Source organism: Panthera pardus, unplaced genomic scaffold (genome assembly GCF_024362965.1).
Source record: "Panthera pardus isolate Hobbes unplaced genomic scaffold, ASM2436296v1 HiC_scaffold_7, whole genome shotgun sequence".
NCBI lineage: Eukaryota > Metazoa > Chordata > Mammalia > Carnivora > Felidae > Panthera > Panthera pardus.
The window spans coordinates 20,892,228-21,468,943 of NW_026527002.1; the positions used below are offsets into that span (position 1 = coordinate 20,892,228).

General features: G+C 39.4%; 2 protein-coding genes across 14 annotated transcripts; one reads left to right on the forward strand and one right to left on the reverse strand.

Moving 5' to 3' along the window:
* Positions 1-90,805: 90,805 nt before the first annotated feature.
* Positions 90,806-443,202, reverse strand: EYA1 (EYA transcriptional coactivator and phosphatase 1). 13 transcript variants are annotated; one of them, XM_053896119.1, is made up of 19 exons: positions 442,944-443,199; positions 430,644-430,751; positions 256,711-256,760; positions 255,048-255,175; positions 234,159-234,236; positions 222,091-222,160; positions 221,624-221,766; positions 217,339-217,461; positions 199,768-199,850; positions 199,160-199,346; positions 171,247-171,386; positions 169,810-169,893; positions 146,126-146,215; positions 116,813-116,871; positions 116,540-116,700; positions 115,600-115,714; positions 115,315-115,436; positions 111,102-111,202; positions 90,806-92,782 (listed from the first exon to the last, which is right to left on the reverse strand). In XM_053896119.1, exons 2-19 carry the CDS (start codon positions 430,674-430,676, stop codon positions 92,702-92,704), a joined length of 1,848 nt encoding a protein of 615 aa, XP_053752094.1. In that variant the 5' UTR covers positions 430,677-430,751; positions 442,944-443,199; the 3' UTR covers positions 90,806-92,701. The 13 variants fall into 13 exon arrangements, with proteins under 13 accessions (XP_053752094.1, XP_053752092.1, XP_053752093.1 ...); XM_053896117.1 differs by having other exon boundaries at positions 217,339-217,476; XM_053896118.1 differs by having other exon boundaries at positions 221,624-221,769.
* Positions 436,784-450,924, forward strand: LOC109269281 (serine/arginine repetitive matrix protein 3-like). Its single transcript, XM_019453183.2, has 6 exons — positions 436,784-436,798; positions 441,886-442,011; positions 442,389-442,882; positions 446,205-446,312; positions 449,100-449,333; positions 449,963-450,924. Exons 1-6 carry the CDS (start codon positions 436,784-436,786, stop codon positions 449,997-449,999), a joined length of 1,014 nt encoding a protein of 337 aa, XP_019308728.2. The 3' UTR covers positions 450,000-450,924.
* The last annotated feature ends 125,792 nt before the right edge of the window (positions 450,925-576,716 follow it).

Below are 576,716 nucleotides of genomic sequence, written 5' to 3' on the forward strand. Positions count from 1 at the left end.
ATTTCTGCAAAGAAGTCAGCTGGGATTTTGATAGGATTCTGTTGAATTTCCACATCGATTCGGGGAGTGTTGCTATCTTAACAGTATGAAGTCTTCCAAATCATGAACACGACAGGTCTTTCTATTTAAGTCTTTAAATTTCCTGGAACAATTTCTTGCTGTTTTCAGTACACAAGTTTTACATCTCTTTTGTTAAATGTATTCCTATGTATTTTATTCTTTTTGAGGCTACTGTAAATATTTTCTTAATTTTATTTTTGAATCGGTGCCTTGCTGGTACATAGAGAGACAATTGAGTTTTGTCTATATTTTTTTCAGTTTGCAATCTTGCCGAAGTCATGTATTCAATATAAGTCATTTAGTGAATTCCTTAAGATTTTTCTATGTTTAAGATGATGTCCCTGTACTTCTGTCTTTCCAAATTTGATGCTTTTATTTCATTTTCTTACCTAATTGCCCTGGCCAGAACCTCTAGTACAATGTTGACTGGAAGTGGCATGATGGATATCCTTGTCTTATTCTTAATCATTCAGTCTTTCAGCATTAAGTACTGGATTAGTTGTGGGGGGGGGGGGGTTTGTTGTGTTTTGTTTTGTTTTTGTAGATGTCCTTTATCAGGCTGAGAAAGTTTCCTTAGATCCCTAGTTTGAGTGTTTTCATTACAAAGGAATATCAGATTTTGTCAGATTCTTTCTGTGTTGGGCATGATCCTGTGGTTTGTCTTTTATTTTTTTGATGTGGTGTGGTATGTAAATGGGTCTTCAGATGCTAAACCAACCTTGCATTCAGGGGCTCAATCCCACTTGATCATGACGTATAAGTCGTTATTCCTGGATCTGGCTTGCTAGAATTTTATTAAGAATTTTGACATCTATATTCATAAGAGATATTGGCTTTCTTGTTTTTGTGTATCTAAACTACAAAAGAACTCTTAAAACTCCATAGTGAAAGACAGCCCGACTAAAAATGGGTGAAGGATTCAAATAGACATTTCCCCAAAAAATATACACAGGTGGCTAAGAACATGAAGATACTCTGTCAGTAGCCATTACAGACATGTAAATCAAAACCACTGTGAGATAACCCTTCACTCCCATTAGGATGGCTAGAATCAAAAAGAGTTGGTGAGAATGTAGTAAATATCCAGAAAGGCATTATAATAGCCCCAAACTGGAAAAATACTTAAATTTGTTAACTGATGAATTGGTAGATGAAATGTATATGCATACAATGGAGAATTATTTCTTGATAAAAAAAGGAAGCAAGTACTTATATGCTACAGATTAGATGAACTTGAAAAACATTTTAAGTGCAAGAAGCCAGTCACAAAAGACCACACATTATATGATTCCATTTATATGAAAGGTCCAGAATAGGTGAATGTATAGAGATAGAAATTAGACTTGTGTTTGCCTAAGGCTGCAAGGTGGTGAATGGGAGAGTGGGGAGGGGGAGAGGATTGTGGGTAAATACAGAGTGATTGCTAATGGAGACAGCTTTATTAATTTTTTTTAATGAAAATGTTGTAAAATTGATTGTGGTGATGGTTGCATAACTCTGAATATATGAACATACTAAAAGACATTGAAGTGTGTACCTCAAAAGGGTGAATTGTAGGGTGTGTGAATTATCTTGGTAAAGTGGTTATGTGTAGATGAAAACATGATTCTGTGAGCTAGACAACCTGGCAAGTTTTTCACATCCATTCTATAATGACTGAAGCAATCCTGTTAGGGGGAGAGTATTATTACCCTCACTTGACACATCAGAAAATGGACGCTTAAAGAGGTTAAGTAACTTGTCCCAGGTCACATACCTTGTAAATAACAGATTTGGGATTCAAAGCAGGCACTGTGCTTGTAAAGTCCAGAGTTAACCACAGACCTCTCATGGCTGAGCAGACGTCTTATTTCAGTTCAACTGACCTCTGTGTACCCCATTTTTCCCATCCTATGTTACATTTTGTATTAGCATAAGGATAGAAAAATGGAGGCTAAAAGCTATTTAAGTAATGTGACTAGCCTTATAAATTTGTACCTACTGAAGAAGAAACACAATGATCGATGCTGGCTATTTAAGATGACCATTCAACGCTCCGTGTGTGTGTGTGTGTGTGTGTGTGTGTGTGTGTGTGTGTGTGTGTGTGGTGTGTGTATTCTGAATAGACCTGTTCTTCAAGAGAATTCACATCTATGAACATTTTTCAAAAAAGACTGTTCAAGAGCATAACTAGTTTAAAACACTGATTTGTGCTGCAGTGAATTAAAGCAGGGACATAAGTTCCTATTTTCCTTTTCACAAACTCTTTGCCATCTGGTTTTCAGTGTCCCCTTAACATAGTTTTCAGGCTATGAAATTCTGTACATCTTTATGAAGCTCAAGAATTGACCTCTGAGAGGGAAAAATCTTATTTTATTATGCCAACACCACACATCATAACTCTTATTTTGCTTGGAGATCTCATTCAATGTCATCACCAGCATGTGCAACAAGAGATACGTCATGTTTATGGCTAGAATATTCCTTTTATTTCCAGTTATAGTTTTCCCATAAAATCTCTATTGAAAATAATCTCCATGCAGTCATTGAATGTTATTGCTTGGAACAGAAATGCTAAAACAATTTGCTTATTTAGGATCTTGCGCCGTTCCCAGCATTTCGAAGTGTCTCGATCTCTCATGAAATATCTTTTCAGCCAGAGCAGTAGTAATGTGAGTCCGTGGCTTTTCTTGTCATGTATTTTATGGGATTGTGTTACCTCTATAATATATTTTGTATTCCTCCCATGTGTATTAGAGTACAATGAGTAAATAATTCTATGTTGACGCTTTTCTCCCAGATATTTTATAGCTATGATTGGCACTCTCTCAAGAGTTGGTCATTAAAAAATAGAATAATTTTGGGGGATCCACGAATGATAAAAGGCAGAACTTGTACATCATACTAAGGTCCAAAAAATACTGGTACACATCTTCACAATTAGATTTCTTTAGTCTTCTACCTATCCTCTTTTCTGACTATATAAGCCCCCTCTAGAACTAGGTAAGCAGGGGGAGGCAGACCTTGCCCCAGGAGGCGAAGGGCAGGAGAACAAGAAGGTCCCTGGAAAATCCTGAAGGTCATGCTCTGGAGACAAAATCCTAAGGAGTGGTGGGGGTGAGGAAGGGAAGGTTGCAGGGGAAGAAGCTGGAAACAAAGTCCAATGGGAAAGAGCCTAGCAGAACTAGCAGGATGGGGGCAGAGGAAGGAATGATTTGGGTGATTTCCATAAATGCAGATGAGGTGTGTAAAACTTGGTACGTGAGATCTGGTGCACTGAAATGAATGTGGCGTTGGAGTTGGATCTAGACTCAAATCTTGCTTCATAAGCTGGCTTGGATAAACAGTCCATTAGACTATTGGATCAGAATGATCTGGAGCATATGTTATTAGAGGAATCCTAGACTCTACTGTAGACCTTCTGCATTAGTATTTCTGGGGGTGGGGCCCAGGAACGTGCATTTGAACTCACCACTTAGGTGACTGTTCTGCTCTACGTAAGAGTACTCTACAGCCTTGATGCCTAAGGTGTGGTCTATGGTTCAGGACCAGCAGCATCGGCATCACCTGGGAACTTGTGAGAAATGTAAATCCTCAGTCCCTATCCAAGCCCTGCTGAATTTGGATCTATATTGACTCTATCAGATTCCCTAGGTGATTCAGGTACTCACTAAGGTTTGGGAAGGTCTGATCTATAGGGGTTTTGTGGGGATTAAAGACACGAAATATAAAGTGTCTGCCATATTATAGGCACACATGCTCTTTGTTACCACTTCCTTTTTGATCAAGTAGAAGATAGTGATCTGGGAGGGCCCACGGGTATAAGATTAGGGTAAACAGCTGTCTTGCTCTCCCTTTCCCTTGGGATCTATGCCCACTGCTCTTATGCTTCCCAGCTTTCCAGCATATTCTACACAAACCTTTCTTTCTTGAAAGCACATCACGTTCTTCTTCTTCTATCAACGCGTCAAACAGATGTGTTTTGGTGGCTCCCGTACCAACACTTCAGGGCGGAATCAGAAGACACGGCTTTAACTCTTGGTTTGGCTAATTGTTGTCTAAGACCTTGGGTCGACCTTGCTCAGTCTCAATTGTCTCAGTTCTAAAAAGAGTATAATGATGGTGGAAATGATACACTTTATCATACTAAAACCTAAGAGTCCTATCTGCCCCTATTACCTTTGGGGTGTCAATTGGCAAGAGATGATAAAAAAGCATGAGAGTCAATATTTTCTTTTAAGTTTTAAACACTTCAATACTGTGAATAAATTTTATGAAATTCTCTGTTCTGCTCTGATGACAAAAATCTACTTTTAGAAATAGGGGAGGGGGCGCCTGAATGGCTGGGTGAAGCATCTAACTTCGGCTCAGTTCATGACCTCATGGGTTGTGAGTTCAAACCCCGCATCAGGCTCTCTGCTATCAGCACAGAGCCTGCTTTGGATCCTCTGTCCCCCTCCCTCTCTGCCCCTCCCTTGCTCGTGCTCTCTCTCTCTCTCTCTCTCTAGAATAAATAAACATTAAAAAAATAAAAATAAAAAAATAGCGTGTAAATAATCTATAATAAAAAGTGAATTTAGGGGCACCTGGGTGGCTAAGTTAAGCCTCAAACTTTGGCTCAGGTCATGATCTCATGGTTCGTGGGTTCAAGCCCTGCATCAGGCTCTGTGCTGACAGCTCAGAACCTGGAGCCTGCTTGGGATTCTGTGTCTCCCTCTCCCTCCCTCTCTCTCTCTCTCTCTCTCTCTGCCCCTCCCCCACCCGCACACTGTCTGCCTCTCTCTCTCTTAAAAATAAATAAACATTAAAAAAAGTTTTTAAAAAGTGAATTTAGGTATAAATTCACAAAACTTAAAAATTTACCCATCCTTAGAAAAGCGTGCGGTCCAAATTCTTGATTTTTATGGCAATAGAAACAACGGAGTGTCTTTTAAAAATGACGTCAAGCTAGTTAATGGATGTGCTTGATTTTAATTGGCATAATTGATTTGCAAAAAGTTCTATTTAATGCTGTGTTTCTAAGTAAAAACATACCTCTCTTAATGAATGTTTAATTCCCTACAGTACATTCTATTAATTCATTAGTTTCAACACTTAACTGGCTTATAGCTAACAGTTCTGAAATGAAATTTAATTCCATCAGTTGCAAGGAGTGCATTTGGTGATCACTTTGTCTTGGAAGGAAAATGGGAAGTTCCATTACTCTCAAAGGTGTGCATGGCTGATGTTCTCTCTCTCTCTCTCTCTCTCTTTTAAATGTTTACTTATTCTTGAGAGAGCGAGAGAGGCAGACCATGAGTGGGGGAGGGGCAGAGAGAGGGAGACACAGAATCCGAGGCAGGCTCCAGGCTCTGAGCTGCAGCACGGAGCCCAACGCGGGGCTCGAACCCACAAACCGCAACATCATGACCTGAGCCCTAGTTGGATGCTCAACCGACTGAGCCACCCAGATACTCCATGGCTGATGTTTTCTAATGGCCTTTTCAGTGCCTTTTACATGGCACTGTGGGTCCTGGGTGGATTGTGTGTTAGAGTAGATTCGAATAGCTTTTTTTTTTTAATTTTTTTTTTTAACGTTTATTTATTTTTGAGATAGAGAGACAGAGCATGAACGGGGGAGGAGCAGAGAGAGAGAGGGAGACACAGAATCGGAAGCAGGCTCCAGGCTCTGAGCCATCAGCCCAGAGCCCGACGCGGGGCTCGAACTCACGGACCGCGAGATGGCGAGATCGTGACCTGAGCTGAAGTCGGACACTCAACCGACTGAGCCACCCAGGCGCCCCTCGAATAGCATTTTGAAGAAAAGCTTGGCCCCATCTGTGCACATTTCCTACTTCACTTCTCTGGAATACCCCATTTTTTAGACCTCTGTTTCTTGTAGCTTTTAGACGTCACTTCCTCAAGAAGGCCTTTGTGGGCCACCAGCCACCAGACTGGGATAATCCCTCCTCCTCATTACATCCTCTCAGCAACCTCTCCTTCCTCCCTCAGAACTGATTCATTGTAGTTTCTTAGGCTAAATTCTCTCTCATCGGTGGTTTCACAGGGACCTTTGGCAATACCTGGAGACACTTGTGCTTGTCACGACTGGTGAAATTGCTATGGGTACATAGTAGCTAGTGTCCAGGAATGCTGCTAAACCTCCCACAGGACAGCCCCACAACCAAGATTTATGCAGCCCCACAGGTACAGCGCTACAGTTGAGAAATCCTGTTCTAGATTGTATTGTCACTTCCGTGAGAACTGCAGTGGCCACACCTGCCCCGATCAGCTCTGTTTTCCTAGCATGTAAACAGGCCTCTGGGAAAGAAGAAGCTTTCCAGAAATGTGTGTTGAATTACTCTGAACTAATCGCGTGAATGAACGAATGACAAAGGACAGCACCCTTTCATTTAGTGCATTATTAAAACCTATAAATTGGCTTCCAAAAGCAAATAGTGCTATCAGGGACTGTTACCAAGTTTGCTGCGGCTCTCGGCTTTTCAGTTTAGTTGGCAGAATTACTACTGGAGTATTTAAAAAGATACGCAGTTTGTGCCTTCCTACGTATGAAAAAATATCTTAAGATTAAGCAAGATCACTGAGCTGTGAACCTGGACCGCTGGGGTCACTTCTCCAACCTCTGAGTTGCTTCTAATAAACTGTGAATTGGTCTGTCAGTATCAGCCTCCACTGGGAATCACTGCGAGAAACAGCTCAATAGGTGTGAATGTCCTGAAGGGGATGCTGGAAATTTCCCTCATTACGTCACATAGTTGTTCTTACTAGGGCTTTATGGAATAAAGTGTCCTTTGGTTTCTGCAGTGACTCTGTCTTGTTTTTATCTTAGAATTATTATGAATTACAGAATTGTTGTATTGCATTGGTGGCATTGGCTACCAAGAAGCTTAAATACAAATTTCTAGCTCATTTTTATCAAGCATGTAGGATGTCATGATTTGCTCACCCCTGGCTATCTTTTTAAAATTTTATTTTTCCTTTACTTTGCTTTTCATAAACTTTTTATCCCTTCACCTCTCTCCTTTCCCTCATTTTTTCTTTTCTTTTCCTTTTTTTTTTTTCTTTCTAAATATGCTTTGGAAATAGTGTTCTCTTCAAAAAGGACATTTTGAGAAGTAACTTACTTAATCCATAAGTATTTGAGTGCCTATTTTATTACAACTGTAGCTGTTTGGCAATAAAACTTACAGCATGCCCTGGGCACTTAAAACTTTATCAAAATGTTCATCACAAAGCATGAGTATTTCTACAGAGTTAAGAGCATGAAACATTCATGGCACTCTGTGCTTGCTGTTTCTGGAGCCTAGTCCCAGAGAGCAATCCAAGGGATGTCCTTCAGATGTCTGAGAAGAGAAAAAGTGAGAGAAGGCTACAGTAATCAAATTGTCTCACGACTAACATGACCAATTTCCTGTCCACTCAGCACATATCATGGCTGGTCACACATTTTAATTCCTTTCTAACCTTTTGAGGTTTTGCTAAATTGAGTTGGTTTGGCTGTCCCATACTTACACGATGTGCGAGTGGGCCTCTTGCCAGTATTTCAGGATTCTCCTTGCCTCTGCTAAAAAAGAAATAATGACTATTGAAAAACAACAGATTTTTAAGTGCAGCACATTCTTTGTAAAATTTGGGGATGGGAGTGGAGTTGGGGACTCATGAGCAAAAAGCCAATCAAAAAATCACTCACCCAATGAATCGCTGCGCTGTAACAACTATTATCATTCTGATAAATTCCACTGTTTTATGCATGCATAATGACGCGTGCTTTTTTTTTTTTAATAGAAATGGGATATTTTACATATTCCTCTGCAATTCTGGTATACTTTCGCTTGGTACTTCCTTTCCATGTCCTGGAACATTGCTCTGCTCTATATATCAGTTTTGGTCACTGGGTGTTATTCTGTTGTATGGGTGTGTCCTACTTGATTAACCAGTTCAATATAGTTAGACATTTAAGTTATTTCCATTTTGTGTTATTATGGTGTGTGTGTGCGTGTGTGTGTGTGTGTGTGTAAGTACACATGCTTTTTAATCAGCTTGATTCTATAATCCAAAGTCAAACAGTTGATAACTTTAAAATTTCCTTGAGACACAAATATAGAATTAATTCCATTGTGGGCTGGTATAGCAGGGTAATTTTGTAATGTACATTTGCATTAATAGTTAAATACTTCATTGTCCTATTTAGTTGGAGAAATAATTGTTTAAGGAAATTAAAGAAATGTAAGGAAATCAAACAACGTGTGCAGCCTAATTCATCATTGTATGCAGTATGCTTCTGTCTAGGCTAGGAGCATGAAGTAAATGCTAAATCTTAATTTAAAGCAACATTAGTGGTGTATCTTAGAGACCAAGAATTTCAGATGGGCATTTTTCTTTTTAAAGCAGAACGTGGAGAAAATATCTTAGAGATTGAATTTCAGTGAGCAAATTGTTGATCAAAATTAATGTGCCACTTTCAGAGCATAACGACCCAATCTTCTTTCACATAAAAGAATTAGGAGGACTATTTTATTTTCACAAATAACTGAAAAAGAGGTAGAGATAAAAGGGATGGGGAGGGAAAAGACCGACAAATCCCTGTAGACATCCCTGATTTACAGGTGGGATTCAAAAGTGCCTGCTGTGTGAAAAAGGCACCATTATGAAGAAACTCTCCTCAAATTACTCAGTCGGAAAAAAGTGAAAAACGACTCTCAGTACACCCTTTCAGTATTGTCGCCCCGCCACAGCAAATTAAATTCATTCAGGTTGACTTCATGGTATGCACCACTTGAAAACCTTTTTCTTGCCTAACCCCCCTCCCCTCAACCCCATGAACTGGTTACCCTGGAAACACGGCAAGGAGAGAATAACTGATCCAAGTACAGTGTTAGTAAACAGCACAGCTCAAATACACTAGAGGAACATTCCAGCTTGCTCTGCTGCCATCTTGGTTTTGGAGTCTGTTTCCTGCTTTGCAACATTTGGCAAATATCTTCCTTCTTACACTCTGAGGTGAAGACTGAATAAGAATGTAGGGATCACGAAGCATTGTTTTGATGCTACGGAAAGATTGGATTTTGACTGACACATGGGTTCGCTTGAATGGGTTTTAGGACCAGGTGTTAAAAAAATTTCCCCTAAACATCCAGGAGCTCAGGAAGGACCATTTCTACCCCATGCTGAGATTTGTAAGCAAAGGCTCTAGGAGGTTCCTCCTGGTGGGGTCTTTACTACCATTGATTTGCAACAGGAGAATGAGGTCAACATATGGGCCTCGTTCGGGAAGCTCTGAGTCATTCTGTCTGCCCTCTGTCATACCTTTTCAACTTTAGTAGCATTTTTCCCGCAGTGTGATGATTAGAACCGCATATCTTCACCCAAAAGTAAGTTCAGTGGTGCCCGCCAGGGCACCCCATCAGCTCCTCCGGCCTTACCCTCTCTGTCCTGGTCGTTGCTCCCTCCCAGAGAGACCTGGTGGCCTTATAGAGCACACGCTAACGAGAGCATCGGGCGGATGTTGCATTTTTTGGACGACACTTAAATGTCTTGTGTGAAGGCATGCTGTGAGGGGACTTAGCTGTCAGACTAATTTTTAAATGATCTTTCAGCACACTCTGCTCTTAATAGTAAGACCCATGGCTTTGGGAAAGGATATGAAGCCATTCTGACTCTGCTCAACAGGAAACTCCATGTCTCGTACAAGAAAAAGTCTCTGTCTATCTGACCTGTAGTTAACTCAAGCTTTTCTTCAGCGGGTCTGAAATGTGGGGAAGTAGCCTGAAGGAAAGTGTTTGAAGACTGTGCTGTGTGTGTCTGTATACACGTACTGTGTGTGTGTGTGTGTGTGTGTGTGTGTGTGTGTGTGTGTCATCTGTCCCCGGGGCCCGAGGGCAGGACCGGGCCTTCCTGTGCCTCGCAGCTCCGGCTTCTGTTGGAAAGCAGGTACACAAAGCCTTCTTTAACTCGCCCGCCAGGAGCGGTGAGATGAAACGTGCCCGCTGATGCTTAACAGATCTGTCCCCTAAGACGCCTCTCCTCGGAACATGGCGTTTGTTGACTCTGGGTGAAGCTTTTGGTAGTTTCGCTCTGTGAGATTTGGCCAGCGGCCTTTGTGTTGATTGCCATATTCCCTAGCCAGAAATGTCGGTTACCAGTTTTCTTTCTTCAAATGCTCATTAAGCCTTTTGTATATTTTCCTCTCTGATATCCCAGGAATTAGTGGTGACATGTGTCATTTTCATAGCATTGAACTTCCTAAGGAACAAGGTATACAATCATTAGCAATTCTCCACATTGTAGGGGTTCAAATGTCTGAGGACATTGCACTTTCTTTTTAACTGTGAGCAAATGAAAATGGGTACATTTATAATGTTGTTTAGCTCATTTTACTCCTATTTATTATAGACATAAGAACCAGGGTGGTTATTTACAAGTGAAATAAGCCCATAAGCTTATTTCCAAAAAGCTCATTATAGGCAATAATTTTATCCTTCAACGGCTCGTTTGAGGTAATAACATTGCCTGACGTGGGTTTCCTATCTTCTGATCCCATCAGAGAATGACAGCTCTATGGGAATCTTCCATCTGTTCGGGTAATGAGAAAAAAAGGAGCCAGTAGGAAGGCAGAAAGCAAAGACGAAGAGCCTGGGCCATCAACAGGCAGGGTGATCACTTTGTGAGGAGTTATAAATAAGTTGTGGTTCTGGACAGTTGTCACAGCCCTGCTTCTATTGGACCGTTAGGCAGCATGCCCGTGATGGTTTCCCCAGATGTCTCTGACGGCTCTAAATCTCTGCCTTTGGTCTCAGGAGGACCCCTTCCCACAAGTGGTCGATTTTTGTGCCTCAAACTGCCCAGTCTGTGGGTCTCCAGAGGCTTGTATTCCATACATATTCTAATTTTAATATTAGAGTTCTCAAACAGTTCTATTCTCTTTAGAGGAGGGTGGCCCAGGGCCTCACCAGAATCTTCCTTTGGGATTTAGAGCACAGAGGGGCCAGAAATGGGCTTTGGAACCCCACGTTGTATGTTTCAGAATTGTCGTCTAAGACTCATCTTCAAAGAGAAATTCCAGATCTCAGAATTGGATAGGAATCCGATTAGTGAAAATGTCCAACTCTGCTGCCCCTCACCAAGTTCTCTCTATCAGGATCTGTAACAGGCACTCTGTATGACTTTTCTCACTCAGTTTCTGTGGTAGAGACTATTACTATTTTCCTTTTTTTTTTTTTTTTTTGGATGAGGGCATCATCCTGAAATGCAGACCCATGTTGCCAATTCCCTGCCTCCACAACTTTTGAATTCAACCAAAGCAAAACCAAACTCATTCTCTCTTCCCTGAATTTCCATTTCATTCCCCTTTGTTTCCTATGTTTCTTGATGGAATCACTACCCATCTGTTAAGAATTGTGAGTGGTCTGAGATTTTGCCCTACTCTATAGGCTAACAAATTTGCCTACCACAGTTTCCTGGATGCCGGCAGTAAGACGCGAGTCTCCTGGGTCAGAGACAGCCGTCTTTCTTACTCCTGCACAGCAAGCAACATGAGCTTCATGATGGTGTAGGTTTCCCCCCGCCCCAATCCCCCACCGAATCCTACAGAGATGACGTGGAGTGATTCCGATGGATGTCGTGCACGTACTGGGTTTGCATCATCACCGCAGTATAATGAGCTGCAAGCAAAACCATACAACATGTGATCCAGAGGGAAATGTTGTCTTTATTATACTGGACAGTAAAAAGTGTCATGGTGGGATACTAAGTTTCAACACTGTTTACTCACAGACAGACTTAAAAAGATAATTTGGACAAAGGTGGGGCTTACTCTCCTATGAGGAAATTGCTACTTCACGTTCTGTGCCTTGCTCTCATCATGACTTCTGTCTTCCTTGTCCTTTGGCTTCTTGTCTAGCTGAAGAACTCTATTCATCCTTCAAGGCTTGGCTTCGTCACCTGCCACCCACCTACCTGTATGATAGCTTTTCCTTCCACAGGCATCCTAAGAAATTCCACATATTCCTTTATTCCAGAGCTTCTTGCGGGAGTACTGTTCATCTGTTTGCCTTCTTGTCCAACTGTGAGCAGCTGGGGGGACCTGTTTGCTGTCTTTGTGGCCCTTCCAGAGTGCACCGTCAGGTGTCCAGTGGAGCTCTGCATTATCCGATAATCTTCTGCCAAGTTCATCTTGTGCTTCGTCCACAGCACTGTCTCTCTCTTGAACAATCAGTCATTCTTTTCCTTCTAAAATGGTCTGTGACGCTAATGAAGACACCACATCTGTATTTCTGTCAGGAGTCAATCTGACATTGTAGAAATACCAAACTTTATTTAATTTGATAGTTAAGAAAAAAAAATGGCAAACTACCCATTACTTTTTTTGTCTGTTTGTGTGTGTGCCTGTTATGAAGTACCTGTGTGGATGCCAGGTAGAGCGTGTATAACTTCCCCAAAGAGAAAAATTAATCTCAACCCTTTACCTGGTTTTGGTTATTCTGCTTTTCTATCAGTAATATTGAAGAATGTACCCATTTTTATTATAAACCTTTAAAATAATGAGTTTGGAGTAGCCCGTCTTTAATTGAGTTTGGGCTACTTTTTGAGAGAATTTGCGGCTGCCAAGAAGAGAACGTGGCAAACATATATATGCACATTTCAAAATAACATCCATTCCCATTTTTTATTCCTTGAGCAGAATTCAAATTTGGTTGGGCTTCTTTCCATTTCTGCAAATTCTGGAAATTCCAAAATCATTTCATTCTAACCTCATTGGAAAAACCATGTAACTACTTTTGCAATGAATTGATAACCAGTCAAATATATTGCCATGCATTTCACATAAAAAGATAAATCCCACCCACTGGAGGATTAATGAAGGAAAAGCATAAAACCATGCTAAATCCCTAACACTGGTGACTTTTATGAAATTGTTTTAGGTTTCATAGAAATATCAATCTGTTATTCATAAAGTGTATTACCTGGGTTGTTACTGATCCAATCCTTTAGATGGTATGTTAGGCAGGACATTTGAGTCAGGTTCCTGGAAAATTGCTTGATTACTATCGAAGCTCATTTAAAACTAAGGTTTTGTTTTTAACCCAGGAAATCTATAAGAAATTAAATTTGTTTTATGCTTCATAGAGGGAGATGTGAATATAAAAATCCCTTAAAAAGGTAGTATTTAAAAAGTAGTAAAAAAACATTTTTAATTGGTTGAATTGTTTTCGTTAAGTGTATGAATAGTGGTAAGTTTTTCCTTAATGAAAGACCATGCAATTAAGATAAATTTCAAACTTTGTCTCTTGGACTGAGTCTATGTGACAATAGACTAAGTGTCAATAGACTATGTGACTGAGTCTAGGTGCCAATTAATAAGTGAAGACTTAGGTTGCTCAGGTGTTTTGATGTGTTCAATATGACATAATTGAGATGAATCTTTTTCTGAAACTAGTGATTCAGTTAGAGTTGTTGTTTTCTGTATATACAGATAAATAAGCTATATAACTTTTACAACATCCCAGATATATTAGCTATTTCCTGTGACCGGGTTTCTCACCCTAAATCCTACGAACAGTGTTTAAGTTTTTAAAGACTGCTTTGTGAGTGAATGAATGAAAGAAGGGGTAAAAGGAGGAGCAGGGAAGGAAAGAAGGGAGCACACGCCATAGTCAGCTAAGAGACAGCCAGTCAAGACAATTTTGCTTTCTTGAGTGGCATTCAGAAATAATTGATATATATTGTTTATAGACACTTACTTGGGTATTAAAAATAATTCTTGGGGCACTAGGTGTCTCAGTCAGTTGAGAGTCAGTTGAGCACTCGACTCTTGATTTTTGGCTCAGGTCCTGATGTTAGTTAGGGTTGTGGGATCAAGACACACACTGAGAGTATTTCTCTCCCTCTTTCCCTCTCTGCTGCTTGTGCTCTCTCCCTAAAACAAACAAACAAACAAACAAACAAACAAACAAAATTCTGGTTTTTACCTTTATTTTCAAAAGTCATATGTGCTTTTTGTAGACAATTTGGTTAATATAAAATGAAATTGACAAAATTACAAATCTCTGTCTCATTTAAAGTAATAGGTAGAGAAAAGGATATTTTTTTTTTATTTTTTTTATTTTTTTTATTTTTATTTTTTAATATATGAAATTTACTGTCAAATTGGTTTCCATACAACACCCAGTGCTCATCCCAAAAGGTGCCCTCCTCAATACCCATCACCCACCCTGCCCTCCCTCCCACCCCCCATCAACCCTCAGTTTGTTCTCAGTTTTTAACAGTCTCTAATGCTTTGGCTCTCTCCCACTCTAACCTCTTTTTTTTTTTTTTTTCCTTCCCCTCCCCCATGGGTTTCTGTTATGTTTCTCAGGATCCACATAAGAGTGAAACCATATGGTATCTGTCTTTCTCTGTATGGCTTATTTCACTTAGCATCACACTCTCCAGTTCCATCCATGTTGCTACAAAAGGCCATATTTCATTTTTTCTCATTGCCACGTAGTATTCCATTGTGTATATAAACCACAATTTCTTTATCCATTCATCAGTTGATGGACATTTAGGCTCTTTCCATAATTTGGCTATTGTTGAGAGTGCTGCTATAAACATTGGGGTACAAGTGCCCCTATGCATCAGTACTCCTGTATCCCTTGGATAAATTCCTAGCAGTGCTATTGCTGGGTCATAGGGTAGGTCTATTTTTAATTTTCTGAGGAACCTCCACACTGCTTTCCAGAGCGGCTGCACCAATTTGCATTCCCACCAACAGTGCAAGAGGGTTCCTGTTTCTCCACATCCTCTCCAGCATCTATAGTCTCCTGATTTCTTCATTTTGGCCACTCTGACTGGCGTGAGGTGGTATCTGAGTGTGGTTTTGATTTGTATTTCCCTGATAAGGAGCGACGTTGAACATCTTTTCATGTGCCTGTTGGCCATCCGGATGTCTTCTTTAGAGAAGTGTCTATTCATGTTTTCTGCCCATTTCTTCACTGGGTTATTTGTTTTTCGGGTGTGGAGTTTGATGAGCTCTTTATAGATTTTGGATACTAGCCCTTTGTCCGATGTGTCATTTGCAAATATCTTTTCCCATTCCGTTGGTTGCCTTTTAGTTTTGTTGGTTGTTTCCTTTGCTGTGCAGAAGCTTTTTATCTTCATAAGGTCCCAGTAATTCACTTTTGCTTTTAATTCCCTTGCCTTTGGGGATGTGCCGAGTAAGAGATTGCTACGGCTGAGGTCAGAGAGGTCTTTTCCTGCTTTCTCCTCTAAGGTTTTGATGGTTTCCTGTCTCACATTCAGGTCCTTTATCCATTTTGAGTTTATTTTTGTGAATGGTGTGAGAAAGTGGTCTAGTTTCAACCTTCTGCATGTTGCTGTCCAGTTCTCCCAGCACCATTTGTTAAAGAGACTGTCTTTTTTCCATTGGATGTTCTTTCCTGCTTTGTCAAAGATGAGTTGGCCATACGTTTGTGGGTCTAGTTCTGGGGTTTCTATTCTATTCCATTGGTCTATGTGTCTGTTTTTATGCCAATACCATGCTGTCTTGATGATGACAGCTTTGTAGTAGAGGCTAAAGTCTGGGATTGTGATGCCTCCTGCTTTGGTCTTCTTCTTCAAAATTACTTTGGCTATTCGGGGCCTTTTGTGGTTCCATATGAATTTTAGGATTGCTTGTTCTAGTTTCGAGAAGAATGCTGGTGCAATTTTGATTGGGATTGCATTGAATGTGTAGATAGCTTTGGGTAGTATTGACATTTTGACAATATTTATTCTTCCAATCCATGAGCAGGGAATGTCTTTCCATTTCTTTATATCTTCTTCAATTACCTGCATAAGCTTTCTATAGTTTTCAGCATACAGATCTTTTACATCTTTGGTTAGATTTATTCCTAGGTATTTTATGCTTCTTGGTGCAATTGTGAATGGGATCAGTTTCTTCATTTGTCTTTCTGTTGCTTCATTGTTAGTGTATAAGAATGCAACTGATTTCTGCACATTGATTTTGTATCCTGCAACTTTGCTGAATTCATGGATCAGTTCTAGCAGACTTCTGGTGGAGTCTATCGGATTTTCCATGTATAATATCATGTCATCTGCAAAAAGCGAAAGCTTGACTTCATCTTTGCCAATTTTGATGCCTTTGATTTCCTTTTGTTGTCTGATTGCTGATGCTAGAACTTCCAGCACTATATTAAACAGCAGCGGTGACAGTGGGCATCCCTGTCGTGTTCCTGATCTCAGGGAAAAAGCTCTCAGTTTTTCCCCGTTGAGGATGATGTTAGCTGTGGGCTTTTCATAAATGGCCTTTATGATCTTTAAGTATGTTCCTTCTATCCCGACTTTCTCAAGGGTTTTTATTAAGAAAGGGTGCTGGATTTTGTCAAAGGCCTTTTCTGCATCGATTGACAGGATCATATGGTTCTTCTCTTTTTTTTTGTTAATGTGATGTATCACGTTGATCGATTTGCGAATGTTGAACCAGCCCTGCATCCCAGGAATGAATCCCACTTGATCATGGTGAATAATTCTTTTTATATGCTGTTGAATTCGATTTGCTAGTATCTTATTGAGAATTTTTGCATCCATATTCATCAGGGATATTGGCCTGTAGTTCTCTTTTTTTACTGGGTCTCTGTCTGGTTTAGGAATCAAAGTAATACTGGCTTCATAGAATGAGCCTGGAAGTTTTCCTTCCCTTTCTATTTCTTGGAATAGCTTGAGAAGGATAGGTATTATCTCTGCTTTAAATGTCTGGTAGAACTCCCCTGGGAAGCCATCTGGTCCTGGACTCTTATTTGTTGGGAGATTTTTGATAACCGATTCAATTTCTTCGCTGGTGATGGGTCTGTTCAAGCTTTCTATTTCCTCCTGATTGAGTTTTGGAAGAGTGTGGGTGTTTAGAAATTTGTCCATTTCTTCCAGGTTGTCCAATTTGCTGGCATATAATTTTTCATAGTATTCCCTGATAATTGTTTGTATCTCTGAGGGATTGGTTGTAATCATTCCATTTTCATTCATGATTTTATCTATTTGGGTCATCTCCCTTTTCTTTTTGAGAAGCCTGGCTAGAGGTTTGTCAATTTTGTTTATTTTTTCAAAAAACCAACTCTTGGTTTCGTTGATCTGCTCTACAGTTTTTTTAGATTCTATATTGTTTATTTCTGCTCTGATCTTTATGATTTCTCTTCTTCTGCTGGGTTTAGGCTGCCTTTGCTGTTCTGCTTCTACTTCCTTTAGGTGTGCTGTTAGATTTTGTATTTGGGATTTTTCTTGTTTCTTGAGATAGGCCTGGATTGCAATGTATTTTCCTCTCAGGACTGCCTTCGCTGCATCCCAAAGCGTTTGGATTGTTGTATTTTCATTTTCGTTTGTTTCCATATATGTTTTAATTTCTTCTCTAATTGCCTGGTTGACCCACTCATTCGTTAGTAGGGTGTTGTTTAACCTCCATGCTTTTGGAGGTTTTCCAGACTTTTTCCTGTGGTTGATTTCAAGCTTCATAGCATTGTGGTCTGAAAGTATGCATGGTATAATTTCAATTCTTGTAAACTTATGAAGGGCTGTTTTGTGACCCAGTATATGATCTATCTTGGAGAATGTTCCATGTGCACTCGAGAAGAAAGTATATTCTGTTGCTTTGGGATGCAGAGTTCTAAATATATCTGTCAAGTCCATCTGATCCAATGTATCATTCAGGGCCCTTGTTTCTTTATTGACTGTGTGTCTAGATGATCTATCCATTTCTGTAAGTGGGGTGTTAAAGTCCCCTGCAATGACCACATTCTTATCAATAAGGTTGCTTATGTTTATGAGTAATTGTTTTATATATCTGGGGGCTCGGGTATTTGGCGCATAGACATTTATAATAGTTAGCTCTTCCTGGTGGATAGACCCTGTGATTATTATATAATGCCCTTCTTCATCTCTTGTTACAGCCTTTAATTTAAAGTCTAGTTTGTCTGATATAAGTATGGCTACTCCAGCTTTCTTTTGGCTTCCAGGAGCATGATAAATAGTTCTCCATCCCCTCACTCTCAATCTAAAGGTGTCCTCAGATCTAAAATGAGTCTCTTGTAGACAGCAAATAGATGGGTCTTGTTTTTTTATCCATTCTGATACCCTATGTCTTTTAGTTGGCGCATTTAATCCATTTACATTCAGTGTTATTATAGAAAGATACGGGTTTAGAGTCATTGTGATGTCTGTATGTTTTATGCTTGTAGTGATGTCTCTGGTACTTTGTCTCACAGGATCCCCCTTAGGATCTCTTGTAGGGCTGGTTTCGTGGTGACAAATTCCTTCAGTTTTTGTTTGTTTGGGAAGACCTTTATCTCTCCTTCTATTCTAAATGACAGACTTGCTGGATAAAGGATTCTCGGCTGCATATTTTTTCTGTTTAGCACACTGTAGATATCGTGCCAAGCCTTTCTGGCCTGCCAAGTTTCAAAGGAGAGATCAGTCACGAGTCTTATAGGTCTCCCTTTATATGTGAGGGCACGTTTATCCCTTGCTGCTTTCAGAATTTTCTCTTTATCCTTGTATTTTGCCAGTTTCACTATGATATGTCGTGCAGAAGATCGATTCAAGTGACGTCTGAAGGGAGTTCTCTGTGCCTCTTGGATTTCAATGCCTTTTTCCTTCCCCAGTTCAGGGAAGTTCTCAGCTATAATTTGTTCAAGTACCCCTTCAGCACCCTTCCCTCTCTCTTCCTCCTCTGGGATACCAATTATGCGTATATTATTTTTTTTTAGTGTATCACTCAGTTCTCTAATTTTCCCCTCATACTCCTGGATTTTTTTATCTCTCTTTCTTTCAGCTTCCTCTTTCTCCATAACTTTATCTTCTAGTTCACCTATTCTCTCCTCTGCCTCTTCAAGCCGAGCCATCGTGGAATCCATTTTGTTTTGCAATTCGTTTAAAGCGTTTTTCAGCTCCTCGTGACTGTTCCTTAGTCCCTCGATCTTTGTGGCAAGAGATTCTCTGCTGTCCTGTATACTGTTTTCAAGCCCAGCGATTAATTTTATGACTATTATTCTAAATTCACTTTCTGTTATATTATTTAAATCCTTTTTGATCAGTTCATTAGCTGTTGTTATTTCCTGGAGATTCTTCTGAGGGGAATTCTTCCGTTTGGTCATTTTGGAGAGTCCCTGGCGTGGTGAGGACCTGCAGTGCACTTCCCCTGTGCTGTGGTGTATAACTGGAGTTAGTGGGCGGGGCCGCAGTCCGACCCGATGTCTGCCCCCAGCCCACTGCTGGGGCCACAGTCAGACTGGTGTGTGCCTTCTCTTCCCCTCTCCTAGGGGCGGGATTCACTGTGGGGTGGCGTGTCCCGTCTGGGCTACTTGCACACTGCCAGGCTTGTGTTGCTGGGGATCTGGCGTATTAGCTGGGGTGGGTAGGCAAGGTGCACGGGGGCTGGAGGGGCAGGCTTAGCTCGCTTCTCCTTAGGTGATCCACTTCAGGAGGAGCCCTGTGGCAGCGGGAGGGAGTCAGATCCGCTGCCGGAGGTTTGGCTCCGCAGAAGCACAGAGTTGGGTGTTTGCGCGGAGCGAGCAAGTTCCCTGGCAGGAACTGGTTCCCTTTGGGATTTTGGCTGGGGGATGGGCGGGGGAGATGGCGCTGGTGAGCGCCTTTGTTCCCCGCCAAGCTGAGCTCTGCCGTCCGGGGGCTCAGCAGCTCTCCCTCCCTTTGTCCTCCAGCCTTCCCGCTTTCCGAGCGGAGCTGTTAACTTCTGACCTCCCAGACGCTAAGTCGCGCTTGCTGTCGGAACACAGTCCGTCCGGCCCCTCTGCTTTTGCCAGCCAGACTCGGGGGCTCTGCTTGGCCGGCGAGCCGCCCCTCCGCCCCGGCTCCCTCCCGCCAGTCCGTGGAGCGCGCACCGCCTCGCCGCCCTTCCTACCCTCTTCCGTGGGCCTCTGGTCTGCGCTTGACTCCGGAGACTCCCTTCTGCTAATCCTCTGGCGGTTTTCTGGGTTCTTTAGGCAGGTGTAGGTGGAATCTAAGTGATCGGCAGGACGCGCTGTGAGCCCCGCGTCCTCCTACGCCGCCATCTTCCGGAACCCCTCGAGAAAAGGATATTTTTAATCTCGATATATGTTCTGGGGTCCAGGTCATCTCTGTTGACCCTGCCCTTAGAGACGGGTGTTCACAGCTTTAAGTTCCTTGTGGGTTGTTTTCAGGCCCTGCTGAGAAGCTATTTTGAAAATGTGCACTATTAATCACCAGGGTTACTTACTTAGAGAACCTGTAATGGATAAAAACTAATCATGGCCATTTCTTAAAGAACAATTCAAAGACTCCTTTGATAATGGATAAAAAGTTTGATGTCAAACTATAAAAATGGTAGTACATTGTCTTCTGTGGTTTACATAATGGACAAAGTTTATTCCTTCTTTTATATGTCTGTCTGCAAAATTTGCCATCAGATAAAGCCAGCTCAGTGGAAGACTGTTAAATCCCTCTAGACATTTTATCTGTAATTAAGGTGGTGTCTTCTGTAGGTAGAGTGCCATGGGTTAGAACACAGCAGCAAAAGTGCTAGGACTTCCTCAGGTGTGGCCAGATAAGGGACTTAACAGAACACCTAATCAGTTTGCACTTTGGTGTAAAAATAGAATTCTCCATGAAGAGAATTTAGATATTTAACAATTTATTAAAATTAGAAACTCAGATACTATACAGATACAGAGCAAGAATTAAAGGAGCACAAACAGGGGCTCCTGGGTAGCTCCGTTGGTGACCCATCGACTACTGATTTCCACTCAGGTCATGATTTCATAGTTGTGAGATTGAGCCCCATGGCGGACTCTGTGCTGGGCGTGAAGCCTGCTTGGGATATTCTCTCTCTCTCTCTCTCTCTCTCTCTCCCCCCGCCCCCCCCCCCATCTCTCTCTGCCCCTCCCACCCCTGCTTTTGCACGCTCTTTCTCTTTCAAAATAAATAAGTAAACATTAAAAAAAAATAAAACACACATGTCAAGGTAAAAATTGGTTTATTTTTTTCTTCTATACCTGTGTAATCACTCTTAGTGTCACGTTTGGGTCCTAGTCACAATTTCTTGCAATATACTTGGAGTTCTCCTGTTACTACTGGTTGGGCTACTTGTTGCTGATCCCGGGTAACTAGTCTTTGTGTGGCTAAAAGAGAATTGCTATCAATCGCAAGCAGCATCTCCTCTCTGTCTCTCCCCTTCCCTAAAGCTAAAACTATGCATGCCACGATTGTCCTTTCAGCCAATAACCAGCCACATTTAATTAGTGTATTCTTCTAGCTTGCTTCAGCAATATTCGATTAATGTTGAATAACTTACATAGCTCCTGTAATTTTGTGTTTTTTTTGTATAGTTTATTTGAGAGAGAGAGAGTGTGCGTGAGTGAGTGGGGGAGGGGCAGAGAGAGAGGGAGAGAGAGAATCCCAAGCAGGCTCTGGCTGTCAGCACAGAGCTCCATGCGGGGCTCAAACTCATGAACTGTGAGATCATGACCTGGGCCGAAATCAAGAGTCGGTCACTTAACTAACTGAGCCACCCTGCCCCCAGCTCCTGTATTCTGTTTACTGAATCTGCTGTAAGTTTCAAACTTCTCTCTGTCTCCTCATCCATCCATCCATCCATCCATCCATCCATCTTACTTTAAAAGAATTTAAGGCAGACTCTTAAAAGGAGTATGATATTTTTATTATGAATGTTTTGAAATGCCAGTTGAATTTATGTCAAATAGTAGCTTATTTATGTCAAATTCACTACTTGTCTCATCCTTTCAAGGGAAATATCAAACAGGATATTGAATGATTCAAAACATGAAAGTGACATCCTTGGAAAGACTCTCTTTTAAATTAATAACAAATCTGATACTTTTTGATTCCATAGGGAGATGACAAGGTGCCACACACAAATATAGCACTTTTGTTAGATAAATGACAGATTCAAACATTGGCCTTTGATAGATGAGGGAAATAGAAATTAGGATTTAAAAAACAAGGGATTTGAGATCAGTAGATCAGAGAATAAAGTGATTTGGGAGGGGAAATGACAGAAAAGGCGGTCATTGCAAACACAAGTGACCTTTATAAAAGGAAAATTACAGATCTCAGAAGGTTAAAGAATTCAGCCCAGAGCAGCAGGAGTAGCAACAACAACGATAACGGCAACAAAACCGTACCTGGAATATAGCAACATAATAATGTTTAATCACTTGCCAGAAAAGTAAGCAAACTAACTGTCCTTGAAGAGCATATTGATTAAGTGAAGGCGTATAGTATACTACGACTGGAGCTGAGTAGCTGTTTCCTTCTTTAATCATCCCAACGTTGGCATGGAAAACATTCCATTAAAGGGACGAATGTAGATTTGACAGGTGGAAAGTGCCACTGTGCTGGACATTATGACAGCTACACCTAACCGGTGCATACCGCTCATCAGAACAGTGTAAGTAATCGTTTAGCAAAGTCGATCAGTACCTTTCGAAGAATGCGCAATTTATCAATAGGCATAATACGTGAAATACATTTATCGTGTTCATGTGCATTCACGTGCCCAATAGATAAAAACATATAGACTATGATCTAGGGCATGTCGGTATTTTTACCTTCCAAAAGGTTCCTCTGGAACTGCATTTCAATAATTCATTTACATTCAAAACAAAACAACATTTACTTCTAGATACTACATATTTATGTTTATCATCTGGCACCAAGGTAGCTGCTTTCCAATCTCTCTTGGCTCCAATAGACTGATTTTATCTACGTGACACAGCTTCCCTCCTCCCTTCACCCAGAGGCACCCACAGCTATGTGTTCAGGGGGAGAAGCCCAGAGGGGAAAATGACAGAGCCCTGGGTGGTGGTTCTTCCTGTTGCCAGCTAATCCCGGATTATTTATGGATCCAGAAGAGAGCCTCTGGAGAAATGGAATCCTTCTAATTTCTGAGGCTGGTGCTATTCATCATTTCCTAAAACCATTTAATACTTAGCACCCAGAAAATTGTCCATTAAATTATGGCAGAAAAGTAACTCCATACCCTCTCTTTCCAGCCACTTTAGCCCTGGATTTAGTCATTGGCACAGTAGAACATAAAATCAGATCATCTAGGACACATGGAAAACAGCAGCCCTTCTGTGAAGAGGCCTCTCCTTGTCACTTGTTGAGATGGACCTTTTTTTTAAACATGATAAGGAAATCGGCATGGCAGGCAGCTCCAGTAGATGTAAAATGACAACAACAATGGGAGTTAATTTTTCCCACCATTTAATGTCGCTCTACCACTATGTGAAAATGAATGGATTTAAAATCAAAATGCCTACAGACAGAATCTCTTCTTTGAGAGCCGGTGACTCTTGATTTTGTTCTCAGATGCAGTTTTCGTTTTTGACCCCTGGGAGAAAAGAGGGATTCTTACACCTTCCAAATTTCTTGGCTCACTTCGTTTGTGTGTCAAGGCCGCATCTTTTTACTGTAGGTTGTATATCCACCATTCTGATGTGCTTATGTTTACTTATATACCATGAATTGAAAAAAAAAATTAGGATAAATTTCTGAAAGTTATCTGGGCAGAACATGTCTTAGAGCATGCTCATACTAATGGAGGAAAGTAACCCTTAAACTTGGATTTTTTGTGCTAAAGGAAAGCCTGCAAATTATAAAAAGATCATTTCCTCCTCTCAGTTCCTGGTTAAAAAGGAAACCAGTTGATTTGATTTAATAACTGGCAATTGCTTAACATATCACAAATGGGTAAAAATGACAGAGATGTCTAGAGTGGCATTAAAAACAATAGGTTTGTGGGGTACCTGGGTGGCTCAGTCAGTTGAGTGTCCAATTTTAGCTCAGGTCATGATCTCATGGTTCATGAGTTTGAGCCCTGCATCGGGCTTGCTGCTCTCAGCACAGAGCCTGCTTCAGCTCCTCTGTCCCCTCCCGCCACCCCTTCCCTACTCATGCTCTTTCAAAAATAAATAAACATTAAAAAAAGAAAGAAACAATAGGTTTGTGTTTCACTGTATGGTTTTCTTTTTTTTTTTTTTTAACGTTTATTTATTTTTGAGACAGAGAGAGACAGAGCATGAGCAGGGGAGGGGCAGAGAGAGGGAGACACAGAATCTGAAACAGGCTCTAGGCTCTGAGCTGTCAGCACAGAGCCCGACGCGGGGCTCAAACTCACGGACCGTGAGATCATGACCTGAGCCGAAGTCGGACGCTTAACCGACCGAGCCACCCAGGTGCCCCATGTATGGTTTTCTTACTATGTATATTAAATTAATAGGGAGTAGAAGGCACACGTGTGGAATGGGAAGTGAAAAACACTCCCAAATTTTTAAGTTCAAGGTTTTTGAAAAACAGTGAATAGAAGGAAAATGCGATTTGGGATTTACTGGGATTTTGCAATTTCCATCCTCACATTTTTCGCTGAATATTTTGCCATCCTGGCTACGTCACGTTATTCAAGTACAAGTAAGAATGCTGCGTGCACAGGAGAACGAGGGGAGAAGCCCGAGACGCGGTGCCAGCTCATGGACGTTAACAAGTTTGCATATAAAATAAGAAACCATAACTAATTAACACCAGGCAGGTGGTCTCGATGGAAACTTAAAATCTCAACTGGGACAGCAGGGAATACAGACTTGGCAGATGAAACTAGCTGAAGTGATCCCCTAAGAGTCGCCAAGCGAACCTGGAGGCAACAGCCCTTCGAAAAAGCTTCCTATGCCAGTCGTTTCTGGGGAAATTGAGCCAAGGACAAATGACTGCAGATCTTAAAATGAACACGATTACGTTACAATTTCAGGCCTCCACCCCCGCGCCCCCCACCCTGCGCTCACCCAGAGTTGTCTTAAGTGCCAGTATTACTTTGTGAGAGCTGAAATGGGACCAGTATGGATGCCACCCCACATGCCTGGGTTAAGAGCAGAAGGAGGACAGTGGGGAGGGGCCGGCTAAGCTTTCAACAAAGGAAAGGGTGTGAAGTTTTTCTGGAATGAGCTGGAGTCGAGAGGAGGAACTATTTAGACCCACAGCGACTGCCAGAGCAGAATCAGATACCAATGAGGACTGAGCTATCTGAGTAACAGCCAGGATAGCTGAAGTGTTGGGAGTGAAAAATCAGTTTTACAGCTACATGATTGGCAAGAGAAAGAAGGCTGAGAGTGTAAGATGAAATAGAGAAATACAGAGAAAAGGGGGATGCCCGAGGTGTGATTTCTATCACAATGCTGGGATAAGATGACTCAGCAACGCATCTCGGCTTTGCTTTCTGGTCTTCCCCGAAGGGGCCCATAAAATGGCGGCATGTCAATCCTAGATGGGCCCTTAGAGATGATCTCGAGATCACTGCCCTTGTTTTATAGCTGAAGAAGCTGTAGCCGGGAGGGCAAGTGTCTCACCAAAGGCCACACAGTGAATTCTTTAGCAGAGCTGTCTGGAAATCTGACTCTTGAGTCTTTCCATTTGTTGCCCTTTCCACCTCAAGACAAGCACATGCTGTTGTTGATACTCACTCATTCACTTTATTTGCTTTTAACATGCAAAGGCAAGCAGCGGTTCTGAAGAAAACAAAAAACAAAAAACTGGAACCACCCTAGCATCAAAACAACGGACGGAGAATTCCACATGAATGGATACCAGCGTGAAATTGTGAGGTTTCAAGTGGCCAGAACTATTTGGAGCTGAGCATGGGCTCAGTGCAAAATGGCCCTTGACCAGGAAGATGTTAGGTTTTCTGGTTATGAAAAAAATCATACTTACTGCAGGGAGTGGGAAATCTAAGACTGTTTCAAATAAGCATCCCTTACCTTCCTACTACTGAGGGATAACCACCACTAATATTTTGATCTTTCCTTCCAGATTTGTTGAACATAATGTGTCTTATAAAAGTTTAGATCATGATAGACATATAATTTTTTAAAATCAACTTTATTCGGTTATAATTTACAAAGGATAAAATAAACCCATTTTCGGGGAGTACTCTGATGAGGGTCTGGCTCGTGCACTTACAAGCCCCCTCAGCCCTTCCTGTCTCCAAGAACCTGCTGACGGTCCTACTGCTCAAAGCTGTGCTGCCCCAGGATGCTTTGGGTCTTTCCTCGTCTCTTAGTCTCCCTCCGTCTCCTCTTGGGCTCTGTCTCCAAGCTATCTGTGTCTCTGGGTGACTCTTTTGTGATCTCCAGTCCTCCAGATTGTTAAAGTCTTCATGATAGGAAATCATTGACACCCTCTGTCCCTCCATTATTTTAACCCAGATTTCTTTTTACGTGGGCCTGTGGAGGGGGGTGTGTGGAGAGGAAGAAGAAAGAGGCTTTATTATTGACAACTACAGAGGTTATGTAGATATTTTGCTTCTCCAAAGACCGTTTTCCTCCCGAAGAGGGAGGCTGCCTCTCTATTGCACACACTGTGAAAATAATTTAGGGAACTATTTAGTCTTTCCATCCAAGAACCTGGTGTTTGACCATGCTTTTATTTCTGTTGTTTTTTTTCCTCCCAGAAATGGCTGTTTCTTACTTCCCTTTAACTCTTACATTACAGGCTTCCTGTTGCCCTCTTCTGAGTTACAGTCTTCACCTTAATACCATTATAAATCCCTGTCCAGTAATCATACTAACACTGATGGTAGTGGTGATATTCAAATGTTTATTACTTTATTTTGAGAGAAAGAGAGTGCACCTGCGTGTGCGCATGTGTGTGTGAGTTGGGGAGGGGCAGAGAGAGAGGGAGACAGAGAATCCGAAGTAGGCCCCTGAGCTGTCATCGTGCAGCCTGATGCAGGGATAAATCTCATGAACCATGAGATCACGACCAGAGCCGAAATCAAGAATCCTACGCTTAACTGACGGAGCCATCCAGGCACCCCAATGATGGTGATATTTAGAATATAGTGCTTGTAACCTATCACATCACATTAATTCCTTTAGCAACCTGTGAGGATTGTCTCTGCCATTCACATTTCGGAGTTGAGAGTACTATGGCTGGTAATAGTTATAAGTATTTCTTTCTTATTTTGTTGTTAATGTTTGTGTACATATTAAACAAATATTTTTGTTTTTTCTTTCTCATCTACTTATCATCTAACATAAAGTTTACTAATAGTGAACTTTGGAACACAGTGTTTAAGTAACAGGATGTCATTGGAAAAATGGTGAACTTTAGCCAAGAACTTTACATTGTTTTCTGGAGAAAGGGCTAATGTGTTTTTAGTTGTAGGAAGTATAGTTACACCATGATAGGCTGAAGTATGACTTTGTTGTTCTTTTTATTTGGAGATTAAGTATGGTTGTAGGAGATGGGGAAGATGCCAAGTTGAAAAGGGATAGTCTATGATGCTCTTTTGATATGTCAGCTTGGCAAGGTTAAGGCTTTATTATTCAATCAAACACTGATCTGGGCATTGCTCTGAAGGTGTTTTGTGGACATGATTAAAGTCCATAATAAGTTGGTTTTATTAAGGGAGATTGTTCTAGGTAGTCTGGGTGGGCCTGATTCAATCAGTCAAAAGGCTCTAAGAGCACAGCTGAGGCCTCTTCAAAGGAGAAAGTCTGCCTGTGGCCAGAGTGATAGCCCATGTTCAAGACTTCCAGCTTGCCTTCCTGATTTCTTGCCCTGTGGATTTCAGACTTGCTTAGCCAGCCCCCATAATGGTTTCGGTCAATTCCTTGCAATAAATCTCTTAATGTACATCTACTGATTCATTTCCAGTTGAACTGTGACAGGTAAAGGGGCTAAGACGCTCATCCCCAGCCAGATAGCTAGTACTGCCTTGGATCTTGCTCTCAGAATTCCTGGATGCCTTCCCTTCCATTGGTGTTATCCTCCCTAACCCCTGACTTAGATCTTGCTTCATGTCGCACTTGACATTTACTCTTTGTTGAGAAGTGTATTATTGATTATGTGTTTGTATTAAATACAGACATCTTCCCAAAGAGCTTAGAGTTAGCTTGTGCTTTTCACTTTACCCAATGACTAGTCAATGACTATTTGATTCATTTTTTTTGAGTAATTTATTGCATCGAAGTAGAGAATATGGGATTTTCAGAATCTTACTTAGCTTGAAATTAGTTACTAATGTGTGTGGAATTCAACTGGTTTTCATTAACTTCACTGTAAATAACCACACATGCTGTTCTACCTCATGTGGTAAGACTTCACTGGACATGGTTCCTTGAGGAAGTATTCCTCAAATTTGTTAGACTTATGGGGACTGTGTTTTAAAAAGGGGGAATTTGAGATTTTCTTTGTAAAATTGTCAAGGAAGAGTGTTTTCACTGAAGGCTGGGAGGCTAAGTACTTAAATGGTTAAGAATCAAGTCTTTATCAGATGCAGTGTGCCCTCTTTATAAGAAAGGCACTTAAAAATTTTTTTTAATGTTTATTTTTGAGAGAGACAGACAGACAGACATACCATGAGTGGGGGAGGGACAGAGAGAGAGGAAGACACAAAATCTGAAGTAGACTCCAGGCTCTGAGCTATCTGCACAGAGCCCAATATGGAGCTCGAACTCATGAGCTGTGAGATCATGACCTGAGCTGAAGTTGGACGCTTAACCAACTGAGCCACCCAGGCACCCCAGAAAGGCACTTTTTTCTTTTTTCCTACATTACATTTGCCATCTTGGAATGAGAATCATTGATAACACAACCAACCATACACACACATTAAACAACAACAGCAACAACAACAACAATGTAATACCCTAAGTAGAATGTGGCTAAAACGAAGTAAAGCGATTTACAACAAAAAACCCACCTATTTCTGAATGTAAAAGTTTGGGCATGGGTATGTGAGAAATGTAATGAAGGACTCAAATGTTTGCCTAATCAGAGTCCCTGTCAATGGCATGGCTACAAATGCGAACTGGATAGACAAGTTGTAGTGGTGGCTTAGATATCATGAGGAGTCACACAATTAGTGATGTGGTTTTCTGATGCAGTAAATTATTCAAGTGGACTCAGAACAAAATTAATTATAGTTTTCCCTTGATTTGCATGGTGGTTGCATTTCAGGAAACACACTTTTTCTTTAGACAGTACAAAAGTACTTTCTGTTTATGTGTAAAATTGAATTAGGTTCCAGGCTCAGAAAATTGGTTTTTATAAGAGCCAGAGAGCAGAGAAGTTCATTCACCCAGAACCCCTGAAAGAGTGGTTAGCATGTCGCAGGCATTTAGTTAATATCTGTATGAATGTATGAAAGTTTTTCATCTCCGTGAAATTAGGTGGGACAATGGAAATCCTGTGGGATGAGGGACAATTCTCTGTCGTATAGGTCTGCCCCAGACGTTGCATGATGGCTAGCATCCATTGCCCTTAGTCACTAGAGCCACTAGTGAGTCTAATTATTGTGAGAGCCCCAAAAGCCGCCACCACAAATTTCCAGATTGCCCCTTTGAATGGTACTTTTGAGAACCACAGCATTAAGTAATGATGGGGGTATGATGTCTGTCCATCAGATGCCAGGGAAAACCCACTCATAGAAACGATGCCTTAACCAGTGGTGATAGGACAACCCTGTTAAAGGGACTGCCTGCTATAGCTACTCAAGAATTGAAAAAGGGGTGTGTGAAGCGGGTCAGAGCTATTGCCAACTCATAAGGACCTTGGTGTGAATGAAAGAAAAGGGCCTGCTCTGGGCAGACCAGAGTTCTTTTTCTAAGAACTGTCTGGTAGCTGATGAGAGCACATGGAAGTCACATATCCTGGCAAGTGTAGTGATGCTTGGAAGTTGGGTGATTCCCTTGATGTCTTGGCCCCAAGTGCCTTTTGACAGGACTCAACTTGGATACAGCTTTGCTGGGTTTCCACAGGAGACGGAAATCAGGGGTCGAGAGCAAAAGATCAATTGCCCACTGACTGGATGAGTGATGAACTCAGGGTGGCATAGGCAGCTTGATGTTATTCTGGTAAAGTTCATCACAGTCCGGATAAGAGGACCTGTGAGTATTAAAGGGAGTGGGAAATGAGTAAAAATGATCAGTGGAAAGAGGATAAATTAAATGAATTCTATCAACAAGTTAAGCGACTCTCTTTCCTCTATCTGCGTAATAAAAATGGATAACACTGGTGGCTTCCTCCGGGTAGATTTCTTCATGGAGGTTTGGAACTTCAGTGATCTGTGCACTTGAGGGTACTGAAGTCTTGAGGTATTTGTCAGAATCCTACTAGCCAAATACACACTTAACTGACATGTGCAGGGAAATCTATTTATAGTCTTCCACAGTGGTATATATTTTGATGGGAACAGATATTCTTGTTGACTATCCAGGAAATCAAACTCTGAGAATCAAAGGGCCTTCCTGGTGAGAATGGAACCAGAGACGGTCTTGAAGGACATTTCCTAAATGTCACAATAGAACCCATTGACTTGTCCCACCTTATGCCAAAACATGCACTTTTTTCCACTGACTGCTCATATCCTCAACATTGTCTTGGAAAGCACAGAGAAACATTGACGGATTCTTTCCCTTCATCTCTGGTTTGTAAAGGCACCACAGAGATCAGCCACTTTGTTTGAACTCTTCATCGTATTGTCAGTTTTTCATTTTCTCAGGACTTTTTTTTAGAGGGGAGACTTCTTACTTCATAGATGGCCCACAAGGAGACACCCCAAGACCACCAGGAGGCCTTCTCTCAAATTTATGTAGGGTGGGGACATCAGTAGGGATAGGCTAAGTCCTGCTGTGTGAAGAATAACATTAGAAATCTCAATGGTGTAACAGAACAAAGCTGTATTTCTCTTTCACACAATATCCTTTGCAGATCCAGGCCAGTTCTCCAGGGAGATACTGGTTTAGAATTCTGGGCTACTTCAGTCTCCTGGTACCTGTGTCTCCATATATGCTCTGATCACCACGGCATGGAAGAGAGCTACATGGGTTTTGACCCAGCAATTTAATGCTTTGGCTCCGAAATACAATAATGTCACTTCTGCTTACAACTAATTGCTTAGATCTGAAGAAGTTGTCCTCTTGTGCCCAGGAAGGGAAGACCAGATATGAACGAGCACTGGGAATGAATTAATGCCTACCATGTATGCTACAGCAGGTGTCTTAGTCTGTTAGGGCTGCCATAACAAAATACCATAGACTACGTGGCTTAAACTATGGAATTAATTTTTTCCACAGTTCTAGAGGCTAGAAGTCCAAGGTCAAGGTGTCCTTAGGTTTATTTTCTCCTAAGGCCTCATCATCTTCTTCCTAAGTTGCAAGAAACAGCTGAATTTTGGGTTTGTCCTCATCTGTACAAGTGGCATTCCTTTATTATCTTAATTGATGATGGCTGGCTTGACCACACTATGCTAAAGAATAACCTGGATCGAGGCTCCAGTCATGTCCTTAGAGACCATAGGTGGGTTTGGGCCAAAGCTGAAGATCGGAGAATATTGTCTCTTCGTCTACCAACTGCTCTCACCAACAATCTTTTCTGATTTTCTTACGCATCTCTCTCCCAGTGTTCCAAAAGTGGGCTCATTCCTGTCCTTTTCCCACAGAGAGGTTTATTTTTTCCCTGGTGGTTCCCCTCGCCACAGAATTTTAGTACCACAAACATACTATATGTATGTTTAGGTGCCTCCTATATATCTATGGTTTATGCAAAAAGTAAGGTTTTTTTTTTTTTTCATCTCTCAAGAACCAATTTTTGCTTCCTTTACCCTCCCTATTAAGGATGAATGTTCTAGAGTCAACCTGTTGAAAGAAAGCTTGTCCAGGGGCTCCTGGGTGGCTCAGTCCGTTAAGCATCTTATTTAGCTCAGGTCATGATCTCACGGTTCATGGCTTCATAGAGCCCCATGTTGGGCTCTATGCTAACAGCTCAGAGCCTGGAGCCTGCTTCAAATTCTGTGTCTCTCTCTCTCTCTCTGCCCCTCCTCTGCTTGCTCTCTCTCTCTCTCTCTCAAAAATAAAATAAACATTAAACAATTTTAAATAAAGAAAAAAAGCTTGTCCAGGAATTGATCTAAATTAGTGAGTGACACTGTCAGTCCCACGCCTTTCTTCTGCATGCTTCGATGCCAGCCGCGTACTCAAAACCATGCCGCAGCACAGATCACCCTGCAGGACAATGCTCACCTTTCTTTCCCCTATTTAGTGAAGCAGAGCAGGGGGTTGTCATAGGCCAGGATGTCACATCCTCAAGAAGGGTTTACAAAAATCCTTTTTCTGAAATTGATTGGTTTCATGTCTAAGAGGATCGTGGCCTCCGGCCTTCAGGAATGGGGTGGTTTATGTGAGAGCAATGCTGATGAATGGTCACAGCCTTTCTAGGCTTCATTTATGTGGGTCTATTTTATTCCTCAGGGTTTCCATCAGGAAGGGCTCTCAGTATGTTTATCTAGCTCGGGCAGCAATTTCCATATTAACTCCTCCACATCAAATGGTCCCCGTTGCCCAAACTATGGGCAGCTAATGACTAAAGTGAGGTGGGATTTAAAAAAATATTTTCATCAAATTTCTTGCATCTGTCTTCCTGAAGGAACTAACCTAGGAACGAGGCTACTCCTCCTTATTCTTTTACCTTAGTTTATATCTACTTCCTCACGCACGATGACCTCATCAGAAAGCTTGCCCTCCAGGGGCTTCGTGGGTCTTTACCTATCCTCTTAAGTTGCATCCATGTGGGTCATTTTACCAACAGACCTCTTCATGCACTTGGAACTACCTTTGCAAACCTAGAATTATGGGCTTTTAAAGATGGACATTAATCTCTACTGTCCATACTCTCCTTTCACCCCTCTGTACAAACACAGGTTCTAACAGCATTGGGTGTTCTAAAGGAGGCAGCTGATAGTCTAGTAACTGGTAGATCAGGTATAGGAACTTTCCCTGAGGTCTGCCTAGATTGATGTCCTTACTATGGCGGGGGTGGGGGGTGGGGTGGGGGTGGGTGGATGTGGTGGACCGCACAGTATCCAGACTGTTGCTGTTTTGTCATGATATATAGGATGCATGGGCTCTGATTTGAATCTGTTTTACCATCTCCTGTGAGACCTTAGAAATTACTTAATTTTTCTGTGCCTTAGAGTTTCCTCATCAAAAAACGCAGAAAGAATAGAAGCACCTATGCCAACATCTGTCAGTGAGACCCCTTCCTCGAGGAGCTTATGATCAAAAGACGAGGTAATGCCTGAATATAAATCATCTTAATAATAATAATAGGCATTTGAAAATTTGCTCCTTGGTAGGTTATGTTGAGCACTTTTGTACTTGTTACATGAGTGAATTCTGAAATCAAGCCTATGGTGCAGAGAGACAGAGGTCCTAGGGTTTAAGTAGCAAGTGAAGTGAAGAATTGAACCTTGGTCCATCTGACCTCTGAGCTTGTCCCATTCCATGACGCGTGTCTCACTGATTGCTTCAGCGAGGATTTGTTCATGTGTGCCTATCGAATGGTTGAAGGGGCTACCCCCTGCCTTATATTATTATTGTGAGAATGACAGTAATCAAGGCAAAGCACTGAAATCAGCGGTCAGCAAATGGCAGTGACAGTTGTCATATTAGGTAAAGATGAGTCCTTGAGGCTGCGGACAAGTGGGTAGCATGAACAGAGTCTGGCTTTTAGAATGTTACTCTAACACATGTGTCTGTGACAAAGTGGATATGCTATAAGTGGGGAGATCGGTGGAAAGCCTCTGGGTCATACAAGGGAGAAAGAATGAGAATCTGAAGGAAAGTGCCTGATGTGAGACCCTTCACATGTTGGGGGCAAGGGCAGTGCTGTTGACTGCTTGTTAGTGATCACAAATAAAGCCAGGAAGCCCCTGTGTAATAGCGTGTCAGGGCACCCCCCTCCCCAAATTTTCTCAGTCCTTTTGAACCCATTGGATGTTTACAAAAGTAAAGTTTCATGGCAGAATCTAGTTCTAGATGATTCTGATTTCCCAGGCATTGAATGTCTCCACTTTAGCATCTTGCCTTGTATCTATCATGGGACAGATTTCCCATTAGGCTAATAAAGCTTCAGCTGTATGGGGTTCTCCCAGCTCTGTGTTGTCTCCAATTCAATGAAACCACGTAATTGTCATGACTCATTGGTTACAGTTAGGGAAAATCATATGAATATGTTAGATCCACTAATAAGCAATAACTATGACCAAGTGGATCTCTGCAAAAAAAGGTTTACCTAGCACTGCACTGATTTCCATACAGCCAAGCTACAATCTAGCCAGTGACTTCCCATTCTATGTATCAATAGAAATCCATATGTGTTATTTGTCATGCACAATTCCAAGTATCAGAGGGGAGACGACATCTTTGATCCCTGCCATATAATTATTACTATCCATCAAGGTTAGTTATTTCGATGACAAGAATAAATTCTAAATAATTTAGATTTACCTTATACATGCATGTTTATATTGATGCACAGCCACTGCATTTCTTTTTGAGACTGGGACTGGCCTCCCAGCCCTTCAACTGTTTTGATTATGACCAGTCACACAGAGCTCTTCAGGCAAAAGCAAGGAGGAGGTTGGTAGGACGGGCCCAGAGAGCTCTGTGTGCCCACCATACAGTGGGGGGCAACTTTGCAAGTGAGAGGTTAGGTTCTGTTTCATGATGAGCTAGAATTTTTGCTCCTAAGCCAACTAGGAAGGAGGTAAGGCATGTTAAGACAGGTTTTTTTCCCCCTTTCTTTCTTTCCTTTTACTTTGTCTTCCTTCTTTCTTTCCTTCCTTCTTTCCTTCCTTCTTTCCTTCCTTCTTTCCTTCCTTCTTTCCTTCCTTCTTTCCTTCCTTCCTTCCTTCCTTCCTTCCTTCCTTCCTTCCTTCCTTCCTTTAAACAAGACTGGGAATATAAACAAGCAGTAGCCTGGACAAATAAGAGGTAAGAGTAAACATATACCAGAAAGTCAGGGTCCTACTCGAGCCCTGATCCAATGGCTCTTGGATGCCTCTAGCAGAAACCACTTCCATATTATCCCAGACTTTGGAAGCTGTAAAGAGAGCTAAAGAATTCCCTGAGTCCATTGCTGTGGGTTCAGTATTCGAAGCCTCTTATCAGGTCTCCTCCTGACCATTACTTTTAATGTTTTTATTTATTTTTGAGATAGAGAGACAGACTGAAAGTGGAGGAGGGGTAGAGAGAGAGGGAGACAACGAATATGAAGCAGGCTCCAGGCTCTGGTTCCAGGCTCTGAGCTGTCAACACAGAGCCTGATGCGGGGCTTGAACTCACAAACCATGAGGTCGTGACCTGAGTCGAAGTCCGACTCTCAACTGACTGAGCCACCCAGGCGCCCCTGACCGTTACTTTTATAAACCAGTTTACTGTTGTATTATCAACACTGACCACTACAATTACCATATGACACATGGCAAGTGTTTAGCCAAAGGTTTTCAAGTGAAAAGTCTCAAAGTCTGGCCTCTACCTTGTTTCTCACGACCAAACCCTGTCCTCACACTCTGATCCTGCATTGGAGTTCTTTGGCTTCTTTCTTTTGCTTTGGGTCATTCTTTGATTCCTTATATTTACCTCTTCTCTGGGACTCAAATCCTTTATTGCAATGGTCTCTCTAGAGCTCGAAGTTTGGCTTCCAAAAGATCTCTCCTATGACTGTTACATGTTACCTGACACCAGTTCTCCTCTCCCTGCCTGTTCCCCATGCCCCTCCACCCAAGTCTTCTCCACCAGTGAGACCCGCTCTTCTTAGCTGCCCTACAAAGTGTGGCTACCTAACCATTGGCTTTGGACTTTTCCATCTAGCCCATCCCCCTACTGACCATGACCTGATTTGGCAATTACTTAAAAAGTCTGTGGGAAACAGTTGGAACTAGGGAGGTAGATGACCAACCGATGGAAGACCTTTGGATGAAAAAGATTTATCTGTGACTTCCAAATGAGAAAATACACTATTTTTAAAATCCTTACTACAAACTTCTCAGGACATGTGCTAGAGGTCCTTAGAAGTGAGTCTATCTTGGTAATCCACTGTCTTCAATGGGCTGAAAAATAGCATGATCAGGATTAGTACTAAGAGATGGAATGAAGGAGAAGTTCCTATCCTTTTGTCCTCATTTGCCATAATACCTGACTCTATGCAGCAGAGCAGTGTCTGAGGATAATTTTCAATCATTTAGTTGAGGAAGTAAATAAAAGCCCTTGAAGGAAACACCAAAGTCGGACATTCCACCCCCACCCCCCACCCTTGTACTGTCTCTAAAACTGGCAATGAATAAAGCATCCAATACTTCTCATCGAGCCCCTGGATGACAGAGGAAGCTGATTAATATTGCCCTTTGGGTTAGTAGCCAGAATCTGGAGAGTTAACCCAGCGTGGCAGAGGATAGGCTGAGTTTCATGCTTTGACCCAGCAATTGCACCCCTAATTGGGCACACAGTTGTACTTTCATGGCATTTAAACACTTTAAAGAACCCGTACTCAAGACAGAAGGCCACTGTGTGTTTTCCTGAGGGTATAGTCAGGGAGTAAAGAATGCAGGGGCTCTTTAAACATAATTAGGCATTTAATTGCACATATAGACTTCACCGATGGTTTTGCACATGCGTGTGATTGTGATTCACTTGAAAGCACTCCATTGATGATCTTCTGTATTCCATTTTTCTGCAAAGCAAATTAGGAAGGAAAATATTCAAAACATTTAATTCTTAAGTTCTATTTCTTTCATTTCATTTTAGTTCTAACTTCCCTTCAAGTTTCTAGACTAGAGTTAAAACAACCACTACCACAGGGGATTCCACATCTGACTCTTATAAAGCACATAAAACAGAATGTACATAACTGTGGGTAGTTAGCAATTAGAGCATAAGTATAGCACAAATGTGGTGTCTCTCATCTACCAATATTCCCCTTCTTCCTCTCTCCCCAAATTTTCAGATTGAGAAATCAAGGCATTGGAGTTAATGTCTTTTGCCGAAGTCACTGAGTAGCTGAGACCAGTTAAGGATATAAGTTGCCCTTGGCGTCGTGTTCTTTTCTATCAAGCAAAGAGCCCAGTTTAATTCCATTGTTCTATTGCACATTCAAGAGAGTAAGCAATGTATAACCTCTGAGACGTGGTTATACAGAAATATGAACTTGGGTATTTTGGTCCCATTTCTTTTTCACACACATCTCCATGGTGACAGCACCAAAAACTTTCAAACGAAGATGCTTTCTGCCTTCCTATTGTGAGCACTTTGTAAGGATTAATCTTTTCGGAATTTTCCCCTTTTAATCCAAGTCTGTGTTCCATATTTGAAAATTCACACGTTCCATTTACCCGAAGCCGCTTGAGACGTGCTTGCGTCGCTACACCTGCGCCTCTTGCCGCTGCCTCTCCCCACCATTTTTCAGAACGTGGCCATCCTCAGAGCATTCCATGAGGAGTGCTCTTTAACCTGGAATTTGGCTTCATCTGACTTTGGCTTACTGCAGTACTCAGTAACGTGTCACCCAGAGTGGACATGAGTGAATACAGAATCTCGAGAGGTGCTTCGAAAATGCCAGGGCCACCACCCTGGATGTGGGCCTATGTGGCCACTACTGCACGTTCATCCAAGGTGGATTTATATTGGGTAGACAACAAATGCTTACTGGTAATATTAAATGTTGATTTCGAATGCCTCCTCACTAAGAAATACGTAGCCGCTCAGCCAGATACAGCCGAGTTTGTCAAGAAGTCCTTCACAGGAAGTGTGTATGAGAATCGTCAGGGGAGGCTAGGAGGGTTGCTTCAAAATACAGGGATCCAGGCCCTCTGGATCAGAAATGGCAGGCTGGGGCCCAAGCACCAGCGTTCCGTTGTGATTCGTTTTGTGATTCATTTGACGTTTTCAAAGCGTTCCGTTGCGATTCTGATGCTTTTGCTGTAAGGAATCAGAAGGGCGGGAGAAGAGTCTCTGCTCTGGTCCTTCCTGAAGTACGTTTCCTCTTGCTGTGATGTTATGCTGGGAATCACAAAATCAGAACTGGAAGACATGGATTCAGTTTCGGACTGGACATTTGGTTAGAAGTTTCGTGAACTCGCGTGGGGTTCTCTGCATGTCTCTCCGCGCCAATGTCCTCACCTGTAAAAAGTGAGATGATGACAGGGGCTGTGGAGATTGAGAGAGGATATTTGCAAGGCCCTTAGCAGTGCGTCTGGGATGTGCCAGCCATGAGTCATGCTCTTCAAATAGACCATTTCTGTCATCGTGCTGATGAATTTATTCCCCACACATCTTACCCATGGCCATTCTGTTGGAGTGGTCAAAGTCTCGTGTCGAGGTCCTTATGTTTTGCAGAGAGGTGCTGTACCTTATTTCTAAAATACAGTGTGAAAGTAATAATAATAAAAAAAGCATAACTTCCCTCGGGTACGCTCTGTGAAGTGCATGCTGCCTGCTTTTACTCTTTGCCCCAGCTCTCTTCTGTCTTACTCTGACCCCAGCTTTGTTTTGTCAGTCTACGCGGGAGTAACTTCCTAATGGGTCTTATCCCAAAATGGATTCTCCCACTGGGAAAAGGCATGGGCCTGTTAAAACTTCCTCTATAAAATCATTCTACCTTCCTCCCGTAGGACGACAGAGGATGACCATTTCATGTCCGTGAACACACTGCTCTGAGAACGTTTGGGTTTTAAGGTTTTCTTTCCCAGCTATGTTGTCAGTTTCCCCAGGGCGGCCTTATCCCGTATGGAGCTCTGGGAACAGAGGATGCGTGTGCCAGGCAGCCCTCTGGCACAGGCTTGGCGTGTTTACCTTCTGGTTTAAATTGCCTTTCTTATGTACCGGTATTTATATGTATAACAAATGGGGGCTGGCTAATTATGTGGTTCTCAGTAGGAATCAAGTCTCTGTTGGAACCAGCCCAGTCTCTGCCCACTATTTATAGCCTTCATATGTCCCAAATTTTCCAGTTCTGATTTCAAATATTCTATCCCACTGTCTCCAAAAGTACACTTTATGCTTGTCCGACCACATGTCAATTTATGGTTTGAGAAATATAGTCACAGTATTATAACTGCCACCCTAAACACCACATTTTCTGACTGTGAGATTGGAATCCTGCCTTTGAAAAAATTGGACATACTTAGGAAGTGCAAAAAGATTTTCTTCTTCGAATGTTCTTGGTAAGCAATCAACTGTAGGCTTTACCTAAAAACTACAGATGGGAGATTAAAGCGTGGTGTAATAATAAAGAGCCTGATGACAGTTGCCCTTCTTGAGACAGGGCCTTTCACATGGAATGTGACCTACAGATAGTTGAATAGGCAAATGGGTTGAAAGATTACATAGAGACTTTCATATTGCGGGAGACTACAGAACTCTGATCCGGATCTCCTGTGTTTCTTTGCGGTCATAAATGAAGGCAGAAGGTTTTGCTGTAGGAAGTGAGCAAGAAGCAGATTTCTAACGCTGTTTGGTCTCTGTCTGGTACTGGGAACCCTGATAGACACTTTATCTTACTTAACCGTCAGAAGAACAGGAGCTCATAGGCAGCATAACCTTCCTGTCACAGACGCGAGAACTGAGACTCCGATTGAGGAGCTCGCTCAAGACAGGTGGCAAGCCGTGTAGTTAGAATTAGAACTCAGGCCATTGTGACTCTAATGGCTCTTCCTAAATCAGGGTTTCTCCTATTACTCTTCATTTTGCGCAGAATGATAGGTGAAATTGAATTAAAATCACTTCCCATTAGCTCCAAGCTCTCCATTGTTTAAGAGACATTTATAAATGTTAACTATCATGATAAATGCCCTGCTGCCTTTGTCTCCACTCCATAGCTGGGGCAGATGCGTACGTTTGGGGCCATGCGTAGATGGGAGTAGCTAGAGGCCATGTGGAGAGATGGCCATATGCAGTCTTGTGCCTTGTTCATGAGGACACCCTCCAGTGTTCTGCGTTACTTGACTCAATCTTCAGGTATCCGATTTCCAATATAACCAAGCGCTGGTCAGTGGAACTGTATCTCCATGTGTCTGTGAAACCAAGGGAAGCCTTCCTACACGATTGCTCCCTATCCCACATATGTCGACAGGCATCACTAATGGACTGAGTATAACATGGCGGTTGCTGGCTCCAGGCAACCCAAAGCCTTTTCAGACATGCCAACCCCTGTTCAGTCTGTGGAAAATGATCTCGATAAAATGGTTATGAATGTAAGAATGTGGAATGCAGCTTCCGTAAGAGGAATGGCTCTAGAAGCTAGAACAGTACCTAATCCAAAGTTGGTGCTCAAGATCGTTAAGTAAATGAGTGCATTAAGGACTTGATGAATCTCATTTAAAATTTATTATAGAGAAGTCCACAGACTATGGTCGGCATTTCATAAACTGGAGGATATGATGCCCAAGGCAGAGAAGGATCTTGATTAATCCCTTGTTGGTAGTAGTCAGGGGTAGTTTTCCGAGGTCCCTGGATGCTGCAGTGAGCTTGCTGTCTATGAAGCCAAAATATTCCAGCACCTAGCATGGTCCTTACAGTCAACATGCAGGTGACGGTGCAGTGGCCGAACCGTGGCTTATCAAAAAAAGATTGTTTTAAAAAATATTGTTTTAAAACTGATGGTTGCCAGAGAGGAGGGAGGTGAGGGGATGTACAAAATGGGTGTGGGAGGAACAGGCTTCCAGTCAAGGAAAGAATAAGTCACGGGGATGAAAGGAACAGCATAGGGAATAGTCAACGGTGTTACAATTGTGCTTGTTGTATGGTCACAGAACTCCAAAATATGGAGTGTTTTTTAGATTTAGTGTTCAGCCCAGATTGGTAATATGTGGTCTTCATATTTACAACCATCACCCAGTTGAGTCTGTTGTGAAGAATTTCCTACCACCTCCTTATGAGGATGCACTGAGGGGGCGTCTTGGGAAAACCCTGGTAGGATTTCATGCTCATGACTTTTCAGGTGCTGGGACAATCTAAATAAAGTAAGTGATCGTTAGATATTGCAGGATAGTCTTGAAGAAACTGGGCTGTGTTGCATTCAGCTGTTATATCTTTTCATTTTAAAACTAAAAGTATACCTGCCTCTGGGGAAGAAAATAGGAAGAATTTGAACATAAGGTCTAATAGAGTGACCTCCAATTAATCAGGTAGACTTGAGAAATTGCACTGTTTATTTTAGAGGAAAAAAAATCAGACGAGGGGCTTCCGCAGTCGTCCTTTGCTGAGCTGTAAGACAGGTTATTTGAGAAGAAGAATCATAAATTCTTGCCTTTCAAATCTGGCTGGAAACCCATAATCAGATTGAGAGCCCTTTCCACCACATGGCCCTGTGCTGGTAAGTCTGGAGCGAGTTGCTCCAAACACAGAGTTGCACAAAACACGGAGTCTCCAGCCTCTACCAGGTACGGCAAAGACTGCAAGAAAACACAGGGAGGCAGCACCTGTTTTTATTTACTCTGCATTTGGTGCGGCAAGACGTTAAAAATCACTTTGCGGGAGTGCAAAGTGAGGAATCGTGGATTAACTCTTATCAGAAGCTAATTAAACTTCACCTTTACCTCCCGGAGAGGGGCCCCCGCCACCAGACGAAGGAGTGATCATTTACCTTGGGCTTGGCTTGACAGCTGCTTAGAGGGTAGACACCTTTTGGTTCCACATCCAGTGGTCTCACATAGAGGCGGCCACAGGCTGGAGTCCCCTCCTGCTGGTAAACTACTATTCCATCTGGCACAAAGGTTAGAGGGAAAGAAAGGGGAATGGAGGATGGGCGGGGGGGGGGGGGGGGGGGGGGGGGGGAGGTTATGCGTGTGCCAAGCTGCACTGTGCACTGGCTGATGTCCTCCCTTCTAAATGGGCAGGATCAGGACCTCAGCTTTGCATGAATCAGTTCTATCACCGTCCATGCACCACAAACCCAAAGTTTGGGAGTAAGGAAGGTGGATGAGCAAGGAATGAAAAGAGTGAATGTTTAAAGGAACATTTCTAACAAAGCCGATTTGATTCCATAAAAGGGACTAAAAAGTGTTTTAATGATTTTGCTGAATTTCCTGAAAGCTTCATTTCCTATCACCTGTGTATGTATGGGTAGACATACGAATGACAAATTGTCCAAGATTGGTTTTGTTTTTCCAAGTTTAATGTCTCTACTAAATGCGAGATTTATAAATTATGTCCCATGCTTGATGCTTCTGAGCTTGAAACACGGGCTTTTTGAGGAGGAATGTTATGTTAATGATCCGATGGATTCTATTGCCAATTCTTAAACGAGAAATGGGTTTTCTTGTTTTTAAGTAGGCCCCATGCCCAACGTGGGGCTTGAACTCACGACCCTGAGATCCAGAATTACATGTTCTATCTAGTGAGCCAGCCAGGTCCCCGGGTTTTCTTTTCCAATCCAGAAATGGTAACTTAATATTTAATATGCCACGTCTGTTTGTAGTATCCAAAAGGAGTTTGGTGGAAAATCACATAAGTTACAGCCTAGCGCAGTGCCTAGAATATAGTTGGTGCTCAATCAATGTTTGTGAAATAAGTGAGTGGATAGCCAGGAGCCTTTAGCATTCATTTAAGGGCTAGACACATCAATACTCCTGACACAGCTATGGAACTCGATCAACCGGTGGCCTGAGGGAACGCTTTACCCTTACAATTTGTTACTGATACAACTCGGGAGGCAGATGCTCATTATAAGACAGAAAATTAATGAGGCCAAGGATCTCTGTTTAATGCCTCCAGGGGCCGGTTATTTTTGTTCCGTTCCACGGCTGCGTCCACAACCCATAACCTTTGCCAGCTGTCACACACTAGGGCATGCTCTTTGTCACACGGGGATCCAGAAAGGAGATTGTGAGGAGATGAGCTCAGACCCATTACCATTCAGGAGAAATGAAGCTACAGGCATGCGCTCTCCAGAGAGGTCAGTTGCAACAGCGGAGCAAATGAAGAACGGCACATTTTGGAGCCGACTGGGCCGAGGACTATAACATGCTGTTGCTGCGGTTCTGTGGGTGCTGTGCCCTGGCATCGTTGGCCAAGGACGTCGTAGCCACATTTGCTGAACATGGAGTAATTCCAAAGCACTGACTGTAGCAAATGCTCAACCCACAGAATTCAAAATGGACTCAGGCGCAGTACGACGACTCACCCCGTCCAGAAACCTCCTTTTGCTCGACCTGTGGATTTCAGATTGTTCCAACATTACCTGGTCACATGCTTTGAATAATAGACTAGTCTATTTTCTTCCTGGCAAGCCTCACCTTGATCTGCATTATCATTTAGGCCCCATCTGCAAACACCATGCATTTAAATAAGCAATAGAGACTAAAATAAAATTCCATTCATGCTTAACTCTCCAGCGTGGTTTGGAAATGCTTTCTTCTTCAGCCAGTCTTATGTTACATGCTGGATGGTCTTTTCTTTGACCACCTCATAAAAAAGGGCTCATAAATACTTTTCATGTGTTATTTAAACTAGCGGTACTCCCTAAGGCACCGAACTCCCATTTTTTTTCAATCCTTTGTGTATTTCTAAAGTATTTCTAAACCAGTAGCAGAGGTAAAAGCATATTCTAAGTTGAGAGGGCCATGTTCTGTCACTATCAGGCCACAAATTTCCTTTACTGATGAAAAGAATTTACTTCTCAGCAAAATGGTGCCTGATTTATATGCTTTCTTCCTAAAAAATAATCCTTTGTGAGATCTAAGTGCCGGGGCCAGAATACACGCGTCTTTTCTTGACTCCTCTGAAACCGAAATTGTGACTTTTCAGCACAAGAATTGTCTAGGACTTTCTGATAAACGAGAGCTTTAATTTCTCATCATCTATTAACGTCTGAATAACGAGGCAAAGGAGACGGAAGGGTAGCCGCCTAGTGTATAGTCTTGTTATGTTGTGTGTGGTGTTGTCTTGGTTAGGAGGGGAAATGGTCCATCCATTCGTTCTGGCAAGTTAGGACGGGGTCGTGGCCCTTCACCAGTCCTCTGACTCACATGTGTTTCTTCTCTGTAGAGTATCTTAGCTCTTTCTTATATTTTTATTATGCTTGTCTTTCCCGCTCTGAAACAAATTTTGGTTGGCTCTACCGCGTCCAACTACTGTGTTCCTCGTTGGCATTTTACACGAATCCACCATTGTTCCCCATTCTCTACTTACGTCATAGGATCATGACCTACATTAGAGAGTTGGAAGGGAACTGAGAGCCATCTAGTCCCGCTTCCCTCCAAGTACAGAGATTCTTCCTTTAACGCATTGCTCAAACTGGGAGACACTGCAAAGACGGACTGTATCTCTACCCCTCTGGTGACACGGACCTGTAAAGTTGATGAACTCATGGAATTTCCCATACCTAATCGTGCCAGACTTCTTAAGGATTTGAAAAGTATCAGTCCTGATGCTTTTAGCTGCCTTCTTTAACATTTTTTTTTGGCGTTTATTTATCTTTGAGAGAGAGAGACAGAGCACGACCGGGGGAGGGACAGAGAGAGAGGGAGACACAGAATCCGAAGCAGGCTCCAGGCTCTGAGCTGTCATCACAGAGCCCGATGTGGGGCTTGACTGCCTTATTTATAATCATCCTTCTTCAATCTCTGTAGTCCAATCCATATGAAGAGACAAGACTTCTCCAACATTCGTGGACCCACATTTCCAACTGCCTTCTGGCTATGTATACCTGGATTCATTTAACATTCTTTATTCATTTAGGAAATCTTTACTGAGCAGTGGATATGTTCCAGGCATTATGTTAAGCACTGGTGGTAGATTACCCTTGATGTCTTGGACTTTATATCTCATGGGGTGATGATTCATTGAGAAATATATGACCTGTCCTATACATTCCTTCATTGATCATGCTTAAAATGGACTGATCAGTTAATTTTAACTACCTTTTAAAAAAAAATATTTTTCATGTTTATTTATTTTTGAAGGCGAGAGAGACAGAGTATGAGCAGGGAAGGGGCAGAGAGAGAGGGAGACACATCATCCAAAGCAGGCTCCAGGCTCTGAGCTGTCAGCACAGAGCCTGATGCTGGGCTCTAACTCAGGAGCTGTAAGATCATGACCTGAGCCCAAGTCGGATGCTTAACTGACTGAGCCACCCAGGTGCCCCTTAACTCCCTTTTAAAACTATCATCCACCTCCTTAAATGCTGCATCATTGGTTCTCAAAGCATGTTCTTCAATGCAGAAGCAGTGTCTCCTAAGAACTTGTTAGAAATGCCGACTCTTGGGGCTCAGTTGGTTAAGTGTCCGACTTCAACTTCAGCTCTGATCACAATCTCACAGTTCATGGATTCGAGTCCCTCGTTGGGCTCTGTGTTAACATCTCAGAGCCTGGAGCCTGCTTCGGTTTCTGTGTCTCCCTCTCTCTCTGACCCCTCCTCCACTTGTGCTCTCTCTCTCTCTCTCTCTGTCTCTCTTTTAAAAAAATAAAAAAAAAAACATTAAAAAAATTAAAGTGGAAAGAAAGAAATGCCGACTGTTGAGCCCCACTTAGATCTACCAAATAGAAACTTAGGGGATGGGGCCCTGTAATCTGTGTTTCAGCAAGCCCTCCAGGTGATGCTTGTCTGATGCTTGCCCAAGTATGAGAATCCTTATATACATGGAATCACCATATAGCCTCTCAAATTAGAAACTCCATAGTCCCCTTGGTTTATTGGTCTTCCTTTCTCTCCCCCAGTCACAAAGTCTTGCCAATTCTCCCTAAGAAATTCCTTCTGCCAAGTTTTAAATTCAGAAATTTCTTCTGCATGAGAATCTGTGCCAGGTTGTAAATTCATACCCTTTTGTCTTGTCTGATGTAACTTCCTCATTGGTGTCTTACCATCATTTGCTTTCCCATCGAATTCACCCACGTACAGAGAACAGAGGCCTCTTCCTACATTAAAAATGGCGTCCTGCTGCTAAACAGAAGTAATCAAACAAACAAATAAAACTGCCTCTTGGCTGCTTGTGACCTCCTGAAGAGAATCTGAAGTGAATGAGGGACATGGGGCCCTGAAATCTGAATGAAAGTGATCTCCCGGCCTTGCGACGTACCCTTTGCGCAGTTCGTCACTACTTTTCCTTCATCCCCGAATACACTGTCACACCATCCCCTTTCGTGGTTGTCTGCGAATAGCTCTTGATTATGACTACACAGTCACTCCCTCCTCTCCTGTCCTCACATTCCTGTCCCTGGCTTTTCAGCAGGCAAACTCCACTCATCTTTCAGAGATTAGACCAGATGTCTCCTCCTCTCTGAAGCCTTCCCGGACTTCCTCTGAGAGAGTTACTTGTTCCTGTAATTCCCCACAGCACTTTGTGCATTCCTGCTGAGCCAGCCAGGCACCCCTGCCCCCAGCACCATGTTCATTCCCAATGGAAACACACCGACGTTCCGCATTTATTTTAATAACTGAGAACGTGAAACTTGGGGAACATGATTTGTTCAGGGTCACACAGCTATACAACGGCAGAGTCCAGAATTAACCAAGGTCTCCTGGCTACTAGTCCAGGATAATTTCCTCTGTGTTTACAAAATCCTGTTTTGTGCGTATAGCGATCTGGGTAGTGGGTCAATTTTTCTTTTCTTTAGATGTTTACCAGTGAAATCCAGGAGATTCTTTATAATCCCACTTAAAGTGGGAGCCTTTGTTTTTGCTAAGTTGAGAGCTGGGGACATTTGAGAATCATTTTATGCTGCCGAAGTCTCTTGCTGAATTCCCATACTATCAAGATTCTCTTACAACATCTGGCCACTTTACAGGGCATTTCATGGAGCAAATCAATTAACGTTTTAAAAGTCAGGGCTGAGAGGAAGAAAGAAAATATTTGAATGGTAGCACCACACTCTACAAGTTCCCTGAGAGATAGTCAATGACTATCTTGCACAAAACTTTATAACCAATCACTTCTCTACGAAACAACTTACTCTTAACCATTTTGTTTTCAAGCTTCGATCAGGGTCCCCGGATTCTTTGGCCCGTCAACAAAACATAAATAGACATTATTTAATATGAATACCATTAGCCTTGCCACTGATCGGTCCTCTCTCTGACAGTGGGGTCTAAAACTAAGGTTGTAGGTTGAGAAGCTGCATTTAGCCTTTAAAGCCCTGGGTGTGGTTCTTTCAAGATACAGTGGATTCTGACTAAACCGTGCAGGAAAGCCTTGGCAGTGGTCACTGCAGCTACTTGAGCAGTGCTTGAGGTCCTGAAAACATAGAAGCTGTTTCCACTTGTGAATTAAGTTCTGGTAAATTCGCTTCAAATGGTTCAAGCTGTTTCCAAGAGAGCCTCAGTAGGCATATGAGCACACAGACACACAGAATAGTGGTCATTCGCTTATCTCCACTTTGAACCTGGAACCATCACAAGATGCCGATAAATCTAGAGCACCTAGAGGGGTGCTTGCCCCATAGCAGGCACTCGACGCACAGACTGTCAACTAAATAAAGGGGTGTGATTAAAGAACGGAGCGACGTTCTAATGGTCATAGTAACCCGGTGTACTCACCATTTTACAAATTCTGTGATGTTTTGGAACACACCTAATTTCTGACTTGAAGAGATCCTGATCTCTAATAAGGCATGATAGCACTTCTCTTGTAGGGCTGGTGTAAGAATTTTTTTTTTGAAGTTTATTCATGTTGAGAGAGAGAGAGAGCACAAGTGGTAGAGGGGCAGGGGGACAGAGAGAGAGAGAGAGAGAGAGAGAGGGAGGGAGAGAGAGAGAGGGAGGGAATGAATCCCAAGCAGGCTCAAGCACAGGCCCTGATGTGGGGCTGGATCTCAGGAACCTTGAGATTGTGACCTGAGCCAAGATCAAGGGTCAGATGCTTAACTAACCCAAGCACCTTGAGGGCTGGTGTAAGAATTAAATGAAGATATATTTATGAAGTGGCTCTATTATTAATTAGCAGTTCTATGGAAATAAATGTATTTAACTCGAATCTGTTTCTTTGTGAAATGGGGCCGAAAACGTCTGTCTCATGACTCCCCTAGGGTGTTACAATCCAAGAAAGTAATAGATGTGAACATACTAAGTTGCAAACATCGTGGAATGTAAAGGTGCTGCTATCCTATGCCTTTGCTAAGGGTTGTCAAGCAAATGTCCTCCCCAGGTACTTTATCTTATTCTAAGTGAAGCAAAATGAGGATCTTCAAATAAAGTGACTGGGACTTCAAATAAAGGGACATCATAAGCTTTGCCCTGTCTTGAATCACCTCTCAAACAGAATCAAATGAATTTACTCTTAAGTACCTTTTTAAACTAAAGGGATCTTCTCTATCATTTAACTTATATAAACAATACTGAGAGTAAAGGAGCCGAGAAAGAGTCAGTCCCCTCCAAGTATTCTGTGAAATGCGGAAGGGATTGCTCTATCTTTCCACTTGGAACGTCTTTGGATCACACTTTTCATCTAGTTATTTACCATACTCTCCCAGTCCCTTCTCACAAGACCCTCCCCTTACATACATACATACATACACACACACACACACACACACACACACACACACACACACACAGATATTGAAGTGATCCAGGCTTCAGACTCTGTCCCTCTTTCTCCCTTCCCTAAATCTTTCCCCACGCTGTAAATGGTAATGGGCTCTGATCTTTTGGAAATGGGAACATAGCAATAACTCCAACACAGAGCCTCACAAGTTTGAAAAAGTGAGCCAAGCTGCAAGATTTTCTAAACATTCCATCACATTAATACCTTGTGGGTCTATGGGGACCTTCATCTAAGTCTCTCCAAACACTTTTCCGAGTTTGGTTAATCCTCAGAGTAGCCACGGGGAAACATTCCCACATTCTGCAGGGGCCTTGAGTGAAGCCCCCACTCAGCCAGGAAGCGGCTCAGGAACCTGGGTGAGAAAAGGAAATGTGTACCCTGAGCTCTGTTGTCTCTCAGCACATACAGGCACGCCCAGCAAATTCATGGAGCAGGACGTGGGGAGAAGACAAGGAAGTTTGTTTCAAATCAAAATAAACTTTCAAATGGAACAAGAAACATATTGCTTTATTTTTCATAGCTGAAAGAGTCTGTATGTGCCAAACAATGGAATCAAGGGAATCTGTCTATAATCAACTGTTCTGTGGCCTCTGTCTGGAATTCTCCCCATGACCAAATTAATTATTAATAAAGCTATTCATTCAATAAACATTTACTGAGCACATTCCAGGTACTGTCATAGGTATTAGAAAACAAACCATAAATGTGGACAAAACAGTGCCCCTTGCCCTCAAGGAACTTGCTGTATAATAATTGAGAGAGATAAAGAGACAAGTTATTAAAATATCACGAGGTAATACATATACCCACAGTGCATATATTTTATTGTGAGCTCATTCTTCAACTTAAAAAAAAAAATGACTTCTTTTAGGAAGCTTTCCCTGATCTTCCTGTACCTAAAAGTTTTCTTCCACATTGTATTTGTACTCCCCTTATGTATTTCTTGTTCCTCCTTGCTTTATGCTTGTGCACGTGCATTATTTTTCCTTAGTGATCTCTAAGTCTCTCGAGTGTAAAGTTTCTGACTTATGTTCATATTCTGAGCATCTATCACAGATAGGCATTTAATAAATGTTAGTTGCATGAGTGAATGAACAAGTCAAAACTTGGCCAATAACATAAGAGGTATTATACTTTAAGACCGAGCAATTAAAATCTTTGGTCCATAAATATCAGTAGTTGCTGGTCAAGTATGCGAAAGGAGGGAGGGAAGGGGAAGGAAAGAGGAAAGAGGAAAGGAAGGAACTTTAAATATGTAAGATCTGGACACCTAAAGGTAGTTCTCAACTATATATATATATTTTTAATTTTTGTTTAGTGTATATTCATTTTTCAGAGACAGAACGTGAGCAGGGGAGGGGCAGAGAGAGAGGGAGACACAGAATTGAAACAGGCTCCAGGCTCTTAGCTGTCAGCACAGAGCCTGACACGGGGCTCGAACTCACAAACTATAAGATCATGACCTGAGCTGAAGTCGGACGCTTAACCGACTGAGCCACCCAGGCGCCCCTATTAATGAGAATCTTAAATAAAGTGGTATAGTTAATCCTTGAACAATGCAGGGGTTAGGGGCACTGACCCTCAAATAGTCAAAAATCCATGTATAACTTTGACTCCTCAAAGTCTTAACTACCAATAGCTTACTGTTAACCAGAATCCTTCCCAATAACATAAACAGTCAATGAACACATATTTTGTATCTTCTATGTATTATGCTATATCCTTATAATAAGGTAAGTTAGGGAAAAGAAAATGTTAAGAAAATCATAAGGAAGAGAAAATATATTTACAATACTAGATTGTTTTTATAATAAAAATCTGAATTTAAGTGGACCTATGCAGTTCAAGCCCATGTTGTTCAAGGGTCAATACTACAACTGTTTAAAATGGATTTTTTTTGTTCTTATCATTTGATTTCAGTAGATAAATTGAACAGGGCTGGGATTCCTAAATCCTTCAAAGCTCAAACATAAACTCAGTGTGTGTGTGTGTGTGTGTGTGTGTGTGTGTGTGTGTGTGTGTGAGAGAGAGAGAGAGAGAGAGAGAGAGAGAGAGAGAGATTTCTGTTGTTCTTTTCTTAATATGACAAACTGAAAAAAATAAAAGCTTATTCTCAATATTCTCCCCGGTGCTCAACGGGTTTCTGGAAAGTGGCTGGGACTACTTCCTACTGGTAATCTTTGGTGCTACACGAGTTAACCTGGATCTATGTAGATTTGGAGGAGAATTTGTGCCCAACATTGAAAAGATCCGAGGGAACAGTGGACATCACAAAAATTGTAGATATGAAGCAGAAAATCTGAGACAGGCGTATAAAGATAGGTGTAACCAAAGATGCCAATCGCTGGGAATCACTGGCAGGGCCCTGGTGAACAAATAAATGCCAGAGCCTAAGTGGGCAGGTGATCCTACAGCATTAGCCATAATAGAGTAAGCATGTAGACAAAGGGTCAATTCGTTTTCTGGAGTTCCTCACCATCCTGGAAGCATGCTTGCACGAAACTTCGTAACTGAATTTTTCATTTTGCTTAGATGGATGTAGGGACACATTTGGAACATAGAGCTACGGCCGCCTACTTTGCTGGGCCCTTCTCACCTTACCGGGCCAGGGAGTCTGCTTTGTAATAGGTTTTTGGCATGGCGGACGCATGTATCAGATCGGGGAGGAGAGAGGGGCTGTTCTTTCCTGCTGTGAGGAAGGTTGGAGCTACTTCATATACTACTGGGATTCCCTTTCAAGGAATATCTTGGACTAAACTGTCCTTTTCCTGATGGATTATGTTTTGGATCATCCTTTACCAAGGATATAATCATGGGCTGTTAACATTTTTTTGGACTTTGATTTGGCTGGTAACTACACTGTTTTTGGAAACCTGTTTTCACTTAATTTCATTTCCTTTTTCCTGTTAAGTACATCATTGGGCTAGAAGAGAAGAGCCTCAGATTTTTGGAAGTCTTTGTGTTTTGTGCCTGCTGCTTGATTCATATTGGATACCACAGGAGAAAGGAACCAAAATGCACTCATGACTTTTGTGGTCCCCTCCACTGGAAAGCCAGAATCCACACCCTGACCTGCCTTAGGTGGTTAGCACGAACATCGAAACAATAGTCACTAAATACTATCATAACATTGCATAAGTCATTTCCTTCCCTTCTAGAATGTGGGGGGATATGTGAGAAGCAAAGAAAAATCTGTGACCCCACTACTCATACTTTCCACAGGCTTCCAATTACCCTTTCATCTGTACCAAACTCTGGAGGGTGATGTTAAAAACTTGTGTGAGAATCTGGCAGGGTTTTGTATTTTAACATTGTTGTCTCTGGTCCAGTTTCTAAAACCATTCTGGCAATTTGGAAAACTTGCCAACAAGAGCCGATTGTTCAACAGGAATAGCCAGTTTAATTCTAGTGGCCTTCCATGGTTGGTTTGGTGGTGTTTTTTACAGAATACAGGGGCGCCTGGCGGGCTCAGTTGGCTTAGCACCCGACTTCAGCTCAGGTCATGATCTCACGGTTCATGGGTTTGACCTCTGTGTCGGGCTCTGTGCTGTCAGCTCAGAGCCTGGAGCCTGCTTCGGATCCTCTGTCCCCTTCCCCCCTCTCTCTCTGCCCTCCCCTGCTCATGCTCATGTTCTCCCTATCTCTGTCTCTCTCTCAAAAATAAATAGTTAAAAGAATTAAAAAACTAATACAAAAGACGCATATCAGGATTCCTGTTGCCTCCTCTTTGGCAACTGCGTTTGGCATCCATGTGACAAACAAATGAGTAGTATCATTAGAAAACACGGGAGTGTTATGATACGAGAGAAACATAAAAGGAATGAAGAAAAGCCTCAGTGAAGTTCCTTCTCAGACATAACTTCGTAAATCCAACGGGAGCTAGCTTTTCCTTTGCCACCAAACCACAGGTAAAATAGATTGATTTCATTTATTCATTCATCGCACAAATATCTCTTGAGCGCCCACTATGTGATGGCACCATTCTTAAACTGATAGGGAAGGAAAATCCCTACTGTCGTGAAGCTTTCTCTAGTGAAATCCTGGGATCGTGAACCAGGGCTCCCTTGGAATAGCAACCTGCTCTGGCCCCTAAGCTTCTTTTTCAAAAGCCACCATGAAAATAATCTAGAGTGATGTGGTTCTGTAAAAAGAAATTAGGAGAGTCACACGGTTCCTGGTTTTTCTTTTATCTTCTTCAATTCTAAAGTGGAGCTTTTCCAGAATAGCTTCTGGATGAGGTGGAATGCACCATGATGATAAAAACAAAGTGTTAAAGAGACAAAACGTAAGGACAGGTTTGTGCATGTGCTAGCATGACAGCAAGCACACTTTTGGGGAAAGATTTATTGGTCCAGCCAGGTGTGGCCTTCCGTTCCTTAACATGCCAGCTGGACCCCTCCTACCAAACCTTGGCTCCAAGGGTTTGTTTCCAATCAGTCGTCTTTGCTACCCTGACAGATCTGCTCCACGCAAAAGCTTATCTCTGGCAACGGTGGGAGATACACAGTCAAGTTCACCGTCTTTCACCTCCTGCCTTCTCTCCGTGCCCTTGATCGCCGTCACAGTCCCCATAAACCCTGCATCGAACAGATCAAAACGTGGAGATTTTTACGACTCTTTAGGTGCACGTGGCCCACTGACAAAGGTGAAAGCCTCTGGTGCTGAATATCAATATGAGGGGCGTAATTTGCTTTAGCTTGCCAGGGATCAGAGTCATTAGCTTTGTAGTTAGCTTCTCTCCATATCCCCCTCTCCACGCCTGCAATTAATAAGCATGCCCACACCACACTCACCGGCCTTCCCTCTTTTTTCACCATCTCCTAGATATTGGGACGGGATTGGGGTCCGATACACTTGCCAACCAACAATTTCAGTGCCCGCACACGGTTAAGAGAGACTACTGGTCTATAATGGATTTTACTTAAATACCAGTAGGTAAGACCCATTTTTCCACAACACGGCTCAGCCGAGATGAAAGTTGACGCCATCTTTTCACAGCTTGGTGCCCAAGTCAACATGTTTACTAAGTGAAATTTTTCAGTGCATCAAAACAGTCGGCATCAAGCTTGTGTTCATGGCTTTTAACGTGTAGTTTCCCACTTTAATCACAGGGAGTCAAAGTTCTACCGATTTTTCTCCACTAGAAAAAAAGTGTCTCCTCGTAAAAGGGAATAGGAAGAGTAACGAAAAGGAAAAAAAAATCCTTTCAATAGCATACTGTCTCTTTTTTCCTATTGACAAGAAATCGGGTTTTCAGCTTGTTAATTAACTTACAAACACAAAAGTTTCCTGGTTATTCTCTCTTGGTTGCAGAGCGTGACTTTGAAGTAAGCCTCACTGTTGAGTGGCTGGACATTGAGCTAATGAGATTTTACTGTTTTGAACAGCTGGTCAAATTTGGAGGCCCCTCGAGCCTAAAGGCAACTGCTGATTTACAAGGATCCTGCAATATATGCAGTCTTGGCTGACGCTTTTGTTGTTGATTTAGGCTGGAGCAAAGGTGTAGATTTTGTGATGCCATAAAAATGTCAAGGGATTGATTTGAGAATATGTAATACCTACAGGTAGCCCCCACTAGGAGCCAGCACCTTGTGTGGCTCATATTCGAGAATGTTTTAGAAAGGTTTGGGTTTTCTTTGTGGCAATAAGGAGGGTTTGGATGCGTTGGCTGTTTACAGCTGGGAGGAGCCAAAAAGAAGCCATTGAAAATTAGAACTCCTATTTATGCCTTCCTTCCCTCCCTTCCTGGTTGGTAAGACGTAGTAAAGCAAATTCTGGAGTGAAGATCATGTTACCTTTACATCTGTGCATCTCAAAAAAGAACAGGGATGGTTTCTTCAAAACATAAACTTAATAATCTTTTGGTATCATCTAATACCCAGCCCCTTTTTATTTTTCTTATTGTTTCAGAAGTTTCGTTTCCAATTGGTTTGTTCATATCAGGGTCCAGATAAGATCACACGTTATTATTTGATTGTTATGGCTCTTAATCCACAATAGTCTGCCCTAAAGTAAATACTTTTGTCAACATTTATAGATAAGAAAACTGAGGACCCAGAGGACCCAGAGGTGATGGGAGGAAACCATTGTTCTCTCGGGGTCCAGATGTGTCTCTACACCACTTTCCTCTTTCTCTTAGCGAATTCATTCTTTCTGTTGAGGCTCGATTTGTTTTCTCTGGGTGTCTTCCTTTCCACCTTACCGTTTTATCCTAGTTTTGCCTGAGCGGAATTTCAGACCAGAGTTCTGGTGGTAGTGCATTCATATTGCCTGTCTTTGCAGGTTTTTTTTTCTGAATTATTTCAGAGTAAAGAGTGGCAGGATCCCAGAAATTGTGCAGTGAGCTCTAGAGCCTGGAGGTGAGGTCCCACTGATGTCTTCGGTACTTTCCAGAATTCTCTGATGCCCTGTGCCTAGAGTTCTTTGACTCTGTGTGTGAGAAGGGAAAGCTGCTAATAAGGAGATAAACAGGACAGGTTCATTTCTCTGTCATTTTAAATAGAGATAAGACTGCAGTTTTGCAGCCAGTGCCTAGTTCAGGTGCCTAGCAAGGGCAGAGTTTTTAAATTATGTTTTCACTAGTTACAGTCCAGAACATATAACTTCCTTTTGGGTAAGAGTGAGAGCACAGAAGAATGAATCCCTTGCTGGTCTCCTTACCTTGGTTGGGTAATGAGATCAAAGCAAAACACAGGAAACATTTTATACATCCATAAAATCCTATGCTCTGCCTCTGTTCATCCGGCCCCGCATTCCATCTCTCCCAGAGGCAAGCCCACCCAGTCCCACCCTTAGCGTTGCCCTCACATCCCGCCAAGAACAGGTGGTTTGTGGGAAATCATGATGCCAGTGTCTGCCCGGCCCGATTTGCAGCTTCGTTGCCATCGGGGCCGCCTCCACTGATGCACTCATTTCCCCTCTCAGAGCCCATCCTCTCCCGCCTCCAGGACCCCAAGCCACGTGTGACACTGCTCCATGCTATGGCAAGTTACGCCTCTGGCTTGCTGCGTGCTTCGGCATCAAACAGTCCTGGGTTTGAATCACATCAGCCACTTACTCCCCGTAGGATCCTGTGCAAGCTGCCCGGCTGCTCTGGTCATGCTGTGCCTGCTTTCCGATCACGGGCCCGGGAAGACAAGATCTAGCCCCTTGTGTTAGGACAGCTAGCCCTTCCTAATTTTCAGTCTCAACTGTCTTAGCAACAAATAAATTTACTTCCTGCTATTTTTGCATTTTATTTCTCTGGATAAAAAGTACTCCAGAGTACCAATATCCCAAGTCCCTTCTTATCTCGTTAATGCTCTTTCTTTGTAGTGACCACGATTTTGTTATGTACATGGCCTAAAACACAAATTGGTCCATTTGAAACCCAGTCTTTCCTGTGTTTACCCCCAGAAGGAAGCAAAATCTCCCTTCTTTGAATTTCCATAAGTTGTTGTTTGTTTTTGGTACGTTCCATATGGTCTTCATTCTATCTTGCTTTTCTTCTTCTTCTTCTTCTTCTTCTTCTTCTTCTTCTTCTTCTTCTTTTAAAAATGTTTCTGTATTTATTTTGAGAGAGAGAGAGAGAGAGGGAGCACAGGCAGTGGAGGGGCAGAGAGAGGGAGAGAGAGAAAATCCCAAGCAGGCTTCACGCTATCAGCACAGAGCCCAATGCGGGGCTTGAACTCACAAACCATGGGATCATGACCTGAGCCGAAATCAAGTGTCGGACTCTTAACCAAATGAGCCATCCAGGCACCCCTATCTTGCTTTTCTTTTATTCCAGGTGTCACTATCCTGTTTCTCTTACTGGACCATATGTCCCTTAGGGAAGGGTACTATCTTAAAGTTTTGAACAGTGGCTCTCACCCACCTCATAATGCTTAGCATAGTATTTCAAGCACACAAATATTCAATGCACATTCAGTAATTAGCCCATGAATCCTCAAGGACACCTTAGGAGCAGAGTGGTATTGATTTCTGCTTAATCTCTAGCTTTGATGCTCCCACTAGTTTGGGAGAAGGGATGAAAGGTTTGGAAAGCGTTGGGCAATTACCTGCCTCTCAACCATTCTAAGACTTTTTACGAGCTTATTTCATTTGCTTATCTTATGTACTAAGTGTTTGTCACCTGGGTTTCTTCTTCAGTAGGTAATAAAAACAGATGTACCTATAAAAAAGGCCAACTCCCCTTAGTAGTGGATGCCGTGTGTTCCTTTAAAGATCAAATGTGTCAATAAATACTCAGAACCAAATATTGAGGGGATTTCCTTATATATAAGTCATTGCTGTTCACCTAGGAAAGCATTTCTGCGGCCCTGGAAACTATGAGGCTATTGTAAGCATGCTCTAGAGAACAAGACTCAAGCTTCTGCTTCACCTGCACTTCCATTTTTACTAAGTTTTTCTGTACTCTTGCTGGGGTGAACTTGGGCGGGAAAGGCTAAATGAATGGCTCTACCATGGGACAGGTTAACTTGGGTTCCATCCCACGGTTCCATATCAGGAGTCAGGTGGCTTTTCATAGCCAGGCTTGCCCAGGGGCAGGAAGTCTAGAAATCCTCTGACGACTTGCCAGCCAGTCTTGGGGAGCTGATTGCCAAGGGGTCTGGGTGTTACTGAGCTCTGCGTGAAAGTTAGCCAAACTGTCAGGTTAAGGGTGCCTCCAGACCCCCAACTCTGCCCGAGACTTCTGAAACCAACTGCAAAGAGTTAGCATCCAACAACAAAGTTGGAGGTCATAATCCCAAGACTGCTTCACTTCTGACATCAACTGCAGTTGAGGGGGCTGCCTCAAAGTATCCTCAGGTTTGATAATTCACTGGAAGAAGTTATTGAACTCACTGAAAGATATACTTATAGCTGTGGTTTATTACAGGTAGAGGACACAGATCAAACTTAATCAAAGGAAAAGAAGCATATGACATAGTCTGGAAAAGTACAAGTACAAGGCTTCTATTGTCCTCAGGAACATGTTACCCTCCAGGTATCAGTGTGTGACAACATACAGGGAGTATTGCCAATCAGGGAGACTCACCTGAGCTTCAGGATCCAAGGTTTTTATTGGGGTTTCATTCGGCTTCCTGGTCAACTGCATGACCCAAAGCCATCACTCTAAAGCACATGCTTAGTCTTCTATAGTGGTCAATTCCCCCCCCCCCCCCCGACTATTTCATGTGGCTGGCCCCACCCTCACATCCCACCCACCCTCAGATCTAGTGTGGCCAACCTCTTCCCTAAAGACTGTCCTATCGATATGACATAGATTACATCCCAGAAGTTGAGGGCAAATGGCAGACCTCTCCGTACGAAGCCAAATTCTTTATTATATGGTGGCTTAGCAAGTCTTCACTGTCCCCAGGTCTCCCACCCCTGTGGCTCTTTCTTGGCAAATCCATTAAAATAAACCAACAAGCTTGTCACTCTACAACACCTCCCTTGAACCCTTGGGCCCAAACATCACTTACCAGATTAATGTATATAACATTGGATTAATTTACCTAACGGTATGTAATATAAAGTTGGGATTCAATGGAGCAGGGGTTTTAGTCTGTGAATCTCCTGAAATCATATGTAAAAATTTGCAGGGATGTTTGCATTTGAGTTTGGGGGTCAGAATTCATATATGTCTTCAGATTTCAAAGAGGTCATATCCCATAAAAGATGGAGCCTTCTTGGCCTAGATAAATGTGAATTCTCTTCCTGCACATCACCACCGCTGGACACTGGACTATTCTTTTGTGAACTCTAGGAGTTCTGTTTGCCAAGAGAAGGGGCCGCAGAGGAGACAATGCCTGGGCTGGCAGTGTAAGGGCACTTTTGCTATCTTGGTTTACAAGGCCTCTTGGGTTAATTCTAGAAGAATCAAAGCAAACGTTTCTTCTGTCTTTCCTGTGCTCTGCAGGCCAAGAGTTTCTTGTGCTAAAATAAACAACTGGCAGTTTCATTAGACTCTGCAGAAGGAAGGAAGAGGTTTATGTTTCATACCTTTTATATTATATAACAACATTACTATGCGAACTTCAATTATTCAATCTGTTTAGTTTATTTAAACTTAAAAAATAGTACTAACGCTATAAATAGAATAAACCATGTCCAATTCCGAGCACTTACAATAAGCATGCAGTCAGTAATACAGCCCCTGGAATAATAAACCACTTACTTCTGATAGTTAGGCGCGTGCACGTGCATGTGTGTGTGTGTATGTGTGTGTGTATCACCTTTAGATTTTATTAAGCTATAGCTGGCTGGGGGTGGGAGGTGCCATTAGGAAGAGGTTCTACTTGTTTTAAACTGTAGGAAATAAAAACCCACACGTTATTTTGCATCTGTCTGAGTTTTTTTTTTTAATGTTTATTTTTGAGAGAGAGAGAAAGACAGAGCATGAGTGGGGGAGGAGCAGAGAGAGAGGGAGACATAGAGTCTGAAGCAGGCTCCAAGCTCTAAGCTATCAGCACAGAGCCCGATGTGGGGCTCGAACCCACAAACCGTGAAATCGTGACCTGAGCCGAAGTCGGACGCTCAACTGACTGAGCCACCCAGGTGCCCCCTGTCTGAGTTCTTACATAATGGAAATTATGATGTGTTTGTACCAGCCAGGCCTCAACTTTGTTTGACTTTACTGAGAAATTAGAAGTCTGGTCATAAAGAAGCCATCTGTTTATTTTCAGTTTGTTTTGTTTGGTTCTTAAAACATCTTGCTTCTTATCAGATAAGGAAATAAGTATTTGATGCTCTGTAATCCTGATTCATTCAGAGGCATTAATTGGGTTCTACCCAGCACATGATTCAATACCACATTTTTATTACAAATATGAAATGATTACCCTTGGATGCTTGAAGTTTAGTGGGAAAGATTAGTGGCTCCCAATACTCACAGCATATTATTATAATTATTGATTTGCATGTCTTTATTGTGGACTCTTTCAAAATCCCAGCAACTTTTTTTTTTTACAGAAATAGAGAAATCCATCCTAAAATCCATATGGAGTCTCAAGGAGCCCCAAATTGCAAAAACAAAAACAAATAAAAATAACCTTGAAAAAAACCCCACAAATTTGGAGGTTTTACACTTCCTGATTTCAAAACTTAATAGAAAGCTAAAATAATCAAAACATAAAGACAGAAATAGAAACCAATGGAATAGAAGAGAGCCCAGAAATAAACGCTCACATGTGTGGTCCAGTGATTTTCAACAAGGGTGCCAAGACCATTCAATAGAGAAAGGACAATCTTTTTTAACAAATGGTGCTGGGGAAACTGGATATCCACATTGCAAAAGAATGAAGTTGGACCCTTACCTGACACTGTATACAAAATTAACTCGGATCAAAGACTTCAATGTTAAAGCTTAAACTATAAAACTCTAAGTAGAAAACTTAGAAGAGGGAAAAACTTCATGATGTTGGTCGTGGCAATGAGACTGTGTTTTATGTCGAAGTGGAGAAAAGCAATCCAGTGGGGGCCGGAGTCAGAGACCTGGGTTCAAACTCAAGACCACCAATCCCTACCTGTATGATCTTTAGCACATTATCTGTCTTCTCTAGGTCTCTGTTTCTCATCTGTAAAAAGAACACAGTAAGAGAATGACTGTGGTAATTACTTAAATGCATGTAAAGGACTTAGCCCAGTGCCTGGCATATGGGTTACTATGAGCCATTACTATCCATTTAGAGGATGCGGGCAGGGGGGTAGTATAATAGTTCAGTTAGGTAGGTTTTGGAGTCAGATTTTCTAATTTTATATCTTAGTTCTACCCTTTACCATGTCTGTGATTTTGATCAAGTGCTTTACATTTCTGTAATTGAGGACCTTTTTCTTTTTCATTCTGAACAGTATCTCCTAAAGTTGTAAGGCTGAAATGAAACAATTTTCTTAGCTATCTCTTAGAAAAGTGGTTAACACGCCCCAGTGTTAGTTCTTACAGCTGCTACAGTACTCAGTACAGCACCTGGCAAATAGTATGTACTCGTATAAGGAATTATGATGCTGCCCTAAACAATGGCATTTAGGAAGTGTGTTTAACGACATGGGTAAATACTAATTACAAACTTTCTGGGAAAACAAGACCAACATTGAATATGCAATTTGATCTCAACTATGTAAGAAAAGAAGGATACAGGAGTTAAAAGGAAACTTGTTAAAATATCAGCACTGCTCATGGCTTACATGGAAAAATCATGCATGAGTTTATTGTTTCTTCATATTTTTGTGTACTTTTCAAAACCACCACCAGCACTTTTTCTAACGGAAAATATTAAAATGTAGTTAAATAAGCTAAAAACAGGAACAATAGTCAATGTTGTCTCCTGTCATTGGGACACTGATTTCCTTTTTTTTTTTTTTTCTTCACATTTCAATAAATTTATTCTGTAAAAACAAAACTGGCTTCTAGGAGTAAGTAGCTAGCAATTGCCAGAACAGGGCAAATACTGTGGCCTGGAGGAGGTGGGATAAAGATAACCCTGATCTTCAGTGTGGGTGTGTGTGCACATGGGCAAATGTGCACCTTGTCTCCCAGTGTGTGCACATGGGCATATGTGTACCTTGTCTCCCAGGGAATCTGTGATCTCCTTGAAGGCATGAACTCTTTGCCAGCCAATCCCCCATGCTCTCCTTCTGTCTAGTTCAGAATCTAGCATAGATATTCAGGGACTATGTGAATAGATATTCACTGAATACACAGTGAAGGGGTAAATATTTTTGGTGGTGAAAGAGAGGTTCAAGTCAAGCCTGCAGTGGCAGGGGACTGGCCTACCTGGGTGATCCAGCATTTTCCCACCCCACAGATTGGGAAGATGGATGAGATCATGGAAAAGATCATGGAAAACTTCACCTCTTGGACCGGGTGTGGCCCTCAAAACACCTAGGTTCAGGGAAGAAGTCACCTCTCTGCAGAAGATCCCATGTTTGAGCTAAATCTTGCTAAACATAAGGATTAGAAAATCGAGAAGATTTTATTGAAACATTAAAATAGCTTTTAAATTATTTTAGGTATATTATTTGCTTATTGGTAGCTTCAGAAAATAAAGACATAACCAAGAAGCTAAAATCCTGCAAAATTCCACCATTCTGAGATTTATCACTGAATATATTGTATTGGTATATACTTATCAAATCTGCGCCTTTTTTCCCTTTGACTAAATAATATATTGTGGGCAGCTTTCTGTGACTAGGGTAGAGTGTTACATCATTTCTCTAATGGTCACATAGTATTTCATCAAATCGGTGTACACAGAACCAGAAGTCTCCGGCTTTTTGGCACTTTTTTTTTTTTTTAATTTATTTTTGGGACAGAGAGAGACATAGCATGAACGGGGGAGGGGCAGAGAGAGAGGGAGACACAGAATCGGAAACAGGCTCCAGGCTCCGAGCCGTCCATCAGCCCAGAGCCTGACGCGGGGCTCGAACTCACGGACCGCGAGATCGTGACCTGGCTGAAGTCGGACGCTTAACCGACTGCGCCACCCAGGCGCCCCGCTTTTTGGCACTTTTAAGTATAATTTATAGTACCTCCATATTTATCATCAAACATTTATTTTTTTTTATTGAGGCATAATTGCCATGTAACATTAAATTAGTTCCAGGTATACAGCATCATTTTATTTTATTTTATTTTTTTACTTTTTAGAGAGAGAGTGAGCGGGGGGAAGAGGCAGAGGGAGAGAGAGATTCTTAAGCTGGCTACATGCTCAGTGTGGAGCCCAACGTGGGGCTGGATCCCATGACCCTGGGATCATGACCCAAGCTGAAATCAAGAGTCAGAGGCTCAACAGACTAAGCCCTCGAGGCACCCCATGACTTGATACTTTCATATATTTCAAATGATCACCACAATAAGTGATTAACATTTAATGCTATACATACTGAAAAAATTATTTGCCCTGTGGTGAGAACTTGTAAGAACTATTCTCTTAGCAAATTTCAAGCGTTCAGTACAGTATTATTAACTATGGTCACCGTGCTGTGTATTACTCCCCCATGACTTAATAATTTTATAAACAAAAATTTATACCTTTTGACCGCTTCACCCATTTTGCCCACTCCCTATCCCCTGCTTTTGGCACCACCAACTACCAATCTGTTCTCTGTATTTATGAACTCAGTTTGTTTTATTTTGTTTTGTGTTTTTAGATTTCACGTATAAGTGAGATCATATGGTATTTGTCTCTGCCTGATTTATTTCACTTATAATGCACTCAAGGTCCAGCCATGTTGTTGCCATGGCAACATTTTGTTCTTTTTTATGGCTAAATAATATTCCATTGTGTATATATATTTTCTTTTTTAAAATTTTTATTTTAATTCCAATTAATTAACATACAGTGTTATATTAGTTTTAGGTGTCCAATATGATGGTCTAACAATTCCATGCATCACCTGGTGCTCATCAGAAATATATTCCTTGATTCAATCTGTTTAATCCATTTTCCCTACTCACCTCCCCTCTGATAACCATCAGTTTGTTCTTTATAATTACCAGTCTGTTTCTTGGTTTCTTTCTCTCTCTCTCCCTTCGGTCATTTGCTTTATTTTTTAAATTCTACATATGAGTGGAATCATATTGTATTTGTCTTTCTCTGACTTATTTTGCTTAGTCTTATACATTCTAACTCCATGTTGTTGCAAATGGCAAGATTTCATTCTTTTTTATGGCTGAATAGCATTTATATACATTTATATATTATATATTTATAAAAATTTATATATACCACTTCTTTGTCCATTCATCAATCAATGGACACAGCTACTTCCATATCTTGGTTATTGTAAATAATGCTGCTATAAACACAGGGGTGCATGTGTCCCTTTGAATTAGTATTATTATATTCTTTGGGTAAATACCCAATAGGGCAAGCCCTGGATCATAGAGTACTTCTATTTTTGAATTTTTGAGGAATCTCCATACTGTTTTCTACAGTTACTGTGCCAGTTTTTACTTCCACCAAACTTTCCAAGAGAGTTCCTTTTTCTCTACATCCTTGCCAATACTTGTTGTTTCTTGAGCTTTTGATTTTAGCCATTCTGACAGGTATGAGGTGATACCTCATTGTACTTTTTTGATGGTAAGTGCATTTCCCTGATGGGAAGTGCTGATGAACATCTTTTCATGTGTCTGTTGGCCAACTGGATGTATTCTTTGAAGAAATGTCTGATCATGTCTTCTGCCCATTTTTAAGTTGGTTTATTTAGTTTTTTTTAGTGTTGAGTTGTATAAGCTCTTCATATATTTTGATTTATTAGACATGTCATTTGCAAATATCTTCTCCCATTCTGTAGGTTGCCTTTCAATTTTGTTTATTGTTTCCTTTGCTGTGTGGAAGCTTCTTATTTTGATGAAGTCCTAATAGTTTATCTTTGCTTGTGTTTCCCTTGCCTCAGGAGATATATCTAGAAAAAAGTTGCTAGGGCTAATGTGAAAATAGATACTGCTTGTGTCCTTTTCTAGGATTTTTATGGTTTCAGGTCTCATATTTAGGTCCATTTAATCCATTTTGAGTTTATTTTTTTTTGCATAGTGTAAAACAAGTGGTCCAGTTTTTCTTTCTTTTTCTTTCTTTCTTTCTCTCACCCTCTATCTTTTCTCTTTTCTCTTTCTTTGTCTTTTCTTTTTCTTTCTCTTTCTTTTTTTTCTCTTTTTCTTTCTTTTCTTTCTTTTTCTTTCTCTTTCTTTTCTTTCTTTCTTCTTCTTCTTCTTCTTCTTCTTCTTCTTCTTCTTCTTCTTCTTCTCCTCCTCCTCCTCCTCCTCCTCCTCCTCCTCCTCCTCCTCCCCCCCCTCCTCCTCCTCCACCTCCTTCTCCTCCTTCTCCTGCATGTAGCAGTTCAGTTTTCCTAGCACCACTTGTTGAAGAGACTGTCTCTTTCCCATTGTGTATTCTTTCCTTCTTTGTCATAGATTAACTGACTATAACATCACGGGTTTATTTCTGGGCTGTCTATCTTGTTCTATTAATCTATGTGTCTGTTTTTATCTCAGTAACAAACTGTTTTGATTACTACAGTTTTGTAGTATATCTTCAAATCTGGGATTGTGATACTTGGATAGTATGGACATTTTAACAATATAAATCCTCCCAACCCATGAGCATGGAATATCTTTCCATTTGTTTGTGTCATCTTCAATTTCTTTCATCAGTGTTTTCAGAGTGTAGGTCTTTCATGTCCTTGGTTAAATTTATTCCTACATATTTTATTATTTCTAATGCAATTGTAAGTGGGAGTGTTTTCTTAATTTCTATTTCTGGTACTTAATTATTAGGGTATAGAAATGCAACAGATTTCTGTACATTGATTTCACAGCTTATGATTTTTATTGAATGATTTATCAGTTCTAGCAGTTTTTGGTAGAGTCTTTGGAGTTATATATATATAATAACATGTTATCTGCAAATAGAGAATGTTTTACTTCCTTACTGATTTGGATGGCTTTTATTTCTTTTTATTCTCTGATTGCTGTGGCTAGGACTGCCAATTCTATATGGAATACAAGTTTGAGAGTGAATGTCTTTGTCTTTTTCCTGATATTAAGGAAAAAGCTCTCATCTTTTCACTGTTGAGTATGATGTTAGCTGTAGATTTTTCATATAAGGTCTATATTTTGTAGAGGTATGTTCCTCCTAAACCTACTTTGTTGAGGGGTTTTATCATGAATCAATGTTGTACTTTGTTAAATGCTTCTTCTACATCGATTGAAATGATCATATGGTTTGTTTCATTTTTTTCTTCTTGATGTGATATATCATGTTGATTGATTTGTGAGTAATGAACCATTCTTGCATCATGGGAATAAACCCCACTGGATCATGGTGAATTATTTCTTAAAATATATTGTTGGATAAAGTTTCCTAATATTTTGAGGATTTACATCTAAGTTCATCAGAGATATTGGCTTTTGTTTTTCTTTCTTTCTTTCTTTCTTCTCTCTCTCTCTCTCTCTCTCTCTCTCTCTCTCTCTCTCATAGTGTTTTTATCTGGTTTTGGTATCAGAGTAATGCTGGCCTCATAGAATGAATTTGGAAGCTTTCCTTCCTTTTCTATTTTTTGGAATAGTTTGAGAAGAATAGGTATTAACTCTTCTTTAAATATTTGCTACAATTTACCTGTGAAACCATCTGTTCCTGGACTTTTGTTTGTTGGGACTTTTTGAATACTGGTTCAATTTCATTGCTGGTAATCGGTCTGTTCAAATTTTCTATTTCTCTATGATCCAGTTGTGGAAAATTATATGTTTCTAGGAATTTATCCATTTCTTCTAAGCTGTCAAGTTTGTTGGCATATAATTTTTAATAATATTCTCTTATAATCCCTTCTATTTCTGTATTATCCAATTTGTTATTTCTCTTCTTTAGTTTCTAATTGTGTTGAGTCATTGCTTTGTTTGTTTGATGAGTCTGGCTAAAGATTTATCAATTTTGTTGACTTTTTTTAAAGAACCAGTTCCAGCTTTCATTGATCTGTTTTATTGTTGTTGTTGTTTTTTAATTTCATTTATTTCTGGTCTAATTTCTATTTCCTTCCTTTTACTGGTTTTGGGTTTTGTTTGTTCTTTTTCTAGTTCCTTTAGCTGTAAGGTTAAGTTGTATATTTAAGATTTTTCTTGCTCCTTGAAGTAGACCTGTGTTGCTATAAACTTCCCTCTTAGACCTAGTTTTCCCAAAGGTTTTGAACCATTGTTTTTTCATTTTCATTTGTCTCCATATATTTTTTCATTTCCTCTTTGATTTCTTGGTTCATCCATTCTTTGTTTAGTGGCATATTATTTAACCTCCATGACTTGTGTTCTTCCCAGATTTTTTTCTTGTGGTTGATTTCAAGTTTCATAGTGTGGTTGGAAAAGATGCTTGATATGCCTTCACTGTTTTTGAATTTGTTGAGACTTGTTTTTGGCCTAACACGATCTAATCTAGAGAATGTTCTTTGTGCACTTGAAAATAATGTGTATTTGGCTGTTTTTGGAAGGGATATTCTGAATATGTCTGTTAGATCCATCTGGTCCAAAGTGTCATTCAAAGCCACAGTTTTCTTTTTGATTTTCTGTTTGAATGACTGATCTATTGATGTAAGTGGAGTATATTGTTACTATCAATTACTTTTTCAAGGTTTGTTAATAGCTACTTTATGTATTTGGATGCTTTCATTTTGGAAGCAGAAATATTACAATTGTATCTTATTGGATTGCCCCTTTATGATTATGTAATGTCTTTCTTTGTCTCTTGTTACAGGCTTTGTTTTAAAGTCTATTTTGTTTGATATAAGTATTGTTACCGTGGTGTTCTTTTCACTTCTATTTGTGTGATCAATGTTTTTCCATTCCTTGACTTTCAATCTGTATGTGTCTTTAGGTCTGAAGTGAGTCTCTTATAGGCAGCATATAGATGAATCTTGCTTTTTAAAAATTTTATTCTGTTACTGTCTTTTTATTGGGGCTTTTAGTCCATTTATATTCAAAGTAATTATTGATAGATATTACCATTTTGTTACTTGTTTTAAGATTGTTTTTGTAGTTCTTCTCTTCCTTTTGCCTCTATCTCTCTTCTCTCATGGCTTGCTGGCTTTCTTTAGTGATCTTCCTTTCTTTTCATTTTTTTCTATATCTATTACTGGTTTTTGATTTGTCACAATCTTTAGGTTGATATATAAAGTTGTATGCATATAGCAGTCCATATTAATTTGATGGTCGCTTACAGTTGAACCCATTCTCAAAGTGCTAAATTTTCCTTGTGCCAGGCTCTGCATTGACAGTGAGAAGTCCGCTTGGGATTCCCTCTATCCCTCTCTCTCTCTGTCCCTCCCCCATTCCTGTTCTCTCTCTCTCTCTCTCTCTCTCTCTCTCTGTCTTCCTCAAAAGAAATAAATACACATTTAAAAAAGTAAAAGTGTTAGATTTTTATTCCACTTCCCGCCCTTACCACCCAGTTATAGGTATATGGTGTCATAATTTACATCCTTTCATTTTATTAATTCCTTGACTGATTCTTACAGATATACTTAATTTTACTGCTTTTGTGCTACTTACTTTTCTTAATCCTGGTTGTGGTCTTTCGTTTCATTTCCACTCGGAGAGTCTCTTGTAACATTTCTGGTAAAGCTGGTTTAGTAATGATGAATTCCATTAACATTTGTTTGCCTGGGAAACTCTTTATCTTTCCTTCTATTCTGAATGATAACTTTGCTGGATAGATACTTTTGGCTGCAGATTTTTTTCTTTCAGCACTTTGAATATATCATGCTGCTCCCTTCTGGCCTGTACAGATTTTGCTGAAAAAAGCAGCTAATAGCCTTATAGGGTTTCCCTTCTATATATGTGTTCTCTTTTCTCTTTCTGCTTTTAAAATTATCTCTTTATTATTACTTTTTGCCATTTTAATTACTATGTGTCTTGGTGTGGAACCCCTTGGATTGATTTTGTTGGGGGCTCTCTGTGCTTCCTGGATCTGAATTTCTGTGTCCTTCTTTGAATTAGGGAAGTTTTCAGCTATTATTTTTTTCAAATAAATTTTCTGCCCCTTTTCCCCTGTCTTCTTTATCTGGGATCTCTATAACAAGGAAATATTGTCATGCTTGATCATGTTGCTGAGTTCTGTTCATCTATTCTCATTTTTTATTCTTATTTCTTTCTCCTGTTCAGCTTGATTGCTCTCCATTAGTCTGTCCTCCAGGTTACTGATCTGTTCTTGTGCTTCCTCTAGTGTACTACTTATTCCCTCTGGTGTATTTTTCATTTCAGTTGTTGAGTTCTTTATCTCTGATTGGTTCTATTTTACATTTTCTATCTCTTTGTTGAGGGTCGTGTTGAAATCCTCCACTCTTCTCTCAAGTCCAGTGAGTATCTTTGTGATCATTAAATTCTCTATCAGGGATATTACTTACCTCTGTTTTGTTGAGCTCTCTTGCTGTGATTTTTGTCCTGTTCTTTCATTCGGGACATATGCCTCTCTCTCTTCATTTTATGTAACCCTGTGTCTGTTTTTATGTGTGAGGAGAGTTAGCTCTATCTCCTTCTCTTGAAAGTAGTGGCCTTATGAAAAGAGGTCCTGTAGTGCCCTGAAGTGCAATGTCCCCTGTTTCCTAGAACCTGGAGTTTCAGGGGTGTCTCCTATGTGTGTTGCATGTACCCTGCTGCTGTTCCTGCGCCACATTTGCTTTATGTCTAGTCACCTGCAATGGCTCTCTTTGCCTATTATGGGTAGGTTTTGGTCCCTGTATCGTTAATGGACTAGTCTGAGGCCACCCTGGGCTTGAGTTGGATCACGCCTGGTGTCTTCCAGCATTGTGGTTGCACTGAACTGCAAGGTGCTATCTCTGTGTTGTCCTATGAGGGGCTTTTGTTGATAGGCAGGGCCCACAGTCAGACCAAGTAGGTGCTCCCGGCACACTGCTGGTGCTGCATTTGTACTGGTGCGTATGGTTATCTCCCTCTCCCCTTGGGCATGAGTCACTTTGGAGTGATGCTGGCCCCTGTCAGGGGTGTTTGCATAATGTCATGTTTGCGGTGCTGCATTGGATGGCCTCCTTTTGAAAGTGGGTTGGGTGGGTGCATCCACAGGAGAATGCAGGAACCGGGCATGCCGTACCAGTAATGTTTGTGCTGGTTTGCTATCAGAAGGGAACTAGAGCGGTTTTGGAGAAGAGCTGAAGGTGTTTTGTGGTTCCTTCACCACAAAAGAATGTGGTGGTGGGGTGCACTGTTTGTAAGGCTTCACCAGTCTGTTGTGGGAAAGGACCTGGAGTGGCTATGGAGAACTCCTGGCAAGGTGGGTTTGGAGGGGGCAGGTCTGTGGGAGGAGAGCATAGGGCAGGGCACGTTGTTAGCAAGCTGAGTGGAGAGTGTTTGTGCTCCTCACTGCAGGTATCAGGTATCTAGGCTGGGGCTATGGAGAGAGATGGCCCTGCCACCTCTTTTGTTCTTGAAGCTTCCTAAAGGTTCTTGCCCCTCCTTCTAGTGTGCATTCTGAGTCTAGTAAATAAATCTTTTCCCCTTATACCCCAGGCATTTTTCAAACTGCTGTTTCTATGCTGCATCTCTGTGATGTTGTTTGTTTTTCTGGATCTTTAAGGGTTGCGGTTCAGTTTCCTACCACCCTCCTGGCTCTCCCAGAGCTGAGTGTGCTGATTTTTAAAGTTCCATGTGTTAGGCCTCACTGATTGTAAGAACTCATGAAGTTGAGCCCTTCTGTTTCTCAAAACTAAATGTTATGGGGATCTGTCTTCCTAGTGAGGGTCCCCTGTGCCTGGGGTGCCTGGTGTGGGTTCTGCTCCTCTCCCTTCTCTGTGATTGCAGTGTCCATCCCTCCCACAGTCAGCTTCATGCATCTGTTTGTTTCCTGACCATGTCACCACCTTTCCTACCAGTTTCAATGTGGTGTCTTCTCTACGATTAGCTGTGGAGAGTCTTTTCTGCCAGTTTTCAGGTCATTTCTGGTTTATTTATGATGATGGGGGTGTTATCTACATGTATCCATGGGATGAGGTGAGCTTAGGATCCTCCTACTCTACCAACTTCCCAGGAAGTCTATTTCTTGTCTTTTTGATACTCGCCTTTCTAGCAGGTATGAGTTGATATCTTCTGGTTCTGATTTGCATATCTGTATTGATTAGTGATGTTGAGTACCTTTTTATGTAACTTTTGGCCATCTGTATGTCTTCTTTGGAAAATGCCTGTTCAGGTCCTCTGCTCATTTTTGAAATCTGATTGCTTGCTTTTTGCTATTGAATTGTATGAGTTCTTTATAAACTTTGGATAGTAACCACTTATCAGATATGATTTCATTTATTGTCTTTTATTCAGTAGTTGTCTTTTCATTCTGTTGATAAGTTCTCTTGTTGTGCAGAAGTATTTTAGTTTAATGAAGTCCTTCTTGTTTATTTCTTATTTTGTTGCCTTTGTTTTTGGTGTCAAATGCAAAAAAAAATCATCAAGAGTGGTGTCAAGAAGTTTACAACCCTTTTTCTTCCAGGAGTTTTATAGTTTTAGAGCTTTATGCAAGTCTTTAGTCAATTTTGAGTTAAGTTTTGTGTATGGTATAAGACAGTGATCTAGTTTCATTCTTTTGCAACTGGCCGTGCAGTCTTCCCAACATTTATTGAAGAGAGTGTCCTTTCCCCACTGTATATTCTTCACTCTTTTGTCATAAATTATGTCTGAGGTTTCTATTCTGTTCTATTGATTTATGTGTTTTTTATTCCAATACCATACTGCTTTGATTACTATAGTTTTGTAATATAGTTGAAATCAGGGAGACTGATGCTTCCAGTTTTGTTCTTCTTTCTCTCAACTGTTTTTGCTATTCATTCACTGTATTGTGGTTCCACACAAATTTTGTATTATCTGTTCTAGTTCTATGAAAAATGCTATTGGTACTTTGATAAGAATTGCATTGAATCTGTGATGGTGTGAAAAATGCTGTTGGGGTTTTGATTTGATAGCATTGAATCTGTAGATGTCTTTGGGTAGAATGGACTTTTTAACAATATTCTTTCAATCCGTGTACATAGAATATCTTTGTGCAACTTCTATTTTTTTCATCAATGTTTATAGTTTTCAGTGTACAAGTCTTTCACCTCCTTGGTTAAGTTTATTCCTAGGTATTTTATTCTCTGTAGTACCATTGTAAATGGTTTTTTCCCTTAATTTCTCTTTCTGGTACTTCATTATTAGTGTAATTTACATAACATATTCCTGTGCGTTAATTTTGTATCTTGCAATTTTACTGAATTCGTATATTACTTTGAATAGTTTTTGTGCACTTTTAGGATTTTCTTTGCATAATACATGTTATTTGCATATAGTGGCTATTTTGCTTCTTCCTTACCAATTTGGATACCTTTTATTTGTTTATTTTTCTTGTCTGATTGCTTTGGTTAAGACTTCTAGTACTATGTTGAATAAAAGTGGTAAAAGTGGACACCCTTGTCTTATTCTTGATATTAGAAGAAAAGCTGTCAGTATTTTACCATTATGATGTTAGCTGTGGGTTTATAATATACAGCCTTTATCAATTTGCAGTATGTTTCCTGTAAGCCCACTTTGTTGAGAATTTTTATCATAAATGAATGTTGAATTTTGTCAAATGCCTTTTCTACATCTACTGAAATGATCATATTACTTTTATCCTTTATTTTGTTAATGTGGCATATCATGTTGATTGATTTGCTAATATTGAGCCATCTTTGCATCCTCTGTATAAATTCCAGTTGATTGTGGTGAATGATCCTTTTAATGTATTGTTGAATGTGGTTTGATAATATTTTGTGGAGAATTTTTGGATCTATGTTCATCTGGAATATTGCCCTGTAGGTTTTTTTTTTTTCTTTTTGGCAGTGTCTTTCTTTGATTTTGGTATTGGTGGAATGCTGGCCTCATAAAATGTATTTCCTCCTTCTTCTGTTGTTTAGAGTAGTTTGAGAAGAATAGGGTATTCCAGTGCTGACAAAGGACTAAGGTCTGCTAGATTTGTTACTGCCACTTTGTTAATTGATTTCTGGTTGTTTTTGTAGTTCTTTGTTCTTCCTTTTTTTCTTGATCTCTGTGTGTGTGTGTGCGTGTGTGTGTGTGTGTGCGCGTGCCTGTGTGTGTGTGTGATTGAGGACTTTGCATTGTTTTTCTTTATTTTTTTGTGAATCTATTATAGGTTTTGGTTTGTACTTACCATGAGTTTATATATAACATACTAATTACATAGCAGTCTGTATTAAGTTGATGGTCTCTTAAAATTGAACTCATACTGAAAGAACTTCATATTTACTTCCCCATCTATGTTTTACATATACATGTTGTCATATTTTACATCTTTTTGTGAGTCCTCTTAACTAATTTTTTAGATATAGTTGATTTTACTACTTTTGTCTTTAACTAGTTTTATAAGTGATTGCTCTAGTGTATTTATATTTGCTTTTACTGATGAAATTTTGTCTTGTCATAATTTTTGTACTTCTAATTGTGGCCTTTCCACCCTCTCCCCTTGAAGAATTCCCTTTAGCATTTATTGTAACATTGGTTTAGTGGTGATGAACTCCTTTGTTTGTGTGGGAAACTATCTTTCCCTTAATTCTGAATGATAATCTTGCCCCATAGAGTATTCTTGGTTTTTGTTTTTGTTTTTTGTTTTTTGTTTTTCTTAATTTCAGGACTTTGACTATATCATGCCATTCCCTTCTGGCCTGTAATGTTTCTGCTAAAAAATCAGCTGATAGCCTTATGGGGTTGCCCTTGTATGTAAGTGTGTGTGTGTGTGTGTGTGTGTGTGTGTGTGTGTGTGTGTTTCTTGCTGTTTTTATTTTTATTTACTTTTAATTTTTTAATTTTAATTTTATTTTTGAGAGAGAGAGACACACACACACAGAGTGTGAGTGGGGGAGGGAGTGAGAGAGGGAGACACAGAATCCGAAGCAGGCTCCAGGATCTGAGCTGTCAGCACAGAGCCTGACACGGGACTCAAACCCATGAGCTATGAGATCATGACCTGAGCTGAAGTCAGATGCTTAACTGACTGAGCCACCCAGGCACCCCTTTTCTTGCTACTTTTAGAATTCTTTTTCTTTAATCACTGGCATCTTAATTATCATGTGTCATATTATGGACCTCACTGGGTTCATCTTGTTTGGAACTCTCTGTACTCCTTGAACCTGGATGTCTATTTCCTTGCCCAGGTTAGGGAAGTTTCAGCTATTATTTCTTCAAATAAGTTTTCTGCCCTTTTCCTTCTTTCTTCTCCTGGGACCCTTATAATGCAAAAATGTGTTTGCTTGATGTTATCCAAGAGATCCTTTAATCCTTTAACCTTTCTCCTCCTCCTCCTCCTCCTCCTCCTCCTCCTCCTCCTCCTCCTCTTTCTTCAGTAATTCTCTGCTTTTGCTATTCAGCTTGGATGCTTTTTTGGTGTATTTTTCATTTCAGTTATTGTATTCTTCAACTCTGATTGGTTCTCTGTTATATTTTCTATCTCTTTGTTGGACTGAGTTCATCCACTGTTCTCTCCAGTTTGGTGAGCATCTTTATGGCCATTACTTTGAACTCTTTATCATGTGGATTGGTCATCTCCATTTCATTAAGATCTTTTTCCAAGGTTTTGTCTCATTTTTTCCTTTGGAGCATATTCTTTGTTTTCCTCATTTTGCTTGACTCTATGTTAATTTCTGTTAATTAGGTGGAACAGCAGTTTCTTCTAACCTTAAAGGAGTGGTGTTTGTATGGTCCTCCCCTGTGTTGACTGTGTGTCCCTAGTGACTTTGGCTGGCTAACTGTAGCTGTGAGTAGCATGGGCCATTAGTACCAGGACACTCAGTGCTGAGATTGCCTTGGTGGTATCGCCTGAGCTGAGATAAGTATGGGATGGGGTGGTCCCTTGGCTCTCTATGCAAGATGTTCCCTGGAAGGGCAGCTGAGGCTGAAGTGGGTGAAAGATGGGTGTCCTGAAGCTCTCTGTGTAGAGGTTTCCCTGGCAGAAGAACTGAAGCTGAAGTGGGCATGAGCCAGGGTGATCCCAGGACTATCTACAATGAGGGTATACCCTGAGATTACATCTGGAGGTGAAGTGAATGTAAGCCAGGGAGACCCAGGGCTCTCCATGCAAAGGGCACTCTGGCAAGAGAGCTAAATCTGAACTGGGTGCAACCTGGTGTGTCCTGTGACATTTCATGTAGAGGGCACACTGGCCATGCTGCTGGAGTTGAGGTGAGCACAGGCCAGGTGGTCCCAGGGTATTCTGTGCAGGAACCATCCTGGTAGAGCAGCTGGATCTGAGGCACCCTGAGCCAGTGGTTCACTGGCAAGTCATCTGGAGTTTTTCTGTGCACCGGGATGTTCAAGACTGGTGTGGGCTTAGGGGTCCAGGGCTCTCTGGAACAGCAGGCCTGCTATAGCTCCTGGACTCTGCTCCCATCTGGGCTATCAAGGTGGAGGGGGAATATAAACTGTGGAGTTCACCTTCCAACCCATGGAAAATTCTAACTTCTCCTGCCATTTTGCAGGGCTCCAGGGCTGATTTCTTTATGTTCTAGTTGCCCATTTAAGCCATGGCTTTTTTCTGTGCACCAGAGCAGATGACTCTCTTTGTAGTTCCTCAGTTATCCCTCCCCACTACAGTTGGCAGGTTCAGGGGTGCAGGTTCCCTTCATTACTGTGTCCCCGTTTCTCTATGCGGTCTCTCTATCTTTTTGTGCAGAAGCTGTCTAGTCAGCCCCATAGTTCTTCCTCAGGAAGAACTGCTTTATAAATAGTTATAGATTTGGTGTGTCCATGGAGGAGGTGACTTCAGAAAAACATTGCCATCTTGGTTTGTTAACTGTTTTGTGGCTCTTTTGTAGTTCTGTTCATTTCTTCTGTTGCTCTCTCCCTTTGTGATTTAATTACTTTCTTTCGTGGTATGCTTGGGTTTCTTTGCCCTTCTCTTTTGTGTATCTGATGCAGGTTTTCGTTTTGTGATTACCATGATTCTTATATATAACAACTTGTATTGATAACATTCTATTTTAAATTGATAGTAACTTAAGTATGAATACATTCTAAAGCTCTATGTTTTTACTTTCCCCCACCATATTTTGTTTTTGATGTCACGTTTTACATCTTTTTATCTTGTGTATCCCTGAATGAATTATTATAATTGTAGTAATTATTTTATTACTTCTTTCTTTTAACCTTTATACTAGCTTTATAAGTAGTTAATGCACTATCTTCACTATATATTTACCTTTACCAGCAAGAGTTGTACTTTCATAGGTTTTCTTGTTACTAATTAGCATTCTTTCTTTTCAGTGTAAAGAAGTTTCTTAACATTTCCTGTAAGGCTGGTTTATTTGTGATGAATACCTTTAGCTTTTGCTTATCTAGAAAACTCTTTATCTCTCCTTCAGTTCTGAATAAGTTTGACAGGTAGAAATTATTGGTTGGAAGTGTTTTCTTTCAGTGCTTTGAATATAGGGTGCCACTTCCTTCTAGTCTGCAAATTTTCTGTGGATAATCTTATAAGGTTTCCCTTGTATGTAACAAGTTATTTTCCTCTTGCTGCCTTTAAGATTCTCTCCTTTAATTTTTAACATTTTAAATATAATGTTTCTTGGCGTAGATCTCTTTGGGTTTATCTTCTGTGGAACTCTCTGGGATTCCTGAATCTGGATGTCTATTTCCTTCACCAGGTTAGGAAAATCTTCAGCCATTACTTCTTCAAATAAGTTTTCTGCCCATTTCTCTCTCTCTCTCTTCCTCTTCTGGGACCTCTATAATGTGAATGTTAATCTGTTTGATGTTGCCCTGAAAGTCCCTTATGCTATCTTCACTTTTTAAAAATTTATTTAAAGGAATATTTTTTTTCTTCTCTGATAGTGAGTTCCACTGCCCTCTCTTCAAGTTCATTTGTCCTTTTTTCTGCTTAATTTAGTCTGTTATTGAACCCCTCTGGTGTGTTTTTCAGTGTAGTTATTGTATTCTTCAGTTTTATGATTTCTATTTGGCACTTATATTTCCTAACCGTTTGTTGAAGTTCTCATTGTGTTAATCCATTCTTCTCCTGAGTTTGATGAGCATGTTTATCACTATTATTTTGTACTCTTTACCAAGTACATTATTATTTATCTCCATTTCTTTAAAGTTTTTTTTTTCCTGAGGTCACATTTTGTTCCTTCATTTGAAACATATTCCTATGTGTCTTCATTTTCCTTGACAATATGTATGGATTTGTGCATTAGATAAAAGAGCCATTTCTGCCAGATAAAGTAGTGGCCTCAGGAGATGCATTCCATCATTTTACCCTGCATTAGCTTTGGTTGTCTCTCAAATCTCTGTGATTGTCCAAGGAGCCTGGTTTTTGTCTCTTTTGCTTTATTGAAGTATAATTCACGCACAATATTACATTGGTTTTACGTGTACAACATAGTTGACAACTCTGTATGTTATGCTATGATTGCCACAAGTGTTGCCACCATCTGTCACCATACAGCATTATTACAATACCATTGACTATATTCCCTATGCTGTGTCCTTTATCTCCATGATTTATTCATTCCATAACTGGAAGCCTGTAGCTCCCATTTCCCTTCATCCTATTTTGCCCATCTCCCCATCCTTTGACAACCATCAATTTGTTCTTTGTATTTATGGGTCTGTTTCTGCTTTTTTATTTGTTTGTTTTGGTTTTTTTAGATTCCACGTTTAGAAAAATCATAGGGTATTTGCCTTTATTTGTCTGACTTGGAAGTGTTTGGTAGTGTTAATTTTTTAGTCATTGCTACCCTTCAATAAATTTATTTTCATTACTTATTAAATACTTAACATTTTTTTATCATGTGAAATAAGGAACATTGGTATCTTTATATGCAAGTAATTAAAGAAAAAGATAGCCTAGTAATTGAAAGTGTTTCAAGACCTGTCAGTTTCCCGAGGGGAAGATCTCAGTCAACAGCTAGATTCAGGCCAGTTGGAGCCAGACCGTCAGCAGCAGTTTTCAAAGTTTGCAAATATATACAATCCTTTGGAACCACAGGTGTATGCTCTGCTGGCTACCAGAGCCAAGTGATCTGGAGATTTTCCCTGAGCAGCAGATGCAAAAAGTGATGCTCCCAGTGAGTGTATAAACTCCTATCTAGAGACACCAGTGAGCTGTAGGGAGGCAGTGGGAGAACACAGAGATGGCATTCCATCAGCCTATTCTCTGAGAGCACTTCTGTTGCCCCCTAGATACGTGCCAAATCTGAAGCCCATCCTTCGGGGTAAAGCTCTGGGACAAGCGGATAGGCCTTTTTCACAGAAAGACTGGGGGTGTATTTCAGTCTGCTCTCTGAGCAGCGCCTGGGGATGACAGTCAAGAATTCTCTGCTGTTACAGTACCATGGGCTCCAGGAACACAAGTCTCCCCCTTGCCACCAGAGCCAGACAATGAAAGGGCAGTGCAAAAACTGGGGCGCCAGATGTAAAACCCAGTGTACCAGCTGTATGTAACAGCTCCCCTCTGGGAGATACCGGCACTCTGGAGCATGGCAGAGAGGGAATATGAAGAGAGTGATCACCCTTTGAGGTCTCTGGAAGGGATTCCAGTCAGTTTTTAGATGTGGATTTAATTGGAAGCCTGCCCCTTGGGCTGCAGCGATGATGATAATCTAACAGTCCTCTTTTACAGACAGACCAAGCTCCTGAGTCTGTTTCTTCTTGGTATGCCCTGGGAATGGTAGCCATTTAGAGCCATCTTTCCATTGGTTACAGTTCTGTGGGATCTATGAGTATAAGCCCCACTAGCCACCAGAGCCGGCTGATGCAGGGGTGCCCCTGATGCAGCACAGTAAAGGGAGAGTGCAAGTAAGTCACTGGAATGTGAAACCAGTGACTTACCTGCCAGCCAAAAGGCCTCTAGATGTAAATTAAATTCGATGCCTTACGATTAGCCTGCCTTACATAAAGCCTTACCTTACGTAAAGCTTTACCAATGCTTTATGATTAGCCAGTGAGCCTTTTTCACATATAGTCTGTCTACCTCTTGATCCCCTGTCTCTGCACTAAGTTCTGGGACAGGTGGGTCCATGTGTGAACCCTTGAAGAGTCATTTCTCAGATTGCTGTAGCCTGTGGCTCTGGTGGACACAGGCTTTGTTGGTTTTCAAAGCTATATGTTTTGGGAACTTGTCTGTCAGGTGCAGGTCTTAAAAGTTGGGGTGTGGGGCGCCTGGGTGGCTCAGTCGGTTAAGCGGCCGGGTTCAGCTCAGGTCATGATCTTGCGGTCTGTGAGATTGAGCCCCACGTCAGCTCAGAGCCTGGAGCCTGTTTCAGATTCTGTGTCTCCTTCTCTCTGACCCTCCCCTGTTCATGCTTTGTCTCTCTCTGTCTCAAAAATAAATAAACGTTAAAAAATTTAAAAAAAAAAGTTGGGGTGCTTGCTGTGAGACTTAAAGCCTTTGTTCCTGAGGGAAAAGTCTAGGTTTTGAGTTCTCCCAATTGTGGGTTGCCATATCAGAGACGGGGTTTATGGTAAGATTGTGTCCCAGTCCCTCCTACCTGGCTCAGCATGAGGCCTCTCTCATGTCTGATGTGTAGGAGTCACTCAGACAGTTTTTAGGTTGTTGTTTCTTTTCCCCCAGAGCGAGTTGTTTCACATATATCTATGGATTCAGTGCACCCATGGAAGGAAGTGAGTTCAATATCCTCCTATAGCATCCTCTTAAACTGGAACCCAACCATTCATTTTTATGGTCTGGTCATGATTATCCCAGACAGGTGTTTGTTTTACTCCTTGTTTTATCCTCAGTGACTATCACAGCTTCTGGTAGATAAAGAAATCATGGATAATATTCTTGTGAATAAATTCCTAGAAATGCAATTAGAGCAGATTTAAAAAATTGAAAATAAGACACTAGCTTGTTTAATATGTAGAAGATCTCAAAGAAAAAATGAACAGTTTTTTTTGTAACATATAAATGTGCTTATTAATCGACAATATAAATTGATGGCACCTTCAACATATCATTCTGCATATATACCATGTGAAGGACTAGATAATCTATTGGTATAAGAAATGAGGCATTTTATTTTTTTTTTTATTTTTTTAACATATGAAATTTATTGTCAAATTGGTTTCCATACAATACCCAGTGCTCATCCCAAAAGGTGCCCTCCTCAATACCCATCACCCACCCTCCCCTCCCTCCCACCCCCCATCAACCCTCAGTTCTCAGTTTTTAAGAGTCTCTTATGCTTTGGCTCTCTCTCCCACTCTAACCTCTTTTTTTTTCCTTCCCCTCCCCCATGGGTTTCTGTTACGTTTCTCAGAATCCACATAAGAGTGAAACCATATGGTATCTGTCTTTCTCTGTATGGCTTATTTCACTTAGCATCACACTCTCCAGTTCCATCCACGTTGCTACAAAAGGCCATAAGAAATGAGGCATTTTAAAGGGCGCACGGGTGGCTCAGTCAGTTGAGCGTCCGACTTTGGCTCAAGTCATGATCTCGCACTCTGTGAGTTCAAGCCCCATGTCGGGCTCTATGCTGAGCGCTTGGAGCCTGGATCCTGCTTCGAATTCTGTGTCTCCCTCTCTCTCTCTGCCCCTCCCCCACTCATGCTCACTCTCGCTGTCTCTCTCTCTCTCTCTCTCTCTCTGTCAAAAATAAATAAACATTAAAAAAAAAAAAAAGAAATGAGGCATTGTTCCCTGCTCCAGGATGTTTTAAAATGCTGAGGAGAGAATTAAGAAATACATATGTGACAATCAACCATTATTTTTTAAGGCAACAGTTAATACTAACTAAATAGCATAAGGATTATCTTCCTCAGTAATTCAGAGAAATGAAGCATGCTTCAATTTAGTAGATATTGTCAAACAACTTTACAAAGAGTCTGTACCAACTTCTATTTCCACTAGCACTACATACTGGTATTATCTTTTTTTTTCTTTTCATTTCAGTCATTTGGATGGTATATAAAGGTATCACATTATTGGTTTTTAAATGTTTATCTTTGAGAGAGTGCAAGTGGGGGAGGGGCAGAGAGGGTGACAGAGGATCCGAAGTGGGCTCTGTGCTGACAGCAGTGAGCTGGATGCAGGGCTCTAACCCATGAACTGTGAGATCAAGACCTGAGCTGAATTCAGATTCTCCACCAACTGAGTCACCCAGGGGCCCCTGAAGGTATATTATTAATTTGCATTTCTCTGACAGGCAGTGAAGGTGGGAAACTTTCGTATATTTATCAGCCAGTTGGATGTCCTCTTCATATGAAGTGTCTGTTCAAATCTTTTGCACATTTTCTTATCTTGGGATTTCTTATCTTTTCCATATTGATTTGTAGGAATTTTTAAAAATATATTCTCTTTATGAGAACTTTGTTAGATATGTGTATTATAAATATCTTTCTTACTCTGGCTCACCTTTTTACTCTCTTAATGGTACGTTTTGATGACCAGAACATATTAATGTAGTATAGTGCAATTTATCATTTTAAAAATGGTTAATGCTTTTTGTGTCCTCTTACAAAATCTCTGTTTATCTGAGGGTCATAAAGATATTTTCATATGTAGTTTTCTAATATCTCTATTATTTTACATCTGTCCTACAATCTGTCATAATTTCATGTTGTGTATGGTAGAAGGTAGGAGGTCAAGATTCATTCTTTTCCCAAAAGGTAATACAAGTGATCAGCATCATTTATTGAAAAGGCCATCCTTTTTCTGCTGCATTGTACTCTCATCCTAGTTACCAATGACAATGTATGTTCTATTCTTTATGCTTTTCTGATTTTCTTTTTTTTGTCTAGTACCAGTACAATACTGTCTAATTGCTATAGCTTTGTGATTGTTTTTGACACCTACTAGTATGTCTTCCTCCTGTATTTTAAAAAATTAGCTTGTGTCCTCTCTCTCTCTCTCTCTCTCTGTTTGCTGTTTGATTGTGATTACATTTAATCCACAGATCAATTTGAGAATTGCAATATCCAGTATTCGAATTCATGAACATAGTATACCTTCCCATTTATTTAGGAGTTCTTCAATTTCTGTCAACAATGTTTCTTAGTTCTTAGATTTTAGTTGCAATTAGATAATAGACAATTTGGTGTTCATCTTGTGCTTTGATAAATGTGTTCAGAAGCTGGTAAATATTAGAATTACCTATAGAGTTTTTAAATAATGTTGATCTCTGGACCCTACCTCAGAACTACTGCATTAGGATTTCTGGGAGTAGGGTTTTGGGAATCTAAAAAGCCTTTTAGATTCCACAACACCTTTGGTGGAAGTATAAAAATTGATGCAATCTTTGTTTTTGCAGAATAATTGGACAAATTTTATTGCATTAAATAGTTATGCCTGTTGACCTTGCAACTATGTATCTAGAAAGTTAACTTATATGAAATATTTGTGCACATTTATAAATGCATATAAAAGAGTATCTATTATAGCACAATTCATTAAGGAAAATATATATAACAAACTCCCTCAATTTCTCTCAGTGGAAGAAGCAAGCTTCTTACATATAGTGGAACATTAGGCAGCTGCTAAAGGTGAAAAACTAAATCTGTAAGTACTGAAGTGGAAAGATATCTAAGTTAGTTAACATTTTAAAAAATTAGGTCACAGAAAATTAAGTAAAATAAGCCAATATGGGTAAACACACTCATGCACACACACATTACACACAAATGTTCACACAAATAAAGACATTCGCATGACTGTATTTTCTGGGGAATGTGAAACTTACCTGCTTTTTGTCATCTCTCTTTCTTCAATGCATGTGAAGCCCAGGATGATTCTAACGGAAATAGTTGGGATTGTTGCCTGTGAAATATCCAATATTGAGATGCAGGAGCCCAGTGGGATGAATTCCTAGTAGTTTCTGAGGGGAATGATGGGAAGAATTTGTTGGTTCATTGCAAATTCATTTTGCAGCAGCCTGTGAACCAAAATTCTTTATCCAAATCACCTTTTCCTATACTCTATTTCTAATATTTATAATAAGGATACATGACTTGGATTACATAAGCTTTTCTTTTTTACTATGTTAATGCTTTTTAAGTATATAATTTAGTGGCACTAAGTACATTCAAAATATTGTGCAACCATCACTACTCTCCGTCCCTAGAAACTCGTCATCATTCCAAATAGAAACTCTGTACCCATTAAACGACAAAAATTCCCAAGTTCACTTTGGTATGTAGCCAAGTGTGGGACCTCTGAATTACATGAGTTGCAAAAGTATGAATGATACTGTCACTCGAGCCCTTTTGCCCTTCAACCTCCTATGTGAGGTTGTCAGTTCTGCCAATAACTTTCGCTAAGGCTCAGCTTCACCAGCAACTCCTCCACGAAGTCTTGCTAGACATTCCACGCAAATCTTTCCCATTATCGGAATGTTGTAAACTGTGCCCACAGTCTTATTTGAATCCATCTACACCATTATTCATTTTGATCCATACTTTACAAAGTTTAAGATTCCCACAACCAACTTTTCCCAATATCAGGGTATCTGACTTCTCTCGAAAACTGGAAAACCTGATACCTGAGCCAGCATTCCTACGTGGCAACAACTGTTCAGAGTCAAGAAGCAGCTGTCCTCTTTGGAGGGCCATGTACTTTTCTGCCAGATACAATCTATATCGCTGTCTCCTGCCTCCTCTCCTCTGAGGATGAATTCCTATTGCTTGTTCTGTTGTTTTTCTTATAGTGTAGGAATATTTTTCTGATATCCTGTCACTATCAAAAGAGGATCCCTGCATACTAGGCCTGTACCACTCACTCATTTATATTACTCAGTGTCCCCTGTTGTCATTTGAGTTTGCAACTGTTGGTGAACTCAATTCTAGGCATTTATGTGCATGGCACATCTTCTTTGCTGTTCTGTGAATTTCTCACAACATGTAGAAAGCGTTCCATAAATGGTTACAAATGCCTATCAGGTCTTCCAAAGTCATACTTAATACTTATTGCAATTTTAAGGCTCAATTTCTGAAACTGTTTTAGATATTATTTGCTTTCCTTGTATCTTTCTCTTTTTTAATTTATTTTTTATTTTTTACTTTCTTTTAATTTAAATTGTAGTTAACATCCAGTGCAATATTGGTTCCAGGAGTAGAATTCAGTGATTCATCACTTACATATACTACCCAGTGCTCATCACAAGTGTCCTCCTTAGTACCCATCACCCAATTAGCCCATCTTTTACCCACCTCCCTCCATCAACCCTCAGTTGGTTCTTTATCATTAAGAGTCCCTTGTGGTTTCCTTCCCTCGCATATCTTCCCCCACCTTCCCATATGTTCATCTGTTGTTTCTTAAATTCCACATATGAGTGAAATCGTATGGTATTTGTCTTTCTCCGATTAACTTATTTCACTTAGTATAATACATCCTAGCTACATCCATGTCATTGCAATTGGCAAGATTTCATTTCTTTAAAAAAATTATTTATTTATTTTGAGAGAGAGAGAGAGGGAGAGAGAGAATGGGTGGGGGAAGGGCAGAGAGAGAGGGAAAGGGAGAATCCCAAGCAGGCTCCACACTGTCAGTGCAGTGCCCAACAGGGAGCTCGATCTCACAAACCTATGAGATCATGACCTGAGCTGAAATCGAGTAAAATACTTAACCAACTGGGCCACCCAGGTGCCCCTCCATTCTTTTTGATGGCTGAGTAATATTCCATCCTGTATATATAACACATATTCTTTATTCATCAGCCCATCAACATTTAGGCTCTCTCCCTAGTTTGGCTGTTGTTGTCTTCTTCTTCTTTTTTTTAATCTGTGAAACTCCTACCTGTTTTTCACAGTACAAATTAAATGTTGCATTTATTAAATGTCTTCTCAGAGCATGTCTCTCTCCCCCTCTGTTCCTGAAACCTTCAGCTCATCCTGCCCTTTAGTGGAGAGGTTCCAATCGCCCACTCACCACCTTGATCCAACAGCACTCCTTACTCCACCCTGGGAAACATGAACTTCTCAGGACGCAGATCCCGTCAGCATCTAGCAGAGGCCTGAGCACATAGTGGGTCTTCGGTACATGTTGAAAGATTACGTGTCAAGGGAACTATTTTTTGAACATCTAATTTTCTTTAAAGTCTGTTCATGTAAGGCTGTTTGGAGCAGTCTGTTGTTTTTCCTGATTCCTGCATTTTCCTTTGTTTTTCATGGAACACATAGAACTGATTTCCTGTAAGGCTTTGCAAATAAATATCAAGGTCAAGGGCTGGAAGCATTTCTGGGGCTATCATGGCACCTCTTGATTCCACAGGGCCAAGAAATGCTTTCAACCCCAGAGGGCAGAAGTTTTTCAAAACAAGACTGTTCCAATAAGGGTGTGTGCTTCCTCCATCAGCTCGTTCTCCCGCCCGCTTGCATTTTAACTACTTTGGGAAGAATGGAAATTCCACAAAACCTTTGGTATTTTTGAACCACTAAGTAGGCTAGGTGATGGGGCCTGTGGTGATTTCTCAGTGAGAGGTTTGTACAGACAGGAACATGGGGAGGCGGTGAAAGAGGCCCTTTCTGAAGAGCCAGCGGAGGGAGCATTGCCTCCTCCTGCTCAGTCCCCCTCCTCCTTCCTCTTCCGTCCCGGGGGTTGTCTCGACTGGCGTTCATGAGGACTTTGATCCCTGTGACAGCGGGTGGCTTCTGGCCAGGCCTCCTGCACATCAGGGCTAGAGCAAGTACAGGGAGAATCTGTTCAATGGTTTAGTCTTTTTCATTATCCACACTGACATAGTCACCCTTCCCCCTGATTTTGTCCACATTTTTTTTTTCTCTTTCTTCCTTTTCTTTTTCTCTTCTTTAACACTTTGCTGTTTGTCTGAGATGGGCTCTGTGCTTATAAACAAGGAAGTGCAAGGGACACTGTCAAAGGGATTTTGTATTAGGAACGTTGGGGCAGCCGCTGGCTACTTGGTTCATCTCAAAGAATGCAGCATCCCTTAATGGGAGGTATGAGGAGTGAGCATTTGTAGGGACCCATGTCTCCTGGAGATGCTACAAAAGCCATGTAGGTACTGTTGAAGTCGGGCCAGGGTGCTCCACCACCACGACCACCTCCAGATTATGTTTTTAGAGAGTGGTTAATAAGGGACTTCCTGAGGGAGGTTTAACATCTTTGTAATCTCCTTCAGCCAGCCAGTACCTTTCCCCTATTTGAAATGGATAAGTGATATTTTCGCAATCGTATGTAAAGGGCATCAGCCTGATTACTGTACTTTCTGGAACCATCAGGGAAACCAGTGGCTATGCTCACCCTAAACGGTTCTGTAATACGCACATGCGTGCACACACACACACACACACACACAACCATATACAGACTGTCCCTGATTTACAATGTTTCAAATTATAATTTTTTGACTTTACAGTGGTGCAAAAGCAATATGCATTTGGTAGAAACTGCACTTTGAATCTTGGATTTGGATCTTTGCCCAGGCTAGCGGTAGGCAGTGTGGTACTCCCTCTTGATGCTGGGCAGGAGCTTTCGCTCTGTCAGGCTTGCAATCATAAAGGTAAATAACGGAAACACTTATGATCAGTTTGTGCCCATACAATCATTCTGTTTTTCACGTTCAGTATACCATTTGGTAAATTACATGAGCTATTCAGTCCTTTATTATAAAATAGGCTTTGTGTTAGATGATTTTGCCCAACTGTAGGCTAATGTGAGTGTTCGGAGCATGTTTAAGGTAGGCTAGGCTAAGCTATGATGTTCTGAAGGTTACATGTATTAAATGCATTTTCGACTTAATAGTTTCAATTTATGACCGGTTTATTGGGATGTAACCACATTGTAAGTCAAGGAAGATCTGTGTAAAATTGGTTCCAAAGAGCAAAGTCTCCTAGTTTTGTATTGGAGAGAAGATTTAGAGTGAACGAACACTTTCCCAGCCAGGCCCTTTGCAGTCTGGGGTGTAGAAATGGGGGTAGCCAAGGCATCTTGGAAGCCTACCCCATCCACTCATGACTAGCACAGCTCCTGGGACATCTACTATGTTGGTTCCATATTTCTGTCTTCGGGGCTGCCATAGGACAGATCCTCATTACGTTTCGTTTGGATTATTGCAGCCACCTTCCACTGTCTTTCAGCCTGTGGTTACTATATATTTCTCTTGTTAATCCAGGGGAGGACCTGGTTTAGGAGTCTGTCAGAATTATTTTTCTTTTTCCATTTAAGCCAGCAAAAATATTAGCTCTTCAGTGAGACTTCTTCTGTCTCCCCAGCCAACATTCACTGCTGTACCCTCTGGGCTTCCATCATAAATTAAAATTCTTTGCAGCCTTTGCACCCACGGGTTGCAGGTGTTCTACAATCTAGTGAGGCCTTCATCACGGTCTGCCTTTTAGCATATATCTCTTTCTCCACCAGATGGCCAGCCCTTTGGGGACACCCCTGGCATCAGACAGAACTTTTTAGTCATAGTAAGAACCTCCCAGGTGTTGGCTTGAGTTGGAGTCATAAGGGTTTCAGAAATACAGGCATAGCCAAATGGCGATCAGACTGGATTGGAAAGGAAAAACTGAAAACTGGAAAACACACTTCCCAAATTGTCCAGACCTGCCAGGAATTGACTACAGTGGAGGTTACTCTCACATACACCTGGTTGACATGAAACAATGGCTTCTTACCTTGGCTGCCGCTCAAGCCCCACCCAAGGCAAATTAGATCTCTGAAGTGGGGCTCAAGCATGAGTATTTTTCAAAGCACCTAGGTGATTTCAATGGGCAGCTAATCGAAAACCACTGGAATAAGGAAATTAGAACTTGCAGAGACCTCCTTTTTTATGGAGTTACCCAGAAGTCACTGCAGAGTCCTGCCAAACAAATAGCACATGGAAGAAGGAAGTTAGTGGGGGGTGAGTTGCTGGACAGCACTGACGTGAAAAACATTATGCAGCTTATCTTCTTGCACACCTGGGGCACACTCCATTGTGCTTGTTGGAGCTTTGTGTCAAGCCGAGACAGAAGATAGGGCAGGCCACAGAGTGCTTGTAGGAGAAGCAGGACTCCCTTCACCTCCAGCTAAATGGAAGAAACCATCTTTGGGCTTGTCAGTCTAGCTATAGTCCTGTGCAGCAAACTCCTCCAGTCAAACCAGCCCACAAAACCAGAACAGAACCGCCATGCAACTGTGCAGTCACACACTCAGTAACACTGAGCATGTCTTGTTCCCCCACCGGAGAGTTCTCTTCGAAGGGCTTTCCTCTGGCAGAGCATCCATTTTTTTTCTGTGGCCAATAAAAATCCCGGGCGCTGTTCTTTCTCCTTCGTTCCCTTCTATTGCTTCTGACAGAGTTTGCCAGTTAGCTGAGGTCAGGATTTCCTTTTTACAAACAACCTGCTTTCAGTCAGTGGGGCCAAAGGTTTCCTAAATTACAAACCCTTTCATTTCTTCTGCCACAAGTTATCCTGTCAGTTTGTGTAATTGCACAGAATAGAGAGAAATGGAAACATTCTGAGAGACACTGAGAGAAGTGCTTTTACTACCTCTGTCCTTTTGGGTTGTCAAAAAACTATCCTGAATGGGATGGACGGGACAATTCCAGTTGAAGCTTTCATAACTGCGGGTAGTGTGGGTAAGTTCCAGGGTCTGGAAGGAGATTTCTCGCATGTCTTATGTGAACACACAACATCTGTGGCATCACCTCCACATTCTGTTAAGCAAATGGCCTCCTTTATATTCATTTCAATTGGGAAACGTCCGGGTCATATTCAAATACTTATTCTTTAAAATATTGAATTTTTTAAAATTTTATTTAAATCCTAGTTAACATATAGTGTAATAATGGTTTCAGGAGTAGAATTTAGTGACTCATCACTTACATAGAACACCCAGTGCTCATCCCAACAAGTGCCCTCTTTAAAATTTAAAAGCAAATTTTGTAAGTTACTGCTAAAAGTTGACATTTGTAAATACTGGCAGGCAAACTTTAGGTTTTTGAAGTTTATTTATTTATTTTGAGAGAGAGAGGGCAGGGGAGGGGCAGAGAGAGAGGGAGAGAGAGAGGATCCCACGCAGACTCCACACTGACAGTGAGGCTCAATCCCACCACCATTTATTTGATCATGACCTGAGCTGAAATCAAGAGTTGGGCACTCGACGGACGGAGCCACCCAGGTACCCCTAGAAGACAGATTTTAAATCAACTTCTGAAAGATTGACATGCAAATTGAGGTGCTAAGGTTTTTTTTAAAAAAAGCACTCACTTGGGGCACCTGGGTGGCTCAGTTAAGTGTCCGACTTCGGCTCAGGTCATGATCTCATGGTTCGTGGGTTCAAGCCCCGCATCAGGTTCTGTGCTGACAACTCAGAGCCTAGAGCCTGCTTCGGATTCTGTGTCTCTCTCTCTCTCTCTGTCCCTCCCCCGCTCATGCTCTGTCTCTGTCTCTCAAATATAAATAAATGTTAAAAAAAATTAAAAAAAATCACTCATCATTGGGAAATTGTACTAACTGTGTGGACAGGACACTGAATATGCCTTGAAAACTGACAGGGGCTGCCCATGCTTGCCCTGGAATGCAGTGATAGAGCAGGGAGGCAAAGCCAACATTTGTTGCCCTGAGAACTCATGATCTCTCCATGATTCTGTATTGTATCCAAGGAGTCATGATTCTGCCTTATTTGGCTGTGACCTCATGCAAAGCATTTGACCCAAGTTTCATAATCTCTAAAGGGGGCTCCACTGGACACGACTTAAACCTAACTTTTGAAGTCTCATGTGGAATCGTTGGCACGGTGAAGAGTTCTGGGCTTCGTGTGTTAATGCAGGAGCCTGACTGAAATTTCTCTTCACATCCCCTTCCTTTTCTTTCTCCTGTGAAGGGGGAGGAGTTAAGTTCATGTATAATAAAAGCACTAACGCCTGAAGTTTAGTCTGAGATGAAGAACAGTTAAATCCCTGATCCTTCCCTCTCCTGGCCACTTCTATTCTCAACAGTGTTCAGTCCCATAGTCCCATGGCTTTCCTTTCTTCTCTCTTTCCCTTGCCACATTCCTTCCACTCAAGGCCGCTCTCATATTCTCCCCTTCTCGCTGCTCAGGCCAACTCTAGCCTTCAGGTCTCTGTTTAGACGTCAGTTCTGCAGGAAGCGTTCTGCCTTCCCCTAGTGCCTGTAACCAGTCCCACTTCACATGCATCCCTACTGATCATGGAAGCCTGTTTCGTAATTGTAATTGATTCTTGTTAAATCACCATCTGAATGCTTGAGGTCAGGGACTGGGATGGGACTGTCATTTTCATCTTGTTTTTTAACTAAGCCAGAATAATGCAGTGCCCTGATAAATGCTCTGTGCAGTCAAGGAGCTGGCTCTGTTTTCCCACTTCTCTTGCGCTTCCAAAGCCCATTCTCCACCCAGCAGCCACAGTGATCATTTCAAAGAGTATATCAGGCTTGGCCACACTCCTGTGTAAAACCCTCAATGGCTTCCCATTCCATTTAGGACATACAAATCCCTTACCACGACTTCGAGGCTTTCCTGGTCTCCCTTCCTTTCCAAAGTCCTCTCTTCTTGGACCCATGGGTGCAATTCTCACTGGCCTCTTCTTGGACCCATGGGCGCGATTCTCACTCCTAGAACACAATAAGTAGAAGCATTCTTCTCTGAGGACCTCGGCCTGTGTGTTCTGCCCGATCTTCATATGCTGCCTGTATCTTAGCAGTTGGCCTCAGTTCATACAGTATGGTTCTGTCCACCCTGTCCAAAGAAGCTTATGTCCCGTCACTCATATTCCCTGTCTTTTCATCAAGAGTGTTTTTGACTGAATGCATCTTATTCATTAACTCATTCTTGTCTCTTCCCACCTACTCCAATGTAAAACTCCAACTTCAGGAGCAAGGCACTGCTTCATTAGCACCTAGGACAATGCTCCCCATGGTGGGGGCCCAGAGAATCTTTAAGGGAATAATATGAACTCCAATGAGACTATGGACATTGAGTGGGAGAAATTCAGCAGAGGGAACGAACACTGTGTCCCATGATGGGAAAGAAGGCTCTGCAACAAAGAAGACACTAAAGCTGGACATGGTGTGGGTGGGTTGAGGGTGGAGGAAGTCATTGACAGAAGTGGGAATGCTCTGAACAAAGATGAGGGAGCGATGCTTACAGGCTGTTTGGCCCATTAAAGAGTCCAGTCCATGCTTACCGAAGGTTTGTTCATAGCGGTAACGAGAGATTATGTTGGGGAGAAAGTAGGTACTATATTTGGAGACTTTGGAATGCCAAGTAGAAGCACCTGGGCTCCAATGAATGGTCAAAGGGAAGCCCTTTAAACATACTGGTCGGGGGGGGGGGGGTGTCATGTTAGAAGCAGTGCTTCAAAAAATTATCTTTTGAGGATAAACCCTCCATTTTGCACATTTTCCTTATTTTCTTTACTTGAGACTTAAAAAGCTCTCCACACCCCCCCCATTCCTGCCTCTCTTTGAAGACTTACCCCCACCCCAAACTTTTTTATTCTTGGGGTGTCTGAGCATGCTCAAACACTCCATTACTCAAGCCCCTTGGCTGGGTGTGTGCCTGTTAAAAATGGACATCGTGGGCCCAATAATTGAGTCAGCCAACTGCATGTTTGCTTTTTCATGTGTTTGTATGTATAGATGTTGTGTTTCTAAGATTAAATCCCAGGATTTAGAGCTGTCCGCAATCAATCTGGCCAAATTTTAGAGGTGTATGTTGTGGGTGTTCTTTATAGATGAAACTGCTTTCCATTGCTGTCCCCTCGGTGTTTAAGTCGATAAATCGGTGCTCTGCCATCCAAGATACTTGATGCTGAGTTCTGGTCTATGGTAAAGTTGAGAGTCCAGTTTATATAGTTTTAGAGGATGTATAGAGCTCTTCTGTTCTTCCAGTGATCAAAGAAACAGCTGTTTCCTTTCTAGTTTAGTCCCCTGAAGGACTGATAAAGCCATTATGACTACCATGGCTTTATCCCACTTCCTTTTGTTAGACCAGAAGCATTCTAATGCAGCCCAGGTCCTGCTGTTTCTTGTAAATGCGCGATAAGAAAATATATTCAAGGAGCTTACAGTACGTCACAAATCAATTTTATTAATTTAAACACAAAATTATTGAAGAAAAAGTCTGTACACGATTGTGGACACAACACACCTTTATACAGTAAAGCCAAGATAAACTTTGTCTTTCCAATCTGCAGAGTACAAAAACATAAAATGGAAAGGCTAAAAAATTGTCAACTTCTGTTTGTTTCAAGCAAAAAAGAAAAACCCAAATTCGATTAATTTAAGCAGTTTGGAAAATTCATGAGTGACTAATTCTAGCAGCAGCATGAAACTTCAGAAAAAGATACAGTAGCTCTTTAGCTACTTTGGGTTAAAGCTGGTGTTTTTTCCCCCCAATGTAATAAAGTTCATCTAAAAAATAATGTCCTAATAATGGAAGTCTTTAGTGCCCAAACTCATCACTGTTGGAGAAACTGTCTTATCACATAACAAAGGTGACAATTTTTATTTCCCAGCTTTATGCTTTATACACACTGTAGGTTAAGAATAACCTCCGTGAGGACGATCGGGCCACGTCCACTGCCCGCAATGAACTTTCCAGGGAGGGTGGGGATCGGGGAAAGGTGTGGAGGAAAACAGAAGCAACAATCAAAAAGTTTTGCTCATTTCTAGAGACGTGGTAATGTCCTCCTTTATCTAATCAAGAAGATGCAGACCCTATCGTCTGAGCACACAAAAGTTTGCTAGTCTCCAATTCATGAGCCATCTTAATAAAATATATCTATCGATCATCTACATTCTTTCTGTGGGAAGAAGCATTTGTATAATCATTTTTTTTCAAGTAGTTACATATAATACATTAGTGTTGAAAATGAAAAGATGAGGTGGTAGGAGGAACTGTTTTATTTTTTGAAATGATTTAAGACACCGCTGTGTTATTTTACCAAGGTCCTCCTAACAGCATTAAAAAAAAAGATGATGGAAAGAACAATTTGGAAAACAAAATCCTATTAACATCCATGCTTTTGGTCTTGACAACATTACCTAAAAAAAAAAAAAATCCATTATCTACATATTTATAACCAGTACGTCGATAAGGCACCGCGCATGACTTTGTGCACATACTGCCTCTTACTTCACGATCAAGGCATCACTACCTTACAATATCATTTTCTAAACGATATGTAAAAGAATCATCCATTATTACAAATTTACACCCAAAATTCTCTCTGTACATGATTGTCTCAGTGATGTACATATTACACGTTTAAATTAGACATACTTTAAACTACTTTGCAATGTGCTAAAATTCAAAGTACTTGCTGTGTCGTGAGGCAAAGGCCTTTAATCGCTTATTGTGTTATATTGTCTCTTCAATTATTTGCTGTCAAAAAAGTCTGGCCGAGTGAACTGGACGGTGCTTGAGCCATACCTCCATAAAGCTGTTTTTTTTTTTTTTTTTAAAGTCTGTTCATAAATAAGTAGAGATGTACAGGTTACCCTGGGTATGAGACACCAAAAAGTAAACTTTCTTTACAAGAAAAATCCCCTCGCCAGTCTTCAGGGAACACATTTCAGTCTTTGTTGTGCAATCAAGTTTGCTGTATCGGAGAAGCTCTTTAAGTCACATTGAAGATGCGAAAAACGTAAGCGTTTGCAGGTCCTTTCTTCACAGGTTTGAACCATGTAGTTAATGCGGCAAAGCCACATTACACTGTACTAGAACATTCTCATGGCTTATTTTCATTGGCTTCACAGTACTAGAGTCAACAGCTGTTCTGTTCTGAAGAAACAGGTGTGGCCCTTCGTTGACCACGAGGGCAGAGGTGAAGACCGACAGCAGCTGTGTGTCAACGAGTTGCAATCGCGAAGTCGGGTATCCCAGCGCAGACACAGGACACAGGCCTGCTGGGTTTGTTCCTGGTCGCAGGGCAGTTGTGCAGCTTCAAAGTGCTAGGTGGCTGTTACAGGTACTCCAGTTCCAAGGCGTGATGTAGGGCCATGAGGTCCGAGTGGCTGGAGATCCTCCAGAAGGGCATGGCGTGCTGTGAAAGGAGCAGACACATGGTGAGGCCAGACAGCGCTCCCAGCAAGAAGCCTTAAGACCTGCTTTGGAAATTCGCTACGATGCTCCCCCCCTTTGTGCAGTATTGTGCGAACGGCCAGTTAAGATCTTAACATCACGTCTGTTTAAAACAAAAATCCAAACTTAATCCTCCCCTAAGAATACTGGACTGCAGTTTAACATATAATCTGGAGTCTGTTTAAGAAAGGGATGGCTATTTCTTAAGTTGATCTACACTGTCATTGACTACGAATTCCAAAACACAGTAGCTGTGCGTGAAACTCTGTCAAAAGCAGTCACCTTTCAAAACATGGATCCAGTGGACTTTTTGATGCTGAAAGTTTAAGTTTTCCTTAAGTTGGTAGTATTTTACGTTTTTCAAACTTGACTGATGTCAGAAGCAACTTTTTTTTTCTTCATTTATTTCCATTAGGCATTCTTTGCACTGACCTTAAAGTGGCTTTGCCATATGGGAAAATTGTAAACGAACTTTTTTTAGTAGTTGATTTGAAAAAAATCAATCTAAAAATCTAGTTTAAATGATGAGACTATTTGTAGAACACCCGAATTAGCCAGAGATGATAAAAAAAAAAACAGGAAAACAACCGAGGTTACCTCATCCATCAAGGATGAGAACATGATTATAAACTGCCATTGTACAAAAGCTCTATAGTAAGTACCTACACATCAGCAAAATCTCTTTTAAATAAGAGAAAGATAATCATCATTTTTTAGAGGACAATATTCTATTTAGCCTATAGAAAAACAGCTTTTAAAAAATAGCTCAAAGACTGGAGTATAATTTTCAATTACAGTTCTAAGGAATTAAAAAAAATCAGTATCAATTTGCACGGAAGCAAACAGTGGAATTTAAGTTAATTTTTGCATGTGTGTGGGGGGGTATTATGTGTAGGTAAAATGGAAGCAAATAACTTTTTTGATGTAGATCATAGAGATGTTGTATTCTGGGAATGGAAACTATTAAGTTACTTATTAACAAGGCCTTTGTCCCAAATAACCGGCTAAAAGCATGTATCACAGTCCAATGTCAAATGGACTCCATATCTTTGTCATCCTTCAATAACAATAGTCCAGCATTGAGGACTAGAGATCTCTTTTCAAAGTTTTAGGATCTACTTGGCAATTTTTGACTAGAGCAACAGAGTGTGCTACTTTGCATTCATTTATTCCTTTTTTTTGCGTCTGCAGGGATGGTGTAGAAGATGAGCCTGGCAACCTCTGTTGTATAAAAGGACTAGGAAGAGGCCAGTTTCCCTTTGCCTGCAGAGATGGGGAAATACTTGGTAAGAGGAGGTCATCATTAAGATAGGTATAAAAGGATGATCATTCAGAAGAGCACTTTCTAGCTGTGTTCGGCGGCAGAGAATAAAGAATTCCATTGTTAGGATACTGGCTGTAAGTGAGAGAAAGACACAATTGGCTGCGGGAGCCACATGCAGCAGGGCTTACAAGGAGGTTGTCGGTAATAATGACAGCTGTAGGGTCAGGCACTCTCCTCAGCACTTCTCATAGCCTCGCAGATTCAAACCTCTCTCTAACCTCAGGGATAGATAGGTATTACCATCACTATTGCACTGATGACAAAACAGACTTGGAGGAGGAACAGAGAGGTTTAAGTAACAGCTGGCAAGGATCGAACATGCGATTCACACCAGGTCAGCCCTGAATCTGAAGCCCAGATGCTGAAATGCCTCCTAACTGTTCTCTATGGCATTTTAATCCAGCAGTGTAAATTATCAGCCCCACAGTATACAGCTGAACACACACACACACACACACACTCCCTTTCAAGTTCTGAGTGAGCGACACTGAAAAATTTGAGTGACTATGATATACACATCAGATTTGAAAACTGATCAGTTACAACACAGAAAGCTGTCCTTCTTTTTCTCTCATTGGCATAAAAATTCATGTGTAGTGTAAAACATTTGTAAAATGTAGAGCTTTCGTTTTATAGAGAAATACAAATCATTTCGAATGCTACTATCCAGATAGCCCCCACAAACATGTTTCAAATAGGAGTCTGCACATATATAAAATATAGAAATTGTGTATATATATAATATGTACCGCTCTGCACCCTACTCATTTTACTACTTAATATCAAGTCCATTTTTGACACATCATTTTGAAGGGAAATCCTCCACTACATCAAAAGTTTTCAAGTATTCTTACAGATTTAACCATTTACTTGGCATCTATTGTCATATCCTTGTGTATTTTTCTTACTTTCTTTCTGGTCTTATTTTCTCTAATTTGCCAGAGATCAGGTGCCCCTCCCCAAAGCTGCTTCTCACAAACAAGTGAATAAAGGAAGCTACAGAGTAGTTCTATTGCTGTCACAGAATATGCTTTCAGGATGTAGCAGAAAATGACGAAGGCTCTTCAGATAGCCATCCAGAAGCTTTCAGGACGACTACCTTCGTAAATACATATAAAAGTCCTTCTATAAGAAATGGAATGCTTTTTTTTTCAAAGTAAGTTCAAATTCTTTTACATGTTGATTATCTGAAATTAGATATGTTTCCCCTAGACAACAAAACACATCACAGTACGTACTGTAGAATGCAATGCGTGGCAGAGAAATTGAAAAGGGAACTGAAAAAAAATCCAGCTGAGTCTTTGGTACACGCTTAAGATATAAATTAGGCATTTAATTCCACAGTAAACAAAGTAAAAAAATGGTCATACGTCTTATCTTTACAGGTGTAGGAGATGATGCCAGTCTAGAGCACATTTACTTTAAACCATTCTTAAAACAAGTTTTGGAAAGGTGAGGTTATTCACAAAGAGCCCTGGATTGGCTTGTTTACTGCCAATGAAATACTAATGGCTTTTTTCTTCCTGTACAGAGTATCAATAAGAACCACATATCAAGTAGCACCCTGAAACAAATTCAAAAGATGGAATATGCCTGTGGTATATTACGGACACAACGCATCATGATGCAGTGACGATGGGGTCATTGATTTGAGTAAAAATGCAAAAGGTTTTACAATGATAACTGGCAACCCTTAGGTGTACCTGAAAGGGAACAGGTGATCTCTGGGACCCCCACACAAGGACTGCAACTCCACCCTCAGGACTAATACAGAACATGAAGGTAATGATCTTTGTTATAATCAGCAGTCCTATTCTCACAAAAATTACAGGGCTTCTACTTTAAGAAATGTGTATTTAAGTGAGTGATTGTAAGACTGAATCTAGGGAGAGGACAGGAAACTCAAACTCCTCTTAACAAATAATGAGAATGTCACAAAATAATATTTTCCCTAACTAGCCACATACTCATGTAAAGATTTTATGAATGTACAAGAGCTTCCCAGCACAAGTGGGTGCAAAGACAACCATTTTTTCCCTTCATCAGTAGAAAGCCTGAAACATGTTTCTTCTAAAAAAAAAAAAAAAAATCAGGTGCCAGAATGAGGAGACCTGGGTTATATTCTCAACTCTGACATTAGGTATGTGACTTTGAATTATGACATAGTTTTCTGGACTCTGTTTATTAAACTTAGAAGCACTCTTGAGTCATTTCCCCTAAACCTTCATTTTACAGATAAATAAAAATAAAGTCTATGACTTTAGTATTGTAGCTACAGCAGAGGTATAAAATACTATGCATGACCTATGTCCCCCATTGACAAGAATCAGTAGGAAAGAAATAAAAGGCACAGAATTGACAATGAAGAAGTAAAACTATTTGCAGATGACATGATTTTAAAGACTCCACACACAAAAAAGTGTTAGATCTGTTGCAGGATACAAAATTAACATACAAAACCAGTAGTGTTTCTATGCATTAAAGATGAATTATCCATACAAAATAAAATTATTCCATTTACAATAGTATCAAGACCACTAAAATACTTAAAAATTAATTTAATAAAGGAAAATAACTACATTAAAAACGTGTAAGACATTAATGAAAGAACTTGGAAGACATATACAAATGGGAAGGTATCTCATGTTCATGGAAGAATTAATATTGCTTAAATGTCCATGTGATCCAAAACCAACTATACATTCAATGCAAAACCTATCCAGATTCCAATGGCAGTTTTTAGAGAAGTAGAAAAAACAAACCTGAAATTTAAAATCCTAAGAAAAATGGGAAGCATCACACTTCCTGATTTCAAACTATATTATAAAGCTCTTGTAATATAAACAGTATAGTACAGACATAAAAACAGACACATAGATCAATGAAATAGAATCAACAGCCCAGAAATTAACCATGTATATATATGGTCACATAACATTTAACAATGGAGCCAAGAACACTCAAGGAGAAAAGGTAGTCTCTTTAATAATTGGTGCTGGGAAAATTGGCTTCAGACATGTAAGCCAATGAAACTAGCCCCCTATCTTATACCATTCACAACTATTAACTCAAAATGGATTAAAGACTTAAATATAAGACCAGAAACCAGAAAAATCCTAGAAGAAAACAGAAAAAAAGCTCCTTGACATGGACCTTGGCAATGATTATTTTTGGATCCCTATAGCACAAACAAGTGGAGTACATTGGACTAAACTTCTGCACAGCACTAACATGAAAAAAACAATCTAGGGGTGCCTGAGTGGCTCAGTCGGTTAAGCATCTGACTTCAGCTCAGGCCATGGTCTCACGGTTTGTGATTTCAAGCCCTGCATCGGGCTCTGTGCCGACAGCTCAGAGTCTGGAGTCTGCTTCAGATTCTGTGTCACTCTCTCTCTCTCTGCCCCTCTCTCAAAATTAAATAAACATTTTTAAAAAATTTTAAAAAATGAAAAGTCTAAAGAATGGGAAAAAATATTTGTAAGCCACATATTAGGTAAGGGATTAATATTCAAAATATATAACAAATTCATACAAATCAGTAGCAAACAATAAATAGGTATTTTTCCAAAGAAAATATGCTGGCAGCCAATAGGTATATGAAAAAATGCTCAGTATCACTAATCTGGAAAATCCAAGTCAAAACCACAGTGACATCTCACCTCATGTCTGAGAAGGGCTATCATAAAAAAAGAGGTAATAAATGCTGGCAAGATTTTGAAGAAAAGAGAACCCTTGTTCACTGTTGGTGGGAATGTAAAACAATTACAAACCCAGCACTACCCTACGATCTGCAATTCCACTTCTGGGTTTCTATCCAAAGGAAACAAAATCATTGTCAAAGAGATATCTGTTTCCTTATGTTCATTAGAGCATTATTCACAATAACTAAGACACAGAAACAACCTAAATATCCATTAATGAATGAGTGGATAAAGAAGTTGTGGTATTCACATACGATGGAATATTAGTCATTAAAAAACAAGAAAAAAACCAAAACAGAACAGCTTACCATTTGCAACAACATGGATGGACCTTATGCTAAGTAAAATAAGTCAGAGAGAGAAAGATAAATACTGAATGATGTCACTTACACGTACAATCTAAAAAAAAAAAAAAAAATCCCAAACTCCTAGAAAAAGAGATCAAATTTGTGGTTACCAGACACAAAGAGTAGGGGAATTGGATGAAGGTGATTGAAAGATACAAAGCTCTGGTTATAAGATCAATAACACTGCTTTAGAGTAAATCCTAAGAGTTCTCATTTTTTTGTAGCTATAATGATAGATATTAACTTACCGTGGCAATCACCCTGCAATATATGTAACTCACATCATTATGCTGTACACCTTCTCAAACTTAAACAGTAATGTCTATCAATTATATCTCAATAAAACAAAAAAGAATCAATGAATAAATTCAGAGAGAAGAAAGCTCAGTTGTAAGCTGGAGAGGGTACGCTGAGCCTGCACTGAATTTGAAGAATGGGCAGAGCTGGTTAGGTAGATGGGAAAGGGCTCTCAGTCAGGATATAGTCTATGACAAGGCTGATAGGAGGGATGTACAGAAAATTTAGTATGGAGGTGATGAGCTTTGAATGATATGTTCATAATAAGGACTAATGAGGAAGGACATTTTTCCAGGTAGAAACACTTGGAATGTCTAACTAGGAAGGATGGAATAGAGAGGTGTGGCTGGCCAGTAGCAGAGAAAGTACGCAGAAGGATAGTAGAAATGGAGTGGGTACAATGGACGGGACACAAATGAGGAAACAATTCATGTGTCCTGGTCATGGGCTGGAGGAGGGGAACACCAAACAAATCCGAGTGGGTGAACTGGGTTAGTTCATCAGCTGATATTCAGATGGAATGACACAGAATGACTAAATGGAGATATTCCATCACTTAACTGGAGCCATGGGAATGAAAAGAGCTAACCACAAATATTAACAGAAATGATAGGTGGTGAGTATATTATTAGTTTATTAAGATTAGGCATTATTGAGAATGGATTCCAAAGCCGAAATATTGGAAAGTAGTACAAGTTTTTACAGTGTTAGAAACTATTCCCTGAATAATGGGAAAATGACACCTCCTTCCTGCTCCTCTTGTCCATGTGTGCAATTTTCTAAATCCCTTTATGCTACCTCTCCTCCTCATCTAGTATTTTGCACTTATTAACATTAAAAGCTGGGTGCATGGACACTCACGTGTAAATTGAATTTTGCTGAATTACTAAGAATGTATTAATAAAATATTTAAAAACATAAAAGCACATAACCTTTAGCTTAGGTATTGTACTTCTAGGAATTTTCCCCAGAGATACACTTGTCCATGCATGAATCACATAAAGAACATTTACTACAGAACTGTTTGTAATATGATTACATATTATGTAATCAAATATGTAATATTTGAAATATGAAAATTTCATATTTCAAATCAAATATGAAAATCACCTAAATGTTCAGCCTCAGGGAAGTTATTAAAGTATAGCGCAGCCATGTAAAGAAATTAGAGATGCAGAACTCCATACACTGATATGGAATGAATGCCAGGATACATTGTTAAAAAAAGACCATAACTGTGCTTTCATATGCATGTATTATCTCTAGAAGATTGGCATATGGAGGTACAAATACTTCTCAAATTGTAAATAAAAAGATCTTGGAAGATAGATTATTCTAAAAATTCATCACGAAATTTATTGCATGGCATTGCTCTTTTAGTATTTGCATATCTGCTTCTACTCGAGACAGAAGTGAATTCTTTAAGAACAAAGATGAAATCCAATTCAAGATCTGGCATATATAATATGCTCATTAAGCAGTAAATAAAATTAATGGCTTTAGAATAACAAAATTTACTGTACTTGGTGTTAGGAAGTCTCAAATCTGCAAAAAGTGTTACCGTTTTTTAATAAAAGCAGCTCTCATTTTTCTCATATTCTGAATAAACTTAGAATTGAACATTAGTAATCATGTTCTCTACTGCATCTTGGATGTGAGCAAATTTTAGGGTTCATATTTAAAATGGACATTTTTTGAATTTGTCTAGTCCAAGATGGCAATGTAGGAAGACCCTGAATCCACCTCCTCCATGAATATACCAAATATACACTTATTTATGTATTTAGCAATATCTCCTGAAGAACTGAGGGTTGACTGAACAGCTTCTGCAAAACAAAAGACCAGGTAGAGAATGGCAAGAGAAACAGAGTCAGGAACGCCCCGCTTCCAATGCTGTGGATTGCAACAGGGAGGGATAGTACCAAGAAACCATGAACATATTTGTCTCTCCTGGGCCACGAAACAGAGTTGCAGTTTAAAGGGCAACTAGAATATAAAGGATCCAATCCTAGAACTCCACCAGTGAGGGAACTGCTGAAAATCTCTCTAAATTGGAGTGGCTGGCAAGCCCCGCAATTTATGTTCTCTTTCCACCTTGACGGTATGAACCAGGGCAGGGTCTGGGCACCATAGTGGACCCACTACCTCAGTGAGCCCACCAGAGCCCCAGCTGTTCCACTAAGGTGACTCTCATGGTGGTATACCCATGCTCACTATAGCTCCAGTCATCTTGCCAAGGTGAGACCAGCACAAAGCACCTCAAAACACTCCAGATACATACCACTTTGCTGCAGATCACTTGCCAGGGCACCCTAGCCTATAGGACCCTGAGAAGCCACGGCCCATGCCGGCCTTGGCTCTAGCTGCCCAGGGCACTCTTGCACAAAACACTCTGAGATACACTGGCTTATACCCACTTCAGCTATCCTGCTAGGCTCTGCACAAAGAGCACCAGGACCACCCTGACCTATGCCTACTTAAGCTCTGGTCATCCCACGAGGGCAGCCCCAGCACTGACCCCAAGTCCATGCCGGCCACAGCTCCAGCAGTCCAGCCAAAGTTACCAGACATACACAGTCTATAAGATCATTCCTTCAAATTTAGGAGAAATAGCTGTTTTGCTGAATTCATGTAAACAAACATAGAAAGTCATGCAAAATGAGGAGACAAAGGATTATACTCCAAAAAATGAACGAGCTAAAACCCCAGAACACAAACTAAATGAAACGGAGGTAAGCAATCTACTTGATAGAGTTCAAAGTAATGGTCCTATAAATGCTTGCTAGCCTTAAGAGTGGATGAATTCAGTAAGAATTTCAACATAAAAAATAAAATATAGCAAAGGACCAATTAAAGTGGGAGAATATAAAACTGAAATGAAAAATATACTAGAGGAAATTGACAGCAGATTACAGGATGCAGAACAGGTCAGTGATTTGGAAGAAAGGGTAATGGAAACCACTCAAGCTGAACAGCAAAAGGAAAAAAAAAGTTTACAAAATGAGGATAGGTTAAAAGATCTCTTAGACAACATCAAGCAAACAAATATTTGCATTATAGGGGTCCCAAATAGAGGGGCAGAAAACTTTCCTAATTTGGGAAAGGAAAGAGACACTCAGGTTCAGGAAGTTCAGAGAATTCCCCACAAGATGAACCCAATAAAGTCCATACCATGACATGTAATAATTAATGACAAAATTTAAAGATAAAAATTTTTAAAGCAGCAAGACAGAAGTAATTAGTTACATATAAGGGAAGTCCCCACAAGGTTATCAGCTAATTTTTCAGCACAGACTTTTCAGGCTAGAAGGGAGTGGCATGGTCTTTTCGAAGTGCTGAAAGGAAAAAACCTACAACCAAGAATATCAGGGAAGATTATCATTCAGAATTGAAGGAGAGAGTTTCCCAAAACAAAAGTTAAAGGAGTTCATCACCACTAAACTGGCATTACAAAAAATGTTAAATTCTTCAAGTGGAAGAGAAAAAACTATACTTAGGAGAAAATTATGAAAGGACAAAACTTCATGAGTAAAAGTAAATATACAGTAAATGTAGTAGAACAATCATTTATAAAGCTACTATGAAGGTTAAAGACAAAAGTAATAAAATGAACTACACCTATAAAATTAGTTAAGAGAACTCACAAAATAAAAAAATGTAAACTATGACAACATGTGCATAAAACATGTAAGTAAAAATGAAGTTCTTTTAGAATGTATTTGTTTTTAAGTGACCATCAACTTAACATGGGCTGCGATATATTTAGGATATCATATATGAACCTCATGGTAACTACAAACCAAAAACCAATAACAGATACATAAGAAACAAAGAGAGGGGACCAAGTATAACACAAAGGAAGAGAGCAAGAGAAGAACACAAAAACAACCAGCAACCAGTTAACAAAATAGCAATAAGTACATCCTATTAATAAGTACCTTAAATGGTCTAAATTCTCCAGTCAAAAGACATAAGGGTGATGAAATGGATACAAAAACAAGACCCATCTATATGCTGCCTATAAGACACTCAATTCAGACCTAAAGGCACATACGACTGAAAGTAAAAGGGATGTAAAAGATATTCCATGCAAATGGAAATAAACAAAAAAGCTGGGGTATCAATGCTTATATCAGACAAAAATAGACTTGAAACAAAGACTGTAATAAGAGACAAAGAAGGGTACTGCATGATAAAGAGATCAATCCAACCAGAGGATATAATAACTGTAAATATTTATGCACTCAACACTGGAGCACTTAAATACATAATACAACTATTAATGGAAACAAAAGGGAAAAAATGACAGTAATACAATAATAAGAGAGGACTTTAACAGCCACCCCCTTACATCAATGGATAGATCAATCAGACAGAAAATCAACAAGGAACAGTGGCTTTGAATGACACATTAGACACGATGGGTTTGGCAGATATATACAGAACATTCCATCCTAAAACAATAGCATACACATTCTTTTCAAGTGCACTTGGAATGTTCTTGAGGACAGATCACAAGCTGGGCCACAAAACAAATCTTAAAAATTTAAGAAGATTGAAATCATTTCAAATATTTTTTCAGACCCAAACAGTATGACAGTAGAATTCAATTATAAGAAAAAACCGGAAAAAAACCCACAAAGATGTTGAGGCTAATGGGTCAACAAAGAAATTAAAGAGAAAGCAAAAAATACAAAGAGACAAGTGAAAATAAAAACACAAAGGTCCAAAATCTTTAGGACACAGTGAAAGCAGTTCCAAGAGGGAAATTTACAGTGATTCAGGCCTACTTCAAGAAACAGGGAAAATCTCAAATAAATAATCTAACCTTATACTTAAGAAAAAAGCCCAAAGTTACTAGAAGGAAGGAAATAATAAAGTTCAAAGTGTAAATAAATAAAATAGAGATTTAAAAATAACAGAAAATACCAATGAAACCAAGATCTGGATCATGGAAAAGATAAACAAAATTAGGGTGACTGGGTGGCTGAGTTGGTTAAGTGTCCAACTCTTGATTTCAGCTCAGGTCATGGTCTCAGTTTGTAAGTTCAAGTCCCAAGTCAGTATCTGTGCTGATAGTGCAGAGCCTGCTTGGGATTCTCATTCTCTCTCTCTCTCTCTCTCTCTCTCTCTCTCTCTCTCGCCCTTTCCCCACTTGTGCTCTCTCACACTCAAAACATTTAAAAAAAAGATAAAATTGATAAACCTTTCGCCAGACTCATGAAAAAAAAAAAGACCCCAATAAATAAAATCAGAAATAAAAGGAGAGAAATAACAACCTACACTGTAACTACGAAATATTATTAAAGACTATGAAAGATTATATGCCAACAAATTGGACAACTTAGAAGTAATGGATTGATTCCTAAAAACATATAATCTTCCAAACATAATCAGGAAGAAATAGAAAATCTGAACAAACCAATTACTAGTAATGAAATTAAATCAGTAACCAAAAATTTCCGACAAACCAAAAATGTCCAGGACCAGACGGTGAATTCTGTTAAACATTTATTGTTCCAATTTTAGTTTATGTGCTGCTGAAGTAAGTAGCCCATCAAATATTTAAAGAAGAGTTAATATCTATTCTCTGAAAGTATTCCCAACAATAGAAAAGGAAGAAAAGCTTCCAAATACAATCTAGGGGATCAGCATTACCCTGATACCAAAACCAAAAACACTACTTAAAAAAAAAATTACAGGCAAATATCCCTGGTGAACATAAATGCAAAAGTCCTCAACAAAAATTAGCAAATCACATTCAACAATATATTAAAAAGATCTTTCCACCACAATCAAGTATGATTTATTCTGTTCAACATCTGGAAATATATCAAAGTGATACACCACATTAACAAAATCAAGGATAAAAATGATCTCAATTTGCAATCTCAATAGATGCAGAAAATAAATTTGACAAAATTTAACATCTGTTTGTGATAAAAACTCTCAACAAAGTAGGTTCTAAGGAACGTACCTCAACATAACAAAGACCATATATGATATAAACCCACAGCAAACATCACACTCAATGGTGAAAGACTGGGAACTTTTCCTCTAAGATCAAGAACAAGACAAGAATTTCTACTCTTACACTTTTATTTGATGTAGAATAATTAGAAATGAAAGATAATAGCATAAAATAGAAGTCCTAGCTGTAGCAATGAGACAAGAAAAAGAAAAGCCATCCAAATTGGGAAGAAAGAAGTAAACTGTCACTATTTGCAGATGACATGATACTATACATAGAAAACCCTAAAGACCCATGCAAAAACTATTAGAAGTAATAATGAAGCAGCAAAATGAAATTAAGAAAACAATTCCATTTACAACTGTACCAAAAAGGATAAAATACCTAAGAATAAACTTAATCAAGGAGATGAATGAACTATACTCTGAATAAAACACTGATGGAAAAAAATTTAGGATGACACAAATAAATGAGAAGACATTCCATACTCATGGATTCAAAGAATTAATATTGTTAAAATTCCCATACTATCCAAAGCAATCTACAGATTCGATTGCAATCAATACTGAAATACCAATAGCATTTTTCACAGAACTAGAACAGATAATTCGAAACTTTGTATGGAACCACAAAAGACCCTAAACGGCCAAAGCAATCCTGAGAAAGAACAAAGCTGGAGATATCACAGTCTTAGATATTAAGGTACACTATAAAGCTATAGTAATCAAAATAGTATGGTACTGGCACAAAAACAAACACACAGATAAAGAGAACAAAACAGCCCAGAAGTAAACCCATATGCATATGGTCCATTAATCTACAACAATGGAGTCAAGAATATACAGTAGGGAAAAGGGTGTCTCTTCGATAAATGTTGCTGGGCAGATTGGACAGTTATATGCAAAAGAAAAGAACTAGACCACTTTCTTATACCATACACAAAAATAAACTCAAAATGGATGCAAGACTTGAATGTGCGACCTGAAACCATCACAGTCCTAGAAGAAAACATAGGCAGTAAGTAATCTCTTTGACATGAGCCTTAGCAACATTTTACTAGATGAGGTCTCCTTAGGCAAGGAAAAACAAAAGCAAACCTATGGGGATCACATTAAAATAAAAAGCTTTTTGCACAGCAAAGGGAACCATCAACAAAATGAAAAGGGAACCAACTGAATGGGAGAAGGTATTTGCTAATGATATATCTGATAAGGGGTTAATATCTAAAATGTATTAAAAACTTATGTAAGCCAACTCCAGTAAAACAAATAATCTGATTAAAAATGGGCAGGGGACCTGAATATACATTTTTCCAAAGAAGATCTACAGATGAAAGAGAGACATACGAAAAGATGCTCAGCACATCATTAATCATCAGGAAAATGCAAATCAAAACCTCAATGATCACCTTATACCTACTGGTGTAAGGCTAACATCAAAAAGACAAAAAATAAGCAAGTGCTGATGAGAATGTGAAGAAAAAGAAACCCTCACATGCACTGTTGGTGGGAATGCAAATTGGTACAACCACTGTGGAAAACAGTATGGAGTTTCCTCCAAAAATTAAAAATAGAAATACTGCATCCAGTAATTCCACTCAGAATTGCATTTACCCAAAGAAAAGAAAAACACTAATTCAAAAAGATGTATGCATCACTACATTTATTGCAGCATTATTACAATAACCAGGATACAGAAGAAAGCTAAGTGTCCCCTGATAGATGAATGGATAAAAAAAGATGTGGTATATATACGAAGGAATATTACTCAGCCATAAAAAAATGAGATCTTGCCATTTGTGGCAACATGGATGGACCCAGAGTGTATTATGCGAAGTGAAATAAGCCGGAGAAAGACAAATGCCATATGATTTCACTTAGACGTGGAATCTAAAAACCAACATAAAACAAAGAAACAAAAAGCTGAAGCAGCCCCACAAATTCAGAGAACATACTGGTGGCTGCCAGAGGGAACAAGGGTGGGGGGATGGGCAAAACGGATGAAGCAGAGTATGGAATGAGCAAGTCGTGGTGATCAAAGGTACAGCATAGGGAATCTAATCAATGGTATCGTGATAGTGTTGCATGGTGATAGATGGTAGCTACACTCGTAAGAAGCATAGAATAATGTATACAGTTATGGAATCACTGTGTTGTACATCCGAACCTAACGTAACACTGCGTGTCAGCTACACTGAAAAAATCTAAACAAACAAATAAATTAAATAGACATTTATTGATGAAGCCTTTGCCATTACGCAATAATGGATGCTTGCCATTTTCTCTCTGGTGTTCACACGTGATTAATTTTAAGTAGTTCTCGGAAAAGTAAGCAAAGGGAGTTTAGTTGTAGAGTTATAAAACAAGGCCACTTTTACTCTAGGAATGAAAATTGCTGTCGGTATGCAGAAGACCATTACATTTGATTTTTTTTTTTTCATTCATACATATGCCTACTATTGTATACTGTATTAGGGAAACATAGATTTCTATGATACAGAAAGAAAGCCTGGCAGATTTTGACAACAAAAGACACGTCAGAAAAAGGGATCCAGAGGTAGATGGCTTCTCACATTCTCTGAAGCCTTTCTAGGAACAAAGAGATCCTGGCAGAAAACTCTTGTAAGAGATCTTTTTGGAATACAGTTGTTCCTTTAAGTAAACAAAGGTATTTTTAACTTATTCTCTTTGAGGGGGTGTGTTCTCAGGATATGAATTATAGAATTAGATGAAATTACTGAGGAAAGCCCTGGGACTATATTGGCAAAGAGAACAAAGGTGACAGAACAGACTTCGGACTTCAATTGACCATCAGGAAACCGGCAACGGGCAGAATACTTAACTGGTTTCATTTCTGAGCTTGAAAAAAGGAACTACCTCAAGCAAAAGAACATTATTTAGAGAGGTGTATTGGATTTTTAAAAGGACTTAGAAAACTAAGAGAGACAAGCTAAATGGTCAGAATTGATTTAGAAGAACTGCAAAATGGTTTGATTTTGCAAAACATTTTCTGACTGAAACTCACAGAGCTTCACTATTTTATTTAATAATCTAGAATGCTCACAAACTATATCAGAATTGATTTTTTCTTAAAATTTTAAGAAAACCTGGGAGAAAGAGAACATGGTTCTATCTGCCTCCTGAAAGGAAAAAAAAAAAAAAGCAAACATGGCATACTTTATTCTAATAATTTAAAAAATAAGCATGAAAATTCTTTTTTGTGAATCAAATCATATTTAAGATATGGAAATAAAGTTTTTAATCTAAAGGGACTTTGGGCCACATCTCACGGTCCTAGTTTGGCTACTCCCAAGTTCTGTGATCTTGGCCAGATTATTTACTTTCCTGAACCTTGGTTTTCTCATATATAAAGTGGGTCTAAGGACTCCTTCCTCACAGAATGATGGTGAGGATTTAATGAGATAATGGATAGGAAGTGCCTGAGAGTGAGTCTGGGACATAATAAGGGCTTTATAATTGATAGTAATTCTTTTACCATTATGATTATTAATCTTTCTACAGCATGGATAACCATCTTATTTCTTTTTAATTTTTTTTAATGTTTGTTTATTTTTGAGAGAGAGAGACTGAGTGCAAGCGAGGGAGGGGCAGAGAGAGAGGGAGACGCAGAATCCAAGCTGTCATCACAGAGCCAGACGTGGGGCTCGAACTCATAAACCGTGAGATCATGACCTGAGCCGAAGCTGGACGCTCAACCGACTGAGCCACCCAGGCACCCCACAAAGTACTACTATTTAAATACTAGTTAAACGAATAAGGTTAGACAGAATATAAGACAGGAATAGTCAAATTTGTCACTGGGGAGGACTGATGACATCTGAATTTTATGCAAGGTTATCAGGAATCTGAACCTTGTGAAAAATCCATGCCTTGTACATATACACATAAACAGTCTTGTAACTCATGGTCACGGTTTTGTTAGAATTCCCACACTGGCGGGTCTCAAGGTGCCAAGAGTTTGTTCACAACAGATAGTACTGGACCCTTACCACATTACACTCATCCCACAAAATCAAAACAGAAAACTGAAGCTAAGAATATTCATTCACAGTCAAAAAATTCAAAGAGCCCGTTCTTCACGGGCAGCTGCCTAATTCTTTTCGGCACAGGTGTGTTTGTCCCAAGTAAAAAGAACAACAGGTTCAAAGATAAACAGTGGAAACAGTTTTAACTGTTCTGCAGAGAGAACAAATACTCTTAGCCCTATTACTGTAATACTTCCAGTTGTAACATTAAACCAAGAATTCCTTTACTTTTTCCACGTTATGCTCACCCGTGATGAACATCTAAGAAACATGCTACTCTAAAAGGTTTAGCAAGGGACTCACCCCAAGAAGCCTTGCTAGGACCCATGGGATTCCACGGTGCTCTAAGTCACCACTTTTTACAAGCATCTTTCGGTCTACCACAAGCTAGCAAGCCATGTTTTTGCAACCTTCTCTTAAAATTAAAACTTTTTGGTGACTGGTAGAGGAAGAAGGACCAGCCTTGGGTGGGGGGGGGGGGGAGGGTGGGGTGCAGATTCACATCTTTGGCCCTGGGCCGCGGGGCCATGAAACGCTGCTCTCCACTTTGACACTCCTGACTATCCCACTAGCCACGAGGAGGTCCTGTCTAGGAACGGCGTGGGGATTCCAGAGGCTTTGCTAAAAAGACCTAAAGTCTGGATTCCCATCAAACCTCTCTTTAACTCTCCAGGGTTGAGTTTGGGGTATTCTAATTTAGTCTGGGAAAAATTTCCTTTTATGAAAACAGCCTGAAGGGCCGACAGATGTACGTAACCATCATGGTGGTTGCCCACCGGTGAACCTGGGATGTCAGAACGAGCCGTTACATTGCACGTGCAGCTCGGCAAACCTCTGTTGGATCTGAATTGTGTGTGGGTTTCCATCCGCACCAATCCCACTCAGGGGGTGCGTAATCCTGGGCACACAACTGTGTATCAATGGGTATAACCGAAATAAGCCATCATTTACAGAATTCGGGTCACTTTCTACGGTTTTGTTAGAATTCAGAGGCACTGAAGGTGAATTAAATCATCTTCAGACTCTATAAGAAGGCTGGCCATGTGTCATGCTGAATGCTGCGTCTATATGCTGGTGACTTTCTGCATCGCTTCCACTGCATACTGGAATACTTCAGAAGAGATGAATTGTTGCATCCGTTGTGGAATTATATAGTGATGTCTATCAGTGAGTGTGTGGGGGAAAGGAAGGGGAAACAGTTGCATTGGTTAACCTTGTAAAATACTTAATTAAATAAATCTCTTCAATTAAAAAAAAATATTTACAGACTATGCGTCAAGATGTAGAGAGTTGTAAAAAAAGTTTTGAAAACAAATTCTCAAGCAACAGGCTAAGCAGAATAAGTTCCCTACCTCTTGAGCTCACATTTTACTGCTGCAACAGGCACATCCATAACTACTTAATAACAATGCTACCTTCTGTTGCACACTTTTTACGTATCAGGCTGTCTTATGGCTTTCACGTCTTAACTAAATCTAATCCTTAAAACAGCCAAAGGAGCTAGATGCTGTTATGATTGCCATTTATAGAAAAGGAAAGAAAAAGAGGAGGGGTACATAATTCTCAAAGTCAGAAAACTGGTAAGCAGTGGAGCTGTAACTCAAAGGCAGGCTGTCTGCTCTAGAATCCAAGCTATTTACAACAGCTTTTCCAATTAAAGTGTGAGTGAGAACTACTATAATTAAGCTCTTACAAACAAGGGTAATAGAAATGGTGGTACACGAACTGGATTTTGAAAAATGATTAAGACAGCAATAGTAGGGCACTGGGGAAAAGATCATTCCAAGCAGAGGCAAAAGCCCGGAGGAAGAGCTAGGCATGGCTGAAGGGGCCGCAATGTCAAGTGCTGGGGTGAGGAAGATTGCACGGGTGGGCTGTACTAGACTAAAGACCCTGAGTGGTCCCTGAGTGAAGAAATGTGGTCCCCTCTTCCTCCGCTCTCTTTGAAATGCAATGAAAGACATTAACGAGAAAGCTTTTGCTAAGGGAAACGGCAGAATTACACTTGCAGGGATGCAGAAAAATAGAAAGACGTATGATGGACAAACTGGGAGTCGAGGGACCCATAGTTGGACCCACCCCTCTCCTCTTCTCCAAGTGTCCCAACGGAGGGGAGGTGCTCACCTTGTGATAAAAGGAAGACACTGTACTCTAGGACAGCAAATGGTTTGGCAAGCCAGCTCCGACTAACTGGTAGAGACTTTCTGAAGTAATATCTGGAAGGTTCTTAGGCTGGATCCAGGCTCAGGCAGATTTTAATCACTTGGCAATGTCTGCCACCACGGCCAAATGGGATATGCTCACATGGACACCACAAGTGTTTCATCTCGGGTGACGGCTACAGCACTACACCTTCCTTTCTGCTTAAAAGTCTATGTTCTATGAAGACCAACCATCCATGACCTTTGAGTTTGTACAGGGCACTCTTCAAAAAGATCATATTTATTTAATTCGACTGTCCTTTTTCACTGCTTACAGTTCTGAACACATTTGTAATTTGTTTCAGAGACACTGAACGTGTTTAAGTGATCCAGGAATGAGCAGTTTGAGGACTAAAAAATTAAATGGTGTAAAAACCCCATCGATGAACACTCACCTTTTTTGCCCCTTGTTCTTCTTCCACACCGTCTCCTATAACAACGTACACCACTTTTCTTCCAAACCTTTGAATTATCCTCTCAAAACAGCTTTCCTTGCCTGATGAACAAAAATAGATTATAAAAAATGGAAAGTTGGGGTAACTCAGCACGATAGTGCTTGAACTTTTTACACAAAACCTTCCTTTATGCTCCTGATTCCACTCTATCCTACTTGCACAAACTGGAAAAGAGTGCTTTTGGATGCCATTTGGGTAGAATGGGGAACAGCACAGTAAACCAGAAACCGTAAATTATCCATGTGGTGTTCTGTCCTTTGGAAATGGTCAATTTTTGATATTTTTTTTCTTAAGAACTCATTTATTAAAAAGTAGGATCTAGTCGATCACGGTATAATATTTGAGAGAAAATACGGTTTTACAGCGGTACTTTTTTTCCTACGAGCCAAGACTTGACAAAGGCATTTGATTCTGGCAACATATTCGAACTGGATTTAAAAAATGTTTCATGATATACCAAACTCTGAAAATAATGTCTGATCCAACGTCTATTGAGAAGGATGAAAAAAAAAGAAAAAAAAAAAACCCAAGAAAACAACAACAACAAAAAACAACTACCACCCTGAGACTGGTTTTGTTATAGTAAGAGAAATCAAACAGTGGAATTCATTTGTTCCTTCATTTTCAAGTTGGGATTCCCAACTCCATCCTCCCCTCGCCAAGCCTAATGTGTTTACTTGAAATATTCTGGTAAAACTGTTTCTGAAACAAATGTCAGGTAATTTGGGGCACTACGGAGATCATGCCCACCCTACCCAGGCATCTAATGTCCAGTAAAGCACTTTCCTGGAAGAAAAGCGGGATAAAGGTAACAGAATACCTTTATCTATCTATTATCTTTCCCATGTCAAGACTTCATTTGGGCTCTCTGAAGGCACATCCTTGCAGTTAATGCAGCCATTGTTGCTGCTTAGAGAAGAAACTGGTGTTCCAAGTCCCAGGCTGCCAATAAGGTCATTTTCATGGACAATGGGACAGTTTATAGTTTTCAAATGTAAATGGCTGAGCAGGCCCGCATCTCTTTCAAATAAGGATCAGATATACTCACGAACAAATTGCTTGTTTGCTTAAACAAATGTCTGCTTTATATTTGTATTTTGCACTAAAATCTCTGGTTTGCATCTGACAGAACGAAATCGGGCCAGCTTTATTCAAAGGATGTAATTTCAATGCTTCTTTGGTTGCCCACTAAACTGTGAAATATTAAATCACTTTGAGAAACAAATACAAAGTGTAGCTTTCACTGCAAAAATATACAACCCAAAACTTAGATGTCATGAAACTTTTTTCCTCCTTAGAGGGAAATGTTTATGTGTTTTTGCCAAGTTTCCTTTTCATGGGAAAAGGAAGGTAATTAAACTCAATGTTATTTCAAGGTAAAGCTGTATCGGACAAAAAAATTTCTCGCCTGTACCCTGTCTCCTCTAGGCTTCGCTGTGAATTCTGGGTCATATAGACGTCTTCCATAATAAAGACTAAGAAACTGAAGCTGACTTTTAGAAGTTAACTGGAGCTCCTACATGGAGTTTCTTATTTTGATGAATCCATTTTGTCTGAAAGAACGTCACAGCTCTGCTAAAATGAGATACCAGTCCTCTCCAATGACTGTCATTTGCCTACAAGGAAAACTCCTGGGTTTTCTGCATTGACTCCCAAATTGTATCTCTTTTGATGGCAAAATTAGCAAAACTACAAGTTTCAATCTCTACTTTGCTTGTTAAAAATACCCCAGAAAAGCAATTCTACCTCTAAGGTTGAGGTAATTTCTGCCACCACTTTTTAATTCTAATTTTTTATTTTGTATTGATAAAAATTAAAGTTCAAGATCACAAACAAAACGCCCATTTAAAAATACTTAATATGTACTTGCTATTATAATTTTCTGTCATCCTAATATTTTCAAATTATTTAAATTATTTGGGAATGGAGTTCAGTGTGCATGACAGGTAATAAACTACTTGTTCTTTCCTTGTGGGAAGTAGTTAAGTACTATCCCTTCTGTTCTATAGGCTTCTTTGGAAATCGTTCTTTCCTGTGCTGGTAAACGTTTACCATGGACCACTGTTTACAAAACACGGTATGATTCCTCTTTATTGTTATGGAGAGCATAAACACCTGACTTAATGTAAACTGTTATTTTTATGGACATGCAAACAATCAAACATTTTGGTTACAGTGGGCTACGAGGAATTCTATTTGGTACATTCCTTTTTCTTTGTAAGTATTTTCTAGCAGGAGGCATCAGTCTTTCTCCACCTCCAGCTATTTCCATTTGACAAGGCTATCTGAATATCCCACGGGCTCTTCATACTCAACATGGATAAGATCAAACTCTTATCTTTACTATCAAACCTGATTTCCCCCTATCAGTTAACAGTGTCATTACTGACCCCGGGTGTTTAAAAGGAACCTCTGTGTCAGCCTTCTTCAGAATAAACAACTGTTTATTATTCATTTTGTTCAACAAGCATTTATTGAGTACCCACTATGTGCTGGGCACCATAGCTACAACGGTGAGCAACAGGTTCAGTTATCAAGGTACTACACTCTTATAGGAAAGATCCGACTATGAACAATTATAAAAGTAATTCTTTAACAATAATTTAGTAAATGCTAGTAAGGAAAAGTACAGGAAGTATAAAAGTGTAGTCAGATGGAAAATGAGATTCCATTTTTACTCTTTTTTCTTTAGATAGAGTTGAGCAGCCACAAAAACTTTCTTCTCACCTACTAGGATCCTCATCCTCCATCCCAGAACTCACTAAAATAACATCTCATTAGGGTGGTAAACGAGGCCACCTAGGACTAGACCTAAGTCTACGTTTCCAGAATCAGCTTCCCAGGACCCAGGACTACTGGAGAAGTCTCTCAGCAGGGAACACACTTCAATGTCTCTATTTCCTCTCACTAGCACATCTGCCTACAAAACTCTTAGTTAGCCTTCTATATCCAGCTCAAATGCCATTTCTTCCTTTTAATTTTCACGGACACTTGCCCTCTTCCTCCTCTTGGGTGGGAGTAAATGTTTCTTCATTCAAGTGGAAATTCAGGCATTTAGTGGTTGAACTCCATAGGGTATGGAAAGGAGTCTGGACCCTGGAATCAGACCTAGTCTGACTCTTGTCTTTACTGGCTATCAACTTGGACAATTAAGTCTCTGAGATTTAGTTTCCTCATTTGTAAAATGGAAAGGTTGCAAAGATTGATTTTAATATGGAAAATGCTTAGAACAGCTCTGGGCATCTACTAAATATGTGATAAAGGCTCATTTACATACCGCTTTGTCCTATTACAGTTATTTAGATGTCTGCTTCCCCTGCTAGATGGTGAATTCTGTAAGAACAGGAGTCATGTCTTCTTTTTATCTCACTTTTATTCTGCTTTGGTTTCTATTCTCATGAAATTTCACATTACTCTTCTTTCCCAATTATGATTCCTTCTTTTAAGAACTTAATTTTTTTTTCAGTATCCCCATAACAAAAATGGGAGCCCAACTGTTTATACATGTTGAATTAAAATAAAGCAAAAAAAAAAAAATAGTTCCAGTGATAACAGTTTAAAGAAAGATATTATTAGAGTTGTTTCATTTCTACTTTGTGTATCTCTACACTACTGTTTGTTTTAGCATATTAGATATTTTTGTTGATGTCAGCTAAAAAGAAAAATAAGATAATAATCTAGAATTGATGCTAAATTGACTATAGATAAAAGGCGTAGGTCTTTTTAAATGCTTATTTTTGAGAGAGACAGAAAAAGAGAGAGCATGAGTGGGGGAGGGGCAGAGAGAGACAGAGACACAGAATGCAAAGCAAGCTCCAGGCTCTGAGCAGTCAGCACAGAGCCGGACGCGGGGCTCGAACTCATGAACCACAAGATCATGGCCTGAGCCAAAGTCGGATGCCTAACACTGAGCCACCCAGGTGTAAAAGGCATAGGTCTTAATGTTAGTCAGTAAAGTAAAATGTCTTGAATGAAGCTGCATGAGTTATGATTTTTATTTCTCTTGATATCTAATGGCAGTTCTGACATAATAAAATTAAATTCTTCTGGTTTTTTGACATCTAGTACTATGAAAAAGTCTCAAATATTGCCTTTCATTTTTGCTAGCCTGAAGGAGAATAGTTGATTGTAAAACAAAACAAAAGCAGCTCACCTATTTTTGTTGCACTGTAAATATTTTCTATTGGAAATACAATTCCTAATCCATATAGCAGGACTTTCGCCAATGCTGGGATAAGCTGAGTAGTTGTTACTAAAATATTCACACAATTCGTCCTATGAGAACAGAAAGTAAAAAAAAAAGAAAAAAAAAAAGAAAAAAAAAGAAAGGAAGAAAAAAAAAAAGACTGTTGAAAATGAATTTCCAAAATGGACAAACACGAGCAAAGGCTGTTTTCCAGCAAAAGCACCACGGGGTGACTTGGGGACAGCAGCCTACCGGGAGTGAATGAGCGTGAGTGCTTTCAGGGCCAGTGTCAACCAGGAGTCCGTCAGGGCTTCAATCTCAGCCCTCAGCTGCAGCCAGGCTTCCCTCTTGGTGGGACCAAGCAGACCTGTGGATTTAAAAGCACACGAATTCCCTCCTTACCAAAGTTCCTATTCAGCGTTATAAATAATCAACGTTTAATACTACTCCTAATATCTTCTTGAGGCTTTGTAGTATGTGAAGTAATTTTTCACACATGAGCCTCCATTGGTTCCCTACTTGTTTAGCACTGTAGGGAACACCTACTGATTTTGCATTTCTAGCTTGCATTGCCCTGGTTATAGAAGTCATCTCTTTTTGAGGAGTCTGCTCACACCATTCCTCTAACCATGGAGTTTGGGCAGAGCCAACCCCCCTCTGGCTCCCAGGGTAGGTGTATGACCGTGGCTTGGCCAGTGCAAGTGAGTCTGGGAACCTTTGCCGAATCTATTGGGAAAGATCTATTTCTACCCAACAGAGGTGCTAAGCTCATAGAATAGAAACGTGGATCTATCACTGGTCACCTATGCCACCTTTTGGGAGGGACTGACCTAGAATAACTCTTAAGGAAAGAACAGGCAAGAGATCCCGGATGTCGTCTTTAGAGCGTGTAGATTTAGCCATGCTGCAAAACACCACCACCCCTAAACTTTTAATTAAGTCAACATATTCCCTTGTATGCTAATGTCACTCTGAAGCACAATCAAAAGATGAGAACTAACACAAACATCTACCCCATTGAAGGATAATATTCCTGTCACTAAATCACAGCACGATAATCACCCGGTTAGATGAAACTGCTCCAAAAAAGCTATTACATCCCAAAAAGCGTGATGTGAAAGTGAGTCGTACTTTGAGAATTTTAGCCAGACTAGCTTAATAATCCAGGAAGATATTGGTGATAGCTACTTGCCTCCAACATTATTTTTGTAGGTATTGTAGATCTCTTTTACTCGTCTGTAGCGGAAAGCCAACTTTCTCATCCAGTCTACACCACCCCGCACACCAGTTGCCAAGCACAAGTTAGCACTGGTTGCTGCAGCAGGAAAGCCATCTGTTCCAAAGTTATATGTGCTATTTAGATGCAAGAAAAGCCCAAAGTTAACCAGACAGAAAGTTCATCTTAATTAGCCTAGCAATTAAACTGTAAAATGGAGAAAATCACTTCACATTTCAACATGCTCACCTCAGGTCTTGCCCGTTATCATCTGAAGACACATCATCTATATGAACTTGGTCACATTCCTAAAATGCAATTAAAAATGATACGTGTTCATTTTCGAGAAGCACTTTTTTTTTTTTTTTTGAAAAACCACACACAGCTGTTTAAAAAGACCCCACAACTTTAATTGGTCCGTCTCTCAACAATGTCAATCAGTAGGTGTCAGTCTTGTGAAAAGCTGATATTTTTACCTACTCCAGGCCCTCTCTTGACATAAAAAAATGAGCAATGCCATTAAGGACTACTGTTATTCAGCTTCAGAAAATATATTCTTGTGTTTAGAAAGGAAAGGGATTGAAAACAATTAGCATGTGTGTTCCATAAACCTCCGGTACCTGAAGACATCATGCTGCTCAAAGCTGATTCAGTCAGTGCCTGAGCATAACTGAAACCAGACATGTCGGTAAATGTAACATGCTAGAAAAATTAAACCTGATGCTAACTGCCAATGAAATTATGACCTCTGATTGCTGTTGAGCCACACACCAACAGAGCCTGAGGCCAGTGCACTGAGGAGCCCAGACGAAAAAATCTGGTACTGGTTTACCATTGATTTGAGAGATGTGAGTTTTATTCTGTGTGTGTGTGTGTGTGTATGTGTGTGTGTGTATGTGTGTGTGCATGTGTGTGTGCGTAGGAGGAAGAAAGCATGGGAGACTTAAAAACCCAAATAAAAACAATCAAACCATGTGGTAGTTTGCACTTTTTTTTTTTTTACTGTTTTATTATTATATAAGTGTTGGATTTATTAATTTATTATAGAATAATGTTATTTGAACAGACCTGATGTTTAAAGCCCAAACCGCGTGTAAACTGTTTAGAATAGGAGGCTGTGATTTTGAGCTAAAGCTCCACTAGACTGAGTTGATGTTCATGCACCTGTCTGCATCCACGAACCCCTACATCTTATGGCTACATCCCCAGTCCCTAGCACAGTCGAGTGAAAAGCAGACACTCAATAAACATTTGTTGCCAAAGGAAGGCGTACGAATTTGGAGGCCGACAACGAGGTCTCCCCTCCAGAAACAAGTCACCCACGGTGGGCAATGCTTTAATATTTCAGTTACGATTCTTTGCAGTCAGGCTCCAAATACCCCAGAGGTCTTTATTATACTTCTTGTCATTAAAAGTGTTAGTTTAAAAATATTATTAAAAGATCTCCAGGCATGTATCCTGTATTTTAAAAGGTTCTTCTGATTAAAGCTCTGGTTGTATTTCCTATTTAACTTGATAAAATCTAGCCTGTCCCTATAGTGCTTGACATTCAGTTTGGAACAATGATGACATACATCAAGTGCCACAGTAAGACAAGGTGTATTTTTATGTTGCGGGTCCCTTCTGAACAAATTCTTTTCTCTCCACGGATTTGTGAGGAAGGGGGCAGGAGATAGAAGTGGAAAGAAACTCAAACCAGCTGTTGCTTAACAGAATTAAAATCCTGACCCCCCAACCCCTTCTCCAAAGCATCTATTTTCCAGGCAACCCTCTCCCAGCAAGCAGCAAGTTCCAAGGAGGAAAAGACTTTGACCTTGTAACCCCCCTCTGCTCTCCCGAGGTCCATAACCTCAGATAAGAAAGAGGAAAAGCAAGTCCAGGAGGCCTCACATGTGGACTGTGAATTTAACATTTAAAAAACAGATCATTCCTGGAATACATGTTTGGGGACTTCTCAGAGTTATTAATTCAATCATATTTCAGAAGATGAATGACAGTAGTGGTTTTTCAACCCTGTACTCATCCCGGGTTTAAAGAGTGACGAAATCATGAGTAGACATTTCTGCCATTTATCTAGCCAGAAATACATTTTTTCTGTGTTGTTGGTAAACAACTCTTTTAGGGTGCATGTTGAGTGTACAAAACAAACAAAAAAAGCAAAACCAAAAAGTGTACCCCCCCCCCCAAACAAAAACAAAAACAAAACGAAACCAGAAAAACCCCAAAGCCTGAATGCCACGGTGGAGGATTTTTCTCTTGGGGGAGAAAACAGGAGGTTGAAGGTGAGTGAGTACAAGGGAAAAGGCTACCTTATAAAGGATTTAATTCAAGGAATCAGAGCTGACTTAAAGTTAGTTAACTCTAGGGGCGGGAAGAATTCCTTCCAAAGGCAGGGCGTTAAGAGGCTTTTCTTAAATGCAAGCAGTTGTAAATCTCCATGACCATGGAGAAGTCAGTTATCTTCCAATGACTGTTAATGACTCCACTGTTGCTATTGTCCCCCCACATCCTGTATTTGTTTTCTCCCGCCAGCTTTATCCAGGTCTTTTTGTTCCCAGGGCTGAGGCCCTCATCTGAACCGCTGTTCAATATCTTGGTTAGCTCTCACTGAGTGTCAACAGCTCCAAGCTTCTACCTGCAGACCCTAAACTCGCTTCACAGAGATCTGATCAACTCCAGTGTGGTGGCAACAAGGAAATCTTCATTCTTTATCAGGAGGGTTTTTTGTAGAATGATTTTAATGGAAACAGATGCAAACATCAGGAGCGTTTTTTTAAAGGGCCTCATTAGCACCCCCAGGAATAGAAAGAAATCATTAAAACGTCCCTGTAAAATATGTTTTGTGAATTGTTCATTTCACCTAACAATAGAAAAATACCTTACTGCACGAACTTTGTATCGATAAGGTATATATAGGACTTACAGGTAAATACCTGTAAGTCTTTGTATGAGCTTCTACATAATTGTAGAAATATTTGGGGAAATATGCTCTGTATGTTTTTATTTTGATGAAAATTATGCTATTGCTATTACTATCTTGATGCTTACCTATTACAAATTTTAATTTCTCAAAGAATGGAGAATATAAAAATATGGAAATATCTTAATATACGTGGAATGTGTGAAGCTTTCTAAGTGCATCCACTCTCAAATCAGAAACTGCAGCGCCCCCCATTCCAACATCTGAAATTCTTCTTCCCCTCCCCCATTACGATGAGACTCCCCTCCCCCCACTTTCTGGAAGCCATCTAGCTTTTTGCTTAAGAGCCTAATTTTAGCTTTTCTTTTTTCCGTTCTGGACTTAGTTGTTTTTTAGTTTCTAAATTTGTTTGAAACTCAGAAAATTAGTTATTTGAAGGAGGGGAGCAGGGGTTCCGGACCTACTGAAACACCACCACAACATTAAAAGCCCCCTGGAAGGATCTATAGACACAGAAAACAAGAAAGGAAGCTTCCCATTATTTCCAGGTACCAAGATATATTCCTAAGAACCCTAGTTTACTGCTTAATACACAGAGTGCTGAGCATAAAGAATTCCATGGGAAAATAAGTTTTTACTCCAAAAAGACTGGATGTGCTAAAAAAAATATGTATTTTTGAAATAAACTTCCAAAATGTATATGGTAGGGTTTTAGAGCATCGGAGTCATTACTGAATCCAAGTCTTTGGCCAGCATTCACAAGTCTAAGGGACATTACTGCCAGTTCAGCCAGTTGAGCACATACGCATTAACCTGTCCTGTTGAGGGTGCAGGTACCCAAGGTACCCCTGTTGTGTTGGGGTATCTCGCGGGGGGCCTCATTTGGGGAGAAGGTAGCAATTCTCATGACCTCTCATAGATTTTGCACTCAACACTCATCTGAGCCAGCTAATGGGTGCCTTAGCTTAGAAAGATCGTCATTTATTCATTCATGTGTCCTATTATTTATAAAGGGGCTACTATGTTCTAGCGCTATTCCAGATGCTAAGGACACAACATTTAACAGACAAAAGTCCGTACCATCTTGGAACTGACATCACAGTGGGGGAGACACCCAAACCAGTAAATATGCAAAATGTACAATGTGTTAGATGGTGATAACTGCTAAGGAGAAAAAGTATAGCAGGCAAGGGAATGATGCAGTGCTGTGTGGGGTCGCCGGAATGGCCTTGCAGGCCAAGGAAAGAGCATGTTCAAAGGCCCCGAGGCAGCAGAACCCTGGTGTGCTGGAGGATGTGGCAGGAGGAAGGCACAAGTGATGAGGGAACATAAGGCACGCTGAGGGCAAAGTATAAGCTAGCACCGCACCCCTTCCTCCCAGGCGGGATATGTGTGATATTCCTCAGACACTCTCGGCTGCCCAAGAATAGGGGAAAGGACAAAAGCAAATGGCTGACTGATAGAGATCACAGTCATGCAGGACAGGAGTCTCCTTCAGTTTACAGAAAACTTAGTTAACGGCAAGAAAAAGGCAACCTTACCCATAGACTAATCTCTATAGACTATAGAAACCTATAGTCTATTTCCTGGAGCCCTAACATCACCCTTATGAAGATGTAAGGGGGTTTAAGTGTAAGGGGGTAAAGCAATCAGGTTATGTGGGAAACAAAGGCAAATGAAAAATTAAATTCCCTTACTGCCTACAGCCCAGTAGTGACAAATCCTTGAAACAGGCAGAGTGACCTCCCTCTAGAAGCTCAGCTGCCTCAATGATGACACTTTGCTACGGGCAAAAGGGAATCTTGGCTTAACAGCATCCTGACCCCCCTGGATCCTGTGAGTCTCCTTAGACACATAAAAATTCCTTTGGAGGGGTGCCTGGGTGGCTCAGTTGGTTAAGTGACGGACTTCGGCTCAGGTCGTGATCTTGCAGTTTGTGAGTTCGAGCCCCGTGTCACGCTCTGTGCTGACAGCTCAGAGTCTGGAGCCTGCTTCAGATTCTATGTCTCCCCCCTCTCTACCCCTCCCCTGCTCACATTCTGTGTCTGTCTCTCAATAATAAATAAACATTAAAAAATATTTTTTTAAAAATTCCTTTGGAAATTTCCTTTATCTCTACCCACCTCCCCTAAGATATATGTCAGTAATCACACTCTAGGCTTATGGCTCCCTGTTATACATCTGAAGGGTCTCATGACTGAGGTTTTACTAAACAGTAATAAATGATGTTTTCCTAACCACAGGTACCCCCTTTAAGGTCCTGAAAACCTTGCTTCCAAAATACCTTAGAGACTTACTTTATCCCTAACCCCTTCCCCACCTGAAGGTATATAATCAGTTACCCGTCACAACCCCCGTGCAGCTCTTCCTGCCCACGGGTCCTATCTCTGTGCTTTAATAAAATCATCTTTTTGCACTAAAGATGTCTTCAAGAATTCTTTTCTTTGGCCATCAGCTCTGAACCCCACCATCATCCCCCAAACCCCATCATTCAAGGAGGAGGTCAGGCGAGAAGAGTTACAAGGGCTAGCAGGTGACAGCAAGGAGTTGGCTTTGGAAGCAGCATCCAGTCATCAGCCCCAGCCCTCAAGGCACGTACAGTTCAGCAGGAAAGACAGAAGTTAATTAACTACACACATGATAAATTATAGTTGTAGCAAATGCTGCGGAACCGCCTTGAGGAACATTCAAAGGAACATCCATGCCCCTGCTGAATGGCTGAATTCTATTTAGTCCAGAAGAGCTTCTGAGGTCTGAAAACTCAAACTCTGTTTTCCCAGCTCGGGGAGGGACAGCACCAGGTAAAGAGATACAGGGCGAACTTGCCAGAGATAGTTCGTAGTCACTGAAGCTGGGTAACAGAAACAAAACATAGCTTTGGGATCCCAGACTGTTGATGTCAGACATCTACCTGTGCGTGGCGGTGAGGCGGGGTGGGGGGAGGTGGCACTTATTGGGCAAGTTATCCCCTCTCTCTGGGAAATAGTTCCAGACATGCAAGAAAACTCTTGGGGAGCCAGAAAGCAGGTCCCCCTAAGGGAAGGCTATTGGAGATGGCTTGTGTTACCCTCGAAATCATACATTCAAGAATTGCTATGGGAGCCGGCAAGGGATCAAGAGGTGGGAAAAGAGTCATCTTTTGTTCATGGCTTTCCAAAGGGATGTCCAAATCAGCCACATTTGTGCGTAAAGGCTCCGTATCAAGGCAATAGTAGAGGAATATATAATTAACATTTTCATTGGACCAATTTTCATATACACGCACAGAGCACAAATTCTAAGCAAGAGCCAGGACCAGTGCCAGGCAAAATTGTGCCTATCCTTTGCTAGGAACACTTGACAATTAATTACCGAACTTGGATTACTGCTAAAGCGACGTGAGGTTGGCCTGCCCCTTTTCAGAAATCTTAACGCACAGAGAGGAGACACAATCTGTTGACACTTGATTACCAGAATGTCCTAGTTTGATTCTTTGTATCACTTGAGTATATTCCTCCTTCCCTAAAGTAAAGGCAACCTACTTCAATAAGTCCTTTCTTCTACTTCCGTAGAGTTCTTGCGGGGGCGGGCACACGGTTTCCCTCCCTCACAAATATTCGTCCTTCTTGTTGAGTTGAATGAGTGTTGCTGATTTATGAAGGTAGAAGGGTATTTACTGGCGTAACTCATTTCACAGACGCAAAAAATGAAGAGTCAGAGAAGTTATATAACGTAAGCACAGAGACACTACATCTTTGACCTCCCAACTCGCCGGCTCTTCCCATGCCCCGCAATTTCACACGATGCAGACCAGTGTCCACTCCTCATGGTGGCCGCCATTTGGATCTTTCGTGGCCTATCGGTTGTTTGGAGTGTAGGGACTGCGGCTCCAACACTTACCCTCCCCTTCTCCTGCCCCACTCCTACTGTGCCCAGCGTCTGTCACCACGGCCCCCTCTCCCAGCCTGGAGCTCGGACGGGAGTCCTCCATCCCCCGGGACAAACCCCAGTCCTTCATCTCACCAGTAGGCCGTCAAATGACTGAAATCACCCTGGAAGGAGAGTCACTGTGGCAACTGGGCCTTTGCCAGGGGGTGGGAGTAGGTGGTGAGAGTGTAGGTGTTAGTGTGGCTTTGACACAGCTAGAAGGCTGGAGGCCCAGGAACAAGGATCTGACCAGGGGAGAGGAGGTGAATGAAGGCAGACGGTAACAATCAGAGAGGCACGGGGTTGAGCCCACAGGTGCTAGTCTGCAACCTCCGTTCTCCACAAAAGGTTTCTACAATCATCTTGCAGATAAACACCACCAACCAAAGGACCAGAGTTTACCCTTGCCTAGCTTCCCTTTATGTTCCATGGCCCATGTGCTTCACAGAGGAGTAAGATAAATAAAATTAGCAAGCTTTACTTACTACTGGCCCTCAGCTCGCAGACATCTAAGCACTCGTGGGGCTGGATTATGAAATGCTCACATGGATGGCTGGGGAAAATTGCCAACACATGAAGCAGCTAAGCACCAGTCCTGGTGTTGGGAGTATGAAGAAAGCCACATGGGGTACGATCTCAACAGCCATGCGGCAAAGGCACATTCCCTTTCAGAACTCTGGTTGCACTGTTATTCTGCCTTTTTGGTCCCTTCTGTCATTATTTTTGGCACTGCAACTCAAACTGACCTTTTTCTGATCCGTCATCATCTCTGGCCTTCCAGGGTCGGGCCACAGACATGTTCTTTTGGACCAAGCCCCAGGAATAACTCAGATTTTGTACAGGGGCTCATATGCAAAATATTAAGTTATGGCAGAATTTTTCTGCAAATATTTATTCTGCTTTGATACCATAGTGGTTGTACTTTTCCTCCAAGCCTTTCACTTGTGCCATAATTATGTAAAAAAACACCATACCATTCAAGTTAGTTTAGGAAAATTAATAAAAAAAATTAAGACAGTTACAATGGGTCTTATTATCTATGCCAAGCACAGTGATGTAATAACCGGCCTGCTGAGGCACTGTACCTCTGAACTCGACACCAGAAACATAAACTCCAAGTAAACCTACATTCTTTGAATAAATAGACTCTAAGACGACTCTAAGGCAGACTGCACATTGTGAGAGGGAACAATGTAAAAATGTTACAAACACGTCTTTGGAGAAGTTGAGTTATACGAGCCCAAATTCTGCTGACCAAGGCTACATTCACTCCGTTTTCCAAATTTACCGTGAGAAAACTAACCCGAGACTGCCAACTAATTGTTTCAATACCTCCCTTTACAAAGGAAAAATGAAAGGAAAAAAGACATGAGAGAACGGGCTATTTTCATTGTGCCTGTGCGTTGGCGTGCCAATGGAGACCAGCCGGAGTTAGCCACGGCAGAGGAAAGGATCCTTGGGTCCTCTGTCCCCTCCCGTCATCAGGCAATTACATCCACTGCTCCCACCTCCCCACTGAACAGGATAGATACTCGCTCGGTACCATAGACACCTACAAGTTACTAGAAAGAAGTTTCCCTCTTATTTCTGAACACGAAAATGTTTAACTGTACAGAGTACGGAAGGATTTCCCATACTTTAGAGACAAACACACAAACTGTCTGAAAGTTTTATCTTGACAAGTGACCAGGAGTACCTTAGATAGAAAAAAGGGGGAAAAACCATCCCTTTGTGGATCTGTCCACACTACCCTCTTTCTTTCTAACAGAAAATCTAAAGCGTACAGGTGGCATTACAGGGTGACGAGTATTCGAGTGACAGAGCTTTTAAGGGAGTGATTTCCACAGCGGCTTTTGGAAATAACCCCTGACTCCCTAGATATTTTTATAACTTCTTTGGAAAAAATGAGGTTAAATGGATCATCTCTAGAGATTCTCTGTGATTCAGAAGTTCAGGGGGAAGGGGCAGTCCAGGAATAAGCCAACGGATGGGAGAGAGGTGAAGAGTGCTGTTTCTCATTCACGGACAACCGCATTGAGTACGTCCGTCTCTGTGGGTTAGGCATTTTGTCCGTGAGTTAGTAAATTTGCAAAAACCAGGTTTTTACTTGCACGATTCTCTCTGCAAAAAGGAGGCTGCCCAATCAGCATACTGTGTATTTAAACTTAGTGATGTGGAATAATATGATTGCAATGTGCTTTTCTAAAGGTGTGTCAAAGCCCGCACTGCACTTTTAAATCGACATAATAAAGAGCTTAAGTGCTGCTGTGCCCTTGTGCCCACCATCAAGGGCTAGATGCGAGCCTGCAGCATGGCCATGTGGAAATGGGGTGTGGTGTGCTATTGGCAGCCCCTCAGTCCCGTGTGTGGAGGTGGTCTGGACCTATCAAGCCTGTCTGGGGAACACCTCACGACCCTCCCATTTCCCTCAATGCTTCCTTGCAGAAGAAAAGGGTGCAGGTTACCTGTGGCTAAGGCACAGGAGAAGGAGTTTTTTTGAAATTGGCCTCATTTGGTTTGCCAATTTTGGGAAATGTACATTAAGGAATTAGAACATATCCAGACAAACTCGTCTTTAAATTCTCACTCTAGAATATGCACTCATCATAGTATAGGCACCAATGCATATTAAAAGTCAATATCTAAATGTCCCTCTATCTGTTTTGACAGGAGGACAAAACTAATAGCAGCCAGTGGGGGGGGGGGGGGGGGAGACCCAGTTTCAAATCTCAGAAACTAATAAGGCATTTTAACATCCAATTTTGAGATTTGATAATAAAACACAACTTGTAAAGATACACACTGCTTTTAACTATTGTGTCTTACTTATAAAAACAGCATTTTAATATATTTAATGTTACAGTATCTTGTAGAGATTATCAGAATGAGACACAGATTTTACTAGAATTCTGTTTCCATTTGCTAGGAGACCTAGGTACTTGTATTTGAAACCCAAGATACGAATTACAGCAGTTTCAACAAAGGTAAGAAGGCATTAACTATTTCAATCTGGTTCTGTTTAGATAAATATTCACACACTATTTAGAGACTAAAATCTTTACTGAAAGTGCCTGAAGATGGCATATTAAGGCAAAAGATAAAATGAAGCACTCAAGTAATGTTATTTGTAGACGTACAAAGGTATGCTAAATATTTCAGATCACGACATAAAAATTTACAGGAATCTCAAGCTTATGGTTAACAACAAATAAAAAAAGAACATTTAAGAATATTTTTCTATATTAATTTCTTTTCAAACGTGCTCGTTAAAAATAAGATGTCATCATCAGGAATCGCATGAAGAGTTCCTTCTTAGCGAGTGGTGCAGTGTTAATAAATCTGATATGCCAGCTTCACTCTCCCTGCAGCTCCTTCTGTCTCACTATGAATACCTTCTTTACCCCACGACTATATAAAATGTATTTGTCTCTATTCTTACTCTCAATGTTAGCATGAGAAAAAGAGAGGCCAGAAAAGAGAGAGCCAGAAAGAATTGAAAATAAGCTCTTTACAAATAAAACGGGCTAATTTAAAATTGCTCAACACGGAACCAATGGGTTCCTTTCATTGATAACTATGGAATCCATGGCACTTGGTCTAATGACTTCAACACATAATTACTTTTTAAAAAGTTAAGGATGCAGTGAATACTTTATACCGAATGCTGCAAGATCCATTTTTCATGATGTCCCGCGCGTTCTATACCCCTACCCCATGATATTATACACAAGAAGCTTAGGCCCGAATTAAAAGCTTCATTTATGATTCAGCTAATATCAGAAGTTGAGGTATTTTACAAATTGCTGTGGGAGCCAGTGAAAAGGGTGCACATCTTCAAATACAAAATAGCACTGTGCAATAGTGTCTGAAAATATGTTAAACTGCATTATAGTTTTATCCTAAAAATATCATCCATATTTTCAATTGTATCATGTGATTTTTCATGTATTAAAAGATTAAAGGCAGACTTAATTTACGAAATATTTCAGAACTTAAAAAAAAAGAAAACAGCATATATCTAACATAAGTGTCATCCTTTTGAATGGTGAGTCAGAACTTCTCTTGCGAATAAGCCTTTGATTTACTGCTGAACCGTTTCTCAATTTTCAATGGGTTTGCTCATCATTTTGCAAACACAATCTGTCACTGGCAACAGTGTTCTTTGTAACTCCTGTTGCCTTTCTTCTAGATTATTCCTGCTGAGACTGTCTCCTGAAGAAGAATTTTTCATAGTGACACCAACCCTCATCTTGCTGTGAATAATCACATTCTCATAAAAATCATTCTTTTTATCCCAAACTTGTTGCCAAAAGCACGGAAAGATACTCCAACTAGGAGCCCTTTTATCCTTTGCTGCAGTCACGTTCTTTAGTCCTCGTTGCCATTTGAGGAAAGTGAATCATATACTAATTTATTCACAAAGCCTTTAACTACAAGTTTTAATTTACACAGAATATGTCTGTTGTGATCACACACAAACAAGGAACAAAAGCTGTAATATTAAATAGGTCATGTTTTAGGAGTTTTTTTTTTTTTTTTCTGGAGCAATTTTTACTTTAAAATTAAATATTTGCAATAAATATTAGTTCCAGTTTATCACCATTCTGTATCTATCAATTCATCTTCATTTAACTGCAAACCACACAATAGGACAGCTTTTAAAGAGTTACTTGAACGTAACTGGCTTTTTAAGCGACCCTTTTATGCAAGGGTGGGGAGTGAAACTTGAAAGTTTAAAAGAGCTCAATTTAATAATTTAACACATCATACGGACTGATAATTTTATAACAGTAAAAACTCAATTTCATGTAGAGGAATGTGTAGTTCGGAATAACATCCTTAGTTAGTAAGTTGATAAAAATTTTCCAAGCCGATTTCTTTTGCCATAGAGTTATTACTGACTCTGGAGAGAAAAGTATGCAGAAGCGGACAGCGGCACTTAAAAAAAAAAAGGGTTCTGTGAGTTACTGGAAGGTTCCATGTCACTTGCCTGTTAGCTTCTCACGGGGAAGTGAGGACCTCTCAAGTGCACTTTCTTACTCAAAAGTTCTCTCCTCTCTTCCAAGTATTATGATCTGAAATCCTACCCCCTGAAATCATTCCTTTTGAATTTGCTTTTATAAGACAAAGACTTCAGCTTAGGACTAAATTATTTAAGCCTCATTACTTGGGGGTGAACTGTTCTATCTGGTTGTGGTTTCCTCCAGCATGGGGAGCTCTGGTGTGCCCCAACCACTGGGTGTCAATGCGGGAGGGGGAGGAGTGGGTGCCTGAAAGGAAAACTAAGGAAAATTTTCATCCTTACTCATACTCTCACTCCCTAGAAAACCAGCCCTTTCTTTTTCTATGAATATTTAAAGTAACAGATAATCACGTTTTGGTTGTTCATTATAAATCTGGTTGTTTGTATTATTCAGGAAAATATTATATACCATGAATATAGCATTTATGTTATGTTATATATTAATTGTGGAAATATCTCTAGAAAATATATAGGACACACATTCTCTGTTCTTTTGTTCAGTCTGTCATGCATTCAACTAATGACTGATTGCCTATTTATACACCAGGGATCATACCAGGCACCAAGCATACAAAAATAAAGCAGATACACATATTGCCAGTAAGGCCCGATAGACATCACAGGGCTGGAGAGAGCGGTGGGTGCAGGGGAGGGTCACTATAATTTTCTCCCAGGGAAGGTACTAGAATTCTTACAGAGCTTTGAGAATATGAAATGGAATTCATCATACTGCTGGGACTCTCTTTTCAACCTTCACCTTCAGAACATTTTTCTCAATGTAGGTTTTGCTCTACCTGAAAATACAATTTCCAACATGCGATATCAATTTCTTGGAAGCGGGTAATACATTTCACTTCTGTTTCTGTCCGTCTCTGCCTTTTAGCCAGAAGGTGGTCAATCCGTACTTGGGAAAAACTAAACGGGAAACAATAGATTCCAATGAAGCTAGGCATTCAAGGGCCTCTATAATGACCTTAACCTCGGCTATCCAGGGCCGTGCCCGCCTGTTTACCCCTTGCAGCCCACTGCACACTCTGTGCCGGACCTCTACTCCCCTTTCACAGGCAATAGCTGTGTCTATCGTCTGCTGGCATGCCTCCCCTTTCTCTCTCCTGGCCAAGGCAATTAATTCCTCTGTCAAGCTTTTAGGGTTTTTTGTTTGTTTTCTTTTATGTTTTCCAACCTCTGATGTATGCTCTGTAACCCACTGAATGACAGTAAGGACAATTATTGAGAGCCTACTATGTTTTAGGTGTTATTTCTAATCCTCCCCAAAGCTCTATCTACTTTTGATGGATAAGGAAATAGACAGATAAGTATACCACCAGATAATAAACTCTTTGAAGGAAGAGAGAACTTCTCATGGGTCTTTTTCTCTCTGTTTTCTAAATAGGACCCTATTTCTGACTATTTCTTTTTGATGTGGACCAAGCACACGGATGACACCGAACAAAACCTTTCCAATGACCCAACTGACAGAATTAGTTATGACAGAATCGATGACCCAACCGAAAGATAAGTGATAATGTTGCTGCATTATGTCACAGAAGTGTTAAAAAGTAGTTTTATGAAAAGAAATTTATTTTGTCTGACCATAACACACACCCGTGTAGAAAATTCATGCAAAACAGAAAAGCGTATAAAAGAAAGAAACTTTAGTTCCATCCTTCAGAAGTCACCACTGTTAAATTCTTCCACTGTCCTTCCTGCCCTCCTACTGACTCAACTGTCCAAAGTTCCTCCCGTTCTCCACAGGGCTTACATTTTCATTGGGGGACACACACCCGAAAAGCAGGTACAACCAGATACGTGTTTTGTAGCCTCTTTCCCCTCCACTCAACAATATGTAATAAAGATATTTTTATATTAATTAATCATCTGTGTTATTTTTTAAACTGTCCTAATATTCCATTTTATGTGTGTTTCATATTTCTTTTAACCAGGCAAGGGCTGCTCACTTCCAGCTTTTTTTTTTTTTCCCCTCTGGACCGTTAACTTCAGTGGGGCAACAACTGTCAGTCCTCATTACAATTCTATTTTAAGCGCCTAAAATCATGTTTCCGCATAGCACGGTCATTGCTTAATAAATGTTCAAGTGAGTGACCAGTGTGAAGGATGTGTGTCAACGAGTTTATGACATTCATTTATCTCCTTAGGCTGTATTTTCCTCAACTGATAACTTCTATCACTCAGAGGCTCGTTTACTATACACCTGCTGCTTAGATCACTCTTCTCCAAAGCCCACCCCAGGCAGTTCTGCTGAGCCTTGTTAATTTTTCCATCAGTGTGTGAGTCACCCTCAAATTTCTGAGCAGCACCCGTGCTTGACTCCACCCCCCTCCTCTGGGCTTCCCTGAACTCTAAGCTCCTTGAGAACAGGAATAGCTTCATCTTGTTTGCCATTATCACGAAAAATAGTTTTACAGAATCCATTTGTGTCTTGCCTCAGATATAAAGTTTCAAATATTCTCTTGGATTTGGAGAGAGCCCTTATTGGCAATTGCTGTAAGGACCTTGGCCAATAATGAGGAGGGGCTTCTGCTTAGGACCATTTTAACAGGTATGCGATTATAAGTAGAATGAAATATTCATTTCTGCCAATTGTAATTTAAATATTTTTTGGTATAGTTTAAAGAAAGTAAATGTTATAATTGCTGCTTTAAAAAGAGAAGATATTTGGGGCATCTGGGTGGCTCAGTCGGTTAAGCATCTGATTTGATTTAGGCTCAGGGCATGATCTTACGGTTCCTGAGGTCAAGCCTCGAGTTGGGCTCTGTGCTGACAGCAGGGAGCCTGCTTGAGATTCTCTCTCTCCCTCTCTCTCTGCCCCTCCCCCACTTGTACTCTTTCCCTCAAAAGACATAAATGAAATTAAAAAAGAAAATATTTGTGTTTTACCCCAACCCTACATGTTCTTACTACATACGTGCTAAACACAATCTTTCAACTGTTAATTTTCTGAGGTACTGATTTTTTGCTTAACAGATATAGCTGATCTCCAAGTCTAGTAGGGTTGCAATTATGTGTTTAAAACAAACAATTCCCACCAACTGAAGGGATATCTTGCACATAAGAGCTCCCTTTAGCTTTCTGACAAAATGCCAGTACCAGGAGATAATTCTCAGTCAATTATTTTTGAGGCGGTGAACAAATCTGCAAAATAATGTTGATAAAAACATGGCATCCTCTCCCCTGCCCTGACCCTCCACCTGCCTTACAAAGGAGTAGCACACAATTAGCAGTGAGAAGAATCCAGGATTTAGAAAGCGTTTCCTTAGAAATGCTGTTCGAATAGAGGCTCCATTGTAACTGCACTGAAACAGGAGAAGTCCCCAGGGACTGCAACTTAGACACATTTTGGGGAAGTTGAAGTTACAGGCTTTCTCTTGCATTAGTCAATCTAAAAAAAGGAATTCCTCTCTGACTAAACAAACTTCCTATGCAAGTAAATTAGTAAAATCAGACCTCACAAAACAATGACTCTTTCCCCAGATTGAAGATTGGTAAGCACCTGTCAAAATCAAGAATCTGCACGAAAAGCCTGTCTTGTGTGACACCAACAGGTCAATTTCATGGGAGTTTTTAAATAGACTGACAGCCATCCGGCCAACTGCGGGCAAGCTGATGGGGTATTTCTACTCAGGAAGGAGTGGTCCTCCTGTTGACTGAGGTCCAACAAATGGCAGGCACTGGGCTGGAGCTCTAGATTCTGCCATTTCCTAATAAGCCCCCGGGTCATCTCTGAGGCTTGTCAGGTTGACTGTGTGAAGGTCACACATCGGTCGGAAATGAAGACTGAACTCGGGGTCTCTCCATCTCTGAGGCGTTCACTCTTTCCGCAGACCACACCACCTCCCCACAGCTTCGTCCTCCGAGTAGAGAGACTATGGCAAAACCAGGAAGGCCGTTTATGTCATGGGCAGGTTGACCATCAGTTTGCTAGAATCACCACTGTGGCTTCACAGGAGTCATTCCATTTTCTGAATCAGGAATCTTCAATCTATATTCGGATTCTGGGTTTCCAAACAAAAAATTCACAAAGGGACCGCTCCTCTGAGATAACTTTTTTTATTCAGTGCATTCCTTCTTGGCAAATCTTAACCAATTGCAAGGGCGATGGCTTCAAGCTCAGTTCTCTGGGCTGCAGACCTGCATGCCGACCACTTGCAGGATGTTGTACACTTCAAATCCCACATCTCAAAACTGAATTTAGCCATCTTCCTGCCAAAGCCAGCTAACCGTCCTGGGGTTTTAAACCTCTATCTGATGACTCAAGCCAGAAGGTATGACTCTTGCTTCCCTCCCCGCGACATTGAACATAATCCCCAGTCTTTCCAAACTACACTCTTAGCTTTCGCATCTGCCCCTGTATTCTGTTCTCGCAGGCAAACCCTGGTGATCTCCCACCTAGATTATTGACGCCCTTGACCTCGCAATGCCATTCATGCCCATGGTAATGCTAAACATTCTGTAACGGTTACCACTGGCATTCCATATGAAATCCAGCTTCCTTAGCAGGGTGTACAAAGCCTTCCGTGACCTGGCTCTAGTCTCCCTTTCTGTCCTCTTACCTCACAACCGCCCTGCATGCACTCTGTGCTTTATACCTACTCGAACTAAGTGCCTAAATGCCACATGCTCTCATGTCAAAGATCACTTCCTTGGGCAATCATTTTTCTGACACACACAGCCCTGGCACCTTGCCCTCAATCTGGGTGAACCATCCTGCCTTTGGACTCTTGTAATATCCTTACAAATCCCCATCACCGGGAATATCATTCTGTGATAAAATCGTGCTTTTGCTTTTCCGTCTCCACATAGCATCTGGGCTCCTCGAGGGCAGTGATAAATTTCATCTCTTCTCCTCTATGCCTTGTATAGTGTCCAGAATGGAGTAAGCAGGAGTAATATCAGCTCTCCTTTGTAATATAGGGGCAGGAAAATATTTGTCTATTTAACAGTAGGAATTTACAAATGTCTGTCCACTGCCTGCCTATTTATCTACCTCCCTGTCTATCTTCCAACTTTCGCAAAGCAGATGTTAGGTTGCTTGAGTAGCTACTGTTTGGAAGACAGTGAGAACCAAAGCTTTCAAAGAACAGAGGGCGCCTGGGTGCCTCAGTCAGTTAAAAGCGTCCGACTTCAGCTCAGGTCATGATCTTGCTGTTCTCGAGTTCGGGCCCTGCCTTGGCCTCCGTGCTGACAGCTCAGAGCCAAGAGTCTGTTTCGATTCTGTGTCTCCTTCTCTCTCTGCCCCTCCCCAATCTGTGCTCTGTCTCTCTCTCTCTCAAAAATAAATAATATTAAAAAAATGTAAAGAATACATTAGAGAAAATGCCATTATTGGGCTTTGCCATATCACATCAAGGTGTGACAGCACTGGAATACTCTACCTCCTTTATGTTGCTAAAGAGCAACGGTCAGCTTAGGAGACACAGCTAGACAGGTTTTAGTGCAATGACAGCTGTGGCAGGAAACGCTGGCTTCAACCTTGGCTTTACCAAAGTGGCTCTGGGCAAAAATCACTTCAGTTCAATTTCCCACATATATAAACTGGAGATGGTAAGATGGAGTTCACAGTGTTGAGGGAGAATTGAAGTCAATGCTTTTTTTTTTTTTTTTTTTTTTTTTTTTTTACTGACAGGAGGAGTTTCCCTGAAGCTTGCTGCTCTCCTGTCTTTCTTGACCAAGGGAGGACCAGAACCCAGAGCCCAACAGTGCATCCCCACTGCCACCATGGGGACGTACCCAGGGACAGGCTTGCTCTGCCTGGCGAGGAGACTTCAAACAAGGCAAGGCTCTGCTCCACACTGTGGACTACCAGAAAGTTCCATGAGCCATCCTTCAATCCTTCCACGATCCGGAATTGGACAAGGAAAGGAAAACTGATCAGCACGAGCAAAGAAACACGCGTCTTTTTGACACAAAGCCAGCATCCTCGTCTTCTACAAAGGAGCGGCACAGCATGACAGAAGCCAGAGACAGTAGCTATTTAACTGCCAGCAGTGAATCTCCTCTCGTGGACCTGGGGTGGGAGGAGGCTACGAATGAAGAAAGGGCAAGAGAAGTACTGTGTGATGTGCTTGGAACCAGCTGCATTTGCAAATTAAACACTGGCAGATTCGTTGTTGTTGTCGTCATCGTCTCTGGTGTGATCAGTGTTGGAATTCTGCATGGGGATTATGGCAGCAAACCAGCTACTGTCTCTTTTCCTTCACTCCCTAACCCCTCCTGAAGTCACTCCCTCTTCTTCCTCCATAGCCCTACTGTCTCGGGTTTGACACGTAGAAGATACCTGTAAACAGTAATAGCCTAGATTTCTTCAACTGCTTCCTGTGGGCGGGTGCTAGTTCTGTGCCCTTAATGATATAGAAGTAGGGAATCCTCACAAGGACCCTGTGAGGTGTGTACTATCATCATTCAATTTTAGAGACAGGAAATTAAGGCACAGAGGGGTTCCTCCACGAATGCATGAATTCATGAGTTCAAGTTCTGCTATCTCTAGCACCGTAAGAGAACAAATCACATAAATACGGGGCTTTGAGTCAAGGTGGAATAGCTGAGTCACTGATTGACTATAGTCCGTAATTGGCTAATTATAAGAAATATTAACTATCGAAAATAAAAATATGAATAAAACATATTGTTGTATTGGTGGCAGATGGTATTAGACCACTACTTGGAAATAAGTCTTTTTTTATTGTAGAAAATATTTTTGTAATTTTTTTTTCTCAAAGTTTATTTATTTATTTTGAGAGAGAAAGAGAGCACAAGTAGGGCAGGGGAAGAGAATCCCAAGCAGGCTTTGCACTATTAGCACTGACCCTGATGTGGGAATTTAACTCACAAATCAGGAGATCGTGACCTGGGCCAAAGTCAAGAGCCAAATGCTTAACCGACTGAGCCACTCAGGCGCATCTGTAACATTTTTAATGTAGCAAACCCTGTATCTTTTTTTTTTTTTGAGGTAAATACCTTTTATTTTTTTAAACCTTAAACTGGAAGCACACTGTATATGATTTATAATATACCTCTTCCATGTCTATTGTATTTTGGCATTAAGAACTTTGAAGATATGACTTTAAGGAAGGGGCATCAAAATTTAACATCTTGGACAATCTAAATTGTTTTCAAGGTTGTGATTAATCATTTACTTGTAAGAAGTTAACTTTTGCAAAATATAAAAGCAGGCGTGCTCATTGTAGACTATTTAATTCAAAAGTTTTGGAAAAAACTAAAAAAACATATGAGAGCCTTCCATGCACCAAGTCCTGTGCTAGAAGCTTAGGATGCAGGCGGACAAATCATGGTCTCTGCCCTTAAGGGACTCCCTAGTTGGGGACAAAGAGCAGCAGACAGGAAACGCTAGTGATAGAGTGGCAGGTGTTGTTCCAGTGAGAACAGCTTCCTCTTAGCACTACCGAACCCCAGTTGCCTGCCCGCATCTGAAGCTGCCAATTCTGCCTTTCTTCTTATCTTGTGTTCCGGATGCCACCCATCTTTCTTGCTACCCAAGGACTTCACTCTCACAGTTTCTCTCTCTTTGCTACCATACATCTTTTCTCCTCCACTGAATTATTCCCACTGAGGCCCAACATGTCTAAACATCTTCCGTGGAAAAACTCCACAACCTCCCTTGATCCTCTGATCCCCTCCATACACCAACCCATCTCTCTACAACCGGTCACTGTAGACACTCAATCCTTCCTGACTTCACTTTGTCAACCCTGGTCTTCTCCTCAAACCGCTCCAATTGTCTTCCTGCTTCATTGAAATGGTGCTGATCAGAGTCATTAACCACCAAGATTCTTGCCAAATCCAAAAGCTACTGCTCTGTTCTCATCTTACTCAACTTTGGTGGCATTTGGGACACAGCACATCATCCCTTGCTCCTGAAATGCCATCCGCTACATTGCTGTGATACCCCATACTTTTCCACCCCCTTCACTGTCTATTGCTTAACACATCTCTTGAAAGTTCTTTTTTCTTGGTCCTGTTTCTGATTATTAGAGTGTCTAATACTCAATTTTAGGCCCTCTTCTCAACTGGCACTCTTTCCCATAGAAGAGGTCTTTATAACTTTTAAAATGATATCCTCAAGGGGGGCCTGGGTGGCTCAGTCCGTTGAGCGTCCAACTTCAGCTCAGGTCGTGATCTCACGGTCTGTGGGTTCGAGCCCCACATCGGGCTCTGTGCTGACAGCTCAGAGCCTGGGGACTGCTTCTGATCCTGTCTCTCTCTCTCTCTGCCCCTTTCCCACTCTCACTTGATGTCTCACTCTCTCAAAAATAAATAAATGTAAAAAAAAATTTTTTTTAAATAAATGATATCCTTAAATTTGCTTCTCTCCTCTGAGATTCAAACCTATAGGTACATAATTTCTTGACTTGGATGTTGAGTATGTATTTCAAATTAATATGCTCAATGCAGAATTTTTGAGTACAACTCCTTCCCCACCCTTACCACCCCAAACCACTCCTTCTCATCTCAGATAATCTACCACCCATCTGGTTGCTCAGGTCAAAACTAGTGGTCATCCTTCATTCAGCTTTCCTTCTCCTCCAACCTCTGATCCCTTAATCAAATCCTGTCAGTGTTTCCACCAAATTATACTGTAAATCCTGCAACTTCTCACCATGTCCAGAACTGCCGCCATCTCAGCCCAAGGCTATCTGGCTGGCTCAACGGTCTCCTAATTGGTCGCGTTGGTTCCAGTCTTGCCTTTCCTCATACGCTAATCAGGCTGAGCTTTTAAGCATATAAACATTTTAACATGCCCATGTTTAAAACTCTCCAATGGCTTTCTACTACAATTAGAAAAATCATCCAACTTTCTCACCACAGTCTACAAGGTCCTTCATGATCTGGACTCTGTCACTGTCCCCCCATTCACTCTGTTGCAGCCATAATGGTCTTGTTTATTTCTTGAAGGAGTGAAACACAGTTCCACCTCAGGGCCTTTGCACTTGCCACTGACTTTCCAGAATGCTTTTCTGTAGTTGTAGCTGCTTCCCTCCCAACTTCCTGGTTTCTTCACAAATGTCCTTTCCTCAGGGATACCTCTTCCTGAACATCTCAGCTAAAGATGCCCCAACTCAGCTGATCCATCCCTTATCCAATTACTGTTTCATTTTCTTCATATTTATTTCTACATGACATTATTTTATTTACATAGTGTTTATCTCCTACTTCCTCTACGGAGTGCCAATTCCATGAGAAAAACCTTAACTCAATCATCACTGTATTCTCAGCATCTAGAACACTATGCCTGGAACTTAATAGTTGCCCAATAAATATGTATTAACTACTGAATAAAGGCAGCAGCCACACGATATAGAGAGATTACAAAATGCTATGAGCATCTCAGTTCTGGAGCATTACAGAGAAACAGCATTTGTGTGTGTGTGTGTGTGTGTGTGTGTGTGTGTGTGTGTGCGTGTTTAATGTTTATTCATTTTTGAGACAGAGAGGGGGACAGAGTTCAAGCAGGGGAGGGGCAGAAAAAGAGGGAGACACAGAATCTGAAGCAGGCTTCAGGCTCTGAGCTGGCATCACAGAGCCCGACACGGGGCCCGAATTCACGAACTGTGAGGTTATGACCTGAGCCGAAGTCAGACACTTAACTGACTGGGCCACCCAGGCGTCCCAGAGAAACAGCATTTGTAAACCCATTATCCAGACTGGCAACTTTTTAATATATTTACCTCTAGCTAGTTTTTAATACCGTATACATTAAAAACAGTAGTATGATTTATTTTGTAGACTTATTTTTAAATTTTATGTCATAACGTATTTAAAAAATATATTTCCCTCCAGTTTTTTTTTCAGTATGCCATAATCTTTTTTAAAAAGTTAAGCTTTGTTTTCTAGAGAAGCAATAGACCTACAAAAAAAAAAAAACTGAACAGAAAGCAGAGAGATTTTCCATGTGTACCTTGTCTACATGCATGCACAACCTCCCCTACTAGGGACATCTTAGAGCGTTACATCTGTGACGATCAAATGAATCTACATTGACACATCATTATCGCCCATAGTCCATCATTGACATTAGAGCTCACTCTTGGACTCTTAAAAACTGAGAACTGAGGGTTCTCGGGGATAGGGAGGGAGATGGGGTGGGTGATGGGTATTGAGGAGGGCACCTTTTGGGATAAGCACTGGGTGTTGTATGGAAACCAATTTGACAATAAATTTCATATTAAAAAAAAAAAGAGCCCACTCTTGGTGTTGTGCACCCTGTGGGTTTTGACAAAAGTACGATGTTGGGTATCCACCATTGCAGCATCACACACGACAGTTTCACTACCTAAAAAATGCTCTGAACTCCCTCTATTCATCCCTCCCTCCCTCTAACCCATGGCGACCAACTGAACTTTTTTACTGTCTCCATAGTTTTGCCTTGTCTAGAATGTTAAATCACTGGAATCATCCAGTCTATAACCTTTTCAGATAATAGGGCATACTTTCGAACATTAAGTTACCCTGTACTGTATAGCCTATATTTTACGCTTGCAATGGACCATGAATATTTTCCTTCTATTTAATATAGTCTTAAAACAATCTCCAATGAGGATGTGCTATAATTTATTTCATTCTTTTTTTATGGGTATTGAAAACATTTCTGTATTTCAGAATTAAAAAAAAAAAAAAAAAAAGGCCATGGGGAGATATAGTGTGGGCTGAGAGAACTTCTAGAAAGTACCTGTCTTGAGTTAGCGTCTGTCATTCAGTAGCTGTATGAGCTTAGACAAATTTTGGTTTAATCCTCCAAGATTTGCTAGGCTCCTCCACAAAATGGAGATAATGATAGTGCTTTTTATCATAGAAACCTCAGGGTATTAAGTGGAATAATGTATGTAAAGTATTTAGGACAAGGTCAATGACTGCTTATCACTATGTTATCAATTATCTGTCTACAATTCTCTTTTCTCAGAATAGAAGCGAAAAGTAGAATTACTGAGTAAAAAAATCAGCACATTAAGCTCCTGAATACATATTATCAAACTGCTTTTCTGAAAACTCGTACCAATTCACATCCTTATCAGCAGTGGACACAAGTTGTTTATCTTACTGCACTGTAGACCACATCACTGATTTTAAATCTTTGCTGGTGTAATGGGCAGGGGCTGACCACTTACTCTCTGACATTTCTGATCACCAAAAGTGAAATCTAACATTTTTCCTTTATGTGTGTGGACAATTTGAATGTTTTCCTCTTGTGAACAGTCTGTCCCATGTTCTTTGCTCATTTCTTCTATTGAGCTATTTCTTTATGTTTTTCTTAATGAAGTGACATCGATTTCTTATCTTATTATATGTGTGTGTTCATTTAACACATACAAAAGTTTTCTAGAAGTTGGGGCTGTGTTTGAATGATCTTTTCTCCCCCTGGTTAGTCCAATGCCAATGTAGGCCAACACAAATCTTCATATCATTATAGAATTCTAAGAGATTTACTATTTGGTTGAGTTGGATGCTTACTATACCACTTTCTGACAAAAAAATTTAGGTATTTTTGCTTATCCTTTCAAATGGACAATTTTGTAAAACTGTTCAAACGTGTTACAAAAAGAAAAGGAAAAAATCTTTTATTCAAATCCTTAGATCTCTCAGTAAGATGTCAAAGTTTTATCCATATATTTCTTACAATTGCCTCTTGTATAGGTTACTTATTATTTTTCCTTTTAATTTTGTTTTCATTTTGGTGTTGCAGTTTCTGCTACTTTAAAATTATAATTAAAATTTCTGCATGTCTGACTATAATACAAAAGTTATTGATTTTTAAACTTAATTCTATAATCTTTCACTTTTCTGAAGCTTATTATAAATTCTAAGACTATTCAAGTTTATTTCAGCTTTTATGTATATCAAATTTTCTGCAAAAACAATAATTTCCATCGCTTTCATTTCATTAGTTATAGCTCATGTCTTACTGCGCCCCAGATTCCTAAAATAATGCTGAATAATAGTCCTGACAGAGAGCATTTAATTTTTTTTCCTTTTGTAATGACGATGTGTCTCTCTTATTTTACTGCTAAGTACAATGTTGGCTGTCAGTGTAAGGTAAATATCTTTTATCATGTTAAGCAGCTGTATACTTTGACTACTAACCTTCTGATGAACCTCACAATTAACGAAGTCCTTGAATAGATTTTTATATATCTATTTCTTACTTCACATAAAAGAAAAATATAGAATCTTGTAAGAAATGAAGAAACAGGAAGAACACTTAAAATTACTCATTAGTAATAATAACAAAAAACGACATTGCTTCTTTTCAGCCATCAATTCTCTTAGAATTCTAGAGTTAGAATTCTAGATATAGTTAAATTCAATATTCATTTATTATATCTAATAATCATTTGTTACTCAGAAACTGTAATTTGCCCTCTAAACTCAGACTTTTGCTGTTAATCTTGTTAACCAAGGAAATGGACAAGACCAAACAACTTACCTTAAGACACAGGAAGGCAAACACAGGAGACTTAACTGCGGAGAACGAACTGAGGGTTGCTGGAGGGGTTGTGTGCGTGTGTGCGTGTGTGTGTGTGGGGGGTGCTAAATGGGCATGGGGCATTAAGGAGGACACTTGTTGGGATAAGCACTGGGTGTTCTATGTAGGGGATGAATCACTAGAATCTATTCCTGAAATCATTATTGCACATTACATGCTAACTAACTTGTATGTAAATTAAAAAAAAAATTTTTTTTAAATAAAATAAATAGATGAACTTCCTATTCAAAAATAAAGACAAAGAAGGCAAAGTCAACTCTCTACTCTCTTCCATAGGGGAGGAAATAGAAATTGATTCTATTCTAAGATAACAGATAAGAATTCAATCTAAGTCATTTAATGGTCAAAACGTTGAAGGCGATATTCTGGTTGTTATGAAAGATGTTACCAGGAGTTTAAAAAAATATGATACTTTATGTTTGCCAAATTTATAAGGAGAAAATAAGAGCACAAAGCCTCTGTACAGAGCTGAAAACTTGCCATATGTGTATATGTGTATGGGTACATTTGGAATATAATACTGATATGCACGCACATTTTCATACAGTTGCTCTTGGCTTGTGGAAGGGACTGAAAACAGAGAACAGCTCAAAGCTCTTCTTGAAGCGTCCTCTCTGGAAGCATCCATGAGATGCTTTCTCAGGCAGCAGCAGAGAACCAGAATTTCCAGCACCCACCACAAAAGCTGGACTTTGGGCACAAGAGTTCCTTTCCTACTTATTTATAGAGAATAAGGCCCTTTCTAGGTGAATTATATTTTTCAACTCAAAAAAATCAACCTCTGAATTAGCTAAAATTTTACACTTTTGGCAACATAGGCATTAGGTCACTACAAAACATGTCACGTGAAATCAAAGCTATTGAGCATTGGCATGGTTGATACTTTGAAGAAAGATTTTTTCGTAGGTAAATACAAATTTATAAATACTATATACTAAAATAATTAACAGAGGATACCCTAAGGGTTAGAGTCATAAAATATTATTACAAATTTAAAGACTGAATGAAACCAAGGGGCAAACTAATTTCTTTGCTTTATAAGAAAAATCATTACAACTCCCTTCCTTTAAACCACAGCATTATTTAGAGACTGTTTTCAGCAGCCTTCCACAACCTTTGCCTCACCAAACTCAGGCTAGCCTCTACGGAGACCGGAACTTTCTATCCCAAGCCTTTTCTTAATTTTTTTTTTAATGTTTATTTATTTTTTTGAGACAGAGAGAGACAGAGCATGAACAGGGGAGGGGCAGAGAGAGAGGGAGACACAGAATCTGAAACGGGCTCCAGGCTCTGAGCTGTCAGCACAGAGCCCGACGCGGGGCTCGAACTCACGGACCGTGAGATCATGCCCTGAGCCCAAGTCGGATGCTTAACCGACCAAGCCACCCAGGCACCCCTATCCCAAGCCTTTTCTTTGTAGAAAAGGTAAAAACAAAGGGGTACCAGAAGCAGGTACTTAAACGACAGATCTAGGACAGGAGTCTACATGGCAAAGACTCAAGAAAGGACTGAGGCATTCATGTGAATCCTGACACTAAGGAATCCTCTGGTCTGTCTCAAGTATGCAACACACTAGGAGAGGGAGAATGCTCCAATGGAGCTCCACACTTAACTAGATAAGTGTGGTGTATACAACCCCTTCACGTGAAGACAGAAGGATGAGGAGCGTTCCTGCTATTTCCCAACCCTGATCCCTGCAGTCAGGGAGTGTGCTCTGGGAGCAGAGGCCCGTGAAGGCCACCACGTCACCACCACCAGTTAGGATGGCAACCGTAATGCCAGCGCAGTGATACAACTTCACACCTGACAGACAGCAAGTTCAACATGGGCTTACACCTTATTTTTAGTTGACTTATATCCATCTTGATGAAACAGTCTCCCTGACTGTGGAAAAAAATCTAGCGGGAGAACTGACCAACAGCAAGTTAAACTGAAACGTCATCATACACGAAAGGCCTTTCCTCACTCTGCCTGCAGGTTGCCTTTCAATAAAAACCCAACAGAAAGAACTCTTTCTCCATTCACTTGGAGTCATACTTTGCTAAAGAAGCTGAAGAAAAAAAAAACAAACCTCTAGTTCCATACTGTCATTCATAAAAAATGACTTCCATATAAGCATCATCACATTGCACGCGGAGACCCTTTGGTAAAATGATACACGGGATGTTAAATAGTCTTAGAAAGAGGAAAGTCAGAAGTACACTATGGAAGTAAAGTTTAAACCCTTCTCTGGGGGTGGGGGGATATTATTTCCTTTGAAAATTACGTCTCCCTGTCACTCATGTTCCTTAACATGTCAAATATTTTTCAATGGTACCAAAAAACAAACAAAACAAAACCCACAAAATTTCTCCATTTAATTCCCTGCCCTGCCCCACCCCCTGGAGTGTCAACACAATTAATTTAAATTGTGACTGCTTTTATTAAAAATTGTCACAAAATGAGGTGACACACAAGAGTTTTAAAACTAAAATGATTAACTGTTTTAGTTCTTCAAGTACAATTAAGGCATTTCTAAATTGCTTTAAAATGATACCCTAAAATTTGCTAGTATCTCCAGAACGATTTAAAACGTATACTCTGATAACACAAAAAATGTTACTAGAAGCCTCTCACAAGTGTGTTTCCTTATTCAGAATCTCTTATAAGCCAAAACTGTGAACTAATCAAATTATACAGAGGGGTGGCTGGCAAAAAAGTTAACTTGTTAAAAGAAAATGAGGCCACATGTCAACAATTGGAGTTCGGAAATCACACTTCCAGCTAAACAACAGATCATTAATCTCCTTGAAATTACCTGTATCAGAGATCTTAAAATGTTAAAAACATGTAATTTAAATATATTAAAATATCCACGTCTCTTACTGCACCACATTGCTCATTAGAGTGTGAAATTAGGCATTACCACACCATTTCTGCCTGATGAGATAATTTTGGTTTTCTTGGAAATAGAATGCCAATACATTTGTTTTTCCCAGGAAATAACTCTGCTTTTTATTTTGAAAGAAACTAATATTTGCCATGACCAGCCCCAGGTCTGAATTGCCAAAATATAAAATGAAATACTGAAATAAGTTTAAGAACCAATTTATTTTTAAAATATTGTGCAAATCTAGAGCAGGTAAACAATTTTCAAAGAGGGAGGTTAAATGGATCTTTGATTTACACTTTGGTTGATACCTTTATATTACTCTTAAGTAAAGTAACTTAAAACTAACTTTTGTAAGGTTGTAAGCTTCATTTTTCTACTGTTGCTTTGTATATTTGGTTGAATTATATCTTTATTTCCTTCTCTACTTTACATAAGGGAAAGTCCTTACGCCAAGAACAGAATCAGACATTTTAATGACTGCATCCACCCCCAGTTCATCATTTTCTTTTTGTCTCAGTTTGGGCTTATGGAAAAACTATATCCCCTACATCTCTAAACTAGAACTTTCAAGATGTACTTTCCATGGATTTGTGCACCATTTTAGATACTCTGTATACAGTTCACTGTGAATAATGTCAGTAAACAAATAAAAATCCAGCTATGTTATATCAAAACCAAGTTTGGAAGTTTTTGGTCTATATGATACCGAAATATTGCTTTGGCTAACCTCTCACTTTTCACCACAATAGTTTTGCCACTGCATAGACAAGCTTTGGCATTTGTAAGAAGGTAAAATTTGAAAGCAATAGCAAATTGCTGCTAATTTCTTCTTGATGGGTGCTATTAACACCTATTAACATCAATAAGAGTAACAAGGCTGTACCCAAGACAAAATATCAGCCTAGTCTGTATCATTAGAAACAAATGGAAACTTAGGGAAGGAATTTTAATATACCAGTAAAATATGGAATTTTTTGTGCTGTTCTCTTATGAAGTGAATCACAACCATAAATCAGAAACAGCTTTTGAAAATAAGAATGATTATTAAGCTCTTCTAAAGGCAACTCTGAACTTGTCACTCACTTGGAATATTTCTACCTCAAAAAATAGGAATGCCTTACATGTAATTTCCTTAAGAAAAGCAAATACTTTAAAATGTGAAAAAAAAATTGTATTTTACCCTAAGTGTAAAAATAAATATTTCACTAAGGAATGGGAAAAAATGAAGCACATTTAAATAATTTTATTGCACCGAAAGTTGCCAATTCGTCTACGAGTAGTTTCATTGCAGATGAAAAGAAATCAAAATACAGGACAGATGTTGAACAAACCGCATTTAAGTTCTGTCACACTGGCATTTTTCAAATGATTTTGGCTCATCTATTAAATAAGGTGTGTTTTGCTTGATTTCGAAAAGGGAAACATCAGGAAATATTTAAAGGCCAATTGCTGCCCATTAACTTTGATCAGTAAAAGTTCTATTTGAATCTCTCAGATTCTTCTGTCTGAAATAACACACATTTATAAAATCTACCAAAACAACAACTTGATGATTAATGCCTGTTGGCAGCCTTACCACAAGCTTGCTTAACAGCAGGATTTAAATAAACAACTGTCTCTATTAAGAAGAGGGTGAAATGTAGTTATAGTCATGTTTTCTCCTAATGGTGATACAAGAAACAATATTCTCTAGGCTTAAAAACTCTGCTAATCGAGATCATCATGTTAGACAGTGCCTGTAACAAGTTTAATTAACCATCTTACAGAAGTTCCTCCCCAAATTACAATGGACAAATAAAATCATCAGCAGTTTGACGTAAGAAATCCTGGCAGTCCAAAGGGCAGAGGCCTGACTAAAATATTATACAATCGGGCCAACCGGAAAGAAAACCATAGGATTCTATAGGATAAGAGGACGACATAGAAATCATAGAAAACCATTGGACTCCATAGGATAAGAGGCTGACAAGGAGAGGGTAGGTCAGTGTTGCTCCTTCTGTTGGATTCTGAAGGTTACCCGTCTCAGTGGTAATTACGTAGCTGACAAATCTGTAGCATAGGATATCAACACAGTTTAATATTTAAGAGTTTTGACATCAAGTTTTAATCCTTACCAAGGGTCACATGGAATCTAACCTTGAAACACAACAGCCCAAGTAAAGCAAAACAGAAATACCACGAAGGCAACCATATTACCACATAATCAGTAATGAATGGAATCTCCTTATTTTCGTCAGATAGTCGCAAAATATCTGTTATTGCAAGACCACTCACCGACTTCCAGGCATGCAGCGTGAAGTGTGTATACAATAATCAGAACTTACTTCTAAGTCGTTGAAAAATAGATGTGTGTCTGCCAAGTTGAAAATCATTTCTTCCATGCGCAGTCCAAGGGAAACTGATGTAGGTGGATCCTAAAAGAAGAATTTTTCAGGTCAAGAACATATGTACTTCAGGTTCATGGAATACAGTGTCACAAGAAGAGGGAGTCAGTGCAAGGAAGGGCCAAGAGCAAGGGACTCATCGGGGAAGGTTGGCCTCCAGCTGCTCCTGGTGGACGTGATCCACTCTGTGTGCAAACTTCAGTGACTTATCTTATTTAACAAGTGACCCCAATGCTGTTGGTACTTTGCATAATGAAGAGATAATTTGCTGCTTCAAATATTACAACAATATAAAATCTAGGGTTACTTAGGCATATAGAGTAGAGGAAATTCATCTTCACAGGTGTGTGTCAGGAGCAAGAAATTCACGGACTGGAGAAGACACTGTGTATGTTACGCCATAAACCAAGAGTATCTAACAGGTCTGCCACAAATACCAGAAAATAGGTACAATATAGATTAATTTCAGAAGGGTAATAAATACTAATTTTACTCCAGATGATAACTATCATTATTTGTTATTTATTGGGGCTGTCGGCCAATTTGGGGTATACTCACAGTAGGAAGTTATAGCCACTCTGAGCACCGGGCACTATGCCCAGCTCAGAGAGCTGATCCTGGCATTCATGCAACACCATCCAGTTACCAGACAGCCAGGACCATACCAAAGGCACGGGGGTGGGGTGGTGGGGGGTGGGGGGGGGGGGGGAGGACCAGCATCCTGAAATGTACATGCGGGTGCTACTGATGATCAGGCTGTCTCATACACTCCATATCCGCATGACATCTATGGGCACTGAGATGAATTCAGGGGCTATGGAAATAGTTGCAGTTTTTATGGTGTCACTGTATTTGTAATGTATCACATCCAGGAAACAACATGGTTCTTGGTGAAGACCCTGCATAATTAATCAAGGAAGAAAACACGTCCACAAAGTCTACAAAGTTGTAATGAGAGTTTTGGAAGGTTTCACCGGCATTCTAACAGCAATGTTGGCTGTTACACGTACGACATTTTAAATGTTTTCAAGCAATAATTTCTGATAGCCTGTTTCATTATTACATCAAGCCTCTGGAGTACGTACAGAGTCCACCTGTATCATCACTTAACTAGGGAAATTATAAGTAGAAGAATTATGCCTTCACATATGTCACCTGCCTACTGGGGTACACTTTGTGTGTCTATACTCTCTGACATAAGACTTGCACGTTTTCTGTACGGCCTTCTGAACACAGCATCTTCATTCCAAAGTCTGTGGTCTACTCCCTACTGTCCATATTTCTATAGTCTACCAAGCTCTTGAGTATTTATCTCAAGTCCCGTCTCTACAAGCGCTTCGGGAAAGAGCCTCAAGCATTGGAGGAAGAGCCCTAGACCCAGGGGCCAGGCCTTACCTTGCTCTCCCACTTTGGGGCCCTTACCTCACCGATCCTTACTTTGCTCATCTAATAAATCGGATGGCTAACTGGCAGACACGTTGTTCTCACGCAGAAAAAAAAAAAATTCTCGTCTCTTAATCTGGCACTGCTAGATGCGTTTGCACACAGTGGAGAGAGCAGGGGCCTGGGATGGAGGGATGGGGCGGCGACTCAAAGGCTGCCTGCCACAGGCCAATCAGCTATGGCCAGGGAGGTGGAGTCAACACCGCCCCGCCCCACCCACTCTGCTAGCACTGCCTTCACCATGCCCCCTCCATCAGTCTACCTTTCTGGAGTCCCAGAGGACCGACAGCGAATGGTCTGGGAAAATATGGCAGGATGACCTCGCTGGTCTCTCTTCCCCAGGCCTTCTCCGCCGGCTGACTGACAGTGGGAAGGAGGCAGAGAGCACAGTATTGCCAAGAGTCAGGGGTTAGATTGGCAAAGGGGCAAAGCAAACACCCCAGGGTTTGTAACAGGGCAGAGAAGAAAGAAAGTGAGACCAACGGAATGTCTAAGAGCTGCGTAGGGAAGGACAAATAAAAACACGTCCCTCAGATTTCCGGTTTGATGATTCATATTCCTCAGCATTCTTTAAACTGTCCCTGTTTAATACCACCTAAAGTCTATGAAATTCCGGAGGCTGTAGACAAATTTAAAAGTTTACCCGTAAGTCTAGAGAAACTTCCATTGAATCTTAGTTTTATAGGAAATTGCTCACTCACTTGAATTCTAAATCAGTAAGTGCGCTGGAAAAAGCAAATGCTCAAATATACCCTAGAGCAGAAATAACCAGTAGGAAAAGTTCAAACAGCTGCTTCTAAAACAAAACACCTGACCAAGGTGTTTACTCCCTCTAGTTCAGGCCAATAAAAATACACTGACTTGTCTCATAACCATGTCAATGAATCTTTTTATGTGGCAAGATGGAAGAGCCTGACCACATTTATTTAATTGCCAATTTGGGAATTTACGTGCCGGTATTGTTACTTTTGAAAAAGCTTTATTTCTCCTCGATACGGTTGCAGATTATACCACCATCAAAAGAATTACTCCATTGTTTGTTAATATATAGCATATTTTAACTTTACTTCATAAATTACAGTAATGACTTGCTAGTCCGAATACCAATAAATTTTAAAGGCTTGTTCAGTCTTGTGGTCAAATACAACACAGATGTTGGCCTTATTTACCTTTTAATGTCTTTCTCCTTTGTTATTAGCGGTCATACCTTAACAGTTTTTATACCTGCCACTCCACAGTATTGTCCTCAAACATTTACTACACCAAGAGAGCACCTGGGCAGACAACTGGAATGAGAGATTTTTAGAATAGGAAGGGGCTCTAGTTGAGGGCAGTGTTTTTCAAAAAATTTAAAACCACAGTCTGTAGTTAAAAATACACTTTACAGAATGAGCTAGTAATCTCTCTCTCTCTCTCTCTCTCTCTCTCTCTCTCTCTCTCTCACACACACACACACACACACACACACACACACACACACACACACACACACATTCTCTTTCTTCCTCTCTCCCCGTCCCCACCCCGCCCCCCATCATCCCTCCTTCTTTCCCTCTCTCCCAAAGAGCTTTAATGTAAATTTGTCAAAACAAGACGTTACTCGCTGTGTGGAGTAGTGCACTCTGATAATTTCCCACTTCCTGGCTCACTAATGTATCATGATCTACAGTTTAAAGGGAAGAACTCTAGAATATACCCACTTTTGATTTTAGGGACAGGGAAATGGAGTCGCAGCAGTGTTGTGATCTGCTTATGGTCAGAGCTGTCAGGGTGCAGAGCCACCTCACCCCAAGTAGTTTACCTAAAAGGAAACTACCAGAAAGGCAAATAGATAACTGCGTTCAGAGATTTGCTTACACTGGCGTCCTCATAATGAGGTTAAATTTCACTTCATAAGAATCTTTTAATACGTTCACATTTTTCAAGTATGTCTGAAACAAGTCAAATGTGACAAAAGCTAACACTGAACAGTTAATAAATTAGTCATAGCTTGATGGCTTATTTTGGCATATTTAGAGGAAGAAAAAAACCCACATTTTTTTAGACCAAAACTGAGACATTAAAATCACCACATCTTTGGCTTAATCTTTTCTTGTGCTTTGCAATAACAAATTCCAAAGCTGTAGTTATAAAATCGTTGCTTTTGTAAAACCATTTTTTGTTGTATCACTTCAAAGAAACATGTCATTTAAGTAAACATTGTTGCCAAATGTTTCTTTCTTTTTTTTTTTTTTTTTTTTTTTTTGAACTTGACCCTCTGTGGCACTTGCCACTGTTGTTCAATATCTTCTTGACATTTCTTTTCCCGGTGCCTGTAACACCATCAATATTTTTTGGGCATCTTTCTAGAATCTGAGTATCCATCATCTATCCCTTCAATGATGTGGGTCCCTGGGACTGTCTTTATCTATCCCTCACTGTGGGTGCCTGCCTCACAGACCCCAGCACACTCACGGCTTCAACCTTCACGCCGCTCCCTTCTGCTAGATCTTAGATCTCAACTCTGGGCCCACATATCAATTACCTATTGGCCATTTCTAGCTGGATGCCCCATATAGCATCTGAAACTCAGTGTGCTGCAAGTTGGATTTGTCACAGTTCCCCTGCAAACCTATTGTTTTCCTTCTTTAGGTGAATGGCAACCTATCAGCCCCAAACCTTGGCACTCTTCTAAACGGCCTCTTTTGACCCTGCATCAAATCAATCATGACATCCTGCCACTTGGATCTGGAATTCATGCCTTCCATATATTCACTGCCACTTTTCCCCCCCAGCCACGTGTCTCCTATGTGAATATTTGCAATCACCTCCTTCCCAGGGCTCTATGTCCAGGGTCTCACTAGGACAATTTCACTCTCCTATCCCTTTTAGGAAACATCTAAACACTTCAACAAGTACAAAAAGCCCATAAACGTCTGACTGTTCCTTACCTCCCTAATATGGGACCAATTTATAGTTTTTCAAACTAATTTGTCATGAAATATTTTCTTCAAAAGATGACTTAGGCAGAGGCCTTATGTAAAAGACGAGGGACTCTGATGGTCATTCTCACCAGGGACCTTAAAAAACCTAGGGTAAAGGATCAGTCTCCCTTGATTACCCACATTAGTATGCTGAGGTCTCTGACTGAACCTGCATGCCCTGAACTCCTGCAGTTTCTCCCATCGCCTCTTCATCAGGTAAGAGTCTCATCCCTGACTCTTTCCAGCCTGGCTCAGTGGCCGCTGGGCCAGTAGGTGTGTTATCATCTAAGGAGGGCGGAGCCATAGCCCTACATCCTTATCTCTATATCCCTGGGACCTAGCACAATACGCCTGGCACGGGGCTTTCCCAAAGTTTGGCGGAGGGATAAATGAATGAAAAGCAATAAATAGGGTATTTCAAATAATTCCAATAAAAAATATTAAATGTGACCTTTAGTTAGTTGTTAGCATTCAGTATTGGTTAAAAAAAAATCCACAGATACCTACCTAAGGGGGAGGGGGGCACTTTTTAGTCCTAAAATGATTCTACCTACATAATATAGAATTAAACATATTCATTAGAAATGCAAGATTAATTTGTACCTGATGAAAGAGCAGCCCATTCTTAGAACCACTGCTTATACAGCCTTACCTATCTGCTTAATGAAGTGGAGAAACTTAGCATAAAAGCAGCACACAATTGTTTATTTTTTAAATTCAGTAGTGGTATGCATTACAACATTCAGCAAAATATGTTCTTATGTGCTCTACAATTTAGTTCCTTCGTAAAAATTAGACAGTACAGTGAAGAGGTTCAGACAGAGAAAATAAAATCAAATGCTTAGGCATCTTTCTTTATTTTAATGAAGAAATAGTGTCAATTTACTATTGCTCTTCTGCCCAGGACATTCTCCTACTAGAGACCTTCTTCTCAAGATGTTCCTCACCAAAGCAACACAAATAGCATCCAACACCGCACATACACACAGAGAACTGAAATTTAACCCTGCTCCTAAATTATGTTGATAGGATATTAAATTGCAAATGTCTGCTTGAAGTCAGGAAAATAAAGTGAAGGAACTTGATGCAATGTGAGGCTACCCACGGCTGTTGCCTGTTAAGTCAAAGGCAATTATGTCTACTGAACAGAAAGCAACATTTAGTTGAAAAATTAAATAACAATGAAATCTGCTGAGCACAGACCCAGACCTAAAACAACTGTTTTGCTTTCATCCTTTATCAAGTGATCTTTAATTATCCCATGGTCTCAAGATCTTTTCCTCCTGTTTCCAGAACACAGAATGCTCACAGAAACTCAAGTTATTATCATTCTATGCTGAAATCACCAGCATTACCCCTAGCCCATTGTCATTTCTTTCCTTTTATTAATTTTTTTTTTTTCAGGTTGATCACTAGTCTACTAGATCACCATGTTATAAAAATGCTTAAAAGAGTTAAAAGAAATTCTAGACAAAATTAGTACACAGAAATGCTGAAATGCCATTAAATTCAGCCAGTAGAGAGATTTAGGTCTGGCAGTCTTGAATTCACATGTTGAAAATCTATAATCTGTTTTGAAAAAAAGAGTGCCTGTAAATACAAGTGAGTATGGGAACATCAGAAGATGAGGATATGGTCTCTTGTCGCCTGTCTTCATGGCATATGATAAATTTTAAGGGTCATTAAATATGCAATCCATAGAAATTCAGAAATTTGATTTTCCTGAGACTCAGCAACCAGATGAAGACACTGCTGGTCCTGCGAGGCTGTTCCATTTGCTTCTACACGTCAGTCTAGGAATCCTCTTGGGATGACTAGTAATGAAACTGCCTTGTACACGGCACTTACGACATAGCCATCCAGCTCACCTCTCGACTGAACTGGGTCTAATACTAACTAGGTCTAACACAAGGCATTCTCGGGACCACTCTTTCACTACATGCCACAAGTTTCTTCTAAAACACTTTTGCTCACAGCCTGTGGGCAAAGAGCTCTTGCACAAGGGCAGAAAAATGTTGAAAATGCACACTTTCATAATGGTCATGCCACAGGCTTTGCAGTCGTAGAGTTTAGACTGGGATTCTAAACTTTGCCATTGACGGGTTGTGTGGTGGTGGTCAGGTTCAGTTACTTACCCTCTGAGCCTCAGGTTCCTCATTAGTAAAATGGGAGCAAAACCAGCATGTGTGAGAGGTTAAATTTGGTAATTTATTTGAAATTCTCAACACAGTACCTCGCAAGTAGAAAGCTGCTGATGCTACTACAACTGGCAGTAGTGGAATTATTTCTATTCTTACTACTACTACTCCACCAATAGCTGTAGGCCAATCTAGACATAGGACTCCATGTCCTTCCATAAAAAGATGCATTAATATTCTGAATTCAAACTGCATGTGAAGTTCAAGCTATTTAATAAGGGCAACTGTAAATTCCCCATGCCAATATTTTGAGATGACCATGTTTTCAAGAGCACGGTCATTAGTAAAGCTGATCTGCATGGAAGCTAAACTAGATACATTCAGTGTTGCTACTCCCAGGAGGGCTTGTCATTGTTCTCCCAAAAATAGCAACTAAGCTTTTTGGGACAAAGTTGGCTGTTATCACTAGGAAAGATGACCCAACACTAGGAAACCAGCAAAAGATGTTCCATAATCTGAATATCTAGGAACTAAGTAGGAGATAGAGTCATTCACTATCAGTTGAAACTTAGAGGTGTTCTTAAAAAAACAAAAACAAAACAAAACAAAAAAAACCCCACATACATCACTTGCATAGTCAAGCAGTGTGATCCTGAGTTAGTCACAAGTACCTGTTAGCCCATACCATTTAATCATTAATAGGTTAGACTTTGTGAATATGCACTTAAGTATAGTCCAAATCCACTGCTTATAGCCAATTAGCAAATGACTTGAGAGAATAGATCTTGGCAAAATCTTGACCCTGCCCCAGTTTATCAGCAAATGGTTGGTATTGATACATGGCAATAATCAGTAATTACTGAGGTATATTCCAAATTTAGTACTTTCAATGTACATAGTCCCTGAAAATTTTCAGAGCTCACAAAATGGTGCTGTACCCTAGCATTTCAAGAATAACATAAAATTTTACAGAGTTATTGTTTGCGGTAGGGTTAAAAGATAGAATGTGGAAGCATTTTAAGATTATCAGAATAATATGAAATTATCAGGTATCATAGTAAGAAAGAAAAGTAGGGTCTTCTCGTTCAGTTTTTCCACAAACAGAAACTCTGATGGAGTTATCTGACTGACTCCTAGGAGAAAGGTATTCCATTCTTCAGCTCCATGATGTGGGCACAGCATTCTTTCCCTAATGTAAATAGCTAATTACTTCCAAGTCAAGATTACACTGTATACACATTATACATAAACCTCTGTTAAATGTTATTCTCACACTGAGATTGGCAAGGAAAGCACTGGCAGAGAAAATGCCTAAGGCTAGACTCAAGTCTCAAAAAGACAGCTGGACTTACCTTTAAAATAAGCCACCAAGCATCAAGCACATCTATAGATTAATCACACAGCAACTATGTCTGATAAACTGAAATTCACTATACTACTGAAAAAATAATACAGAAATATGGCAACTCCCAGTTTACTCAGCATGAGCTACTGAGGATACCTATGTGTCCACTAGAGGTGACCAGAAAGCCTTAATCAAGCATCTTCAGTAATACTGGAGAGCTATTCAAGAAGAGAGATTTGAGAAAATCTCAAAATTAAGGAAGTGGTTTAGATTCACCTAAAAACTTTGCCTCACCAAGAATAGCTATGGTCTAGTTATTTGCCACAAAAGCTGTCAATCATTTTATTTCTGTGGTTGATCTGCATATACTTGCTGAATTAATGAACTTACGGTTCAATTACCATCACCACTGCCCCCCCATACACACACATACATACAACTCAAGTTTTATCCTTCCTAATGAACTGTCTTTGAGCCAAGAAGAAAGGATATACAGGATAAGTAAGAACATTGTATAATGGATTGTGAAAGGAGACTGTCTAACTAGAATACTAAAGTTTTAAAAATGGCAGCAACCAGAAATTATGCACCTTTTACTGGAAGGATATCTCCATCTATGAAGTCTTGACCCTCTCCCCCCGCCCCCCCACCACACACACAAATCAAATCTGAATCTAATTAAGCTTCTAGATCTAGCTACTAATTTGTAGGACATACAAGGGAAAAGAAGTATGTGACAAAGGAACACAATGGAGATGCGATCAAGAAAATCCAAACTCCCAGGAACTCTACAGGGCAGACAGTCTGGTTACTTCAACAGAAATACACAAGGTTAGAAAAAAAAAGATTGAGTGAGAATCTACAGATTAAAAGACACTTGAAAGACATACAGTACACTGTTAAAAATTATAAAACCACTGGAGAAAAGCACTTTGCAAACTAGTAACAGAGATAGAAAAAAACTATCTCAGCACAGAAGCCATAAATGAAAGCCCACAGGTAACAGCATATTCAATGATAAAAGTCTGAATGTCTGAATGCTTTTCCTCCATGATCAGGAACAAGACAAGAATGTCCCACTTTTGACATTTCTACTTCATAGAGTGCTATAAGTGCATTCAGGTTAAAAAAAAAAAAAGAAAGGAAAAGAAAGAAATTAGGTAAAAATTAAGTAAATAAAAGGCATCCAAATAGAAAAGGAAGTAAAACTGTTTGCAGATGACATGATCTTCTATGTAGAAAACTCTAAAGATTCCACATACATACACAGAATCTGTTAGAACTAACAAATGAATTCAGCACAGTTATAGGATAAAAAACCAATACGCAGAAATCATTTCTATATACTAATGATGAACAATCTAGAAAAGAATTTAAGAAAATGATTCAACTTACAATAGCACCAAAGGAATAAAACTTAGAAATAAACATAAGCAAAAGACTTGTACACAGTGTACTTGTACATTGAAAACTACCAAAATGTTGGTGAAATCAAAGAAGACCCAAATAAATGTAAAGATATTCAACATCCCCATGTTCACGAAGGGAAGACTTAATATTAAGATGTTAATAGTACCCGGTGGTTTATAGATTTAATGTAATGCCTATCAAATTCTTAATAGCAGTTTTTGCAGGAATATAAAAATCCATCATAAAATGCATACGGAATCTCAAGGGACTCTGAATAGGCAAAAACGTCTTGAAAAAGAACAAAGTTGGGTCTCATACTTCCTGATTTGAAAACTTATTACAAAGCCATAGTAATCAAAACAGTTTAGTACTGACATAAAGACAGAGATACAGAACAAGGCAATGTAACAGAGATTTCAGAAATAAACTCCTACTCATGCGGTCAAATGATTTTCACCAGGGGTACCAAGACCATTCAATGGGGAAATGATAGTCTTTTCAACAAATGGTTCTGAGAAAACAGGATATCCAAATCCAAAAGAATAAAGTTGGATTCTTACCTTGTTCAATACATAATATTTGAAAATTAACTCAAATTGGGTTAAAGACCTAAAAATTAAGAGTCAAAGTATAAAAGTCTTCTGGGAAAAGTTTCATGACATTCCCGGATATTACATTAAAAGTATAAACAACAATATAAAAACAAGATTATGCCTGAAAACTTCCGTGCATCAAAGAACCCAATTAACAAAATTAAAAGAGAACCTATGGGTTGTGAGAAAATGTTTACAACTCATATATCTAATAAGAGGTTAATACCCAGGATATATAAAAAAAACTCTTACAATTCAACAACAAACAAACCCAAAGAGTTTGATTAAAAAATAGGCAAAAGGCTTGAACAGATATTCCTCCAAAGAAGGTATGCAAAGAGTCAACAAGCAAATGAAAAGATGCTCAGTAGCACTAACCATTAGGGAAAGATGAATCAAAATCACAATGAGGTACCATGTCACAGTCATTAGGATGACTATGATTAAAAAACAAAAACAAAAACAAAAAACTCCAGAAAATAACAAGGGTTGATGAGCATATAAAGAAGTTGGAACCTCTGCACTGTTAGTGGGAACAGAACATGTTACGGCGGCTATGGAAAACAGTATGTCAGTTTCTCAAAAATTTAGGCATAGAATTATGATGTGATTCAGCAATTCCATTTCTGGGTATATACCCAAAATAACTGAAAGCAGGGTCTCAAAAAGATATTTGCATTTAAAATTTTTTAATTGAAGTTTAGTTGACATACTAGTTTCAGGTGTACAAAAGCTTAAATAATAAAGAAAAAAAAAAAGAAAAAGGTATTTATATACCCATATTCACAGCAGCCTTATTCACAATAGCTGAAATGTAGAAGCCACCCAAGAAATATCCAATAATGAACAACCAGAATGTGGTATACCCATATAATGGGATATTATTCAGCCTTAAAAAAGGAAGGAAATTTTGACATATGCATACAATACCAATGAATCTTGAAGACATTATGCTACGTGAAATCAGTCTTTCACAAAAAGATGAGTACTGTGTGATTTTACTTGTATGAGGTGTTTAGAGTGGTCATAATCATAGAGACAGAAAGCAGAATGGTGGTTGCCAGGTGCTGGGGGTAAGGAGAGAAGGGGGAGCTGTTTAACAGACTTCCAGTATTGCATGATGAAGAGAGTCCTGGACACAGGGTTGTACAACAACGTGAATGTATTTACTACTACTGAACTGAGACTAAGGAGAGGCGCCGGGGTGGCTCAGTCAGTTGAGTGTCCAACTCTTAATTTTGGGCTCAGGTCATAATCCCATGATTGTGGGATCATGCCCTACGTGGGGCTCCATGTTGAGCCTGGAGCCTGCTTGGGATTCTCTCTCTCTCTCTCTCTCTCTCTCTCTCTCTCTCTCTGCCCCTCTCCTCTTCTCACACATGCTCTCTCTCTAATAATTAATTAATTAAAATTAAAACATGACTAAGGAGGTAGCATTTACATGATATGTATTTTACCACAACATAGAAATCAATAGGAAATGGAGAAATGTAACTATAGATTAGACATTTAATAGATTAAGAAATTCCTATTAATTTTCTAGATAGCTAAAGTACTGGGTACTATCTACTATTTCTATGCTAAAAAAATATTTAAATGTTTTTATTTATTTTTGAGACACAGAGAGACGGAGCATGAACAGGGGAGGGGCAGAGAGAGAGGGAGACACAGAATCTGAAGCAGGCTCCAGGCTCTGAGCTGTCAGCACAGAGCCCGACGCGGGGCTTGAACTCACGGGCTGTGAGATCATGACCTGAGCTGAAGTCGGATGCTTAACCAACTGAGCCACCCAGGCGCCTCCAGCTAAAAAATTCTTTTAATGGAGTCTTAAATACATATTGAAATACATATTGAAATATATACAAATCAAGTAACATATCTGGGATCTGCTTTCAACAATCATAGGAGAGATCAGGGCAAGGGAGGGATGTGGTGAGGTTACAGGTATAATAAGATTAACTAGGATTTGATAATTGTTAGTTTAGAGGTGACACTGAGTTCCATTATGCTATCCCACCTACTTTCGTGTTTAGAAGTTAGTATAAAAAATTTTTTTAAATATATAAAAAATATTCACCAAGACGTGATTGGTTGTCTTTGGATAGTGCAACTATGAGTATTTATTTTGAAAATGTAAGGCACATTCAAACCATACTTTTAAAATGTCAAAAAAAATTATTTTTAAGTCAAAATTGCAAATGGCCTGCCAAGTTCCTCCATGTATTACCATTTATTGAAAAGAAGGTGCTATGACTGGCTTGGTAATCCTCACCCAGGCTTAAGTGATCTTTAGAATATACACAGAATCTATGTCAGACACTGCTTTGCCTATGTTAGCTCTATTAATTTTTATCACATGAGATGTTTTTTTCCAGAAAACCAGGAAGCTCCTACATCTGTAATTGAAGCCACAGGACCTATGTCTCATACATTGAGGACTGGCGGTGTCACATTGCATGCTGATCTGGTGCAAAGGAGAATTCCCAGTGTAATTTAAGAATAGCAGTAACCCTAGAAGCATCTCATTTAGGGCCTCTGGCATTTACTTTTTGGTTGCATGGCTCCCATGGATCCTGATTTTTTTTTTCTCATCCACAGTACTAGCTTTATCATTTGGCACTCCACTATTGGCTATTTCTTACTACTAGTTAATGCTTGTCACGACTAACACAAGGAGACTTGTTTCTTTCCTAATATTGTTATTCCTTTGGAGATTCTGTGGTTTGACATAAATTTTGTGGATTTATAGTGGCATTAGTTTAGAACGATTTTGCCCCGATGACAGACTACTGTTGAAGATTCACTCATTCTCCATCAATAGCCTCCATCATTAATTTATAAGCTCCCTGCAGGCAGGAATTGTGGCTAGCACCACTATACTAATATACAATCATTGTTCAATAAATTATGAAAGACTGACTTTCTGAATGACTTGTTAATGTCAGGCCAGGAAACAAAGGGTGGGTGGCCAGGTGTGTATCTTGCGTACTGTAGCCCATATGACATGGGAGGTTTTGTGTGTGCAACGTGAGAAGGGTGCCATTTGGTAGTACAGTTTTCTGAATTACTTCATGGACATTTTGAGTGATCATTACCCACAACTAAACTAGTGCTATAAGGATAACGTACTGACTGAAGGCCTTCTATTATGACAAGTTCTTTTGATAGAGTCTTAAATTTGGGGTGGTCCTGGCATGGAGACCACGTGGTATTAGCAGGGTACCTTAGCCAATAGGGACACCAGGCTGAATTCCTCCAGGTCCCTGCTCCTAGTTGTGGGGGGAGGGGGCAGCAGTGGGTAATTTCCTACACGACTTTTGCTTTATTCCAGGGACCAGGTTGAAGTTCATGCTTCTCAGATTATTTTGTTGCCCTTTTAGGTGGAGAAATATAATAGTTACATCTGCCTTGCTAATTCTGTTATTTGTATATGATATTTGATCTTAACTATCTTTTAAGTAAGCGCTGCAAAAAATATATGAAGGGTCATATGCACTCATCCCCAATTCTCACTTCCTAGCTTCAAATGGCAATTTAACCTATTTTTAAGGCCAAGCATGAACCATCCCCATACCCACCCCTCTCTCTCTCTCTCTCTCTCTCTCTCTCTCTCTCTCTCACACACACACACACACACACACACACACACACACACACACACACACACACAGAGTCTGATTCAAAATTATTTTCTTAACCTATTTTCATTTACTTTCTCAAAAATTGTACTTTTCAGAGTGTCTGAGTGTCCGTGGTCCTTTGAGCCTCAAAATAGAAAGTTTAAAGAAAACCTATTTATCTCTTCTTGGGACTTTTGAATAGGATCTAGAATGTTTTCTGAGTATAAAAATAAAATGCTTTCTTCTTTCCCTAGAAATCTTAAAGCTAGCCATTCACCTAACCATAAAAATATCCCTTCCTTTTATGTCAAAGATATATCCCTTTTAACACATTCCTTGTATTAAAAGATATATCCCTAGATTTTTAGTTTTAAAAATGCCACAAATGCCAAATATTACATCAGATCATGTACAGTCCAAAGAGAATAACCATGTCACTTCAATTTTACTATAAGAACAACTAAAAAAAATCATACCAAATGTTAATAAGGAAGCAATTTCTTTTTATTGCTTAGATATACTGGTAAAGCAGGAAGAAAAAAAAATCGTTCCTATTTTTAATGTAACTCTGGTTCCTACTGACACACTCTTGTATATTTTGCCCTTTTATTCCTTTTCTTTTACTATCTTATTTTTCTAAACTGAAAAGAAAAAAATAATAATGGTAAAATAAACCAAGCAAACACAAAGGCAATTGAAGTTTGTCCAACTTAAATTCTTTGAGACCTTTAAGAAATATTTTAACACCTAAGTCACTGTTCCACTTTTAGATAGCTACAGCATTCTGAATTAGTAATTGGGTTCTACAAAGTACATACTGTGTTGGGGATTTATTTTGGGGGAAGTTAAAAAAACAATAGTATTACTTTTAAATTTTAATCTATTACTGTTTTTAATTTATAAGCACATTTTAAATACGTGATAAACATCTTTTGTATCTCTCCTTTTTCAATATGTACCCCATTACATTTAGAAGATCAAATCTATACACGCTCCTTACATCTATGAGATCAAATCTACACACACTCCTTACCTCTATGAGATCAAATCTACACAACCCCTTTCTTTTTTGGATCAAAAAAAGATATATCCTATTTAAACAACTGCTGTTTAAAGAATTAATCTTGGGCTAGAAAGAGTTACTACAAGGTGGTTCAACGATTTCAAAAGTACAACTAGTTCCTCAGGATATGGTACTTGCATTTTGAGGTTGTAGAACAAAGGATAAGGTTCCTAAATTCTATCTGTACTGATCCTACGTGGGCAGCTAAGCCTCCCCCGGCCAGCAATTACTCTGTTGTAGTGGCCCAGTGAGGTGTGATGTTAACAACGCGCGCAGGTTTATGAGGATTTGTTGGTCAATGTGAAAATCTTATAAAGTATGCTCAAGTTGACAACACATCTTTGGGCAGCATCAGCCAAATGAAGGCAAAAATACCTGTTTTGGAGCCCTTCAACCAGTCCTTATTTAGAATGCTAACATTACAACCACAAACAAGGCCTGGATGTCATTTAAAATAAATTCTCATTCAGGATCTTTCGTTTTGGGGGAAAAGAAGTTGAAAAACAGGAATGGGCACTCTGAGTACAAGAGGGGCCTATTTTCAGGGCCCCATGCTGGCTGCTCATCAGGGATGGATGAAAGATAAGATTCGGAAAATGAGCTTCCTTATCTGAGAGAAGCGAAAAATGTATGCAAAAATGTTATTTCTTTTAAAAAAATATCTCTGGAAGTGTTACGTAAGTGATATATACAACCTGTGAGACCCAAAGTTTTCATTGTCTTCTTTCCACCTGTCTAACGTCATCAATATGATCAATGGAATATTAACTTTTTGTAATTTTAGAAGCTCCTATCCCTGAGCAGCCGACATGAAATGCCAAGTTTTAAGAGTTGGGTGTAGTTTTGATGCCAGTTAAAGAATAATGTGGATTACCATGAGAGAGTGTGTACACATGAAAAATAAACCACGGTTGAACTACTGACTGAATGATTAAAACAAAACAAAACAAAACAAAACAAAAAAAAAACAAACCCCAACTTGTGGTGGGGCTAATCAGGTCATTTTTACTGATTAGACATGTGACACCCGACTGCTTTAATTTTCTCTTTACTTCAGAGACTCTCTTTCAACATCATGAAAAGAATACCCACGTGGAAAATAAGAAAAAGAGCTTCACCATTCCGAAGATTAATTTTGATTGTGGAGAAAGCCCAATGAATCCCAAACATGGGACAACAGCCAAGCAGTGGTACAAAGTGGGAGGGAGAAGAATAAAACCATAGGAGACCCAGCCAAATTGGCCTCAACACATAGGGACCCACGCAGTGCCAACGAAAGCCTAAACAGCTAATCCAATCCAAAGACCTATCTAGATTTCATTTGTAACCACTCTCCTATCTCTCTCTTTCCTAGTGTTACAGCCATTTCCTTAGGCCTCTTTTTATTTCCTACCAGGAGGACTGTGATAATCTATTGTGCTATCGGGCTAATCTTCCAAATTGTACAATTCCATCATATCACTCCACTGTTTTAATACTGTTCATGGCATCCCCACACCTACAGCACAAAATTGGGACACTCAATGCTCCCTGTGATACTCCTTTGAGGGCGATGGACCAATCACAAGACTAGCCTGTATTCCTGATGTTTTCCGTTACTAGATGTACTGCCTTGGGCCAATCATTTAATTTTTCTGAGCCATTTCCCTCAATGGTTATGCTCTGCTTCCACCTGTCTCTCTGCTTCCTGCAACAACAAAACGCTGTATTCCTTACTGCCCACTCCCTTCTCTGAATCCCCACAGTAAGCAAAAGCTCTTATTTATGGAGTGCTTGTAAGTATTTTTCTATGTGGCTTACATAGTTCTCCTAATAGTGTTGTGATTGCTTTCATTCTATAGACGGAAGATTAAGATGAACCGAGTGAGACTCAGAGATACAAGGTGCTTTTCCTGAGGCCACAGAGCAAAGGAGGTCCCAAGCTAGTGGGGGCAGGCTGGTCATCATGGTTGGGAAGCTGTGATGCTTTATGTTCAATCCTTGCATTCTCTTTCACAGGCCTGAAGAAAAACAAGGCCATATGCAATAAGGGAGCAGGAACACACATTTCACTTACTGACAGCGGAAGGGGGTTGCAGTTAGGGAAAGAGAACAACCGTCAAGATAAGGACGAAGAAATGAATGGAGGAGGATCTTTCAGCTGATAGTCAACAACACTGTCTTTTTGAGACCAATGAAAAGCTGAAAGCAAAACGAAAAAAAAAAAAAAGCTTTTTTTTGAGTTTAGATTCCACGTCATTCTGTAGTATGCAAAAGTTATACTTGAAACCATGAATTACTTCATCATTTTGATCTAATTCAGCACTTGATATGCAGAGAAAACATAAAATCAGGAAACCTTCCTCTGGGATTGAACTGGCCACTCATGATTCTTGGGCACACGGGTCACACAGTCGTCGGGCATTGCTCTGCTGCGGTGGGAAGTGTGCTTTGGGTTTCGCTCACTTATCAAATAGTTCTTCCCTGACAACTGTGGTTGCTGCTGCTGCCCCCTGTCACCACAACACACTCTGTTTCTTCCTGGGCACACAGCTAGGCTACATGTATTTCCCAGCCTCCTTTGCACCGGGCCACGAAAGCCTGGTCCATCTAGTCTCCCATCCATGCTCCTCCTGCTTTTTTTCTCCCTGTGGGTTAGAAAGCTTAGGACAGTGATTACACAAGCCTCAGAAGCTGGACGTGAGATGGCACAACCATTATCAAACCTTGCCTAAACCAAGTCACCTGGAAAATCCACTTGAGACCACGAAATAAGAAAGAGATCCATTTCTGTGGTCATGACATATGGGGCCTATTTGTTACAGCCATTTCACCTACCCTAACAGATTCCTGTGCTGGCTTGTGCTTCACTGGGGGCCCAGATACAGACACACAAGATCTGCACTGAGTTTACAATCTAGTCGGCCAAAGTGTGGGTGTCACTGAATTGTCCTGGTGTCCTGGGGGCAGGGGCAAAAATGAATCAACACAAAGTTCAGAGCAGGATCTAGAGTAGAGGCAGGCACACTTCTTCCTCTAAAAGGACAAATATTATAGGCTTTGCAGTCCATATAAAGTCTCTGACACATATCCTTTCTCTTTTTCATAACCCTTTAAAAATTTAAACAACATTCTTAGCTTGAAAGACTACAAAAACAAGCCATAAACCAGATTTGGCCCATGGGAGATGGTCTGTCAGTTCCTAGCCTAGACCCTTGGTCTAGATTTTTTAAATCCCCAGGAAGAAAAATATTTCATGACATATGAAAATTACATGAAATTCCAATTTGGAAGTGTAATTTTTATTGGAATACAGATACATTTATTTGTCTATTGTCTGTGACTGCTTTTGCACAAGTAGGGCAGTGCTGAGCAGTTACGAAGGTACATGGCCCATAAAGCCTAAAATGTTTATTACTTGACCCTTTAACATTTTTGGTAAAGGCGCAGGTAATAAATGTTTGCCAACCTCTGGTGTGGAGCTTCCAATTGAGAGATTACTCTGTTTCCGTACCCAGATCCTCTATAACCCAAGGAGGACACTAGATGTCCACTGCTTTGGTGCCATGCCAAGAATTCCACATGTATACCAGCCACCATGGAAGAAGATCATGCCTCAAAAGATTTTGGAGTTTAGTGTTTCATTCTGAAACAGGGTTTAGAAGAGCAACCTTTACCGGTTAGTGGGAGTGTTCTAATGAAATGGGCTCAGAGCTGTTTTCCCTGCTCAACGTCCTGAATGATTACAGTATCTACTCACTAGGGAGGCTTAGCTGACCTAAATTCATACTGGCAACTAGCATCCTTCTAGAAGCCTGGTGCAGTATATAACTAATGTTTAGACAGCAGATACAAGATCAATCAGTGACATATGCTGTTTTCTTTATTGAGTCATTGTTATTAATAAGACATACAGCTGGGCCCTTTAAGTTCAGGACACAACTTAGATCCCTCTTCCTCTGGCTTTACTGAGATATAATTGACACAACTGAATTCTTAAAGCAATTCTGAAGGTCAAGTGGCTAGTTTTATAGAAGAGGAAACTAGGGCTCAGTGTGAATAAACAATTTACTCCGGCTCAAAGAGCTGAAAAGTCAGAGCTTGGGTTTGAGGCTAGATCTGTATGAATTCAAATCTGATGCTTTCAATCACACCATAGGCAGATCTCCTATTGGTACTTCATAAATCTATTTTTTCATATCTATTAATTTATTTTGAAAAAGAAAAAGAGGAGGGAGATGGGCAGAGAGAGGAAGAGAGAGAATCCCAAGTAGGTTCTGTGCTGTCAGTGCAGAGGCTGATATGGGGCTCAATCTCACCAACCATGAGATCATGACCTGAGCTGAGACCAAGAGTCAGAGGCTGAACCAAATGAGCCACTCGGGCTCCCAGTACTTCATAAATTTAAAGGTATTTCTACACGTTACTCTTGGCCACTACACAGGATTCGAGGTTTTGTTTTGTGGTGGTTGTTGCTTTGACCGTCAAGTTTCAACTATGTTACAACAGAATTAGTATTTATTTTATACCAGACATTTGGTCTCTAACCTCTTCCAAGACTGAGTGTCCTCATCCGTAAAATGGGCTTGGCAGTAGCAGTTTCAGAGTTCTAATGTTGAATTAAACAAGTATGGGGTACACAGGAAATTCTTAATAAGCCGGGCCTCCAGTTGAAAATGCTAAGCTTTATGCTGTCTTAAGTGTTCATGTTTAGGCTTCTGTGTACAATGTGGAGTAAAGCTCAATGTCTTTAGGACCTGTTCTAGCCCAAATCCATATCAGACACCGGTGTTAAGAAACAATAAAAATAAAGTAGTCAAACCATGAAGCTGTTGGCTATAGGTATCTTGGGGAGTCCTCCCACAAGGTGGAATCATGCTTGGGACATCAACACAACACTTACTTGAAATGTAAGTTTGGGGTATGTGGTTCAGTATTAACAATAGGACTATACTGTCTATTTTTAAAAGGGCATTCAATGAAAAAAAATCAAAACTAGTTTTCTTCAGTGAAATTGAGGAGTATGGATTTCGTTTGAAAGCAACTTTGAAAAACGCATTAAACAACAACAACAAAAAAGCCAGGATGGATATTTTTAACAACAGCTGAATGTATGGTCACATACCAGGGACTTCATTTTCCTGCTATTACACTTTTGCTTTTCTCTTCCCTAGCCAGGCCTGTCATGTACCCAGCAGCCTCTTTTTGTTCCCATCACCTTTGTTACAAAACACTTCCTTATAATGCCCGACATGCCTGCTTCCCACAGCTAGAATTACATGGAAGGTGGGACATTCTCAAACTTTTTTTGTACATATTGCTGTAACATGCCCTAATTTTGCATTATATCAACCAGATCCTGTATCCCCTTACTGAATGGCCTACTCATTGGGTCGCCTAAGCTACTGTGACTAAGCTACTTCTCAAGTATCTGGTTCCCATAGAGACAGAAAAGCTATCACATGGTCAGGCATTCATTTCTTTATATGCCTGTAGAATAAGGAAGGCCCAACCACACGCTCCCTTCACAATGCTTGGGGACGCCACTGAAACTATGTTCCAAGAAAGAAGGCTTGCCCTTCAACTGCCTTAAGACTTCTCTCCCTAGTGCCTTGAGGAATGAAAAGGGGGCAAAGTTCTCCAATGAGCTTGGTTATTATCACTGTTTGGAAGGATCCTTGTTGAAACGCACAGTTTTACAAGGCATGATTACCAGATTTGAGAGCAAAATCTTCCCGTCTGTAAAGTTCTCTAATAAAGAGAATAAACAAGCTTCTTTGCATGCCTCAGGCTACAACTCAACATCCTCAGCAATGTGTCTTCAGAAGGGATGCCACATGACATCGAGACAACAGGTGGTTAGCACAAAGAGGGTGTTCACAAATATTTAGGATGAAATCACACTGAGAGTATCTGAGGAACTTCTGATCCTGAGCTGTGTACTGTCACTAAGCCTGTCATCTGAAGGCCTGTCCATTTCCTCGTGTCCCAGGCTCACCTTCCATCCACCTTCTTGCCTGATCCAAGTGGATGTCTTCCCCATCTCAACAAATACATGACTAAGCTGCCCAGCAGCTCAGGGAAAAACAAAAACAAAAACAAAAACAAAAACAAAAACCTGGGAATGATTTTTTCACTCCTCTTTATTACTTACTGTGCACCAGCCCAAACCAAATCCTTTGCAAATCCTATTTCTCTACTTGCAACAGAATCCAGGATCCAGTGAGTTCTCTCCATCTCTATTGCTAGTATATCGGGTCACCCCCAAAACCACTCTGTTCCCCAGTCTTCTCTCCCCATCATTAATTGTCCACAGGCAGCCCAAATAATGTAAAAATCTAAATCAGATCTTGCCATGTCTTCCCTTGAAGTCCTCCAATGAGTTCATATGCCATGTGTAACGACATTGACCCTCCTGACATGGCTCACGCTTGCCCTCATCCCGGCCCACATCTTGACTCGGCATCTCCATCACTGAGCTCAGCCACCTGGCCTCTGTCCCTCAAACATCAAACCCTTTCCTGCCCTGCCTTCATTGCTTCCTCTGCTTAGAACTCTCTCGTGACGGTCACATTACCAACCAGCCTTTTAGTCATTTGGACCTCAGGTTCAAATCAAAGTCATGCTCAGGAAGACCTTCCCCAACCAGGCTTCCTGAAATTAGTTTCTCCCTGACCTCTGTTAACTTACATTTAAATATTTCAGATCACCTATAAAGACTATAGACACTTGGTTTTTGGAAATTATAGGAGATAAAACTTTTCATCACATGCCTTAGTATGAGAAAACTATACAAACTAACAAACAAAATACTATTTGATGCAGCCTCAAAATACTAATGGTTGACACTTTTAAAAATAAAATTTGTGGTACTTGTTTTGTTTAGATATCGTTGAGAATCTGAATAAGAAAGTCTAAGCTGCCAGGGGTTTCTAGGTTAGGTGTGAATGCGCAGACCAATAATTTGTGGCCAGGGACTGACATGAGGTCATTAGGTCACGGGATGCTCACCATCTTGCCCTAAGCTGGCCCTTTTCAGTGGTGAACAAAGCCTTGATCAAGTCAACTATCAATTTGGCCTTTAATGAGAAAGCTCTTAAAGACTGGAGACTTTCTGGATGGTTTTCAAATGCTGGTATTCTAAGCGGATGCTCTTTTCAATACTTTTGTGTGAGTTCCAGGAGCCAGCTTTCTTCCTTAGGAGTTAGTTGGAGGGACCTTAAAATAGTTAAGAAAATCTTTGAGATTCTTCCTACTAACCACACATTGACATTTCATCTATTAATTTTTAGCTTTTAAGTAGTAATTTTTGTAGAAATGGGAATGGTAATAGTACTCATAGAGGGAATAATACAAAAAAACACCACAGCTAATATTTGCTGAATCCCTATTATGTGCTGGCCACAAAGCAGAGACTTTGTTTGAATGACTAATTCTGTGGCTTTATTTTTTTTTTTTAATTATACTATATTTTTGTTAACTGTCTTCTTCTCATAGAAACTCTAACCATAAGATGGGGCATATTGTGTTTTACAGATATCTTATTTCTTCTTATTAAATTTTTTCATGTTTATATTTGGAGAGACAGAGCACGAGTCAGAAAGGGGCAGAGAGAGAGGGAGACCCAGAATCCTAAGTAGGCTCTAGGTTCTCAGCTGTCAGCACAGAGCCCAACACAGGGCTCCAGCTCACGAACCATGAGAATATGACCTGAGCCGAAGTCATACGCTTAACTTACTGAGCCAGCCAGGTGCCCCCAGATATCTTATTTCTAAATTTTTTTTTAATATTTATTTATTTTTGAGAGACAGAGTGAGACAAAGTGAGACTGGGGGAGGGGCAGAGAGAGAGGGAGACATAGGATCCGAATCAGGCTCCAGACTCTGAGCTGCCAGCACAGAGCCCAACGCGGAGCTCGAACCCACAGACTGTGAGATCATGACCTGAGCTGAAGTCGGACGCTCAACCGACTGAGCCACCCAGGCGCCCCTCTAAATAGAAATCCAAAGGGTGGAATATTCTGGAATATTTTTGCTCTTACAAACGTGCATATTTTCCAGCCTTTTTGGGGGGTGGTATATGTAACTTCAGGGTTATGAGAAGGAAAGCTTCACTATAACGCTCAATGGATAGTTCATCAAATTTCACTGTCAAACTATACCTACAGGGCAGGCACTCAATATACGTTTATTGAAATAAGTATTGTTTGAAAGAATGGGTACCGGGATAAAATCTGTAATGAGAGCATGATGCACGTTTTGTGTTTTAACATTTAATTGCGATGAACAACCAGAGTCACCAAGACACAAGAATTCAGTTCCTAAGGCTCTGAACCGATATCTTCACAGATTTAAAACCTGTAGTATTGTTTCTTTAATGATGGAAAAAAATGAGAAATATCGTATTCACATATTCAATTACCTATAGCCACTTTAACTAACATGGTTTTGGTGTGGGAAAGGTTCATGAAGCCACCAAGGAAGAGATCAAAAAGAATTTCCAAGGATTTGGGGAAACCCGAAAACAGAACACCGAGGCTGAATTTCTACTCACGGAAGGTTGTCTGTAATATTATTTTTTACCTACCACACCAGAGGTAAGTATTGTAACAACTTAAACATTGATGTATTGGTCCTATTGTCATTCAGAGGCCCAGTTTTATATACCATTCACATAGATTTAGCTCATAGCAAAGCGACTTTTAAAGACATTCTTAACAGGTGTTTTGAAAATAAAATACTAACTCGGCTAATCACTGAAGACAAGAACATGTGAAATACTGGCTCCCCCGAATATGTTGTTGCGAATAAAAACCAACAAAATTGAATGACTCACATAAAAAATATAAAACAAAATATTTTTCCATATAACCTATATGAAAACGATCTCCTCTTGCTCATTTATATGTTTTTGCCTTACACATATATCTGTATCCATAAATTCAGTTGTTCTCCAGTTCATATTTTAAATTTATTATTTAAAGTTAAACCACATCCCTGTCTGGATAAAAGTTCAATTCTAGACATATATACTCTAAAGAAATTAAAAACTGTTGTCTCTCGGTACTCACCCTCCCATATCTGTTGGCATAGGACCCAGTAAGCAAGGAATGGAAAACAATGATTGTCTCGTCCAAGTCCCAGATGAACACCCTCTACAAAGGAAGAACCAAATCAGGATGTCTTTCCCTTGGTTGAGAAACCTGTGATTCAGTTAACTTCAACATAAATAAGCAGTCTTGAAATAGAAGACAAAAGAAAAATCTGAATTTTTAAAAATGTTTTAAAATACAACTCTTCCAAAGAGTATCTCCCAGCTTTTCTCCAGTTATAACCTCAGATGGTGTGTAGAACAATTATATTAGTGACATCGATACAAGCATGGGCAAGAAATAATAATGTATGTCCTTTCTACTTCTGAACTGACGATTCACAGTTCTCCCTTCTGAAAAAATGAAAAATGAGTTAAAACTAGTCTGTTCACAACTTATTGAGACAGAGCGGGGGCAATCAGTTAAACATCATTCCATTTTTCTTTTTCTTATCTCTTCTCTCTGCTTATTAAAGTGTTAAAATAACAAATCTTAGGTTTCTTTTTTGTCAAGCCAACTGTTAAAAAAAATGCACATAAAACCTAAAACTTCACATCATCTACTCACCTTATGCTACCTTTGGACTGTTATCATGCAGTTGGGTTATATATTGTTCCTGCCTGTTTTCTTCAGATTATAAAACTTAGGCAGACACATCGCATGTGCTCTTAACACACTCTTGAGATATTTGGAATTGGATTTGAAGGAATTCATTTCAAAAACGTCTTTGAGATGCCACAAAGGCTTCTGAAGCATACATTTCTTCTTCTCCTTTCCACTCACACCAGTATATATTCATACACATAGGTTCTGCTGGGAAATTTTCGTCTTTTCAGCCAAAATAATCATGTTTCCCACCATCAGCTTTCACTTGGCAAAACCCAGAAACTTAATTGCAGTGGATTCAAAGCTATGAAATCTACCCTTTAAGGTTTTATTTAATCCCTCCTGCTTTTGAACTCCACCAAAACAGGTCTCATAAGACAATTGCCATTTCAGTTTAGAACATCCCAGGTTTTCCTTTCTCATATACCTAAGTGTGTCTTTAATTTTCAAAGTGGATTTTATTAATCACTTTTAGTATGACACTTAACTGAAATGGCAACGATATAGAGCAGTACAAGAGAATTTTGTTCAAGCAGAATTATATACTTTACTGTATTTCCTTAGAGAGAAATAACCGGATGCTTTGCACGTAGTTAAAATGGAAGAGAAAACAGAAATAATTGTTTTTACTTACAATCAACATGAAAGAGGGAAAAAAAATGCTTTACTTACAATTAACATAGGGAAAAAAAGCAGGAACAAAAGCATTTGGGTATCTTGATCACAGCCTATTTACATGGCGTGTGTACAGAACCATCATTTAACTACCAAGATACCTTGTTATTTACTAGGTCATTGTCAATGACATACCTCAAGGTCAGAATCTGGGGGAGGTGAAGGATTATTGTTTCTTCGGCCCCGTCCACGTGACTTCCCATCTGAACCTCGACGCAATCGATCGGAGTCTGAATCTTTAATGGGTGTTGATGGGCTGTGGATTGTACTGTACTCTGCAGAAATACAGGAAGGTCTTTTATCTTCTGGTTCTATTACCATGGTGTCAAGATCAACCTTGTTTCAACTCATGGGGAAGTCTGAAGAGCAAAGCGCATTTCATTGTGCTCACATTCATTACCTTTTACTTGCACTGATAAAAAATGTGTGAGATACTTGATTCCAAGAATGCACTCTTTTGAAAGAAACGCGTGATCAGAAATGAATAAAATTTAATTGAAGGTGTGGAAGACAGCAGGTGGAAAACTAGTTGCCTAGTTTCTCTTAGTGGTTCTCCATGAGTAGACAATGCTCCCTCAACCCTATTTCCACATCCATCTCTCTCTCTCATTCTGCAAACAGTGTCTGGCCATGCTGAGAGGTTCACACATTTGCCTTACTAACCGCTCTCCCACCTACAAAAAGGCTCCTGGTTCACAGAAAGAAAAGAAAAATCAGCTCTGGGGCAGGAAAAACCAAATCACCAGGCAGATTTTTCTTTGAAAATTTCAAAAATCTCCTTTTTTCCCCTCATTTTATGTGAGAACAAGGGAGTGATAAGATAAGGAAGAATAGATATATGGGCAATGCCAATACTCTGCACAGCATCTGTCTCAGTCTCTTTGAACCAAAAGTCTCAAACGGACAGCACATTCAAATTGCTCACCTGGGTAACTCAGAGAAACCATGGAAATAATTACATAGAAAATACAAAATAAAGAACAACTTCCAACCAGCTAGAAGAATGGCTAAGTAGTGACTGTGGAGATGGGGGAGGGGGAACTCTTACCCTATTTCCAAGTGAACAATAACAACAAAAACCCTAATACTTTTTTTTATCTGATGTTCACACATCAGACAATTTCTACTCCCCCTCCCAAATTCCAGATGTGCCCAGTGTGTTGCCTCTCCTCCCCAAACTCTTTGCCAGATTTCTCTCCTAGATATGGGTTGGAATCTCTCAGGCTAGTATGAGGAATGGTAATTCTCACTGAGATGCTGTTGATACTAAATCTCAGCAAATAGAAAAGTATTGAGGACAAGTGAATATCTGGTAGCCTTTGTTATTGTACTATCGTCCTCAACTGTACCAACAAGGCCAGCCACGTGTCCAACCATGTGGTCTCAATATTACTTCCAAGTTTAAGCCTTACGAGTCTGGATGGATAGGAATGGACTTTGACAGAGTAAATTCCATTTCTAAATCACATGAAACAGCCCTATACCTCTTGTTTAATTTTAAAACCTCAACAGATTCCTATCACTTTTAGATGAGACTTTATGTCCTCTGCAATAGCAAACAAGACAGCAAATTTCCTCATATAGACCAGTCATGGATCCTTGTACCAAGACGCCACCATAATGGCACAGTCAATTATGGCCAGAAGGTCCAGAACAACTCCACTCCCTAGGTCGACATATGTAGTTACAAGGGATGCATTTTTGAGCTAACTCACTCACCTTAGGAACTATTAGAATACAGTGCTGGCTGGTTACAGTTTAATGTTTTCGAAATCCACATTAGATCTTTTTCTGGCAGAGGCAGATGACTGTGGCATCTTCTCCTCAAAATTTTCCAAACCAAGCATCTGTCTTCCAAGTTTTATAGAGAATTAGGAGCTCCAAATAAATATGTATTTTTAAGGAGCTCAGTGAGTTCGAAGTTGTGTTTGGAGGAAAAAGGCTCGACCTCCCTTTTCTTTGACAATTCTGTAACTACACCTCCATGCGAACCTGGACAGCCACCATCTAAGACAGAACGCGTGCCAATCTCTCTATAGTAATGTCAAAGCAGAGCATTTGCTTTCAATGGTCACAACTGGCATCTAAATTTGACTCGTATTTCGAGTACTTGACTGCAAAGTCCATCTTGAACTGTGAGCTCTCCAACCTTTGAAGTTCATATTTGACAAGAAGCTAAAAGACATCAAACAACACATCTTATCACATTCTATCTCTTGCCTTGACTTCCAGGTAGTTTAGGGTTAATTTTGTCCTCCAAGTAGTTGACCTTACTTAGGTTTTCTCAGTCTAGATTTCCTATTGATTGCCAATTCCTTTAGTTCTTGGTGTGTATTTCCTTATCCTTGTGTTAAACCCATTTAAATCTTTAAAAAATAATATTCCATCCCCCTTTTTTTGGAAACAAGTGATAATTAAATTGATTACTCACTTCTATAAACCTCCCTACCAAAGAAAAGAAATTCAATGAGTAAAGTATACAGGTAGATTCTTAAATCATCTTATCTAAAGTTTTTTCAGGTGGAGAAAAAGCTCTAAAATATGAACAATATGATACCTTTAAATATTAACACACACACACACACACACACACACACACAACCTTACAGGCCTTAACTTATTAGAAGGAAGATAAAATTTAATAATGCAAGCCAGATTAAAAAAAAAAAATCTCTTCCTCTTTGTTCTATGAGGTGGGATTAAATGCTTCTACTCTCCTAACCAGCTTTGCTGACTCTAACTATTCTCTTTCCTTCTATTAGTACAAAACAACTCAACAAATAATTTAATCTTCTAATCCACTGACATCTCATGTTTCATTAAAACCCTTTCAAAATTATTCAACTTTACCCCCACCGAGATAATGAATGTAAAAATACTCAGAAGAGCATTTATTTCCTCTAACAATGATTACATGCCTACACTCTTCCGGGCACTGTACTAGGAGGCTGAGGTATAATGATGTGCTATATAGATATGGTCTCCTTGGAGCTTAAAATTCAGAGGAAGGCACTGATTTGTGGACAAAAATAAGAGATTAGAAAACAACATAGAAAGGGCTATGGCGTGGGAAAGGTAGAATGCTGAGAGACCACGGGGCAAGTCTATACAACATAGATTTACAGGATTATAGAAGCTTCCTGAAGATGGAAGACAAAGCTACCAGTAAAAATGGAGTATAAATGTTCTCCAGAAAGGCACATGAGCATGTGTGTTGGTGGGGAGAGGGGAGAGAGGGAGACAGAGAAAGAGAGAGAAAGCATGCGCATGAGCATGTTGAAGAACTGAAAAAAACCCAAAAAACAAAAAACCAAAAAACAACCAATCTGACTGACTCTATAGAGGAAAGGTACAGAGAAGAGGTGGAGTTACAGGCAAAGAATTCAGCAAGGGAGTGATGGGAGCAAATTTACACCTTAGATAGAGGACTCTAGCCAGTGTGGCGAGGTAGTGGAGGCAAGTGAAGACTGAGAAGGGGAGACCAGCCAGGAGGATAATTCAGTGACGGTGTTGGCGGCCCATGCAGGTAGTGGACATAGGGAGAGCTACAGATTTGAAGTGTCACTGAGAGGGAAATCGATAACTAATCAGATAAGGGAGGAGGAGGTGCTCATACCAGTGGGTTGGCAACTGGGAAGATGAATATAACCATGAGGTCTGGGATTTGAGAAGAAGGGCTTATAAAGAAGTGTGTAGATGAGCATTTAAAGTCTGCTTTGGACATCTCGAGCTTGAAGAATCTGTGGTATTCATGATGTCCAGCAGGCTGTTAGACTGCCCCATGAGGGATGGGTTTAGGTTTGGAAATTGATGGCGCATAGAATGCAGTTAAAGAAATGGCTGCCATTAAAGACATGGAGTGTGTGCAGAAGGGACGGGCAGGGAAAAATGCGTGCAGGGTGAGGAGGAAAACCAAGGTCAGTGTGTTGTAGAAGAAAGGGTGGGTCAGGAAGGAGACAGTGATCAATAACTTCAGATCAGCCAAGGGATAAGGTAAAGTGAACATTGAATCCAAGCGAACTTTGGATTTAGAGTCAGTTAAGATCTTGGCACACACGGCAAAGTACAGATTTGAGAAGTATTTAGGAGGTAGATTGGTGGGATTAAAAAGGAGAGCTCAGAAGGTACAGGAGTAAACAGGGGTTAAAACTCCTGACATGCTACTGAAGACCCTAAAATGGCCACATTCAATTACTTGAAGTTCTTCATCGTATTTCACTTCTCTGTGACCGTGCTGACCACTGGCCCCTCTCACCTGTGAACACATCAGAGTAATTTGACTTCCCTTTCTTCTGCTTCTCATCCTAGCACTCACGCTATTCCTTCTGTCTCGTTAGAGACCTCTTCCTCTACCTAAGGCTTAAATGTGAGTGTTTTTTGTATTAGTGATACTCAAAGTACTGATCTGGGACAAAACAAGGAGCTTCAGGATGTTAATTAATGCAATGCTTCCTTCATCAAAAGTCTTGCTAAGATTAAAAAGAAAAGTTAAACAGTGTGCCTAGGGATGCAGTTGATTAATCCTCATGTAATACTCAATTAGTGGGTAGACAGCCAGTTGGTGGACTATATTATGAGCAGCAAATACACTGGAATTTTCTCCACGGTCCTCTTATCTCACTACAAGCTCTCAGCAGTGTGTAGTATTGATAAGAGGGATTTCAATGATAACCTCCAGGTTGATTATTCTAAGGCTTCATCTCCTGATCTGTTGACCTGAATATCCTCATTTGCTAGACCTCTCTACCTGATTTTCCATGGGCACCACAACTAAAGTTGTCCCCAAATAGAGCCTCCTTCTCTCTTAAAGTGTCTAATTCAAGGTACCAACATACACTCAGGTTTTCAAGCCAGAAATTCCTTATTCGCCCCATCAAATCAAGACTAAGTTTTGTGTATTTTACCTTCTGAATACTTTCATTCTAAATCCAGGCTCTCATCAGCCCTTTCTTTGATTCTTATAACAGGCTGTTTTCTTTTTGTTTTATTTTTATTAAAAAAATTTTTTTTAATGTTTATTTATTTTTGAGAGAGAGAAAGAGAGAGAGAGAGAGAGAGAGAGAGAGAGAGAGAGAGAGAGAGAGAGAGAAACAGAGCGCATCAGCGGGGGAGGGGCAGAGAGAGAGGGAGACACAGAAACTGAAGCAGGTTCCAGGCTCCGAGCTGTCAGCACAGAGCCTGACGCAGGGCTCAAACCCACAAGCCTTGAGATCATGACCTGAGCTGAAGTCAGACGCTTAACCCAACTAAGCCACCCAGGCACCCCACAACAGGCTGTTTTCAAACTTGCTACCCACAACCTTCCAATTCTGGCCTATACCACCATGCCAAAAACCTTTAAAATTCTTCAGTGTTCCCAAATCCCAGCGTGGAACAGGAAGGACAGTCTGATTTTAGGACAGTGAGCTGTGGACTCAAGTGTCACGTTTCATATCACAATCCCACTGCTTGTTAGCAGTGTGACTGTGCAAGGTATTTACCTTCTCTCTGACTCACTTTTATCATCTGTAACATGGTAACGAATGAGATAAAAGAAAACCAATATGCATGTAAAGGTACTTGGAACTGGGGCATGGCACTAACACTCCATGACATTTGCTACTTGGAAAAAAGAGAAGTTCCACCGAGTCACTCACAGACAGCCTTACCTCCAACTTCTTTCTCCCGTTCACAGTGTATACTTCAGACAGACCCACCTATCTCAGTCCTCTGAATTGTCAGGCTGTTTCATGACTTTGAACATGCTGTTCCCTTTTCTTAGAATGCTTTTCTCAATACTTACAGCCCCTCCCCTGGTCTGTCTGTGAAATTCCTATTAACCCCTTAAGATCAAGTATCTTTGTGAATTTTCTATCTAAATCTGAGTTCTTGTTAGAGGGTTATACAATTTTTGCAATCATTTATGTTCATGGTGGATAATAATTTGAGTTATTTTGAACAAAGGTCCATCACCCCCCTCTTGGAGGACAGAGGCTGGTGGTATTTATTTTGTATTCTGAGAATGCAGTTAGAGCCTAGAGTACCGAGTACATGTTAAAAAAACTGATGATTGAACAAATTGAGGGTTTCTCAAGCTTGGCTTTTGCTCTATTAAATCTATGAAGATTACCTAATTATTCCTACCAGCAAGTCCAAATTTTTAAAACTGAGAAATAGCTGTAATTATTTTTAAAGCTTATTTAAACATTGATGTTTACATATTGAATCATAAAATATTAAAATATACATAAGATCATTAAAATTCTACATTTGTAAGTATTACTGAAGAGTTCCATAAATCCTTCAATATTGAAAAGAAAAACAGAGCTGGAACTTCGAAGATTCCATTTAGTTCCTCTTGGCACCTCTGGTCCCTCTGAGCTCATAACTCCTACTTGGGTCTTAGGGAAGTTTCCCTATTTTTTAGTTGTCAGCCTCCTGGTCTGTCGAGTTGAGGGCACAACCTAGATTACTTAACTTTAAAGTTCTATCATCTACGATGCACAGTATTCACCAAATCTTCCTAAATGTTAGCTTTTAGTCTTTCCCTCTTAAATAGTCACTTTCAGACCAATCTGTATAAAATACCTTGGCAACTCAGAATCCATCAGGGCTTACTGCCTACTGTACAAATTCCTTACCTAGTTTTATTTCTCATGTTGTCTCTCCACATGTTAGTTCCTTTCCTATACATATAGCCAAGCAGTTTTCAAAACGATTGTATCAATTTGAATTGTGTCAGTTTTACTACAGCCTTACACGTAATGGTTATTACGGTTTTAAAGAAGTCCTTGCTATTTTATCAGGTGTAGAACAGTAGTGATTTTCATTGGGACATCCTGGAGATACTTACAGATACGTGCTTTAAAAAGTCTATTTCCATTTATGAACTGTCCCAATCTTCTGCAAAATTTTTATATTCCTTTACTGATTAGTATAAAAGTTTTAACCTCTTTTTCATTTTGCAGGCACTTTTCCATTCTTGAGAGCTCCTTAAATTATGCTGATATTGTCTTAAATTATGTCTTCCTTTATAGAAGTTTTTTTATTTTTATGTAGTCCTGCTGCACAGCCTGTTGGCCTGGTTGGCTCCTTGAAGATTTAGGGATAAGCATTCTCATTTATTCTAAGCAGAGCAGAGAACTTTTGATCTAACTTTACACTCCTGGGACTATATATGCCAGTGGTAGTTGTAAAGGAAGTAGAAGGCAGGCATCCTGCGAGCTCCCTTCTCTGTGCTTTGGGAGAATAGAGGCTTTCCTCACCCATTTCTAAGTTTAACCGAGGTGAAAGATTATTCCCCTGAAACAGAGTCAAGTAACCAGACTCCTGGTGGAGAGGAAGCTCTTGCCACATATATAATAGCATTGGGTTGAGGCCAGGGAAGCTACTGTCTCTGGCTAGACCCTGAATCTACGCCAAGGCGATCCCAATGACAAAAGGAAGTGCAGAGCTTGTTGGGAAATCCTTATAAAGATTATCTGAATTTCATGAACATGAGACATAACAATCCATAATTACATTCTATTTGCTATGGGGGCACTCAGATAAAAAGAACAGGGTAGCCCATGTCCCCAAAAGCAGAGATTGTCATGTTTGAGACTCACGACTTCAAGTACCCGGACTGCTACACAGGTGAATGTGAAGATGCCAGACAGCAAGTGACATTAACCGTGGCGCCCCCAAACTTTGAGACTCTCCAAAGCAAAATCCTCTTAAAAGGTGAGGCACCAAGCCCAAATCAGGAAGACTGAGACAAAGCATGAAGTCATCGCGAGGAAAGGTTTATTCCAGTTACCCTGGGCGTCCCCACAGGGAGGCAGATGGACCAAGCCTGATACTACTGGCCGAGAGAATCACATACAACCACTGGGTTTAAATCTGCTCATAATTTTTTTAAATTGGTTTTCCTCAGAGGGAAAACGCTCCTCCGTAAAGCTGCCTTTGATTACTCTAAGGTAAATAAAATTGCCCAGAAATCCTCTCTCAAATATCTACGCTGTAAGGTGCAAAGGCAGTGGAGCCACCTGGTAGGGCGGCGGGGTACATAGATACCCAGAGAAGCATGAGCCAATTCACCCACAGAGATCGGCCATTTTTTTAAATTTTTTTTTTAACGTTTATTTATTTTTGAGACCGAGAGAGACAGCGCATGAATGGGGAAGGGTCAGAGAGAGAGAGGGAGACACAGAATCTGAAACAGGCTCCAGGCTCTGAGCTGTCAGCACGGAGCCCGACACGGGGCTTGAACTCACGAACCGCGAGATCGTGACCCGAGCCGAAGTCGGAGGCTTAACCGACTGAGCCACCCAGGCGCCCCAAGATCAGCCATTTTTAAATAAAAACTCAGATACTAAATACCTTAGGCTTTGTGAGACAGATGGCCTGTTGCAATGACTTAACGCGGCACAAAAGCAACCACAGACAGTGTGTGTCATTAAAGGAGTATGGCGGTGTTCTAGTAAAACTTTATTTATAAAACAGATTTGGCTTGTGGGAGCATATAACTGTATTCATTAAAGTAACTGATGAGATGAGATTCAAGAAAGTGAGTCCACCGTGACTATGAGATTTAAGTGACTGTCACCTTACTTTCCCGGGTGACACCGCTTCTTCGAAACCGCTGCGAACATTAAATGTTAACATTGTGATAAAGGTGGTAAGTGAAACGTGTTGCTTAACTGAAGAACAAGGACCAAAACGAGGGGCTAATTTTGGGGGAACTGACAATAGTAGAAAAGGGACTTAATGTGTACTTATTTAAAGGCCCTATCCCAGGTGGTAAGGGAGTGCGGCCACCATGAGAGCAAAATGTATTTACCTTGAATATGCAAACAAGGACTTTTCTCATTAACACAGTTAACTGACATGCAAAATAGACGACAGATTCTCCTCGGGCTGATGCAGACCCCACACGCACACACACGTTGGGAGCGATTTTTGTGTTCTCATCTCTGACACAATGGCTCTACGCACGCACCCGTGGGACGTGGGCACCGCTCCACGTGTGTGGCCTTGGGGGCGCTTTTTTACTGGGGCTCTCGGTAGCTGACCGACTCCGGAGGGCACAGTCACAAATTACACACCCAGGCAAGGACACCAGTGACGCTGGGTGATGTGCTAAGCTAAGAAGAAGCCAAATGCCCCGCCACGGTTAAGCCACACTGTTCACTACAGAGGAGAATGAGGAAATGTAGGCGAAAGGGCACATGGACAAGGGGCACTTGGATTTTCCTTGACTTGCAGTCTCCTCTAATTGAATCTGACAAGCATTCTTTTCCAGGCTTACCTCCAGCGCGCTGACATTTTGTAAAATGGATTCTCCTCTCCTGTAAGGCCGCCCCGCACGAGCCTCTGTAGTCAGACAGACTCTGAGCTGAAAACCGAAATTCCTATTATTCTCAAACCTGTGGAGAAATTCCAGCCGTGGCCTAAACTTCCTGCTTGAATTCTCCCGTGACAGCACACAACACCGCGGACAAGAGAGAGGACGCAGACAACACAACAGGGAAAGCTGACAACCTTTGAAAAGGCCTTTTGATATGCGTGGGTACACGTATATGCGTATATACGTTTTGAATCTTTGAAGCAAATCAAGTCACAGTCATCTGCACACTGGCTCTAATCTTCCACTCATAGCCTTCACTCCTGGAGTTTGGGGGACGATTAGGGGAGATTTTCTCACATCGTTGCATCAACGGTCATGAATGCCACATCTGTGTGACAAAAGACCGCAATCTGAGGAACCTCACCCTTCCCACCACTGGGATTTACTGATTTACGGACGTCCACTCAGGAGACACCACGAGTGATTCTTTTTTTTTTTTTTTTTTTTTTTTTGGGTGGTCATAAACGTTTCTAAGTAGCTCTGATACATTCTCTGCGCATTCTGTCACTCCTCACCCTCCATTTCTGTTAATCTGTGAAGACAGGACAGCTTTTGTTTGGATTTGATCTCTCTCAAATTTTTGAAAGGTGACTGTGTCATGCTTTCTTCTCAGGAAGCCAAGTCTCCAGCCAGTGCCCCTGGCCTGCCCACCACGGTTGTGCTTGCTGGCCTGATCAGATTTAACTGATAACCTGTATCGTGGCCCAGCCTCTGAACGTGTGACCAACGCAGTCACCCAGCATCGTGTGCTCAGATGGGCCCCGCACTTGGCCAGATGTTCTGCTGGGCTGTTTTTCATGACCACGCCTATTTCAGAGCTACAAGCAAGAAGCCCGGCTTCTCCTTCACTGAGAAAACAGAAGCACTCACCCTCTACACTCTCCATGCCCAGGAAAAGCCACCTACTGGTGCTCGTAGTGAAGTCTGCCTTCCCTCTTGTTATATGGGTGACCTTTCTGCCAGTCCCTCCTTTAGGCATGAGATCCCAGCCCACCCTCACTTCTTTTACCCACCGTCCTCTTTCTTCTGGACCACTTGCACGCGCATGCAGGCTGTGTAGAGTTCGTGCCTAAAAAACACACCCCGGATTCTCCAGGTCCTGCCCCATGTCTCCGTTACCTTGCAGTACAAAGTGAAAATTACAAGAGTCGCAAATATTTGCTGCATCAGTTTCCTCTCCTCCGCTCCCTTTTGAGACCACGGCCATCAGGTTTTATTCTCTCCAACATTCCACTACCACTCACCTGGGTCAACATCACCAGTGACCCCCACTCTGTCAGATCCAATGGTCAAGTCGCAATTTCCACTTTTCTCAAACCTTCACCAGCCTGGCACACAGCCCATCCCTCCTTCTGTCTGCAACGCTTGCTTCCGTTGGCCTCTGGGAGGCCCCATTCTTGGTGGCAAGGCCAGGCTCCGTGCTTGGCTCTCTCCCTTCCTGTATTTATGCTCGCCACCCTGGCCAAACGCATCCAGGCACATAAGGTTTTTCAATGGCATTTGTGAAGACTCACAAATTTAGGCCCTCAATTATCCCATGAATATCAGACTTACTTCTCTAACAACTCACTTGCCTTTTCCCCTTGGAATTTTAACAGGTGCCACAAACTTAACATATGCTAAACAGGAATCCTGATGTCTCCAACAATACCTTCTCTTCCTGCCACATTAATGCCCCGTATTAATAAATGCCAAATGCACTTTTCTAGCTGTTAGGGCCAAACACCATGGCGTTACCCATGATTCCGCTCTTCTTACTCTTCACGTTCAATCTGTTGACAAATCCTGAGAGCTCTACTTGCCAGTTTCTCTACCCCTAGCTACCCTCCACCCCTAGCGCCCGGCCCAGTTACCTCTCCCTGGGCCACTGGAACCATCTCCTGCTTGCCTGCTGTGCCCCTTCTTATCTTGCTATAGCTCATTCTTGGCCCAACAACCAGGCAGATTCTTTTTAAACGTAATGATGTCATGTCACTTTTCTGCTTAAACACTTCTCGCCTCATTCAAAACAAAACAAAAATCCAAAGGCCTCCACATGCCCACGTGCCTGCTATGATCTGGCTTCTTCCCTCCCCGCCCTCACCCCCTCCCACTCCTCTCCCCTCCACCAAGTGCTCCAATAACACTGGCTTCCTGCTGCTGCTTCCATCCATCAAGCACAGTCCCCCCTCCAGGCCTGGGGAACTGCCATTTCCTCTCCCAGAACCTTCTTCCCCTGGATTTGGAGGTGGCTCTCTACTCGGTAATTTCGGGTCTCTGCTAAGATGTTACCCTGCCAGACCACTCTTCTGAAATAGTTTATCTGCCCTAACTCTACTTATTTTACAAACCAATTCGTCCTTCCAGGCACTCTGACTACCAGATGCATTTTATATTCACTGGTGGCCTGTGTGCTGATATAAATAATATACATAAACTCCTTGAGGGCACAGACTTTTTATTATCCATTTGTTATCCTGACATTACCTGTACTTGGATTTCCTCAATGGGAAAAGGAGGACAGGACCATTGTGAAGATTCTATAAGAGAATGCATGCTGGGCCGCCTGGGTGGCTCAGTCAGTTAAGTGTCCCCCTCTTGATTTTCGCTCAGGTCAGAATCTCACAGTTCATGGGGCTCCGCTCTGTCAGCATGGAGCCTGCTTGGGATTCTCTCTCCCTCCCTCCCCCACCCGTGCACGCTCTCTCTCTCTCTCTCAAAATACACTTTTTTGTTTGTTTGTTTGTTTGTTTTTTTTTTTTTTTTTCAACATTTTTTATTTTTATTTTTGGGACAGAGAGAGACAGAGCATGAACGGGGGAGGGGCAGAGAGAGAGGGAGACACAGAATCGGAAACAGGCTCCAGGCTCCGAGCCATCAGCCCAGAGCCTGACGCGGGGCTCGAACTCACGGACCGCGAGATCGTGACCTGGCTGAAGTCGGACGCCTAACCGACTGCGCCACCCAGGCGCCCCTGTTTGTTTGTTTTTAAGATAATGCATACTAAAGCATTTCATATAAACATGTTACTGTGGTGGCGGGAAGTGAATTGTTCTAAGTCATCTATCTTACTCATAAAGATGACCACAAGGTGATCTTTCAGCTCAAAAATGCTTTCATTCTTCAGTGAAATTTATGCATAGTGTACGTTTCTTCTGATGGAAATGATACCACCATTGAGCCCACTTAAAGGGGTACAGCCCTCTGGCCTCCCTCATTTACATCTTTACATGCTGAGGATAAATTTCATCTCCGTTGTTAGTTTTTTCTCCAAACACCTTATATAGGGAATCTCTGTTCCTCTATTCTTTCAGAGCGCTTTGCTGCTTCTTGTTTATTAGGTTTGGCTCTTCAGAAAAATGCTCCGCGAGGACACTGAATAACCCTCTTGCTTTCTAGATCCCTGCAGAACCTCAGATAATTTTGTAACTAACAGGTGCTCACTGAATAGCTAATGGCATGTTGAAGAACATCGTCAAACTGTCATTCACATTTGAAAGGAGAAGAAACCATGATTTCTGCCTTTCCTTCAATGAGGGAACAGTGCAATGAAATTTAATAGCAAGATTAAGAAACAAGTCTCCAGAGAAACATGCTTCCTCAATAACCTTTATCAATATTAAAAGTGAGTCAAGGGAGGTAATTAGATGAACAAATGTACTGAAACAGACACTTAGGGAAAACGTGAAATGGGAAACTGGAAAGGAAAGAGACTCCACAGAAAGAACAGTCTTAGAATTCTTACAGGGAGAACATTCAAAATGTCATCGGGGATGGAAAATAAAACAAACTGCAGAAGTTGCAAACACTGTCAGTGGTAGAGAAAAATGCATTCTTACATTTGGGAGGCATTTTACAATTGGCAATGTGCTTTTTTACATAAATTAGCTGGATTGAAACAAATAACAAGCCTATTAGACACGGTAGTTTGGGTCTTCAAGCAAAAAGAAGGAAAGATGGGCAGGTGTGTGCTCTTGGGAGGCTGTAATTATGAGAATCTTGAAGAGGTTTTTGCGCACATATTAACCAAAATAGTGACTTTCACGACGGTGGTTATAATGTAAAATTTGGAAAATAATTGCTTCCTGAATATGGAATGGAGGCCGTGAATCTACTTTCTGGCTCCTAGTCTTGTTGAATAAAACATTTGAGTTTTTAGTTGTGTTTTCTGGATAATTTGTATCTTACCTTTCTTTAAAATGGGTTTAAGATAACCCACCAAAAATGCACACAATAACTACATAGCAATTAAAAAATTAACAAGTACATTAGAAAAAACATTAAAGCGGGAAAGGTAAAAGAAAGCCAGGAGAGACAGTGGTCAGCGGAGGTCGGCTTGCCCTAAGGTCTACCGTCAAGGGCACGAATAGTTGAATAGTTGTATACTTGTAGGGTGCGTATAACGAGACATCAATTTTTCTACGGAAACACAGGTGTTTCTAGCACAGAGACGAGACAGAGATGCCTCACAGGACTGCTCACTGAGGGGATGTTGTATGATGCCGGGAACATACCCTCATGATATATAGAACAGCAGGTTTCATAGGATTCTCACTTCTCAGGCTGACCACAGTGGACTCCAGTGGCTAACTCAGTACTTCAGATTGCAGAGCACTGAGGTGGGGCACTTTGCTTATTTTAAGGATAAAGTTTAAAACATCTAGAAGAATGAGGCCATTATGTGCCCCTCTGGTAGCTGACAGAAGCGAGTGAGCCGTGAGTGTTACGAAGCAATGAGGTAAGCGGTACCTGGGTGGCTCGGTTAGTAAAGTGTCCGACTTTGGCTCAGGTCATGATCTTGCAGTCTGAGAGTTCGAGCCCCACGTCGGGCTGTCTGCTGACAGCTCAGAGCCCGGAGCCTGTTTCGGATTCTGCCCCGCCCCTGCTCACGCCCTGTCTTTCTCTCAAAAATGAATAAACATTAAAAATTTCAAAAGAAAAAAAGCAATGAGGTAAAAGGTTATACTAATAAATTACTTGGTGTGGAGTTATTATTGGTTGCTTGGTTAGGTGGAGACCCATACGCTTTACCAAGTTACCTGTGCTGAGAATGGAAAGGATATTGTCTTATGAAAATTAAGGGACCTAACCAGGGAAGATGCCCATGTGGAAGGACACAGCCCTGAGGGAAGGCTCGCGATAGTCCTCAAAAAGCTGCTTGGGATTCTCGTAGACGGACGAAGCCTTCAAAGTTACATGCCATAGAGTACGACTATAATCATTTCGTACTGGGAGATTTTTTAAGTGGGAGTTGTCTCTGTCCTGGCCAAATACACAAACAAAACCAAAAACCTCAGCAAGATCTTGAATAAACTGTATTATATTATATTCTCAGTGAATATTCCACCTTACCAAAGAGGAGAAGACTTAAAGGAATCTTCATAACTTTAAGGTATCAGAACTCTCCCATAAAAACTTGTGTAAAATAAACTAAATGCAAGTAGACTTGTTGACTAGTGCTACAGGGTTAATCAGAAGTCAGAGATTAACAAATGTTCACTGAATTCATACTAGAGAGTTGCTTCGACTTCTCTATCTATATTCCATAACCATTAATTCTTTTTCACACAACCACTGACTGAGGTCTCCCAGGTAAATGAGTTCCTCAGCAAGGTCTAGTAACTACATTAAGACAGCTTTATCATCCCTGGAGAACAGCCATTACCTCCTCATAGACAACCTCATAGAAACTTCTATCATCCATCCTCAAACATTTCAACCTCTGGTTTAAACCTCTCCCAGTCATAGATACCATGTGAAGGAAACTGGTGAACCACACTGTGGGGGCTTCGGTGTCTGAAACAACCACAATGCACAGCGCACCACAGTAATAATCTTCAAGAGGGAAGAAAACACACTGGCTTCCTACTGTCAGGGACCTTGCCCTTCTCGTCTCCTCTATATCCCCTGGGCCAAGCACAGCACCTGGCACACAACCAGCATTTATGAATACCTGCTAAAGGCATGCACGGAAGAAGTGAACACTTGAGGGCCTAGTAGGTGTCACTTTGCTGGCCACTTACATAATGGCGTCCTCACATTCATCCCATAGACCACGAGCGGTATTATCCTCATTTCATAGACAATGGACACATTGAAGCGCTAAGTGACGGCCCAGAGTAAATAACAGAACCAGGATTCAAACCCAGGTTAGCCCAACTCCAAATTCTTAGCGACCACTCCTTTTTCTTAATTATATTCTGAGGGAGTGTGGTGCCCAAGTTCATAGAAATCCCCTGCCAGGGTGGGGGAAGGGGGGTCCCAGCCAAGTACGCCTGAGAAATACTATACACTAGATTCAATTCTCACTGCCTATGACTGCACCAAAGGATCAGAAAAGACCTAAGGTACAGGAACCCTGCTAACTTTAAAGCTAACAGTTTGTCCCCCTAACTTCTCCTGCTTTGAAACTCATTAGAGGATCTCTGTCCCATCTTTCGTACACAGCAGTGTGGCCTAGAGCAGTGTGGGAAAGGCCAGACTACGTCATGCTTTCTCCCAAGGCCGCCACCAAGAGATGTTGAGAATGACAGGCCAAGATGCTTTGAAAAGATGTAGTATTTCTGGATTCGTTATTCATAATCAGTAAAGTGAAGGTCTTCATCAGCAAAAGAACCTATAAGGTCCCTTCTAACTTTAAAATTCCTATTGCCCAATGGCTTCACGCTAAAATTGCACAAGTAGACCTGTAGATGTGAGAGAGTCGTCAATTGACAAATCCACGCTATTCCACATATTTTCAAATCGGCTGCTTGAAACTCAGAAGCTATTTTCCATAGAAACAATGGCGGGCATGATTTCTAAACCAACCCATGACCATCAAATCAATCAATAATCCAGGTGAATACTGCACACATACAATGTAAAGTATTAGAAAATTGTACTCAAATAGCAGCGATTACATAAAAGTGAACAACAGTAAAATCTGTCAGAACCAATGGTGCTGAAGAAAATGCACTTTCCATTTTATGCAGAGGTATCAGTATTTTCAAAAGTTTTAGAAAGTGACTGTACTAGATTAAGATGCCCACGTACACTTTAAATTCGATGGCTTCTTTTTCCTTGAGACGAGAGTATCATCACCCCTACTCTTAGTGCTCATCAACCATGAGGTGCGAATGGAAAAATAAAGAAAAAAGAAAGGAACAGAGAAGTTGGCAATGTAGAAAACCAGGTCCTCAGAGAAGGGTAGGGGGTGGTAGAGAGGCTGTGAAAAATTGTTCCCTACACAATTCCATGACAGGTCATTATTAAGTAGGATAAGGAGGGAGGGGGGACACAGCAAATTCAGGAAAGTGGAAAAGTGTCCTACTCGTTGTTGGATTATCTAAGATATTGATCTTGGACTGATCCTCTAATTCAGGAAATACTGAACTACAAGATAATTATAAGATAACCTTAAATATACTATATACTTACTTCCTTATAATTTCAGGCCTGCACAATTTTACGAGCAAATAGAGCTCATTCAACTATTTAACATATATTTAGCTGAATACCTGCTAATACATGCCTTTGCTGAGTTCTTGGAATAACTTAAGAAACTGAACACCCGATCGCTACTGCCTCTCTTTGTTTACATTATTTTGCTTGTTTAAAACTTCAAACACTGAGCTTCCTAGAAGCAGCAGGCTTGCCTAATTAAGAATTCATGTTTGTAGTCAAGCTTCTGGAGTTAAATCCCCATGTTGTCACTGACCTCTCCTTAGCTTCTCTCTCTGTAAAATGGGGATAATGAGACCACTGCCTATCGCACGCAGCTGAATGGGAATGAACTAAGATCATGCATGAACAGTGCTTAGAATGGTGTCTCGCACAGAGCGAGTGCTCAAAAGAATCAGCTATTTTTATACTTGTACATAAAATCCACATCGAAAATACCTAGTAAATTTTTCTCTGTACGTGTATCTAGTGAAAAAAAGTAGGATATACAACAGTGTGTACAGTATTCTATTATCTTTAAGAAAAAAAAATAGAAAGTATACATACTTGAAGGTGGGGGGAAAAAAGTGTCCCGGGGCAAGTGCTTTGTATAGGTTCATATAAACAACATATATCTCGGGAAAGATACACAAGAAACTCAGCTGAAAGAAATTGGCTACCGCAGATGAAGGGGGTTTTACTCTTCTCTGTAAACCCCTCTATATTTTTATAATTTTTTCCCATGCTCAAATGTTCTTATTCAGTAAATTTAAAACATTCATCAAACTTATTTGGCTGGCGAACTAGGACTAAAATTGGCAACCGTTAATCCATCCATCCTACCTTTATTTAAAATTAATCCAAATAAACCATGGGGACGAAAGGCGCAGCATAGGGAGTATAATCAGTGGTATGGTGACAGACGGTGTCTACACTTGTGGTGAGCACAGCCTAACGTACAAACTTGTCAATTTGCTACATTGTACACCTGCAACTCGCATAACACTGTGTATTGTATTTCGATAAAAATAAATAAAATAAACTGACACACACCCCCGAAAATAAATAAAAGTTAATCCAAAACGTATCCATCAAACCTTTCGATCCAAATTACGTGAGGTGGAGGGATGGTAAGTTCTTTTCTCAACCCTCTTCAATTAAAAAATTCTATCAGTAAATACTTACGTCCTCCATCTTAAACGAGGGAACTTACTACGTTGATTTGTGTTGGTCCCATAGGACGCTTAATGCTTTACAGAAACAATGAATCAATTAGCTACAGACGAGGACAAAGTAATAAATGTTTGGGAGGGACGGTAAACTAATTTAGATAGCTCAGTAATATATGCTTTCTTGTTTTGAGTATTTATATAGAAATCACATGTTAAGTATAAATATAACAAAGAATTGCATATTTGAATTCATGCATATTAAAATGGACTCTTCACAAGCATCCTGACTTCCAGACAACGAACTGAAAAAATTAGTCAAACCAGTAATGAGGCACAAAACGGGAAAATTCTAAAACACTGAATTTTTTACTTCTTGGAAACACAGTCCAAAATTCAAAAATAAGGCAACTCATTTTTAAGACATGCCTGACAATATAAAACAAAAAGTGAACTTTACTTTCAAGAATTTTATAATCTCATTAAGGTTAACACTGTATCTCCTCTGGGGTGGTGGGGGGGGGGGTGGGGGGGGGTGGGGGGGTGGAGAAAGAAAACCAATCCCATCAAGCTAAACAAACCCAACAACCCCAAACAAACATCTGTTTTGTTTTCTCACATCTTAATGGCCTATTTTAGACACAAATATTTGTTTTGCCGACAAATGTTTCCAGAATGCTAGTTAAAACTGTTTCACTGACATAGTTTATTTTTGAGCTGAACAAACTGCAAACTTCTCCAAAGTCCACAAGGCATCAGTGAAAATGAGCTAGTACGGCCTAAAGGTTTTCAAAATCGCTCGCTCGGTAAAACGTAGCGGCCGAGATGCATGCTGTTGCAAACGTCAGGATCATTTCCACAGTGAACAGATGTAGACACATTAGGTAGTATAGACGTGGCCCAAATTTCCTGCATTTAGAAGGAAGACAGGCCGGCAGCTTAGTTTTCCATCCTGTCACACTGAATTCCTGGGAGAGCTCAGAGTTCCTCTGCTACTTTGCACAAGAATGTTCCCGGTTTTCAGGCGCTTTGCTCTACTTTCGTGTGCCTTGGCAAGGATCAAAGAAGCAGAGGGAACAAATGGTTTCCCATGCATATTGAATTCCCTCTTATACTGATTTTTCCTGTGTCACTTGAAATTTAATATTGGCCAGATTCCCGTACATCACCTTAACCAGTAAATTGTCTGCACGCAGTCAGAGCATGGAAAGGTAAATGGCAACGTCTACCTTGTTGGTAAGAATTCAAATGAAGAAACACTTTGAAAAATGGACTTTTCTGTAGCATCCCTACTAAAACTCATTCCTAATGAACAATGACTAGCTTTATTTCGCGTTAACCTGAAATGTTTTAGTCACCATTTACTCTTTTCTCTCTCATGGCTTTGTATTACTTCAAAAATACAATGATGTAGGTAACTTTTCCTTTCACAAGAATTTGGCCTCAAAATTCTTGATTAACTTAATACTTCATATTTATCGAGTATTTAAGAGCTATGTGCCTCATTTTCCTCATCTGTAAAATGGGCCAAATAGTAACTACACCTCATGGGGGGGGGGGTGGTTATAAGATTACACGTAAGCCTCTAAAAACAATTACATTTTACTATGTGTTATTATTATGGTAACTGTCATAATTATCCTAAGATGTTCTAAGAGATTTTGGACAAACACATGTGATCAAGACACATTGTTTAAGTACAGCACAGTAAGTGAATTACGAATGAGTTCATATTTTGATTACACATATAGGGGTCATATGATAAAAACATTTTTAAAAGAATGGCTTAAGTACTCTTCGAAGAAAGTCAATTTAAAATATTCCTTCAGGACAATTCCTCTCAAGTGGTAGTTAAATCATTTCTATCGCTTATTTGAAGAAATGTATTTTGGTTATATTGATAATAATATGCCTTAACATTTTAGTGTTTAATGTGAGAAAATAACAGTCTTCGATGTCAGTGGCTAAGAGATGATAATATGTAAGTTCGGCTATTATCACAAAAGGAAAACATCCCAAAATGGCCTTTTCTTTTTTTCCTTATCTCTGTGTGTTTTTGAACCTAAAAGAAAACCACTGACTTCGTAAAGAATTGTTTTTAAAAAAAAATTTTAAATGAAATCCATCATTTAAAATTTAAAGTAACCACAGATTTAACTGCGATATTGGCTTACAGTCTTAGATTTCAGTAAGAAAAAAAAAGACTTGACTCTAATCAAAATTTTCTCTTAGAGGTAGTGGAATCTGCATTTACCATGAAGTATTCTTCAGAAACCGAACACATCCTCTAGCAACAGGAAGCCATTTAATTGGGAAGATGTGAAAAATTGGACAACTGTTAAGAATGATACATACTGCACATCATCAAATCTCTAAAATTTTTCTCAAATAAAATGTTTATAAGTATACACCTCTTTAAAAGGGAGGTTTTGGGGTGCCTGGGTGGCTCAGTTGGTTGAACATCTGACTTGATTTAGGCTCAGGTCACACATGGGGTTCCACACTGGGCATATAAAGCCTGCTTGGGATATTCTCTCTCTCTCTCTCTCTCTCTCTCTCTCTCTGCTCCTCCCCTGCTTGCATGCTTTCTCTCCCTCTCCCTTTCTCTCTAAATAAACATTAAAAAAAACTTAAAAAAATAAAAAGGATGGTTTTGATAATGAAAATAAAAATATTTTGAGCTAAATACAAAGAAATAAAAACATCAACTTTTGTGGGATGCAACACAAGTAATACTTAGAATTTTACAACACTTACTGAATTTATTAAAAGATACGAAACATTTAAAATCAACATTCTAAACTTCAACCCTTAGGAAAGTAGAAAAATAAGACCAAGTTAAATCAAAAGAAAGCAGAAGAAATACTAAAATATCAGAGAAGTCAATGAAATTGAAAACAGGAAAACAATAAAGAAAAATCAATGAAACAGAAAGTTGGCTCTTTTTTTTTTTTTTTTGAAAGTTGGCTCTTTGAAAGGTCAATAAAATTTATCTCTAGCTAGGATAACAAAAGCAAAAAAAGACACAAACATTAGTGTCAGAAATGAAAAAGGCCATCACTAACAATCCCAGGGACATTACATGACTAATAAAGGAATATTATGAATAACTCTAAGCCCACCCATTATATAACCTAGATGATATGAATCATTCCTTGAAAAATAATCTACTAAAACACACACAGGAAGAAATTGATAATCTGAACAGGTGTATATCTATTAAAGAAATTGAATCAATAATTAACCTTCCAAAACAGAAAGCACTAGGCCTAGATTGATTCACTGGTGAATTATACAAAATATTTAGGAACTAAATGGTACCGATTCTTTTCAATCTGTTTCAGAAAATAGTAGCAGAGAAAACATTTCCTAGTCTATGAGGTCACTATTATCCTAATACCAAAACCAGACAAAGACATTATAAGAAATGAAAACCACAGACCAACAGATCTCATGAACAGAGATGCAAAGATTCTTAAAGTATTAGCAAAACTGAATCCAACAATGTATTAAAAGATTTATACACCATGACCAAGTGGGACTTATTCCAGGTAGGAAAATCTGGTGCAACACTCGAAAATAAATTAATGTAATTCATCACATCAACAGGCTAAGGAAGACAAATCATATGATCATATCAACAGATGCAGAAAAAGCACTGGACACAATCCAACACCCATTCAGGATACAAACTCTCAGCCAACCAGGGTCAGGGGAAAACTTCCTCAAGTTGATAACAAAAAAATACCTACAAAGAACATACAACTAATATCACACTTAATGGTGAGAAACCAGAAGCTTTTGTTCCCTGAGATCAGGGAAAAAGACAAGTATGCCTCCTCACCACTCCTGTTCAACACTGTACTGAAAGTCCTGGCTAATGCAATAAGATAAGAAAAGGAAACAAATGATATTCAGAGTAGGAAGACATAAATCTGCCTTTGTTCACAAATGACATAACTGTATAAAAAAATACCAACCAATGTGGTGCCTGGGTGGCTCAGTTGGTTAAGTGTCCAACTTCAGCTCAGGTCATGATCTCATAGTTCATGGGTTTGAGCCTCGTGTCGGGCTCTGTGCTGACAGCTCAGAGCCTGGAGCCTGCTTCAGATTCTGTGCCAACCCCCCCCCCCCCCCACTGGCTCTCTCTCTCTCTCTCTGCCCCTCCCCTACTCTCACACTCTCTCTTAAAAATAAACATTAAAAAATTTTCTTCAAAAATACCAAAGAATCGGGGCACCTGGGTGGCTCAGTCAGTTAAGCGGCCAACTTCAGCTCAGGTCATGATCTCGCGGTCCATGAGGGCTGTGAGTTCAAGCCCCGCGTCGGGCTCTGTGCTGACAGCTCAGAGCCTGGAGCCTGTTTCAGATTCTGTGTCTCCCTCTCTCTGACCCTCCCCTGTTCATGCTCTGTCTCTCTGTGTCTCAAAAATAAATAAATGTTAAAAAAAAAAAAATTAAAAAAAAAAATACCAAAGAATCAACAGAAAAACTCCTAGAACTAATAAATGATTATAGTGAAGTTTTAGGATCCAAGGATCACATACAAACATGAATTGCTTTCCTAGATACCAGCAATGAGAAATTGGAATTTGAATTAAAAATATAATGTGATTTAATTAGTACCAAAAAAATATAAATCTAAGAAACATGTATAAGATATATATGAGGAAAACTCCATAACCCTGATGAAAAAAACTAAAAAGGTAAACTAATGGAGAGATATTCCAAGTACATGGACAGGAAGATTCAATATTGTCAAGAGTCAATACTTTCAGTTTTTCCCACCTTGATCTTTAGGATTCAATTCAACTCTGAACAAAATCTGACGAGGTTACTTGGTGGATACTGACAAGCTCACTCTAAAGTTTATGTGGAAAGGCAAAAGGCCCAGAACAGTCAACACGATATTGAAGAACACAGAGGAGTGATACTTAAAGACTTATTCTACAAAGTTATAATAATCAAGACGATGTGGCATTGGAAAAAGAAAAGACAAACAGATCAATGAAAGACAATAGAAAGCCCAGAAATAGACCCACACAAACACAGTCAACTGATCTTTGACAAAGCAGTAAAGGTAATTCAACGTGGCAAAAGACAGGTTTTTCGACAAACAGTGCAAAAACAGGGCCATCCACATGCCAAAAAAAAAAAAAAAAAAAAAAAAAAGGAACCTAGACACTGATTTATACTTATCACAAAAATTAGCTCAACATGGGTCAGAGACCTAAATCTAAATAGCAAAACTGTGAAACTTCTAGGTCACTACATGGGAGAAAACCTAGGTGACCTTGGGCTTCACAATGAGTTTTTAGATACAAAACCGAAAGCACATTCCATGGAAGAAAAACTGCTCAGATGGACTTCATCCCAATCAAAAGACATCTTTCGATGTGTCTTTGAAAGACACTGTTAAGAGACAAAAAAGACAAGCCGCAGACTGGGCGAAAGCACTTGCAAACCTTATCTGATAAAGGACTTCTATCCAAAGTATATAAGAACTCTGAAAACTCAATAAGAAAACAACCTGATTAAAAGGTGGGCAAAAGATCTGAACAGGCACCTTACCAAAGAAGACGTACAGAGCAAATGAGGATACGAAAACATACTCAACATCGTATTTCATCAGGGAAATGCAAATTAAAGCAACTACACACTGCTACACACCTATTAGAATGACCAAAGTCTGAAACACTGACACTACCAATGCTGACGAGGGTGTGGAGAAACAGGACTCTCATTCATTGCTTGTTGGATCACAGAATGATACAGCACTTTGGGAGACAAGTTGGCAGTTCCTTATAAAACTAAAGGTACTCTTATAATTCGGTGGTCACACTGCTAGGTATTTACCAAAGTGAGTTGAAAACTTATGTCTATACAAAAAGTCCGAGCACAAATATTTATAGTGGCGTTATCTATAATTGCCAAAATTAGAAGCAATCAAGATGGCTTTCAGTTGGGCAGGAGGAGGCTAGCGTTACTAGTTGAAGAGTAGGTACGATTTTTTGAGACAAGTAAATTACAATTTTTCTAAATGACCCGATAAACCTCAGTGTATTTCCCAAAGTGGATTAATACTTCTCTATTTCCAGATGATGTAACTTTTATTTTATTAAGATAGTCAAAACATGACTAACAAACTCGTTTCTAAAAATGAATGCAAAGGATTTAAAAATTGCTAAACGCAAATCTTAAAAGTTCGCATTACGAGAGCTAAAATCTGCAACCACGTATGCTGGTAGATGTTAACCAGACTTCACCATGGTGATCATTTCACAATACACACAAATAGCTCATCATTTTGTGCACCTGAAACTAATATAATGTTAAATGTCAATTATATCTCAATAAAAAGAAACATGAATACAAAGGCACTGCTTTTAGTTTTTAAAATGAATTACAGGGGCGCCTGGGTGGCTCAGTTGGTTAAGCATCCGACTTCGGCTCAGGTCGTGATCTCACGGTTTGTGAGTTTGAGCCCCGCGTCGGGCTCTGTGCTGACAGCTCAGAGCCTGGAGCCTGCTTTGGATTCTGTGTGTCTCTCTCTCTGCCCCTACCCTGCTCATGTTCTGTCTCTCTGTCTCTCAAAAATAAATAAACATTAAAAAAAAAATGAATTACAAATGATTGCAAATTTTGAGATAAAACTTTCATGTTCAAGTTACATTTTTTTAATGTATTATATAGATCTATCCAAAGGATAATATAGCTTTCAGTATTTAATTATAAACACATTAAAATAATTCTTGAACTTAAGATTCATGAGGAGTGACATGTGTATAGGTAATACTGCATAATACCATGAATTTAAAAGAGAGCTATTCTTTATAACTTAAAAAATACATAACACCAGGATGCCTTGGTGGCTCAGGCGGTAAGCACCCAACTCTTAGTTTTGGCTCAGGTTGTGATCTCATGGTTTGTGAGTTCGAGCCCTGCGTCGAGCTCTGCACTGACAGCTCGGAGCCTGCTTGGGTTTCTCCCTCCCTCTCTTTCGGCCCCTCCCCAGCTTGTACTCTCTTAAAATATAATACCAAATAATGAGTCCTTACATATTTGGCGTGAAAAATCCTTGCAAGATTATCTTTATATGTTTATAATGACATCACAATTTCACGAACAATACAAGAACAGATACTACAAAGTATGGGAGGAGAGCTGCATATACCGTATATTCATTCTGTACTTTAGAATTCCAGGAAACTGAATTGTTCTACATTAGATCAGATAATAACTAGAGTCTGACTTAGAGTCCAGTGTAGAAAATATGGATTTTAAACCTAATTGACTACTAAAACTAAGAGAAAAGAACCTGAAATTATTTCAACAGAATAGACACTATTTTTCCTATTCTTTAATTTTGATTGCAAAACAAAAACATTAGATTATATGTGACAAATCATTCCTTCCAATTCTTTAGTGAATTTATGTACTTTTCTCATTCAAAACTTCCATTTCATCACAGGCAAGTCTATAATCTTATATACGATTAATAGGAAAATGAACACCAAAAAACTGGCTGAGTCCACAGTCATACTGCAAATGTAAACAAACCAACCAACACCAGACTAAATCTTCCTTAAATTTCTCAAGTAATCCACATTTCTTTTTAATGTGGAAACTCACTGAACTTTCCACTTCTAACTACACAAGAAAGGCTAACCTGTACACTTGTCTTTTAGTGGGAGGTGGTGAATCGAAGAGATCAGAAAAATATTATTTTCTCCCCAGTCCAATCGGTTTCTATTCTGTAACCAGAAAGATACTGAATATTGAAATGAGTACCTGACACACTAAACATTTATTCAAATACAATCTAAAATAGATCATTTAACCTTAAAATCGTCTGGACGCTTAAAAAAAATCATAGGTTTGTGCTGTTTCCTATGTGATCTCCCCAGTCTTGCACACGGCATCCCTTTTACAAATAAAATTCACTTAAAATAACGGCACGGTCCAGAGACCAACTTTTCTGTACAATTATATTGGTATTTTTTAGCAAGTGCCCGTCACCCGTAATTTAAAAAACACGGTTAAGTCTTCACTACTTTGTTTTACGCTGTCTTCACTGTCAAAATGTTATGAATTAATTAAGATCACTCCGTCTTCTCATTCTATTCTTCCACAGATCCTAAAGCGTTTCTCTACTTGTTCACATAGCTATCCGATTTCAAAGCTCCTTTTAGTCCTCACGAAGTTTGCATGACCCAGATGGTTCATAGGAAAACAGGAGATCTCTCTGAAATTGGGACAAGCCATTATCTTTCCTCGTGATGCCTCTATGAAATTAACAGAGGGAAGAGAGGAAAATTGTACAACAGCTTCCACAATAAATCCAATACCTTCCGTGACAGTTTATTTTGAGAGCGATCGTATAGATGTTACATCTAATGAAAAGCCCTGTATACTAGGTTCTGTGAATACTGTATTTAGACGCGTGAATTGCGGGAAGAATATAGCAAGCTAGTTTTAAAAAAGTGAAGGAAAATGGAATATGATAATCAGAGATAAAAAATATTTGGAGTTGAGCTGTGCAGCAGAAATAGCGTTCATAGTGAGGGTACAAGTTTAGGAATGCTGTAACTTCCTAATCGAAAACAAAATAGTGCTCACCTACATTTAAGAAGAAGGTGGAATACTAAAAACCTGAAGTTTTTGGGTTTTTTTTGGTGGGGGGGGGGCATCTGCTAATATTGGGAAGATAAACCTATAGTAAATGTTGAAATTAGTACCTGTTCCATAAATTTTTTTCATCGTGTAGGATAACCAACCAGAACCAGCACATCATAGAAGTGTTTTTCAGTGTGAGACCACTTGAACCTAGCTTGTAGCAAAGAGTGGGCTTTGGCTCTAAGAATAAAAGGCAAAAGGAAGAAAAGTCTGTGACTGAGGATCATAGCTCACCTCATAATCCATGAAAAGAGAGACTACATTTTTTAAAGATGTTTACTTATTTGTTTTGAAAAAGAGAGAGAGAGAGAGAGAGAGCAAGTGGGGGAGGAGAAAAGAGATGGAGAGAGAGAATCCCAAGCAGGCTCCGTCTCTGCCAGCACAGAACCAGATGCAGGGCTTGAACTCACAAACTGTGAGATCATGACCTGATCTGAAAGCAAGAGTCAGACGCTTAACCGAGTGAGCCACCCAGGTGCCCCAGGAGACAGCACTATTCTTTTCATTTTTAAAAGATGTTTTCCTTATTTTTGAGAGAGAGAGAAAGAGAGAGACAGACAGACAGACAGACAGAATAGCAGGGGAGGGACAGAGAGAATCCCAAACAGGCTCTGCAGGTGTCAGTCTACAGCCCAACATGGGGCTTGAACTCAGGAACTGTGAGATCATGACCTGAGCCAAAACCAAGAGTCAGAAGCTGAGCCACCCAGGAACCCCGACACTACATTTTTAATAAGACAAAGGTGAGAAGTACAAGAGAAAATATCAGAAATACAGGTAAAGACCAATACAGGAAGTTAAATATACAATATTAAGAGTTCCAGAAAACACTAATGGAGGGAAAGAAGTATCAAGGACACAGTAGGAAAATTTCCAGAGGTGGAGAGATTTTCATCTGGAAGGGCCTATCAAGGGTGGTGCAGAAGTATGAAAATGCTCATGCCCAGTTATGAAATTAAGTAGGCCATGATGGGGGAGAAGGGTGGGCCAGGGGAATCACTGCTTTCGATTATTAACTGTGATGTTTTTTGATTTTGGAAAAACATTAAATATTTAATGATAATCAACATTAAATTTGAGGTAATATCACTTATTTTCATACTCCATCTGTGGACAAATGTTTGTAATTATAGTTAATAATTCCACCTAAATATCTATAGTTATCTAAGATGTTATATACGTATCTTGAAAACTGACTATATTTACAATGAAAGGAACCTCAATTTCAGGTGCTTTTGAAGTTCCGTAATTTACACTAAAAATTTTCAGCAAATAAAAATGAAGTTAATGCCACAATCATGATGTTTGACTTATAGTTAGGCCATGCCCAAACTTGCCCAAACTGTGAAACCACTACATGCGTATATGACTATAGAAAAATGCATTTAAACCACCAGAAATAGAGCCTGCAGGACTAATAAAGGGCACGTAATTACCTGCTGCGGGATCCGTGACTGCCTGGCTGGTGATGCCAGATGGTGGCTCTTGAAGCTGGTAAGTGGCATTTGTGGACGGCGTGGTTGGGCTGGTGCTGCTGCTCGTCATATAATGTGCTGGGTACGGTGAGCTGTTATAATACTGTGCGTACTGACCCTGGCCGAAACTGGGATAAGTCGGATAGTCCTACCAAACCAACCACACGAGAATAACCTGTCAGAATATTGCTCCTCATTTCTTACTTTCCAAAGGGCAACTATATTGTGTTTCTGGGTCTTCTCTGAATTCACAGAGGAGCACACGAGCACCCATTGACTCAAATGTCCCGACGTGCAAACAAATTGCATGTAAGATCAGGTCCGCTCTTCCTATTTCTTCGATTCCATGATGCAGTACTAGGTAAAATCAAACAAATCTGAAAACCAAACACTCACCATATAGGACTGCTAAAGAGATTTTTTTTAAGAAAAAAAAAAAAAATACATATATTAAAAGGCTCAGGTAAGCCCTCACAGTATACTATAAACAGATCTTTCTTTATGTAAGAAAATCATCTGTTGCATTAAAAAAAAATTTTTTCTGAAGTTAAACTGGCTTTTAAAATTACCTGCTGTGAACTGTTAAATCCAGAGGAATTTGTGAGTGAATTATTTCCTGTATATAATCCTGATGATGTTGTAAAACTGCTACCTAAAACAAAATGAAAAGAAATACGGGTGACTGAACTATGCAGAATAATGTGCCCATAAGAAATCATTATTTAGATAAAACAGAGTTGAAGTTCATTGCAAACACACTTGGTTTATCTTTAAAACCAGAATCCATCGCCATGACAAAATTGTTTCTTGAAATAGTTGACAATTTTACTTTCACTGTACTGCAAAGGATTAAAGAGTAAAGAGGTTTGAATTTCTGAGGACGTAACATATAAACTGTGGACAAAATGATACATTTGTGCAAAAATATTAGTCACTGAACTTTCCATTTCAATTTGTAAAACGCACCAGGATTTTTTCATAGCTTTAAATATACATAATGTAAAATGATGGGATCTGATGAAATGATCTTGAAAGTTCTTGCAAGCTCAAAAACAACAATGCTACTTTCGAGAACTTGAAATGCTTTCAGACTTGTTCTTGTCATTATAATGGCCCACCGAAAAAGCTGATTATTTCACTTCACAAAAGAACAATGGCAACTCTTGAAGTCCTTCATAAGACAAGAATCAAAGAGGAAGGTGACCAATGTTTTGTGTATTCCGTGTGCTCTCTAGGTAACATTCTGTTTGCAGAACATCTACGTAGATGTGCTCAACAATAAATAGTTGTCACCGTGCAGGATACAAACGTGAAAGCAAACCTCAGTTCCCTCCCTCGTTTTATTTACCATCTTACTGTGAAACTATTCAAAGCAACAATATACTATTTTTGGTGATATTAGCAAAGATCAGGGATTGGAAAATGTGTAAAAAATGCGATTCATAGGCTGCAAAATGGGAATCTAAATAAGCACAGCCTTTCTGGTTGGGCTATCTGGTCAGGCTATCTGGTCAACATTTAAGTAACTTTTGAACAGCAATTGTACTGGTCAACATTTAAGTAACTTTTGAACAGCAATTGTACTGCCATTCACTTTATGATAAAAAAAAATACGTGGACTTATACGAAGAGATAGTTAGCAAAGATGTTCTTCAGTGTTGTTTCCAATAACAAAACCTAGAAAGCATTCTTATGTCCCTAACAGGTGTGATTCAGAAAGCAGAACCCTCTGAAGACATTGAAATGGTATTACGATAATGCTGAATTACATGGACAATTTTTTCATATTATTTTGATAACGTAAAAACGAAAACAAAAAATGTCTTGGTAAGTTCATGTGAAATATTTTTAAAATCATAAAAAATTTTTTAAAAGCACAAAAATCTCAGAACTGTTACCCATGGGAGGGTGTAACCATTGGCCACATAATGTTCGTGAAGCCAGTGCACATTTTAAAATTTCCTACCCAGAAGCTGTGGTGCTTCTGTAAACAGAAAAACCTTTTTCAAAAAAATGAAAATTTTATGGCAAGTGAATGGTATAGGCAATAAATGTGCTGGCAGTTCAAGGATAAAGTCTTCGGTGTGAACTAAGTATTCACAGACGCCTTCAGGTATGATGTGGTAGTGAAGATATGCCAATGATTTATTTGCTACTCAACATTCAAGTACTACCTTACGAGTCAGAAAACAGGGTTTCCCGTCATCACTTACGAGCGGTTTGGACTTTGACAAATCGCCTAACCCCTCTAAGACAGAATTTCCCTAACTGTGAAAAGTAGACTTCGTAAGGTTCTTCAACAGATCAGATGAGGAAAGCACAGATTGCAAAGTACAATGAGCAATCTACGGCACCACACAAGTGTTAGGAACAGTTATTGTTTACTTCAGTAAACATTTCTAAAATTCCCCACTGCATTTATGTATCTTTTCACTTTCCCAAACTAGCTAAATATGACTCGATCTCTTTGCATATCTAAAATTCTTTTCCTACTTACTTATCAAACATCTCTGAACTCTGAAAACCTGATCCAAGGCTTTGTTATTTTTATTAAGGGAAAATATTTCCTAAGATAGTTTCACATTTAGTATCACACAGACTCATATTTGAGGTTTCTTTATTTGTGCCTTTCAGGAATACCAATTGTTCAAAGTTCCCATAACATCTAACACGGAGAAGCAGAGAGCTCTCACACTCCTAATACCGACTCCACTGCAAAAATCGGGGCCTCAGATAAGCTTTCTATATTAATGTTCATTAGCATGTGACAATCACAAAGGTTTAAACGTATATTAAATACTGGACTCATGGTGATAATTACAGGGGGATAAAAGGATGACTAGGACATACTTGGGACCTTACAGGGCTTCCCAGGACGACATCAGTTTTGTTTTTGTAAGCTCTGGGCTACATGGGCATGTGGCTCACTATTTAGGTATTTATCAGTGAACAGTTCATTAATATTGATATTATATATAAAGTGTATATATATATATATATATATATATATATATATAATATATAAACTTACAACGAGAGTTTAAAACATTCCTTGTAAAATAAAATTTCAATTTCTTCTGGATAAGTGTGTGAATATCAATACCATTTTTTTGACTTTATTATATACATTTAATAGGAAACATTACTTGGGGTTATGACTTGTTACTTTCATTTATACTACACATTTTTGAACAATAAATACTGACCTCAATAATCCCTATCCACCAAGAAAGTGAGATATAGAAAATATATTTTAAAAATGGATGTTTTCATTCCATAAGTTATTCCCTGGAACAAAGTAGAAAGGGCCATGGAAGCTATATTGGCACGTATTGGCCACTGAGGTATGACCAAGTAAATCACAGTTCAGTACTTGAAATGGTACCCAAGTGACTTTCCAGACTTAATGCTACTTCTAAGACTGTACATTAGCTGGAATTCAACATAAGTTATATTCATTTACTGGCTGACTGCAGGCTGAGATTCCATTCCATTTAGTATGCTGAAACAGGCTTTAATGGCACTCCTGTGGCCTCCGAGACTTAATGCAACTTCCAAAAGGGTCTGACTTACTTCAGGGAGAGGTGGACACACCAGAGAATCGGGCTCAGGCAATATGAACGTTTCACCACCAGAATCGGATCTATAGGGCTGCCCCACCTGCCTTCATGGAGGACTCAGGCAAAGAGAGCTGCTAACTTTCAGTCCAGGCCACCAACACTGGATTTCTGCAACAGCCTCCTTTACTGGTTTCCTGCCCATCTTCTGGCCCCCTCCAGTTCATTTTCCACAAAGGTAGAATACTTTCTCTAATGAGCATATCTGATCTTCTCACCTCCCTGTTTAAAAAAGTAACTGTTAGTGGCTTCCTATTGCCCTCAGGATACAATTTAAACTCCTTACCAGAGCTTATTTCTTAGACCCTGGTCTGGCTCCAGATTATCTTTTAGACTTCTTTGGTTTCTTCCCAGTAACCTCAACCCAACTCACCCAGATACACATTCCAGCCTGACTTGACACAAATGAAGCAACATGTGGTTCTCTTAAGGCTATTCTTTGCACCTCTTACTTCCTCCCCATTCGGTCCTAATTTCTAATCAACTTCATAACTCAACAGCGACTAGAAACCCTTTTCTTCAGAAAAACCTTCCCTGAGTTCTCCTCTTCTCTTTCCTCCTAAGGCTAGATTACTGAGTCTTTCTTGCTTGCTTGCTTTCTTTCTCTGTAATGTATACTTTTAGAGAAATTATAATTTTATATAACATGTACACAAATATGTTTATAGTATCATGACTTATGAATCAGTATTTTAAGCTAATTAATAATTAGCAAGTTGATACAAATTAACAAATACCAATTACGTTTAAGCTCATTAGTCCTTTCCCTATTAAATAGGCTAAAAAGAAACTTAGAGCTTATATAACTAATTATTTGTAGTCAACCCATACAAATATCCCCAGTATTATCCCATACAGTAACACTAAAGACAACGTCCACTGAGCACTTACTGTGTGTTGGGAATGTGTTCATCTTTTACCTGCTTTATCTACACCCTACCACACCTTGATCCTATAGGGAGTATTAATATTCTCATTTTGCAAATAAGGACACACAGGGTTAGGTTAAAATAATACAGCTTTCATGGGGTGAAACTGAAATTCAAAAATAGCTCTGTGCGGTTTTAGAGTCTACACAATGCTCTCTTGTCCTCTCTTACCTACTTTCTATTGCTTTGTGAGAAGTTCTGAAATTCATTCTCGTTTTCTATAGGATTAAGAAAAGCAAATAATAAGAATAATAGCACTTAAAACTTACTGAGTGGTAACTCTGAGCCGGGCCCCCAAAACAACATTCTACATGTTACAGCTCACTGGGCCCTCACCACCACCCCATGAGGTGAGTACGCTTACGTCCCACTTTACAGATGAACAAACTGCAAAAGACATAAACGGGCACGACAGAGCTGGGGTTCAATCCCAGGCTGTCTTGCCCCATTGTCGAAATTCCTAATCTCTACGGTATATGTACTGTGCACAAAGTAATCGGGGCTGGCATGGGGTGTTGGGGGCAAGATCTTAAAAAGAATTTTTTTAACCAACATATTGAACATATGGCTAACTAACTGCCACGCGATCATCAGGAGACGCTTGTTAAAAAAGCGCACATCTAGGCCCCTCTTTGGACATGAAATCACTGTCTCCTTGAGGGAGAAAGGGGAGGGTTTTACCCTGAAAATCCACAGGTTTATCAAACGCCTACAGTACCTGACTTTTAGGACCACTACATTTTGTTCCAATTCAGTAGGTGTTTTCACAGCTACTTCAGAAACACGTAACCAGGACAGCCTTTCTTTTTCCACTAAGAAAGTAATCACGCTCGTCAAGCATTTATAGAATGGAAGCTTCGCAGAGACTGTTTGGGGCATTTGGGGTCCTTAAGCTGTGCTAAAGCTCGTAAAGGGAATACAGGGTCCCACCTTGATAGCTGATCTGATGCAGATCGGTGCCAACACCGCCAGATGAATTTCACCAGTTCAGAACACCACAAAGGCAAAATCGCAACCACAGTGCTCCCAAGAAAGTTTTGGTGTGTAGCCGCAAAACCCCCTTCCTACCCGGGGCAGGCCCAGCAGGAGAGGCACATTTGTGTCGAGGGCTGCCGTATGGCGGGCTTGAACACGGACGCTGGAGGCAAGGGAGGGCAAGACGCGACCAACAAAATGAAAACAAAAACAAAAAAACAGACCTCCTTTGTCCATTAGGTTCAATCTGCAGAGAGTTTCTATTTGATTTAGGAGTCTTCACTTTCATCTTAGGTCACAGAATCAGGCTTAATATTCAGAATTCCTTTATCAAAATAAAGTAGAAGTTTTCTCCTGCCTAGAGACAAATGACTTGACATGAAAAGTCACCTCTAGGTAAAGGAGAAAGCAGAAATATTCTGTAATAAAATGCTTTATATTTTATGTTAGTATTACAAAAATTCTCCAAAGCAGAAGGAATTCCCACTTAGAACTCATTATTTCTTAATTAAGGAGGTTGGCAGGGAGGGGGTGCAAGTGACGCTCCAGTAATGCCCAGGATTATTCTTGGTACAGTTTGGAATTTACGCTCCAAGCAGGATGGCGGCGGGGGAACTTTCTTACCCAGTCGTTAAGAGGAAAATCTTCTCTATTTAAATAGTTTACTATTGTGAAAAAATCATAGCAATACTTTTTTTTTTTTTTTTTTTGTCAGGGAGGGGAAAGAAAAGAACACTGAAAAAAATTTTTCCTTTCAGAATACCTCTAAGAGGCAAAGCTGCTCAAGCGAATGAAGCGAAAACACCTGGTAAGTTTGGGAAGGAAAACACAACTGTGCAGAAAAAGCAAGCAGTGCATTCCTGGCAGGCAGTGAGGACAAATTGCCCAAAGGAGAAGATCAGAGAGTGAACGCTTCTTAGAAAAGCAGGGTGAGGGACTAAAGGTAGATGAGAGAAGTTTCTCGATCATTTAAGAAAAGACTAACAGTTTGGAAAAAGAAATGGCATTCTTTAACTAAAAAACCCAAGAATCTAAATTTTGAACATTCCAATAGGAGCATACTGGGACACAGGAAATGTTAAAGGGTGGACGAGGTGGGGGGAAGTGGTCATAAACTCAAGGATATATATGTGTATGTAACTGGCCCTACAGAAAGGAGATGGGAGTTTGGGACAGATGTGCTAAGGGAAGGATATTGCTGCCCATACCGTTGCCCAAGCTCCCCCATCCACAGTCCGCCATATTAGTTCAGGATGGGGTCCCTGTGATCCTGGAAACACAACAGACTCATTCCTGCTACTCTTATTTAATGCTTCCCTCTACCAGTCCCCGTTTCCCATCCTTCAAGACCTGGCTCAAGTCCTAGCTTTCCAATAAGCTTTCCCTGACTATTCCTTTCTGCACCGATTTCCCTTTCTGGGGATTCCAGTTCACTAACTGAAGCCACATAATTTGCCTCTTCCTTAGTCTTGTTTTCATCCTGACCTACGTTCCTTAGATTCCTGTGTTGTGTTTATCCTGCTGCCTCACATGGAGATGGAAAAACCATGGCTGATTCATGCCTTTGAAGGGTTTCCTCTAGGCTCAAGTGGGAGACAGAACTGGCGCTAGAGAATTTTCATCCAGGGTGGTGACCAAAGGGTCCAGTAATAATAGAACTGACCTAAAGAATCAGATGTAGGAACAGATGGAAACCTTTTAATAAGTCTTTTTTTTTTTTTCTTTTTGTTGGTGGTGGCGATTGTGGGCAGTTTGGAAGGGCAGCTTGAAGTCCAACAGACATCACAAAAGAAAAAAAGTCTCTCAACTTCCTCACTTGCCCAGTGATGAAAAAGAAGAGTAGGGAAAGGAAAAAAAATAATAACTCAGCTTATTTCTCAGGTTTTATCTGGAGAATACACACTGTACTATTTTTTTTTTTAAACTAGATGATGTATAAAGACTTATCTTTAAATTTTTTTTTAATCTTTATTTAGTCTACATTTATTTTTGAGAGAGAGAGACACAGTGCGAGCGGGGGAGGAACAAAGAGAGAGGAAGACACAGAATCCGAAGCCGGCTCCAGGCTCCAAGCTGTCAGCACAGAGCCTGACACGGGGCTCGAACTCCCGAACCGTGAGATCATGACCTGAGCCAAAGTTGGACGCTTAAGCGACTGAGCCACCCAGGCGCTCCTAAGACTTCTCTTTAAACACTGGATTACAGTCACTGCTTTAAATGAAAGAAAATTAACCGCAGGACTTATAAGCACTCTTCTGGAAGGATGTAAAATATTTCTCAGTCTCCAAAAAGAAAATCCAGAATTTTACATCAAGTAAGATTTTAAACTGATTCAGCATCATGGATTTGGAACACCTCATAAAATCTTACTGGATCACAGAGATGGAAGAAGAATATCCCATCCCTATACATACTACAAGGACATCCTGACAAAACCCTGACCTTTCAGTACAGATATGGGCCTCCTAAGAGGCTGCTGCGAGCTCAGGTACTGGCATATTGTGGGTATGTTAATGAAATTAAGAGTCTCGCTTGCGTATGAGAAATTTCATATTCAGAATGCAATAATATTTTTTTTAATAGTCCATTTATATTTTGGCATTTCCACCTCCATCATCTCTGGTTATTTCCAACATCGCTTCATAAGGTAGCTGAGGCAGACATCCTCCTCATTTTCCAAGAAGCAGAGTGAACGCTGCTTTCTGTCTTGGACAAGGATTCTAAGGGAATGACCAACTGTCTCCACTTTCAGGTCACCGTCTTCCACTCTACCACGCCAAATCCACCTTTTAGATTTTCTGACTGAAACGCATTGAGAGCGAATCGTAGGTTACAAAAAGTGGGTGTAACTTCTGGTTACATAAACATCACAGACATACCAACGGTTGGGACAAAGGTACCTGAAACATTTAACGGATAAACGTGCAATCAAAATACCTCCTTTCTAAAAGGCTTCTTCTGTATAGCTCTCTTCTAGGCTAGGAAGTCATTTTAAAAGCAAATTATAGAACGTTGCCCATAGAGAGTATATCACAAAGATTTTGGTTTCCTCTTGATCTTGTCAGGGATTCCTACAGAGAAAGGGTAGTGGTCTCATCAACCGTAAAAAACAAGAAACAGTCTTGCTAGAAGACCCTGTGTGGGCCACCCAGTTCTATAGGTGCTAAGCAACTGTATTTGAAAAATAAGCCAACCTCTCAGAACCTTCGTTAATAAATCCCTACTACTTTAGCATATTAAGAAGACTAGAGTTCATATTGATAAAGGCCACGGTTTAAAATATGAAATCGAAGCTTTCTGTGTGATTTCACCGGAGAACACTGCCCCGCTCTAACTTCAAAACGCTTAAAAAAAAAAAAAAAAAAGAAAGAAAGAAAAGGGGGACGTGTAGGTCAAAGGTCTACTTCACAGAGAACAAGGACTCACATTAAAAACCAGAATCCCAGCCCACACAAGAATGCTGGAACCTGCTGGGGCCTGTCTGTACTCCCCATGTTTTAGAGTGTTTCCTAGCACTTACTCCGCGAGCAGGATGCTCTTTGTCCCTCGTGTATTTTCACAGAAGTCCATTTGCTTTCCTTCCCTGGCCTCTTTGCCATGGGCTATGTCCATCATCGGGCACGATCTATGTGGCAGAAGTTAGTGCAACTCCCTGGGGAAAAGCCTCTGAAGGCCAGATGGGTTATTTAAAACCAAAGTTTCCCCCCTTTCCTACAAGAAGGATTTTAAGTGACCAAGCTTTCCTTTTTATCCCGGTAATAGTTTTTATATTCCGAAGAGCGTTTTTTTTCACTTAGGTAATAAAGCTTGCAGAGCCTTTACGTTTACCTTTCTTGATCTATTTCTATATCCTCTAACAGTTCCTATAGAAAATACATTTGGTGCTGACCACTGATTACTGCTGCAGCTGGATTTCAAAAAAAAATCTGATACCATTTTCAGTACCCATTAGCTGAAATAACACAAGATGCCAAAAGAAACGAAATGGAATATTACTTAAAAAAAAAAAAATCACCTTCGGCACAAAAAAAGTTCTAGAACGCAAAAAGGCCATGAACTAAAATATAAATGTGAGTAGACCGGCAAAGTCGTCAGGGAGAAATTTTGAACATCGCTGCAGGCTACAAGAGTGATTCTTCAGTTCGAACCGTATTGTGTCACTGTATGTCAAGAAGTACAAATCTCAAGTGCTTTGTCACGCAGATTGTAACAAAAGGTTTAAGATTCATTTTCTGAAAGTCATGCATCTTGGAGTTTGCTAATTTTCCTTGTGAAAAACGTCAGGTCTACAGACAATGAAAAAACCTTTCAGAGAACATTTTGCTAAGCAATTCTGAGGTTCTAAATGCCTCATACACGGAAACACTTCGGCTGTATATGTGAGAAGCTATGGACAGGCAGAACAAAGGAAATAAGGACAGTTTCGCTGACTGGGTTGTTATTAGATCATTTGCACTGGATCATGAGCCCCAGAGAAGTGAGGCATAGAGAGGTGCACAGTGGTCCCCCTTGCCATACACTCTTCAACGCTTGCCCTCCTTTGTGTCTTCTCACTGGTTTCAACCCCAATCTCTTTAACAGAACAAACAACATAATATACAAAAAGGCAGTTAGAACTTGTGTTATCTTCCTCTCTAAGTGAGAGCAATAAAGCCTAAGGAAAATAAACAAAGCGAAGTTTCCAGAGCCTTCTAGTTTCCGTGCATGTGTGTCTGCGTGGCCCCTCCTATCTATCATGGCAGATCCAGTGCAGAAGGAAAGGAATGCACCACACTGAATTGCTGTTTGGGGGCGGTAAAACACTCAGAAACACTCAGAAAGGCACTGTATGCCCCCACCTCCCATTCTGGGATGCCCTCAACCGGCTCCTTCTAGAAGTATGAACACAAAGGAAGACTGCTTTGAACAAACTATGATCATAGACCAACCAAGATTTTTATTAGGCTAACTTCCAAATTCACTTCTTCAAATGAAAGGAACTAGGGTCCTGATGAATCTTAATCTCTAACCTTCTTTGTGGCATCGACCCCTCCACCTTTAAAAAAAACATTCATCTATTTTAGACCTATTACTAGACACCAGAGATGAAGAGATGAGTAAAGAGGATCACTACTTGCAACCATCTAGAATTAATAGAACTAAGTTATTATGGGATGCTGGGTTTTCCTCAAAGCTGAGGCTCAGCTAATTCTAACCCAATCTATTTTTTCGTGCATGAAAGTCTTTAGCGCGTCCTTACCTTAAATAAATTGCCAAACAAAATGTCATTTTCTTCATGTGACTCAGCCTCACAATTACGAACACAGTTTCTTGTTTTCTGTGGGAGATGGAAGTAGGAGCCTATATTGTGTGGAACGCAGGGGTAAATGAAAGGGGGTGCCAGCAATAGCTCTGGAACGTGCATTAAAAAAAATCTAAGTAAAAGTTTGATTTCAGGTCAGTTGCTTCCTATACATAAAACGTCAATGGGGCACCTGGGTGGCTCAGTCGGTTGAACGTCCAACTCTTGGTTTTGGCTCAGGTCATGATCTCCCAGTTCATGAGTTCCAGCCCCACTTAGGGCTCCACGCCGCTGGTACGGAGCCTGCTTAGGATTCTCTCTCCCTGCCCCTCACCGGCTCATACTTTCCCTCTCGGAACAAAGAAATAATAAAACTTTTTAAAAAAGTGAATAAAAACTAGTGTGTGACAAACTGGGCAGATATTCTGTGAAAGTGGTCAGTAAATAAAAGGCTGAAGCAGTTTCTTCTAAGAGGATTTTTACATGGACACACACTCATCCATACTCACACTCCCCACACACTCACACACGCATATGCACGCGCGCGCGCACACACACACACACACACACACACACACGCACACACACAACATCCACACCTCACTCTGGCTGTCGGGGCCCTTTGGCCAGCAGCATTGAAAACACTGTCTATGCCACTTGCACAACTGACCCAGGGTCGCCAGGGACCCGCTTCCCATACATATTCATCCATTCGGCTAACTCATTTGCATAAAGTTTGTCAATGGCCTGTGAAGGGAAACCTCCTCACACCCTTCCAAAACGTCTTCCAGAAACACGAAGGCTAACCCTGGGAGCAGGGAAGTATCAACGCTAAAAGCAAGGATTCTACCTCTTCGGGGTGAACCCTATAGTGGTCTATGAACAGAAACATTTTCTTGTCCTTTCTTAAACTTGTTTCCAAACTTTCACTGGATGTACAAAAAGAGATCACTAAAGCAGAAACAGAATTTTCTAGCGACCTTACAGCAAAAGGGAAAGCAATCAGAGTTCCCAATCCATGAGGTTTTACTTCATGGGCTATTAGTATCAGTGCATAGAAAACAAAAATTCAGGGGCGCCTGGGTAGCTCAGTCGGTTAAGCGTCCGACTTCGGCTCAGGTCATGATCTCGCGGTCCGTGAGTTCGAGCCCCGTGTCGGGCTCTGTGCTGACAGCTCAGAGCCTGGAGCCTGTTTCAGATTCTGTGTCTCCCTCTCTCTGACCCTCCCCCGTTCATGCTCTGTCTCTCTCTCTCTCTCTCTCTCTCAAAAATAAATAGTAAAAAAAAAAAAAAAGTTTAAACAAAAAGAAAACAAAAATTCAGCCCTTGTTTGTCTTAAAATGAGGCACATGCAGGATCCACAGAAGCCTACCACGACAGAAGTGCTGAACACTGGAGCTGGAAGGATCCAGAAGGATCCCCTGGACCAAACATGGGCAGCATGTATGGCATACTTCCCAAGGCTTGGAAGTGGCAAATACCCACAAATTACCAACTAATTCTGTTCCTCAAGTGTCATAAAAATGTTCAAGTACAAACAGCACTGAGAAGTGCACTTTCTAAAAAGCTTTCTCCTAGAGCTGGTATATACTTATACATGAATTTGTGTGACACAAGGTCTCAATTATCTAAAGAGCAAATCTGTCCTCAAGAATATATACACTACAGGCAACTATATTTTATATTGTTGTAGCATTCTCTGAGAGGCTTCCCTGTTGGTACTATGATTTAAGTGCATTACAACATAGCAGGGTCTGACTGTTCTAAAATCATTCTCCATTTGACACATCCTTTGGCGTTTTCAGGTTTATCCCTTAAAGTCATCATTCAGGGTCCTCACATGGATGGAGACAACAGCCCTCAGCACTAATCCCTGCAGAGTGAACATTAACCGTTTTGCTGCACGGGTACTAGAGTATTCCATCTCTGTGTAGCAGAATGTCACGTTCCTATCTTCGTTCCTCATTTTGATTTCTGAACTGAACAATTTGCCGTTTATGTGCCGGCTGCCTCTTCTTTTTCTACCAGTTCTTCTTGCTCAAAGTAGAGCTGTGACTGAGGGATTACAGAGGCGCGAGCACTTGGATGATGCCTCCTTCTTTCCCACCGCTGCAGAACTAAGTTCCTGTCTTTCACAGCAGCCCTTCTGTGCACTCACTGCTTCTCCTCCCCGACGTCTGCCACCCACGTCAGCAGCACAGCCGTTTCTCTCTTCTGATTTTCTTCTTCAGGTTCCTGGCTGTTTCTTCTGGTCTCTCCACCAATGTTTGGATCATGTACAAACAGCCTGATCTGTGTTGATAGTGATTTTCCTTTTTGCCAGGACATTAGCTAGATCTGGATTTTTTTTTTTTTTTTTTTTTTTTTTTGCTATGCTTATAAGGTTATTGGGTTCTTAGAGTTCTCTTTGCTGGTTTTATAATATATACACATATACACACACATATATATGTATGCTTACATATGCATATATACATACTTTTAGTATATTATGTACATACTAAATTTATATACATGGCTGCACATATATTTTTTTTCTCCTGCGAATGGGAGTGAGCATTTAAGTATTTGAGAAAACTGGACAGTAATAACAACATTACTGGGGTGCCTGGGTGGCCCAGCTGGTTAAGCGTCCGACTTCAGCTCAGGTCATGATCTTGCAGTTTGTGAGTTCGGGCCCCACGTTGGTCTCTCTGCTGGCAGCAGCCTGGAGCCTGCTTCGGATTCTGGGTCTCCCTCTCTCTCTCTGCCCTTCCCCTGCACTCTCTCTCTAAAATAAACATTAAGTTTTTTTAAAAAAATACCACCACTAGTAAGTAATAAATAGGAACCACATCACCACCACAATGAGAGCAGTAACAATGAAAACAACCATTTCAGTTCTTACCATGTGCTACATACATGTTGGTCAGAGTGATTTACCTGGATAATCCCAATTAAATCTCACTCCACCACTACTAGAGTATATAATATTATCGCCACCCGAGAGAAGAGGAAGGGCAGATGTGGAGAGGTCAAGCCCCGTGGAGGCCCACAGACAGCAATGGCAGGGCTATTCAACAGGCAACCTGACTCTAAAGCCTACACAATGTTTTTTAAGTTTATTTGATTATTGTGAGAGAGGGAGAGAAAGAGCCAGTGGGGGAGGGGGAGAGAGAGAAAGAAATCCCAAGCAGGCTCTGTGCCGTCAGCGCAGAGCCGGATGTGGGGCTTGAACTCATGAACCATGAGATCATGACCTGAGGTGAATTCAAGAGTCAGATGCTCAATGGACTGAGCTACCCAGGTGCCCCTAGAACCTACTCCATCAACCAGACGGCAAGGTGTCACCGTGCCTTTAGTCTAGCCCTTTATGCCTGATGGAGGCAGATCTGTCCAAGAGGTGATCACCATAAAGTTTCTTTCAATGAATCAGCATAACACAGTGAGCATAACACGTTTCAGTTCATGAGTCATTTGAGTTACTAGAACATGTCTTCTAGAATTATGAAATTTTAATATCATGAAATCCTAGTAGCTAAATCTCTGAATAACTGATGATCATACCTTATATTTTAAAGGTGAAAAGATCGTGGGAAAAAAGCTAGGTAAAACACTCCCAAACCACTAAAATACATATAGTTTTACCTAGGATTCTAAGAATGTTTAATAGCTATAAGACTGATCTAAGCAGAAATCGCTGTTATCCGTTAAGGATCAAATAATTGGGATAATGTTGAAAATAATTTAAGACATTATAAAAATTTTTATATTAAAAAAAGATGTACTGAAAAAACACTCAAAGACTAATAGATTCCCGCAACTGGATACACAATATCATTTAATAATAGTGAAGCATTTTTCATAATACACTTGATACTTATAAAAATACGTATTAATCAGAATTTCAGTATTTATCCAAATCTGGCCATAAGAGGTTTATAGCATATTATATATCATTACCATCGTCACACTGCATGTTTCAAGTTAATAGCATATAATTATCTGGCTTGATATGTGGAAGTCATATTATATCTAATCATCTAAAATTGAGTCAAGGGCCATTATAGAAATACCCATATAAAATAATATCTCATTCATGGAAAATGGGTTCTGAAATCCCCCTGGAAAGGCCATCCCACCAAAGGCTGCACAAAAACACAAAGAAGTTTTAATGCAATATCCAATATGCCCAGATGCAATGGAAAATATGGGTAGAGAGGCAATGCTATATTTGGTACTGCACGTGTCTTTCTTTTTTTGAGAGAGGGAAGGAGAGAGGGACGAAGGAGGGGCAGAGAGGGAAGAAGAGAGAAAATCCCAAGCAGGCTCTGTGCTGTCAGTGCATTTCGAACTCACGAACTGTGAGACCACGACCTGAGCTGAAACCAAGAGTCAGAAGCTTAACCGACTGAGGCACCCGGGCTCTCCTCTTTCTTTTTTAAAATCAAGAGTTTTCCTTCTCCAAACTAACTTTCTTTCCTCCTCCTTCATTTCCACGTTCTCTCTATTCTCACACTATGTTCATACTCTGACAGTCGGTTAGTCCTCTTAGGAACTCATTCGGCTGTATAAGCTTTCGATCTTAGAGAAAGAATAAAGATAACTTTCAAGGATGTTATCTCTCAAACTCTCCGAAATTGCAAGACTAGTTTTTCCCCCTAATCCTTCCAGGACTGATAATTTAGCAAAATACAATAGTAAGGTATTACAAAGGAATGGAATGAAATGAAAAAAAAACAAACAAACAAAAAAAAAACAAACAAAACGAGAGAGAGTGTAAGCCCCATTTCTTAGAATTATTACCTGATTTAACCAACCTGAGATTTACTATGGACCGATAAAAGTTTCTAAACACTTAAAACTTCTCTGCTCAGCTCATTGGGGATGGGTAACCAAGAGGCTGCAGACGGGCTTGGGCCCAGGAACCACACGCACTGAGGAAGCTCTCCTCTCACGAGAAACCTCACATGCCTCCTTCCGACCTTTAGGACCTGCTTCTCTATGGAGAATAGGCTGTGGTGCCTTATCTTTTTCTCCCATAGTTCTCAGAAGACTCTGTTCTTGACAAACGCAAGCTCCAGAAGCAAACAGGCCCTGTCTGTGTTATGGTTCATCTCATTACTACAGTCTAGGACTACTGAATTCATTAACACGATCTCTTCAACTCTTTTTTTCTTTTTATCCCTTTACTCAAATAATCAGCACATGCAGGAACATAATTCTTCCTTTGAGGAGAGTTAAAAGTTCTGGAATCTGGCATATAAGTAACATCCCTCTAACAACACATATTATCTGGGGTAAGCCAGCTTTTATTTTGTAGCTACCAAATATATCAGAATTTTACAATTCAGGTATTTTTATACCAAAGGCAAAAACAAGTATGAAAAGATTAATAGATCTGGTCCCATTACGTTTTAGTTTAAAAAATGAGAAGCTGGAAGTTTACCTATGAAATATTATAAAAGTTTACAAATCTTAATAAAAGAAATAATAAGACAAAGAAAAACACTGCCATGGAAGAAAAAATGATTATCTTCTCAATTACAAAATATATACGATAGTAATAAAATCTTGTACCTACTAAAATGACAATTTTTACAAAGATAGTACCCAGAGGCACCTGAGTGGCTCAGTCGGTTGGGTGACCGACTTCATCTCAGGTCCAGATCTCACGGTTTGTGAGTTCGAGCCCCGCGTCGGGCTCTGTGCTGACAGCTCAGAGCCTGGAACCTGCTTTGGATTCTGTGTCTCCCTCTCTCTCTGCCCCTCCCCTGCTCGCGCTCTGTCTCTCTGTCTCTCAATAACAAATAAACATTAAAAAGAAAAATTAAAAAAAGAAAGATATTACCCAATGTGTACATGCTAATACACAGCCCTTGTGTAAATACATAACAAATCTGTAAAAGAGTCTAAAAATTTACTTAGCAATTCAGGCTTAAATTTATTCAAAGGAAATAATTAAAAATGCACATAAAATATTCATGGCATTGCTCTGGACTTCTAACAAAATGGGAATTATTAAATAAGATATATATATGAAACTATGCAATCATTAAAATGATGCTATAGAATCGAGTTTATTGATGTGAAAATATGTTTACAATATCTTTTACTGAAAAGAAACAGGTTGCAATACTATATTATACAATATGGTCCAATACTACATATCTGGAAGAATATTAAAGTCATAATAGTAAATATGAAACATTATTTTTCTTGTTTTCTAATTTATTTGCAATAAACAACTATTTTAACGTAATGAAGAATAAAAGATATAAAAGAGATAAAAACTACAAAAAGAATGCCTTCAATCAAAAAGTAGTGATAAGGGATTTAACTGAATTGTGGCTTGGCACCATTATTAAGAGGTTGAATGGGATTAAACTGATTTGTAGTGAAAAGATATTAGGAGAATATTTAGATTATAAGAACTTCCATTATTTTACAGACACATTTGCATGACAATAATCTGCCAGTTACATTTACGCCCGTGTGTTCCTGAGAACAGTATTGACAGCGTTAAACTTTCAGCTCTTCTTTGATCTGTCCTGCATTTGCGGTATGTTTGGTCTATAGTTTCAAACTTAGAGCCCAGGGACTGGTCTTTGGAAGCAGTATCTTGAAGATGCATTGAGTGGTTGTCAATTTAATCTCTTGGTCATTGGTAGGTCATTGAGTTAACACATATCACATACTGTACTTCTAGAGCTACGATAATGACAGTGAAGAAAACAGCCCTTTTAAAAAGGTTGGCTGGTGATGCCACGCCCCAGCGGTTTGAGCACGTATCACACTCCAGCCTCTTACATCATAACTTTGGGTTTGTCGTTCCTTTTTTATTTAAAAATTTTTTTTTCTTTTAATGTTTGTATTTATTTTTGAGACAGAGAGAGACAGAACATGAGCAGGGGAGGGGCAGAGAGAGACACACACACACAGAGTCCGAAGCAGGCTTCGGGCTCTGTAGACACGGGGCTCGAACCCATAAACTGTGAGATCATGACCTGAGCTGAAGTCGGACGCTCAACCAACCGAGCCACCCAGGCGCCCCTGTCATTCCTTTTTTAAAATTGATAGAGGCAGAGGCGGAAAACTTCAACGTCACAGGGAATGTTAGAGCTTTTTGAAAAGAACTTCAGAGATGATTCGGTCTGACCCCTTGAGGTTATAAATATGGAAATTTAGGCCCAGAGAATAGGTAAGTGATGAGCCAAAGCAGAACCAGGGATCTTGCCTCTAAGTCCAGTCGCTTTCTATCATCATTTACTACCTACACAGAACACAGGGCTCTACTTTAGAAGGTGACTACTGGACTCCAGGATTAATGAAAAGGCTAGTGTCAGTGTGTATACAGACCTTGCATCTGGTAACTATACGGTGCCTGTCCAGGTTGAGGCGTACCAAAGCTTGTGCCATAGCTGAGAAATCCCGTCTGTCCCGGTGACTGAGACTGTGACAATCCACCTTCAGTCTTGATGCCTGCCCACAATGCACCTAAATCAGTTAATGACAGCTTATCTATATGTTCATTTCAAAAGCTGGTAAACACCCCCCCAAACACTCCCACAACTGTTCAGTCACAGATGCTTCCCAATATTATCTCAATAACCAAAGGTATGCAAGCTTAGAGTGCAATACCCTAACCTAGAACTTCAATGAAAACAAAACGAAACAAAACAGGAGTATTACAGATTTGAGTGACTGTTCCCATTGTCCTTTGTCTTTCCGATTTACCTTTTCTATAAAATTTAACTCCAGTGATACGATTTCTAGATTTAGTTTTGTTGTTTTATAAGAGGTTAAAAGATGATCTCCTTTAGAATCCAGTAATAGCCATAATTAAACTTCAACTAGATTGTTCTAAAAGTCACTGTGTAGATTAGTGTCAAAAATCAAAATTCTCTTTTCTTTTTTTTTTTTTTTTTTTTTGTCCAACTCCATGGAAGCAAAACTGAAAGCTAGCTTAGACCTTTGAGGGGATTCCACGTCCCTCCAAAACCGATGAGGGGATTCCACGTCCCTCCAGAAGGGAGGATCGGAACGTCTTCCGAAACTCCCGGCCCGTGGTCCTCCAGTGCGTCCACTTAGACCGTGTCGGGCACTACCAGAACTCCAGAAATGAGCTCACACAGAAAAGACAGAACGAACAGACACTAACCGTAGCCAGTCAGGCTCTCCGGGTCGGGGGTCCCTCGGAGGTCTTGGGGATCCCGGGCCGAGCCCCCAAATGTTATGCCCAGAATTCGTGATCCCCAAAGACTGCCAGAGGCCGAGTCCGATGCAAACGCAAAAGAGCCTTTATTCGAGCTAGCTCGAGCTCAATCCCCTACCTGCACCGACACAGCAGTGACACACCGGGGAGCACAAAATTCTCTTTTCTAAGAGGAGATTAGAGTCTTTAGCCTCACAGCATTTTTTTCCTTTTTTTCTTTACTCTTTCTGCCACAAAGATGATTTTAGCACTCAATTCATTTTGAAGTCAGAGGAAACAATATTGGGCACAGAACTAAGCAACACAGGGGAAAATCTTCTCCCAAACACCCGATCCCACCAGAAGGTAAGCACGAAGCTAGGAGGATATTAAAGGACTGTATCATATAGAACAGCATAGTGATTTACAAACAAGTAAAGCTGACCAATAATTCCCTTTCTGTCCCTGATAGTTTCAAGTATTTATTCCAATATTATTGTTTTAAGTGTAGCCTAAAGTACGCTTTCTTTTTTATCACTGTAATATAAAAATCATGTGTTTGTGGCCTCCAAATACTTCCCAGAATGCCAGGCTGACATCCGAATTTTAGGACTTGGGTTTGGCAGTACTGTTGTGCAGGGCTCAGCGCTGGATTGTAATTAAAGACAGTCATGAAAGTTAACAAGGGTCCTTAATTTCCACAGAAGGAAGAGAGCAAGTCTTCTGCCAAGCGAATCCACATTTTTGAATAATTTCACTTTGCACTTAAGATAAATGATATCTTTGGGATCTAGAAGACACAGTAGTCTCACAGTTTATTTCCATTTTAGGGGAATTTCATCAGTAGAATGAAGTTAGGTAACTTTCCTGAGGCAGTGGAAGAATCTGACTCTTGGCTGAGAGAGCCTACAGTAATTCCTGGCGTATCTCTACATAGCCTCATGATGATCTTAACATTTATGTCTTAAGAGAAGCTTAACATTTAACAAAATGTGACTTTTCCCCGCACAGGCAATCCTAAACCCGTCCTTATTAATGGTCCCTGGAAAGACACCTGACTCGGCCAGGTGGCTTGATGGCTCAAGAAACTCCCTTTCTTTCCATGTGGTCACCAACAGGGATTTCCCCCTGCTCTGTCTCCATTGGGGGTTCTATTAATCTGCTTTGAGTCTTCCTGTACCACCTCTGGTGTTAGCCTGGAGGCTCAATCTTTGTGATGAGAACAGATAAGGAAAAGCAGGAAGAGGTAGAAAACACCCTCAGCTGCACCTGTCTCCCGGGCTTCCACCCACAAGCCTGCAAACTCATCATACTGCTCGGCTCTATGCCAATCCAGAGAAGAGCGTTAAGCTCTCTTCTCCACTGATGTATTATTCCCACTATGATAAGATTTGCCTAGCTTTTCTTACAGGGTCTAAGTAAAAAGCCAGGGGGCACAAGTCCTGGGAGAAAGTCTTCTAAGACCATCTGGACCTTGACTATCAGCAGTTAAAAACCCTGACCTACGTGTTCTTCCTTCACAAGCAAGCAGAGGGGAGATGGCGGTCGTACTTTTCAATGCGCTGGCCCAGGAAAAATAGAATGCCTGGTCAGAAGCACTGGGAGCATCTCTTTGTACTCAAGGCCCCAAAAGAGAAGGAAGACAGTGATCAGGAAAATGCTGAGGACTCAGGAGATTTATAAGCACAGATGGCCCTGGGGTCAAAGCCCTCGACATGGAGCCTTGCCCTTACCATCTCCCGACCCCCACCTCTTCCGTTAAAATCCCTATCCTTACTCTACCAGGTCTGATTTGAACCTCAGAATCTCTGCTCCTGGAACAATTATCTCAGACAATAGGGACATCCACTGATGGTTCAGTACTGGAAGGGTCCTAGACCACAGCCCCGAAAGTGGCAAAGGGCCCTACCATAATTGAATGGAGAGCAGAAGGAACAAGAGAGGAGCTGTGTGAGTGGCAGTCGAGGCAATGGCATGAAGGGCACCCTCTCCTGGCAGGCCTGGTAGGCCTCCAGCACTTTCAGGTTGTTTGCACCAGAAGATACATTTACACTTCAAATAATCAGGTTACAAATACATTTTGAGAATATAAACTGGGGACTGCCTCAACTCACATCATAGTGTTGAAGCTATGTAATTCAAATCCGAGGTCCTTTTTCCTCATTTAGCACAAGAATTGGTTAAGAGTTGATGGCAGATAAAATTGATCTATATCTACCATTATTTTCAGAAATCTTGCATAAAAGTTATAGAAATGCAAGGCAATTCTAGGAAGTCCATCTTATGGTTGTTTCTAAAATCTGGCTTAAAAATGCCTAGCTAGGGAAAAAAAAAAAAAAAAAACCTAGCTAGATAACTTTCAGTTCTGGGTAATTTTGAAATGAAACCATAAAGGGTGAAATCATATATAATTTACATTTTAATTTCGGTATATTTTATAAGAAATTTATATATAGTCGATTTGGTTTGGGGTAAAGGTAGAAAATAAGAAGGAATAAAGTAATTTGCCTTCTAATTATTAATGAAATGCTTAAAGAACATTATTTCTTTCAATATACTGCTATAAGCACAGATTTATTTATTTTATCAGTCCTTTCCTCCAAGCTTCCATGTACGTTTTCTTGATCGCTAGATTTTTTTCTTAAGGAAATGTTAATAATTCACATTCTTCCTACTCAAACAAAGTGCAATGTGTTTAAAATTGCAAGTGCAATTCAATTGAAGAAAAGGTATCTTGAAATTCTAAGATTTCTTAAAATTAAACTTTGGGGTTTTGCTGGATTTATTTTTAATTTACAGGTATTGACCCTTTAACAATGGAGTTAAATTACACCAAGATAAAGGTAATCTCCAGGTGGGAAGGAACAAATAGGGATGTGAGCTTTAAAGGTTTCCTGCTTTGCCTCTTCAAAGGGCAGCCCAAGCTGTGATATATAGATCACTTTTCCTAATGGTTGATAATGCTGAAATTTAAAAGTACTACCAGCCTCACGTTCAGAGCAAGGATTTGTTGAATTCTGTTTGTACTTCCCTAATCATAGCTAGGTATCTGATAAATAGGAAACATATCTTTACCCTAAAAGACTTCATTCACAGAAGTTTTATCTCAAATATGCACTAAAATGCTTTGGATTCCACAACCAAGTGCTCAAGCAGCAAATTAAAAGTTGAGCTACCAATGGGGGCGGGGGGTGGGGGGGGGGGGGAAGGAGAGCAAGACGGCATACGAACCACGCAATCTATCTGCCACTGACGACTTCCAGAGAAGGAGCCGCCACTTCTTACAAGGCTCGTTGAAAACAATCAGATGAAGAATTTAGACACAAAAGGTGATCACACCTTCTAAAGCGGCCCAAGATGGCAGTCTTTAGGTGCCACTCCTATGAACCTTGCCCCCCCCACACAGGTGTGCCCATTAGATCCCACCACTGAAGTAACGGGATTACTCACCATATGAGGAAATTCCGTACGGCTGTCCCGGCTGTGGGTATGTGACATATGCTGTAGCTTGTTGCATTCCTGTGGTAAACTGTGTTTGCCCATATGCAGCCATAGTTTGTGAGGAAGGGGTAGGGAGAATATGTGGGTATGGTCTGCTATTTGTCAGAAATGACAGAAAATAGAAAGCCCATGCATTAGATGGAAACATGCAAGGTAACTGATTAACAACCATATCACAAATTGCAGTTAAAGACGGTCTCTTCAAGTATAACTTCCAAATACAATACACAAAGTACTGAAAAACTTCAGTATCTCTTCTAGGTGACGCTCAAAAGAAATTTGTGTCAACACATTTACGGCTCTGTGAAATGCACTTTAGTTTAAATCAAGATGTAACATGTGGGCACAAAACATGACTTGAAATAAGGTAAAAGACTATTCAGAAAAGGCATTTATTGAGAGAAAATACATCTTACTTGGAAGGGTAAATCTGTGGTGGGGAGAACTGGTGAGTTGGTCTTGGGCTGAAGCTACTGCTCCCAATTGCTGGAAAAAAAAAAGAAAAAGAACACATAACAGTCAAAGCAAAATACGAAATCGGCATAAAGCGCTGATCTAGTTTGAACGACAGGTAGCCCATACGAAATGGCCAGCATTCAACCTTTTGGGCCTGAAAAAAAAACCAAAACGGCAATTTCATGCAATCAACCCAAGCGAAAATCTACGGAACAACCTTTGGGAACTGATGAAGTGGTTCTAAGTTTAGAGTAGGTCTTAGAAAGTGGTCACAATCATCTGAAATAGCTGGCAGCTGCAGGGTAAGAGGACAAGGAGTCCTGGCCACTGTGCAGAAGGGCCCGCTCAAAGGGGGGCGGGGACGAGGGTGAATTTGCAGGGCTGGGCGGGACCAAAAGGTCACCTGGCCTATTGTGTGCGCTCAGGGACACACACACACCTGACCCTGGATTAACGGGAAACGCAGTCTAATCTTCTCCCAGGTGAGCAGAAATGGGGCCGCTCCTCATTTGCCTGCGTGAATTTAGCAACATTTTTTAGTAAAAATGCATTCCTACAGCGCTCTTAAATTTCTCAAGTTGCAAGCGAAGCCTGATCTTTCTTGTACTGAGGCAGTGTTCCTGGGCCTTTTTCAGTGAAACGTGCTTAACTTCAGTTATTTAAGTTAAAAAAATAAAATGTTTTTGTTGTCGTTTAAAGAGGTTATTCAAACATTCAAGCAGAATTTCATTTCTTTTTAATCACATATACGTTACTCAGTAGGTCTCAGAAATGCACTAAACTCTGCCATTCTTTTACACTCGTCCTGAACTAAAACAAAAATCCATTTTTGTTAACATAAGGCCTTAAAATGGTAGTTCTCAGCTTTATTGTAAATAGGGGCGATTTTATGTACAATATATATTACACACACATATATATACCCACAGCTCTATGTGTTTCCATGTATTACATATAAATATATGTAAATACCCCTATCCTCTACCCTCTACCTAGCTAAGATGTATAGTCTTTGGGTACAATTACAAGATATAATAGGTTCATCTTCTTCTTCCAGTAGTAATCACAGTCTTCAGGGGCTCTATTATTTATGAACTATGCTGCGTATTAAAATCCTTCTAAAAGCTTCCATGCGCTCAGAGTCTGATACATTTTTCATAACGTCACATCAGTCCACGTATACTTCTCAAGCTCAGTTTTCCATTTGGGTTCGGGAGAACAGCGGTAGAGTTGGACCAGAATCTGGATCCGGAATGATCCTTTCCTTGTAAAGCAAGCCGGCCTCACGCAGTGACCGCAGATCCAGATTCATACCACTGCTGCATGCCAGCTGCCAGACTTCAGCCACGTGGCTCTCAGTTTGGCAGAGTCGGGGTCCGCATTAAAGCGAGGGCAGGCCAACTCAGCTGGTGCGCCCCGACCTGCGGGCACGTGTTGAGTCACTATTCCGCACATGCAAACACGCAAAGACAAGTTCTGTCACGTGTGGGGAGGCTGACACACAAATAGCCATGGGGGGATTAGTTAAATATTGCAATTTATAGAAGGGAGGGATTAGTGCGAGCACACTTGGACAACAAGGACTACCACCTGCCCAGGTCATCCTCAACTACAGCCTTTCCTGTTCTCCTTTGCTAAGCCTGAAAAGAGACCAAGGGCAAAGTAGATATACCCGGCAGAGTAGCTGGAGGAGGAATACCTTCCCTGGACAATCACAGTTCAAAACGACTTTAAAAAATAAATAACTAAACCAGAACAAAAACGCAATGCAACCGGATGGTGGAAGCCACAGAAATCCCTTTTATTCTTGCCCAGCTCTCTCCCTGGGTTTTTCAAACTGTGGGTCAGGACCCATGATCACAAACTCAGCTTCACAGGTTGCACCCAGAAGTTTTTCACAGGTAAACAGAATAACAGAAGAGACTGTATCAGGCTTATTACACAGGGTGCGGTGAGTTCCGTGAAGCTTTAAGGTTGAATGTAGAGGATAGGTGTGTACACATGAAGAAAGAGATCGGGGTTGGGGGGGGGGGGGGGGCTCAGCGTGTGGTAATTGAGCACAGGTTCTGGAATCAGAATTTAATTTTGGCTCAGACTGAAGTTCCAACTCTTCTCTTTGATCTTGGTCCACACAACACGATTGTCTGTCCCCATTTTACATATGGGGCATAGAACTTAAGTAACACAGTCGAGCAAATAATGGGAAAGGTGGTATTTGAACCCACGACTGCCTGACTCCTTCCATCAAAACATACTATTTCCTGACCTCCTGTGAAGAAACAAGAAACCTCAGAATAATCTCATTTTCCCTCCCTCCATTTCATGAGTCACAAGTCACCCATCCCAAATCCAGATACTGCCTGTTGAGCTGTTCTGCACACGCCATCCCCGCTCCCCTGTCCCGGCTCTCGTTAGCCTCTGTCATGTTCCCTGTGTCCCATCTGCGGGCCTGAACGCAATACTGCACTGCCACCACAGTGATCTTTCTTAAATGGAAACTTCTTTATGTCCATGTTCCAGCTTAGGAGCTCTCAACTGTGCTCGTGTTATCCTTAGGAAAAGTTCCAAATTTCTTGGCAGAGTCCAGAGATTCAATCATCCCCCCTCCCCTGGGTTTGGTAATATGTAGCCTCCTTGGAGTTGAGGACTGCCCACACATGCCATGCGTGCTCATCTTCGTCTCGGGGGGCTCTTCAGACCAGACCCTCTGCCCTCTCAGGCCTTCTCCCCGCCTGACAAACACTCCTCCAGTGGGACTCAAACATCATCTTCTCTTTCGGATAATATCTTTCTTCTCTGTACCTTTTTGAAGTGCCGTAAACATTGGCCATGTAGCACTTAACCACGCTGCATTATAGTTAACATGTGTATAGATGTTCACTTCCTCTGCTAACCATGAGCTTCTGGGGCCAAGGACCCCTTGCTCTCTTTTGTTTCCTTGGCACCCGACAGGGCCTGGCACGTGGGAAGAAATCAATCAACAATATGAAGAATGTGAAGAAATAGGTCATAAGCAAAGTAGATTTTTTTTAAACCCTGATGATGTGAAGGATGGTTAAATTTTTTGCAGTTATGTGTAAACATACAAAATAAATCTGATTCAGTCCTTTGGCAATATAATTTGGAGTGAATAGTATTTTTTTTTTTAGTTTATTTTTTATTTTGAGAGAGAGAGAGAGAATGAACACAAGCGGGGGATGGGGGGAGGGAGAGGGAGAGAGGGAGAGAGGGAGAGAGGGAGAGAGGGAGAGAGGGAGAGAGGGAGAGAGGGAGAGAGGGAGAGAGAGAGAGAGAGAGGGAGAGAGAGAGAGAGAGAGGGAGAGAGAGAGAGAGAGAGAGAGAGAGAGAGAGAGAGAGAGAATGAATATGCCAAGCAGGCTCTACACTGTCAGCACTGAGCTCAACACGGGGCCACGGGGCTCCATCTCACAAACCATGAGATCATGACCTGGGCAAAATCAAGAGCCAGACGCCCAACCGACGGAGCCACCCAGGCACCTGTGAATAGTACCCTTTACAAAACACATGTGAATAAGAAGCTGTGATGTTGCCTGGGTATCTTGCTACTAATTACCTAATGATGTGCCCCTAGAATGATTAAATATTTAATGCCATATAATAAAGCCCTATTTTGAGGGATTTCCCTAAATCCGAGCCCCCTACAATTTTGTGTGGACTAAAGTCCAGAATCTTCCAAGTCATACCTCAAGTACTTTTCCTCTTAATTGCCTAAAACACCTTTAACTTTTTAAACAATTTAGGAATTCTGATTACTTTTAAATTTCATGGGACCAGAACACCCTAAAGCAAAAAGAACGCTCCCAGATCATTCATCAAGGTAAATAAAATGGTTCTTTTACCATTAGTAAGCTCCAAATTACACATGCCAGAGCCTTGAGAATGTATGGGCAACTAATGCCTCTGTTTTAGTACATTTGTTTCCTATTATGCCATTATTTCTCTTTGTTCTAACCTAGAAGTTAAAGAACCTCCCTAAATCTTTGTTGTGGGAAGGGAGGGGAGGACCTAAGCTTGAGAATCCCCTGAGAAGGTGAACAGAAATCCCCAAATTAGCAGTTCCTCCTTCACTGCTCCCATCTCATTAACAACATCACTCAGATGGACAAGTTGAAAGTCCAAAAGTTTTGACTCTTCTCTTTCCTCCTACCATTTCATCATAAATTCAGCCAGCTCTCCCTTCAGAAAATGCCCTCTACTTGACAACTTCTCCCTGCTCTCGTTTACCACCCTGTTGCAATTATCAATGTGATGGCTACTGGGGAATGGTGGTCAGGAACCCCCTTCCCCACCCACAGCCTCACCCTCCTCTCTTTCTCCTCCACTCCTTTCCCCTAATGGAATCCTGGCACATTTAGTCCCGCCTCTGTGACTCTTCTAAGAAGGACACGGGCTAATACAGTCCTCTCTCTTCTCAGCCATGGCCATACCGGTCTCCCTGTTTCTATTTACCCTCCTCTCCCCTCTTCTCCCATAAAGCATTTTCCACACAACAAATGCTGATCTCTTAAAAACATATATTGGATCATGTCACAACTGTCCCCAACTCTAAGCCCCATTATCCTCTTACATTTAAATTAACCCAAACTTAGGCAACCAACGGAATGGGAAAAGATATTTGCAAATGACACATCGGACAAAGGGCTAGTATCCAAAATCTATAAAGAGCTCATCAAACTCCACACCCGAAAAACAAATAACCCAGTGAAGAAATGGGCAGAAAACATGAATAGACACTTCTCTAAAGAAGACATCCGGATGGCCAACAGGCACATGAAAAGATGTTCAACGTCGCTCCTTATCAGGGAAATACAAATCAAAACCACACTCAGATACCACCTCACACCAGTCAGAGTGGCCAAAATGAAGAAATCAGGAGACTATAGATGCTGGAGAGGATGTGGAGAAACGGGAACCCTCTTGCACTGTTGGTGGGAATGCAAATTGGTGCAGCCGCTCTGGAAAGCAGTGTGGAGGTTCCTCAGAAAATTAAAAATAGACCTACCCTATGACCCAGCAATAGCACTGCTAGGAATTTATCCAAGGGATACAGGAGTACTGATGCATAGGGGCACCTGTACCCCAATGTTTATAGCGGCACTCTCAACAATAGCCAAATTATGGAAAGAGCCTAAATGTCCATCAACTGATGAATGGATAAAGAAATTGTGGTTTATATACACAATGGAATACTACGTGGCAATGAGAAAAAATGAAATATGGCCTTTTGTAGCAACATGGATGGAACTGGAGAGTGTGATGCTAAGTGAAATAAGCCATACAGAGAAAGACAGATACCATATGGTTTCACTCTTATGTGGATCCTGAGAAACATAACAGAAACCCATGGGGGAGGGGAAGGAAAAAAAAAAAAAAAAAAAAAAAGAGGTTAGAGTGGGAGAGAGCCAAAGCATTAGAGACTGTTAAAAACTGAGAACAAACTGAGGGTTGATGGGGGGTGGGAGGGAGGGCAGGGTGGGAGGGAGGGCAGGGGGGGTGATGGGTATTGAGGAGGGCACCTTTTGGGATGAGCACTGGGTGTTGTATGGAAACCAATTTGACAGTAAATTTCATATATTAAAAAAAAAAAAATAACAAAAAAAAAAATAAATAAAAAAATAAATTAACCCAAACTTAAAAATAAATTACATAAAATACATACATACACAAACTCGAACTTATTCCCTAAGATCTCTGCACGTATGCCCACACTTCAGAGAGGCCATCCCTCTAAAAGAGACCCCCAGCCACTCCTCGCTGTATGCTTTGATCTGCTCTCATTTCTGTTGTAGCCTACTTACTTTCACTACCACTTAGCTCTTGATTACCTGTCTCACCCACAGAACGAAAACTCCTTGAGGGCAGGGACCTCATCTACTTCATCACTGCCATAATTCCACCACCTAGAACACTGCCTCCTATACAGTAGGTGCTCCACACATAACTGTTGAATGAAGGAGTCAGACCCAAAAAGTTACATCTTTTTACGAGCAATTAAAAGACAAAGAAATCCTATTTTTCATACAGGACATTTCTTTCTCCTCTAGAAGCATTCCTGTTCCTATTTCTAATTTTCAAACACTACCAGACATCAACATTATACTGATGACCATTATATTATATGATCATTATATTACATGATTATTTGATTATATGATCAACATTATATTATACGATCAATATTATCAACTGGCACTTCATTTAACCAATTAATAACAAATTTAGACTTTGTGGAAATGGAAGAAACAGAAGGCAAAGATATTTTGTAATCCCTAAAAACATTATTTTCAACCTCAATTGCTCTTAATACATTTAGATCGCTAAAATACTGCTTTTCAGTGGTCAATAGTAAATGGGCAGAACATCATTGAATTTTAAAAACATAGTAACCTTGCCATTTTCAATTCGGCAACATGCCTTTGAAAATCACCTGCTCTCCTCCAGTCTCCCCATATAAGGATACCTGGGGATTTCCCTGGAAAAGCGGGAGCTTCATTGCCTCCTTAATGCTTTAAGATGCTCAGGTTCCTTGAGGCACAGAGGTGAGACGGCTACTACCAATGTCAGCATGGCTCCAGTTCCTCTTTATCCTTGCTATTGCCTCAAGACACCCAAGGTTGAGATGTGAATGAAGTCATCATGGAGAAGGAAGCAGGAGTAGTGACCACAGAGGTGAAGACCGTTTTGGAGTCAAATGCTCAGAGATCGCTTTCTCCAGACTTCTCTTTTTCTTATAAACCCTAAGTCCCATTCACAACTGCTCCAGCAGGCCATGATTTTTACATTTTCACTCAAGAAAGACAGAAAGAAGGAAGGAAAAAATCCCTAGCGTACTCCATCCCCTTCTCCATTGTGCGACATGGAGAATCAGTCTATGGAAAACAAGATCCCCTATAGCTTCAGTCTCTTCACCAAACTTTCCTTTCACCTTCTGCTAAGCCTTTTTCCAAGGACCTTGCTTCTTCTGCAGAGCTTCTTCCAAGTAGATCCTACTCATTCTCTCAGATTCCAGATATTACAAGAGACCTGAAAAACATATCCTCACTGCTTTTTCTTCCAAATCGTTGTTGTTTGTTCTCCCATAAGGCCTTCCTTTTCTAAGATTTATGGCAATTCTTAAAAACTTCCATGAATGACCCACCTCCTAAACGTGGCCTCACATTTATCAAAAACTTTAATATTTGACTATATCCGCTAACAAGTCCCAACGTTGTCTTGGGTTATGTATCCAACACTTCTCTCATTCCATCTAGGCCTCAACTCTAGTCTTCTACTCCAACCATCAAGCTCAAGACCACATTGTGAACCTTCCCCCCTCCCCCATTCCACAGTCTTGCACCACAACAGCATCAACCAATTTATTTGTTTACTTAACATTTACTGACCAGCATCCATGTGCTCAATTCCATGATGGGTGCTAGGACTATAACTATAAGCAAGCCAAATAAAATTTCTGTTCTCATAGTGCTATGGGTTAGCAGGAATAAAATTTCTGTTCTCATAGTGCTATGGGTTAGCAGGAGGAAAGATAATACAAAGTAATTTAAAAAGTAGTGATGAAGGCTGAAGAAAGGAAGTACAGAGGACTGACTACGGAAGCATGTGGTAGAGGTCTCACTGAGTTTCGAGATTAAGGAAGAAACATCCTCTCCTTCCAGAATTTTCTTTCCCCTAGTCTCATCTGTTCTCCAACGTTATCACAGATGCAGGACCCCTCGACAGCCTATTTTCTCTCAATTTGTTATCCCTTACCTTTGCTTTAAAAAAAAAAAGAAAAAAAAACTTTGAGGCTACAGGAATAATTATTTTAAACTCTTACTGATACCTGTCCTTTTACTTCCACATTCTTCCCTGCCTTACCGGAAAATCCTTAAATATCATTTTTACCTGAGCACCAAAACTCTTGTAGAGAAAAACTGCTCTGCCATAAAGGCTCCACATTCATCGTTCTACCTTTGTTTGGACTCGGGCTCTATTGCCAACCTTCTTTTATATTCCAAGCAGCCTCGGGCTTCCCAACTCCTCACGGCATCTATTTCATTCTTCTCATCTTTTCCAGCTCACAAGCCTATCACTATCAAATGAGTTGGTAGCTCTAAATGAGTTGCTTCAGAGGAAAAAGTAGAAGCCATCATTCATTCATCCATTCATTCATCTAGCAAATATCTAAGTGCCTAACTTTTTAAGTGTTGAGGATACGAATGAACAAAGCTAGCCAAATCTTCGCCATCACAAGCTTACATTTTGGTGGGGTGAAAAGCCAGCAATAAAACTAATACACAAGTAAATGATACAGTTTGCGAAGGGCTGTGTTATGGTGGTTAGCATGTTAGAGAGACTGGAAGCCTACAGTGAGAGTTTTGCAACACTGAGTAGGGTGGTCGGGGTGCCTTATAGAGAAGGTGATATGAGAGCAAAGACAAGGTGATGAAGGAGTCAGGCAGGTAGGTGTACAGAGAGGTGCCCCAGGCAGAGGGACGGTCACGGCAAAGGCACCGACTGGAAGCATGTCTGGCATGTTGAAGGACTAGTGGGAAGCAGGCAATAGGTCTGATGGGGCTCTTCGCTATTACAAAGAATCAGCATTTACTCAGAGATGAATGGGAGCTACTGGAGGGTTTGAACAGAAGAATCAGACAGGAATTCCCTTAACGTAGTGTCCCGTCCTCCACTTCAAACTCACGCACGTTAACTTCCATTCCGTTGTTCCGGATGTTTCTGTGGAAAAGTTATTCCTTTCTCTAAGGCGATCCACTTCTGTTTTGGATTTAAGCCACTGCGGTCCCAGCAGGGACCTCCCTCCATCAGTTACCCCCATTTTGCCTCAACCTATCACCCCTACCTCTGTAAAGTTTGTGTCGGCAGCCAAAACCACTCTGACTTTCTAAATGTCCTCCTCAGCCCCGTATCTTACTTTCTAATGGACTACCTTCTCTTCTCCTCTCACCGCTTACGTACTTGAAAGACACTTTTCTCCTCCCTGTCTCCACTTCCTCACCTTATTGGTTAAATCATCCATTTATTCCCTGAACTTATGACCACCTAGATCTGCTAGGAGCTATGCTGGCAACAGAAATGGGGCATATAGGCAAGTGGGCACGAGGGGAAGTAAATCACTACTCACTGAAACTGCTGTAGGCTAAATCTATTGATGTTTCTCATAGATATTTTATTTTTAAAGGTTATTTATTTTGAGAGAGAGAGAGACAGAGAAGCAGACAGACAAGGGCAGAGACAGAGGAAGAGAGAGAATACCAAGCAGGCTCCACACTGTTAGTGCAGAGCCCGACACAAGGCTTGATCCTATGAACAGTGAGATCACGAGCTGAGCCAAAACCGAGAGTCAGATGCTTAACCGACTGAGCCATCCGGGTGCCCCTCTCATTGAGATTTTATTTTGACATAACTTGACACTTGAAGAAAAGTTGCAAATAGAGTAGAAAAAATTTTCCAGATATTGTTTACCACAATTCCCTAAACGCTAACGTCTTAGTTTAGTCCTCTAGTCCCTTTTTCATTATATAAGTGCGTGTGTATAAATACGTATATCTCATTTTTTTTTTTTTTTGGAGTTGCAGAATGATGCCCCTTTGCTACTACCTCAGTGTATACATTTAAGAACAAGTTAGTCCTTTATCACAGGTTATCAATATCAGGAAAAATAGCAATGCAATATTATTGTCCACAGATACTTAAAAAAAAAAACTCTCATTTCAGTACATGACTTTAAACTTGCACTTCAAAATTACTACTTTTTAAAAGTATGACTGCTATACACATACACTGTAAGATATTTTTGAAAAAAAAGCAGAAGGAATAAAATTCAAATTATATTCTATTATCCAGAGAAAACCACCATTAATTTGTATACCCATATACAAAGACACATAATGTTTAAAAATAAATGGATTATACAGAGCATATTACTCTTTTGTAACCTGCTTGGTACAAAACCTTTTGTTACTCTTTTGTAACCTGCTTGGTATACCTACTTGGTATAGTTAACATTTCCTCATGCCGCTCAGTTTTTTCAAACCTATTTTTAATAGCTGTATCCAAATCTCTCACATAGACAGCTCTTCCTTGAAATTCTTCCCTGCCTTCACTTGCCACTCAATCCTCTTCCTTCTTCCCCAGTTGAAAAAATCAGTGTTTTCACTTTATCCCCTGCCCATCTCTCCATATTGGTCTTCCCGGGATTCTGTCTTCAATGCTGTTTCAGCCCACTAGCTTTAACTCTCTGCACGCTTCCAAAATTTCCATTCTAGATCTTTCCCAAGCTCCAACATCTCTGAGTGGATGTTACCTCCCACTCGACATGCCCCAGAGGGAAGGTACCACCTTTCCTTCTCAGTCATGCTTGTCTTGCATTCTGTCACCTTAACCTGTCTCTGCCTCCCTCACCCCTTGTGCTCATTGGTTACTATGCCATAAATTCTACTTCACAAATACATCTTAATGCATCACTTGTCCACACCATTGCCAGCACCTCCTCTCTGGTATTAAATGCCAGAAGATTTTATCTGGTCTCTCCACTTCAGTTCTCAAGCCCCCCTCACTCCTGATATAGTCTGGATTCTGTATGGGAACACAATCATGCAACCCCCTTTCTCTGATGTCTCCTACTGCTCTCAGGACACAACGCAAACATCATGTGGAACACGCAAGCCTGGTCAGACTCTATCCTGACCCTGTCCAGCATGCTATCATCACTCAAACTGTACACACCAGGAATGCTGAACCACTGGCAATTCTAAATTCTGTGCCTCTGTGTCTTGGTCTGTTCCCATGGAGTTCCATCTGTCCAGCTTCCCCCTCCTCATATTTTCTCCCTCCCCCTACCCTATGTGCTTTATTCCTACTCATTTTTTAAGGCTGAGTGAAGCCATCATCTCTCCCAGGAAACCTTTCTTGCCCACCTCATCCCAACCTTGTCTCTGTTGGGTCCCTTCCTAGGTGTTCTTGGGGATCTCTTGGGTTCCCTCTGGAAATCAAACTGTAATGTGATGATCTGGTTACCTATTCACCTCACTAAGCCTCAAACCAGGGCCACCCTCATGTACCTAAGAATCCATAATGGCACCAAGCACATTCTCTGGTTTAAGTTGGATTCTAGTAAGTGTTTTGTAAAAGAACTCATGGGCATAACACCTTTTTGTTATTTCCTTATTGCTTCCATCTGGTATCCTAAGTATAAAAGTTATACATTTGTATTTCATGCTATATCTATGTAGAACTCCTTTTAGTTGTGGTATGTATTAAATAAGTGATCCTGAGAGCTGGAGTAAGTCAATCACAAATTTATGTAAGTATATAGCATTTCCATTTGAGAGGTTTTAAAAACAAAGCAGATAATATAAAAAGGGTTAAAAATTTAAGAATTACTTCTGATAGAAATAATTTCTTTATTGAAATAGTCCAATCTGGGTAATCTGGCAAATACATAATCACAACCTCACAGTTACTTTAATATCACAATCACTTTCCTATCAGTAATTTCATTAACAAAGATGTGAAACTTGTTTGTTGGAGGCAGGCCTTGTTAAAGTGAAAGAGATCAAAACTAACTTAAGGATTGAAAGCTGCTTTATAAAGTGTTTAATTAGATCTATAGTTGACATGACAGGAGGACAGTTTCTAAGACTCCTTAAAGAGTATCAGAAGCAAAATTTTGCCTAACTAAATATGCATGATTAGAAAAATCATACAAATGAGAGAAAAAGGGAAGGAGTCACTAACCTAAAGATAATTTAGTAGAAGAGAAAAGAAACAAAACCCCTTTTGATTTTGTCTTCTTGATAGGATATCAATATTTTCAGCAAACACTTCATAACATTGGATAAAAAGAGAATTACAAGAATGGGACTCTGCATAAGGCTCTATTACATTTATATAATACATACACACATGCATATAGACACAGATATATACTTGATATATCTAACAGTTTCAATAAACTAAGAAAAACTATGTTTTGTATTAATGTGAAAGTCTAATATATATTCCTTACCTGAACCTGAGAAATTGTCTAAAGACCCGTCTGCTGTTGTTGAAACTATTTCACTGCTGCTCATTGGCTCTGTTTTAACTACAAAATAAACAACATACATCATATATCCAATTAATAGTTATTTGTAAAGGCATGGTGGAGAAGTTATAACATTCAAAATAGTTACAAGAAAATCACTCTAAAAGCCAGTCTTTTAGTATTTGAATGTAATTCAGATTAATATTTGTAATAGCATTTTTACAAAACATATGCATGTTAACTGTTTTCTCCTTAAGTTAACAATCCATTGTGTCAAGCTATCCTTTAAAAACAGAAACACTTTAAAAGTAGCTAAATGTGTTACCTTACATATTTATTGAAATGCCTATTAACAAATAATTTATATCTTAACATTTATATGATGTGGACATGAAGTTATTTCCTTGGGTATATAGCCATTTGACCAAACAGAGCCAAAAAGCCATGATACTCAAGGACAGGCACGTGCTTACGTGCGTGAACACACACACACACACACACACACACACACACACACACACACACACGCACACACACTCCTAGTTATCCAGTATAGCTGAAAAACAGAGTGCTCAATTTAATGGATCATTACAACCACTCAGTCGTATCTGGCTGCCAATTTATCAATATCTGATGTACTTGGTACCAAAACCACACTAAATGTAAATGAAGCAGAAATTAAGTTTTCCATTCTAAAAGAAAACCAATTGCAGACCGTTTGTCAAAAACATATATGATCTTTAGTAAAGCCCCTTGGGGTTGTAAACTAAAAACATTTAGACTTATGCTGTGAGTTATTGAAAGCAATCCACTCCACTGACATAGTCATGGTATTATTGACCCCTATCAAACAGATAAGCCAGACACCTCAGAACATTTGCCTTTTTCCTCAGATTTAGGTTTAAAAAAAAATGAAGAGAGAGTATTATTGCTTTCCTTAGAAACAACTAGTGAAGTGCTATCATTGAGATTTGCCTAGCCCACTTTGTGGAAGTTTTACAACCCCACTAATGGGTTTCCAGAAAAATGGCAAGAAGACCTTAGGGGCTACTTAAAAATCAATAACATGTTTCCCAAAACGAAGGTCCTACCAAGAGAATATTTGGGGTGGCTTCCCTTAGAAGTAAAAACATTCTGAAATGGGGAAGAATGATGGAGAAAATGCAGCTTTTCCTTCTCTCAACATTAACAATTTCTTATAAACATCAGGAAAATAACAAATTCACCCTCTTTGACCTTTGAATCTTTTACTAATACATAATGAGTGGTTTTCAAATAGATAACATAAATAGTTGCAGCAGATAGTCACTTACAAAAAATTAATTATTTAGGCTGCTTCTAAACACATGAAAAATAAAACCAGGAAGTCTAATGGGAATCACTGCAACGGATTGTTTTCGTGTAGACCAAACAATAGTGTCACTGAAGTTTTCATTTTTCCACCGGTTGTTTGGGGTTAGAAGTCTTAGTTGATGCTATTAAATTCTGACACAGGCCTGTATTTCCCTTTTCTCTTCACACCTCCAGGCAACCTAATGATCTTGTTCTTCATAACCATTATACTCCCCTAGATTGTGGAAAGTAGGTCCTCTACTACTGGTACACAGCTCCAAAATTTCCTACCCAGTTGTCCACATCCTAGCTTTCCTCCCTGAAAGAACAACTCATACAGCACCCTGTACCTATAAAGCAATAGCTCTATTTCACTCTGTACTGGACAGATTACCACAGGGATCTGAACTCCAAATCAAATACCATATACTGATCAAAGACTACAATCAGGCCCAAGGGGAACAGGTCATATGAAGTGCCTCCTACTGTCAGACTATGGACGTCATGATTAATCCTTTTAAAGAATTCTCCAAGGAGGTCTCAGAGCACAATTTACAAGCTCCCTAGTTAGGTACTGTCTCCTTGTTTCACATGCAAAAATTGAAAGCAAAGGGACTAGGAAATTGTCCAAAGTCACATAGTAAGCGGCAGAAATGGGAATTATTTTTGCATGTTTTCAATCCCAAGGCTTGAAGAAATGACAATATGTGGCACTTCTCAACAATTAGCACTACTCTACAACAAAGCAAGGAAATTGAGGCACAGTGCCATACACGGTGGATATAGAGGGAAGTAAAACCCCAGCAGTCCGGATCCTCCTAGAGTGTGAACACTCCCAGGCTAATGCACTCACTAGGGGATCTCAAGTAGAAGCTCCTCATTCACTTGCCTGAGAAAATGGTGAAGAAAAAATTTTCCAGTGCATAGGGTGTTAGCCCACATTACTTTGAAATCTTTACCAAATCTAAGATCTAGGATTCTACAGATTGGATGATAAAATTACTTGGCGAGAGCTTACTATACCAAAACCACTCCCACTCTTATACCCCTAAGACTTACTCTAGCTATTCTCCATATTACTAGCTTGATCGAATATAGCTTTCACTCCCAGGAGACACATTAAATTATACTTGAAATTCCACTAAAACGAAGAAGGAAAGGAGGAGGATACTTTTTCTTTTAGGCCCCAAGTACATTAGCTTCTGCCATTGTTCAAATATACCCATCTATATACTAAGGAATAAAGACTCCCTTTTCCTAATGAGTCCAATTTTTTTTAAAAGGCTCACTGTTGAAAAGAAGAGGATGTATATAAAGTAACTACCAAGATACTCATGATTTTATCAGGTACTGGAACTGAATACTTTGATCACCAGGGACCCAATGCTAAAGAGACTGAAGATTTATTGTGATGTAAAATAGTTTCTGAGTGAAAGCCAAATAAAGAGAGACCACCTCCCGAGTTGTTGTTGCCAAGCATACACCTTCCAGAAAGTTAAAAAGACAAGAGGGATCTCCAGCCACCAAACTACCCATCCTCACTCGCGCTATCGGATTTATAAATATGCCATAGATGACAGAATAGATCACCTCTCCAAGGCTCAATTTTTTTTAACTCCTAGAGATTTAAATACCACCTCCTGAAATTTTTAACTCTTACAGATTTAAGGTAGTGTCACATCTGAGAACAATCATCCCATCTAAGCCACCTATCTGAAAAGAAAAATCTATGAATCCTTTGTTCTCTTCTAAGTAACTGTAGGATTCTTTTATCTCCACTGTACATTTTCCTTCATTACAGGATTTCAGTCTGGTAGAAAACAGCAATTTTTATTCTCTTTTGCCCCCATTCAAGAGTCTGTCTTCATCACTCCAGTCTTCAATCTTCTATCTGATACTTTAAGGACCTAAGTCCTTAAATATTCTCTAATTATTCAGAAACTCCCCTTTGCCTCTTTCATCTTCACAACCCCCTGCCCCCCTCCCCCCTGCAACTCCTTTGCTCAGTCATGTTCTCTAGGCCTGTACTGTACAGGGCAATGTGCTACCCTCCAGGGCTGCCACAAACTCTCATCTATCAACATCTTTGAGCTTTGGTTTTGGAGTCAAAGAATCCAGTTATCCGCTTTAAGACTTTATAAAAGTTATTTGAGCTCTGATCTTAATTATCTCACATACAAAAATTTTTAAATGACCCCTACATTACAGGAATGCAGTTAGGATTCGTAGTATGTATGTAGAGTTTGGTACGGTCCATGGTTTCAAGCATGTCCTGGGGGTCTTAGAACATATTATCCACAGATGAGGAGGGACTACTGTGTAAGTTTTCTCCTATAATCATCATTAGTCCTGCCTTCTTAAGTTACATTCAAGTTACCTTGATTTTACTGTATGATTGAATTTGATTTTGGCCATCCTGAGGAAAATGGCCTTGCGTTGGCTCTTAGGCAAGTTGCTTGACTTTATATTCTTAATTTAGTTTTCAAAGGATAAACTTAACTTTAATGTGAAGCTCATATATAATAGATTGTACCCCATAAGACTTTGATTTCTCCTAATTAAAAGAGACACTTTAATGATAAAGTGACTACAAAAGTATGACCTCTGGACCTAGCTAAATGATTTCTAAGCATTTTTTTTTTTACCCTCTCCTGAGTATGTTATCCCCCACTTAACAGATGAGGTAGTTGAGGTACACAGAAGTTGAATAACTTTTCATACTGTTAATAACAAAGCTAGATTGAAATTCAGCTGATAATTCCAAAGCTGGTGCTTTTAACAGTCTTCATTTGAGATAGCTCCCTGGTAGTATTCCCAGGAGAAAGGCATTTGGAGCTACTACTGATGATGGTGGCAAATATACTTTCAGCCCCTACTTTAAACCAGGTACTTTGCATTAATTTTTATGGATCCTTACTACCTTTTTCATTTGTGCACTGGTACTAGACTTGCTCATGAGAATGTCATGTCTTTCCAACTTCACCAGCCCGGTCTGGAACCAAGAGCTGCTACCTTAGAGTCCGGTGTTATCTCGTACCAAGCATCTTTTTCGCCAGGCTTTAATCCTCGCTTTGGCAAGTCCTTATTTTTCATTCTTCAACTGCTATTCTGGATTGTGGAGCATGGAAGAGGAGGCCACAATTTGCCCGCTGACCAAATTTGCTAACATGTATGCCTTCCATGTTCTTTGACTCATCCTTTTTCTTGACCATCCCTTTTCCATTTATTGTGCCCGAAATAGTTTCTATGGAGTCTTTTCTACCTACCTCAAGCCTCCAATCCTCACCTCATGCCCCATCCTCTTCAGTACATGCCCTAACCAACTATTTGATAAAGCATGTTAAAGCTACATTCAATCTTTCCGTGGTCTTCCTGCAACATCTCTGATTCCTACTGGTTAATCTCAGTGGAGGTTTCCTTTCCTGTAGTAGGATTTAACCTTTTACATTTTTATTCTTACTGCCACTTCCATACTGTCTTTGCCACAAAACTCCATTATGCGATCTCCCAGAATCCTCAATAATTCCATCTCAGGAGGCTACTTCTCTTCTACCAACAAAGACAGACAAGTCTGAGATATCACCTTACACCTGTCCGAACGGCTAGAATCAGAAAGACAAATAACAAGTGTTGGCGAGGATATGGGAAAAGGGAACCCTCGTGCAATGTTGGTATGAATCTAAATTAGTGCAGCCACTGTGGAAAACAGTATGAGAGTTCCTCAAAAAATTAAAAATAGAAATACCATATGATCCAGTAATTCCACATCTGGGTATTTACCCAAAGAAAGCAAAAACACTAAACATAGGGCACCCTTATGTTTATTGTAGCATTATTTGTAATAGCCAAGATATGGAAGCAACCATGTGTCCATGGATAGATGAATGGATAAAGAAGATGTGTTATACACACATGCATATATACATTATGTGTATATACACACATATCAAAACTGCATATATGTATAAATATGTGTGTATATATACATGTATGTGTATATGTGTGTGTGTGTGTGTGTGTGTGTGTGTGTGTGTGTGTGTGTGTGTATTACTTACTCATAAAAAAAAATACGAGATCTTGCTTTGGGACAACATGGATGGACCCAGAGGGTATCATGCTAAGTGAAATAAGTCAGTCAGAGAAAGACAAATACCATATGGTTTCATTCACATGTGGAATCTAAAAAACAAGAAGAAACAAAAACACAAAGCAGAAACAGACCCATAAGTGCAGAGAACAAACTGATGGTTGCCAGAGGGGAAGGGAGTAAGGAAATGCACAAAATGGATGAAGGGGAGTAGGAAATAAAGGCTTCCGGTTGTGGAATACATAAGTCAGGGGAATAAAAAGTACAGCACAGGGAATATAATCACTGGTATTTTAATAGTGTTGTACAGTCACAGATGCCAGCTACACTTGTGGTGAGCACAGCATAATGTAGAGACTTGTCGAATTCCTGTCGTACACCTGAAACTCATATAACATGATGTGTCCACTATAATAAAAAAGCAGGTTTCCCTTAATTTTTAAAAGGCTTTTCTCAACCATGAGACTTCTCTCCCTTTTCTCAGCACCAAGTTTCCTACAAATTTGCCTGGATCATCTACTCTGGATGAGTAGATCATCTGGATCATCTACTCTGTCTTTAGTCCTTTCCATCATCCCTTTCTTTATAGCTGTTATTTTACTAAAAGGACTTTTTTAATTGCCCAGGTCAAACTATTCCCAATTCTGATTTTCCTTAATTCTTTCACAGAATGGGCTTTCCTCTTTTTTTTTTTTTCATTGACCAATACAACACACAACATTCCCCCATTTCCCCTTCGTATCTCTCTTGTTCTCTGGATTTTCTTCCCTTTGCCTGCTCTGCGGTTTTATAATTCTATGCCATTCTTACCTATTTCTCTAGTCTTTCCTTGCTACACATTAAAAAAAAATCATCTTCGTGTACATGACTCCCAAATCTCTATCTACCTGCACATCTTTTTCATGGGAACCACATCCCAATTACACCACACCCTCATCTGGATCAGGGTGAAACTCAACCTACTCCAGCATAAAATATTCATTTTGTCCCTCTGTAATGGTCATGTCATCTAGAATGAAAGTTTCCTTTTCACCCCAGTTTCTCCCAGATCCCTTCACTTCGCACCCTATTGCCGCATCTATAATTGCCACCACTCTATAATCTTTCCCAATCATCTTGCTAATTTCACAGCCACTATCCTAATTATCTTATATCTATTCTCCTGTAAAAGTTGATAATTGGCCTTTCAGCCCCTGCTCTTCATACTCTAAGCAGAGATACTGATCTCTCCATAGCTTAGATTTGAGGGAGTCACTCCTTGCTCTGAGGTCTTTAGCTCTCCATGTTCTCCTGAATTAAGCTATTAAGTTACATTCCCTTCTCGTGTTTTTAAGCCCCACCCCCCTACACTCTAACACCAAGCTGTTTCCTTTTTTTGGCTTTACTTCTCTACTTAACAAATACTAACTTACAAGAATATAAAAGTATTATAAAATACATGGTTACATCTAATTGTCCTAACTTTTCTGTGTGACACCATTATCCCATTTTACAGGTCATGAATCATAGGACTGTATATATTCAACATTTATACCAAACTGGCCTACTGAGATCCTTGACGCATCCTCAAACCCATGGTTTTGCTAATGTCTTTCTCTCCAACATTAAACATTCTATAAAATTTCCATCTGACTAAATTACACAATTCCTTAAAGGTTGAACCAAAGTCCTGTCTGCTTTGTGAAGTCTTGCCTGACCTACTACTCTGGACTGATTTTTCTTTTCCATGAGCTACTCAATGGGAATTTATACCTCCTTCGGAAAATACATCCTATTCTACCTCATTTTACGTTTCAGTCTTATCCATTTTAATATATTATAAATGTCTTTACGGTAAGAACTACATATTTTTGTAGCTCTACAGAACTTGATACAATGTGTGACACATAGTTGGAACTCAATATTCATTGAGGGAATAAATAAAGGTAAAGATGTACAACTGACTTACAACTGGCTTCATACTACTAGACACATTGCATAGGGCAATTTATACTATATATGCTCAAACATAAGGAGACATTTTATTCCAAATTATCACTCAATCAACTTATGTGCAGGTGCTTATAAAGCCTCTCAGTTGCAGGATGCACGTCATTAAGTTATTTTGAACGAAGTACTCTTTGGAGAAGACACACTAACATAAAATAGTATCAACCATTGGAATTTTTGTATATTAAAAGAGGACCCTGCCTGGATCCTTCGAAAGAGCGATAAATTAACAACAATGCATGGGGCATATCCACCCAAAGGCAAATCTTAGCTATTGCTATAAATAGGCCTTAAAAGAACTCTTTTAAAAGCTACACTGCACAAGACTATGCTGTACAGATAACAAATATAAGCTCGTGGGACAAAATACACACACAGCCACCATAATGTTCAGGTATCGTTTGGATTCAATGGCTGTATCACTCACAGATTTAATGAGTATGCTTACTCAAACCATGAGGCAGAAGTGGACACGTAGGTCTTTGGAAACTAGGTCAAATGACTGAAAAAGATGGCAGTAAGGGATACCAGATACCAAAGGCCTATGTGAAGAGAGTGAATAAAATTACCGCATGAAATATGAAAGTGGGAAATAGTAATATTTGAAAATTTATAGATTTTATATGACACTTCAAAGACACAGAATTGAGTTAATAAATTAAGTATTGTAAGTAGCCATTTAGCTATTTGTTCTTTACCTAACAACGTATATGTCCACGAAACAAGTGCTTTTGCCTTTAGTTAGTTCCCATTGGGAAAATGAGGTGTGCCTTTAGGTGTGACTATTGGTTCTATAGTCTGGCATCTGGTGATCACCAAAATTTTAAAGCTAGGGCCATCCTCTTTTGCCTAAAAGAGGGTAGAAAATAGAAAAAGTATTAGGTTTTCAAAATATCATACCTTATACAACCTCAGGAAAGTCAAATCAACACCCATAGACTAAACTTAGCGTTTGACTGTATACATGGCCAACAAGAAATGTTAGTCAATTTGAAAACTTGTTATTCACAGCAAGTGTGACATGTGTACCATATTGAAGCAGCACTGTGCAACGGCTTCTGTAGAGGTCTAGACCCATTGGCTCTTTTCAGTAAAAGAAATGCCACATGGTAGAGGAGGGCGGCTCCTTTGAGAGGTCTCCTGAAACTTCACTTTCCCTTCCTGAAACTCTCATTCTTGCCACCCAGGCTCAGATTCCTGACACACAAAATCTGGGCAGACTGCATGAGCCTCCGGACTACTGTTCATCTCTCCCCCATTCCAATCTATCCTTGAAATTGCTGCCAGATTAGTACCTAAAACACTTTCACCATATCAATCCCTTGCTCAAAATATTCTGTGGCTTCTCTACTGGCTCCAGGATGAAGTCCAAATTCCTCAGTCTAGTATTCAGAGTCCTCCACAGTTTGTCTCCAGCTGATCCTTCCAACCTTATCTACGATCAATTCCTTCTTCAGCTAAACTGGTCTCCTCACGGTCTCCCAAACTATCCTACCTTTGTTCAGATTGGTCCCTCATTTAGAATGCATTCCATCTCTTCTCAACCTATTCAAATTCTACCCATTTCCCAACACTCAGCTCAGATTCCATCTCCTTCTTGAAGCCTGGCCAGACCTCAGCAAGCTGAAGAGCTCTTTTTTCCAAACTCTGAGAGCACTTTTGTTTGGATCAGTGGCTTCTAACCTTCTTGAGAATGAAGCCCTCTTTCTAACACCAAAGTATTTCAGAACACGAATGACAGTCTATTTTTAATCTGTTGATTGAGCAAGTGCATAATGACAAAAAAACCCACTGTGAAATTTCAGACCTGAAAATGTGCATTTTAATAAATAGAAGGTCCCGTGTGAAAAGAATTAACTATATACGTGGCCTGTTAATTTCCTCATCTTACAGACAATGCTTTTGGCACAAAAGAATTCGCTGACCTCAGTACGAGCTCTAGAACTCCTGGAGATGGCTAAGTCACACATGGAAAATTCTCAGCTTCATAATCCAATTGACATATTAGGACCTTTTAGTTTGGGCTAAGTTTTCAAAAAGTCTTATCTCCTCCACCTACATTGTGAACTCCTTAAGTCAGCAGTAGTATTGTTTACTTCTTTGTATTTCTGTTAGAATCTGGAATAGCTCTTTATGAAAAATAAATAAATAAATAAATGTTTCCTTCCTAAGTATTGTAGGCTCACTTCTTTCACGAATGTTTTATTATAACATTTTTCATACATCTAGAAAAGTTAAAAGAAGTATATAGTGAACAGCCATAAACCAACCGCTTAAATCCCATAATTCACATATTACTATATTTACTATTCCATATCTATTTCTCATAAAACCATCTTATTTTTCACGTGCTTTTAAAATAAGTTGCTTATACCATCTATTTCTCCTCAATACTTCACCATTCACACCATTAGCTAGAATTCGTATTTGTTTCTGGTTCTTCTTTCTGTTAACTAACATTTATATATAATGAAGTACACAGACCTGAAACGTGTCATTTAATGACTTTTAACAAATCCCTACATTCACATTCCAAAGTGGGATCTATTTTTAGTGTGTTATACTGATGGAGCATGGCACAACAGTACAAAAAGACTGCCCTTATGTTAAGAATTCTCAATTAATGACCTAGGCAATATTTCAGTAGATTCTCAGTTAAGAATTCTCAATTAATGACCTAGGCAATATTTCAGTAGATTCTCAGTTAAGAATTCTCAATTAATGACCTAGGCAATATTTCAGTAGATTCTCAATTAAGAATTCTCAATTAATGACCTAGGCAATATTTCAGTAGAGTTTCAGAACAAAAAAGGAAGACTTTAAATAGAAATTGATGTTTATGGAGTACCTACTATAGGTCACACATTGTGCTAAGTACTTTACAAGCAATGCCTCCTTTGCTCCTCATGGCAACTTTAGGAAATATTATAATCATCACCTTTCAAAGGTGAGGAAACTGCAGGTTCAAGGTGTTTGCGCAACTAGCCCAAGGTCACGCAAGTAGTTTCAAATTTCTTTGACTTACCATAGCTTTCACGAAATCTTTGCAAAGTACAAAGTCAAACATTTTCTAATTAGGCCTTGATCATCCTTAATCATCGCTCTGCTGGAAATCTGAACAATCAGCAAAAACAGCACAGCCATAGGAAAAGTCCCAGAATGCCAGGGCATTGAATAAAAGTGTATCAGTGTATGTTGCAAATTAGCGGATGGTAAAATAAACTAGTGTATGAAGATTGGAAGCAGATGAGCTGGCTAGGACTCAGAACCTCAATCATATCAATCTGGAAAAATGGTTTACTTGCCTAAAATGTAATCAACCTACCAAATTTACATCTCAGATTATGTTTTTTCCCCTATATTTTCCCATTCTTCACCCATTTGCAGGGATACTCAGACATAAACCCTACCTTTATTACGTATTAACTGAGCAAGTACTTATTAGGTAACCCAGGTACTCAGAGTACCTGAAACAGCCATTGGATAATGTGAGGGACATCAGAAGAGGAGAAAATATCCTCTCCCACCCACGGAGACCCAGTAGCCAGTCCCAGTAGAGTTTTTTTTTAATGGAACATTTATAATTATTTAATAATAGCTGCTAGTGTTTGAATACATGTGGTAGATGCTAGTGACTATGCTTAGTATTTTAAGTAGACATTGCCATAATACCATGATAAAACTACAATCTCCATTTTACAAAGCAGAGGTTCAGAGATCACAGATGATAATGAGGATGATGGTAATAATAATAACCAGTAAATATTAAGCACTTCCTAGGAGTCACATTGTGTTCTAAGTGCTTCACCGATTAATTTAACCATCCTTGCAGACCTACAGGTACGTACTATTATTTTTTTTAAGTTTATTCATCTTTATTTTGAAAGATGGTGCATGCCCACACGAGCGGGGGAGGGGCAGAGAAACGAAGGGGGGAGGGGGAGAGAGGGAGAGAGGGAGGGAGGGAGGGAGGGAATATCCCAAGCAGGCTCCACGCTCTCAGGGCACAGCCAAATGTGGGGCTCGATCACACAGACCATGAGATCATTGACCCGAGCCAAAATCAAGAATCGGATGCCTAACCAACTGAGCGACCCAGGCGCCCCAGTCAGGTACTATTACTATCCACGAGGAAGCAGAGGCACAGAGCGGTTCAGTAACTATTCAGCATCACACTTAGCTAGCTGGTGAGTGGCAGAGCTGACAACAAGGCTTCGGAGCCCTCTCTCAAACCCCTGCTCTGCTACCTCTCAAAACCCATGTTACATGGTTAGTAAATAGCAAAACGGTGAATTTTTTTTTTGGCCAGAGTTCGTCTGACTGCAAAACCCACGTTCTCACCACCATGCAATACTGCTTTTCAATACTTTCAATATTATGCATTCTCCACTTAAGGCAAGCATTAGATGTAAATTTGAACTGAAATAATAGCATATAAATAAGTACATTATTTCAGACAAAAAGGTCCTCCTAGCTTTTCACCCAGAATTTTTTCTCACCATCCACCATCCCTTGAATACAGTTTCAAGATACCATTCGATGCATTTCTGAAGCATAGACTCAATCATATCACGCTCCTGTTCATGAGCCTCCAAATCATCCAGCTCCCACAGGATTGAATTCAAACTCCTGAACCTCAGACGTAAGGCTCTTCCTCCTCTGCTTTGGGTGATTACTGTCTTAGCCCCATGGCACGCACTGCGTGCATGTCCCTCTCTAAACACACACACACACCCACCCCACCCCTGGGACTAGGGATGTCTTTGCTACAGCTGAACAATCCATGCTCTTTCTTCCTTCCTGGCTTGTCACCCAGTGTTTTTCCACCTCTTCTTCAAGACTCCGTTTAAGTACTACCTGTGTGCATAAACCATCCTCGATCACCCCAGTCATAATTAGGACCCCACCTCTCTGCAGAATATAGCCCTAGTGATAAAGTATAGGGGTCATCTGATTATAGGTCTGCAAATCCAGCAGACTGTAAACTTCTCCTTGGCAAGATGATATCTGGTAAATTTCTAGACACAAATCATGAAATCTTTCTTGAATGAATGATGTAATGGTGGATATACAGTGTGATATATATTCTTATTTCATATATACATACATAGAGACTTTTCGCTGCAGTATGTATATATCCTTGTCCTTGCAAGTTTTCTTCACATTTAAGTTTTAAAATTTATTTTGAGAGAGAGAGAGAGAGAACACATGCAAGCAGGGGAAGGGGTGGGGTGGGGAGAGAATCCCAAGCAGGCTCTGCACTGTCTTCTGCAAGCGAAGCCCGATATGGGGCTCAAACTCACCAACTGTGAAATCGCAACCTGAGCCAAAGTCAGAAACTTAACTGACTGAGCCACCAGGCACCCCAGAATTTTCCTCACTTTTAAAACATTCACCTCTTATGGGGAACCTAGGTGGCTCAGTCAGTTAAGCGTCCAACTTCGGCTCAGGTCATGATCTCTCAGTTCGGGAGTTCGAGGCCTGCATCAGGCTCCATGCTGACAGCTCAGAGCCTGCAGTCTGCTTTGGATTCTGTGTCTCCCTCTCTCTCTGCCCTTTCCTTGTGCTCTCTCTTTCGCTCTCAAAAATAAACATTAAAATTTTTTTAATTAAAAAAATAAAATGTTCACCTCCAATCATGACACCTTACCATCTTGTAAAGATACTAAGTGTACTAACTGTCTGATCTTTATATAATTCATGTGTTTCTTGGACTATGGGGAAGTTGCTTCATCATTGCTTAATACTATGAAGTCCAAGAGCAGTTGTCATTAATAAATTAATTAATTAGTACAGGTCAAATGCAAGTCAGTTACTACAGATCAAATTAAAAATCAGCAGCAATGTTGACTGTGGATGTTCTCTGAACGGATGGCCTGTATAATTACTATATAAATTGGTCTGTGAAATCATCATTTTCAAACTTTGAAAACGAGGCTTTAGATACTTATTGAATCTATTAATGCCTTTAAATAAAATGAGTGACTCTTGTCTCTTATAATCACTCTCCTGCATTATCTGCTTAGTCATACGGGGCATTCATTCAACAAATATGTGTTGACTGCTTAATCACAGCCAAGCCTTCTGCTAGATGCCGAGAACACAGTAGTGAACAGGTTTATCCTTGCCTTTAAGGAACCTAGAGACTCTACTAAGTGAAACATACATATAAACCGATGTATTTCCTTCAATGACTCATCCACTTAGACAGGGTAACATAAAATTTCTTAGGGCAGATAAATTATGTCAGTAAGGACCAAGTTATTTGGCTATCAGGGAGCCCATGTTTCAGAGCGTGAAGGATGTGAGCTTTGAGATCGGTCTGATGTGTCTTTGATTCTCTTCTCCAGCACAGTACTGTGCTATTTAAACTCTTTGAAATTAGGTACATAAAAGTTAACTCTTTTGCAGATAAAATCAGGTATGCTATTTCTTGATATGCTTAAGAAACAGTAAGAACTTAGGCAATTCATTTCATAGTCCTCATTTTGTTAAAAAAGTATTGTTTCCACTCACAATTCCCTTGATCAGTAATCAATGCAATGATAAAACAGGTAAGCATTTTAGATTTTGATTCATTTCATAGAAAAATAATGTTTCCAATTGGCCTTAAAGGGAGTACATAAATAAATCAGCTTAGAATGTGTTTGCTAGAGTTCATCCACCTTTTTTCAGTATAATGAGATGTCTCAGGCATGAAATGAAACTAAAAAAATCTACAAAACCAACAAATTACCATAAACGTAACAACAACCTTTTACTTATAAGAGGGGTCCTAAAACTTTACATAAATCCTCAGCCTAAGTCCTTGATTATTCAGCAGTCACTGAAGACAGCTATGTGTCAGATGTTTTTGCCTACCCAAAATAAAATCGGAAAATTTGTAATTGTCTTTTTTCCTATTATATTGTACCCTTGGAGCCAAAAAGAGGAAAATGAGTCACTCTTAGACTTACTCCCAGTAAGCAAAGTGGGCACACACAGACCCATCACGTTATCTATATACAGCTCACCCCCAAGGCATCTTTGGCCATCAAAAGAAATTAGGAATCACTTAAAGCAAGGAATCCATGAGTGAAGAATTCAGAATTAGCCTAAATACTAGGACTCACTAAAGGTTCACACAATCTCCCTGGAGGGAACCAGGAATTTCTCCCAGAAGATAGGATGTTCTAAGGGAGGTACAGATTGCTGATGCTACCTAACTTCTGGCCCAGCTAGAGAAGAGAGGTCATAGAACTCTGATTCTCTTGAACTGTGAGGCATTGGGGAAGAAGAGAATACTATATACACAGAGTCAGTTTATCAAGAAGCCTGATTCTGTACTCTGAGCACAGTTTCAGGCAATAAGCGTTGGAGTTCCTATTCTTCCTACCAAAGCTATTTATGAGCGATAGTACATCTGCCAATGGGCAAGGCCCTACACATGCCACCCCTTTATCCTGTGACTTCGCCTCTTATACCCCGTCAACCTCTCTCCCCCGGCCACACCGCCTGAACGGCTACTTGCTGCTCCTAGAACATAGCACCCGTGCTCCCATATCCTGGCTTCCGTAACCGCTGTTTCTATGGAACCCCCAACAAATGCCACTTAAGCTGCTTCTTTGAGCTTTGCTTAGTTAACACAGCCTGGTTCTCTAAGAGAAATGTGACCAAATTTACCATCCACTTAAGAATATTTTCTGAGGTAGAAAATGGTTACTCTGAGCAGTAGCAAAACTGTGACCGCTTTTTAGATTTCACAGTAATACTGCTCCAATCCAAATGTGCATATAATAATGACTATTGTAATGAAAAGCAGAGAGGACTTCCCATCTCTGTTTGATCCCAGGGAAGCCAACAGAGAGAGATGGCTGATGGAATTATAATTAAGTCTAAAGCTTTGAAAACTAGTAAGAGACAATCCCCTAAAACTTAACCTATTGATGCAATATGCTTTGCACGCGTGGCACCAAGAAGAAATCTCCTACACTCACGCACACAAGAACTTAAAGACCAGAATATAACTGCCCTGGGGACATGGCCTCATAATGAAGTCCTTTCGTCATCAAAGCCTCTGCCATAGGCCGTTTTACAGCTCCACTGTTTGCTAGGGAATGGTGTTCTCCAGTTGAGAAGGCATCCATGTGGAAGGGGAAGGCACCAGTGTTTAGTACAAAGGCGTCAGAAAAGACACTGGCCGGGGATGGGAATCATGTATTCTTTCCACAGACTAATACAGAGATTTTAAAACCCAAGCTCTGAACTCAGAACTGGATTCAAATACTAGGTCAGCTATTAGTGGTACCAATTATAAGCCCTGTGCCTTTAAACTTGGCACTGAAGTTTCTAACGCTCTGTTTTGTTGTATGTAAAACAGTAATAGTACCATACAAGTCTAGATATGGTACAGAAGTTAATAAATACAGAGTACTTAGGAAGTTCCAAGTGTGCCCCAGGTTTTACTTATCATCCTCAAAGCAAGCCTGAGCGAGCTTTCTGCTCTGATTCCCATTTTACAGTCGAGGACACTGAGCCCAACAGAAGCTAACCCTGCTAGTAATCGTGGAGCTGGGAGTCAAACCCAGCGTCTTAACCATCACACTGGGATGTCAGGAATTTTCTGAAGATTAATGAAACAAATCATGGAGAATGGTCAGCATAAAGACTAACATTAAGTTCTTTATAAACATTAGCCATTATCATTATTAATTAGTAACAGGCATGTGAAAACTCTTCTCGGACACAATATAGGCAAATACTAAATCCTAAAATTATTTTGTTCATCCTTTCATGGCTTTTCCTTGTGAACAATTTATAAGAGACCAATTATGTGGCTACAGGCAAACTTTAAAAATGTCATTTAGAAATCCTTTTACTCACAATGTCCCTTAATCTTGCAGAAAGTAAGTCATGTGCAGAATGTAAACAATAATAAAATTAGATTACCATGTTTCTATTGACAACAGAATATTTGACCACAAATATACAAATGAGGCCTTTAAAATGCAGCCTCAAACCATAATTTTATACACATTCGCTCCAGCTTACATATTTCTTATAAATAAGATTTCTTAAAAATATTCCAGTTGCATATAACTATGTTTCACTAAATTCAAATTGCAGCGAGAAAAACAAATTCAGATCATTTGTTGGTGTTCTGAGCTTTGTAGAAATGATAAAACAACATTAAAATAGCTCCTGGTAATACAAAATTGAATTAAGCTATCATCCTAAAATATGCAATACACAATTAAATACATTTTTAAAATGCAGAAAATTTAGCCACCTAATTCAAGATTGTATCTCTTATCACCTTGGGAATCTGATATACCAATTCAAAATTACTATTTGAATTACCATCAGAATTCCTGAAACCCTGTTTGTAGTGAAGATTTCAACCGCATCTGGTGTTATGTCACTTAAAGGCAAATTCATCTGCTTTAAGACAAGTTTAAGCTTCTTTTTGACTTTGAATCTGAATTCACAATAGCAAAAACTCAGAATTAGAGCTCTCAGTTCCACTCGCTCACGCTTCTTTTTTGCCCTTCCCCACTCTTCCTCCCCAGACAAGCAAAAATAAACACTCAAACTAGCAATATATGAACCGACCAATCTTAGGCTCCCATGGAAATAAGACAACGAGAAAAAACAAAGATGGAAAGAATCACTGCTTTGCAAACAAGGCCTTAATTGGGTACGTAAATAAAACTCCTTTTACTGCTACGGCCCTGAATCCTTCCAAAGGAAGGTTTCCCAACAACTTTGCACGCTTATACAACACAGACGTCAACAGGCTTGACATATATCCACACATTAGGAATCCGCTCAGATTCGGTGCTTTAATATAGATCTAATGTGAGCACCACCAGCAAGAAGCCTAGGTCTTAAAAATTATGCTGTTACAATCTAATAAGAAATTTCTCTTCAATCCTGTCTTGGAAAACTAACTGCCCCCCACCCCCCAAAATAGGCCAAACAGTTAAAAGAAAGCCACAGTTGCTCATAGTTTTCATAACTATCCATGAGTCTCCTCCAAATCAAATTGTAATTGTTTAAGAGTAACTAAAATATTTATTACTTCATTTGGAAACATATCACTTCTGTTTTTGTTTTTTTTTTTTCAGTGCAACTCAGGCATTCATTTATGCTGTTTTGTTTTTTTACCTATCTAGGCTTTCCATCTCCAAGGTTTATAAACTGTGAGAAACCAACAGTTAACCACGGTAACGATTCACAGAGAGGTTGGAATAGAATGTAAAATACGAATAGTTGAAACTTTGGAAGCATGAAACAGTAAACAACCATCCTAACTGAAGAACATTTCATCTGGGGAATAAAAAAGCCCAGTATCTGAGGCTATAGCTCAGTGTCTGTCTGTCTTTATCCCTTAGATGAACCATGAAAATAGGCACTAGCCTGTGAGTACAGAACCTACAAACATTGAGTCTTATGATAATTTGGCAGCCGACTTAAGAAGAAACTTAATATCTCGGCCTCTCCATTCCCTTCCCTTCTTGTTTGTTCTTCAGATGAAGTTATGGTTTTTGATACAGGAGATTTTCATGTTTTCTTAGCCTCATTATAGGGACAAGTGGGGGCAGGAAGTAAAAAATGGCTCTGAGAAGACAACCTATATAAACGCGGGCAAAGCCAACAACTGGGTCAACTCAATGGAAGTTTTGTTGACCTCATTAAGGAGAATAGCTTCAACTCAGTTGCAGTGAAGTCACTTAAATATAAATCATGGCATACAGAGCTAAAAATATTTGTCATGGAGTTAGGGGAGATGATTGATACTTTAAATGCTCTCTTACATTTAAATGAATTTCTTGTTTTTCGTTCTTCTAATTCATTGGTAAACAGTACTAGTTTCGAAAGAAGACTTTCAAAGAAGGACTAGGAAAGTCTATAAGGATTATATCCCAGGGAAGCTTGCCAGACACTAGGAGCTCACTAATTTTAACCTTCACTCCTCTAGCGGTGACTGGGGGTAAGGAAACAAATGCGTTACAGAACGCGTAAGCAGCTTGATGAACTGAGTCACAAACTTAACTCAGAACTTTCTGATAGAGTCTGCATCTAAACAGGCATGCAACATGGATCATAAAGCAAGTCTAGAACCGTATTTCCAAACTATATATGAAAATAAAACTGGATCTCCAAGCAGAATGATGAAAATTCCCTTTATTCTTTGGAGAATTTATTTTATATTGGTACCTTCTAACTCCACTCTAACTACCATAGCCGTTACAAAGTAAACCCAGGTAAGATCCCTGAAAACAAAACGAAAGGCGTAACTGCCTTTGTCTGAAATAGGTCTAAAAAATTCATTTCTAAAACATAAGATCATTAAGAATTTTTCTGGATAAGTAGTAATTTCGAAGTATTTGCCAGATTGCCTCAGCAGATTCCACAATTACCTACAATATCGTACTCTTTTGAACCATTTATGCAAAAATGGTAGAAGACACATATTCCTGAATATGGACCTGATATCAAGCTATTAAAGGTAAACAAACTGTTAGAAAGATATAACCACTCCACATGTCCTTAAAAAACAAACCACACGTCATTCACACAAAGCCTTCCTAGGGGGCGGTCCCCATCACAGACTGTTTCAGTATTACATGGTTCTTATTTTGTAGGAGACAATCTGCCAGTAAATGATGACAAAATGAAAATGCCTCACCCCCACCTCATTTGTCTATACGTATGTGAACTACCACTATGCATTATTTCATAATTACTCCAACCGATACGTATTAGTAAATTTTATTCAGCAAAAATGATTAGACATAGTCTTCTTTATTTTTAAGTTACTCTAAATGATGGTCTTATTTGGACTTCTCAGTGATGAGGACTATTTAAGGTTTGCACCTGTGGCCCCTCTGACTCTCCTGTCAGTAGCCACCTGCACGAGGACACCGGCCTGGGGCCCCCCACCCGAAGGACCTACACTCAGACTGCACATGCCCAACCTACACTGTGTGGCAGTCACACTTCCACCTGAAGCCAAATCCCAAAGGAGAGAAAAAAGGAATTTTTTTTTATTTGCTCTACGAAACCTACTTCAATACCAGAATTGCTTTCCTAAAAATAATTTCAGTGTCTTTTTGATTGCCTGTCAAAATGGGAAGAGTTTGAGGTGAAGAGCCAACTTCATTCAGAGGTTTCTTTTCTTTATTTTATTTATTTATTTTTTGCTCGATCAGCAGAGTTTCTACTTTTGACAGTGACCATTTTTCAGCAACGCTGGTAACGAACGTATTTACTCAAAAAGCAAAATACAGACTATTTACACATTAAAAATCACCACTGTCGGTATAGAAATGAAGGTATCTAATATCAGAATCAATTCACTTTATATGTTTTCTAGGATCAGAAATGTCCTAACATTCCTAGTTTTAAAAGGCTTCACCAATACGTGCTGGAATACTGCACCAAACAAACAATTATATGGCATTTAGTTTTGTTTATTTTTAAGAACTGTGATAAAAGATCACCATGGCGATTGGGAAATGATGGTTAAGGGTGTTGTTTATGGATGGATGGAATTCTAACATGGATAATTCACTGAACTTCTAGTGAAACTTATGCTGTAAGTTCATTAAGGTCCTGAGGCTTAGTAAGGAATAAGCAAAAATATCGTGTGTGAAGCAGCAATTTTTCAACAGGCTAAAGTAGAAATAAATACAATATGTAACACATACTTGCATATGTTACAGTTTTAAAATTATACATAATACCTAAATAAATGTGCAGAACAGCTCACAATGCACACGGATAGCTTTACTTACTTGTTTAGACTGAGGAATCTATGGACTAAAGTAGGTGTTTACATAAAATTTACATAAATATTAATATGTATTAATTTACAAAATAATTGTAACACAACTATTCAGGTATACTATCTAATCCTGAAGACAATAAATTTCATGTAGCTCCCAAATAAGGTTGTATATTTGTAAACAAGGGTGCTTTTTGTTTTGTTTTGTTATTTGCTTATATCTCAATGGTCAGAGACACAAGAACATCAGGCACACAATTTTACCGGTATTTAGAAACAATCCAGTCCAATGTTACATTGAAACCCATTTTGTTATATTTAGTATCAAAAGGGAAAGGAAGTAATTGCAAATTCTCATTGCTCAGAGAACAATGCAAATACTATACTCTGAAGAGTCATCAACAAGAAGCTTAAAAAACACTCAAAGGTTAAAAATGTTATGCACCCATCCATATACGTGTGTGTCCATTTATGCCAAATAGAACCAGTCTGTTAATGTTACAATAATTTAGTACTGTGCAGCTCCTAACTGAAGGATGAACACTGATTCACAAGTCAAAGGACCCAAATGGGAACTAGAACAGTAGTTTCATGGGTTTGACAACTGAAATCATAACCCCCTTGTATATAACAAAGTATATACGCGGACGAAGAAACAAGGTGCAAAGCAAATAGCGAGAAGGCAGACACTCACCTTCGGTGCCATTGGGAGTCATGGGATTACTATCTCTATGAGAGTTATCGAGTTTGGGACCACTGGGGGATTCACTACTACCACTCAGACGGCTATGCGGGCTGGTTAGATCCTGCATTTCCATAGACCTAAAGACAAGAAGCCTTCCGTGTGACAGATGTACCAAATTCATAACACTAGTATTTAATGCGCTAACGACTTGACACCTTTGAAACACATTCACACAAAAGTCCCATTGTTATCTGTTTTCTTAGACTCCAAACAGTTCACCTTACATTTTACCTTCAGTCATGCTCTCCCAACATGTGGTGCTCAAAGGTGTCCTTGGCCTTACCTAGCTAACCAAATATTCACATGGCGCTTTGAAAAATCTTTTTTTCTTACACAGCTCATCAAATCACAGTGAGACCATTACGTCAAGTTTAATTTCCAAAGAAAAAAAAAAATGCAGTCATGCTTTTCTTTTTAAATTGAAAAAACAGAGGCGTTATTTCTGTAAAAGACAAATATGTAAACAGGTATAAAAGGACGAAGCGTCACTGTCTATGGAATCTGTTTCATAAATTAGCACCAGTACTCCCTTATAATTTACCACCCAATTGTAATTTAATGGGTCTCCAAACCAAATAAAACACTTGAGGGCCGTAGTGCAGTGACAGGGAAAGAGATAGTCCTGATGCATGTGTTTACTCTGGCAAACTGCTTAATTGTTCCTCTGTTTCCCTTGAAACAAATGCAGCATTAAAACATTATGATGTCGGCTCACTTGTTTGCTTTGTGGATTACATACAGCGTGCCCAATTGAAAAGGGATAAGGCCAACATACAGTGAGGCCCTGGGAGCATTAGCGCTTGGAATACCTCAGCTGTCACTTATTCAGGGAAATAACAATTCTACCTCAATGCTGCACTTTTGCATTTTTACCATATAAAAGGTTAAATACTCCCCCCCTGCCCCCAAGTTCTTAGACTCAGTTGCTGATTTTATAAAATGATGGTAAAGCCGCCACTCACGTTCACAATTGCAGAGCTATCCGCGTATATTTAATATTCTCTTCATAGAGAGGAGGGGGGCTTATTTAAAGCGACTAAAACCACACCTAGATACCCTTCTGTTTTCTGACAGCCAATTTTTTTAAAAAAAATCTAAGGCCCATTCACTTTATTTTAAACCTATGTATTTTTCTTAAAAAAAAAAAAAAAAGGAGGGGGGTGTTAATGTTCCATTGAAGTGAAGAGTGTTCCTCCCCCTACCAGGTTAATAAAAGCTAGTTATTTTACTTTAGAGGTTGCATTTAGACTGACTGTAAATAGTTTTTAAAGCAGCTTAATATGAACCCTGTAACTTCTAAAATGAGTTTTTACTTCCCCAATCTTCTAAATCAAACTAGAAATGGCTTACAATCCAACTTTTCTCTCCTAATTCACATTACACATTCACAGTTTACCTAACACCAGAAACTATAGCCCATAATCATTTTCAAACCCAGGCTCCTATTCCCTTTCTACATACTTAAAATTTTTTTACAAGCGCGCACACACACAAATTGTTAAGTAATTTCCAACAGAGGCTGTTGCTATTAATAGAAATAATTAAGAAATACTAGACAAAAATAGATATGGGTCACAGAAAGGTAATCTCTAAAAATGTCAAATATCCTTACCTGCAACTTGAGGAAACAGCAACATCTGAACTGGTTTGAGATGTTTGCACCTGTGATCGGGGGTAAGAAATTAGAAGCTGTTGTTACTCTGCTTCAGTGTCAGCTCTTAATTATACAGAGCACATGGCTGAGAACGACAATGCTCTCTTTTAACCGAAAGAGAAAAAGGAGGATACTGCAGCAGTGAAAGGCATATTGTCTTGAAGTTGAGGTCTCCACTGTTGTTTCCTCCTGCAGGTCTCCCCTCCTCCTCCCCTTGTCAAGGGGGAAGGCAGCCAAATGACGGGATAGTGATTCATCACTGGCCTATGACAGCTGCAAACGGGATTACCCCTCCCCCAATCAACATGCAAAGCAGCCTTGCCCAGGCAGCTTGGAAAAGGTGCTTGGAGAAAAATAGCTATTAGCAAAATGAGTGTGTTTCACAGCAGTTCAAGAATTAACCCTCCAGCACCCTCAGAAGATCGTCCATTCTCTGCTATCACCAGCTGAAACAGAGTTCCCGCCCACCCCTGACTCCTGACAGTTTCTCCTCCTTACCATGGTGGTTTCTCCTATATTTACTATTCGTCATGTAGCATTTACTGAAACAGCTTCTGGGCAACTTTCAGGCAATGCTGAAAAATGTCACTCTAAATGGCAAAGGCAAGTTTTCATACCCCAAAATCACATCACTGAGTGACGTGTGCTCATGTACTCATGCAAATTTGAAATTCAGTGACTGCTTATGCACCATCGCCTGCTAAAACAGAAAAAGCAGTCAGCTTTCCGTTTAATTTTCTGTCGTTTCAACCAAGAGAATAGAGAGCTTAATCATCAGTTCAATGTCCCAGGGAGCCAGCATTTTGGTGCCTTTTGTCTCCAGATGAACCAACTAACTTAGGCTCACAGGCAGGCTCTGCCAGCTACTGCTCTTCCTCCAGAGGCAGCGCAAACTGCCAGCAGGTGATAACCTCAGGTGAGGGTGGGCTGCTGGTTTACAAGCTCAGACTAACGCCTCGCAGTAGAGAGCATTCTGGAAAACACTTAAAATGACTCCGAATTCCAAATCTTTGATGTGCATTTTCATTCAACCTGAACTGACATCAATTAGGGCTACAGAACAAAGATGAGAACTGAAGCATCTCAAATGGCATTAAAGTGATCCAAGCAAATTTCTGCCATTGAGTCCTGTTATTTTCTAATTATGATTTATGAAATTGAGGAATTCTACCTTTTTGGCACGAAGAGTGCACTGTTGAAGTCTAGATCCCTTGGTGTAACATTATGTGAAATTTCTAGGTATGTGTTTCTAGAATACATGCAGGATGAAAATCATTAACAGACGCCTGAGTAGTAAGTGAAAATTTAATTTCAATTCCTGCAGATATATCATTTTGTGATAGCAGGCGGCTGCGATTTTTGTTAACGTTCTCACGTAAGATTAAATGTTTTCCTCTAGAAACTGCAGTAATCTACGAGGATAAATTTTTTTCCTTTTTTTCCCCCTGCTTTTATACACCTGGAATAAATTATAGGTGAGAACTAGCTTAGTTTTAAGAACTCTCTTGGCCTAATTGTGGGAAAGAGTATGTAAAACACACTTTCTGTTAAATGTTAAAATACATTCCTATTTTAACATTGGCTAGATAGTATAATCCTGGAAATATAATTTTGGTTTCATTGTATACTTTGAAAGTTTGATTATCCTTATATTTGTGGTTGAACCTGTCATTAAATTGCAAAGTCAAACTTAAAAATGCACTTCAACATAAGAATTTTTCTACCACGTTTTCTCACTGAAAAAAAAATGCATTTGCACTTTTTTTTAATGCTGCCCTGACTCAGTCTCTACTGTACTTTCATATACTACAATTTTTGAAAGCCCATATCCATGATCTTCATTTCATTAAGTATACTTCAGATATATTCTTTTGTGTCTCAAGGATTATTCAAACCATGTGTTGTGTGTTACTGTATTTAAAAATGACTCTTTAATCAAAATAACTTTAAAACAACTAATCCTCACTTAGGCTGGTCAGCTGAATCCACATCGTGGTCCAGGAAAAATAAATCTACTCTCAAGAATGCGAATGCAGACAACAATTAGACACAGATGTGAGCAAAATTAGTTACAGTTTACAAAATGCTACACTTCACATGCTTTTCGTTTTTTATGTGTAGTACAAGATTACAGGCCAGTAAGGAAACATGCTCTTATAATGACTTATCTAAAAAGAACACCTATTTCTGATTGGTGTTGATTTTCGCTTATGTTTGACAATATCGCTGGAAGTTTCTGTGTTTTCAAGGTCCAAAAGCATAGTGTGTTTCAAAAATCATTCATTAGGCAGATTTCCACTCAAAAGAGAAAAAAAAAATATTTCATGGTTTTCAGGAAAATGCTGTTAGGCATTCAGTAAGCTCATATTTTCTGCTTCATATCCATAAACTTAATACGTTTCTTGTCTTCTTCTAATCTGGTATTTTTAATTCAAATGTTCCTATGAGTACAAAAATATTTCCCCTACCATTACAAAGAGTCATCTTATATTACAATGAAGTCACTTCACTTTAATGCTTTTTAAAACTCTTTGTATAGAATACCCACAGCAGCATACATACTGAGAGTTGCAGAAATACAAAGAGGAAAAAAGATAGCAGAACGTCGTAGAATTTAAATTCAAGAACCCTAAACTAGTAACTTTGACTTCTGATTAGTTAATGAGGTCTTTTAAGTTTGCCTTTTTTCTAATTAAATTTATAATTCTTCACAGATGTAACTTTTGTTGATGTTCAATTTGTCTCTCTCATTTTGTTAAACCTCACATAGTACTTCGCCAATCCATTGAATAGCCACATTAAATCTGTTAATACCATGCTCTTCAACCCCAGAAATTATTTCCAGAAGGCAAACTTGCTTTGAGAGATCATCAAACAAGACTTAAGGTACACATTTTATCACATTTTCCCTACCACAGAGCTCAGGACGCAGAGCAAAATTCATGACTTTTGCACTGTTTATTATACTTTGCTAAATTACAAATCAAAAGCATCTGACAGAAGATCATGTATGAAGCCAAAAAGTTAATAATGTTCTGTGAAAAGTAAACTGTAAATGGAAAGGGGTTCTAAATCTCAGCAGCACAGAGCAAATAAAATGTAGGTACTTGTCTCAATTATGGGTTTTCCATAGGCTTTTTTGCTTGCTAGAAGCAATTTTTATAAAATGGCTATAATTTAAAACTTTTTTTTCCCCCAAAAACTAAAAAGACATTTTCAAAGTGAAAGTACTGAACTTATCTAAATAAATAGACTTGGCAGGCAGGCTGCTTTTGCCCACCCGCCCCCCTGCACCCCCCCCCCCCCCACCAGATCAACCTGAGTACTCCCAAATATGAAAGACAATGGCAATTTTCTAATCAGAATGTATTTTATAAGAAGGAGACTTAGGCATAGATCTGCTTTTTCATCAGAGTATATTCTTGGTAAAATCTCCCTCCATCAATATTTCTAACTCCGGTGTCAATGCTGTGATAAAAATCTAAACGTAAAATCAAAATGAACTCCTAGAAGACGAAGATGTCTTTTAAATGTTAACACTTATTTCCTTCTTTATCAAAGACTCCATAAAATGAATGCTCCAATGTTGTTACCGAACTTAATGTAGTAGGCTGTATTCCTCTTTGACATACCTCGTTTGAAGAAAATGACAACATCGAGTCCCCGTGAAAACAAAAACAAGTGTTTAAATGACACTGATGCCACCATAGTTTTAAAAGATTGATTTCAAAATGAGCACTCATTGAAAATGTTGAATGAAATGCCTTTGCTATCTGATTAAATGGAAGAGAGGGTTTTATTCTCACTGCAAGTCTTTTTTTTTCCTCTTCCCAGTGTATTCTTATAATAGGAATTTTCACATTCAAATGGAAATTTTCTTTTGAGAAAATCATTTATCATGTGTACGAAACTCACATAGCAGCTGACTTCCTTTTGGCACTCTAAAACTGAACAGTGGCTCAATCAGGCTTCTCTGTCTGTCACCACGAAGAATTTTCAGGATTGAAAACCCATGGCTGTTTGTTCATTTACTGAACACTCTGGGCCTTAGGAGAACTCAAGCAAGCAAGAAAGTCAAATATCAAATATTTGATAATGCAGGACTATTCATGTATGCATGTGCTCAAACCCCAAATGGTGGGCGAAAACACTCACAGAAGCCTAAAATAAAAGCTACTTTGAAAGATGCATAAACAAAACAAAACACAATCCCAACTCTATAAAACTACACTTTGTGCTTAACCACCAACTTTTTGTACCCTTGTCTTTTTAAGAAATGCAACATGAAAACACTTGTCTAAATTCAATGGCAGGTCTGAATTTATTGAATTCTTGCAAAAGCTAGACTTAAATGTGTTCAAAAACTCCTCCCAAGAAATATAAGCCCATGAGTCATTAGCAATATAGTGATTTTGAATGACAAATACTTTAAATGGTAATTCAAAAGTTGAAGAATCTTCTTTTAAGTTTCAAGGTCCATTCCAGTCATCTAAAGTGTCAATAAGCGAAAAGTATATTAATTTAGCAAATGTTTATTATTTCACCTTTAGAAGACGAGCCTGTTTCATATAACGTGGGGGAAATTTGTTTATTGAAGCGAAAGGATTTCCTTCCTTAAAAAGTGGTCTCAATTTATTTTTGTTATCTGTCGTGCTTTCAAAATGTGAATTCTTCCCTCATTTTCTCATATCGACCTAAGGTGTGGAGGAAAAGTTATCTGTGTTGCAATGGAGATCACGCATAGGTATTTATCGCTTTGTTCCATATCGCTCAAGAATATTTGAGGTTTGTGCAGCAATTCAGGAGAGATAATGAAGTAATCTCCCTGCAAGAATACAGCCGTGTACTCTATTTCCATAGATCACAACCACAGTAATTGCTAACAATTAATTTGTAATTGTCTCTTAATGATGCCAGTCGCGGAGCTAACAGGGGGGTTAAGAATTCTACTTTTGTGATGGAACCCTGTGGCTCATAAAATCCCAGGTCCAAAGTGTCATAATCTTGCCCGTGCCCTCATGTTTTTAGTTTAAAACAAATCCAAACAATTACTCACGGCGCTCCTGGTATCTTGGGCTTTGCCCACAGGACAGCTGTTGTCAGTCCCTACAATTTTTCAAACCGTCAGCTTGTACTTACAGCGCTTACATCTGCTGCGTCCACCAGTTTTTAACGTGCTCCTTCGAACGTTCTGGTTTAGCAGACCTCCATTCCTTGGGTAGGTTTGCTCCCGGGGAAGGACGCGTGCGGGCTTTTAGGCGCTCCCGGCGGAGCCCCGCGCTGCTGGAAGCGGGGCGCCTCTGCAGGGGAAAGCCCGGCCGCGGGGACGGCCGCCTGGCCGCTGCTGCAGGCTCGGGCTGCCGAGCGACTGAGCGAGAACGCTTTCCCCAGCAAGAAAACCGCCACAGTGGACGGCAACAGGAAGGCTTAAAGTCGGAAGTGGCACTGGAGAGTTTCTACCTCGCCCCAAACTCGGAGCCATCAGCTCCCACCGATCTGTTTAGGAGCCGCTGTGAGCCCTGCGCTCTTTCCCCACCAAACAGCGGCGGCAGATAGCATCTGAGAACCCTAGACAAAGAAACGGCAGAATCTCATCCCTCGATTTGTTTGCGCAGCCTTGTAGGTCTGCCCGTGGAGCCTCGGGGCTTTTTTTTTGTTTTTGCAACGCAAACCACAGCTATTCTCTTGTTCTAACCTTATTGGTTTAAATGCAACAATTGAGAGGAGCACTGCTCCGTCTGACTCAACCTTGCTGCTTTAAAAAAAAAAAAAAAAAAAAAAAAAAATTTATTATGTAAATGAACGCGCCCCACGCTATCTGAATAAACAGCTGTGTGAGAGTAAGTTCTCGGAGACACTGTCGACACACATCTCCTGCTCCAGCAGCTACCAATTACGAGCTTTGGGGAGTAGTTACACGTTATCTTTTATACTTTTCCAAAACTTTTTTCAGGCCCTGAAACTTGGGGAATCAATACTTTGCAATCCCCCCCCCCCCCCCCAGTGCAACAACTAACGGGTCTGGGAAAATTTAGAAAAAAGAATTAGAATGGCAACTTATATATTAAGTACGTAGAGGGAGAAAACAAGCAAACGTGTAAGCTATTATCAGTTTAACAATGAAAGCCTGAATGACGATTCTGCAGTGATTTCTAAGAGGGGCAAGGGTTACGTGAGCAATGGGGGGGGGGGGGGGATATGAACCTGATAATATTTGGGTGTTGATATTTGAAAATCATTTTTGGGAAAAGATTGATTTCATCTAGAACTCTTTCTTTACATTTTGTTCTTTTAAAAAATTCTAACTAAACTCAGAATCTATGCATGATAATCCGCAACACTTCTGGAGAGTTGAGCTCTCCACTATTATGACTAAATTGCAACTTCAGTTTAAGATATTTACTTCCTTTCGTGTTTTAGACAAATAAAGGACTTCAGTTATTAGATCGGTGATAACCGTTACATTGATTTCAGATATTTAAAGGAGGTATCACTTATGTGCCTATTCTATATTTTTGTCTTTTCCTCCCCCCCCCACCCCCCCCCCCCCCCCAGCTCTCTACCATAGTTCAGATACAAATGTTTATTTTGGTACTACTCACGCATCATAACCAATTCTGTACTCTAAAGTAAAATCTTTATACCCACTGGATTTTCTTTAAAACTGTTTTGTCATCACCGATAATAAATACTCTTCTGCGTATTTGGTCTTTTATTAACAGTAAAAAGCACCTCTTTTAAAAGTTTCTTGCTTTGGTATGAAAGAACATTTTTAAAATCACAGCAAATTCTTGAATGATTTCATGATACATTTCCAGATCATCAACTAATAAAACAGATACAGTCTTACCTTTGCTTTGCTAATTTGTACACGAAAGCACCATTCTGATGCAACCACAACAAAAAGCTTCTAAGGAACAAAATTCAGTATGGACTGTCTCCCTTACTGCCCCCTGAAAGGATGCCAATCGAAATTCCTCAGAAAGGAACGCTTTGTCAAACCTAAGAGGCAGCTTAAACTGCAAACTCACCTAGGATTTCATTTTGTGTGGTGCCAGCAAGGAATCATGGGCTAGTCGTCTGCCATATTTGGGAAGCTAGGTCAAAAAGCAGTTGATGGCTATTGGATCTGTTCATATATGCAGCAGAAATAGAATTACATTACACCTACAGCACTTTCTCAAACCAGAAGTGTCAGTTACTCAATATACTAAAGTATAGATGCAGAAAATAAAACACAGCACATGATGGAGGTTTCTAGTGCTGTGAAATAAAATGTAATGTTACATTAATTCTATCTATGATGTCAAGCACCCACATAGTAACTGCTTTTGCGATCATATTTATTTCTAAGGTTCATCAAATAAAAATCTGAGGTGCTGGTTGGAGAATTCAACCTTGCTTGAAACTTTACATTCAGCTATTGTACCCCTGCTTCCCATAGCTGAAAAATTATTCTAGATGTAAAAGGGTAAAATATTAGTTTTCTGATCCATGGGAGATTATATTTGCAAATCCAGAAGACACAAACTAAATGAAGTCAGAACAGCAGGAATATCATGTAAAGTATCTGACTTTTATATATAAATTACTTGCCTGTATTATAATCAAATTTATCATATTACATTAGTTTTTATATTGAAATTCAATTATTCTTATTTATATAACTAACCAAACATGATACCATTAAAGAAATGATGCATGTAATTATGAAGAAAATTATGAAAAGCATGATGAAGGTAATATGACCACTAATATGACACAGGTCATGCTTCATAATTATGTAACAAAGAGCTTAGTCATTGGCTAAAAGAAATATCCGTGTGCAGATATACCAATTTTAAATGGTTTCCTTTTCCTAAAGCAAAATTAGGTGGATTAAAAACAATCACATGCTTATCCATAGATTTGTGTCTGGTTACTACTTCTGAATATCAAGTATGCAATAACAACCATACAACTTACACCAAAAATAAGTGATTCTCTGATAAATAGCCAATATGTAAGCCATTACTAATAAGATCCAGTTTGTAGTATACTGTTGACTTCCTATTTCTAAATTTTCACTAACTATAATTATATAACCTACCCATATACTTTAAGGACGTAGGTGTCCCCTAAAAAAAGTCATATACATTACAAATTAGAAACATTTGCTGAAAATTTGCCATTAGTAAATAGTAGAGGTAATAGCAGAAAGCATTATATTCTGAGATTTCCTGAAGAAATTTCAACACAAAAACAAATGAATAGGAGTAAAGAAATTCTAATATGCCTTTTTCCCATTAAAACAAAAAATAAATATATCATTTTATTTGGAAAAGAAAAACACTTGTAATAGGCAACTGTAACAAAGTGTTTGAGTACCCTCAATGAGACAATGTCTTTCACATGCTGTCTCTCCAAACAGGTTTTATCTTCTAGAACAAGCTGTTGCCTAGATGCATACCTGGTTATAGGCAAGTCTGCAATTTTGAGAGAAGTTGTTATTGCTTCCCAATTAACAGAATTTTAAATAAAGCCATGGTTACAAAAATAAACAAATGACCCCAATTAAAAAAAAATAAAAAGACTAGGGCAGTTATAAGGAATTCATTAGAACAATCGAAAAGGTAACTGAACTTTTCTGAAACTACACGAGTAAGCAGTTAATCAAATTAAATATAACAAATGAACAGAGAAAATGAATGAAGACAAGTATTCCTTTCCTCTTTCCATTCCCGTAACAACAATAAAGATATTCAGTAATTGTGAAGTTTCCAATAAGAGAGGTATTCAGCAGTTGTTTTTCCTTTATTCGTGTTTACCTTTTAATAATTTTAGAATTAAGGATGCACGCTATTTACTATCAACCATCTGTTATCTCCGTTTCTACCATTCTCAGCAGATTATTTCTCAACAATAATGGTATAGTAAGTTGTGAAAACATCATTAGCATTTAAAGACCAATGCTTTCTCTTCAAACGTGAAATCCTAGTTATTATTTCTTCCACATTAGTAAAATCAAGTATATCTGATCAATAAAATCAACATTTTGTGATTCAGACTGTTTAAAGTGGAATGGCAGAGCATTCTAAAATATTGTACTTCTGGTCCCTTTGCTTCCAAATAACTCTCCTTTCTCGTGGCCCATGCCATGGCATTACATTCCTGGCTTTTTTATGGAACCATTGGAACAATGTCTGGATGGCTGGCGTTACGATCCTTGCTGGCATTTGGAGTGGTCACTTCCATGACCTCCTCTTTCCCCACTGGCACGAGACCTACAATGAGGGCCCTGCTCCCAGTAGCCTTCTGCTGAAACACGACCAAGTAAAACATCCTCTATTTATTTTAAGAATGATATTAAATCCGCCAAACTGAATGTCAACCAGTATTTTGCTAAATGTTTTCCATTCAAACTCCAACATGAATAGCTTTTAACAGTAAATTTAAGGAGGCAATTACTAACTATTCACTGTACCATGGAAAATTATTTTAATAAATATTCTAGTCTTTATAACAACACAATGTGGAAATATAATCTATTTCCTGGTCCTCTAATAAGTACATTGGCTATTACATATGAATAATCACAATTTGTTTATGTAGGGTGGGAAACTTATCCTATGTAGTAATGACTGCCTATAGGATGTTATTTTAAAATATTATTATTCTTAATAGAAACTTTGAGGTGCACTTATTGAAACAAATAATGATAACAAGGGCACTGGTAGATTTTTAAGGGAATGGGATGATATAGGTTCTTTAAAAAATATGACATACCAGGTTTCCTATTTTCAAATCAACTGATTTTCTGAAATGGCAAATGGAGTTACTTTTTCTTCCATCTGCCAAAAATAGGTAAATAATTGGTTTTGGAAGCTTACTCTCAGCAATAAACTCCTTTGCTTTCTCACACTTCAAAATGGATTTCTGTTGACATGAAGTAACCTAGAAAACCCAGGTTTGTCTCCTCTTCAAACCTTTTTTTTTTTTTTTCCTCAAAGCCATGGGCAAAACCAATCTTGTCAGCACCTCCCAATACATGTAAGAGGATCTGGAAATTTGTTTTGTGTTTTCCAGGTTTCACGACAGCTGAGTTCACAGTTTTTAAATTCTTCAGAAACGATGACTATCTCATGGAACAGGAAAGGAAATTAACATCTACTGAGCGCTTACTACACGCCAGGCGCTATGCGAGGCGTTTTATATACATTCTTCATTTATTTTAACAAATAACGTGACAGTTTATCTGTATGAATCCTGTGTTTTAAAAATATGCCCTCTCCCTGGTATTTGTTTTAGAATCTGCCTCACTTCTCTAACCCCATCAAAGTTCCCACTAAACACTGGGCAACTGGGACATCGGTGTGTTGTGTGCTGTATCATCATTTTGGAGCAAAAGGACACCTAATAAAGTTAATAAATCCAGAAAGGTGTGTCATGTGTTGAAATGATATATATATATATATATATATATATATATATATATATATATCGAAATGATACATTCAATATAGAATAGATACAATCACTATGCAACATATGATTATGCACAACTATACATTGCAAATCAGGGTGCAGGTTTGAAAATAAAAACACATTAAGTGACCAATAGGGAAAACAATATGATGAATCCTTAAACCTGAAATGATCAGATCAGGAGATACAGTGTCCTCATATTTATCAAAAAAGGTGAATTGCCATTCTAAAATAAGAATTATAAATATTCCCCACTTTTTCTTTATAATAAAAAGGAGACACTAAGAGTCTGAGTCTACCACAAGCAATTACATGGACAACTTATTTTACAGTTCTATCCACCTCTTTCCCTTTGTATTCCTAATTTCAGTTATCCAATGTGATATGCTTTGATCTTAATAGCTATTACATCATAAACACTTGATTTGTTCATGAGGAAATAATTACATTCGAAATGTACTCCAAGTGTCCTTATGCATTTGGAGGTATAGTTTAAGTATCCAGAATCAAGAAGCTCTATTATTATTACAAAGGAATTGCCAGGAAGGGGAAAAATAAAAAACCAAAACTTAATAACCTAGAGAATTTTTTTCTTCCTTCAAGCAGCATTAACATTTTCCCCCTCCAGTCTCCCAAATCGGAAAAAAAGAGTAACCTCTAAAGCTGTTTTAGACAGAAGGTCAGAATTCAAAGGAGCCGTAACCTAATCCACACTGTGCTGCAATCACATTGCTATTGGAAACACAACCAGAAGCACCATTATTCTAGATGTTTTTATCAAGCAATGTCAATAGATATACAACCTGGAGGTTTCTCTCTACTGTAAAGATTCATACCCGCAGGCAATCAAGTTGCCTTGGATCCTTGAATTTTACTTTAGAATCCTGTACGGTAAGGAAAAAAAAAAAATAGATCCTGCATTATATACTAAGGAAAGCAATAACTCCAGTTTGTTCAAATACTGAAAAAGAGTACCTTTTAAGGACCAACATGGTAAGAAAGATGAACGTGTTTTAGTCTTTAGACGGTCACAATTAATAAGAATACTCATTTCACATGGTTTAATAATTGGAGTATTCTACTGATTTTTAACAATTTGTGATTCATGTTCTTTCAAAAAATAGAAGTCTGGAAGCATCCACTGCTTCTTTCAAGGATTCTGTTTGAACATCATCAGTGATCGGTTTACCTGCATTGCAGAGTAAAATCAAGTCAAGGATCTGGAGTTTTCTGAATTCGTGTATTTTAAATGTGTATAGTTCTTAAAAACAATGTCCTGGGTGATAGGGAGCTATAGACTGGGTGGCTCGTTGTGTGTGTGTGTGTGTGTGTGTGTGTGTGTGTGTTTTAATCAATACAAGGAAAAACAAATAGTTTACCAAGAGGTCAGAGAGCCAGTAGGAGAGACCTCTACAGCGTGGTTATCATTGACCAGCCCTGCTGAAAGATCCACAAAACTCCCATTAGCTCTGGCCTCCTGGGAGAGCTGTTCACTTTCCTTCCCGCCCTTGCCTGAGAGGACAGATCTTCCTCGCCACCAGAGAGTGATGAGAAGGGTAAGGGGAAGTAAGGGAGGGACAAGACAAAAACAAGAAGGAAAACAAGAAATTATTCGAGACAATAATCAGAAAACCAGTTCAAGAATCTCAGGCTTTTTTAAAAGAATGAGTGTCTATAACTTAGAAATTCTAAAGGAAAAAGAGCATGTTTTAGATATGCAGATTTTATGTTTTAAATTTACAGTACCATCACTAGTAGATACGTCTCTTTTGGGAGTCACTGCGTTCGATAAAATTAAAAATAAAATAACGAAAAACAAAACAAAACAAACCTAATTCACCACAAATAAATTGATTCATGATGAATAACCAAAGACTACTTAAAAGGAAGACCCACATCACTCAGCTCTCTATTTACAGTTTCTCCAAATCATGCCTATTATTAATCAATGAATGACCTATTTTGAAAAAAAGATATTGTAAATGAGATATTTCACATTAAGACCTTCCTGAAGCACCAGATGCCACATCATTCTGTACTTTTGGGTTTTATATCTATCACTGTTCAAAGTTTAAATGCTGTGCTTTTCCTTAAATTTGTAGAACTACCAAAATTTATCTATTGGTATCTAAGGGTACTACTCACTGGACTAAAAAATAAAAATGCACTGAAGATTCAAGTTCTAATTCTACATTTAGCACAGGTTTCCTCTGTGTTAGACTCTCAACTTATAATCTGTAAACAAGCTACCTATGAAATGGATTTAAGAAGGTCACGCACCTACGGCAAGGGTAAAGTTCCCATGGATAGTAAAATAGCAAAGAAAACTGAATTTCAAATCAATTTATTAAGCAAGTGTAGAATGAGGGCATGGTGGGTTTCTAATATTAACACAGTACACATAATAAGTAGGTACATAAAGTAAGTAGGTACACATAGTAAGCAGGTGCTCAGTAAATGTTACTCAAATTAATTAATACAAGCACATTTGGCTACTTGACAGAACATGGCCCTGGTTTGTACAAGAAAAATGATTTCCCTGAATTTCTTTTGCTTCTATGTTTTTCCTTATTTTCCTTACACATTATTATATTTGCCCCCCCCCCCCCCCCGGAAATTCTAAAGTGGACTGGCAGGGCATTATCATCATAGGGGAGTTAATCTCATTCTCATGTTCAAAATATATTTAAAATACCTTACAGAACAAAATCAAGTCATTGAATCTGTGCCAAGAATTTGCCACCCTGTCAATAGGAAATAACAAAATTCTAAGGAAATTAAGAAATTAGAAGAGACCAAGGGGCGCCTGGGTGGCTCAGTCGGTTGAGCGTCCGACTTCGGCTCAGGTCACGATCTCGCGGTCCGTGAGTTCGAGCCCCGCGTGGGGCTCTGGGCTGATGGCTCAGAGCCTGGAGCCTGCTTCTGATTCTGTGTCTCCCTCTCTCTCTGCCCCTCCCCCGTTCATGCTCTGTCTCTCTCTGTCTCAAAAATAAATAAACGTTAAAAAAAGAAATTAGAAGAGACCTGAAACCACTGTATCCACATAGCCTATATGTTTGAGTGAGACAGGAAAATGAAATCAAAAGTCAAGTTTCAGTTAAAAAGAAGCTATCATAGACACATTTAGTTTTACCTAACATATTCCTCCCAAAGTACACTTTACTCCAAAGCAGTTCATGTTTCCCTTTTGAATTCTCAATAGAAAAATCCAGAAAGATTAATAAAAAAATTTAAAGGGATACATAATAGAATTAAAATACCTTTAAAGAAATCCTACATCTTTGCCTTTCAGAAATACTTCATTGTAGATATAGCTCCAACATTGTCATTTTAAAATTTTGGGGATTGTAGGCCGTTCCGAAATTTAACTAACCAAGCTAGTTAGTGGGCCTGTCAGCCAGTCTGTTACTGGGCAAATACTTATCATGCACATCTAGCATGTTCCAGGTACTGTGGGCACTAGGAGATGAAGCAGTAAACCAGCAGAGAGAATTCCTACTTATCATGTGTGCATAAAAGAGCATAAATAAATTAAAAGGTGGCCAACTGGGCATATACATTCATTTTTGCTTTTTTTTCTATAAACTAAGCAACAGTAAATGGAATTTTTTAGTACATTTAGTAAATTCCTTTTACTAAAGCAACAGTAAATGGAATTTTTAAAGCATAAAGCATAAAGTATGAGGAGGGCAGCTAATAAGAAAACAGTAAAAAAAAAAAATTAGAGGTGAAAAAATAGGCAGGCCATTAGTAACTGGCTTAGCAGATCCAAGAAAGCTGAATCCCAAGCTGGCAGTGAGGAAAGCTGAAAAGCAATCCAATTTGCACCACCAAAGTCCCTGACGTCTCAGGAATTAGCGGTACCAAGTACTTTGGGAAGTAGAAGTAAAAAGAAGCACAAAAAGGAGGAGGGTACAAATCCGTGTAAGAAGCAGTTAGATTCACTTTGCCACTCTGCACAGTCAGTAAAACAAGCACACTTGGACTGACAGAGAAGGCCTGGAATGCGTTCAGGAAGGGGTACCGTGTTGAAAACAGGTGGATTCCGTTTGCAGAATGCTGGATGCTGGGACACACTGGATTCTGAGACAACTGCCCCTGTTTCCCTCCACTAAACCTTTTCCCATTCAGATTCCTAGAACAGCTAAATCTAGGTTATCCAGGCAGTAGATAAAAAGAGACTTTCACTAGGAATTCTAACCAGCCAAAGAGGAAAGACTTGAGAAACTTACACCTGGGGTCTCTCAAAGAAAGGACCCAGCCTAATTGCCCTCCAGTAAAAACTATAGTTTATGAGTCCCCAGACAATGGACAATTCTAAGGCGCCCCACTTGCACATAGGAGCCAACAGTCAAGGGCTATCTGTGTCTGAGGAAAGCCTCTAGCAAGAAATGTAGAAACCAAATGAACAGAGAAAAGCAACTTGAAGAAACAGAGGTCAGGCTAAAGCAAGAAAAACAAAAATGAAACACCCTCATTAATATCCCCAGAGAAATAAAATAGGAAACAAGATAGGAAAGTAACAATAATGGTATTTTTTTTTTTAAAAAGAAGAGAAACATCTAACCACCAAAAAGAGCCTTTAGAAATAAAAAGCAGAATAACAGAAATGTGTGATTCAAAAGGTTTGAAAAAATAAAACTGAGGAAGATTCACAGAGAATAGAGCAAAAGAGCTGGAAAATAGGAGAGAAGAACAGAAAATGCCATAAGGAAATGAGGAGATATAAGAAACTGTGGTGGTCCAACATCCAAATAACTGGAGTTTTGGAAGACAAGCAGAGAAAATTAACAGTAAAATAAGAGAATATTATGAAAAAAATTTCCTAGGATATGAGTTTTCCGACTGAAAGAGCTCAATGAATACCCAACAAAATGAATTTTTTGTTAAAAAGACAGTGCACATTTTTGACACCTTTCAAAACACTTGGGGAAAGGGTCGTCCATACAATCATGCAAAGAGAAAAAAATAGATCGCAGACAAAATAGATCATATGACTTCAGACTTCTTAATTGAAACCTGTATTTCTAGAAGGTAATAGAACAGTGGTTTCAAATTTCTTAAGGAAAAATAATTCTCAACTTAGAATTTTTTTTCCTAAAAAACTTTATAACAACTAAGAAAATTGAAGGCATTTAAATCAAGTTAAGGATATTTGCAGACATGCGGGTCTTAAAAAGTTTATTTCCCACGTTATCTTTTCCCAGGAAGCTAACAGAAAATAGGCTCTATTGAAACTTGGGAGCCAAACCTCCTTTATGAAATAAATAAACCAAACAGGAAAAAGAAAGAATCGAATCCCTGGTGTTGGTAATAAAGAGAATTTCTAGGATCATAGCTCTGCCCCAGGCATGGCGGTCCAAAGAGGAGGTCAGAAGGCACCAAAAGAGTTTTCAAGATGAAAAAATTGATAGAAGAGTTGATACATCTGAACATATGGAAAGAAGAGTTTAACAATCTTGGGAGAATATGAAATTGAATTATTAAAAGACATTATAGAATACTACATACAGCTGTTGTACAGAGCATACATGTAGATGGAGTGATGTAAATGTCAAAAGTCATCTAATAAAAATCAGGAAATATCCATATTGGGAGGATAGCAAAACTGGCAAAGTTTTTGTTTGTATATGCTAGGTGGGAGGGCCAGGAAAAAGGAGCCAATATTCGTCTTCCACAGTGACAAGTCAATAGGTAACAACTAAAAATGAAAAAAAAAATTAACAGGGAACAATATAGCAAGATTCAGCTGAAAAGTTAGAAGTGATTTTATCTGGGAAAGGCAGAGAAAGATGAAAGTTAAGTAGAAGACTCTCTTCTCCACAATAATTTTTATAGATTATTTGGCTTACAAAATTATCTGTATATAATTTTGATTAAAATAAAAATGAAAAAACCCCCAGGCATTTTCCTAATCCTTTGTATGTATATTACTTATTGACAAGTACTAGGAAATATTTCAGGTAAAATTTGGTAGAAAGGGACATGGGGGAAGAGGTGGGCGTTATGTTAATTAGCAGAGGAAAGCCTCTTTAAGGAGACATCACGTGAGTTGAGGCATAGATAATGAAAAGGTGGTAGACTAAAAGAGAACAAAGCTTAGAGTCAGTAGAAGAAAGGAAATAGTTAAGATTAGAGCAGAAATAGAGACTTACACACACACACACACACACACACACACACAGAGAACAGATAAATGAAACCAGGAGCCAATTCTTTGAAAACAAAAGCAAAATTGGTGACTTTAACCAGACTTATCAAAAAAAAAAAAAAAAAAAGAGAGAGGACTCAAAAAAATAATGAAATCAGAAATGAAGGAGAAATAACAACCAACACTACAGAAATACAAAGGATTATAGGAGAATATTATGAAAAGTTATGTGCCAAAAAATTAGACAACCTAGAAAATATGGATAAATTCCTGGAAACACAACCATCCAAAACTGAATCAAGATGAAATAGAAAATTTGAACACACTGATTACCAGCAATGAAATTGAATCAGTAGTCAATGAACTTTCAACAAACAAAAGTCCAGTACCAGATGCTTTCACAGATGAATTCTACCAAACATTTGAAGAAGAGTTAATACCTATTCTCCCCAAACTTTCCCAAAAAATGGAAAAGGAAAAAAAATGCTCAAATTCATTCTATGAGGCCAGGATTACCTTAACACCGAAACCAGATAAAAACACTACACAAGAAAAGAGAACTCCAGGCCAATATCTCTGATGAACACAAATGCAAAAATCCTCAACAAAATCTTAGCAAACCTAATGCAACATACCTTAGTATAATAAAGGCCATATATGAAAAATCCACAGCTAATATCATACTCAATGGTGGAAAACTAGGAGCTTTTCCTTTAAGATCAGGAACAAGACAAGGATGTCCACTCTCACCAGTTTTATTCAACATAGTACTAGAAGTCCTAACTACAGTCATTAGAAAGAAAAAGGTATGAAAACATCCAAACGTGTAAAGAAGAGTAAAACTTTCACTTTCGTGGATGATGTGACGCTATATACAGAAAACCCTAAAGGCTCTACCATAAAACTACTAGAACCGATAAATGAATTCAGGAAAGTCACAGGATACAAAACTAATATACACAAACGTATTGCGTTTCTATATACTAATAATGAAGCAGCAGAAAGAGAAATTGAGAAAACAATCCCATTTACAATTGCATCAAAAATAATAAAATACCCAGGAATAAATTAACCAGAGAGGTAAAACATCTTTACTCCAAAAACTGTAGAACATTGATAAAAGAAATGGAAGATGACAGAAAAAATACATAATCCATGCTCATTAATTGGGAGAATAAATATTGTTAAAATGTTGATACCACCCAAAACAATCTACAGATTTAATGTAATTCCTATCAAAATACCAACAGTATTTTTCATAGAACAAGAACAAATAATCCTAAAATTTTATGGAACCACAAAAGACCCCAAATCAAGAATCACAATTACTGATGTCAAGTTATACTACAAAGCTCTAGTAATCAAAACAGTATGGTACTGGCACAAAAATAGACACATAGATCAATGGAATAGAATAGAGAACACAGAATTAAACCTTTGATTAGATAACCAATTAATCTATGACAATGGAGGCAAGAATATACAATAGAGAAATTAGTCTCTTCAGCAAATGGCGCTGGGAAAATTGGACAGCAACATACAGGAGAATGAAACTGGACCACTCTGTTACACTGTACATAGAAAAGTAAACTCAAAATGAACTAAGGATGTAAATGTGAAACCCGAAACCATAAAAATTCTAGAAGATAGGACAGAAGGTAATTTCTCTGACATCATCTATAGCAACATTTTTCTAGATATGTTTCCTCAGGCAACAGAAATGCAAGCAAAATTAAACTATTCGGACTACACCAAGTTAAAAAGCTTTTGTACAGTGAAAGAAACCATCAATAAAACAAAAGGCAACCTACTGAATAGAAAAGATTCGCAAGTGATATATCTGAAGGGGGGTTAATATTCAAAATATATAAAGAACTTATATGATTCACACACACACACACACACACACACACACACAATTATAAAATGGGCTGAGGACCTAAGTGGATTTTCCCAAAGAAGACATATAGATGGCTAACAAACACATGAAAAGATGCTCAACATCACTCATCATCATGGAAATGCAAATCAAAACCAAAATGAGATATCACCTTACACCTGTCAGAATGACTAAAATTAAAAAAAAAAAAAAAAAAACCCACAAGAAACAAGTGTTGACAAGGATGTGGACAAAAAGGAACCCTCCTGCACTGTTGGTGGGGATGTAAATTGGTGCAGTCACTGTGGAAAATAGTATGGAGGTTTCTCAAAAAATTAAAAATAGAATTATCTATGATCCAGTAAATCCACTAGTGAGTATTTACCCCCCAAAATCAAAACCATTAATTTGAATATATATATGCACCTCTATGATTACTGCAGCATTATTTACAATAGTCAATTTTGTGTATATATATATATATATATATATACACACACAATGAAATATATATATGAATATATATATACACACAATGAAATATATATATGAATATATATATATAGATACACACACAATGAAATCTTGCCATTTGCAACAATATGGATAAGCCTAGAGGGTATAATGCTAAGTGAAATAAGTCAGTCAGAGAAAGACAAATACCATATGATTTCACTCATACGTGGAATTTAAGACCATGAACAAAGAAAAAAAAGAGACCAAAAAAAAGAAAAAAAGAGAAAAAAACCAGACTCTTAAATACAGAGAACAAACCAGTGGTTGCCACAGGGGAGGTGGGGATGGGAGGATGAGTGAACTAAATAAAGAGAATTAAGAGGGCACTTCTCAGGATGAGCACTGAATAATATATAGAATTGTTGAATCATTATATTGTACACCCCAAACTAATACAACACCGTGTATCAATTTTACTTGAATAAAAATTAAAATGAAACAAAATGAATTTTAAAACTCCAAAAGAAAAAGATGTGATAGACTTGTAAAAACTTGAGGTGGGGGGGATGTGGTCCACAGAAAAGAAACAGCAAGTTCAAAGGGAGCAAGCTTGACAAGTAGCAGGGAAGAAAGAATTGTGGAGGACAGTGGACAAGAAGGAGAGACCAGGACCCAGGTTGGGTATGGAGCGTGGGGTACTGTAGCCCAGTTAAAGAGCTCGGATTTTATTCTTGGCATAATATAAAATTACTAGCAATGTTTTTTGTTTGTTTTATTTTATTTTATAATTGAGTTTTGACCAGAACAGTGTCTGATTTACTGATTTACATTTAAGAACGATCCCTCTGGCTGCTGTGTGGAGGGAAGACAAGAGGACAGCAAGAAGAGAGGCAGGGAGACAAAGGGGGGCTGTTGCAATACTCCAGGTGAGAAGTGGTGGTAATCTAGACTAGGGTTTTATCTAGGGAGATGATGATATGTCGTCAGATTTAGGGCATATTTTTGAATTAGACCCAATAGGACTTGCAGATTGGATGTGGGTTTGAGGCAAAGAAAGAAATTAAAGATGACTCCAGTCTCTCCGCATAAACAATAAACACCACTGATTTGACTTTCATCTTCATTCATTTCTTCTTTCTGCTTTCTTGCTCATACAATAACATGACATAAACACAAAGAGCCTGAATAATTACAATCTAAATAATAGAAAGTGAACTGAAAGTCTTTTCATTACTATCTAGTCAAAGTATGTAACACATCCCCTCCCCCACCCACTCACACCTCACCAGCCTCCTTTGTCATCCCAGAATGCTATGTTCACTCCTGTGGCTGTATATTCGTTCATGTTTCTGCATACTCACCAGCCTTATGTAAGTGTCTTCACTCCTCTTTTCTTCTTAGCCTACCTCTCATCTATGGCTGGCTTCTGTCTCAACATAGTAGGCTGTTACTTTGGTGGCTCCCATTGAACCATGCCTCCCCAAAAGACTAATTTTGGGTTTGGCAAATGGAACATTAGTAAGGATGATGCAAGCAGAGGATTGTACTTGCACCTTGGGGCTTGTCCTCTGGGAATGCTGACTCGTTGGATGTAACCACCATTCAGGAAGTCCAAGCTACCCATGTGGTGGACAAGAAGTCCCAGTCTACCAATCATCCCACCAAGGTACTGGACATGAGAACAAAACCATCTTGGACATTTCAGCTCCAGCCACCATTTTTTTTTAAGTGTACCCTTAATCCTCTTACCTATTTCACCTATGCCCCACCCCTATGGTAACCATCAGTTATTCTGATGGTTTATTCTCCATAGGTAAGAGTCAGTTTCTTGGTTTCTCTCTTTTTCCCCTTGTTCATTTGTATTGTTTGCTAAATTCCACATGAATGAAATAACATGGTATTTATCTTTTTCTGACTTATTTCACTTAGCATTATATTCTCTAGATCCATTCATGTTGTTGCAAATGACCACATTCATTTCTATGGCTGAGTAATATTCCATTATATATCTACAGATATATAGATAGATAGATATACCACATCCTTATCCATTCAGCTACCAATGGGCATGTTGGGCTGCTGCCATAATTTAGCTATTATAAATAATGCTTCAGTAAACATGGCGGGGGGGGCGCTATATCTTTTTGAATTAGTGTTTTTGTATTCTTTGGGTAAATATCCAGTAGTGGAATTACTGGGTCATATGGTAATTCTATATTTAGTTTTTTGAGGAACCTCCATACTGTCTTCCACAGTGGCTGCACCAGTTTGCATTCTCACCAACAGTGCATCAGGGTTCTCTTTCTCCTCATACTTGTCAGCACTTGTTTCTTGTGTTTTTTGTTTTAGCCATTCTGACAGTTGTGAGGTGGTATCTCATTGTGGTTGTGATTTGTATTTCCCTGATGATGAGTGATGTGGAGCATCTTTTCGTGTGTTGGTTGGCCATGTGTATGTCTTCTGTGGAGAAGTGCCTGTTCATGTCTTCTGCCCATTTTTAAATTGGATTATTTGATTTTTTGGTGTTGAGTTCTATAAGTGCTTTATATATTTTGGATATTATCCCTATATCAGATATGACATTAGCAAATACCTTCTTCCATTTAGTAGGTTGTCTTACAGTTTTGTTGATAGTTTCTTTTGCTATTCAGAAGCTTTTTATTTTGATATAGACCCAATACTTCACATTGGCTTTTATTTCCTTTGCCTGAGGAGACGTACCTAGAAAAATGTTGCTACAGTTGATGTCAGAGAAATTACTGTCTGTACTCCCTTCTAGGACTTTTATGGTTTCAGTTCTCACATTTAGGTCCTTAATCCATTTTGAGTTTATTTTTGTGTATAGTGTTAGAAAGTGGTCCAGTTTCATTTTTCTGTGTGTTGCTGTCCAATTTTCCCAGCACCATTTGTTGAAGAGACTATCTTTCTCCACTGCATGTTCTTCCCTCTTTTGCCTTAGATTAATTGACCATCTAATTGTGGGCTTTTTTTTCTGGGCTTTCTATTCTGTTCCATTGATCTATACGTCTATTTTTGTGCCAGTAACATACTGTCTTGATTGCTACAGCTTTGCAGTACATCTTAAAATCTCAGATTGTGATACCTCCAGTTTTGCTCTTCTTTTTCAAGATTGCTTTGGCTCTTCAGGGTCTTCTGTGGCTCCATACCAATTTTAGAATTAGTTGTTCTAATTCTATGAAAAATGTTGTTGGTATTTTAACCGTAGTTGGGAGAGATTCCAAGCAGTACCAGTGGAAGGGCCACCAGCTTGGGCCTCGCCAGTCCACAGAATCATGAGCAAATGAAATGATGGGATGGTTTGTAATACAGCAATAAATACCCATTGCTGCACTGAAGCTCCTCTTGCAAAGGTTACCAATCACATGTATATTGCCAAAACTAATGCACACATTTTTGTTTTCATCTTAATTGTCTTAACTGTAGCATATTTTTTTATTATGGTAATATACACATAACATAAAATTTGTGATTTTAACCATTTCCAGTTGTACCATTCAGTGGCATTAAGTACATTTACTGTGTTGTGCAACCATCACCACCAACCATCTCCAGAATATTTTTGTTTTTCCAAATTGAAACTGTACCCATTAAACATTCATTCTCCATTTCTCTCTTCCCCCAGTCCCTGGCAACCACCATTCTACTTTGTTTCTATGAATTAGACTTTTCTAGGTTACCTCATATAAGTAGAATCGTGCAATATTTTTCTTTTTGTGTGATGAGTGTTGCATCTTAGCTTAGTCTTGGTTATAGCATCTCACATTGCTGCACATTTCCTCCTTGAAATGCTCTCCCTTGCCACATAACTCTCTTTTGATACTCTTCCCTTCATTTGTCTCACTCTTTCATCTTGGTCACTTTTGAAGGCTGCTTTTTCTCTACTGACTCCATTTCCTCTTAAACTCCATGTTCTCTCAAACATTTTCTCATGTGCGACCTCATTCCCTTCTATACTTCAATTACTATATATCTATATGCAGTGATAACCAAAGCACCATCTCTGATAACACAGACCTATTTTTAGAAGCCTGAAATAGGTCCTGATAAATTTTCCGTTCTCAGCAATTGTGGCTTCCTTCATCTCTCCAAAGTCGTTCTCCCATTAGATTACTTTGAGGCTAGGGATAAGGGAAGATATGATGTAAGGGAAGCCCCTTTAGGACAGGAAGGGAAAGAGAAAAAAGCCTTCCAGTTCTGGGCATTCGTTGTTAGAAATGGAAATTAATGCAACTCATTAAGGCTTTTCAGGCTCAAAAGGAGACGGGTCTAAGAAGGAGGACCAAGCCTAAATCACAGGCTCAGGTTTGAATTTTTAGAAGGTAGAACTAGGTCCCATGCCTCAGCCAAATTTGTCAAATTGTCAATAACCAAGAACCAGTAGCCTTGCCTGGAATTCCCTTAGGATTTAGTAAGATTATCATAACTCCAGGAATTTAAAAAATCCATTTTAAAAGGTAAATAAGTATATAGGGGTTAGATCTTACAATAAAAATACAAAATGTTTAAGAAACGAAGAAATCAGAAGCTTTTACTGTTAATATTTTAAAATTTGAAGGCCAGTGAAATAAGGTATTTTATTATCATTGGGCTGCTCTGCATATTCTTTGTTGACTTTTTAGAATTTCAGAAACTTTTCCCACATCCTAAAATCATAGACCAGAGATCATAATTTGAAATGGCTAAGGGAATTTAATTAAGAGCAGTTAATGTTTAAATAAGATCCAACTGGTTAAATCTGTGAGTTAATTAAACTAAACAAATAAGCGAAAGTAACTTTTCTTATTTTGTGACAAATAAGCAGATTCATAAGTAAAATAAGGTTTGTAAAGTGTGTGATAAACCACTATATTAAAACACAAGGGAATATGCAAATTGCTTCTTATATACAAAAGCCTTTTCCTCAGGCATGAAAACCAACCCCCATATGGCAGACAGAAGGCAGCCAAGAATTCCTGGGTCTCCAATGGGGGCGTGAAAGTGCTGAGAAACCTGATGGGCTAAGTAGAGGTTTTTGTGACAATGAAGAGGCCACAGATGGGTCATTGAGATTGGAGGCCACTGTGGGGATGAACCACTTGAAGAGAAGGAATTAGCATGATGCTGGACTGGACAACACAGGACCAACCATGCCTGGGCCCCCTTCTAAGCAGGGCTCATAGCGATCAAGAGGACAAGGACATCTCTGCATGGGCTATAGACAACACCCAGCATGGCACGTGTATGAGAGAAGCAATAGCTACACCTACCCAAAGGCCAAGTTGGCATATGAATAGACCACCAGGCACATAGATCACCCCAGGGAGAAGCAAAGGAGTGCCACAGAATTCAAACCATCTGTTGGGGCTTATGCCTTGAAAGGATCATCTATGTATCTAAGAGATATTTGTTGTTGCTGTTGTAGTTGTTAGTTTTTGTCTTGCTACTATGTGCTTGGAAGCAGGATACAATGAGTTATGGAAGATACAGTCAACTTTGAATTCACCTCGGAGTTGTGCATCAATTGTAACAGCACTGTCCCTAGCAGATGACATCTTCTAGGCTCCAAACTCAGTTTACTCACGGTACTGACCATACTGCCAGACTGTCCTCATAAAGTGTAAATTTCATCATCTCTGTCATTGAAAAATTCTTCATAGATTTGAAGGTGGAATTTGAACTCTCCAGCTTTTCGCAGAGGCTCTGGATGGGCCAGCGTAAGCCTCCTTCTCCAGCCTGGAGCCCTCATTTGCTGCATACACCTGCTTCCTTCTAGCCGTTCAGAGATGCAAGTAGTTCCCAAACCCAACCTACATGTTCACATTTTTGTGTTGTTCCCTGTTCCTGGAATTTCCACCTCCTACCATCTATAAGACTTCAGCTCAGCATCACCCTGGTCCCCCTCCTCTCATAATCTTATGTCCATAAACACTTCAAGTGCAATCTGTACCAAGAAAACTCATATTCTTAGCCTGAAGTCTGCTTCTCTTATTTGTCCCCCAGGACCACCTGCTTGCCCTTCACACTCTAGCCCTAAACGGCCTATAGTTTCCCTGGACACACATGCTTTTCCTCAAGACGCCTTTTTTCATGTTGTCGCTGTCATTGGAAATGTCCTTGAAATCTTCAGTTAGATACCAAATTTAAAAAGAGCAAATTAGGGCCATAGTATACCTTCAGATAAATTTCAGTGGGAACGAAAACAGAAGGAAAGAAAATTCTTTCTACCACCAATGTTGCTTTATCCCCAGTCCATAAGATTGCTCAATCTTCTCCCTGCCGTGAGATGAAACTTCCCTTAACCCCATGTGCTATTTTACACGGGCCTGGAAATTGGCTACATGAGGATGTTGAGAAAATGCAGGAGAAAGAAGGAAGAGAAAGGGTCAGGTTGAGGCCTGGGACAAGGCACAATGATTTAGGAGCAACTAGATTGGCAAGGTTTGGGTTTTTTGAAAGGTAGCAAAAAACTGGAATTCATTTTTATCAGGGCTAAGGTAAAGATCTTTTATTAAATTTATTCTTGGGGCTCCTGGGTGGCTCAGTTGGTTGAGCATCGGACTCTTGATTTCAGCTTAAGTCATGATCTCACAGTTATGAGATTGAGCCCCATGTCTGGCTCCATGCTGGGCATGGAATCTGCTTAAGATTCTCCTTCTCCCTCTGCCTCTTCCCCGCTCACATATATGCTCTCTCTCTCTCTCTCAAAAAAAAAAAAAAATTATTCTTATGGTATTATCTCCAGAGCCAAGGTTCTACACCTGTGAGTATTAGTCCTGCAGACACACATTGACACTTTGGTTGTAAAATTGCTTTGAATATTTCCTCCCTTCTAGTTCTCTTCACACACACACACACACACACACACACACTCATACACTGCCCCCACCACACATGCTCTGGTATGCAGACGCCATTTATAATTGTCTTCCTCTATGTGTCACTCGGGGATTTATGGGTATTTTAGTTAACAGGTTGATTCTAGGCTCTTATAATATAAAAAGCACTTTGTATACACAACACGGGCACAGATCCAGATTAATGCCTTTAAAGCCTGGGGCACTTTAAAATTTGTTTTACATCAAGCTAATCATGTCATGAATCTGCATTTTCATTATACATCACGACCATCCTTATTTTCACTAATGACATACAAGATGAGAAGAAACAGAATGCATATATTAAGACTACCATCTGATCTTCCATTTGTTAGAGGAAAACTAGACATTTTAGTGGCACCGCAGATGAATTACATAATATTTATGAAGGGATCTCATAATAAAAATGAAGAAATGAAAACCAGATGAAAGGAGATAAAAGCTTAATTTTCATAATTAAAATTATATTACACTGAAATGAAATAGTACTTACACAGTGGTAACAAATTACTATGCAGAGTATTGAATTACTTTGCATTACAAGTTGTTAAAATATACACAAAATTGTTACATAAAAAATGTCTCAAGATTCGCTACCTCAACAGACAGAAATTAAATTAAACAGTATCCCAATCATCCCAATGGTTAAAGTTATGTCAAAGTATCCATCTTAAATTGTAAGTATATTAAATTTAATTTTATATTCACTTCACATGTATTTCAGTACACAGTATTACTTTATGCTACTTTCTTTTGAATTCTTTTTTTGTTTAAGTGTATTTATTTTGAGAGGGAGAGTGAAAGCAAGAGGGAGAGGGCGTGCGCATGCACACGGCACACACAAGTGGGGAAGGGGCAGATAGAGGGGGAGAGACAGACTCCAAAGCAGGCTCCACCAGGTCAGCACAGAGCCCAACGCAAGGCTCAGATTCATGAACAGTGAGATCATGAGCTGAGCTGACATCAAGAGTCAGATGCCAGACTGACGGAGCCACCTCTTTTTAATTCTTTAGAGTTGCAATTTATAATGTTGAATCATCATATTGTACACCTGAAACTAATATGACATTGTATGTTAATTACACTTTAATTTTAAAAATTCACTGCATCTCAGAGATAGCAACTACAATATTAAGTGTTTTCCACATTGATAATCTCTAGATCTTTAAGAGTTGTATCCGATTTCCCAACCTTACTAAGAGACAGGCTTAGACCTCTGATGATACACTGTCTGACATGGTAATTGATTCTTTTCATGTTGCTTAATTATCAGCCTGCGCATATTTTGGATTGGTGTGTCTGTTCCCCATCAAATCAATTTTAGAGTTTTTTAAAGAGTTTAACCGCTCCATGTAGATTTCTTCTTTTCTAAGCATCGTAAGATCCAGAATGTGGCTAACTTATCCTTTCCCAGATCCCACTGCCCATTTAGGTTGGGATTTCCCACCCTTTAGGACTTACCTCAGGTGGCACCTACCCTGGGTTGTCTTCTCTTACCAACCAAAGCCAGGTTGGGGTCCTTCCATGGGATTTCTTTTGTTCCCCCAAATCCCTGGATCAGGAATATTTCCCCTTGCTGTTCTGATGGACACTCCATCTCCTTTCCTAGAACATAAGCTTCCCGAAAGCAGCAACTATTTTCCGCTTTTGCCTTCTCGTGGTCCTTTCACAGTCACATTTGCCTGATAAGTGTTTGCTGATGAATAAGTAAATGAAAGACTGTAAAACACCAGCATCCATCTTTTTTCCACTAGTATTATACTTTATACAGTGTTTTTGTGTCTTGGAAAGGGGAAGGGCAATATCAGCATTGAATACTTCTCTTAGGAGACGGCAATTCTCCTGGAGTGAGAAACGCGACTTACTCTTAAATCCAAGTTTTGACCATGAAGGCACATTGACTCACAGTGCTTTGATCTGATAATTAATAGTCCTCAGAATGACATGCTCGCTGATGCAGTAATTTCAAGTAAGTACTATCTACCTCTGTATCCAACTGTAGCCAATAGGCCCTCCTAGATTGAAATTATTAAAATACAATGCAAAGGATCTAACTTAGTACCTGAAGAGTGAAGCTAATGGTTTCTAGATATAATGTGAGCACTCAATTTCAAATATAAAAGTAAATTAGGAATTATTTAATTAAAATGAGTGATGAGAAACATATTCAGGACATCTAGGCAGCAGGCTAGTGGTCAAGTGGATGAGGCCAGGCTTCAGTATGATAGAACACCCCACAACCCTAAAAGAATAAGGGTCAATCCCTCACTAGCCATCATAGAAAACGGGAGAAATGTAGGTACCGAGGAAGACAAGAGCTGTGAAAATAAGCAGAGAAAGCATTATATCTGTTACAATGTCTACTGACTAAATAGCAAAATCTAGAGTTTATATATGCTTTTTTAAAATTTATGAAACACATTCCCTCATATAATCTCACAGATGTCCCACAACAATCCTGAGATTAGAAAGGTCAGTTAATATAACTGTTCTACAGATGAAGAAGCTGAGGCTCAGAGAGGCTAAGGACAAAGTGTCAGAAGTGAAACTTAACCCAACATTTTTACTTTTAATCCAATCTCTTCAAAATGCAGCACTATAATGTTCCCTCAATTTTCTTTCACTTAAAAAGAAATGCTTCTAAATTAAACTGGAATTTGGAAAATTTTGAAACTCTGCTATAATTCAATAATATCTATCTGGGTTATACTTAGCTGTGCATTTTACCTCTGATTGCATAAATATTCATAGAGAAACACCTACAAGGAATATTCAAAGCACTGAGCAGTGTGGTTCTCATTAACACTAATAGAGATCAGGTGGATAAATCCCCATTTAATGCTTTGAAAATCTGTCCTCAACTTTTCACCATTTAGGTGGCTATCAAGTATATTCCTACTTGTTTTGGTTTTATAGTAAAAAATATGCTTAACTGTATTACTTTCACACCACTTAGAAGTTTCTGTTTTTCAGGGATGCCAATTCTCTCAATTTGATCAAACTCTCCAGTCATACTTTTCTTTCTTTCTTTTTTTTTTTATCACCTTCTGAATTCCTGAGCTCACAAATCTAGAAACTTCCATGCATCTAAGATCAGCACCGTCTCCCAGACCAAGGTCAACACCTATGAAAAATAGGTTGGTTAGAGAATTGCAATGCTTTCAGGAACGACTATGTGTAAAAGAAAAGTGGGTGGGGGGAGGTCCATAGTGTGGTACAAACTCTCACAAATGGGTCATTTGCTGTTCAACCCACATGGGTTGTTGTTAAGCAGGAATATGCATTCACTATTACCAGATCTTCTAAGTTTTGGGGAAAGCCAAAAATCTACATTTGTTCATAGAAAGTTTCTGATTTTTCAGTGTTATAATTAAAGATAATTTTTTATTTAAAAAATTGTCATAATATTTATTTTTGAGAGAGTGAGAGAGAGAGAGGGAGAGAGCAAGCGGGGGAGAGGCAGAGAGAGAGGGAGACAAAGAATCTGAAGCAGGCTCTGCAGTGTCAGCGCAAAGCCTGACATGGGGCTTGAACCCACGAACCATGATATCCTGACCTGAGTAGGGCTCAAACCCATGAACCATGAGATTCTGATCTGGGCCAAAGTCAGCTGCTCAACCAACTGAACCGCCCAGCTCCCCAAAGATATTCTTTAAAACAGTCTATGGACCAGCATTGTTTCGAACAAACAGTATTTGTGGACCATGATTTTACAATTGCTGATTGAGTTTTCTAGTCTAAAAGGCAGAATGGTTGACCCAAAGTCACTAAGGTTCATACTGTTGGTTCAGATTTCAGTAGGAAAGACTGTTTTCCTTCATTGGTTACAATCTAATTCCTTGGTAAATTTAGAAAAATATAGGATGGTATAAACATAATTAGAATGTTAGTGAGCGACAGAATGAACATGAAGGGAGAAATTGCTTGCTCATGCCAACATAAATGAATGTTGATGAGAAGCCAAGAATAAAACAATTTAAAAAGAAAGAGATGCGACCTTATTCTATTTCATGATAATCTCATATAAGGATTTAAAAAATAACCGTAAACAGAAATTTTTATTGTAAATCCGACTATCTAGTATCATTTTACTAATGGCTTTGTGAAATAATTCTTAACATAGAATTTATCGGGCAGATGAAGTTTAGTTCAATTCATGTCAACAAATATCTTATGGTCCCTTGCGTGGGCCAGATTTTGCCAAGTGCTGAGAACACATACAAATGAAGGATGTTCCCTGCCCTCATAAAGCTCATGATCTAATAGGCAAGCAGAACACATAATGTGACAGATTTATTAAAGGCTGCTAGAGAGGTATAGGAAAATATTTGGGGGCCATAGAGGATTGGTAATATGATGGCCAGTGACTACGTAATGCAAGTGATGCTAGAACTAAACATGGAAAGAATGGAAGTCATTCAGGCAAACTGGGAAAGACAAATGAAACTGCATTTGCAAAGGGACGGAAGCCAGAAATACATGGCATCTTCAGCAATGTACAGTGAGCCATTGACAACATTTAAGAAAAGAAGGAACGTTGCCATCTACTATCATCCTGATAGGCTGTGAAGGATAGAATTAAGAGAGACAAATAAAAGGTAGAAACACCACTATGAGACTGCAGCTGTTGTCCATTTGAATCACGAGGACCTAGACTAAAAAAAAAAAAAAAGAGAGAGAGAGAGAGATAAAACACTTTGAAAGAAAAGGGAGATGTGAAAAATATTAGGAAGGTAAGTTGTTAAACTGAAAGATTTATATAATGGTAGAGCTCAGGAGAAGCAATGTCAATAATTCACAAATTTCTCCTTTTAGGTCACAGTGTAGATAGTGGTAGTGTCCAAAGAAACCAAGAATAAAGAAGAGGAACAGGTTTTAGGGAAGGTGATGCTCTAAATTAGAGGTGCCTATGGGATATCCAAGTGGCGATTTTCAGTTGTCTGAATCTTGGGGATAAGATTTAAGCTGAAAATATACTTTAGAAAATTCTTAGAAATCAGGTGGCGGTTAAAGCATGATGAGCGCAGTAGAGAACACTTAGAGTGAGTGTATAATGAGAAGAACAGGGACTGAACATGGAAGCCTACGGAAACACCATAACTTAGACAAAAAAAAAAATCAATAGAAAAGTAGAAGACCTGATAAAATATGTGGTGAGGCTTCAAGATGGGAATAAGCGGTATTGTACAGTTAGTAGAAGCAGGTAACTGTGCTAAACCTTTACACACTGTCTACAGTCCTAAAGTTAGTTATCTTTGTACTGCACTCCTCTTCGAGTCATAAAACTCAACTATCCCCCAAAAAAGTACAGTCTTGCTCCAGATCACTCTGGAATTAAAACCCCCGCAATTCAAACCTAGTCCTGCCACATTTCAAAATTTGAACGATTCCTACTTCATCATGATACCGGTGATCCTCAAGGTCATACAGCTAAGTGGTCAAGTAAGTCGAAGACTGAAAAGCGTCCATGGAATTTGCAAGAGGAAGGCCACTGGTAATTACAGCTACAAACTCTAAGTGTCTGGAATGATTGGCAAGACAGGAAATAGAGTTAGCGAATGCTAAATGTTAGCAAATGTAAAGGAGCTTGGTTGTGCTAAGAAAAAGAAAGCAGAGGTTGGCATGGGTTAGATGGCGAGGGCAACCATACATACTCAGTTGTCGATGAAGGACTTTACAAGGTATTCATGATTATGATGGTTAATCTATAGTTTAACAGAGAGGCAGAAAGAGAAGAAACTTTCTGGAACTGGGACTCTACTGATCATCTCTAGCTAGCTTCAGTCTCAGCTATTTAGGAATAGGAACTAGAGACAACGATAATACTATCCGATTTTCTAATTAATGCCACATTAAACAAACACGCAGTTCCTTTGACACTCTGTGATACTGAAGCTCTAGGACACATTTGCAAGAGGAAGTGAGCAGGTCTTTCTTGGCACAGTAGCTCAGATCAGAGAAAGTATATTTTAATAAGCACGGGAATGATAGTCAAAATCAGCTTGGAAATGAATTGAGTTATATGTTAAGTCTTATGCAGACTGGTCCTGGTTATCAGAAATCATGCTAGCAACTTCACAGCCTCCAGCTAGTTCCAGGGGATTTGGGAAGCCAGCCAGTTCCGACACACAAGTCCCTTTAGAGACTAAAACATGTAGAGCATTCTTCTTCTGGGCTCCTCTCACCTCTCCACACCAGGATGCCTGCCAATCTCCTCAGGACTTTACCGAGACAATCAAGCAACAAAAACAACCAACCAACAAACAAAAAAGAAAGAAAAAAAGAAAAGGGAGAGAGAGAAACAGCAAAATCTCTCCTGCCTCCCCTACCCATCTTTATGAGGAGAAAAAAATTCTGCCAGGAAACTCTCATGATTTTTTTTAAATTTAAATGTTTATTTATTTTTAAGAGAGAGAGAAAGAGAGAGAGAGAGAAAGCATGAAAGCATGAGCAGGGGAGGGGCAGAGAGAGAGAGAGAAAGGGACAGATGATCCAAAGTGGGCTAGCTCTTGGCTGACAGCAGAGAGCCCCATGCAGGGCTGGAACTCATGAACTGTGAGGTCATGACCTGAGCCAATGTTGGATACTTAACCGACTGAGCCACCCAGTCACCTCTCTCATGAGTTTTTATTCTCTTTATTCTAGCAGGATTTACCATTCAGCATACAGTTCTTACTTTTGATCTTTTTCTTTAGTATGAATATATTATAAATATTTTAAAATAGGGCAAATTATATGTAATTATATGGTTAAATCTCTAGAGTAAAATGCCAGGGTGTATGTTCTCTCTTCTATTAATTATTAACAACAATTTAAAAAAAACAGTTATACAGGTGAAATGAGACCTATAATGCATCAGAAATCCCCTATAATGAAACATATTAAACACTCTGGATATAACCATGAGCACTTGCTAGATTTTCAGAAAATGAGTTGGACAAGCAGACTGCATATTCCTTAAGCAGCTTTTATCAAAGAGGGACAATCTAGAGTTTTCACATTTTCTTACTGGGTTTGACATTCGCCTCTCGCAATTTTATTGAAGTATAATTAACATAATTTTTAAATATTTAAGGTAAATGATTTGACATTTTGATGTATTTCTGCATTGTGAGCAATCAAGCTAATTAAGATATCAATCATCTCACATTGTTACCTTCTGTTGTTGTTGTTGCTGTTGTTTGGTGAAAACACTTAAGATATACTCTCTTAGCAAACTTCAAGTACATCATACAGTATTGCTAACTTCAGTCAGATTACTGTATATTACATCTCCAGAAATTATTTATCTTGAATAACAAATTTTGCATTTATAACAGAACATGAATTTTAGGATTTTTTTTTCTATTTCTGTAAAGAATGCCTTTGGACTTTTGAAAGGGGTCATATTGGATTCATAGATTGCTCTGAAGTAGTATGGACATTTTAGTAACATTAATTCTTTCAATCCATGAAAATGGGATGCCTTTCCATTTATCTATGTCTTCTTTAATTTCCTTCATCAATGTTTTATAACTTTCAGTGTACAAGTCTTTCACTTATTTGGTTAACTTTATTCCTAAGAAGTTTATTCTTTCTATTCTATTGTGAATGGATCATTTTCTTAATTTCCTGTTTGTTGTTTGTGCATAGGAATGTGACTGATATTTGCATATGGATTTTGTATACTTTGACTTTACTGAATTTATTAGTTGTAACAGTTTTTGTGTGTGTGCAGTCGTTAGGGTTTTCTGCATATAATACCATGTTATCTACAAACAGATGTAATGTAAAGTTAGATTGTTTATTTGAATCTTTCTTCGTTTTCAATGTAGTCATTTCCTTCTTAGTACTGCTTTTTGGCTGTTGCATCCCACAGTCTTTGGTATGTTATGTTTTTGTTTTCTTTGTCTTGAGATACTTTTTAACGTCCCTTTTAATATCCTCTTTAATCAATGGTTAAGAGTATGTTGTTTATTTTCCATGTGTTTGTGAATTTTCCCATTTTCTGTTAGTGATTTCTACTTTCATTCCATTGTAGTCAGAAAAGATACTTAGAATGATTTTGACCTTATTTGTTAAGACTTGTTTTATGACGTAACATGTGGCCTATCCTGGAGAATGTTCTGTGGGTGCTTGAGAAGAACGTGCGATCTTTTGCTCTTAGGTGGAAAGTTCTGTATATGTTTGTTAGGTCCATTTGTTCTATAGTGTTGTTCAAATCAGTTGTTGGGCTTGGCTTTGGAAAATCGACATTATGAAAAAGTCCTCAAACAAAAGATACTGACACCTGGAAAAAAAACGGATTCAAAAAATATCTGCTGGCCCATGTATGAGTGACAGATTCACATTAAAATCTTTTTGAAGCCACCTTGAGTACAAGATTCTAATCAATTGGTCTCCGGTCATTGTAGGGCTTTCGTGCTGTCCACCAGACTTCTCTAACACTGTAATGCCAACAGTGCAGTTTGAAACCTTGAAGATTTCTAGGCCGATATTCAATTCTCTGCATTTTCCAATCTATCCCTCTATTTACTTTAACTATATTTTGCATACATCTTTTCCCTAGTTGATGCTTAATTTTTTGTAGCATTATTTAATATATCCTTTAGATGTTGGTGAATTCTATCAGATGCCTTTTTTTTTTTTTTTTGCATTTAGTGATATATTCATAGTGGTTTTTCTCTTTTAAGTATTTGGATTAATGACTTATATATTGATAGATTTCCCATGTTAAAACATTTTTAAATTCCTGAATAAGCCTGACTTGGTAAGGGAGTACACTGCTTTTAATACATTACTAGATTTGGTTTCCTAATCAAATTCCTTTCAGTATTTGGAAATCTTGCATTTACTAGTGAAATTGGTCAAATTGTCCTTTTTAAAATTTAGGTTTTAATATTAATGATAAACTCGTAAAATGAATAGGACAAATTACCATTTTTTGTATGATGTGAAATATTTTAAAATTATTGTAATTATTCTTTCTTTAAAGACAAAGCCACTTCATATGGTGCTTTTTCTCTTCATTTTTTTTTTATGCACCAATTTCTCTTACCTCTTCTTGAACTCCAATGGCATAAATGCTAGATGTATCGAATTTTTTTCATAAACGTCTGTTAGTTTTTTTTCCTATCTTTTTTCTTCCTGTTTTTCATATTGGTTTATATTTCAAGTTCACCTATTCTCTCCTTTGTCATCTCTATTCTGCTGTTGAGACAACACAGTAAATTTTTAAATTTTAGATATTGTTTTTTACAGATTTAAAATTTTCATCTTCTTAAAAATAGTTTCTATTACATTGTTGAGAACTTCTATCTTTCCATTAATCTTAACAGCCTTTACCTTATGTAACACAGTTATAATTGCCTCTCTAAAATCCTTGACTATTCCAGTATCTCAACTTAGAGGTGGTATTTATTGGTTGTCTTTTTTGTGGAGAAATGGTCACATTTTCCTTATTCTTTGTATGTCAGGTGATTATGGATTCTGTCTTGGGATTTTTTTTTTAAGTTTATTTATTTATTTTGAGAGAGTGAGCGTAAGCAGGGAAGGGGCAGAGAGAGAGGGAGAGAGAGAATCCCAAGCAGGCTCCATGCTGTCAGTATAGAGCCCCATGGCGGGGCTTGATTTCACAAACTGTGAGATCATGACCTGACCCAAAATCAAGAGTTAGGCGCTTAATCCACTGAATCACCCAGGCACCCCTGTCTTGGATATTTTGATTATGATGTTGTGAAACTTTGGATCCTGGGAGAATGTTGATTTCTTTTTTGTTTTAAGAGACAATGAATCTGGTTAATTTCAGACTGCAAGTTCTATCTTCTGTTCTGTGGGTGGTGGTCCCAAAGTCAGTTTAGGTTTCAAAGCCTTTGCTATTGTGTCATATAATAATGCAATTCTTAAATCCTTTGCTATGTTCTTTTTGGTCTTTGCTAGGCATGCACAGCTCAGGTTTGAGCCCAGGGTGTTTGCAGTTCATACCCAGAATTAGGGAGTCCTCTTTTTCAGCTTTCTACTTCCTCAGATCCCACCATGCTATACGGCTCAGGGGTCTCTTTTACGTACCCTCTGGCTGAAAAGATAGTTTCTCTCAGAATTTCAGCCGCAGCTCCTTGACTGGGGTCTAACCATGAATCAAAGCAGAGAGATTAGAGCAAGAAAAAAAGAACAAAACAAACAAACAGGGAATCTCCCAGACTTTTCAGACTAAAGGGGTCTGTTTTCCCAGTTCCTCTGGACAGAAAGACAGGGTTTCTTTGCGTTTTAGTGGTCTGCATCTTCACCGTTGGGGCTGCAATCAAGAGGGAGGGATGAAAAAAAGAGAAAGGAAGAAAAACATCCTGAAGGTTTTCCCTCCACCCTCTTTGGCCAGAAAGATGAGGTTTTTCTCTGTGCTTGCTTCCGATATCTCTGTAGCTACAGAATCATGGCTAGATGATCACTCTCAAAGTGAAAGCCCCGAGAAAAGAAAGAGAGAGAGAAAATGGGATTCACACCCATATAATTTACTTCTTGAGTTTTGGCCTACCCTTTCCAATCTTTCCGCTTTTATTTACTTTTCAGAGTTCCAAATGGCTGCTCTTCATGTTTTATCCAGTCTCCCTTGTAATCAGCGAGAGAGATAGGCCATAGTTGGCTCACTCCATCTTGGTTGTCTTCAGAAGTACTAATGCTTTAAAACACAGACCTTTATTTATCTTGCTACCCTGCTTTATGGTTTTTGGTCTTTTCAGGGTTTTTGGTTTTTTTCTTGACTCAATACTTTTGGTTCCTATTTTGCTAGGAAATCGCTGATTTCTACTAAAGTTTCAAACATACTGCTATACATTTACAGAAAACAAACAAAATGTTTTCTTACGTCTATTTCTTCCGTGTATGTGGTTACATCTCACTGTTACTGTTTTAACTCCCTTTCCAAAAATATCAGGCATAGCAAAACTTTCTCTATTTTATTCATCTTTTCAAAAAGCAGACTTTCAATGTTATTCTCTTTAATTTTCTTAGCTTTAGCTTTAGCCTTTATTAATTACTATCATCCCAGTATCTTTTGTTTATTTTTCTTAGTTTCTCATTATTGCAAGTAAATCATTTATTTTCACACTTTATTCAGAATAAAATTATTTAAAGCTATAGGTTTCCTTCTGAAACATATTAGTATACACATATCAGCTTATTATACAGGTTTTGCTGTAAGGTGTTCTAGTATGATGGCTAAGAGTGCACATTCCTTGAATTTCAATTCTTGTCCTCTCTTTCACTTGAGCAAGTTACTTAACCTCTTTAAGCCCCAGTTTCTTCTGCAAATGGGAATAATAATATACATTAACTCTTAAGACTTATTCTAAAGGTTGAGATGCTCCAGGTTAAAAGGTTTAGAAACTGTGCTTGCATTGAGTAAGCATTCAATAATTATTGTGGAGAGAGACAGAGACAGAATGTGAGTGTGTTAGGGGTAGACAGAGAGAGGGAGACACAGAATCCGAAGCAGGCTCCAGGCTCTGAGCTGTCAGCACAGAGCCTGACGTGGGGCTCGAACCCACAGACCATGAGATCATGACCTGAGCCAAAGTCAGATGCTCAACCGACTGAGCCACCCAGATGCCCCACTATTACTACTTTCTTAATAATTTTTACTTTTGATTTTATTTCCTTTCGGAGTTATTTAAAAATGGATTCTTAATTTCTGATACTTGAGACTTTTTGTCTACTTTTATTTATGTCTATCTTTATTAGATAATGATCAGATATTGCAACACTTAAAACTGATTATTTTATTCTGTTAAAGTTTCTATGTGGCCAATTATATAATATTTGCTAAGTATTCAATCCACGAAAATAAAAAAGGTAAAAAGATTTATATAAATATGCTCTACTAATTCACATTTCCAAACTATGTGATTCACATAATCTATTTATTTGCTTATTATTTTATTTACTAGAAGGATGCTTATTAAAGTTTCCCACTGTAATCAAATTTCAATAAATATCCTTTTCTAGAAGGTTTTTTCCTTATCTATTTGAGTGCTTTGTCATAGGAGCACTTTGCTTTATTAGATATCTGAGGTTTGGAAAATTTCTCAAATTTTACCTTATAATTCCCATCTATTTTTATCCTATGTAGTCAGATTCTTCTCGCACTTGATATTCAAGCCACTAATTAAGTATCCAGAAGTGTATACTTTCTTCTTCAGTTTACCTCTTAGCAACTAACAATGGCTTTGAATTTCATAAAGTCTTTTCTATGTTCCAAGTGCAACTCTGATATTCTTTTTTGCTTTTTTATTAAAGGTGTACTTCATCGGGATCCACCTGTTACAGATTTCAATTTGTTGGTCTTCCCTGGGTTTACTAAGTCCCACTTAAATAAATTACATTTTTTTCTTTATCTGCTTATGTCTTTTGCTTTCTCTTAACATCTATGCAAAGGTTAACATCTATGCAGAGGTTATTAAGGTCTCTCAAGTAGAGACAAATGAGTGAACGATGGATGTCAATATTTATGTTTTTGAGGACTATGCGATCATTGCCCTCCTGTTAAGCACTGGAAGATAGTCACTGCTCCCAGATTGGCCTTGTAAAGTAATGGCATTTTCCACCACACCAGGGGCAGCTGTGCATTATTCTGCCCACCAGTGTAGGTTCCCTCCAAGTTCTACAGAGTCGGTAGGATTGGGCCATCTGAAAACCTTATGTAGCAAATGGTCAGGTTACTACCTCTTAGGTTTCCTCAGTGAACCATATTTTGTGATCTACTTCCCCAGACCTCAGTGAGAGGCAAGGTTTTTTTTTTTCTCTACTATTGGTACCCTTGTTCTCTGTCAGATTCAAAAAGATGAATCAGTCCAGGGTTTACTAGCAATAACCTGAAAATGGGGGAAGGGAGTGATCCCTAGTTGAAATAAAAAATTTCATTCAAAATAGCAACAAAAAACATACCAAAGAACATATTTACCATGAAAAGTATAAGGCTTTATATGGAAAATATTAAACTACTATGAAATGTTATAGACCCAAACACATGAATAAATATAACATGTTCAAAGATAAGCAGGCCTAATATTCTAAAATTATAAAAATTTAAAAATATTAACATATACAATAATGTAATTCAAAGCAGAGTACCTCAAATGGGGGTGATGGGTTAAATTTTTTTCAGAGTTCATATGAAAATTTAAAATGTTCAAGAATATCCCTTAAAATTTTGAATTGAAGACTAAGGCAGGACTTAATTTTTTAAGTAATAGAAGTTACTATAAGATTACTCTAATTAAAACAGTAAGCTTTTGGCATAGGAATATACATAGAAATTAGTAGAACACCAAAGCAAAACCAAAAATAAATCCAAGTATAAATGCATATTAATTTATGACCAAGGTGACATTTCAATGCAGTGAAGAAAGTAGGGTTTATTTAATAAACAGCGGAAGCATAATTGGCTGGGAAAAAACCAGTTAAATTTTGCTGTACGTTCTACACAAAAATTAACTCCAGATGGATTAACAATTCAAGCATAAACGATTTAAAAAATATTTAAAAAGAAAACTAGAATATCATTTGTACAAGGTCTAGTGGGTAAGATTTTCCTAGGCAAAACAGGAAACCCAAAGCTGTAAAGGAAAAGATTAACATAATCGACTACATAAAGGTCTAAATTATTGTATGGCATAACCAAAGTCAGAGATGATGGTAGACTGGAAAAATTTTTTGACAGAAATTGGGTGAATAATCTTAAATAAGCAAAACTCCATCTATTGATTAGAAAAAGAAAAGCAATCCAATAGAAAACTGTTCAAAGAATATGAGCAGACAGTAGAGAAGGGAATCCAAACAGCCACTAAACATATGAAAAGAAATGCACCTTTACTGACAAACCAAACCAAAACAAAAAAATGAACCAAAAACAAACAAAAAAGAACAAAACGAAACGTGTGCAAGAGGTAACAGGTAGTGCTGGTGGAGTTATGAAGAAATGGAAATTCACATATGATGCTGATGAGAAAAGAAAATGCCACAACATACACATATACATTTACACAAATGTAAATCGATAGTATTTATTAAATCAGAATTTGTTCATGCTGTAACTAGCAACCCCACTGTTGAGAATGCACCCTATTGAAACAAAAGGGACTACTACGTAAAGGGCTTGCACAGCATAATTTTGGCAATGGCGAACATCCAATCTATTTGATCACCTACTAGCAGAGAAGTAAAGGGGTAAATTGTACGTACGAAATAATCACATGCCTTTTCTAAAAAGAATAAAATACAGCCATATCTCTAAAGCTGAAGGGATATCTATTTTCAAGTAAAATAACAAGTTAGGGGCACCTGGGTGGCTCAGTCGGTTGAGCATCCGACTTTGGCTCAGGTCATGATCTCGCGATGTGGTCTGAGTTGGAGCCCCGCGTCGGGCTCTGTGCTGACAGCTCAGAGCCTGGAATCTGCTTTGGATTCTCTCTCTCTCTCTCTCTCTGCCCTTCCCCCACTAGTGCTCTGTCTCTCACAAGGAAATAAATGTAAAAAAAAATTTTTTAAATAAAAAAACCAAGTTACAGGGTAATGTGCATACTACAATACCATTTTTGAAAACAAAAATAAAACCTCATAAATATGTCTGTTTAAAAAAGGGTGGAAAAAGTTATGAAAGTATACACCCCTGGGGAGCCATGGTGGCTCAGTTGGTTAAGTCTCTGACCTTGGCTGAGATCATGATCTTACCACGGTCTGTGAGTTCGAGCCCCACATTGGGCTCTGTGCTGACAGCTCAGAGCCTGGAGCCTGCTTCAGAGTCTGTGTCTCCCTCTCTCTCTGCCTCTTCAGCTTGCGCTCGCGCGCTCTTCCTCTTTCTCTCTCTCTCTCTCTCTCTCTCAATAATAAACTTTAAAAAATTATTAAAAGAAAAAAGAACGTATACACCTCTGGCTATTAACGCTGGTTACTTCAAGAGGATGGGAATGGAAGGAGGTTGAGGGAAGGTTACTCATTCTTTCTTTAAGCATGTGTGGATTGTATCATTTCTTAAACTTGCGTGGGGAACCTATTGTTGTTAAGTCAGTTTGACTACAGCACAGTGATTGGGAAGGAAGAAGCACTATGAAGACAAACTGAAAATGGCAATGGGGTCCACATTATAAAGGACTAATATACTTCAGCTCTATCAGGAATTTCTTATATTTAAGAAAGTGACCTAATAATAAATGTACACTTAAAAAGCAGTAACATTTTGGGGGGGCGCCTGGGTGGCTCAGTCGGTTGAGCATCCTATTCTTGACTTCGACTCAGGTCATGATCCCAGGGTCATGGGATCGAACCCCACATTGGGCTCTGTGCTGAGTGTGCAGCCTGCTTGGGATTCTCTCTCTCCATCTCTCTCTGCCCCTCCCCCACTCTCTCTTTCTCACAGTGAATAAATAAACATTAAATAAATAAATAACAGTAACATTTCTGAATTTTTTTAATGTTTATTTATTTTTGAGACAGAGAGAGACAGAGCATGGATGGGGGAGGGTCAGAGAGAGAGGGAGACACAGAATCTGAAACAGGCTCCAGGCTCTGAGCTGTCAGCACGGAGCCTGACGCGGGGCTCGAACCCACGGACTGCGAGATCATGACCTGAGCCGAAGTCGGACGCTTAACCGACTGAGCCACCCAGGTGCCCCAACAGTAACATTTCGGAATAGGAGTTGGAGATTTTGGAGGTGTCCATATCAGAGAGTTATTTTATTTTATTTTATTTTATTTATTTATTTATTTATTTATTTATTTATTTATTAACGTTTATTTATTTTTGAGATAGAGAGAGAGACAGAGCATGAACGGGGGAGGAGCAGAGAGAGAGGGAGACACAGAATCGGAAGTAGGCTCCAGGCTCTGAGCCATCAGCCCAGAGCCGACGCGGGGCTCGAACTCACGGACTGCGAGATCGTGACCTGAGCTGAAGTCGGACGCTCAACCGACTGAGCCACCCAGGCGCCCCCAGAGAGTTATTTTAAAAATTCCAGCAAGAAGAGAAAGGAGAAATACGGGAGTAGTGTTTTCGAACCACTGGTTGGTCACAGTATATAATATGGGCCTTGAAATGACTTGAATGACTTGTTAACGTTTTTGAAAAAGGAAATAGAACATGAAACATCAGAGGGCATCAGCCCTAATAAGTGAAGGTATCACTCTATAAATGCTTTTCAGACATATAGATATTCATTCATATATACACATGGGTTTGTACTGGACTGTGGCAAAAAAAAAAAAAAAAAAAAAAAATTCCAGCTGTGGGTCCCAATTAAAAATGTTTAAAGCAAGTTTATTGTTATTAGAGGTAGAGCTGACAGAACACATCAACTGATAGATTGCAAAGTAAAGGGAGAGAGAATTAAACAATGTCAAGGTCCAGAAGTTTAGAAAATGAAAGGATCTTACACTTCCCCTTAGTTTACACGGCCACACCCACCTCCAGGGCTCCACCTCTTTAGTTAGAGTCTAGTCTGAGACGCCTGAACAAAACTAGGATGTAGGCCAATTCTTATTAATAAGAGTAGTGGATAGGTGCCAACGTGCTATTTTGTGAGGCATTCCAGGAATGCAAATGATCTTAAATAGGCCCCCTCTTCCAGGACTGGATATTCTATCATTATTACCTTCACTTTTTAAAAAACTCATTGTTTATTCCAAGCCAGCTCTTTGTTGTGTTGTTTTGGTTTTTTCTCAGCAAGAGATTGCATTTAGAACAATGGCTCCTTAACTCTCATCCCTACTCTCTCCTCTCTAGCCCTTTTCTGGGTGGCTATCTCTTTAACACACACAGAAAGGGGACCAGTCAGAGTTCAAGACTGGATGCCACCCTCCTCTGAGCTACCCACTGTTCTTGGTACAGCCACCTACAAAATTGGTATTAACACTTCATTTCTTTACCAGTTCGCATGGTGCTCTCTCTTCTAGCACCTAAGCAAAGAAGGGCCTTAAATGTAGGGTAAGTTTTGTTTCTTAACTTGTCTGCATTCCCCCAGCACCTAGTACTGTGTCTGATACACAGCAGGCAAAACAATTGGAATGGGTGAATAAGTGAATACCTGCTGAGCCACTTGCTAAGTTCCAACTCCATTATCTTACAGGCCTTTGCTTCATAAGTGTCTATCTTCTTTGTATCTTAAACTTCTATCCTCTGGATCTTTCCCTTTATTATTCAACAAGCATGTACAAACTTCCCAAATGCCCTTTACAAAGAAAAAAAAAAAAGAAGAGAAGAAAACTTTTCTCAAATTTTTAAGCTATTTCTTTCCTTCTTATCACAGCCAAACTTTCTGTAAAAGTAGTCAAATTTTGCTTCCTCCTCTTTCTCTAAACTTCATTCATTCCTTGACTCTTAAATTACGATTTCCCCTGATCAAAACTTTAGAGCCAACCACAATTTCCAGGAAATATGGTCAACAGAGGAAAATATTAGAAGACGGCACAGGAATACATTCAGCAAAATCCAGACTGTGGCAAGTTCTGCAGAATAAATGACTCAATTTAACAACTATACCCATAAATGAAGAGAAAGAGATGAATGTAAACATAGCTTTTAAAAATGTTAAACAATCTCAGTTCATGGACCTTTTTTGACTCAAACTTCTAGAAAAGCAATTTATGACATTTATGCAAAATTATGGAAAATGGCAATTATATAAATTAGCATCAACTGGATATGTTGATGATACAAAGAAATTCTATTTATTGATTTTAGGAGCAATAATAGTATGATAAGTGTATATTTTTAAAATGGTCTTATCTATTAGTGATACATACTGAAATATTTATGGATAAAACAACACGAAGTCTGAGATGTGTTCTAAATTAAAACAAAGGATGGAGTCTTCTATAAAACAAGGCCTTAAGCTGATCACTGTTAAATCTGAGTAATGAATACATAGGGGTTTATCACGTTATATTTGAAATATTCCATAATAAAAAATTCAAAAGAAGCATGGCTTCTATCCCCCAACATCCTACTTACACTGCTTCGGGCATAGTCACCAATAACCAAATGGGCTGACTTCATGGGCATCTTTTTAAGTGGCTATCAGGATCCCTGTTGTACCTGATCCTGTTAGCTAATCCCTATGTCTTGGCAATCTCACACTTGATTTCAAGGTCACCTCTCTCCTCATTCTCCTCTACCTCCTCTGTCCTTATCACAAAGCCTGGTGGGAATACTCCTTGGGGACCAACGCTAGGGTGGGGATTCCAGGACTAAATTAAGAGGGTAACAGGAACCTGTGCAAGGCAGCAGAGTCAGGTTGAGAAAAACTGAATCACAGTCCAAAGCCAATGTTATATAGGTAAAAGAACTATAGTTTGATTCTACAGGATGAGACAAGGACCAAAATGGAAAGACAAAAATGGAAAGACAAAGAAGGGAGTAGTTTGGAGCTTAAAGAGTAGAAGAGTATCAAAGATAAGCAAAAAATCAAAGAGATTACCTTTAAAATGTCAATACAAGTGGGTTCTGGATCTCTGATCTCAGGAGTCTCCCGCACCTGTATAGTGGTGGTGATGACAGCCCCAGGTGTCACCTCGGGCCAGCAGCCTGCTACTCTGACAGGAACTGCTCAGCCTCGTGCATTAGCAACTCCAGTTGCCTCTGGATATTCAGCAAGTATTTGAGTGCCTTCCATATGCTCAGTATATTATCCTAGCTCTGCTTCTCATTTTACTTTATACCAATTGTTCTTAACCGTTTTTTGGGTCATGAACTCTTGTGGGAATCCGATGAAAGGCATGGGCCATTTCCCTAGGATAAAATGCCCATAAACACCTACGCACAAAATTTGGTATGCCATTTATTTTATTGCATTGGAAATTTATTTCAAATATGCAGACATAAAACAATCTTCATGTCACAAATAAAAAATAGCCATTTTCCTTATAAAAAGGGAAACGTGTATATTGTAGATGCAAAATAAAAAGCAACCCAATCGTGCTCAAAAGTAAATGTCAGTGCTTTTGTTTAGCTTGACAAAAATCGCAGTGCGGCTCATGATCTAGTATGTCTGTGTCATTTTTGGCTACTCAGTCGATTTTGCATTTTCATGGAGCTAATAACTAGGGCTAAAGATCTTGCCCCTAAAGGAGGGTAGCGTTCTGCGTTATCCTGACTTGGGGCCAGAAGCTGGGCCACTATACTCACATACCAGTTTAGGTCACGAAGCGTGTGACCTCATCTTCGCAGGGCGTGCAGTCTTTCTCATTTTGACCGCAGAGCAACGGCTAGAACTTTCTCACTCTCGTCTGAGCCTCCAGACACGCTCCCTCGGCACTCAAAGTTCCCCACGAAAGCCCACCTGCCGTCCGCTCTCCCAGAAAGGCGAGGGAGCCCAGTTTCCTGCGTTGTAAGAGTTCCTTCAGATTCTTGAATTGAAATATTCACCTCAAACATGTATTTCAAAATTGTCCACACAGTAAGCCAAGCTGCATCAAAACGTTGGTCAAAAATTCTGAGGGTAGAATCCCTCAGGGAAAATAAAGTGTCCATATGTCACGGTTAAGCGCTTAAAAGCCTTGATCCCTCGAATACCTGTGGCCTTCAGGTATTTGGGTACTCAAAAAAACAAAAAATAGAGAAAGCCCTTCTGCTGTTTTTCCCTTAATGCCATAAACACTGGGTGCCTGACAGGCGTCACAGGTTTACCCAGTGGCACGCTGAAGGGAATTAGATGAATACCAGAGGCTCTTTTGTAGGTGATATCCTTTGACAAAGAGACCACTTCAGTTTTCTTCCTCTGCTTCTCTGACCGTTTCCAGAGCACTTAATGTAAAGTTCTCACTGAGGTTTACAACCTTTGCTTGGATACAGGGCAAGCAACCTCATGGAGCGACAACACAGCATCGAGCACCTTCCATGTGCCACATACAATACAATTCTAATGTAGCATTTCCATGAACTCTCGCGATAACCAAATGAAGTACTACTATTATTGCTATTTTAGAGATGCTCATTGATACAGACGAGAAAATTGGTACCGGATGATGTTAAACAGCTAGCCTAAATGCACAGGCCTGGCAAGCAGGAAGCCTGGAATCAAGTAGACGCTACTGCTAGACTTCAAAGTTGGCCCATCTTTTGGGGACAAACGTCAGTTTGGGAGGTAGCCCAACGTTTTAACATTGAGACTCCTTCTCATCAAGGAATTCCGCTTCGCGTGGTACGCTTTCAGGGGGACACACACAAGCTGCTTTTTTTTTAGCTTCGTTGACTTCATGCGTCCCTAGACAGGGCTCGTCCACAAAGCCCTGGGGCTCCTTGTTGCAGGGTCAGCAATGAAAGCAGAACCAAAGATAGCTGAGCTCTGTCATTTTTTTCACTGACGTCTTTAGACTAAAGCTGGAGCCAACACAAACAAGGCCAAATTTCTATGCTCGTAATCGCAGGAGCTTTCATTTAATCCCTACGTGTATGAAGCTATGCCTCGCACCATAATGTGGGGGGCATGTTGTGGGGGCCACAAATACACATGGCTTGGGTATGTACATTTTGTACTTGTTTGGAGTGTGCGTTAGTTATTCTCTACTCCGCTCTGCTCTCTCTTGCCTCAGGAGGCTGGTCTCTACAGACTGCACCCCCCAGGCTCCCATGCCAACAGGCTTCAAATTGGACTCCACCGACAGGAAGCACCAATAAGATGATCAGAGAGCGGGAGGAGACAGAAGTAGGGATGCTTCTTCCCTGCTCCCTCCTGCTTTGTGTCTGGTTCTGCCGGGGGCTGCACCCTCCCGGGACTACAGTGCCCCCTCAGTAGGCCTTCCTCAAAGCACTAGAACCCTTTGGCCTCCTCAATGTTTCCAGTTTTCTGGTGCCTCAATATTCCTATGGGTTTCCCTAACCTTGCCTACATCTGTGGAAACACTTCCTTTATGAAATGCGCTTCAGTTGTGTCATCTGAGTGGAATTCTATCTTCTGCTGGGACTCTAAGTGATCCGGAGTAAAAGGATACAATGCTACTCTAACAAAAATATTGGAGATGTAAAAGAAAAATATTTTTTTTTGAAAAAGAGGAAGAAAATAGTCATTTGGGAGGCCTAATTCATATCCCCCTTAAAGTCCACTTTTTTGGGGTTAAAACGTCTGCTCTACCCAATCTTCTTGGGTGATCCCTGGATTTCATCTATAATCTTATACTCAAAATATGGTCCTCAGACTGGCAGGCTTAGCATCACCTGAGATCTTTTTTATTTTTTAAATACATTTTTTATGCTTTTATTTTTTAGAAAGAGAGAGATCATGAGCAGGGAAGGGGCAGAGAGAGAGAGACACACACAGAATCTGAAGCAGGCTCCAGGCTCTTTGGCTCAGAGCCTGATGTGGGGCTTGAACTCAGCGAGATCATGACCTGAGCGGAAGTCAGACGCTTAACCAACCGAGCCACTCAGGCACCTCAGCATCATCTGAGATCTTGACAGAAATGCAATACCTCAGGTATACTCCAGACCTACTGAATCAGTATCTGTATTTTAAAATGTCCCCAGTTAATTGCAGTCATGTAAAAATTTAAAAAACACCTGACAAACATTGTGGGTCCAAAGTTTACCTCTTTAGTCCAGTCCTTCTTAACTGGGAGTGATTTTTGCCCCTCAGGTGCGCATTTGTTAATGCTTAGTGACATATCAGAGCTGAGAAGTACCATATGCATCTAGTGGGGAAACACCAGAGATGCTGCTAAACTTTCTACAATGTACAGACAGTCCTCCGCAACAAGGAATTAATCAGAATTGTCAACAAGGCTGAGGTTCAGAAACCTTCCTTTAGCCCTACCTCCGTGACCCATTTTATCTTGACTGCCTAAAAGATAGCTCTATCTTGTGTCTAGACGTAACTCAAATCACATTCTTTTTCCAATCACCATCATCCCTCCCAGACCTAAATCAGCCTCTAAGTCTAGGCCATGGCTCTCCTAAGCTGGAGAACAGAAAGTCATCCTGAATGCCTCCTTTTACCTCACCCAATTGCTCAGAAAATCTCATCACTTCGACCCCCTCTGACACCACGACCACGCACGTCTCCATCATTTTCACCTCATCTACCACAGTAGCCTTGTAGCTATCGACCTTACGAAGCAACAACAAAGCTAATAATCACTGAGGACCTTCCACGTGCCACATACAATTCTAATGTATGGGTTCAATGAACTCTCGTGATAACCAAATGAAGTACTACTATTATTCCTATTTTATTTATTTAGAGAGAAAATAGAGAGAGAGTGAGCAGGGGAGGGGCAGAAAGAGAAGGAGAGGGAGAGTCCCAAGCAGGCTCCGCACTGTCACCACAGAGCCCCACAGGGACTTAAACTCAAGAACTGTGAGATCATGACCTAAGCCCAAATCAAGTCAGATGCTTAACCGAATGGGCCACCCAGGGGCCCCCATATATTTGAAGCACATTAAATGAAATCACCAGAGGAGACGTTTATTCCTTTCCTTACTCTACCTGTCATGAGCCGCTAATCCTATATGTGGAGATGCAATCTGTAACAAAGAAAATGGAGTGAGCTAAATAAAAGGCAAGGAAATGCTATATATTTGTTGAAAATTATTGCTATTACTCTTCGGCTCCTGTCAGGCGAGTCCACTCTTCGCAGCAATACCTGACTCACTTTCCTAAGGACAGATGTCTTCCCCATTCTGCCACCTAAAGAGTCATTCTTTTTAGGTCCCCAACACTTAGTGTCAAAGTTGCAAAATAGCAACTCCTGGATATGATTAATTTGATTCACACCGTTTTGTTTTGTTTTGTTTTTAATTGGGAAATTTCACATCAAATTCCACTTTTATTTATTTTTGTTTTTATTTTTTTAAGTTTATTTATTTTTGGGGGGGGGCACTAGCGGGGGAGGGGCAGAGAGAGAGGGAGACACAGAATCCGAAGCAGCCTCCAGGCTCTGAGCTGTCAGCGCAGAGCCCGACGCGGGGCTGGGACCCATGAACAGCGAGATCACGACCTGAGCCGAAGTCGGATGCTTAACTGACTGAGCCACCCACGCGCCCCTCAAATTCCACTTTAAAAAAAATTACAAAGTAGATCAACCTTAGACCCAGAGTCTCATACAAACTGTTTCTGCCACTCTCTTTTGAAGGGTCATGAGTTCTTCAGTTTGCCCCCACCTCCCGTTGTACCTAAATCTAATTTTTGCCTTGACCACATAAGCACTTCGACTTACAGAATAACATCTAAAAGCCTTACATTTGACTTACAACGCTGGTGATGCAAACTGGTCTTAATTTACCCCTCTACTTTATCGTCTCCTCTCTCCATATAAAAGTGCTACCTGGAAACATGGCACTGTAATGAATATTCAAACATATACATTATCTCAGAAAATTGAGTAGATTATTGTCTCTTACTCATTTGGCAAATATTCATTGAATACCTACCCTGCTTATACGCCGGGCACTGTTCTAGGTGTAGGGGATGCAGGAGAGAGTGACATAAAGACAAGGTGCCTTCTCTCATAAAAATCGTCTCCCGATCGCAGAGGCAGAAATAAACCAATATGTGTGTCACATGGTGATGAGTGGCATGAAAACAAACAAAGCAGGGCTAAGGATAGAGAGCCAAGGGAGGGAGGTGGTGTTTTGTATGGCACGTTCAGGAAAGGCCTCTCTGAGAAGATAACAATTGGGCAGCGAGCGAAAACGAGTGGGAAAGTAGGCCACGGAGATGTCTGGGCAAGAGCAGGTGGGAGCTCTCGAGGTGCGAATATGCTTCAGGTGTCTGAGAACCCGCGTGGCTATTGTTGCTGGAGCGAAGTAAGCAGAGGCGACGCTGGTGGGAAAGGAGACCAGAGAATCGGTTAGGGAATCAGATTATGTGGGGCTCTGGAGGCATGACAGGGACTTTTTATTTTACCCAGAGTGAAATAAAGAATCTTGGAGAATTTTGAGCAGGTCGTGATATAACAGCTCCTCCCACACTGTAGCTGCTGTGTGGAAAACAAACATTTAGCAAGGGTAGAAGTAAGGAGGCCAATTAGGGCGCTATTAAAATAGTCCAACGTATTGGTTTTAAAAGTATGTGTATATATATGTATATACGTATATATACACACACATACACATATATATGATATCAACTAACACACACTCCAACACAGTTATAAAGTGCACATACTCAAGCAGTATGTAATTGTCATCTCCAGATTAAGATTTTGAGAATAGTTTCCTATATGTAGGGATATCAATTATATATTTATATACCCATATATCAATTTCATATATATAGTAGTTATAAAACCATGTTCTTCCTACTATCCTGACTTGAGATACAGCACAAATCATACCAGAAGACTAATCGATTACATATTGGTGACACCTGATAGGAAAACTCATGCCATGAATTGACATTTATTACCACAGATAGCATTCACTAAAAACTCCACACCTCTATTATTAAAAAAAAAGTTTCACCTTTGAGACACTTAATATTCCTTTCATAAAGATTGTCAAGATGGTATCAGGTCTCGAATTTGCTTCTGGGGGGAAGGGGATAGAAGCTGACGGTTGATTGGCTATGGGTTCCAAACTGTTGCAACTGAGAGATGGTCCGTCCGGTGGTTCTTTGCACCACTTTTGCATATTTTGAAATTTTTCATAAAAGTTTCTAAAACTCACCATTTAAGATATTAATGTTCAAATTTCAATATAGGATTATTTCAAAACTGTAGGACTGAAATGCATACCTTTCTAGTCCCATTAATTATTCCTATAGGTAAAATTTCAGCTATGTACGAGATAGTTGATAAGTGCATAATAGTAGAAAAATCCTCTAAGGTGGACTTACAAACTATATTACAAGGATTCACAAAACTGGAACTCTGCAGCACTAAAATATCTGACAGCAGTTCTCTTGTCTGTTTTTCAGACATAGTGATTTTAATTCCTATTATAGTAGCTTTTAAGAAGGCCAAATACTTATTCCCATTAAGGCCTGCAAGATACAGTGTCCCAAATGTACTTAATAAATTGCACCTTCCTTGAAAAGAAAAGGTGATGGATTGAAAAATGTTTAGCTCAACCATGCATAATTGATAGGTTCCCTAGTGCAAATAAGTGTCTAATAAATAATTAAATTTAATCTCATTATAAGAGTTTTCATAATGGGATAATTTAATTAAATGAAAGCCAAAAGGGTTTCTAAGGGTTGAAAGATGCTAATGTTGCTATATTTGGCTAATGGTCTGGGGATACTATAGTGAAGAAGGTAATTCACAGGGGTGCATGCATTATTTAATGAATCCCTCTGAGATGGAAGAAAGGACAGATCAATGATAACTTGTCATTTTATCATTGCTTACAAAGCACATTTAAACAACCTAGGATATGTTAAAGGTAGAAAACATGCAAAAAATTAAAAAGACCTTTAGAAGACAAAGTAAATACATGTATAATATCACACGGGAAGTTCTTATCAAAGTACACATTTTTCTAGGCACCATTATTTCTACTTTTGATCTACTACTAAAATGAAAATAAATGAAAATCTCATAAGCTGCTGTACAGTCAGGTCAGATCTGGCTCTCAGTGAAAGTAATAATGGATACAGCATGTATATCTGATACTAAAAAATTGATAGCTGAGTCATGAGGGACCCATTAACAAGCTTTTTGAGTGAGCAGAGTTTTGTGCTACAAGTCTCCAGAAGCACTTAGCCGGACTAGAATAGGACAATGTAGTCTAAGTAGTTATCTCAGTTACAGGTGATCAGTTATGAATTAATATGAATGATAAAAGGCATCATTCTTCTACCAAATATTATTTTTAAAGTCATCATTTTGTGAGAGGTAAAGGTGCAATCACCACAAAATTTGAGCCAGTTTGTTCCGGACAGGTTTTTTTTTGTCTCTACCAATAACATGGCAGATAACAAACGTAACGTACAGATCATGCAGACTCCTGATTTTTTAACAAGTTAAACGGAACTTCTTGTGATGACTGTGTCCAAGCTGATACTCAAAACAGCACAGCACTAACCCCAATGGCCTCAGAGTAGTAGGTCTATATTTGGACAAATGGTCCAGCCCCTGAAACCTGAGTCATGGGGCTCCCTGAGTCTCAGAAAAGAGGCACCTTGTTTACGGGGAAAGTCCTTGTTTTCATCAGGGAAAAGGAGATGGATGAGTCGTGGTCACTGCTTCAGTCCCCAGGGGTGATCAATCAGTTCCTTTCCTGTTGGCTTGCTTGCCACGAATCCCATTGAAACTTTGACACATCTTTCTCCTGGATGGGAATTTATCATAGAATTACGACACCTCCTAGTCACACTTCATTTTACGACGAGGAAACTAAAGGCCAGCAACGGTGACTTCCTCAAGACCATCCAACTGTTTAAAGGTGGAACTAAACAGAAAATCCAGGTTTTCTGAGTGCCAGGCTAGGTTTTGTTTTGTTTTTGCTACGCCAAACCTGCCAAAGAAGTTTTCTTCATGATCGTGACATAATAATGTTTCTCAAAATCTGTATTGATCGCTACAAGCTCGTGTGTGTGTGTGTGTGTGTGTGTGTGTGTGTGTGTGTGTGAAGGGGCAATGTGTGGATGAGAAAGCCCTAAAAAGTTGAGGAAATTAATGACTCAGCTCTTTGAACAGCTGTTTGATGGGGTGGCGGTCAACCGTAGGTTACACAAATACGTGAAATGGCTTGACCCGGCTCCTCACTTGGCCTCCCCCAAACTTCCTCCCATCCCTCTAACCTTCAATGAAGACTTATGGGATGTCGAAAAGGTACCTGAGACTGAGCCAGTGCGCTCTCAAAAGCTGCTGCTGCTGCACCTGCAAAAGGAACAACGGGTTGTGCTGTCCACGTACGTGCGTGTGTGCACGGTGTGCGGGAGGACGAGGGGGTGACAGGGAGCAAAGGGACCCTGAGATTTGAAAAGCGCTGCATCAATATTGTAGGTATGTTGGGCAGAAATAAGACAAGTAATTACCCGGAATTCTCAATTTTTAAAAAAGGTAATTTTTCTGTAGTGATTAGATACCTCCTTTCAGATATTTTTTGTCTGAATGTCTGGCTTCACTTACTGTAAAGATGGGGCTTCTCTATTTGGAAATTTCTTATGTGACAAATATCTTTTCTTTTGAATGACTGGAAAAAAAAGGTTACTCTGCTTTGATAAGGAAGCTTCCCAACTTTATTTTGTTCTGTTTACAAAGAAGTCAGTGATAATCTGGTGAGCTTTTGGCGGGGAAAGGCAGAATATATTTAGAGCAACTTTTCTAATATATTCTCTCCTTCTGGGGACACTAAGGGATTTATTCTCTAGGGCTACTCTCTCTCCAAAACTACTAAATTGATTATTGGTCTTTGGTAACGGGAATAGGAGTATCCAGGTGGCAGAAAATTTGCTTCTCCTGCTTCTCAGGCACAGTAAGGACAATGCTCTAGGCAGACTCACCCCTAATCCATTCACAATTAGGGGCTGTTTTTGACTGTGGGTGTCAGTGCATTCGCAGGGTAGACACCTCCCTTTAGTAGAAATAATACTATAATGGGGTCCCTGGGTGGCTCAGTCAGTTGAGCGCCTGACTTTGGCTCAGGTCATGATCTCGCAAGTCTGTGAGTTCAGGCCTCGTGTCGGGCTCTGTGCTGACAGCTCAGAGCCTGGAGCCTCCTTCAGATTCTGTGTCTCCTTCTCTCTCTGCCCCCACCCCTCCACTCTCTGTCTCTGTGTCTGTCTCTTTCTCTTTCAAAAATAAATAAACTTAAAAAAAAAGAAAAGAAATAAATAAACATTAAAAAAAAGAATACTATAAGTATGATTAGTCTTATTTTACACATGAAGACTCTAAACTCAGAGATTTACAGAAACTTTAATTTAAGGTATTTTTTCCCCTTGACTATAAGACACTATAAAATACTATTTTTTGGGAAAGTCTTATGTTTTTACACTGTGGTTGGGGAGAGGGGTATGTCTCTGCTCAATAACAAAGTTTAGTCTTCCACAGGACAAAACTAGATTGACAAAAATATTCTTAAAGCCTGGATTTAGATAGTGACAATAGCACAGTTTTAAACATCTGAAATCATTTTCCCCAACATCAACAGTACAAACAGGATCGTCCCTCATTTCAATGTTCCTAATTAGAATGTTGCTTTTATGACTGTTCTTGAAATGTGTTTGTCTTTATATTATATGATCCATCCCATTCTAATGGAATGTTATCTGATTTTATTCTTCAAATTTGCAAGAGAAATCTTTAACTAAATTCAATTTATTTCTTTAGGACATCCAAATAATAGCAATAATTTTCGACAAATATATAGCATTTCCTTGCCTTTTATTTAGCTCACTCCATTTTCTTTGTTACAGATTGCATCTCTGCATATAGGATTAGTGGCTCATGACAGGTAAAGAAAGGAATAAATGTCTCCTTTGGTGGTTTCTTTTAACGTGCTTCAAATATATGGGGGCCCCTGGGTGGCTCATTCAGTTAAACATCTGACTCGATTTGGACTCAGGTCATGATTTCACAGTTCTTGAGTTCAAGTCCCTGTGGGGCTCTGTGCTGACAGTGCGGAGCCTGCTTGGGACTCTCTCTCTCCTCTTTCTGCCCCTCCCCTGCTCACTCTCTCTCTATTTTCTCTCAAAATAAATATACCTTAAAAATATATATACAATGTCACTATTTGAAAATGTCTAATAAAATTATTTTCCTTCCTGTACGTCTACAATGTTTTTTTTTACATAAAATAGTTAATAGCAAATGATCGAGAACTCCTGATTCAAAGGCACACATTCCCAAATATGTCTGTCTACAGTACAAATGTTCCCAGAAAATGAATGAAGCAAAACCTGAAAGCAATTGAATAGACACAGGTCTTGGGTAACAGTTTCAGATGGCTTTCTACCAAGGTGAACTGTTTGGACGTTGCTCCCCTTTTGTCAATGTTTCTATTTCTTTGATAACCTTAGGCTGATGTCAAGCAACAGCCCATATATTTAGAAAAAGGCCTCCTTACAGAAGTTGCAAGCTTCTTGCTGTTTTTAAATATAAAACAAAAAGTTTGACGAAAGTACCTAAAAGATACGCACCACCTGCTTGTTACAAGTACCCCCCAAGCACCACCTATTCCAGACCCAAAGATTTTTCAGTAGTAGAATGTTACCAAGGAATGATTCTTGGGAATCATAAGCAGTCAGATTTTCTCTAACGATGAGAGGTTCATGATCTGTGGTTAATATACTCAGTCCTACCATATACTTAGGCCTTCACAATCAAGATTCAGTCAATATTTATAAGGAATACCATAAAATAGGCAAGATTGTTGGTTCTAAAATTAAAATTCTACCATTGTACTTAAGATGTTTTAAAATGCTTTGCCTAGGAAGAATCTCGGGTATTTAAATCCACGAACTTCTGTTGTATAAAGTATATTTACATGAAAATGTAAGTTTCTCCAAATCCAAGACTCACCTTCATATAACGTGAAGCCCATTTAGAGAAAAAAAAATTATTAGGGACAGAAATATTCTCCTTGGGAACATGCAAGATGGCAGAAGTGGCAAATGTCACCTGCACAGGAAAAGTATGTTTGCAGTATGTACATTTTCTTCCTCAGCTCTACGGGATTGATGCTCGTTCCCTTTGAACTCTCTGCCCTTATGTTAAGGTTCTTCATTTTAATTTGTATAAGGTAAGTAGTTTTTTGAGACATTCTGGGGGTCTATTCTTGCCCTGGCTTGAGGGATGGCTTCCTATGGCTGCCAGGTTCCCATACCTTCCTAGGCTCTTGACTGGGAGCAGGGACACAGGCTTCTATAGGAACTGTCACCAAAACTCTTAAAGAAAACTCTGTAGAACTCCAGAGAGGAAGAAAAGACTTTCTTGAGTCATTTTTTTGTATTGTTTCCAGAATGCATACTTAAAAAAAAATTCTGATGAGGGAGCCATTGAGAAAGCAAATGACTTTTGAAACAGTAAAACACAAACTGTGAAAACAAAATACGCTAATGAATTTTACAAATCTAAAAACGATGACATCCTTATTTCTCAATAAGCATGTGAAATTTTCACATAATCATCATCATCATCACATAAGAATCACTTTTAATTATTACATGTTCTGAAATGAGGTTCACAATACATGCACAAAGGGAAAAGTATGTTCTGTATACAACTGATTAGTGGGAAATGCCCCTCCTCTGAGGAGCTTAAAATCCACAAATACCTCACTCCTTTCCAGATGCGGATATTTTTAGATCATACAAGGGTATCCTCTTTAAAAACTGAGTTCTCCATTAGGGGCACCTGGGTAGCTCAGTACGTTAAGTGTCTGACTCTTGATTTCAGCTCAGGTCATGATCTCATTGTTCTTGAGTTAGAGCCCTGCACTGGGTTCTGTGATGATAGCATGAGGTTGCTTCAGATTCTCTCTCTCCCTCCCTCTCTGCCCTTCCCCTGCTTGTGTGCGTGTGCATGCTCGCTCTCTCTCTCAAAATAAATAAACTTAATTTTTTTTTTAATTTATAAAAAAATATCTTTCGTGTGTGTGTGTGTGTGAGTGTGTGTAGGTGAATGTACTTATTGCTTGGTATCCCTGGAATCTGGTCTTAGTGTTCTAGCTCTAAGCAAGCATGCTGGCTAGAACAGGCTGAGAGAAGGACCATATTCCAGGGAATTGATGGACAGGCCAGCACTGATAGGAGGCACTGCCAATGAGGTGCAAATAATCTAAAAAGAAATTTGGGACAAACAGCTCCAGGCTAAATGGAGGCCTGAAAGGGCAGAAATGTGATGAAAGCGAACTAGACCTCGTAAGGCTGAATTTGATGATACAACTTCATGTTTGTTTTGCCGGGATGTTTGGATTAGGGGAATGAGACTAAGAAAGGAAATATGTTATTGTCCATTCTGGTTAATACTTCATAATGTTAAATAATAACCAAAGTACGCATTTAAAGTTAATCAAATGCTTTAGCATTGCCTAAACTGTCATAGGTAACTTGTGAATTTAACCATGGGAAGCAAACAGTAGCTCTTAATAATGTGATTGTGTAACTTCTAAGATAACTTTCATTGCAATCTGTTCATTCTCACGTGGAGACATTAGCAAGAAGAGTAGAGTTAACATCTGCCTGCGAAGCCTCCTTAGATTGTAAGAGCTAAGCAAGGGAAGGAATCACAACTGGGTGGCAGGATAGCAGATAAACAAGATGGATTTGATGTACAAGGTTTACCATTTGCCAGAGGATCTTGCCAAGGAAATCTCACAGGAGCTCAGATGAAAGGACGAGTTTAGAGACTGAGGGGGATGAGGTGTGGAGGTAAACACCCACGTGGGACACTTGAGATCTATTCCCCTTTGTCTCCTAGCTTCCCCAGCAACCCCCCTAACCCAGGTTAAACAACTAGGTCTGCAAAGTACAGATATGGTTGACTCAAGAATAAAAGCCTTCATGATCTATAAGATCAGTGACTTATCATTTTCCTTTATAAATTTGAAATACTGGTTCCCAAATCGAATCTCCTTCAACATTGCAATGGTTGGGCTCTTAATGATTTATTGTTATTGGTTTTTTTCCCTCAAATATGGAGTTGTTTTTAAGACAAGTTATTTTCTGTGTATGACCGAAAATTCTATACTATTTAAAACACCGAATTTATCTATTAAGTCTAAAGAAGAAAAGAAAACGAACAGAAAGAAGACTCGGAATGGGAGATTTGCAGACCTGAGCTAATATTTGCATGAAATGGATTGTATCATAGTATAACTTAGGATCACAGCCTGAAAACGTATGTGATGTCTAACAGCATCAAGCCGGTCTCCTTTGAAGCACTATCTTTCCCTTTCCCTTCTTCAACGTGACTGATGGAAACTTAGAAGTGGCTCTGCAGCTATGATTTTTATCCTTTCAAAACACTGCAAATATTTTGGGTTTTTTTTCCCATTTCTTGTTGGATATTGAGGTTGGCCTTCGTGTTGCTCAGATGGGAGCCTGCTCAAGGCGAGCCCTGCCTAACTACAACAGCTTGTGGATGCTTTCCTTCCTACATTGTTTGCTTATAGCTCCTTCTATTGTCTCCCCTGCTGCTTGATGACCTGGCTATGGTTTCGTTTAGGGTTTTCTTTTTAAATAATAAAGATTCAAAACAAGAGAGAATAAATTTCCCAGGCGTCAAACCAAAATATACAAAGACACAAAAAGACGTGGAATGCTTAAGAAGATACCTCCATTCAGAGCAACTGATTTCAGTTTGAATTGTCTCTTTGAAGGTGACTGAATAAATCACATACCTATCTCGTTGTGGGCTAAGATTGTGTCGTCTCTTACACCTTCTACAATTCCTAGTAGGTCACTCATTGACTTAAAAATTAATAACATGTTGGTACACTGAATAATTTATCCATACTTCCTCCCACCCCCAATTTGTTTTCTCCTTGTCTCTATTTTTTTCTTGCTTTCCATCATTGTAGTCTTTGGCACATATATGGTTACGTAGAATGCCAGGCATAGTTCAATATATACACTAAACTTACACACACACACACACACACACACACACGCACGCACCAAAAACAAAAGTCAGGGAAACCTAGTGCATCTCAAAGATTGTGAAAGCTGGAGTAGCTATATAATTTATATGACTTTCAGGAAATGGTCATGTGGGTGAGTCTGCATTGGCTTCGGACCGTGTTTCCATCGAATGAATCAGTTAAGATAGGATAGCAAATTTTTGGCACACAGAAGAAAGTACCACTGATTGGTGGACTGAAATAGATTGCCCAGAAAAAGCTCTGTTTAGTGGGGTTTTATTTGGAGGGTGAGGCTAATGGGGAGGTGTGGATAAATATATTTCCATGTGGATGGGGGTTAATTAGAATGTATTTCGTATAACATCAGTTACTGCTCTGAAACTTTAATACTAACCCACCATGCTGTGTGGCAATGATGAATAAAAAAAACCTAATGAAATGCCAGAATAAGATTTATGCAAAAGTTAACAAAACTAAAACTATCCCATGAATTTAAAATGTACCAAGCTTCCTTTGTATAGAAATAACTAGTAATGCAAAATACATGAATAAAATCAATCTTCACGACTTACTTTCAAAGGCTCATTCTTATCTAAATGACAAAAAACAAAAACAAAAACAAAAACAAATGGGGGAAATACTCTGTATGGAGCAAGAAGAAATACACAAACTTTCCTAGAACCAGATCCTGCTGTAGCCAATTCTACCCCACTGGCTCGTCCAGTTACTGCAAATCAGAATAAGAAACGCTGTTAAATTTAACAAAGAACATCTGGTTTTCATTTGAGGTGCATTCAAGTCTTCATTAAAGTGTCCTAACTGCTCTTTGCTTTTTCTATTTCACAATGGCTTTCCTTTCTAATACTATTGCAAGTTCTGCATGTGACTTAAAAAACCTCAGAGCCATTGTGGCATTTCCTTTGAAAAATGCCAGGAGAAACAAGGCAGAAAGCTGAAATCTCTAAGTTTAATAACATTTACTACCATTCACCTTTTCCATACTTCCTAGGGGTGTTTATTTTCTACAATTATTCAACTAGGTTTCACTGAACCCGAATACTCCAGAGGCCTTCGCTCCTGTCTGCAGGGAGGCCCAGGAAAACTGAGCTTGAAAGTGAGTTATTGGTATTAGTCCCTTTGATGGAAGTATTTGGTCACCTTCTATAGGAGGAGAAATCACTTCTGAACAGCTGAAATGCAATGCCTCAGATGGCTTCGTTCCGCCAAATTCATTTGAATATATAATTTGTCCTGAACGTCAAAGCCATCATTTTTTAAACATTTCCTTTGTTTTCTTGAAATCATTAGCCCATTGAAATTAACAAAGGAATATGAATACTTAGTTCCTTGAAAAAATAGGAAATATTTTACAGACTTATACAGGAAGACCCATCAGATTTTAACCAATAAATTGCATTTAAATATAGCCAAACTATTTTCATTTTAGTAAGTGATTAACGATGTCTAATCATGCAAGCGCACATTTAAGCTGACTTGAAAAAAAATTATATTTTTAAGCACATTTTAAGAATGTTGCCAAATACATCTCTATAATAATTTTTTTTTGTATTTTAGATACTTTGGGTCGAGTGGTAAGAATACACTATATTGGTAAGCACCTGTAAATAAGAGAAATGTAGAATTCTCTTGTGGTTGAAAAAGAAGCAAAGAAATCATCAATACCAGTATGAAAGTAGAATTTTGTCAAAGATCAGTTACCTGATATGATCAACTGTTCAAAATGTCATAAATGTTTTGAAAAACAAAGCCTGACTCATAGCGGGCTCTCAATAACATTGGGCCCTCAAACATGTTTATTGAATAGACAGGTAGAGGTGATGAGCCAAGAATGCATCGTTTTATTTTATGGAAAAGCGACTCAGGAATTTTCCGAGAGGATTTCTGATTCCTTACCCAATTTATCCTTTTAGGATAATTTTTTTTCCAGCTGTAATGAGATATAATTGACATATAACATTGTGTGAGCTTAAAGTATACAGTGTGATGATTCAATACACATATATATTGTGAATGAGATATTTTGCATAAAGATGGTTCTCATGTATTATGGCTATTATCATATTCTTACTGATAAAAAAGTAGTGAACTATAAATAAGGCAATTATTCGTACTTCCCAGGTTAAGTTTTTTTAATCATTTGGGCGAAAACCATACTGTAGTTTCATTTTAGCATTATCAATATGATCAAGTGTTCCACGGGAATTGCTTATGAAAATAGGATTATACATATTAAAGTTAAAATATTAAATTGCATATAATAGATTAAAATCTATAAAGGATCATTTATTTTTGCAATGACTGTGTTATTATACATAGAGAGAGACAGGCTTTAAAACGCAAGTAAATTAGTGCTAGCAAAAATAACTTGAAAATACCCATGAAACAGGGCTTTTTGGTAAGGCTTGAGCTACGTATGAATTCGAAAGAAATAAATATATTTTACTTCCAACATATTAATCCTATAATAAAAACTTTAACTCACAGGTTTTGTCTTTTCTGAGGGGTCTAGTAATAACCGACCTTTAGCAAACAACTTATTCACCGGCAACTCTGCTGAATCCTTTACATTTATTACCTCATTTGATCTTTCTTGTCCCCATCAGGGAGATATCATCTAAGATCATTTTTATCCGTATGTTACAGCTGCAGGAGAGTGACATTCAAAGAGGTTACCACGCTGTTCAGAGTCACACAGGCGGTCAGTAGCAGGGCTGCAAGGCTCTATTTGCAACCTGTGAACCAAACTTGAGTACAAAGATGATCCTGAGAATCCAGGAGGACAGCAGAATAAGTTAGGTAAATAAATACTGAGAAACTATATTAGAATCCGAAGAAAGAGGAGAGATAAGAATAAGATGGGAAGCATGAATCAATACTATTTGGAAGAGTGCCCTGCATCATCATCCCCGATTTGGGCTAAGAACATCCAGTTGAGTCATGCCTAGAAATAACCTGTGGTAAATAATTGATTCCCTTAGGGGGAGGCTTGAGCCAGCCCATCTGGGATGCTGGCCAAGGGGTTGTTATCCCTGAAACCAACTGGGGCTGGGGCTGCAAAGGCTCCTGAAGCGGCCAGCAATGGAGAAGCCAAAGGGCGAGAACAGAGTCCTTGTAGAGCGCTACCTAGGTCATTTTAAGATCAGAGCCAAAAGGTGAAGCGGGAGAATACAGGGAGCAGCCAAAAGATGGATAGTTGGAAATAAACTGGGAGAGAAGATGAACCCAGAAACAAAACCTGCAGAGCCGAAGACCATGGAGCATGGGAACTTGGTTTTCATTAAGTGGATAAAGCCATTGCAGAGTCAAGGTAGACATGCCAAAACCTCTAAGATATAAGGATTTTTAGTCTAGCTTTGATAGTTATGGCTAGCTTGGAATGTAATGTCTAAATAGTCCTCTTCCTAGTATTAACTCAGATACTACAGGAAATCTATTAATACCTATTTGTTGTATGTGGGTCATGTTCTCAGTTCTCTGTTAAGTACAAAGACAAAGAGAAAGGAAATTAGAGACAGTCGTTGCTCCTTGGGTTTATATTCTGGTTAGGAAGGGGAGAATAATCTCCCTGCCTCCTTTCCTCCAAACTGTATCATCATTCAATGAGCATCCCTCTCACCTGACGTAGAAGAGATCACATCAACTCGCTTTTCCTTTAAAATGTCTCCTGAACCCGGGGCACTTGGGTGGCTCATTTAGTTAAACATCTGACTTCGGCTCAGCTCACGATCTCACTGTTCATGAGTTTGACCTCCACATCAGGTTCTGTGCTGACAGCTCAGAGCCTAGAGGCTGCTTCAGATTCTGTGTCTTCTCGTCTCTCGGCCCCTCCTCCACTCTCTCTCTCTCTCTCTCTCTCTCTCTCTCTCAAAATTAAAGATAAAAAAATTTTTTAATAAAAAAAAATGTCTCTTGAACCCAATACTTTTCTTTTACTTTCCTTTTTCCACCACTCCAGTCTGGGCCCACAAACCAAGTTCCTAATTCCTAGTTAGGAACTAATTCTTAGTCAGTGGATGACTAATTCAATTGGATATTTAGAGGCATGACTCTACCAACCCCATTTTGATTTTGTTTTAAGTTTTTATTTATTTATTTTGAGAGAGACAGAGACAGCATGAATGGGGGAGGGGCAGAGAGAGACGGGGAGAGAAGGCTCTGTGCTGCCAGCTGCGGGGCTCGAACCCTGGAACTGTGAGATTATGACCTGAGCTGAAACCAAGATTTGGAGGATTAACCGACTGAGTCACCCAGACTCCCCACCATATAACTTATTTAACTGTTAGTCCCTTCTTTTTTTTGTTAAATGTTTATTTATTTTTGAGGTAGGGGAGGGGCAGAGAGAGAGGGAGACAGAGGATCCAAAGTGGGCTCCGCACTAACAGCAGAGAGCTCGATGCAGGGCTTGAATTCACACACGGTGAGATTATAACTGGAGCCGAAGTCCAACGCTCAACTGCCTGAGCCACCGAGGTGCCCCAACTTTTGAGGAAATTTTTCTTCTGAGGAAATTCAAGATATCACTTTGGATAGTATTAGCCTGTATTACTGAAATGGAGTCCAAAGGCTAGCCTCCCCAATCCCCTCTCCAAAATTATCCCACACATTTCTACCATATTGTTTTTCCAAAAATATTATTTGGGATATATCATTCACCTAATCACAGCTTTCAGAGGCTCCTCTATGACTACTTCATGAAGTCTAAATGGGACAACCTGTGGAGATAAGTCCCTGCCATTCAACTGGTCTGATTTATTCAGATTTTCTAGATTTTATCAGCCTCCACACATTTGTGTGCTATTTGAATTTCATGGAATACGATTCTAACTACTCCACTAGTCTTGGTCTCACACATTTTTTAAAAAAGATTTGGCTTAAATATCACTGGAGTTTCTCACAGTTGCTTCCTTGTTTGAATTGTTGCCACACTTATTTCTATGGACGACACACATTCTGTCTTCCTTAAGAGAGCGTAAGCCTCTCAAGGTTAAAAAATATGTTTGGTTTCAGTTTTGTTTTATTTTATTTTATTTGTATCTCTAGGACCTGGAACAAGTGCTCTACAAAGAAATGTAAAATATGTCAATAAAAAGAAAAAAGTAAATATACACAATTACATTTTAGAATCCAGCAAAGCTTGTTTGCCCAGCAACTGCTTAACAAGAAGGCTGATGCAGTGTGTATTCAGAGTGGCTTATCCCAGAAGGAAGGGCCTGTGGCCACCATACATCCTCATGTAGCATTCATCAACAGGGTGCGGTATTAGTTTCTAGAGCCACCATAACAAAATGCCACAAACTGATGGCTTAAGCCATCAGAGATCTGTTTTCTTGCACTTCCGGAAGCTGGAAGTTCAAGATCAAGGCATTTTTGGCTTTTTTCTGAGCAAGATGGCTGCTTTCTTGCTCTGTCCTTGCGTGGTCCTTCCTCAGTGTGCTCTCTATGCCTATCTGTGTTCTAATCTCCTCTTCTTATAGGAACACCAGTTAAATTGGCTTAGGGCTGCCCCGATGACTTCATTTGACTTCAGTTACCTCATTAAAGGTCCTATTTCCAAATACAGTCACATCTTGAGGGGCTGAGGGTTAAAATTTCAACATATTAATTTGGGTTGGGCATAATCCAGCCTAGGATAGATGCTTTTGAAACACTTATTCAAATGTGTGGAACCAACCAGACTGAGACTGAACAAAGACTGAAGGAAGACAATTTGCCATTAGAGGAGCTACCATGGCACTATTCTGAGTTTTCATTTTTTAGTTGCTATAGATTTTTTTTTTTTTACTTATATTATCTTTTACTCCAGAGTAATGCCTGGTGCCTGGTAATAAAGCTTTTGAAACTAAAAGTGATTCCCTTCTCTGTTTCAGGAAACAAGTAAGTCAAAGGCAAGCTTAAAGAGACTCATATTCCTGCTAGGATTAACCAGCCACATGGTCAAATACCAAACTGCTTGCCCTGTGCAGGACGCACTCCTTTAGCTGAAGCTCCTGTGGCTTCTGAAAGCATGAAATAGATATATTTGGACATTTTCCCTTAGAGTTTTGCTTTTTTTTTTTTTTTGCAGATTTCTGGTATCTAGAAAATAGTAGTCTATTGTACACATGAAAGAGTGGGGGAAAGATTTGAATAGAGAAAAAAAGAATGGGAAGATTTCAAGACTTTCTAGAATATTTTAATATTAGAAATTAAGTAAGTAGAAAATACTCCAATGTCACTTGGATAGATTTAAATAAAACAGACAAAATGCTTGTTGCATGAAGCTTATCTTTAGGGGCTCCTGGGTGGCTCAGTCCGTTAAGTGTCTGACTGCAGCTCAGGTCATGATCTCGCAGTTCATGGGTTCGAATTCCGCGTCAGGCTCCATGCTGACAGCTTGGAGCCTGCTTTGGATTCTGTGAATCTCTCTTTCTCTGCCCCCCCCCCCCCACTTTCTCTCTCACTCTCGTTCTCACTCTCTCTCAGGCTCTCTCTCTCAAAAATAAAGAAACATTAAAAAATTTTCTTAAATAGGAAGAGATGCACCAAAGAAACAAGGAAAATACCCAGTATTTAGATGGTAATCAGTACAATACAAGGGACAGTTCCCTGGGGCAACTTACAAAGCTGCAATGGAAATGGAGAGGAAGCAGGGGAGTCTGGGGAGTGCTTGATTTAGGCTCAGGTCACAATCTCTCAGTCGTGAGATCATATCAGGCTCCGCACTGAGCATGGAGCCTGCTTGAGATTCTCTCTCTACCTCTCTCCCTCTGTCCCTCTTCCCAGTTCACACACTCTGTCTCTAAAATAAAAATTAAACAATTAAAACAATAAATAATAAATAAATGGAGAAAGGGCAAGTAAAGATTCACCAAGAAAGTGCCATGTTAACAAAACAAAGGCCAGAAACTAAAGAGGGAACAAGCAACAGCGATGTTGGGGAGCAAGAATATTCCAGAAAAAAGAAATAGCAAATGAAAGGCCCTAGGTGGGAGTGTGCTAGGTGAGTCTGGGGGAACTACACAGAGGCCAGCAAGGCTGAAGCAGAGTCAGTGAGACCCGAAGAGTAAGAGGTAATGTTGGTGAGGTACCTGGGGCCAAATCATTCAATGTCTTGAAGGCCATTGGCTATTATTCTGTATGCTACGAGTAGCCCTGGAGGGTTCTAAGCAGAGGAAACACAGGATTTGGTTTGCATTTTAAGGAGCACACTTCTGGCTTTGGAAAACAAACTAAAGCAGATGCAGTAGGCAGTTAAAATGCTATTTCAGGAACCCAACTGGGGAATGGTGGTGGCTTGCACCACAATTGTAGCAGTGGATTTGTTGAGAATTGGTCAATTCTTGGCGTATTTTGTAGAGACTCAACTGATTTTGCTAATGGATTGGATGTGGGGTATGAGGGGAAAAGCAGAATCAAGGATAACTTTGAGATTTTGGAGGCAATCAACTGAAGGATGGAGTTGCCATTAAATTTATATTTAAATATTTACACGCCTACTACTCCCAGGGATATTAATAATTTTCTGGGTAGTAGTTTAGGTTACAAGTTGTAACCCTGAGAAGTGATATGCTTGAACAGCTAGTACACAATTTCACAATATAGGTATTCCAACAATTCCTTAATAAATACAATAATGCATCATGCATGAGTAATAGAACAAAGCATTTCAGTTTTCTGTAAACCTGTCTCTCAGGGGACATTTTTTGCACATTACCTCAGCGATAAGAAGATTTTTGCAGAAGGAAAAGTTTATACATTTAGATAAGTTATGGCACTAATTCAACCTGAAAAGCTATTCGCACTGGTTCTCTTGGTGAAAGAAAAATGGGAAAAAAAAATAGATTTAATAAAGCATTTTTAAATTGTAGTGCAATAAATCTACAGAGCTCGAAGAATCTTTTGGCAAAACAATGAAAACACCTGAATATTCCAAAGTCTTGACAACAGAACCTAAGCATCTTAAGTGTTACAAGATAATATACATAAGAAGAGCTTATGAGCTATAAAACTCTGTGGAAATGCAAGATCAAATGACACAGCCCACACACTACCCAACGCACGATTTACATTTCATGGGATTGTGTATTTACAGTAAGTAAAACTAAAAAAAAAAAAGTTTTAAAGAATCCATTGCAAGGAACATACCCCTAAGAGAGATCCGTTATTTATTTGCCTGATGTATATATGGTACACTTATACCACGCCACTGCCCTTCCCCAATAGTACCATTTAGTACAAACAGAGAAATAATTTGCTTAGCTCTATAATCAGGAGAGGCTGCGCACAATAAAAGAAAGCATTCTGGTTTTTAAATGAATAAAAATTGATTGTGTCCCTATAAAAACTAAATTGGCAGAGTGTTAACTGCATTTCACATAAACATCTGTAGTGGCTGTGCCTCTCCGCGGTGCTGTAATGCAATATGGGACACTTAGGAATAAATGCATCCTCCAGATGAGTTCAGAGAGATTTTCTAAAAGCGCCTGATGAGATTGTAAAAATCGAATTAGTCGGGACTGCTAATGACACTTAAAACAAAGGGAAATCTTTAAACAAAATTATTTTGCACTTCTCTCTTGATAGATTATATGCAAATTAGTGCTGATTGAAAAATGTTTGCCTCGAAGGGAAATTCACACTAATAAAGGAGAGGTCATCCCGACTCCAATATAGTACCTCTCATCAGGGGGACTTTAAAATTAACCACATTATTTCCCTTTTGTAAGCTATTTCAATAAATAGTATGATGATGTTATATTTTGTCTTTGGTGCATTTTCAAGTATTATAGTTATGATATGTATGATTTTATATTATGCTTAGTTCCGGGTGTGCATATATAAAAATATGTATACATATACATACACATGTATATACACACATATACACATGTACACATACATATACACATGTACACGCATATATGCATATACACATGTACATATACATATACATGCGCATATATATGCACATATACATACACATGTGTACATATACATAAACATGCACATATACATAAACATGTACACACATACACATACACACATGTACACACACATATATACATAAACATGTACACATATATACATATACATACATGTACATATATCAAGTATATAATATGCTTTTAAGCTGCCAATGTTTTATATTTTTTAAAATGTTCATTAGCTTGAGGGAAAGCTGTTGTTTTCTTGTATCAGTGAGGATTTCTTATTTTGGGATAGTTTTATATTTAGCACAATTAAAAAAAATTAAGTTCTAGTGGCTCAAGTACATATTTTTGTGTTATTTATTCCCTCTACTAAAATATCAGTATACTGCATTAGAAAGAGCAGAGTTCAAATTCTAGCTCTCCCTAGTGCCAGCTTTAAAACCATAAACAAATTTGTGAAAGAACAGTCTCGTTACTAGGAACCTGAGACTTATCCTTGAAATCTCAGTGTGACCATCTCTAAAATATATATGATAATGCACAGATTTTTTAAATGTGTAAGATTATGTGCAACTCATAACCAACCAACTTGATTACAACCACACACTCTATGATGAACTAAATGACTTATAGATTGATGTATAATAAATAACGTAAATACATAAGTAAAGTAAGTAAATTCAAACGTTGTGCTTGACACTGAAGAAGGTCATAGACATAAGTCAAAACTCTTGTCCCCAAGAATCATAAGAGCTCAAGAAAGAATTATAGATACTTAAAATATTTAATAAGATTAATATGAGTGAAATAGGCAGGAAGTGCTGTCAGGGTTCATCAACACAGAGGGAATGATGGGTGGTGACTTCGTGAGGATGTGAGGGTCGTTACAGTGACGTCTGGACTGTGGCAAGTGCATACAGATAGAGAGAGGTAAGGGGGCATCCCAGTGGAGGGTCCAAGTGTTATAATTGGCCCAAGAGAAGCTGCCGTGGGCATAGGACACACAGGGATGTGGCTGAAACTAGCTTAGCCATAGTGAGAGCTCTGGCTGGAAGGAGAATGTCAGAAGACAAATCTCTGGTTCAATATATATAACAGTGTGACCAACCTTGCAAGGAAGAGCCAAATCTGTATATTGAGGTGCAAAGGATGTCTTCATGGATCTTACAGATCAGAGCAGTTAATAAACCTGGAGTCTGGGAGTAAAACCTTGAGTAAAAAAGATTTGAGTTTTGAGCCTGTTTGGCCTCCACTGAATGGGAAAAATTGTGACCCAGTAGTTACTCCACATACTATAAGTTGGAAAAGGGGGTATATAATAAACTTAGGAGTAGCTTTCTAAGCTAAAGTTGGACAGTTATGTATTAATTGGGATGCTGGTCATCGAGCTGGTATCCCAGGACCTTGAGTGCCGTTAAATGTCTTTCCATTTGCCCATGGTTCTGGGAACTATACTTCAGGATAGATTCATATTTTCCAATGAATTCATTCAATAAATACTCATTGGGCTCGATCACTTCTTGCCTTCATGGAATTACTTGGGTTACCATTCACTCTGGTGTCAATGGCACAGAAGCAGAGTTGTAAGGTTTAGTGGAGTGTGTCAATCCTATCCATAACAATATTAACTCAGTTTCAAGTACATTTGTTAATTTATTCATTCCACAAATATTCACTAAGCACCTGCAAGTACTAAAGTATTGCCAGTGGTGTTATGCTTAATGACCAGGCAGATTCTCAGCTCGTCCACTAAACCAGCTCTGTCTTAGCTCTGCTTATGAATACACTCATCTGACGGGGTAATTATGAACACTAAATGGATTCAGACATGAAGAATGCCTAGAACACAGCCTGGCATGTATTAAGTCCTCAATAAATGTTAGTTATTATCCTTATTATTTTTAGAGACCGTGTAAGCCAAGTCAAAGATGCCTTCCAGGGGTGGAGACGCTGGTATAGAACTCTGAAGTGTTAGTAGGCACTTTCTGTTTAGATGAAATAGGAGAAGGTCAGTTGAGGCAGATTAAAATAGCCTGTGAAAATAATGAAGGTGTGAGGCAACAAGAGAGGGACTGCTCTCTTGGCTGGAGGCTGAAGATTTGAAAGTAGAAGCCAAAATGCAAAAGGACCTGTATGCTAAGCTAAGGGGTTTGAGTTTTATATTTAAAACCATGGGAAGCCATTGGAAGATTTGATGACAGGATTATGACATGATCGGTTTTGTGCTTTAGAAACACTGTTCTGGCAGTGCTGATAGAAATATCATTTTGGAAGCTCTTTGACAAGGAGAGGATGTGATGAGGGACTGAAGTAGGGCAGGGCTGGTGTATACGAAGACAAGGGGACATAATGAGGAGGAGTTTTGGAGGAAGTCATATAAAATGATTCAATCACTAAGTAGACATGGGAAATGGTACAAGGGAATACAGGATGGCAAGTGTCAAGTCTTGGGCCACCATATCAAGACCAGGCCATCTTCTGAGATGAGAACACCTAAGCAGGCAACAGGTTTAGGGGTGGGGATGATGAGCTCAGGTTCAGACCTGCTGAGTCTAAATGTGGGATTTGCAGGTGAGGATATGCGGTAGGTATCCAGATATGAACTGGGAGCTCATACAAGTTCCTGTTGGTCATCTCTGTCTGGATGTCACTAGAGATATGGGTTTTTATTTATTTTTAATGTTTATTTACTTTTGAGAGAGAGAGAGAGACAGAGGCAGAGTGTGAGTGGGGGAGGAGCAGACAGAGACAGAGACACAGAATCCAAAGCAGGCTCCAGGCTCTGAGCTGTCAGCAGAGAGTCCGACACGGGGCTCGAACTCACGAGCCATAAGATCATGACCTGAGCCGAAGTTGGACACCTAACCGACTGAGCCCCCAAGGTGCCCGAGTTACGGGCTTTTAAGTGGTAGTTAACAACGTGAATATGGTTAAAGTTGCCCAGGGAAAAGATAACAAAGAAACCAGGAGTGTATAAATGAGAAGAAAAGAAGAACCAAGTCCATGTATTGCAAGTTCCTGTTAAGGTCCCTGGGCATGGAGAGAACAAACTAAAAGCACCCTCCTCTAGATACACAGATGGTTAGCTTAGGAGGAAGCCCACTTAAATCCATATGCGGACCATTTTACAGAGAAGGTTATGTGGATTACGAAAGTCCGACTTTTTCTGGCATCTATCAAAACCACTAATAAGACGAAAAAGAGACCCAAGTATATATACACAAAGGAGAGGGAAGAGCTAAAGGAACTTCCAATATTTGGGGCCTAAATCACTTGTATTGTATTCAATGAACTGTAATATCACAGTCACAAATAGGAGTTTTCATAAGAGGTTAATATTGTGTATATGCCAGAGAGAGAGTAGTGAGGACAAAGATACACCTGCAATTTGCTTTGGAGTCACATACATAGAAAAGAACATTAAAATCACCCAAATCAGAATGGAAGGCTAATTTCTATCTGTCTGCCATAGAAACAATAGTGGAACAGTAACGGAGCAATCTTGCTCAAGCAGCCCCTACCGTGGCTTTCAATCTATGAACTTGGAGTGACATAGTAGAGTATATATACAGAGAATAAGAAAGAATATTGACTTCTAAGTGAGGCATTTCTGGATCCAAAACCCAGCTCCTCTACTTAATAACTAAGCAATTATGGACAAGTTAATGAATTTGTCCATGTATCATCTTTATAATATTTAATTAAATGTAATAAAATAGCCCACTTGTAGTTTGTTGTGAATGGGGAGAAAGTGAGATAAATTGTAATCACTAATGTTTATTTAGCTCTCAGTATGAGCAAGGCAATGCGCTGAGCTCTTTACATGTACCATCTTTTTAATTCTCACAACAGCTCTCTGCGGAAATAGACTGAACCATTAATCAATGGGTCTCATGGGAAAAAGACATTTTCTCTTGAAGACATTTGAATCCTGAGGCAACTGAACTGCTTCCCTAGATACAGAATCTTAGTCTCATGTTTGTATAAGCTATCATAACATATATACATCCGCCCTTCTCAACGCCTGACTAGAAAGCGATTGAGCTGTAAACCCTGTATCTCAGAAATCTATCAGATGTATGCAGCTTCTGGGTCTGCTTCTTTACCTGGATGGCTATAATACAATGTAGACCACTTTATGAAGAAGGTTGTATTGATTTTGAAAGTCAAACACTTTCTGACATTCATCAAAACTTTGGAATTGATAGATTGTCAATTTATGCTTTATTGGGTATTAATTTAGGTACTCTGGTAGGTACTCTGCTACGGGTTCTGTGTGTGTTAACTTAGTTTATCTTTACAATATCATTATGCAGTTGAAGCTATAACTGTCATGATTTTACAAATAAATAAATTGAGATATTTGAGACTGCTTGACCAAAATCACAGGGCTAACATATACAAAGTGGAAACATGTGTACCCATTTAACATGTCATGGCCAATACAGATGTCATAATGATTTATCTCTGAAATACTTTTTTAAATCTGTATTACAGCTTATGTTTTATTCCCCCATGCTTTATGCTCACAGCCAAAGGAGAACCACTACAGGGCACTAGATTATATATTCTCAACTAGTTAGAATTTATGTACCATAGAGCAATTACTATCAACAACCCAGCTATCTACTAGACTATTCTAGATGGGTGACTTATAGTAGGATCTGCCACAAAGAAACAGAATAGCATGCTAGGTATTAAAACACAATTTCAAGAAAAAGGTTCAGGATAGAGAGGTAAGAAGATATTTTTAGGCTGGGACAATTGACGGACAGTTCTATAACTCTTAGAGAGGAAAACCTATGGCCCAAAACAAGTCAGAGATTTGAGGGAAATGAATTATTTTTACTGTATACTATGCACCTGTAAGAAAACCATGTTATAATGTTCACACACAGCCCTACACAGTGCCCATTCAGCTGGCACTTCTATTTCCCAGGACACTTGCCCCCAGGCCCATCCTCCAAAGTAAATTGTGTGTCCATATTTAGTGTTTGCACTGACATACCCCTGAATGACTTTATTCTAACTCCCACTGGGTCCCTCCTCAAACCCTCAGACAAATTCTGAGACCCCTTGGTAAAAGATTTCTTAACATCTCATTTAAGTTTTGTCCTTAGGTAAAATAGAATTAAAAAAAAATTAGGAATATTAAAGTTTTGGAGAGAAAATAGACAGCTTTCTAGACACACTAACGAGATTGTTTGTTTTCTCTAGGAAGATGAGACACACAATCTTTTTCTTTTATGCCAAAAGCTTCTATAACCTGGATTTCTACATATGTGACAGAACTGTGTTTGCCACAAATATCTACTGGTTAAATGAATGATTGCTTTTCTGTATTAATTTTCAAGGAGAAGAATAAGTAGTTGTGTTTCTTCAGCCCATTTTATGCTTAGGTGACTCTTATCACATTAATTTACTACAACTTAGGTGACTTATATACATAAGTGAGTTCTCTTCAAAGCACAGAATGAAAGGCCAACATTCCTTTCTAACAAAGGAGAAGTGGTTTATGAGCAAATAAATCAGAATGGGAGTAGAGATAGACCTCCAGGGTTGGATCTAAACACAAGCCCAGTGAAGCATTCACTGTTTTAAGGAAGGACACACAGGAACACAGATTCAGTAGCGAGGGCCAACAAGAGAGGTTAGTTCAAGGGTGGAAAGTACAGTCAGAAATTAAGGACCATTTGCCAGAACAGAGCACAAGATCACTGATCAAAAGGGAGCAGAGACAGTGACCAAGAAAGATCTTGGTACTAAGGATAGAGAACCCAACATTGAGAATTTAGTCAACTAAGATGAAGACGTGAGGCTAGGAGATGCTGCCACACAGGACTGACAGGAGGTGAGAACCAGCTGGTCTTTGCTCATAGCCCAGATCTACACAGAAGAGTCAGAAAAGTCAGAGAGAATTACACATCCGGACTTCTCCTCTTAGACAGCATCATACCTGTCACCATTGAAGTTGGATTTGACTATCTGCCCCATCAACCGGATTTTACACTGTGAGAGGTAGTGATAGTAAAACAATCTTTAGAAAAATATTCCTCAAGATGGCCGTTACCAATCTATTTGTGGAAAATGTGTAGCTTTCAGTACAATTTTAAAATGTAATATTTTTTCCACGAGCTAGAGATGTTAATTGAAACCATGTGTGAGATTGGAGAGACATGGAACTCAAATCAGACTCTATCAAAAAAAGTCTCCAGATTTTCACCAAATAACCCAATGTTTTAGCATTGCTGATAGTATAATACTTCTATTTGCTTTTATTTATTTTATTTTTTATTTTATGGTGTGTGTGCGTGTGCATGTGCGTATGTGTTTGCCTATGCGTGTGTGTTCTGAGAGATTCTGAACGAGCTTCCAGAATCTAGCTGATTTCAGCAATTGAAAATCCACCATCATCCATATTCGCTCTTCTATTGTTTGTGACTATACCGAATGATTTGTGCTGAGAAAAGAGACTGGCTTTTAAATGTTGTGTAGTGATTTAACAGAACAGAAGCTGAAATCAGTAGCTGAAATGGAGACTTTGTATTAACAGAAAATCAAACACTGGGTATCCAGTGAAACATTTTTCAAAAAAAGCTATCGGTTAAGTAAAATGTTTTAGATTTACCCTTAGGATATGCTGAAACAAAATGATATTTTTGTCTGGCTTGACATCTAATGCCAGTAAGAATGTAAACATTAGGAACCGATTCTTTTTTTAAGTAACAATATTAAACTGATATTTAGGTTCATTTTCTGACTGTGTATTTTGCTTTAAGATGTTTGCCATTGCGAATCAGTCTAAACTTTTCAGAAAATTAAGAAATATGCGAGTGGTATAGGCCTTCATTTGATCTCATAACCTCCTTTTTACTCTCAGTTCACTCATTTCCTTTCTAGAAACACACACCAGGACAATACAATTGACCGAAACAGGTAAGCTTGAACTACATCAGTATCAGACATGAGAACGTGATAAATATATATATATATATTTAGAAAGTATTTGGCTTTATTTCTGAAAAGTCTTCAGAATTACATGAACCATCTAACGCTCTATTTTGCGCTATTATTTATTAAACATCCATTGGCTCTCAGGTTCAAATAATTAAAAAGTATACCCCCTACCTCAAGAAAGTTCCATATTGAAGCCCATGATAAACTTTAGCTCTTTTGTATTATGTTGCAAGTGTGGATAAGAAGACAGCATAAACGTTAAAAATGTCGAATTATAATGACACTCCGCACTCAACATAAACGTTAAAAATGTCGAATTACGATGACAGCTGCTGTTTGTAGGACTGGCGGTTATCTCTGACTCTACTGCTTTGTCTCCCACCTACCTGATACTCGTTCAGAGTGAACCTCTGCAACAATGATCGCTGGTGGCATGGCTTTTGCCCCAGACATTCAGAAGTTAAAAGCAATGCTAAAGTATTTCACAGTATACTTTCTTTGGCAGGTCTTTCTAAAGTGTTCCTGTCCGGGCCACTTGCAGCTTATCTGAAAGCAACAGTTTAACCTGATAAGCTGAATTTCTTCTTAGTTAGCAGGCACTGAGCATCTACCTAACATAGCCATCAAAAGTAAAAAAAAAAAAAAAAAAAAAGGCAATCAGCATCTACGTTGCTGTGCGCTTGGTAGAACTGACATGCTCTGAAACCTCATTATTGGCCACTCTGTCTTATTACATATATTACACAGAATGGCACAGTGAAGGGCCCAGATTTTTTGTTTTCTCCACTACAAAAGTCCGTAGCCCTCTTTATCTTTTGTCAGTCACTCACCACTGGGCCCTCCACCTCTTTGGGGGCTCCAGCTTTCCATCAATCTAAATATATCTTGCTTTAAACTATTGCTAAATGGCAACCTGTCATCGTCTCCAATCTATTCTTTAACAAGCCTGAAATATAAGCAACTGTAAAGTCTGCAAAAGGCCAGAAGTACCTCTTCAAAAGGCCTCCCCACGTGCGCTCCGTGAATTTCGTGACATTTCATCTTCTCACTGGAACTGTTTCACAATGACCGACATTACCCCATAGTAAAATAACACTTGTTCTCAACTATCCCTCGTTGTCTGCACTTCTAGACTATTCGGATTAATCTGAATCTGCACTTCTATTGTTCAGTTCACATTTGTAGGAGAAGTTCTATCTAATTGCATTGACTTAAACGGTGGTAATTCATAGCCATTCGATGCTAATATATACAAAGAGAACTACAAAGATGCGCACAGAGGACCTCAGCAGGGTAGAGATTGCAATCTGTGCTATTGGATTCACTACAAAATTATAACTGCAAATGTATAAATAAAAATGGAATTACGTCTCCCTAAGGCTTTTTTTCAATTTCCTTAAAATGATTTCACAAGTAAGCAGAGATCGTGAACTAAAAATATGCAAAAGAAAAAATACAAACAGTAAACCGGAAAAAATGTTCATTTGCATGAATCATCAGAGAAATGCACACTATAATACTATCGTCACACATTAAATTGGGAAGAATTTAAACCATATTTTTAATGGAGTAAGGGTACAGTGAAATTACAGATAGTTTTGTTCACTGATGAGGAGGATATAAATTGATAAATTGTTCTGGAATGTGATTTGGCGCTAAATTTTAATAGCTTTCAAAACACACATAATTTTGAATCTAGTAATCACACATCTAGACTAATTCCTAATGTACACATGTTCATTATAGGAATAAGTGTAATAGCACACATATAAAACCACCAAAATATCCAAAAAATAGAACACTTTATAAATTTGGTACAAATGGATTAAATATTACACTGCGACTTAAAATCACATCTTTAGAAAATATTTAATTACATGTGAAATGTTGTGAAGTATAAGATAGAACTATATTTGATAGGAGACAAATCTGTAAGTTATATATGCACAAGAACACATACACACAGATAGACGTAACCCTAGAAAGAAATATATGAAACATCAACCTGGTTACAGGATTACTAGAAATATTTTTTTATTTATTTTTCCAAATTTCCTTATTTTACACTCTTATAATCAGGGTTCTTCTTGGGGTGCCTGGGTTGCTCAGTTGGTTTAGCATCTGACTTTAGCTCAGGTCATGATCTCACAGTTCGGGGAGTTCGAGCCCTGCATCAGGATCTCCCCTTTCCGCACAGAGCCCGCTTCAATCCTCTGTCTCCCTCTCTCTCTCTGCCCCTCCCACACTCACACACCCACACGTTCTTGCTCTCTCTCTCTCTCAGAAATGAACATTTAAAAAGTAAAAAATAATCGAGGTTCTTCTTTAAAATCGTTTCTATATATCTTTGTATACCTTTACCTTTTACAGAGAAAGCTATTGTGTGGTTCCTCATCTGGAAAACTGTCGGTTGGTGGAGTGGACACATCTTTATTAATTACCTCTTCTGATCTATGAAGGTTTTAGTCTTCCAATATCAAGTCACAAACAAGAGATTGTTTCACCAACAATTAGCATATGTACTAAGGATGCTTTACCCTTATTTAGTCGTGGACTTGAGTTTGATTCATTTTACCTCTTAATTATAGGCTCCTATTCTGTTAAAGCCAAATCCAATATTTGGAAACTATAAACTTGGAGTGAGTGCCTAATTGTGCATATATTGCAGTATTCAGGATAGGGAGTGACTCTTTGTGCTAGCTGCATATATTGAAATTTTACTTAAAAAAATAAAGTAATAAAGGGGCACCTGGGTGGCTTAGTCAGTTAAGCATCTGACTCTTGATTTTGATTCAAGTCATGATCTCATGTGTGAGAGCAAGCCCTGTGTTGGGCTCTGCACTGAGTGTTGAGCCTGCTTGGGCTTCTCTCTTTCTGTCCCTCCCCCAACCTGTGCTCATGTTCTCTCTCTCAAAAGAAATAAACTAAAAAAAAAAAAAAAAAAAAAATACAAGACAAACTAGAAGATATAAACAAAAAGGTATTTTAAGCATAGAAAATGGAAGTTTAAAAAGCTTTCATCAGTTGTATTCAACCCTGGTTACACATTTGAATCACCTGAGAACTATAAGAAAACAACTGATTATCAGGTCAAAACTCTTACATGTTGACTTATGTGGTCTGAGGTGGGACACAGACTTTGAAATTTTTCTCCTCAAGTCTGTAAGGACACCCATGTTAGGAATCACAATGGTACTTCTTGACACTTTCAACATTAATTATTTGGACAAGAATTCAGTAGTTTTGTTGTTGTCTTTTCACCTAAACCCTTACTGCAATTCTAAAGACTTCTTAAGAGTCCATTACTTTCCATATTGAAAATACACTTTCTTCATCAGCAGCCATATTCCATCAACCACCAAGAACTATTGAATATACTACTAAAGAAGGCTATTAGGGATTATGTTGCTTCAAATATACCTACTCAAAGCTCCTTTAGTCAACTCAAAAAGCATTAAGTTCCTAGTGATGGACTGGATATGGATAATAATGAATGAAGTAGTATCAAGATGGACCCTAAGGTTAGGCACTTGGGCAACTGGATCATAAGTGGGAATTACACTGAAGATAAAGAAGTCTGGAGGACTTAAAGTCTTGAAGGTTCAGAGCAAAAGCTCTTGAGTCAATCTTGCGAATGTTGAGTTTGAAGTGCCATTTTATGACATACAAAATGACGATGTTAGTAGTGAAGGAACTCAATAACGTACGTGGAGCACAGAGGCAAGAAGATAATGGATTAGATGGGTTTACAAGGGTAGGATTTAGCTAGATGGATGAAAAAAGAAAACAAAACACACACATAAAAGAAGGGCAAGAGGATTCTACAATACTAGCAAGAATGTTATTAAAATGATGACTTAATGGTTGCTGAACTAGATCAGGAGGGATGCAAAGGTGAGAAGGGGCTGGTATGTACAGAGACAATGGAGTCAATAGATTGGCTCACAAGCTCCCCAAAAAGTATTTGAAGTAAATTACTAAATGCAACCTGGGTAAAACAAAGAACAGAGAGAGAGACTCATTATTAGCACTGCAACATCATCTTATGTTTTCACTCACCCTCAGATGTGATATCACTTTCTCCTGGCCAGCATTACACTGGTTTCTCATATGCCTGTCATGTTTGTGGGGATCATATACACAGTCATGGAGAAAGTCATCACTCTCCCCTGTTTCTCTTCACGCTTTCCAGATGTGTTCACTTAGCATCTAAATAGTGTGATATCAGTCACATGCTCACTGACCATTGCTTATTTGAGAACGAGGCTGGGATTAGTGAGACTGGTTTCTAATCCTGGTTCTGTCACCAACTGTTGGTGGTGATCCTATCATCTGTAAAATTGCTAAATTGATATCTCAATGGTATCCTCCAGCTTTAAGATTCCAAAACAATGACTTTATCTGACGAGCTTGTCTAATACTCTTACATTCACAGAGACTTTTTTTGGGTGTGGGAGGGGACAGAGCTCAAAAACCTTTTCCTACTCTAGGCTTAGTGAGACACTTTCCACATTTCTCTGACATAGTCTGGGACTTCTCCCAATGTTTTTCCATGCTCATTATGACATGCCCTTTGGCTTCGTAACTCAATTCCCATTAACTGAAATTTGCTGGAGAAATCTCAAAAACCTTGTAGAATTAAATGATGTGACCAAATCCCTATATATATTTTTCACTTCTTTAACTGTATTTTTTGCTTTTCATTTTTCCAAAACCTGTACCTAACTCAATTATTTCCTCTTCATTTTGTATCTATACCAGCTTTCAACACATTTTCAACTATTTTAACTTACAATTTTGTAGTAGTGGGTTTTAATTCTCCAAATTGGCCACACTGATCTTCATTGTCTTCATCAGCATAAAACTCTAAAACATCTGTGAATGTGATTTGATTCTTTTCTCCATATTAAACTAAGTATACATGAGCTTACTATTTATACCTTTATTTTTGCTATTTTTGTTTCAATGAATCCTTTAAACTATTCACTGATTTTTCAAATATAAATATTCTCGCTCTTTTTCTTTCTCCCTTTTTACTGTTTTTATCATATTTATGTTAAAGACTGTATTATTCATAGTATCTTAAGAGTAGAGATTAGTTATGATTTTCATTTGTCTTTCCAATACTGCTCATAAAATATATATATATATATGTATATACATATATATGTATATATATATATAATATTACGGGGTCAAAATCCTTGTTTGGGGCACCTGGGTGTCTCAGTTGATTAAGCGTCTGACTTCAGCACAGATCATGATCTCATGGTTTGTGAGTTCAAGCCCCATGTCAGGCTCTATGCGGACAACCCAGAACCTGGAGCCTACTTCATATTCTGTCTCTCTCTCTCTCTCTCTCTCTACCCTCCCCCACTCATGTTCTGTCTTTCTCTCTCTCTCTCCCCAAAATAAATAAACATTAAAATCCTTCTTGTTTGTCCAATTAACTTCAGTTATTTTTTTCTAATTATACAAAGGTAATTTTCAATTTGCATATCCAATTTCCTTTTAGTAAATAAACTAATCCTATAAGTAAGCCCATTTTCTAATGGGAAATATATTCCAGATCATGTTTTTGCAAGTATATTCCATATTATTAACAAATGGATTTAGAGAAGTAGCTCTCCTAAGATTTTTCAAAATACATTTAAATGATTTCCCTCATATGCTATTTTCTGTTTCCTCCTTCATGTACTCACCAACTCACATGAGTAAAGTACACAAAACTATTCATTCAAAAAGTACGTGAGCATTTTTCTTTGTGACACGGAAAAAACAAGATGTTAGCCATATTCTCCAGTGCTCAGTCTAGGATGAAGAGACATATGTGAGTAAATAATTACAATAATGTGCAGTAAAGCTCTGAAGCAGGAGTGTGCTCAAACCACCAAATGTGATTCTCAACTGGTATCCTGGGGAGCTTTAGAAGTAAATTCCAATTTCTACAACCCTCCTAAGATTAAGTAAGTCAAAATTTTAGGGATTTGACCGGAGCTTCACTAGTTTTTTTAAAGTTCCCAGGTGATTTAAATGTACAGCTTACTTTGCTTATTCTTGTAGTAGAAAAACAGAGTAGAGAGCACTTACCTTTGCCAAGAATGGGGAGAATGTGAAGGAAAGCTATTTACAGGTGCTAGTCGTGAAAAGTGAGTAGAGCGCACAAGCCTTGGGGGGGTCAGGGAGGAGGCATATCAGGTAAGTGGAGGAACAAATTCAAACTCGAGGCAGGAAAGAATGTAGTAAGTAGGTCAGGGCAGCTGGATAACGGTATGAATGAGGTAAGAAGAAGGGGACAGTCAAGCAAAGATAGGACTTAACTGGTTGTGAAAGGTTTAAAAAATGTTCACATTTTGTCTTACGGAAATGAAAACCATTGTAGAATCTTCCCTAATGCAGAGTTTACCAAACATGGCTGCCACAGGGCTGCTCCAGGAGAAGCTGATTCAGTAGAGTCAGAAGAGGCATATAGTTAGCACAACTTCAGCAAGCAACCCAGGCCACCTGGTGATCCTGTGAGTTTGGGAAACACTGACCTAAATAACACAGTCTCTAGGGAACAGGAAAGTCGTTCTAGGGCCATTAAAGTCTGGCTAGAAATTAAAGAACTTGTACGTTTAGGTTTTGTGTTAATCATGTCACCTGATGAAACTTAGAATTTAGAAGAAAAAAAGAGGATATGCCAACAAAAGAACTGGCTGTAAATATGATGCAGACCAGCAATGTCCAACAGAAATATAACGTGTATAATTTTAAGTTTTTTATGTAATTTTGTCTAATTTGAATTTTTCTAATTGCCACATTTTTAAAGACAATTCTACTACTATATTTTAATAAACCCAATATACCCCAATATACCCCAAATGCTATTATTTCAACATATAATCAATATTAAGCTTATTCATAAAATATGTTTATTCTTTTGTTTGCACTAAATCTTCAAAATCTGATGTATACAGTGTATCTCAATTCGGGACTTACAGTATTTAGTAGCCATAGGTGGCTAGTGGCTACTGCATTAGACAGCATAGATCTAGACCAAAGACACAGGGTTTCTGCCCCATAACCTAAGAAGACAAAATGATGAGCTAGAGTGGTGAGTCTCACAAGGACAGAAAAATGTGTTTCCCGCCACATTTATTCATTTTTTTCTAGGGACAATGGAATGGACTGCCTTGTAAAACCAATGAGTTCATGTTCACCGGACAATGCTAGGCAGCAGTTAGACAACCATCTCGGTGAAATGTTGAGGAGGGGTTCATGGATTATGACACAGAATGTTGGATGAGATGATCTCTAAGGTTAATTCTAGTGCAGATATTCCAGACATGATATACTGTAAATGAAACCACGCATTTCTTGACATCTACATGTTCTTCTCTGTCTCTGTCACTGACACATTGTACACATACATGTACATAACACATACCCACATATATCTGCGTGTGTAGGTGTGTGTGTATCATTTACTCAATCACAATACAATCTCTAGTCTTATTCTTACTGGTCTGCCACAATTATCACAAAACGGCTTAAAAATTCCTTTGGACCTCTGCTGAATTTGTAAACACCACACAGTCTTTCATTTTAGCCTTCTTGTCATCATCCATAAATGTTCCTCCCATCTTGGAATACTTTCACCTTTATATTTTCTCTAGTGTAAAGAACATTTCTCTGTGACGTAAAGCTAATGGAGGGTCCTATGCAATTGGGATTTAAACTCATTAATTATGCCTTTTATGATCACCACTGCTATGTCATCATGAGAGGCCATTACACAGATCTTCTCTAGGTAGTTATTCATATAACTTTTCACCTATTGCATCTAAATAACCTTTCTCCAGGCAATTCTCCCCCATTACTCTGCCCAAGCACTGCCCTCTATCATTACTGTGTTCCTCTACGTTTCCTGTTCTCTCTCCTTCCCCTGTGGGCCCCCCTGTTCTCTCTCCTTCCCCTGTGGGCCCCTTCCAAACGCTCCTATAGTCATTTACTGTAAGTCAAAAATTTGGTACTAATCTTTATATCTCAAAACACTCACACAGTTTTCAAGTTTATGGCTTTTTCCTCCACGTTCTTCTCCATCTTTCATAACAAATGTTCATCACTGCTTACATCTCCCACCTCCTTTCCAAGAGGCACCTTTCTGAGCTGCAACAAGTTATTCTAATCCTCTGCATCAGGAACAATCATCTTTCTTTTTTTCTCGGATTGTCCCTCTCACACATGTAAGGGGTACTCCAAAGCCAAACTCAACAGGCAACACAAAGTACTTAGTTGGCTTAATAACTACAGATAGGAGATAGTATTTACAATATGTTGTGATATTATGATGTTTGTGATGTTGTAATAGTATCTGAATGCTAAATATAATTACATTAACAATTTCCAAAATATTTTTCATTTACTTTTTTTGCACTCCTGACACTTTTATTTTTCCCCAGCTTCACTGAGTTAAATTGACAGACTTAATTATGATATATTTCAAGTGTACAAAGTGATGATTTGATATACATATACATTGTGAACGGACTCCCACAACTAAGTTAATTAATATTAATATATTCATCACTTCACACAGTCATGTTTTTTTTTGGTGAGAATGTTTAAGAACTATTCTCTTGGCAAGTTTCAGTTATAAAATATGGTATTATCACTATAATCACCATACTATACATTAGATCCTTAGAACTTATTCATCTTATTAATACAAGTTTGTACTCTTTTACCAGCCTCTTCCCATGCCCCTTACCTTCCAGCCCCTGGAAACCACCAAATTATTCTGTTTCTATGAGTTTAACTTTTTTCAATTTAATTCCACATATAAGTGATACCATGTCTTTCTGCCTGACTTATTTCACTTATCATAATACCCTCCGTGTTGTCACAAATGGGAAGATTTCCTTCTTTATTTAGGCTGATTAATATTCCAGTGTGTGTGTGTGTGACAATTTCTCTCTTAAAATTAACTAATTAATTGATTAGTTTTTGAGAGAGAGAGTGTGAGCAGAGAAGGGGCAGAAAGACAGGGAGACAGACAATCTTAAGCAGGTGCTATGCCCAATGTGGAGCCTGATATGGGGTTCAATCTCATGACCATGAGATCATGACCTAAGCCTAAACCAAGAGTCAGATGCTTAACTAAATGCCACCCACGCACCCCTGTGTCACATTTTCTTTATCCATTCATGCACTGGTAGACCCTTAGGTTGCTTCTATGTCTTGGCTATCATGAATAATGCTGCAATGAACATGGGAGTGCAGATATCTTTTTGAGATAGTGATTTCCTTTCCTTTGGATATGTGACCAGAAGTGGGATTTCTGGATCATACAGTAGTTCCATTTTCAATTTTTGAGGAACCTCCATATTGTTTTGTATTGTGGCTGCACAAATTTACTTTCCCCTCAACAGTGTGCAAGAGTTCCTTTTTTACCACATCCTCACCATATGTATTTATCCCTTTTTGATAATAGCCATTCCAACAGTTGTGAGGTGATATCCCATTGTGGCTTTGATTTGCATTTCCCTGATGTTTAGTGATGTTGAACACTTTTCATGTAATGGTTGGCCATATGGATGTCTTCATTGGAAAAATATTTGGATACTTTACTCATTTTAAAATTAGGTTACTTTTTTAATTTATTTAGTTATTTAGTTAGTTATATAGCTATTGAGTTGTATGAGTTTCTTGTATATTTTGTATATTAACCCCACACTGGATATGTGGTTTGCAAATATTTTCACTCATTCTATAGGTTACCATTTCATTTTGCTGATGGTTTCCTTTGCTGTGAAGAGCTTTTTAGTTTGATGTACTCCCACTGGTTTATTTTGTTTTTATTTCTTTTTCTTTTGGTATCAAATCCAAAAAATCACTGCCAAGACCAATGTCAAGAAGCTTACTCCTTATGTTTTTTTCTAGGTATTTTATGGTTTCAGGTCTTATAGTCAAGTTTTTAATTCATTGGGAGTTGATTTATGTGTATAGTGTAAGATAGGGGTCCAATTTAATTCCTTTGCCTATGGATATCCAGTTTTCCCAATATCATTTGTTGAAGAGACATTCCTTTTCTCATTGTGTAGTTTTGGTATCTTTGTCAAAAATTAATTGACCATATGTAGATATAGGTTTATCTGGGCCCTCTATTCTGTTTCATTGATCAATGTCTCTTTTTATGTCAATACTGTACTATTTTGATTACTATAGCTCTGTAAAATAGTTTGAAATCAGAATATATGATTCCTCTAGCTTTGTTTCTCTGGTTCAATATTGCTTTGGCTCTAGGTTATTTTTTTTTCTTTGTGGTTCCATACAAATTTGAGGATTGTTTTTTCGGTTTTGATGAAAAATGCCATTGGAAATTTGATAGGAATTATATTGAATCTGTAGATTGCTTTGGGTGATATGGACATTTAAAAAATCTTAATTATTTCAATCCATGAACACAAACCATCTTTCCTTTATTTGTGTCTTTTTAATTTTTTCTCCTCAATGTTTTATAGTTTTCAGTGTGAACATCTTTTACTTCCTTAGTTAAATTTATTCCTAAGTGTTTCACTATTTTTGATGCTATTGTAAATGGATTATCTTCTTCATTTCTTTTTCTGATAGTACCTTGTTAGTGATACAACTGATCTTTGTATATTGATTCTGTATCCTGCAACTTTACTAAATTAGGTTATTAGTTCTAACCATTTTGGGGGGTTTTCTACTAATGTTCATGTCATCTGTAAACAGACAGTTTTACTTCTTTTGCAATTTGGCTGCCTTTTATTTCTTTTTCTTGCCTAATTGCTTTAGCTAGGATATCCAGTCTTATGTTTCCAGTCCTAAGTGGCAAGAGTGGGTATCTTTGTCTTGTTCCCGATCTTAGGGGAAAAGCTTTCAGCTTTTCATTGTTGAATATGATGTCAGCTGTGGGCTTGTAATATATGACTTTTACGTTGAGGCACATTCCCTTTATACCTAATCTGTTGAGAGTTTTTATCATGAAAGGATGTTGTATTTTGTCAAATGCTTTTTATACATCTATTAAGATGATAATATGATTTTTATCCTTAATTTGAATATGGTAGATCACATTTACTGATTTGCAGTTGTTGAATCATCCATGTATCTCAAAAATAAATCTAATTGATCATAATGTATTATCCTTTTAAAATACTGTTGAATTTTGTTTGCTAATATTTTGTTGATTTTTTAAATCTATGTTCTTCAGGGATACTGGCCTGTAATTTTCCTTTCTTGTAGTATCTTCATCTGGCCTTGGTATGTTGGTACTTCATAAAATAAGTTTGAAAGTATTTCCTTTAATTGAAAGTATTTCCTTCTTTAATTCTTTAAAAGAGTTTGAAAAGGATTGGTATTAATTCTTTAAATGTTTGGTAGGATCCACCTGTGAAGGTATTTGGTCCTGCACTTTTCTTTGTGAGGAGGTTTTGGATTACCAATTCAATCTCCTTACTCATAATGGGCTTGTTCAGATTTCTAATGTATTCATTATCCTGTCTTGGTAGGTTGTGTGTTTCCAAGAATTTATCCATCCCTTTTAGCTTATCCAATTTGTTGCCATATAATTGTTCATTATAGTCCCTTATGATCCTTTTGTGTTTCTGAGGCATCCATTGTAATGGCTCCTCTTTCTTTCTGATTTTATTTATTTGAATCTTCCCTCTCAGTTAGTCCAGCTGATCTTTTCTTCTGCTTGATCTAGTGTGCTGTTGAAACCCTCTTTTGAACTTTTCAGTTTAATTATTGCATTCTTTACCTCTATGATTTCTGTTTGGTTCTTTCTTTCTTCTTTCTTTCTTTCTTTCTTTCTTTCTTTCTTTCTTTCTTCTTTCATCTTCTTTCTCTTTGTTGAAATTTTCACTTTGTTCATGCATTGCTCTCCTGACTTTGGACAACATCTTTACAAACATTGTTTTGAATTCTCTGCTGGATAAAACACTTAGCTCTGTTTCATTAAGGTCAGTTTCTGGAGATTCATCTTTTTCCTTTTTCTGAAACATATTCCTCTGTTTCTTCATTTTTCTTTCTTTGTGTGTGTGTGTGTGTGTGTGTGTGTGTGTGTTCGTTTCTGTGCATTAGATAAAACAGTCACTTTTCTCAGTCTTGAATGACTGTCCTCATTCAGGAGAAAAAACTCATCAGTCAGGCCAGCCCAAGCTCCTGGTTGCCTGTCAAACTTTGTGATTGTCCAACTGCTGTTCTTAGTGATTTCCAGTAGATCAGGATGTGCCAAGACCTGTCAGTGTCCCAGAGGTGTGGAGAATGCCCCCATGCCATGTAAGGCTCCCAGATATCTACTAATTGCCTCCCTTCAGCTCCCCAGTGCATGCCAGTTGGAAGCCCGGCCATCAGACAGTAGCTTGGGAAAGTCAGGATGTTAGATACACAGTCTAGTCCCTATCAGGGAGAAACTGGGAGCTGGGTATTTGGGCCTACATACCCTATGCTGAGTCAGAGGGAATAGCCAGGCTCTGAGACTGCTTTTGTACCCAATTACAACTGTTTCTGTGTTTTATGTGGTCCTTCAGCCTTGTGAATGCTATGACCTGTCAGCTCCCAGAGTTAGGTGATTTGGAGGCCAGGCCCTCAGACTGAAGTTCTAATGTGACAGGTAGATGTGTGGACAAAGTCTGTTATAGGGAGAATATGGAGACTTGGCTAAATTCTTGGAGTAAGCCCAGAAGAGATGGCAAGGAACATGCCCACCAGCGCTTTCAGTCTCCTAGGAGGATCTATCAACTCCCACATTCAAGGTGATTAGAGATTGGAACCTCAGGCAACAGCTTGGAAATTATGCAGTTAAGTCTTTTTCATGGAGAAACTAGGAGATGAGCTTTTCTTTTCCTTTTTTATCCTTCCTTCCTTCCTTCCTTCCTTCCTTCCTTCCTCCCTTTCTTCTCCTTTCTTATCCTTCCTTCCTCTTTCTTTCTTTCTTTCTTTCTTTCTTTCTTTCTTTCCCTCTCTCTTTCTTTTCTTCCTTCCTTCCTTCCTTCCTTCCCTCTTTCTGTCCCTTGGTTTTCTTTCTTTCTTTCTTTCTTTCTTTCTTTCTTTCTTTCTTTCCCTCTCTCTTTCTTTTCTTCCTTCCTTCCTTCCTTCCTTCCTTCCTTCCTTCCTTCCCTCTTTCTGTCCCTTGGTTTTCTTTCTTTCTTTCTTTCTTTCTTTCTTTCTTTCTTTCTTTCTTTCTTTCTTTCTTCTTTCCTTCCTTCCTTTCTTATCCTTTCTCATCCTTCCTCTTTCTTTTTTCTCTTTCTTTCTTTCTTTCTCTCTCTTTTCTTCCTTTCCTTCCCTCCCTCCCTCTTTCTTTCTCTTTTTCTTTTCTTTTCTTTCTTTCTTTCTTTCTTTCTTTCTTTCTTTCTTTCTTTCTTTTTTCCTTCCTTCCTCTTTCCTTATTTCTGTCTTTCTTTCTCTTTCTTTTCTTTCTTTCTTTCTTTCTTTCTTTCTTTCTTTCTTTCTTTCTTTCTTTCTTCTTTCTTCCTCTGCTCCCTCTTTGATAAACCTAGGAGGGACAGCTGTGGGAAGTGTTTGTGTGCCCATTTGAAAATTGTTTTTGTTTGTTTGTTTGTTTAACATGGTCCTATGGGACTTATGAATGCCTAACTCCATTGGCTATCAGAACTAGGTGATTTGGGGACCTGTCCTTCAGGTTGTAGCCTTATAAGTTGGGGCACTAGATGTGAAGTCCAAACTTCTCCTCAGGGGGAATCTGGGAGTTGAAAGTTCTCTCCTGATTGTAAGGCACTGTGCCTGGGGTAGGGTTTATGGTAAGAATGTATTTCAGCCTTTCCCACCCATTTTGATGTGGGTATTTTCTGTCACTTGATGTGTAGGAGTCACTCAACTAGTTTCTGGATATCTCTCAGAGTGAATTGATCTGTGTGTAGCTGTATACTTGGTACATCTGTAGGAGAAGAGAAAGTCAGGAACCTTCTATCTCACCATCTTGGTGAAATCCTTAGATGTTCCAAAATAACAAATCTTTATTATAGCATTTTTATTTGTTTAGGGATGGTTGCAATATAACTTCTTAATATAATCTGAGGTTTTTAAGCCTCTACTTATTTGTGTCTTATAAAATGAAGATAGTATAAAAATATTACAAATGATAACATATAGACATTGTTCTTTTAAAGATAAATATCATATAATATGCATTCTATTTTACTACATATCTAATATTACAAGCGTTATATTTAAACTTACTTTCTGACTCAATGTTTTACAAGTGTACTTGCTAAGATCATTGCTATCACATTTGTGAACTTCATTGTCTATTTTCAAAAACAGGATCACAACTTGCCTCTGAGCAACAGAGGATCACTTCTCACCCAGCTTTTAAAAATATTTACTAATATTTCTCATTGTATAATTTATATGCAGGACCCATATGTAGCTTTAAATAAAGTTGGAATGATAACATAGAATTTCATTCAAATTTTAAAAATAACCTATACCTAAAGTTAACATTTTTCTGATAAATATTAATACTTTATTACTCCATACTTTGTTGAGAAAGGATTGAAGACAACCTTTAAACTATGTTACTGTTAAAACTCTGTTGCCTCCATACAATTATATTTAGAATGCAGAAGCTGTGGATAACATTAATGTGAATGAAGAGAGCAGAAACCCCTTTATAAAATGCAAACAAGACTGGCAACTGGCCACATAATCAAGAGTTGGTTAAAAGGAAATTTTTCTTAAATGTACACTATACTCAAAATATTTAGTTTTTATTTAAAATAGAAAAATTGCATTGGTGATGTGAACCTAAGTTCCTTTCTTTGCAGACTGTAATTCAAAATCGATTCTTATTCCCTTTGTGCATTTGCTTTGTTTCTACAGGATTTTAGTTTCCCTAAAAAGATTCTTAAAATACAGGGAAACTGTTACATCTTTATTCCTTCAATAATTATATTCAAAAACTCCCCAATTTAAAGGTAAATTCACAATTTTAATGATTATACAAATAAATCTTTGCGTCTCTCTATATATGTAAAACACTGTTCTTATTTCATTCAGAAAATAAAACAATAATTACAGTTTATTCTTTGAGACATATAATAATTTTTTCAAAGTTTCTATTGGAGACTTCCTACATCTATTTTCCTTTTTTTTTTTTTTTTCTATTTTGTTTTCCTAAAATTTAAATTGTAAAGTTCCTACAGGATTATAGAAAATTTATGAATAAGGGAAAGGTAGCTGCTTTTCCAGAACCAAATGAAAGAATGCCTTGATTGTTTGTTTTACTTACTAGTATTTTCAGGTGATGAGTTGTATATCTTGTTTTATGTTTTTACCTAACATTAAATCACAAACATTCTCATATTTTTATGTAGCCTTTACACTGTTATGTGTCTTTGCTGCAAGAGTCCAATGAAAAGAAATAGCACAGTTTATCTAACTGCTTCCCTATTCAACATATAGCTTATTTTAAACTTTTAGAGAACATAAATAATACTGCAATGAAAATATTTACCATGTAACTTTACTCCTTTTTAGGAAAATAAAAACACATATCTCTAAGATAAATTCCCAAAAGTGGAATTAATTGTGCAAAGGATATGAAGCTTTCATGGTTTTTAATATTTACTACTTTTGTCACAGTAGATTTATATCTGTAAAATATAGTGCCACATATAGGGCTTTATGTATAAAACTCTATAAGAGAGTAGATACATTTTATAATGTGCAGTGGAAGAAATAAATACATAAAATATAATTTTGTATTTTTGATAACACAAGAGAGATGGAAAAATACAAGGACGTAGAGAATTTAGTTGTAGTACTGTTTAACACAGCTGCCGGCACAATAAATTTCAATTTGTTCCAATCTTTACCAGCATTGGATGTTAATTTTATGTTTTGTTAGTTTAAAAAGTTAAAATGCACTTAAATACATAGTTAATATAATTTAATTTATGTTTATAGGTATATTCATAAAGGGTACAACATAGGAAACACAATAGGATATTTAACATAAAATCAGGGTAACATTTCCTCCTAGGAGGGAGGTTGTAGGAATGAGATGTCATCAGAGAGGGGTAATATAGGGTACCCGTAGGCCTCCATTTCTTCGCTTTGTGTATTCAGCATCTAAATTGTTTTTATCATTCACTAAACAGTATAGATATATTTTATGCATGATTTTGCATATATGATCTTTTCCACAATAAAAATAACTTTTAAATTAGATGCACAGATAATAGCCCACCATTCTTACCATGGGTTTGCTTTGCCAGTATGCACTAAGGCGGTGGTAGTTAATTATGAGCATGCATAATGAATGATGACTCACCCATCCCCTGTGGGTGAGCATCATGCAGCCCTTCCTGTAGACAGGAGGTCTCATCAGCACATTGATCCACACCTTCCTTCAGAAGATCACCTCAGGCCAGAGACACTAGTTGTCCCTGTATCTCCCGCCCTCAGCAGCATAATCTCAGGAACTTTCCTTTCCTATCTAAGTGGTAGCAACTTGTTCTTTATCACGAAAAAGTTATGTTACTTTCCTTACTCATTAATAGTGAAAGAAAAAAACAATTTTATATCAGGAAAAGATATGAATTAGAAAAAAGAAAAAATAACAAGAAAACATGTAGGCACTTGCAGACAGAATGTGTGCAACCCTGCAGATCTCCACTGCAAAGCCTTCCCAGCCAGTCAGCAAATTACAAGAACCACACTGTCAACACTAAAGTCCTGCTGCTGATGTGTAAGAGGCCAGACTTTTGTGAATGTTTCTTACCAACTCACTCGTGTAAATCAGAACACTTATTCTGATGAATATGCCAACTACATTTCCACTTTTTGGTTAAAATCTGTATCATGCATGTCCTTGCACTGTGACTGCACCATTGCCACTCCTGTATTATGTTTAGTTTCACTGAGGTCATTCATTGCATTACATTGAGATCCTCAAGCAGTGAGAAAAAATCTTACTTGCTAATATTCAGTTTCCTTAAAGAAAGTAGGAATTCTTTTTTTAGGCTCAACAACTCACTATTAGAAAAGTAAAGGGAGTGATGTCAGCAAGATGAACATAGGTTGTTCCTGATTTCACTCCTCATCACAAGAACAATGAACATTTATTTAAGAAAAACACACCACTGAGAGAACCTTAGAACATGGAAGTAAGCTGAAGCATCCCCCTCTACCACAGAGATTAAGACAGACTGCATTAAAAGGATAAGGTAAGTGGCTACATGTTGACTACATTGCCTCTCCCTCAGGGCACCACCATGTGGAGTGGTCTTCCCTGAACTTCCAGTTCCTCTAGTGGGAAGAGAAAGCCCAGGGGGGATAACCAGCTCCCACCCCCAGCACTGTGGGTCACTCTGTGGGAGCCCCTACTCTGATCTCACACCAGAGGGAATGCAGGGGAATCTGTGGGGCTCAACCTCTTGGAATCTGACTGTGACTGAGAAGAAGGGAGGGGCTTGCAATAATCAGTACTTGGATCTTGGCAGACAGAGTTCATACCTTCAGGGCCCAAGTAATAATCCCAACCATCAATTTTGTTCATCATCAGAACACGTCAGGGGTACACTCTGACCAGAGAACTCAGCAGGGTATAGATCTGCCTGATTCAGATCCTCAAATGAGGAGTTTTCTTGGCCCTAAAGCCCAGTTTGCCCACACCCAAGCAAAGAGTTAAATCACAGCCTTACCCACTGTGGAGAGTGTCTCCTGATCCCACATGACCAGAAGAACATGGTGACAGTTCCTGGAGGCAGTGTGACCCAGCAGTGCTTGAGCTGAGAGGTGGGTGAAGAGAGCTGACAGCCCCCTGAATAAAGTCAGTACTGGCTATGGAGTATTCCCATGCTACACACAAGTACAAGTATTAATTTATAGCCAAGACCGAGGGTAGCTCCTGGCTGCTCCTATCCAGAGAGCCTGTTTGGGAAATTGAGAGTAGCCTGCAGTGACCCTTACCCCTCCCACCCAGACAAGGAAGCTGAGACACAGACCCACCTACTGTGGCAAGTGCCTTCTGGCTCCATCTGACCAGAAGGGATGGCAACAACTCCTGAAAGCTATGTGACCCAGCAGCATTCAAGCTGAGAGGCAGACAGAACCAATAATGTGCAGAGCAAAGCCAGTGGCCCTGTTCAATGAGAGAACTTTGAGTGCAGTTCAACTTGAGTTAAGGCAACAAATAAAGAGCTTTCCCCATTTTAGAGCTACTTCTCCCACTGTACCTAGGCAGGGAATCTAATTAGTAGCTCTCTTCATCACTGAATACAGCCTTTAGCCTGTCCAATCAGGAAACCTAACCAGAGCATGTGGGAAGCTGGATAATCCATTCAATTGCCCTTAAACAGAGAACACAGCTGTGGCTTCCATCATCTGCAGAGCAAAACTGGTGGACTCACCTGACCAAGGAATTCAGTGCACTCTTTGGACTGATTCAAGTTCTCAAACATTGAGCTGCATAGGCACTGGGTCTCATCCTGTTGCCCCCCAGGGCAGGGAGGCTAACTCATAACCCCATCTATTACTGAATATAGTACCCAGTCCTGAGTATCTAGTAACCTGATCAGAAATCCAGGCAACCACAAAGCTCATGCTACAGCCTCTTGGTAGAGAATCAAGCCAGCAGTCCTATCTAACTGTTCTCAGACAGAGGCAAAACACTCATCCTCATCCTCAGAACCCAACTAGTTGACTCACCTAAAAACAGACCATAACATCAGGCCCCATCTATACAAGGACAATACCAGAAGACACATCCAAAAATCCAAATAGCTGACTGGTGAAAAACTGCCCCTGACAAAGCAAACCTGTAAAGTCTAGAAGAGGAACCTGATTATTCAAATACATAGATATCCGTGTAAGGAATTAAAAAGCATGAAAAATCAGGTAAATATGACACCAGGAAAGGAAACTTATAAAGGTCCAATAACTGACCCTAAAGAAATGGAGGTCTATGAATTGGCAGACAAAGACTTCAGAATAACCTTCTTAAGGAAGGTTAGTGAACCACAAGAAAACACAGACAACTAAAATAAATTAGGAAGACAAGGCATGAACAAAATGAGAAGTTCGATAAAGAAACAGCAACGATCAAAAAACAACAACAAAAACAAATAGAAATCCTAGAGTTGAAAAATATAAAAATTGACATGAAGAATTCAATAGTTTCAAAAGTATACTTGACCATACAGAAAAAAAGAATCAGCAACTGGAGGATAGGACATTAGAAACTACCTAGTTAGAGAAGCAAAAAGAGAAAAATTTAAAGAGAGTGAAAAAAGCCTATGGAAATTATGGGACACAATGAAATTAAATAATTTCTCATTATAGGAAATCCAAAAAAGTGAAAAAGACACAGAAAGCATATTTAAGGCAATAATGTCTGAAAACTTCCAAAATTTGGAGATAAATGGACATACAGATCCATGAGCCCAAAAGATTCCAAATATGTTGAACCCAAATAGGGCTATACTGAGACCATTATAATTAAATTGTCAAAACTGAAAGGCAAATAAATAATTTTAAGTGCATTAAGAGAAAAAGAGAACTTACATAGAAGGAAATCTCTATAAGATTGTTGCTGGATTTCTCAACGGAAACTTTTCAGGCCAGGAGAGAATGGGATAACATATTCAAAATTTTGAAAGAAAACACTGTCAACCAAGAATTCTATACATGGCAAAACTGTGTTTCAGAAACAAAGGAGAAATCACGATTTTCCCAAACCAACAAAAGCTGAGGGAGTTGATTACCCCTAGACCTGCCTTTCAAGAAATATGCAAAAGGGACTTCTTTGAGTGGAAGTAAAATAATGCTAATTAACATCATAAAAATTTTAAAATAACTAGTATGAATCTCACTGGTAATGGTAAATATATAGTTACAGTTAGATTCTGCAATATGGTAATAGTGGTACATAACTCACTTAAACTCTAGTTTAAAAGAAAAAAAGTGAACATAATAAAAATAACCATAACTTTAATAATCTGTTATTAGTTACACAATACAAAAATCATGTAAATTTTAATAGCAATATACTAAAATGTGGGGTGGAGGAGAAGTAAAATGTAAAGTTTACAAATTCTATTGAAGTTGAGTTGCTATCAGTTTAAAATAAGTTTCTCTAAATTTAAGATATTTTATGTAAGCTTCATGGTAATCACAAGGGAATATCATAGAATTACACAAAAGAACATGAAGAAGTCAAAGCATATTGATATCAAAAGACATCAAAACACAAAAAAAGACAGCACAATTAGAAACTAGGAGCAATGGATCTACAAAACAACCAGAAAATAATAAACAAAATGTCAATAGTAAATGCTTAACTATCAATAATTATTTTAAGCATAAACAGTTTAATTCTCCAGTTAAAAAGCAAAGAATAGCTGAATGGACCAAAAAATATCCAACCATATGCTTCTGCCTGTAAGAGACTCACTTTAGCTTTAAAGACATACATAACCCGAGAGTGAAGGGATGGAAAAAGACATCTGAAGCACATGAAAAGCAAAAACAGCAGGAGTAGCTATACTTATATAAGACAATGTAGACTTGAACCTAAAAATGATGAACAGACAAAGATGTCATGATATAATGATAAAGGGGTCAATACATCAATAAGGTAAAACAATTGTAGATATTTATGCACCCAACATTGAGGTACCTAAATACATAAAGCAAAAACTAAAAAAAACTAAAGACAGAAATAAACAATAATACAATAATAGTTGGGGGCTTTAATATCCCACTCCCAATGATAGATAAATCATTCAGAGAATCAATAAGGAAACTGATTTGAATACTATAGACCAAGTGGACCTAACATATACAGAACATTCTATCCAACAATGGCAGGATACACATTCTTCTAAAGCACACATGAAACATTTTCTAGGATGGATCATATGTTAGGCCACAGAACAAGTCTTAAAAATTTAAGAACATTGAAATCATACCTAGTAACTTCTATGACCAAAATGGCATGAAACTAGAAATTAATAACAAGAGGAAAATTGGAAAACTCACAAAAACATAGAAATTAAACCACACTTTCCTGAAAAACCAACAGATCAGAGAATAAATTAAAGGGAAATGAAAAGTTTCTTGAGACAAATGAAAATAAAAACACAACATACCAGAATTTGTGAGATTTGGCAAAAGTGGTTCTAAAAGGGAAGTTTATAGAAATAAAAATCTATAATGTACATTAAGGAGGAAGAAAAAGTTGAAACAAACAACATAACTCTATGCCTTAAGGAACTAGAGAAAAAAGAACAAACTGAACGAAAATTATAAGAAGAAAGAAAATGATAAAGATTAGAGCAGAAAAGACCTACAATAGTATGTTAACAGCTTTATTTGTAAAACCAAAAATTCTCTTTGGATTTCTTTTGGTTAGCAAAAGACAGATACTAATGTAGGTCTTTCATAAAAGCAAAGTGGTAATGCAAACTTTCAGAAAGTAAGGAATACGTGCGCAAGTAAGGAATGCAGTAATCATTAATCAATTATCAAATTGAATTGAATCAATAATCAAAAATATCCCAACAAAGCAAGCCCCAGGACCAGTTGGCTTCACTGGTGAATTCTGCCAATCGTTTAAGGAAGAATTAATATCAGTCCTTCTCAAATTCTCCCAAAAACTAGAAGAGGAAACATTCCCAAACTCATTTAATAAGGTCAGCATTATACTGATACCAAAACCGGAAAAATACACTAGAATATAAAAACTACAGGCCAATATGTAATGAATATAGATGCAAAACTTCTCAGGAAAATACTAACAAACCATTTCAGCATCAGCTAAAAATATTATTCACCATAATGACCATGATAAGTCAGATCAGACTTAGCTCTGAGATACAAGGATGGTTCAATAGATGAAAGTCAATCAATGTGATACATCACATTAATAGAATGAATGAAAAGAATTGTATGATCATTTCACTATTTGACATCCATTCAACATCCATTCATGATTTTAAAAAAACCCTTTACAAATTACAAATTAGGCATAGAATTAATATAAAATATATCTCAACATAGTAAAGGCCATATGTGACAAGCAGGGAGCTAATGTCACACTCAATGGTGAAGGCTTGAAAGCTTTTCCTCTAAGATCAGGAACAAGACAAGGGTGTCCACTCTTACCATTCCTATTCAACATCATACTAGAAGTACTAGCTAGAGCAAGCAGCAAGTAAAAGAAATAAAAGCTTTCAGAATTGAAAAGGAAAAAGTAAAATTGTCTTTATATGCAGATGAAATGATTTTATATATAGAAAATCCTAAAGACTCAACCAAAAAAAAAAAGTGTTAGATTTAATTAATATATTCAGTAAAGTTTTAGGATACAAAATTAACACACAAAAATCAGTGCTGTTTAAAAAATTGAATACATTAAAAATGAATTTTTTGAAAAACAAAGAAATTGATATCATTTATAATGAAATACTTAGGAATACAATAAATTATATAAATGATACCATTTATAATAAAATACTTAGGAATAAACTAAGAAGGTAAAAGATCTCTACTCTGAAAATTGTAAGACATTGATGAAATAAATCAAAGATATAAATAAATGGAAATATATTCATTGTTTATGGATTGGAAAAACTAATATTGTTAAAATGTCAAAACTACTAAGAGTCATCTATAGATTTAATACAATCCCCATCAATATTCCAATGGCATTTTTTTTTAATGAAAGTAGAAAAACCACTTTGAAAATTTATGTACAAAAGACCCTAAATAGGGGCACCTGGGTGGCTTAGTTGGTTAAGCGTCCAACTTCAGCTCAGGTCGTGATCTCACGGTTTGTGAGTTCCAGCCCTGCATCGGGCTCCATACTGAGTTCTGAGCCTGGAGCCTGCTTCAGATTCTGTGTCTCCCTCTCTCTCTCTCTGCCCTTCCCCTGCTTGTACTCTGTCTCTATCTTTCTCTCTCTCTCAAAAATAAATAAACAATAAAAATTTGAAAAAAAATAGTCCAATAATTTCTGTGAAAGAAGAAAAAAACTTCCTGATTTCAAGCTATTACTATAAAGCTATAGTCACCAACAGATACCTCTTTTATTCAGGGGAAGATGGTGGAGTAGGACAGTAGGTTCAGCTCATCCCATGGATACAACTTGATAACACTCGCACCAGTGTACATAACCAGAAACTACCCAAAGACTGGCAGAATAAATTTTACAACTAAATGTAGAGAAGAGCCACATATAAGAGGGTAGGAAGGGCAGAGACCCAGTCAGGAAATGAATGAAATCTCAGGACTAGTCACAGGAGGGAAGGATGCTGCAGGAACAGAGAAGGGACAGAAACATACTCCTACACCAGGGAGTCTACATGAGGATAAAGAATCTCCATAACATTCGGCTTTGAAAACCAGAGGAGCCAAATCCAATGAATTCTTACCACCAGTGGGTTGCAAGAACTGGAGTTTAAAAAAATCAGCGGGCTCAGCTATGGGAGAGCCAGGAGGGTGAGAGGAAACTGAGTCTTCAACTTAAAGAGATAGCACAAACAGCCCACAGAGATACAGCATAGAAGAAGCAGTTTGAAAGGTGCCTGGGGGCAATTAGGAAGGAGAGTTATTTACTAATCTCAGAGAATGTTCCAGAGGGACAGAAGTGACTGAGGAATTCCTATAGGATCAAAGAAACTGGCAGTCACCATTTTCCTCCCCCACCCCACAGCTAAAACACCCTGCCACCTACCTAACTTGCCAGCATTGCCAAGCCCACCCCCCAACACCTGTGCTGTGTTTCTGCCAATCAAACCCTCCAGACAGCCTACCTACCTCTGGGGGCTGCAGGGCCCCTCCCACAGAGGACCAGGGGTGCACAAAACTGGCTAGTAACTGCTACCCCACTGTCCCCACCCCATGCTATGGCTTCAGTGGATCTGCCTCCCTAACATGCTCTGTCAGAGCCCACACACGGTGGTGCCACAGGCCTAGCAATGTGGAAGGAGTCCTTTGAGTGGCCACCACTACTCCAAAGTAACCCCTGCCCTGGGGAGAGGGGAAGATAACCATACACACCAGTCAGACTATGTATGGCCCCAGTAGTAGAGTGGCAGCAGGCAACTCTGTGACTACAGGCTCTGCCTACCAATGAAAACTTCTCCAAGGACAGCACAGAGAAAATTCCCTGCAGTTCCACACTATCGCATTTCTAACAAATGCCTGGTCTGACTCAAGTCATGCTCAAGGCAGCCCCAGACTGGTCCACTAACAACATGTACCAAACACTGCCCACAGTAGGCAAAGAGAGTCATTGTAGATGACTGGTCTGAAGGAAAAAACAGCTCAGCCACAATAGCACAGGCATCACACATAGGAGACACCCCTGAAGTGCCAGGTTCTGAGGAACAGGGAACACTGCACAGCAGGGCACAGCAGGGCATGACAGGACCTCTTCTTCATAAGGCCGTTACTTTCAAGTGCAGGAGTAGTTGTCTTTCCTGACACACAAAAACAGGCACAGAGAGTCACAAAAAGAGGAGATAGAGAAATATGTACCAAGTAAAGAACAAGACAAAATTACATCAAGAGGCATAAGTGAAATGGAGATAAGTAAAATGCCTGATAGAGAAATTAAAATAATGATCATAAAGATACTCACTGGATTTGAGAAAAGAATGGAGAACATCAATGAGACACTTATAAATAAAATTTTTAAAAAGAACCAGAGATGAAGAACACAATAAATGGAATTCCAATAAATGGGGTAACAAATGCACTAGATGGAATAAATAGTAGATTAGACAGAGGAAAAGAATGAATCAGTGACCTAGAGGACAGAGTGATGAAAAGGAATCAAGCTGAACAAGTGACAGAAAAAAAATTATGCAAAATGAGAACAGATTTAGGGAACTCAGTAATGCTTCCAAGCATAATAACATTCACATTAGAGGGATTCTAGAAAAAAAAAGAACAAGAAAAGGGGGTGGAAAATTTAGTTGAAGAAATCATAGCTGAAAACTTCCTGCATCTGGGAAAGGAAACAGAAATCCAGATCCAGGAGGCACAGAGATCCCCCCAAAAAATCAAGACAAGGAAGTCCACAGCAAGACACATAGTAATTAAAATGACAGAAAGTAGTTGATAAAGAAATAATTTTAAAGAAGTAAGAAGGGGGGGAGAAAGTAGTCACATACAAGGGGAACCTCATAAGGCCATGAGCTGATTTTTCAAGAGAAACTTTGCAGACCAGAAGGGAGTGGAATCAATATATTCAAGGTGCTGAAAGAAAACAACCTGAAGCGAAGAATATTCTACCCAGTCAAGCTATCATTCAGAATAGATGGAAAGATAAAGAGTTTCCCAGACCAACAAAAGTTACAGGAATTCATGGCCCTACAAGAAGTGTTAAAGGGGACTCTTTGAGTGGAAAGGAAAAACCATAAGCAAGAATAAGAAAAGTAGGAAGACAAAAGGAGTAAAAATAAGTATATCTGCAAAAATCAGTCAAGGCACTCACAAAATAAAAGAATGTAAAGTATGACACCATATACCTAAAACATGGGGAGGAGTAAAGAATTTAAGAACTTAAGCGACCATGAACTCAATATAGACTGTTAATAGAGAAGATATTGTATATAAAATGAATGGTAACCACAAATCAAAACCCAGCAATAGATATGCAAAAAATGAAGAGAAAGGAATCTAAATATATCACTAGAGAAAGCAACTTATTGTGACAGAAGGGAATAAGGGCAGAAAGGAAGACAGAAGAACTACAAAACCAATCATAAAACAAGTAGCAAAATGACAATAAATACATACAGATCAATAATTCCTCTGAATGTAAATGGACCCAATGCTCCAATCAAAAGACATAGGGTGATGGAATGGACAAAAACAAGACTCATCCATATGCAGCCTACAAGAGATGCATTTCAAACTTGAAGATACATGCAGATTGAACTTGAAGGGATGGGAAGAATTTATCATGCAAATGGATGTGAAAAGAAAACCAAGGTACTAATACTTACATTGGACAAAGAGATTTTTAAATAAAGTCTGTAACGGAGACAGAGGACACCATAAATCACTCAGGAACAATCCAACAATAAGATGTAACAACTGTAAATATTTCTGCACACAACATGAGAGCACCCAAATACTTAGAGTATTTAATAACAAACATAATGGAACTAATCGATAATAATACAATAATAATAGGAGACTTGCACACCCCACTTACATCAATGGACAAACCATGCAAACAAAAATCAACAAGGAAACAGTGGTTTTGAATGATATATTGGACTAGATGGATTTAACAGATGTATTCAGAACATTCCAACCTAAAACAGCAGAATACATGTTCTTTTCAAGTGCACATGGAACATTCTTAAGAATAGAACACATACTGGGACAAAAAACAAGTCTCAGCAAATTCAAAAAGACCAAAGTCAGTCCACGCATCTTTTCTGACCACAATACTATGAAACTAGAAGTAATCCTAAAATTTGTATGGAACTACAAAAGACCCTTAATCCAGAATCAAAATTCCTGATTTCAAGTTATACTACAAAGCTGTAGTATTCAAAACAGTATGGTATTGGCACAAAAATAGACATATAAATCAACAGAACAGAATAGACATCCCATAAATAAATCCACAAGTATATGGTCAGTTAATCTTTGACAAAGGAAGCAAGAATATCTGATGGGAAAAAGTCTCCTCATCAAATGATGCTGAAAACACTGGACAGCTGCATGCAAAAGAATGAAACTGGACCACTTTCTTACACCATACACAAAAATTAACTCAAAATGGAGTAGAAATGTAAATGTAAGACCTTAAGCCATAAACATTCTAGAAGCGAGCACAGGCAGTAATTTCTCTGACTATAGCTGTAGCAACATTTTTCTAGATATGTCTCCTGAGGCAAGGGAAATAAAAGCAAAGATAACTGTATTAGGACTACATCAAAATAAAAGCTTCTGCCCAGCAAAGGAAAGAAAAATCAACAAAACTAAAAGACAGTCTACTAAATGAGAGAGAATATTTGCAAATGACATATCCAATAAAGGGTTAGTATCCAAAAAATATAAATACATGATACAACTAAACACCTAAAAATCAAATAATCTAATTTAAGAGTGGGCAGAAGACATAAACAGACATTTCTCCAAAGAAGACATTCAGGTGGCTAAGAGACATACAAAAAAGATGCTCAATATCACTCCTTATCAGGAAAATGCAAATCAAAACTACAATGAGATATCACCTCACAGCTGTTAGGATTGCTAAAATGAAGAACTCAAGAAACAAGTGTTGATGAGGATGTGGAGAAAAAGGATCCTCGTGTACTGCTGGTGAGAATGCAAACTGGTACAGCCGTTGTGGAAAACAATATGGAGTTTTCTTTAAAAAATTCAAAATAGAACTACCCTACAATCCAGTAAGCACACTAGTATTTACCCAATAATACAAAACCCCTAATTTGAAAGGATTATACACTCTTATGTTTATTGCAAAATTACTTACAATAGCCATTTGAAGTAGCCAAGTGTCTGTCTATAGATGGATACAGAAGATTCACTATATATATATATATATATATATATATATATATATATATATATATATATAAAATGGAATATTAAGACATAAAAATAATGAAATCTTGCCATTTACGATAACATGGATGGGGATAGAGAGTAATGCTAAATGGAATAAGTCAGTCAGAGAAAGACAAATACCATATGATTGCACTCACCTTGTGGAATTTAAGAAACAAAACAAATGAGCAAAGGAACAAAAGAGAGAGAAACCAAGAAACAGACTCTTTTTAAAAATTTTTAAAAATGTTTATTTATTTTTGAGACAGAGAGACACAGAGCATGAATAGGGAAATGGTGGGGGGAGCACAGAATCCAAAGTGGGTTGCAGGCTCTGAGCTGACGGCAGAGCCCAACATGGGGCTCGAACCCACAAGCTGTGAGATCATGACCTCAGCCAAAGTGAGACGCTTAGTGAACTGAGCCACCCAGGAGTGCCCCGAGAAACAGACTCTTAAGTATAGAGAACAAACTGATGGCTACCACAGGGGAGGTGGGTGCAAAAATGGGTGAAATAGCTGACAGGTGTTAAAGAGTACACTTATTACAAGGAGCACTGAGTAATGCATAGAATTGTCGAATCATGATATTATATACCTGAAACTAATAGAACACTGTATTTTAACTTCACTGGAATTAAAATGAAAAAATTTTTAAAAGCTGTAGTTATCAAAAGAGTATGGTTCTAGCATAAAAATAGACAGGGGCGCCTGGGTGGCTCAGTCGGTTGGGCGGCCAACTTCGGCTCAGGTCATGATCTCGCGGTCCGTGAGTTCGAGCCCCACATCGGGGAGCACATTACAAGGAGCACTGAGTAATGCATAGAATTGTCGAATCATGATATTATATACCTGAAACTAATAGAACACTGTATTTTAACTTCACTGGAATTAAAATGAAAAAATTTTTAAAAGCTGTAGTTATCAAAAGAGTATGGTTCTAGCATAAAAATAGACAGGGGCGCCTGGGTGGCTCAGTCGGTTGGGCGGCCAACTTCGGCTCAGGTCATGATCTCGCGGTCCGTGAGTTCGAGCCCCACATCGGGCTCTGTGCTGAATCAGCTTCAGATTCTGTGTCTCCCTCTCTCTCTGACCCTCCCCCATTCATGCTCTGTCTCTCTCTGTCTCAAAAATAAATAATAAACGTAAAAAAAAAATTAAAAAAAAAAATAGACAACCAGTGGAACAAAATCAAGAGCCCAGAAATAACCCCAAGTGTGTATATGGTCAACTAGTATTTGACAAGGGAGCCAAAGATACTCAATGGACAAAAGACAATCTCTTCACTAAATGGTGCTGTGATAACTGGAAGTTCACATGTAAAGAATGAAACTGGACCCATATCTTACACTACTCACAAAAGGTAACTCAAAATGGGGAGGAGAATTGAAGAAAGATAGTGAAAATGTACAAATTTCCAGCTGTAACATAAATAAGGACTAGGAATGTAGTTTATAGTATGATGACTATGGCCAATACTGCTTTATGATCCAGGAAAGTGGCAAGGAGAGTAAATCCTAAGTTATCATCAGAAGGGTAATTTTTTCCCATTTTTCCTTTCTTTTCTTATTGTATGGACACGGGAAAAAGAATGCTAGTTGAACCTGTTGTGGTAATCGTTCCACAATATATATAAATCAAAGCATCATGCTGCATGCCTTAAACAATGATGTATATCAATTATTTCTCAATAAAACTGGGGCAGGGGTAGTATTTATCAACCTAATACACTTCCCCAAATCTGCTGCAGATTACAGATGCTATTTATAGAGTCAGAAAATATTTATGAAAGTATTTTGAAATCAGAAGAGGCAAGGAAAAATTATTCACAAAGTTGTATCCTATCTGTTCATCCATTTATTTAAATATTTATTGGTCACCTATTATTTCCAAAGTGATGAAAGGACACAAATTCCACAAAACAAAACAGAAGATCCCTTTCATACTTCATAGAAGAAAAAAAAAAAGAGTTACAGATGAAAAAAATGGTCTACCCAAACATTTTTCTACAGATGAGTAGCTGAAGTGTTTTGCTCTGAAAAGATATGCCTTTCTTCAGTGAAATATTTTTTTAATTTTATTAAAATGCTAATAAAAACATTTCAGGATAGAGCTGGCAATGTTTCTGCAATGATGTAGATATTAGCGCTGAAAACTGTGGTGGCCTCAGAATGAAAATGAAAATCTCCAAGCAACAATATCTTGGCAACACGGTGCTGATGGTGATTTTATTGTTTATAGAACGATAAAATTCTTGTGCATATACAGGCAAACACAAAACATACCAAGAGCAGCTCTTGTGCAGTGGAACTCTTTGGAAACTCTGACATTAGGAGAAGAGGCTAGTACTTAATGAAAATTACATTTTGCATTGAGTGATGTAATATGCACTACTGTGCATACATATATATAGTAACTTGATGCCTTCCATTCACACTCAAAGGCTTGAAAACAAGAATAATAACTTGAAGTGATTGCAAAATATCAATGAGAATACATATAATTTTATGTAAGCAGGTGTAGAGATAGAATTCTTAATCAGTGTTAAGGCAGCTGCACACACTATAAATTTATGGCCAGAGATTTATACTTGACAAAATGTTTCCCAATGGAGCACCTTAAAGGTCATTTTCTGGGGGCACCTGGGTGGTTCAGCCCGTTAAGCATCAGACTTTGCCTCAGGTCATTACCTCTCGATTCCTGAGTTTGAGCCCCGCACTGGGCTCTCTGCTATCAGCGTGGAGCCCCCTTCAGATCCTCTGTCCCCTTCCCGCTCTGCCCCTCCCCTGCTGGTGCTGGCTCTCTCTCTCTCTCTCTCAAAAATAAACATTTTCTTAAAAGTCATTTTCTGAATTAAACATGTTATTGTTTTCCTAATAAAAGGAAATAAAAATAATAGAGTAAGGAGAAGACATTTCTGTATATTTAGAGCAGAATCTCTGGAGGCAAAGAGAACCCTTGGAAGTAAAGACTCAGGAAACAGTCTCACATTACTGGTCTTGGGGCCTTTCATCTCTCCTTCTTAGCACTAACATAAGAGCCACTGAGAGCCCTGGGTCTAAAAATGACTTTTTAAAAAGTTTGATGCTTACTAATGAGGGAATTCCTATATGTACCTGATAGCATTTATTTGCATTATCAGAAGAAACACCAGCTGGGAATAAACAGGTACACAGTCCTATTCTAAACCATTTCAAGCTTTTTAGGCTAGTAAAAGTTATAAACATATTTCATTCTAATAACTGGAACCCAGTTCTTGTCTCAAAAGTACTAAGTAGCTAAATGTGGGAGATAGAATTATGCCTGCATTAAAAAATATCTAGGATTTTTAAAATAAACAACCTTAATATTTGTATTTAAACATACACAAATTAATGTGCTTTCTGGAGCCCAATATTTTTTAATATCCCTTGTTTTTTAACATAGTGTCTAATAAATTTGGCATTAGAGTCATCTTAGCTGTTTGCCAACTAGAATATTATTGCAGAGTTTTAATAAATGTTTTATAAGTCAATATCCTTCATTTGTGGCATATTTCCTTTGGAGAAGGAACAACAATAAAAAAGTTACCAGTACCCAGGAAAAGGAAGTAAATTTATTTTTGTTGTTGTATATCTTAATTGTTTGTATATTTTGTTTACCATGTTAAACTAGTTACAAGCTATTTCCTGCTTTCAAGGAAGTTTGGTACCTTTGAAATCATCAAAGGTCTTCTGTGTCTCTTGGGTACCATTTAAAAACTCACTATTTTGTAATTAATTTTGAGAGTTTCTTAATAAATGGTTCTAAGTGCCTAAGGGCCTCTTCCCATTAGAGTCATCGACTAGGGAAAAAGCCTATCAAAATACAGAATATCTGAAGTGGTCATTGGTTTGTATGGATACCAGAAGAAACGATACATTATTTTACATGAGCATACATGCACGATTATCTGAAATATTAATCGCCTGATAATAATAATGATGATTTGGTACATTAGAATAGCCACAGCATAAATTTCACTAATATTTTTGTAGTATTTCGCTATATTAAATCTTGAACAGTTGGAATTTTCCTCCTTTTGGCTAGCTGATTTACTAAGTCTCAATAGACAGATGCCACTCTGAATTGAACATTAGTGGGAGAGGTGTCCGTAGCCCTGACTTTGAAGTTATAGTTGCCCAAAGGCAAAGTCTTGGTGGCATAACTGTTCCAAGGGCAGTGCACACCTGAACTAGATAACTATTTGACCTTTGCATCTAATACTAAGACCAAATGGCTCCCCAATTTCAGAGAAAACACAGAACATTTTTTCACAAGCCATTTTAATACACGTGGATTCATTAGATTTGCTGTTGGTAAGGGATCTTAGAGATGTAAATAACTGGCCTAAGTTTACCCCCAAAAAGCAATAGAACACACCCATTAATAGCAGAGCTATTGTTAAAACTTTGGTTTCTGGTCTGCCTATCCAGTAGGGTTTCACGACTGTCTCATTTGGTACGGTTTATCTTTTTTTTTTTCTTAATGTTCGTTTATTTTTGAGAGAGAAAGAGAGAGAGCAGGGGAGGGGCAGAGAGAGAGAGGAGAAGACATGGAAACCAATGCAGGCCCCTGGCTCCGCGCTGTCAGCACAGAGCCTGACTTGGGGCTCAAACTCACGAACTGTGAGATCATGACCAGAGCTGAAGTCACACTTAACCCACTGAGCCACCCAGGTGTCCCTGGTATGATTTATCTTATATCTTTTGACTTCACTGTCTAGACTTCAGCTCTGCAATTCCAGGTGTGTGGAAATCATGATGTAATTTTTCAGGAATGAGCTGGAGTTAGGGGATTGGGGGGACTGATGGCATATAATCAAAACTTACATGAGTCTAAAGAAAATTTCCAGCAGGTAGTTAGAATCAATCAGATCATTGCTTTCCAAAAATATCGCAAACATACAACATGAGCATACATGATGATGCTGAATTATACACTTTAAAATGGTTAAAATGGCAAATTCTATAATGTGTATTTTTCCACAATAAAAAAATTAATGCTACAAAAGTTTCTTAAGGGTGTGCTGTTGTCAGTGCTGTTCTCCACCTAGAAGGTCTTCTCTCCAGCTGTCCAACAAGTTCAATGCCCGGGTGAGTTCCATGTCCCCCGACACTTTTCCCAATAGCCCTATTTCCTGATAAAACACACTCCTCTGAGCCATTACATTATTGATGTCCACTTAATAGTATCACAATTTTAATGCTTCCCATATATTTCCATTTGTTTTTATGAGTTTTATCACTGAATAATTATAAGCCTTCTGATGGGACACAATATGCATTATATTTCTTTGAATATCCATATACTCTTGCTAGGACTGTCTGTCCTGAAGTTAGTATGGACTAAACAAATGATTCTTTAAGTCAACATGTCATCTAGCAGTAAGGTTTAGCTAATTCTACTGTGAGAATTATTAGAATGGAACTTGGTATCTGGTTGGGTCAAATGTTCACTGATTTATTATTTTATTCATTCACACTAATTATAATTCCTACTATATATCAGGCACTCTTCTAGGTGTTAAACATAGATATAAGTAAAACAACCTGCCCTCAAGTTGCCCAAATATTAGGGGGAGAGAAAAGCTATAAACAAATAACTATATTTCAACATGGTAAGCATTTTGGGTGGGATTTATTTATTTATTTATTTATTTATGTTGGAGAAATGTCAATGACTCCTTAAAATTGTGGGCTCTGTAGTTAAATATGGATATACATACTCCTACCGCTTGGCTAAATCAGACTTGAAGATATACAACTTCTCTAACATTTCAGCTTCCTCCTCTGTAAAATGGGAATGAAAATGGTACCCATCTCAGTGGAATTGTGAGAATCAAATGAAATGATGCATGTGTTGTGCTTAGCACTATGCTAAGCATGTTGTAAACACCTAATAAATATTAGCTCCTTTTTTTTTTTTTTGCCTTAGAATATGACTCTGAACCAAAACTATGCTCTGTTTTCTGCAATCTGGAATCAGATGTGTATGGGCATGCATGAGAATGTGTGTGTGTGTGTGTGTGTGTGTGTGTGTGTGTGTCCTACACAGTCAGTTGTTTTCACATTATCTCTAAGCACATTTGGGATTTAGTAGATGTCAGTCAGGTGCATCTCCAGCTTGTGGATTGAGAGATTTCTTTCTTTGGGAATGGCCAAATATGCAATGTGGACTTTGCGTGGATATCATATCAGTGCCCTTGACCTTCCTCTTGGCCATAACTAAGTGATGTGAGGGTAAATACATGTTCTAGGTTGTATCAATCAGATTCTTTCCCTGGAGCATTGGTCATTAAAGTGAAGACACAGAAAAATGGGAGGTCTTTGAAACTGAGAATCCCTAAATGGCAAAACTTTAGAGTGATGGTTCCTGAATTGCCCCAAGTGCTACCCTTTGACAGTTTGGGTGTTCAGCAAGTCCTTTGATCCTATGAGCTATGACAGCATTCTTTCAATAAACCCCCTCTTCACTTCAGTTACCAGTCAGTAACTGTTACTTGAAAACAAGCAAACTAACAAAAAACTTCATACTGGAAAACCATTCTCCTTTTGCTAGTGTTGGACAGATGGTTCATTTTCCCACCAAAACCAGTGAGAATATCCCTGAATGTGGTCTAATTGATTACGCTATGCAACCGATCTCAAACAAAATTTTAAAGAATGAATGGAAAAATGTATATTTGGTTTCAAATTATTTGTCCCCTACCATAGCTTTTACTTCAACATCTGAGACTTAGGTAGGTCACTTGTCCATCATCAATAGAAACAATGATAGTTCTCTGACTTAACTCATAACCTGCATATGAATGTCACAAGAAAAAGGGAACCAACTCTGAATTTACTAAAAGAACCTAAGGCTTCTATTCCCTTCTGTAGAAGGTGAGGTGTTTGGACTAAATAGTCTCTAGGGGGCCTCCATTGGCTAACTCATCCTGTCACATTGATCGACAGAACACAGATAGAAAAAATATTAATAGGATATAGAAAACATTAATCATGTAAGACATGCAAAGACATTTCACTTTTTCAAATGTCCTAAATATTCAAGGATGAAGGAGAAAAACATCTGTGTAATAATACAGACCTCATACTACATGACTACAAGACATATGCAGCATTTTTTAAAGAAGTCATATGTACTTAATACTATATGATAAAAAAATGTTTGATTTACCTTTAATTTCTGACTAGAGCTGTTTCTGTGGTTGCTCCAAATGTTGTAACATATTAAACAACAGTGCCAAAAAACTTTTTTAAAAGGAAAAGGAAAGACCTTACTCTTAAGACATTTATGTTCATTTTCCCACATTTTTAAAAAGTTAACTACTCTTACTTAACTCACTTGAGATGTTAGAGTTTCTTAAACAATGTGTGGTTCAGAATTTTGCATTTGGTGGTGCTACTTAAGCCCCAGAGAAAAGCAATCTATATAATAAAACTGATATTTCATAAGACTCACAGGACTCAATTAGCATAGGTTCTGAATTGCCTGTTACTCTGGGGAAAGGAGCAGAATTCCAATCATTTAGATAATGTGAACACAAATATAAAACAATTGTTATCAAATTGGGTTTTTAAATTAATTTTGGGAATGACAGATGTAATCCTTATTATCTGCAAACATAGTTTGTTATTATAAATTCTATACAAAGCAAACTCTAACATAATAAGCTGATATCTATTGACATACATATGCATAATTTTAGCATAATGATTGTGTGAGTGTGTACAAGGATTGTATATGTACAAGAGTTTATGTTTATATAGGTGTGTGTGTGTGTGTGTGTGTAACATATATATAAATTAAATCTGGATAATAGCTGTTTTCTTTTTTTTAAATTTTTTTTAACGTTTATTTATTTTTGAGACAGAGAGAGACAGAGCATGAACAGAGAAAGGGCAGAAAGAGAGGGAGACACAGAATCTGAAACAGGCTCCAGGCTCTGAGCGGTCAGCACAGAGCCCGACGCGGGGCTCGGACTCACGGACCGTGAGATCATGACCTGAGCTGAAGTCGGACACTTAACCCACTGAGCCACCCAGGCGCCCCTGGATAATAGCTTATAAATAAGACACAAAATTTATTATATAGTACTCAACTTCTAGACAAATTTTGTCCTCGTTATTTTCTCACCCCAGAGTAATATAATTTTTTAATTGTTTCAAATTAATTGATTATGGAAATATCCCTTATAGAAAGGAGCTTCCAACTCCCCAAAGTGTAAAAGGGATTTTGTTTTGTTTTGTTTCTTGCCGTACTGTGGTTGGTGGGACGCAAGGGCAGGATGAGAGAAGGGGATGTTACCATATAATGGAAACTAAATTTCTGGAGTTGTGGCAAACTCGTGGTTATCAAATATCCAAACTTTGCTTTTCATTTCACATCATGAAAATCTCTTGTATAGCTCACTATTTCTCCATTATAAATTGATCACGTAAACTGGCACACGCAAAATCACCCTTTGTATGCTATGATAAGGCTTGCAAGCCTCCTCCAGATACACGTCCAGTTCTGCAGAAGGAGTCACTGCTAGGAACCAAGAATCCTGCTTGTCCCAGGAGAATTAATAGAAACAAAGCTCATTTGGAGCTTAATAGATGTCTTATATCCAACCATAAGAACATTTACCCTCTTTTGCAACTGCATTTCTCTTTTTTGTGAAATCATTCTTTAAGCCTGTGCTAGTCTGGTGTTTACAGTTTGGTTTCTTTTTTCACTTTAAAACAAGGCAGTCGGCCAATTTTAAACACTGCCTACTTCTAGCCAATTGTCCTTTTCTCTCTGTCAACATTTTTGTTAAAGGAAAAGAACATGACTAAATGCAATGTTTCCAACACCTTTAAAAAGAAACTGGGAGCCTCATTCAACTCAAGTAGCACAGAAATTCTACTGAGATGGTGGTGATGTTTAGTATGTAATCACTATAGATCATTTCCCGGAATGGGGCCCCCCAAATTCTCAATTTTTTTTGCTATATTTTTGGTTGCTGACCTGACCCTGTATTATTTGAAAAAGGTCAAGGAGATGACCATATATTCATTAGTTATTATAGATAAGAATTATTAAACACTCAAAAAACAGCATTATTATTATGATAGGCATTAAGTCCTTTACAGTGAATAATATCATTTAATTCTCACAGCAACCCACTCAGGGTAATACTATTATTTTTCTTCTACAATGAAGAAATTAGGGTTCTGAGGGACTAAGTTTCCTGTGTTAAGTAACTGCGACTCATTAAGTGGCACCATTGCCAAAGTACAACTCAGGCTGCCTAAGTCATACACTCAACTAGTACACCATGCATGTATTGAGTACATGTATTTTAGATGTAGCTGTGGAAATATATACGTATATGTATACACATGTATCTATATGTCTGTGCATAATTGCATTCTGAATATATCTATATATCTATGCTAAGATTTTTATATTTATCTGTCTTGCCAGCTTATGAACTAGACAGAAAAAGAGTAGAGAACTATATAATCAGGGGAATACATAATTGTCAAATTAATAGTATAAAGCAGTGTTTTAAAAATACATTTCCAGCAAGACTTATCTGCAAAACATACCCTCAACCGACAGACTTTGGCTTAGATAAAAATGAGCCCAGATAATGTCTAATTCTAGTTTGGTCACTTTAAATTCACCTCCTTTCCTGCCTAAGAAAACAAAGGAAGGCAAGTACAAAACAATGGCATTATAATGTGGACTGATTAATTCATGTATTTATTCAACAAATATTTTTCCAAGAGAAATTACGAAGAAGAAAAAAAGTCAAAGCCCCTGTGTTCATGGAGTTTATTGTCTAGTGGAAGAGACAGACATTAATCAAATAACCCTATATGTAAAATTTTAGTCAAAGCCCCTGCTATAAAGGAAGTACTGTGAGGACATAAACTAGAGGCATTTGTCAGGAATATCAGTCAAGTTTCCCTTGAAGTAGCAATACTTGATTATAGATTTTAAAAATGAAAAAGAAAAAGATGATGGGATAGTGTTCCAGACAGAGACGACAGGTTGTTCCAAGACACCAGTGGAAAGGAGCAAAGCTAATGAGGAGCATAGAAGATCAATGTGGCTGGGAGGGGGTCAGGTTCAAGTGGGACACTTAGGGGTGGCGTAGTAAAGAGCACAGTATGAGATAAAGCAAGAGACAGGTGGGGTAGCTACCAATCTGTTCTAATCCATAAAAATATCAATAAAAGTTACTGGAAATAGCTCTTACATGCAAACGTCATATACCTGATCTTATTACAACATTTAAGTTGAGAACTGTTACTATAAATAATGGTTTCATCAGAATGCAGAGAAAGAGAGTGCACCAAGGATCTCGGTAGAAGGGAACATTTTCATGAAGAGGATGGGACTTCATTAGCCTTAAAATGATAGGCATCCATTGAACAGATGGAAAAGTGGAGAAAAGTAGGAAGCCAAAAATGGAGCAAGACATGGGAGTAGTCATTGATCTAATGGACTCCTCACAGCTCAGTGCCTTTACTCAGAGTGGACGTGTGCTTTCTCATTCTGGCAAATGCCTATTTGAATGTTGTTGAAGCCCTAGTCTATAGCTCCTTTTGTTCATGCTTCATCTTTTGGATAACTTGCCCCAGGTCATTATATTAGTTCTAGACAAAATTCTGGATGCTAGTCCCATCTACCGCATAGATCCAATGGTCTGTGTGCACGTGTGTGTTGGGGCAGAAAGGCTTAGGAAAAGAAAAGCTCAGACTCAAGTGTATCTTCTCCTAGTACCTCTCAGTAGGATGTCACTTTCCAGACGGGGTCACAATACTGAGGGGCTCCAGGGATGAGGATGAAGGGAAATATAAGCAAGAGCAACAGCAGAGGAGGACATATTTTAAGCCACTCTGCTTAGCATCTGTGCTGTGAGACAGCCAGCCGTCTCAGAACAGCATGTTGTTTTGTAGTATGACAGAACAAAGCTTCTATCTAGAAGCTACACTCTCAAAATCATAACTATCATGTATACTCTCAACTGTACAAGTTGTTTTCAATTCCACGCATAATTGGCCTTAGGATGCTATTTATTAAGTAATGGCAGTTCATGTAAAATGGTGCAAATGATAATGTACACAAAACACTTTAGAATGCACAGAATAATTTTTAGAGCCCACGAAAAGATAATATGTTTTAAATCGCACTCTCCTACATCAAAGATATGTAATAATCATTTGTAATTAAAAATAAAGATAAAAGAGAATCTGTATGTTTAGCAACAGGGGACTGGTTAAAAAAATTATAGTCCATCCAAAAATGGAATAGTCTGTAATGGCTACAAATAATGAAATACACATTCATGTGTGGACATGGAACTAGCAAAATAGACCGTTTGGTTAAAAAATCAAAGTCCATAATAGTGTGTGTAGTTTGGGTCAAACAAGGTTAGGTATACATATATGCATGAGAATGTTTTGAAGATAAATAAAAACCAGTTGAGGGGTTATGTCTGGGGAGTGGGACTGGAGGTCTACAGCAAAAGGAAGATTTGCTTTTGGTTGATCTATTTTTCTGTTTGAATATTTTTAAACCATGTGTATATGTTTTTTTTATAATAATAAAAACAAACTAAGCTTAGTTCCAAATGTTAACTGTTTGCTATAAAGACCTAGGCAAAAAAAATATTGTAAAATCAGAAACTTCTAGGCAGTAAACCACGGTGAACTTTCCTTTATTACATTTTTTGCTCCCTTTTCTCGTCTGTCCCAAAGTCTATAGACTCAAAATAAGTACAAAAGTGTATCTGTTGGCAGGCAAGTCAAAAGCTTTGGTTCCTCCTCCAATTTCTTTCCATGGCCATTAAATTTCTCCTTTTCAGTTTACATAGCTGAGCATATGGCTAGGGATTGGAGATTTTTTATAGAGAAAAATCTTTACTGGCTACAGTTTTCATTTGCTTATTGCTCAGTCTATCCTGAAAGAGAACCTCAAATTATTACCCATTTTGTTATTGATATAACTAAAAGCGAATTTCAAACTGACACATTCTTAAAGACTTTTTTTTAGAGTTCACTAGATATGCTCCTAAGAGCCAGAGAATATTTTAAAATTTGACTTCCCAATATTAAACAGCCATTCAATAGAATAAGCACATCAAATTATACTAGTCTTTCCAAGTCATGATTCACCTGAAACTTCATGGGTAGTAACGTGGCATTGGCTCAGCTGATTTTACAAACATCTTTGAATTAAAAAAAAAAAATCTGTGTTTCTAGTCCTCATTTCCAACTCCCAGCCCCCCAGTGCCTCAAACTTATTGTAACCAGGTGATTTTCTTACAAATCATGACATTCTTTGAATTATCTGTTGGTCTGAAAGAGTACAGAGCTTATACAAAAATTTTACAAAAAATTCCTCTGGGACAGACACGACAAAAATTCAGAAGTACTTTTTCCTTTAAATCACTATGATTTTCCTATAATCTAGATAAATTCTAATGAAGAGTGAGCCGTACCCTAATCTCTAGCTACATTAATTTATCAAAGAACAGCAATATAGGTGTATTCATTTCTCAAAATTGGTTGTACTATACCCGTAACATTTACACATATTCTGAAAATGAAATTAAGAAAATCATTCCATTTACAACAGCATTAAGAAACAAGAAAATATCTAGAAATAAATTTAACCAAGGAAGGCAAATCTCATTTATTGAAAAGTGCAAGAGATTGTTGGAAGAAATTAAAGAGTTAGACATCTGTAAAGACATTCCATGTTCAGAGATTGAAAGATTTATTATTGTTAAAATGGTAGCACTCCCCAAATTGATCTTCACATTCAATGAATTCCCTGCCAAAATTCTAACTGCCTTTTTTACAAAATAGACAAGCTGATCCTAAAATCATATGGAAATGTAAGTGACCCAGAATAGCCAAAACAATCTTGAAAGAAAAGAACCAAACTGGAGGACTGACACTTCCTGATTTCAAAACTCTCTGCGAAGCTACAGGAACTGAAACAAAGGGGCACTAGCAAAGAGTAGGCATATAGGTCAATGCAATAGCATTGAGAGTCCAGAAATAAACCCACACATCCATGGTCAAATGATTTCTAAAGACTGCAAAGACAATTCAATGAGAAAAGAACAGTCTTTTCAATAAATGGTGCTGAGACAACTGAATATCCACATGGAAAAGAATGAATTTAGAACCCTACCACACATCATAACTGAAAATTAACTTAAAACAAATCAAAGAGCCAAATCTAAGAGCTAAAACTATAAAACTCAAAAAGAAAATAAGAATAAACCTTCATGATCTTGGGTTAACCAGAGATTTCTTAGACACAATATCAAAAAGACAAACAACTACAGAAAAAATAAATTGGACCTCATCAAAATGAAGAACTTTTATATTTAAGGGCGCTTGGGTGGCTCAGTCAGTTAAACGTCTGACTTCAGCTAGGGTCATGATCTAGCGGTTTGTGAGTTCGAGCCCCACATCGTGCTCTGTGCTGACAGCTCAGAGCCTGGAGCCTGCTTTGGATTCTGTGTCCCTCTCTCTCTGCCTATCCCCTGCTAGCACTCTGCCCCCCGCCTCTCTCTCTCTCAAAAATAAATAAACATTAAAAAACATTTATATTTTAAAGTACATCATCAAGAAAGTGAAAAGATAACTCACAGAATAGGAGAAAATATTTGCAAATCATATATCTGATAGGGGACTTGTATGTAGACTATGTAAAAAACTGCTACCATGCAATAATAAAAAGATAATAATCTAATTCCAAAAAGGCAATGAATCTGAGTAGACATTTCTCTGAGAAAATACACAAATAGCCAATAAGCTCATGAAAAACTGCTCAACATCATTAGCCACTGGGGAAATAAAAGCCAAAACTATGATGATGTACCATTTCACTAGCATGACTGTGGCTATAATAAAAAGAGAGAGAGAGAGAGAGAGAGAGAGAGAAAGAAGGAAAAAAACAACGGGTTGATGAGGATGTGGAGAAATTGGAACCCCCATATACTGCTGATGGGAATGTAAAACAGTGCAGCTGCTGTGGAATAATAGATTGGTCTTTCTTCAAAAAATTAAACACAAAACTATAAACATATACCTAAGAGTGGCAGCACTCCTATCCAAGACACATGAAAACACATTTACATAAAACTCGGAAGAGAATGTTCATAGCAGCATTATGTTAGCCAAAAAAAGTAAAAAGTAATGCAAATGTCCATCAACTGATGAATGAATAAAGAGTTGGTATACCTGTACACTGGAGCATAATCAGGCCACGAAAAGGAGTAAAGTACTGATACATGCCACAACACGGATAACCTTGAAGATATTATGCTAAATGGATAAACACAAAAGGTCACATACTCTAGGATTCTATGTATATGAAATGTCCAGAATAGGCAAATCCATAGAAACAGAAGGTAGATTAGTGGTTGCCAACGGCTGGAAGAGGGAAGAACTGGGTATGATTGCTAACGGTTCTGTGGTCCTTTTTGGGGTGACCATAATATGTTAGTATTAGAGAGTGGTGATGTCGCACACATTGTGAACATACTAAAAAACGCTGGCTTGTGCACTTTAACATAGTTAAAATGGAAGGGAAAGCAATTTGTGGATTTCATTCGATGTAAATTATATCCTGATAGACCTGAGGGAAATAAAGGTCAACAGCAATTCTTTTTCATTTTTTAAAAATGTGTATGTATTTTTTGGGGCGCCTGGGTGGCTCAGTCGGTTGGGCGTCCGACTTCAGCTCAGGTCACGATCTCGCGGTCCGTGAGTTCGAGCCTCGCGTCGGGCTCTGGGCTGATGGCTCAGAGCCTGGAGCCTGCTTCCGATTCTGTGTCTCCCTCTCTCTCTGCCCCTCCCCCATTCATGCTCTGTGTCTCTCTGTCTCAAAAATAAATAAAACGTTGAAAAAAAATTAAAAAAAAAATAAATAAAAATGTGTATGTATTTTTGAGAGAGCGAGCATAAGTGGTGGAGGGGCAGAGAGAGAGGGGCACAGAGGATCCAAAGTGAGCCCTGTGCTGACAGCGACGAGCCCCCTCGGGGATCAACCTCACCAACCGTGGGATCCTGACCCGAGCTGAAGTTGCATGCTCAACGAACTGAGACACCCAGGTGCCCCAGCGACAATTATTTTTAAGAACGTCTGAGGGGCGCCCGGGTGGCTCCATTGGTTGAGCTACTCTTGATTTCGGCTCAGGTCATGATCTCACGGTTTGTGAGATCGAGCCCGTGTGGGGTTTTGGGCTGACGGCACGGAGCCTACTTAGGGTTCTCTTTCTTCCTCTCTCAGCCCCTCTCCCTCTACCCCCCCCCCCCAAATAAATAAACATTTAAAAAAAAGAACATTTGAAAGACTGATAAGGTAAAGGAAGTAGAAAAATATCAGCGCCCAACTTTGTAAATAAAGGTATCCACAGACATTATTTGATATAGATGCACCAGTGCAAATCTATCACCGACGCTGAAGAGAAACACAATTAGCGATGGTCCAATAGAGCCATCTACAGAGACAGAGAAGTGAGAGGCGGCAAAGGACTGGTACGATCATACTTTGCTCAATAGTCACTCTAAGAAATGCTGTCCTTGAAGAACCCGTGGCTGTGCTGAAAACGTGGGAACTGAATGAAAGGGCTTCATAAAGATGAAGTTCTCACTTCCAGGACCTCTACCTATGAACAGCCGCTCAGCCAGAGAAGAGTTAGCAAGAGGAATCCTGCCTACGTGCTGTGGACACCAGCCATAAAGGCAGAGGTGGCTCTGAGATCCTTCTCAAGTCATTGTGCACTGGTCTAGAGGAAACAGCTGCCAAACCCTTAACATATTCACCGTGGGATGAGAGGAGGCCCATGAGGACTTCCATGGAAAATGTACAGCTTAATTAGTCATAGAGCCCTGGGCAGAGAAACCACACGGATCCCACGATGAGGCACTTTATCCTCAGACTGATCAAAAACCTGGGCACAGGCGTGTCTCTATTTCTCATTCATCCATTCAACAAATATTTACTGAGCACCTACCCTGCACCAGGTACCTTCGGGTTACCAGAGAATATTTTGGCATAACATTCTTTTGTGGGCATCAAGAGGAATGCAAAACGACAGGATCTGCTTCCAGCCTTGCAAGACTCTCGGACTCTCCGTTCTTCTGAGAACAAAAGCCAAATGCTTTACAATAATGGCCTGTGAGACTCTGTAGGACACGGGCCCTACCCGCCCCCCCAGGGCACCCACCTTTATCTGTCTGACGTCACTTCCAACTTTCCTCACTTCATCCCCTCTACAGCAGCCACTGAACTCTTTGCTGGTTCCCCAACCCACAAGCAAGCTCCTTCATTCAGGCCTCTGCAGGTGTTCCATCCACCTGGAGAGATCCCCCCTGAATTCTCCATAACACACCTTTATCACTTCCTTCAGGATTTGGCTTCAATACGATTTATCAGTAAGGCCTACCTCCTCTGCCTCACTTACCAAAAATCACACCCGACTGACTGGTCTCCACCATTTCCTCTCCCCTTTACCCTGCTCTAATTTTCTTTACCTTTCCGTGTTCCATTTTAACGTGCGTAATTTCCTTATTTATTATATTGTATTTCCCGTCAATGCTCTCTCCCCTACGGTAAGCTCCATGAGGGTAGGGATCTGTTTATTTTTGGTCTGTATTGTTTGCTGCCATCTCTCCAGCCTGTTCTGAAGGAACAGAGGTCATCAAAACCAATACCTTTAGAATACTTGCCTTACAGGAAAGTCCCCTGGGACTGGCTCCTTGGGGGCACTATTTTAGAGCTTCGAAAATCACAGCTGGAATCCCCTGGCACCAGCAACTACACCCGGACTCTGAGAAGTGAGGGTGAAGATACCCTATCACTCAACAGTGGATAGCATTTCCTGAGATACCTGGACACCACTCAGCTGTGGTTCCGTCTCTGCCCTTCCATTAATACCTGTCAGTGAGCTATGTGGGTGAACAAAAATTATTTCTATGTAAGACGTTCATGGCGCAATGGTCTGAATTTTCTGCAAACAGTCCAAAGAGACCGGAAGCAATGAACTGGAAGAGAATCATTTTTACTCCATCTTTCTTAAATCTTCTCTGATTCTCTATCATCCCTGGTATTTTGAGAAATACACGCAGTCACTTAAATTTTTCATTTCCTCATCTGCTCATTTCTTTCACTCTCAAACAACAACAACAGCGCGAGAGAGAGAGAGAAGAAAAAGAAAAAGAAAATCCCTGGTGCTTTACTCCTAAGTAAAGTTTATCCATAATGTATTGTTAAAGTTTCCTCAATTTTGTCTGTAATTCCTGCCTAATCTTGTACATTCCCAGGCTAAGAAAACCCAAGGCTATTGAATCATGACAGTTCTAATCAACAGAAAAGACATGATTATTAAAATGTTCTTTTACAGATGTGTGAAAATGTAAATGGGGATTATCTGTATACGACATGAGATTATCAGGATACAAAATGAGGCTGTGTAAGCAACCTTTGTTTGCCTTTATACAGCAGTACAAAAGCAATAACTTGGCGGAGAGCAGATGCTGTTTTCTATTCTCTTCACCTGTTAAGTCACTTGTACACACGCATTGTCTTGAACCATTTCAACTAAATCCCATTGATTTGTCTGTAAAAGTGAGAGATTAAGATTAGCCTCTAAGCAATTTATTTACCCTCTAACGCGAAAAAAAAATGCAGGTACCTTCAGCCAAAAAGTAAAAATCCCATGAATGCCTTTCTTGTTTTCCAACCTGAACTTAATTTCCCAGTCTTGTGGAGTCCAAAATAATGCATGTCAGTGGATTTAGCACCAAGGAAGTGAAACATTATATCTGATTTACCAAAAACATCAACTGAAGGGACTGTTTAAGTTTCAATTTTAAATACACCTTTAAGTAAAATATCAACCTGCTCAGAATATTCTAAAACTAACATCAGTTATATGTATCTACCCCATACAAATGAAAAGATGTCGCCTGTATGTGTGTATATAAGCTTTAGAAGGTCTAAGGAAATTTCTTTGAGGTAAAAATGGCTTTTTTTTTTTCAATGTGCAAGACAATTTGATCTTTATTTTCTGATGAATAAACTTTCAGAAACTAATGTCAAAACTTGATTCAGAAAAGTTCCTGGAGTTCTAGTATTAAAACTAGTTTGGGGGTACCTGGTTGGTTCAGTCAGTTAAGTGTCTGACTTTTGATTTCAGATCAGGCCATGATCTCACGGTTGTGAGATTGATTCCTATGTCAGGTTCTATGCTGGGCATAGAGCCTGCTTAAGATTCTTTCTCTCCCTCTCCCTCTCCCCCTCCCTCTCCCTCTCCCTCTTCCTCTCCCTCTCTAATCTCTCTCTCCAAAAACCAAACAAAAAACTAGTTTTAAATAAATATTAGGCAACAAGTTAGATACCTGTTGTAATGTTGTAAGATATTAAGTGAATATATTAACTGCAAGAACATAAAAAAGGAAATTATACACAAACTCCGTTACTTTAGAAAAGCAAAAAAGAAATTCATATAATTTACCAGAATATACAAAGTAAATAATAAACAAAAAGCTGAGCATTAAAATATTTTTAATTTAACACTCTGTAAGCATATGAGGTAGCAAACATATAAAATATATAATTGTATTTGCATAAATAGTATTTAAAAAAATAGGAAACATGTGCTAGCCAAAGCTGCCAATAATTTTTAAGATAAAAATCACTGATTGACCAGAAATGCACTTACGACACCATCTCCCACATTATACCGGGAATAATGATAACTTGTAAGGTGTTACACTGAATTCAAGAACCTATTTCTTGATTTTTCTTTTTTTAGAATCAATCTACTAATCCTTCAAAAAAATATTTTCCAAGTGCCTACTATGTGCCAAGACGCTGCAATGTGCTGTATATGGTATGGAATAAAAATGATACTGCCTTTGCCTGGTGGTGTCTCCACGTGGTTTCTACAAAACTGGGCCAATTCCTTTACATGATGAGCCTAATATACATTTGCAAAGCAAGTGGATCGGCTAGAGTCCTTTGTTATATTCTGCCCGCTACTTTTCCTGTCATCCAGCTGGGGAGGCCTATACATGCCCGAAAATAATCAGCAGCATCGGTAGTTGCTACAGGGGAAACCGAAGCCAGGATTTCTCTTCTGATGGAGAATGAAAAAGAAGGAGGAAGTGGAGGAAGGGAGGAGGAGCAGGAGAAGGAAAAGAAGAAAGAAGAGAAGAGACAAGGTATTCTTGTGGGCGGTTTAGTCGCAGGCCTACCTGAACACTAGTGAGACCAAAGTTGTTTCGATTTCTCTAACTTTTCTCTTTAGGAGGAAAGTTAAGAGAGAACCAATACTTTCTTTATCATGGCAGAGAAAGCATCCATAAAAGAAAATATTAGTAAATTAATCTTCATTAAAACTTAGAATTTCTATTTCTCAAAAAATACCATTAAGAGAATGAAAAGGAAAGTGATAGACTAGGAAAAGGTACTCACAAAACATGTATCTAACAAGGGACTTCTATCCAGGATATATAAAGAACTCCTGCAAACCAATAACGAAAAACATTGATAACCCAAAATTTAAAAATGGGCAAAAGATCTAAATAGGTACTTCATAAAAGGCTATCCAAACGGCCAATAAGTACATGGCAAGGGGTCCAACATCATTAATCACAAAAACGCAGGGGCACCTGGGTGGCTCAGTCGATTAAGCATTGGACTCTTGGATTTCAGCTCAGGTCATGATCTCATGATTCGTGAGATAAAGCCCAGCATTGAGCTCTGCACTGACAGTGCAGAACCTGCTTGGGATTCTCTCTCTCTCTCTCTCTCTCTCTCTGTCCCTCTCCTACTCACACTCTCCCTCTTTCTCTCTCTGTCTCTCAAAATAAATAAATAAATCTTTTTAAAAAATCAGGAAAATGCAAATTAGGCCACAATATGCCATTGCTGATCTACCAGGATGGTTAAAGTTAAAGGACTAATAATATCAAGGGTTGTTAAGGATGTAGAGTAACTGGAGTACTCACCCATTGCTGGTGGAAATTTAAATCAGTTCAACTACATTGGACACTGGCTGTATCTGCCAAAGTTAGACATATGTCTAACCTATCACCCACCTATTCCATTTCTAATTACAAACTCAAGGCAAATGAATGCATATGCTCAAGAAATGATATGTACAACTATATTCAAGGCGACTTCATTCATAAAAAAACCAAAAATTGAAAACAAATCTCCACCAACAATAGAGTGAATACATTGTGCCTATTAATAGAACGGAAGACTGAACAGCAATGAAAAGAATAAATCGCCAATATATGCAACACCATAGACAAAACTCACAGACAAAATACTGAGCAACAGACACGAGACAGAAAAGTGTATATATTATTTTCTGTTTATATGGAATCAAAAAGTGGCAAAACAAATCTGTAAGAGTAGTGGGTACACTTGTGCATAAGTATCAACTGAAAGAGGGGATACAGGAGAGGTGCTGAGAATATTTTATCCCTTCTTAGTGGTGGTTATAACGGGTGTATATGTAAATAAAAATTCATGCTCCCACTGTGATTATACTTCCTAATTTCCCGCCTGGTTCTTTGAAGACATAAGCCATGTCATGATGTTTCTCTGCTCAAAACCCATAGGTGGTTCCCACTTTACTGAGGGTAAAGGCAAACTCTTGATAATTGTCCACAATAACCTACACCATTTGGTCCCCACTCTTCTTCACATTTCTTCACCTCCTTGCTGCTACTATAGTATGCCTTGAATATCCCTGTCTCAGGGATTTTGTACTGACTGTCCTCTTTTCTGGGAAAGCTCTTCCCCCAAATAGCTTTCTCACCTTCTTCAAGACTTTGTTCAAATACCATCGTCTTTCTCAAGCCCTACCCTGATTCATTCTGTTTAAAACTTCAAAGTCGTGTGTGTGTGTGTGTGTGTGTGTGTGTGTGTGTGTCTGTGTCTGTCTGTCCGTCTGTCTCTCTGTCTGTCTGTGTCTGCATGTTTTTTTGGAAGGAGTGGTGGGAAGGATTTCATTGGAATCAATCACAGTCAGATTGACAACACTGGAGCAGAAACAAAGAGAAACTGAGCTTCTGTGAATTGTCAAGAAACAGAAAAATACTTAGACTTTTTGTAACGTTTAGCAGGTTTTTTTTTTAAATGCAAAATTCACTCACATTCTTTCCCCTTTAGTCTTCAGCAAATATTTAGAATATACAAAAAGACTTTTTATGTGGCCTCTGGGGAAGCTGGGGAAAACCAGCAGGATGTGGGAAGAATATGACCATATCCCCAGTAGTGTCCACTGTGTGTGTGTGTGTGTGTGTGTGTGTGTGTGTGTGTGTGCATTTTCTTGGGTATGCAAACATACAGGATAGAAGGCAAGAACTGAAAGTGGTGATGTAATGCATAAAAATGGGCCCAAATGCAAAGTTAACAAGAGCTTTTCCTTTGCTGTGTCCTTACATTGACCCCCAAATACAACTGCAAGATTGCTTCTTGTTTCTTCTTCAAGCTGAGGAAATGAGCTTGGCTGAGGAAGGATGAGGTACTAGTTTTGGGCTGAGGAACAAAGGGTGAATAAGGAGCAAAGTGAGAGGATTAATTGTTTCCTTGTGTCATGGCATAAAGTTTAACAAAAAGGAGAAGGTTGTCTCAGCCACAACATCTCCAAATTTCTGGGACTTCCACACGGTCTTCCAAAGACATGCAGGGGTAGCTACTGAATTATACTTGGGCCACACGCATCGGCTGGTCAAGTCCACTGGTCCAGGAAGGCACTGGGGCAGGTTATCCCTGCTGTGATGACCCGATTACCCACAGCCACCCATCGTCACCGGGGAAAAGGGAAAAAAAAAACAAACAAACCTGATGCTTGTCTCAGGAGAGTTTTAGAAGATAAAAGTGTGGAAGGACCTTTTTATTTCCAAATAACCATGTCCTGTGGAAAAAGATGAACTAAAGAACAGAATATTGTGCTCAGAAAATTCTAAGAATCAATTTTGCTGAAGTGTGCACTGTACAAGAATGAGGAACAGGAGAGTAAGCATCAAATTGGTCAATGAAAAAGGAAGCACATACTGATTGTAAAGTGCCAGGCAAATGTTACATATTTCTTTTATCACCTACCTTGGAGAGTGATCAGGAGAACCAAACGAACCAAAGCACTGACTGTCATGCCTTGGTTTTGCCATGGGTCATAAGTTTGCTCTCAACTTGATACTTGCAATGAGGGAACTCCCAACCTGGGCACCACTTGTGTCCAGGCACAGAGGTCGAAATCCCTGTAGGTCATGTGGCTGCTGTGGGTTGGGGTGGCGGGCACATGGGAGGGGTACAAACCCTACCCTTGGCCAAGATCCCACACTTTCGTTTTGCACTGGGCCCTGCAAAGCGTGTAGCTGGCCTGTACAGAGACCTAGGCATATGGGGGAAATCCTCTCCGAAGGAAAGGATGAGTTACACTCATCCATCACTGAGAAGGAAGCACAACCCTTCTTAGGCTTCTACAGGTTTTGAAGACAATATATTCTACACAATGGGATACTGCTTTCATTCATTTCTTGGGCGACATTACCACTATGCCTTGCAAACAGAGGGTGACTCAAGCAGCCCAACTGGAAAGTGTATGGCACTAGAGGTATCTGCGATGGAGCAAGACGCCATGGGGAGCGTATGGCTAGCTTTAGCAGAATCAGAGCTGAGACTCCTAGGATTCTGGAGCAAGGCCATGTCATCTGCAGGAGGGAATTACTACATATCATCCAAAAAGTAGCCCCTATGTCCTACTGGGCCAGACAGAGACAAAGCACCTTTTGATGCCTTGCCTTTTGGTGCTCCAGAGATTCTCCCAGGTAACCCCATGACAGTCTAGCTTGCCCATCTACAAGAAGGCCCTTACAAGAGATACATGCTTTGCTGTCCAGTAGCAAATACTGACTCTGTTGCCCTCTTACTGAAGACTCCTGGGAAATCTATTACACTCCCAGGGATGTATTATATCTTCTATCACCAGGCATCATCCTACTGCCCACCACCACACCAGTCCTGGGAAGCATATCTTACCACAACCCCCTTTCCACTTGCTGGCCGACAGCACAGGCCTTAGCTCCAAACTGACCTGTCCCAGGGGCACTAGAGGGTAGGGAACAGGTGCTGGGTTGGGAGCATGCCTGTGAAATTCTTCACAGGCCACATGTAAGCAATATGCAAAGCCCTGTGCCCCTTTCAGCAGCCTTCAGCTGAGTTTGCCAAACCCCTTAAACACTCTCATGGTCATTTACAAGTGGGACTGGATTCCAAAGATAAAAATTGGGGGAGGACCTGACTGATTGACACACATTTCTATTCCAAACTGCTGGTGGTATGTATAAATTTTGTGGATTTATTTTTGTGAATAAAAGTAGATGGAAACATTGCTTTTCAAATTTACGCTTACAAATATTACATAAAGCATCAACATAAAATGTTTTCATCCAAAGAATCATTTAAATTTTTTAAATGATCAAATATTTCACACTGAGAGAAACTGTGAGTTTTCATATGTGTGCAACTAATAAAAATTTTATGTTCCTATTTGAAACATCTCCCTTTAGAGCACCAAAAATAAATCTGTATAAAATCAAATAATGTGTTCATTCTAAAAGAGCATGGCAATGGAGAAAAATCAGAGGCTAAGAACTTAAAATCCTATATCCATCTAGTTTTCTCGTTCCTCTGAATCATGTAGGAAGAACTTTTAATCAAGGAGAGAACAGACTTTACAGAATAAAAGTGCAAATGGGTAGAAGAGTAAGCCAATGAGGAGAACAAAGAATTTACTGGTTTTAGAAGCTGTCATTCCAAGTTCTTAATTAGCTCTGGATAAATGGATTATGGTCTTTGTTTTTCTTTATATTGTATTTAAAAGTGTATTGGGTTTTAAATTAAAATCTGCAGTCATTCTCCTAATCCAATTACAGGGGTTTTTCACCGATGCCTAAGTCATCCTAAGGGCTCCATGGGTGAGTTTAGGGCTTTTATGAATCTTGGGGAACAATACAGAAAATTGCGTTTGTTGTGCCTTTTACTGAAAGGAGAGGAGCTTTTGCCAACTTTTCAAGAGACCTGTGAAGTCCCTACACTGCCTCCAAAGATTAGGATCTCAGAAATAGAGTTTAATTAGTATGAATGGTTTGGGGAGAACCACAGTAGTGTCCAGTTTCATGGTTTGAGGGGTGGGCCAGAATCCTCACAGCCCATAGTGAAGGGCCGCTCTGGTTAAGACTTCCTACCATGCAGAGGGCAGTCAGACCTGGTACCAGGCCCCGGGCCTGATGTGGAGCACTTGCCACCGCAGTGGTGGAGGCAGAATCAGAACCCTGACCCTAGAAAAAGTGCTATGCAAACACAGGCCTGCCTCTCATCGGACGTCTGGAGGTGTGGCCCTCCTTCTCTCCTCTCCCCAGAGGGCGCGAGGGTGGGGTTCTGGGTAAGCATATGTGCCCTGCACACCCAAACTCTCCTGCAAGGGGGTTGTGTCAAGGTCACGCTGGGGGAAGGGAGAGGAGTGTAAACATCAGAGACTACAAGTGTGATAAGTACTCACGCTTTCCCATTCAGCCTTATTGGTAATAGAGGTGCTGTTTTATAACTCCGTGTGTGTGACCCCACGTCGCCTCTCAGGTAGTTCGAAATTCAGGAGTGGGGAATGAGGTAATGACTCATTATTGTCCTTTCGATTCCCAGCAAGAGTTTCCTAGAAGCTAAATGATTTCATCTCGATCACACATCGAGTAGGTGGTTTGCCAGCAGTAACCACATTTTCCCAATTCCCTCCTTTCCAAAAAAAAAAAAAAAATTAGTTCCAGGAAACAATCTTAGAAATTCAAAGGTATTATTAGGACAATGGGACGGCTATTTGACATGAGGACTAACACAGAAAATCTTCCCAGGTGTAGTTCACATATTCTTTAAGAAGCAGCTCTAATTTCATTTTCTACTTCAAGTCTAATTTAATTACTGCACATTATTATTTAACTTTCTTAGGCTTCACTTTCATCTGTAAAATGAGGAGTTCAAGCAGATGATCCCCCAAAACCTTCCCAGTGTGAACATTCGCTAAGTCTTTGAGCCCAAACTGTCTACAAAGACCCGGATTTTTCTTGCACTTATCTACCATACAATTACCACCTTATTCTCCACTCTCTTGTTTTCTACTTGTACCTATAATTTAAGCATTTTACCATAACATTATGCTGTAGTACACATTCTTGCCAGAGAATACCCTTTGCTATCCTCTTTTTCTCTGCCCAACTCCTACCAAAGCCTCAGGACCTTTTGTTCATCAAACAAAACAAAACAAACAAAAAAACAAAAACAAAAACCCAAAAAATGAAAAAAAAAAAAACAAACCCATATTAACATAGTAAAAAGGCTAGACATAGCCTGGGCAAAAGTACTTATAATACACAAACCCAACAAAGGACTCATATTGAAATACATAAAGAATTCTGGGGTGCCAGGTGACTGAGTCAGTTAAGCATCTGAATCTTTTTTTTTTTAATTTTTTTTTAATATTTATTTATTTTTAAGAGAGAAAGAGACAGAGTGCGAGTGGAGAAGGGGCAGAGAGAGAGAGAGGGAGACACAGAATCCGAAGCAGGCTCCAGGCTCTGAGCTGTCAGCCCAGAGCCTGACATGGGGCTCCAACTCACCAGCCATGAGATCATGACCTGAGCCTAAGTCAGACGCTTAACTGACTGAGCCACCCAGGTGCCCCATGAATCTTTTTTTTTTTTTAAGGTTTATTTATTTTTGAGAGATAGAGTGAGTGAGCGGGGGAGGTGCAGAGAGCTAGGGGAGCAGAGAACTGAAGCCTGCGCTCTGCTATGAGCAGAGATGCAGGGCTTGAACTTGCCAACTGCGAGATCAAGACCTGAGCTGAAGTCAGATGCTCAACCGACTGAGTCACCCGGGTGCCCCACGTGTCTACTCTTAATTTCAGCTCACGTAATGATCTCACAGTTTGTGAGATCGACCCTCATGTAGGGTTCTGTGCTGACAGCATGGAGTCTGCTGGGGATTTTCTCTCTCCCTCTCTCTCTGCCCCTCCTTGGCTCTCTCTCAGAATAAAGACACAGTAAAAAAAAAAAAAAAACAAAACAAAAAAACAAAAAAAAGAATTCCTACAAAAGAAAAAGACAATCTAATTTTTTTTTAAAATTTTTTTAACACTTATTCATTTTTGAGACAGAGAGAGACAGAGCATGAACGGGGGAAGGTCAGAGAGAGAGGGAGACACAGATTCTGAAACAGGCTCCAGGCTCTGAGCTGTCAGCACAGAGCCTGACGCGGGTCTCGAACTCACGCACCGCGAGATCATGACCTGAGCCGAAGTCGGACGCCCAACCGACTGAGCCACCCAGGCGCCCCAAGACAATCCAATTTTTAAAAACAGACGAAAGAGGCTAACCAAATGACAAACAGGCATAAGAAAAGGTACTCAACTCATCAAGGAAATACAAATTAAAATCACAATGAGATACTACTATCTACTATCAGAATTGCTACAAAGTTTTAAAAATTTTTTTAATGTTTATTTATTTTTGAAAGAGAGAGAGAGAGAATGCAAAGCTCTGAGCTGTCAGCACAAACAGAGCCCAATGTGGGACTCGAACCCACAAACCACGAGATCCGACCTGAGTCGGATGCTCAACTGACCGAGCCACCCAGGTGCCCCAGAATTGCTGAAGGTTAACAGTAGCAAGGATTAGCGAAGCTGTGGAACAATTGGAAAACTCAAACGTGCTGGTAGAAGTATGTACTGGTTTTGGAGAACAGTTTAGTCATCTAAACCTAAGCACGCATTTGCCCTATGATCGGCCATTCCATTCCTGGAAGAAATGAGTGCACATGTCCAGGAAAAGACACGCACGAGAGTTTTCACAGCCATGTTATTCATAATAACCGAGAAGCGGGAAACAATCCAATGTACATCAATGGGATAAAAGAAAAATAAAATGTGGTATATTTGTATAATAGAATATGACACAGCAATGAAAAAAACTGAAAACTGCTATGCCAAAAAAAGGCGGGGGGACGGGTGAATCTCAGGGACACTTATATTGAGCAAGAGTCAAAAGAGTACATACTGTATTAATGGATTTGTTTGAAGCTCACATAAAGGCACAGTTAATCAATTGTGTTAGAAATCAACAGTGAAGAGTATTTACTGGGAACGAGAATGAGGGACCTTCTCGGTTGCTAGAGTTGTTCTAAATCTTGATCTGGGCGATAGTTTTGAACAATTATGCAGATGTAGATATTCATTGAACCATACATTTGAGATTCGATTTTAACACACTGTACTACATGTATGTTGTACTTCCATTTGAACAAGACAGTTAAAAAAGCCCAGACTCACAAAATAATATTCCAGAGTATTAAATGAAGAATATTCTACTCTCTGCTTTCTTGAAATGGTCCCAGTTTTACTCTTGAATGAAAGCAGATCTACATATATTCTCAACCGTACTGTGTACCTTAGCCTCTATTTAGAAATTTACAAGGGTGGGGGGGGGGGGGTGCCTGGGTGGCTCAGTCGGTTAAGCGCCAGACTTTAGCTCAGGTCATGATCTCGCGGTTCATGAGTTTGAGCCCCGCGTCGGGGTCTGTGCTGACAGCTCAGAATCTGGAGCCTGCTTCAGATTCTGTCTTCCTCTTCTTTGCCCTTCCCCCCACTCGCACTCTGTGTCTCTCTCTCTCTCAAAAATAAACATTAAAAAGATTAAAAAAAAAGAAATTTACTGACCTGTGTTTTATAATTATCTCCTATTTTATGTGGAAGGCTTTATATGAAACAAGGTGAAGTCTGATATTATTTTACTAAAGAATATTGTTTGAAAAAAAATGAATATTGTTTGAGGACATGTTCTATCATTTCTCCTTTATGGGGAAACACTGGAGAGAATTCTGTCAGTGCTCAGGTCAGGAAAGCTGCTTCTCTTGAGCAACTGATATGTTTTTATCTGATGGATGCTGTTAATCCTGTAGCTGAACTTCCTGGTGGTCCAAACAAAAAGGGAAAACCTCACATTCGTTTGCTTGTTCCTCTTTTCTGCCTTTCCGCCACCCTCTTTCAGAACTCTTTGGAATGTTTTTTATCCCTGGCTCCATTTTACCTCTATGCTTATTTTCTCTACACCTTGGAGTCTTTGTATTTTCTCTTATTGTACTATTCATTATCGTCCCATGTGGCAACCACTACAAATGCTTTGTTTTAAACCAACATTGAGCACCCACAGATAGAAAAAAATATACAGATGCATGTACAGACACATATGTAAAGGAGGGCATCATGGTTAAATCCTGTTCTGTTCCCTAACCTTTTCACATAAACCTATTTCATCTCCTTAACTACACTATACGCGCCTTGGGGCTGGCCCATGGGTGACTTTTTAAAGAGTCTCGGGTAGACAATAGGGGCAGAGGCAGTGCCATTTGACTGCTTCCGTGCGATTATAGCTAATGGCAATGGTTTCAGATCATGTGACACGGAGCATGAACACATTTTTAAACCATGAAAGAACTCTTGCTCTAGGCCTGCAAAAACTCGCACACCATTTGGCAATTGGGTTCTTTTAATTATAATGTCACAGTGAACGACGCGTGTTTTAATCAACTTCAGTTGACAATGCTGCAACCACATCATAGCTGATGCTGATTCCAAACCATCTAAAGAATTACTTCCAGGTTTTAAGCACTGGCAGCCTAACTCGGCCAGTTAGAAGCGACGCCTGCCCAGCTGCTTCCTGAGCCTGACCCCGCAGGATCCAGGCCTTGTCATTAGAAAGATTTTGAGGAGCAAGGTGCTAGGCCAAGTGTGATCTCCAGGACTGGATCCCAGGCCCCGGGGAGTAAGCACCTCCCAGAGGCTACGCTTTTCTAAGCAATTTTCTAAACTACTGGCAAGAATTTAGCTTCTCTGCCCTTCAGCAGAGTCAGCAAACAGCACCAAAGTTTTGCTTGGCACTTCCTTTTGACAACATCTTCAGTTTACACAGCTGGCCCTCTATTATAAAAGTTGCGGGTGACCTTTAGTACATAATAATGCCTTCAACTTTTGAGAAGCTGGTGGCCATTTTTGCCCACTGACCACAAGACTTCCTGAGGGGAGATGATTCTCCACCATTAAAACTGACTGACAAGATTTCTTGATTTGCTTAATTAAGTAACCACGGGGTAGCTAACGCTGGAATAGCTATTTCGGAATTAAACCTTCCTGGTTCGTTGTGTTAATATTACTCTGCACGGTAAACAGGACCATCAAAGCTTTTATAATTTGTGTCTTCAATGAGACCGTTAGAAAATGAGTTGTTTATAAACAGATACTTTAAGATTGGTGATAAACGTTGAGAATATTGGATATGCCAATACCAACGTTTACAGAAAGCAGAAACAGTTTGAAAAGAAGCATTTAAAGGGCTGTATATTGCATATCATACAGAGTTGACCCTTGAATAACATGGAGGTTTAGAGATGCCAACCCTCCCCCCATGAAGTTAAAATCCACATATGACTTTTGTTTGACTCTCCAAAACTTAACTACTAATAGCCTACTATTATGTTCTTATTTTATTTTTGAGATAGAGAGAGAGAGACAGACAGTATGAATGGGGAAGGGGCAGAGAGAAAGGGAAACACAGCACTAACAGCCCCCTATCGATGGGAAGCCTTACTGATAACATAAGCAGTCAATTAATTTTGTATGTTATATGTATTATATAACGTATTCTTACAATAAAGTAAGAGAAAAGAATGTTATTTAGAAAATATAACGAAGAGAAAATGCATTTATAGTAGTTCCCTGTATCGATCCAAAAAATCTGTATATAAGTGAACCTTCACGGTTCAAACCCATGTTATTCAAGAGTCAACTATATAAATGAGAGAAGGATATGATTTAGGGAGTTTATAAGATGAGCCTTTGAGAAACTGTTGAGTAATTATGTTTTAAAATATGTTTGAATGAAAAGTTTTAACATGTTTAAGAAATAGCTTCGGAAGCAAAGATTAACTGGAAAAGAATCCACAATTTGAAACGCTATCTAGCAGAGAAAGTTGTACCCGTCGAAACATAAAGATTTTTCACTGCAGAAGTGATTCGCGTGTTGTAAAGTATCCCTGACCAGAAAAGACGGCACCGAGAAAAAGAATGAGAATCGTATGTGAAATTTAAGAAACAAAACAAACGAGCAAAGGAAAAAAAGAGAGAGAGAGAGAGGCCAAGAAACAGCCTCTTAACTGTAGAGAACAAACTGATGGTTACCAAAGGGGAGGGTGGTGGGGGGATGGGTAAAATAGGTGATGGGATGAAGGAGGGCACTTGTGATGAACCCCAGGTGTTGAATGGACGTGTTGAGTCACTATACTGCACACCTAAAACTAATATAACACTGTTTACTGGAGTTAAAATGTTAAAAAAAAAAAAGAAAGGGAATGAGGAGTTACAATGTGTGAGCAGCTACTTCGGTCAGATGCCACTGAGCCTTCTTGGGGGGGAAGGGCATGTGAAGTAGGTCATTCTTCTGACACTCAAGTAATTAGTGAATAAATGTCTGGGTCAGTAAAACAATACTGGGTACAGTCTTGAACTATAAACTCTAGGAGAAACCTAAGCAGTCATCTGGTCCCACCTCTTTATTTTAGAGAGAATATAAAGTGCCAAGGGCCAAGTGGCCTCCCCAAGACCGTACAGCTGATTAGTGGCTGCGGTAGGACTAGAACCCAGGACTTCTGCTTCCTGGGTCACTACTTTTTGCAGGTCACCAGGTTGTCTTTTTTTATTTCTCAAAAAAGGCAGCAAGAGAAAAAAAGGAGTGCTGTGTGAGGAAGCTGAATTCTGGTTATTTGCAGGACCAGGAGGAAATGGGCTCTCCATTCTGATGAATAAGGCTCAAAGAGAAGGGACTTTTTAATCAGAGACTAAGACAGGTTGTTATGAGCTGAATTTTGCTCTCCCCACCCCATCCCCCAAATTCCCCCTGGAATCCTTAACCCCCAGTACCTCAGAGTATGACTACATGTGGAGACAGGAGTTTTAAAGAGGTAATTAAGGTTAAATGAGGTCACATGGAAGGGCCCCAATCCAATATGACTGGTGGCCTTATAAAACCACCAGATTAGAACACAGGCACAGAGGGAAGACCATGTGAAGTCACAGGCAGAAGACAGCCATCTATAAGCCAAGGAGAGAGGCCTCACAAGAAACCAACCCTGCAGACACTTTGATCTTAGGCATCTAGCCTCCGGAATTGTGGGAAAATACATTTCTGTTGTTTAAGTCACACAGTGTGGTGCTTTGTTCTGGCAGGCCCTAGTAGTGAACTAATATACACGTATTGGCACCTTCTGCCTCTACGTGTCAAAATAAAACCTGCAATCCCAAATCCAGTTACATGGTGGTTACCAACAGTAGACGAAGGTATAAAATGTATGTTGTTTGCTATGGCTACTTAGCTTATTGAACATAGCCAATTTATACAATTTTTAATTTTTTTTTAATGTTTATTTTTGAGAGAGAGAGAGACAGAGCGTGAGCAGGGGAGGGGCAGAGAGAGAGGGAAACATAGAATCCGAAGCAGGCTCCAGGCTCCGAGCTGTCAGCACAGAGCCCCACGCGGGGCTCGAACTCGAACTCGTGGACCGCAGGATCATGACCTGAGCTGAAATCGGACACTTAACTGATTGAGCCACCCAGGCACCCCTACAATTATTTTAATTCAAATCCACCTTTCTACTTTATTTGTTTAAGTTTATTTATGCGGGGGGGGGGGGAGGGGTGGGCAGAGAAAGAGAGAGAATCCCAAGAAGGTTCTGCACTGTCAATGCGGGTCTCCATCTCACGAAACATAAGATCATGACCTGAACCGAAACCAAGAGTCAGACGCTTAACTGACTGAGCCACCCAGGTGCCCCTGTCTTTCTACTTTAGAAGGAAAGCTGACTTGAATGTACCCAGCATCTAGTTAATACCAACCAACATCTGCAGGTGAAGGAACTATTGGACCCATCTTCTTCTGGATGACAACCATCGCCTATCAGGAACTATGATTCCTGAGCAGGATGGGTAAACGGGTTTCAGTTCAAGTGCCAGCTGTAATCCATATCAGTAGCTGACTGAAATGTCATGCTTAAAACTGATTCCAAGAGGGAGCCTGGGTTTAGGAATAGTGTCTGAAGTAATGCCTGTGGCAGTAACTGCCATGGGCACAGGAGGGGCGACGGGAGCACATCCGCCCCGAAGAGTAGACCATCCAAATGCAGATCTGTTAAAGAACTACTAAGAAACACGTTGGCCACCTTTTATGTTCAATTATTTTGAAACTTGTCTTAATAGACTAATAATGGATATAGCGTATTTTCAATGGAATTAGGATATGGAGAAGAGATGGCAGCAGGGAGAGGGAGGAATCATCAGTCCTCAGCAGAGGACATCCCCTGCCCGCAGAATGATAATGTGAGAGTGCACCAACATGCACACCTCTGTTCCACAGGAACAGCCGCACCCTTCTGCTAACCCACAGTCTTACCCTTTCCTCTACTCACCAGCCTCACGACTCTGCCTCCGTGACTGACGTATACTCTCTTTTTATTTACTTTTGAGAGAGACAGAGCATGAGTGGGAGAGGGGCAGAGAGAGAGAGGGAGACACAGAATCCGAAGCAGGCTCCAGACTCTGAGCTGTCAGCACAGAGCCCAACACGAGGCTTGAACTCACGAACCACAAAATCATGAGCTGAGCCAAAGTCTGACGCTTAACCGACTGAGTCACCCAGGCGCCCCAATGACTGAAGTACACTCTTAACAGCTCAGAAGATTGGAATTATATTGGTGTAGGTTATCAAGTAAATAGGAATATAATAGCCAATGGTGTACAAACAGCAAAACCGTCCATAGGGATTTATACCTTTCTTACTACAAAAAAACACCACGGGAATTAACTACTAATAGACAACTGTGTCATCCAAGCTTTCTGAAATACTTCTGATTCAATACTGCATGTAAAATCACTTTATTCCCACTGGAGAAGAAAAGTATTTTCATTTTTTGAACATTTTCAATATTGTGTGTTTCATTATATATCATACATTATATTTTTCCAAGTGAAACTTTCTGTAGCGAATTTCAAGAGGCTCGTTCGTCTATACAGGGTTGAATTGGACCAATTACAGAAAATCTCAAAATAAAATGCAGTTTTGCTTTTTTTAAACCTTCATTATAAATTATAATTATAGTATTGAGGCAGAATAGCTTTGCACATAATTTCAAAGCTTGGCTTCGTAGATCTGAAATTAGATAGTGCTTCATTTCCTAGATTCCAAACAAACCTCAGAAACACCAAAACTGTAAGACAACAACAAAAATACAAAAGCTGCTGGCCCCTTGCATATAGAAATGCTTTACACTATAATGAATTCTAGTTTGCTTATTTCTTTAGATTACACAATTTTTCCCTCATGTAATCAATGTGTTATTTTAAGCAATTCCAACCATGTAACAATAATGCCATATTATTTAAATGGAGATTCAATAATAGGTTACCAAGAAAATTCTTTTTACTTGTTCATTCCAATTATTCTTATGGCCTCAGCAAAGTACACCCTAGCCAAAGTCAGTATTCTTTCAAGTAAAGCACAGAGGCAAAAGAATTTTAAGAAAAGTAGACCATTAGCTTCAGTCACCATATAACATTTGTGAATAATTTGCTCAGTTTCAAAAAGTGCAAGAAAAATGCTGCACATTTGCAATCTGGTGAAAGGTAAATGAAGACAAGGCCTGGAGCAAAGCCTTACATGCCAAGGGCTAGAAATGAAGTGCATACACAGCTGCTTTAAGTCAAGCATTTATAATCTCAAATATGTAGAAGGAAAACACCCTGTAAATAACAGAATTAAGCATGAGAAGCACATATGTGAATATTTTTAAGCCAAATTCAATAAAATATTCATTAAATAAGTTAACAGACAAAAACCGAACCATAAGTTTTGAAATTTGTGTGAGGTTCATTCTGTTTCTCAAGGCCAAAGCAAGAGAGTATTTACAAACACGGCAATAGAAGACCCCTAAGTAGTCTGTGAATATTTTCTGTGCTTCTGGAAGATACCACAATACTACAGAACGTAGTTAGGCAAACCACTAACTCAAGGCTGATGACCTTGCAAATTTATGCTTTTTTTTTAAAAAGGAAATTGAGAAAAGCAAAATCCACACATTAGAGGGATAAACATTAGTGGGTTCTCTAAAATTTACTGCTATAAAAGATAATTCTTTTCTGCAATAAAATGCTTGAAATCTTCAAAATTACTATGACAAGGTTTGTGGGGTTTCTTCCACAATAAAAATAACAGCTAACAAACTGTGGCAATAGCTCTGATTTGATGTAAAATTTATTTTGGGAGTTCAATAAAGTTTAGTTCTAGGAATACTGGCACTACCAGCATTTTAATTTTAGCTTTAAGTCAACATTCTATGGTGATTCCTTTTTCTTCCCTAACATAATTAACCCCTCTGGAGTCCTCTATTTAAAAAAAAAATCAATCAAAATGACAAACATAATTCAATAATTAGTGAATATGAGTGGTCCTCCCTGGTGAGCAGGCAATATCCCATAGTTTCCTCCCAACTCCCACTGTGAGAGGGGATGCCCTACTGGGAGATCATCCCAGCAATGGCCCCACAAGCGATGAGGGGGCTTTGTTCACTTGATTATAGACCCTAAAAGTAAAGGTTTGCAATGGGTGAGAAGTGAATTATTGCTCTTAAACAGGAGTTTTATTCTGATATTGCTAAAAGCCAAACCAAGATTTTTACATGTTTAAATTAGCTTTGAAAAAAAAATCACGAATTGAGACACTATGTCTATTTTTTTTTTTTTAATGTTTCGGTGAATAATTTTAAAGAACAGGCCATATAACTGAACTGAACTATGTAGAGGCAAGTCTGATAATCCCCGATGCCCATAAAACTCAACACCTGCAGCCTATGTAATAAATCAGTTTGTGAATGTAATTGCTCTTGTTCTGCATGCTTCCATGAGCCTGTATAGCTAAGCTAACACCATTGTCACAGCCTTAATCACAGCCAGGTTTATTTTTGTTGGCAGCCTTATGCAAATCATTGTCTTATGGGTCTTTGCACTTAATTCACTCAGATTATACCCTGATACCAAAAACAGATTGGAAAACAGGAAGGGATCTTTGAATTGTTTAATTAACTATGAGTTGTAATTTCTATTTATATCTAACTGAAATGTTATAGCTCAAACTGTGTTAAATATTCATAGGAAAACAGATTATTCTGTTTCTAATTTAAAATACTTAAGCTTGCTGTAATTTAGAAGTTACAGTTACCCACAGAAAGAATATATCAGCATTTTTTTAATGTTTTAAGCCAATTTCTCCTATTCTGTGAACTAACCTCTGGAACTAAAATTCATCAACAAAACACTAATTTACTAAACGGTACCTTAGTGGCCTAAAAGAATTGCGGCAACTTCAAAATGGTCCCCCAATTTACCCTCTGTCTTTAAATCTTTTACCACACAGTCTTTTCAGGGAACCACAGGGAAACCAATTGTATCAGTCAATTACCGCCAATTATTGTTGGTCGATTAAATTCGCAAGAGCCATAAAATCTGATATCTATCCCACATTGTTTACCTTTTCCACTTTTTCCAGCATGGTAAACTGTCTACAAAAGAAAAGGGGAAAAAAAAAAAAAAAGGTAGAAGGGCCACCAATTAAAATCTAATCACATTACAGTCTGTTGCCCAGGAGGGAGTCATTGCCTACTGGCACCAAAATAGTCTTGTATTTAGATTAGAATTACTTTCAAACTTTTCCTTTTCCCATTGTGACCATCCCGGTCCCAGAACCACTCTGAGGCTACTATTTTCATACCCACTGAGAAGTGGGTGAGAAAGGAAGAAGAGTACAGATCTTCCTCAACTTATGATGGGATTGCTTCCCCATGAACCCATTGTAAGTTGAAAATATCAAAAGTCAAAAATGCATTCGATATACTTAACTTACCAAACATCGTAGCTTTAGCCTAGCCTACCTTAAACACGTGCAGAACACTTGTGTTAGTCTGCAGTTGGGCCAGATCATCTAACACAAAGCTTACTTTGTAAGGAAGTGTTGAATATCTCATGTGATTTGTTGAATACTGTACTGAAAGTGAAAGAATGGTTGGATGGGTGCAGAGTGACTGGAAGCATATTGATTGTCCACCCTCATGATCACATGGCTGATCGGGAGCTTCCGCTTGTTACCACGACCCAGCATCACGAGAGATTATCTGCCCCAGAGAGCTAGCCTGGGAAAAGATCAAAATTCAAAATTTGAATTACGGTTTCTACTGAATACATATTGCTTTATCATCATCACCACGAAGTCCAAAAATCCTAAGTCAAACCATCGTATGTTGGGGCCTGCTGCACAGGAAAACACCTTTTCGTTCCTTCCAAGAACATTGACAATCAGTTGACATAGTGTTTGTGAGCATTAGCTACCAAACCATACTCTGCCCCCAGACCACATGGCTAGAGAGGCTCCCTGCAGGGGCACTCTCCAGATCTCTCCTCACATTTGAGCAGAGAAGAGTTCCAGAGACCATATGAGAACTCAGGGAAGACCTCTTCTCCCGCTGGGAAATCAATCTCTCTGACTGTTAAAGTATATACAATCTACATTAATGTTAGAAAGGCAGCGATAGGACTCAGAAGGTCGCTTGAGTCAGTCATCAGAGACTATACTGGGGTCATGAGGAGCGCTGGAAAAATATGTCCAAAAAGAATGATCATTCATTAGACTCAAAATGTCCATCACCTTCACGCCACTGTTGAGCCGTGAACCGGAAGCATCCTCCTGATGAAAGCATCCATTATCCTCCCAAACAGGAACCAGGTTGTTGTTTGGCAGGTTTAATTTAGACAAAGACAAAATGTCTTCTGTCAGCTCAGGAAGGAGAAGCAGAATCTACATAGAACAGGCAGGCCCTCAAGGACACTGGGATACAATTTCATCCAGGATGTAGTTGTGGAGTGTGGAGCTGGAGACCCTCTGCCCAGGGATTTCCCTCAGACTCTAAATAATATCCACCAGCACATACGGTCTAATTAAACTTCTGTGTGAAAAGTAGATTTACCACTAGAATCAGACTCTCAGCAAATCTGGCTGGTCCTTCGCCCACAATGACTTCTCTTTACATGCCTTCAGTTTTACACTGAGCACATACTCTATGATAATATATAACAGTGGACTGCCTACTCTATGCCAGATACTGACTGTCCTAAAGCCTGACATTTATGCCTCATACAATCCTGTGAAACAGGTGCTATGATCCCTAATTCACAAATGCAGAAACTGAGGCACAGAAGCTCTAATAACTTTAACTAGAGATCAATCATTAAAAAATGACAGAGCTAGAATTGAAAGCAGTCTGATTCCCGAACCTGCTCAGAGCCATTATGCTAGGCTAAGCATATGAAGATGAATAAGATTTTGTCCCGGCCCACTGGGAGACCAGAGAATTTTTGCCTGCTTGTTTATTGGCTTGTTTGCAGGAAGAGGAGGTTGTTGAAAGTCATAGAAAGCTCAAGAAATTATTTAAATGGAGTGTAATATGACTGTAACAGATTTCTGAATAGGGCATCTCACTCGATATGGAATACAAAACATGGAGTAAGAAATGGGCTGAGATGTTGCCGAAAGGTTGAAATGATCAGGCCATGGAGAGCTTCCCATGCCAAACGCATTGGGATTTAACTGTGGTTTAGTAAAATTGCCTTTAGATAGGTTATTCCGGCTGCATATCATAGTTCGATATGAAAGGTGCAAGAATGGAGGATAGATGGATAAATTGTCAATTACTGCAATAATCCATTCAAGGAAATTTAAGGAGCAAATTCACTGAACTAAAGTGGTGGCAACAGGGATGGATTTGGCAGCAGATTAAGAATTATTGTGAAAGGAAAACTGGCAGAATCGGATGGATTGGATTTAAAAATAAGGAATCGCAGGTGGCAATAAAAGATGACTGTCACGATGAAATGGGAGCGTAACAGAAATATACAATAAGGTCAGTTTCAGGCATGTTGAATGAGTTCTCCATGTTCCATGCACAAGCGATGCCCAGAAAGCATCTGAATGTATGAGTGTGACCTTCTGGGTAGAGGTCTGAAGATAAATGTGTGAGAATATCATATTGATAGATTTTTCTAACTCATTGCAACCACCTTAAAAGAAAAAAAAAATATTAGATACACTGCCAGGGAACAAATATGCATAAAAGCAACCTAATTTGAAGACTGGCCTCTATGTATGGGGAAAATAGAAACCAGGCTTGGCTTACAACTTCTGCTGTCTGAAGCTACCACACCTCAGAACTAGGAGATGACTTCTTGTGGCATCTTCAGAATTATTCTTGTGGATTTTGTATCCCCTCCTCAGAATGCTCTCTCCCCTTCTCCACTTTGCTGCAGGCACTGCTTTGTCCTTTTTCTTCCTAACTTTCCAGTGGTGTCTCGATCCCTGCTTTTGGAATCTTCCTGCTTTCACTAGAAGTCGGGTGTATATCCATAGTAAAAAAGAAAGGAAATGATCTGCCACGAATCAGTATTTACTATGAGTAAGCCACTAAGTGATTACATTCACACAGATATACGTGTCTTCTTTAACCTTGGTATTTTTACATACTCGTTTCTATTAAGTCCGTGATCCAAAGATTGAGATGAAATAGTCTATACTCTGCATTTTATTCCCAATTTGCTACAGCATCCACATTTTTGTTCACACACATACACACAGGCACTTTCATCATGACTTTATTTTCTATGCTATAAAAAGCAAAGACCTTTAAAAATAATATGGGTCCCTCATCTCAGCTGCACATTCATAATCTTTACATTTTATCATCCCCAAACTTGGGCCAGATAAAAAAAGTTCCAGGGGTGTGGTCTGATGAGGTTGAGAGATCCTGCGCGAAAACTACCCCTAATCTGTGCCCACTCCTACTTATACGTACATCCCAACTTTGGCCTCCACTTGGCGTCAAGACATAAAAAGGTCACTATTAAAATGTAAATATGTCATCTGGACTAATAACTCATCCAGCCATTAAGTTTCGTTAGCACACTGGAATGAACGTCTATTAACTCACAAGTTACGTAATGTGACTTTAAAAGAATAATATGGTATATTAAACTTAGGTAGTGAGACAGAAGGAAGAGAATGATGCAGAATAAGAAGCAAAGTCTGGGAAAAAAGGAAAGCGGGGGTTCTTGTGGGAGGAAAATGTCAAAAGCAGAAGGAATAAACACATTTGCCTAGAGCAACTTCGCCCAGATGATGAAAAAGCGCTTTCACTTTTGAGTCTCTGTTTTCTGAGCTGACTTAAAACATGGTCATTATTTGCCTGAAATCCTCCAGGAAACTTTGAATTAAATATGTACATATTGTACTAGTTATCTTAGAAATGTGATTGGGCTGCAATTATGTCAGTAAAGCTCTAACTACCAAAAGAAAATTGTATGGCATCCTCTATCATGCCTGGACAAATTTAGATGATTGAAAGCATAAACCAGGCCATATTTTATACTACATCTATGTAAAGAAAAGCAGGAAAACTCTTAGCTCGTGCATGCTGCATGCTAAAATAACTTTGGGACGTTACAGCGCAAGAAGCATGCTCCGTGGGGAAAATGGACACTGAAATACAGTAGCGATCCTGCCTGCTGCAGCTACACAGAGTCAAGGTCATAGTCCACTAGCAAGCACGGTAGAACTCCATATGGTTTCAAAAACCCAGCCTGTAATTCAGTTTCTCTGGAAATGGCAAATATCGTACACTTAACCCTTTTAGCTATGGAAGCCGTCTCCTAATTCTCAGGCTCAAATTCTGGCGAACCGTGCAAATGTGTTGGGGTGTTTGCAGCCGGAGAAACAGCAGGGTCTGCACCTTGTCTCTTTCGTACTATAAATTTTCACACCCAGTAAAGCTTTCCATTCTCGCGCCTACCAGCCCTATCCTTCATTTCAGGACATATGCGTTTCAAAGTTCCTCGCATGCTACCTGATATATATTAGGTACTTGATAAATATTTGTCAAATCTGAACCCAGGAAAAAGAGAAAACCAATTTAAATAGATCTCTAAAAAAGCTCAATTGCTGGGACCTTCACATAATGCAATGCCAGATTCTTTCTCTCCCTCTCTGATATTCTAGAATACCAGATGGTACAAAAAAGTTTTGATGAACACTGGAATGCCAGATCTGTGAGTTGTGATTACTTTCTCTGCTGTGTAAATCTTACACCTGGCCTTCAGGTAGTTTTCTTTCTCACTGTGCTCCACATATTCCTTTTACGGGGAAAGAAACTACCTGTCTTCCTAGATCTCATCACCGATACTGGGAGGATTAGAATTTAGTCTAATTCAGTGTCATGCGTGGGGTTGCCAGATTTCGCAAATAATATAGGATGCCCCGTTTAATTTTAATTTCAGATCAACAATGAGTAATTTTAGTATAACTATATTCCGTGACACATTTGGGGCATACTTATACCAAAAACTTTACTTGTTGTTTGTCTGAAATTAAAACTAGACGTCCTCTATTGTATCCGGCAATACTAGTCTTTTGATAAAATCATAGATTATGACTTAGAATTTAACACTTTATCCGGTAAGGAGGCTGAAGCATGGAGATAAAGAGATCTGTATAACTCAAACTGGCTTCTAAACCCCCAGTCAGGAGCTCATCTATAATCTTGCCTCTTTATGAAAGCATCTGGTTAACATTATTCACTTGCCTTTATTTAGTGGATTAGATCTCATCACAGGCTCCCCAAGTATATGGGGTATTTTTATTATAACTGAATGGTGTATTCTGCCCATACCCCCAATTAAAACAAGAAATTTTTTTTTATAATAAACTTGTTAGCTAACTATTACCTTCATTGTATTACCTCTAATATTTAATTATAATTGTTTCTCTCTATATATATTTCTTTCTAACAAGAGTATACATATATATATATATATATATACACATATACATATGTATATACACACACACACACACATATATATGCGTGTGTGTGTGTGTGTGTGTGTGTGTGTATGTATATATATTCCTTGAAGTCAGGAACTCTATTCATTTACTCAGTGACTAGCACAGGGTCCTGGCTCACAGTAGCTTTTCATTAAATACTTAATAAATCTAAAGACAGTTAAACAAACAGTTTACATTTATTTATTTTTAAGAAACAGAGTGAGACAAAGCATGAGCAGGGGAGGGGCAGAGAGAGAAGGAGACACAGAATCTGAAGCAGGCTCCAGGCTCTGAGCAAACGGTCAGCACAGAGCCTGATGCAGGGCTCGAACTCACGGACCGCGAGATCATGACCTGAGCCGAAGTCGGACGCTCAACTGACTGAGCCACCCAGGCGCCCCAAAACAAACAGTTTAAATAGACAGATAGTTTTCAGAGTGGAAGAGACAGCCTTCGGCATTCCCACAATAAACATGGGAAGACCAGAATGTAGATCCATCCTTGAGGTCCATATACCTTGAACAAAGAAACACACTCTTTCACAAAGTAATCCTTGAGGTACTGTGATAATTGATTTCAGACGTGAACCTGACTGGCCACAGAGTGCCATGCTACACATTATTGCTGGGTGTGTCTATGAGGGTGTTTCTGGAGGAAATTAGCCTTCGAGAGAGTGGAGTCAATGAAACAGATTGTGCTCCCCAATGTACGTGGGCATCACTTCATTCATTAAGAACCTGAAGAGAACAAAAGGTAAGGGCGGAAAAAACTTGGTTCTTTATTCCTGCCTCACTGCTGAGCTGGGACATCTCATCTCACCTTCTCCTGCCCTCAGACTAGGATTTACACGATCAGCTTCCCTGGTTCATGGGCCTTCAGACTCCGAACTTCAGACTGAATTACACCACAGGCTTTCCTGGGTCTCCGGCTTACAGACAGCACATCATGAGACTTCTCAGGCTCTATAGACACATGAGCCTATCCTCTCGCTCGCTCGCTCTCTCTCTCTATATATATCTCCATCGTATATCCATCCATCACACTGGTTTGTGTTTTGTCTCTCTGGAAAACTCAATAAAATGACCACTGTCAGAATAAATATGTTCACATACATTACACAGTCTTTGGTGCTAGTCTGATGCTAGAAGTACTACTTCTATAACAAATGATTACTAGCATTAATGATTAATAATGTACCCAATATCCCCACAAAACACAGCAAGATCTGGACTTTAATCCAGTTGTCTCCGGTTCCAACCCCATGTGCTTCACTACCACTCAGCAGAGGTCCCATTGGTGGACTCACATCCCAATGATGCTTCCATTGTTGGATTTTCCATTATCAGCTACTCCTTAAAATGAGAGACACTTAAATTATATCAAAAGTTTTTATACGTAACATGATCACTTCTTTAAGTGTTTTTATTTATGTTACTTTCTATGAAATCATCTTTTAGGAGGTAAATGTGTCCATGTACTTGCTTTGCTGGGTATCTCTTTCTGGTTGAGAGACAAATAGTACAGGTTACATTTTCATTTGCTGTTACTCTTAAGAATTTTAATTTAAAAGCGTAACCCAACAGAAATAGAATCACTGACTGAATTACTAATCATAGAAGGATTTTCGGGTCTGTATAGCTTGCATTTAAGTGTAAATGAGCCTAAAGTCATCAAGAAAAACTTTCAAATTAGTAAATCGAGGGAATTTTAAAATATGCACAATATGGGTTTATTTAGATTTTTCAAGTCCCGTTTTAAGATGACCATCAATTGCTTTGCAAACCACAGAATGAATTTTCCATTATTCTCTCCTCGGTGGGTATTTTTACCACTGAAACTCCTAGGTAAGGCAACATACATATTTTTCATCTCTTGTAAAGGAAAATCTTCTGAAGTGTATTCACAGAGAGAGACACAACATTTTTTCTTTATCTTCACCATCACAAAGTTCACTGGATTTTGCTCGCTTCAAGTATTCCAGGACTTACTTTCATCTCAGTTCTCAGACTTTACTGTACATCAGAATCAAGCTGAGATGCTTCTTAATGCAGACTTCTGGTCTCTGTCTCTAGAGATCCTGCTTTAGTAAATCTGGGGTGGAGGGCCCAGTTCTTCATCATAACAAAGGACATGGTTCTTAGACAGGGGGACCAGAGACCCCATTTCAAGAAACCTGGATTTTCGTCTTCCACTATGATACTTCCCACGAAAGTAAAATAAAATGAAGATTTATGCACTGGTTCTCAACCTTGGCAACACATCAGAATCACTAGGTCTGGAGCTCGGCCAGGTGCCCTAGGTGATTGGATCTAGATTCAAGGGGGAGAACCACTGGCTCAATAAATACGAGGAACGAGTAGAGAATACTGTGACACATTTGTATACGTTGCTCACAGAATAAGTCTTCACAAAACTTTTAGTTAGGAGTAACAACACCAACAAAAACACTTCTATGAAATCTCTTCAGCTTTCATTCCGTGGCCACTTGGGACAGGAATAGGTGACCCTTGGGGTGACCACCCACATAAGAGAAGCCATGCTTTCTTCAGATTTTTGTGAGTGCCGCAACAGCCACAGCTACCTGAGAGAACCCAGCCAGCTCCCTCCTGAAATATTGGCCCCTCTAATGCCTTAGAAACCACAAAAGCAGAATTCATTTGCACAGCCAGCTTTATTATCCTTCCCCCTTTCCCATTTTGATGATTTTATGTTAAGATACACTTGATCTTAGCCAAAAGGCCAAGAAGCGATATGGTGTATCACAACAGAGGCAGCGAAGAAGAGGAAGCTTCATTCGCTCTCACACAAAGCATCAAACCCCCACCATCATGAGGAGGTATGTCGAAGGAAGATCCCAAGCCAGAAATATTTGGGAAAGGAAAGAAGTTGACTTGCAAAGAAGGTTTGCGAAAAAAGGCCGGCATTTGGAAGTACCAGTTCGAGGCTCCATTTAATGTGTGAGGTGAGTCCGCTAAGGTAGCCCTGGTTTTATGTGTTTGTTTACTTGCCTCACGTGCAAAGCATTCTTTTCTCCAACTATGAGACATGACGTATATCCTTATTCGCTACTACAACAGGAAGGCAGATACTGCAGAAGTTTCTTCTCAGATGTGTGTGTGCCCATGAACCCTGGTCGTGGTACTTTCGCAATTTTAATTATATTACATAAAATACACTCTGTACATGAAAAGAGTTTGTTGTTGCTGGTGCTTGAAAACTAATCTTAGTGCTTGTGAAAAGATTGTTGATAAAAGCAAATTATGATATTTTCTGTACCGTATGCCAGCATAAATTCCAAATGGATTAAGGATTCAAACGTAAAAAATGAAATCATAAAATTACTAGAGAAAGTTATTGTGGAGAATTACCTTAAAAGCTGAAAGTGGGAAAGGCTTCTCAAACCAGGAATCCATGTCTTAGAACCATAGAAGAAAAGATGGATAAATATGACTTACATAAAGGTCAAAGGTGTGCCTGACAAAATATCACAGGCAGAAATAAAAGACAAGCGACAGACTTGCAAAGATATTAGCAGATTATATATACAGAGCTAATCTTAACATATTAGAAACTCATAAAAATGTTTAAGAGAAAGATCAACAAGTAATAGAAAAGAGATAGGCAAAGAATAAAAATGTACCAGAAGTTGAAGAGGTCTTCAACTCCACTAACAATAATTACAAGAATAGTCAAAACACTGTGTCAGAATCTAGTCTAGCTCTTTGCATATGTTAACATATTTCATTATTAAACCTACCCTATGAGGTAGTGTTGTCTGCGGTACATGCATGGGAAATGGAGGCACCAAGAAGTGAAGAAATTTGCCCAGCGCGACAGACCCGGTAAACGTGGAGCCTGAATTTAACCCTGAGCGTCCGGGCTCCAGAGTCAGTGTTTTTACCCATTACTCACACTTGCTTTCCTAACAAGAGAAATGCACATTAAAACCACACTGAAATTTTTATAACTTTTTACCTCTCAGGTTGACAAAGAGTTTGGTAATATACCCTCGCGGCGAAGAAGCAGTGGAGGACATAGGCACACGCTAACAACACTGCTGGTGCAGTGTAAACAGAGAACTTACTGAGGGTGATCCAGAAGCGGCTGTACAAATTGCAAATGCTTCTGCCCCTTGATTCACCAAACCCACTCCTGAGAATTTTTTTTCTACGTATATAATTGAACACATGCAAAATGGCATGTTTTCAAGATCATCATTCGCATAGTGTTGTTTGTAATAGCAAAAGATTAGAAAAACTCCCCACGCCCATCATAATGACACAGCCACTCAACGGAATACTGTGGAACTCTCAAAAGAACAAAGCAGCCTTCTCTGTGCTGACACAGAATTATCTCCAAGATATAGTAAATGCAAAAAGCAAGGCTCAGATCAGGGGGCACAATGAACTATATTTTGTATAGAAAGAAGAAGAAATAGGAATATATCGTCATTGTAGCTTAGGGAGCAAGAAAAGAGGATTCTGAATTCTAATCCTGGGTCCATTCTCAAGGGTAAAGCCTTGGGTAACATCGAAACACTGACAAATAAATACACCTTCGGTCTCTGAAGTTAAAGCGAAATGATAAAATATGAGCTCATTGTATTCTTAGGAGTCTCTATTCTAGTCAAGTTTGTCAAGCAATCTCATCGTGGTCTGGTGGGGTTCAAGTGCGATGCTCTGCCTAACGAACCATCCTCATAGCCGTGGTACTTCACCGTTCCAGGGCAGTGACCGGTTTTCCGCTGACCATCTGCTCTGCACTTCACCTTCGGCATTTTCCTTTCTCTGAATTCCCATTTTTCTCCATTATACAGAACTTTCTACCCACAGTCTCCCTCAGGTCTTCAGTGACAAACTCACCAGAGTATAGAACTCACCAGAACAAACTGATTTTTCAAAAGGGCAGTGTTTCGGGTTACCAAAAAAAAAAAAAAAAAAAAACATTTTGTCACCATTATTCTACTACACTAACCAAGGTGGCCAGAAAAATATTAATGTACTATATTTCTCATAATAGTTTATTTCATTTGGCTTCTTGAAGCAAGCAAATATATCACTTTTTTTCTGGAAGTAGCTTAAATCACACAGCGTCATGCATATTTTATTTTAAAAAAGAAAAAAATAAAACAAATCTTTCTTCAATGCCATTATTCCTTCACATAAGGTCAACTCTTTATCATTCATGCAATAAATTATTTACTTTAGAAACTACCGTCATACAAAAATAGACTGCTTTCTGCCAAATAGGCTATTTCAGAAAGTATTCTTAACTAGGAAAAATTAAATATTCTTGAAATATCTTAATTACCTGTTTAGAAGGGAATATTCTAAACAGAGAAAACTAATTCTTTGGCACTGGATAATACATGCTCCTTTCTGAGTGAACTCCAACGCATTTTGACCTCCAGGAGCTTACATATAAAGCTCAAAGAGTCTCTCAGCCAATATAAGTAATAGAATATAAAAAGAAAACATCTCTACATGTTTCCATAGGGATATATCTACAAATACATTATAATTGTACACAGACAGAATGTCTTTTTACCTCAAGAATATACTTAGAGAAGGTTTAAATGAATAGCATTTTTATTACGCTTGAATCTGCTCCATTGGAGAACTCATTGTCTCTTAAAGATAATGCGTCATTTCTGCCTTAAAGAGCTACTGCTTTAATAATACAAAGAAAAAATGCTATGTATGCACCAATGGACTGTCATGAGAATTCAGAACCAAACAACAGTGTTTCTTGCTGAGAGCACCGTAGATAAGATGGTAAGGTATTTTGGATTGTTGTTGTATAATTATATTCTATTTTTCCCTCCCCCCCCCAAACTCTTTGTCACTTTAATATATAATAAAATATATTTAGTAATGTTAGGCCTGTCCATGTAACTTTTTTTGGCCAACGGGATATTGGCAAGATGTGACACGAGTGGAGGCGTTAAGCATGCTTGCTTTTACATTTGTGCTGCTCTCGGGCAGTTTCTAGACCCAGCATGATGAAGCACACGGAGAAGATCTGAACCATCGCAAAGCCAGAAGCAAATCCAGCTGATCCCCTGCCTGAAGCAGAAGTGCCCAGTCTCGATCAGCCGAACCAACGTCAACCTGCACATCCAAGAACGAGAATACGTATCTGCTACTACACGCTGTGGAGATGTGGAGTTTGTTATGCAGCATCATCGTGGCCAAAGCTGATTAATGAAGAGTTTTGAATTGGACATGAAAGATGGACAGAATTTTAATCTGTGAGGGAAAAAACTTACCCAATTTCCTTGTATGCCTAAAACTAATACAATGTTATATGCCGATTATGTCTCAATTTAAAAACTTAAAATTAAAAAAAATGGGGGGCACCTGGCTGGCTCAGTCAGTAGAGCATGTGACTCTAAGTTTGAGCCCCACATTGGGTGGAGAGATTACTTAAAAATAAAATCTTTAAATTGATTACTTAGTTAATTATTTTTAAAAGTAAATATGTGAAAAGGAGAGAAAAGTCTTCTTAACTGACTGAACCATCCAGGCGCTCCTTTTTTGTTCTGTTTTGTTGAGTTGAAATGAACTCCAGAAAGAGATTTACAGGAGTCAACGCAGAGTAGACAGCACATGTAAGAGCATTAATGGTGCCTCAGCCCCAAAGTGCATGGTTAGAATCAAGGGTGCACATGGAAAAGAGAGGTGGTGGTCCATTCATGAGGCCATTAGACTGCCTGTAAATTTCATGCTCTATGCTATTGTTTAAAACATGCTGCCACTGCTGTTTTTGTTATTTAATAAGCCAACTGTCAAGATTATATAAACAATTAGGGGAAGTTACCCAATTAATGCAATAATCTTAAGGGTCTTCTTCCCACCAATACAAAGGGCAAAGGAAGAGGGAGAAAACACCACCAAATTAGAAGTCAGAGGCAGGGATTCAGTAGTTGTGTATCTTGCCCTGAGCTTGGTTCACTAGGCTGGTGACCCTGACCAAGATTCACATACTCTTTGAAATCCAGTCCCCTCCAGAATAAAAAGCAGGAAGTATCTCCTCTATTCATCTTTTGTTGTCATAATCAAATAATACATATGAAAGCACCTCCCAATCTGGAAAGTGCTACATAAATTCTAAGCATTCCTGAAAAATGTAAGAGATTGTATTTTACGTAATTCCAACCCTGACCTATTAGAGGAAATTACTAGCTTCCCTAATACTTCTTCAGAGTGGCTTCATGAGTGATCATGTCTTCTAAGCTCACTGTAGTTCAATACAAAATTTCAGAAAGGTACCTACCTAATAGCCCAGAGCTCTATACATCACAAGAGATATTAGGCAGGGAGATTGAAAAAAAAGTATAGAAAAAGAAGTGGTTTTTTTTTTAATGTTTATTTATTTATTTCTTCTCATTTTTTTTAATGCTTATGGATTTTTGAGAGAAAGACACAGAGTGCGAGCGGGGAGAGGCAGACAGGGAGGGAGACACAGAATCCAAAGCAGGCTCCAGGCTCCGAGCTGTCAGTACAAAGCTCGATGTGCGGTTCAAAGCTGTAAACTGTGAAATCATGACCTGAGCCGAAGTCTGATGATTAACTGGGTCACCCAGGCGCCCCTATTTATTTTGGAGTGAGAGAGAGCATTGAGTAGGGAAGGGGTGGGGCGGGGGGGGGGGGGAGGGACAGAGAATCCCAAGCAGACTGTGCTGCCAGCACAGAGCCTGATGTGGGGCTTGAACCCACGAACCGTGAGATCATGACCTGAGCTGAAACCAAGAGTCGGATGCTTAACCAACTAAATCACCCAGGCACCCCAGAAAAAGAAGTTTTAAATAATTTATGTACCTTATGATTTCTTAAAGAAAAAAACAAGAAAACTTAAAGAGACAATATAAAACAAGGGACAATAGAAAGTGAGCAAGCAGAACTCCTGAAAGAAAGAGAAATGGGGGGGGGGGGCGGTGGGGCTCAGTGGCTCAGTTGGGTAAGTGTCTGACTTCAGCTCAGGTCATCATCTTGAGGTTCATGGGTTCAAGCCCTGCATCAGGCTCTGTGCTGACAGCTCAGAGCCTGGAGCCTGTTTAAGATTCTGTGTCTCCCTCTCTCTCTGACCCTCCCCTGCTCATGCTCTGTGTCTCTCAAAAATAAATAAACAAACAAACATTAAAAAAAAGAACGGAAAAAAATAAAGAAATAAAAACTAGGAGTGTTTCTTTACAAAGATAAAAGCTACAATAGAAGCAACAATAGATAGAATAAATATGAATTGAACAATCAGGGATACCAAAGAGAAGCTGACGAAAATCACTGAAAACAACATGCAAAAGAATTGAAAATGGATTTTATGGAAAATATCTGAAGAACAGATAAAAGACATCTCACATATGCACAGTCAGTATCCAGAAGGAATTAATTCAGCAAATGAAACAGACCAAAATTTAAAATATATGAAACAAATATCTCTTGAAATTTATATTTGAACTTTTCAATGAAAAGGGCACACCAATCCCACATAACGTGCATAAAGGTTTTCTAGTAAATAACCATTTTACTTGTTTTAAAAATTTTTTTAATTTTTATTTATTTTTGAGAGAGAGACAGAGAGACAGAGCGTAAGTGGGGTGGGGGCAGAGACAGAGGGAGATACAGAATGCGAAGCAGGCTCTAGGCTTTGAGCTGTCAGCACAGACCCCAATGCAAGGCTCAAACTCATGCACCACGAGATCACGACCTGAGCTAAATTTCGATGCTTAACTGACTGAGCCACTCAGGTGCCCCACAGATAACTGTTTTTAAAAAAAAAAAAATTTTTAACGTTTATTCATTTTTTGAGAGACAGAGACAGAGCATGAATGGGGGAGGAGCAGAGAGAGAGAGGAGACACAGAATCTGAAGCAGGCTCCAGGCTCTGAGCTATCAGCACAGAGCCTGACGTGGGGCTTGAACTCACGAGCCGTGAGATCATGACCTGAGCTCGAGTCGGACACTTATCCAACTGAGCCACCCAGGCGCCCCATAGATAACTTTTAAAAGGCACACTATGTGCCACCAAAAGAGGAAAAATTGTGATACAGAAAAATCAATTCCCAAGCATGTTATTACTAAATCTCAAGGACAAAGAAAGATCATAAGAATATTCAAGGAGAAAAGAATGTAACGCTGCATAAGCGTGAAAAATCAAGTCAATAGCATCATTCACAGTAGCATGCAGTAACAGAAGACAGTAGTCTGATGTCTAAAAGTTACAGGCACAAAAAATGAGACCCAGTAATCTCGCACTCTTCGAAGTTGCCTTTTAAGTATGAAGGCAATACAGATGTTATCAAACTTTCACAAAATCAGGGAGGAGAGCACTGTATGAGCTACTCTTGAGAAATTACTAAAAATTTCAAAACAAACAAACCAAAAGAGCATGGTTGATGACACTGGATTCACTGAATTAGTAAAGAGCATTTAGTACTTCAGATTAAACAACTATTTGAATTTTCATAAAAGAATGTCATAAACCTTGACAATGTCGAAAGAGTACCTAACACAAACTGTCAAATAAGAAAGAGGAAGTGAGAAGTGGGCTGATTTCATCAGGTTTTAGGGTGAAAAGTCAATGGCCTATCCAAAATGGGTACGTATAGTTAAAAAATAATCCGTGAGAGTTTTATATTCATCTTTTTCTCAATTTGAGATTGTCTTTTTGAAATTGATATTATTTGTAAAAAATAACAGCTTCCTGGAATTCAGCCTTTCTCTAGCTTACTTCGGTTTTTTTCTTCGTTTGAAATCAAACAGAATTAAATAGACTGATCCAAGTTTTACAAAAATCATTTTTAATTAGCACATAGGCATCAAGAAGTCTGGAATGATACATATCTAATATTATCAATGGTTATTTCTCAATAATAGGATTTGAGGTGGTTTTCTTTCGCTTTAGTTTTCAACAATTTATGGTATCACTTGAAGTTTTACTGTCAATGTACTATTTGTGTAAAATTGCACAACCTTTTAAGAAAACTTAAAACAACATAAAAATTAGTAAAGACAAAAAGTGGAGAACTATACTAAGATCTGGAATTAGACAATTCCCAATAATTAGCATTAAGCTTGCCTCTGATCTCCCTTCCTGGTGGTGAGGTAAAAAAGAAAGGACGATGAGTTACATAAATTTAATTGCAAAAGAAAGCAGAGCGAAACCATCTTGGAAGAAAGAGACGAGCACTAGCTGAGTAGTTACCATATGTCAAACACTGTTTAATGTGTTTCTTGCAACTCCGTGACCTTTCAGTAGCTCATTTTTTCGATGAGGAAGTCCAAATAAGTAACTTGATACGGCTCACACAGCCAGCCAGTGACAACGTCCCGATGAGGACCCAAGTCACATGACTTCAGAGTCATGCTCTCCCCCTCCAGTCCTCTGCTTCCCAATTTTTTCACTCTAAGAGAGATTAATCTCATTATCCTTTTATAATAAATAAAGTGCTCAGTTCCTGGCTCTCTAAAAGTATGCAGTTAACCACAAGCTCAAAATCAAGTTGAATCTGAACAACATCAAAAGAAAAAGCTAATTCATTATGTAGTAGCACATTTTTACTGCTGATACAGTTCATACCAGGGCATTACCATGACAGAAAAGTGCCAAATCTAGTATTGTTGGAATAAACGATGAAAAACATAGAAAATTACGTAAAACATTTCTCAACCCAAGTCTTTTTTTACACGAATTTGCATTCCACTTACTCTGAACACTTTTAGGCAACGGGAGCCACTATGTACAGAAAAGAATTAAAAACAAAGTGTTTCGACAATAGTCCATTGAACGTTATAGCCTCTATTAAAACTATAATCGTATCCTCTAAATACTCCCAACAAGACACTTTGCAATTCAAATTTCCTTGTGAAAGCCTCATTTATTTTCTCTTGTTTGACAAATAATGAATATACTAAACTGAGCCTGTCTCTACGTTGACTTATTACATACAATATGAATCCTACACAAATATATACGTTTTGAAAGGATGAGAATAACAACCGAAGTATGTTCCTATTTTTAATAAACAGGGATCATGATGTGTAAATATAATCTCAGTTAACTGTAATAATTATCCCCTCTTTGGAGATCAAGTTGGCCTTTAGCCAGTTACACATAGATGAGTATAATGAATAGAAATAACTTATTACAGTCACAAAGGCAGTGTTTTGGCCCTCTCCTAATGCTTACACTGTCTTTTCTCAAGTCCTCCTTTGTTCGTTCATTCATTCCAGCAATATTGACTGAGGAGCCATTAAGGGCCAGGCAACATGATGGGCTAGTGATCAAGAGACAGGACAGGGTGCTCCTCTGAGAAGTCACAGTTCATTGCCAGAGAGATGTGTAAATAGCTAGTTGTAAATCAACTTATTAAGGGGTCACAGTAGAGCTCTTAAAGGATCACAGAAGAGAAAGGACTAGCTGAAGTTGCCAGAGTAGACTTCAGATAGGGTTGGCCTCTGACTTCAAAACAGGAGGAGGAAGAGGCTCTTGCCAGGCAGAGAAACAAGCACAGAAAACGTGAACCAGGAAGCAAGGTGTAGCTTTTAGAACCGGGAGAGTTAGTACAAGTGGATCCTCAGCCAATAACACATAAATGGTTATTTGCCACCATGCAAATATGAATATTCTATTGCCAAAATCTAGCTTTATTATAGCTATTTCCCATAGCTATAGCTTTATTAGTGGTCCCATTTCCTACAAAGTTGGGCTCTCTGAAGAGATGATGCACATGAGACACAGTGACGTTAGAAGTAGTTTAGCATCGGGGCGCCTGGGTGGCTCAGTCGGTTGAGTGTCCGACTTCAGCTCAGGTCACGATCTCACGGTTCGTGAGTTCGAGCCCCGCGTCAGGCTCTGGGCTGATAGCTCAGAGCCTGGAGCCTGCTCCCGATTCTGTGTCTCCCTCTCTCTCTGCCCCTCCCCCATTCATGCTCTGTCTCTCTCTGTCTCAAAAATAGATAAACATTAAAAAAAATTTAAAAAAAAGAAAGAAGTAGTTTAGCATCAGAGGACGAAGGGCAGGCTTTCCTTGGACTCCTTCTGCATGAACACCTTCTCCTCTAAACATCTTCCATCAGTCCTTCATCTCCTTCTGCCTATGGCCATAACTCTTTTCTCGGCCAAACTTCTCAAAAGGGTAGCTGAATCTCCCTGCCGTAACCCCTGTACCTCAGTTCCCATTCACTTATCAACACAAGTAATCTAGATTCCACCCTACACTATCCCACTCTAACTGCTAGGATTAATGGTGTCCTGCCCATTATATTTAGTACTTACCTGACTTTATCTCTCAAAGGAACCTGGCGCCACTGGCCATTCCCCTTCTGGGAGCCGTCTCACTGTCTTCGGGTTCAGCTACTCTCCAACGATACCTCAGACCTCATAGTTGGCCCTTCATCTTCTCCCTGGCTCTGACAGCCCCCTAAATCGTCTCTTGTTTGGTCCTTTTCTCCCTCAACACGCTGTTCCTGGGTTACCTCATATATTGGCTTCAGTATCATGTACTTGTTGATGGATCCCAAATCTATACTTTTAGGCCACTCCACTCCAGAAGTCCATATCCAGATTTTTTACTGACTATGGAAATTACCTGTATATTTCCAAAACCTCTCAGAGTCAAAATGCCCCCAAATGAACTCATTAGCCTCCACCATTTGTAGTTAAACATATTAAGATGAAGTCTTCTCCTGCATGAAAATCCTTTGACTATTTAGTAAAAAACCACTCTGTCATCACTAAGTCTTTATTACCAAGTAACTGTAGTGCTATTCATCCAGAGGTCAAATTTACAGTAATTCCAAACAAAGAAATGATCAAACAATGAATATTGAGAAAAGAAAAGTTATTATAAAGTTCATTAACCTAATTTCAAAGAAAAATGAGCCAACTCTTACCCAAGTTCCCTCATTACTATCTGTAAACACAAGGTAGTATATGTAATACATTTATATTACAGTGATTTAGGCAAAAAACTAATACGAGCTTTAAAGACAAAATATGGCCAAGTCCCATTGAGATATATTGTTCACACGTAGAGAAAAATACACAATACATGTCTCCAAAAAGAAAAAATATATATGCATTTGTCAATCATGGTGCGAAATTTCATATTTCCATTACTGTTGACCCTTGGACAAAGCAGGGTTTAAGGGTGCCAACCTTCCACAAAGTTGAAAATCCATGTGTGACTTTTGACTCCCCAGAACTTAATTACTAATAGCCTACTGCTGACTGGATGCTTTACGGATAACATACCTTTGATTAACACACATTTTTGTATGTCATATGTTATATACTATATTCTTACAATAAAGTAAGCCAGAGAGAAGAAAATGTTATTAAGAAAACCATAAGGAAGATGAGGGGCTCATGAGTGGCTCAGTTAAGTGTCTGACTCTTGGTTTCAGCTCAGGTCATGATCTCATGGTTTGTGAGTTTGGGCCCCACCCCCACGTCGGTCTCTGAGCTGGCAGCCGAGCCTGCTTCAGATTCTCTCTCTTCCCCTCTCTCTCTGCCCCTCCCCCACTTTCTCTCTCTCAAATAAAATTTTAAAAATAATAAAATAAAAATGAAATCATAAAAAAGATGAAATACATTTATAGTACTGTGCTTATCCAAAATGCACTTAATACCCACCCTGTTCAAGGGTCAACTATTCTTAGATTCCTGATCAACATATACAAGTGCTGATTCCTAATGGGCAATATTCAGGATAAAGCATATAAAGCTACCTATTGTCAAAACTAACCACATTTAGGGGTGCCTAGATGGCAGGATGCTCAGTTAAGCATCCAATTTAGGCTCAGGTCATGATGTCACAGTTCGTGAGTTCGAGCCCCATGTCGGGCTCTGTGCTGACAGCTCAGAGGCTGGAGCCTGTTCGGATTCTGTGTCTCCCTCTCTGCCCCTTCTCTACTTGCTCCCTCTCTCTAAAAAATAAATAAACAGTAAAAAATTTTTTAAAAAATCAACTAACCACTTCTAAATGTTTTTTAAACATTAATTCCTCATCAATAAAAAAAAAAAAAGTGAGCACACATGTATCTATACATTATATACAAACAGTGCTTTACTAAAATATTGCATATAAAATCTACACAAAATACATGGTTTTTAAAAGGATGAAATTAAAAATTAGAAATCCTATTTTCTTCCCATGGCTAGTTATAAGCCCGAAGATGTTCTTCTTTGCAGTCCACTGGCATAAGCCACTGTTATGTCCCAAACGTCCCCCTACATTTCCAGTTATGCCCACTTCTCAAATCTGCTCTGGACTTCCATACAGTCGTAGCTCTTATTACCAAAGATAGCTCAACTCACCCTCCCTCCTAAATCCATCAACATTGCTGGCCCCAGTGAACCATTACTTAAACTCCTCACATTCCTTCTTTTCCCAAGGTTATTTCCCACAACCTGTTTAAGAGCTGACATTTTTTTCATTCAGAATTTCAATACCTACAAGGAAAACTTAGAGAAGACACAAAGGAGAATGGAAATACTAGTTTCTCTCGGAAGCACCTGAGAATAACATGCATGATGCCTCCCATTAGAACACTCTACCTTCGGAGGGATTTCTCATACTTACCGTGTACTTTGGCTTTGCAAGCACAGCTGATTAAATGGAAAACTGATACAAAAAGATGAAACTCAGAGAAGAAAGGATTGACAACTTCAATAATAAGAATACAAAATACCAATCCACCCAATGTGAAACAAGCAAACAAATTGAAAACGAGTCAAGATAAATAAAATTACAACTTCTGCTCTCTCCAAATTAATGCAGGACATAGTTTACCAATTAAAGAATGGCCCACTGGGAGAAACAGGATAGGCACACTTGTGGCCTCGTGAGCACATAAATAACGGCAGTTCTCAAAGTCTGCAAAACAAAGCCTAAGTTCATAAAGTCAGTCGACATCCAATATCTAGAACTTTAAATTTACAGGTATCACTCAGTCCTTTTTTTTTTTTTTTTTTTTGCCCTAATACTATAGGAGCATGATTGCACCATAGGTGATAGGGAACACATTGCTTAAAAAGAAGCATTTCCTATCTTTAATGTGCAGTTATTTGGTTACCAATTCCTATCTTTAATTCCCTTTCTTCACTGAAAACGGGAAGGGTATTTTTTTTTCTGTGACAATGAATATCTACAGTATAAGAAAGAAATCTCAAAATGACTTTGATCTGTTCCTCTGACATTTGTTACACCTGGATCGTCCCACGCTTCAGCTCATATGACAGTCTGCTTTAAAGAACTAATGGCCTCCAAATCTATTAATTGTTTGAAAATTAGACAAATACCTACCCAGCGTTTCTAGGAAACTAATTTAGCAGAGTCAGCAATTTTAAATGATAACCTTGTTTGTTTAATAAAATTAAGATGAAAACCTCAGCAATGTTTTTAGATGGCAACACATCACAGCAATTAACTTTCTCTTCTTTCAAATATGAAGAAAATAGTGCAGGTATAGGTGAGGAAAATACAGATAGTATCCCCTCTGAGATTTTTGTCAGGGTATAATAATTCTGATTTTTGTGGGCAATCTAGCTGAGTAAATAAGCTTCTGCTATATACCTCGGAACTTTATGCTCAGTCTGGTTGCCTTCCTGATTACTAAGTCTTTCTAAATTAGAGCAGGCAATTTCTCTTTGTTTTACCTAATATTTGAAAATGGCAAAAAAAAAAAAAAAAATCCCCTGGGTCACTGAAAATTACCCTTTCATTCCAGCCGCCTGTCTCAAGTCAGTCAAAACATTCCAGACTTCAAAAGGAGGCTATGCCTTCTTAGGCCATTTTGGTGTCCCTCTATGGTTGGCCTAGGAGGGATCGGTTATTTGGATAAATTAATTTCTGGAGCCTGCTGGCCTTCTAGAAGACCTCAGTGTCTGACTGCAAATTAGTTCTACTGAACATGAAGAAATCCCTGGACAGGCTAGAAGAAATAAATGGTGATAAAATCTAATACTACAAATGTTGGTAATGTGATTTTATTCTGCTATGTAGCTTGTAAGCACAGTTAATGTTGAATTAAATATTTTACATTTTTTTTTTTTTTTTTACAAAAGGGCCATGAAAGCAGAAAATCAGATCAGTATCCAAGCCACAGCGAAAAAGGCTAAATGCCAACTTTAAAATAAAACTGCGGGCAGGAATCTTTTAGGAGAACAAACAAAAATGTCCCAGTTTTCCGCAAAATCAACTATATATTTACATTACAAATACAAACCCCAAAGTCGGCCACCCCCTCCTCTGAGACAGGAAGTCACGCAGTTGAATTATGCTTTAGCCCGGGCTGTGAATAAACTGTCAGGCAGCCCCTGAGTCCGACTTGTACAAGTGCCTAAGGAGAGCTTATCCTGAAGGAAGAGAAGTCTCTGAGCCAAAACTAACAAACAGGGCCCCTCAAGCGGAACAATGGTCCAGAAAACTCAGCAAAAAAGAAAATAAACTTCATTGGCAGTTTGTTTTTGACTGTTAAGAGCTTAGCTACAACTCTATCAAGATTTTTAAGAAGGTAAGAAATTTCACACATCAGGCATTCACACAGCTGCTTGAGAGTTTATAGTGCAAATGTATCATCTTGTCTTGCCATGTCTAATCCACTTTAGGAGATACTTGTATCTTTTCTTTCCAAAGTAAACAGAACCACACCTCTGAGAAAGAGATGAACACTTCCTCTCCCCACCTCCACACCCCCGGGGCCAGAGCTCAGTTTGAGTGAGCAGAATCTAGCTCCCAATTTGTGCTAATTCTATCAAAGAGGTAATGAAGGTTAGAAATCAAGACTGAAGCTGGGGATGTTTTTTAGATCCCAAAGTATCTACACTCAAAACAAATGAACCTAAAGGATCGTATCTTCAAGAATTTTTTTTAAAATGTCTTTAAAAATGTATGTCATTCTAAAACTTACACAAGCAAATGCAGGTAAGGGTCTTTGTAGGTAGTTGCCAATATATTCTGGTTCCCAAGATTCCGTGAATCTCCACATGTAACTAAACTTGCAAGCATTTTAAAAAAAATTATTTGTCACAAGATGGGACATAGATTAACTATCCCCCTAATCCTATACCTGAGTCCCCTCTTTTTAAAAATATCTTTCTTTTCTAACTCAAATTAAGCCAGCATTACTTGGAGTTGAATCAAAAAGAATATATACAGTGTAATTAATAATAGATGGAAACAGCATTAACTAATAATGAGGAAAAAAAAAACTACAGAAATGATGTTCTCAGTCATATCCAAATTTGTGCTTAATACTGCTCTTACATTTCAGTAACATGGAATTAAGATGATTGTGTTTGTGAGTTTTATTCTAATTTAACTGAAAATACTCACAGACCAATATTTTTCAACATTTGAAACTACTCATGGGAAGCGATTCACATACATGTAGAGAAACGAGAGAAATTTAAAAATTCCAAGGTAAAATGAAGATTCATCTATAGATTGCCTGTAGAGATTTGTAAAAGCAGGCAGAGAGAAATCATTGCAGAATTCCTTTATTTCTGTAAAACCTTAAATGGTGGAAACAAGGTCTCACCATATTTTTTTTAAACCATCAAAATTTAACATACTAATTTTTCTCCCTAACAACAAAGAAAAGTTAGATAAATTGCTTTGTTTTTTTCTAAACCTTTCACAAGCAAAGCCCCTGTTTTCTCTCAAGGCTGCACATATTTTCAAGGGTTTTTATGACTTATTCAACAAGTAATTACCTAGATTTCCCATTTTAAGATCAAATTTATAACTACTAATCTGAACTTCTGTTAAAAAGAAAGAGAATAAGAGAAATGGGGGGGGGGGGTGGGGTGGGAAGGAAAGAAAAGGAACAGATTACTATCCTGAGTAAATTTGTAATAGGCTAAAGCTTATACTACTTAATCACGGGTCTATAAGTAATTTTGTTGGATGTTAGAAAGAAAAAAGGGGCTTGATTACTATATTTGGGGGCTCACAAGGGGCTTGAAAAATGGCAAGAAATATCAGCAGTATGTCTAATCTGTATGTGCTTTGTGTGAACCTTTCTGGAAAAAATATAGCAAGTTTTCTTCAAAATTATATGCTAACCCCAAAGGAACACAGAGAGCATTATGCATTTTGCTTCCTTGAATATGGAAAAACCACCTTGATCCTTACAGCCTTGCTTCCTCTCTTTCATTAAGCGCTGCGTAATAAATCATGGATTCACTAAATCTCAGCCGTGGTAGGGATTTTAGAGGTAATTCAGTTCTACCTTACTCCCATGCAGGAGCCTACAGCACACTATCAAGAAGTAGTAACGAGTGCTTAGAACAGCCTCGGCCGAATAGTGAGTGCCTAATAAATGTTATTTAATCACAGTTGTGACATCCAGACACCAAACATCTCCAAGGACATACATACAGCTGATATCTCCTAAGAAAATAAGCCTATTTCATGTTTTCCTGTACCTTGACATATTGAAGAACCATTCCTGGTCTAATGACTTAAAAACACACAACGTATGGAGAATTTAGCTACCAATATAAACGCCTTCTTTGGCACAACATAAAGGGACTCTTGGAACAATATCTTGACTAATTTAATACACACTATATTTTTCTTTCGTCTTTTTTTGCAAAATGCACTTATCATCTTAGAACTTTTCCTTAAATTATAGGATTATAGACCTTATTTTTACTTTTACAAATGTCTTTAATATTATACTATCTTCTCTCATTTTTTTTTAACGTTTATTTATTTTTGAGACAGAGAGAGACAGAGCATGAACGGGGGAGGGGCAGAGAGAGAGGGAGACACAGAATCAGAAGCAGGCTCCAGGCTCTGAGCCATCAGCCAGGGCCCGACGCGGGGCTCGAACTCACGGACCGTGAGATCGTGACCTGAGCTGAAGTCGGACGCTTAACCGACTGAGCCACCCAGGCGCCCCTTCTCTCATTTTTTAAGGTAGGTAAGAACATCCTAAGATTGTGGGGCCTGCTCTTCCAAAGTAATATCAAAATCTATTCATTTCTTATTGGCAGTGTAGGTAAAAGCCACTAACTTCATTTACATTCCAGTAGATCACTTTTGTCCAAGAAGTTCATGCAACTTTCAAAGGACTCTAATGCTCCCAGTGATGAGAAGTTCACCATACAATCTCATAACTCACTTGTGTGAATTAGTGCATTATTCCTCCTGCTGTCATTGCTGATACTTCTGTGAATTAGTCCTCATTCATTGGTACAAATAGATCCCATGGTTCATTTGAAAATATCTGTTGCCTATATTGTTTTAAGATGGCAGGCTGACTCAGAGTTTAAATTTCAATTGTATCAGTAAGGAGTTTATTGATTTTGATTGGAATCAGTCACTGCACTTAAAAAATTATCCTACGCCAACAGAAAGATAACCATTTTTTGAAAGATAAGATGCTAATGATTAACTTAAAATATAAATCTGATTTCATTAGTCCATAGTAAATGACAAGTATATTTGCTTCCCAAACAATTTGGAACCTGAGCAAATAAGTCATTCTAATGTCTAAGCTGAACTTAACAAATGAACTTTAACGAGTCAGCTTTATGGATGAAATTGTTTTAAGTTCTTTGGGTTCTGTTTCACCACCTATTTCGAGGACACAAGTGGTTAAATTCAGGCATACTTAGCCAATTGTAAACATTTTTCAGGTTAGATAACTTCATACACCCAAACACAAAGTATTTTTTAACCCATGTTTATAGTTAACCCCGGGGCACCTGGATGGCTCAGTCGGTTAAGCATCTGACTTAGACTCAGGTCACGATCTCATGGTTTGTGAGTTCGAGCCCCTCATGGGGGTCTGTGCTGACAGCTTGGAGCCTGGAGCCTGCTTCAGATTCTGTGTTTCCCTCCCTCTGCCCCTTCCGTGCTCATACTCTGCCTTTCTCTCTCTCTCAAAAATAAATAAACATTAAAAAAATTAAAGTTAACCCTCCCAGTTTACCAGATGAAGCCAGATAACAAATGTATGTTTTTAAGTGTTACACAGAAAGTTGAATGGACAAATCACTAAAAATCACTGATCTGAGCACTGACTGAAAAAGAAGTCAAATGTGTATTTGGTCATTGCCTTATGCCAAGAAACTGTTTTTTCTTTTTGTAAATGGAAATTACAAATGGACCTTTAAATAATAGATCATTTTAATAATAAATAATCTAGCATTTCTTTTTGGATACTATTTTTACATAATAAAAAACCCTAGCATTTATTTTTATCCTTGTAATACACGACTGGAGTTAAAGTTAATAGCTGGTTATTCAAAGCATAACACTTTACTCTTGAAAAACACCCAAGAGGGCTGTAAATACTTTGAAAGAAATACAAAAGGCTCAGTAAAGATCGAGATCGGCATGTACTATATACCTTGCCAAATGATTTTTGATAGAATAAAAAATCTGAGAATTTCTAGCTATCAAGTTACCTTAAATTCTGGGATCCCTAAAAGGAACATGAGTTTAGACACAAGTTAAGCAAAAACAAGAATTAGTGAGCACACAGTCATTCATTTCAATATCTGCACAGACCAGTACCAATTATCCTTTGCATCCCCTCACATTTTGCACATCATTTCAAAATAAAAAAAAATTAATGAAATGAAATCAGTAATTTAAACTTTTACTTTTTTCCTTTCCCTTACGAAAGGAAGGGACATTGTTAAAGAGGACGCAGGAATTTGCGTTTGAATACCACCTAGAAGAAACATGCATTTGTTGTTTTTTAAGATGTGCTCTTGATAAACACATACATGCGTATGCATATTGCTATCTTGCTTAATAAATGTACTCATGTTCTCCTTTTGATCCTTACAACAATTCTGAGATACACAGGACTAAACTATTATCCTCATTTTAAGAAATGAAGACCCTGGCTCAGAGATGAACAGAGATTTGCACACCCCGGGGCCGGCGATGGAGTTAGGACTCAAGCCTTCAGTGACCTGCCAAGCCCACGCTCCCACTTCTGTATCCTCACGGGTCTCCCCTGACTTCAACTGGTAAGAGCCCAAGTTCAGTTACTGCTGTATGGATGTGAGATAGTTGTATATGTCCACAGGGTCACACAAATCAAAATTCTAGAAACAAGAGGATCTTAGTCTGATTTACGTTCAGTTTGAATTTGGGAGACCTCTTACAGAAATCTCAAGAATTCCTGTGAAATACAAACATTAATTGATCTAGTTTAACCTAGTAGAACACTTTGGAAAATTTCTCAAATGAACAAGATTTATTTGCAAAAGCACATGAAATTTTTGGTATAGGACTATCAGCCTGTTTTGCCCACCTATTTTTCTGTACGCATCTACATAGGTAAAACTAGCCTGTATCGTTCTTTTCTTTCGTAATCCTATTTTCATAAAAGGACATATGTAAGAATGAACCTCATTCTCTGCTCAAATTATCAGAAATTCCCTGTAACGGAGGTCTAATTAATGCATTTCACAGCAGTGGTGTTTGTTTTCCGTGTGCCTCTACCTTCGTGAAACCTGGCAGAGCAGGAAAAGCTGTGAGCTGAATTCTGGTCTGTTTCCAGAGGTGCTTGGTTTCCGGGAGCCATGTGAAGCAAAAGCTGCCAAGCACTTGTGAAGATGTCTCTCTGTTTACAAAATCTCCGCTCCAGGCAATTGTGCTTATTCATTCATTCACTGCATCAACCACAACATTGTTTTGCATCTACAATGTACAAAACAGAGGACTGATTGTCAAAGGGACAGTAATGATTCCTCTCCTCTGTTGTCTGCCCTCGAACAGCTCACCGGTTAGAAGGCAAGCAGATTTGAATACATGTGTGGACACTATAACATAGAATAAAATACACACTAATGAGCAGTTCGAAGCATTTATTGTGTCAAGGAGAAAAAGTTCTGTTTGGGGGGAGCAGATAAAGATAAATTGAGATCTGAATGTACCCAGCAGGCGAAGGGGAAAAAACAAACAAAACAAAACAATACAAAACAAAACAAAACCCTATGATTGATTCCATGTGAAACACAATAGGTAAAATAAGAGTTATATTAATTCTTTTTATATAACTATATGTATTATATAAATATATCATCTATAACCAATATAATATTTTATTTCTATAGTTATATTATCAAGCTTTACTTCCATTCAAAAATATGGAGTAAAGATAATTTTAATGCAAAAAATGGGTGGATGGGATCACTGTATTCATTATCTATTGCTGTGTAACAAATTACCCCAAAACTTAGCATCTCAAAATAACAGACATTTATTATCTCACACAATTTTTGAGAGTCAGAAATCTGGGAGCAGGGTATCTAAGTGTTGCTGGATATGAGGGGCTCTCATGACAAGGCACGTAGGCTGTTTGCTGGGGCTGCATCACTTAATGGCTGGATTCAAGCCAGTGAATCTACTTCCAAGAAGGCTCCATCACATGGAAGGAAAAGAAGGAGGTTTTAGTTCTTGGCCACATGGTCCTCTCCACAAGGCTGCCTCATTGTCCTCGCAACACGGCAATAGGCTTTCCCTCCAGTGAGTGATTCGAGAGAAAGCAAGGAGGAAGCCATATTGATTTTTATGACCTAGTATCCACAGTGCCATACCACGTGGGCTAACTTTTCTGCTTACTAGAAGTGAGTCACTAAGTCCAGACCATACCCAAGGGGAGGGGTTATCATCAAGAGGCTTTATGTTACAAAGGGAAGCGTATCAAAGAATTTGTACACGTATTTTAAAATCACTACAAACACATTCAGGAGTGGGATACAAGATGCAGAAGTGCGTCTTTATTTATATTCCAAGCACCTTTTAAAATTAATCATAGGAGCACTTGCATCTGATGCTACATATAAACAAAATTATACAGCAATGTGGGCAGTGAAGAACCCTTATCATGATATTAGTGCCAGTATAAGGATATACTATGGGCTCTACAAATAGTATTCATTGACTGAGGGATGAAGAGGTTGCAAAAGGAAAAAAAAAAAAAAAAAGGAGGCCTTAGAAGTGGGAACTAACTACGCAATGGGATCGTCAAACGGAGTACTTGGTGAGGTAGCAAAAAGCGATGGGTCCTTTGTCCCATGCCTTGGCGACCATCACGCATATTTATTTTCTGATGCCTAAACTTTACTAACTTTGATTATCCAGTAAAATATGAACTCTAATAGAATCATTCTTTGTTAGAAGCAAAAGAGACCTTCTTTTCCATCCCTCATTTTTTAAGTGAAAACAATGAGGCCAGAGGAAGAGAAGCAGTCACATCCAAGATGGCAGAGCTAGCCTGAGAGGAGCAAAATGAAAGGTCTTGAAAAAGGGTGGAGGCACAATTGTAGACGTCCGTGCAAGTGCTAACAAGAGAACGATGGCGGGAGCCTCCGTCTCTCTTCGGCACTGACATCAGCCTGTGGCTCTGTTCTGCATTTCCTATACTTCCATGCCACAACTGTAGACGTGAGACCTTCTCACCTGCAGAGCCCAAAATACTTACCGTCTGGTCTTTCACAGAGAAAGTTTAGTATATGATTGCTGTATTGAAATGGTTTGCCTATTCTAGCCCACACTCGGGGTGATTACTGTCATCCCCTAACTGAGATGTAAACCAGGAGGTTTTCTTTTTTCCTTTAAGTATTTAAGCTGCCCTTCTTGCCTCCAAAAACATTTTAAAAAAAACACCCAAAAAACAAACAAACAAACAAAACCACACAGGAAAAACCCAAGTCCCAAAGTCTGTACTTTTACTTGGAAAGAGAGAGACGTACATAGTATCGTTGCTGATGCTCATATACATCTGGATCCGAAACCACAGTTAGTAAGAGGACAGAGGCAGATCAGAGGCAGTGAGTCTGACCGGTTAGATGCCCTCTCTCCTTTCTTCCCAGCATCAGCCACAAGCAATTTTCATCCCTGTCACGCTCCATCTGTTTGGTACCTATGGACCAAGTGAGCCATACCAGGACACAAGCTGCCAGCCAGCTCAGATAAACAAACGTTTACTGAGTGCATGTAAAGGGCTTGACCCTGTGGCTGGCCCTAGAAATATAAACAAGTCACTGTCCTGGCTCTGGAGCAATTTTCCTGTCTAGGTTTTATTCTTCACCTAAAATACCCAGCTGGTAACCTGGTGCCCAATCTGAACGCTAACGGCCAGTCTCTTCCAGACTCTCACATCACATTCCAACCTGGTCTCTATAATGTGCCCAAACCAGCCGTGCCTGTGCGAAGGGGAAAGTGTGCCTAATTCCTTCCAGCATGGTCTGACATCCCGAGGCATAACCTCATCTTAACCCTGGGAATGTGTGTCCATTATAATTAAACTAAGAGGTAGGACCTCATCTTCCCCCAATCAAATCCATGTCAATTAAATAACAACTTGTGTGGTGTAAGCGCTCACCCCATGTGTACCTGGCATGTTGGAAATAAAATTCGTGACACCCGAAAACACCGACATAGTATTATATTGTAAGCCAGGCACCTTTCTAAGTACTGTCACAGAAACTATCTCGTTCACTCTGCACACCAACCCTGTGACATGTTATTACCTTCTACGGAGCAGTGTAGAAGCAAGAAAGCTCGGTTCATGAAGCAAGAAAGCTCACTCCTGAACCCTGGGAGTCAGCCTCCAGAAACTGATCTTACTCACTCGATGTCCTTCAGACGTTATTTCTAACCGCACAACCATACCAGGAAGGTATTACTATCCCTTTACAAACGAGGAAGAACCAAGGCTGAGAGAGGGTTCAAAACTTGCCCCAGTACAGAGCAAAGAGCGAAGCAGGGATATCTGACTCAAAATGTCCTGCCTTTGGGAAAGGTGCCCCCAAGGGCTTGGAACTAGTAGCTATGCATATAGGTTTACAGTTTACACAGTGCTTTGGCACAAGTAATCTCATTTCTTCATCACAGAGACCCAGCAGTATAGACCTTATTATCTCTGGGCTAAACCCAAAATTGCGACTCAGAAGCTGAAATAATTTTCCCAAGGCCCCGTATTTGAGCTGTGACTCCAAAACAGGTATTCTGATTCCACATCAGGGTTTTCTTCACTCTGCCTAATTGCCTTCCCATTTCCAGGTTAGGATCTATTCGCTGTGCACCCATCACAACCACTTTTGCCCCAGCTCTAAGCTCTACTACTGAAAATGGAAAGCATCACTGCTCTCAGAAGGGTCAAGGGAGAGAAGAAATACTAGTATGTTACGGATGCAGCTTAGAGCTGATAGTTGTAAAAAGAACCTTTATTCATCAGGAAAGAATTATTCACTCTTAGAGATTTCCATCCAAATGGTCAGAATGTAGGTGATGGCACATCAAGGGCTATATCTCCCCATCTATAAGATGTTGAGGTAAGACTAGAACCGTGGTTTCAAACTGGTGCCTCTGAGGAGGTTTCCCGAAGGGCCATAGGGAGCACCTACTGAGTGGTCTGCCCAGCCCCTCCTCTGGGAATTGCCATGTTTCTGCTGCAGCTCCCTGCTCCATCAACCACAGAATCATGACCCATGCAGGACCAATCAGAACCTCTGTTTCTGCACAGCAGATGGCCCAGCAAGCCAGAGACGTACAAGGGGAGTAGAGAAAGCCAGCCCACAATCAGAGAAGGGACTGGAGGACATGTGCAGAGAAAAGCAGGAAGAAAACTGCCTGGACTCCCTGGTTTCCTTCTTTTTTGCAGACTTCCCTTTTGTTTGCTTAAGCCAGCTCATGGTGACCCCCATGACGTGCAACCAAATAAACCAAAGTTACGCCGAGATGAGAGGAGGGATGGGTAGGCAACTAGAAAAGGTTTTATTTTAGGCCTCACATTTTTATTGGGCTTGGTTATGTGTTAAATTGCTCCCTCCCCCGCCGCCAAAAGGTATGTTAAAACTCCTGCTTCCCCATACCTGTGAATGTGACCTTATTTGGAATAGGGTCTTTGCAAATGTTATCAAGTTAAGATGATTTGATTGGGCTCCAAGGTAATTACTGTGCTTATAACAAGAGAAGAAGAGACACGGACACCAAAAAGGGTGCATGCCATGTGATGATGTGAGAGAGGTCAAAGTGCCACAGCCGTAAGCCACGGAGTGCCAAGGAGTGTTAGCAGACCTCCAGAAGCGACAAAGAAGCAAGGGAGAAGTACCTGATGGGTTTCAGTCACCTTGATTTTGTACTTCTGGCCTCCAGAAGCATAAGACAATACATTTCTGTTATTTCATACCACTCACTTTATGGTAGTTTGTTACAGCAGCCTGAAGAAACAAATATAGGCTTCTGATAAGATGCTCTTGCTTAAAAACAAAAAAAGAAATTGAAAACCACTGAATTCTATTTTAAATTTCAGTCACTTAACAATTTCACTTATAAAACATCTCATTCATGGGGAAGCTGAATAAATGAAATCCTGATTTAATTTGTAATTTCCCAGTTTGTTTTATTCCTATGTATTGTGTAACTATTTTCAGTAACTTCTACTCAACGGTGTACTTCTCTGCTAATCAAATAAATATTTCATTTTTCCAATTTGGTTAAAAGTCACTTTTCATCTTAGGATCTTCAAGGACAGGAATAAGGTACACACATATTTTATTTCATGGTTTTCTTGTAAAATCCAGCATCTCAGCAAAAGCTGGAGTTAGCATTTCAAATTTGCCATAAGTTAAGACATAAGAGGCATAGTTACAAAAATACAATGGGGCCTTCAAATATTTTTATTCCAAAAAGCTTTAGAATGTCATCATTTGAAATTTTTATAATGAAAGCAAGTTAGCAATCTAGTATTTCTAACAAAATATTTCTCTAGAAGAGTCTCAGGAGACCCGATTCCCCGCACAGCTGACAACACGTGACCAAACAAATGTAGCGTTAGTGCTTATAACTGGCATTGGTATCTTGGTTGCATTTTTATTTTTTTAAGTTTATTTATTTATTTTGAGAGAGCAAGCGAGCAGGGGAGGGGCAAAGAGAGAGAGAGAGAGGGAGAGAATCTCCAGCAGGCTTCGCACTGTCAGCTCAGAGCCAATGTAGGGCTCGAACTCGCCAACTGTGAGATCATGACCTGAGCTGAAAATCAAGAGTCAGACTGACTAAACCGACTGAGCCACCCAGGCACCAATGATGATTGCGCTTTTGAAATTTTATTGTAAACTTGCAGGTGGCCAGATAATTTTTTTATCTGTTACTATGTTTTTCTAGAGATAGGTCCAATAAAAGTGCGTTATAATTATATCACACGTCTCAGTTTTTAAAAAACTTGAAAATACATGATCCTACTTACCTACAAAATTGCAGTTTTAAACAGTAGTTAAATATGATCATCTCTGTTTTATTGCTGAAGAGACTGAGGTTAGGAAATCTGCCCCAGGCCATACAAAGTCTTCTGACTCCAGACGTAAAATGTGGTTTTCAAGATACCAGACTGTCTACCTAACTCACATACGAGGGTCAGGTGATTGCATGGTGGGTTTTTAACTGCTGACCTCACAGCTTCTAAGAAAAATACAGTGATTTATTTTTTAATTCGCTTTTTTTCCCAAAGAGCTACTAGATGCTTTTTGTATCTTGACATGATTTCCTTCTAGAAATCCTCATACACCAAAGAAACAGAAAGACACAGCCATTGCTTGGCTCTTTGATGTTTGTTTCAGAGGTGTTTCACCTCAGAGAGGATCCATCGTGGCTCTCCTGAGGGACAGTGGAGCTCTGCTCCCCGAATGAGGACTCCACAAGAGGTGACAGAGGAGTAGTCAGAACCATGATGGAAAGCTCTGCACACCTCCTCCTCTCCTTTCTGTCCTCGCGAGGCAAACTAAAGAGTGGATAAAGCTTATAAAATCACATGAGCTACTTCTTTCTAGAGATAGAAAGCACACATGCAGAACATTTCAGAATACGACAAGTGGAATTTACGATTTAACATTTTTGCCCAGTGCTATGTCGACTGAGGACCAAAATGAGAAGCTCCTGGACCTCTGCCCATGGTCCCTTGTCACTTGATCATTGCATTTGCAAAGCACCTCTGGGGTCAAGACGCTAAATTATAGGAATATGATATTTTTTAATGTTCAAATCATCATTTTCCCTCCCTCAAAGTGTCACAGGTCACCTCAAAACTGAGTTTCAAATCTCACAGTGCAGAACAGCACCAAGATTAAGACCATTCCCACTTCACTGACCACTGAGGGCCAGAGGATTTCTTTTCAGTTTCTCCCACACGGAGACCCTCTGGGCTCACAGCTGTCAAGGAACTAAAAGAACACTGGTGGGGCTCTTATGAGCCTCCTGCCCAGCCGAGATGCCAGGGCTTAAAGGAAGAGGGGAGAAGCCTTCGCTGTCTCTTTTCCCACCTAGTCACATATCTTTTTATCCAGGGAGTAGAGAAGGGGAACCATCGGGACCTGAGAATCACTGCTTACAAAGGCAATAGAGATTCATAATATGCTGAAACCACGCAAGAAGCTTTTTCATTAAAAAAAAAAAATACCATTTCTCTCCTGAGGAAACTAAAACTCCTACTCCTATAAGAAATCTGATTAGGGAAACAGGTATGAAGTCTTATTAGAAGAGGTCATTAGCAGAGGTAATTCTGTGAGCAAAGAGCTACAGAGGAGAAGAAAGTAAGAATTACAAAAATAAAGCTGAAAAGGACACTGGGTTAAATGAAGTTCAGTCTCTTCATTTTATAGGTGTAGAAATTGAGGTTCCCAGAGAAATGCATAAAATATATTTAGTATTTTATAAAAAGAATGTGGACTGTGAGATACTACTCAACAACAACAAAATACTGATTCAATGCAATGACGCTGATGAATCTCACAAGCCTAACGATAAAAGAAAGAAGGAACATGGGGCGCCTGGTGACTCCGTCGGTTAAGCATCTGACTTCAGCTCAGGTCATGATCTCCCGGTCCGGTCCGTGAGTTTGAGCCCCGCTTCGGGCTCTATGATGACAGTTTGGAGCCTGGAGCCTGCTCCAGATTCTGTGTCTCCCTCGCTCTCTTTCCCTCCCCAACTCACACACTGTCTCTCTCTGTCTCTCAAAAATGAATAAATGTTAAAAAAAATTTTTTTAAGAAAAGAGTGAAACTGCTTCACTCTTACATAGCAAAAAGAAAAAACCTCAAAAAGATATGTAATGAGATTGCCCCATAAACACAACTGTTATAATACACAAAAATATTTTTAATCATTGTATCTTTTTAAAAATGTTTATTTATTTATTTCTGAGGGAGAGAGTGAGCAAGGGAGGGGCAGAGAGAGATGGAGAGAATCCAAGCAGGCTCTGCGCTGTCAGAACCCACGAACCATGTGGCTCCAACCCACTAACCGTGAGATCATGACCTGAGTTGAAATCAAGAGTCGGACGCTTAACCAACTGAGCCACCCAGGCACCCCTAATCATTATATTTTTTACCTATTGTTTAAATTTTAGTCTCAGATCTTAATTTCTTAATTCTTTTTATTTATTTTTATTTTAGAGACAGAGAGAGAGAGAGCATGAGCAGGAGAGAGGGACAGAAGGGAGAGAGAGAGAGAGAGAGAAAGAGAATCTTAAGCAGTCTCTGTGCTCAGCATGGAGCCCAACAAAGGGCTCAATCCCACAACCCCGGGATCATGACCTGAGCTGAAACCAAGAGTCAGTCACTCAACTGACTGAGCCATCCAGGTGCCCCTTAATTCTTAAATTAGATTTGTGTAATACAAAATATCCAAAAAATATATATATTATTGGAATTTGCAGATACTGTTAAATTTCCTAGTTATTCTCCCACATATCAATTTACATCAACGTTAAGGAGAAAAGTTACAAAAAAGAGCACAGTAAGTAGTAAGTTTTCAGTGAGTTAAATTTTTCATTTATTTCATATGCACTTCAAAAATATTTTTAACATCATAATAAAATCAAATACACCAGGCCCATTACAGGAGTTTAAAAGGACAAACAAGCTCAACGGGTCAAGGGTCCTTTGCCTGTTTAAGTTAAAAACTACACCTTACGGAATGAACTGGAAGTGCTTTATGTGAATTACCTCACAAGATGACTTAGGAGATCCATAAAATACACCCTGTAATTGCATACAGTCTGACTGCAAAAGCACTCTGATAGCACTTGACCCTTTGTTATTAAAATCCTTATCCATTAGCAGTTACTGCTTATTGCATAACACCAACAGGTCTTGTAAAACATGCATTTACAGGAACCACAACAGCATTACTAAAGATCGCACTTCAGGTTTGAAAAACAATTCTACTGTGGACAAAGCTGAATTATGAAACCACAGGTCTGAAAGCATCACCTATGGTCAGAGAACCTAAAAGCCAAGGTCACATGTGCCATCCCAAATACTGCCATGGACGTTTTCCCTAACAACTTTCGCTTACAGACATGCTCTTAAAAAAATAATATCTGTTGCCTTATTCAAGTTCTGAGTAACTCAAAAAATATATATAAGATTACCTCTAATTGGGAATATTTGTTGATGAGCCAAAGGAAGCTTACTTTCTTCCTGAGATGAACCTGAGGAAAATTTCTGAATCGTTTCTCTTCTGCTCACAAGATAAACAAATGAAATAAAACCTAAGAGACCTAAGGTTCTCCTTAATATAAAGCACATTCGAGAGTTGATCAAACTGTGAAAGTACCACACCGAACACACGTTTTAAAGATACACACGCACACATGTATTCATATAACAAATGCACACAGACTATCCAAACCATCCATCTCAAGTTTTATGAGACAAGTATAGGTTTTCCCAGAGGCAAAGGAAAATAGAAACCTTAAAACTACATTATTCATATTGGTGTAATTAAGTCATACTATAAAGGTTGGCATTTTTCTTCTAGAAGTCTACTTTTGATAACCAGTATCTCTGAGACAGATATAAATTAGGTTAGCTGATTAAATAGTGTACTACTTAATTCATAACTTCTAAAATCATTAAAAATTGGTACAGAGCTTTTGAGGAATTTCCAGACACTCGGGTTACAACAAAAATAGTAATTATGATTTTAAAAGTAATAACTCTTTCCCTCGGATTGACATTCTGTTTACTTACAGACTGTCCGTTCATCCCCCGGGGGTCTTCCATTGAAGGCTTTTTCTTCTGAATTATATATGGGCTATTAGCTACACACTTCTTCAAAGGGTTCCAACAGCCCTGCACCTGTGCAGAATAGAGCATCAAGCGGCCGTATTAATTGTGTGGCATGAAATCAAGAGCTGATCTTTGCGTCTGCAGCTTTCCATGTGCCTGCATGTATACACAAGTCAAGAACGCTTACCTTCACTGAGTGAATCTTTAAAATAAATGTTACGGGCTCACTGTTTATCACGATTTGCATGAGCCAAATGTGGCCAAATTATAGCTCAGTGCGTCTGCTGGAAGCAGCCGCAGGCCAAGGGAAAAAAGAATGGAGAGGCCAGCTAGAGGGCTTTCCAGACACATTATTTTTGAGCCAACAGGACAAGAGCTTTTTTCTTTTTCCTTCTTGAATTCAGTTTCTCCAAGCTATTTATCAACGTCAATTGTACCATAATGCAAAGAGGAAATAGTAACAAAGAGATATGATTGTAGTCTGGGCAAGGATAAAAGAGAAAAAGTCTAGAGTTGAGTGTTTTACCCTCAGGGCAAGGATATTATTATACTATTTCTTAGCAAGTTTACATTAGGTCACAGTTTCACGGTTGATCAGTTCTGAACCTTCAGAGACTCAACACCTTCGAGAAGCATGGGCTCTGGGGATGCTTCAAGATGGGAAGAATAAGTGTAGTATTTTGAAACATATTCTACAGTTAGTTATCTTCAAACAACAACAACAAAAACAACAACAACAACAACAACACACAGTCATCTTGTTGCCCATTCTCATTTCCTAACTTTCCAAATTGATTCTCATGCTTATGCTCAAATGAGGAACCCAGAAGAGTCTCTCAGATTCTCTTACGTGCGCTTAGCAACTGAGAAATTTTTCTAGGTGCCTCGCATCACCTCCAACATAGATATTTGAATATTATGGAATTTAAAAAAATCGGTATGATTTGGATATCGCCCAAGACAAAATTATGGAACAGAGAATACATAGCCGTTTAACCTCAATATCACATTTTGTAGAAATACTTGAACTTCTGCATGTTAGCCTGGTGGGAACACCACCGGACTGGAAGTCAAGAGATGAGAATTCAGGTTCTGACTCTGGCGCTAACCAGGTGAATGATCTGAGGTCAATAATTTATCTCTCTGAGCCTCAGTTTTTATTATCTGTGAAATGGGAGCTTTCAATTGGATGATTTCTTACAGGCATATGTTTGATATGTCTACTTTAATGATTGTTTGCATTTACACACATAATCTTCAGGTAAAAGATCTCAAGCTTGGATGATTTGGGATGTAATTTTAAAATGTTGGAGTAATTGTCTTTGTGTTGGTTTTACTCACAATCGTCCAAGCTGGAAAATGTATGCCTTACCCACTGCCAAAGCAAAGGTGATGCTTCTTGGGCAACATGAGATTCATGAGTAACTAGACTCCGAAAATTTTGAGAATCCTTATGACGGCACAGTGTTTTTTGTAATTTTAACAAGAAATTATGTTATAATTTCAGGTCATAAGTAAATAAAAAATCCTGTGGATGTATTTACGGTCTACGAAACCAAGAAAACACAATATGGTACTCTATTTCAAATTCCTTAAAATTTCAGAACTGAATCTTCAAACCCACCCCCTACCATTGCTTGTAGAGGATTCCTTGCATAATCAAAGAAGAGATATTATAGAAACTAGACTTTTTCCATTGCTTGAGTAACTCTCTCGAGGCACATTAACTTTTCTAGGCGATAAGGCAACTTTTAAAAATAATAATAATAATGCTGCCTTACATTGGTCAAACCCTTTACAGTTTACAAAGTGCTTTCACATAAACTGCCCACAGGGCACCTATATGTGCTGAGACAAAGTCCAGTCTCATTCCTCACAGAAGGGGGCGGGCCCAAGACAAAGCCCCCTCTGATTCCCCCTAAATTCCCATCCTCTCCATACCTGTCCTGAGAACATGTTTCAATCAAAATCTGTATATTTGATATTCCAGGATTATTTCCCATGTGTTTCTTTTCCATATTTCCATATTGAACTTACTGAACAGTTTAAGGTATTAAGAATGGTCAAGTTACATGAGCATGAAAGCTATTTCATTTGTAATTTTATTTCTTCTGAAGATGAAACTGTTCTGTACCAAATGCTGTATTTGTTATTGTTTCCTGGGCTAAAACAGAAAAGACTGAGCTTATTGAGAAGTCAAAAGAGTCAGCCTTCATCTACTTCAGATAGATGTCTCCACGGAGAAAGACTACCACTCGAAAATTTTTAAAAAAGCACAGAGAGCCATGGACTTTATTTACAAATCCTCCACTGCTTGCTAAATCAGCATAGTTGTTTCCAGATTTCTACATGTCAATCCAAACCGTGCAATAGATGCCACGACTAGGTCTACCGATATTTAGGAGCCTGGCTTTAGTAAACCCTTAATTCCCTTGGTGCACTTGATTTTTCATGGTTTATAAATAAGCCTGCCCCCATTATAGCACTTATCTAATGGGACTGTAATTATTTCTCTACCTGTCTCCCGCACTAGACTGTAGCTCCATGAGGGCTAGGACGATGCCTCCCTCTCTCATTCAGGTCACATATGGCACTCATTAAATATTTTGAATGAATGAATGAATGAATGAATGGTGTTATCGATACATGGCAAGTTTTTAATACATGTGAACTCCGAGATAGAATTGGGTGGGCAGTCAAATAGTGGTGCTATCATTCAATCAACTTTAAAAGTATCCATCAAATTTCTGGTCCTGAACATTTGTTTCAAGTACCCAGCAAATAGGCTCAAGTAGAAAACAGTTTACTTGATGCCTGTCTACCTACTTACGTACTTACCCACTTATTGCACACATAAAGAGTAGCTATTCATAAAACTGTTCAGACCTACACGTAAATACATATGGAGTAGTCAGAGGTGAACTCTCAGAGACTTTGTTTAAACCAACACGTGGTCCCTAGAAAAGAAGGAATCGAGGAACGTTCAAGGAGGCTCATCTAAATACAGAATGGTGAGGGCAGATACGCACGGATGGGAAGGCCAGTTGGTTGAGATTTGTTTGGGGAGATTTGTGGAGCACCAGAGGCAGGTGCCTTGGTAGCAGGGGTGTCCCTACAAGGACAGGGAGCCATGAGCCTGGTGGCAGTTGGATCCCCATTCACGCATCCACCCCCAGCACTCACCTTGCCAAAGCAGGGTGCATTCGTCACAAAACGCCAAATCCTTTACTTACCTACTCCTGAGTCAACTCTTATGGCACCCTCCCTAAGAGGGGTGCCCCCTGGAGCTGTACACCATGGAAGGCCACCCCTCTGTTAGCCACGGAGGTGTAAGCTTTCCTGATAAAAAGGCAAGGGACTGAAAGACAGCCTGAATCTCTGCTGGCCAACTTCACTGTTCTGGAGTCAGTTATCCACTCCGAGCACGGAGGAAAAGCCTGGAAGTCTCTTCCTGAAGTGTATTTCAACAAGCTCTTAAGTAGGAAGAAAAGATCCACGGAACAAAATAGTGAAAAATAGCTGCACGGCTGGGCACACATGTAAATAGGATTTGACTCCTCCTATTGGCCAGTTGCACGATGCCACCTGCGAAACTGCTCTCCCGGGGGGGGGGGGCGGACGGTGGGAATCAGCCCCTTCCCAGGCCACCGTAGCTCACAGAATACAGGGTAGGGGCATTCCCAGCTCAGAGTGGTGTGGCTCCTATCTTGCATTCACAGTCCCAGGCCAGATGCTAGCCTCGGCATGCGGTGCTGAGAGGAACCATGCAGGTGACGAGAGGGATAGCAGGAGGCAATCCTGGGCAAGAAGGAGAAATGGAGGATGGGCCCTGTGTGAGCTGGTCTTTTCAGTATCTGAGGGAACGATGCCTTCTTCAGTCCAATCCCCTGGACCATTGATGAAACACCTCTGAAAAGCTAATTTTGTTACGGGGACTCGCTGCACACAGGATTAATGGGGGGAAATCTCAATAGCTCTGAACCTAATGTTTCCTGGCTTCAGTAAAATTTTTACTCCACATAGGTGCTTCCTATTCGTTTCTACCCAGCGGCAAAAGCCGGGCAGCAGATAAAATAAGCAATAGCACCTCTCCTTACGTGGGAACATTTATCTTGCTTTTGCCTTAGTTCCAGCTCATCCAAAGCATCCTGGCCATTGTCAAAACAAAATATTGGGAGAAGTTAAGTTGGCATAAGTGTGTGAATTACGGGGGCATAAAACAGACGGAGAGAGGGTCTTGTCAAGCAGGCTCTTGGGACAGACCTTCCAGATTGAAGAAAACTCAGGTGGAGACTAAGATGATTGGGAAGAAAATAATATTTTTAAAAATATGATGCATCATCTCTATTTTAATTTTTCCTGCCGGTTTTGAAAAAAATGGGTTATATTTCAGATGGCACGTAAATCATCTGTAATGAAGCAGCGACCCATCAGACACTGTGAATAACTTGTGGCTCCTTGGATGAAAGAATATTTTCATTACAGCGCCCCATCACTTTAATCTTTGCTGTCTCACCAAGTGTTGAGTTTTCTAACATTCCTGAGAAGCAGAAGGAAACTAGCGGTTGAACATTGCTTTATAGAAAAGAAAAGGGCTATTCTGAAGTGTGTCCCCAGAAGACTACAACTACAGATTGAATAAACATATCAAATCAAGGGGTCTTTAACAAAATTTACAAACAGAAGCCTGCAGTGAAACGAACCACCGGATGAATGACCTCCAGGGACCTACTCAGCTGGCAATTCCATGGTTCCCAAAGCCACAAGAGGCCGTGTGGCACTGTCACCTCTTCTTTGCTTTACTCACCTTCCTAAGAAATGTGGTTATATCAAAGAGATATACGTGAGTGAGATTGAGAAAGCAGATACGCAATCATCTCTCAGATTGTTAAGGAGCACATCCAGCCACTGAAGCCATTCATTGAAAAAAAGCAAGTTCAGCTCTATGTTGGTGAATGTCTTCTCCAGCTGGAGATAAAGTTTCTACAGAAATAAATGTCCACAACAATTTGCTCTTATAGCTGTTCCACGGATTTCCTGGTACTACTGTTTTAAGCATGAGGCCTGTCTATTCATTATAGAACTTCTATCCAAATACGACCAGATTTCTGCTTCCACCATAGGTAACTTCCTTCTCATTTCAGATGAAGAATGGAAAGCGTGGGGACAATCAAATGAGTTGAAACCAATTAGGAAAATTAATGGCATGTGTTTATCGAGCGACTGAAGTTCAACTCAAACTACGTTTTGAGAGAGCGGCAGACCTACACAGTCTTTTAATGTAGCACTTCACACATGGACAATATTAAGAAAACTCCAGAGAAACATGCCCATAGTCCCATCAACTCAACTTACTTTAGGAAACTATAATCACAGCGAATCATCAGGCTTGCTTGGTTTTCGGTTTCTCTGAACCTCGTTGCAGAAGTATTTTACAGTCTACATTTGTCATTCTTAACGCCCCTGTAATTTATGTTCCATCAGGGAGATAATCCCATAAGGTGGGAGATTTGGGGTTTGTTTCACTCTTGCACTATGGCATCCAACACTTCAAAATCTGCATTCATCAAGCTCTTGGCCTTCTTTTTAATGCTTTCTTTAAGCACGAATTCCAAACGGTGTAATCAGAGGATCAAACAATCTGGTGTCTGAAAGTAGTAATTCTTGTAAAGTGGGGTCAAATTCACTTATTCAGATTTCTCTCACATATAACAGTGGCCCTAGTACGAGAAGATGCAACATGAAAGTCATATTTTAAGGATATTCAAAGGAAATTGCTCCCACAGATCCTGCAATCTCGACCGCATTCGTGAATCCTCCCATATCGAAAGGTACCAAATTTTCGTGTTCACGGACGAACGTTTGAATACGAAAAACCGCGGCTGGGCGTTTGAAAGCCTTAACCAAATCACGATGCAGACCTTCACTGTGCTGATCTCCCGCATCGGTCACTTGCTCTCTCTTCCACTCAGCATTGCTCTTTGAATACGATCTGCTCTCGTGGACTCCAGATGAAAAGTCAAACCTCATTCCAGTAAATATGGGATCTTTCATTACCATCCTGATCACTCTCTCCTCTTCTTTCAGCAAGGTGAATCACCATGCCACACGACTCGGTTGGTGGAGTCTGATGACCATTGTCATAAAACCATTTTTTAACTTTTTTAATTTATTTTGAGAGAGAGAGAGAGAGAGAGAGAGAGAACGTGCATGTGAGTACAAGCAGGGCGGAGGGACAGAGAGAGGGACAGAGAGAATTCCAAGCAGGCTCCATGCTATCAGCACAGAGCCTGACGGGGGCTCAATCTCAGGAACTGGGAGATCATGACCCAAGCCGAAATCAAGAGTCAGATGCTTAACTGACTGAGCCACCCCAGGTGCCCCTGTCATAAAATAATTTATATTCAAGCATAGAAATAGTAAATGGTGCCCACTGATTATGACTGGTGGCATATCCACGAGGGATTTGAGGAACCATGGTTGTGTGGCAGCACGTTGCTTAGGAACCGCAGGCCTATAAATCTCATATGTAATGAAGAAATGCAGGCATCCAAGAGAAAATAAGCTAAAAATATAAATCACAGGGGCCCCTGGGTGGCTCAGGCAGTCAGCTGTCTGACTTTGGCTCAAATCATGATCTCATGGTTTGTGAGTTCGAGCCCCATGGAGGCTGCTTCAGATTCTCTCTCTCTCTCTCTCTCTTTCACTCTCTCTCTGCCCCTCCTCCTTCTCATCCCCCCCCCCCACCGCCTTGTCTCTCTCTCTCTTAAAACTAAATAAACCTTAAAAAAAAAAAAAAAAAAAACACCACAATCACAAATGAGAAATTCATCTAAAATTTCACTGGGCTGGTATATTAATTCTGCTTGTATCTGCTGGATTGAGGGTATTGTCAGTCCTCCGGGGAGGTAGTTTTTAAAAAAAATGTATCACGGAAATAGTTTCTCAGCCTACAGAGACTATAGTTTCAGTTTTAAAACAATAAGGTCTACAGGGCGCCTGGGTGGCTCAGTTGGTTAAGCATCAAACTCCTGATCTCGGTTCAGGTCATGATCTCACAATTCACAAGTTCAAGCCCCACATCGGGCTCCTCGCTGATAGTGTGAAGCCTGCTTGGGACTCTCTCGCTCTCTCTCTCTGCCCCTCCCTTTCTCTCTCTTGCTCTCTCAACATAAATAAATAAAGGTAAAAAAAAAAACAAGGTCTGGAATAACTGGTAGCCAACTACATTGGTACCATTCAGGGGTTATGTTTTTCTGCTGTTTAAATTAAGTAAATGACTAGAACTAAATGATGAATGTTCTCACTTCATTCAAAAGGCAAAGAGGAGATATGAAACACCGACTCCTTTTCTTTTATATAGGAAGATCTACCATTAAATACCTCCTAAGATGTTAAAAATACACCACGAAAAACTCACCCATAGGAATGGAAAGCAGGACAGTGGCTGCTTGGGGCCAGAGCCGAGGGGGTGGAAAGTGGCGGATGGACCGTAAAGGGGCACGAGGGAACGATCTGGGGGCACTTACAAGTGTTCTCTACCTTGACTGTAGTGGTGACATGAGCGAAAATGATTATCAAAACTCATTGAAATATACACTTCAGCTTGATTTTTTTTAAATGTGCCACAATTCATGTTTCTTATCAGTTGTCAACCTCTTTTTTCCAGCACCATCAAGGAATTAACGTTTTGATGATGACGGCCTTCACCACTGGACATAATAGTCCCTGCCCCTCCGAATAAAACATGACATTAGTGCTGATCTTTGTCTAGCTGTTTATCCACCAACACTCGCCTCTAACACAGGTGATATTCACTCCTGCTTGAGTAAACTATATGGGTCCAACAATAATGTTCACTTTCAGGTGTAAAAGTGAAAAGGGGTTTTCTTTTTCTTTCTTTCTTTCTTTCTTTCTTTCTTTCTTTCTTTCTTTCTTTCTTTCTTTTCTTTCCTTCTTTCTTTCTTTCTTTTTTTTTCTTTCTTTTTTTTTCTTTTCTTTCTTTCTTTCTTTCTTTCTTTCTTTCTTTCTTTCTTTCCTTATCTCTTTCTTTTAATGTTTATTTATCCTTGAGAGAGAAAGAGAGAGAGAGAAAGCAGGGGAGGGGCAGAGAGAGAGGGAGACACAGAATCCAAAGCAGGCTCCAGGCTCTGCACTGTCACCAGAGAGCCCAATGCAGGGCTCTAGCCCGTGGACTCTGAGATCATGACCTGAGATGAAGTCGGACACTTTATTGACTAAGCCACCTAGGCGCCCCCGAAAAGGGGCTTTAAAACATATCCTTGGTTTAAGAGGTGAGGATTAAAAAGTACATAATGTTGTTTAACGTTAAGGCTCAACTGGCATGTCAATAGTTATGATTCTGAAGGTTTTATTTTTTAAAGAGTTAAATTTGAATGTTGAATGGTGGTCCGGTTTTCAGTAATACCCTGGGTCAGATTCATAAAGTATTTGGCCTACAAAAAATTCAGTTATCAAAATTTAAAAAGCAGGTTTATTTCTAAAAAATAAAATGGAAAGATTTATTTCTCAGACTCTTATACCGTTTCTGCTAAAATTCAGAGGCAATTTTAGCCATGGATATAGGCATAGACTTCAATGTCCAGCTCATTAGGTAACGTATGTTCATCATTAGACCTTAAAGCTAATGCATATTACATGTGCCAGTTTAGGAGAAACTAGAGAATAAACACCTCTCTGCTCTGCTCCAACACTATTCCCTCCCCCTTGACAATCACAACTAAAGTTTAGCAAAGCATTTTCTTCATTTCCTGGATGCTGACTCTTACTTGCTTCTTGACCAGAGAAAGGATTACTTGATGTAATAAGATTGCAGGACTACGTCTCAGAGGCCAAAACATCGAAAATAAAGACAGTAATGGAGAAAGCATTAAGCTGTCAGAAAAGATGTACTGGCTCAGGGTTTCATGAATCTCACTCTTTCCTTAAAATCAAAGGGTAACTTACATTACAGCAAAGCTAAAAAAGTTTCAGAAATCTGCCTCCCCTCAATTCCATGAGAAAAAAATAGGTGACATAATCCACAAGGATATACATGGTATGAGATGTGATGGGGCCACAGAAGGAAGTTGTGGAATCCAAATTCCCATCTAGAGTGGGAGTCATCTAAAACATCCTTTACAGGGGCACCTGGGTACAATTGGTTAAGAGTTCCACTTTGGCTCAGGTCATGATCTCATGGTTCGTGAGTTCCAGCCCTGCACTGAGCTCCGTGCTGACAGCTCAGAGCCTGGACCCTGCTTACAAGTCTGTGTCTCCCTTTCCCTCTGCCCCTCCCCTTCTCTCTCTCCCTCTCTCTCTCTCTCTCAAAAATAAATAAACATTAAAACTTTTTTAAAATAAATAAATAAATAAATAAATAAATAAATAAATAAATAAATAAAACATCCTTTACAGACAGCCAACCCGCTTCTGCATGAACACTTCCGGGGACAGAAATTCACCAGCTTGGCAAGCTTGGTCCACAACTGGAAGGTTTAACCTTTAGGTGGTGCTCCCTTATAATGAGCTGAAATAGACCCATCAAAGCCCCTTTCTCTAAAATCAGTTTTTCTTCTGCACAGACACAAACATATTGCAATACCCTCCTGTACAAAGTAGTTCTTGAAACATTTAAGATTAATAATATCCCCTAAGGGCTCTCCTTTCTAGGCCCAAAATATCTTTTTTAAAATGAGTTACTTAACTTTCTGATCTCCCTCCACAGGACATATCTGTTGGCCAGTGGTCCCTGGATGCAAACACCGTACTGAGCTTAGGGACACTCAAACTCTTGGGCAAATGACCTATTTTCAAGGCATTATCCCTCTCTTCTCTATTTGAGGAACTGACTCATCCCTGTGAAATTCTCATTTTGTTAATTTCTGCGTGTCAATCAAGCCCACTGGCTGTTCTGTGACTCAGGGTTCTGCAAGCCAATGACTGATGCATCCGTTCCAGCTTTACGTAATGCACCAACCCAAAAACCACGGCTTTAGCTTGCAACTTTCAAGTCACTGATAGAAATGATAAAGGGGAGAAAGCCAAAAACAGAGTTAGTCCTGATGAGTCAAAGGGTGAAAAAGACTACTGAAGGCTTAGAGCAGGAGGACGAGGGCTGCAGTTGGTAACTTACCATCTCTGTGATCTTGGAAAAATTCACCTCTCTGAGCCTGTTTCCTCACCTATACAGTGACATTAATACCATCCAATAGGATAGAGATGATTGAAAATGCGTCCTACACTTAGTCCACGTTCACTAAATTTGTGCTGAGCAGATGATAAGTATTTTGTAAGGGATGAAAGGTCATAAAACGATAACCCAATATGCCTGATTGTCTCTAGTATTTACTTCCAAAAATTATCATGTAAGTCAACTGCTTAAGAACAATCAGACACTTTTAGAAGCTGTATTTCAGGTTACTAATATAACAATTAGGAAAACAACACTGTTATTGTAGCACTCCCTCTCTTTAATTACCTGTTGTGAACACCTTGATTTTTTTATGGGCTAAATAATCCCACTAACAGATTTTTTTCATAGTTCCTATTTTGTAACTGACCTTAATTAGCACAGTGCCCTGCCTTCCCTCCAAGGCCTTTACATGTTCCACATTGTGAAACTTGTTAGATTGTGCTCTCTCCCAAAGCAGGGAACAAGTCTGATTTCAGTCTGATGTGGTCTGATAACCAAATCCTTTCCAAGCTGGCCCCAGTTACCATCCCTGCACATCTCTACCACATCCCAGGTCCCTCCTGCTCACCCACAGCCACTCCAGGTTACTTCTAAATGCCTCTGGTGCCAAAAGTCTCTGCCTAGAGGACACACTGTCCACCCAGACTCCTGCCTACCTTGCAAGGCTCATTCAGTCCTCTCTTCCAGGAAGCCTTGCACACCTGTGACTTCGCCCATTAGAGTACTAATCACATGAGGTCACAACTGTCCACCACACTGCTCCTTCAGGAGCGTTTTTACCCATTTTTACCCATGTAACTCGATGCTTGGTACATGGCACCTTTCCCAGTGTTGGCTCACTGAACAGCTCAGAGCTTGACACACGGCACACTTGGGGTCTCTGAAGAGAATGGAAGAATGCCTTCTTGTTCTACATGGACATCCTGCTTCTACATTATTGTAGCACTTCTCACTCACAACTGCGACTTTGTGTGCTGAGTATACACTCGCTTTGATTCTTCTGAACAGGTAATTAACTCGCACTTCTCTACAGGTTTGAGTCCTCCTCCCACCAGGATTTTTGGAAGAGGCTTTGAGTCTTATGAGATGACTTATTTGGCTAGCATTCATCAGTGTGGCCACCAGAAGAAAAATGTTGGGTGGGTCTTAACATGAAGAAAACAATAAAAATTGTCTGTACTGGAGGCATTGTCCCCACCTTCCCCCAAACTCACCGAAGGCAACGCAGAGATCCTGTCTATTTCTCATCGGCTTCTTAATGATTCCTAGAAATAATAATGGGTCACCATTGTTGACCTCTCCAATTCATCTGCTACTTCTTTTAACTGGCCTCTTTGATTTGGACCAACCGACTCACTTTCAGCCACAGTAAGGAATCCTGGGGACGGGAGGGGGGCTAGAAAGCACTAAATATAAATATCTGCTTGCCTCAACTGCTCCCCAAATGTTTTCCATTACTGGAGCTTCGAGCGCAAGCACACGTCCAAGACAGCAATCACAACATCAAATAGGGCCAAGATGACCCCCCTCGGTCCCCCGACGTCCCAATCAGTCACCACCTCCCGGAAGGAAAACAAACCGGCCCCAGACACAGCCCTCCACGTGCAGCGGGCGCCCCAAGGCTTCCAGGCAAAGGGGCGACGCGCGTCCCCAGCACTGCGCGCACCGCCGCGCCCTTCCAGGTGGCCTCGCGTACCTGGCGGCGGTGCCCGCGCCTCGGACGAGGCCGGCGGGCGAGGGTGCGGGCGGCGCGCGTGCTCGCCCGGGGGTCTGGACCCCGGCGGCGGCGGCGGCGGCGGCGCCCCCTCCGCGGCTCCCCGGGCTCCCATCGCCGCCCTCCCGCCCCGGGTGGGGCCGCGGCCCCGGGCTCTCGGCCGCTGCCTGGAAGCCAGAGGGTCAGATTCAGTTTCACAACAAAGTCTCTCCCCATCACTGCAACCGGACTGGAGGCCAAAGCGGCCGGGCAGCCCGGGCAGGGGCCGGAGCGCAGCCGCCGCGGGCGAAGGTGGGAAGAGAGCGCGCGAGGGGAGGGTGGCTGGCGACAGGGTCCCGGCGGCTGGACTTACTCGGGTCCCAACTGCGGCGACGCGGGACTGAGGAACCGGTTCTTCCGAAAACAAACCGAAAATGGGTAACGGAGAGGCCAGGGCAGCGCTTAGAGGGGTTCTGTCTCGGTGTTTAGGGCAAAAAACGGCTCTGGCTTCCAGAAATTCGAGCCGGTGGTGGCTTTTTTCTTTCTCTCCTTCTGAAATGCGCCTGTGCCTCCGGGTTGAGGGGCGCCCTTTGCGCGGCTCCGAATGCGCAGCGACACCAGGGCCGGCGCTGGCGAGGGGAACCCTCTTCCCAGCACCCCCGGTCTTCCCAGTCCCCCCTTCCCGGCCCCCAGTCCCCTCCCTGGGCCCCGACTCCCCTCCGCACGGGAGCTGGAGCCTGGGCCTGCTGCCCACGCCCCGCGGGGTGTCTAGGACTCCTCAGCCTTGGCCGTGTTTAAACTCAGGGTGAGGGTGGAGGGGGGTTGGTCTGTCAGCGTGGGGCAGTTAGGTGTGCTTGAGGTGGGCCTGTAGGGACAGACAGGCCGAGTGACATGGTGATCTTTTTTTTTTTCCTGGTGGGTGGGGAGCACCTTGAAGTGCTTAAGTCGTCAGACTGAAACTTATTAAAACATCAGAGATTCGAATAATTTTATAAGTGGTCTTAAAGGTAAGTACTGTAACTTAAGGACTTTTGCCTTTCTTTGCATCGAGGAACACTTGGGGAGGGTAGGTGGAAGTTCCTGTAACCTCCAAGTCCCTCTGTATCTTTGAGTTGATGGGGGCTAGGGCCAACCTGGATTCAACCTGTAAAGTGTTTCAGCATTGGATGAAACCTCCATCAGAGGCCAGTAATCTGAGCTCCTCCTTCTTTGGCAACTTCCGCTTACTTGATTAGGGAATCCAATCACAAGCAGTGAAGGATTTGCAGACACTTTGATGATTTGCTCTTATAAGGACTCATGCTTCTCAGTGAGCAGCATTAAAATGTTTGCAGTTCTCTCTCTCGCTCTCAAATAAAATGCCTTCCGCATCGTCACTCAATTATTCACATCGAATGAGATCATGTAGGCCAAAGGCCCTCGGAAAGTATAAAGCACGGTATGAATACAGATATAATTGTGCATACTCGGGCAAATTCATCTAGAGTCACATGCTTTGCTGTTGTTTATGAGTCAAGTATCTGCTGGCTTGTACGAGATACCATGAAGTTAGAGTCAGAATCCTTCACCTTCAAAGACCATAAGTTATAGATTGAGATAAGACCAACATGCAGGAAATAAATAGAAATATACACAAACACGGATTAGGGGTCCTGAACTGTTGGATGTTTATTAGTGTGCAGACCCTGAAACTTTCCAAAATAGACCATGTATGTCAGGTGAGAGGATTTCTACAAGTCAGTGTACTGATAAATTATATTAACTCAATAATTCCCCAATACCTTGTCCAAATAGAAATAATAACCAAATCAGCCAGTTGATGAGGACGACCTTGCCTTTTTGAATCCATTGCTTATCCTTTCTCATTATGAATATAAAAAAATATGGTATAAAAAAGCAAATCCAGAGTCTTTTAGAGCTCAGGTGATCAAAAGTTTTATTTAAGGAGGAAGTAACAAAAACCCCAAAATACCAAATATAAGTATCTGCTATGAACTCACCAAAAGCAATGAAAGTTTCTTTTGTCAAAGACTACAGGCATGGTATTTATTTGAAAATCGTATTTAAAAAATCAATCTTTGTAATTTAGAAGCAATAACATATAATCTAAATTTTATGTATTAATACAAAGAGTCTTTTGATCCCTGATTCTAATATTTCTTTAAAAATATATATAGAACAGCTCCAAACCCAAATATTCTACCATTTTATTTTTCTAACATCTCAAAACCTAGATTCATATGGTCTTTGGATAAAAATAGCTAAATTTTGAACCAGTTTCTGAACTTGAAGGTGTGAAGAATTATTTCATTACTGCTCTTTAGGAAACGCCATGTGTTTAAAATATTGGCAGCACTAGATTCAGAAGATAAAGTCATATTCAGAATTTCCTATTAAGGAAAATTGCTATTTGGGCAAAGTACATTTATTTTAGTGCAGTATACAAATTCTTCATATTCTCCAAAACGGGAGTAGCAGGAGCCAATTTATTGAGTATAATGTATTCCAGACACTTGCTGGAATAAACAATGCTCTTGAGCCCCTCAGATGCACAGCCAATAGGGAGCTGTTGACTACTTGAGGTTTTTACACATCTCTCTGCCAAATCAGAAATCCAAATCCCAAATCAGTCACAGGCACAGTGTGGATTTGTAGTCCTGTCTGGGCACGGGGTCACAGTCCGCAAATGCATGATACCACCTAAGATAGGTTTATTTTTAACATAAAATATACTTATTTTTCCATTTGACAAGAATACAAGTATGAATAAAATTTTCAATAAAAATTTAAGTGTCCTTTGTAACACCAAGCCAAGATCCAATAAAACACATATTCATAACCACTTGAGAATATATATGTTTATATTCATCTATCGATGTGTATATATATATGTATGTATGTGTGTATATATATACATACATATATATATACATGTACATATATGTACATATGTGTGTATACATATATATGTACATGTATATATGTATATATATATATATATATATATATATATATATATATGAGAGAGAGGAAGAGAATTTCCATGTAAAAAACTAGTAACTACCATAAGGACTCAATTATGTATCTGTTAGTTTATATTGGACCAAGAACATTGAGCTGTTTACATGTCATAAAATGCTAATCTTAACTGCTATCCTAACCTACCTATGTACAATAAAGAAATGACAGGGTTTCTTGCACATGAAGGCACAAAAATTGCTTAAGTGTAGAATTTTTTACTCTAGTTTATGGCATAAACATAGAATACATGTGACAGAAATATATGTTTAAACCAAGGACTTATTCAAACTCTCAAATACATATCCACAGAAGGGAGAGGACAAAAATCAACAGAAATTTTGTAGTTCTTTGAGCATTTGTATTCTGTCTACAATGACAGGTTAGGTATATTATGAACAATCCTGATTCAAAAGAAATTTTGTGCTTCTCTCTCTCTCTCTCTCTCTCTCTCTCTTTCTCTCTCTCTCTCACGTGCACGTGCACTCACGCAGACACACACACACACGCGCGCACATGCGCACACACTTTAAAAATCCTTGTATTATTTGGTTTGGCAATGTACTTTCATCTCGAAAGACTTGTCAAATGCACCTAATGGGAGTTTTCCTTAAAGGGGAAAGAAGATCCAGCCCACTAGCTTAGATCAAGATTTACTTGTGATCATCAGTTGGAGAAGACTGTACCATATGGAACAACCAAGAGTCAAGCCAACTCTTCAAGTGTGAGTTAGACATTTTCTTATGTGCAGGAGCCATTTAAAGAAACTTTTAATCGATCAATGATTTTTCCCCCCAGTACCGGTCTTTCTTTTTTCACTTAGCTAAATCACTTAATACTGTTAGCATCATGTTAACTCCTGGAGTATGTCTGGCTAGAGAGCATGAATTGAAGGCACTAGAATAATAATACCAAGAGATATTATGCACAAGACTGATCCCTATGCTTTAAGGCCTATATACTTTAAAAAGCACTTGTGATTCTTAGTCTACTGAAATATCCTGTGATCTGAAAGTTAAGGTCTATGCCTATTGATCCACTAAAAAGTGGTAGGAGGTAAACCCGGGAGAAATTTATCCACTAGACAGGAACTTATTACATGAGCCATAGTGAACTTATTACATGAGCCATAGTGAACTTTCTACATGAGCCATAAGTTTTGACTTTTACATTTAATTTCTTGTTACATTAGGGCTAGTTTTCTAATCCATTTATTGTTGACTAACTAACATTAGCAAATACATTTCATCCTATCAAGACTTGTAAAGAACATTATCAAATTCTTTATACTAGCAATTTGGGGGGTATGTAGTAAAAGGGCACTTTATGCACTTACAACTTAGGAAACCGAGTTTGGGATACAACACAAGGATCCTTGGCCAGCTTTCTACTAAAGCAAAGACTTAAGATGAATTGTCAAGTTATGTTTTACCCATACCCTATGTCTCACAAGTAATTACTACAGCAAACTTTATTGTACTTTTGATTAGTTAAAACAAATAATACCTGTTGTGTTGATCTTTTCCTTTTAGGTGAATCTTCCAAAGTTACTGAGATTCAGATTTTCTGAATTTAATCTAATTTGCCCAATTTTTCTTTTCTTTTTATCATTTTTCTCTCTTGGCATATAGATACTTTTCATTCTCAACGACTGTTATAGGTGGAGCTTTCCTGAACTTCCCATTTGCTTTTATCCAGATCATTCTACTTATTAACATATCCATTTGTGAGCTGCCTTTACTTTTATAAAGAGATGATATCTAACAAGTGCTTCAGGGGAATATGATTCCTTGATGTGGCAGTCCTTTGCTCTTGCCCCCACTCCACAGCCAATGGCTTGGTTGTTCTTTTTACATTTCTGTAATATCATATGACAAACAAGCATCAGATTTATTCCTCTTTCTCACAACTAGCAAATTTTTAAAACAGCACCTTTTTCTCCAAGAATAAAATTGCAGGTGCATTAAAAAAATATAACCAGCATAATTGCTCTTCCGGTATAGTTTAGAACAGAACTGCATTCTCCATAAGTAAACTCTCATGACCAGCAGAACGGAAATATCTGGGAGTTTGACTCATGAAGAGTACGAAGTTGGACCTCAACTTTATGACTTTTAGATTATATTTCCCCAGACATACTACTTGTACTTATCTAGGTTAAATCTCATTTGCTATTTCCTGACCATGTTTTTGGCAGATAGCTGATAGTACTCTTGTTGACTTTTGGTTTATAATTGTAAATTACTATCAACATTGTCTTGAAACGGATTCTACTTTGTGAGTTCTGTCATCATGCAAAAATAAAACTAAACAGGTAGAGAGCCCAGGATAAGAAAGCTTGGATTCATTGAAAAGATGTAACATGAAAGGTTTATCCTGTAAAAGCAGAGATTGTGGGCTGAGGCCATTTAGAGGAAACAATCAGCTCTCTTTTGGCCAAAAATAAGCCTGAAGAATAGTACCAGAGGTAGCTGTAAAGATAATTTTCAAACAGCCTTGCCTTGCATGCCAAACCAAGTACCGTCTAAGCGCCAAAATTAGTGCCAAAGGAGTAGTGGAAAGGAGAAAGCAAACAATCCACTGTTTGTTTGATAAGCATAAAATATTTATAGTGAGGAAAATTATGTTTCCAACATTGTAATTGTCTTTATTTCTTAACATGTAACAAGAGGCACTTCAGAGCTGTTCTTGGTAATGAAAACCTAATGTGTCCTTGAATATTAGTCAGATATTCAGAGAGCTGAATTGTTGATTGGGGTTGACTTCTTCTGTTTCTGTTTTTGTTTTTGTCTGTTTTTCTTTGCTTTGTTTTATTCTTTGCCTCCATGTGGTTTCTCTCCTAACACAAGACATTGTGTTTGCTTGCTTTGTTTTGGTATTCTATTTATCAAACAAATATTTGATAGCTTAAAGTATTCTTGAAGGGACAAAACTTAAAATTGCTTTATGCATCATTTAAACCAGTGCTTTGACAGGATATTAAATCTCTATATTAACTGAATCATAGCCCCAGACCAGTATATTTATGGTGACTATGAAGGGGGGGGGGGGAATCCAACTGAAATCTTAGCAATCACTTTTTAGAACACACAGCATGCTGACAGCTAGTGGCCATTTTACTCTGAAATCCTTATCCCCGGATTTCATTTTTTAATTTGCTGTAGATCCTGAAATAAATGCTCAGCTCAATAATTTGCCTAAATCTAACATGATGTAGATATTTCCTTTCAGATCAGAGAATTTATTTATATATGCAAAAGGAAAACTCAAATCATGTCCCGATCAGCTAAGGAAACTACTGGATTAGCAGGGGCAAAATGTTTGTTGGAGTGAAAAAAGGAGTTATTCTTCTGTGTGTGTGTGTGTGTGTGTGTGTGTGTGTGTGTGTATAATATGATCCCTGTGGTGACTGCAGTGCGACCACTTGCAGCAATTTTTAATCTTTGAAGTTAGGTAAAATTTTGTTAGCAGTCTCAAATCATTAATTTAATCGCTTTGGGTGTCGTTCCAGCAACTCGCGAAATTCTCACCCGCAATCAGATACAATGACATCGATGGAGGCCAAAGGCACCATGCGTTTACCTGCGCTCTGTGCGAATGCAATTGGATTGCCGGTGAGGCCAGGGGCAGGGGGGTGTGAAACTATGTACAAAATTAAATGTGAGCGAGAAATGCTGATCAAATCCTTTGGAAAGAGGCGTTTACTGTTCAAGAAATACTGCGAACGTGGCTGCAAGGATCAATGGTGAATGACTCACTTGATGTGAAAATCGAGCTAGGAAGCTTGGGAAGAGGCAGAGAGAGAGGGAGACAGACAGAACGAGAGACCGTCTGGGGTCGCGCGTACTGGGGCTGTGGCATCGTGGGAGGAATCGCAGAAGCAGAGACCGCCAAACGACGTGAGCCGGGCTCAGATAGCTAAGCAAAATTCACCTCGGAAAGGAGGCTTTTCTCTGCCGATTTCGCCTTCACTCTACGGAAGTCTAGCTCTTTTCCTAAGCCTCGTCTATTTCCTCAAGCCTAGGACGCCGGCACATTTTGATGCTCTTGGAAAAGCCGCGGAGACTCTGGGTTGCTGGTGCTGTGTGCAGGCGCGTCCGGTCGCTCTGCCTGGTGGCTCTGCAATTTGATTTCAGGCCTTTTTCCCCCTTGGCATTATTTTTTGACTACTTGAGGGTGGGGGGGGGGGGGACCATATAAGAAATTCGAGAACAGACTGTGGGATGCAGAACTGCACACGTGATCTTGCAAATGGGATAGGAGGGTGGGGGAGGTGGGGAAGAGAGAAGTGAAACTAGAAATTATGGTCCGGCTTTAGAATTCCAGAATCTCCCTTATTCTTTCCCAATATATATTGTTTCTGATTCTTCACAGCTGCGCTTACCCAATAAAAGTGGAAGAGGGAAGATAATGGCCCGAATAGTGACGTGTCTACGGACATAAATGTACAAGCGGCTCGCCAGCGGGGGCTTTTGTGGAGGAACCTCAGAGAGAGAGATGCCGTTCCCCAGGCTGTTTCTAAATACACGGAGATTATTTCTCTAAAGATTTTGAACAGTTCTTTTGTCCAAATCCAAGACCCTATAATGCATAAGCTCCCTCAAATGGGGCATTCGAATTTCACTTATTTAGAGATGTCTGAAGCTTTCAAGAATGAGAGAAGTGCGGATGAAAAGACATCTTTTTATGGTCTGTTTTGGGTAGCTGAACAGGTAGGCAGACACGCGAAAGAGATACTTCTGGAAGCTGCTTTGCTTCAGAAGGTACCTTCTTATTTGCTAAAAGTTTATATTATTGTCAATAAAATCAAAAGACAAGCTGTCAGTGTGGATGTATCATTTGATAAGTAAATTCAAACACAAAATTTTCTTTGGAAAGGGAAGATAAATCAAAGTGCTACCCCTGATATCTCAGTCAAATCAAGATTGAAGAAAAAATATTCTCTCCATAAGAACGTTCAGGTTTTTTTTTTTTCTTTTCTAACATGTCTGGAGTTAAACAAAACATGTTAACAAGATTGTAACGAAAACTCCTCACGATGTAAACATCCAAAGAAAGAAATTCTAGATTGATTATATTCTGGGACCGCAAAGATTTTATTACTAGATATCACTGAAGCAGTGGAACCAGAGGCTGAAAGCCTTAGGACTCTAACTGGGTGGTGAAGGGATTTTAGAGAACTAGCTCCCAATTAAGAAAAAACTTCATAAAATGTAAATGCAATAAGTTGAGCTGAATTTTATTTTTCCAAGATTCAAGTATGTATTTAGTCTGTTTGGAAGGCCCATGGCCAATTCATGAATGTATCGGAATAAAACACAAGATGAAGTGCCAAATACCTGTGGTTTATGTAAACTACATAAAATCGCGGGGTTTTTATATTTAGATGGATACTAGACGGATATAAAATGGTAGATAAAAATCAGTTGTTACGGCTTGTCGTGGATTTCCATGTGTTTATTAATTTTCCTAAGTTTTATTTATTTATGTATTTATTTAATTTTTTGCATTTACAAACACTTGTCCAATATGAGCTTCTGAAAGTGCAGCAGGCATCATTTCCTTATTTCACTTCTCAGAAGTACACGGGAAAAGACACAACCAGAGGTGTTTCTAAGTGAAACGGGTCCTTGCTGCTCGACCTCAGGAAACAATGCGAAGCGTTTGGCCACGTCTCCGCAAGGACGCTGGGTGTGGGGGACGGAGGCCAGGGACGTCAGCTGCCGCCCTCCACCCCACCTCCTCGTGAAGCTTTGACTGATCTCCCTCTAGCACCCCACTGGGGGTGCGAGCAAGGAAGGGAGAGAGCTCGTTCGGGAGGGAGCAGTGGGGGGGGGGGGGCATTTTACCACGCCTTGGTGAGGAAGGCTGGTCGGGAGAGCCCTCTGGGACTGTTCTGTCCCAGCGAGGGTTTGGTGGGCCGACAGAGCTCGCGTCTCTGCTGCGGGTCACTCCCGCGTGCGCTTGCTCCCGCCGTCCGTGCACCCGCTGCAGCAGCGAGCGACCGGGGCTGGGAAACCCGCTCCCTCCCTGGCGGCCCCTGTTACCAGCAGCTGCTTTTGCTTAGCCCTGCGAGGATCATTTTGCCCCAACCCACGGCCTCTCCCCTGGCTCCATCTCCTCCAGCCCCTCCCTCCCCCTCCCCGCCTCCCTTTCCCCCCCCCCCCCCTTCCCAAGCTCCGCAGCGACCGGGGCTAGTCAACGCGGTGGCGAAGTCACGCGCGCAGGTTTTGAGCTCCAGGGTGGGGGCACCGGGGGAGGGAGCGCGAGGAATGAGCCAGAAGGACCGGGAGGCTTTAAACCTACCCAGGGAGGTGGGAGTAAGGAGCTGGGGCGACGGGATTAGGAGGCCTTAGGCGGGCTAGGCTCGCTCCCTCCACCCGCGCCGAGAAAGGCGTCGGAGGCCTGGGCCGGGCAGAGGGGCCGGGTGCCCTGCCCGCCACCTGTAGCGTCGGGGAGGTGGGACTCGCGAAGAGGGTGCCCTCGCTGCGGCTCCCGGCGCGGGGCCCCCGGGGGCTCCGGAAGGGCCCTCGCTGGCGCTGCAGAGCGCGCTCGGTGACCGGCGGCCCAGCTCGCCGGGGCCGCCCGAGCAGTCCCTCGTCCTCTCACTGCATTTTCAGCTCGGGCTAGAAAACAGATAGCCTGGAAGCGACCGCAGGCGCTCACAAAGGCTTTGCTGGACACTGGGACTGGGAAGCCGACGACGCTCGGGGTGCCGAGGCGGGCCCCGGGCGCTGGTCTCCGTTCTGCAGGGCGGGGCGGCGCGGGCCGACGGCCGCGCCACAGAGGGGGCCCCGCTCCAGCGGGCTGGATTCGGTCTCTCTTCCGAGCGCCAAGCTGGAGTGGGACCCCGGGCCGGGGCAAGAGTCGCCTGGTGCTGTAAGGGGCCTAATGCTGGCCCGCTTGCCGCACACAGGCCTGTGCATACACTAAGGACGGTCAGCTAGGTAAGGACATGCTTCTGAGAGGAGATTTCGCCCAGGTTTGCCGTAATATTTTGGAAAAGCAGCCTGTTGTGGCCGAGATCAGTTAAGTTCCCGCACCCTCGAACAGGTTTGTCTTACAGGCTGAGCATCAGGAACATTTGTATCTCGCCTGCCTAGAAGTGACCGAAGCAAAATGGCCTATCGGGTCCTTCTCCCCGCCCACCGCCGAGAGTAGGGGGCTCATCCGTCAGCGGAGGGCACACCCATTCGCGCCCGTGTCATATTTGACAGCTGGAAGGGATCATAGCGGCCCTGCAGCCGTCCCACCCTGCGGCGCTGCCTATGAAGACACTGACGTTCCCAGGGGTTAAGTGACCTCAGATGACAGGGCTGTTTTCTCCAGCGTCCTGAATAGAGCCTGGCGCGAAGCGAGTCGTCGTTGGACCTGGGTTCAATGAGTGGACACCCAGCCAGGGGGTCGCAGACTCGGGAGCGGGAAGCCAGGTCGGAATCGCCCCGCACCCGCTTTAACCGACGCGTAACCACGTGCCAGGATACTTTCCGCCCACTCCACGCGCTCCAAGGCCAGGGGACAGTGTTCCCAAACCCAGTTCAGATGCCCTTTTACGAACAGACTCCAGAGAACCAGAAGCTCTTCGCCCTCCTCCCTTCCATACAGATTTCTGAGAATGCTTGTTCTCCAGTCCCCACCCCCACCTCAGTTTTCATTCTGCAGTTCTGGGGAGTTTAATGTGGTCCGTACCCTTTCCTTAGGATCAAAAACTGCCGCCGGCCGAAAGTTACAATGAGTAAAGCCTTCCTCCTCAGTCTCCTCTCACCTTTATGGCCATCCCCCACTTTTTTTTTTTTTTTTTTTTTTTTTTTTTGGAGGCCTTAACCGCCGGCAAGTACAAACCTTCCTTTTGAAGACAGGGGTGGAGCTCTTAAAGGTCGCCTGGAGAAGCCTTAGCATCGCTCCCACCAACCCCCCACCGTGAACAAATAGTCTAAGCGGAAAAAAGCGTGCGTGCAGTGCATCACGACTTGAAGACAAGACCACACCTCCACCCTCAGACAGACTCCAAGCGCCCTGTTGCCTTCAGCTAAAGCCTTGTAGAGTATCCGGGGCCGCCACCACCCTGGGGGGACCGTGGTACACGGTCCCGGGAAGGAAGGAGGCGAGGCGAGGCGGGGCAAAGTGCGGAAGAACCGAGACCGCTCAGCCTCGCCCAGGCTGTCTCCAGTTCCCGCCAAGGCAGTAAACTGGCTGGGCTGAATGAGGTCCAACGATGCCCAGCTACCACTCACTGGGGCAACACCTTTGCTAATGCATCTAGGGAGGTCGTTATTCGTCAGCCCAGGGCTACAAGGAGACCCATGGGGCTTTTTCCAGGTAAAGACGCCCTCCTCCAGAAGACGGATTCGGAAGTTTGGGGAAGGTAGAGAGTGACGTGGGGTGTTTTCGAAATTTAGATCAGCAACTTAAAAACCACAATCTGACCCAAAAGAACACTCGTTGTGGGGGCACCTTCACAATTTTTGCCTCCAACACAGGGCTTGGTACAGAGAAGTGCAATGATCATTGAAGGAGTAAATGCCAGTGTTGGCAATAATATGGGTAACATATTATTTATGTTTATTATTATTTGTTGTTTTTTTCTTCTAGTGAGCCCTCAGCGACTACCGTCTTCCCTATTTCTAAGATTTGCATGAGACCCAAGCAAATAATTTCAATTTCATGATTATCAGCCCATCGAATACATACACAATATGGATAGGACCTGACATTGGTGTTCCCTCAGACACTGTTGTCCATATTTTCCGAGACTAAATGATCAGTGTGATCAGAGAAACATGAACCCGTGCTCATATTCACAATTACGGTATGTAAATGAACATATAGTTTTTTGACAAAGGAAAGGAAGTGGCTTCCTTGGAACAAGATGACTGAGATGCACCCGGCTTTCTTCACCAGTAATGAATTTGGGCATCGTATAATGTCTCGGGTAGTAGGCATTGTAGCAGAGAAATCAAACAGTGAAACTATTCTTATGACCCAAGTATTTTAAAAAATACATCTCCTATTCTATTGTTGTAGGTGTGCCCGCCCAGGATCCCCACATCTTTCCATTTCCTTAGACTAGGAAAAGTTCCAGGAAATATTACCAATCATTCAGGAGAGAAAAAAATGAATAAGGGCATTTCTAAGCCGAGTTGTAGACACGTGCAAATCTCTCATTTTCCTGAGGTTAAGCCTTATTTCCCTTTCTGTTGCAATTTAAACCTAAAAGAATATTTATAGGTAATCTGAAATTCCTGGTCCCACGTCTCTCAACAAAGAGATTTTGTTTTGCCTCCACTGTATAAAACTACAGGCAAGACTTTTTGCAATCACGGGGTTTTTACTTTCACCTTTTAATGCCACACACTTTGTCTTCCTAGTATAGTTCGAGCAGACATTGCCAATATGTGAATTGAAGCAACATAAAGAAAAATCTCCCCCTGGCCAGCCAATCTGTGGAGTCTGTGGGGAGGCACAGCACTCTTAATTCTCCAAGCTCCATCTGTGGGAATGATGAAACTCAGCCATTAGGGAAGATTATGAGGTTACATTCATTAGATTCCTCCATTATACTCTAGTCTTCTGGAGATAGTTGCCATTTTCCCTTTAAATGTCATTATTTCTAGATCTAGTTAGCAGCTGATGCAATTAAAGAGGAGATAATGTAAATTTAACAATACAAATAACACTTTCTTTCATGTACGTTGAAACATGCATAAAGGGAAGGACCAGCCAAGTTGTACCTGTCTGCCATAAACAACCAATAATGCTTGTACTTTGAAAGAATAAAGGAAAACCAGCCAGTGTGCCCTGGGATTCTTCAGTGAATTCTTGAATCAATACTTTTGTTTCATGTTTTCATGTTCTCAGTAATGTTAACGTATCCAGTTACAAACTCTTGCCAGGAAGAAAGAAAATATGCCCTGCCGTGCACCCTTCTAAACACTTTTAAAGAATCATCCTTTATTTTCATTTGGAATTATGATTCTGATTGTCTGCTGTATCTTTGCCATCTCCAGTGGATAATGAGTAGACACACTTAATTCCCTACACTAATCACCTGAGTTGAAAACCAGCATCACATTAGCAGACCCAATAACATCTCTGAACGTGTACAAAAGTGGAACATACAAGCACAGAAATAGCACTAATTATGGTGTTTATTCTGCCACTGCAGAAACAGATCAGAAAGACTGGTAGACTAATGATCTATACAGCAAGTTAAAAACAGATGTATTCCTGTTGCATTACAGAATAAGAATGTATTAATAAGTGATCAACTGCACAATCCTAATAAAATAAGTGCCATATAATAATTTTCTGATTCTTTTCAGCCTCTCGAAGATTATCGTATTAGTTGTATAGCTAATAAAAAAACTTTGGTAATTCAATATCCAGTATTTCTAGGACCAACATTTGAACAGATCACTGGTCACAGACTAAAAAACAAAACCAAACAAAACTCTCTTGCCCACAAATAACAGTTTTGTTTTCTCTGCTCAAGGTATTTTCAGTTTTTCCCTGTTTCCTATGAAGTGAGAGGCACTGCAAAATAGGATCCAGCTTATTAAAATTACAGCTCACTTAGGTGTAGGAGGTCCAGGTACCCTGTTGGACCTCTAATGCACTTGTGGACTTGCCTTGACAGGTTACAAGCCAGGCTCCAACCCAGAGATATGCGAAACGAGGTGACATCGTCACCACTCCCTCCTGCACCCCGGGGTGGGGTGCATGTATTTGGGCAGAGGGATCACTTTGGCGCCGGGACTGGGTTGTGCGGCCTCAATGGATTCCAGGTGAAGACCGCGGCTGGCAGTCAAGGATGCTTGGTGCTCAGAGAGCACGGAGAGCGCGCCTACCCTGATAACTGCAGGCTCCACACCCGCAGACAGTGAAGTCGCCAAAAGCTGCCTCTGGTTCAAAATCTTAAATCCTTGTCCTAAATGCGCCTGAAAGCCTTTAGGTGGTATCAGTAGTCCCGGATGGAATCTGAAAGCACCAATGGATTTGGAACTGGGAATGTCTCTGGTTTATGGAAGCTTATTTGCAGTTTATGAAATGGTAATTGGGGTGAGAAGAGGGAACAGAACAATCAAGTCTAGAGGTTCGAACTAACTAGAATATCTTATAAACGATGTATTTACAATTTGCAGATAGCCCAAAGTAGGTCACCAGCAATGGGAACGCCATGCCTTCCCCTCATTCCCGTTCTTTTTTCCACCTTCTGTCGAATGCCACGTTCCCAAATCAACATTTCCTTCACTTTCAAAAAGGAGGATCTAGATTTGGGGGCTTTGAAAACTCAATCCTGCCAGACCTACTAGAGATATGTTACTAAGACTTAGGTAGTCAGATATGAGACAGGAGAGGGGGAGGGGGAGGGAGGAGAGACTTAAGGATTTAAAGGAAATTTGCCCTTCCTTTCTCTCTCTCTCTCTCTCTCTCTCTCTCTCTCTCTCTCTCTCTCTCTCTCTCTTTCAGCAGAGGGAGGGGGAACCGTAAAATTTTTTGCAGCACACACTATAAATTGCATTTTGCTGAAAACTTTTAATACGTAATTTAAAGTCAAAGGACATTTTTTGGACCACTTTAGCTCTTGCCGTTCATCTGGGAGAAAATCCAGGTGGCAAATTTAAGTAATTCAGCAAAATTTTCCAGTGTCGTTTTGTTTAACACAAACATCTTGAGTGGAGCAGGTACTTTGAGACACAAATCAAAATCTGCTTTTGTTGAAATAAGAAGCAATTAACATTCATTAAAATATTCATCAGTTCAGAATTTTAAAATGTAGATTTACTAGATGTACAAAGGCGGGAATGAAATGGGTGAATAATTAAGAATAAGATCCACTGTTAGTAAAGTTCTTCAGAATACCTTTGAACAATCTTATCTCTCAAGCAATATCCAAAGCTGGATGGGAGATCAACTCTTTATGCTTTTGTATTGTGAAATAGAGTTAACAAACAACTAACCAGCACTCCTGGAAGGGAGGGGGGGCGGGAAATGCAAATTGACACTTAGGGGAATTAATCATTTTTAATTAGTCTAAAAGGAAAAATATGATGACTCATTCAAAGAAAATTCTTAATCTTTTCTTATTTGTAACCTGCTAGGAAATACTTTCAATAATTGCATTAACTGCTCTCTGATTCAGACATGGTTTTCATGTGTTATCAAAATAGCCTATTATTTGAATACATTTTCGAAGAAATTCTGCGGAATGCGCATGGAATTCACCTTGTTTTTAAAAACAGAACCAAAAGTGATCCTCGCGTAGTTAATGCTTCCCCCCCACCCCACCCCGCAAGAGATGTGATGAAACCAAGCCTCAGAACATTTCTTAATGTTGATAGAGCAGGTTTGAAAAAACTTGTCATATAAATCAAACTGTTCTGGGGGCAAACCCATGTTGTTTTTAAACCACAGCGTGGGTCAATGGGTGTGGTTATGCACATGGTTGAACGGTGAATGTATAGATTAAAATACATTTTGCCACACTAGTTTCCAGAGGATTGTTTTGGCCTGGTGTTCCAAGCCATGAGCCAAAACTTTGGTCAGTATTTTGACAACAGAGCCAGGAAAAACAAAAAAGGCTTAGCCTGTGAAAAAGAAATGAAGATGTAGTGAAGGAAAACAGTAGTCTCTCTGCCACTACCTTACTCAATCCATATGTGGGCTTAAACACAGGAAATACCCACCATTCACCGCAATCAAGCCAGAGGCTTGCGCATCAGAAAGTGCCTTGTGGAACTAATTGGACTCTATTAAGATTGTCATTGACATGGGAAAGCATTTTGAAATTTTAAATCAGAACATGCAATGTACATAGAAAAAGATAACAGTCACATTGTTGATTCGGGACTACAAATACAGGCACGCTGCACATATGGACGTGAAAGGTCTGTATGCAGGGTTCGGTGATGGACTGCGTTAATAACCATTCAGGAGCGGGTTTGTCTTCCTTCACCTTCTATGTTTGCTTTCAATCTACAATCTTTCCAGAATGGGCAGATTTCACTGAGTTATATTCTGGCACCACCTCCTGAGCAGAGAAAATGCAAGCATTGCCAGTTTAAACTGATAATCAACAAAGTTCATGGTACTTGCCGGAACAGCAAAGTTTACAGAAAACAAAAACAAAAACAAAAACAAAACATAGCTTGAAAAAATGGAGCTCCAGGGAACTTTTTCACTCACGATATTGGACAAAACATATATACTGTTAAGTATTCAAGCTCACACACAAATCTAATTTTGCCAACAAATATTTGGGAAAGTATGCTATAGCATTTCTACTTCAGATATCCTTAAAAATGATAGCATATACGGGAAGCTTATCCTGCCTTTGTTCTTGTTGCATTCCATCATATTTAAAAAAATTTTTTTAACGTTTATTCATTTTTTTTATTGACAGAGACAGAGCGCAAGCGGGTGTGAGAGAGAGAGAGAGAGAGAGAGAGAGAGAGAGAGAGATTGAGACCCAGAATCCAAAGCAGGCTCCCAGCTCTGAGCTGTCAGCACAGAGCCCAACGTGGGGCACAAACTCATGAACTGCAAGATCATAACCTGGGCCGAAGTCAGTCCCTCAACCAACTGAGCCACCCAGGTGCCCCCAGTCCATCATATTATTACTTTGAGGACCTACAGTGGAGTGTGCTTAGTTCTGACAACTGCTTCAATGTTATGGTTGCCAATCACATTTCTTTTGTAGATAAGGTTAACCTGTTGCTAATATTCTTTGGTCTAAAATCATTATTTGGTTTGCTTTTGTCAAAAACATGATTTCCCAGTATTATGAGGAACACGCTAACATTCATCTACCTAAGTTTTTTGGAAGGCATTACATTGTACCGTCATTGTATTCAAGATTTCATTTATTACGGAGGGTGACAATAATCAGAGCCATAATCTACTTCAGAAGACAACTGATGGTAAATATAGACAAGATGATTTCTTACCACAGTTTTCAGTCCAACGTTTACTGCCATTTTTTAGTAGTAAGCTTCTTTATTCTGTGAGTTTCAAAATGTCTTCTTTGTCTTGGGTCACTTCTAGTATAGTTCAACATTTCTCCAATTTCAAAAACAAAATGATTGCGACTTGGGGAGGGTATATAATTTGTGTTCATGAAACTCAGATTTACCATGAAGATATTGCCAAAGGAAAAGGAAAGCTGGACAAATAATTGGAAGGTTCTGATGTGTGTGTGTGTGTGTGTGTGTGTGTGTGTGTGTGTGTGTGTGTTTAAATCATAATCCTAAATCTTATCATCTGATTGCCAGGTTCTTTATATGGATTCTGAGATCTAATTACAGATCTTTATATGAATTAACTCTTTTAATCCTCATAACACTCCTCTGGAGTAGGCACATTTATTACTCCCATTTTATGAGTCACAGAGAAGTAGCTTGTCTGAAGTCACACAGATAGAAATCAGAGCCTAGTATTTTATTGAGAAATGACAAAACACTGGGACCTTTGTCTACACTAATCTAAAAAGTGTGCAGAAAATAATACAATAATGTAAAATAATATCAAGTGAAAAGTGGGCAAATAAAAAATAGCTGCTTTGCAAATATGTTATTATGTCAGTTAGAGATGGTGTCACCACCTCCCCCCCCCCCCGTCCAATTACACTACCTTTTACACATGCACATCATGTGTGCACACATCACACCAGTTTGCAATCGGAAAAGGTTCTTACTGAGACAGGGAGAGGTAGGCCACCCATAACTGCGTGAGCATAAACTCCTTAAAAAAAACCTTTTGTTTTTAGCCACATGGAGAAATTCTCTTTGGTGGGAAGGAAAACACTAGACTATACAAAAAGAGAATGGAAGAACCCTTGATTGTTTAGCTTTTCTAAAAGTAAAATGATTTAAAGGAGGGGATGGGATTAAGGAGGGACACTGATACCAGAGAAAAGGCTTTGCTTTAAAGCCACACAAAGCAGTGATCTTACACAGGGCTAGGGCCTCAATTTCTCCATCTGCAAAATGGAGGTAGTGCAGACTCATAGGATTTTGAGTATCATGGGTGGCAATCTCACTTTGGGAAATGTTTAAGCAGCCTGCTTGATGGCAGACGCCGTGCAGTTAGAAAGCTCAGTCTGAATCCTAACTCCGTAAAACCGAGGTAAATTCATCTTTGCGACTTTCATGCCCTCACAACATCGTGTTAAGAATTAAATTAGGGGCACCTGGGTGACTCAGTCGGTTAAGTATCCCACTCTTGGTTTCAGCTCAGGTCATGATCTCGAGGTATGTGAGTTGGAGCCATGCGACGGGCTCCGTGTTGACCGTGCGAAGCCTGCTGGAGATTCTCTGTCTCCCCCCTCTCTGCCCCTATCCCACTCACCCTGTCTCTGTCTCTCTCAAAATAAATAAGTAAACTTAAAAAAAAAAAGAATTAAATTAGATAATGTAGATTAGGCACCTAGTAGAATTCTTGGCTTGGAATAAAACAAAGACCAATAGAATTTGAATCCCCATGGCCTTTCCAATCTCTTAAAAAAACAAACAAACAAAAAAACCCCAAATATTAAATTTCTATTTTCCACACAGCAGAAGCCTGGATTATACATTTCTTGTTTTTTTCCCCCCTCCCTTGTGATTTTTATATTTGAACATCAGCTTTTTCATCTACAAAATGGGTATATACCCACTCTTAACATGGTAAGAGTGTCATGGTAAATTCTTACAATATCATTTGAACATCTTTAGGTGGAATTGAATTTCTTGAAATTGCATCTTTACGGTACTGCACATAAAAATTATTAATGAACTGACATTTACTGAGACATGAGCTATCATTTTGTTAGGCCAAATTCTTAACCCCAGAAACCCAGGGGGTAATTTTGCTTCATTGGCTTAAATAGGATGATAATTTATCCAAACAGATTTAATTCTAAAAAGTGATTTCAGGACAAATCTTTCTTTATTTTAAAACCAATGGTGTGTATGAATAATTTTCATGCAACAATTTAACAAATGCCAGTGGGAAGAATAAGTGAAAGAAAATATAAAAATATTTCCAGACTTAAAGGAAAGACTGTCAGTTGAGAATGTTGTGGGGGACAGTTACACTGTAAGTCACCAAGAAAAGATCAAGGCACTTTGGACAGTACGTCTGTGTTCTTTATGTTCTGACCTTTGTTATAGCAGACTTGGAGTGATCTTGACTAAAAATCACCCCTGAGGGTACAATGAAATTTGCTCGTTAAACTACTTTAGTGTTTTTTCTGGATATCATGCATAACATGCTGCTGTCTCTCTGCGGTGGAACCAAAAGCTAATAGCTTTTACTGATTCTGCAGATAAATATCATATGTCACCACTCATTAAAAACCTGTTCTAAAACTCAAGTTCCCATTAATCAACACTGTCTTCATTTTCAAGTAATTAATGCAAAAAATAGCACTCAAAAAATACTAAGAGAGAATCCACAGTTAGTTATGGATAGAAAATTTTAACTTGAATAGTAAAATGTAATTTAAAATTTGCATATGGCTCCTATGTATTTTCTTTGTTTCTTTTGTAACGTAGTTCTACGTACGATTCTGTGGCTCAGTTATCTATAAGTAACCCGACCACATATTTTATTTTCCAAACCAGGATACTTTTGAGAGTGCTATCCAGAACAACAAGGGATTGTCCTAGGAATTGAGGGAGGGAAAGTCACCCTATCTATAAGCAGAGATTTAATCAACCTAAAGATTTTTTATTCTGTAGCTTATGGAATAAGCTGGTGATTTCGTGAAAAAAAGTCACGATTTTTATCAATTAATACACATCTTGATATCAGAGCATACTGAAAACAAATGTGCAAGGATCTTTAAAACCTAATTTTTTTTTTTACATTATCTGGTATGTTGCCAGAAATTCACGTTATTCTGGACTATTGCTGAACTTTGGATCAAATTGCATGACCATTTTTGTCTTTTCATTAACAAGTCTTAGTTTTGAGAAGAGGTATGCACAATCAGAAAGAAAATAAGTGTTATGGAGAATAAATATCATTCTTTTCTTTTTTTCTTTTTGTAGTATAGTCTTTGGTTTTTAAAACAGTAGGCTGCACTTATGAGATATTCACTAAATGTCAATTGAAAAAAATGAAAGAGTGAATCAAGATATTTCTGGTTAATCTGGGGCTCTCTGATCAACAGGTGAAAGCATTTTTCTTATTCCAAATTTCTATTTAAAATGAAGACCATATTCTACCTCTTTCTGGAAGGTACTTGTAATAGAATTATGGCCATAGTTTTAGTAAAAAACTGAAGCTGTGATGGGCACATTACTAAGAGAAATCACACAAATAATTCCATAGGCACAGAAATGACACTTCAACAAAATGAGCACATTGCTGTTTTGTCTTATGGGAGTCATTTTTATAAGTAGCATGTTCCTTGAAATTCTTCAGAAATAATAAATGTCTAATAATGTCCTTTTCTCCTTCAATGTTGAGACAGTTATTTAGTGGCAGCATTTTTTCTTTATATTCAGACACTTTTGATACCACAACTAATTTTATCCTCCAGAAAGTAAATAAGAATTTTTGCTATACTTTATTTAAAAAGCATCTGGATGCCTTATTATCCTAGGGTCTCAAGGATGGAAGACAACCTGGAAGCTGTCTGTTATATACACTTGACCCTCCACTCTACAGTCATTCCCCAAATGTCCTGTATGTTTTTGTCCTTGACCCAGCTTGAGACTTGGAACTACTTTCATGAAGCTACTTTCATGAAGCATGACAAGTGGCTGTCTATTTTCTAAAGTCTCACACTAGCCACTTTCTCCCCGCCGCTCTTCTCAGGTTATTAACTTCCTGTTTGAAGCCCATGCTGTTCCACTAAGCCATTCTTCTAACCTCTCAGCCAGTGAAAGACTTTGGCTGATGGTCTTTCTCTCCACCCAAAACCCTGCCAACACCTTGAGTTACTTCAGTGCCCACAGGTCAACTGCCATCACCAAGAACTTTCACTTTTTCCCTCTTCTTCGCCTCACTTTCCACTCTACATCAGTCACCTACGTGACAGACTCACCTCAGACTCTGTCACCATTTGCAATTTCTCCACCTCTAATATCACTAGTTTTTGAGTCCAGGTCTGACCACAACTCTACTGCTTTTGGTTTATCTGTTCATGTACTTCTTGCTATAATGCTTTTTTCCTCTCATTTGAAACCTCTAGGTCACAGACCATTTTACTTTGTACAAATATATGAGCCTTGCTGTTTTTATTTCAGTCCTGTTGGAATTAGAGCTTGCAGGCAATCATTCCAGTAGGAAAAACAATCTTTCCAATAACCTAGAGTTCCTTTATTTACTCACAAATCATTAAATTTGGTCAGCCCAACCACTTACTTCCTCTGGGTCATAGAACATGGCAGTTACTTCTACTACATTCGTGACCCAGTGGGGGGTCTCAACGATGCTGCATTAAATTAGTTCAATCATTAAATCAGATCAAACCACTTTCTTACTCTTCTTAAACCCCTGACTTCTACCTCTTCCCCTTCCCCTGTAGATTACCTTACCTACTAAGTTACAGAGAAAATAGAGAGGACTGAAGGGGAACCTTCTTATATTTTTAATCAACACCAAATATACACATGCAACTTTATCCATACGATTATATATATATTCCTTCTCTGTTTCAAAATAAAAGCTAACTTTTCACCTAAAGCGAAATTCCCTACTATTTAGGAGGCTATTGCAGTTATGTAAGTGGAAGGTGATGTTGGCTTGAGATAGGTAGTGATAACTGTGTTATATTCAGGATATATTTGGACAGCAGAACCCACAACACTTCATGATGGATCAAACATGGATATGATATAAGAGAAAGAAAAACATCAAGATTGACTCCTGTGGGTTATGCTCGGGCTATGGTGGATTAGAATTTATCAGACCATGCATCATGAACTAGGGAAGCTGAATAAACTGCTAAACGCATAGGTATACAGGCATCATAGAACTACCACACCAGCCAAAATGGGAGATTCTAGGAACCACTCTTCTCCCCCCCCCAAAAAAAGAGCACAGAAAGTGAGCCCAACATTCAATGCTGCTTTCCACCTTGTGATATTTACAGATCCACATGTGATGGCATAGAGGCTGACAAGCTGAGCAGAACCTTCAGCACTCCCATGAAGCTAGTGAGACAAAACTTGGAGTTCAGGGGCGCCTGGGTGGCGCAGTCGGTTAAGCGTCCGACTTCAGCCAGGTCACGATCTCGCGGTCCGTGAGTTCGAGCCCCGCGTCAGGCTCTGGGCTGATGGCTCGGAGCCTGGAGCCTGTTTCCGATTCTGTGTCTCCCTCTCTCTCTGCCCCTCCCCCGTTCATGCTCTGTCTCTCTCTGTCCCAAAAATAAATAAAAAACGTTGAAAAAAAAAAAAAAAAAAAAACAAAAAACTTGGAGTTCAAGCCTTATCAAGATTGGGGGGGGTGCTGGAAACACCTCAAATGTTCTGTTGGGACCACTGAAGGGATATATCCTATAAGTAAATGTGAACTATAAATGGACCAGACTTCCTAAGACTAAAGATCAAGTCATAATCAGCTCAAAGCCTGATTTCTTAAGATTTTCTCCTATTTCCTGCTAAATACAAAAGTACATTCTCTTGAGGAAAACAACAGAATCTCGAATTTCTGGTTTTCTTTTTTTTTTTTTAATTTTTTAATGCTTATTTATATTTGAGAGAGAGAGAGAGAGAGAGAGAGAGAGAGTGAGTGAGTGAGTGGGGGAGGGGCAGAGGGAGACAGAGACAGAATCTGAAGCAGGCTCCGGACTCTGAGCTGTCAGCACAGAGCCTGATGCCTGGCTTGAACTCTCCAGTTGTGAGATCGTGACCTGAGCTGACGGTGGACGCTTAACTGACTGAACAACCCAGGCACCCCTCAAATTTCTGATTTGCAATCAAAAATTAGCAAGCATATAAGAAAATGACTGAGTTTAAGTTATTTAACTTAATACCAAGAAAATCATAGAATAAAAAAAGAGGAAAATTAGTGATAACAGTTATCTGGGTATCTGACATGAACTTAAAAAAAACACTGTCATTAATATGCACAAAAAATAGAGGACTTGATGGTGAAGTTCAGTAGATAACCAAATACAATGAAGTTTTAAATAGAAATTCTAAGGCTGAAAAATAAAATAATTAAAATTAAGGACTTATTAGTTGGGTTTAACAGTACCTTAGACACAGCCAAAAGAGCATTAATGAACAGAAAGATAAATCAAAGGAAATGAAGCATACATAAAGAGGCAAAAGTATGGAAAATGTGTAAGAGATATGTGAAACCTGGTGGAAAGGTTTAGCATATTGGTTTTGGAGTCCCAAAAGGAAGGAAAAGAAAATGGAGCCAATGCCATACTTGAAAATATGGAAGTACAAATTTTCCAAAGCTGGTGAAAGACATAAAGTTATAACTTCTATAATGACACATGGATTTTTGATCTGAAAACCTGAGCAAATGATAATGCCATTCATTAAATATGTGTAACAGCGAGAAGAAGAAGCTTGAACAGGCTGGGATAAAGAATTCAGTTTAGGACGTGTTAATGTCAATAAGTCTTTTAGATATTCTAGTAAAAATATTGAAGGGGCAATTTGATATAGAACAAATGGGTGAAAAAATCAGAACCCATTGGTTTTTATTCTGTTTTTACCTCTAGAATGCTTTGTGATGGTAGGTAAATTACTGCCATTTCCTTACTCTAAGAATGACATCTCATTTTTTATTAGGGATAAAAACTTCATTAAACTGCGAGAGCATTTGAGCACTTAATGTTATGTTGAATATGTACACAATACTCTTTGAAATTAACCAGCCAAAATAGAATGCTTAGAGAATTGACAAAAATGTGTCTCTATGGTATTTAGATTTAGGATTTGATGAATAAACTTTGACAGTCACGATGGATGTATATGTTATTTAAACCAGGAGGAGAGCACCTAGGAAGTAGACATAAAGAAGAGAAATTTTGCAGAGATTTAGCTCTGGCCACATGAATACTCAGGCTCCAGTTCATGAAAGAGATTCCAGCAAATGAGCTTAGAGAAGGAAGGAATTGGGATGGGAGAAAATCCGGGAGAGTGGGAAGTCTCAGAAATGAAGTAAATAAAGCAAGTTTTGACCCCTAATACTGGATGCTACTGAAATGTTGAGGTGAAAACTGGGAATCAACCATTGGAATCATAAACTTGGGAGTCACTGGTGACCTTGAGAAGGGCTGTTTTAATGGAGTGATGGGGATGAAATTGTGATCTGAATGGGTTCATGAGAGAATGAGAGATTTGTGCTTCTGCTAATGGTAGTCTAGGTCATTTATTTTCTTACGCTAAGAAAATGTACACATCTTGATGAAGTATTTATAAAAACTTCTAAAATCATTAAAGATCTAAAAAACTATTAAGTGACTGTAGTGATAATAAAGAGAAGGAGTTATGAATCCAGAGATGGAATGCGTAATATGGGGCTATTTTTGCTCTGGGGGTGTTTGTAAACTATGAAAATGTGGCTGAGAGAGTAATCAGTATATCTCGTAGTTTCAACAAGTTGAGGAGCCAAAATTTTAGTCTAGAGTCTTCTACAGGAGAGTGTTGATAAAACACGATGTGCCTTGAGTTAGTGCCACAAAGAAAAAGCACACTGAAACAGAGAAAGGAAGGAAAAGTAAAGCAGTTTCGTATTGACTGATGCACTCAACTCATCTTAGTTCAGAAAAATCTTGAGCCCTGAAACTAAATTAAAATGATCCCAGATTGTCATTTTTCTCATATATTTGACAGAGGCAAAGGCCAAAACCAAAAAACCTCCTACATGGGTAGATGAATAGATACATGATAAGGAAATTGTAGTAAAATGTGAAAGGTAGAGTTTAGGTGGTGAATGTGGAAATGCTCGGTGCAAAACTCTTTAAACTTATCAGTAATTTTGAACACTTAAAAAATAAAATATTGGCAGAAGGTGACAGCTGTCTATGGAGGAAACTAATATCAGCTTAGGTCTCAGATTGTGTTCAAAAATTATTTTTATTGGCACCCGGGTGGTTCAGTTGGTTAAGCATCTGGTCATGATCTCATGGTTTGTGAGCTCAAGCCTTGCATTGGACTCTGTGCTGACAGTGCAGAGCCTGCTTGGGATTCTCTCTCTCTCTCTCTCTCTCTCTCTCCCTCTCTCTCTCTCTCTCTCTGCCCTTCCCATGCCCTCTCTCTCTCTCTCTCTCTCTCTAAAAAATAAATTAAAAAAATTATTTTTCAAATACAATGTCCACCAAAAAATCAAATATAACAAGGCATATGAGGAGTTAAGACAACAGGAACGAGAATGAGCACAAACAGACAAGACATGGAGACCTATAGATGTTCCACATAGTAGAGATACTGGACACAGACCATAAAACCACCACGGTTTCTATGTTTAAATAAATGAAAACTCAGCTTAAACTCAGCCAGAAGTTTTAAAAGAAAGCATGATATCGCATATGTGAAATGAACTGAAGAGACGTTGTAGAACTGCAAACTGCCATAACTAAAAATGGTAACACAATAGTTGAGTTTACGAGCGAAATACTCTTAGCAAAGAGAGAAACAGTAAACTTGATGATAGCTAAGAATAAGCTGTATGTAACAAAGCATGGAATAACAAAAAGATGAGAAATACCTGAAAGACAGTGAGAAAGAATTCAGTGAGTTGCTGTCACGGATATTCAGTTGGGGACCTAGAACTAGAGGAGATGAAGAATGTAGAAGGTACAATATTCAAAGTGATTGTGGATTTAAATTTTCCAAAGGTGATGAAAGCTACCAATCCCCACAGAATGTAAAAGTTTACCAAATCTAAAGTCAGAGAAAATAAAAAGAAATCCATGCCTTGATACGTCATAGAGAAATGCCAAAAACCAAAGACAAAGAGAAAATCTTAAAAGTAGCAGGGCTGGTGGTGGTAGGGGGCAGGTTACTCCCAAAAGCAACATTAGGGGAGCCTGGCCCCTCCCCTGCTTTCATTCTCTCTTTCTCTCTCTCTCTCTCTCTCAAAATAAACATTAAAAAAAAAAAAAGAGCAACATTAGATCGACAGCTGCTTTTCAATAGCAACAAAGCTAGAAGACTGGAGAATAATATCAACAATGTATGAAAAATCCCCCTGCCCACCCAGAATTCTTCATCCAGTAAAAATTACTTTAGGAATGAAGATGATACAAAGTTTTCCAAACAAAAAATGAGAGCAATTGCCACCAGAAGATCTGCATTAAAATAAGTTTTTTTTTTTTTTCTTCAGGCAGAAGCAAAAGCTTTCCCACCAGAAGACAAGAGAAGCAAGAAGAGAAGAGGAACAGAGATGATAAAATGTAGGTAAATGTAAATCAATACTGACTATATAAAACAAAAATAATGTACTATGTGGGTAAAATTATATAGAGAATTAAAACACAGAATAGTTACCTAAATAGGTAGGGCAATAAATTTTAAATTCTGGGTTTGTCTAGAATAGGGCTAAGAGTATCAATTAACATGATATATTTTTTTAGTGTAAAATTTTCTTTATTGTTTCCTTCTTGGACATGCAATATCTTCAGAACTCTATTTTGAAAATGGTTTTATTGAAGTTTAATTGACATATAATAAACTGACAAATTTTGTAAGATTTGACATGTATATATTCCCGTGAAACATACACATGAACATACACATGCACCTCAGTTTCCTTCTGCTTCTTTGTAAACTCTTCTCCCCTCCCACCCCACTCCCAGATATCTACTGATCTGCTTGTGATCCCCAAGCTAGAAAATTAGCATTTTCTAGAAATTTATATAAATGAAACCATACAGTATATCCCCTTTTCTCGGGCTTCTTTCACTCAGCATAATTATTTTAAGATTTATCCATGTTGTTTCAGGAAGTAGTAGTTCATTCTTTTTATTGATGAATTATATTCCCATTGCACGAATATAGGACAATTTGTTTATTCATTCACCTGTTGATAAATATGTGGCTAGTTTCCAGTTCTTGGCTATTTCATATAAGGCTGCAATGAGCATTTATTTATTAGTCTTGGTAGTAGCAAAGTATACAGTATAAAGTATATACTTAGTGTAAACTGTGTAGATACTTTCATTTATCTTTAGTAAATATTTAGAAGTAGAATGGGTGGATAACATGGTACATCTATATTTAATTGGGAAAAAAAAAAACACCTGACAAATGAATTTCTAAGGTTGTACCACTTTATATTCTCATCAGTAGTGCATTAGAATTGTAACTGTTCCATATACTAACACACAGTAAGGTCAGTCTTTAATTTTAGACATTCTAATAGGTGTGTAGTGATATCTCATTGTGATTTTGCACTTCCCTAGTAACTAAGCAAGTTGACCATCTTTTCATGTGCTTATTTACTATCTGTATATTTTCTTTGTTGAAAAATCTGTTTAAGTCTTCTGTTTATTTTCAAAATTTGTTCTCCTGTTATCAAGTTTGAGAATTCTCTATATTTTCTGGAAACAACTGTGATTTTTTTTTTTGTTTTTTAGAGATGTGATCTGTAAATACTTTCTTTCAGTCTGTAGCTTATTTTCAATATCTTAACAGTGTCTTTCAGATAGCATAGTTCTTTATTTTAATGAAGTTCAATTTATGGTTAACACTTTGTTATCAATGTCTAAGAAATTTCACATAGAGTTTGTTTCTTGTAGGAAGTACCTTTGACTATTGGTTTTTCAAATCTATTTTGATCTGCATCTTTAAATTTGTTTAATGTTTTTATTTCTTTTTGAGAGTGAGAGAGAAACAGAGCATGAGTGGGGAGGAGGAGAGAGAGAGGAAGACACAGAATCTGAAACAGGCTCCAGGCTCTGAGCTGTCAGCACAGAGCCCGACACGCGGCTGGAACTCATGAACTGTGAGATCATGACCTGAGCTGAAGTTGGATGCTCAACCGACTGAGCCACCCAGGTGCCCCTGATCTGTAACTTTAAATTGAAATGTTCAGGTCTTTTACATTTAATGTGATTATTGACGTGGCTGGGTTTAAATTTACATTATTTATTTTCTATCTGTCCCAGGCAGAACTGACTACGTAATTTGTGGGGTCCAGTGCAACATGAAATTGTGGGGTCTTTGTTCATAAATTTTTAATTATTTCAAAATAGTAACAGCAGAGCATTAATCCAAATTCAGTGCCCTTCTAAGAGCAAGGCCTCATATGACTGCACGGGTCAGAATCAACCTGATTCTGGTTCCGTGTGCTCTTTTTTCTCTGTTTTCTTTTTCTCTACCCTTTTTGGATTGAAAGATTTTTTAAAGTGAATTCAACTCTATTGTTGACCTATTAATTATAACACTTTGCTCTGTTATTCTAGTGGTTGCATTAACATACATGTAATATAATTGTTACATGTATATGTAATGTATATGTATTAAATACATAATGTAATATAATATATATTATGTATGTAATATATACAAAATATATAATATTTAATATTATATATACAAAATATATAATATTTAATATTATATATTTATACTATATATTACATACATAATATATATTATATATATACACACATTCATTGAAGTGATCTGCTACATCACATACATTGCAAATCCTTGCAATAGTATACTTCCATTTCTCCTGTTCCAGCTTTTCTGCTAGTTGCTGCTATGTATTTTACTTTTGTATATGATTTGAAGACACAATAGATTGTTTTTATTTTGCTTTAACTAGTTTATTGTCTTGTAAGGAGGCTTAATGAGTCAAACTGTTTATGTTTACCAATGTAGTTACCATTTCTGATTCTTTTCATTCCTTTGTATAGATACATGTTTTCACCTGGTATCACTTTCTTTCTGCTCTAAGGACCTTTTTCAGTATGTTTTCAGTGCAGATGGGGTGTCACTTTAACTTTGGTCCTCTCTCTCTTCTTTCTTCCACTTGCATTTAAGATTTTCTTTTTATCACTCAGATCACAATTTGATTATGATGAGCCTTTACGTACTTTTCTTCATGTTTCCTGTGTTTGGTGTTTTATAACTTCAAGAATTTGTGAATTAACAGTTTTCATTAAGTTTAAAAATTGGGGGAGGCATTATTTTTTCCATTATTTTTCCTGTCCCCTTTCCTCTTTCTTCTCCTGCAGAGATTCCAATATCATGTACCTTTGGCTGCACAAAGTTGTCCTAAAGTTTAATGACCACTGACCCTCTACTTTTTTTTCAGTCCATTTTATCTCTATGTTGTACTTTGGAAGTTTTTATTGTTATGTCTTCAGGTTTACTTATGTTTTCTTCTGCAATGTCTAATCTGCAATTAATCTAATCCAGTGTATTTTTTTTCTTGATCACTGTGATTTTTTCAAATTTTTTAATGTTTATTTATTTATGAGAGAGACAGAGTGTGAGCAGGGGAGGGGCAGAGAGAGAGGGAGGCTCCGGTCTCTTAAGCAGGCTCCAGTCTCTGAGTTGTTAGCACAGAGCCCTACACGGGGCTCGAACCCATGAACAGGGAGATCACGACCTAAGCTGAAGTCAGATGCTCAACCCACAGCCACCCAGGAGCCTCTTGATCATTGTGATTTTTACTTAAAGAAATTTCATTTGTATTCTTTTAGATCTTTCCTGTTTTAATATGCTCAGTCTTTCCTCTAAGATAATAAATATTTTAATGTACTTTTCTATTAATTCTATCATTGGTGTCCTATCAGAGTGAGTTTCAATTGATTGATTTTTCTCCTTACTATGGATTATATTTTTCTGTTTCTTTTCATGCCTGGTGACTTATTATTGGATGCTAATCACAGTATTTTACCTTTTGGGGTGTTCAATATTTTTGTATTTCTATAAATTTTTTAGCTTTATTCTGGAATGTGGTTAAGTTCTTTGGAATCGGTTGGATTTTTGTGGTCTTTTTATACTTTGTTATGTGCGACAAGAGCAGCATCTAGCCTATGGTAATTTGTCCTCAGTACTAAGACTCTTTTTGGTAATCAAATGATTCATGAATTTGAGCTTTTGCACTCCATCTTTTAGCATTTGTTATAATCTGAAACCGTAAGACACTTAGGCTTGGAAATGACGGTCACGGAGGAGGGTTGTTTTTACTGACGGTTCCCTAGAAACGAGAAGCACGGCACATCGTGGCAAGCGACGTGGGAAAGCACCAGGTCAGTCGGGAGGCAAAAGCAGTGTGGGGAAACATGGGCAAAAGTCTTTATTGTGAGTTTCATGGGAGGGAAAATTGTGGCCAGGTAACTGCTGAACAGGTTCAGGATTGAGTAGTTTGAGTAATCACGTCCGGCTCTGGGCTGTAGGGGTATTCCCTAGTTGTCTGGGACCTGGCCCTGGGGCAATTAGGACAGAGATATATTGTCTTCTCAAGTGTTCCATAGAAGCAATAGTTGAGGGTCTGGGTTCTACTGGTTGGTTCGCATATAAAAGGTATGCTCCAGGAGAATCATTTGCTATTTCTAGGAATTAGCCAGCCCTGGGAGGGGTTGTCTCTCCTCAGTCAGGGAAACCTCAGATACCAGTGTATCAGGAATTTAGAAAATAAGAAAATAGAGTTAATATAGGAGCAGGCACTATTCCTATCCCCAGAGATCTGGGGACACTATCCCCTCTAACATTTTGAGTAGTTCTTTACCCAGCCTTGGGTAGTTTCCTCAGGTGTATGTGGATGGATGCTCAGCTGTATACTGGAGACAAACCTGTGTCTCTCCAGAGCTCCTCCTCTGTGCAATTCTCTCCTCCTTCGTACTCTGCCTTACAGACCCTGGCAATTTTTGCTTTCCTCCACTCACACAGATCCACCTCTACACTTAGAAATACCGCCTAGATTTCCTTTGCATCCCCCTCTTTGTACCACAGCCTGTACTGACTTTTTCCAGGCTATAAGCAGAGGTGATTGCAAGGCTCACTTCACTGATTTCTTGCCTGCCAGGCATCACCGTCCTTAGGTTACTTGTGCCCCATATCTTTAGAGGTTTATATATATTTGTAATATATATAATTCATCTGGTTTTTCAGTTATTTCAGGTAGGAGGATAAATTAAGTCCTTGTCACTCAACTTTGGCTGGAAGCAGAAATCTAACATCAGATTTCGATGAGCCAGAGGTACATATTATAATTTCTAGGATAAGAACTAATAAAATATCCAAAAACCCCCATGCAATTTCCAAATCCATAGAGATCATATGGGAAAGAATCATCTTAAATAAGGCAAGAATGGAGTTAAAAAGTAATAGAGACCAAGCGAAAACAAATAGAAAGATACAATAATATGGTAGACTTACATTACATTAAAAATTGCATGAGTAATTAAAAATTAACCATACCAAATTATGCGATGAAAAGGCAAAGATACATGCTGGATTAAATGAAACATGCTATTTTTATATATGTGATAAAAACCAAAGGTTGAGAAGAAGCGGGCTAATATTAACCTCATGCGGTTAGAAAAAGAACTCCAACTCACCCCAAAAAAGAAGGAAGGGATAAAATGAGACCAGACATTAATGAAATAGCTATAACGAAAAAAGAATCAAAAAAAGATCCACAGCTATTCAAGAAGTTAGTTCTGTAATTCTGAACCTTCAACAATAACCAAGTCAAACCCAAGCAAACAACCCTCTGGGACTGGATGGATCAGTGCAAACTCTACTCTCTGAGAAAGAATAGAAACACAAACTCTCCCAGGGAATTGAAAAAGAGGAAGCATACCTACTTCCTTTTTATGAGGCCATAAATCTGATGAAGATACTATAAGGGAGGAATAATCTTTAAACCTGATGAAGATACTATAAGAGAGGAATAATTTAGGCCGATGTTACTTATGAGGATAGATCCAAATATTCTACACAAAACACGTGCAAGCAGAACCCAGCAACACATCAATTAGACAATAGAGTGCGACCGAACTGGATTGGCTCCAGGAATACAATGTTGGGTCGACTTTTGTAAAATGTGTCAGTGAAGGTTTGCCACATTCCTTTAAAGGAATAGAGGAGAAAAATTATATGGCTATTTCAAAAGATGCAGAAAAAGTGTTTAATAAAATGTATATCCCTTTCTGAGAAATGTTCTCAGCAAACCGGGACTAGAAGGGAGCTTCTTTATCTATAAAACACTTGCAGCTAATATCATCACACGGTGGACCACATGATCAATATGCGTTGGCAGTGTGATGTAGCTGTCAGAGAACTTGACCCAATCTTAAAAGGAAGCACAGGGCTTTGCTTGGGGAAGGCTAAGTCCTGCTCTTTCCTGCTTAGATCAGATAACACCTGGGATATCATGCTGGCTTCTTGGTGCTCTAGTCTAACAGGAACATTGGCAAACTGGAGAGATCCAGAAAAGATGACGCACACCATAAATCATGGTAAGTGAGCAATGATGGAAACAACTCAGAAGGCTTAACAGGTGGCCAGGGTTTCCTGGGGGAGGAGCTCTAAACCCACTGGGAGTGTCTAGGGGAAAGTGTAATTAGTACTAGAGGAGAGTAGTTAAAGATAGATGCACTTAGGAAACTGCACAAGGACGAGCCTTTTAACAAGTAAAACTCTGAAAATGAGAACGATCTACTAAGTTCTCTGATGCTGTTAGTGTTTACTAAGAAGCTGGGTGGGCCTTCAGCAGGGATATCGCCGAAAGGATTGGGATGAGTTGGCAACATCGAAAATGACTTCTAACCCTAAGATTCTATAATTTGATAATCAGAGATCAGAATTTTAACGCTTTTCACAAACAGGCCACTGCAAGCTTATGACATGATGCTACGTAGCAAACACAACATCCCTACCAGAATAGTCCCAGGTGTTAAGTGCTCTGAATTCTGTGAGAAATCACTGATAAACCTTACTCTCCAGGAGGAGAGTTTGCTTATCTTGTCATGGATAAACTCTAAAGACATTTTACTTAGACTCTAGGCTAGTCACCAGCATGTTGCCTATGGCACAGGTATCCTCTGCGTTTTGAAAGTTCGGATTAGGGGCGCCTGGGTGGCTCAGTCGGTTAAGTGACCAACTTCAGCTCAGGTCACGATCTCGCGGTCCGTGAGTTCGAACCCTGCGTCGGGCTCTGGGCTGATGGCTCAGAGCCTGGAGCCTACTTCCGGTTCTGTGTCTCCCTCTCTCTCTGCCCCTCCCCCATTCATGCTCTGTCTCTCTCTGTCTCTCTCTGTCTCTCTCTGTCTCAAAATAAATAAACGTTAAAAAAAAAAGAAAGAAAGAAAGTTCGGGTTATGCCATGTTCCTTTTATAAAAGACCAACATCAGTCCCGCTTTTGCTAAGCAAAAGAAATGCAGAGAGGATCCCCACCTTTAGGGAAAAAAAGGCCAAAAGCAAAAATAGTGTTTCTTCAATGTCTGTTTGGCAGCAAGCTGTTGTAGAGAGTGGGACACCTGTGCAGTGAGAGCGGCCATATAAGTTGATGGTAATTACTTCTTCACTATATGCCATTTCAGCTTATGAAAGCTTTCCCAGGAACACTCCTCTTTTGGAGAGTGGGGAAAACTTGTACTTAAAAGTCCATCGCTTAGCTTCTACTCTTGGAGTGAGGGTACTTAATGAATGGAAAGCTCGAGGAAGTTAAACTGGTTTCTCAACATCCCTGGATTTGCCCATGATTTCTTAAGCTTTTCTCATCCATTATAGTCCATTTACATATCATGTTTCTTCTTTTGAAACGGGCTCTATTTCTAAACTGCCTTTCAGACTTCACCCTAGTTTAACAGATTTTAAGTTAAATAAAGGTGAAAACATAGCATTTAAACAAAATTTCTCACCTCCATTCCTTGAGAACCATCGCCTTCCTAACTGTCTCAATGTGCGTGTCTAATTTATTTTCCTAAATCATTACTATTTCTTATTTGAGCTACTGTCCTTTAAAATTGTATGCCATTTCTGGTGGCTCATGAATATCTCATTTTGCTCATCAATATGCTCATTTTATATCAGTCTCATAAAAAAATATCTAGGTGGTTCTGACATCTTGTTAGAGAATTTGTGAATTCCTCTATTTTTCCCTAGTCATCAATGGTTCCTTTCAAGCAAAACTTTTGTTAGCTCAGGAGGGAGAGAGAGTGAGTCACAGAGTCAAGCCCTGCAAGCGATTTAGTCAAAACACCTTAATGATCCCACGTCCAGTGTCTGAAAAGCATTTCTAATTTCATGTCTTATCTCTTCAGAAACATCTAAGCATTGAGACAGCAGGTAACGTCAAGGCTAGTACTCTTACATCTGAATCCTAGTAATATATCAAAAGGATTTATACACATGGCTATCATTTTTTTTTTGCCATCCTTTGTGACCTTTGGATTGTTTAGATTGTCATTATTTAATATCACTTATCTTTCCCTTGTTACAATTCTTACTGTATTTCAGCTATGGTTGAAAAGGCTTAAGAATAGAGACCCTTTGTCTTCTTCTTTTAAATACATAATTTTACATTAGCAAATAGATATTTATTACTTTATTCCTTATTATTTTACATACTGCTTGATCCAACTTAAATTCTTAGTCTGGCAAGAGTAATTATATGTTGTTAATACTGATCCATTTTTCAAATGCAATTAAGGATATTTTTAAGGATTACTTCTTTTCAGATCAGTATTTATTTTTACCCACACATAAATTTTAATATTACCACAGATATGTGTGTCATCTTAAGGAATCCTTCTTAATTTATTTTTAAAATTACCTAAAAATTTCAGCTAATTATTTGAAAGTATGCTATTATTATGGCTAATGTAAATCTTAAATGATGCACAATATTTTAAACACACTAGTAACCCATAAAATGACATTTGTAGGAAAGTTGAACACTTAAAATCCCGTATGATAGAATTTTACATGACTGAGCTCTATAAAATTTTCTCAGACTGAAACATTTGAATGACTAAAAGCAGGTTCTTTAGTAAAACACATACCTAATTACCTCCAAATCCATCTATATAGAATTTCACAAAGTAGGTCATAAGCATCTATATTATAATTTTGCAAAATGAAGTTGCATTATATATAATAAATTACAACGCATTCAGAAAGACTTACAGAATGCATAGGTGTTTTACTATAAGCTAACATTGTGTAGAATTTGGTATAACGTTATTATACCAAATGTGTAATATGTTATATGGGTTTCTTCCAAGAGAAATTAGTTACTAGAAATGCTGGGGAGAAATTTATTCTGACCAGGTCCTATTACACGGACCCTGAGGGCACTGTTAGTGCAAAAGGAACAATTAAAAATCAAGAGGTAGTTAGAAAGCCAATGCAAATCAGAGGTGATCTTGTAATTTTATGCTAAAGAGACCAAAACCATACTTAAGAGCTGGTTTTCCCAGAGCAAAGGTCAAGCTAGTCTTTTCCCTATCTTCATTTAATAAATAATACATTTCCTAAATAAATCGAAGGTGAGTGAAATTTCAGCAACAGAAGAAGTTTTTAAAGAGACCGATAAACAAAATTCTTCCATAGGATATGTAAAAAGAAGACAATTTCGAATTTTTGTGCTTTATGATTTGCAATCAAATTTGAAAATGACATAAAGAAATGCAAACATCTAACTACTCTAATGGGTGGAATGAAAATAAACTCAAATTTACACAACTCAAGATTCTGGAACTGCACCATCCCAAAAAGTGTCAGGTGTGGCTCCTTAAATTTAAATTTTAATTGATTAGATAAAGCTAAAGACTTCTTTTCTCAGTTGCACTCGTCATATTTCATGTGCTCAGTGGCCAAATATGACTGGTGATTATTGTATTGGACAGTGCAGATAGAAATCATCTCATCACCACAGAAAGTTCTATTGGACAATACTATTCCCTAAACTATAAGAGAGGAAAGATATGTGTATATTAAAGGGAAGGGAGCCTTTCACTACGCAGAAACAGCATGCCTGGCCCAGTTGGTCCTTTTCTTCTTCTACTTCCCCCCCCCCACCACCTTTTCAATTTTAATTTAATCAGAAAATCCTTATTCCAAAAAGTCATTCTCTGGTTCTTTTGAAAAATAAAATAGTATGTTTCTGCTAACACCAAGCATTACTGACAAAAACTGACCATTTCTTTTTTTTTTAATGTTTTTAAAATGTTTATTTATTTATTTTTGAGAGAGAGACTGAAAGCACAAGTAGGGGAGGGGCTGAGAGAGAGACACACACACAGAATGGGAAGCAGGGTCCAAGCTCTGCACCAACAGCACAGAGCCCGACACAGGGTTCGAACCCACGAACCGTGAGATCATGACCTGAGCCGAAGTCAGACGCTTAACCGATTGAGCCAACCAGGTGCCCCCAAACTGACCAGTTCTTTTAAAAAACAAACTAAACCCTTACTAGTTTGCAAGCCACTACTCCTTGGCATACCAGTATTTCAGTAGCAGAACCAATTGGCACTAGATCTTTATAATTGTAAGGAAATAAATGATTAGTATGCAATGTATGTGAGCACTGAGATGGACAGTTCGGTTATTGACACTGGATTCGGATCTCCATAGCATGGACTGCCTGAGATCCCACTGCTGTTTTCAGGAAGAGCTTTACGTGGTCAAGTGAGAAGAGACAGAGCCAAATAATCCTGCAGGTTGGTCATGCCGGGATGTCCTCGGGCTCGTGACTCAGGAGAGCGAGTGAACCAAAAATGGGTGGGAGTTAGGGTTGGAGGGACAGGGAAAATGTTAAACCATGTAAATTCCAACCTTCAGAAACCAATTCCATGAAAACCACAGTGACTCAGCGGGAAAAATGCTTATTTGAAGAAGTCTCTCTAAACTGGAGACTCTCAAACTCTGCATTTGATTAAGCCCACTTAAGAAGAAAACACCCTCATTTTGTGTTGGTCTGTTATCTTCAAATGATTAAAATGATATCATTACCACTTATAAATTTTATATCTCTCTTAAAGATTACATTTAAAAAACCCACTTAAATGATACCATGCTGCCATAAAAGGCAGTTTCTCCTCTCACTGAAATAATATTCCCTCAGGGTCAGATTTACATCTCATGGCAACGCCATGGGAGAATTAGACTCCAAGAAAGCAAAGAGAATCCTCATAGAGTTACATAGGATGAAATTTGGCTCAGACATTATTTTTTAGATGGAAACTGATAAACAGAATAAAAGTTAAAATATACAGAAATGGGGATCCAAGGTAACAATGCCAAAAGAAAGGAGCCTTTTGTTGTTGTTGTTTCCAGGTTGTTTTTTGTCTCCCTTCTCTGTGCTATTTTGACCGATTTTCTCCTGGTCTCTTTGATGCTTGTGCTATTAGAGCCTGCTAATATGAAAAGCGAGGAATTCAAGTAACAATAAAATGGGTCCTTGTCCTATTTATCTTCCGTAAAGATGGGCTCTGAGTTGCATACTCTATGTGTCTCAAACTATGACCTGAAAGACCAGACTCCTGGCTGAAATTATTCCTTGGGACATGCTAACCACAGGGCAGCACGTATCCAGCCTGCCTCTTCTGGTCTTTTCAAGAGACATCACCCTCTGCTGCGACACCTTCATGGTTAGAAAATCAGTGAGGTCTCATGCTTATTAGAAGTATGAATGTAAACCCTAGATATACATGTTACCGGTGTAGAAGTGATATATTTCATTGCTTTTTCTTCCAAGTACTTTCATGTTTTTATTGTCTTTGTCTTTGCTTTCTTGCTACCATAAAATATTCTAGTATATTTTTGTGCTAATTCCACGAAGGGATTAACTGTGGTCTACTTTACTTATTATCGCATATAGTCTATAACAGCTCTTTGTAATTTAAAAAATCCAGATGGTGGAGTTCTCTCTCATTCTTGGAGAAACATAATTTACTCTCTAGTTGCATGTAGTATTTCTATATTACCTATTCTGGATTGCTCCTAAATTACTTTTCGGTTGATATTATTTGGCTGAAATTCAATTCTACAACCATAAACCATTATGCAGAATGTGGGAAATGTTATTTTATACTTGCATTAGGCACGTTTTCAGATAGTCCTAAAATGCTAATTGCTCATTTTAGAGTCATAAAGCCAATTAATCCCATGAAGTCTGTGAAAGAAGTTTATGTAGCTCAAGCCTGGCTTTATTTCTGTTGCTGTGGTTGGTACATTTCAAAATTCCAGGTGCTTTTCTGATGAAGAAGCCCATTCTGCTCCAGCTTATAACCTGAAAAACCATACCACTATATTCAGAGAGTATGTACTGTGTGCAGGGCAATGCTCCAAGCCCTTAAGTGTCTTACTGTCTTATTTAATTCTCATGACAACACCCTTATTGTCCCCACTTTGCAGACAAAGAAACTGAGCCCCTGAGATGTCAAGTAACTTGACCAGGGTCTCACAACTAGAAAACAGAATCATAATTTGGCCCCAAGAAAATCTGACTTCAGAAAATCCATTACCATGAGGGGAAATGTACATCTGGATGTTCAAACCATCATGAGGAATAGTGAGGTCATTTTTGTATTTAGTTCCTAATTACCATTTAAGTCTCGTTGACATCTACAAGATCATGACTTACCTATTTAAAGGGACTGAAAGGAACAACATTACACCTATTGGACATCTGCCATGTGCTCAGCACTGTACCAGGCAGGCACTTTGGTCCTCATTTCATACAATTAGAAGGAAGTTTTCATTGCTCTCTGTGGGCGTCTGTGTGGCTCAGTTGGTTAAGCGTCCAACTTCAGCTCAGGTCATGATCTCACAGCTAGACTCGTGGGTTCAAGTCTTGCATCAGGCTCTTTGCTGATAGCTGGGAGCCTGGAGTCTGATTCAGATTCTGTGTCTCCCTCTCTCTCTGCCCTTTTCCCCACTCATACTCTGTTTTTCTCTCTCTCAAAAATAAGTAAACATTAAAAAGATAAAAATGCTCTCTGATTTCCTATTATGCCAAAATAAAGGCACTTCTCTCTAAGTATTCAAGTTTCTGAAACTAAATTGTGTTGAAATGTATCTGAAGGAAGAGATTATTATAAAAAGATCAGTGAGATTAGAAACAAATGAACAATTCTATTGAAAGATTAATTGCCCATTTTCAACATTTGTCACAATATGGAGACATTTGTGATATATATATGCATAAAACATGATGGTAGTATATATTTGAAAAGATTACTCACAATATTTTTGAAAGGAGGAAGATATAAATCCATTATCTATTTTTCCATCCATCCATCCATCCATCCATCCATCCATCTATTCATATATCCATTCATCCTACCATCTATACATCTTATGTTCATATAAGAATCTTGTTCATATAAGAAACATAAGCATTATGTTTTCTGTCACTTTGTGTCACATATGTGTAATAGCTCCAAATATCTCTTTACTGATAGACTTCGGTCCCTAATAGCTACATGACACCACTAAACTTTCCTTCCTCTGCTGGGTGGTTGGTCCAAGGAAAAGATGACAGAGAAGGAAGTTGCTCTCTGTTGGAAAACTATAGTTCAATTTTCTTGTCTTCAGCTTCCCTGAGACCTTCTTACCATTAGCAATGACCTCTCACTATTTACCCCAGTATAGCCTCTGGTCAATTCTAGAACCACCATCACACTCTAGGTAGAGGTTATTCCATATGAGCAGCATGGCTAAGCAGATGAAGCAAATGTAATACCAGTACCTGAACATGGGGTGCACGGGAGGATTGTGTGGAGAAAGCTTTAGGTGTGGCTTCAACCAACGACTTGTTTGGGTGAATGAAGGGACTGAGGGAAATCCAAGAAATGTGGTGACATATCAGGTAATGCATGGACATTTAAGGAAGAGAGGAGGAAACTGCTTTTTTGCCTCACCCTCTGACTGTGCGGAACTACAAGATGCATTTTCCATGTTTGTCAGACCTAGTTATCCTCTCTAAATGTAATCTCAAAAGCATGAACATACATAAAATACATATATTTGTAGGTGCAAGGTTGCCATACTGTCTAGCACATTGCTGTGGCTCAGTATGTGATTCTATACTGAATGGTGGTGTGAATGGAAGAATTTGAATGTTGTAGGAGATATTGAATTACAAATAAAATCTATCAGGAGATTGCAGTAAATGTATTGCTGGAGGGGCTCATGTGAGACATGGGAAGTGTTGACGTGGTGTGTGAACAACCCGGAGAACTTGTCTATATTCACCCTAAGCCCTGCTCTCCCAAATTCACCCCACCCAATTTTAGAGGACTGCAAATGACAATCTGGGGGTCGGGCAGGGCTACCAAAGAAAAGTAGAGATTTAGATGGATATTAATGTATCCACCCATTCAATATCTCGCTCATTCATCCATCTTTAATCCATGAAACGTTTATTGGAAACTTACTAAGTGCTCCAGTAATTGTTCTGGGGACTAGGGATACACAGGTGAATAAGATGCTGTCATTGTCCTTAGAAAATTGCATTTCAGTGGGAGAAATAATTATAACAAACTATGATAAGTGCCAGGACAAAGAAATGGAACAAGGGTATTATGGCACCACAAAGTAGAGTCACCTACCATGGCCCTTAATATCAGAGATTTCCTGGAGGAAGTGATGCCTGAGTTAAGTGCTGAAGGTTGAGTCTACCTTAGTCAACTATGTGAATAAGAGGAGAGAAAAAGTTGGAGAGTAGAAGAACGTTCCACACAGAAATTAGACACATGCCAAAGTAGTCATGACAACAGCTGACATATTTGGAAAACTACTTGGCTTTTAGTCTAGGGACAACACTGTGGTTGAAGTAGGAAATGACAGGAGATGAGCCTGAAAAAAATGGGCTGGGGCCAGAGAACCCCCACTCAAAAGAACTTGGCATCTAATTCCTAGCACAGTGGGAAACCATGGAGGGGTTTAAGAAATGTGACATGATCAAGTTTCCTCTCAGGGGTCTCTGGTGTGTGTGTGTGTGGAGGATGGTTAGTGAGATCTTTACAGTAGTCCTGTGAGACATAATGAAGGTTTGCCATAGGCTGTGCCAGTAGGGATCAGGTAAGGGCAAAGAAGGTGGACCAGTCAAGGATATCTCTGCTTTCTGGCTTGAATGACTGAGTGGCTGATGGTGCCTCAAAATGGGCAAAAGAACGTAAAAGAAATAGGTTCTGGAAGAAGGTGACAACTTCAAGATGGAACATACTGAGTTTTAGGGGATGGAGAGAAATACTGATGATGTGCATAAGTTAGATAAAAGGAGGTGAACAGGGGTATGGGTTGTAAATAGTTAGAATGTTCCCCCAAATAGGTGGCCACTGAAATTATGAGTGGATTGTGCAATCCAGGGACAATGGGTATACTTAAAACCATAGGATCAGGAGAAAGAAAGAGAGCCCTCCAAGAAGAGAAAACAATAGTTTGAGAAGCATAAGGAATGCAATGAAAGTATGGTGATAGGGAAGTCCTCTTGACACCTCCCTTTTAGGTGCTAGTGTTCTGTGCTTCTGTAACATAAGCATATTTTTGTTATAATATCTACTGCATAGCTTTGATGATATTGATGGTCTTTCTTTTGTGTCTATCTTTCCCCACCAGAGTGGAGGATCCTAGTGAACTAGGACTGCATCTTAAGCATCACTGTATCTCATAGCACAGAAGACACACTTAGCATATACTAAGTATTCAATATGTTAGGCATTCACAAACACACACATATCCACACACATACTCACACTCCTCTCTCTCTTACTTGAGACTGCTTTGGTTGTAAGTTATACACTCAACTTGAACTTGATAGGAATTGGTTCATGGTATCCAAGAGAGAGTTAAACATTCAAATTCTGTGAATGATAGAAAAGGAACCAGGCTTCAGGAACAACAGGCCATTGAGACTTTTTTTTTATCTTTCATTTTTTGCTGCATTCTCTCTCTAGATGGCTTTTGTTTTTTTTTTAACATACTGGGAAATAGAACTATGATAACACCTACCTTTTACATTTTATACCTTCAAAGACTAGACAGAAATTGATCTGAGACTTTCACTTCTTGCAAGTTCAAAAAAATTTGGGGTCATGTTTTTATCGGTCTAGCTGAGATGAAGTGACCATCTTTTGGACTGACTGCCTGGGCCCAGGGGGTCAATTAAATTTTTAAAAAGTCTGCCCTCTCTGAATCCATGAAAATAAGGGAGAATGCCTCTCAAATAGGCCTAACTAAGGTGTGATAGGTCTTAGGTATAACTAAGGTCTAACTAAGAAGGTGATAAACTTATTTAATGGTTAGAGAAAAAGAGAACTCCAGTAGAGTCTTGATTACCTAGAAATCCTGAGAATCCTGGAAATAGCCCATGGTGTGAAGCAGGATGGTAGAATATTAAAAGTATGGTCTTGGCAGAGATCTTATCTCCAGTGCTACCTCACCCTGGCTCCACAGACTAGGGTTGAAATTATTCTGTCTGGATGAGGGTTTTTCCTCAAATGTAATGTGCAGATAACTATTATTGGGTTATTATAAGATTAAAATGAGATAATATGATAATGATAGCTAGCACTTATTAAATATTTATTATGGGAAAGATAGTGTTCTAAATGTGTCCTGGGTATCTGTAGGGTAAGTATTACTTTTATTTTCATTTTTTTGCAGACAAGGAAAGTGAGATCCAACTAACTAACTAGTCTAAGTGGTGAGTTGGGGTTTGATCCTAGGACACCAGTGCTAGAGTCCACACTCTACCACTGTGTTCTACTGCCTCCATTTTTTTTAATTTAAATTTTATTTAGTTAACATACAATGCAATTTTGGTTTCAGGAGTAGAATTCAGTGATTCATCACTTACATACAATACGCGGTGCTCGTCACAATAAGTGCCCTCCATAATACCTATCACCGTCTAGCCCATCTCCCCTCCCATCTCCCACCATCAACCCTCAGTTTATTCTCTATTGGTTAGAGTCTCTTGGAGACCTGGGAAGATGGCAGTGTAGGAGGACACTGGGCTCACCTCGTCCTGCTGATCGCTTAGATTCCATCCACATCTGCCTAAATAAACCAGAAAACTGCCAGAAGACTAGCAGAATGGACTCTTTGGAGCCAAGTATAGACAAGAGCCCAGGGAAGAGGCCGAAATTCCAAAGGGAACCAGTTCCCGTCACCGAACTTGCTTGCACCGCACAAATGCTGAACACTGTGCTTCTGTGGATCCATCCCTCTGTCGGGGCTGCCTCCCTCCCAGTGCTGCAGGGCCCCTCCCATGGGGGACCACCAATGGCAAAGCGATCTAAGCCTGCCCCTCCTGCTCCTGTGCACCTTGTGGATCCACCCTAATACGCCAGATCCCATCGAAGCAGCACCACAAGCCTGGCAGTGTGCAAGTACCCCAGACAGGGGCCACACCACTCCACAGTGAGTCCTGCCCCTGGGAGATGGGAAGATAAGGTACACACCAGTCTGACTGTGGCCCCAGCAGTGGGCTGGGGGCAGACTTCAGGTCTGACTGCGGCCCTGCCCACCAACCACAAGTTACTCCAGACAGCACAGGGGAAGTGCCCTGCAGTTTGGAGCTACTGCAGGGAATACCCAAAATGACGAAACAGGAGAATTCTCCTCAAAAGAAACTCCAGGAAGTAGCGACAGCTAACGATTTCATCAAAAATGATTTAAGCAATATAAAAGAAAAAGAATTTAGAATAATAGTCATAACATTAATCACTGGGCTTGAAAAAAGCATAGAGGACAGCAGAGAATCTATTGCTACAGAAATCAAGGGACTAAGCAATAGTCATGAGGAGCTAAAAAATGCTATAAATGAGGTGCAAAATAAAATGGAGGTGACTATAGCACAGATTGAAGAGGCAGAGGAGAGAATAGGTGAATTAGAAGATAAAATTATGGAAAAAGAGGAAGCAGAGAGAAAGAGAGATAAAAAAAAAATCCAGGAGTATGAGGGGAGAATTAGAGAACTAAGTGATGCAATCAAATGGAACAATATCCGTATCATAGGAATTCCAGAAGAAGAAGAGAGATAGAAAGGGGCTGAAGGTGTACTTGAACAAATCATAGCTGAGAACTTCCCTGATCTGGGGAAGGAAAATGGCATTGAAATCCAGGAGGCACAGAGAACTCCCTTCAGACATAACTTGAATCGATCTTCTGCACAACATATCATAGTGAAACTGGCAAAATACAATACAAAAGACAAAATTCTGAAAGCAGCTAGGGATAAACAGGCTCTAACTTACAAAGGTAGACACATAAGAGTAGTAGTAGACCTATCTACTGAGACTTGGCAGGCCAGAAAGGAATGGCAGGAAAACTTCAATGTGATGAACAGAAAAAAATATGCAGCCAAGAATCTTTTATCCAGCAAGTCTGTCATTCAGAATAGAAGGAGAGATAAAGGTATTCCCAAACAAACAAAAACTGAAGGAATTCATCACCACTAAACCAGCCCTACAAGAGATCCTAAGGGAGACTCAGTGAGTGTAATGTTGCAAGGACAACAAAGTACCAGAGACATCACTACAAGCACGAAACCTACAGACATCACAATGATTCTAAACCCATATCTTTCAATAATAACACTGAATGTAAATGGACTAAATGCTCCCACCAAAAGACATAGGGTATCAGAATGGATAAAAAAACAAACAAGACCTATCTATTTGTTGTCTACAAGAGACTCATTTTAGACCTGAGGACACCTTTGGATTGAAAGGGAGGGGATGGAGAACTATTTATCATGCTACTGGAAGTCAAAAGAAAGCTGGAGTAGCCATTCTTGCATCAGACAAACTCGACTTTAAATTAAAGGCTGTAACAAGAGATGAAGAAGGGCATTATATAATAATTACAGGGTCTATCCATAAGGAAGAGCTAACAATTATAAATGTCTATGCCCCGAATATGGAAGCCCCCAAATATATAAAACAATTAATCACAAACATAAGCAACCTTATTGATAAGAATGTGGTAATTTCAGGGGACTTTAATACCCCACTTACAGCAACGGATAGATCATTTAGACACAGGATCAATAAAGAAACAAGGGTCCTGAATGATACATTGGATCAGATGGACTTGACAGATATATTTAGAACTCTGCATCCCAAGGCAACAGAATATACTTTCTTCTCGAGTGCACATGGAACACTCTCCAAGATAGATCACATACTGGGTCACAAAACAGCCCTTCATAAGTAGAAAAGAATTGAGATCATACGATGCACTTTCAGACCACAATGCTATGAAGCTTGAAATCAACCACAGGAAAATGTCTGGAAAACCTCCAAAAGCATGGAAGTTAAAGAACACCCTACTAAAGAATGAATGGGTCAACCAGGCAATTAGAGAAGAAATTTAAAAATATATGGAAACAAATGAAAATGAAAAGACAACAATCCAAACGCTTTGGGATGCAGCAAAGGCAGTCCTGAGAGGAAAATACATTGCAATCCAGGCCTATCTCAAGAAACAAGAAAAATCCCAAATACAAAATCTAACAGCACACCTAAAGGAAATAGAAGCAGAACAGCAAAGACACCCCAAACCCAGCAGAAGAGGACAAATAATAAAGATCAGAGCAGAAATAAACAATATATAATCTAAAAAACTGTAGAGAAGATCAATGAAACCAAGAGTTGGTTTTTGAAAAAATAAATAAAATTGATAAACCTCTAGTCAGGCTTCTCAAAAAGAAAAGGGAGATGACCCAAATAGATAAAATCATGAATGAAAATGGAATTATTACAACCAATCCCTCAGAAATACAAGCAATTATCAGGGGATACTATGAAAAATTATATGCCAACAAACTGGACAACCTGGAAGAAATGGACAAATTCGTAAGCACCCACACACTTCCAAAACTCAAACAGGAAGAAATAGAAAACTTGAACAGACCCATAACCAGTGAATAAATTGAATCAGTTATCAAAAATATCCCAACAAATAAGGGTTCTGGGCCAGATGGCTTCCCTGGGGAATTCTACCAGACATTTAAAGCAGAGATAATACCTATTCATCTCAAGCTGTTCCAAAATATAGAAAGGGAAGGAAAACTTCCAGACTCATTCTATAAAGCCAGCATTACTTTGATTCCTAAACCAGGCAGAGACCCAGCAAAAAAAGAGAACTACAGTCCAATATCCCTGATGAATATAGATGTAAAAATTCTCAACAAGATACTAGCAAATCAAATTCAACAGCATATAAAAAGCATTATTCACCATGATCAAGTGGGATTCATTCCTGGGCTGTAGGGCTGGTTCAATGTTCGCAAATCAATCAATGTGATATATCACATTAATAAAAGAACCATATGATCCTGTCAATCAATGCAGAAAAAGCATTTGACAAAATTCAGCATTCTTTCTTAATAAAAACCCTTGAGAAAGTCAGGATAGAAGGAACACACTTAAACATCATAAAAGCCATTTATGAAAAGCCCACAGCTAGTATCATCCTCAACTGAGAGCTTTCCCCCTGAGATCAGGAACACAACAGGTATGTCCACTCTCACCACTCTTGTTTAACATAGCGTTGGAAGTTCTAGCATCAGCAATCAGACAACAAAAGGAAATCAAAAGCATCAAAATTGGCAAAGATGAAGTCAAGCTTTCACTTTTTGCATATGACATGATAGTATACATGGAAAACCCAATAGACTCCACCAAAAGTCTGCTAGAACGGATACATGAATTCAGCAAAGTCTCAGGATACAAAATTAATGTACAGAAATCAGTTGCATTCTTACACACTAATAATAGAGCAATAGAAAGACAAATAAAGAAACTGATCCCACTCACAATTGCACCAAGAATCATAAAATACCTAGGAATAAACCTAACCAAAGATGTAAAAGATATGTATGCTGAAAACTATAGAAAACTTATGAAGGAAATTGAAGAAGATATAAAGAAATGGAAAAACATTTCATGCTCATGGATTGGAAAAATAAATATTGTTAAAATGTCAATACGACCCAAAGCTATCTACACATTCAATGCAATCCCAATCAACATTGTACCAGCATTCTTCTTGAAGCTAGAACAGGCAATCCTAAAATTTGTACGGAACCACAAAAGACCCTGAATAGCCAAAGTAATATTGAAGAAGAAGACCAAAGCTGGAGGCATCACAGTCCCAGACTTTAACCTCTACTACAAAGCTGTAATCATCAAGACAGCATGGTATGGGCACAAAAAAAGACACATAGACCAATGGAATAGAATAGAAACCCCAGAACTAGAGCCACAAACGTATGGCCAACTAATCTTTGACAAAGCAGGAAAGAATATCCAATGGAAAAAAGACAGTGTCTTTAACAAATGGTGCTGGGAGAACTGGACAGCAACATGCAGAAGGATGAAACTAGACCACTTTCTTACACCATTCACAAAAATAAACTCAAAATGGATAAAGGACCTGAATGTGAGACAGGAAACCATCAAAACCCTAGAGGAGAAAGCAGGAAAAAACTCTCTGACCTCGGTCGTAGCAATTTCTTACTTGACACATCTCCAAAGGCAAGGGAATTAAAAGCAAAAATGAACTATTGGGACCTCATGAAGATAAAAAGCTTTTGCACTACAAAGGAAACAATCAACAAAACTAAAAGGCAACCAATGGAATGGGAAAAGATATTTGCAAATGACATATCAGACAAAGGGCTAGTATCCAAAATCCATAAAGAACTCACCAAACTCCACACCCAAAACACAAATAATCCAGGCAAGAAATGGGCAGAAACATGAATGGACACTTCTCTAAAGAAGACATCCGGATGGCCAACAGGCACATGAAAAGATGCTCAACGTTGCTCCTCATATCGGGGAAATACAAATCAAAACCACACTGAGATACCACCTCATGCCAGTCAGAGTGGCTAAATTGATCAAATCAGGAGACTAAAGATGCTGGAGAGGATGTGGAGAAACGGGAACCCTCTTGCACTGTTGGTGGGAATGCAAACTGGTGCAGCCACTCTGGAAAACAGTGTGGAGGTTCCTCAAAAAATTAAAAATAGATCTACCCTATGACCCAGCAATAGCACTGCTAGGTATTTACCCAAGGGACACAGGAGTACTGACGCGTAGGGGCACTTGTACCCCAATGTTTACAGCAACACCTTCAACAATAGCCAAATTATGGAAAAAGCCTAAATGTCCATCAACTGATGAATGAATAAAGAAATTATGGTTTATATACACAATGGAATACTACTTGCAATGAGAAAGAATGAAATAGGCCTTTTTGTAGCAATGTGGATGGAACTGGAGAATGTGATGCTAAGTGAAATAAGTCATACAGAGAAAGAGAGATACCATATGTTTTCACTCTTACGTGGATCCTGAGAAACTTACCAGAAGACCATGGGGGAGGGAAAGGAAAAAACAAAAGTTAGAGAGGGAGGGAGCCAAACCATAAGAGACTCTTAAAAGCTGAGAATAAATTGAGGGTTGATGGGGGGTGGGAGGGAGGAGAAAGTGGGTGATGGGCATTTAGGAGGGCACCTGTTGGGATGAGCACTGGGTGTTGTATGGAAACCAGTTTGACAATACATTTCATAATAATAAAAAAAAAGAGAGTCTCTTGTGGTATGTTTCGCTCTCTCTTCTTCCCCCTCCCCGCCACTTCTCATATGGTTCCTTTGTTTTGTTTCTTAAATTCCACATTAGTGAAATCATGTGGTATTTGTCTTTCTATGATTGACTTATTTTACTTAGGATAATACATTCTAGCTAGCCATCCACATCATTGCAAATTATTGCCTGCCTTATAACTATTGCTGAAAGAATATATACAAAGGGCTTAGCATGGTACCTGGTCCCACAGTTAAGGGAGAACAAATGCATTAATTTTGCTAACATTTATTGAGTGTCTACTATGTGGTAGATACAGTTCTAGACACTGAAAGTAGAGAAGAAAGACAAAAACTCTGTACTTCATAAAATTTACACTGTAGTATGGGAAAAAATGGAATAAATATGTCAGTAAAAACATATGGATAATTTTAAGTAGTCATTAATATCATAAAGGAAATAAAATACCTCAATGACACAGAGCATGTGTGGGTGGTATAGCAACGGCCATGGTCACATGGTCAAAAACAAGTCTTTAAGGGGGTTATATTTGTCCTGAAATGTAAATGATAAGAGAGAGCTAGCCATACAAAGAACAGAGGGAAGAATTTTCTAGGCAACAGAAATAGCACTTCCCAAACCCATACCGGAAATGAGCTTGAGTTTGTGAAACACAAAGAAGGTCAGTCTGGCTAGAGGCAGGTAGGGCTTGGGTGTGGAAGGTAAGACTTGTAAGTGATGATTGACCAGCTTTTTAGGAACTTAAGAGAATGGTGAATAGTTTGGATCTGTGTGTGTGTGTGTGTGTGTGTGTGTGCGCATAATAGGCCATTGTGGGATTTTATGAAGCTTAATGATACCATCTGATTTAGGATTTGAGAAGATCATTCTGACAGCTATCTGAAAAACGGAGAGTAGGCAGCAAAAGAAACCAAAAGACAATGATGGCTGAAATTAGGGTTTTGGGATGACGAGAAGTGGCCAGGTTAAGAATATATTTGCTGACGAAATTTACTAATTCACCGAATGCGGGTATGAAGGAAAGGACAGAATACAGGATGATTCTTAAGATTTGGCATAAATAACTGGCGAAATTTAGGTGGGTAAAGGAACGAAGTGCTTGGATGCAAGAACAAGGAATTCTGTCTTTGGTATATTAAATATGAGCAAATACTTAGTGGTTATCAGCTGACAGCTTCCTAAGGAGGCTGTAGCAGGAAAAATGGATTATATAACGAATTTAAATTTAAACTGAGTCCAATTTAAAACGCAGTTGGATTGGGATTTAAAATTTGGCATTTTTAGCTTAGTGAATCTGTGTTCTGCAAAAAGCAGTAAATGATTCTTGCAAGATTTTATGCGGATCAAATTTCAGTTCTTACAGCCCATAGGCAGCAAGCCACCAGGTAGCAAGTTGATTCACAAGTCCTACAGATCTCATGTGTTTGTGGTCCCAGTCTGATTTCTGCTACCTGACAGCTGGGACCCCAGGGAAGGCCTAGTCTGAAAGCTGAGTAACCGGGGCCACCTCGACAAGGGGGCTCTCAATCCCTCTACCCTTTGTCTTCAGTCTTTGGAACAAAGACTGGATTTTCCCAGATAGAGACTAAGCACAGGGCTGGTGGTCAGTGTGGTAGCATGGTCTTTTTGTGTTTTTCTATGAGTGGAAAGGACTGCCAACGTCTTCTTTGCAAATTTCGCCTCATTTCATGATGTGGGAAAGTGGCCAGCTTGCTTTTGCAGGTGGTCCACTCCCTATATCCAAGTCTTCCATATTTGGCTTCCAGCTTTGAAGCCCATCTTCATGAAGTTATAATGACCCTCTAGATACCAGGGACACAGGAGGGCAAGTTTGACCTACGGCACCATCTGGAGAATCTGCCCCAGATCTCTCAAGTGTCCAGGGGTGACTGTGGTGTGACTTTTGTCCAGGTACTCGAGCTAAGAGTGATTTAGGTCATTGGTTTTCTGTGGAATCCTGAGGGAAGAGGGGAAGCCAAGCATACAGAACTCTAGGCCTCCCGCCTCCATTTCGGCCACAGCAGCTCCATATTTTTTTTGTTTTATATTTTGGGGTTCTGAATGAGGTTACATGTGGAATTGCTGGGGAAAAATGTTTGAAAAGCAGTGCTTAGATGAATAGGTCTAAGCTAAAAACTGACGGATTTGTGCCTTTCCCCTAACTTTAACTCACCTCGGGTATGTTTTGCAGAGATGTAAAACCAGACGTGGAAGCTGAGGTGGAGAAATATTGTATATGTAAATGTTGAAATATATAAGCCCCTCTTATCTCCATACCATTTATCTCCATAAGTGGGACGGGAAGAATAACACATCTTCCTCCATTTGGCTCTGAGTGTTGGCCTGGGTTTTTTAAATTTCTTTTGGCTCTGGTTTAGGCTAGAATCCTTGTCAGGCTCATTTGTTCTTGCAGAAAAAATATTTAGTAATTGCTGCTTTGTAGTTTACAAGTTTTCTAACCACCCTTCTTGACCTATGTGCAAGTAGTGAGAATAAGTGGAATAGCTGAGGTTTTCTTTCCCTTTCTTTCTTCAAGTTCCTGATGAGTTTTCAAGATCAGGACTCAGAACTCATCAAATAAACATTTTCCCCTCTGCTTATCTTTGTGAGGTCAAGAAGATGTGAATCAGCTTGTGGGTTCACCAGGGTGATTTGTTATTTTCCATGGAAAACTAGAGCGTTCCGAGAGGCCAGCAGCTTCCTTCCCTCTCCTGCACTCTAGCCCCAGCCATTGTGTAACTGGGTTTACAAAAAAACACAAATAAAAAAAAAGAACATGTGCAAGTTTCTCAACTGCATTAATACATGGGGGAATTTGTACTGCATCCAACAATCCAGCCAGTCCTTTGGGAACTTAGCAGACAGACTCTGGCATCAACAGGGCACCAAGATCCAGATCCAGCTAAAGGTCCACAACAATGGATCTGTCCAAAAGGCTGTGAGACTCTGATACCTGGATCTGCTACAGATACCACTTACAATGTCTGGGCTGGGTCCGATCAGTTATATCTATAAGCTTTATTTAACAAGGCCACCATTAATGAGGTTCTGCTGTGTGCCTGGGGAAGCCTTTTTCTTTTCTTTTTCATTTTGTTTCACGGGGCTGTGCATCTTAGGATCATTATGCCCTATCCAAGTTGCTAATGGACTGAACTAAAGTAACCTTGAAGAAACAATAGAAGTATAGCACGACCTAATATTAATTGCTTCAAGGAAAAAGTTTCAGCTAAGTTTCCTTTGAGAGCTCTCCTTCCAAAATGACTGCTCAAAACTCCTTCCCCCTTTTTCCAAGAACATCCTCGACTTCAGTCCATATGGTTTCTACAGAGGCTTGCCATGTCCTTATATGACCCCACAGCACCGGTTAGAGACAGTAGGCACAGGGTGCATCGAGGTACCCCATCCACTGGCTACAGTTGATCGATCCAGGAAAAGATAATAGATCCAAGTCTGTTCAGTGAACTAACATGATTGAACTTGAGGTATACAGAGATGCAGAGAGGTCTTTCTTCCATAGCTGGAAGACAGAACACTGGGGGGCCATTGGTGGCTATGTTTGTGTCATTTTAAGAAGCTATTTTGTATCAATGGAAGCATAAATCGATGCTCAGGGAGCAGCAGAGATTGGGGGAAAGTGAGGAGAATGGTTTCAGTTATTCTTGGGTCGACTCCATCTCTAGGCCACCCTGGCCTTTTTTTTTTTTTTTTCTTTTTTGGATGATTCAATACATTTTCAGTTAATTGGGGTTTTGTTTCTCTAGCTGGCACCTGAAAAAGTCCTACTGAATGCGCTTTTTAGTACCTTTTGGGGGAACTTCTCCTTTCAGAGGCTTATGACAGCTATCAGTCAGGCAGCTACTACTTATTTGGCTATGAAGACAAATTGGAAATGAAGCATTCTAGACAAGAAAAAGACAGTATTATGAATTTGATGCAGTTTATCATTTAGTTCCATCCACTTATTCTTTAACCAGCTCATTTTCCTATGCCTTTGACCTAGACTCACATTACTAGAATTGAGTAATTCTAGTAGTTGCTTGAAATTGTTTTTTTTTTTGGTATCTTTTTTTTCCCAGGCTACATGGCATCCAAAGTGTCTGATTTAGTAAAAAGAAACCAAAACCAAAGAGGCATAGGCAGAGAAGGGACTTTATTGCTGCATACAACTAAAAAGTCTAGGGAATATCTCACAAGAAAAGATTCAAAAGTGTTCAGCTGATGTCATCAGAATTTGCTCCTCAACATGTCTCAGCTCTGTTGTCTGTATCGGTTTAATTCTCAAGCAGCCTCCACTTGGTGGACAGATGGATGCCGGTAGCTCTAAGCCAGAAGTTCCCAATAGTTGGTGAATTTGTCCTCTAAGGCACATCTGGCAATTTATAGAGACACTTTTTTGTAACTGGGGATGGGGGTGGGGAGTGCTCTTGGCATCTAGTAGGTAGAAGGCACAAAACCCTCTCCCTCCACAAAATATCGTTGGGCCCCAAATGCAGATAGTGTCGAAGTTAAGAAATGGCTGCTTAAGGCCTTCTGTCACCATTAAAAGAGAGCTTCTTTTTCCAGAGAGTTCTAGTGAAAATTCAGGACTTATTGGTATCGGTTGTCTCAGGCTAAGTTACACGCACATCCCTGAGGAAGTCATTGTGACCAGAGAGTTTTTGTATCCTCACAGGCAGATCTGGGTCCCATACCCCCCTGATTACGAGGCAGGGGATTATTCCCACCCAAGTCCCACAGACTTAGAGTAAGGATAGGGGTGGTTAACAAAGGAAAGCAAGAATGCTCTTGCTAGAAGGGGAATGAATACATGACAGTGAAAAACAATCACTGTCTACTAGAGTATCTCAGCTGGTAACCAGAGATTCCACATCAATGCACATGAATAAAGCCATATGAAAGAATTGGAGAGAAATGTTCCAGTTATTGTTTTCCTTTTCCTCTTGGTCACTATGTAGCCTCTACACACAGTGTCCCTTGGTTTGTTGGTGAAACCAGAAGAGTATCATCTGTGGTAGAACTTCAGTGTTCTGATGGTAGGCCTGTGGGGTAAAGTTTAGGGGGCAGGTCGCAGGTAGTTTCAAGGGGCCTTTTCATGGTCATCGCATCCTGTGTTTACACTAAGCTGAATCACAGCCATTGTAGTGGCTCGTTGTGGTAGGCAGAGTTAAAGGATTCTACGATTCCCAAGATTGCCTGTCCCTGCAAAATCCTTATGAATAGGATGGATTTTACTCCCATATTTAGGTTATGTTATATGCTCATAAAATAGGGAGATTATCTGGATGGGCCTAACCTAGTCACTTGATCCCTTTAAGAGAAGGGAGTGTTTTATCATTGGTGAAAAAGAAGTCAAAGACTCAAACCATGAGAAGGATCTGAGGCAGGCATGGCTGCTGACTTGAAGAGAGAGGGGCCAGGAGGCAAAGGCTATGTGTGGCCTCTAGAAACCGAGAGTGTCCCCTGCCTCAGAGTAAGTAAAGAAACAGGGATTTCAGCCCTAGCAATTCAAGGTGATGAATTCTGCCAATAATCATGAACTTGGAAGAGAACCAGAGGCTTAACTGAGAATGGCAGCACTAGATGGCACTGATTTCATCCCCGTGAGACCCTGAACAGAGAATCCAGTCATACCATGTCTGCACTTCTGTCCTAGGGAAATTGTAAGAGAATACATTTTTGTTGTTTAAACAGCTAAGTTTTGGTCATTTGTCATGCAACAATATTAAACTAATATACTAATAGTATGAGCTCCAGATTGTCCGTTTCCACCGTCACATAATGCTCAATAGAATGGCAGATGTTGCAACCCTGAAGGCTGCAATAAAGGTCACGGGAGGGCCAATTAAATTATGTACAATGCTACTTGAAAAGACAACAACACGTGGAAACGATGTAGGAAGGGCAACAACTACTCTTCCCATCCGTGATCCACTAACATAATTAGCAGCATCCTTCTAACTCCTTTTATTTTTAATTTTGTTAAACATTTATTTATTTTTGAGAGACAGAGAGAGACAGAGCATGAGCAGGGAGGGGGAGAGAGACAGGGAGATACAGAATCCGAAGCAGGATCCAGACTCTGAGCTGTCAGCACAGAGCCTGACATGCGGCTGGAACCCACAAACCGTGAGATCATGACCTGAACCACAGTTGGACGCTAACCAACTGAGCCACCTGGGTGCCCCCTTCTAACTCCTTTATTTGCCCTTCCTCGTCACTGAACTCTAGCCACAATTAATTAGCTTCAGCTCTGTGGATTGCCTTGCAGTCTCACAGCTTCCTCCTCTGGGTCAAGCTCTTTCCTCTGCCAGAGATGTTCTTTATCACTAACTTTACTTGGTGAACTCTACTTTCCTTCCCAAGGTTGGGCTCAAGTGTAATTTCCTCCATGAAGAATTCTTTCAATTCTCCAGCCCTTGGTACAGTAAATGTCTTTCACCTTTCTGTGCTTCAGATCTCCTTGGTTGATAACAAGGATCTTGAGGGCAGGAACTCTGACCTGAGCACAGGGCTTGGAACATCTTGGGATTATTGAATAGAAGCCTACCACAAGTCTTGATGAGTTGTCGCGACAACCGGTCATCGGGTGGAAAGCCTGGGGATGAGACTTCAGATCGGGCTTTGGTTTATCATGTCTCTTGGCAGCACTGCGTAAAGAAGCTTATGTCCCTGGTGGTATGAAGATCTTACCCTCCCAGCTGATAGTCTTCTCCGTGGTGCTGCAGCTTGGACGTGTTGTCGGAACAAGGACTTTTTCCCCTGCCTTCACTGAAACTGTCAATAAAATCATTTTTTTTTTCTGAAAAATATCACAATTTCTGGGAATCAACTTCATTACAAGGCACACACAGAACCAATCTGTTGAATAAACAAGATGGCAGAGCATGATATCATAAAGCATTTCCTACACTTGCTCACCTGTTAACACAATGCTGGTGTTTACACATTTGGAAAGTGTTGGGTACACACCCTGGGGATCCATGGGCTGGGAACAGTAAGATGTATCCCTGGGAAGGGCTGACAAACCTGCCTGGCCCAGATATTATTGGAGGGGATCCCAATTTCTAGGCTGGTGTGCAAGAGGGATATTTGTTCTATTTTGCTTCACCATCTGTTGACCAGGCCTCAGACAGCACTACCTGTGAGACAAGACTGTACTCATCCTTGGTCATGAAAAGAGTTATCAGCTTAGGTTGTTTAGTTTAATTTGGGACATATCTCCAATATATTAGCAAAATCTGCATTTCATTTTTCAATCTGTTAATTCATCATTCCACATATCTGTATTGAGTGCCTGCTATGTGAGTACAACAGGGAGGACATGTCCTTGGAATAGTGTCTTGGGGTTTACCCCCAGCAGGGAAGAGACCCACGTTAAGTTAGTATATAGGTGCTACTGCAATAAATACCATAGAAGAGAGGTTCCCAGGGTTCAGAGGGATCATACAAAGATGTCACTGATTCACACAGGTGAAGAGAAGCTTCCTTGAGGAAGGTGACAGGAGAAGAAAAAATAATCCAGGCTGGTTGAAGAGCGTGTGTAGAACCTGTATAGCAGGACATAACACGGTGATCTCAACCCGCCGAAGGAAGGCTAGTGTCCCTGGACGGCAGGGAAGGAGCGAGAGGGTAGCAGGAGAAAGGCCGGAGGGGTTCTAACATGTTATGGGTATCTACCATGTTATAAGGCTTTATCCTGGGAGCAAAGGGAAGCCTTCAAGTGTTTGAAACAAAATGACAGTCAGCTTTGCACTTTTAGAACACTTCCTCTGATTGCAAGGTAGAAAATGGATTGGAGGAGACCAGAGTAGATGTGATAACTAGGTAGGGGGCCACCGTGGCCCCAGTGAAAAATTATGGGGGAATGAGCAAGAGTGATGGTGGAAGAAATACATTCAAGGGGAGAGATCTGAGAGATAGTCAGTATGTAGATGTGTATTTTCCCAGCGAAAGCTGTAGAGAATGTTTATGTGGTAGGATCTGATCTTTGTGTGGAAACCTGACAGTATTCATACAGGAGAAAAGAAAACATTTATTGGTGCAAAAAAAGACAACATTTAAGAAATAATTCAAATAATACATAAAACATTATAAGTAATAACACAGCAATAATAATAAAGAAAAATAAATAAGACATTCTAGGCAGAATTGTCTGAATCCTCAAGGTACAAAAACAATCCTACTTCATGTGGCTTGTACTTACTACTAAAACTGGGTAGAAAAGTTTATAAAATGGAGATTTTAATGTGATTCAAAGCTTTCTATAAGTGTGCAGCCAGAATTTAATGTGACTTTTCATGTTAATTTTTTTTTTTTTTTCATATGGGACTCCTCATTGCTGTTTTGGAGGATAAACGACTATGGCCATTCCTGAAAATAAAATCATTCCAGTCTACATAAATAATTAGAGTCAACAAAAAATAAGTTATTTGAAGTAGTCAGCTTCTAGTGAAAACATTCCAAGCCCAACAAGCAATTTCGTTCCTGTGTTTATCCCTGGGACTCCATTACTGCACCACAGAGACACGAGTCTTCTATGTGTCTCTGTGCAGAGATTTAATTAACCATGAAGGTGCTTGATGGTGAGGAATCCTGCTTATTCACGGTGTTTTAACATCTATGAAAAGGAAATACCATGGTTTTCAGGTCTGGTCATGCAGCCATACGTTTCCATTCAGAAACACAACTCAGAGGAGGCATATTCCTTATATAAATAAACTGAAAATACGTGCTGCTGCACTTGAGATACCAGAATGACTGACAGTTACTCTTCTTAGATTGATCAAAGTGATTCAAATTAGAAAAACTTTTATGTATGTATGTGTGTATACATATATATGTATATATATACACACATACACACACATATACATATGTATACATATATACATGTATGCATATACACATGTATACATATAAACATGTATACATTTGATTTCATTTTATAGATATATTTATATAATATATATTTATATAAATATATTATATAATATATTATATTTTATATAAATTTATATAATTATACATTATATAAATAATATATATATAAAACAAAATCAAATGCTAAATAGATGAGTATAGTGACACTACTCTGAGACAAATATTTTAATCAGGAAGCATCTTAGAAAACATTTGCAAAATGAAATCACAGACTTAATTTAGGCCACTTCACTGCAATTTCAAAATATGTGATATAGATTTATCCCCCAGTGAAAAGTTATTTTTCGACAAGAGTAGTAGCCACAGTTTAGGTTGACTAGAGGACTGGTAAAGAAAGACAGAAGAGCCACATGTGCCTCAACCAACTGTAAAATAGGACAAACTGTAACTGCAAAGCCCAGAGTTCCAGGGCTTTCAACTTCTAAACCTGTTCAAAGAAGGCATGATGCCATTTTCACATGGTTCCATGTGTGACCTGGTGGTAATTTTTTCCAGCACGGGATCCATTTTCAGCTGAATGAGACAGCGACTGTTGTTTGTAGCCATCAGTTGGTCTAGACAGACAATTCTTTGGAGATCCATTGTCCTTTGATAGGTTTATCAGATTTTCACCCCTATCTTTCCTTTATTTCTATATCCTCCGGTCTCTCCTTCTTGCACATGTGATGTAATGATTCTTCCTGGCAAAGGTCATTCAATGGCCTGAAGTCTCCAAGAGCAGCTGAGTAAAGCAGTGGATGGTGTATTTTGCTTTTCTCCTAAACTTCCCTGCTGGGAATCATTTCTTCTTCACACACTTCTATAAAAATAACCAGCCCCTCCCTCACTCTCCGTTTCCTTAAATATTGAATAACAAGGAAAGTCAAGTGACCCAAGAAGCAATGAAATGGAGTAGCCAGAAACACACGCTCCAGATGGCCCAGCACCTAGGTTCAAGCCCTAATTTTGTTTTTTTTTTTAATTTTTTTTTTAACATTTATTTATTTTTGAGACAGAGAGAGACAGAGCATGAATGGGGGAGGGTCAGAGAGAGAGGGAGACACAGAATCTGAAACAGGCTCCAGGCTCTGAGCTGTCAGCGCAGAGCCCGACGCGGGGCTCGAACTCACGGACCGCGAGATCGTGACCTGAGCCGAAGTCAGACGCTTAACCGACTGAGCCACCCAGGCGCCCCCAAGCCCTAATTTTGTAACTGCTGGATTGCAACCCTAGGCAGTTACTGACCTCATATTTGTTTCCCACCTGTGAAGGAGAGAGTAATTGTAGTGAGGGTCACGTTGTTGTAAGGATTACTTAAATTAAAAAAAATAATAATAAATTTTAAAAATAACTCTAAAAAGTTCCCTGTACAATGCCTAGCATATTATAACCAGCCAATACATGTTAGCTATTCTTACTAAAGGTCAGAGACACAATCATTCGAACCCCAGCAGGGAGACTCTGGGAGCACAGCATATAAAATTTTGTATCTGTGCTAAAATGTACAGATATTTATTTCCTCTGGCAAGCTTTATTTTGTGTGAGAACAAAAAAAGCCTTCTGTCAATAGAGAGGGTTGCTTAAAAAAAAAAAAAAAAAAAAGCTGGGAGAGCTTTAATCAAGTTGTGTTCCACGATGGGGATATTTTTTGTTTATTTTTAGAGTAGGAGCACTGTGCTTTGGAAGTCCTGTCCCGCCGGATATGTGAGATATTTAAAAATCAATTCCAGAAACCAAAGCGGTATTGTTCAAGATGCATCAAGGGCTAGATTTGAGCCACACGGTCAATGTAAATAACGTGAAGGCCTAAGTCACACTTTATGGTCAGTTGGTCAAAACAGAAGGAGCAAGACAAGCTAATGAAATAATTAAAATTTAGTGGAAAATAACCAGTTGACAGCAAGAAGTCCATTTCTGTAGACAGACCACTTAAGCTCTAAAAACATACACACGTTCATATATGATGGCTACAAATGAGCTTGTGATTTTCCTCCGAAAGTATTTGAGCAGGAAATAAAACCTTTTCCCAGTGGATGAAATAACAGTCCTTTCTGCCAATCTAAGCAAGGCAGATTTAAATTTTATATGTGTCCAACTGCTTGTTCCCCCTTAGCTAATAACCTGCACGCTGGAAACATTTCAAATGAAAGGGAGTTCACAGCCCCACAGCCCAGCTCTGAATATATCTACCATGCATGTAAACAAGTAAACCATTATGTTTCTTATTGAGATAAAGAATACAATGATAAGTGGAGACTTTCACAAAACAAAGGGCTTCCTATTGCGAGTGTGGATAATCTTCCAGAAAACCCTGTGTTTTGGCAAATCACACCAGATTAATCTATTAAGCATCTCCTTTCATTATCAAATTTCCGCTGTCTATCACTGAGGCTGCCTTATCAAGCACCCCTTTTTCAATAGCAGCCCCATTCCTAAGATTTCAGATGCTGGCCTTCCTTGCTCAGAAAACAGGTGTCCCTACTGTTTGGAGGCAGCAAAGGTCCTTGCACAGAAGCCTGGGAAAGAGCAGGGCTATCAGACAACGTTCTACCTGAAGAAACAGGTAACAGAGAACTGTTGATTCAGTGAATAGAACTTAATTGGCACGCATTAGCCAGAAGTGAGTGTTTTTTAGAATTAGAATTCCTCAAAAATTTCCTGCCGACAGGAAAAGCTTAAAAATGAAAAATGTGAAAGATTGTTTTGTAATAATCCAACGGACAGCTCCAAACAGTGTAACTATTCTTTAGGGAACTCTTTGTTAAATGTAATATTTACCCAAATTCATTCTTAAAAACAGGTATCGTAGCTTATGACAGCTTCGCACACTTACCTACGGGGTTTAAGCTGTTGGCCACACTGTCTGCATTCAGGAGGAAAGGCATTTTGTGACTACACAAAGCTAATATTCCAAGTCAATTAGTACGATGTATCAGGTTTTCTGGTTCTCAGTGTCTCCACTTGCCAGCCTGTCTTCTTTTCTTACTTAATAAAACCGGGCATGTGGTTTCTGACCAGATCTTTTGTGTGCTAGGGGCCAAGGTCACCCACCAACATGGGGCAACGAAACCGGTTCTAACAAAAAAAAAATTAAGCTTTCAGGGTAATGTGCCAAAATACGCACACATCGCACCTGGTTGTTTATGTCACAGATAATATCTGCGGCATAGATATATGTCATGCTTCTATTGAAATTTATTTGCAGATGGTCATTCATGGTCAATCATTTTGTTTTGCTTAGTCAATACCAAGATTTCTTTCATTTCTTCTTGTCAAGTCGCTACCCAGCAAGTTCTTGTCTTGCTAGTATATCTATGCCCATCTGCATTCTCCAGCAAGTAGAAAGACCTCATTCTCTGCTCTGAACTTAGCTCTTAAAAACTTGGCTGGTGTGCGCTCTACTGTAATAAAATAAAGGCATTCAGGAAGGCCACCGTACTGACAACCGGAAGATCCAGTCTGCCTGTAGCTCCCCTGCCTGACGGCAGGCCGGCTCGGAGATGGGTGCCGGCTCTGCAGGGTGGGTAGGAAGCAATTGATAAGCGCATGCCTTTGTTTCCGGCCCTCTACAGCCCCAGCTTTGTTTCATCTACAGATGATTAAATGGTCTACAGGGCAATTATGAACAGGAGGAAGGAACGGCCAACTCTCTCCAGGTTTCCTCAATCAGCATGATTGAATTTCTCAAAGGCAGAGAGCAGTAGCAGAAGCAGTTTCAATGACTTTTCCTGGAAAATGTTCGGCAGCTCAGAATTGAGCCTTTCATTTAACTACGTGCTGTTTCATTTTATTATGTGCAAATTGTAGCTTAATAGATTTACAGTCACTATAAACTCTCAATGGATAGGGTAGCCCGAGTGGCTAGTACTGTTAAAATGACCGATAAGAACCCGAGAAAAGTGATAGGTGCAAATTCTAACAGGGGTGGAATAAACTCCACGTATAAGTAGCATGCACATCCTACTATTCCAGTGAAGGTGCAGTGGGTTGGTTTTTTTTTTTTTTTTTACCCCTTATAAGTGGTAGAAAAATATGAGGTATTCATTTTGTGTGTGTGTCGGCGGGGGGAGCAGAACAGTGGAAGAAGCACTTGAGAAAAGTTGACTTAATTCTTTACCATGTCACAGCTGAAAGGTAAGGTGCCATTACTTACTAATAGAGACTGGCTTGGAAATTTACACAGTAGGTAAATATGTATATAAATACACAGTTTGCAAAGTTTTATTTAAAAAGACATTGGTAGATATTGGAATGAATTTCTTTTTTCCCCCTGAATATAAAAAGCGGTGAAACAAAACAAAACAAAACAAAGTCATCTTCATAATACAATACACTGGTTACTATTTCTGTGGCAGCATCTTTCTTTATCATGGGTTTTCATCAACAGCGATCATAACCAGATCAGAATCCCAATGGTTGTCTATTACCTAATATGAATGATATTTATAGATATGTTGAAATAATCTCTTATGCAAGCAAGGCTTTTGAAAACAGCTTCACTAAAACTCTGCAAATCATTTGGGCGGCTAGCTTATAAAAAGAATCTCTGCCTAGGTGTCATAATACCTGCGTACTTTTCCTGAATCACAATAACTTGCTGTTTGACCTTGGACCCTATGACTTAGGCCTGACTGGACCTTTGGAACTCAGGGTTCTCATCTGTCAAATGGGTTCTATCTTCCCTGATTGGTTCATGCCATTACAAAAATCTAAAGAAGAAGGGGCGCCTGGGTGGCTCAGTCAGTTAAGCATCCAACTTCAACTCGGGTCATGATCTCATGGTGCATGAGTTTGAGCCCTGGGTCAGGCTCTGTGTCGACAGCTCAGAGCTGGAGCCTACTTTGGATTCAGTGTCTCCCTCTTTCTGCCCCTCCCCTGCTCTCACTGTGTGTGTCTCTCTCTCAAAAATAAATAAAACATAAAAAAAAAATTAACCAAAATCCAAAGAAGTGAAATGCTTTGACAAATAAAAATGGTATACAAAGAGCCTATTAATGTAACAATAACACCGTTACAAAGACATCACTGGACAGGTTGATTCGGTTGTCCAAGCTGACTAGTTGTTAGCCAATCATTAGAAGGATCTATAAGCATTTGGGTTATGATGTTAAAAATGTGGCCTGTAGAGAAAGAATGATAACATCTTTTACATTATGACATAAGTTTTCAAGCAAATCACACCAGAAATGGCATATATTCATGATTCTGTAATAGCATTCAGCCACATTAAGTTTGAGCAGTCAGTGCTTTAAAGACTACTGTTTGAATGCTCACATTCAGGGTGGTTAAGCCTGGACCGTTTCATGACTGGAGAGAACAAAGTGGGTCCTAATTTTACATGACTTGTCGGAAATACACACAAATTAGTAAACATTGAATAATAAAAATGTCATATGATCACTGATTGGGACAATATAAGTTGTCATTTAGATATCATTTAGACTAAGATAATCTTTTTTGCCCTAAATTATATAATAAAACCTATGGTCAAATACTAATCTTAGGAATCTGAGTTCAAGCCACTGATTTAAGCAAACTAATCTTTAAATATTAAAATAATTCAAAACTTTACTACAGAGACATTTCATTGACTAGTTTATTTTTCCTCTGAGTGTTTTCCAAAGGAAATCAATTTACTCAATCAGAGATTGGATTAAGTAATTAGCAGATTATTCAGTTGCCAATTATCTCTCAACATGTAGCAAATTCTGAACAAGAAGAAAAAGGATGTGAATTTCAAGTCAATTAGATTCCTACCTTTTTGAAATTGGTAAGAGTTGAAGCAGTAGGAGAAATAAAGGGAGATGTCACTTTATATATTTTATGTCAGGCAGAGCATGGGAAGCTGATTTTAATAAATTTTAATTTATTACTATGCTTATCTGAAGAAGGTTGGCATTCCATAATTCATTTGGAAACAATAAGATGGATATGTGACATAACCCAAATGGGGCAATGAAATAATTAAAAATCTTGGGATAAACATGTGTTAAAGCAAAAGCCAACTGTATAGGAAGAGAAACAGAAAAATGTTTGCTGAGGAAGTTACTTTATCCACAGTTCCTTTGAATTGTACTCAAAATCCCCAAATGTTCTTTAAAATGTGTACATAAAACATTTAAATTTTAATGTCTACATATATTTTTCTTTTGTTTACAAATTTCCCATCTTCCTGAAAACCAAAAGAATATACCATTATTCACCGAGTAACATCATTTGGAGAAAAAAATCTACTTATGATATGCCCTTGAAATAACATCTGTTTTGTATAATGTAGATAAGAGAACAGTCTTTAATTCATCCATCCACACAGCCACTTAAAGTGTAAGAATATATAAAGTATAATGTTATTTGCTGCATTTTTGTTGTGAAACATAATATTAAAATGGTCCAGAAGCTCCCGAATGTAATTTTAAAATTGTATAGACTTCTACACTTCATTAACAAACTATAGATGTATAGATAATAAGGCTTTCTATCATAGAATATGTTATTATGCAGCTGTTAGCACAATGCAGCAAAGGAGGTCGGTTGCAAATCTCATCAATAGTTCCAACCATTTTCCACCACTTGAATGAAAAGTGATAATGTATAGATCTCACAGTCATTAAGAACTCTCCTTTACTCCTTTAGGATTAATTTGCGTTGACCCAGAATTTTGTATTTGCTTAACACAAGCCATGGGTTACTTTGATGTTATCTGCTTCTATAAACAGTAATATACAGTCCTCTCCTGGGCTAAAACAGCTCTTATTCCAGAGAGAATTGACGGTATTAATCATTCTGAAGTCCAAGAGTGCTGATCATAAATTGTACGTGGGGCCCTCACTTAGTACCTCCCCGGACTCCCATTCATCAGCAATTCCTCTTTTTCCACCTGGATATGAAGTATATAAAGAGTAATTTATTTCAGAACTTGGGCTCTGTGATCTCCTTGATGTCTAAGTGACATAAGAACCATTTTGTCAACAAATAAATATTTATTCTCCTATCTTTTGAAATAAAGATCTAAATTATCTGCCATTTCTAAAGTCTGATTCCCTCAAGTGGCCAGAATGGAAAATGCATGTCTTGCCTCTTAAGTTGCAAGCATACGAAATAAACTGGAATGATGGAAAATGAAGGGAAATCATTTTCAACAACATTAAAAATAGAAGACAGTAGTCTTAAATCATGACCAAGATATCAACACAGACTTAGTTTTCCCATATATTAAGGCTAAAAATGCCAGCCTACAATTTATGAACTATTGGGCCTGGAAAAATGTCTAGAGAGCATTATTTTTTTAACGCAAACCTGCAAAGATCTGCAGAAATCTATCTTAAACCAAGATTGAACAAATAACTCAGCTCAAGATCAATACAAATCAAACGAAAACACAGAAATAAACTTCATCACATGGATATTATTAGCAAAGCTTCCATTCCACATCACTCAAATTACCTGACAAATCTGAGAAAGGGTTGAGTTTGGTTTTTTGGGGGTTTTTTTGTTTTGTTTTGCTTTTTTTTTTGTTTTTTGTTTTTTTTTTAGGGGAAAATATCTCCACAACGTGTGGATTAAGATAGGCAACAGGAACGATAAACCGAAAGGATATTTAGAGACTAGATGGGAACATTCAATTCTGGGAGGTGTTCATTTCTCCATACGACCTCATTTTGTAGCTTCTGGTATTTTCCATCGTATACGTGAAAGAAGGCAAACCAATACACACAGAATCTGCAACATTTCTGGTTTCATCCTAAGGTTAGCTTGGATTTGTGAATTTTGACGTTTTCCCTGTTTCATTGTGAACGTGTGGTTTTCAAATTTTGCTGGGCTCCACACTTAGCAGCGTGTGGGTTTATTTTATGGTAAGCACCTTAAAAACGCAATCCTTGAAATGCCAATAGAAACAACAAAACATAAATAAATCATTGCAATGAGCCAAGAAGATCCAATTTAAGAAGGTAAAGCTGAAAGATTTTTTGCCAGAGTGTCAACAGAAAGGATTAAAAATTGTGCACACACAATCTTTGTCTTTTTACCAAAACTATAAACTTCACAAGTTTCTCTTCAACATGATCAGAAAGAAAATAAAAGGAGAGTGGAAATATGTGATGCCTCAAATTATATTCTTCATACTGCCATTTGACGGTCTCTTTTGGAAGATTAATTTACTTTGTGCAGTTTAGTTACCATAACTCAACTTTCTTAGTATTACTGTGGTTCCTCGTCAGATGGGCTGGAGGAATCTCGTTCCCATGTTAAAATGTGCCTGGGTTTGTCATTTGTAAATTGTATGGTTTGCTGAGTCGAACATGGAATTAATAGTGAATCTAGAATAACATGAGTATTCTTGTTCCTATCGAGGGTTGTACCCTGTTGCCTTCAGGTTGTAATCCAAATGATATGGAAGGCTTGCTGACCAAACTGTCTCCTCTAAATACGGGCTATGGTGTTGCACATTCCATCATTATGGATGACTCCTTTTGGTTTCGGATTCTTCTCTTTGACCCAGATTTTCCAAAGCCTAACTTCTGGGAGGTACAACACAGTCCATTGGTGTACCCCAAGAAGCCAGGACGAGAGAAGGCGGTACTAACATACCACATAATCTCTTCACAGATCTCACGGTCTCTTGGCCCGTCCTGTCCCAGCCCCCTGCTTCTCAGCTTGCTGCCATTTACTGTCCTACATGCATCCGAACATCTCATCCCATCTGTGATCTTCTACTGCTCACGGCTCAGTGGCTTGGACCTCCACACGTGCACGCGCATGCTCCCTCCGCTTTGTCTCAGTGGACTTCTCATCACCGCAGGCCCCTTCGCTGTTCTTTACCACTTCCTGACTTCTCTGTGTGTGCCTATATTCTTTCATCCTGCAGTTCTCTGTCCTGCCTTTTTTTTTCCCGCTAAATCCCCAGCTCCTCCATCAGTATCCAGTTCAAATGACACCTGCTCAGTGAAGTCTTTCTAAGGCTTCATTCCTTCATTATTTATGCACTTATTCCACGAATATCGAGTACCTCCTACCTGCCAAGAAGAGATTTTAGGTATAGGGATATAATAGTAAGCAAAGACAGGTCAGTTTACCAATTAACCCTTTCTTCCTGCAGTACCACTATAAGTTCTGGAAGGTAGGGCTGCTGTCTTATTTAACCTTGTATTCCCAGTGCCCAGCACTTGTCTGGCATTGAGCAAACTCTCACTGTTTAGTTTCTACGATGAATGATGCAGAAAGGAGCACAGGTACACAGGGCAAATTCAACCTCGAGTCTACCACTCTCTGCTAACTTGATAGGCTGATTGTCTTCTGTCCCAGTCAGTACCTTTTGCAGATGGAATAACAGTTTGATCTCTGATCAGAAGGATGCGTTATTATCATGCTGTGCATTTCACCCTAAACTCTTTTGGAATCAGTGTTTTAGACAAAAACAAACAAAAATTGTCCGTGATAGGTACATATTCTCTGTGTGCCTGTTGTATCTATGTAAACACTGACAACAAAATTCTAATTTAGGTATTTTCCAGATTTTGTGTACTTTCAGCTTGGAGTCCTGACAGCTTCCTTCAATAGGTTGAATGTGATTTCAAGCTCAACGAAATGTTGGTAAAACTGACTGTGTACCTGTACGATTGATATATAAAGTGAGGTACTATCTAAAAATATGTATTTTGGAGATGCTCATGTAACGGCACAATGTAATATTTTTTTATTTTTATTTTTTTAATGTTTGTTTTATCTTAGACAGAGAGAGGAAGAGACAGAGCGTGAGCGTGGGAGGGGCAGAGAGAGAGAGGGAGACACAGAATTGAAACAGGCTCCAGGCTCCGAGCTGTCAGCACAGAGCCCGACAAGGGGCTCAAAATCACGAATCGTGAGATCATGACCTGAGCCAAAGTTGGACGCCCAACTGACTGAGCCACCCAGGTGTCCTACTGTAATTCATTTTTAAAGGAAAGAAGAGAACAAGATGGGAAGAAACTTGCACCATAGAACATGTAAAACACAAAGCTAAACCAAAGCAACTCCCGGGCTGCACCCTGAAAACATTCCACGCTCAGCCCTATCACCTACATTTCAAACACATATATAATGTTTGAAAGAGAACTTAAGTCCAGAATTATGACCATGAGACCCTGAATGATTCTAAACCAGAAATAAAACTACTCTGTTGTATAAAGGGTTACGAGCAAAACCAAAAACAACACACCTTTTTGAAAATTAACTGGCCAGAATTATTTCCTGTCATTGCACTTATTTAAAAGTCTCCACCATACAAACTGGACAAAACTGAAGTAAATTATGCAAAAGAACATAACTGACAGCAAGTGAATCCCACACTACGTTTCTCTGTATTCTCTTCACTATTTTGCAGGAATCCCCATTGGACGCATAGTCCCGGAACTGGAGAATTAGAAGAGTCCAGGGTAACACAACTTACCTACATAAGTCCCTGGTCACCTCGCAGTTTTTCTCTACACAAGATTCCTGACCTACTAGGCACAGACAAAGCCCGAAAGACCTTGGAAAGAATTTGTCCAACAACCCTTTCAATCGCCTGTTCTGTTTAATTTTTTTTCAAGTCCAAATTCACCAGTTATCTAGAATGATCGTTTTTATGTTTGTATCTAGGGATAACTGTCAGCACACTTTTTGGTTTGCTGTAATAAACTGGGACAAAACCATTATTGTTTTAGCCAAGACAATCTTCTATTTCATGTATGCAGTTTGGCATTTTCAAACCACTTCACTACATTTTGGAGACCTTTTTCCAATTTGCTTTTCTCATCAAGCTCTACCTAGTAAGAACTGCCTGATTTTCAGGGGTTAGACGTTTTTGAGGAATTTTAAGGAAAAAACAGCTAAGGAGGTAAAAGTGTGTTTCTTTCATGTTGCTGTCACTCAAAAATGAAAGCAGATTTTCCTCAGACTAGAACCCTACCCACAAATCAACTTTGGGAAGCATCAAACAATAATTTACTTTTAAAAGGAAATTTCTTAGAAAATAATATAAGCCATCGTGACTGTATTGCTAAACAATTTGGAATTCATCTATAACATAGAGTTTTTATAAGGTCCAGGTGCTGTTTTTAAATATTTTAACTTTAATAATTTAGGTTATAGGTATGATACAAGCCAGCTGCATCTTCCTGTTTGTAAGCAATGATTTTTCTTCTCACAGATGACCTGTGCTTAAATTCTATAAGCCAAGGAGGCAAACTAGCCTCCCCATGGATGGTAGTCATCTTTTGTAATGGAATCTAAAATAAGAATATGTTGTGCAGAGTTGGGTCACGTGGTCCTAAACTTCAATAAATATGTTTCAAATGCTGTTTAAACAGCATCTCTTTTAGCATTTTAAACTCAGATTGTTAGAGTTTAAAAGTCAGGAAGCTTTTATGAAGACCCCATATTTTAGATTACAGAGGCTCAAACATTTTCAGTAGTCATAAAAGTTTACATTTTAGCCAATCAGAATAGGAACAAAACAAAACAAAACAGTAACAGGGACTGAGAAAACAGTCCACCCAAACTTGACCGTATCTCGGGCTATTTGGTAAGGCACATTCTTGCATGAAGCCCTAAAGGTGTCATTAGAATCGGTCACAGAGCAGAGGTGGCACAATGGGTCATGACATTTTCTCTTGGCTTGTGGTTTAAAGCAGGCAAGTAGCAAACTAAGACAACAGAGTTGGCACTTGGAGACATCTGGTTCGTACCCAGGGAGAGAGTCAGGTAAAGGGAAGCTGAAATGGTACTCACCTCTGTAGCCTGAGACCACCTTCAATAAGTAGAAGACAGGTCCTTGGGAGAAGGATAATGCTTCTCAGGATGCAGTCAAGTATTGTGGGGAGCGGTTTAAAAGAAGAATGACCCGTGTCAGCAAATGGAGCAAGGGCACTGAGTCAGCACGCAGAATCAGTAGTAAGGCAAAGGTCACCCAAAATGGGAAGATACCAGAGGAGAGGGGGCGGCGCTTGATCCCATTCTCTACAACGTCAGGGCTCCGCTGCCATCCCAACGGTCTCCTTGGTGTGCTTGGTCAGCAGGTGCTCTGGGAGGGACTTATGGGTCCTCGGGGTCAGGTGGGACCACGGGCCAAGTAGCCACTCCGTGAGGCTGAGATTCGTGTGCCCGTGTCGTCCTGTATTCACGCGGCTGGTACTTCTGGATGCCAGACACTGCAATTTCAGGCAGGTAAAAACAAGACTGTTAAGTAAGAGGTAATGTCTATCGGAAAGAACAATTCAGCGACTTTATGCGATGATGAGTTCTGGGTTAATTTTAACATGTCGGGGGAAAAAATGATCCAGCCCATGCATGATAAAACTACTTGGACAGCTGAATAGAAATTTAGTATGTAGTGGCTGGAAGCAACCTGAACATGGTCGGCTGCGTGAAAAGAGCCAGGCACACATCTACTTCAGAAGCATGGATGCCCTAACGTTAGGCCACTACTGTTCAAATACCCCAGCAGAATACAATACCATGACCATGGCCTTGTGGTGAAGGCACCTGGTCAACTTGGAAGCAACCAAGCCACTCTGAGTCACGTTATATCATCACTTTATGTGTATGTGCATTCACACATAAATGCACACATACTTTAATGATTTTGCAGTTAGAAAATACGTGGTAGAAATATAATTAAGGATCACTGATACCCATTTAGCTCTGAAATTGTTCCAGAATAGGGAATGCATTTCTCCTTAGGACAAAAATACTGTAGCTTTAATTTAGGGGGAAAAAACTCAGTTCAATAAGTACCTACTACGTACAAAAGATGTATAAAACACAGACCTTGCCAGAATTTAGTAAGGGAGAAATACCTGTATAAACAACTCATTGTAATAGATGAAAGAAGGTGAGAGTCTTTCAGTAGAGAGTCTCGCAAAATGCTAATAAGGTGTTGGGGAAGATGGGTTTATTCCACAGTATTTTTGTCAAACACCAACACTGTCCCTTCTCACGGGTGTCACCATTGTGCCTACTGCCTAATCTGTAGTAGAAGTAACAAGCTGTCCAGCTCAGGTCAATTCAGTCATTGTGGTTTGGAGTAGAGACACTTTAGGATAAATCAATTCAGGGTTTAGACTCAGTCATTAGAAAGGACAAACTTTATATTTATATGTAATCCTCTCTCAAGGATTTTGCCCCTCACCCACCTCGGGAAGTTGTCTGGATGTCTGAGTGTCGCTTCTGTTACTCTCTGGTCTCTGTGGAGATGTCTGCCTCTGGCTTCTTTCCTACAGCATCTAGCCTCATCTACCCATGGGCAGTGCCAGAATCTCCGGCCGCCCGAGTCCTGGGCTCTGACAAGGAGGTCTAGTGCTCTGTATCCACCTCTTCTCACCCTGCATTGAGCATACCCCAACTGTGTGCATTGGGACATGCATGTGGGAGACCTCCCCTAAGCCAGGTTGAGGGCACAGGGGATGCGGGTTGGTATATTAGGATTTTTATCACCCTAAATATTCCATGTGGCCATAGTTTCTTTATTACAGCGACCCCACACAGGAGTAGCAAGTACTGTAAAGCTGCCTCCTCCCAGAGTTTCAAGAGGGAAACAGGGCCAAACTGTCTTCCGCTCTCAGCATCCTAATCTGGAACGCCACCTTGGAGCTACTCTTGCCCTTCTTAAGGTAAAACCCAGAGGTGGGTGTCAAAAAACACACTCAGTTGCAATCTGGGTTTCCTCTTCCTTTATCTTCATCATCCTCCTGTCAGACTTGGAAAGAGCGAGGAAAAGGCATCACATTTGGTATGCTCTCCTTTCTGCTTTGGAGTAAAGACTCTTCCTTGAATTTAAAGAAGCGTATGGAGGGTGCCTGGGTGGCTAAGTCGGATGAATGTCACACTGTTGATTTTGGCTCAGGTCATGATCCCAGGGTCGTGGAATCGAGTCCCACATTGGGCTCCACGCTGAATGTAGAGCCTGCTTGGGATTCTTTCTTTCTCTCTCTTAAAAAAAAAAAAGTGTTTGAAATGAAGGAAAAAGTTTTACACTCAAGAGCCAAACTCTTGCAAATGAGAAGGCATTTAGTTTTAGACTCAGGTACCTGAGTATTGCCTAAAATTACCTTAATGTTTTCAAGTGCATCTATTTTCTCTTGAAGCAATGGATGCTGTGGGTAGAGACCTGCAGAATTCTAGTACACCCTGTCTAGCACATCTGTCTGGGTTATCTTTCATTGTCTGAGTTACTGTACAACTCTGGAAGTGGTAGAAATTAGATACAACACAAATGATTTCTTGTTAATAGAAATGCAAATAAAATTTGTTGGTGGAAGTGAAATTGATTAAATTAATCATTAATCGTTAACCAGTTAATGCCTATTGGCCACATTTGCATCTATTAGCAAATTCATTTTGGCATTGGTAACGGCATGTACACGTCTGTGGATCGGAATTCTGCTTTATGTCAGTTATAACAACTGTTTTCCTCATTAATTAATTGATAAAGAACAATGTTTGACACGCATTCATTTTACGTTTTGTTTTTTTTAACATTTATTTATTTGTTTGTTTGTTTGTTTTTAATATGAAATTTATTGTCAAATTGGTTTCGTACAACACCCAGCGCTCATCCTAACAGGTGCCCTCCTCAATGCCCATCATCTACTTTCCCCTTCCCCCAACCCCCCATCAACCCTCAGATTGTTCTCAGTATTTAAGAGTCTCTTATGGTTTGCCTGTTTCACTCTCTGTAACTTTTTTTCATTCATTTTATGTTTGAATGAGAATTATGATTTTACCATTTGAAACAATTATGTGGGGTTTTTTTTAGCAATTTTGTATTCTCATTTAACCGATGAGAAGATTGTGTTTCAAAGAAACCCATCAAATTGCATACACTTAGACAAATAATAACAGATAGAAGCAAGGGTTGATCTTATATATTTGACCCCAAATCCAAGCTTCTAAATTCTGTACTGGTCCGTGATTAAAACATAAAGAAATCTGAAAAATATCTTAAAGGTGCCCAGATAGGTATTCTAAAAGTAAAAATTCTAAAAGTTTCACATTATTATTTTTTTTTTTACCGTATTTTTCAACGCAGTTTTGTGCTTTTGTTGAGAGATAGTCTCAGCATTTTGCACTGCAATTTTAAGGCCAAAAAAAGGCCGGGAAACTCATTGTCATATGTATAATTTTATAGATAGCACTTCCCTCACCCAAGTTAAATGGTTGTCAGGAAAAAACCCATGGCATTTCTGGACATATACTCGGGAGATTTTTCAATGTACATTTTCATACTATGCTTTATGGAAAAACTAAGAGTCATAGCTAGGAAGAAATATCTTCAATTCTTATGCCACATAATTAAATACTTCGTATGGAGATGAAGGAAATTTTAAGAGTAGCTTACATGGATCACTTAAAATGGTCTCTGAAGAGGGTTTGGGTAGAAGTATTATCTCAGATTTATTTCTGGGGGAAAAGATCTAAAATTAAAAACACCGCCTATGTCCAGGGATAGAACAAAGAATCCTTTAAGAAAAACAGAGCAACATTTCAGCTAGGTCACCTGTCGACATTTCATAGCACAACAAATGGCACATTTATTCAACCTCATTTCAAATAGATCTCCTTTTGTAAAAAATTTACAGTTACGTGTTTCAAAAAACATGGAACTTTGCTAAACAAGTCTAACAACATGTGTCAATTCATATTTTTAAATGAATTTTGGAAAAATTCAAAAGGAGACTAAATTAATATCCCAAGAAATAAAATTAGTCCCAGGAAGGTGTTCCTGAAAGAAATTACATAATCTCTGTTTTAGAAATCCTTTTATTTATTTTATTTTTTTAAATTATTTTCATTTATTTATTTTTTTAAGTAATCTCTACACACAATGTGGGGCTCAAACTCATGAGCCTGAGATTAAGAGTCACATGCTCTACCAACTGAGCCAGCTAGGTAACCCACAATTCTTTTTTTTTTAAATGAATTATTTATTTTAAAATTTGTTTTAATTTAATTTAAATTTTTTAAGTTTATTTCTTTATTTTGAGAGAGAAAGACAGAGAGAGAGAGTGAGCCCAGGAGGGGCAGAAAGAAGGAGAGACAGAATCCCAAGCAGGCTCTGTGCTCAGTACAGAGCCCAACACGGGGCTTGAACTCACAAATCATGAGATCATGACGTGAGCCGAGATCAAGAGTAGGACAGTAAACATACTCAGCCACCCAGGCACCTCTTTATTTATTTTTTAAAAGTAGGTTCCTCATCCAACGTGGGGTTCAAACTCGTGACCCTAAGATCAAGAGTCGCATGCTCTACTGACTTAGGAGCAGCTAGGAACCCCTCAGGAATTTTTTTTTTTAAGTAGTACAGTATGCTTGATATTTAGATGTGGATTGAATCACTTTACAGACATCCAGCTATATGCTGTTCTACTTTTTTCTATCTGATAGGAGAAGGAATATTGTGACAGAGCCTGGTGATAATGACTGCCTCACGATCATTCTTCCCAGCTAAAAACAAACCCAGGTTTTATCCAGGTAGCAAGAGGAGTCTTGATCTAAGTGAAAGTACACTCCTCCTCAGTCCCAGGGAATAAAAGTCCCAACTGGTTAGTCCCCACTGGTAAAATGAGTTATGGCCATCTATGCCCCCTACCCAGTCTAGGTGTGGGCATGATACTCCTCTCCAACATATTTTCCTTTTTGTCTCATGTGCAGGAGATTTTAGTTGAGGGAACTTTGTGACTATCCTTTTATGATTTTTTCCCACTTAATATAATTTATAATTATCAATATCCATTCCAGTTTAGCAACTTTTGAGTTATTTCTGGGTCTATTTTTGCCCTTCTTCTCTCCATTAATCTGTTTCTAACTATTGTCCCTTTTACGTAAGGCCTTGACCTCTTAAAAACAAACAAACAAATCCTCTAGGATGATGTTTTGTGCCTGACACATGCTAGGCAGCCAATATGAACATGAATGAGTATGTTCCTGAACGCTGAAGTGAAGGTGTGAGCACACTGTAATGTTAAACACCAACGATATTTATAGTGGGTTTTTCTTTGTTGATTGTGGTAGAATATACATTATAGAAAATTTGATAAATATAACAAGATGCAATGATGAAAATGCAGATTACCCCATAATATATACATATACATATTACTATTTTACATGGATTTATGGACACAATACCTGTAAATCCAAAGGAAGAAGCCCATTGTTAAAAGCCGGGCCACGGGGGACCATGGGGACATTTATGTTTGGTTGGGTCTAGGAGTGTCTTTGGGATTGCATTTAATGCTGTACCTACTTGTGCTTCTCTTCCAAGGGAAGGTGGTGTATTACCTGTGGCTACTTTAGTTAACCACCTGTTCCCAGATGTCTTGGTAACTGATTGTGTATCCTACCCATAATCTCTTTGAAGGCTCTAGGAGAAGGGAGAGTGAGAGAACAGAAGAGAAAAGCTCAACTGAAGTTTGACAGTTTGGTTCCATCTGTTTTTTTGTGCATGATAATTCTATGCCAGGATGGCAGTGTCTAATTTAAGAGATTTAATCCCTGGTCCTTTTTTCAAGGAGGATGGATTTGGTAGAGAAGAGAAGAAAGGTTGGGTAAAGTCACTGAGGTGCTGCCAGAAACAAAAATTCTCTTCTGGCTGGTCAGAGGGGGTCTTAGCAACTGGGATCACAATCACTTCTACAGCCAGTATTTTGGTTTCATCGGGGAGAAGGGGGTTTGTACTGCTTTCCACTTCCAACAAGGCCGTGCTGCTTAACAGAGGTGACGACTTAATGCCAGAAACATCAACAAAGAATAAAAAGATTCCTATAGCAACCCATTTTGAACACATTTTCAGGTTTTCCTTCTGTGTTAGACATGGTAGCCAAATTCTGACTGCTAGAGTCAACTTAATTTCTCAAAACTGTTCATCTGCTGACCTACTCCCTTGTTCAGCTACCTCTCAACAATGGATTAATTCACTTTGGCTGAATTTTCATGTTCCTCTCTGACATGATGACAGCACACTTTTGAAAGTGCTCTTAATTGGAGACGAAGCCCCTTTCCACCGGAGGAGAACATACAAAATAAGAATCCAGAGTATACCTCTCTCTTGAATTTCATATCACATATTGAGGGATTCCATGTGACTTGGGTAACGATGTGGTGTATTATTGTCCTCACCCTCCTGCTCAGAGAATTTCTTGTATGGGGAAATAATAATTTTATGAGGGTCTTGGGGGAAAAGTAAACTCATTTTAAAAAACAGGGAAAACCTATCTCTAGGGAAGAGAAAGCAATGAAAGACCATGAGGAAATGTGATATTTCCAGGAATTTGGAAATGTAACTTTTGTATTTGATGTATCACTGAGATTAGAGGCCCATCTTCAGTTTCAAACTTGCTGGGTCACTCTTTCTATCATTAGCCAATAAAAGTCTCCTCAGTTACATTTTTGTAGTACATTCCCAGGGTTATAGAGTTTCTCTTTGAGTTTTTTCCCAAGGCTCCACTGCCTAAGGAAGGAAAGAGTTAATGCCCTTGGCTATCAGCAAAAAAGTTACAAGCAGAGGAAAAATGCATGATTGAAGGACTGAACACTTAATTACATATAGAGGTATTAAAAGAAAGACCCTTTGAGCCAGCAGACCATAGGACAATGGGTCAGCAGTTTTAGAATCTATTTCTGACTATCATTGACTCAGGATACTAGGGAAGTTCTATGTTTCTGTTCTTCAAAAATTTATTGCACCATCATAACTATCAGGTTTTTTTTTCTCGGTATAATTGATGCTTACTGAGCACCCACAATCTAGGGACTTTTCAGCAGAGCAGAAAGCAAAATGATTTTCATCTTCGAACAAAGGGGAAGAATATAATAAAATCTCAAATAGTCATGAAAAGCTTCAGCAAAGATGTGCAGAAGTCAAGGAGTAGGATATGATATTAAAAATCTTCATTCTGGGGCTCCTACAAGAGTTCTAACTTCCCTGTGAGTTTTTGCCTATTGGAGGGGGATAAGGTTTATGGAACATCATTTCCAGGTGCCTAGAACTTACCACACTTTGTTTGCTTTAAAGTCTAAGGCAGGTAGTATTTCCGTTTTGCAAATAAGAAAGCTGAGCATGGGACAGTTTAGAAAGCCTGCTAATGCTGCTGGTCTGGGGAGCTCTAAAGTCTCTACGTAATGCCTTTACTTCATGGACCTAATTGGTAAGTGTTCACACCAACCAGTTAACACTGGTTTCCTGTTCTCACTTCCCCAATTCTACTTTATCTCTTAAATTCCAGGATTAGACCTGGAAATATTGGGATTCCTAGAGCTTCCTGAGATTCACATGTGCATGGCTTACATGTTCAGGTAGTATCATGGATATGAAAAGTCTCCTAAGAAAAAGGACATCCTCTGGCTCTGTTTTCATTAGCAGAGACAATTCAGGCTGGGGAGAGCTCAAGGGACTTGGGTCTCAGCCTTTCAGCAGACTATGCAAGAATTCTTCCCTTAAGTATGTGGTCTGTGAATGAGAGGTCTTCCCTCCTCTGTCTCTGCTCCTTTTTCCAATGTTGTTGGTAGCAGAGTTTACTATGACCCATACCAAAATTCCACTCAGTAGAACTCTCCAATAAAGCATCATGAAATCACTTGCTCCTACAGTTTCTCTGACAGAAGGCCATCCTGGTTGTTCAACAACCAGAGAGAGAGAGAGAGAGAGAGAGAGAGAGAGAGAGAGAGCATGAGCTGAGGAGAGAAGCAGCGGGAGAGAGAGAACCTAAAACAGGCTCCACACTCAGGGTGGAGCCAGACATGAGTATTGATCTCACCAACCCTGAGACCATGATCTGAGCTGAAATCAAGAGTCAGACACTCAACTGACTGAGCCACCCAGGCACCCAGACCATCTTGCCTCTTACTTATGAAACTGCTCTGTACTTTCCACACACAAGTTCTAGCTCTGCTCCAGGAACAAATATAATATTTGGAGCCAAATTTGGTGTCAGATAGCATCCAGAGAAGCAGAATCAGTAGATAATATATAAGACATTAATCACAAGACATTGGCTTAGATGATTGAGAAGCCTAGGCTGTCTCAATAAGTCTGAAGTCCACTGGACAGGCTGTCAGGAAGGACAGGCTGGAACTCTCTCAATGTCAAATGGTGGAATTTCTTCTTCTTCAACTCTTAAGATCTTTCACCTGCTGAATCAGGCCCACCAGGATTATTTTAATCTCCCTTGCTTAATATCAACTGATTATGGGCTTTAGTCACATGTATAAAACACCTCACAGGCACACCTACAGGAGTGTTTGAATAATGGAGTATGTACCTTGGCCAAGCTGATCCATCAAAGACCATCACAAGCATAGAGTATTTGGCTTATGAAGTTTTCAAAAGCCAAAGATAAGCATGAAAGTCGAGGCAGGCAAGAGGACTGCCAAGGGGTAGGGGAGCAGCACCAGTTGGGAAGAGACACATCCCAGATCACAGTTGTCTACAGTAGGTGGATTCTCCCCTCCTCTCAGAGCTAAGTGGGTAGAGCCTCTTACTTGGGTGGCCTGGCTCTCATTTAATTCTCAACAGATCTCTGCCTCCATCACCATATTTACGTATCACAGTGACACTTGATATTTGTAAGGAGGTTTATAATTATTAACTAATTCTGGCTGTCTCTGTGGAGACATGACAGGATATTAGGAGAGTCTGCTTAAAGTGAAATATGAGGCAAACACAAGCAGAGGATGCCTTTGTTCTACAAAATAGATGCTGAATCTAAAAAGAACTTATGATGGTGGACAAAACAAACAAGTATGCAAAAATACTAGTGGAGAAACGCTGAAGAAAAATACTAGATTCTCATTGCCACCCAAATATTTTTTTCTCACTGAACATCTTTCCTATTGCATTTCAAAACTCTTAGCCTGGCAGCCAAATCCTTCTACTTATTAACATTACCTTTCCTCTCCTGACCTCATCTTGCTATGATAGATATCTTATCACTTTTGAGCTATAAAGATCTTGTTTCCAGTTTTGGGTAAGGAGCATCTCAGGAGAAGTATAAACTCAGGAGGAGAAGTCATTGGGGGAGCCAGTAACTATGCATGACTTCAATAACAGGTTATTGTTAACAGAAATTGTATATTCATTTGCAAATAATCCATCCAGGCTAACAACAATATTTTTACTTTTTCTAGAATTATATTATTTCTTGGGGAAGAAAGGGTGGGAAGCTGGTTGGAGAAGACAATTGTTATAAAACTTGACAATTGCAAGTAATGGCAAAAATAATGAACAAAAGAGTCAAGTATGACAGAGCATATACGTGATACAAGAATAGTAGGTCATTGATCATTATTGAAGCTGAGTATGTGGGAGTTCATTATACAATGGTTTTTACTTTGTATGGATTTGAAAAACTTTATGATAATATGTTAAAGAAACTTGGAAAAAGTAATGGTAGGGCTAACAGGATGGAAGACAGACTTGAGAGAGGTGACTGAAGAAAGTGTGGGAGCATGTGTAATGGGGGTTCAGGTCATTCTGTTGAAGACAGAAATGATAAAATCATTTGTTAAACAGGTGCAGAGCTACAGTCAAAATACAAATAACAAAATTGGTGGAAGGATGGGGAAAGGAGAATAATTACTGTAAACCAACTTTGTCATCTGGCATAGGGAAGATTTACTGATTTCTATTGAAACTTTATGAAGTAGAACAGAGAAGTACATGCAACTTGTTTAAAGTTAAAGAGGCACTGACCAGAAAGACTGAAAGCAGATAATATTAAAAACATGGCTGGAGATAAAGAGGAAGGGAAGAAGAAAAAATAAGAAAAGGTTAGTCTTCCCTGGTCAAGACCTCTGATTACTTCTTAAATTTCTTTTTTTTTAAAGTCTATTTATTTATTGTGAGAGAGAAAGAGTGGATTCACCAGCAGGGGAGGAGCAGGGAAAAGAAGAAACAGAACCCCAAGCAGGCTCCGTGCCACCAGCACAGAGCCCAACATGGGGCTTGAACTCAGGAACTGTGAGATGATGACCTGAGCCAAGATCAAGAGTAGGACACTTAACTGACTGAGCCATGCAGGCACCTCATGATTAGTTCTTGAGGATACTATGGAGGATGCCATGAGTCTCAGATATGAGTACAGAAGAACAATCAGATCTACATCATGATTAGTGTTATCCTAAGTATAGATTGTTAAAATCTAGAGTACAATTAAAGTGGAAAAGTTATGGGGACACAGATGAAGTGAAATTTTTATTGGCGAACAATAACCCTCCAATGAAGCATGAACCCTGGAATGGGGAAAAGAACAATAAAAGGCGTGTTTTGTGGTGCAAAGTTTAGGAACTGCAACAGATTATGTTTGTGGAGTTTATTGGACTTCTGGTATCATTTCAAAATACATTTTTTTGCCAAAATATTATTGTGTAACTTCCATACCTGATTCTTCATGAAAACACATCTCAAAGATAGTTCAATTTGTATAACTAAAAAAGAAAGAAATTCAAAGATCTCAAAGGCTTAAAACAGGGACATTTAACTTTAAAAACACTGATATATTCTTAAGAATATAGGTAGAGTTGTCTTTATGTCGAAGCATCTCTGAACGCTGCTCAGAATATTTGTCTTTTCCTGAATTCCTGGTTACACTGCCTGTACGGAAGCCAAATGCATTCTTCCCTCTTGAGCCATTTGGGCATCCTGTCTATGCTTAAAAACTTTTGCATACTAACTTCAACATGGTGATGCTGAGGACTTGGTCCTGCCTTTATTTTATTTTATTTTATTTTACTTTATTATTTATTTATTTATTTATTTATTTATTTATTTATTTATTTATTTTCTAGCAACCAATTTGAACTGAAATCAGATTCATAAGCCTGAGAGATGGGACTTTCTGCTAGCTTCTGGTTCTCATGAGTTCTCTTGCTCAAAGACAGAGACCTTGAAGTGGAAGGATTAGATAGACTGTTTTGTGGCATTTTCCCTCTTTCTAGCTGCCCCTTTACCTCTCCCTCCTAAAGCGAAGGCTTAATAAGTTAATTCACAAGGGATTAAATCACAGATGAGGAAATGTTAGGCTCTCCCAAACAAGGGAAGGGGGAAGAGAAGAGTAGAGGTCTTTGGAGGACAAGGAACTCCTTTCTGTATCCACATTGGAAGTTGCCAACTTTCTTTTTGGATAAAATCTGCCCTGAATATAGTACACTCCTCCCTATTTATTCAGACCCTTCAAAACTCAGTTGAGGCTATTACCTCTTTAGACTCTTGCCTGACTACCCAGAGTGATTTTTCGAGTCTTTGTACTATTATAATAAGTGCAGTCTGAAAATAATCCAGCTTGTGATTTTATATAGGCTTGTATATAGGTTGGGTATTTTGTATGCTCTTTTCTTGCCAGTTAGAGTAGAGATTATGTCTCTTCCTTCCTTTGCACCTCTGAACACAGCTGGAATTGGAGAAATTGTAGGGTGAACCAAGTTTGTCTACCTTGCATCCTTTTCCTTTTTGGTACTTCACCCAACAGCTGCTGTCTTGGCAACATCCCCTGTCCTACACCTTTTTGTTTCTAAATCCTTTTTCTGTCAACATATAATTCTCTGTGTCTTTCCTTTAGAGACCTATTATCTTCTAAGAGAATGGTTAATATCTAATTAATCCTACAAAACATAAGTTCATTCATATTAAATTGCCAATTTTTATGACCTACCAAAGCAACAGTTCACATGGTTGAACCGAATAGATGAGGTCTGAGTGTCTTACCTCTAACACATGACATCTGGTGACATAAAATTATATTGCAGAGGAATGAATTCATAACAATGTACAGCAGGGGCATTAAAATGTCTTTACAGTACTTCTCAATTATATTGGACAGAGAGTTACCTAATCTGCTAATGCAGAAGGGCAGTCCCCTGTCCTGGAAACATGCTACCAGGCTAGTTAATTTTGTTGACTTTCTTCTCCTTTGGATGCACTTCATATTAATGATGTAGGCTAGGAATCACCTGGGTGATGCCAAGCCAAATGGAAAAGGCAATGAATAGAGGAAAGCTTACTTCTGCTATCGAACATCTATCATATACATTAAGTTCAAACTAATAGACTGACAAGATTTTAGAAAATGTGAAGAACACTAGAGAATGAGGTACTTTCAAGAAATTTCAAATAACCATTTATAAACATTTGCAGTGTCATTTAAAATGACGTCTCTCTTTGGGGCCTCAAGTAACCAAGATGAAGGAGTTCTCCCGTCTGTACTAGAAGGTTAGAATAGTTTTATATTTTACATTCCACAAGATAGTACATTCCACAAAAGCCATTTTGTAAAGATTTCTAGCCAATGTTTATACACTTGAAAGTAAAACTCGAGTTCATTACAATCACGTAACGTCCACATTCTATAACGGACTTTGCATTATATCTCAATTCTTACCTTCTTTGGTATGAATTATTAAGGTTTTATTCTATTTTATTAAATTCCATTAGTTTTTGCAACAAATTAGATTCCTATTTTTCTTGGCCTGTTACAGTTTCAATTGGGGGCTTTCAAAAAGAATTTTCTCATGTGAGAGAGCTAGATGGCCGACCAATTGAACATGGCTGACAAAGTCTAGAACAGTTTGAGAACTCTAATTAAGGCTCTGCTATTTCTGACTTTGAGGACATTGTATATAGTCTACTCTGTGGCACTTTCCTTTTGCCTTCATTACCAGTATGTGTGAATGTCCTCAGATTATCAGCTTCCTGAGGGACCACAGCTTTATGCCCTCTGAAGTATCTAGCAGAATACCTGCACATAGTTGGTGTTCAGCTGATATGAACTGAATCCCCTTAAATTATAACATCATAAAATTTCAGTACCAGAGGAGAAACTCTGAGATCATCTACAACCATTTTACAACTAAGAAAGCTGGGGCCCAGAGGAATGATGTTATCAGCTCAGGGTTATACAGATACTATTAACATGAAGACCCATAACTGTGGCAGAGCCGCTAAGATCTAGCCCTGTTTTCTGGGTCTCGGAAGCAAAGGACACCCAACAGAATCTTCCCTGTCCTCGATGTCCCAAACCATAATGTGGTCATATTTGCAAGTGTAAGAAACCACTTTTTTTTTTTCTTTTTGGTGGCTTGATTCATGATGTAGCATTAACCTCCTTTCCTGTAACAGTCACTCTTTCCTTCCCCCAATAAAGACTATGGATTGTGTTGCATCCATATGTGCCTCCAAGGAAATAGTGTTTCCGTAAGAGATGGATGGTCCCTGAAAATGAAGTTTGTTGATAAGCATAGGATGTTGCAACAGACCAAATCCAGCAGACCTATAAGTGAGTGTTGGTATAACCTCTCCAGACCCCAGCACCACATTTCATGCCATATCCACACGTCACCAAGCTGCGCCAGCCTAGTAGGTTGAAGCAGGAGAGACTCTTTAAAATAGCTCCCTATGGTTTCGAAATTATATTGCTTGCTGTTTCCTGCTATAAAATACTGTGAAAGCTAAAATATTTTCAGATGTGAGTTTTCATAATAACTTCCCCTCATCTTATTGCAAGAGTAATATAAGTTTATTATAGGAAAATAAAAAAGAAAATACAGATAAGAGAGAAAAAGCAAAATAAAAATCTACTGGAATCCTACCACATTGAGATAACAAAAGCTAACATTTGGATGCACACGTACACATACTGTTATGTATATTGCACACATTTTTTATATAACATTACTTAAATATCTTTCCAAGATAATACACGTATTCTAAATCTTTAACGTTCACATCCTATTCCAAGGAGTTGGTATACTGTAGTCGGTATACTTTCCTATGGCATGTATAGATTATGTCCAATATTTTTCTGCCCTTACTTGTTTTTGTTTTAGTATTTTAAAACACTGACAAGAGTATTGTTTAAATACATGATGTAGTACCATTTTTATGAGTTAGTACATACATAGCGCTTCTGCTGAAATGATCTTCTCAGGAAACATCACTTATGTATAAATAGTTTATTTTGCTTTCATGTGTCTTTCAGTAATCCATACTAGCTCATGCTGACTGGGAAATAGGGGAATTATGTGGCTATACTGAACATTTCATATGAAATTTTTTTGTTAATTTATTGAGAGAGAGAGAGAGGGAGTGTGTGTGTGTGTGTGTGTGTGTGTAGGGGAGGGGCAGAGAGAGAGAGGGAGGGAGAGAAAGAGAATCCCAAGTAGGCTCTGCCCTGTCATCATAAAGCCTAACATGGGGCTCAATCTCACAAACTCGTGAGATGATGACCTTAGCCAAAATCAAGAGTTGGACGCTTAACTGACGAAGCCACTCAGGCACCCGTGAAATTTTTATATGGACTTTTCTCCAGCACGATAATGTTTCACATCAGCAATTAATAGCAGCTAAATGCAAGTGATATGTGCACCACAGAGGCATTCGGTACTATATAGGATGCAAACAATGGCCCCCCCTCTCAACCCGGCTTTGGCTATGTGCTCTGTCTTCAACATCCTTGTTGTAATGTTTTCCTGACATGCGAACATTTTGTCCTGGCCTCCATAACTCTGCAGCCTTAACCCTTCTTTATTGCTCCTTCCATCAAGCTACATTACCATTTTTACGTCTTTTAACTGTCATTATTTTTATTAGATTATTATTTTTGTTGTTGTTGATGCTCTACTTACAAAGTTGCATAGGTTTTCAGTGGTGGGTACCTAATTTTATTTTTTCAATTAGCCCTGTTGTTATTTTTTTTTTTAATTTAAATCCAAGTTAGTTAACAACATATAGTGCAATAATGGTTTCAGGAGTGGAATTTAGTAGTGATTCATCACTTACGAAAAACATCCAGTGCTCGTCCCAACAAGTGCCCTTTTTAATGCCCATCACCCGTTTAGCCCGTCCCCCACTAACACCCCTCCAGTAACCTTCAGTTTGTTTTCTGTATTCAAGAGTCTCTTATGGTTTACCTCCCTCTCTGTTTTAGTACAATTTTGTATGATGTGGGGTTGTTCAGAAATGCATATATTGTGTTATAGCCCAAACCCTTATCTCACATTCTGGATTCTAAGTAAAGATAGCAGAATAAAACCAGATCACTAATAATTCCTCCCCTGATACCTCACAAAACGATCCTCCTTTACCCCCAAAGAAAAGGAGAAAAACTCAGCAAAAAACAATTACCAACAGGAAACTGATAGGGACACTAATAAAATTTTATGACATAAAATTGAAAAAAGAACAGAATATTTTGGTGTGGTTTCCAATATCATCACTGTGCTTCCAAAAACACACGAGGGAAAGAAGATGAGAAAAGAAAATCCAAAGAATTCTCTCTTACATGCCCCTGTGTAAAAGTAAGTACAGATGGCCCCAGCTCACAATGGTTCAAACTTATGATTTTTTTTTTTTTTACTTTATAATGGTGCAAAAGTGATACACTTTCAGCAGAAACTATATTTTGAATTTTAAATTTTGATCTTTTCCTGGGTAGTTAGCCACACATTCATGAAGGTAAATAATATATATAATCACTACCATTCTGTATTCATGCAACCGTTCAGTTTTTCATTTTCAGGACTATATTCAACAAGTTACATGAGATAGTTAACACTTTATTATCAAATAGGCTTGGTGTTAGATATTTTGCCCAACTGTAGGCTAATGTAAGTGTTCAGAGCACATTTAAGGCAGGCTAGGCTAAGCTGTGATGTCCAGTCGGTTAGACGTATTACATTCGTTTTGACTTACCATATTTTCAACTTATGATGGGTTTATTGGGACATAAGCCCATCATTAATTGAGGAAGATCTGTCTACTAACATGATGAGTATGCAATTTTAGAAAATTAGAGGAAAAATTCTCAAGAGTGGGAGCCTCTAGCTACTACCATCAGCTGCTCCCTAGAGATGTGGCAAAAAATACTATGTTCAGTAATTTTTAGGAGTCCGCACCCTAAACTTAAAGATCCAAAGCAGGAGTGTCATACCCAAGGAGAAAGATGTACCTCAGCTGGGAATAGGGGTTGGGATGGTATTGAATCTGATACAGGGTGTTTAACAAAGGTAGGGGAGAGAAGAGACCTTCAGTTTCCTAAAAAAATGTTATCCAGTTAACAAAAAAATAGGTAATGCCATCATTTCCCAGTTCACAAACGGAATCGCTTGGAATGAGAGAGAAACAGGGATCTGCTAAAAGAAAGAGGTATCCAGGAGACGGTTCAAACTGTATCAAACCTTTCGGAAGTCTAAAACTGAAATATGAAGACAAATGGAAACAGTATAGTGATCACGCAAATATTTTGTATGACTCTCTCTCCACAAAAAGAGAAAAATATAGGTGTGACAAGGTCTCTAATTTACTCGCGTCACAACTGAGCTGTGCAAGGAAACTTTAGTTTGTTTTCTCTGTAACTGCTCTTTTTTTCACAAGCACCCACCACAATAGGTATTGGGGGAAAGTCAGTAAAGTGCTTAAAATAGAGCCCCAGGTAAATACTCAGTCTCTTATGTTGTATCTGCCATATGTCTTACATCGACGTGCAGTGAGAGCTCTACTAGGCAGTGTTGTAATTTTCACTTTCAACAGTCATATGTATTTTAAAGACCTTTCAGGGAGAAAGAAGTTGTCATTTTCACCCAGATATTTACCATTTCTGCTGTCCTTTTTTATTCTGATGTTCCACATTTCCCTCTTTATCCTGAAGAATTTTCTTCAGCACTTATTTTAGGGCAGATCAACTGGTGACACATGCTCTCAGTTTTCATTCATCTGAGAATGTCTCTCTTGTCTTCATTCCTGAAGGATACTCTGTTTTGCTGAACATAGAATTCTGGGTTGACAGTTCCTTCAGCCATTTAAAGATATTATTTCACTGTCTTCTGGCTTCTGTGGCCTCTGAGGAGAAATCCACAGTCATTCAAATAATTATTCCCTTCTACATAATGTATCATTTTCTGACTCCTTCAAGATTTGTCTTTGACGTTGGTTTTTAGTAGTTTGATTATGATGTGACTGGGCGTGGTTTTCTTTGAATTTGTCCTAGCTGGGGTTTTCTGGGCAACTGCGATCTATAAATTGATCCCTTTTACAAAATTTGGAAACTTTCTGGTAAATATTCCTTGAAATATTTTTTTCAGCCCACCTTCCTTCTCTCCTTCTGAGACTCTAATGACACAAATGTTAGATTTTTTGTTGTTATTGTCCCATGGGTCCTCAGGATCTGTTCATATTTTATAATTTTTTCCGTTTTTTTTCCAGATTAGATTACTTCTGTTGACCCATTTTTAAATTCGCTGACTCCTTTTCCTGTTATTTCCATTTGTTACTGAGCCCATCCAAGGAATTTTACCATTTCAACTATCATATTTTTCAATTCTAAAATTTTTATTTATTTATTATTCTTTTTCATAGTTCCTACTGCTTTGTTAAAAACCTCTATCTTTCCACTCATTTCAAGAGCATTCACCTTCATCTCACTTTGAAAGTCTTTGATAATTCCAAGATTTCAGTCTTCTTGGCACTGGAAACTATTTGTCTTTCCTCTTGGGAATTTCTCAGATGTTCCTGGGTTTTTTTGTTTGGTTGGCTTTAGCATGTAATTTTGGATTGTGTATTAGGAATTTGGGATATAATATGGTACGACTTTGGGATCTAATCAAATCCACTGGGGAATGTTGATTTGTTTGTTTGTTTTAGGAGGCAATCAGCTCCCTTGCATTCAGCTCACATACTCTCTCCTTCTCTGGGCAGTTCTCTGGGCAGTTATTCCAGTTAGGTTTTCAAAACCTTGCTATGCTTTCTGGATCTACTCTGCATGTGTGTGACCTAGTGGTTAGTCTGAGACTTGGGTGGTAGTTTTTCATCATAGTTCAGACCCTAAAGCCTTTGCTATATATATATATTTTTGTCTTAGGGGATCCCTTTATCCAGATTTTTCCTTTCTGAAACTTCCCCCCACCCTCTCTGGCTTTCAGAAGTCCCATTTTTAGCTTTCTGGCTAGAAATCTGGGGTTTCTCGCAGATATTTAGTCCTAAGCACTGGAAATACCCTCAGTGCTAAGCAGTGAGATAAAGGAGAGGGAAAAATAACAGAGACGAGATCCCCCACACTCTTCAGACTACAGAGGTCCCACATCCCAGTTCTGGACAGAGAGATGCACTTTCTTTAGAGATTATGGATGCCTTTACTGCCACAATCACCTGCTGGTGCAATTTCTGACTGTGCTCCTCTCAGGAAAGAACCAGGAAAAAAAAAGAGAGAGAGGCGGAGAGACAGAGAAGGAGATCCTCCTCCTATACACACTGTCTACCTCACAGGGTCCCCATTTCTGTGTCCTCTGGTGGGAAACAGGGAGGTCTCTCTTGCAGGTCTTGCTGTCTACGCCGGCTACTCTGTTCCAGGATATCAGTTGCTCACAGGTCAAAGTCAAAAGATAAAGAAGGAAAAAAAAAAAACAAACCACAACTAGTAAACTCCCTGTCACACTGGTCATTTCCCAAGTTTTGACCCCTCCCCAATCTGCTTGCTGTTGTTTGCATTTCAGAGTGTTTATGTAGTTGTTTTTTATTCCATCCAGAGTTGGAGAATCAATAGGAGAGATAGGCTGCAACAGACTTACTCCATCTTGGCTAGTATGAGAAATTCCTCATCCTCTTCATGAAAAATGCCCAGCCTTTTGGATTTCTCATCTCTGTCTCTTATTTCCAGTTCTCTCCAAGATAATCTGGGTGGCTGGGGAGGGGTGTGTGTGTGTGTGTGTGTGTGTGTGTGTGTGTGTGTGTGTATTTTTGCATGTACATATATGTGCATTTGTGTGTATGTGTGTGTGTGTGTATCCTGCATAATCTAACACTGCAGTAGAGTCTGGGTCCCCAGATTCCCTTCTGTGTCACCCAGATAGCTGGAAGACAGGCTGATATGGTTCTGTGAATCAATGCCTATTGGGTGCTATTCTCACTCATCTGGCATTTTAGGGGCAATATTTTTGTTCACCTCCTGGAGTCCAGGGTTCTAGTTATTTCCCTCTGGTATCAAAGTCTCTACCTATTTCATTCTATATCTTGTGACCATGAGCCTTTCCTGTATCCTCTCTAGAGCCCATGAGAACCACCAATGTGCCTTTTGCCCACCATCCACCTATCTGCTTTCAGAATTTCCTCACCTTGGCTCCTGTGCCATGTCAGAAGTAGCCACATGGGGTGTATTCTAAGGGTTTCCAACCTCCCCCATATGTCCAGGGAACCAAATCACCTGCCTTAGTCTTCTTGAGCACCCTTATACCCATCTGGTTGTTATTAAAGTCTAAGTTCCAACCTTAAATAAAGTATGGTTCTGAGGAAAGAATGGGTATGAAGAGAGAGATCAGGCATCTTACTAATTCACTCTATCTCTGTCTCCCTACTTCCTACCAAAATTTCTCAGGCCTAAAATCTTGACCCTTTTTCTTTCTCTTACTGTTATCATCTCATTCTTGACATGTTTAAAAGGCAAGCAAAGAAACCTAGAAAATCCTTTTCCATGACAAAGAAAAAAAAAAAAAAACCCATGGATAAGAACAGAAGCCATAATAAAGGAAATGCATGATATTCACATGCTAAGAGCTGTGTCACAATGTCTCCAGTGTGATCCCAGATGTCATACTCAGGCAAGAGGTCATTTAACACAGAGGAAGCAGACAGTTTTAACTATTCAAGCACTCGGAGGAAATAACACTCAAGAGTTATGAAACCCTACTTGACAATAAAATACAGCTAATCAAAAATCAGAAAGTGAATTAAAATAAACTCAGATATAAAGAAGCTGGTATAAATTATTAATAGCCAGTATTGAGTACATTTAAAATAAGACCAAGTAGCTGTTGGGATTATGTTGATAGGACAGAATTGAAATGTTTTCTATCTTACAAATAAGAACAATGAGAACACCATAAAAATTAGGATATAATGAAGAAGAATTAGAGTAACTATTAGAGAAAACATTTTGTCATCTCATGATTTTTAGGTAATGAATCAACACTGTCTAAAATTGAAATGTACACATAATAACTCCAATTTCTTGATGTATTACCAAACTATGTTTTTAACCCTAGCAGAAATGTTTAGGACTATGTCTCCTAGTAAAGAAACGTTTAATTTAAGATCAGTCATTTTTTCAAGTTTATTTTACTTTACATTTCTTCTAAGTAAAAACTTCTTGTCCAAATTCTCATGTTATGCAATTATTTTGATCAATCAATTCCCATGTACCACTCTTTCATTCTTCCAGGTGTATATTCTCATAGTAATGTAATGTAATACAAACTACATCTGGAATTATGGCCACTTAATGTTAATGATGGCTATTTCTGGTCATGTAATTTTGGATGTACTTTATTACACTGCTGGAATTGGTTTTTTGAATGATTATATACCCTTTTTATCCCCAAATTAAATCAATTCTCAATCCGGGAATTTTGAAAGATGCAGGGTGAGTCAAATAACATCTCATAAAAGAATTTTCCTAATTTCCATTCAGGGGGACCAGCAGTCTTTGTTAGCATGAAGCTATTTAGCAAAGGCTGAAGGGGCTTGAGAGTGAGTGAGCTTTTTATACCAACACAAATTACAGTTGCATTTGGTAGGTCTTATCGTTGGTAATAACTTCATTGTATTTGATAGGCATTTAAAACAGATGTGATTTTTGTTATGCTCTTTTTTGAAGGAATGTTTGAAGGAAGTGTGGATGCTTACTTAGCCTTCCATTTCTAAGCTTCCAGCACCTAGCAGTGCCCAGCACACACTAGGAACTCAAGAAACGCTTACTCTGTCGAACTGAAATAATGAAGGTTTTTATATATTTAAAAGACAGACACACACAAGAGAGGTTTTACTTTATAAAGTCCATATCATAAAGCAGAACAAGGACCATGGATGAAGGTTGGTTGGAAGGTAGATCTGACATGATCTAAAGTTCGGCCACTAGGATATCAGATGGGCTGCTTCAGAAGTGAAAGAGACCCCACCTCAGTGTGCCCAAGAGAATCTGGGGGGTTACCTGAAGAGCACATTTAAAGGGAAGATTTCGTGCATCACAGGTTGTCTCTAACTTCAGACCTGTCCCCGCTCTGAGATTCCATGATTCTGTCAACTTGAGAAGGTAAGTGAGCTTTTAAATACTGAGATAGTAGTTTTGATTCTGCTCACTGCCTTAGTTTCCCGTGGAAAAAATGAGAGGACTAGTTCACGTGATCACTATTAGTTTTCTAGTTCTAAGGTCTCCTGATCCTACAATCTGCTATATATGATGATGTTGTACAATCAAATTTCATATCAGTTCACCAAATATTCAGCTTACAACTATGTACTAGGTACCACGCAAGGCAATGAGACTGTGAATTCAGTCAATCTCTTCAGGCTTTCAGTCTGAGAACAGCAAATAACTGGTTAATGGGAATGTGTCCTCAATTTGGTTTTAACACTGTCTGTGGAAAACAGAAATGAGTACATTCCAAAATGCACACTTTCTGTGACTGGAAGGGCTCAGATGTTCCTTGCCAATTGATGTCACCAAATAGTTAATTGTCTGCTTGACGTGCATTTCTTCCTGAAGAATGCCTTCTGATGGAAGTGTAAAAACTTAAAATTCGCAGAAGCCTCTTCAACTGCATGACTGCATGGGCGTGAAGACGTGTTACATGCATCTCAATAATTATTCAAAGGCATAACAAACTAAACCTCAAGGAATAAGCGGAAAGGCATCTCTGTAAGAAATTGTTGAGAAACGGCATGGTGACTGATTTCAGCTTCCTACTGAAATGAGTAAAGTCCAGTATTCTTTAATTTTTAAAAGTCAGACCAATAGTGGTTACATGCAAAGAGAATCATCAAGAATCTCCCCTTCTAATGCATTTCTTTTCTGTTGCAAAGTTGATATAGAATTTCAACTAGCCAAAATTAAGATAATGAAATTTTGTATTTACTCAAATTAAGTTTTCAGAATACCACTGGTCTTCTCCACCATCCCATCTCTGTTGTTATTCAGTCTGAGTACTGTTTATTGAATGCAGTCATGGGGTGGAAAGTAAACAAACCGAGAAGATGCAGGTGTGTGATGTGATGAAATCTGATAAAGCCCACAGTCCTGAAGGAAAATAAACAGGAGCCATTGATTTAAATGAACTTAAATGTTGTCCATAACCCTCAGGTCGTGATCCTTCCTTTCCCCCCTTCCTTTATCTTCTACATAATACGCATTTAGGCGACACATAAACATTTGGACTTACTGGTGAATTTGGGGTAATTCCTCAAAAACTTAATAGATCTTAATCACCACAGAAAATCCAAAATTAATAATGCCAAGGGCAATGCCTCATTAAACAGTATCAATAAGAAACATTTGTTAAAGCTTGCCATCTATGACAGAATACTGACCCATGAAGCTGTTTTATATTACTAATAATTTTTAAAAGGCACCTTTAAGAAAGCATTGTGGCTAAATGAAATGAAACAAGCTTGATCATTGCATATATGATCACTCTAAGGGAAGCACACCTCATTTAATATGAACTTCTTACAGTTGAAACCAAATTTACCTAAATTTATAGCAATTATTTATAACTTTCTATTTCCTACTCTTCAACATAATAGTTGCTTTGAAATTTCTCAAAGCCATTTTTACTTGGTTTGCTGTGATATCTCTGAGTGAATAATCTTTTGTCATGTGTTCTGCAAAATTCATTACCACACATTTTTTTTAAGTTTATTTATTTATTTTGAGAGAGAGCAGGGTAGATGTAGAGAGAAAGAGGAAAAGAGACAGAATCCCAAGCCAGCTCCCCATTGTCAGCGCAGAGCCTGATGTGGGGCTCAACGCTCAAACGTGAGATCGTGAGGTCAAAAGTCAGATGCTTAACCAACTGAACCACCCAGGTTCTCCTCATTACCACACATTTTAAAAAAACTGGATTCCAATTTTATATGGCATCAGGTAGTAGTACCTGATATAGTCATTTTTCATTTCTATTAATATATCTATTACATTTCTCAAATCGGCACCCCATGGAATACTACAGGATGGGGACGAGTGTTATAGAGTTGTCTCTAGGATGTCTGTGCACCTATAACGTGGTAAGAGGAGTAAAGGAGTGTATAGTGTGAGATTTTCTATGCTTCTTTAACCACGGCTCTTTGTTGTTGTTGTAGTCACTTAGTAACACCTCTAGAAACAAGATTTTAAGTAACAATATTTAGGAATGATTGAAGAGCAAATATACAGGAAAAGCTAACATAATACCAAAAACTAGCATAACACAAATATTTACCAGTCTTCTTTCTCCTCTTTAAGACTCATGTTTTTCAGTGTTGCATTCTTAAATCTAGGAGAGGAAGGCTAAAATGGTGGAGCAGGAGGACCAAAGCTCACCTCATCCCATGAATACAATGTAAATAACAGAAAAAGGGACCTGAAGACTTGCAGAACAAACTCTACAACTAAAGGTAGAGAAAAGGTCACATCCAGGAAGGTAGGAAGGGCGGAGGTGCAGTGGGAGGTTAAAATGGACTGTTGGACTGTCTGCAGGAGGGAGGGACCTGCGGGTGCAGAGAAGGGAGAGAAAGGGGCTATCACAATGGGGACCCTGCATGGAGAACACGAATCCCCACAACATTTGGCTTTGGAAACTAGATAAGCTGGAATTTCATGAGTTCTTATAAGCAGCAGGACTTAAAGCCTGGAATTTTAAAAATCAGCAGGTTTGGTTCTGGGAGAGCCAGAAGGGCAACAGGAAACTGAGTCCCTGTCCTTGAGAGACAGCACAACAAACAGCCCGCAGAGATACAAGCATAGAAGTAGCAGTTTGAAAAATGCCTGGGGCATACAGGAGGGAGATTTATTTACTAATCTCAGAGCATGTCCTGGAGGGACAGAGATCACTGGGAGACTCCTCCAGGAACAAAGGAGCTGGCAAGCACCAAGTCTCTCCCCCACCCCCAGCATAAACACATGGCCATCTGCTGGGAACAGCACAGCACTAACATTCACTATCTGACTTGCTTACACCACCCTTGCTTCCCCCACCCCCTTCCTCTGGCCCTGAGGATCCACCCCCTCCAGCCAGGTTTGTCACAGTCCCAGCACTGCAGACCCCCTCCCATAGAAGACTGGCACAAACCTCGCAAATACCTCTCTCCTGACCCACGCATTTTTCAGGGCCTTGGTCCTGGTGATGGTGGGTCCCTCTTGGGGAGGACCAGCACACGCTTTGTTAAAACTGCGTGCCCTGAGCAAGCATGCTTAGCAAATGGGCCAGGGCTGATCATCTCCACAGCGGCAGCACATCCCCTCTCAGAGCACAAAACTTGTGGGAGGTACACCCCCATCCCTCAGCACAATTCAAATTTGCCCTGTCTAATACACTCTTGACTGGAGCCCATTCAAACTGGGGCCACAGGCCTGGCAGTGTGAAAGCAGCCCCAACAGGGACCAGAGCCACTCCAAAGTGACTTCTGCTCTGGGGAGAGGGAAAGATAAACACACACACCAGTCACACTGCTGTCCCAACAGTGGACTTGGGACAGACAATTGGTCTGATTGAAGGCCCCGCCCACCAATGAAAACTTCTCAGGGGACAAAACAAGAAAAGCACCCTGCAGTTGGTGCTACTCTATCTCTGGCAAATGCCTGGTTTGACTAAACTCAAGCCCAAGAAGCCCCAGACTGGTCCACTAACACAACAGGGACCAAACCCTGTCCACAACAGGCAAAGAGAGCCACTGAAGACAACTAGCCTGATGGAAAAAGCAGCTCAGCCACAATAGAAGGATACACACAACACACATTCTTGAAGTGCCAGGTTCCAGTAAATAGGGGACACAGCACCACAGGGCACTACAGGACCTCTTTTTCATAAGGCCACTCATTTCAAAAGCAAGAGAAATAATTGACTTTCCTAATATATAGGAACAGACACAGAAAGTTAGACAAAATGAAACAGAGATAAGTGATAGGTCTGATAGAGAAATAAAGTAATGATCATAAAGATACTCATGGGACTTGAGAAAAGAGTGGAGGACTTCAATGAGATCCTTAACAAAGAGATAAAAAGGAACCAATCAGAGATGAAGAACACAAATGAAATTTAAAATACACTAGATGGAATAAATAGCAGAATAGAGGAATCAGAAGAACAAATCAGTGACCTGGAGGAAAGAATAATGGAAAGTAATCAAGCTGAGCAGATGAGAGAAAACAAATTATACAAAATGAAAATAGACTTAGGGAATTCAGTGACACCATCAAGTGTAATAATATTTCCATTATAGAGATCCCAAGAAGAGACAGAGATAGAAAAGGAGGCAGATAAATTTATTTGAAGAAATAATAGCTGAAAAGTTTCCAAATCTGAAGAAATAAACAGAAATCCAGATCCAGGAGGCATAGAGATTCCCCAACAAAATCAACCAAAGGAGGTCAATACCAAGACACATACTAATTAAAATGGCAAAAAGTAGTGAAAAAGAGAGAACTTTATTTGATTTAAATTTTTTAAAATATTGATTTATTTTTGAGAGAGAGAGAGCACAAGCGTGGGAGGGACACAAAGAAAGGGAGACACAGAATCCGAGGCAGGCTCCAGGCTCCGAGCTGTGAGAACACAGCCCACTGCAGGGCTCAAACACAAACTGTGAAATCATAAAGTGAGCCAAAGTTGGACACTTTACGACTGAGCCATTCAGATGCCCCAAAATATATAGAGAGAAATTTAAACAAAGCAAGAGAAAAGAAGACATACGAGGGAAATCCCATAAAGCTATCAATTGATTTTGCAGCACACACTTTGCAGACCAGAAGGGAGTGGCATGATATATTCAAAGTGCTGAAAGGAAAAAATCTGCAGCCAAGAATACTCTATCTAGCAAGACTATCATTCAAAATGGAAGGAGAGATAAAACTTTTTTGGACAAACAAAAGTTAAGAGAATTTGTTACTATTAAAGCAGCCCACAAGAAATGTTAAGGGGGACTCTTTCAGTGGAAAGAAAAGACCATAAGTAAAAGTAAGAAAAGTAGGAAGCACAAAAGCAGTAAAAAATAAGTATATTTATAAAAAATCACTCATGACAGTCACAAAATAAAAGGATGTAAAGTATAACACTGCATACCTAAAACATGGAGAGGAGAGGAGAAAAGAATGGGTTAAGTTCCAAAGTTAAGTGACCATCCACCTAATATAGATGGCTATATGCAGAACATGTTATATACAAACCAAACGGTGACCATAAATCAAAAACAAGCAATAGGTATGGAAAAAAATAAAGAGAAAGGAATCCAAGTATATTACTAAAGAAAGCCAACTTGTGAGAGAAGAGAGCAAGGGAATAAAGGAACAGAGAAGAACTACAAAAACAAATATAAACAAGTAACAAAAAGGCAACAAGTATATTCTTATCAATATACTTTAGATACAAATGGACCAAACACTCCAATTAAAAGACAGAATGGATAAAAAAACAAGACCCATGCATATGCTGCCTGCAAGAGACTCATTTCAGACTAAAGACACGTGCAGTCTAAGTGAGGGGATGGAGAAATATTTATCACGCAAATAAATTTGAAAAGAAAGCCAGGGTAGAAAATCTTATTTGGACAAAATAGACTTTAAACAAAGACTATAACAAAAGACAAAAGATGCTATATAATCCTCAAGAGGACAATTTAACAAGAAGAAATAATAATTGTAAATGTTTATGCACCCAACATGAAGCACCCAAATACATAAAACAGTTAATAACAAACATAAAGGAACTAATTGATAGTAATATAATAATAGTAAGGGACTTTAACATCCCACTTATATCTGTGGACAGGTCATCTGAACAGAAAATCAACAAGGAAATGGTGTGGGTTTTTTTTTTTATGTTTATGTATTTTTGAGACAGAGAAAGACAGAGAATGATTGGGGAAGGGCAGACAGAGAGGGAGACACAGAATCCAAAGCAGGCTCCAGGTTCTGAGCTGTCAGCATAGAGCCCGACATGGGGCTTGAACTCATGAACCATGAGATCATGACCTGAGTGGAAGCGACTGAGCCACCCAGGTGCCCCAGGAGATGGTGGTTTTGAATGACATATTGGACCAGATGGACAGATATATTCAGAATACTCCATCCTAAAGTAGCAGAATACACATTCTTTTCAAGTGCACCTGGAAGAATCCCCAGAATTGATCACATATTAGGTCACAAGGCAAGTCTCAACAGATTCAAAAAGATTGAAGTCATTCCATGCATCTTTTCTGATTATAACACTATGGAGCTAGAAATCAACCACAAGAAAAAATCTGGAAAGAGTACAAATAATGGAGGTTAAATAACATGCTATTAAACAATGAATGGGTCAACCAAGAAATCAAAGAAGAAATCAAATATTAATGGAGAAAAATGAAAATACAATGTCCAAAATCATTGGAGTGTAGCAAAATCTGTTCTAAGAGGGAAATTTATAGCAATACAGGCTTATCTCAAGAAGCAAGAAAAATCCTAAATAAACAACTTAACCTTACACCTAAAGGAGCAAGAACATGAACAAACAAAACCCAAAAAAAGAGGAAGGAAGGAAATAATAAAGATTAGAACAGAAATAAATTAAATATATAGTAAAAAACAAAAGATTAATGAAACCAGGAGCTGGTCCTCAGAAAAGAGCAACAACATTGATAAACTTCTAGCTACACTCATCAAAAAAAAAAAAAAAAAATTAAAGAGAGAGAGACAATAATCAAATAAACAAAATCAGAAATGAAATAGGAGAAATAACAACTGAGACTGAAGAAATACAAAGGATGGATTGTAATTGTGAGAGAATACTATAAAAATTTATATATAAATTATACACCTAAATAAATAGGATAAATTCCTAGAAACATATAACCTATCAAAACTGAAATAGAAAGAAATAGAAAATTTAAATAGACCAATTATTAGAAATGAAATTGAGTCAGTAATCAAAAAACTCCCAACTAACAAAAGTCCAGAAACAGACAGTTTCATGGGTGAATTCTACCAAACATTTAAAGAAAAGTTAATACTTACTCTTCTCAAACTTTTCCAAAAAATAAAAGAGGAAGAAAAACTTCCACATTCATTCTATGAGGCCAGAATTACCCTGATACTAAAACCAAATAAAAACAGTGCCAAAAAAGAAAACTACAAAGCAATATCTTTGATAAACATAGATGCCAAAATCCTCAACAAAATATTGCAAACTGAATCCAACAATACATTAAATAAGTCATTCACTACAATCAATTTGGATTTATTCCTAGGATGCAAAGGTGATTCAATATTCACAAATCTATCAATGTGATACATCACATTAATAAAAGAAAGGGTAAAACCTATACGATCATTTCAATAGATGCAGAAAAAAACTTTTGACAAAGTACAACATCCATTCATGGTAAAAACCCTCAACAAAGTAGGTTTAGAGGGAAGATACACCAACATAATAAAAGCCTTATATGAACAACCCACAGTTAATATAGTCAATAGAGAAAAACTGAGAGTTTTCCCTCTAATGTCAGGAATAAGACAAAAATGTCCACTCTTACCACTTTTACTCAACATAATCCTGGAAATCCTAGCCACAGCACTCAGACAACAAAAAGAAATGAAACACATCCAAGTTGGTAAGGTAGAATAAAATTGTCACTATTTGCGGATAACATAATACTACATATAGAAAACCCAAAAGATTTCATCAAAAAACTGCTAGAACTGATAAATGAATTCAGTAAAGTCGTAGGATACAAAAACAATCTACAGAAATATGTTGCATTTCTATACACTAGTAATGAAGCAGAAAGACAAATCAAGAAAACAATCTCATTTACAACTGCACCAAAAATAATAAAATACCAGGGTGCCTGGGTGGCTTAGTCGGTTAAGCATCTGGCTTCAGTTCAGTTCATGATCTCATGGTTCATGAGTTCGAGCCCCACGTAGGGCTCTATACTGACAGCTCAGAGCCTGGAGCCTGCTTCAGATTCTGTGTTTCCCTGTCTCTCTCTTCCTGCCCCTCCCCTGCCCGTGCTCTGTCTTTCTGTGTCTCCCCAAAATAAATACATGTTAAAAAATTATATATATATATATATATATATATATATATATATATATATATGTTACCTAAGAATAAACTTAACCAAGGAGGTGAAAGACCTGTACTCTGAAAACTATAAAACACTGATGAATGAAATTGAAGAGGACACAAACAAATGGAAAGATATTCCATGCTCATGGATTAGAAGCACAAATATTTTTAGAATGTCCATACTATCCAAAGCAAACTACAGAATAAATGCAATCCCTAGCAAAACACCAACAGCATTTTTCACAGAGCTAGAATAAACACTCCCAAAATATGTATAGAACCACAAAAGACCCTGAATAGCCAAAGCAATCTTGAAAAAGAGAAAACCAGAGGTCTTGCAGTTCCAGACTTCAAGTTATGCTACAATGCTCTAGTAATCAAAACAGGATAGTACTGGCACGAAAATAGACACATAGATCAATGGAACAGAATAGAAAACCCAGAAATAAATTCACAATTATATGGTCAATTACTCTTTGACAAAGGAGGTAAGAATATTTAATGGGACAAAGTCTCTTCAACAAATGGTGCTGGGTAAACTGGACAGCAACGTGCAAAAGAATGAAACTGGACCACTTTGATACACCACACACAAAAATAAACTAAAAATGGACTAAGGACCTAAATGTGAGACTTGAAACCATAAAAATCCTAGAAGACAACACCAGCAGTAGATTCTCTGACATCAGCCTCAACAACATCATTTTAGTTCTTTCTTCAGAGGCAAGGAAAACAAAAGCCAAAATAAACCATTGGGACTTCATTAAAATAAAAAGCTTCTGCACAGAAAATAAAACAATAATAAAAAAACCCTAAAACACAACCTACTAAATGGGAGAAGATATTTGCAAAATGATATATCCAATGAAGGGTTAGTATCCAAAATATATAAAGAACTTATACAAATGAACACACACACACACACACACACACACACACACAAAATAATCCAATTACAAATGGGCAGAAGACATGAACAGACATTTCTCCAACAGACATTTCTCCAAAGAAGATATACAGATGGCCAACAGACACATGAAAAGATGTTCAGCATCACTCATAATCAAAGAAATGCAATTCCAAACCACAATGAGTTATCACCTCACACTTATCAGGACGGATAAAATGAAAAACTCAAGAAACAAGTGTTGGCGAGGATGTGGAGAAAAAGGAAACTTCATGCACTGTTAGTGAAAATGCAAACTCTTGCAGCCACTGTGAAAGACAGTGTCGAGGTTCCTCAACAAATTAAAAATAGAACTACCATATGATCGAGTAACTCCACTTCTCTGTATTTACTGAAAGACTATGAAAATGCTAATTCAAAGGGATATATGCACCCCTATGTTTATTGAAGCATTACTCACAGTTGTCAAATTATGGCAACAGCCCAAGTGTCCATCCATAGATGAATGGCTAAAGATGTGGTGTATACATACAACGGAATATTATTTGGCCCTAAGAAAGAATGAAATCTTGCCAGTTGCAGCAACATAGATGGATCTAGAGTATAATGCTAAGCAAAATAAGCCAGTCAGAGAAGGACAAATACCATATGATTTCACTCACATGTGGAATTTAAGAAACAAGACAAATGAACAAAGGGGGAAAAGAGACAAACCCAAAAAAAAAAAAAAACCCCAAAAAACAGACTCTTAACCATAGAGAACAAACAGATGGTTACCAGAGGGGAGGTTGGTGGGGGATGGGTGAAATAGGTGATGAATATTGAGGAGTGCACTTGTGATGAGTGCCGGGTGATCTATGGAACTGTTGAATCACTGTGTTATACGCCTGAATCTAACGTAACACTGTATGTTAACTACACTAGAAGTTAAAAAGAAAAAAAAAAAAGCAACCTACCAAATGGGAAGAAATATTTGCAAATCATATATCTGATAAGGGGTCCATATCCAAAATATATGAAGAACTCATACAACTCAATAGCAACAAACAAAAAATCTGTTAGAAAATGAGCAGATTTGAATAGGAATTTTTCCAAATAAGACAAACTGATGTCCATCGTGTATGTGAAAAGATACTCAACATCACTAATCATCAGGGAAATGCAAATCAAAGCCACAATGAGTTAGTTACATCACCTCACACCTGTTAGAATGCCTATTATCAAAAAATAAAAAACAAAACAACAAGAATAAGTGTTAGTAAAAGATGGAGAAAAGAAACCTCTTGCACACGGTTGGTGGGAATGTAAACTGGTGCAGCCTCTATGGAAAACAGTATGGAGATTTCTTAAAAAAATTAAAAATAGAACCATCATATAATACAGCAATTCCATTTCTGGGTATATGTAGAACTAAAAGGAAAGCCCTAATTCTGCCTACCATTTATTCATTTCCTAGGGTATTCTCAGTTGAATGCCCCGGTTTTATTTTTTATTTTCAGTTGTTTGGCATTATTGCTGAAAACATATCATGCCTTGTCATCTTGTTTTGCTGTCCCATTATTGTTTTGTGTTACTCCTTCTCAATGTGGGTTTGGCATAAAGGGAGAATCACATAGTAGAACACAGGCGTAGGTCCTATAAACTTGTGGCTCAAGGCAGCCTCACAGAGCGGAGAGTTTGTAATTTAGCATTCTGACATCCACTTGGGCAAACACTGATGTGAATCATCAGTAAAACCAAATGATATGAAAAAGGAAAGAAAGAAAGAAAGAAATCCAATTCTCAACTTTCCCTTTTCCCCTAAATTCTATACCTCATTGCATCACTCCAAATCTCTAACCTGCCCCACCCAACCCACCCTCCATTATCTCTCTCAGATATTTTTCCCTTTTAGGCATTTACAAACCCAGAAATGTTGAGTGATCAACCCCATTTACATCTTCATCTATTTCACCCTCCAGCCAATCCAAGGGGATTTTTCTTGGACTTGATCTTCCTTTAAAGATGGAGGGGAGAGGAATTGCAGATATGAATCCAATGGGGAGATTCCCTGGAGGAAGGGGGATTGACTGGGTTCTTTTCTTTTCTTTTCTTTTTTTGTTTATATACTCACCTAGGAAAAATGAAAAATGGAGGTATACCCTTTACCTATTATTGCCACCCCATTCTTCTTAGGAAGAAGTAGCCCAATTTTTGTGTCAAAGGAATAGTTGTATTTTTAGGGTGAGTTGCAAGTAGAGTTTCTTGTAACATCACATCCTCTCTTTGAGGACTAGGCTAGTTGGAGGCCATTGAGAGAAAATCAGCGTGTTTGGTCTAGATAGGGTAGGTGGGAAGGGGCCAGACCCATCGGGTATTTTAGAGGTAATGCAGGGGGCAGGGGGTGCTCAGAGGAAGCCCGCCTGAGAAGCTGAACACTACCCACATTGGCTAGTACCATCAATAGTCCACACAACACTTTCTTTAAAAAACTGAGGGACAGGGACTCTTTCCTCAAGACAATATCTCCATCTGTCAGAAAATTATGATCGTATACAAATTCTGTTACAACAAGAGACTTCACTACCGTCTGCTGAAAAATTGTTGTGATAAATGTGTATCTATGATGCCACCAACGAGTATGGTGCCCCCTTGGTCATGCTACCCAAATGGCACAACCGTTCTACCCTTGGAAGATGTAACGAGAGCCTCTGTGCTGTGCCATTATTAGTGGGTAGCACCTTGATGGCAGAATTAGGAGCATAACTAGTGTGAGAGGACGTCACGCAGCAGCAGAAGCGATGTTTAAAATGGTAGCAACCAAAAACCAAAGAAGAGGCCCTCCTCTAAAGTTCTAGAGAAAACCTCAGGATACGTGTGCAGGACACTGAGGAGAAGTTTTCTCTGATAGCAAGATAAGAAGGTTCAACTGAGAAAAGGAATTGGTGGCCTGCCTGTGTTTTGCTTCTAAAAGAATAGGGGAGACACTATCAACCTCCTAATCCTAACAGAGTTTTCAGCTCATACCCCAGGAATGTACAATACAACTGGCCGCCATTATTCCATCAGTTGGTGCTAGAATACTGTCTATAGAGGGAGAGGCTACTGTCATGGGGTGGTCTTTAGAATCAGATTCCTAGTTCGAGTAATGGCTCCACTACTCGCCACAGGGAGCTTAACTATCTGCGCCTCAGTTTCTTCATCTACAAAATGAGGATAATGCTATAATCTACTGTATAGGGGTAGTCTGAGGATAAGATGAGGTTTTCAGGAAGTATATGCAATACCTAGAACATGGCCTGACGCACAGTATTGTTGACTCTTACTCTTCCTTTCCCTGACTACCTCAATTGCAAGCACTTCCATGTACAACGGAAGACTGAAGCTCCCAGCAAAATATAAGGTATAAAGTTAGGGGTGTGGGTGGATGGGGTGGGAGACATGGGCATGGAGGTGGGGGGAGTGGTTAGTGCCTCCTGCCAGGTGTAGTCCCCACAGTACAGTGCAGAGGGCAAAGGCAGAAAGAGAAAATGGTACTGTAGGTGCTATCGATTGAAATATTTCCAATATTTGGTCCGTTGCTTCAGAAAATGGGAGTGAGGAGCAATTGATTCTACCCAGAAGAGCGTAACTATCTTTCACACATGCCCAAGAGCAAATAAGCATCGTGAAAGCTGGGCATTTTATCCCGCCCTCTGATGGAAAGTTTAGAAGGGCATTTTCGTGGGACCAAAATGAACAAGGGACAACACTGGGAAAAAATAAGTATCTAGTCTTTAGCAAAGATGACATCTCATTTTAGAATCACTGGAGAGGTGGCATAGCAAGAACTTATTGAAACACTTCCTAAGCAGCAGACGTCGTGCTAAAGCCTTCATGGGGATTATTGCACCGAATTTTCACCACAGCCTTCGAGGTTGATATCCTTGCTGTCCAATGTCACACGGTAATACGTAAGTGGAGAAGCTGGTTTAAGATTTACTAGCAGAAAATGAAAAGGGCATATCGTTTTTTATTTCCACACCAGTCAAGTCTTTATGTCTTTTAACCTGTTTCTTATAAATGAGGCTTAAAGGTTTCGTTACTACTGTAGTTCTTGTAAAATGCGACTTTTCTCTTAGCTTTTTATTTCCAACCAAGCTGTACCTCTACCAAAAATTTTCCCAATCCCTGTCTTATTTTTGCATTTTCTGGCTTTTTCCCTACTTCAAATTTCTTATGAAGCTTGGAGCATAGTTTTTTGGGCTATAAGCCAAAAAAAATATGAGCAATTTCTTTCTTTTCCTTCTTCAAACATCTCTGGAAACTGGTGAGGGTTAGTTTAAAAATTTCCTCTCCTAATTATGTTCAAATTTCTGTATTTTGCTATTTTGCCTGTATAACCTCATTAGGAAAGGGGGCTTGAAAATTGATAGTCAAAATCAGTTTTTTCTTACATAATTAAGATAAAAATGAAGTTTACAATGCAGATATCTTTATAGCGTGTTGTTTTTATTAATAAATCTTTCCATTCCATAGGACCTGCCTAAAATTCCAAAGGAGTAATTTCCTCTAAACATATTTAAAAACTAATGTTCCATCTTCTGTCCAAGTGATCCATACAGAATCCCGTATTCAAATATTAGTTTTATAACAGTAGAGCCAGCACTGTTCAGGTTTCTAACCTTGGGATCCTATTTTGTTCCTTCTATCATTACATGCAATCATTATAAAATCCTGCTATCTCTTCATTCCTATCTCTTGGTTTTACATTTCATGCCCACTGCCACAGCCGTTATTACTGCCCATGCTTCAATCACTGCGGACCCCCTGTGACCACACACACACACACACACACACACACACACATGCAGTCTCTCGGCCAGTCTTCCTGCTTCTTCTACTCTCGGTCTCCATTTCTTGTTCATACAGCCCCAGGCTTGGTCACCCTTGATACATCAAGACCTGGCATTCCACAAATGGATTGATATTCAGCTGTAGGACAGAGGCATTCTTTTTAAAATTAAAGTAAACAGTTTAGGGGTGCCCAGGTGGCTCAGTCAGTTAAGTGTCAGACTTTGGCTCTGGTCACGATCTCGTGGTTTCTGAGTTCAAGCCCTGCGTCGGTCTCTGTGCTGACAGCTCAGAGCCTGGAGCCTGCTTCGGATTCTGAGTTTCCTGCTCTCTCTGCCTCTCCCCAACTCCCCCTCTCTCTGTCTCTGTCTCTGTCTCTCTCTCTGTCTCTCTCTCAAAAATAAACATTAAAAAATTTTTTTTAAAGTGGACAGTTTACGTATCTGTTGTATTTATTAGATATCAGTAGAGCTGACACTGTGAGTGGCTGGTTGACTTTCAAGTTTTATACAAAATCTGCAGTGAGGGGCTAGGAGGTCCTCCGTGAACAGGCTGGGAGAGCTAGAGGGGAATGAGGTATGAGGCCAGGTTCTCGTTCCTTTACTGGCCATTCTAGTCTCTCTTCTCCTTTCTTCTCTGCCTTTCTCTTCTACTTACGCTCCTCTCCTGCTTTCCTCTTCAGCTTCTCTTTCTACTTCTTTTATTCTTTTTTCCTTCTTTCCTTTCCCTTTTTCTCTTTTTCCTTCCTTCAAATGACAATGGGAGTTCACTCCTCCCGGGGGCTCTGCAGATTGTGCAAGTGTCCAGCACCAGGGGCTACGTCTGTGTGAATGTGACTCATTGCAGTTGAGTAGTACCCAACCTGAACAGCCTTATGCTGGTCTGCAAATAAACTTTAACCGGCTGGATTGTTTATATTGACACATCGTGGATAACGTCAACATGGAACTGAAGATGTTGGGAAACATGAAAACATTTCTCATTCCTGAAGCACACCATCATCTATTTATTTATATTTATCAACCACCAACAGGGTGCAAGACATCATGTTATGGGGCTGGGGATACAATAGTGAACCAACAAAAATTCCTGACACATGACACCGAATGAATGAATGAATGAATGAATCAGACTGTAACAAGTATCATGGAAAAAAGTCAGATGTGGAGGTGGGGTAGAGAGTATGTATGTTCTTGGGTTGGTGGAGAGTGATTCAATTTAAAAGGGACAGAGATGGCCTCACTGAGAAAATGATACCGGAGCATTACCTGAGAATGGAGAAGGGACACAGGTGTCTGGGAGAAGAGCACCCTGAGCAGAGGAACAAAGGCCCCAGGCAAGAGTAAGCCTGATGCTGTGTTTGGTGGAGTGGTGGTCCCTAAGTGGGACTGCAAAAGCAACCTCAAAAGGCATGTGAGCTGCTTGTCCTTAAGATACTGATCCACGAGGTGGTGATATTCTTGCTAGCAACTTCCCTCTATTCTGGCTTTTGCTACTGCTTTCTTTGGGCCAGCCCTGGGACTTTGCTAGCTGTTTTAGTGGTAAATAAAAGTTTTTGGCCAAGTTGCCAAGGGGATAATGGGTAACATTGAACCTAGTGCCTCAAAATGCTTTGCCGCTCAAGTAGGTCAGCAGCGGTCTTACTCATTTAATTCAGTTATTCAAATGGTGAATCCAATGGCAAATATTTATCGGGTTGCTACTGTGTGCCAGGAAAAGTGCTAGGTTTCAGGGATAGAGTGGTGCATGACATAAAACCACTGCTTTTCTTGGGGGTCTGACAATAAAATCATGGTGATGGGAGAACAATAATAATGGATTCCTAATAGCACTAGGATGAAAATAAACAGGGTTTGTTGATAATATAAAATGAGGGGAGCCTAGTGAAGGGCGTAAAGAGAAGATGGTCAGAGAATGCTTCTCTTTAATTAAGCTTTCTTGCTTAAGCCCTTGAAGCCATTAAGTCATCTACATGAAGGCATTTAAGTCACATCCTCAAAAGTGAGAGGGGGTTCCTGCCCTGTGAAGAGGGGAGTGGAGAACCTTTCAGGCACAGCTTCCCGGGGCAGGACTGAGCAGGGCATGCCCATGTGATGGGAATGGACAGGGGGTGTCAGCAACCAGAGCTTGCTAATCAAGGGGGGAGAGCTGATGAGATGAGGTTAGAAAGCTTGACCGGGCCGGCCCTGGAACGCACAAAACTTGTGGGGCATGGAAAGGGGCTTGGGTTTTTTTCCCCATTTAACTGGCAGCCATTGAAGACTTCTGAGAAGGGAGGAACACCATCACATCTACCTGTCTCAAAATTACTGTCAGTGCTGTCTGAGGGTGGGCTGGTGGGGAGCACCAGTTGGAATGGGTTAGGAGGCTGGGTGGTTATCTGATGAGAGGTGCTGGAGGAGTGGAAAAGGGGAAAGTGGGCGTGCTTCAGACATACGAGGGCAGAGCAGAAAGGACCTGCTGATGGATTGAACACAGAGCCAGTGAGGCAAAGGGAAGAGGCAAAGGTCACTCCCCAGGTTTCTGAAGAGTATTGTCCGTTACTAAAAGGGGTAATATTTGGAGTGAAGGGAACAGGTTTGGGAGTTCCCTGTGGATTTGCCCCATAGATACCAACCACAAAATATAAGCTTTATTCAGGACTTTGGGTAACGCTTCTGCTGTAGAAAGGGGGAACCATTCATATACCTCTGTGAACTGGCTTGTGGGGGCTGGGTCCTCAAGGCCACCCACATACATCTGTCCAGGCAGGACCTGTCCCACAGGCCCAGGCCACCGGACCGAATGGGCAGGAAGAGAGGGTGCAGGTAAGTGGGCCCCGTCTCAAGCATGCAAAAGTGTGAGGTGTGGTGGAGAGGGTCTGCCTCTGGTTTTGAGGCAAAATAACCCACTTAGATTTACAAGGACCTCACAGTCAAGTTTCACCGCAATATTGGCTCCTCACTCAATATCGGGCTGCAGTGGAAGCCCCTCTTACACGGAGAACTGAAAAGCAGGTATTCGGGGATTCCTCCAATAGAACTCATCGGTCCAAATCTAAAGAATGAACAAACTACTCATGGATGGCCAGTAGGATAGGACAGGCCACAATATTATGTACAAATTCCGCTAACTGGCACTAATTTGTGAATGGTTAGGAAATGTCAACAGTGAATACCAGGCCTAAATATCTGTGGGTGGATGACGACACTTAATGAAGCAAACAGTCCCCTGATCACCATTATTATTATTGGATAGGGTGGCTTTTAGCGTTTATTATTCACAATTGATGTTGGCAGTACATAAAGAAAAAATGTGCTGACTAGGAAATTTTTTTAATTAATTTACTCTGTTTTAATGGCTGCAACTCTCAAGAATGGCAAAAGTGCTTGGCTTCAATTACAGAATTATTTGTAAAGTATTAAATAAGCATTTAATAAATTGATTATAATAAAGGAGATTAAGTGAACCTCTACATTGAATATATATTGCATACATATGTGTTAAATAACATGCATACACGTTAAATAACATGAATTACTCTTTTCTAGTATTTGGGATGCCAAGATCAAGTTAACCGTATTCCCTCTTAAGTGCTCCTCAGCCCTAAGCACGTTAAATAGAGCTTGAAATTAAAATTGTTTTCCTATTTTAGGAACATATAGAGCTACTTTAAGTCAGGTAATGAGGCAAGCATAGTTATGTGGCAAAAATTTTTGCTTTCGTCAGTAAAATCATGACATTATTTAAAAATAATACTCAAATACCAACGGTTCTGAATTTACCTCGTGGACTGAATTCTGCCAAGGACTTTTGGGAGATGTAAAAATAGGACTTAATGGAAATCTTGCAAGCATCTGATAGGTACTTCCTGAATCCTAGGCTACCAAGATGGCCACTAGGCGGCGCTGGCTTCAGGGAGAATGAGAGACTGTAGGAGCCCTGGGTCCACCTGGGACGAGACAGGACCTAAGGAAAAGGCAACTCTTTAGTGGATCAGCTGGAGAGTGGGGTCAGAGAAGAGCCCCCAAAGAAGGCTGGTCTGTCCTATGAATAAATTTGTAGGCTGTTTTTTTAAACACTTTAAATGTAATTTCTATTTAGTTTTTAAATGGATATTTTATTCCATAACTCAAAAGCATGAAAAAGTTAATGGTTGTAGCCTCCCAATTCTTGCTTTTCTTCCTTACTTCAGCCCCAAACTACATTTCCCAGAAGACCCTTGGAGAAAAGTATGGCCACATACTTATGGTCCAATCAGTGACCTGTGGCAGGAGTGTTGGGTAGGAATATGGGAGGCCTACTGCAAAGGGAAGGACTTTTCCACCCTTCTGTGTCCTGCCAGGGGGCCTGATGGCAGGACCTGGAAAATGGTCACCACCTAAGGGTGGAGTAGGGAGGCTTTCCTTTTATTGATGAAATTCTGGATGGCCCTAACCTAATGGAGCTATAGCCTTAGCTCTGGCATGCCTACCTCTGGACTTCTTCCATATAAGCCCTGGTTACTTTTATTTTTCTGTTAAATACAGCCAAACCTAATTTGAATAGTGAAAAGCCTCCCTTTTACCAAGTTCCCAAACAACATGATTCTTTCCTTTTCAAAGATAATATACACAAGTGAGTGCACGTGTGTGTGTGTGTGTGTGTGTGTGCGTGTGTGTATGCATGCATGCACGTTCACATGCATATTTGTATCTTGGGAAGTAATTCATATGAATATCTGAAGAGCTTTCTCATTCTCGTTTGGGTTACAAAGATTTCAGTTGGGCTGATGAACTGTGAAGGATTGATGAACATTTAGATGGTTTCCAATCTTTAGCTATTCAAATAATGCTGCAATAAATAACTCTGTAGCTGTTCCATTTAGGTCCTCATTGTTTATTTGCAGGATAATTTCATGAAACTCAAAGTTCTAGGGGGAAAGACATTGTGCCTTTATAATTTTGTTAGCTGCCTTTTGTAGATATTATTCCAATTCATCTTTTAGTAGCAATGTCTGAGAGTACACTTTTCCTTGCAGCCCTCCTAACAGTGTTATCAAGGAAGTCTAAATTTATGTCCTTTCTGGAACTGCTCAGGAAAGAATGAAGGAAACAATGCGAGAATTGGGGAAAGAAGAAAGCACAGAGGCAGGAAGGATTAGGTTGAGATGCAAGGGTAAGGTTTACCTTTTTAAGTATCCGCATTGTATGGACAGGACATGCCATCAAGGGGTGATTGCAATAGGCAGACCCTTAGTTAATTCAATTTGGCTTTTTCAATGGAGAAGTTGTACGGATGAGCTTATAGAACTTAACCAGGGGGTTTAAAAGGCATGGTATAAATTGTGGTTTATGTGAAGTACCTACCAGCGCTTAGTCCTGTGACATGATTGAGTTGTATGTTTTTGTTGTCTAATCTCTTAAGGTGTGACAATTGCTTAGATCTGTGATTTGGAATTAAAGAGCAGCATTTCTCCGCGAGTCTTAGAGGATATCAGGCAGTATTTCCTGCATGCAGTGGGCTCAGGGAGAGCCAGTGTTGCACCGAGGAAGGCCTCACCCACTTTGTTGTAGGACAAGTTAGTTCTGGGCCAAATAATGCAATTGAGGTGCTAACCCAGGAGCTATGGCCTGTCCATACATCTCCCCTGGCTCTCATTGCAAGGCCTTCCCCTGGGGCTTAGCATTCTGGTGCTTCTCTGGACAAGGCTGCAAGAGACCTCACAGCAAAGACGAAGAAAAAGCAGGCTCAATAATAATGTCCACCATATAAGCATCAGCACTAACTGTGGGCCAGGAACGGTTCTAAGTCCTTATTGTATATTAACATACTGAGCCTCATCACGACCTTGGAAGTAGCACTAATTATTATCATCTCCATTTTATGGGGAACTATGGTACAAGGAGATGAAGTCAAGATCACATATCTATAGGGTGTAGAGCTAGGATTTGAGTCTAAGCTGTGAGGACCCAGAGTCTGTGTGTTAACCCCTCACTATGGCTCCCATCACCTTTTCTTAGAGTCCTCTTTTGCAGCTCTCTGCCCAGATTCATTGTTGGTTCTTTTTTTTTTTTTTAATTTTTTAAGTTTATTTATTTTGAGGGCGGGGGGAGGAGAGAGAGAGAGAGAGAGAGAGAGAGAGAGAGAGAGAATGCCAAGCAGGCTCTGCATCTGCATGGTCAGCAACTGACTGAGCCACCTAGGTGTCCCCACTGTTGGTTCTTAAAAGGCTCTGTGTAGGGACGCCTGGGTGTCTCAGTCAGTTAAGCATCCAACTCTTGGTTTTGGCTCAGGTCATGCTCTCACAGCTGGTGAGTTTGAGCTCCACATCGGGCTCTGTGCTGGCAGAGCAGAGCCTGCTTGGGATTCTCTCTCTCCCTTTCTCTCTGCCCTTCTCCTTCTCATGCTGACTCTCTCTTTCAAAATAAATAAGTAAACTTAAAAAAATAAAAGGCTCTTTGTATCTGGCATCTCTGGTATTGTCTGGTAACCACGCCCTTTTCACTCCAAAACCCAACAGCCTGAGGGGATGATTAATTAGCTTCTTTCACCGAGCTCAGAAGAGGAAGACCCAGGAGAACAAACAAAATGCCTGTGCAAGGCAGAGGAAAGAGAAAAAAAAACAGGCCCAAGAATGGATGGAGGGAAGAATCAGCAACTAACTGAAAGAGGAAGGAAAACAGAGCAATAGAAAATGAAGGAACAAAGTGAACTTTACTGTAATTACAGTTTCAGTCCTGGAAATAAGGGCAATAGAGGGCACTGCGAGCCTGCAAACTCAAGGAGCCACTCTCCACCACGGTGGGCAGGCCTATGTCCCCGCACCGTGACAGGGACAGTGTCTTAGTATCCGCAATGCCAAGTGTGGGAGTGGGCACTGAATAACTCCTCACTAAAAGCATGTGGGAGGAAGAATAGACATTTATGATAAGAACCCAGGAAATCCAGAGGAAGGGAGGATTAGACGATACCTGAATCTGGCATCCAGGACTAGGAAACCAAAGCAAATCATTGAAGAGCAGAGGTTGAAGGTTATACTTGGATTTAGAGACCCTATCAGGATGCTTTCGGAAACTGTAGGTTTCATCAGCTGCAACTCAAAAAGCCTTGAAGTTCAACACACACACAAAATATTTATCTCCACAGAGGAAGTCCTGAGATATGCAGCCCTGTGGGTCAATAAATTTAGGACCTCGGCCAAAAGAACCCATCCTTTTCCTTCACAGCTCTACTATTCTGAGGCTGACAGGGAGCCCGCTGTAGCATTCTAGGAATCACATTCATAAAAAGAACATCCAGAGACACAAAAGGAAAAATCCTTGCCCGTGGCCTTTTAACTAGTGTAGACATTTTCCTTAGAAACTCTCCCCAAACCCACTTTCCCTTACAGCTCATTGTCCACACTTGAGTCATGCACCACAGAGGAAGCAGGGACCCTTAGTCTCATCAGACCACCTGGAAAGGAGGTGATTCCATCTTCCTGAGGACCAGCTCTGCACGGGAGAGGAGTAGGCACAAAAACAAAATCCACCCCTTTTTAGGAAGGAAGGACCAGGAAATGCAGCAGACTCTGGTACGGAGGTATACAATTCCCTTCAGGATATTTGTAAACAAATAGACACTGAATTTAAGAGTGTATTAAATTATCAACTCATTTAAGACCCAGTTTAATAATTATAGGGGAGTAATCCAAGTTTGTTTGTGTCAAAATTTGCTAACTGCAGTACTTTTCCAGTTGCAAATGGATTTCTGACATTTCAAAGAGGATTTTCATAAGAGGGACATGTAGCAGCCCAAACTGGACGGACAGTATGTTCTAGGCGGGAAAGCATAATAAGGAAGATGGCAGAAGATGGCCATCCTGCTCCTCTCAGAACTAGCAGACCCTGGATGACCAGATTCTGGTCTCCCTACAAATGACTTTGAAGGATAGAAGGTGTGAAACACAGCTGCATTTACACCACTGTCATAAAGAGACCGATAAAGAAATGGAACCAACACATTCCACATGATAGAAATCTATCAGATTTCAGGGCTATATGCGGTTTGTAACATTCAAGAGAGAAAATCTTAGGTACTCCGTGGTTCTAGTATTACTAAAAAGTTAAACAGGAAAGGTTATTAATTAATTATATTATTGAACAAACATTTCTTCAATTTTTGTTAGCCATTGAAGATACTGCGGCAGAAAAGCTATAAATCAGAGATGCAGCCCGCAAGAATTTAGTAACAGAAATAAAACATGAACCGACACATACTCCCTTTTTGTTTACAGAATGCCGTTTACATGTTTACTTATTTATTTTTGAGAGAGAGAGAAAGAGAAAGAGAGAGAGTGAGTGGGGAAGAACAGAGAGAGAGGGAGAGAGAGTCCCGAGCAGGCCCCATGCCATCACCACAGAACCTGACGTGGGGCTTGAACCCACGAAGGGTGAGATCATGACCTGAGCTGAAATCAAGAGTCAGACTGACCCACCAGGTACTCTACTATTCTCTGTATCCCTAACATCTAGGTTTTGGAGTCACCAATCAGTTGTTCAAAGACTGCCAATTTATCAGATACGTATTTTATACCGATGTTATGACAATTCAATAGATGAAATGGATAATAAGGAAGACAAATTAAAAATCCTAACTGAAAAGCAAGAACAGAAGCACTGGAAAAGCATGTGCAAGTCCAAAGGACACTGATGGCTCACTACTAACAAAACCTCCTGTCTGGGACCCCTGCATAATCCCATGGTCTGTGCAGGTACCCGGGCTGGGACTCCTCCATAATCCTGTGGTCTATGCAGGTACACGGGCTGGGACTCCTGCATAATCCCGTGGTCTGTGCAGGTACACGGGCTGGGACTCCTGCATAACCCCATGGTCTATGCAGGTACACGGGCCATGGCAGCTTTGCAGTGTAGGCAAGTCTGTGTGGTGACTCATCCAAGGTAGATGCTAATTTTAGTTCATGGCTCTCAAAATTTAGGAGCCCTTAAAGACTCAGCATGTAGTCCTTAGGCATACTAAAAAACATATTCTGTGTAACTATGGGTGCTTCGCCTGTCACAGCTGAAGAAAAGACTTAGATTTTTATTATTATTAGGTGATAAAAACTCTCATAACACATGGATGCTGATCACACTTGGAGAATCAGTGATATATGAAATCTTATTCCTTATTGGATAAAGATTTGAAAAAATGGTAGGATTATCAGACAACATACCATCACTCTTAAATCCTATCATGCAGTCAAGTTATGGCCAGGGTTTGAAGAAGTGACAACTCAAAGTGTGCTTGTTTGAATGGGAATAAAGCCCTTATTTGACCATACACAGATGCCAATAGAAGCAGTCAGGTCACGAATTAAAAATTAAAAGCCCTGTGATTTTAGTGCTTATCTCTATAAATATCTGTGAGCTTGTTTCTTTCTGGGGCACCTATATTTTAGCTGAGTCATAGAGTCAAGGAATTGCTTGGCCCGATCCAGGGACTTAAGAACCCCACTCATCTTTCCAACCCCTGACTAAGCCAAACAAAGTAAAGGGAAGATAAAGTAATGTACTTCCAGGACAACTCCTCTAGTGCTCCCTTCCAACCCAGAACTGCAGCTCCTCGACTCCTTATACACAGATATTCCGAGATGTCTTAGTGTTTAGTTGGTATATGCTGGTCACAGAGACTATCACAGACACTCCAGGTCTATAGTCGTTGACATAAGGGAAGCTATCAGAATGCTGTTATATAATACACACCTTGCAATTGCCATCATCTCTGTAAGAACAAGGAAATTGTGAACATTATGTTCTGCAACTTGGGATAAGCAAGTATTCATCAATAGAAATAAGCAAGATTTTCATAAACAAAGGCACACCCAAGGATAAAACGATAAAGGGAATTTCTGCTAGCTACATTTCTCATTTAACTGTTTCTGACATCTGTAGAAGTTATCTTGTTATTCTTCTCCCACAGTTTCCCACTTTTATTCCTAGAAATCATTGATCAACAGTAAAGGCTGTGATGCAGCTGAGCTGCAAACCAGTCCTGTGGCTGAAGTCATGGTTTCAGAGATGATGCTCGTATTGAGATACAATACTATAGTATGAAGCTTCCTGCTCAAACTGAAAGCGTACTGTGGAGGGCAAGGTTGCATGCAAAGAAAACACCGGAATTTTGTGAGAAGTAAGGGAGATGATTCATTTTCAGAAATACCAAATAAAAGCTGTGCTGTCTAGTTAACAGGTTTACAACCTCCTGGAAATATGTACAACACTTCCCCCCCCACCCCCACCCCCCCCAAGACCACAGTGGAGTCCCAAACTCTTAAGCACTTCACTTCCTGGTTCTTCTTCCCCCTCTCCATTTTGCAGGCTTATTTTCATGGGCTTTGCAATGAGCATGTGCCAAAGAACAAAGGGAGGGAGGACTGAAAGTCTCTGCCTAACCTCAGGGAATCTACTTTGTTCCAATTAGACTACTTTTTGCCTCACAAGGGCACAGGCAACTTCTGGGTAAGGCTGTAACCTCTAGAGTACTCAGCCAATGAGGAACCAGGGGAGGGACTTGCATGCTAGGAATTAAGTTATCTGCTGTAACTACCCTCAGGGTATCCACTCTTGCAAGAACATGGATTAAAGCCTCCCTTCACTGTGCTCTGAGTTCCTCCTTTGATTGGGTCTGGCTTATTTCTCACAAATTTCTAAGGAAAAACTTACATTTGTTTTGAGAACATGTAATTGTATGTCATTTAAGCTTTTTTATTTTGTCTTTGCTTCCTGCATTATTGACCTGAGGTCTTTATGGAGATTGAGATGCTTAGTCTAAGGGCATTTTTCTGATAAAATTATTAATAAAAATTAATAGTCCAAATGATTCAGGTCTTGTGTGTGTATATATATACATATTACCAACGAGGGATTAAGTAGGCAAAGCCTTGCAAAGCCGAGGAGGGAAAACTGATTAAGTTGGGATCTCACAGATGTTAAAATTAAATACAAAAAGGAGACTAGACTTGAAAATTCACTGAGGAGACAAAACCATTTAAGCCACGTAAGCAAAACTAAATCTAGCTTATTTCATGAACATAAACAAAACAAGTTATTTCTTATAAATGCCTCTGCTAAGTCATAAAAGAAATGTAAATCATCTTCCTAAAATTGATAAGGAGATAATCCTTTTAACCAATTCCCTGCTGTCTCTAAATTCCTATTTTAATAACCAATCATCATAAAGATTAAACAACTTCCTCATTTTCACTTTACAAGACTCTCCTCCCCACCCCCACCCCCACCCCCCCCATGTCAAGCCCCTGAGCTTCTTATCAGTTTTCAACTTGAAAGCTCCCAGTTCAAGAACTGTACTTTGCACAATAATCTCTTACTAAATACCACTATCTGATCTCATGGTTTTAATTTTGCTTTTTCTGAATTTTTGAAAAGAGAATACAGATTTCTGGAAGAATGAGAAAGGGACTGAGGCCCAGAAATTGCCTGATGAAACCCTTAAAAGACAAGAGCCTTGTGACTGAAAAAAGGAAAGGAGATAGAACCAAACATAGAGGCTGACAAAGGAAACTGTATTGTAGTCTCAGGAGTCCCAAGAATCAACCTGGTGATAATATTAATGGCTTTTGACTGTTTAAGTACCTTCAAATGATTGCCTGGAGCCGGCGGTCCATTTGTTTCAAGGCCGTGATGTTTTCCTTTATCTTTAAGACTGCAGTAGAGGCTTTGAAGTAACAAGGTCAAATTCAACCACTTTTGCCCAGAGTCTGTGCAAAAATACGGGGTTTGAGTTTCCAGAGAACATGAAGAAGTCATTTCAGCCAAGCTTTTACCACCCAGAAGTCCTTTTAAAAGACTTTCAGAAGCATCCCGAATTTGCACATTACCTCCTTGACCTTTCGAGCGGGAGGTCAGAGCTGGAGCACGTGGTTTCAATTGTCCGATAAGATACTTCACTTCAGTGTTGGCCTGGTGGAAGGTTAAGCCAGCTGGTTTCTATCTCTTCTTCTCTAATCATAAGACATTAGGCAAGCCATGAAAATGTTATCACGGCATTTTATTAAAATCGCTACCAAGCCACAGGATGAATGGGAAGAAAACAAAGCAAACAAAATGAAACTTCTCTAAAAAAACCCAGGCTCCTAAATAAATCACAAAAGCCCATGACTCTTGGTTTTGAGGGGGAAAACAAAACAAAACAAAATAAAACACAAAAAACGTTCTTTAAAGGAGATGGCAAGATTTATTTTATACCAATCATCTGATTTTAATATAAATACCTTGCAAATAAAAATGTTACAGCTTTTATTCTTTTTTACTTTATTTTAATTCGGGTATAGTTAACATACAGTATTATATTAGTTTCAAGTGTGTAAAAACATTTTTTTAAAGATTTGCTAAGAAACTTGTTTCTTCTGAATAACTGACAAGCTTCCTTTGAAAAGATAATGGAAATTATTACATCTCATCTAATTTTCTTTTGGCTTTGGTTACTAGAAAGCTACCATGTATTTTTAAATGACCGTACCAGAATTCCATACTCCTTTTTTTAGTACAATGATCTCTCCTTTCTCTTTCTGATTTCCTATTAAAATTTTTGGATTCGTTATTATATAGTGTCATTTTTATTTAATTATCATACTAATAGTATAACCAGGCATATCTTAAATCTAGTAACAAAACCGAAAATAAACAGCATAAATTGTGACCGCGACTCCAAAACACTAGTTTGTTAATTATATCGAAATATGAGTCAGCCTAGTAGAACCAATGAATATATCACTTTCCAATTGGTCTTTTGAACCGTGTGGAAGCTAACCGTGACTTGGAAAATGTATTTGCTACCATCTAAGAGTCAAATACTCCAGAACTTAATGGAAACTGATACTTTTATAAGGTAATTGCTCCTATAGGAGGACTCTTGCAATTGTATGTGATGAAGAATTCAACTCATACTGGCTTCAGGTAAAACCAAATATATATAATTGCAAACTGCTAGGGTGAACTTGAAGTACAGCTGGATCTAAGGGCTACAAAATGTCATTGGATGTGACTCCCTGCCTGCCTTCTCCCTCTTGATTCACGCCTCCCTCCAACGTGGACTCCATATTCCCTGGAAATCACCTTCCTTATGATGGTACAATGGCTGCTAGAAAAACTACCTTATAGCCGATCCATTCATCAACCCCGGAAGAATGAGAGATTGTGTATTTTTAACTGGCCAACAAAGCCCCATTGGTTTCAACTGCTTCGCAGTGCTTTATCTGAACATCACCTAAGTCACATGCTCACACATAAGCACAGCTCTTTTCCAACCACGTAACTAGGAACAGGGAATGAGTATTTTTGAGAGGAAATCAGCAGATTTTAAGGGGATGGGCAAAACTCACAGGTGTCTGCTACAACGTTTCACTCAACCAGATCATTTTTTTGGACCTTGTTTTTCCAGGAAATCTGCTGCTTAAATATTAAGATTGATCAGTGAGCCTACCAGGAAAGAAAATCCTGGTCTTAATTATTCACATGAGACTTCCATTAACCTCTGATGAATTCATTAGTAAAAACGGTACAGTGACGTTAATGAGTGACATAGACCAAATTTTCTTTCTACCACCAAAGTTGTGGGAATATGTCAGCTTATCACACATTTAACTGCACATTATGCCCACAATCTTGCTAAAATATTTCATATTCATGTGTTGTTTATAAAATTTCCAAGTGGCATTTTGCATACCCAGTCTTTTCACCTATTTTTTTACTGGCTTGGGTGATAAGATGGGAATTAGGGCCTCTTTGACTGAATTTTTTCAATTACCTTATTTACATTCCTACAAATAAAGTACACTCAGAAAATGAATAGATCTTCTAATGACGCTCATTGCCTTAAAAATAAAAAAGGAGTAAAGAGACATAATTTTGGGGTAAAAGCAAATCAATTTAGTTACATGCTTGAAGTTCTTCAGGGAGACAAAGAACCATGTTCCAGAAATGTTTGCACCTCATCTAACTTTCCTTAATGGTTTTATTTGTGTGGGATATGGTGTCAGTGTAGAATGTACAGCTCTTGAGCAATTACAACAAACAAACAAAAAATCAGATCAACAATAGGACAGTTAGACACGGCAGCAATAGGCCAGGTCTCTAAAAGCAAAAGAAGGCATCAGCTTTTCATCCTTCCTGTTAGCAAACATTTACTGAGCCTTTAACTCTGTGAAAAATACCATCCTGGCTCTTAGACATAAAAAGAACTCAGACGATTTACAGTCTACCTTGGTGATTTGGGGGCAACAAACAAACAACAAAACTTATTTAATCATATAAATGACCTTTGGGTGCAAACAAACCCAGGTTTGGATTCTGACCCTACCTACCATGTCCTATCCATATGAACTTAGGCAAGTGACTTGACCCTTTAAAATATCAATTTTCTGATTTGCAATATGGAAACAATACCTATTTAGTAGGGTCAATGGAAATACTAAATGAGGTCATAAAAATGGTAACGGCAAATATTTATAAAAACTTACACTGGGCCAGTCAGGGTTCTCAGTACTTTACCTGTATCCACTCACTCACCTTTACAGAAGCCCATGAGGTAGATACGATTATTTTGGAGGGAGGGTTATTTTAGGCCGTCGGGTAATTGGTTCCTGTTACCCCACCTTGGTCAGAAGTGGAACTCTTATACCCATTTTTTGAAACATATAAAAAAAGGTGTTATGAAAATATGGAGTAACTTAGATTTTTTGGAATTCATGACAATTCCAGGAAATCTGATTTCTTTTTCCGGTACTATGATACTTCATCTAGATCCCTGCCTCAGAGCCAATTAATATATCTCCTAGCTCTTAGGACTATCTGCTGCTGAGAGGTCACAGATGTGCCCCTCACTGAGAATTGCCTTCAGGATTTCTGTGGCTAGTTTCAATGGTAAATGAATGAGTGCTAGTCACCACAGTCTGTTAAGTGCCTGTGAACCATGGGCTCAGACCCCTCAGATGTGAGAGTCTAGATCACCACTCCCTCCCCCTCCTGCCCCTCAACCGTTTAGTCCAGCAAAAGTGCTTCCGAGGGGGAGGGGAATCTAGAGTAGGTGGTGAGGAGGGGGATGGTAAGCATCAGTTAGTTACACCTTTGATGAGAACTCTTGAGGGGGCTACAGTTCCTCCTCCTAACCCCAACTTTCCTACGGAAAAAAGCCTAATGGGGATTATGAAGACCCTGTTTGCAGTTGGGATAAAACTTACAAAAATAAATAAATAAATAAGATCCCAGAAGTCCAAAAGGTGGACAGTATTTGGTGCCATGGTGCTCCACAGAGATCCTTCCTCAGAGCCAAAGAACCATCCCCAGCTGCTATTCAGTATGGGGAGCTATGCTTTACAGCCGTGCCCCTCCCTGGACGTTGCCTCCAGCCACAGGAACAGCCCCCTCCCAAGATAATGCACCTTCCCGGAGTATGAACCACGGCCAATAACTAGCTGATGTGAGGGTATAGCCTAGCCCCCTTGCCTTCAGCATAACTCTGAAGAGCCAATCCTATTGAGTACAGCTGAGCTGGAGAGAGCACGAGAAGCTGTCAGGTGTTGCAATAGCCAATTAAAGCAAGCCAAAAATGAAAAAGCTCAACTTCGAATCTCTTGCTGCAATGGCATAAGCAAGAGGCTGAAACCAGAGAAAGCACTGACTCCTGGTCCGTTTTCCCCACGGAAGAGCACATTGGTTGAAAGTCAGATGGGTTAGTGCAGATATGGGGATCATCCCTCTATTGAGGGAGCCCTGAACACAAGGCACTGGCAGTTTTATGGACCCTGGAGTCTGAGTGGGAAAGCTAGGAGTGGAAAAGTACTGGGCACTGTGTGAGAGTGGAAGAAAGCATATTAAGTTTCCTCCATTAAGAGTCCTCAGCAGAGGCATCTGAGGAAAGTCTTGGTTGAAAGCTTCAGATGACGACCCTGGAATGAGGACCAGATGAATGCCAGGGCTAGGAATTTATTGAGCAACCCTGTGTCTGGAAATTGATGAAATCTGCATAAATGGCTTTATTTTTTCTAACACCAAGTCATTGATTGGCAATTAACCAGGAGTGTTCATTCTTGGGGCGCCTGGGTGGCTCAGTCGGTTAAGCATCCGACTTCGGCTCAGGTCATGATCTCACGGTTCATGGGTTTGAGACCCACATTGGGCTCTGTGCTGACAGCTCAGAGCCTGGAAACTGCTTCAGATTCTGTGTCTTCCTCTCTCTCTGCCTCTCCCCCGTTTGTGCACTGTATCTCTTTCTCTCTCTCTCAAAAATAAATAAAATTATAAACATTTTAAAAAGGACTTAACTCTTCAATGCACTGTAAGGAAATGCTCTGATGAATATTTGTGTAGACAATACTTCATGATCACAAATGTACATGTGCTAGAGAAGAGCACAGGCTTTGGGGTCTAATAGACTCAGAGAACCCTCCCTCTGCTTCGGTTTACCTAGTTGACTGTATCAGACACACAGTAGCTGTGCTGATTATGTGGGTAATGGATATTTCTGCCTAAGTATCTACAATGATTGGTGCATAGTAAATATGTGTTAAGTGGTAGCCATTTGTATTAAATGACAAAACTGCTTTGATTATTTTAATATGATAAAATTAACTAGTCCTTTTGACTAACCAACTACTCAACTGTGTTAAAACAGTAAACATCCAAGTTTGACCCATCAAATGAGTTTTCCAAGAGCCCTTAGTATGTAGCTCCTAAATGTGCTATCTTTGGCCAGCTGCAAAATGCCCACTGAGCAGAATCACAGAACTAGTTAATGCTAGATACTCAGCGTAATTGAAATCCTTTTGTGTTTATTTCCACACCTAAAATTATAAATTATATTACTTGTTTAGTTTTTCTCAAGTAATCTTTAAAGGTGACTTTTTCTTTTGTGTAACACCTGCTGTTCTTGACCCAGAAAACTAGATTTTACTTAGATCTTTACCAGCGACATTTCATAGATTAAAATGTTCCCTTTCCTTCAGTCTGCCTGCACTAAAGCAATGCAGAAAGGTTAAGGCACTATTTTGTTGTTTTGTCAACACAATGAGAAAAAAATAGGTAACTTCAAATTCTTTGACATTTAACTGAATTTTGTTCAAAAATTTCACATTTAAGCATACTGATGTTTTCTCGGCGTAGAATCAAAATATCTGATTTTTAACAGCTATTTTTGTCCATCTTTATCAGGCTGTAGCCGTTGACTTCAGTCACTGGGTTGGAAATGGAGTTAAAAGAGGATCTCATTGTTTGCCGAATAGATGTATCAGATTTTGTGTCTCCTCTTATGTGGAAGCTGCACGTTCTGAAGTAGAGGGATGATGGTATAAGTGTGCTGGGGATGTTGGTTTCTGAGTCAAAATTACATCTAACTGCTTTGATAGCCAAGTCTCCAGGAAAAACTCATGTGTACCTGAAGTCACTTGTTCTGGTTTGGTATGGAGTTACAGGCAAGTCTCTATTCTTTGTTTTAATTCTCGCAGATGTTTTGTGTATTCCGTTTTGAGTTTCTTCAAAAAATAAAGCAATCCACCCATCAGGAAAGTAAGTACATTATCGCTTTTCCAAGAAAGATGGGGGGGGGGGAGGGGAGAGTGAAAAAAAAATAGTATGACGGTAAAGGAAAAACAAATATGTGTGTAAATAAAGATCATTCTAAATTGATTCCCAGAACCGTATAAAATGTAAACCATATCAATCCAGTCAAGGACATACAAAACACAGTTGTCCAAGAGCACTCTCAAAACTCATACTTGCAATGCTGGGCTTGTTTGATCGGGCCCTATTTACTCACTGGGAAAATGTCGTTTGGGGAAAGAATCAGCCCAGGACAGAATGCATGGAAAACTAAAAGCCACGAAACTGGATTCACCTGGTAGCAATCCAACAAAAGGCTTGTTTTGTGCACTTTTAAAGTGGGTGGCAAGAGTTCTCCAAAGCAGTTAAGAAAGATCTTTTTAGGATAACGAACACTTTCTCAGACCCAAGTTTCCATCCCTATACGTGTGCACGCACCGCATTTCACAAGTAGCTTAGATAAAGCTCGCCTTACTGAGAGGTGTCTGCTTTCAGTGAGCCATAATCCAACTCAGCAGTCATGTATTAATTTAATAGAGACCAGGCATTATATGTGAGGCACTTTCACACACGTTATCTAATTTACTCCTCTTGCTATTACCAGTAATAAGTTCACCATCATGCCCTCAATTTGGCGTAGAAAAAAAAAAAAAAAAGGTAGGAATCTTTGCGATGAACAGTTAGGCAACTGTAGCTGTTTAAAGCCTCCTTTGCCCGAGGAATACTGAGAAGAAAAGAAAGAAACACAAGAAAGAAAGAGAAGGAAGGAAGGAAAGAGAGAAGAAATAAAGAAAAGAAAAAAATAAAGAAAAGAAAAGGAAAGAAAAGAAAGAAAGAAAGAAAGGAAGGAAGAAAGAAAGAAAAGAAAAAGAAAAAGGACAGAGATTTACATCTATGGGAGAGGTCACGTGTATCAGACTCAGTGCTAAGCAGACACTAACTTCACTCCATTCAATCCCCCCAAGGGCCATATGAAGCAAGCATGTGTATTTCTACCAGTGTAGTTTCGTTCTTAAGGCTTCTTCCACTGGCTTCTTTCCAGACCTGGAGAGATGTCCTAGCAATGCATTCATGTGTCACAAGTCTTCTGATGTTTGTGGTATATGTCAGGGTTTTCTTTTTAATTTATAATTTGATGTATACATTCATTCTAAATAAATATTCACTTTCACACCAATTTTACATTCATATTACATTTCATATTCCTTTTCTTAAGGAAGGCCTCCAAAATTTTATAAGCTTCAGGCCCTACGAAATTCAAATCTGCCCTGGGAAGTAAGAATTATATCCCTTTGTTTGTTTTTTTTTTTTTTGGTTGTTTTTTTTTTGTTGTTTTTTTTTTTTTTTTTTACAGATGAAGACACCTATGGTTGGACAGGATGAGTAACTATACCTCCTCACAGACCAAGCAAAAAGCAGACTTAGAACTTGAACTTCACTTTTCGTGACCTCAAGATCACATTTTTGTTTGCTGACTTCTTTTAGTGATATTAAAAGCATTTTTTACACAAATGATATAGATGTACTTACATTTAAAGATAAAAGAGGGGTGCCTGGATGGCTCAGTTAAGTGTCTGACTTCGGCTCAGGTCATGATCTCATGGTTCGTGGGTTCGAGCCCCATGTCAGGCTCTGTGCTGACAGCTCACAGCCTGGAGCCTGCTTCTGATTCTGTGTCTCCCTCTCTCTCTGCCCCTCCCCTGCTCTCTCTCCCTCTCAAAAATAAACATTAAAAAAACATAATAAAAACTTAAAAGAAGGAATAATCACATGGAAAAAGGGTAATTGTTGTCACAGACAATTGCCCCAAAGATTAAATACAGAGAAATGTATTTACAAATGAGAAAATTTTATATAATGAAAGTCTGAAAAACAGGGAAGAAAGAAAACAGAAAAAGAAAAGGAAAAAATAAAATCATATCTAGGGCTGGTGAAAGTTGCAGGCAACAGGTCTCCTGTACTTTGCTGACGTGAATGAAACTTGATAGAATCATTCTACATTTCAAATTGGCAAGAGGCAATAAAGCTCCTAAAACAATGAGTATACTTTGAGGTAGCGTTTACATTTAAAAACTGTGGCCTAGGAAACACAAATGACCCCACAAATGTTATCTGTGCAAATGTTCATCAGAGCACTGCTTTTAACAGGAGAAATCTGAAAAGGTCAAAATTTCTAATACAAATTCAATTATGTCATTTTGGCTCATTCACAAGTGTTAATCTATAGTCAAAATGGATAAGGAAGAAGTGAGATACGCGCGCACACACACACACACACACACACACACACACACAATGGAGTATTACTTAGTCATAAAAAAAAAGGATGAGGGGCACCTGGGTGGCTTAGTAGGTTAAGCATCTGACCTAGGCTCAGGCCATGATCTCACTGTTCGTGGGTTTGAGCCCCACTGTTAGCACAGAGCCTGCTTCAGATCCTCTCTCTCCCTCTCTCTGTGCCCCTTCCCCACTTGCATGCTCTCTCTCTCTCTCTCTCTCTCTCAAAAATAAATAAACATTTAAAAAAGGGATGAGTTTTGTCATTGACAACATGGGTATACTTAGAGGGTATAATGCTAAGTGAAATAAGACAGAGAAAGACAAACACCATGTGATTTCACTTATAAAGGAATCTAAAAAATGAAACAAATGAACAAACAAACCAACAAAAAAACAGAAGCTGGCCAAGAAATGTAGAGAACAAACTGATGGTTACCAGAGGGGACGGAGGTGGGGGATGGGCAAAATGAATGAAGGGGAGTGGGAGATACAGGCTTTCAGGCATGGAATGAATAGGTCAGGGAATAAAAGGTACAGCGTAGGGAATATAATCAATACTATCGTAACAGCATTGCATGGTGACAGATGGTGGCTACACTGTGGTGAACACAGCATAACATGCAAACTTGTCCGGTCACTAAGTTGCGCACCTGAAACTAACGTAACATTGTCAACTGTACTTCAATTTAAAATATTTTTAAATGATAATGTAGATTATTCAATAACATGGAAACAGTTGTGACACTCTTATTAGTGAAAAAGCATATTAGAAAAATCCATAAGTTATATTCATAAAATATGTGTCAACGGGGGTGCCTGGGTGGCTCAGTTAAGCGTCTGACTTTTCGAGCCCCCGCGTCAGCCTCTGTGCTGACAGCTCAGGGCCGAAAGCCTGCTTCCGATTCTGTGTCTCCCTCTCTTTCTGTCCCCCTCTGCTCATGCTCTCTTTCTCAAAAATAAGTAAACGTTACAAATGACCTTTTAAATATATGCAAATTATTTGTATGCCTCTTTGTATACAAAGGTGATACAATCATATGTAAAGATACATATGATTTCCTCTGGTGACAGTTTTGGTGGTTTGTCTTTATTTTTGTTTATGAGCTTTTCTTTTTTCTGGGTATCCTTTTTAAGACTTGTTTTTCAATAAGGAGGAATCTTAAACACAGAAAAATGAGAAAACAATACAAAACTATTGTATCCACAACTCAACGTGAATAATCATTAGTATTTTAAATTCTTCCTTTACTTTAGGAATTTACAAAGTTGAAGTCCTTCCTGTCTCTGTCTCTCTCCCTCAAAAATAAATCAACATTAAAAAAAAGAAAAGAAAAATTGTATCTCTTCGTTAGTTATATTTGGGCCAATTCCCCTTTTATTTTGTAATTACAGCGTTGCAGTGAACATCCAGGCACACGAACAATTTTACACATACCCAAGAATATAGAGAGATATAAGAAGTAGAATTAATGGCTAGATTACAGACTATGCATATGGTCGACTGTATAATTTCCGAACAAAATCAAGGTTTCGGTTCAAGGGGAATCTTTTTTTTTTTAATTTTTTAATGTTCATTTATTTTTGAGAGAGAGAGACTGAGCATGAGCGGGGGAGGGCAGAGAGAGAGAGAGAGAGAGAGAGAGAGAGACATAGCCTCCGAAGCAGGCTCCAGGCTCCGAGCTGTCAGCACAGAGCCCGACGCGGGGCTTGAACCCACAAACCGTGAGATCATGACCTGAGCCCAAGTCGGACGCTTAACCGACTGAGCCACCCAGGCGCCCCAAGGGGAATCTTTATCGTGTCCACTACATATATCTTTTGATTTATTATTTAGTAACATTTTGTTGCCACTGCAGATGGGATTGTCTTCTTTTTTATCACAAAATTCAAATCAGATGGAATACGAAGGAACTATAAAAGTCTACAATATGCTTACTGCCTAAGTTTTGAAAGTTTCTATGGACAATTTGCCAGATTTATTGTGTATTTATTTTTTTAAAGAAAGGAAACTATACTTTACAGAAATAATTGAAGTCCTCTCTTTATCCTTCCCTAAACCCACCTCCTCCCTTCCTCTCCAAATAGTTGCTCTCATAGTTACTACCCACCATGTTTTCATAACTCTACTGCGTATGTATGTATTTTCAACACTGTAAATCATTATTTTATTAATTGTCAGTGCTCTGTGCTGCCAAGAACATCCTTGCACATCCTGTGCACATGTTCAATCTCTTGGTGCCGCATAGGAAGAGGTGGCGTTTCTGAATCTTAGGGTGTACACATTTTCATCTCTGCTTGATTTTGTGAGGTTGTGGCTGCACCCTATGACTTTCTCACCAACATTGTGTATAAGAGTGCTCATTTCACAACCTACTTATCGACACTTGGTACCACAAAATTTTAAAGTTTTAGGGGCACCTGGGTGGTTCAGTCGGTTCAGCGTCTGACTTCCGCTCGGGTCATGATCTGGCCGTTTGTGAGTTCGAGCCCCGCATCGGGCTCCGTGCTGACAGCTCGGGGCCTGGAGCCAGCTTCTGATTCTGCGTCTCCCTCTCTTTCTCTGCCCCGCCACCACTCACGCTCTCTCTCTCTCTCTCTCTCAAAAATAAACATTAAAAAATATATGAATAAAATAAAATTTTGGTCTGAACTTGCGCCTCTTGTTTTAATTTGTATTTGCCTGATTGCTAGTGACATTGACTAATCATATATATATACATATTTATGCATGTAGGTAGGTATATACTATATTTCATTATATGCATTTTTCTTTTTTAAAAAAATTTAAAAATGTTTATTTATTTTTGAGAGAGAGAGAGAGAGAGACAGTGTGAGCAGGGGTGGGAGAGGGGCAGAGAGAGAGACACACACACAGATTCTAAGCAGACTCCAGGCTCCACACTGTCAGCACAGAACAGGGCTCAAACTCACGAACTGTGAGATCATGACCTGCGGCCAACTTAGCCTTAACCAGCTTAACCAACTTAGCCACCCAGGTGCCCCACATTTTTCTAATGTAGCCAACTCTAGCACATTATGGTTTTGCTATTTTTTGCTTGGTTTAGGAGACTCTTTTCTCCTTTGTGATTATGAAGACATTCTCTTTTATTGTCTTCATTAAAGTTTTGTCTTTTTACACTTAGGTATTTAATCCATTTAAAGTGTGTGTGTGTGTGTGCATGCGTGCACTGCACGAGTGTGCACATACGTGCACGTGCATAGGCGTCGGTGTGCTGTAAAAGAGGGATGTAACTTAGCGTTTTTCTTCGTATGGTGATCCAGTTGTGCCGGCATAATTTATTGAAGCATCCACTCTTTATTCGTGGATTTAATGAACTTGGTTTTCAAAGTAATGAAGTGAGATAATTTTCTCATGCTCTAAGTATTATCTAATTTTCATATAAATTTCTTCTCTGGTTCATTAACATGAATTATTTAGAAGTAGGTACTTTATTTTTCATTTGTATTTTATGTCAAAAGACTGCTATACACTTATTCATCAGAGACACACCTAAAATGTGAGGACACAAAGATCCTGACCCAGAGAAACCTGGCATAGCCATATTAATTGACCTAAAGTTGGACAGGTTAGGTGATGGGTGGTAAGGAAGGCACTTGTGATGAGCACCAGGTGTTGTACGTAAATGGCGAATCACTAAATTCTACACCTGAAACTAATATTACACCATACGTTAACCAACTGCAATTTAAATAAAAACTTGGAAAGAAAAAAAAAATAATAAATAAATAAATAAATAAATAAATAAATAAAGAGATGCCCAGGAGATCTGGGTGTATCACGCAGAAAAAAAAATACATACGTACATGCATACATACATACATACGTGCATACATACATACAGAAATAATTTACCCAAGGGTGTAATAATCCTAAATTATTCCATCCTTTTCCTTTTGGTCCTTATCTTTCAGTTCATACAAACAGAATATGGCAGTATTTTTTTAAAATTTCCATCTGTGACTCTCTTGTGTTTTGTCAAACAAAATCCATCTATATTCACGGGGATTGCTAGTATATTTGGATTTATTTCTACTATCTTATTTGTATTTTCTATTTACCGTGCCTTTTTTGGATTTTTTCTTTATTTTGTTTTTACTTATTTTCTGCTTTCTATGGAATATTGGAATATTCATGATTCCCTTTTAATTCTCTACTTGTTTCAACGTTTTACATCCTCTTTTTGTTATCTTAATGGATATGACTTACTGTTTTTCTATAATCAATACTTAGATATACACCTTTTTTCTCACTATTCTTGCATTTGAGTTCATTTTTCTTCTGGCTAAAGTGTACCATTTAGAAGTAATTTTACTGAGGGTCTGTGGATAACAGTCTTTCATACCTGAAATATATTTTAGTTGTATATAATTCTATTCTAAGTTGGCCGAATGTTACCAATTTGATGATTTGCTTTTGTATGTTATTTATCTTTTCTCTCTAGTAGCCTTTAAATTTTTATCCTTAATGTTCTGCCTTTTAAATATGGTATCTGTGCTTATAAATTTTATTCTTTACCCTGTTTTACATTCAATATGCTCTTTTAATCTAAAGACTTCCATCTTCTACCTTTCTCTAATCCTAGAACATTCTTAGCCATTTAGCTCATTAAATACTACCTTAGTCTCATTCTATCTGTCCTCTGAATTTTTTTAAGTTTATTTATTTATTTTGAGGGAGAGAGAAAGAGAGACAGAGTGTATGAGTGGGGGAGGGGAAGAGAGAGAGGGGGAAAGAGAGAATCCCAAGCAGGCTCCACACTACCAGAGCAGAGCTCAACGCGGGGTTCAAACCCACAAACCATGAGATCACGACCTGAGCTGAAGTCAAGAGCCAGATGCTTAACCAACTGAGCCACCCAGGTGCCCCTATTCTCTGAATTTTCTTCAACTCTGCCAAGCCAAGTGACACAGGCTTGGACTGGGAACCAGGGATGGATAGGAGAGATGATGAGATCAGACCTCATATTCAGGTAGGAGCGATAAGGAATTAAAGTGTTCACTAGATGTTTCCTGTGTTTTTCTGCTGGAAAGGCTTGATCTATTCACAGTGTTCTGTAGTAGACTGACATGTTTCCATTACTACTCTTTGGACTGAGGCTGTTACCATGTATTACATATAAGACACTAGTATCTCCTATAAAATATACTCCTGCTCTACGTGGCGGGTTCTCTGGTCAGACAACTATGGTACAGTTAGAAGGGCATGTTAAGTTCCCATAAGTCATCGAAAGCAGGTACAAATGGCAGAGAAGGCACATAGGCAAGGAAGTTTATTAGTTTGTTCGTCTCTGCCAGCTTGCAAGTCTCTAAGTGTTACTCTTAGAGCCTCCAGGACCAGCAAGTACTATGTATGTTCCAGAAGGAGAGCAGCATGTGTCTCCTGCCCAGTTTTCCCCTCCACATTACTAGTTGCTCATTGTTCTGGTCCCTAATATACTGGAAGTCATTCTTGAAATCTGGTTAAGATTCTGTAGTCTGCTTAAGTACCAACTTCTATCCAGGATATCCATGGTATAAAGGGATCAAGTAAGTAGTGGGAGTAAAGACAATAATGGCAATGGTATAGGGTGTTCCATGCAGAGGAATGAAGCGTGACAATATACCAAAACTCTATGGTTAGGTTTTAGTAAACCTACCTATTGGTAGAATGTTTAGAATGTTTACCAATATAAATTGAATTAAGAGCTTGCTATTCTGTTTCATTAACATCCTTGGTAATGATAGTGATATAAAGGTTACCATATGTTACTGTTAAAGTTCCTTTTTATTAAGACTTCTAAATCCTGGAGAATAATTGAGAGCTGAGGCTAAGTACTCAGTGCAATGATCATATTAATAATTAGGCTGGTAGTTACCGGTAAAAATAGAGAACCAGTATAGGGATAAAGACTGGCCTCTTGGTGGATTTATTTACCATCACCAGGCTGGTGTTTTCTTCAATGTGAAGAGGTAGATAAGAGGAAATCAAGGATACTATATCTCAAGGGCCTTCGAAGTAGAAAGGAAAGGTGATCATTTTTGAGGAGGCTGAAAATGGGCTTACATGGTTACATAACAAACAGGGTGTTGTTACTGCTACAATACCACCAGAGGTCCCTGGAGCCCCTGCACGATTTATTGAATGCAATAAATGGGCCAGAGTAGCACTCTCAGGTGGTGCCATCACATAGTGCAAAATGTGGTTACAGGTATTTCCACATGCGATGTATATATATCACCAATCCTTTCAGCAATCCAAATGGAACACATTTCCTCTTCCTGTTGTCTGAGATGACTTTCATTCACTTTTCAGGGCTCATTTGAAAGGTACCTTCATCAAAGGCGCAGTCTCTGGCCCTTTCCCCCCATTCCATCTATCAACCTGGAGTGTGAGTCTCCTTTGCTAAATGAACTTCAAGTGTCCTCCACATTTATTATCCTTGTGATCATTTGTTCATTTCTGACTTTTCCACTAGACTATAATCTCCAGGAAGGCAAGGACACTGCTCATCTACGACTAAGAACAAGGGTTACAATAATTATCGTAGTTGACTGAAGGAGAAAATGAACAATGGCCATCATAGCGTAGCCTCCGCGCATCCCTGGAACTCTGAAAGAGACTTTTGTTTCTTACCCTTAAAGAAACACATCAGCTGGTAGCGTTGAATACTTTCGGGAAAGTTTAAGCAGAGGCCCATGGCATGCAACATACATCACCTTCTAGTTTTCTGGCTACTGGGAGGAAATGAATATCTCCCAGTTTGGTGATACAAAATAGTAAGTTCAAAAACTTTAAAATAATGATCTAAACAGACACTTTGTAAAAATAAAAATATGAGTGCCAATAAGCACCGGAAATCATTATTTATGAGGAGAATTCCAGTTAAAACCGTATGAGATAACACTGCATACCTACTGGAATGGATGGCTGAAACTTAAAAAGGCTGACCAGTACCACGTATTGGCAAGAAAAAGGAGCAATCAGAATTCTCAAACCTTGCTAGTGGAAGTAAAAATGATAAAACCACTTTGGAAAATAGTTTGGCAGTTTCTAATAAAGATAACCATATAACTATTGTGTGACTCAAGAATTCCACTCACAGACCAGAGAGAAATGAAAACACATGTCCACAAAAAGACCTACACATGATGCCTACAGTAGCTTCATTTATAATAGTAAGTAAAAATGGAAACAGCCCAGGTATCCATCAATTGTTGAGTGAATTAACACATTACGGTATATGTTACACAATGGAATACCAATCAGCCATGAAAAATAACAAACTCTACACACAAACATAGGTGAATCTCAAAAACATTATGTTGAACAAAAGAAACACAAATGAGTATACTCTGTATGTCTCCACTGGGAGACACTGTATGTTATTCCCATACAGATGGGAATAACAGTTGTCGCCGGCTGGGGTATTGAGTGGGAAGTGGCAAAGGGGAACTTTATGGGGAGGATGAAAATATTCTATATCTTTATTTGGATGATGGTTACATGGATATATACGGAAAGTGTAAACATAAGATCTGTGCATCTTACTGTATATAAGCCATACCTCTTTAAAATTTTTAAATTAACTTGCAAATGAGTAAACAAATAAGAAAAACCCACTTGCCTGTAACCAACTGGGTTTCCACGTCTGTTCCAGCTCAACAGACTGCAGTGGTCAAACGAATCATACTACTCCTGGACTATGGGAATCTTCAGACCCATAAGGTAGTCTTTGGAGCAAATAATTCCTATTTCCCATTAAACTAGTTGACCTTTGTTGGGACAACCCTACCAGAAGAAGTAGGTAACCATGTGCAGATGCACTCACTTGGGGACAAAGGTTTCAGCCAAGCCAACCTGGGTTGTGGTCAGCTCAACTAGAAATGCCATAGTGACGTCTAAGAACCACACTGGTTCTTTACCCTTTTTAGGAAAAATTCTATTAGGCTATTGTGGGAGAAAAATGAAGAATGAACACCAGTAATAGATGGGGAACTCCCTGAGTAGAGACAGTCTGAACTGAGATTTAAAATGAAAAACAAGAAAAGATTTAAAGTGAAAGGTTAGCAACAGGGAATTGGAAAAAAAAAAAATGAGACCAGAGGCTTGGGAACCAGTGGAAGAAATTGCCTGCCTCACAGTGGAGTGTGCTTTGAAAGTCCCCCTGCAGGGGCGCCTGGGTGGCTCGGTTGGCTACGCTTCCAACTTTGGCTCAGGTCATAATCTTGTAGTTCATGAATTCGAGCCCCACGTCGGGCTCTGTGCTGACAGCTCAGAGCCTGAAGCCTGCTTCAGATTCTGTGTCTCCCTCTCACTGTGCCGCTCCTCTGTTCACAGTCTGTCTCTCTCTCTCAAAAATAAATAAACATTGAAAATAAATTTCAAAGAAAAGTCTCCCTGTAGATGATCTTGGGATTGAAGACAGAGCTGTTCAAGATGCCTTGGATTGCTTGGACAGTGGTAGAGTGTCGTTTTGACAGAATGTCATCTTTTTTAAACCTGGGATTTGCATCATGCAGACATAGCCACTGCCTGTGTTTTGTGCACACTTCAAAGTAGCATTTTAAAGGGAAAGAATTATAAATGCTAGAAATCTGGAATCTCTCTTTGAAAAATAAGCTAAAAGTAATTTAAATTAAAATACACTGATTAAAACAGCCCTGTTTCAGATGTCGAGGCATGCTGTTTCTTTCTGATTATTATCTCTTAGTTACCTAATATAAACCACTCCTAGATCAAGAGAATCAAGCAGAAATTTTGTGATAAAACTCAGGAACTATTCACAAACAGCCACAAACAGCTTCACAGATAGCCTTCTGAAGACATTTAATAAGTCTGTCATAATCAGCACATGATCCGCAAGACACGAGAATAAGAAACAGCTGCTTTGTAGCAAATCCCAACTACGGTAGGGATTAATTCCGAACTCGTGTCGCGTTTAGTCAGTTTTCATTTGGGACAACAAGGAAAATCTTTGCCAGGCTAAGGGTAATTATGTATTTGTCAAAACAGATGAAACATAAAATGTTAATTTTGTTTTTCTCTCAGATAAATATTTCTGAGGAACATGGAATCTTTTAATGTTGGAATAATCAGTGAAGAAAGAGTTCTAAAAGTTCTCATTGTGCCTTGCCTTTTCTCCTCTACTTCACTGCTTTAAATCTGGACTTCACTCATTTTGAAAATTCTTCGGTGGTGATGATAAATCTCTCTCCCTCCTTGCCTTCTTTGTCTCTGTAATACAGTCATTCTTAATCAAACATGGTGGTATCAGAGGCATGGCTACCAATGGGTATGACCATTTTCAAGGATAAGAAGGCTACTTAAGACTCATACTTAAGGGTTCAAAGGACCTATCCTTAACTCCCGGTTCCACCATTTCCAAACCAAGTGATTTTTCAAGTTCCAAAGGTTTTCGTACGTCAGTTTTTTCATCTCTACAATAGGAATAATAATGGTCATAATCACCTTGGAGGGTGGGTAGTTAGAATGAATCCTGATTCAGCAGGGCTGGTGACGAGTCTGAGAGTGTGTCTATCAAACACATTCCCAGGTGAGGCCCGTGCTTCTGGTCCCTGGACCATACTTTGAATAGCAAGGACCTCTTTTTCTAACTCTAGGCAATCTGATCCGTCTTCTGCTTCATTGTCAGTCATGTGTTAATTTGTCTTTCAGTTCCCGACTATGTGCTTTAGTGAGTTTGTATCTTCCAAAAGACCAAAACAACCAGGAGAGAAGCCAAGTTTTTAAATTACCCACATGTTTGGTCTACATCATGCCAAACTTCTGGATGTCATGGAAAGCAAGTATCTAAATTACTGGCTATTAGTTCCTAAATCTTTGAATCATATATTTTTGCTCTTACATAAGGACAGACTGAGTACTTAGACATTCTTTCCCCAAATGATATGGCCTGTCAACACCCATTTTACTCACTCATAGGTCTAGGTTTGTACTTAGGAGTTTGTCCCTTCTGTACCTTCACCAATGAACCAGGATTTCAAAAAGGCTTCTGAGCCATGGCTGACTCCTTTGTCTCTGCTTCAATCAGAATTGTTTCAATCCTCTTGTCCTCTGACTGTCCCACTGGGTGTAT

Coding starts and splice junctions, on each gene's coding strand:
- LOC109269281 (XM_019453183.2), top strand. Junction 446,313..449,099: donor GTCAAGCCAACTCTTCAAGT/GTGAGTTAGACA, acceptor GTGTCGTTCCAG/CAACTCGCGAAATTCTCACC. Junction 449,334..449,962: donor CGTGGCTGCAAGGATCAATG/GTGAATGACTCA, acceptor GATTCTTCACAG/CTGCGCTTACCCAATAAAAG.
- EYA1 (XM_053896116.1), bottom strand. CDS start 430,676: ATGGAAGACCCCCGGGGGATGAACGGACAGTCT. Junction 217,477..221,623: donor GTACGGAATTTCCTCATATG/GTGAGTAATCCC, acceptor TAACTGATTTAG/GTGCATTGTGGGCAGGCATC. Junction 115,715..116,539: donor CTACAAAAATAATGTTGGAG/GCAAGTAGCTAT, acceptor TTAAATCCACAG/GTCTGCTTGGTCCCACCAAG.